Source organism: Lissotriton helveticus, chromosome 5_1, assembly GCF_964261635.1.
Source record: "Lissotriton helveticus chromosome 5_1, aLisHel1.1, whole genome shotgun sequence".
NCBI classification, from domain to species: domain Eukaryota; kingdom Metazoa; phylum Chordata; class Amphibia; order Caudata; family Salamandridae; genus Lissotriton; species Lissotriton helveticus.
This window is the reverse complement of record NC_136065.1, coordinates 520,086,466-520,663,181: the sequence shown is the minus strand read 5'-3', so window position 1 is coordinate 520,663,181 and position 576,716 is coordinate 520,086,466. Positions and strand designations below refer to the sequence as shown.

The 576,716-nt window shown below is 43.8% G+C and overlaps 3 protein-coding genes across 8 annotated transcripts; 2 read left to right on the top strand and 1 right to left on the bottom strand.

Moving 5' to 3' along the window:
- Positions 1-33,292: 33,292 nt before the first annotated feature.
- On the top strand, positions 33,293-123,589 carry LOC144753250 (elastase-1-like). 2 transcript variants are annotated; one of them, XR_013594263.1, is made up of 7 exons: positions 33,293-33,389; positions 70,083-70,192; positions 75,678-75,772; positions 87,613-87,893; positions 93,542-93,705; positions 119,093-119,329; positions 121,930-123,589. XR_013594263.1 is itself a non-coding variant. In XM_078641001.1 (6 exons), exons 1-6 carry the CDS (start codon positions 33,293-33,295, stop codon positions 119,270-119,272), a joined length of 927 nt encoding a protein of 308 aa, XP_078497127.1. In that variant the 3' UTR covers positions 119,273-119,913. The 2 variants fall into 2 exon arrangements, 1 of the variants encoding a protein (XP_078497127.1); XM_078641001.1 differs by lacking the exon at positions 121,930-123,589 and having other exon boundaries at positions 119,093-119,913.
- Positions 123,590-172,652: 49,063 nt separating this feature from the next.
- On the bottom strand, positions 172,653-180,672 carry LOC144754712 (uncharacterized). Of its 2 annotated transcripts, none has more exons than XM_078642858.1 (3): positions 180,547-180,672; positions 174,525-174,726; positions 172,653-174,044 (listed from the first exon to the last, which is right to left on the bottom strand). In XM_078642858.1, the coding sequence occupies exons 2-3, from the start codon at positions 174,712-174,714 to the stop codon at positions 173,512-173,514; spliced, it is 723 nt and encodes a 240-aa protein (XP_078498984.1). In that variant the 5' UTR covers positions 174,715-174,726; positions 180,547-180,672; the 3' UTR covers positions 172,653-173,511. The 2 variants fall into 2 exon arrangements, with proteins under 2 accessions (XP_078498984.1, XP_078498985.1); XM_078642859.1 differs by having other exon boundaries at positions 174,525-174,723; positions 180,547-180,670.
- Positions 180,668-447,929, top strand: ZBTB40 (zinc finger and BTB domain containing 40). 4 transcript variants are annotated; one of them, XM_078642855.1, is made up of 18 exons: positions 180,668-180,745; positions 205,892-207,748; positions 212,782-212,915; positions 223,604-223,799; positions 234,553-234,695; positions 251,035-251,218; positions 259,167-259,303; positions 272,600-272,798; positions 277,945-278,078; positions 294,086-294,257; positions 300,754-301,218; positions 306,708-306,914; positions 327,639-327,803; positions 359,833-360,047; positions 363,224-363,386; positions 392,148-392,234; positions 409,479-409,705; positions 443,866-447,929. In XM_078642855.1, the coding sequence occupies exons 2-18, from the start codon at positions 205,963-205,965 to the stop codon at positions 444,058-444,060; spliced, it is 4,809 nt and encodes a 1,602-aa protein (XP_078498981.1). In that variant the 5' UTR covers positions 180,668-180,745; positions 205,892-205,962; the 3' UTR covers positions 444,061-447,929. The 4 variants fall into 4 exon arrangements, with proteins under 4 accessions (XP_078498981.1, XP_078498980.1, XP_078498983.1 ...); XM_078642854.1 differs by having other exon boundaries at positions 180,723-181,051; XM_078642857.1 differs by lacking the exon at positions 180,668-180,745 and adding an exon at positions 180,920-180,956.
- Positions 447,930-576,716: the final 128,787 nt, after the last annotated feature.

The window sequence follows — 576,716 nt, the reverse complement described above, 5'->3', positions numbered from 1 at the left end:
ACATAATGTCGTATCTACGACCTTTCCACTTCTCTTTTCCAAACCCTAAATATTTTGGATCAGGTCTAGTCTCCGGGTTAGTTATATGCCACATATACTTTCCCACAAGCGACTTTGTGTACAAGTCACTCCCAATTCAATTGCGTCTTTTATTTTTCTACAGCCAATCAACACGGTGGTTGCAAAATTTTCTGACCAATGGGTGCGCTGCCTTTTCGCGAGACAGGTTCTAACGCTTCGGCGCTCACCCCTCCTTTACAATACCAGCTCCGCTACACACCCGCTGTCTCTACCAATACCAGCGCGGCACAGAGTGACGTCAGAGCAGCTCCGCAACTTACTCCCTCCTTCACAAGGTAACGGAAACTTGATTTCTTTCTTAAAGTGCAAGTGCTTTATTTAATTTTACAACGTAAAAACATTCGTCACTGTACTCGAGTGTCTAGACAGGAAAGATTTGTTTTACTGCAAGTAAACCTCTTTCGTTTACTTTTCATACACTACGGATAGATCTCTTCTGCCAACCCTTCACTCAAGCATTAGAGAACCTGCTACTTCTTCGACTCATCCACTTCTTTCCGGGATATATACTAAGTCTAAAGTTTCACTAGCGAACTCTTTTGCTATCACTCAAGCTCCGATGAACCTACTACTCCTTTCTCGTGTGACCCTTACTAGGTTATATCACAACTGAAGTTTCATTAGCGAACTCGTTGCTATCATTTATTCAACTATTCATACAGAAACCCTAATTAGCGCTTCCAGTTCTGCCTAACCATGCACTAATTTTCCTCGAGCCACTGACCTCAGAGCGAAGTGGATTCTCCTCACCACTCGCTATTCAATTCCCCGGGGATTCCAGACAAACATATAACAATCACTAACGAGTAATATTAGTACATTTATCAATATAACAGCAAGAAAAACAATTTAAAACATTTCATAATTTTCAAAACAATAAAATATTTGTAAATTCGTTCGAACGTTTTAACAGTAATATTTTCACAGTTAGCAGCAAATAACCTACCTACCTATCTTAACTAGTCCCTAACCATCCTCTGCTTACCAGAAAAATACTGATAGAGCGTGCAGGTCACCCGACTAATTATTTTACCATAAACGTATCGGGCCCATAAAATTCAAATTTACCATTTCATTAATCAGGCGACCTTACACTCTACTATCAGTATCCCACTTCCTTCCTATTTTATTTCCAGTGTACCCGATTTACCAATCCACCGTTACGGGTACCTATTGATCACAATGGATCAGGGAGCTAGCTGTGAAGAAAGGCAGACACCAAAATACTTTTCTATATTTGCACTTGGATAATAACCAGAGACACGGGAAGTTTTAAAAACCTTTATCTAAACTTCATCAGATTCCGTAAGCATAAGATTTACAATAAGTAAGCAATCAATGACCAAGATTACAAAGAGCACGTATCCATAAAGGAAGTAAATGAGACCAACCATTTATAAGTCTAAAGAAAGGTAAGAACAGGGAACATACTAATATAGGTTTCAGAAATTAGACTCAGTATTTGTCTAAAGGACGGGGAAAAATAAGGAATATACTAGAATTTCACAGTGAAATATTTCCCCATAAAGAGGAACTATAAGTAAAGTACGAATGAACCATATTAATAAAACGGTGCAATTACTTGAATTGACTAAAGGATGGGTAAAGAAAAGGAACATCTATATATCATGAACTAAAAAGAATGTACTTAAAGGATGGGTAAGAAATGGAACATGCTAGAATAACAACAAATAATGTATGACTTGTTCATTTAGTGGTGCGAAAAGCATGGAAAATCAAATATGCAAGTCTATAACTTTATTGAAGCAAAGAAAGGAAAAATATAGAAGATGCAGAGTAGATTTTCAGCACTATATTTACCTAGTATGGTGTGAAGACCAACCCTGGCCACGGGTCAGTTTAAGGACGGGAAGAACCCCAAGGAAGGACAGTCGCCAGTAGGCCAACAGGTGCAGAATGGACACCCAGGACAGGACAGGACAAACCAGAATAGGATCAGGACAGGACCACGAAGGTAAGACCAGCACCCACAGTTTGGAAGCAACGCCTGCGCTCCACCCTCTCTGCAGCTATCAGTCAGAACCCCGATTGGGTTATCGAATCTCCCCAGCAAAGTGCTCCGCCAGCACTTAAGGTTTCCAAAACCCCGCTTGAGTCTATGGAAATTACGGACAGAGTGCTTCGCAGCAGTCTGTATCAGTCACCTATTGAGTGCGTTGGGTCAGTGACAGGTCAGCTATTCGGACAAGTCGGACAATTTCTCTAGCTAAACCTAGGCTAGTTATACTGTTTTCGGGTCAGTGTCCCACCCCCCAAATGTTGCAAGTGTAAGAATTCCAAATTTCGATTGGTCCGCAAGTAGGCCAGTTTAACACACCAACCACATTTCATTTCTACAAGACCTAATTTACATACTCTGGGACCGCCTATTTGAATTTGGGGTTCCCATGACATGTTCTACAAAATACAATGGATTATATACAATTGTTGCATTTGCAGGACAGTTCAGCTTCGTTCTGCTGGGTCGCAGGTCACTTTCTCAGGAGCATCTTGACCGTGGCTGCCAGCTGGCTGAGTTCCACTGGTACAAGGATTTCTTCCCTCTGCCAGGATGACATGCGCAGTAGGGACTTCTTAAGATGGGGTTTGCTTCCCTCCCAGGCCCAAGAGTTACGATACATGAAAAGTAAGCGAAAACAAATTAAAACACAGAAATAAATGAATACACTGTATACCAGGAATCCCTATATGACTCCCCTTACTTTATACTAACTTATAGCACAGTTTCTAGCGCCGAGACGCCTACGGGCAATTGTACGCGCTCTACAAATTAAATAAATAAATAAATAAATAGTGCAAACGAACAGTAGCGCAAAAAGCAGCAGCGCAAGCTTCGGCATTTGAGAACACAAAGCGGCCATCTTAATGCTAGTGCGCAAGTGCAAAGATTCCCACCAGAACTGCGAGTACGTCACGTCACGTGAGTGTGACCAACGCGTGCGCAGACGAAAACCCCGCCAAGCAGCGGCCATTTTAATGACAACCGTTGTTAAGGTTAATACACACATATGCAAGCGTCTCTGGGACACCCAAAATGTCAGAATAACGGGAAAATTAGTAAGACAAACATGTTGAGTTAATTCATTATAATTATTCGAGGTTCAAGAGTACAAGCAAGTCACGTAACGTGCGAATCCTTGCTCCATCAAGGGTACTATGCGTTGTGATGGTATGCGTTGTAATGGTATGCATTGTAATGACTGCGTTGTAATGACATGCGTTGTGATGGTATGCTTTGTAATGGTATGCGTTGTAATGGTATGTCTTGTAATGACTGCATTGTAATGGCATGCAATGTAATGGATCTTGCGTTGTAAAAGTTTCGTTGTAATGGTAGTGCGTTGTAAAAGGTGCGTTGTAAAGTTTGTTTCCCGTCAGATCAGTGGCTCAAGGGAGCCTTTTTAAACAGAAGGGGATGGGAGCAAATACCTCATGCTAGTAACATGGTTTTTAGAGATGCTTATGAGAAATTTGCTGGGCTAGAGGAGAACAGGGTCTCCCTCCTTCTAACATTAGCAGGGCACAGGCCTCCTTTGAAAATGGTGATTCTTATCAAATGCCGATATTTGTTCAATAACACCCCTGTTCCACTCATTGGGAATTTCTTCACACTCTCCAGTCGCTCATTATTTGATTTGCCTGGTTTAGCAAATACCCGTGCATTGGATGGGACATATTGATCATCATTTATGTTAAAGGTGTTTTTTGGCCCCAGATGGCAAATTATGTTTTTATTGGTTCCAAATGTCTTGTGTTCACCACAATTGTATTGGGGTTATGACTGGTAGATCCAGTTAACCTCAAAAGGAATGTTACCTTTTTCAGAGAAGAGGAGAACTGGAAGAAGTCTCTAATTTTTCCTCTAGTGAGTTATGCCCTGTTAGGCAGGTAGACTTAGGAGTCGGAAACCCTCCCTGATAATCTTGTCTCTGCAGGTTAAGAGAAATAGAGCTCTGCCCTCTGCCACCAAAGCAGTCCACACATATAATGATTGCTATTTTATGAGTAAACAATTATTTATTAAGCAGAGTTTGTCTACATAACAGCAGTTGGCCTGAAGGCTAGGGCGGTCGACCTTGAATCTGGGGATCCAGGTTCGAGTCTCGGCAATGACGCTGAACATCCTGTTGATGGAGCAAGGACTCATAGAAAAGAGACTTGCTTGGAAGCAGTCCTCTCATTTAACTCCCTAACATGTTACTAATTATGTATTGTGTGCACCACACAAAAATTAGGGTTAGTGAAGTTTGCATATGTGTTTGCTAACATGAATAACTTGAGTGACTTTCTAAAAATGGCGGCACACGGGAAATCTTTATTGTGCATGCGTGAACTGCATCTACGCAGTATGACGAACTATCGCTTGGAGGGAAATTCCTGCACATGAGCAGAAGGTACTAATATGGAGTGTTGAAGACTCACGTGCTTTGCATCTGCTTGCTTGAAACTAAATTGAGTGAATTTACTAATGCCAATGCAGGGAAAGTATTAATAAGTAAAGGGGATTAGCGTAGAGATGGGTGGTGTACAGTGAAACCATTTATTCTTGAAAGTAACATCTGTCTTTCTGATTTTATTATTAGTGCGCATTTGGGCCTCTTGGGTATGTCTGGAGTGAGCCGTGTCACATGGGTTTTGCGCATGGCCAGTGGAAGTCAGCCCGGAAGGATGACGTGTGGTTCAAGAAGAGTGCAAAGCCACAGCTTGCCTGAAGCCTGAAAACTGGCAGTACAAGACCTGAATGAATAAGACCACATATTAAAGTTAAACATTTGTATCGGATGTAATGTGAATGTGGGTGGGAAAATAAAATATGAATACAAATTAAGGGGATGGGTTTATTAACAAAGGGCTAACTGAAAAGAGTGATATGTAAGCATGGTGTGATGATCTGCCCCCCCCTTGCCTGTCCAATCAGGGTGAGCATTTTTACGATATTGAAACATTATTGGGTGGTACATGATGAACGAAAAGGTATAATTGAGGTAGTTTTTAGTTAGTTAGAGAGACGTCCACACTGAATGCTGCAGAGCTCGGGATGCTGTTGGAGTAGTGAAAAGAAGTAGGTAGGCAGATAACTTCAATTCTTTATATTCCTCCAACAAGACAGGAGCAATGACTGCAGGTCTAATCAGCTCCTCAGCTCAACTGTCAATCCTTCACTGCCATACCTTCGGTTCTGGAATCCCATAGTGGTGGAAATTCCTTACACTAACGAAAGGCACGGTAAATATGAAACATACATAAGTAACATGAAAATGCATATACAACCCAACAAGTAGCGAGTGATGCTGATGAAGAACTAAATGCAGAGCTACATATCCTAAATATTTAGGATTAGAAAGAAGATTGCTAAAGAATCTCATGGAGGAAAAGAGTGTCAGAGAGGGGTGCGACGTGACCGTCGGTGTCTCCTGAACTATCCCGGAGAACCCCTACCAGCCCTCTGGCCAGGGGGTTGGTCTTCACACCATCCTAGGTAACTATCAATTTCGTGAGTTTCCAGATGTTCCTTTCTCTCTGTCCTCTCCTTTCTGAGCAGAAGTCATTGCAAGTTTGAATATGTGTGATAATTTGATTAATTGCATCTTCCTTCCTATGAGTAATGGTGAATGTGCTGTACTTTGAAGTGGTTCACATGCAAATAATTTAGGTAAAGAATTAAAACTTTCCAGAGTCTGTCGTTATTCACTTTAAGATATAAAGGTTAGAATTAAGTTCATTTTCACCATCAACCAGTTCAACTAATGGTCCATCGACCAGAGAAAAGAACTTTTTGACCAGTGAAAGAAGTATGAAAAATGTATAAACTTTGACTCCAGCAGTTTACTCAAATTGTGTGTGTGTTTATGGGCCCAGGTGAGTATATGGTATTGGAGTATCTGTTGCTGTTATGCCGCTGGATCACTGGGACTCTTGGTAAATCACTTAATCTCCCCTTGCCTAACAAAAATGAATGTGTCCTCATGTAACGCAACTGGTGCTATGTAAAGCGCTCTGATACCCAATACAGGGTCAAGTTTGCGCCATATAAAACGCCGTAAAAAAAAAAACTGGATATAATAATCATCTTGATTTTTACAAAGAACTCAGCAGATAATATGCAACTTATGGTGAAGGTTAAGAAAGCCCCAAAATATTTTATCACACTTTGTTCACTTGTTAGTCTATTCTTTACCCAAAATATATGTAGTGGGTTAAGTCATAAAATTACTGTGGTAATTTCTAAAGCTTTTCTTATGCAAAATCATTTATAGTTTCTTTTCGTACCTTATTCTGTCCTTGGATCACCTGTCAGAAATCAGTTTATCAACTTCTCCTCTTAGAAAACAGGGTGAATTCTCCTAATAGTAAACTTAGGCCAATTTACTACAAATTCCTGCACAGAGTCTATTTCATCTATTAGGGGATTAAAAAGAATGGATTGGAATTGAATGGTAAGGAACCTTCCAGCTTTGACATTACTATTTATCTTTAGAAATGGGGTCTATGCGATTGGGTGGGGGATCTAATTTACTACAATGACGTGCTTTCTGCCACCTCTGGCACTACAGACATCTGGAATCTCCTCCGGACATATGTATCACATAGGTGAAATGAACCAGTGCCAGGAACTTCCACTGTATGAATACTCATGCAATGGGCAGGCAGGTTAACTGATAATTATTCACCTAGTAAGGCTTTTCTGGTGCTAGGTAGCTTTTGCCACCTGGGGGATATGCCTTGTGCAATTCTTTTTTCCCTATGTGATAGCTATATACATTGATATCCTTGTTATAATTTACTATCACCCAGTGGATGCCATGGGTAAAGCTGAATGCTGATGACATATACTGGATATGGTGGACTGTTAGTTATTGTTGTTGCGATGGCTGCAGCACGTTTTGTTCTGTATTGCTTTTGGTATGAAAGCTAAATGAAGTTTGTAAAAATATGTTGTTTCTAGAGGAAAGAGAGCAGTCAATTGGCAAAATATCTTTTTTTTCCGGGTGCTCGACAATCCTTGCACTGGAGCTGTACTTAACTCAGCCAGGGCAGCAAAAGCAAGAAAACAAGGCTCACTCTCAGAGGCGAGAGACATCTTGGAACTCAACGGTATTTACATGAGAAACTCAACGTTCAGTCAGAGCTATATCTATTGAAAAGAATGGGTCATTAAATAGTGTAGTTAAACTAAAGTAAATCATATTAAAGTAACATGTCTAAGCATCATCTCTGCCCAGGATATAACCTCAAGTAAATAGGCGTATCTAGGCAAGTGTAAGAATTTAGTAAACAATTCCGTCACTACTTTACAATGGAAGCTTGATAGCCAAGCCATTGGAGGTTTAAGTGAGTATTTTCCATGTGTGTGCTGAGACATTACCACACTATGTGGGTCTGTGGCAATCTGGTCTTTTCTTCATCTATAAAGTACATCCCTAATCAAAATCATAATGCTCCCTAGATGTTTTTATGTACAACACGGTGTTATGTGATTTGTCCTAAGGTCAAGCTCGAAAAGTCAGGTGGGCTTAGTCTACCTAATTCGGAGTTCCACTTCTTGGTCCCACAGCTGCAATATTTGGCAAGCTAGCTGGATGATGGTCCGAATGCCAAAAGAAAAATAAACTTACACTTGGTAATAATATTTCTGGTGAGTACATAGTGATCAGGCTGACACCTCATCTTTTGAATACTCCTTTCCAGGCTTCAGACTAGTTCAGAATACGTTTTTCCCCAGCAATGACTCCTCAGTTGCTTTAAGTGACAGCTTGAAGCTCCAGCCATGACTCCAACTCCATATTAGTCACCAACGAGTGCACTGACATCACTTCCTGATGTATTTTCGGTGTACCATCGAGGTGTGTGGAGATGAACCGAGAAAGTCACAACAGCAACAAATACAGCAGATAATGTGTGCACATCTTGGGATCTTATTATTTATAGCACTAGTTCATTGCGGAGAGTTGATCGCAGTGAGGAATTTAAGGAAAGATTATGTACCCAACAGAAATATAGTTGCCAAGGGTATTTAATAACCCTGGGCATTGTTCGCGAAGTAGCGCTACGCTTAGCTAAGCAAAGTGCACTACGCGAGCTACGCGTAGCACTACGCGAACTGCGTAGTACCCTGTTCGCACTGTGCAAGATGCAGTTTTCAATGATTGCACAGAGCGGATAAGCATCCGGCACTGTGCAATCATTGAAAACAGCATCTTGCACAGTGCGAGCTGTAGTTTTCTGCCGCATGAGGAGATTTTTACTCGAGCAGCAGCTTTCTCAACGCGGGCTGGTAGTTTCTCATCGCGAGCGGTCGCGAGCATACGCAACCACTTGCAATGAGAAACCTTACCTCCCCGCGTTGAGAATCTCACCGAGAGGTTTATTTTCCACGCTCGCAATCAGCAACTTGATGTTGCTGATCGCGAACGAGGAAAACGTCTCGCCAGGATGTCATTTTGCTTGCTCGTGGTCGCCAAATTGACGTTGAGGACCGCGAGCAAGCAAAAAATGACCGCTGCACTACGCTACGCGTGTTTGCACTGTGCTACGTGCAGTTCACGTAGTGCGAAGTTGCGCAAACTTCGCAAACTACGCGAGCGTAGAGCGTAGTGCTTTGCCCAGGGTTAGTATTTAACTTCTTGTTTTTTTCATGTATACATCTTCTCGCAGATTCCTCACCTTATGAATACGTTTCAAGACAGTAACACCCTGGGTTCACTTCTAGCCTTGAGGGGAAACAAGAACACACAGAGCCCTCTTCTCTCTGTGCTGATGCAGCACAGCTTTTCCTTGACATAGGCGAGATGGTATAGTCAATTAATGCCTGTTTCTAGCATTTTTTTGTCTGTCAAATCCACCTTTCCATCCATTGAAGGTTGGTAAAAATGCTGTGTGTGTAACAATATCTAGTCCAGAGTAGCTCTTCATACATCACTAGATCTAGATTGCTTTACTCAGGCTTAGACTAGACAATTAAACATTTTGTAGGGCGCCTAGATGGAGTCTATTGACGAGGTTGATCCCACGCCTTTTTCTCACTTTCCCATCTACCAAGAAGACGCGTTTAGTGTGCCTCCCCAATAACTAAGTAACTTTCTGTAGAATCTCATATGTTCAGTGCACCCTGTGTCTCGTGTCGTGTTAGTTCATAGTCCTGTGTAGAAACTCTTGTACCGATGGCGCAACAGTAGGATCGTGAGTGAGGGAAGCCAATTCAGTATTGTCCGACCCCTGGGATTTCAACCTTGAATTTTGCTTTGATTTATTCTCCTTCCTTCTTCAAGGTATTGTGTGCTCAGCTGAGGACTTTCTACCTTCGTGGACTTTGAGGCCATTTTTTGACATACCTTTGTTTTCATCACCCTCCTATCACTTATATAGGCACCAATATGATTAATCCTAATTTGGTGTCAGTGCTTGTTCTTTCTTGTTGTTTTCCTTTGCAGCTTGGGAAAGGGGGCTGGCTTCTGGCACCTGCTTTACCTTCTGCTGATCTCCGTGACAACTGGTTAATTCTCTGTTTATAAGATCAGCAATGTTCACAGTTTACAGCTCACAAGTATTTTTCCCACCCGCTTAGCTCTTTCTTGATGTAGAAGTCTACTGAGTAGCTGTAGCGGTAAAGGAGATATGAGTTTGAATGGTTTGTTATCATGCCTGTGTGTAGGAAAGTCCGAGATAGAGTCAGAAGTAGATCAGACTATAACTAAAAGGTATAGGCAATGTCAAATTCTGGATTCAGGCGCACTTATTTCGTTATTTTGGAAAAATGTGTTTCTGAAATTATAAGAACAGATTATCTGTCGCCATTCTCGAGGCCCAAAAAATCCACAGAAGTACAGGATCTATGACCGGAGAGGAGCAGAGACCCTCAACTTTAAAGTGGGTTATACTTGTGCTATTGTTAACCCAGGCATATAATTTAACTTAATTTTACCGCTCTGTGCTTCAGGAAACACACAGACTCCCTATGATGGGGCAACACATGAGCAAAAATTGTCTCTTAGCTGCTACAGTTCAGATACATCTATCACGTTTAACATTATGTCAAGAACTCCAGTATCAGGAACCAGTTTGGTTGGTCAACATCCGACTTTTCATGGATTTGGTGTATGTTCCGAAAAGTTTATATGATACTATGTCAAGGTTGATAATATGAAGAATCAATAATATTGCATCGAGTACATCAACTATCATTAGATTGTTCCAGTAAATATATTATTACTATTTTTACTTCCATATTGTCTACCTAACCCTATTAATAATGAAAGCATATTAGGCGGACCTATTCTTACCTTATAGCGTAGTGCTTAGGCCGATGTTACCGGTGCAATAATATTGTAATGTGGTATAATACAGGCAATAGTGTTGTAGTACATCCTCTGAAAATGACTGTACGAATGGTATATGAGAAACAGCTGACCCTATGTATCTAAGCTGACATAGAGCCCATTGTTTCCCATACTAATGAACTAAGTATGATTTAGTACAATGGTCAATCTGAACCTATATCCTTAGGCTAATCAATGGATCTAAATGTATTTACCTATTCAGGATTATGTAGGGCTTTACCCACAAAGAAAATGAGTGATAGAAATATATTCATGACGAGGGACAGTAAGCAAGTCTTGGAAGAATGAAACCAGGGCACTGCGCTGTCCTCAAAACGCATTTTCATGAAAGGCCATACTGTGACGAGGATTGAAGAATGCACAGAAGAACATTAGATGGGAGGGAATTTCATAGATATGGAGAAACTAAGAAGAGAAGAACAGAAGATGGGAGGGAATTTCATAGATTAGGAGTAACTATGAAGACAAGAACAGAAGATTGGAGGAAATTTCATAGATTAGGAGTAACTAAGAAGAGAAGAACAGAATATGGGAGGGAATTTCAACAATTAAGAGTAACTAAGAAGAAAAGAACAGAAGGTGGGTGGCAATTTCATATATTAGGAGTTACTAAGAAGAGAAGACCAGAATTTGGGTGGGAATTTCAACATTTAAGAGTAACGAGGAAGAAAAGAACAGAAGGTGGGTGGCAATTTCATATATTAGGAGTAGCTAAGAAGAGAAGAACAGGATTTGGGAGGGAATTTCATAGAATGGGAGTAACTAAAATACAAGAGGGGAGGAAATTTCAATGATTAGGAGTAACTAAGAGAAGAACAGAAAACCAAATGTTAGGAGTAACTAAGAAGAGAAGAGCAGTAAATAGGAGGGAATTTCAGAGATTAAGAGTAACTGAGAAAAGGGATTTCACAAACGAAGGGGCACAGCAAAGAGGAGAGCTGAAGAGTTTCAATATGCTTAGTTTTACAAGTCATAAGGGGGTGTGGGCTGTTAATAGATTTAAATACAGTACACAAGATGACAAATTGAAAACATAAAGGAGCAAGCCTGCATCATTAACTGTGGGAGGCAGCAAAGCAAGGGAGTTTGGAGAGGAGTAGGATAGCAATATGATAGAGACATTAATGTGAAAAATGTATAAACTGGGAGATTGGAAAGTCGAGAGGAGCAGTAGCCAAAAGAGGAGAAAATGTGCAGCTATCCATGCCAGGTATTTTCTGAATTAGGAGACCCTAAGGAAATATAAATATCAAACACCATTTATCCCCGTGAACTTCTACGGCAAGTTTCAAGCCTAACAGACATGTCAGTTTCATGAAATTTCCAGATAGCAAAATAGACATTGCATTTTCAGAAAAGTTTCCAGGCCAGTGAGCAGCATCACAATCAATCCATGAACCCCTAGAGGGGAGTCAAAAGATGCCCTCAATTCTGAGGCTGTGGTCGTTGCTGCTTTACACTAACTCACACATTCCACTGACATGGATCATCCAGTGATACTTATTTTGGTTGAATCTGTTGGCAACTCTGTTAACAATCACTTTCTCTTAGATCACTTTGAGGGGCTTGGAGAATGGACACCTGTATTGGCTTGGCTTCGTGATTTCTTAAACACTCGAATACCGTTCACCCTTTTTTATTCACAAAATGTATGGAGGCTGTTCCTGAAGTGTGAAAGTTAAGGGAGAAGAAGTTTGAAAAATCAGTTGGCTCCGGGACTCTTCCTTTTTGGAAGATAAAACCCTCACACACCCAAGTGGGTGTCATGCTTCATCATTTGGCTTTTGTTCCTCCTGGGGCCAGTGCTGCAATGCCCCACGGGCCCCACAAGAGGGCTTTTTATTGGAGATCTTCACATTTTGCCATTTTGGTGAGTACAGGACTTTGCAAGAAGGGTAGTGTGTGAGATAGTGGATTGAAACTACATAAAGTATGCTGAGTATTCTATAATCATGTAGCATTCTTGGTAGGGATAAAAACAGATGTGAGTACTGTCATTAGGAACATTATATACAGTGAGAGTCCCAAATTGTTTAATACTAGATTTATTTAGACTTAGGTCGACATGTTTCACGCCTTTATGGTCCATTTTTATTGTCATATCAAGAGCTCCCACATGGTGTTAATTCAGGCTCCATACTATCACTATTATTATTGAACTCATATGTTTTTTCCACTTTGATGGTGTTTTCTTTCGGTATGTGGATGACGCTGAAGTAGTTTTAGGGTCACAAAAGATCTGAGAACTAGCGCTGGAAACTTTACTAATGTTTGATTGAGATTGAATCTTGGATGAGCTGCAACCAATAGAGGAAAATTATTGGAACTAAGGTGGAGCTTTTACTTCCTTATATTTAATTTACCTTTTGGTAACTCCTCTTCTGGTGTCAAGGACTAGGTGATAGCCCCACACCAATATCTTGCTTTAAAAATCTGGGGATTCAATTTCACTCACAGCTGTACTTTATAACCCAAATTAGAGCAGTGATCACCTCATATTTTTATCATCTAAGGGTTGTGAAAGGGGCATTAAGTTGTCAGCTTCAGTGTCTTCTTCAGGTTTCCAATGTGAAGCAAACTAGGATTGGTCGTTGGGGTTCCTCAGTGGCAGCTGCCTCCCAATTAAGTTTTGCAAAATCAAAACATAAATGAGTAGCATAACATATGCCAAATCCATGATTGCAAGAAAGACTGAAGCTGCCTAAAGAGAAACAAGCAGGCTGTCTCTCTATCCAAGTCATGAATGCTTGATGCCCCACGATTGGAATTAGGTTTGGCATTAATGAGATCTGTTGAGGAAATTCCTAGGGCAAACTTTTTCACCGATTTGATGGTCACCCCTGCATTAACAAGTGTAGGATTGTGCTACCAGGAATTGGGCACGGGATAATTTCCACGTCCCTCTTATTAGTAAGTGGGAAGTAAAACATGTTTTGGTGTTACGATCGTTGACAAATGACTTAAGGTGTGTTGAGGGACAAACTCGTTTTCCTTTTTAGAGTATCAGAATTGTTTGCTGGAAATATATTCATTTTTAAGTTGAGCCTGAGCAGCGAAGCGGGCTCTATTCAGGTATGGACTTGAAGCTCCGCCCACTCTCCACCCATATTTTTAATTGGCTTATGTCATTGTCCTTGGTGACTGCTGGCTTCTAATTCGTTAAAAGGCTTGTTAGTTCCTCCTTAGTACCGCCTTGTCTTCATTTGTAACCTCTCATGAGGACATGTGTTGCATGTGTTGGTGCTCGGTAGGCTTTAATTACAGCATCCAAGCACTATTTTGCTAAATAGTTTTCACCACGCTTTTCTCATAGCATGGCCTATCACAATCATGGCCGCACCTTTGGTTTATTTGCACCGCCTTTGCGGCGCCGAACATGGCTGCATGTTTTTTTCTTCTATTTTTAATTTAACTCTTGTTAGAAATGGGGGTCTCTAGTTGACAGAGGTAGGTACCTTAGTCAGAGTATGTCGGATACACACTTTAGATACCCCTGCTCCCCCCTTGGTAGCTTGGCACGAGCAGACAGGCTTATCCCAAAGGCAATGTGTAAAGTATGTGTACCAACACTCACAGTAACACAATGATAACACCACAAATGGACACCACACCGGTTTAGAAAAATAAAGTATCTCTATTTAAACTTAACAAGACCAAATGATAAAAATGCAACATACAAGTATTAGGGAAAATGACTTTAAAAAGTTTTAGCAACTGAATCTATAGAAAACTATGGATGCGTGATTTCTTGCAAAGTACCTGTTGTTGCGAAAAATGACTTTCAAAAGGTTTTAGCAACTGAATCCATAGAAAACTATGGATGCACAATTTCTCGCAAAGTACATGTTGTTGCGACAAAGTTCACCAAGCCAAACAGCTGCAGCGATGAGAAGTGTCGAAAAAAAAGAGATGCGTCGTTCCTGAGACCTTTGTGGATGCGATGCAACAGTTCCGCTGTACACAGGGGAGAGATGCATCAGCTCCGGTCTGTAGGGGGAAGCGATGAGTCAGTTCTGAGAAGACTCCGATCTGTTCTAGATGAGTCGTGGAAAACTTGCGGCACAGGGATGATGCCTTGGAAATCTGGGATGCAGCCGCCAACGATACGGTGGCGGCGAGCAGCGCTGCGTCAACCCGTTTCAGCCGTAATCCCTCGATGCGTCAACTTCCTTGCTTGATGCGTTGCTTTCCAGCTCCCAGCAGCAGAAACAACCTCCAGTGGCCCCACACAGTCACAGGCACTCCTGACAGGTCAGAGCTCCCAGCAAGTAAGTTCAGGGGTCATTTATAATAACAATTTTCAAAATATGGTTTAAATAGGATCTGAAATCAGTTATTTTGAATGGGAAGTAGTTGAATAATTTATTTTATGATTGAATCGCTATCTCATGGTGATTGTATTTTTGTTTCGAGAGCCCTGCAAGTGGTTAGCACATTTTAAATAGCATTGAACATTTCATGCGCAATTACAATTTTGAGATAACACCAGCAGGTGAAAGTTGCTGGTATTCAGTCACGTACCATGGGGAAATGCCTGGGCCCAGATTTACTGTGATTATGCATCAGGGTTGCATCACTTATGTGGACCAGTCAAGATCAAAATGACTTTTGGTATTCACTAAACCATGCAAAGATACTTTGCAGGCTTTGCCTGGTTCAGTAAATACAAAGTAACACAAGGCAATGCATAATGCTGCCTTGTGTTACTTTGTGTCGGGTAGGTGTTACATGGGTGGAGCATCAGCGTTCCCATGCATCCACCCATGTATTTTGAAGCAAACCCAGATTAACAAAGGTTTGTAAACCTGGGATTCAGCCAAAATGGTGCACCTACCCGACAGAAGTATAACAAGGAGAAATATATTTATTTCTTCTCATTACTTTCTTTTTCCAAGTGTGCTGCATCCTGCAGCACACACAGAAAGAGATATATTCATCTAGGGATTGTTTTTGTGCAGGAAGGTATTATTTTTTGTACAAAAACAATCCTGCCTGTAATATCCCTTGCTGCTCCATATTCTGTGAAATAATAGTGAATGTGCTTCCTGACATTTTGAAGAAAGAAAACACAAAAACTGGTGCATAGCACCCTGCCATGTCTTCAGGAATTTCCCCCGTGGAGGGCTAAGTCCCCCGGGTTCTGGGCAACTTTATCTATATCGCCGGGCAGAGGGGTGTTCAGGTGGCCCCCCATTTCCGAGCCACCCTGCGACCCCCATGCCACAAGGAGAACATAATTATCAGTGTCCTGGGCACCCGATCAACTTGACACACAATGAAAGCCAGAATACCAGGAGCAATGTGATCCATGTCCTCCTCCTTGTGCATGTGTGGGGGGTACAGTGGGCCACAGTTACTGCACCTCCCTGTGCTTCACATAGAAGGAGAAGAGAGAATGGTGCTGTCCTAGCCTATGAAAGCAAGAGCACGGGTGGGATAGGGAACCCAGGATTAGCTTAGCAATGTGGGAGAAAATACACAAGTGGCACAAAGCCTCTTTACCTGTTTGTCGTAGGAGAACAGACTCTCATCTTGTCTTCACAAGCATGGGCCAAGAACCGCCATGTAATGGCCCATGTGGGAAAATGTGCGTATTTTATGTTGCTCCGTGGTTCCCCAATCTGGGTAGGGCATCACCAAACAGTTACCCAAAGCATTGAGGGGGCTTCAGAGGGTGCAGCAGCCCCCCTCCCACCCCCCAAGGAACGATTTAAGAAAGTAACCCTATCTTTCCCAGAGGATTGCATGCCTGCCCTGGGAGAGATTCCCATTCATTTTAAACACATTTGAAGCTGAAAATGTTGCTTCTTAGTTCTTGCGTGTAGGGACCCTTTGTGTTAGGTTCTATGGTTGCATTATGAGACTTATAGAACTAAAAGAAAGACTAACTTACACAAGCTAGTGATTGAAATAAAGTGGTCCATTCATAAAACTACATTGACAGTGATTATTGATGAACATTGCAATACTTACAGTATTAATGAATGAGGTTGAATGTGATTATTGACTCCATTGGCTTTAAGGTTAAACTATAATATGTGACTATTGATGTTAATGTGGTGACTCATTAACAAGGCTAGTAGATCGTCCTTATTTAAAACGACACCCCTATATTGTGATGTCACATCAGGTACAGGTGGGGTGTTATTGTGATATTTGGGTTCAGGACCCATTAGATGTGAAATGTGATATAAGGGTATCACTAAAGTTATTTCCATCTACCTGATGTACATATTTGTAATTTAATGCTATGTATTTAGCAGTGTGTTTGTGTGTAATAAATGTACTTTTCTTCATTTAAAGAAAAAACACCAACTGGACAATAATTTATTGAGTGTTATTGTTGCATGCTAATGAATGGAGATTACTACTCCATACCACCTGCTTTAAGTAGGCCTTGTACTGTTTTGCTTCACTACCCTGAGAGAGTTAAGTTCTACAATGGGATACATGGTTCCCAATAAAAGAAATTATGGACTTATTCCTTGAGCAGGACTTACATCCTTCACAACTAATAACCCAATATCTTACAAGTGCTTAAGAGAAACTATCATTTAAAGGACAGGTTTTGACTTTTTCACCTCACTGTATTTAAGAGATGTGCATGCACTATAGGAATGTCCGAAATATTTCTCTCTATGAGTGATTATAAGAATAACAATTTAAATAGCACTTACTAATTATTTTGTTACTAGTTTTTTTATAGCACTTTTCATCCCAATACAGCGATTCAGAGTCCCTTACATCATGCACACATATTACAAAGATGAAATGAGCCATACAAGTGTGTAAAAATAAATGTACAGGAAAATATCCAAAAGACAATGAAGGTTTAAGAGTTACATAGCATCCATACTAGTGGCATTATATGTTAAGAGTGCTTGTTCTGGAGAAAAATATGTCAGGATTTAACATGCAACTCAGTGGTTGGGGTTGTCTGTACAAATAAGGCTTTATTATTACCCAAAGAAACCCCTTTGTAATAAATGTAGAAGAAAGACTTTGAAAACAAGCATTTACAATGCAATGGTCTCGGCATTGTTAAAGTTAGAACTATTGGCATTGCTCATGACATTATTTTTATTTATGTTTTTGTTTTTAAAACATATAAATAAATGGCATTGTCATTTACAATGCCAATAGCTTAATCACTCGCAAATGCGAGACCTATTGCATTTGCACCCACACACAGAGCCACACACACAGAGCTACCCATACACACATACAGAGCCACCCACACAGAGCCACCCACACAGTCATTCACATAGAGCCACCCACATACACACAGAGCCACCCACACAGAGCCACCTGCACACACACAGAGCCACACTTACACAGACAGAGTCACCCACACATAGAGCCACCTACAAAAAAAGCTACCCACACAGAGCCACACACACAGAGCCACACACATAGAGCCACACACACGCAGAGCCACACACACGCAGAGCCACACACACACAGAGCCACACACACACAGAGCCACACACACACAGAGCCACACACACACAGAGCCACACACACAGACAGAGCCACAGACAGAGCCACAAACACAGACAAACAGAGCCACACAGACAGACAGAGCCACACACACAGACAGAGTCACACACACACAGAGCCCAACACACACAGAGCCCAACACATACAGAGCCCAACACATACAGAGCTCAACACACACAGAGCCCAACACAAACAGAGCCCAACACACACAGAGCCAACACACACACACACACACACAGAGCCCAACACACACACATAAAGCCACACACACACAAAGAGCCACACACACACACAGAGCCACACACACACACAGAGAGCCACACACACACACACAAAGCCACACACAGGGAACAGAGGGCAGAAAAACAATCACAACGAGGGAACAGAGGGCAGAAAAACAATCACAACGAGGGAACAGAGGGCAGAATCATAATCACAACGAGGGAACAGAGGGCATAAAAACAATCACAACGAGGGAACAGAGGGCAGAATCACAACGAGGGAACAGAGGGCAGAATCACAACAAGGGAACAGAGGGCAGAAAAACAATCACAACGAGGGAACAGAGGGCAGAATCACAACGAGGGAACAGAGGGCAGAAAAACAATCACTACGAGGGAACAGAGGGCAGAATCACAATCACAACAAGGGAACAGAGAGCAGAAAAACAACCACTACGAGGGAACAGAGGGCAGAATCACAACGAGGGAACAGAGGGCAGAATCACAATGAGGGAACAGAGGGCAGAAAAACAATCACAATGAGGGAACAGAGGGCAGAATCACAACGAGGTAACAGAGGGCAGAATCACAACTAGGGAACAGAGGGCAGAAAAACAATCACGAGGGAACAGAGGCAAGAAAAGCGAGCACTCAACAAGGGGGCACGGGGTGGAGAGAGAGCTTACCTGCGTTATTCAAGCTGCGGGCCGGGGGTCACATAAGTTCCTCCTCCCCGGGATCCTGTGTGCGGGGCAATCACAGCACTCGCAATCCAGGAAATGAAAAGGGAAAGCTCAGCCGAGCCAGCACCCGGGGCGCGGGAAGGCGCTGTGCAGGCGGACGGAGCAGTCAGCTTATCGGATCCAGTTCAGCGGCAGCCCGGGTAAATCTCAGCGCAACCTTCCCTGGCAGCACCGCCCGGCCAGCACCATGAAGCCAAACAACAATCCACACAAACAGTGACAAACTGTGCCTGCCCCCGGCGCCAGCGACCAGGAGAGACTCAGCGCCGGCTCGGGCCCTGCAGGGCAGAGGGATGCGTGCTGCACTTGCTGCTCCCAAGGCGGCTGCACCTTCCTGCCCGCCTCCTGCCCCTCCTCCTTTCACTCCCCTCTCCGGTGCATGGTGTGCTCCCAGCTCTGCAGGAAGGACAGCGACAGCAGGTCCCCCTCGGAGCTGCAGTTACAATATCCCCAGTAACATGGCGGCCAGTCTGAGGAGCGGGAGAGTGAGGGAGAGAGATGGGCTGCCACGGAGCGGGAGGGAGGGAGCGGGTCAAAGGGAAGTGCTGCTCCTGCGGGGGTGATCGCCGCACGAGTCACTGGAGCTCTCGTCACTCCACCCACTCCTCTCCCACTGTGGCAGCAATGATCGCATCTCCCGCACACTTCCAGGGAGATGTCATGACTTCAAACAGCAAAAGTTAACTCTGCAGTGACAGCCAAACGAAAACAAACACACAAAGACGCGGGCAGACGGGCAGCAGGAGTCTGTAAGCCCCGTCTTTTTCGGATTGAGGGGCGTGTTTTTCTTTAGAGAAAGAAACGAAAAAAAATACGCCCCTCATTCCGAAAAGGACGGGGCTTACAGCGAAAAGAGATCATCATTGAGACCTCTTCTCCCATGGCTGGCCGCCGTTTAGGAGGCCAGCCAATGGAGAAGAGGGGCGGGTTTAAGCCTCGCTACTCTGGGACATAAGATCTCGCCAGCGAGACTGCGCATGCGCAGCCCACGCTAGCCGAGACCTAAAAAGTAAGGTTTCAAATCTATGCCCTGCAGTTTGCATGCTGCTCCTTGATGGTGGTTCTTAGCTCACTGTAGTACTGTATTAAAAGGATTACAATTTATGAACTGAAAGTAACCAAATTATCTCTATGACAAAAGCAGTAAACCACTGCGCTATCTACATAAAATTCAAATCTGGTATCTGTTACACATTGCAGTGACATCACCCTTCTATGCTACTTTATGATGTGTCAAAACTTTGACTAAACAAAACAGTCAGAATCTGCTTGTCATGCCCCTGCCCCTCATAACTCCACCCCCTTTCTGCTGCCACACCCAGACCCCCGATTTTGAGACCCTGTAGTAAACTATTTCCATTTCTAGCACTGCTGATCTTCCTACATCACAAATTCTGCACCTGTCACCAAGAAAGGATCTCAGACCTTGACCAGTGTGCTTTCAATTATCCACTGGTTCATTGGTGAAATAGCAGTAGAGATAGCAAAGTTCTGGAAGTCTTTCAAATCAAGGATCAGACATCTTTACAACCACATGCAGCTCTAAGAAGCTATAAGGGCCTTGTTTCTTCCAATTCTCGACAATACCTCTCAAACAAGATTGCTTCCAACATTGAGTGTCCTACAAGCTCACACCAAGCACCTTAACAATGGAAACCAGAAGAAGATATTATGTAACAACAACTCTAGCTAATTTACACCCTTCTTTGTCACTGACAAGATCACAGCATCAAGTCCACAGCAGCATGACAGGCGCACCTCCTGTCCCCACAGACAACTTCCAAAGGAAACCAGCAGGAAAGGCTATGTAATGACAAGTACAACTTTAGCTACCTTACATGGAGTGCAGAGCAAGATGGAGTACACACTGTTTCTTCATGTTCCCACTATCCTCCAAGGAGAATTCCTGGGTTCATAGGCAGCCCAAACCAAGATGGTGGTCATTCTGCTATTTCCTATGGAGGGTTCCCAATCCATCATGACAGCACTACTGTTGTGAGGTAATTTCCTGTTCCCCAAAATGACGTGCAATTGGCTGGGTTCAAACTGAGTTGGCATGGTGGGAAGAAAACGTATGGATTGGATGTGACTTGATTGATTAGCAGTGGTTGAGATGAATTCAAGAAATATATCCATCAGCTTGTTTTTTGATGCCCTAACTGTGATGAGTATGCCCAGACGTGGATCCCATGCTCACTGTGCCACTGGAGCCTAGCTATACCTGTCTGATGAACTCTAATAAGGGTTAAACCAGCCGTGGGTTGCTTGTGTTCTGATTCAGGGAGGACCAGGCCTGGCAGTTCAGGCTGGACTGTTCCAACTGGTGCAGGGTCAAGAGTGATTTGCATATGTCTGGGTCCTAACTGAGGTGGCATGGTGGGTGAGGAATAATTGATTAGGATGCGGCCTGCGCGATTGCCAGTGGCTTTGATTTATTCAAACAAAACATCCATCACCTTGTTTTTAATGCCCTAAGTGTGACCGGTATGCCCAGGCGTGGGGCTCATGCTCATTGCCACAGGAGCAAAGCTATATCTGTCTGGTGAGCCCTAGAAAGGGAGAAAACAGTTCTTTGTTGCTTGTGTTCTGGTTTAGGGAGACCCTGGCCTGGCAGATCAGGCTGGACTGTTCCCACTGGAGCAGCGTAAAGATTGTTTTGCATACGGCTGGACCCAAACTGAGGTGGAAAAGTGGGTGAAAAACAAAGTATTGGGTGCAGCCCGAGTGAATTGCCAGTGGCTGAGGTTATTTCAAACATTCCATCCATCACTTTGATTTTGATGCCCTCAGTGTGATGGGTATGCCCAGCTATGGGTCCTGTGCCCACTGTGCCACTAGAGCCAAGCTATACCAGGCTGGTGAGCCCTAATAAGGGCAACATTGGTCCTGTGTTTCTTGTCTTCTGATTCGGGGAGTACCTGGTCTGGCACTTCAGACAGGACTGTTTCCATTGGAGCAGGGTCAAGACAAATTTGCATATTGCTGGGTTCAAACTGAGGTGGCATGTGGGGTGAAAAATGATGGATTGGGACACGGCCCGAGCAATTTTCAGTGGCTGAGATTAATCCAACCATCCCATCGATCAACTTGGTTTTTGATGCCCTTATCAAGATGCATGGTAACGTTGGAAGTTCCACCCTGAAAAATTAAGGATGTAAGCAAATACCCTTTTTTGTGCAGTCACCTCATATTCTGATGAATTTTGTTTCCTGGTTTTAGACTCTGCATACTTGGGCACTGCTGTCCAGTGCCCATTGTATGAGCTCTGATCCCTAAAATGTTTTTCATTGGCCAATTCCTAATTGGCTTATTTTAATTCTCCTATAAGTCGATGGTATGTGAGGCCAAGCATGACAAGATAAATGTCACCTGTGGGCTGCAGCACTTATTGATCCATACACTAGTGTGACATTGCAAACATGACTTCTGGCCTACCAATGTAGACTGATTGTTTCAGTTTAAACTAGTAGCATCCATGTGACAGGGTAAAACCATTTAAATTTTAATAAGACACCCTTAACTAGGCCTTGCAGCCCACAGGGTCCCTACAGTGGCTCACACCCAAAAGCTATTCTGCTATCTTGGGTTTTGGATGAGCTAGAAAAAGAGTTCAACCAATACTTTTCTTATCCATTAAAAGCCCAATTAAATGGTGAAGTTGGGTTTTATTAAATGTTTAGAAAAGTAACTTTTTCATGCCTGAAGTTCCTATTGGCTAATTAGCATTAGGTCACCAGCAGCTGCCAAGCCAATGCTTGCCCTTAATGATGTGTGAAAACTGCTCCCAAAGCAGAGACAGTATCCTAGGTGTGAGGAGGTAGTTTTCTTCCCCTTGCAGGAAGACCATCTAGGGTGGACCCAGGAACTTCATTAACTTGTCAATATCCTGCCCTTTACAAATATATGTAAAATGAGACCTGGAGAAGGCATACCTTTGTTCCCCCAGCTAGTCTGGCTACAAACCAAGTGGGAGGGGACCTACACCAAAGCAGGTTTTGAGTAACCTCAGAAGATGGAACTGCTCATTTCGCTTGCCATAATTATGGTTGAGGACACAGACTCTGCACAAGGGAGAAAGGATTGCCCCATTTGGTACGGTGCACTGTGGGGCTGTGTACAGTAGGGCGCACAGGTGCTGCTGCAAAAATGGGTAGGGTTGCCCTAGAGACCTTTTACCCTATTTTGTGAGGGAGGAGCTAAGAGGCACCCGTGCCCACTAGTTAGTGACATCCATAAATGTAGCTCCCCAAGTCTCCCTCTTCAGAACACATTTAGAGCATGTGGAAAAAAAGAAGGAGGACTGTACATACTGTTTGAGACCTGTGAGAAACCCTGATGGGCGGAACCTGCTTCCACTTGTACACAGGGCAAAGAAGTGGACTATAAGGGTCAGTTGACTGATTTCCTACGTGGCTACAGGGCCACAGTATGCTGCAAGAGCATCACCTGACCAGTTGCACCTGGACTGGACCATGCTGATGGCCTCTGCTGGAGTAAGCTCTGATCTCTAAGTGCTGTCCCTGAGTTCCTGGGACCCTTGCCGGTGTCTAACTGTACTTCTCCTACAATTTCTGAAAAGCTGTGGAACCTAAAAGAATTCTGACTTCCAGCCACCAGAGGACCTGGATCAACTACTCAACCCTATCTGGCCAATGCACCACTTCACAGGGCTGAAGAAACAGGTATCTCCCCCTTTGAGCTACTCTACAGCAGCACATCGGTTTCAGCGGGCCCTTGGTGAGTAGGTATACAGTCTTTTGACACCAAAATGACAATAATCTAATCAATAGAACCAAAGGTATACATTTTTTTAAAGATTTAAGTGAAAATAGTGCCAAAAAGCCCAACTCAACACAAGCAGCTATCTGGTCATGCAAGATCGAGAGAGTCCAGGCGATCAGATAGAGAAACCAGGTTAGACCCACTGAAAGAGTTAGCTTCTCAGTCCAGTGTCAAGAGTTCTGTTCGCATTGGAAAGGGCAGCAGGAAGAATGTTGCATGTGTCCACTGAATAAACACAAAGAGCTGGCCAGGTGTCACAGACAAACGTTGTTGTAGCTCAAAGATACTGAAGGTGTCATGGATGGTTGGGGCTGGAGCTTTGCGTTGGGGGTCACCGCGGTGGTCGATACTGTAGCGCAAAGAATTCGTTTGCTGGAACTTCGTGTTGGTGATGCATGTGGGTGGCAAGGTTTTGGTGTCAACAAGTCTGTTTGTGGTTGGGAAGAGCCCAAAAAGTTCAGAGGCGTTTCCCCAACGGACATGTCGTAGGTAGACGATTAAGAAGTGTCGAAAGCAGGAAACTTCCGGTTATATGCTCAGGATGACCAGGTAACCGCGTTGGACGATTATCGGCTGACGCCTTGCTGTAGTTGCCAAAAAATATATGGTTGTAAAAGATCAGGACCACTGCCTGTCTTTGAGGATTGAAACGGTTTTATATTTGCATAGCTGGCAAAATAAACAGAGTCACTCTTGTTGGCTGACTCACTGTGTATCCAACATTTGGGAGAGAAATAAACTGACCCAGATAAACCCCATCCAACACATTTCTGAAAAGCTAATGAATTATAATTGATCCTGATGAAGGTGGCTTTATTTATGTTCCACCGAAATGTGCGTTGACCTGCTTTTCATATACGGGAATCCAGTTTGAGACAAAATCAAAGAAGAAACTGCTGTGATGCAATAGCACAGCATAGTCACAATGTTAATGATTTTCTCCTAACTTACTGGATCTGGTGATTTCATGTTGTAATAGCTTTTTTCTATGTGTTTTGTATAACTGTCTTTATTGAAATTCTGTTGTCCGTCCTATTCAGTCATTCAACAATTGAGATACCAAGCCTAAGTACATGCAATGCTTTGATTCATTTACACTATTGGACTACTCTGCATGTTTGTTTTCATGTTCTGTGCTAATTTATAATAATGCATTTGTTGAAAATGAGAAAAATACAAAAACATAATAAACATTGTGGTATGAAAACATTCCAGTTAAGTTAATTCTTTGGTGACAAGTTTTATGCATCAGCCTTAGTGGCCAGTCTCTAAAAGAAATTACAATAGATGGTAGCTTTTCCAAATCAAGTAACAACTGATCTGGTTGGGAAAATCCCTTCCTGTGGGATGTGCGCACTTATTTACAGGGAACCACTTGTTCCTTATCCATGTGTAGAAACCTTCATAATAACCATGAAATCCTTTTAATAGTGAGTTTCAAACTTCTTTATTTCATTCTTTCCATAGATTCTTCATTTATTCACATAATTATATGTACTTCATATGAATTCAACCCAATGCATTTCGGGTCACTTCATGGACCCTTCCTCAGGGGGTCTATAAAAATAATAATAAAAACAGGAAATTAATTAATCCTTAAACTCAGGTCAAAAGTGTACAAAAAACAAAAAACATGTCAAGTTTTTAGAAAAATAAAATATCGGTTCAAATCATTGCACATACATATGTCTTATACCATTTATGCAATATCATAAATCCTAATTAACGAATTAATGCTGATACGAATCTTCCTGATATAAAATAATGTCAATCATCGTATTCACCTTAAAAATAAAGTACTTTTTCCATGGTAAATTATTGTGTTCTTTTGGTTAACCAGTCACATTCTTCTATGCACACTACAAAGACGAATTACGTAGATAATAGCATGTTGAAGGAAAAAACGCGATGTCATAATAGCGTTAACAAGTCTCTATGCGTGACGTAACACACAATCCTGTTTGAAATATAGCTCAACTATTTAAGAAGTGACGGCAAAGCCAATCTGCAAACAGCTTAACAGGTTCTAAGTATTCTAATCTATTTCCACAGCAGCAGCAAGCTCGCTGTGCCAGACTTACTTGGAATTCACGAGAATAGTCACTCTCGAACAAGCTTCGGGCCATTCAGTATGGGGGGAAACAAACACCCTGTTGCCTTACGCTGCGTATGTTATGCGTCGTGACATAGTCACGTGCTCCTTCATCTTACGAATTTAAAGCAACAGCAACCCGTTCGCGGAGCGAGCGCGTGCAATAAAGTTTTCTGTAACAAAACGTGTTTGCCAATATTTGTCGAGTGAAATGGCAATTATAAAGCCCAACCATGTGATCGAAAGAACAGTTCAGTATTTCATAGTGATGTTAACCAATAAACTCATTACAATGACAATATCTATTAAAAAGTTGCAGTTAATCATGAGAAAAACATGTTATACATGACATGAAATAAAGGTATTGTTGTTGAAAAAATTATAAAAAACAAGAAAATTCGATGCGGTCATTCAACACAAACGGCTGTAGGGTATTCCGTTTTTTAATCCAAAGGAATTCTGCTTTCAATAATTGTTTATGTGGGTCGATGCCCGGGTCAATTCTTTCTGCTTCTAGTACAGTGTATCTTAATTGTGACACGTTGTGTCCAGCCTCTTGCCAGTGCATCGCCACCGTTGACTTCACATTCTTCAACCTGATGTTACTTTTATGTTCCGTGATGCGGACTTTTATTTTCCTTTCAGTGATGCCCACATACATTTTGCCACACGGGCAGTTAATGGCATATACCATGTTTTTGGAATCACAGGTGCTTGTGTGTTTCAGATCAATTGTGAGTTGATCTTTCAGCCCAGACCGAGGTCGATTTGCAGATGACTTCAGAGTTACCTTTTTGGTTATCCAAACCCTCCTGCCCTGCTCACAGCATGCAGCCACAACTTTGTGTGTGGTGACCTTATATAATGAACACATCCTCCTGTGGAAATATTTGAAGCACTGAAGTGGTAAATGTATAAGAGTTTGCACAACTTCGGAATGCATATTGTGCAGGTAACAATAAAACTGAGCCTGCAGGGAGCTGGCCAGGGTACAGTAGCGTAACAAGGATTCATGGGTGATGCAAGCAATAAAATTGGCACCTTTGAATGCGGTTGGTATAGTAAAAAGCAGCGATTACCAGGTTTCAATGGGTCTCTATTTTCTTTTTTTAAGCCAGTGTTTTTAGGTCTCGCTAGCTATCACGTAAGCGATGCTTTGCAAGATATTTAGTGGGGCTTCTGAAAGTGCTCCCAAACAGGCAGATCAGGTACAGTGCATGTGCGCTGGGTGCGCACACCATTTGTTAGCCTGGTACAGCCGTGCTCCTTGCATTCCCCCCTCCCTTTAAGCCCATCTCTTTCAACAACAGCAGCAGCTGGCAGGCACCATAAGGGGCAGAGCGGCGCATGCAATTAAATTCCGTTTACCCGATTATGTGTTTCTTATTTTTTCTTTATTTGATTCAGAGGCTTTAAAAACGCAGGAAACAAAGTGCAATTATTTCCGAGGTCCAAGACTCAGCGTTTTAATTTCTGCATTTCGCAATGTCCTTTGATAAGTAAGGTACATGACAAGATAGATGACACACATTCCCTTTACTGCAGCTTTTTCACGAGTAGATGCAAACAGAACACTTGTTGTTGCTTCATTATATGTCTGGGTTTTTTTTTCAGCCGAGCTTCCTCTGCACGTTTCTTTTATATTATTTCCTTACTGCGTTCCTATACAAGATAAGATTAAAGACCCCTGCATGGCTAAAACCTCCACTTAACACAATATTCACTTGTGTAACTCAATTGAGATAGTTGTCATCATTGTTTTAGTGTACCAGTTCTTAACGTAAAATAGTTATAATAAAGTATTATTCTTGTTGTGGAGTCGTTTTGTGTCCTAATACTCCAGGAAGAGTTCAAATAAGTGCTTCCTAGAGCCTTACACGTTTGTGAATGGTTGTAAAATGTGCCGAAATTCAGCCTTTAAGCACAAAGTTAATGATTGGAAGCTGCTAAATATGTTGTCACTGCTGCAGGATGGTTCCAACCAGTGTCTCTTCACAAGGCAGGCATATCCACATTCCTTTTCCGTGCTTCAGGAATCTGGCCTTGCCTGCTGTGAAACCTTGTCACTTAGAGAAAGGGCTATAATATAATAAGATAGCATTTCAGGGTTCACATGAAGAGCCGTTTGGAGAGGTGAGGCAAATAAAGTTGCCTTTGAAGCCTTACAAGCAGCTATATCCAGAAGCTCTGTCACCACGCTAAGTGTGGTGTGTTCCACCTCCCAATAAGAGGAAAGGTTGGGGGGTCTGCGGAGAACTTTTGGCAGCACGGGCAACCCAGGCACGCGGAGGACAAGAAGTGGTTAAGCGGGTGGGGTGTGAGGTATGCTCTATGGATTATGGAGAATTTTATGCTCTGAAACAGGGCATTAAGGGAGACCATGTTAGGGTATTCAAGAGCTCTGTCCCATTCAGTGTCGTGGAGTGCGCAACCTATATCTGTGTCCCATTTGTCTCTGAGGGATGCTGGTGGGGTCCCCATGTGATCTCTCAGGGCTCTGTAGACCAACGTGACAAGGCAAAGTCTTGTTCCCATGGTGAGCAAAGTCTGTATAACAAGTGTGTGGTGGGTGCAGTATCTAATATGGACCATTTAGTGTGGAGGGCATGCCACAACTCATGATTTCGTAAGAATTGATCCCTGGGGAAGGTGAATTTGTCGACCAAGAGGTCGATGGTTAGAAGTTGGTCATCCAGGAATAGGTCGCCCACTGTAGTAAGGGAGCAGTCATGCCTGGGCATAAGGTCCTCAGCTGAGTGAGGGCCAGAAGCATACAGGAGACCCCGTAGGGGGAAGGCCGGGGCATACAGGACCATGTGGCGCATAACGGCCAACGTCCGCTGAATGCATTTGTATGTTATGGTCACCAAATGTGATGGGTGTCCGCGAAGCGAGGGCAACCATAGGCAGCAGAAAACTCAGGAGGTCTGTGAGGGTGAAGGAACCTGAGTCCACATAGGTTTCCATCAAGTTACGCTGCGCCAGCCACCAGGAGAGAAACTGAACTTGGGCTGCTAGATAATAAGCTTTTAATGAGGGTGCCCCAAGACCACCCTACTCCACTGGTAGCTGCAGCTTCTGTAAAGCTATGCGGTGACCTTTGTTACTCCAGATGTGCTCTCGATGTAGGGCATCCAAATCATGAAAAAAGATATGGAGAGGGACAACAAGAAGATTGGCGAAGTGATAAAGAAGGCGGGGGAGCAGGATAATTTTGGATAAAGCTATTTTCCCATTGGGGCCATCTGGAGCGTTTTCCAAAATTGGACGTGAGATTTCAGGGCTGTGTAGGTCCTCCAGAGACTGCCTTTGAAGAGATCTATGGGAGGATGGTATAAACAAACCCTCAAGTACCAGGAAGTGTGTCCCCCGGGGTATCCTCAGTAGGCACCACCTGACATGGGAGCTAGCCCCATCCGTGCCTGGTATACTGTTAGGGTGGGAAGTGACACTGTCATGGTCCAGCCACTGTGGGTAGAGGAATGCGACAACACAACAATTGGGATGTGCGCAAGCTCTCACTCTGAGGAGCATCATGGCGCTGAAATGGACACTAGAGATGGGAACTTCGAAGCCTGGTTGACTGCTGATGGTTTTGATGGGCACCTCAGATCAGAGCTTTGCAGAGAGAATCTGATGCGCTGAAAATCCAGGTTTTCAGAACTTTCCTGAACTGGGGCTGGGAAGTAATCTGGCAAAGCTGTGGAGGGAGTTTGTTCCATGCCTTTGAGCCCAACACTATGAGTGACTTTCCTCCCTTCGTTGCCAGTCTGAAAGCTGGTATTTTTAGCAAATTGGCCTTTGATGATCTTAAACTTCAGGAAGGAACATATTGTTTAAAGTGTGTGTGAAGGTATTGGGGCCCGAGGAGTGGGAGGTCCTAAAGATGAGGAGGAGGACCTTGAGAAGGACGCGTTTATGAATTGGCAGCCAATGAAGTGTGTTTAGAGCCACTGATGCAGATGACTTCCTGGGCCGCCTCAGTACTAGCCGTGCTGCAGCATGCTGGACCATTTGTAGCCTATGCAGGACTGACTTATTAGTACCTGCATAGAGCCTATTGCAGTAATCCAGCCTCGATGTAACAAGGGCTACGGCCACTGTTTGCCTTGCTGAAAAGGGGATCAGATCAAAGAATCTCTTTAAAGTTTTAATAATATAGAAGCAAGTTCCAGCAACTGCTGTTTAAATGACAGAGTAGTGTCAAATTTAATTTCCAAATTCCTAACCACATTTACTGTATTTGGAGAAGGGGTGGTGTTTGTTGGCCACCAACATTTGGGTGAGAAAGGTGGTCTTGGCCTAGAGGAAGAATTTTGGTTTTCTCAGAATTGCACTTAAAATGGTTTGCATTCATCCAACTGAAAGTTGCAGTGAGACATTTGAGGAGATTATCTTCCTCCTGTGTGGTGTTATTCTCTAATACCAGGATAAGCTGTGTATCATCCGCATATGAGATAGTATCAAAGGATGATATCAGCTTAATCAATGGAGCCATGTAGGCATTAAAGAGAGTCGGACTGAGGCTCGATCCTCGTGGTACACCTGAGAGAAGAGCCTTCTCTTGTGATTTACATTGGCCAAGTGTGATCACTTGCTTGCGATCGTGCAGCAAGTTTTTTTATCCTTGCCAGGACGGTACCCGTGAGGCCAAAAGAAGCAAGGCGGTCTAGAAGGATGGCATGTGAGACCGTGTCAAAGGCTGTCGACAGGTCTAACAATACCAATACTGCTCTTTTGCCTTGATCCAGAGTGGCTTTGAGATTTTCAGCCATAAACAATAGCGCAGATTCTGTAGAGTGTTGCGGTCTAATACCAGATTGATTGGGGTGGTGCAAATTTGATTTCTCCAGGTAAGTTGTGAATTGCTTGTTTACAAATTTTTCTGTCAGCTTACATAGACTTGGTAAGAGAGAGATGGGGCGCAAGTTTGATAGGATAGTAGGGTCTGGAATTTGTTTCTTTTGGAGAGGCTTTACCACTGTAAGTTTCCAATCAGCTGGGATCTTAGCAGTGGAAAGAGAGGAATGTATTAGGTTGTTTATATTAGGGTTCATAGTATCAATCAGAGTGTGTAATAATACTGAAGGGCAAAGGTGAAAAGTGGAACCGGATTTTATGGACAGAAATGCCTGGCGTGATTCTTCAAGGGAAATTGGTTTAAAAATACGCATACAAGTTTTTTCCAGATCTACCGACAGATCTTTATTAGTGAAGGTAAGGATAGGCGAAGGGAAATCTTTTTGTAGTATGCAAACCTTCCCTTCAAAAAAACCTGCAATGTCATTACAGATACTCTGAGAGGGGGGATCTCTTGTATGCTTTTAGGATTCGTAAATGTATTGACTATTTAAAAAATAATTTTCTGGCTTGCATTGGTGAACTCTGCACAGACACACCTGTCAAGGAATTTGAAACACCCTTCTTCATTGTGTTTACCCAATTCAGGCCTGTTTAGGCGTAACCTGGAAGGGTATTGCGTACATTTGATGGTCTCTCAGCAGAGAGCCTAGGGGAACCCAAGTTCATGCTGTGTTTCTCTCCTGTCTCCCACCCTATCACCTCAGCTGGTTGTAAACGGAATCTTCGAAGCTTTCAATATGACTTCGCAGGGTGGCATGTAAACACCCTGTCCTGATTTCACCGTGTGTTTGATGACGCAAGGGTGAGGCATTTGGGGCCTACTCAGACCTTATCAATAGGACAATCTCACCTGTTTCCTTAAATGTGGTAAATTGTTAGATAGACCCAGTCTGGGAAAAACTTGTAGTTCTGACTTTAGCTAAGGCATTGGATTGCTCATCCCAGCACGCAAAGTGCTATTAACTATGGGATAGTTTTGCTCTAGAAATGTATGATGGGGGGCTGCACTCAAAGTATCCTAGCTTTATCCAAGTTAAACCAATATGTGTGCTGTGTGTGGATTAGTGCCTGCACACTTTGAATATGAACTGAATATGGCCTGGTGCCGAAAGGCCACCAGGACTCCAAACACGCACAACAGAATTCAGAAATATTCCTTTAGTCAAGCTGTCAAGTACTTTATCTGGTCTGATTCATCACAAATTCATATTGTTTCAATCATCATATGTTTTTGTACAATAAATCACAAACAATCTCATAAGTGCATATATACATAAGAACAACAGTATTAAATCAATAAATCATAAGATGTATTCAAAACATTGCAATAACACCCAATGCATTTCGGGGCACTGCCCCTTCGTCAGGGGTCTGTATTAAAAGGAAAGAGAGAGAAAAAGAAAGAGAAAAAGGTTTTCTTTTTTCTTTTTCTCTCTCTTTCCTTTTAATACAGACCCCTGACGAAGGGGCAGTGCCCCGAAATGCATTGGGTGTTATTGCAATGTTTTGAATACATCTTATGATTTATTGATTTAATACTGTTGTTCTTATGTATATATGCACTTATGAGATTGTTTGTGATTTATTGTACAAAAACATATGATGATTGAAACAATATGAATTTGTGATGAATCAGACCAGATAAAGTACTTGACAGCTTGACTAAAGGAATATTTCTGAATTCTGTTGTGCGTGTTTGGAGTCCTGGTGGCCTTTCGGCACCAGGCCATATTCAGTTCATAGTTTTGCTCTAGACAACAAATAAAATGCTCTAAAATATATATTTTTTCATGTTAAGGAGCATGGTATCTTTTTACAAGACGCAGCGTATATTGTGTAGCTGTTCCGAGTTACATAATATATTACTGCAAAATTCACATGACAATTTTTGGATGGCTCGGCTCTTTCTTTTGCTCTTATTTTATTTATTTGCAAAGTTTTATATTGCGCTGGCTAGAACCGGAGGTATCAGAGCGCTTAACATGAGGATCAGCAAGTTACAGGATACTTAGTTATATCAGTTGAATCAGAGAGTGACAGGTTACATAGTTACAACCGTTTGAATCAAAGAATCACAGAGGTATGGGGAGTGAAGGAGACACGAGTGGGGAAAAGCTACAACCCGGGGGCCCGCCTCTCCCAAGAATTCTTTGGCGTGATCACTCTAGCAGGCACAAATTGAGTACAAGGGTCTCTGAGGTTCATAAATATGAAAGCGTTTACATTTCTGGTATATAAAGGTATACGCCGCCATCTAGCGTCACATTTGTGTAATTACGAGCCATTCAATACAAATATTGTATCCTACCACTGAACTGCAAATCAAAACATAGGAAAGAGGAGTTCGGGGGTCTTGAGTTTTCGCTCCTGATATCCGTAAGCGCGACGTGTTGCCGCTGATGCTCTCAGCGTAAAAACTGCTGATAAAACTGTTGACGCATAACACGCGTGCTTAGCACAGACAGAAGCATCCAGACATCGGGCGCTGTCACCAATAGCATTGTTCCACTGTATTTATCTGGGCGACAACAACAATAAATAGATGGTGGTGGCGTTATGTCCCTGCCTCGTGTGATGTCAAAAAACATGGCCTACGCTGCCGTATAAATATTGGCGCGTGCATCGTCCCGTCAGGTCAGTAGGCTGCACGCGATGTATGTAAAAAGGCTCCTCGCTCTCCCGTTCGTGCTAGCTTTAGCACAAACATCCCAACTACAGCACAAGATTCACCCGAAATTTCTGCACCTAGGTAAGTTGTACATAGCTGCCAAGGTTTGAGATTGCTATGTGTGACATTTTCATAATTTCAGTGTAATTATGAGTGACATTCCAACGACTATGAGTGACACTTTTTCGCAAGCAAAATCAAGGAATGGAGACTAGGAAAACATATAAATATCAACAATTACACCCATTTGAGCAACAAGAAGATGTTAAAACTGCTGGAAAGCACCAGAAACTGAAGCATCTGTTGCCCTTATAAACTGATCGTACTAATAACCAAAACGAGGACTCAGTGCGCGCCGTGCCACTACAAACAAAAGGACGTTTCTGTGAATTTCAGCAAAGTCAGTTATTGTAGCAGGGTCAGATGATCTGTTGCGGAAACCGGCTCAGTGTGCTGCCACTTGCTCACCTGGAATACAGAGAATAACATAATGCCTGCTATAGTGGGAGTGCGGGGGTGATAAGGAGGCTGATGAGGACTATTTTCAAGATTGGGTCTCCTCACTTGAAAACACACATCGACATTGTTCGTTGGGGTATTTACGGATAGAATGATTCCGAGGTCCAGTCTTTCCAGTACCAACATTTTGAGCAGGTGTTCTGCTTTAATTACTTCCGCGCTGACAAACCGAAAATACAAAGCTTTACCTAATCCCTTTCTTGACTGCTGAACCGATAAAAATCTCAATCAAATGAGCATGGGATATTAATTGTATATAAGAGCATCAATAGTTTTCCTTGTTCAGAGGTTATAGGTGATCATGTTTAAACGTGCACTCACTTTGAATAAAGGCAGGCGAGGAGCGGAGACGGCGCCGTTGCGACAGGCACCTTCCCCCCCTGGGCTGGTACACTCTCACATCTGCAGGCAGCAGTCCGGTCCCGCCGGTGGCGGGTATGGTTGGTTGACCCTTAGTACGCGGTATCAGGATTATACCACTTCGCACAGAGCCCATTATAGATCCTGTCTCTGCCAGCCACGACTGTGCAGCCCATCTTACCGGCGTGTAGTGAAAGCCGGTGGTTGCGCGCATGAGCCAGGAGGCAAAAAAAAAAGCATAATTCAAACTGCCACTCGCTTTGCCCCCTACGCAAACAGAGTTAGGGGATACACTGTTGTGGTCACGTGAATGCCGTGCTCCGCAGTAGGTTTGCTAATAATGAATGCTCATTGCTGCAGACAGCGCAGCAATAAGCCATTCACAAACTGACATTTCACACTTAGACTATTACATACACACTGCCAGAACAGCACGTGGTCTACGCTGCGTGCTCAGATCATTCGGAGTTGGCCGGGGTGGCGATTTCGGTCCCACTTATCTCTACCTCTGCAAGGGTGGTGATGTCAAGGATGCACTACAAATGCGTGACCTTGCATTTTTGTGCGGTAATGCGGACCGACGCACAAAAATGCGTTAGTGTCACACCTAAGGCGTGATACTTGGCAGGGCTGGTTGTAAACAGTGCTGGAACTGGTATAACGTTACTCTGGGAAACCGTACATTGGAGGATAAGGTTTTTTTTAAAAAATATTGTTATTGTTTTTTACACTCTTTTTTGCAAGCAATACAGGATTATCAATACATCGAGTAAACAAAAGAAAAAAAAAAGATTTAACAGAAACTCTAAACAGCTGAGACATAAATAAAGCAGGGGAGGAAAAAAAAAAGAAAACAATTCAGAGAACAACATAGAGTGTATACAAACAGAGCCTTCCTCAATCTATGCATAAAGAGAAAAAAGACAGATACCTAAAAATAATCAAGCGAAATAAGATATAAAGTATTATAGTCAGTCGAACTCCCCCTGAATCCATTGCCGAACAGGGTCCCAAATTTTCATTCCAAGAGATCTTTTTCTTCTGCCTTTCGTTCTACATATGGCTTCTTCTATATTATAAGAGGCTCGAAGATGTGCTCTCCATACATCAAACGAAGGAGGAGAGGGGTTAATCCACTCTTGTGTAATACAAGCCCTAGTTATTGCCATCGATAAAAATAATAGATTCTTTTTCCCCTCTGGTAGAATGTCTGAAGTTACACCAATTAGAACATGTTCCCCCGTTAGCGTAACTGTAGACCCTAGCACTGTAGTCAGAAATGTCTGAATTTCCGCTACGAAGGAAGCTAGCAGAGGGCAGGCGAAAAACATATGTATAGAGTCTGCGGCCTGTAAGCCACATCTATTACATGCTGTTCCTACCGTCACCCCCCCATTTTGAGATTTTTTAGGGCGTATAATATAAATCATATAAGGCCATAAAGTGCTGTGTGCGCGATCTACCTGTAATCAAAATAGTATTAGCCAAAGCGATAGATTCTTCTAGACAGACAGTTTCAGTACCTAGCTTTTCGGCCCATTTTGCTGAATGAAGTGCTAAATCATCTGAACATGCGGCCAAGAGGACTCTATAATAATGGCCGATCGATCTTTTAGTAAACAAATTGTCAATGAGTGAGATCGTAATGAGACCGGAAACTTCCAATGTTGACAAGGTATTAAAAAAGCTATGGATCTGAAGGTATTTAAAATAGTCCTGAGTTGTAAGGTTATATCTGTCTGTTAATTTCAAAAAGGAATGTAACCGACTATTCTGCCATAGATCGCCCACACAATGGATTCCTTTATTTCGCCATCGAGACATAACTGAATCCTGAAACACAGGGGGAAGTATTTTAGATGCAGAAAGAGGTGTATAAATCAGCACTTTCATGATCCCCAACTGGCGCCTGACTATCTTCCAATCTCCAAAGGCCGCTTTCAGCGTCTTAAATTTAGTTTTTTTATAGTAGCTTAACTCTATATTTTTGAGAAAGCAGCCTCGACACTCCTCTCCCAGTATTAGTTCATGTATTGATGGTGAATGGCATGGCAGGATCCTTGCCTTTTCACCAATAATCAGAGGGGAGATAAACTGTAAAACAGAGGCAGTATAATAGTACAAAAAATGTGGAATACCCCACCCCCCCTAGATTTTGGTAAAATCATCTTTTTGTATGATCTACGATGTCTTTTACAGCCCCAAATAAACCTACATATCGTTCTTTCCAGTTGTTTGAAGAAACTCAGGGGAAACTCAAGAGGGATTGATCGAAACATATAAAGAAATTTGGGAAGTCTAACCATTTTTAAAACATTGTTCCGGCCAAATAAGGATAAATGAAAATGATCAATGCGTTCGAGTGTAGAGTTTGCTTTTTGAAGAACTGGGTTAAAATTTAAATCTGGGATAGCAGAAACGGGGGATGTAATTTTAATGCCCAAGTATGTTACTACAGGGACTGTCTTAATCAGTGGAGGAGGAGTCTGGCCAACAAATACATTTTGAGTTTTCGCGATATTCAGCTTGTAGCCAGAGAAAGCCCCAAACTGAGTGGCCAGGTCCTCTATCACTGGCAAAGCTTTCTGAATATTAGTTGTAAGCACTATTATGTCGTCCGCGTAAGCGAGGGCTCTATAATTTGTGTTGGCAACATGTACTGGTGCTATGTCCGCCGCTGGATTCAGCTTATTCAAAAATATGTCTATATAAAGGGCAAACAAAAGAGGGGAGGACGGACAACCCTGCCGGGTACCTCTTGAAATAGAAAAAAAAGCCAGATTTTTGAGTACCAACTTTTATGATAAGGTGTGGTGGAGATAAAGACCGGAGTCACAAGGGGTGGAGTCATGATACGCGAGTCTGACAGTCAATTCATTTATTTATAGAAATAAAAAATACAAAAACTAGTTGCCTCAGAAATTGGCAGCAAAGGCAAATGTGACAGTCTATCTGTTCAGCTTAGTTAATTGGTCAAAAATAGGCTGCATTATATTTTTTATGGCATATGCTGCAGAGAACTTTGTGTGCCCAGCAAATTCCTATGGATAATAATAAAGGGAATATACCTCAGATAGTTTTTGCACTTGCTCGAGAAATCTGTATTTTGGCTAATCGCAGTTTGACACAAAAGATCTAAGCGGGTTAATGTGAAACTGCAAAGCACATCTGGAACATACAGATCACTGATTTGAATATTATGTAACTAGGTAAGAAGATTTCTGCTTTTGACATAGAAATGCCTTTTCTTACTTCCAGTTCTTAAGTTGCAGTCCTTCTAATATAGCAGAGAGTGCTATGAACTGGCGTCAAGGAGCTGCATGCAACCTGTAAGCCATGTAGCTAGATCCTTTTTTAAGCTATTATTAATTTAAGTTTGCAAAGAAAGGTTCCTTTGGGTAGCAATAAAGTCTTGTCAGTAAGGGCAACCCAAATGTCTGTGTTTAAACCCTGACTTTGTGTTTCTCTCAACCATACCCTTTTAACAAAGACATGTCTACAAGTATGGATGATATGTGACTCCTACACCTTAGAACCTTCATTACACTTTAGTACATTAACTTACACATGTGAATGATTTTTTATCTCTGTTGTAATGTAAAGTGCTCTGACACCCTACTCTGAGATGCGTGGCGCTATAAAAGCATTAAAAATAAATTAGTAATTTCCATTAAAATAATTATTGGTGTAATTACTCATGTACATAGCCACATCCGGCAATATTACAGTTCAAGCACATCAAAAACCAGCCTCCAAATCATAGTATCTCTAAAGAAACTTTAAAGTGATTATCTGTATGCCTTTGTTTCCTTCCGTTTCACTGGCATCTAGCTGTTAGGCTCAAGATTGCAACCAGCCACCATGATACTTGAAAAATAGAAGGGTTGATGGTTCCTTAAATCAGGCCTTTGCTTTTGGGCCCAGCTGAAAGCAAAAATAAGAAAGCCCCTTTGCCACCTGCAGATTGCTGCTCTGAATAGAAAGTAGACAACATATGGGTGCTGCTGAATTGTGTCCCGGTGTCGGAAAATGATACCGGAATAAGTTCTTCATATTTCACTGGGTCGAACGGATTCCAGATACAGCTAGGAAATAGCTGCTGGAACCAGGATCCTGTGGGATTCCCCTAATTTCTTGCACTGTTTGCAAATGTGCCTGTCATCTACTGTTTCAGCTGATGGATTAGGGTATTTGTTTCTGATCTTATGATCTAACATTTAGTAAAGTTCGTTTCATACAGCTACTATTACAGCCAACCCATTGGTTTAGTAATAATCCTAATTTTCTATCTTATAAGAAGCTACTTAGGCCCTCATTATGAGTGAACCAATAACTGGTATAATATGTTTCTCACCTGATAAATTTCGACTCAACTGGGTCAAAATGTATAGGGTGCAATCCATATCACCCAACTATGAATTTTTGAGGAATAAGGAATTTGGTGCTAACCTCACCAAAATCCACATGTTTCAGTAAATACTGGGCATTTTTGAAATGCTGATATTTATGACAAAACGCAGATTTTCTATATGTGCAGTAGCGCATTTGCTGCACACATACCAATCAACTGGCCCCTCGTAATGATGGACTTAGAGTCATTCAGTTAATTATCAGGGTTAAATAACTGCATCATTGCAATCAGAAAGTGAATTTCATTAAAAGTAATGGCTTGATGCTTCATATAAGTCCCTATTATGAGGTTTGTGGAGTGGAGTGGTAGCTCACAGGCAATAATTGCATGGTACTGGGGCAGGAGTACTTTCCTGAATGTTTAATTTCAGACTTGGTATTCGCGTGGTCCCTGTATTGCCCAACTTGCAACCGGGCCCTTAAATATTCTAATCTTTGTGGTGTGTGGCCCACGTGTGATGCTGTTATGTAGCATAGTTGGAGGAGTGTGGCTCAATGGTTAGAGCAAAAGGCTGTGGGGAGCGCTGTAATGTCAGGACAGAACAGACTATTGGACTAATAATGGTGTGCTGACCACCCTCTTTCAATGGTTAGAGCGGCAGACCCTGATGCAGAGTTCTGGTCAGGGACCAGGGTTCGATTCCCGCCTCGGCGGGGTCTCGGGCTCAATTTCCTCGGACCTGTTAATTCTCGCCTCGGGGCCTATTCTAATCACGGGCCCCACGCTGCAACTCTGGGCAATAGCTTGCTTAGCCTGCACACCGGCCCCAACAACGCTAAGGATGCCTGGCTTCACCCTGGGAGTGCCCAGGAGTGGACACTTCACAGGGAAAGCCAGGAGGGGTTCCACAGCGGTATGAGTATCAGCGCCAGGAAGCCGAATAGGAGACACCGCAAGGTGACCATCTGGTGACAGTGTGCTCTATAAGTACCATGACATTTACATTTACATTATTGTAAGTGTAGTTTGTTTACCTCAGTCTGCGACATCTAAGGAAAAGTTGTTACTAATATGAATATTATTAGCGCTTAATTTAGCAACTGTGTAGCAGGCACGCTTTCTAAACAAGAGTCTCTGCCCACACCTTCGTACTAGGACTGGATTGGTTAGCCTTGAGGATGGTGTGGCATGATGACGGGATCCTGGCCCCATGCCACGGGTGTGGTGCTAGGTAGGTGGCCATCTCCAAGTTCTCCCTTTCAGCATAGAAGGTCTTAATCTTGGTTTCTTTCAGAAGGTCCCCAAAGAATTTGCAGGGGTCAGAGTGTGTAAGGGTACACCAGCAGTCCGGATAATCAGGCATTTCTTGAATGTAATATTTTTGACATGTAATATTTTTGACATGTGGACTTGTGTCAATATGAGAGGTATCTCCTCCCAGGGTCCATGCTTGGAAACATAGCTGTGATGTGAGAGAGATGGTGGCAGCAATAGAGACCTCCTAGAACTAATTACCCTGATAAGGCACGAGGTATCATATCTTCCTCACTTAACGACTGGTAAAACAACGCAAGATCCTTTGCAAAGGGCCTTAGATCCCCATTATCTTGCATGTGATTGGCAGCACATAGCCAATTTTTGTTTTTAACGGAGTTTTATATAGCGCAAACTTCACCCGGTATTGGGTAGCAGATCGCATTACATAGCACCAGTTGCGTTACATAAGGACACACATTCAATTTTGTTAGACACAGAGAGATTAAGTGATTTGCCCAGAATCACAGGATGTTCAGAGTCATTGCCGAGACTCGAACCCGGTTCCCCAGATTCGAGATCCACCGCCCTAGCCATTAGGCCAGGGTTTGCACTGATGATGTCAAAGCAGGGAGGAGTTCTGCACCTGGACTACTTTCTAAGGTAGAGGTGCTCCCACATTTCAGAATCTTCTCTGTTCATTGGAACAGTCCTGGTGGTTGGCTTCACTGACCCACCTAAGTTCACAACTCAATGTGCCGTGCGGCGTGGGACACCCCCGCGCCGCACGGCCACCAGCTGCTGCGTGTGCCCCCAGTGCCTGCCTCTGTCTCAGCGCCGGCCTCGCTGCCGCCCTGAGCGATCTCCTTGGTGTTTCCCCCGTTTTTGCCTGAAATTGTGCTTGTTTTTGCCTGTAATTGTGCTTGTTTTTTTTTTTTTTTTTTTTCTTCCCCAGATCGTGTGTCGCTGTCTCTTTCCCCTGTTTTTACTTGGATTTGTGCTTGTTTTTTGCCGTTTCTCGTCGTGCTTTGCCCACCTCGCCGCCCCCCGCTCCCGCTTCCCGCCACCGCCTTGAGCCCCGCCCCTTTTTCTCTTCTGTTTCCCTCCCCGCTCCCGCCTCCCAGCTGCTCCGCCCACCCGCGCACTTGGCCTTAAATGGCGACCGTGCGACGCAGGTGAGTGTGACCCACTTGTGGGACACCCCCGCGCCGCACGGCCACCAGCTGCTGCGTGTGCCCCCAGTGCCTGCCTCTGTCTCAGCGCCGGCCTCGCTGCCGCCCTGAGCGATCTCCTTGGTGTTTCCCCCGTTTTTGCCTGAAATTGTGCTTGTTTTTGCCTGTAATTGTGCTTGTTTTTTTTTTTCTTCCCCAGATCGTGTGTCGCTGTCTCTTTCCCCTGTTTTTACTTGGATTTGTGCTTGTTTTTTGCCGTTTCTCGTCGTGCTTTGCCCACCTCGCCGCCCCCCGCTCCCGCTTCCCGCCACCGCCTTGAGCCCCGCCCCTTTTTCTCTTCTGTTTCCCTCCCCGCTCCCGCCTCCCAGCTGCTCCGCCCACCCGCGCACTTCGCCTTAAATGGCGACCGTGCGAACGCGCAGCGGTCACGCGCAGCGGGCGCGCCGATTGTGCGCCGAAGGCGCGCCAAAGGTAAGCCCGTCTGCGCCTGGACCGCGCCCAGCGCCAGGACCCCTGGCCCCCACCGACGGAAGCCGACCCGACGAACCTACAGCGCCGCCGACCTCATCGCACTCAACACCGGCCACATCCCAGGATGTCACCGAGCCGCCCCGAAGCACACCCACGGACCCTTCAGCTGCCACGACTGCAAGTTCACCTGCATCCGGACCTTCCCTGCACCCGCCAAGCCGAACTCCAGCAGCACCCACCTCAAGTGCATCCTGCTCAACACCCGCTCCGTCCACAGACACGCCGTAGAACTCTGGAACCTGCTCGACACCACCGCCCCCGACGTTGCCTTCATCACCGAGACCTGGATGAACGCCTCCTCAGCCCCAGACATCGCCATCGCCATCCCAGAGGGCTACAAGATCACCCGGAGGGACCGCGACAACCAGACCGGAGGAGGCATCGCCATCATCCACAGAGACACCATCCGCATCACTACCAACACCGATGACACCCTCACCACCGCTGAACACCTGCACTTCCAGATCCACACCAACCCGAAGACCACCCTCAGAGGCACCCTGATCTACCGACCCCCGGGACCACGCACACGATTCAGCGAGGACATCGCCGACTTCGTCAGCCCGCACGCTCTCCCCTCCGCCGACTACATCCTCCTGGGGGACCTCAACTTCCACCTGGAGAACAACAACGACCGCAACACCATCACCCTGCTCGACAACCTCGACAACCTCGGACTCAAGCAACTGGTGACCACCCCCACCCACCTCGCCGGACACACACTCGACGCCGTCTTCTCATCCAGCAAAGACGTCACCTTCAGCCACGCAACAGGACTCCACTGGACGGACCACAGCTGCGTCCACTTCACCTTCAGAAGAACGACGATCCACCACCTCCAGCAACAGGTTGCTCGAAGAAGCTGGAACAAGATCACAGCCGACCAGCTCACCGCCTCCCTGAGCCAGCACCCTCCCGCCAACTCAGCGAACCCCAGCCAGGCCGCCGACAACCTCACGAAATGGATCAACGACTGCGCGGACGAACTCGCCCCTCTGAGAACCCCACCCAGCAGATCCTGCAGCAGAAAAACACCATGGTTCACCGACGAACTCAAGAGCTCCAAGAAGAACTGTCGAGCCCTCGAGAAAGCCTGGAGAAGGGAACCAACGACGGACAACATGACCACCCTCAAGCTCGCCACCCGGAAACACCACCAACTGATCCGCGCCACCAAGAAAAATGCATACAAGGACCGGCTGGACAACAACGCACACAACTGCAAGGAACTCTTCAACATCGTGAAAGAGCTCTCCAACCCCAACGCCGGAAACAACGACATCACCCCATCGCAAGACCTCTGCAACTCCCTCGCGTCCTACTTCCACAACAAGATCACGGACATACACAACAGCTTCAACAACCAACCAACGCAAGCCACAACCGCAACGACGCCACCCACCACCACCCTCCGCACCTGGACCCCGATCAGCACCGAAGACACCATCCGCACCATGAACTCCATCCATTCCGGATCTCCGACTGACCCCTGCCCTCACCACGTCTTCAACAAAGCCGACGCTGTCCTCGCACCCCACCTGCGGGACATCATCAACACCTCCTTCGACTCCGCCACCTTCCCTGAGAGCTGGAAGCACGCCGAACTCAGCGCTCTCCTCAAGAAACCCACAGCAGACCCCACCGACCTCAAGAACTACCGTCCCATCTCGCTCCTCCCGTTCCCGGCCAAAGTCATCGAGAAGACCGTCAACAAACAGCTGGCCGCCTTCCTCGAGACGAATGGATCCCTCGACCCCTCACAGTCCGGCTTCCGAGTGAACCACAGCACCGAGACCGCCCTCATCGCCGCCACCGACGACCTTCGAACTCTGATGGACAACGGAGAAACAGCGGCCCTCATCCTCCTGGACCTCTCCGCGGCTTTCGACACTGTCTGCCACCGCACCCTAGTACAGCGCCTCAGCAACATCGGAATCCAGGAGAAGGCACTGGAATGGATCACCTCCTTCCTCGACGGAAGAACACAAAGAGTCCGCCTACCACCGTACAAGTCAGAGGCCACCAAAGTCATCTGCGGCGTCCCTCAAGGATCCTCACTGAGCCCCACCCTCTTCAACGTCTACATGAGCCCCCTCGCGACCATCGCACGCCAACGCAACCTCAACATCATCTCCTACGCTGACGACACCCAGCTGATCCTCTCCCTGACCAACGACCCCGCCACCGCCAGAGCCAACCTGCACGAAGGGATGAGAGACGTAGCCGAATGGATGACGACCAGCCGCCTGAAACTGAACTCAGACAAGACGGAGGTCCTCATCCTGGGCTCCACGCCCTCCGCCTGGGACGACTCCTGGTGGCCCCCCGCCCTGGGCACCGCACCCAAACCGACGGACCACGCACGCAACCTGGGCTTCATCCTGGACTCCTCCCTCTCCATGACCAGACAAGTCAACGCCGTCTCCTCGTCATGCTTCAACATCCTGCGCATGCTACGTAAGATCTTCCGGTGGATCCCCACCGAGACGAGGAAGACGGTCACCCAAGCCCTCGTCACCAGCCGACTGGACTACGGCAACGCCCTCTACGCCGGAACCACTGCCAAACTCCAGAAGAGACTCCAGCGGATCCAGAACGCCTCGGCGAGACTCATCCTCGACATCCCCCGACGCAGCCACATCTCCGGACACCTGAGAGATCTGCACTGGCTCCCGGTCAACAAGAGAATCACCTTCCGGCTCCTCACCCACGCGCACAAAGCCCTACACGACCAAGGCCCGAGCTACCTCAACAACCGGATCAACTTCTACACTCCCAAGCGCCTCCTCAGATCAACCAACCACGCCCTCGCCGCCGTCCCCCGCATCCGAAGAGCGACAACAGGAGGAAGATCCTTCTCCTACCTGGCCGCCAAGACCTGGAACTCACTTCCGACCAATCTGCGCCTGACCCAAGACCACCTCTCCTTCAGGAAGAAGCTCAAGACCTGGCTGTTCGAGCAGTAGCGGCACCCCCCCCCTCCCAGCGCCTTGAGACCCTACGGGTGAGTAGTGCGCTCTACAAATGACCTGATTGATTGATTGAATGATAGTCAGACATCCAGCATGCATGCAGATGTTTGGGAACAGATAAGATAAATTAAGTCATTCCTGAGTCTCCTATCGTGTGGTGGCTTGTATCAACCAGTCTTCGTTTCACTGTCCATACGTGTTCACTTTCTGATGTCTGTTTGTCTGTGAGGCCTCCATGAATACAGCGGCTCAGTTAGTGCTAGGACCTCCGCAAGATGCAAACCACCAGGCAGAGGTGTTACGAATTCCAGTCTATGACGCAGAACGAGGCTTTACTAATATTTGCGTCACACTCAAACAAAGGGACTTGTTTAATTTGTAGGAAAAAATATCAATGTCTAGTTGTTTAGCTCTTTTCTTGATTTACGGATTCTTCAATGTAATTTACTTAATATTGCATAATGGACCTGCCAATCTTGCAGGGCAATTTGTGCGTTACTCATCAGCGTGAAGTGTCTGAGTCCTGACACATAAACCCCACCCCCTTTCTTGGCCTCATAGATACTGCCTTGTCTGAGGATACTGAAAGCCTTTAATTGTCCACCATGAATGAAACCCTTGACCTCCTTCCCTGAGTTTGTCAGTATGCTCAGGGGCGTCAGTTGGGTTACTGTTGACTAGGCACTTGCCTTATTGATTCCCCATCCAGCCTGGCCCAAATAAAAAATGTCACTGGGGTCAGCCCACTGCCATTACACCCAGTGGCATACACCACCAGTGCGATGCCACAGACAATCAAAAAGTGTCACATTGTGTGAGCACAGAGCTAAAGTGACTCAAAATAGCTGAATGTGTGAGGGCGGGCTGAGGTTTCCCATTCACACTGTCCCTGAAAATGCGTCCCACTGTGTAAGCACTGGGCTGTGTTACCAATGGGTGAAGTAGCTTTCTGAAGGGATACCTTTGGACTGGCTTATATGGCAATTGTATAAGCTATAATTGTATACGGTCCTGACCCACGCATACAAAGACCTCCACAACCAAGAACCAGACTACATGAAACACCACCTGATCTTCCACCAAATCTCTAGAAACCTCGGGTCCACACACCTAGTCCTCACTCAGACACAACATATCCCCTGCAGCCGCTCTGGAGGACGCTCATTCTCCCACTTCACCACCAAAGCCTGGAACACCCTCCATCTCTGCACTTCTCCCTCACTGAACCACTTTAGGAAGGAACTCAAGACCTGGCTCTTCCACTGATACCTGCAGCACAGTGCCTGGATACCCCACGGGGTGATTAGCCGCTCTATACAAATAACTGTTTGATTGATTGGTCCGTGCCATAAGATGTACCTTTAAAGTCCAGCGATGGCTGTTTTCATGGCAACACATCTGATCATTTAGTGAGGTGCTTTTGCACCCATATTTACTGATATGGTTTAAATTATTAAATGGAATAAGACACGCACCGTTAAGTAGACAAGAGGTTGATGAGATGAGAAGTTGTCGCGTGCAAACCAGGGCTTCACTGTCTGGACAAATCAGTGTTTAGAGTCAATACTATATTGCAATCTCCCAATGGGAGTTGTCCCCCAGTGCACCGCGTTGAAAAATACCACAAGGTATAATAAAGTTCAGAAAAAAACAAGTTCATCCAAAATCAATTTGTAATTGTATTACTCATTTCATCATTACAAATTTCTTAATTTTCATCCATATGCTAAATGGAGAGCTGTGACACAGAGCGTCTCTGTAACATATCTCCAACTATTCCCCTGATGAAGGGCTACACCAGCACGAAATGCATAGGGATATGGAAACCATGAATTCTGGATGTATTGTTTCAAACCCAAGAAATTTACTTTATCATATGGATGAAAATTAAGAAATTTGTAATGATGAAATGAGTAATACAATTACAAATTGATTTTGGATGAACTTGTTTTTTTCTGAACTTTATTATACCTTGTGGTATTTTTCAACGCGGTGCACTGGGGGACAACTCCCATTGGGAGATTGCAATATAGTATGGTTTAAATTATCCCACAATATGGGCATCTCCCTGAGCAACTGCTTGCTGCTACTATCTAATGTGATTTGCAGGTCACAAGATCAAATCTATGCTTGGCCAGTTTGTCATTCTGAAATTCTTCAATTGAGTATCATTAGAATGAGTATTAGAGTTAGTATTTATTGATTAGTAGCTCAAAATTATGCCATAACGCATTACTGAAAAAGTACGAGATGTATGTAAAACCTTTTTTTTCAAGGAGATAGTTTGTTGGAATGCAAACATTGCAGTGTAGAGCGAGGAAAATAAGCAAACCGACCGGTGCTGCTAACTGACTGCTATTAGCTCTTATGAAGCTTAGAGTGCTGCATAAATGGTGCAGCCCAGAGAAAAGTACCCTTGAATGCCTTCATTTTAAGCAAAGAATGTTCACAATAAAACCCATCAAAAATAACAATTCACACAGTCGCTGGTGCGTAAGTATAGCATTTCAATATATAACAACACTGGGAACATTCCAGATACGTATATGCATTGTGCACAGTCTATGTAGCACCCTAAACTTTAGAGGTGTTTGTTTATCTATGCATGTATGGTATAACTGTACTCTTCAGCTGAATTCTTTTGTGTTAAAAAAGGTGTTTTTAAGAAATCTAATGCACAAAAATTAAAACCTGGTTACTAACGATAAAACTGCTATATAGATAGGAAAGTATAGAATAATATAACATTGGAATATTGGGAGCTCCACTGAAGACAATGAAGTAGCTCCAGGCTTATAATGGCTGGTATATGCCTGGATCTCCAACATTCCAATGTTTGTCTTCAAGTTTTTCACCTTTTAATTCAGAACATTCTATACTTGGTGGGTGAAATGCTCTAATAGCCCTATAGCCCTTCTGCCTCGGGGTATACTGGTTGTTAAAGGCCTTGCCCTGTGGTTGGGCCTATAACTCGGGTTCAGGGACTTCACCAACCATGCAGCAAGTGATTTTAAAACTGTAAAATATGTATATTATAATTCAAAGACATAAGCAACTTAGGGCCTGATTTAGAGTTCGGCGGATGGGTTGCTCCGTCACAAAAGTTACGGATATCCCTTCTGCATTATATCCAAACACACTTGTAATATAGCAGACTGGATTGCTGTCACATTTGTGATGGAGAAGAATGTCCGCCAAACTCTAAATCAGGCCCCAAGTTACATAAATGTACAAAAGAATTGTATATTTTATGACTACAGAAAAAGAAAGATGCAGCTTTAAGAAAAAACTAAATGAAATAGAGGGCCAAGAATTGGTCATACACATGTCTATACATGATAAGATAATATTTCAATAATTGGAAATGTGTACTTGTTAAGGGAATAGGCAAATACCTGATCATAAACAATTCTGTACATATTCAAGGAGGCAACAAATACCCCATCATTAACCTTAGAAATATTATCATGTTCCGGTGAATCTCTGCATAGACCTGAAACAAAAGGAGACCACATAATACATCCTTTACAAGATATATTGGAACATGTGGTACCACTTAAATCTACTTTATGGTTATAACATATTGCATTCCACCATGCCTTATATTAAACTTTTGAAATACCCTTCTACTTAAACATAATTTGTTGGACTGCTGTTGCTAGACATCTTTCCACTGTGCTCTTCTTCAGCCCAAAACTAAACGTCCTATGGAGAAATTTTGCATTGTGAAAGGAACCTTTGAATTCATAATATCATTACTTACCTCCAAAACCTCAAGACAAAAATGATGACCTAAAGGACACTCATACAGCATGTGCAGTAAGTCTACATCTATTGAATTACAAGACCAACAGCTACTCCTTATCAAATCTTTAGCTTTATACAATGTAACAGGTAGCAAAAACAATCTGTTATACAACAGAAATAGAGTCTGCATTAAGCTTGCATTCTGAAATATAGTAAGTACTTTTGACCAGATAGAGTTCCAAGTGTAAATAGACTATATAAAATGTCTAAGAGCCATATTTCAATTTTGGCGAACAGGGTAATGCTACAAATGGATGTATGATAGTACATCGCACACCGTTTCAACGCATGCTTTTACCACGCGCTTCCCACATCGCAAAGACTGTTACATCGCAAGTTTTCCCAATGCACGGCGTTTCAACGCCAATGCCGTTTACCCTATTGCGAAACCCACTAGATCGTACATTATAAAATCGCACGCCATTGCAACGCCTATTTTTTTTCTCTATGGTGCTCTAAAACTCCCTGTAATGCGGCTACAGCGAAACCAGGTGTTTGTGTGTGGCGGGGTCGTATTCTACGTCTGTTAAAGTGCCAATTAGAAAAACAAATTGTGTTTGCTTTGCTTTAATTTGAAGCATAATACCGTTTCTTATGAAAATGTATTGCCAATGAGAAAAACAAATTGTGTTTGCTTTGCTTTAATTTGAAGCATAATACCGTTTCTTATGAAAATGTATTGCCGAATATAAGAGCGCTGTAGTCCTAAAATTGGTGTTCATTTTGTTGGTAAAACACAAAGAAGCCCACATTTTTCAGCACGTTACTTCAGAAATGGCTAAAATGAAAATTCCTTGTGCGTTGCCTTTCCCTCCCTATGTTCAGGGCCGGACTGGGAACCAAAACCGGCCCTGGCAAAGTGCTCGGCCGGCCCCCCCGCCCCCTGGGCGGGAGGGGGGCGATTGCTTTGCCAGGGCCGCTTTTCAGCCGATTTTGTTACAGGGCCGATTTTGCAGCTATGCTGCAAAAACGGCTCTGCAACAATAACGGCCCCCAGGGCCCAAAACCGGCCCCCACCCTTGCAGCCGACCGGGGGATTGCCCGGTGCCCACAACGGCCAGTCCGGGCCTGCCTATGTTCCCCTGGAAGTGCTTATTTGCATAAACGTTCACTCATGGTTAATTACTACACATTTGAAGACGCATATAAAATATATTAATTATGTTTACAAGCAAAACGAAAAGCAGATACCAATTTTTTACTTAAGGTTGCTTTAAATTAAATTATATGCACAATATCAATGTGAGACGGTTGTTAAAATGAAGGAAATTATGCCAAATTTGTGTAGTAGAAATGTGCTCTTTAAGTTTGAATGTAAGAGTATTTTTTTATTAGAAAAACAAATTGCGCTGTAGTCCTATAACTGGTGTTCATTTTGTTAGTAAAACACAAAGAAGCACACATTTTTCAGCACGTTTCTTCTTCCCCTGGAAGTGCTTATCTGCATAAACGTTCACTCATGGTTAATTTCTACACATTTGAAGACGCATATAAAATAAAATAATTATGCTTATTTTAGAGGAGAAAAAGGCCATAGGAAAAGTACTGGAAATCTCAAAAGTAGATCTGCAAATGTGTTAATCCTTACTCTGTAAGGGTTCCGGTGCGAAAACCGTCGTAATAGCATGCGATGTGAACAACAGTGCGATGCAAGGGCTTGTGTTGTTGTGCCTTACGATGTAAAAGTTCCTGCGAAGTAAAAATTGCGTTGTGATGTCCCCGTGAAGGAGGTACATTGTTGTAATGGGTGTTCGCCGCCACAAATGCAACAGATTACAGTGTCTACCAAACTGTTGCCCTGCCTGCCCAATTTAGGGTCAGGATGACCACCTCCTTTCAATCGGGGTGCACTCATTGACTCCATCATCAACTTTCTCAAAATAGCCCGACGGATCAGGGGCAGTTGGAAGAAGGGCATTACACCACCCGCCATATATAGGGTAGATAATATAATGTCATTTTTCCTCTCTGTCACAACCAGGTAGAACCTCGCAATGAGGGACAGAAACAAAAAAATGATGACCCCCCTACACCCAGGAAAAAAAGATCTTGGTTGTGAGGGCCATTTGTTTTTTACTTTTCAGTAACAAACTCCCATTTTGGGTGTTTGTTTTTGAGAAAAAAACTTTATAAATGTTTAGTTTTGACGGCTGTCCACAGAATATTTTATACCTCAATAGGAACTTCTGTCACAACAGTTCCTGTCAAGGTACAGCTGTCTTGGCTAGGCCAGATGTGATCTCGATGTGATCTCGCAATTTGGGGGGTGCCAGTCTACCAGGTTGGCAGACATTGTGTTCTTCACCATCCTGATGGACAGAAAGACATCTGCCAAACTTTAAAGTTGGCCCTAAACTTCTTCTCCACTGCTCTTCTGTAAATGTTTCCTTTCACCTTCATGGCTTAAGAGTTGTGTATAGTGTATAGAAGCTTTTGGAGATAGGGAATACTTATGAAAAAGATAACAAATAACACAATGAACAGTGGCAAATGCCTGTAATAAGTCAATTTTCTCTTTTAAAAGAGATACTTGTTTCGAAATTTGCTTAAATAAATTAGGACGATCACATAACTCTTTTGAATGTGGAATTGATAGAATATGCTAATCTTTACATGATTGCTAAACCCATCCAGCAATTTTTGATTCCCATTTCGGCTAAAAACCAAGTTATATTATTTATCTTTTTGTTTTTTACAATACTATATTGAAGAAGTTAAAAACTCTGCTTCATCTGACAAGTTAAATTTCACTATTGCTCAGAGTAATTTGCAAATGTTGATTATAATGGTTATATAAACATATAGGCTCATGAGTCATAAATACAATTTCATTGAAAACAAAAAGTGGAAGAAATTATTCTTATAAAACAAGACATACAGGAGAGATTGAATTATGTGTTTCTGTTTACCAAAACCATAACTGTTGAGGGTAAAAGCAGAAAGAAATTACAAAAATCAGGCACACACACGCTAATTCTGTTTTGTTTGGGAAGTGCCTCTCTTGCTTTTTTGAATTTACAAAAATGTAAATTAAGAGCAGTTAGGTATGAAAAATGACTTTAGAAAACTGAGGGCCATATGTACAAGCCCCTAACGCCACCGGAGTGTCCCTTCTTTTGACGCTCTGGTGGCAGTACAACGCAACACCCATTGCTTTTCGACGCTGCCCCAGATTTACAAGGAGGTGTAAATTTGTACCAGCGACACAAACTAACTCCATGCAAGAGTAGACCTGAGAATGACTCACAAGGAGAAATGCTTTTATTTCTCCTCGTTTTTGCTTTTTCTATGAGCAAAAAGCCATTAATGATTGTTTATGTGCAGTAAGGTGTCCCTAGGCAGCTAATTTTAGCACCAGCGCTAGGGAAAACTCACGGGTCCACCGTATTATAGTAAATACGGAGCATCACTACATTTGAAAAAAGCCTGCGCGTGGCGCTGCCAAATTTGGCGCAGTTCCACGACATTTGTACATATGCCCCTTAGTTTTGACATGGAAGTGAGATCAGTAGCATTGGGGCTAACATCATCTTACTGGTGTCTGTCCTTCCCCACTAAGAACGTTTCAATGGAGACCATTTTGTAGCCCTGTTATGTATTTTCAATTTAATCTAATCTATATTTAATGTAAGAGTTTCCTTAATGGAGCCAGAAAAACAAATCCCTAAGTCTTTTGTTGTTACTGCATACCATATTTTAAATATTAAGCATTGATTTAAGACTAATATATATTTATTTAATAGTACATTTTCTGATTTCTTGATATTTAATTGATATTCAGAAACGTTATCAAAGAATGCAGGCAATGAGGAAGAAGGATCAGAAACAGACAGAAACAGACAGAAACAGACAGAAGTATTTTAGGCATATACTAAATATGTTGAACTGTAGTCTCCATAAATAAAACCTTAAAATGTATATTCTGTCTAATTCTTGCTAAAATGTTCTAGTGCTAAAACAGAGAATATTGGAGATTCCATGTCTAATCCCTCTTTCGAATAAAAGATGAATACAATTCAATCAATATAAATTGAAGCTCTTGGAGCAGTCTTTTAACCCTACAACGCAAACATAAGCTTTGCCACCAAAGCTGCTGGCATCACACTAGTTTCAAAGTGCAAAATTATATTCCAACCTCTCCTACCCCTTGAGACCCTGAGGGGGGTAATGCAAGGGCGTGAAACACGTGCTAGCTGGGGAATATGAATTAGTGGAGATGCTATCTTGACATTTTATATGGTTGTAATAGCATTTGAAAAAACCTTTTATGGAAGTATTTTGATACTAAAGTATCTATTTTCACTTTGAACCTAGTGTAACGCAAGCAACTTTGGAGTCACATGATATGTTGGCTTTGGGGAGTTAAAATAGTGTTGGGTGTTTTCAACACCCACCGCTCTGCACTGGCACCATGGAGCGACCCATGTTTTGAATTGGGAGATGTGGAGTGTTGAAGGGAAAGACAACTCTAGGTGCAGCATATAATAAAGTAAGATAATCAAACATGTAGTTCCAAAACCATGTAATTTAAGGCTTCAAGTAAGTTTCCCGATCCCACTTGATCAAAAGCTTTTTCCGCACCATGAGCAATTTCAGTCACGGGTTAATTGAGTTTAAGAGCACTACAGATTATAATGAAGAAAACTAATCTAAAAACAGTCTTCCTTTATTAAAACTAGAAGGGCCAATACACACATGTTTAGGGAGGAAACTTGGTAATCATAAAGCCCGTAATTTAGTAAAAATTTTACAAAGTTAATTAATTCAGCACCAAAACATTTAGGGAAGACACTTTCTAATTTTGGAGAAATATTCCGAAGTAAATTACCGAGGTGTGGGCGCAGAGCTTTGCAGTGTGATGGATGAAGAACTGTGAGACAGAGAGGCACAAAGCTTATGGTGTTCTGTAAGCGGGCAGCTTTGAGCAGCTCTGCAGGTCTCATTATGGTATTGTTTCTGATCATCGTTCTCTTTAGCTGGTTGGTTCACTGTATTGCCCATTCTGAGATATTTTGTTTATGGTCCTGAGCAGGCATATGTTAGAGGGAGAAATAGTGGAGAAATCTGCTAGCACAGACTTTATTAATATCATACCATATCTGATTGTCGTAGTGAGATGTCAAGAAGCAGTTATAGTACATATCTTGTTGGGAACTGCATTGGTGGACTAAATTAAATTCCTCTATTGGCCAGGAGCATGTGGCAGATCTCTTCAGTTATTCAATGCCCGTTTAGTTATTGATGGGTGGTTTATTGCTGTGGACTGGTACAATACATGCTAATGGACATAACAGGTAGCAGTGTTGTCTTATGTGAATGTATGAGTGTCAGGTGGTATAAGAAAACTATTATGTCCTTGCCACTGCTTTAAGGTGTTTTGTGTTGGGCAGCATGCTGATGCGGAACCCAAGGTTAGTGTTTTTTTTCAGTTGTTGCTTATTTGGATTAATCAAGGAAACCATTACATGTGTTTATTCCAGTATCAATTAAGTTGCTTACATTAAAGGGAGTTAGGTGTGATCTTTAGATATATCCCAGCAGAGATAATGTTAGGTGCTTTCTGAGGGCCGCCCTGGAAGTCCTCTGCTTGTCAAGTTCTATGGACCCCATAGATACTCTAGGCTAGATGCTTCAGTCCAGGATGGGCCAATTAATGCAACTGTCACTAGGCTGATCACTTCTCTTCTACTAAAATTCTCATGTGGCCCAGGCCCCGGATCATTGCCACCACAGTGGCTCTCATGTGTGTGCCACTGTAACAAGGGGTTAACCAGATATGTGCTTCTTTTCTGAAAGGTGGACCCAGGGACCACTATGCTTGGTACATAATCCAGGAGCAGCCTTCTTTTGGCTGTGGCTCAGGTACACTGTGGTACATTTCTTTTATTCAGTCTAGGCCAATGAGGCAGCATCTATGTAACAATATTTATATAGCCCCTTCTGAGACCATGTTTCGATCCCAATGGAGGACGTGTGACATTGTTGTATGCTGTTATCAAAGGGCAATATAAAAGTCTCTCTATAGCATATCGGAGTGCAATATTGTGCCATCCACAATGGTCATGTTACAATCAGGAAAAAAGACTCCATCTCTGCCATTGACAGTCATCTGTATCAGTTCTCTGGCTATTCTTTATTGCAGTGCCTTGATGGTTACTACAAAGCTGTAGTCTCAGAGGAGTCTTTCTTCACCACATTTACGAAGACAACTTCCTCTTGTGTATGTTGCATGCTAGCCTAGTTCTGCCTCTTGCACCTCACATTCATGGCTCCATCCAGGCAACAGAAGGAGTAGTTTCTGTCCTGTAACTCCAGTTCTGTAGTAGGGGTATCTCTGTTATAGTCATAATCTAGTGAATAGTCCCGCCCATGTGCGTGGACCCCGGAGCAATCAAAAAGAATCTCCTATAGTGTCAAAAAATGCAGAAAAGCATAGACACTTAAGAGAGAATTTAAAGACAGATAATGCAGCCTAAAAAGGCTACACTGTCCAGTACTTCAACTAGAAATTCCACCACAAAATCCACAAAACAGCAAAAGCCTGTACAGATTTCCCTTGCTTTAAAAGCAAACTCCCTCAAGAATGATAGAGAGAAGAACCTGGACAGACAAGCCCCATAGGCTGCCATTATGTGGCTCAAAACAGGATACTGTGCCTTTAAGAGAATCTTCCAGAACCTTCTCCCAGTATCCCAGAATGCATAGCAGGTCCAACTTACTTTCAGTTCTTTTTGAAGGCGTAACATGCCAGACCTGTAGCATTCCATAAGGGAATATGTCTCTCTCCACCGCGGAGGAGGGAGGGCGCTTATGACTATAACAGAGATACCCCTACTACAGAACTGGAGTTACAGGACAGAAACTACTCCTTCTGTAGTAGGGGATCTCTGTGTATAGTCATAATCTAGTGAATAGAATGGCAAGCCCATCCCCACACCAAAGCGGCGGTGGAGAAAAGAGAATTAACGCCACTACTGTGCGAACAGATTTCACAGCGAAGCCTGCCCAACCTGAGCGTCTGCCCTGGCATCAGTGTCCAGGCAGTAATGCTTAGCAAAGGTATGAACCGACTTCCAAGTGGCCGCCTTGCAGATTTCTGCAATCGGAACATTACGGAGCAATGCTGTCGTGGCAGCCTTGCCCCTGGTGGAATGAGCCTTAGGCTTACCTCCTACGGTCTTATTAGCTTTTTGGTAACACAGCTGTATGCAGGACACAATCCACCTAGAGATAGACTGCTTAGAGGTCGCAAGACCCGTCCTGACTGATCCATAATTGATGAACAATTGGTCTGACCTACAAATATCACTGGTTTTATCCAGATAAAATTTCAGCACCCTCCTAACATCCAGGGAATGCAAAGACCTTTCCGCTGGAGACGAAGGATTCTGAAAGAACGTAGGTAAAGTTATAGCCTGGTTGATATGAAAATCAGAAACAACCTTGGGAAGAAACTTAGGGTGAGTACGCATAACAACCTTAGCAGCATGAAATACAGTATAAGGTTCTTGGCAACACAACGCCTGAATTTCACTCACCCTGCGGGCCGATGTAATGGCCACAAGGAACGCCGCCTTCCAGGACAGGTGCTGCAACGAAGCCTTATGAATAGGTTCAAAAGGCTCCTTCATCAACCTGGACAGCACCACATTCAAGTCCCATGAAGGCGAAGGAAGCCTGACAGGAGGGAATACTTTCTTCAAGCCTTCTAGAAAATCCTTGATCACAGGGATCTGGAAGAAGGAAGTCTGTGAAGGGCATTTCCTGTAGGCAGTCAAAGCAGCCAGATGAACCTTAATGGAATGGACATTAAGGCCAGACTGCGCCAGATGTAGCAGATATGGAAGGATGACATCTTCCTTGCATGTCGTAGGGTCATAGTTCTTAGACTTGCACCAGATGCAAAACCTCTTCCACTTGTAAGCATAAGAAGTCCTAGTGGAAGGTCGCTTAGCCTCCTTCAGTATGTCCATACAATCCTCTGGGAGATTCAAATGGCCATATTGCACTATTTCAGGAGCCATGCCGCCAAACTCAAAGACGAGAGGTTGGGGTGCACCATCCGCCCCCCGAACTTCGTGAGAAGGTCCGGCCTGCACGGCAGCTTCATGTGAGGAAGGAGAGACCGGTGAAGCAGGTCCGTGAACCACCACTGTCTGGGCCATTCCGGGGCAATCAGAATCATCTGCGCCCTGGATTGGGAGAGCTTGATGAGAACCGCTGGAATCAGGGGAATGGGTGGAAAAGCGCACAGAAAGCTGTTCGACCAGTTGATCCATATCGCGTTCCCCAGCGTCCCCGGCTGGTAGTACCTTGAGGCGAAGTCTCGGCATTTGCTGTTTTCGGCGGTGGCGAACAAATCTACGTCTGGAGTTCCCCACCTTGCGAAGACTTCTCCTAGTACTTCGTCGTTTATGACCCATTCGTGGTTTTCCTGAATCAGTCTGCTCAGCTCGTCTGCCTGAACATTCTGCACACCTGGCAGATGAGTGGCCGTTATCGAGAGTCCTCGAGCCAGAAGCCAATGCCAGATCGCCTGCGCCTCCTGAGACAGAGTGCGTGATCTCGAGCCCCCCTGCTTGTTGAGGTAATACATCGTGGTCGTATTGTCCGTCTGTACAAGCAGAGAGTTGGTCCGGAAGGACGGTTGAAAGGCCTTCAGCGCCAAGTGAACAGCCCTGAGTTCCAGGAAATTGATGTGGTACGTGGACTCCGACGGGGACCACGTCCCTTGAATCTGCAGATCTCCGGAGTGCGCTCCCCATCCCAGGAGAGAAGCATCCGTCACGATAGTCTGAGTGGGAATGTCCTTGTGGAAGGGAACCCCTCTGAGGAGATTCTCCGCTGAACACCACCACTTCAGAGACTGAAGAGCATGCAGAGACAGTCGTATCTTGTCGTCCCAAGAGCCTCTCCTCTGGTCCCACTGATCTTCCAAGCACTCCTGCAGCGGTCTCATATGCAGCCGTGCATGTGGCGTCAGGAAGATGCAAGAGGCCATCGATCCCAGCAGAGAAGACACCGTCCTCACTGTCGTGGATGGAGTGGACAGGAGAGCCTGAGCCTTCCGAAGGAGTGATAAACGTCGCTCTTCCGAAGGAGACACGCTTGCCGACAGCGTATCGATGGAGGCTCCCAAGTATTGGATGCACTGGACCGGAGTCGGGACAGACTTGGACATGTTGATGTGCAACCCCAGCTTGTTCAAGAAAATGCACGTCTTCTGGAAGTGTGCTTGAGCTTCCGAGAAGGAGGAGGCCTTGATCAACCAATCGTCCAGGTATGGGTAGACAAACACCTTGTTCTTCCGCAGGTGTGCCGCTACCACTGCCATGCACTTCGAGAACGTCCGGGGCGCAGACTTCAGCCCGAACGGAAGTACCGTGTACTGATAGTGATTGGTGCCGACTTGAAATCGCAGGAACTTCCTGTGTTTGTGTGCAATGGGCACATGGAAGTACGCATCCTGTAGGTCTATGGCGCAAAGCCAGTCTCCCCGTTGCAGCTGAGGATAAATCTGATGCAACGACAGCATGCGAAACTTTTCTCTGCGAATCCATTTGAAGCTCGCGCAGCTGATACTGCGAGCTGACCGGGGGAATCGATGGAGGAGGGCTGGTGAACCGAAGACTGTATCCATTGCAAACAATATTCAGCACCCACTTGTCCTGAGTTATTTTTCTCCACTCTGCCAGAAAAAATTGAACGCTTAGCCCCACCGGAGTGGGTAATGGACGAAGGGGAAGTAACCGCTCAGGGTCGAGACCCAGCCGGGCCCTTGTTCGCGGTAGAGGACTGCTGTCCACCTCTACCCCTCTGACGTTTCTGGAAGGGCCTTCTGTATTGCTGCTGTTGTTGCTGCTGTTGCTGTTGCCCAGAAGACTGTCCCCTTCCTCTACCCTGCGACCCGAACCGTCGTTGGAACTGGCGGTAGGGTTTCTTTTCTTTGGGCTTCTCCAAGCCCACAGCCGTCAGGGTTTCAGCCTCGGCCTTCATCCTGGCCATTTCGTCATCTGCGTGTTCCCCGAAGAGGGTGTCGCCGGAAAACGGCAGATTTGCCACTCGTTGTTGCGCTTCAGGCTTGAGCGACGTCAGCCGGAGCCAAGCATGGCGTCTCTGATTGATACCGTGGCAGTATCCATGCGCGGCCAACAGGGAGATATCCGCCGCGGCGCTGATGGCCTGGTTCGAAACCAGCATCCCTTCCTGGACGATCTCCATGAAGTCCTCTTTCCTGTCACGCGGGACAAGGTCCGCAAACTGTTCCATGGAATCCCACAGTGCACGGTCGTACCGCCCCAACAACGCCGAGTCGCTGGAGGCCTTCATCATCGTGGAAGACGTCCTACGCGCCTTCCGTCCAGCCGAGTCAATCCAGCGGCTCTCCTTATCCGGAGGCACAGTGGAGGACGGGGAGGTGGCATGTAGTTTCCGAGCCGCCGTCACAATCACCGAATCAGGCACTGGGTCCTTCCGTAAGAAGGCCGGGTCCGACTCTGGAGCCCTGTACTTCTTGACAAGCCTGGAGGGAGCGGCTTTCACCACCGCCGGCGTAAGCAAGAGCTGTTCAGCAGGCTCGACCAGTCCTGGCACCAAAGGCAGCAGGGGGCGAGACAGGTGCTTCGTGTGCAAAGTCTCGAAGATCACAGAAGTCGTGGGCGTAGGGGCCGTCACCTTGATCCCCAACTTCGCAGCCCCTCTCAGGAGAACCTCCTGGAACGTGCCAATGTCATCTATCGGAGACACCCTCGTCTCCGGTGAATCCGACAATGTAGGTGAATACGAACGGGTCCCAGAGGCCGAACGGGACCTGGACCTATGCCTCCTATGGCGATGTCTGGATCTCGAGGAGGATCCGTGTCCACTCCTAGATCTGTCTCTCATCCCTGAGCGTGACCTCGATCTCCTCGGTCTGGGACGCTCCGCCGTCTTCCCCGGGTCGGACGTCTTGGGCTTAGGAGGAACCTTCGACTTAGGAGTCTTCTTCGGAGGTGTCGGAAGTCTGGGCATCGACACCGATCTCGGTGGAACCGGAGGAGGAGCACCCGGCACCGGGGCCTGCGGTCCTGACGGAAGAGCAGGTAGAGGAGGCAATGGAGGAGGGGTCGGAGCCCTCGGAGGAGGACCTCTAGGCAAAGGAGGAGGAGGAGGAGGTGTAATAGTCTTCTTAGGGGTATACGCCTCTGAGTACGCCGTTCCCGGCGAGCCACCATCCTGTCCTGACTGAGGGGAGCCCCCCACAGTCTTCGGCCTGTCCTTACGACCCCCTGACGTCGAAGACCGGTGTTCAGACGTCGAACGTGGTCCCCTCGACGTCGAGCGGCCCTTCGGCGTCGACCGTTTTACACGCCTTGGCGTCGACCGGCTTCTATGCCTCGACGTCGACCCCGACCAGATGGACGATCCTCTAAACCTCGACGACGGGCGCTGATGCCTCGACGACGACCTCTTCGATCGCCTCGACGTCGACCTCGATCGCCTCGACGTCGACTTCTTCTGCGCCGGAGACCTCCTCCGCCTCGACGGCGACCTTGTCCGCTTCGGCGGCGGCCTCGACGACGAGGATCCCCTCGACGACGACGATGTCCTCGCCCTCGACGGCGAAAGGCGGTGTCGCCTCGACGGCGAGCGCCGACGCCGGGTCCTCCGATGCCGTCCACTCGACGCCGACGGCGACGACGAAGAAATCGACACCGGGTTCGACGGCGGCCTGTGTAAGTCCCTCGACGTCGACGGGCGACGTTTTCTCAACCCAGAGCCCTGGGGAGACCGGGAACTGGCCGTGGACCTTCCTCTCGACGTCGTGGTCAGAGCAACCGACCCAGACGAAGACCGTGGATGGTGCTGGACGTCCTGCCCCTGGGGAGCCCCCCAGAGGCCTCAGGATGGGCAGTAGAAGCCCCTCCAGACCCACCTTGAGCCTTCAGTCTTCTTTTTTCCAGGCCCTGAAGTCTAATCTTCCTCGTGTCCTTCAGGGTCCTGCCAGAGAAGCCTCTACAGATCACACACTCCTCTGGGATGTGGGAAGAGGGAAGGCAGAGGATACACACCTCATGGGGATCTGACTTGGCCTTCTTCCTGGAGCACTCCGGGCATTTGTCAAATAATGCAGGCATTATGGACAACAAAAGGGTGCAGAAAACCAAGAAGAAAGTCACCAAAGTACTTTAAAAGTACACAAAATCGAATTTAGTGAAAAAACACCAACAAAACCCTTGAAAAGGGAGAGCTCAATGCTCCAGGGTCCTGCTTGCAGGAGCCGGAAAAAAGAACTGAAAGTAAGTTGGACCTGCTATGCATTCTGGGATACTGGGAAAAGGTTCTGGAAGATTCTCTTAAAGGCACAGTATCCTGTTTTGAGCCACATAATGGCAGCCTATGGGGCTTGTCTGTCCAGGTTCTTCTCTCTATCATTCTTGAGGGAGTTTGCTTTTAAAGCAAGGGAAATCTGTACAGGCTTTTGCTGTTTTGTGGATTTTGTGGTGGAATTTCTAGTTGAAGTACTGGACAGTGTAGCCTTTTTAGGCTGCATTATCTGTCTTTAAATTCTCTCTTAAGTGTCTATGCTTTTCTGCATTTTTTGACACTATAAGAGATTATTTTTGATTGCTCCGGGGTCCACGCACATGGGCGGGACTATTCACTAGATTATGACTATACACAGAGATCCCCTACTACAGAACAGTCTAAGTTGGGGAATATTCTTTTTCGTTCGGGTAGGGGAAGTCAATCATCTCCCCTCTTGGGAAACCTTACCAGTATAAGTAGGCCTTTGTCCCTGATGGTTTGTGTGCTCCCAGGTTTTATTTTGGCAGTGTCTTGCTTTAAAGAGAGATATACAGGAAGTAATATTTAAATGTTTCCCTCTGCTATTGTCACCTTGGCTTGCACTTCCTTCAATGCAACACTATTCTCCTACCAAAGGTCATGCCTCTGGTCTTCTGGATGTCAAAAACCACTTGAGTTAAATAACAACATTTGATAACCACACACATATCATCAGGTAAGAATGTCTGAAGTCCAAGTCAGAAACCTTGGAAATAGTTTAGCTGGTATTTACTTAGACACATATGAAGCCAACTCTTTAAATGTGAAGACTTGTCACTAGTAGCTGCACTCTGTAGGGTGCTCTTAAAGGTTTCAAGGTGCAGTGATAATCCTTCGGCAATACAGCTCACATCTGCTCATAAATGGCAGTTCTTGAGTGAGTGGCAGCCTCCTGTGTCTTCCCTGTGAGCAAAATAAACTTGAGGCAGGGCTTCCTCCTCCTGTGAACCCTGACTGCTTTGAATAACAATGTCAATCACACCTAAGGATAGGAAGCCATCTTGGTGCCTCTCCTAAAACTAGCTGTGAATCCATTTCCAAGCATTTAAGGAATAATATATGGATGGTTGTCAGAGAGAGAGAGAGAGCTAGAGTGAGAGAGAGAGTGTGTGTATGTGTGTGTGTACATGTGAATTCGAGCACTGGATACTACTGTATACCTCTGATACGTTTTCTGTATTTCTCACCACACATGGCCCGGAAATTGGTTTTCTAGACTCACTGGTACTAAGGACTTACTCAATATGTTAACCTGAGCCAGAGACCCCGGTGGACTGCACTCACCATGGATATTTTGAGAGCATTATGTGAGTGAGACGCATTCTAGGTAAACGTACATCTTGTGAGATTTCACAGGTATAACTAGTGTACCCCAAATCCTCATTTGTTATGAAAAGCACACTAAAAATGAGCAACAAATTTATAAGATTTATTTAAAATCAAAATCCTATCCCAATACATTTATAAGATTTATTTAAAATCAAAATCCCATCCCAGTACAAACAATATAGGTAGTAACTATTGTAAATACAAAGAAGATGATGCCAAAGATATTTACCTGGAGGGTGAACTATAAAAATATTATATAATTATGATGGTATAATAAAACTTCTTTACATGATTATCCCCAACTTTTCCTCTCCCCTAACTAATTGAAACATAGCACCAAAAGGGGCCTTCTTTGAAGTTCATAGATGGTTCACACCTGCAACCCATTTCAGACCAATCTGGAGCTGCATCTGTGACTCAAATTTGGCATATAAGCTAAGTGAAGGCTGGACGTGCCTTCCCCATAGCCTTCAGCAAGTGAATGTGATTATAACTCTGTATGACCCTCAGTCTTGGATCCCTGGCACGAAGTCCCTCTCTGCCTCAAAACATATATTCCGTCTGAACATTGGTAAAGGTTTTCTGAATGAACAATTAGTAGTAAGCCTTTGTAACTGGAAACATTTCGTCTGTCTGGCACCTTGACCAATACTGACTGAAATGTGTTTACCGGTGATAGAATAATATACCCTTGAATCAGAATTTGAGTTTCGACTTGATGGCCATCTTGTGGAGCAAGTCACTTTGACAGTTTGACAGTTGTTAGCAGCGTTAGACATTTACTCTATGGTATTTGTTTGTAGTATGTACTACTGATACCTTTTTTATAGGTTCCATTTTAAATACGGCACAGAAACACTTTCACATCAGCTACCAAGCACAGGCATGAACCAACTTGTCCACAAAAACAGGAAAACAAAGTCTGTGACCTATGAACCTCCCATGATTTATCTGGAGATAATGCATACTGGATAGTAATCCTTGCTGTCAGAGACAGAAGGATTATATTTATTAGTGGGTTCTGGAGCTCCCTCACTCAAAAAATGGACACACACAAAAAATTCTCACTATTTCATTTAAAAAGGCTTTGTTAATTATTAAAGCCCTGTTCTAGTGTGGATTATATGAAAGACCGTTACTGCAGAAATTAATAAACTTGTGAAAAGTAAAAATATGAGAAATGTAAATACAAGGAAAAGAGGCAGCATATTCAATGGTGATCATTAATTCTAATCATTGATGGAATCAATCAGTATCTGAATCCCTTCCGTCCTAGCCTATGTTTGTATCAGAATTAAAAGTGCCATACAAACATGTTTCTAGGTGGCCTTATTACACACATACCTTTAACTAATAGTCTTTTTGATGTGTATTGGTCTGCAGCAAAGGAGGTCAGTTTCTGTCTATGTTTAGTCATGCTTTTGCTGAGAAAACAGCATAAGTCATCAGCTCATGTCAATTCGTGACCTTCAATCACACTGTTTACAGCTTTGATGCAGCCTTGAAAACCTGGAGAACCTATATTTAGAGATGCCTCGGCACTCAAAGTATATGTGATTTCTCAGCATTATCATAATAGAGACAAGTTTGTAATTTGTGATTTAAGATATGAAAAAGAAACTTGTGAATTTCTCCTGCATAGTAGGATGTGTGCTATACTTTATAAATTATGCTAATGAATACATCACATATGAGCTACTGATGCACTGTCAACCTATATCAAAATATCGCATTTCATAATGAATATAAGCAATGCAATAATGAGCACACCATGCATTTTTGATGAATACATTAATCAAATAATGCTATCATGGACTATAAAGCATGAAAAATGCAAAGCACATGGCACTATTTTAACACTCCAACTATATTTGGGAGTGTATCTCAATCTCAGGAGATGCTAGCACCCTTTGGCTTTAGTGTGTATTATATTGCAAATGGCCCATTTAACTCGCCTGTAATTTCAGCACTGTCTTCATTGCAGATTCAAGCGCACTGACTAGGTATTCAGTTTACTGTTATTTATTCTGTCATGCTGCATCAGAGCCTCTACGTTTTACTAAGGATAGGCCTATGTTTGTGCATAATTACAAGAATGTTGCCTGATATGATTCCATCACTGTATGTAGGTGCTCCAGTTGGCACGTCTTGCGTAGGTAGGCATGTGAACTTTATCAAGACTCAGTCTGTCACTGTTGTTCTTATTATAGTTTTCTGGGCTGTGTATGTATTTTATTTTTTATTGGTATCCATTTAAGATTAGTCAATCTGGTCTTGGAATGCAGTGTTGTCTCAGTGTCTTTTTGTGTACCAACTCGCGCCTTTCTCGTTCTCATACGCATTGATTGCTCGACTTCGCTAAATCTTAAGAGTTAACTCTCCAAGGGGTTAACTTGGTCTTACATTTGTACTGTAATAATATTAGTGGCATGGAAAACCAGTGGCATAGGCTGGTGACACAAGATGACAAAGCGTCTCAAAATGTTCACACTGTGCACAGTAAGCCATGGATATTTACACGTTACACAGTCTGTGCGATTGTCTGTGAGCACATGATCATATATCTATTTATGTATTTTATAATGTACTCTCTGTGATTTCCCTGTGCCCACTTACACAATACAGGCAGACCAATGATCTTAAATTAGTCAAAATTTCCAAATTTATATCCCGCTGTTTGAACAATGAGACTCATTGATTGCTAGCGCATCCGCTTATGTATGTCATGTTTTTAGATTTGGTTCTATGCACCTCTGATGGACAAATTGGTGCTTAGACAGCCTGAAGCAGAGATTTACTGATTTTATATGCATTATATTGGGTGACTTAGTTGTGGATTTTGCGCATACTATTGGTTTTATTAACTAATAAACTAAATTTTGAATTTGAAGATACTGGCATTTTACCACTACTTGTCCATAGACCACAAGTGATCTCAACTCTAGCAAAAAGCCACCTCCTCACTAAAAGACATAAAGTCCATTTAAGTCAGCCATTGCTTTTTTATGACATGAAATGGAATGGAAACAATTTGTAGAATGCGCATATATCCAAAGGCGTCAAGGACCTAACCAACCACATCCAAGAAACCAGGAAACAGGGGTCACAACCTTAAAGGACCTGACCTACTAAAGACATAAACAGCCATATTAAAAAAAAAATCTGAACAGCAAATAATTTTTAATTTCTGAAATGTGATGGGGTAGTAAGTTCCACAGTTAAGCTATGCAACATAAAAAGATATTCCAGCCCATCTAGCACAGTGAATTCTCAGTACCATCACCAGTTTGTGTTTACTTGAGGGAAGCATCCTGGTTGGAACATACCATTGAAACCTGGATCTGATAAACTTGGGGGCCATATTGTAAAGGGCCTAAAGTGCAATGCATAAATACCTGAAAATAATTATTTTCTTCACCGGAAGTCAGTGCATTTTCATCAGTTGGCCAGATATTGATTGATATTTGAGGACGTCCAGAATGATCCGAGCAGCTGCATTTTGGACGGTTTGGAGTTTAATCAAGGAAACTTTATTGATGTTAAGAAAGAGAGCATTGCATTAATCAAGCTGTGATAAAATCAAGACAAACACCACCCTTTTACACGCAGAAACCAGGATAAAGGGAAATATTTTCCTCAGGGATCTAATGATGTTAAAACAGGAGCACACCTATGAGTCGAACAAAAGTTGCTGATCAAAGATCACCCCAAGATGTTTAGCTGAATTGATGGGGAAAATGGAGAACCCAACACATAAGACCACCAGTTATTTTTTCACACAGAAGAACAACTAAAAATCAGGACCTTTGTCTTATCTGCAGTCAATTTAAGACACGTATCCTTCATCTAATTACTGACTGCTCTCATATAACTCTTAGATTCAAGGCCACCGAGTGAACATCCTCCGTAATGGTGACAATGATCTGCATATCATCAGCATATAGCAGAACGCAAAAACCAAAAGACTAAACCAACTTACAAAAGAGGAAACATATATGCTGGACAAGGTGGGACTTAAAGAAGACCGTTGCCGAACCCTGTACGGTAGAGAAAAAGGTTTTGTGGCAAACTGCCTACACATTACTATGTGCAACTTATCTGACAGAAAGGATTTAGTAGACTCAGGTCTTTACAAAGAAGAAGTGAGGAGAAAAGAGAAAATCGTATCAAAGTCTGTGGACCAATTAACATGATAAGTGCCACAGCCTCTCCAGATCTAATAGCATGTTCTACAGCTACCAACGCAGATTCTGTGATATGCTCACTTATGAAACCCGACAGCAATGGACTTAGAAGATCAAGTGTTTCAATAAATTTCATAAGCTGCTGATTGAAGTATTTTTCCAGAATGTTGCCAATATCTTCCCACTAAGTTACAGAGGTTTCAGTGCTCCGAAATTCAAATCCAAACTCACAAGCAAAATATAGATAGAAACGAAAGATGGAGAACGACTCTCCATGGATAAGGAAGTAACTGCACTGGCTGACTGCTCACCACAGTATTGCTTTCTCATAGAAACGGGTAACTGGTTCAGTGTACTCACAGTGCTTTTGACAAATGGACCATGCAGTTCTAAATCACTCACTAAAGCATAGGGGTCTATTTACAAAGGTAAATTCACACATGAGTAAATCTACACTTGTAAATTTACTCTTACAGTTTGTAGTATCTTTACTACTTTTGGCTATTCACCATTTCCGAAAGTAAAGTTACTACAATGGGCAGACTTACCCGTATACACCCCTGAGTTTAGGGGTGGAGTTTCAAAAAGTGATAACGTCTACCATAAAGTTACACTAGTAGTAACTTTATGGCCATATTTTATATTCTGCACTCTTGGTGGAGACCTCCACAACTAGACAAGAGAACTCCATGTGTTTGAGTTTAGGGACATTTTTAAAATGTTATTAAAGTTTAAAAAAGTAGTAAAATTATTTTTATGTTAAAGATTAATGTAAGTTAATTTTATATATTTATTTAAAATGTTGAGCAAAATACAAAACATATCTACAACACTATTAACTTAATTTTGAATTACACATTTAATTAGTTTAAGTATATTAAATTCAAGTAAAATTATTTTTTAAAGATGTATTTAAAAAACTTAACACATAAATATGCATTAAAAATACTAAAAGGTTAGGTATGGAATAATTAGACCTTAATTGTAGTGAAGTGGGTTCTGCCCATTTAATCTGCCTGCAATTGTTGCTTTTGGATCACCTGATTTTGGACTTTTTGCTAAGGTTGAGCCTCACAACTGGTGTCTCAACCACAGTAATCTCATGGTAAACAGACTGTGCATGTTTACACGCAATGTCCACCTTTTAGGATAAGGTCACTGCGACGCAGCAAGGGGAAGGGGCACTTGGCTGGTTACAGGTGAACATGTGTGCACATGCGCATGCACATGTGTGAGTGGTGCATGTGTGTCACTATCATCATGCACAGCACAGTAGCTACACACAGGTAGCCTGGGGCAGAGGAGTCTCAGCAAGGTTAGATATTGATATAGGGTAGGTCTTATATTATCAGTGAACACTCATAGGTAAAGTCAATATGATATTCTGTTTTGTCTGCAGTAACACGTTATTATACACATAGCGAGAATCTGCCTCAGAGTTCAGGGTCATTTCCCTTTGACCTACAAAGTCCTGCTAGATATTAATCTGTGTGAAACATGTGTGCCAACATTGATTATGCAAGTCCCAAGTGCATATATGTACACCTTGTGGGTCAACCAGAATTTTCATATGTCTATGCCTCAACTCAGGAACAGAGCCCAGGCCTTTTGTCCCCCTGCTGGGCCAAGTTAATTATACTGTTTCCCAACAGAGGAACAAATACACAAAAGGACACAAAAGGAGCAATTAACAGTGCTTCACTCAGCTTCTGAAGAGGAAGGTGTGAGGAAGACAATCCCTATCCTTTAATTCACATTTCAGCAGGATTGGGACAGTCCAGGCCCACTGAACTAAGGAGGAAGCCCAGACCTCTGAAGCAAAAACAGGAGGGGGCTCCTCTTTGATGTCTTAGTGGGAAAGGCCCTGGCAGTGATGTCAGCTAGAGCAGGAGCTGAGCCCCCCCCCCAGAGGAGATGTGAGCAGATAATACTCGACAGAGCATCTTGAACTGTCACAGCATGATATGCAGGAGGGTTGGGGCAGGGGTAGATGGGGTGATGTGGCACCCTAGGATTCGCCATAGGTGCCTGACTTCTAGAAACTTCCACTCCATTTAAAACTCCTGCACCATGGAGAAAAGTTGTGGTTGGAGTTCGACACTGGAAGTGGACAACAGCAACTCCATCAAAAACTGGAAGGACAAGCCCCATGGTGCCCTACTGGATTAAGGACTCTGCCACTACTTGACCCAAGGACCATTTAGTCTCTCAAGGGTCAGGGAAGCTGGCCCTTTACACATTTTCCACCAGTCCAGAACTGTACTGAAGAGTTGGTGTCTGAGGTCCTACTTTTGAATCATGGTGCCCGTGTTCTGTAAGGTGGGAGAAGCTTTAAGACAGTGGCTTTGAAGTGCATGGAATTCCCTGCCTCCCCTGCCCTGGCTCCAAGCCAGCTGAAGTGGCATTAGGTCCGTTGTGTGAAGGCAGTGCACAGGCTATTCAGCTGTAAGTGGGGTTGTACTCAGCTCCGCTCCCCAATCCTGCCAGAAGATGACCCATCCAGGCACAACTAATACCTCTATTGGGTGACTGTCTGGGAGGAATTCACAACATTTAACTGTCAGCTTCCCCACTCATGTGATCCAAGACAGGCTACAGGCACAAAAGAGCTAAGAACAGGAAAATAACTCTGACACGGGTGAAAAGAAGGAATCTGGGAAGTGATGAGACTCCTGATTATTTGGAGCGAGAAAGACAGTTTTGTATAGAGAGATATTAATAAAGAATCTCAATACTGAGCGGAAGTTTACATAGGGTAGAGCGAGCTAGAGTGGAAACTGCTCTGCAAAAGATCCAGTAAAATGAAAAACTGTGGATTAAATGAAGAATAACTTATATGACAGGCATATAAATCATTAGAAGAGAACAAAATAGCTTGTGAAACTGAAGTTTCTTTTTCTTTTTATTGCGATCCAAGCTGGATTGGAAAATAAAAAAAGTGAATGTGTGAAAGTGTTTTTTTCTGTGAGCGTAGGTGGGGGCATGTTGGGGAGAGGTTCAAAGCAACATGAGGAAGTGTAGAAGCACCCGGGTGAGAGAATGACACAGAGAGTGTGGGAGGTGAAGAGAAGCCTACACTGGAGACACCGATAAATGACATGCAGTCTCATGGAGTGCTTCACCAAAAGAAAAATAGTTCCTGGAGAGCGAGCACATGTAGAAGAGTAGAAGTTGCCAATCAGAGAGATGATAAAGAGGATATTCACCATGGGCGGGGAAAACACAAGCTGGATGTGCAAAAACAAATAAAGGCAGAGAATAGAAAGCAAGCAAATGTGACAAAAGGCAAAGCCAATGGTAAGCAATGGGTATAATATATTTCTAGGTAAGCTTGTGGCATGTAGCCAATATGTTTTTCGCAACCAGACAGCTGTACTGTCAGGTAGGGTTCAATCTGAAAAGAGGCAAGAGGCCTAGTTCCTACTTTTACATGTCAAGAGAATATCAAACCTAGGACCAGTGCTCAATTTGTGCCTGGGCTTGCTGGCGGTGGGCATCGACACTCATTTTCGGATACTAGGACTTACTTTTCATCATCATTTTTTGGCCCAGAGCAAGAGAAAAAGGTGTAAGAAAAGGAGAAATAGAAAAACAGTGGCAGGATGAGGAAGCAGACACGAAAAATTGATTTTAATGAGTGACATCAAGACAGAACGTGTGGGGGTGGTATAAGAAAGAAGCATGAAGTTCAATCAGAACTAGGCAGTCTTTTGTGTTTGGCAACCTTGGCTTCAGCAACGTTGGCAAGGACCTCTTGAGAAAATCATTAGCCACCTGCGCTTTTTTTGTAGCAAACTAAGCACTGCCCAGGACAGTGCTTTTTAAAGTAAGAAAATCTAATACACATTAGCAAACGAAATGACAGACATGGTGTTGTAAAAGGGTGCTAAGTAGACATTCTTTTCTATTTTAATCAATGCCTATAGAGCACTGGGATGTCTAACTGGAAGTTCTCTCTCTCTTTGCAGACTGGCCAGCGGATTGTGGAATAACATACTTCCAGCCCAACACTGCTGGGCGGATCGTGTCTGGCAATGAAGCTCGGCCGTACTCATGGCCATGGCAGGTGTCCTTGCAGGTAAAGTGTATATAACTCACCTGGTACTCAAGTAAACATTTTCTGTCGTCGAACACAGCATGTTCCTTCATTTAAGAACACTCGTAAACTTTAAATATGATTGGTTGTCGGGTCTAGTTGCTTTATGCATTGCGTTTTCTGCATTCTGGAATGGCCGGATGTGGCTTGGGATCAAGTTCTGGAAGTGGCAGAAGCTGCCTGGCTGGTGATCCCTGTGAGCCTCTAGACTTATGTTCCCATAAAGGAAACTTACCTTTACCCTCTGTTTTATTGTGCACTTGCTGACAAGGATAGGATGATATTGTGTGAAGGCATGATTTGCAGCGAGGATGTGAACACAGGTGTTGCAGTTGGCTGACCAGGGGCATATTGAAATGGGAGCTATGAAGAGAAGCATAGGTGAGGTTTTATGGTGACCAGGTTTGGAAAGAGAGAGAATGCACGGCGTGGGCTGTTAGTCGAAGCCGCAGATCGCCTATCGTTTTGTCAAACATGTGGTGGTTTCCAGTCAGGCTTGGAACAAGCAGGCTTTGGATGTGGCCAAATCTTGTAGTGTGTTAGGTGAAGAGCATAAGCATGTTGTTGTCATGGTTGAATACTATTCCGAGTGGCTGGAAGTGGGCTTTGTCCACTATTTGAGTTCTCAGATGATAATTGAATTTATGAGAGATGTGTTGGCTCATGCAGGTATTCTTGAAGAACTGGTGACTGACAATGGCTCCAAGCTTAGTTCTGAAGATATGCAATTGATCCCTAATCAACTGGCATTAAATATGCAATAATTTCCTTTTATCATCCATGGGGTAATGGAGCATCTGAAGCTGCATCAACAAAGTAATCCAGGATCATCAGAAATTAGTCCTAGTCAATTAAACATAATGGAAAGAATTCATGGAAAGCATGTTTTGGGGAGTGTGTTCTCTCCATTTGAGCACTGATGAGAAGCACTTTGAGTTTTTAAGAGGAAGAGTGGTAGGCACCTTGTTCAATAAAGAGTGAATGTAGAAGAAGATGATTGATGAGAGTGTTTGGGAGGAGTGAGTAACGTGAGTCACAGGGCGCAAGGCAAGTATACAAGTACACGGAAAACAGATGTGTTGGTGTAAAAGTGTGTGTAGGTGATGTATTGAAGATTAAAAACCTGAGGACTAAGGAGAATGTAGGTTATGTTCCCCTTGTAGAGAGCTCAAGATGGAGGGATGATGTGGTAGTTTTGGATCATTTCAGGGAGTCGAGCAAGAGCAGAGTTTCAATGATGCCTCGTAAAACCCTTAGAGGTGTGTGTACATGGTAGAATAAGTATATGAAATTGGCAAGCAGGTAATACATCGCTGCCAAGCCTGGAATAGGCTACCAAGGAATGAATATTTGAAAGATTATGTGACCAGTTGAACTGTGGTCCATCTGCATGGGAAATGTTTACTTTTTCTATTGCCATGTAAATAGTTCATTCTTCGTTGCTCAGGTGGGAAAGGCTTTAGGTGGGTAAAGCAGTGTTAGAAAATGGGATGTGTTAGGTCTAGTTCAGGCTTCTCCAACAAGTAGCTCGTAAGCTACGGGTAGCTCTCCAGATACCTAAACGAAGCTCTCCTGTATGCAGCCTAGAATCTACAGTAGAAGCTTTTACTTGGTTGAATTATTAAAAGTTTACCAAAATAGAAAGAATGTATTAGAGGTGAAAATGTGTTCATTTTTAGAACTCATAAACTGATGCTTGGAGAAAAATGTCTGAAATTCCAATATATATTTAAAGCTGAAATTTGAGTAGTGTTGGGGAGACACATTACTGATATTATTACCTTGATGTCAGGGGAATTGCTTCTATGGCAGTTATGTATTATTCATATAGAGGCATTCCATATTGACAAAGCCTTCTTTACATTACTGCTGGAAACCATGGCTGATGAACCGGGGTGATCACTGCTCATAATCTTGCATATGATGGTCACTAATGTAATGATATGATCATCATTACAACACTAATAATAAAAGTAGCTCGTGGTGATTTTGATTGCACAGAAGTTGCCCTTATCACAGGAAAGGATGGAGACCTCTGGTCTAGTTGAATACTGCATAGAGGTTTCAGCATTCTGGAACCTTATAAGGTAACTTGATTTCTGGAATATATCAGTGAGGAGGCTCTCGAAGTGATCTAGAATGCCTGTGGAAATCAGGAATTATGCTTGCATAAATGGAATTCACTTTTATCCTGAGTGGTGTTATGCAATTTATTTCAGTTGTGAATCTACAATTAATTGTGTAAAGGTGTAGGAAAAAGCCCCGCTTGACAGAATGCAGATTAATACATTCGTCAACATGGTTGCCTTCAAATGAGGGTAAGAAGAGATATGCAGGGGAGAAGAGGGTGGGACTAAGGCATCTAAAGCTTCCTTTGCCAATTTAGACTTCTTCTCAAAACAAATAGCATTTTGCCAATGTATTCGTCAAACTGTCCTTTTTAAAGGCATAACTAAACATTACTGCATTCTTTGAAAAGTTAAAGGTTTACAAATAACACACACAAATGTACTATTTGGACTCCACCCTCCTCCAAAGTCCCTTAGATGCTCTAGCTTCCCCATAAGATAATTTAAATTGTATATGGTGGATTTATTGTACAAAGAAAGCAACAAAGAGCAAATATTTTGGATGCCTCCTTGAAGATGTTTACTTCCAATCTCACTTGAAATGTTTGGCTCGCTTGCAGTGTTTTTCACAGCACGTATGTACTGTGATAAAATGAAAACATTACAGAAGATTGCCTTTGCCACATGTCTTGGTGGTGGCCCCATTCAGTGCTTTAGCATGCTCACATGATTTAACATTTGATTTATAATGGTGAAAATGATGTCATTTTATGGGGCCGGACCAAACTATTCAATGTGAGGGTACAATGTGAGGGTGCGGAAGATGCATGTTAAAGTTCGATCATCAAAGATAGGCTTAGCTTGGAATGGTGGATGTAAAAAGGGGGATTGGGTATCCTTAGTCAAAGGAGATCAGAGGACTGAATCCGTGAATAATGCAGGCCAGCCATGTGTCATAAATTAATGGCAACTGCATCACCCCACAAATTAGTCGCAGCTGGCTGGCTCATTCAGCTCAATGATTTTATTTATTTATTTATTTAGTTAATGTGATTTTATATAGCGCGAACATTATCCAAAGGTGTCAGAGCGCTTTACGAAAGAACCAGTGGGGTTACATAAGGACTTTGGATTACATGAGTTACATAAGAGATACAAACAGAAAAAAATGTGCAAATATACAAGGTGTAAAGTCACTCAAGGAAGAGATAAAAACAGGAAAAAATTGCACATGTACAAGTTGGAAGTCACTCAAGGAAGAGATACAAACAGATAAACTCTAAAATCACATAGGAATGGTAGTAAGTACGAAAGTCTACTACATATACTAGTGGTTAGAGTTCTATATATACAAATAGTAAATTCACACAGGATTACATTTTAACAGCAATTAGGCTTGGACAATTATATAATACATATTTACATATACATATATATTTAAGGCCATCCAGCAAAAAGAGAAAAACGATCAAGGGTCATCAGGAGGAGTCGTGAGGGAAGAAGTTCGTGTTGTGATGATCAACCGTTCCATCTCCTTGAGTTTGCGTGTTATTAAATTATCTGCTTAGAGCTTGCCATATTATCCCTGAAGCAGTATAATGAGTTTGATGAAATTACGATAAAGAAATCCATAGCGGAAAAAAAGGGATGAAGGGAAAAATTATTTTCTGGATGAATGGCTTCTTTGTCAACAGGGAGGTGGAAGGCTGTGGCAGGTAAAGTGAGGAAAGCTGCAAAGTGGATTACTGCTATTATAAATCGGATGCCCAGTGTCACTTTAGCAAGTGACACTGGGCATTAGATTTATCAGTAATCAGGAAAAACCTTTATTTATTTTGGGCATGGAAATAGAGGGGGGCTCTGCAGTGCAGTGCTCCTGATGAAGGTGCACTGACACCCAACACCAGAAGAACATCATTAGTGATAGTGGAGAAACTTGGACAGTAGGCAGAGAGATGCCAGTAACTGTAGTCATAAAAATATGCGCTGCAAATTTTACATGATTGGATATTTAAAACTAAAGTTTCCGTCAAGATGCATTTGACATATATTAATTTTTCATTAAGTCACTTGCCACAATCCGATGATCACTGCCACACAGACTGCTAATGCCTGGATTTGTGTATTGTTCACAAAAAGCCTAGCACTGTAACATGCATGAAATCACCGTCATGTATGAGCAGTAAGGGCAAACTCCATAGCAGATTTCAGAAAGACCTTTGCAAGACACAGGTGAGTGAGCACAGTGATGGATGCCTCTAGGATAGAGGTGGAGTCTGGAGTCTGCCTACAATGTTAAACCAGTTGGACAGAAGGGTAAAATAATGCAGTACATATTTTACCTATGCGCAAATGCAGAAAAACATTCGGGTCAGAATTTAAATGAACTTGCTGTGCCTTAATGTGTGAAACGGAGATAGCAGAACTATGCCATATTTTCAAAGAAAAGGCGCAATTTTGCTCTTTCCCTGTGCTGGCGTGCTTTTGGCTGCCTTGCACCAATGCAGACATCCTTGGCAATAGTGTTACCATGCCAGCTTTATTGGCAGGTTAGCTTTTGTGAAGGAAGGTGCGTCTTCCTGCGCAAAAACTATCCTAGGAGACTTTTTTCTCTTCCTATGTCTGCTGCAGAATGCAGCACGCATGCGAAGAGTAAATAAGAAGTAGAAATAAAGTTGTTTTTCCTCATTATGCAGCCTCATCTGCATCATTTTGGCACAGACCCATGTCTACAACTCTTTGTAAATATGGGTTTGCCTCAAAATCCATATGTGAATGCATGTGACTGCCCACGCACCACCCATGGCACACCTCCGGGATACAAAATAACGCAAGGTAGCACAATACGCTGTTACCTTTTATTTTTACAAAGCAATGCAAAAGTACATTTGCGTTGCTTTGTGAATACCAAAATGGAGTCAAAAAGTGATGTAAGCCCGTTCAAAATCTTTGTAAATCTGGGCCTCAACTTCTATTTCAAAACACATAAATAATTTAATGACTATTGGCATAGACAATAGGTCTGTCTTCCATTTTCAGTTGTAATGCAGACCTAATGATTGTAATAGCTGCACACACAGCAAAGAACTACTTTTAGCCGACTCATCAAAGCTTTAATGAAAATTCAAAGAACAATGTATACTTCCACAAACTGCTATGGGGTTGACTGATGGCCATCCAAGCAATGTCTCACACAAAAATACAACAATATATTGGCTGAACCCAACCTCAATCTTTCTATATACTTTCTTTTGTAGCTTTCTGAAGAATTGACAGCATGAGCTTTTACGCCAAAAAGCTAAATATATCTGCAGATGTAACTAAAATAATTCCCAGTGTGTTTCTGCAATTTTACATACATGTTATCCTACACTCTCAAACTTTTCTATTTTTTTAAGGTTCGGGCTAGAGGAAGTAAGAAGTATGTTCACGTATGCGGTGGGACTCTTATTCACAAAAACTGGGTACTCACTGCTGCTCACTGCTTCCAGAAGTAAGTTACCATATTAGAAGTACTAACCAATTGCTGGTCTGGTATCTGGGTGGTATTGTATTGTATTGTATTGTATTGATGATTTGTAAAGCGCGTTGGCTACCCAGGGGCGTCCCAGCGCTATAGAAAAGAGTGAGTTGGGCTGGAGAGGCTGGAGTAAGAGAAGCTAAGTGAAAAGTTAGATTGGAATTTTGCTGAAGAGCCAAGTTTTTAATGGTTTACGGAAGGTGAGAAGGTTAGGTTCTGATCTGATAGGGAGGGGAAGGGAGTTCCAGATCCTAGCCAGGTTGTAAGAGAGCGAGCGGCCTCCACACCTGGCCTTCCTAATGCGTGGTACTGAGGCGAGGTGGGACAAATTGGTTTTGGGCCGTGCAGATGCCTCCTCATGCCATACCTTTAGTCCACCTTTAAATACTCAAGGAAGGATGCAATAATGAGTCAGGGTTATTTATTTTTGGAGATGGGAGAGTCCTCTGGACGAGCAGAACTTGTGTCTGGTCATAGGCTGCGGCTAAAATGTATTACATTGTTCCTAAATATGTCCTCTCTCTTACTGTCTTTAAATCTCTGTGTTTCTTTCAGTTCTCTTTCACTCCCTCTCTCGCTTTAATGTAGTGAGTTTCACTATGCCTTGGCTATCACAATATGAAACAACTATACTAGGTATTTTATTTACAATTCAAGCAGATGTTTCAAAGTAAATAAATGGAATATGAAAAATGGTACAATTTCGCTAGAAGTGGCCCTTTCAATGTCTATGCTGTTTCAATGTCCATATTTTTTTCAATGTGTTTTATTCTGGTTCCTGCATATATCCTAGGTTGATGCAATATTTCTTTGGGAGATGTCATAGCAGAAAGCGTAGTCATAAATATATGGTGAGACCTGGAAAAGGAAGCCATTGGTGCCCCCAGTCAGGTCAGCAAGAAACCCAGTGGGTACGAAACTACCCTCAGATTTGGTTTTGAGTGACTACACAGAAGGGAACTGCTCATTTTCCTGCCCACACCTCTGGGTTTGCACAAAGGCTCTGCACAACGGAGGAAGGGTTACTCTATCTTGAATTTTAGGAGTTAGGTGCACTGTGGGATAGCTTACAATAGGGCAAACAGCAACTGCCGAAAAAGTAAGTAGGGTTGCCCCTGGGAACATTTACCTCATTGGTTAGGGAGGAGCCAGTAGTCACCTCACCTAATCCATATACTAGTGCCAGGCATAGATGTGGCTATGCTATGCATTCTCCTCAGAACACTTTCTGGGCCTGAGAAAGATCAGAAGATCTGCTGTCTGTGGCCTGAGAGGGGCCCTAAAAGACAGGACCTGCTCTCTCTCTCTCTCTCTCTTGGACCAGGACAAAAAAAGTTACTGAATCCAAAGGGACAATTGAATGACCTCCTGTGTGGCTACAAGAACACAATAAGCTGCAAGAGGCCTTTTTACTGAGTGACCTGTACCAACCCAGAACTACACCTTGCTGGTAACCTCTGCTGGAGTGAGTCATGTCCCCTAAGTACTGTCTCTTCGGTCTAGGTAACCCAATAAGTGACAAAGTGGAGCTGCTCCAGAAACCCTCAAAAGGTATCTCTGCTTTTTGTTACTTTAGGAAAGTTTGCAACGCAAATTATGATTTGTGTTGGAAAGTAAATCACACCACAACACTTTCTGTTGGGGTTTATGTCACTTTGCAGGGAAAATCCAACACAAAGTGCAGTAAATCTGAGTCATCATGTCTAGTTAAGTCATATCTAGCCATGTCTATGAGGTGCAGAGGAAGTATAGAATAATGTACAGTAGATAAGAGATGGTGAAGCAACTGTGTAAAGCCAAGGACTGAGAGTTGACTTTCTGAAAGAAAGTGTGGAAAGCATAAGAGGGTCAGTGGGGTACTGAGGTTAGCTTCATACATAGTTACTTTAGGAATGTTCTGTAGATTCTAGGTATGGAGAAATGTGTGTAGAGAGACCAGACCCATTTAACAAATTGTTACAGAATACTTATTACTCCTGACTGAAAAGACACATGCTCAATTCCAGTTTGATTTTAACAGTAACACATTTAATGTAGGTGCTTACTTAATGTTTAGTTACAAGGTGCAGGGATGGTTTGTAGGTCAAGACAGGTAACTCTGCCACTTTGGCATTTTCTCTAATAGGATGCAGGGTAGAACCCATTCTATTTGCAGCGCACTGCAAAGTGGGATTGGTTTGAACATTTTTGACAGGGCCTGTTTTGGTTTCCTGTTTGGTCCTGCTGGTTTGCATTCATCTCTCTTAAGTCTGTCATTTACAAATTAGCCAGGTTTTTATTATCAAAGGTGAAAACACGTGGTTTGTTAGTCAAGAAATAGCATGTTATCTCTCCTTTGCCTGCATGTTTGACCTACCATTCACATAGTATTTCTCTTGACCGTTACACTAAATAATTTTGCTTGCAAGATTATTATATATGTAATAAGTGGTGTTGAAATGAGCTTACTCCTCACTAATACCGGCATCGAAGAGCAGATTGAAAATTGAATGCTTTGTTAATCCAATAAAAGCCACCATTTTACATTACTGCTCAAGCTCAATGTATTTCTTACTAACCTTAGAACTGTTTCTTTGCTTTATATACAAACCATTCAGCAACATTACAATGATAGCAATCCATTACAAACGGTGAAATGACCACATGTAAAACTTGTAAAGTATTAATAATCAGTTCTCTGTTCCTATGTTTCCTAAAGGATTCTAACATTTCAGCATTATTATAGTTTCCAAAATCTCTAATGTAACCTGTTAGACAGTGAGTCCTTTCATATTCGGTTGCAGCACATTCCAGTAAAAAATGCCCAGGAATTTCTTGGCTGAGAGAGCAAAGCCAGCACTTGTATACAGCAGAGAGTGTGATATTCCAGGAACCTACAACACCCAATAAGGAGTGTTGGACAAGGTGAAAAAGCATCAATAGTCTTCTCAAATCTGAATCCATTGCAACTCTGCTGTACATTGGTGGACGACACCCAGAGTTCATGAAAGCAAACTTCAAATATGATTTCTTGGAGTTAAAACCTCCAGTATTATCCACCGCGGGTGGAGGACTGTGAATCAGATTTAGACTGGTGTCAGGAGCGGAACAGGCGGTCTATCAAAGTAGAGGTTGCCCCCAGAAATGGGAAAAGGTGTGTGGCAATTGGCACTTTTTGGGGGGAGGATGTCAGGTGTGGGATAAACACCGTTTTTTGATGTGTTACAGACTGTGGACTCAAACTGTTAACAGTCATCAAAAATCCATTCAAAATTTACAAATATGCCTTAAGGATGACACTGTTTGCACTAATCAATATGTCTACCAACAGATTGCTGCAATGCCGATACTGTGTTTACTGTATACTGAGCGCAGTTTAATAAAGAGTTAAACAAAAAAAGATCTCTAGTACTATCAGTATTAACATAACTTCCTTACTCAATTTTTTAAGAACAAAGAAGATAACTTGCAATTTTTAACAAAATCTATTAAGCCTAATTCCTCAGCCCAGCTATTAACCCCTTCGATGCTAATGACAAAGCCAGCTCGTCATGGGAGTTACCTGCGCTACGCGGATGACGAGCTGGCTTTGTCATAAACCGCGCGATTTTCAAAAATCAAAAACAGCTACTTGATATTTCTCAGCAAGGTGTGCTCTTGCTCATCAACAGCTGTGGCCGGTGCAGGTAAGAGCGGTAGGGCGGGGGGGCCAAGTGGGGGGGATTTCGAGAGAAGACAATGAGGGAAAAGCCCCACGGCTCCTACCTGCACGGGCCTCGGCTGCTTATTAATCTCTTTAAAAGAAGTTTCCATCCAAATAGAAGAATGGGATCACTTTAGTGCTGTATGTTTTCAGTAGATTTTCCAGTGATTTTTTCATGTCTTCTGATCACATTTAAGTAATCCAGCAATGATTATTTTTGCCATTGCCTCTTTGGCCTGTCTAATTGGCCCCCAACTCAAGAAGTGGTTGATTTTCAAATCAAGATAATTCTATTCAATCCGAGCTTGGAGCACATAATCTCCATCTTTCCAGCAGAATTTTTTACAGTTATATTCGAAGTGCATGATTTTACTCTTATAGTTAGAGGTCTTGTGGTATGCGGCTAAACAAGACCACACTGTCTCCATAAAACAGCTAGAAAATGGAGGTCTCCAAGTTTAGGTGAAAAGCCAATCACATTCAAGACAATGTCATGCAGAACAGCACAATAAAATTAAATATTGTTGCTACAAATAGTCTTTTTTCACTGTTGTCCATTTGGCGCCTTACTGATTATGCATTTGTTACTGCCTGTGGATATCAGTGCCTCAGTATCTTGACAAAGCAGTGACATTGGAATCAATAACTCATGGGATATTTTCAGTTTGTGAATTTTCTGCAACAATCTTGAGCCATCCACATTATCAAAAATAAGTTTGGCACCAAATAATGCGCAGCACAGCCAAGCACTCTTCATAGCTCAAAGAGACCATCCTACTAGTGAGGCTAGCATTTCTATGGAACTTTCTTGTGGTGATCAGGAGTGCAGATTCATTGTCCACTCAGTCATGCAACTTGTTTAATATAATTCTGGTGTACACCTTACTAGTAGGGCAGAACATCTGAAAAAGAAAGTAATTATCAGGAGAATCCCCCAAACCCTTCTTAAAAATAGGAACCATGAAAATTCCTTCCCAAGCTTTAGGTATGACATTATGCCTGTTTACCAACAGGAGCAGCTCACTCAGAATCGTTGTACACAATTCAGCAAATAGCTGAGCTGCAATGAGCCCATCCATCCGACCAAGAGCATTGGATGGGTTAATTGCTCTAATGGCCTCTTCATCTCTAGGAACTGTGAACCCGTCGGGGTACCTTACGTCAAGTCTTTACTTCTTCAGTGGGTAGCTTTCCCCATTGTAAAGGTCATAAACATGCCTCATCCATTCTGATTGACTGCATTAATAGTTAATCTCTTTGCCACTTTTAAAGAGATCACTTGAGACAAGTGATCCCTTTCTAATTGACACCCTACTTCAAAGAACTTGCCCAAAGAATATTTGTCAGCATCAACATAGGTGTATTCCATGACTACTTCTCCATTACTAGCCAATCTAATAGTCCTACTCCGAATGTCCAAATTAATTTGACTGTTCAATATTCTCAGGCTATTGTGGCATGATCAGCATACGATCATTTTACCCCATGAATCAAGTAATAAGACCAGAGTACAATCGGTCAAAATTCAATAAATTGTAATCAATTAAGAGACAATCCATCACCTTGGCATTGTAATCGCCACTCATGATATAATTCTCCTATTTCGCCATGGTCAAATGCATTATGTTTTCTAAACTACCTAGAATTATTTTAGCTTCCAAAGTAGGAGAATAAAATGTGTTAACTATGAATAGGCTGGAATTGTTCTCCTCTCGGATGGCTATGGTATCAATTTTTTAATCTAAGCATTCATCAAATTGTTCTGTAGGCTCTTCCCCAGAAGTACATATATGTGAAGAGATTGCTGTTAGTAATGCGCACTGCGGTCAAACACATCCACCCTTATTGGGAAACCATTGGCTTGCAATCTAGCCGGTAATGTCGATTCTCCAATTATCATGCTGAGAGAATCTTGATTTCATTAAAGACAACGGAGGCTGACATTATGCAATAACTTTTATTGCTCCCAGGACATGCAGCCCTTTAAAGTGTAACAAACATCATAAAGAAACATTCCATAGCAACAACAAAGCACCATGACGACCAGCAATCTTCCTCTTAGAGCTGCAAACGAATAAAACAACTTCTTCCAAAAAAAACAACAACAAAAAACCATGCTTTTATAATTATGAAGATTCTGAAATGGAAGAAAGAAATTTATGGTAAAAACGCACAAAAAAATAGAGACATAAAAGCAGGCAAGGATTAAAGATGTGACATCCTGCAAATGTTAAAAAACACAGAATAAACAAATCAACCACCAGGGAGTGGTGGGGGGGATAATGTCAGCCTCCGTTGTCTTTAATGAAATCAAGATTCTCTCAGCATGATAATTGGAGAATCGACATTTCATTACAAGACCGGAGGCTACATTATGCACGTTTAAAGCTCTGTAAAGCAACATTACTTACATGTTCGACAGGTTTAAGATAAAAATTAACAAAAGTGGAGGCATTAGACCAATCTGCTGCTTTGAGGATATCTGAAATAGAACCACCACTCCAAAAAACCTTGCTGGCCATAGCACCTCGAGAAGAGTGAGCACCAAATTTGGATAAGTCTATGCCAGCTTCAAGCATAACAGTTCTCACCCATCTCGAAATTGTAGCAGAAGAGACTTCCCGAAAGGGTTTAACATATGAAATCAGTAACTGATTTTCATTTAAAGGTCTTAGAACACTCATCTTTTGCTCATAAGCTTTGATACAATTAACAACACAGAGTTTGGGACAATCCAAAAAGTAAGGATAAAAAATATTTTCAGACATAGTTTTAGTTCTTTTCCAAATTTCAAACAATACACCATCAGGAGAATACATTTTATTACAGATTTCTAAAGCCTTAACATCAGAAACACGTCTAAAAGAAATCAGACAAAGGAGAGTAGCTAACTTAATAGACAGTTGTTTCCTAGAAAGAAAAAGGTTATCAGGTCATGAGGTAAAAAGGTCAAAAACAAGATTAACATTCCATAAAGAATTATACTTAGCCTTAGGAGGACGTTTGAGTCTTATACCTTTCATAACTCTACGAACTAGAGGATCAGTACCAATAGAAAAATCATTTGATAGAGAGTGACCTGCAGAAATTGCAGATCTGTAGCAGTTAACTGTTCTGTAAGAAAGTCCAGACCTAAAAAGATCTGCAAGAAAATTTGCCACTTCTACAGGAGGGGCAGCCACGGGATCCAAATCTCGTTCCAAGCACCAACTACACCACATTTTCCAGGAACCAATATATCTTCTCCTTGTTCCCGGAGCCCATGACTCATCCAAAAGATCTTTAGCCTCTCCTGAAAGGCCAGAGTATCTTCCCGAACCCCTGAAATCTTCCATACAAGAAGGTCCATTTTGTCTTCTAAGAGAAGAGGATGAAATTCTCCGTCGGGACCCTGAAGAAGATCTAAACTCCCGGGGATAAGGCGAGGGAAGTCTATTGTTAACTCCATCACCCCTGGGAACCAAATCTGAGAACTCCAAAAGGGAGTAATTAGAACAGTTTGGCAAAGCTCTCTTCAAACTTTCAAAAGAACTCTCTGAATTAGGGCAAAGGGAGGGAAGGCATAGGAGATCAGGGACTTCCAGGGTTGGAGAAGACCGTCCACTGCTAAGGCCAAGGGGTCCGGCCTCCAACTGAAGAAGCGATCTACCTGAAAAGTAAGTCTGCTTGCAAAAAGGTCTACCTCAAAAGGACCCCACAGCATTGAAATTTTCTGGAACACTGAAGGATCCAGTTTGCAGTCGCTGGAGTCCCTTAGGAATCTCGAATTCCAGTCCGCCCTTGTGTTTAGGAGACCCGGAATAAACTCGGCACTCAGAGAAATCTTGTGATCCCAGCAGAAATACCAAATCTTTTCCGCAAGATCCGCTAGGTGTTTCGACTTTGCTCCCCCTAGCCGATTGATATAAGTAACGGCTGAGAAATTGTCTAGCTTGATCAGGACCACATTGTTTTTGAGGATAGACTTGAAGCTCATCAGGGCATTCAAGCACGCTAACATCTCTAGAGAATTTATGTGAAGGGTTAGCTCTTCTCTCGACCATTTCTCCCCAGTTTCCACCTCTCCAAGTCTGGCACCCCAACCAAGATTGCTCGCGTCGGATTCCAAGACAAAACTCGGTGAATTCCCGAAAATTGCCTTTCCATTCCAACTGTCTAAGTTGTTTCGCCACCATAGAAGATCCTCTCGAGCATCCTGGGAGAGGGGAACTACGTCTGAGTACCAAAGACCCCATCTCAGACCTGAAGCTTTGAGTCTCTGTAAGGCCCTGTAGTGAAGGGGACCTGGAGAAATAGCTTGGATGGAAGAAGATAAGAGACCCACTATTCTCGCTAATTCTCTCAAACTCACCTGGTCCTTGGATAAGACATAAGAAACTTCCTTCTTTATTTTTGTTAGCTTCTTCTTGGGAAGTTGTAACTGGGTTAAGGTCGTGTCCACCTGGAAACCTAAAAATTCCAGATTTTGAGAAGGCGTCGTAATAGACTTTTCTATATTGATAATAAAGCCAAGACTCTCCAAGAGAAATACTATCCAATCCATATGGGATAGGAGTTCTTCTTTGTTCTGGGACATCAATAAGATGTCGTCTAGATAGATAATAAGGCGAACCCCTCTTCTTCTTAAAGAGGCGACTACAGGCCTGAGCACCTTGGTGAAGCACCAAGGGGCGGAAGATAGGCCGAAAGGGAGACATTGGAACTGGTAAGTTACATTCCTCCAAACGAACCTCAGGAACTTCTGAGAGAAAGGATCCATAGGGATTGTAAAGTAAGCGTCCTTGAGATCCAATTTTATGAGCCAATCTCCTTTCTGAAGGAGATCTCTCAGGAGGTGTATACCCTCCATTTTGAAATGGCGATAGACAAGAAAAGAATTCAGTTCCTTCAGGTTTATTACAGGACGCCAACAACCCTTTTCCTTTTTCTTCACCAAGAAGATTGTACTCACAAAACCCTGACCAGAATTTTGGACGATGCGTATCGCACCTTTCTCTAGCATTTGATTCACCTCTGCATCTACCAAAACTGACTGTTCTTGGTCTAGAGAAAGCTCCCTGGGTTGTTTGGCCTGAAAGGGAATCGATATGAAATCTATCTTGAATCCCCTTACAGTCTCCAAAATCCAAGCATCGTTTGTTATAGAAGGCCAAACGTGACTGAAGAGGGAGAGTCTTCCCCCTACCTTTGGAAGGGAAGAACCAAGAAGAGGGAGTCTTACCTTGTCCTTGTCCTTGGGACTGGAATCTTCCACGACCGGTACCACCTCTGTTACGATAGTTCCGGCCTCTTTGGGGAAAGAAGTTACCGTATCCCCGGTAGTTCCTTGAGTAGCCACGCTGATTCTGTTGGTAGTAGGATCTGTTATAACCACGGCCGACAGCCGATCCTCCCCTGCCGACCCTTCCAAAAAATCTTCCGCCAAACATGCGTCTCATATTTGTCTGTGCTTTGTTAAAAGCTGCAAAGGTGGATACATATTTGCCAAGGGACTTAATAAAGGACTCTCCGAATAGAAGACCATTGGGATCCCCTTGCACATCTTTGTTGGCCAAATCCCCTAACTTGGGATTCATACGCATTAGGATCGCTCTCCTTCTCTCCGAGGTAAGGTTAGCGTTAGCGTTACCCAAAAGACAGATGGCACGCTGGCTCCAGCCTCTAAGGAGTTCAGTGTCAACTGGAGTGCCATTCATGGAGGCCTCTTCAGCCATGTCAAGGATCCTAGCCAAAGGGCCGAGGGTATCCAAAAGTTTATCCTGACACTGCTTAAGGCAGCGTTCCAGGCCTTTGCGAGGATCTCTCCCAGTTTTAAACAAAAAGGTCAAAAGTTCAGGATCAAGATTAGGAGTTGACCCTTCTTTGTTATCCAAAAAGGGTTTTGGACATTCAGATTTCATAAGGTTACGCGAATCCTTTTCAAGAGGTTTGCCAATCCAGGCTTTAATAAATTGGGAGACGTGGTCCAAAGGCCACCAATCTGAACCTCTAGGATGGGTGATCTTGGAAGGATTAAACATTTCATTCCCCGATGGGTCTTTAATGGTGTTGAGATTAGTAGAGGTTAGAGCCAGGTCCTCGTCAAGGAGGTCGTCCTCAAGCTTTTCTAGAGGATCAAAAATGTACTCATCAGCCTCCTCTTCCAAATCCAATGGGGATAAATAGTCGTCATCATCATTGACGAGGTCAATTGTGCCGCGATGGACACCCAATCTCTGCGTGCCGCAAGGGACACCTGTGCTCTTTGCGCCATTAAGGCCGCTCGATCTTTTTGTGCCGCTCGGGACACCCGCCTCACTCGTAGCGCAAAGGCTACCAACAGATAAAACCTTATCAGATGTTCCCCTTGGAAGATTTTGAGGTTCAATATGTTTAGATTTTTTAACAGCCTTACCGCCCTTAGAGGGGAGTGGGTCCACCTCATCATCATCCGATGAAAAAAGCGTTGGCTCACTAGGAATCTCCCTTTTCCTCTTAAGAGCAGCTTCGATAGCTTCATTAAGGGAAGATTTCAAATGGCTCTCAAAGAGACCTATAAGGGAGGCTTGAGTAATGGGGGGGTCATTAACAGAGGAGTCTCCCTGTGACATAATGCAACAAGGGAAGTCAGAAGAATAAACAATAAATAAATAAGTGCTACCTGACCGAATAAACTGTTCCCCTTTTTTTTTTTTTTTTTATATACTAATATCAAGTATTCAAATTGAAAAGGAGAGATCCGCTGAAAAGCGCCACCCAAAATAAAGAGATCTAGGTGTTCAAAGCCCAAAAGGTAAGGAATGCGAGGGTAGGCAGTCGGGTCGGCAAACGGAGACAGAGAAACAGGCAGTTAAGAGAGCGCTGAAGGAGAGCGCGAGGACGGGTCTCGCGCTGTGTTTACAGTCAAATTTTTGCCTTGCGGGTCACAGCAAGAGCAAAAATGAATCATTTTGGCCGAGCGGGTCACCTCCGAGTAACGGGAGGGACCCGGAAGAAGGCCGCATAGCGCAGCGGGTCCGAATCAGGAGACGCCCGCAGCCCGCCGAAGGCACATTGGCTCGGTGAGAGGCGTTAATGAGCCTGTTTGGTGGCGGAAACGCCGTTATCGAGCCTGTTTGGGGGCAGAGAGCGAGTGGAGGCTCTGATGAGCCTCACGAACGGTTATTAGACAAGTTTGGAAAGACAGGAAAGAGAAAGGGACCCAACCGAAATTGGAAGGGTATCCGAGAAAGGTAGGAGAAAAACTCACCTTCTAACACATATATTAATGACAAAAGGCACAAAGAGCAAAGTAAAGGCATGAATAGATTAATAATTCACAAGAAAATGGGGGCTAAGAAAAATTCGTTTCTTTCATTAATTACACACATGCTGAAGGAGATTAAAACAATGCCAAAGAGGCAATAAATCAGCCTAAATATCTTAAAAAACAGAAAGTCATGAGAGACAAGAAGAAGTTGTACTTAACTGTCCGTGGGCAGCGAATAAAAGAGGAAGATTGCTGGTCGTCATGGTGCTTTGTTGTTGCTATGGAATGTTTCTTTATGATGTTTGTTACACTTTAAAGGGCTGCATGTCCTGGGAGCAATAAAAGTTATTGCATAATGTAGCCTCCGGTCTTGTAATGAAATCAGAGCTCTTGACCAAGTTTCTTGTAGTAATATGCCTTTGAAGTTCTTCAGATATGAACGAGTATCAAATGCATTACAATTAAATACTGCCACTGCTGGGTTCGAAGATGAGAGCTTGTGCTGATTGAGAACAAAGATGGGAGTAAGGGCTTTGGAAGCTTCATTTCACATGCAGTGCAGCTCTCAGGCATGAGTAATCCTGGACATTATTATTATTTACCAGTGATGGAACTATAGCATGTATTGCCTCTTCCCTGTTTTGAGTCAGTCATTTAGTTATCTTGATTAAGTTACTACAGCAATTATCCTCCCATGTGTAACTCTAAATTGTAACCGCATTAAACTCCCTTGCTTCCCATGTGACGCACAACTGACCCAAAAATATACTTTGAAATGACTTACTTAGAACAGGGTATTTTTGTATGATTTTGTGGTTTCATGAATGATCAGTTTACCAGGTCTTCTGTCTTTGTGTGGTGCTAGTCTGATTATTTTTTTTACAATATTCACTCTTTCATCAGGGGTAAAGCAGAAGATGCTGCAAACTGGCGAATTGTCTTGGGCAAGCATAACCTCAACATGACCGAACCCACAGAGAAAACCTACTATGTCAAGCGCATCTACCGTCATGAGCGCTTTCTCTACCCCCACCAGAATGAGCTGGATTACGATGTCGCCTTGGTCAAGCCAATAGGAGACATCATGGCCAACCACTTCATCCACTATGCCTGCTTACCAAGAAGAGAGAACGTCCTCCGTCCAGGCCACTTCTGCTGGGTGACTGGTTGGGGGGACACAAGAGGTATCAGTCATGTATGGCCAGAGATAGTAGCTCATTATATATTATGCCACATGCAATAAGAATCAATACTACTAGCAAGTCCTGATAATTCACTGCTATCACAGTGTTGGAAAGACAGTCCTCTGGCTGCTTTCCTTCTCCTCTTCTGGGTCTTCATAGACCCCCCAACTCCTTATCACTGTATGTGTGTGTGTCTTTCCATGTGTGTGCTTGTGTATGTATAATTATGTTTATCTGTGTGTGAGGTAGAAGGGCTGGTTATACATTGAATGTTTTAAGTGGATAGAATGAGAGGGCACGACATTTTGCAGGCTTCTCTGTCACCAACTCTCGGCAGTGTATTTCTCTTGAAGGTTGTAGGAAATTGCCTCTTTATATGATATACCAAAATGAGGTGTATCGTGCAAAGAGTCCAGGGAGTCCCTTATGAGTGGACAGGGGCTTGCTCAAGCAATCCCAAGGTGCTCATCTAGGGGGTAGTGTGGTCAAGCAACTTTAGACTAATCAGAGAGGAGTGTTAGACATCTGCAAATACACACAATAGTCAATAGATGATGCGCACATGACTCAATAAGGAGATCCACACCAATTTATAACAATAACAAATACGTTTTGTATATATTTTAAGTCACAGGAATCAATATGTTCAGGTAAGTTCATTTTTCAAGAGAAATATGTTTCCATTGAGAAAGTTGACACTTAGTGCATTTTTCTGAAGCTTCAATGTTATCCTACGGGGGAAAAACAAGTACGGCATGCAGGTACAGTACTGTGACTTACAATACCAATCCCTTGGACTTAAGGTGAGTTTGAGGCGAGGTTCAAGGCAGCACAACCAGGTCTCCTTCAGCGGCACTAGAATGGCCGGCTGCAATACATTGTCGGGTGCCCAATGTTAGTCTATGGGTATCGGGCTTCTTGAAAAGGGACTGCAGGTTTTAATTGGTCGGACAGACTGATTGAACCAAGCAAAGGGATCAAGTATTGCGATGCTAGGGGACACTGAAGGTCCTCTTCTCCTCAGGCAGGGGTGGCCAGCTGCAGGGCGTCTTTGAGGTGTCAGGTTTCTTCATCCAGGAGCACCCGCGGTTGAGGGGGCCTCCAGACAGAGGCAGCAGGCGATGTCGAAAGAGTTCATGAGGGGTGGACTTTGTCTCTTGATGGCTTGGGGACGACGCTGACACCATTGGCCCACTTTGACTCAGGCTGGGGGGCTCAGGTTCAATGGTGCTTGGCTGTGTCCGGTTTTGGTGGTTCCGGAGTCCTGATTGTTCTTCTTGGAGGGTCCTGCAGGATGCAGGAGCGCAGTTCTTGAGTCTTTATTGAAGGCAGGCAGTCCTCCCAGGCTTTGGAGGCATGACAACTTGCAGGACGAGACGTCTTGGGCAGAATTATATGGGGAACAGCAGACAGGCCTGCAGGGCTGGTGCCAAGTAGGTTGCTCTTCTCCAGTCTTTGCTTTCACAGCTCTTCAGTGCCTTTCTTCTTTGTAGGTCATCAGGATCAGCTTTTCTGGTGCCAGGGGCTCCCCTAAATTTTGAATTTAGGGGAGTTAGGGGAGTCAATGGGCTACCTACCCCTGGGGTCCCTATGCCCCCTATCTGAGCACTTCCTGTGGAAAGAGGGGGTAACTCTGCCCCAGAGTTCCAAAGTTTGCCATCACCAAGATTGCTAACTTTGAAAAATCACCCGCATTTCAGGTAGCCCACCTTAGGGGTTGTACTTGCCTGAGGGTGGACACGCCTATCTGACAAGCTAATTTTCCCACCTGTCCAGGTGCCAGTGGACTCTGGACAAAGGGGTTTGGCTTCCTCTAGTGCGATTAAAAAAAACAGATTTGCATACTCTTTGAAGCCCCCATGCCTTGGAATGCTAATCTGCTGGTCATCCTGTGAGTGGGTTTCTATACATCCTCTGCTCGAGCAGGCTTTGTTTCAGGCCTCCTGAGAGCAAAGGCCCTCACTTGGGGGTCAGAAACTTGCCTCTGGTGGCAGGCTGGCAAAAACCAGTCAGTCAGCACACCAGTAGCTGGTAAGTTTTCAGGAGACAACTTTAAGGTGCCCTCTGGGTGCATGTATAATAAATCCATCACTGGGATCAGTGTGGATTTACTAACACAAGATGTTTGATACCACGAGAAGCAAGGCTGGCAGTAGCTTCTCGTAAGCAGTCCAGGGCCTGTTTCAAGCTATATTGTAATGTTAGGCATAGGAGGACAAAAGTAATTTCCATAGTATACTCCACTACACATCCTAGGTCTCAGTGCCCAAGTTTATAGTGGCTGAAGACTATGTCCATCTTGGTATTACTTGACACATTGCCTTTTAGTCCTGTTTATAGTAAGGCAAACCAAAAATACAGGAAAGGTAAATGGGGCAGAGCCTGGGAACTTTCAACTCATTGGTTAGAAAGTGACCAAGAGTCACCGCTTACCCACTACCTAGTGTCAAGCATAAATGTGGCACCTCAAGGCACCATCCGCAGGACACTTTTTGAACCTACAGAATAATATGCGGACTAGCTCTTTTGTCTGTGACCTAAGAGGAACCCTAAAGGACTGAACCTGTTCCCTCTTGTCTTCAGAATAAAGAAATGAACTCCAAGTGTCAGCTGGCCACCCTCCTATGTGGCTATCTCGACACAACAAGCTACAACTTTCCCTGAAGTTCCCAGCGGACCAGCGGAAGCTGGACTGGACTGAACTTTACTGCTGGCTTCTGCATGACATCCTGTGAGACTCTAAATGCCATCCCCTTGGGTCCTTGGGGCCTTAGAAGTGTATTCCTGGGATTGTTTAGGCACTAGAAGAAAGTTTTGAAACTTTTGAAAATGTTTCCTTCAGAGCTTCAGTGGGACACACAGGAAGAAATACCAGACCAGCAGTTCCCCAGCATGGACTGGATGCGAGCTTCGTCCCACACAAAGGTCCATACACCTCTGGAAAAATTACATAGGGCTGATTTAAATCTCAGTGGATGGGTAACTCCAATGGTGACTGATATCTCATCTGCCGAAATATAAATCTCATAGGATGCAATGGGATTCATATTTCGGTGGATGGGATATCCGCCATCGTTGTGACGGAGTGAAACGTACGCCGATATCTAATTCAACCCCTAATTCCGACTCAAATTTGGGACTTAGAATATTTTCAGCAGAGCATCTCCAAAGATCCAGAGAGCTACTGGAACCAGCCTGATTCAGGTATCTTCTCTTCAGTTCCACGGCTGCAGCACAATTTCAGCAACGTACGCACGCGGAGGATTTTTCTTCTATAATAGTGACAAAGAGTCATTCTGCATTGAAACTTACAGAAAATTTCAAAGATTTTCTTTAAAAAAGTGACAACATCCCTTTCTGAAGTGGGACTTAGAAACTGTTTTGACTTCCAGACTTTTACTGAGTTAAATCCACATGGTGTATTCGACCCGGCCTCCATTGATCTCAAATCGTGCGTAGGTCCCAGCTTACCACTTCCATAGACTATCACTGGCGCTTTGTGCCTTTGGCTTTGTTTTTACTTAAATCTTTAAAAATTCATGTCTCTGGCTCACCTTATTGTTTTTTTTATTGTTTTTATGTAATTTTGGTTACTGTATTTGACTCTATTTTTCTAACTTAGTTTGATATTTTTATCATTTGTATTTTGACTTTATTACTGTCTTGGTACTGCATAAATACTTTGCACATTGCCCTAAGGTAAGCCTGTCTGCTTGGTGCCAACCTACTACAGGGGTGAGTTCAGGTTAATTTAGTGATTTTGAGTGTTCACTTTAACAAGAATTATTAGTCCTGGAGGTGGGCAGTCGCCACCCACCCCCAAATATTAATCCACTTTCTTAGAACCTCAACTATGGCCTGACTATACATTTTATGGAAGAACTGACACACAGTTTACTTGAAAGCATGAAGAATATGTTACATTAATTGAGGGCAATTTGCACAAGTTCAAGTGTGCATTGTAAGGATTGCAGGCTGGTTCCACAGGAGCGTCAGGAATCCGAAGAGTAGTCCACAGCCTTCCCCTACGGTCTTCCGACTCTATCAAGCACTAGAGTACGAGAGACACGCCAGGGGAAAACAGGGAAACAAAACAAGGAAAGAAGGGGGGAGACAATGATGGCTGATGGAATTCTCCAGTAGTGAATATGGGGTACTTCAATGAAGGTAACAGGAAAACAGGAAGGCTGAAATGACAAAAGGAAACAAAACACTCTAGCTCTACTCCAATTAAACGGGATATTGATTATACATGTACATAAACATATCACGTACCCCAGGTTCTTAATATGACTCTGATTAAGCAGATGAGGGTGGAAGTAAGGTACAGCGTCTGGAGCTATAATAAGGATGACACAGTTATTGAAAGGAGCACTAAAATCTAGATGTGGTATGTTCGTTAGCACTCTAATCAACCCCTCTCTTACTTCGACTATCTTGGAACTGCCTTTGAAGACCCCTTCGTTACAGTCTGGTACACAAAGAACCTTCCATTCAATTCTTCTGCAGATGTCTTTATGATTTATCACCATCTATGAGAACCAAACAGAATCTATACAGTCTATTTACATGTAGCAATAATAAGGCAAAAGATTGGTAGCGCATGAACGCTCTTACCGTGATTCCCTGTAGTGAGGAATAGAGGCACCCACCCAGATCCACGCAAGAGTGCCACGAAATACAAGGACAAGGTTTCCAGTAAATAATGGAAAAAGATGGTGGTAGCTCCTGGAAACAGGGACCTTGCAGGTAAGGGGGGGACAGACCGGGGATAGGAAAAATAACAAGGAGAAACCTAACTGTCTAACTATGTAAAGGAAAAAAGGGAAAAACACCACACCGGACAGCGGAGCACAAACCCGGCTGTCTGGCGTAAACAGAAATATTGGGAAGCAAAAAAGGGAGACTAGTCCCACCGGATGGCGGAGCAAAGCCCGGCCGCCGGGTGGAACTGAGTGTCAGAGCTATACTCAGAAGTTCACAAATGAGCCGTGAACGTGTTCTCCGCAAAACAGAGAACGGAGCAGTGCCCGGCCGGATGGCGGAGCGAAGCCCGGCCGCCGGGCGGGGCACAAGGAGTAGGGGAGAGGAGAGTCAAGAGCAAGTCGCACAGAGCAATGCCCGGCCGGATGGCGGAGCAAAGCCCGGCCGCCGGGCGGGGCACACAACAGAGTACGCCAAAGGCAGAAAGGCGCCGTATAACCCAGAGCGTATGCGAGCCCACTGATAGTTGGTGCAGGGGAACGCTACACGCTGAAACAGCGGACAACAGCAAACAGAACCAAGAACTACGAATACTGGGAAACAGGAACGGAACCGGAAACAAGGGAAGCTTGACGCAGGAACGTGAAGCGTCGATCCCTGTTTCCTGGTTCCTTACATACCAGGTTTCTTAAAGGGACAGCGTAGGGGATTCTCAAAGCATGACATGCATTAGGACTTTGACTATATGAAAACTGTGCCTCTTTTTAACCATGCATACTTTACATAATATAAGTTCATATTATTGTTTCATTTAGGCAGTGGTAGCATTATATGCATCAGACCCCCTACTAGTGAGCTTTGTCACAATCTGCATTTTACAGTTTTCGCAATGTGGACAAATGTTAGCTGAGCAAACTTTGAAGTCAGTTTCTTGTGTTTTTCAGGTGGAAAGGAGAACCTCACCCTCTCTGAAGTTCTGAATCAGGTGAAATTACCCATCATAGATTTCAAAACATGCAAGCAGAAGAAATTCTGGGGAGACCGTGTACGAGAGTCAATGATTTGTGCTGGTTTGCGTGACACTGGAGGCCCACCTGCTGCTTGCCAGGTATAAAAATTAGTTACTTATTATAACGCGCTTTCCGCCAATCTTGAAGATTTGTAGCACTGTGACTAGCAAGTATTACCATTACCCAACTCAATGATACTCATGTTGTAGTGTAGTTCCTATTATCCCAATAGGCTCTGCGCATTGGAATAATACCTTCAATAGTATAGGCCTAGACCAGACGTTAACTAGGTCTTCTATTGTCGATATTAGACTTAAAGTTTTGGGTTTGCCAGCTAGCTCAGAGTTCACTAGAAACTTTCTCGAATAGGCAAGGAGGAGTTGAACCTCCCTGGATAGACAAGAAGGGATTTAGTTTCTGACAACCATAGAACATGACAACTTTGCTCTCCCCTAATCAAGAGTGTATCTCTAGAGTCGTGTGAAAACAAAAGACAACTTATTTTACTCAGTCAGTACGTGCATTCTTAGTCTCACCAGATTGTAGAGAAAAGGAAGAGACGGGCGTGTTCAATAAAAGATGGTATTTATTGATCAGTCTCTTTTCTCATACAAGAGAAATGGATCGATATTATCGCAATACTTATGGTTAAGTAAAGTGCATACAATAAAAGCAGAAGTATAAAATAATACTGTAAAAACATTTATATGGTTTCTAAGCCATAAGGTGGTTTAAGATTGATAAAATAGATATATACATATAAACATTTGACTAATCGTACTCAACTGGTGTTTCTAACTACGCCTACCCCAGTGTACCTGACCTAAGCCTAATACGTGGGCGGGAATAGAAAGTAGCAGTTTAAGTTAAGTTTGTTTTGCCAAGTGACTGACTCAAGAATTCTCTGCGAGGGGTTATTCAGTTCTGTACCTGGAATTTAGGATGAATGAGGGATGGTATCACTCGTCTCTGGTCTCGATATTCCAGGCTGCCTGCGAGGGCTACCCGGAAGCGCCGGAGCTGGATTTCTCGGCAGGAGAAAGCAGCGTCTCGTTCTCAGCGCGTCAGGAAGGCGGGGCTGCACCAGCGGGGTCTGCTCTGCTCTGGGCTTCGGCAAGTCTGGCTGCTCCGATCTCGTCACCACCGCGTGTGTTTGCTTAAGGCAATACCGGTAATATTTATACCTGTAAGGTGCCGAGATTGACGTAAGGATGGACATAGATACGTCAATAAGGATGTCATACGACTTGGTCGTTAGCACATTCTTTTGCTGAAGTTCTCGATGAAATCAAAACAATGGCCGCAGGGTTTTTCCCAGGTTGTCATAGGTTTGATTTGTTTTGAGAACTCCGTATGCCTTATCAGGGGCTGGAGGAATATCGCTTGTCTAATTAGATTGCAAGCGTTATGACTTAATCAGATAACACGTTCCTGTGCCGTGGTGTGGCATCATCAGATAACGGTTTCTGCATCATGGGATGGCTGCTAGTTAACTTGTTAACCAGAACAGGGTCAGGAATAGGGGGATCGATACAGAACCTATAGGAATACATCACACCCACTCCACGCTAACTATGGCCATGTTTACGAATCTAGGCATAGTAAAACATACTGTAGAGTATTGTGTATACCTTACCACCCCAAAATACATATAATGCTTTTCAAAATTATCTAATATACGGAAAAAACAGTCACATGTATTATATGCACTCAAGCTGTAGAATAATGCTAAAGTAATCACGCATATGTATACATTATTGCTAATTGGTATATGAGAATTTACACATGAAATGGCTCTTAATACAGAAGAAAAAGGTTCGAGACCATTTCATCACAGAAAAAATAATTATGAACATACCAGCGGGCAGCTAATGTCTATAAAGTTTCTAAAAATAGAAATTTTAGTTCTCTAAGAATAGTTCTTACTTTAAGCAGAAGATATGTGTCCCAAAAAATCGAAAAATATTTTGGGGCTGCTGAAAAAATTGCTGTCCGTGAACTGGAGGGGAAATCGTTCATGGTATTCTGTTATTAAAGTTGAAGGCCAAATTCAGGGAACGCCGTGTGCTAGCTTGCTCAAAAGTCTCTATTTCTGCTCTGGAGAGAACATCATATCATTTAGACTGTCGAAAAAGCTGTCAACAGCTTCCTGGGAGAGTTCCACTAACTCGGAAAAGGATGTAACCATGCATTCATGTGCATGATTGTCTCCATTGACGTTTTGATTAGTATTGCTGACAGAAGGTACCTGATCGATGCTGCTTTCATCTTGAACTTCACTACCCCTTAATCATAGCGGTGAAGTCTCCACGAATGCCGTCATCAGGGTTGGCAGCCGTTGAGGGCAGCACAAAGCATGAGCCTTTATTGGGCTCAACAATGTTTCTGCATCCATTGGCGCATCCGATTGTAGCGTCAGACAGGTGTCCAACACGCATTCTTCTCCGCACAGCAAGCACCTTAATACAGGTAAAACACATCGATGCCACATTGGTCGAAATGAAAGAAACCAAGTCATGTTCAGGTCTCTAAGCCGGGTTAGTCCCAGGATTTTTGATATCCGGTCCCGGTATCCAATGGCTCGGATTGTTTCTTCCCTTGTCGCAGGTGTTTTGTCTGTGACACGGTTTGCCATAACGAAATATAAGGACCAAGAATAGGATTCCTGCAATTAGTCCTAAAATGAGGGGAAGTCCGCCAAAAATCGAATGGACGAAATCTGGAAAAATACCCAGTATGGCTTTGAATGGTGTTAATGCCATCGAAAATACTGACTTAAATACTTTTGAGACTCCACTGGTATCAGAAATATTTAAGATTTCATTCAGGATTTCTGCGAAATGTATGGGGGAATTAGTTGATAACAATGAGTGAATCTCTGCAGTCGTCCTTGCGACTAGGAAATCATACGTTTCTTTTGATGACGTGAGTCTGGTCGGCGTCTGAAGAAGCACTGTTTTCATTCTGCTTAAAGTGTCTATTCGAATAGAAGTAATTTTCAAGTTGGGCCATGCCCTTGCCTCCCTGTCTGGAAAGGAGCTGGGGAACAATAAGCGTCCACAGCACTTGACCTTCGCAGTCGTAGTTACGAGATAAGGAGTCCCGGGCATAAGACTACAGCATCTGCGGTCCACAATTAGAATGTAACTCCCATTATAGAGTCTTTGAAAAAATGGTTCTATCTCTGTTGCAGGTGTGCCTAGCTGGTGACATGAAAGGTTATTTGAGTTCCCTTCACAGGCTCCATGCAAACTAATTCCATTACACAGAAGTGTACCGCTTAGTGACATCGCACAATTATTGCCACTAAGAAACACTTTCTGTCCTTTATTACTGACACATGCATGTGAATAGGGCAAGTTCCATGTTGTCTTAATGTACCCTTTTCCCAATTTTTCGTACATGCCAGCCTGTATATATTTTTGGCAGTATTGAAACCTGAAGGTTGATATCGGAATATTAATTATCCCATGTATTATCCATTCACTGACAGGTCGTTCTGACATTGTCACTGGTAATCTCTCGAGTTTCTCAATGCTCAGGATTGTATAATCAGCACCCTTTTGTGCCATACTGATTTGTTTATCAGTAAGGTTAAAGATATTGAATAGTGACGTCGTGTTGATTAAACGCCAAGGCACATAGCCTGAACGCAGATTTTGTAACGTCCAGCCAAGCTGTACAATAGAACGCAATTGAGACTGACCGTGTTGTAACAACAGTAAGTCTTGCGATAATATGTAGATTGCTGAAGACACAATGCTGTCCAAAGAAAAAATTCTGGAGGACAGAGTCATTAACCCATTGTCCACTACAGAAAGTGATTTTTCCAAATTAATACGGTCAATTTCCCGTATACTTTCTGCTGTCTCAATTTGAGTTACCTTCCAGGCCTCGTTGTAAGCTGCATATACAGAGGCTGCTATGAAACGTTTCTGACGCTGTTTGCGCGGTCCCATAATGAAATCACGCAAGTCAGCACCATCAGTAAGTAAAGTTAGGTGTTGCTTAATTTCTGTCAGTGTGGAAGTTTGCAGCCATTGAAGGCATAATTTGCCCACACTGTAGGTGGTTATTATCCCTGGGTGTTGTCTTTGGGAATATCTAGGGTCTGGCCTGGTCAATGTGAACCCTTGTGTTTTGTTCAGGAATCTATCTTGACAGTTATTAGTATCTGTGGGCCAGATCAACCATTGCTTCCAATCAGGATGTGTTCTGTTTTGGTTTAATACATAGTTTACGTCTATCTCTTCATCTGTAGAGCTATTGCTGTTCATTGTTGGCTTTGGAATAGACGGTTTATTTAAGTCTTTGATTTTGGCTAGGCCAAGACAGGTAGTTTGTTGAACAGTGTCATTCAAAAATATCATTTGTTCTGGGATCATGCAAGCTCTAAACAATGATTCTATACCTTGTACTTGCCATTCTTTTGTACCCCAAACACTTTTTACTTCAACATTTTTGTTCCAATAATCAAAACCAAAAGTATTCATGTGTTCAAAAAATGAGTCTGAATATATCAATTTCGTGTTTGTTAGCATGATCTTTGTCCCTGTCTTATTTGACAATTTGAAATAAAATGTTTCAGCATTACTTGTGTTGAACCCTGAAAAGTATGAATATTTGTCGTAAAAGGTTCTTGAGCTTCCTTTTGGAGGGGTCGCAAAATGTTCCCATTGATTATAATTTAAAACATTTCTAGGTTGTGCCGATTTATGTAGAAAATGGTTACCATAGTGGTTGTAACAGTACATACTATCATAATTTGTCGAACCCTGCAAATAATCATGTTTGGTAAATTTAGCAGACATCACTAAGTCAGACATCATATCATTTATGTTTTCAAAGTCCCAATCATCAGCAAATGAGCTTGGTTTTACAAAGTCACTCAACGAGATCTTGATTTGGTGTGGATATTTCAGGATTTCAACCGGACCATAAATTTCGTAGTCAGTATTGTCCCATGCTACCCCACCTGGTATAGGATTGGCTGTGAAGTTGACTGAAGAAAGTTCTCTTTTCTCGACGTGTGAAGATGTGTGTGGCTTGAGGATCAAGTTGATTTTCTGACTTGCTGTGTCCATTTTAGCATATTTTCCCTCAATGAAGCGTCCCAAAGTTAGTACCATGATGAGCCAAAGTATGAGGATAAATGCACCAAAGCCCACCCAAAATTCAATCCATGGAGAAATCAGATATGTTTCTTTCAGTTGTTTCAAAAGTTCTTTAGCTTTTTCTTTAAAGGTTTTTGATGATGGCTGTGTTTTTGATTCACTTAGGTCTTCAGAGGAATCATCGAAGTTTATGAAGTAGCCGGATGCAGTTCTGTCAATTGTTCCAATTGCTTCAGGATTACTGTTTCTTGCATATTCGTTTGTTACTTCATTGTAGGTCGGTGTGTCTCTACTAAATGTTTTTATTTGGGTTGTTAGAGGTCTGAGTTCCAATGCATTGTTGCATAGTCCTTGTTGTTTTTCTGTAGGCGTTTCGAATGTGATTAGCCTCTTAGTTTGGACCTCTGTATTTGTAGCAAACCTTGGTGTTCTGCTACTTATCGGGAGTCCACTTGGCCTACTGTTTGTTATCGGCCACATGATTGTGGTTTTACCAAGTCGATGGATACAACTCGGTTCTCCTTTTTACCAGCAAGTGGCGGTAGTACAACTGATCTTGTCCCGTTGATAGACAAGACAGGAACTGCTTTTCTGTAAGAAGGCCCAAATTCCTTCTTTACCGCGATCTTTTCTCTGACTAGATCCCCGACTTTTGGAATCCAGACAGGTCTTGCTGGGACAGGTGGTGGTTCTTCAGTGGTTGTTGGCTGCTGTTTCAACTTTATGTTGCTCAGGTCTTTTCTTGTTTTGTTTAAGTCCTGCAAAATAGCCAAACGATCTTTGATATCAAAGCTTTTTTCCTTTACCACTGAAGTCTGACTGTCAAGATCTAAGACTAACATCCTAGTTCCAAACAATAATTCGTACGGACTGAATCCCTTCAGAGAATTTCTTGGCAAGTTATTTAGACTACGTTGGACACTTATTAGATGTTTGACCCACCCAGCTCCCGCACCTAATACCTTTGCTGTTATAGATTGCTTTATGTCACGGTTTTTTCTTTCTACAATTCCGTTCCCCTCAGGGTGAAATGGACAAGAGTACCGCAATGTAACGCCCATGCTGACCATGGCCTCCTTATAACCTCTAGAGCTAAAAGCAGGACCATGGTCCGAATGCAGCATGCCAATTGCGTATGTGCCGATAAAGACTCGCAAATCTTTTATAACAGTTCTGGCGTCAGCCGTTCGCTGGGGCCACATCCATATGAATCTCGTGCATGAATCCACTGCCACCAAGATATATTTATAGTTACCATCCCGTTGTAAGGGACCACAGTGGTCCAGGTAAACACAGGCTAATGGTTTATCTGAGATTAGAAGGGGCGTCTGTGCTGGTCGTCTCACCGTTGATACTTTCATTCTTTGACATATTTCACATTCTAGAACATAGTTCTGTGTTTGTCTTCTCATTTGTGGCCACCAGTATCTCTGTTTTAATAATGATACTGTGGCTGAGACGCCGGCATGTACAGAAGCAAGTCCTTCGTGTGCCGCTATTATTAGTCCTAACCTATGTTCCATGTTTGGAATTGCCCTATCCCCCACTCCAGGGATTCGAGCAAAAGGAACATTGTTTGCATCAGTTATGTATGAGTATTTTACTGGAAAGCCTTTCGGGAGTGTTTCTATCGAATCCTTTTCTGTAGCGCTGACAGCCTGTAATATTTCGCTGTCTATTTTTGTTTTTGACCGTGTGATGGCAGCTACGGAAGCCGTTTGCACAGCTGCCTTCGCGGCCTCGTCAGCCAATGAATTCCCTGCAACATGAACGCCATCACGTTGATGACTCAGTGTATGTATCACGTGAGTCTTTGGTAGTTCTTTTTGTAAAAGAACTACTTGTTCCCAGAGCATTTTATGCTTGATTGTGCCTCCTTTTGCATCCTTAAAACCATTCTGAAGCCAGATCTGCAAGTATTCATTATAAGACTGAACGCAATAATACGAATCGCACACTATGAGTGTGGGGAATTCTCGATCGGTATTTTCAAGCGCCATCTTGAATGCCAGTAGTTCAGCTCGCTGAGCTGTACAATCTCCCAGAGATTGTGTTTTGGTGATAGCTGGTTTAAATTTCCCTTCGTGCCAGCGACCTTTAACAATCGCGCACGCAGCACTGTAAGCTTGTTTACCCTCCACTGCGGGTTGTGCTGATCCGTCTGTATATATTATACAGCCGTAATGATCTAGAGGCAGAATTTCGGTCGGCGGAGGACATTCAAATTCGTATTGGAGAAATTCTTGTGTTTTTAAGTTGGGATCAAATTCGTATACCACGTCTGTTGCAGCAAGAGAATTAGCCCACTGTATCCATCTTGGATGTAGTGCTTTAGCATTCGGAATGCTTGCCTTTGTTACCGCCTCTAGGGCTGGTATCGGTGTCACGATTATTATTCGTTTACCTTGTGCCAGGGCTCGTTCTTTTGCTATAGCTGTCTGTGTTGCAGTTAGAATTTTTTCCGTTGGGCTAAATTTCATTTCAGCTTAGTGTACAAGTGTGATTTGAATGCAATTGGTACCTTTTCTCCCTCGTTAGAGGTCAGGTATGTGAATCCGCATCTTCCTGGGATGACTCGAATCACAAGATTGCGTGTGTTATCACGTGTTTCTAATTTTGTTTTAATTAACATGTCTGTTTGTAAGGATCTCAGAATTTCTGTGTGTATTTGAGTCCAATTGGTTTTTTAAAAATCTGGTTTTATTAGATCATAAAGGGGTTTGACCCTTTCTGCGTAATTTGCAATGTATGTTCTTCCGAAATTTAGGAAGCCTAGAATTGACTGTAGGTTTTTTAGTGTTCTAGGTGCTTGGAGTACGGCACATTTCTCTAGGAAATTGTCAGCCAGGCTTTTGCCTTCACTTGATAATTCATATCCTAGGAACAGGACTGTTAGATGGGCAATTCTGGATTTTTTGAAGTTGAATTTGTAACCCTCTGATGCGAACCCAAGTATTATGGTGTTCACTCTCTTCAAGTGAGTATCCAAGTCATCATCTGTTAGGTATATGTCGTCGACATAAGATAATGCCTCTTCGTCATATGTTTGTAATAATTCTGTTACTCTCGCTGAGAATAATCCAGGGCTGTTCTTGAACCCTTGGGGTAACCGACAGAATTGTTTTTGAGCGCCATTTATTAAGAACGCAGACAAGTATCTGCTCTCTGGTGCTATATTTTGACAGAAGAATCCATTAGAGATGTCTAATGTTGTTTTGTATTTTTTGCGCACTATGTTATTCATTAGTGCTGCACTATGCGAATTTTGTACTGCAAAAGTTTTGCAACATGTGTTAAGGTGTCTGTAATCCAAAACTAGACGATATGAATTGTCTGGTTTGGAAACAGGAAACAAAGGGTTGTTCATTTGTGAGGTGCAAGTTTCAATCACCCCCTGGTATTCTAATTGGTCTAGGATTTCTTTTACCTGTTTTTTAGCTTCTTGCTTAATTGGGTACTGTCTTTGTGCAGTAGGTTGTGATTTTAACTGGATTTTGTGAGGAGGAGAGTCCTCATCCCATCCTACGTGATTTTTATATAAAGCAGGAGCTTGAGCTACTGCCCACTTTCTTGCAAGTGTATATTTTTTATGAATTGGGATATGATTTGAGAAGGCAGGCATAATTATTTCTTCGCCATGAGGGCACTCCCTGACAAACTCGGGTGGCCAGTCTTTTTCAGCTAGAAGGATGTCATAGCCCTTGGAGAGATTATCCCAAAATAGTCCCCTTATTTTTCTAGTCTTATCCCCCTCTATACGTAATGTTATTTCATATATTTTGTGAGGTTTCCTAACTCTGGTGTCTGCAGTTTCCACTTGAAGGTATTCATTCGTGTCCACTGTCTCCAGATGATTCATAAGGACTTTGCGAGCTATGCTCACTTCTGCTGCGCTGTCTAGCATTGTCTGAGCCCACTCTCCGTTTTTCAGCTGTGTCCTCAGTATTCTCGGCATTGTTGAATACTTTAATACTGGCTACCTTCTTTTTTGGAAATTGTAATTTCTTATTTGGAGGAACAGGTTCCTTGTCTTTGGACTTGACGTGCCCTTCCCTGGGTTCCGATCGTCCTCTTCTTTCTGATTTCTGCGAGGAAGTCTGAAAAGATTGAGAGGGACGTGTATCAAAATCTTGATATCTATCCGGTTTCTTTATATTATCCCTATTTCTAAGGTTGTATTTTTTCCCAGAGGGCTCACTTTGGGGAGACCTGTGTCCTTGGTTTGGAGATTTTTCTCTCCGCCGAGGAGACCTTCCTCTGGACTGGAATCTCTTTTCTTTTGGATTGGATTGTTTGTTTCCATCCCAGTTCTTCTTTTGTGATGTTAAATTATTTTTAATAAATATTTTTTCAGGACTTTCAATCAGTTGGGGTTTTACTGGTATTTCACCTAAACTATCTCTACCTAGTTCCTCATAGGATTTTTCTATGATTCTGGCAATTTCAGCTGGTTGGTCTGCTATATCTGTTTCTTTTAACCTCTGGCGGATTGCTGCTTCTCCCTTTATATTGGCTAGTAATATAGCCGAGACCTGCTTGAAGTCTTTCAGTAATTTCATACCAAGAGTTAAAGCGGGTTCTGGACCGTATTCGTCTTGAATTTGTTTTAGCACATCTGGTATTACCGAGATGGATGGAACACCATGCGTTTTTGTGTAGATGGAAGCAAAGACTGTACCCCAAGTGTCATAGTCCTCCACGTGTGGTGCGATTCCCATTGGAAGACAGATAGTCAGAATCCTGTGTTTATCCACAGGAGTGGTGTCTGGAAACACCGCCTCTATTTTGGTGATTTTTTGTGCTAACCAGAATGGTATTTGTTCCCTTTTAGCTGGTACCTTACCTAGGCAGGACTGTATGTTCTGTGGTGTAATTTTATTTGTGTTCCCCTGATGAGGGGTCAGCTGTGGAATTTTAATTGCTGGTTGGATTGTTGAAGTCCGCATTACATATTGGACTAATTGTCTATGTATTTTTATTAATTGTTTTAGTTGTACTAAAAGATCTGCTGCAGACATCCTTTCGATGTCTGGATGTGGTGTGTATCCGGCTAGGACCGGCCACGTTGCTCCTGGTCTACCTAATGGACCGAGCCTGGTGATGTGATTGTTGTGTTGTAGGGCGCCATTAAACAAGAGCAGGTGCTCTTGAAATTTAAGTGGTACTTCCACCTCCTCGAAAGGAGTGTAGGTATCCGGAGGTTCCTCTATTTTATAATGGTGGAAGACCTTTGTTACAGCGTTTGCTGCTGGAAAATGTATCCATGAATAGAACACCTCTGTCTGCCGATATTCGTGTGCCTCTATTACGGATATGACTGTGCCACCTCTAGGTGTCAGTCCATTTCCTATAAGTTTCAAAGTTATAGATTTCCTTATGTTGACCGCGATGAGTATTAAATTCGGGTCTGCTTCTTGCATAGTATTATCAGCTGTTACGAGTTCAGCTGCTACTCTAGCTATCTCTCTTTCTTCTTCAGTTTCTGACATTCTACTGTCAGGAAGGTTATTTTGTTTGTTTGCAGATCAGGTTTCTTATGGAAAAAAAGATTAGATGCACAATATTTTGGAACAGTGTATCCTTCAACGTTGACTAAACCAAGAACCATACATAGGAATTTCCTCCTGCGAGGTTTGGCAGATATGACCTTTCACCCACTCCAGACGTCTTTGGAGTATTATGGGAAAAAAGGGGTCTGAGTGAAAAAGCACGACTGAGTTACTCTAATGTCTTGCGTTAGTTTTATCGCCTTTCCAAACGTTTGGGCGCCATGTAGTGTAGTTCCTATTATCCCAATAGGCTCTGCGCATTGGAATAATACCTTCAATAGTATAGGCCTAGACCAGACGTTAACTAGGTCTTCTATTGTCGATATTAGACTTAAAGTTTTGGGTTTGCCAGCTAGCTCAGAGTTCACTAGAAACTTTCTCGAATAGGCAAGGAGGAGTTGAACCTCCCTGGATAGACAAGAAGGGATTTAGTTTCTGACAACCATAGAACATGACAACTTTGCTCTCCCCTAATCAAGAGTGTATCTCTAGAGTCGTGTGAAAACAAAAGACAACTTATTTTACTCAGTCAGTACGTGCATTCTTAGTCTCACCAGATTGTAGAGAAAAGGAAGAGACGGGCGTGTTCAATAAAAGATGGTATTTATTGATCAGTCTCTTTTCTCATACAAGAGAAATGGATCGATATTATCGCAATACTTATGGTTAAGTAAAGTGCATACAATAAAAGCAGAAGTATAAAATAATACTGTAAAAACATTTATATGGTTTCTAAGCCATAAGGTGGTTTAAGATTGATAAAATAGATATATACATATAAACATTTGACTAATCGTACTCAACTGGTGTTTCTAACTACGCCTACCCCAGTGTACCTGACCTAAGCCTAATACGTGGGCGGGAATAGAAAGTAGCAGTTTAAGTTAAGTTTGTTTTGCCAAGTGACTGACTCAAGAATTCTCTGCGAGGGGTTATTCAGTTCTGTACCTGGAATTTAGGATGAATGAGGGATGGTATCTCTCGTCTCTGGTCTCGATATTCCAGGCTGCCTGCGAGGGCTACCCGGAAGCGCCGGAGCTGGATTTCTCGGCAGGAGAAAGCAGCGTCTCGTTCTCAGCGCGTCAGGAAGGCGGGGCTGCACCTGCGGGGTCTGCTCTGCTCTGGGCTTCGGCAAGTCTGGCTGCTCCGATCTCGTCACCACCGCGTGTGTTTGCTTAAGGCAATACCGGTAATATTTATACCTGTAAGGTGCCGAGATTGACGTAAGGATGGACATAGATACGTCAATAAGGATGTCATACGACTTGGTCATTAGCACATTCTTTTGCTGAAGTTCTCGATGAAATCAAAACAATGGCCGCAGGGTTTTTCCCAGGTTGTCATAGGTTTGATTTGTTTTGAGAACTCCGTATGCCTTATCAGGGGCTGGAGGAATATCGCTTGTCTAATTAGATTGCAAGCGTTATGACTTAATCAGATAACACGTTCCTGTGCCGTGGTGTGGCATCATCAGATAACGGTTTCTGCATCATGGGATGGCTGCTAGTTAACTTGTTAACCAGAACAGGTCAGGAATAGGGGGATCGATACAGAACCTATAGGAATACATCACAATGTTATCAACCTCTGAAAGATAAAATGTGTGGGTCCGAAGTAATCCTGTGTGGTGGACTCTGCTCCATTCACAGAGTTTGCAGAGTTTTTCGCACTCCACGGAGCTCAGAAAAACTCCACTCTGCTGAGTTTTTTCCTCGGTCCAGATTTCTCAATGCTGGCGATCATGGATGGTCACTACTGCTCACATTGAGAAGCCTTCCGTTTGCGTTGAGGACGCTCCCGCTCGGGTAGAACTTCTACTCGAGGGGCAGAAAGAAGCAGCGCCCTCTTGCACTGTGTGAGATGTCGCTCGTGGTGATTTTACAGCGCAGGACAAAAAACTCGGCACTAAAAATCAGTGCGAACGGCGCAAGGTAACCGACTCTGCCGCTTGCGGAGCTCTGCGTAGCTTGTTGGAGTTTTTTGTCATTTACAGAGTTCCGAGTAGCAGAACTCCGCAAACTCTGCCCAGGCTTAGTCGGAAGTTTAATCTCATGTACCTGCAGCAGGCAAAGTAACCGACTAAGTTAACAGACTCTATTTCAATGGCTGTTCATTGCAGCAAGGCATGGGCAGGTGAAGTAAGAATGTTAATCTTCACTAACACATACTTAATTCTGTCTTCCCTGTGCTAATGGAAGTCTAACCATCATCAAACTCAAACCACAAAAATATTGGATAAGCAGCTTCTTTATATGCATTGTAAGCACAGATTTGCATGTTTGTACATACTAATGTACAATAATCACTACCCCAACATCATAATTGACCTTAGACTTTGGATGGAAAGCAGATAGTGGTGCATTGTAATATTCATTTACAGGGTGAACAAGCACCCATTTTGCATAGGGGATAACCGTAATGTGCCGGTCCTACAGTAGACTTAGATTGCGAAACAATAGTGTTTATGCCGCCATCACACTTTTAAGGCTCAACCAGGGGCCAGAAAGGAATGTCATGAAGCCGGGCCATAACTTAGCAAACTCAGCCTGCGTTTGTCTTTTATAGCTGGACCACCAGCAGAAGATTCAAGCGTGTCACTTATGGGGGGGGGGGGGTCATCGGTCATGCTACTTCTCTTGTAATCCTTACATGTCCCTTGCCACCACTGGTCGCAGCAAGTCATAAAAGCACCAGCAGGAACAGAAAGTAAACAGGGCTGATAACGCATTTATTGTCTGTGGTTGGTACAACCTTCCTCTTCCCCTGGTCCTTCAAGTCAAAATCAGAAGCTGTGGAGGGGCTGGTGGTGTGACAGAGTGAGCCCTGTAATGTCATCAATATTCAAAGTGTGTATGGTGACGCTTCCACACCCCTTTCCATGTTGGTGAATTGACATTTATGAGGAGGTTAGACCTAGTTCATCAGCCTTTGGTGTCACTGCACCTGCTGCACTAACTACCCCACCAGAATAGGGAATTCTTATGGGAATATGGTTTCTCTACGTCCCTCATTCTACCTGTCTTTCCTTCTGTGCTTCCTTTCTCCATCTTCTCTCCTTCGTTCCCTGCACTCTCTCCTCCTTAACCTCTCTAAGCAGCTGTCTACCCCTCTGCTATCACTTGTACACATCATTTTCCTCTCTTGTCTCCCAGCATCCTCATTTCTGGCCCCTTTCTTTTCCCTTGCCCCAATCTCCATTTTCTTTCTCTGTGATCCTTAAGTAATTCTCTCATACGGTCTTGTTTTCCTTTCCTCCTCTCCTTTTTATCTTTCACCTTCTCATTTTCCTTCATTCCTTACCTATCTCTTCTCCATTATCCTCTACTCCCTTCTTACCCTCCCACCTTCCCACCCTGTCGAAATATAGACTCCAGGTTCCAGGCGTGTTCTGTGCCTGAAAAAATTCTGAAAGGGCAGTTTGCGAGATAACTGCATTTGATGCAGAGAAGACTGGGTCCCCTCCCGCCTCAGGACCCTGGTGTCACTGCTCCAGCTGCGCCACTGGCAGATCATTAAGGTATGGCTAGTAATATAGGGTTTCCATTTGCCTCCTGAAAGAGGACGGAGGTCCCAGCCAATAATATGGCCTCTAGCCTATGTAGAGGTCTTTGAAATAAACATGGCGCTCACAGATGCATTGTCGTGTAGGTTGCAGCTTAGACATGCACTTCCAGGAAAAACATTTTAAATTCCTATACAATATGTAACTGAGTGACGGTTGGAGGGTTTTTGCACAAATGGGATTGCCTGGGCTGTTCTGCTTGCCTGCGAAGCTCAAAATTCGGTTAAATTATTTGCCAACAAATAAAGGTAGATACAATGAATTCTGAAAATAGAATTTGACCTGCTGTGCCGTTGATTTGAAAACACTTAGCAAAAATATTTTTTAACTAAATGATTCTTCACCGATCACCGACAGATTTTGGATACACGCTTTGTGGTTATATCCTCTGAACAAGCTATGTCCGTCTCAAGAACTTTAGTTAATGGTTGAATAAATGAATGAATTAAACACATTTTTACGGCTAGTTATTAAGCCTTTGGGGTGTCCTGATGCTCAGAAAACAGGACTGGTGGGTAAAGAGGTCACGAGGATTAGAATAAGCAAGACGTATGGTTGTGGTAGTGGCTCTAGCTGGGTTAGTTATCTATCGCCCCCCAGATTGTACAGAAGGCAGTACAAAGGCACTAATGGACATTATTGTCCAAAGTTCCCTCTTGCATAATCACTTTATGGTAGTAGGTGACTTTAATATGCATGTTGATAGACCGGATAACTTACAGGCGGAGCATCTAGTTGCCTCATTGAGTGCGGCGAATTTGATCCTATCCACTAGTGGACCGACGCATAGGGCTGGCCATACGCTTGACCTGATCTTTTCGAATAGAAATGGCCTGTCAGTGGAAGATGCACAGCCACTGCTGTGGTCGGATCATGCACTAATCCCTTTTTCGGTAGCGTTAGAAGGGAGTGGGCCGGCCAAGGGGAAACGTTCCTTTTTTCAGAGGCAGTGGAAAAAGCTCACCCCGGAGATTATGGGACCAGTTCTGGCTCGCAACCCCCCACAGTTAACCACAAATGCTAGCAAGGATGTTTTGGCATTGAATCAATGGATAGGCGACATGGTGTCGCAGATTGCTCCTGCCAAGCGGGCAATGTCGCAGAGGGAATCTCCCACGGCCCCGTGGTTCTCTGCCGAACTCAGTTCGGAAATATCAGACTGTAAGAGGCTGGAGCGCATCTGGAGGTCAGACTATTGCCCCTTAGCCAAGGCCCATTACAAAGAAGCCATGAATAAATTTCACAAATCAATAAAAAGGGCCAAGAAAATGTTTTTTGCATCTTCGGTCCAACAAGCAGCACACTCAAGTAAAGAGGTTTTTAAAATTGTACAGTCGTTTTTTAAACCCCGATGTATAGAGAGGGAGGTTCCCCCGTCCATAGCACTCTGTGACGACATATCAACTTTCTTTGACAACAAAATACTAAAAGTTTATGACTCCTTTGTTCCTTCGAGGCCCATTGTAAAGGATGATTTAACAGCCAACGGCTTACGTTTAGCGTCCCTTGGCCAATTTCAGTTAATATCACTGGATATGGCTAAGCAGGAACTAAAGCGCTGCAAATCAGGCTCGCCAGACGACCCCTGCCCACCAAAGCTTTGGGGATTGATGGTGGACTCAATTGCTCCTACCCTGCAGCATATCTGGAACACCTCCATTAGCACGGGAGAGTTTCCGGAGGGCTGGAAGCACGCAACACTTCTTCCCTTGAAAAAAAAGCCGAATGGGGACCCGGAGGACTTGACCAACCTCCGCCTAATTTCTTTACTGGCGGCGCCGGGAAAAATGATGGAGAAGCTGATTCAGCGACAGCTAAATAGTTACATTGAGGCCAACAATATACTACATGAGACCCAATCGGGGTTTAGACCCGGTTTTAGTACCGAGACAGCTCTGATCGAGGTGGCAGAGTCAGTGAGGTGGTCGATGGATTCAGGGGACTCAGTAATACTGATGCTCCTGGATCTGTCGGCCGCTTTTGATACGGTCGACCATGGCAGATTATTACAACGGCTGGCAGCGATAGGGCTTCAGGATCAGGCTCTCGGGTGGCTACATTCCTACTTATCTAACAGATCGCAGAAGGTGGCGCTGGGGGCATGTTCCTCAAAGTCCAGGGGCCTGAGCTGTGGCATTCCTCAGGGGTCGGCACTAAGCCCTTTATTATTTAATATATATCTGGCCCCGTTCTTCACGTTAATCGCTAACTGGGGGGTCACTGCAATATCTTATGCAGATGACACATAGTTGGTTTTCCCCTACTCAGAAGTGTCAGAGGCAGCCTTTGCAAGCTTTAAGGGCTGTCTCGGGGACGTGGCAACATGGATGAACACGAATAAATTAAAGTTAAATCCGATTAAAACTGAGGTGATCTTTTTCGGGAAAGGTACCCCTCCCGTGGCAGAGCTATGGTGGCCCGTGGAGATGGGGCCTGCACCTCTCCCTAGCCATTTAGCAAAAAATGTAGGGGTTAAATGGGACGACAGTCTATCCTTTTCTTCCCATATTCAGCAGGTGATGGGGTGCTGCCTTAGTAAACTGAGGAACCTGTGGAAAATTCTCAAGCTGCTGCCAGAGAATTGTCGGAAAACAGTGATCCATGCCACTATTACATCTAGGTTGGATTACGCGAATGGCCTTTATATGGGTCTCCCGAAATACCTGATCCAGCGCCTGCAAACCGCGCAGAATGCTGCGGCTAGGCTGCTAAAGCATATACCGTTTAAAAACCACGTTGCTCCACACCTCCGTTCACTGCACTGGCTGCCGGTGACCAGTAGAATAAAATTTAAGGCTCTTACGCTGGCTTTTAGAGCTGTGCATGGAAATTGCCCACAGTATTTAAGATCTCGGTTGCCTAGATACTCCCAGGCCCGCTCTCTCCACTCGAGCTGCCGAGTCCTGCTGCTCGAGCCGCGAGTGAGAAGGGCCCGATTGGGGGGCAGGACATTCTCAGCTAATACGTCTCGGCTCTGGAACACCTTGCCTTCGGGCCTCCAGAGCGCACCCTCGGAATCCAGTTTTAGAAAGCAGCTAAAAACATGGCTCTTTACACAGTAAAGTTAGATATTCTTTTCCCAGGACTTATAGCTCTGCTCTGCTCTTACAGCGCCGGATCACCTCCTAGTTGAGGTAGCTGTTCGCGCTATATAAAAGTCTGTATTATTATTATTATTAGGTTCAGAGATGCCCATTGCCCAGCCGTATTCGTATTCCATTATTATGCTTTACAGCAGCTATGTATATGGTCTCAAAAGCGTTTAGAAAGCATAACTCTATGTGGCCCTGTCTTAGATCTTGATACTCAGGTGTTTATCCCACATGCCTGTCTCTGTAATTAATGCACTCTTCTATGAATCTTTGAGCCCCAACAGAAAGAGCTATTTGTATAAAATAGGCCTGTACATCTTCAGACATCATGTCCTGTACAGGGATGTGCAAGGCTGATGATGTAAATCATCCTTGATATTTTGTCAGGGAGGAGAGACAGCGTTCCTTACAAACAAACCTTCTTGCTTTAACAACTGCAGTTCCTAAAAACCTGAAGAACTTTGGGGCACATTTACAAAGAAGTGACAGAGCTGGTCGTTAGCTTTCTTGGCTGAACGCCACGCTCTGCCACTTCTGAAACACAGGGCTGCACCAGCACCATATATACAACAATACGGTGCAGCCCTGCGTTTCGCCCTGCACTGGCGCTAATTTCAGCTGCCTAGCACCAATGCAGGCACCCAGGCATCATTGCACTGCGTTGTGGACAATGATTGTGTATGTGCAGGAAGGTTTCCCTTTGTGCAGCACACTTGGAAGTGGCAACTCGTCATTTTTAAAATGCTTGTTTATGTGCAGGAAGGTCCTGACATGGCGTTTTTCTCTTTTTATGTGCCCTGCACAATGCAGCACACATAAAAATGACAAAAATTAGGATACAGAAAGCATTTCTCCTTGTAGACCAGATTTTCCCTTGTCTTAATTTTGGTGCTGCCCCATATTTACGCCACTCTTGTAACTATGGGGCAGCATCAAAATCAGTGGGTGTTACGGCAGAATACCCACTGCAATACCCATTGTCCACTCCTTTCACGCTAAGTATAGCATTGAAGAGTGCCTTATTTACAAGGCAGCGTTAAGCCAAGTAAAGTGGCTTAATGCTGCCTTGGGAATAAGTAAAATCACCTATAGCCACTACATACTCAAAAAAAGTGACGTTCTAGTGGCGACAGGGGCTTGCCAATTTGCCCCTTTTTAGGTCTCGGCTAGTAACTCGCAAAGTGCGTTCTCGCCAGAGAACTATAGTTGGCGTTTCAGCAGAAAGAACGCGACAAAGGGAGACAAGACCTGGTCGCGCGCAGCGTTTCCCCATAGGATAACGTTGTGCGCGCGGCCAGGTCTTGTCTCCACAGCATGGCATGGCATGGCAGACCGGACTGCGACGCGCGCCTCTCTGGAATGCAGGGGGAGTTTGCAGAGAGGCGCGCTGTGCTGATAAAATCTTCCCTGAGGGTTGTACGACATTACAACGCATGCTTTTACAACGCATGCTTTTACATCGCAAGTTTTACAACGCATACCATTACAACGCATAGTGCAACTCCAGTCCCCGTGGATAGTAGGGAAGGTGTTGGATAGTACATTAAACCTATTCCCTATCCTAGAGCGCCCCCCAGCGCAATGCGTTGTAATGGTTTGCGTTGTAAAAGTTGCGTCGTAAAGGCACTGCGTGGTAAAAGTTGCGTTGTAAAGGATGTTTCCCTCCCTGAGCGGCCCCCTCCTTCCTGTTGCTGGAGCAGCTCTGTTTTGCAATAAAACTACTTTCCTTTCAGTCCCCCTCCCCCTCTTGTGGACAGGAGCACAACCCCCATTGAAACAAACTCCCCCATTGAAACAAAGAGTTTTAGCCCTCTCGTGGTGTTTTTAGCACTTTACGCTAAGATAGCCCAAGATAGCCCCAGTCCATGCACACGTATTCAATTTACAAAGTAATCAGTCTTTACAACAAATGGTGCATTATTAAGAGCGTTTGCTACGAAGTCATGTGAAGTGGAGTCTCCCTTAGCGCTCCCGCCGTGAGCTGCAATGAAGTGGCATCTCGCTGTCGGTAAAGTGGCGTCTCGCTGTCGGTAAAGTGGCATCTCGCTTTTGGGCTTTGTGAATAGCAAACTATGGTCACACACCTTGTAAGGTCATGTAGAACCTCACTAAACAGCTTCAGCAGTACAAAAGCCCTCTTTGTTGACAGGAGCCTAACAGCCGTTGCGTTCTGCGACACGCTTTTCGAAATAGGAAACATGAGGGCAAACATAGAAAACATGGAGTCAGCGTAATGTTAATTATGTAATACTTTCGGAACAGTGCATTTCAGAGTAAACAGACATAAAGCACGGCAAGGGTGGCACTTGTGTAAGTATCTAACGCAAACAAAAAGTGTGAGGTAGCATACAGTGTATTACAAGACAAAAGTTACGTGTGCAAGTTACCAAAGGGTACCATACAGAGGTACAAGAATAATACTGCAAGAAATGGTAAACACTCAGGACCCACTCGGAAGGCGCTTCAAGGCCACAAGACAAGTTGCATTACTGCCACACAATGAAAAAGAGCGGGAACACCGAAAGTATGAACACACAATCAAGTAACTGCACAGACAAGGGAAATCAGGAGATACACAGAAAGCATGCAAACACAAGTGAGTGGTGAGTGCAGGTGAGTACAGAGGTGTGGTGAGTGCAGGTGCGTGCAGAGGTGTGGTGAGTGCAGGTGAGTGCAGAGTGGTGCGTGCTGGTGAGTGCAGAGGTGTGGTGAGTGCATGTGAGTGCAGAGTGGTGCGTGCTGGTGAGTGCAGGTGCGGTGAGTGCAGCGGTGTGGTGAGTGCAGAGGTGCGGTGAGAGCAGAGGTGTGGTGAGTGCAGAGGTGTGGTGAGTGCAGAGGTGCGGTGAGTGGTGGTGAGTGCAGAGTGGTGGTGAGTGCAGAGGTGTGGTGAGTGCAGGTGAGTGCAGAGTGGTGGTGCGTGCTGGTGAGTGCAGAGTGGTGGTGCGTGCTGGTGAGTGCAGAGTGGTGAGTGCAGGTGCGTGCAGAGTGGTGCATGCTGGTGAGTGCAGGTGCGTGCAGAGTGGTGCGTGCTGGTGAGTGCAGGTGCGTGCAGAGTGGTGCGTGCTGGTGTGTGCAGAGTGGTGCGTGCAGGTGCATGCAGAGTGGTGCGTGCAGGTGCGTGCAGGTGCGTGCAGAGTGGTGCGTGTGGTGCGTGCAGGTGCGTGCAGAGTGGTGCGTGCTGGTGAGTGCAGAGTGGTGCGTGCTGGTGCGTGCAGGTGCGTGCAGAGTGGTGCGTGCTGGTGAGTGCAGGTGCGTGCAGAGTGGTGCGTGCTGGTGAGTGCAGAGTGGTGTGTATTGGCAATGTAAATGACAATGCCATTTATTTATGATTTAAAGAAAAAAAAAGAAATGTCATGAGCAATGCCAATAGCTCTACCTTTAATGATGCCGAGAACATTGCATTGTAAATGCTTGTTATTCTTGTTGACCCAGCACATGTGAGGAAAGGTGGATCTGGGTCTAGAACTGAGGCCTTTGGCTACCTGGTCATGCGGAGGTTAGCTTCTACGCCGATCGAGAAGGATTAGAGGGCCCTGCAGTCCTCCGTTTGACTAAGGCCTGAATGCGACGTAGGTGGACTTCCATGGTGAGATTCTCAGTGCCCAGAATTACTGTTACTGCCCAGTATTTCCATATTGAATTCAGCCTATGGCAAATTAAACCCCTCGGAAAAGGGAATAACAGTCTGAACATGGAAATACAGTGCTTTATTCTGCACAGTATTCACTATTCTGGGGGCTTTAATCCTGTCGCTTACCACATTAATAAGTAGTAAGAAATAGTAATAAATCAAAAATTCTCAACCCCTCAACTTTTGTTTGTGGAAGCTTGAAATGAAAATGTTGCAGTTTGCCCGAAAACTCACCTGGGTACCACATGGGGAACACATCTCTTGAAAACATCACCAAAAGATATGTGGTACTTTATAAGACCAACTTTCCTACACAATATTATGAATTTAAATGTAATCTGAAGAAATGACAATTGTGGGCATCTGATTGCTAGACAGATTAAAGGTATTGGTATGAGAGATGAACAGCTTTATTAGTCAAAGGTTCTGCCAGTGAGCACTAACAAAGACGCTTTACCTGACGTAGTAAAGAAGGTAAGCAGAGGACGGAGACACACTCCTTAATGCATAGGCAAAATATTCTACTTTAATTCATGAATTTCCAGATTTCAGTAAGCATTTAAAACAAGAGGATGTGGCCTAACAGCCAGAGCTGCAGACTTTGGAGCTGGGGAACCGGGTTCGAGCCTCGGCGTTGGCTCCACCTCCTGTGATTCTGGACAAATCACTTAGGGCCCGATGTAGGTAGGCATTTACCGGTCGGTAACGGACGAATTCGGCCGTTATCGACCGGTAAATGCCTTTTCCAATGTAGGGGGCATGTATTTACAGATTCGATATTTTTACCGAATCTGTATTTACCGAATCTGTAAAATTACCGAATTGGTAAATACAGACTCGGTAAAAATACCGAATCTGTAAATGCAGATGTAGGTGGCGCTTTCAACAGTGCCACAGGCCCCTAAGAATTTGTTATTTACCATGTAATACTATTGCATGGTAAATAACGAATTCAGGCGTACATGCACATCTGTGCATGTACACCTATGCCATGTGACACACAGACATGCCCTTAGGGCATGTATGTGTGCCACATGGCACACAAGCCTGACATTGGGGTGCTACAGGGTGTCAAAGTGACACCCCGTTCCCCCTGCCAGGATTCAGTATTTACCGAATCGGTAAATACAGATTCTGTATTTCCCATTGATTCCTATGGGCTTCAAGGCCCATAGGAATCAATGGGAAATACCGAAAATACCAAATCGTACAGAATCTGAAATTTTAAAAGTAAAATTACCTACATCTGCCTACTTCCGATTTACCGACTCTTAAATACCGAATCGGTATGATTCGGTATTTAAGAGTCGGTAAATCGGAATTACCTACATCGGGCCCTTAATCTCCCGTGCCTACCATAAAATGAACGTGTCCGTCTGGAACGTAACTTGTGCCCGTGTAAAGTGCTCCAATAGGTTCGGTGGATTTCGCGCTATATAAAACTGCAAACAAAAAATGTAAAAATCTTACGCCCCATTTGCACATAAAAGGTACGCCATTAATAGAAAACTGAAAGATGTTTCAGAACTTCGAATTAACACGCAATGCAATTCGTCAAATATTGCGTTCATGGAAGACCATTGGACGTCGACCAGTTGTGCTTGTACTGGCGAGGACTACCTTACTTACAATTCAAAATAGGTAGACCTAAAAGAAAGATTTGAAGAGGCAAGTGGCCCTCCACTGTCAGAAACCAGGTTATTTTCTGAATGAAGTTGGAACCGCTAGTTTGGGAGAGGAAAGAACGGTTGGTTTGTTTTCGCCCTCTCTTTAAAACCCTAATTGTTCCTAAATTATTTTCAAAACTTCGAAGCGGATTTTACATTTACCAAAAAGAAAACAAGAAAGTAATGTACTCAGATTGGAAACTCTGGCCTGATTTAGGATTTGGTGTATGGGATACAGTGCATCAGGGTGACCGAATGCGTGACACTCATTATTCAACAAAAATCTGTACCTTTGTATTGTTCGGTTGACGTAATAAGGTACTGAGTGCCCTGTAAGGTGGGTTCGTGACTCTTATGCTGCCTTCCATTCCACATACCTCTTCAGTTGTTCTTTGGCCCAGCACCGTGAACTCTTTTCGTTTGTTTGTGTCATCCATATGATATGGCAGCAAACTGATGCTCTTTCTAAAATGTTGGACTGCGCTTGTAAACATCTCGGTTCTTTACTGACTTCTGACTTTTATTATTGTAGTGTGTTATAAAGAATTGTGCAAAAACTAAGGAAATGTATTTGGGCATTGAAAACATTTAGCTGTTATCTGCCCATGTGTCACGAGTCGGGTGCTTTTTTAGCACACAGCGCACTAAGCATTATGGAACTAAGGGCCTCATTTATGAAAAGTGACGCATGGCTACGTGAAAACAGCGATGCGTCACTTTTCACTGTGCCCTCCTTGCGAGACCAATGATGCGTCATATTTACAGTATGACGCATCATGGCGCAAGGAGTTACAGATACGTCAGTATTTCTGACGTATCTGTATGGCGCAAAAGTGGCGCATTGTTGGAGTGTGTCACAAAAGTGACGCAACTCCAGCAATGTGTCCTTTCACATGGGGCAAGCCCCATGTGAAAGGGCCTGCATCAGTCTTACGCCTGCTGTGAGGCAGGCATAAGAAATTGACGCATTTGTGTCCTAGAAGTGGCGCAATGAAATCTTATAGATTTCACTGCGTCACTTCTATGACCCTGTCTTGCGTCAAAACGCCCGCCTTGCATACATTATACCTGGCGCAGGTATAATGTGGCGCAGGGGTTTACAAAGTGACGCATCTACCTAGATGCGTCACTTTGTAAATATGGCGCAACAAGGCGCATTTTTTACGCCACTGGTGCATCACAAAAAGTGACGCTCCGGCGGCGTAAAAGTGACGCACAGCCTCATAAATGAGGCCCCAGGAATCCAACATGTATAATGGACACAGTGAGTAAATGTGTGTAGTACTGTTGGATGAAAAACCAGGACTGGATGAAGGTCACCTTCCTAAGAACTGGCCAATAGGCAGGGCTTTAGGTGAGCCGGGTCTCACCAGTGCTAAGCACCGGCAGTTTTTTAAACGGGTCTCTATGTTTTGAGCCCTGGCACAGGCGTCTGTTTTTTCCTGGCTGCAGTGACAGCAGTCACATCGAGGGTGCGTGTGCTCCCACTGCTCACTTCTCAATAGTGGAGAAGTTACGGCATGACGTCATGCAAGGTGAGAGTTGTAGGGGAAGGGAAATCCTTTGAAGAGAGTCATTTTCTCTCTGGATTTCCCTTCTCTTTTTGAAACTCAGGAGCAGCAACATTGGCGTGGCGTCACCAGGGCTTTAAGTGTAAACTTTTTCAATATTATATACAAGCCATAGTCTGCTTATTCATCTTATGCAACTAACAACCATTGACAAAGCCAATAGTCCTGACTTGTTGTATGTATGATGTTACTGGTTGTATCATATATCTGGATGCAATGACAGAAACCGAAAAATACAAATCGGGCCCCTTTGAGAGACCCCCCCCCCCCACCCCCTCCCCCCAGTTTTCATCCCACTTAAAACCCTGCCAATAGGTTTAAATATTATTGATATTCACTTAATTTAAGTGGACTTCCATTCATTCTCACATCCCAATTACCATAACTCAATCGCTCTCTTACCATGTTGTTGTACGTGTTTCTCTAAATCCCTCCTACTCCTGCACCACCATCAAAGACATGTACCGCGAAATGTAAAAACTAGCCTGATGCCACTCAGCACTCCTAAATCTAACAAGCAGTGACTTCACACACCTACTGAACTCTGTAAATAAAATGTTGCTCTCATTAAACTTCCTGGAATTTCACACCGATGAACCCCACCACGACCACCACCAGGGATCACTCCCACAATTAAAACTTTCAAAACTAAATTGCTTGTACTCATTTGAAAATTGTGTCAAAAACCCTAACACCAAGCAATTTGAATCCTAGAAACATGCATTGAGCACGATCTCCTCTGTTATCACAATTGACAAATCCTTATAGCAAGTTCTGATACCCTCTTATTTTGTAGCACAGATTCTATGTATTTTACCGTGCGGCTTAATATGATTATATTTATACATATATGATAACCATCCTCTATCTGTTACTTTGCTGACATTTGCTTTGCTGAATCTAACATACAACATTATATCCAGAAATATATACGCATCATACAAAACAAATGACGTGCTCCACATACCGCAGAATTGTTTTAGTATTGGTTGGCGCAACCTCCCACCAACCATAGGAGTTCTGAATGCAGTTAGGTCTGGACAGAGTAAGTAGTGTGTCTTGTACCTCTACATAGTTTAATCCACACCATATTTTGAGGCACTAATCCAGAGGCCTCCTTTGGGCCTGTGTAGATCACCATTCACCATTTTAAGCGCATAAAAGAGTAGAATAAAGCCATTTATGGCATTTCAGGCTATTAATCAATATTATAAGTCCTTTATGCATTTTTTACAAGTTTTCTTCTAAAAAGTAGTTGTCACATGCCTATAGATTCACCCAAAATTGTGTTTCTTTCAGGGGGATTCTGGCGGGCCCCTTGTGTGCCAGATTGGAAAAGAAAAGTGGGAGGTGCATGGCGTGGTAAGCTTTGGCCCCATTGGATGCACCGTGGAGAACAAACCCAGCGTATTCACCCGCACCTCAGCTTACATTCCCTGGATTGAGGCAACAAGGATCCGTGATTTCTTCTTGCATTGAGTCTCACGAGACAAGCCTTGGGGATCATGCAAAACACAGAAAGATCTTGTGTGAAATGTAGGCATCTGCATGTTGTTTTCATATCTACACTAACAAGTAATCATATGGAACATCTCCACTTCTTTTTTGATTCTACCCACCCCTACCTAGCACTGTCTAATGGTAAATCTCAAAAAACAGAAGAAAATCAAGCACTCAAATTCCAAGTGGCCCATGATACTCCCATCTAACTCTTTAGACCCTGAGGACCAAGTATTATGTTCACCAATTCACACACTATTGGTGTTAGATTCACTTTATTGTGCAAGACCCAATGGACTGTTTACAAGGAGTTTGCCTAGACCAAGTAATGAAGAGGATTGTTCATTCATGCAACTGTTCAATTGACATAATGGTATAGTTATCACAGCATTAGTGCCTCATATTGCTTGTGACCCACTGAGTTGTCATGTAGGAGGTTCGTGTAGGGATTCTATGTTCCAGAAGAACATACAGAAGGCATTTGTTACTTTTTAAGGATATTCAACTGCATGGCGCACAGTTAGATTAGCCAAGCACTGCAATGTCTATGGCGGAGAAATAAAAAATGTCCATATAAATACGGATGGTTCACCCCATTAAAATGTACCTGGTTGCAATCAGTATCTTTCCTGTGTACCCGTTGATGTTCTATTTGCTAATGGCTAGCAGTCAAGTCGACTTTTTCCCGAGTGGCTACATTCATACTATGGAAGTTTAATAAGAAATGTAGACATAACAACTCAAATAGTGACACGCCTTCCAGAAATGCAACAAAGAAAGTCAAGGTTAAACTAATCTTCATTTGCAATTGATTATGCATTATTGCCTGAATTGTGACCTACACGCGGGGCCTGAAGAGGTGTGAGGCCAATATATGTAAGTAATTGCTGAAAAGTAGTGTACTGTTCAATGAGTATGAAGCACAGTAAATTAAGGCTAAATTGGATTAGGCACTTACATGGCGACCAAGATGCTTCAGTAAAGAGGAGCTTAAAATTAGGATGTATAACATTACAACGCATGCTTTTACATCGCATGCTTTTACAACGCGGTTTTTACAACGCATACCATTACAACGCATAGTGCTTTGGGGCGCTGGGTAGTGAATAGTTTAATTTACTATTCCAACTCCAGTCCATGTGGATAGTAGGGAAGGTGTTGGACAGTAAATTAAACCTATTCCCTATCCTAGAGCGCCCCCCAGCGCAATGCGTTGTAATGGTTTGCGTTGTAAAAGTTGCATCGTAAGGGCACTGCGTGGTAAAAGTTGAGTTGTAAAGGATGTTTCCCTTAAAATTATCAGCAAACCATGCCATTGAAGAACAAATGCTCAAATAAATCTTAATGCAGTGCGTGGAGTAAAGGCTAAAAATAAGAGTTCTCATAGCCTAGAAAAAAAAGAATTAAACAGCGACAAGGACAATCTGTGCAAGCCAAAGTGGACAGCTGTGGTGGCAGAGGGACATACACGTGTCAGTGCTGACATACTGTTCACATGCATTGCCCATTAGCACTTGGATTGGCTCCAGAGGAAAGAAAATGAAAAATCATGACTCCCGGGAGGAAATGTTTAGTATTGGGTAATCTTTCAGGCATCATATATGGAAATCTTCATCAGTATTTTAAAATCCATATAAAGACATGCCCTTAGTTCACGTATCTCATAAATGATTCTTAGTTACTCTTAAAACGCCACAGCCCTTTTAGAGACCCCCAACTTTTTAGCCCATTTCTTATCTCCCCTTAGCTTTCTAAAACGCAGTCTATGACCAATTAAGTAAACAAGATTGGTTTACCTCCATATGTTCCTTGTTGCCAGCTGGTTTTGGGGAAGAGTTCTCAAAGATAATGCAAAGATGAAAGCCTGGTACAGACCGGTGCACCTCTATTTCTCCCTGTTTTTTGTTAGGAGTATCTTTGCTGTTGGGACTATTGGCCTAAACCCAGGACATAACACAGAGTTGTCACTTTCCTGTGTGGAGGCCTGACTCCTGACCCTTGACTGTGCCATGCGAAAACCTAGACTGCAATTTAAGCATGTTCCTGGCAGATAAACGTGTTACTGCTAAACTTTAAAAAAAATAAAAAAAATACTAAACACAAATTTCATGTCCACGTAAAAGAAGAAATCGATCCTAACTTTTTACATGCAATTGTATTTTTCCTGTGAACTGTGTAGCAGAAAAGTTAAACAAATCATTTACTATAGGGATTTTTATCACATATTGAAGTGGTTGCCAGCTGAAAAGCCTGAACATAGAAGGATTACTAGATGAATTCTTCTCTTCTCAGACATGAAACCAGAGAGAAACCTGTACGGACATTTAGGCCACACACCAACGTGTGCAAGGCAGTCATGCTCCATGTAGACCATGTGTACTCGCAAAGATATTCCCATGGGTCCAAAAATGTGGTCAGTGGTGTGACCGAGGGCCGCATTGATTCGAGCCAGGGTGGTGGTTGGTCGTTGGCGGTAAGGTGGAAGTAGGGGAAGCGAAGCATATACATCTAGTGGCTTAATTGTACTGTGTGAAACCAGAAAAACCTGGGATTAATCCTGGCTTCCCCAATTAACCAAATTGTGCGATCCTAACAATCGTTTTCTTTCACTTTCCCTCCTTTTTCTTCATTATTAGTTATAAAAAGACATCAAAATACCTTACTTCAGGATTTGGGAGAGGATGTAGCCTAACAGTTAGGGTGGTCGACTTCAAATCTCGGCAACCGGGTTCGAGTCTCGCAACGACGCTCACCATTCTGTGATTCTGGGCAAATCACTTCATCTCCCCTTGCCTAACAAAAATGAATGTGTCCTCATGTAACACAACTGGTGCTCATGTAAAGCGCTCTGATACCTGATCACGGGTCAAGTTCTAGCTATATAAAACTTCTTTAAAAAAATAGTGCTGTACAAAACCTTCTCCTCTGTTTGATGTAATAAACTATAATGTTGTTCATAGATAATTGGAACCCAGGCCACCCAAAGAGTGCACATAACAAGAGATTTGCCTCTTGGTTCACTATTCACATTGTTGTCAGGGTGGGGGGGGGAATAAAAGTTTCTAAATTCATGTTTGAAAACTATCACTTAAAAAGAAAATTCTTCTCAATGCACTGCCATAAATTGATGTACTAAAGTGAAACAGTTCTTCCTGTTTATGAAAACACTTTTTGAATTTTGAAGAGACTTCATTATTTGTACACTTTTCCTGCAAGATATCTTTAAAAATCAAAGTGTCCCTAAAGTTAAGGGGTGCAGGACACACTAGTTACTTTCTTTCTTTAACTTCAATTACCCTTTAAATAAATGCTTGCCCATGTACATAACATCTCCTTGATGTTAGTGCTGAGTTAAGTAAAAAGCAGTGTAGTGTTGCTGTTGAGGAGGGGGTTGCATGTAAAGGTCAGGAGGGTTGCATGCGGTCCCTGGGCTGTACTTTGAGTATCACTGATGTAGACTATCTACAAGAAGTAGAATGAAATTCCTGGACCCAATACCCAGCAGTTTCAGAGGAGCACCCTAGTATCACACATATACTGTCAAAAGGTGAAGCTGCTAAATGCTGATCTAAAGTCTAAGGTTTTCCACTGCTGGCTTCTTATTGAATTCGTATTCAAGCTCAGCACTGAAAGCAAGCAGGGCACTTTTGCATGTAGCACACGCCATGCACCTTTTCTCATGCCTACCGAGCAGAACAGTGACACTGTCAGATTGGGAAGTACAGCCAATGACAGTAATAGCTGTCTACTGCTAACCTCTGTCCATGTATGTAACAAGGACTGCAGGTTTCTAGTTTCTAAACAAGTCACATCACTGACATTGCTTTACAACTTAAGTATATTCCAGTCCTTTGTGCACGATGACTACATAGGAGCTATGCTTCTTTGTCTAAATTTTAAGAATTAAATGGTTCCCACACCTTAACTGAAATCATTACATAGTTTAACTTAGACAGTACTCGTCCCCACCAAAGAGTTCATACAATTGGTTTACCACATTGGGTAGTATAAGATTTAAGTACTGACTAGTGCAGGTTAATGAGTGTAATATAAGGGACCAGATGGCTATTTAGGGCACCAGAAAGAAACACAAATTGGAAATAGTGTTTTAATTGGGGCTAGCAACATATCTGAAGGAAGCCAGTTCTATTTGAAGGCTGATTATTCAACCCTGTCAAGTTGCAGAAAGACTACCAAGACCTGTTAAAACATTTTCCTAGACATTATTAAACTTTGCTGCAAATTGTAATTGTTTTATACACTCACCCTGTCAATAAAGGAAACGTTCTGCTAATATTTGTTGCATGGGCTTTGTTGTAGATTGTAGATGTGGATTTCAATTTCTGTAAATATAAGGTACCATTTGTGCTCTATAGTGATTGAATTGCAGATTTTCATTACTTTCAAAAGGGGATGGATGTCAACAAGAGATTGGAAATCTGATGCAAAGTTACAAATATGAAAAAATCATTATTGTACTTCGATGACTGTCTTTTCAGTAAATTTGCAAAAACATTAAATGCAAATTATAAGCAGGAAAATGTTGCGCATTGTAACCTGGCTGAGTTTGATTTCACTGACTTAGCAGTTTCTTGCTGTGCACATGTGCTGTATTAAAGTATAGTCAGTGCTTTAAATGGAAATTTACAAGTGTATGTGCTCACTCATCAGAGTACCTGTTTGCTCCTGCATTAATGCATTAGAGCAGTACTGAGATGGGCAGACACTCTCCCTTTGAAACATACCATCTCAATTGAACTGTGTTCTAACTTAAAAATTAATTCCCGCCATTAAAAGTAAATAATTAAAAAATATACGTCGCTAGCAATCTTCTCCAAATGACACTGTCCCACTATTAGAACTCTTCCTTGTAACCATGACAAGATCTATTAAAAAATCACAACTCAATACTTACATCGTCCCAGAAAGTACACCAAGCCTCTACAAAACTAGTAGCTTTTCTCAGCATCTCCTCTCCAAACAACAAACTAGTCTGGAATCAATCTCTTTACCTTATCCCAGTGATAGCAATGACTGTGTTTGTACAATAACAAACTTATATTGATTACATTTTCAACAATGTATTCTTTCTATGGCTGTTGACTAATGATGCTCTGTTAATGCTTAAACTACAAACGTGTGTGGCAAAGATGGTACAACAGGGGAAGACCTGCCACACTCTGCTACACAATAGCTGTTGGATATCTGAGTTGGCTGTAAGTTGAAACACATAGGAGAGGCTCTCTCCCTGTTGCTAGAGGTGCTCAGATTGACAAATAACTGATGCTGTTTATGAGGAGTAACTAGCACAAGAGTGATCTACTTTATCCCACACCAGTTTTATGAAGACTGAACTGCGCTTGGCTCTAGTTAATTTGTGGCTTTTCAAGCTATGTTGAGGTGCCACCGATGGTCCCGGTTTGAACTGTTTTGAGGAGGCAGCTGAGATGTGGAGCAACACTGACATAATGGCTTAGTAGTCCCATTCTGGTGGTGCCAATGTCATTCATAAGATGAAATATCAGCCTACGGGCTAATGGTTTTGACCTCAGAGGTGGTGGAGGCTGAGGATTTCATGTGGATAGTTTGATAATTCTTCTGAAGCTGGGGAAGAGTAGCCGCTGGGCCGCTTTATGTGAAAGTAAGAGAGCAGAATAGTGCAATATATACTAAAATATGGCATTATTTTACTTGTCCCTATGCTGGTCCACTTTATGCTGCGGTGCACAAAATCATACATCCTTGCACGATAGTGTAAGGGTGTGTGAATAATGTCTAGCATAGAATTTGTACTAGAACTATACCCTTCCAGAACAAAATTCTATTTTAGATATAGCTTAATGCTTCATACTTCAAATGTGTGCAGTACAGTGCTCTACTGAGAGCGTGAAAATAATCCTCTGCAGTTTTAGTTCCCGCAGTGATGATTCACTTCTACACGTCATGAATAGTCAGCAACATTAAAATTGAATGGTTTTGCTTGCATAAAAAATTATTCTAGATGTTGTTTATTTTAGTGAATGAAGACTTTTTAGGCCTTAAAGTGACGAAAAAACATAATATAACTTGACTTTTACTCATTCTCAAATCTTGTATTTAGGTATGGTGAGAGAATGAGCATGACTTTAAACTAGGAGGGATAATCCATATACAAAAATCTAACAATAAATGAAATATGCAACATTTGAAAACAAAATATTTGTATCTGTTTTGAGGAATTTAAGGTCCACGGTCAGCATTTTTCATAACAATGTGGACGTTTTCCCATTCACAGAAAATTACTCCAAATGTTTATTTCACACCCCGTAGTGAATAAACAGTTTTAAATGCCTCAAAGTGCTCAAATAGGCCATTTTCATAGAGCTATACTTATACTCAAAATCTTGTGTTTTCACTTATTGAGTGCAAGAAAATGACTCCAAATATGCTTATTTCACTTCAACAGTGGTGATTCACATCCAAATGAGGAGACTCGTGCAATTTAAGAGCTTGTAATTCACTAGTTCATAGGGGGTGTTTTACATAGAATTACAGATACGAAGCACTGTACAGAGGGAATCATGTGACAACCCGAAGGCATTTGGTGAGTAGTGATATATACAATTTGGTGAAAGGTGATGGTGCAAGTGCTGAACGTGAACAGTTAGTCATGAAAGACGTGATGGACCTCAAAACCTCACCCCGGTTCATCCCTTACAACCTTCCCCTAGTGGAGAAACATGCCCTGAACACCCTCCAAAACAACAGCGAAATCATTATCAAGCCTGAGGACAAGGGCGGGGGTATTGTTGTCATGGATATTACCCAATATGACCTAGAGATCAAACGCCAACTTTCCAACGCGGATCACTACCGCCCACTCTCCAAAGATCCCTTGAGCAACATCAGAACGAAAATTCTGGTCGCTACCACAACGGCCAGGGATCTTGGTATCATAACCAAAAAAGAATTTGAATACCTCAACAACCCACATCTTAGGACACCTGTCCTCTATGTCCTTCCGAAGATACACAAGGACTCTGCTAATCCACCCGGATGCCCCATTGTGTCCGGGTGTGGATCTATATTGGAACCACTTGGAAAGTTCATAGATGCAATCATCAAGGAGTTCGTGCCCATCACCGAAACCTTCATACGCGATACAATGGACCTCATTACCACCATTGAGGATAAGACCTTTGACATGTCAACCCAGCTGATGGCCAGTATGGATATAGTATGGATATAGAGTCACTTTATACCAACATTCCCCATCACGAAGGCCTTGATGTGATATAAAACCTCCTACTTTCCAGACCCCAACCCACCAAGATCCCCACTGACTTTATCATGGACCTTTTGTCGAGTGGCTCAACAACGCACAGGAACACCTCAAATTCATGAGTGATTGCAAGACCAATGACCTACCTTTTCTTGACGTAATGATATATGCAGAAGATGGTTCCCTGGGCACATCATTATATCGCAAGCCCACGGAACGTAACACATTGTTACACTACTCCAGCTACCACCCAAGGGGCCTGCGTGACGGACTACCTACAGCCAATTCTTGCGGATCCGCCGCAACTGCAAATGGAGGAAAGACTACTTCAGGGAAGCCGACATATTGGTCAACAAGCTTATAACCAGGGGATATCCACGACGCCTAGTGACAAAAGCTAAAAAACGCGCCTGGTATAACCACCGTGAGAACCTTTTGATTCCAAATGACAGGAAGACGCAGACCAGGATTCAATTCGTATCTACCTTCAGCCCTGACAGCAATAAGTTCAGTAGAATAATCAAGAAAAACTGGCCTCTTCTAAGGACTCACGAACAGTTCGATGAACCCCCCTTATTTTCCTATCAACGTGGAAATAACATCGCTAACCATCTGGTCCATGCAATCACCTGGCCCAACCAAACCCAGGACAAACATACCATAACAGCTGCTTGGGGTTTGGAACCTGTCGTCTGCCATTACAAATGCCAGTCCTGCAGTGTGTGTGACCTTACCACCAATACGAAAGAATTTATCTACAACGGACACACCCACAACCTCAACCACCATTCAAACTGCAAAACCCAAAATGTGATCTATGCCATCCGCTGCCCCTGCGACCTCCTTTACATTGGTCAAACCACCCAGATGGTCAAACAGCGGATTATCCAACATAAGAGCAGGATCAACTGCAAAATCTTGACCGCCCCGCTGGTAACGCATTTTCTCGACAAACAGCACCTGGACACAGATCTTAAATGGACAGTCATTGAAAAACCTTCACTGCCAATTAGAGGTGGGAACATGTCCAACTTGTTAAATAGAGCAGAGTGCAAATGGATATCCCGCGTTGACTCAGTTAACCACGGTCTCAACACACTCGATGAGTGGAACAATACCATCACTGTGTAACACCATGACCTTTCCTGTCCCGAACTACAGCACCACTATTGACTGGGTCAGTGCCTTGCCCATGATGGCTCTCCCCTCGCTCTCCCGCCAACATGCTACCACAGGCCCTCTTTGACATGACCATGTGATAACCACTTATCATTTTTGTATACAATGCTAATGATCATTTAACCTTCCCCTTGATCTAATTTGCGCTTTCATTCTAAAAAGGGAATTGACTTACTTGTAGATCACCTGCCAGGTCTTGTACCCCATATAAAATGCATAAACTATTGAACTTTCCATTGTCATATGTTGGTGTTTCCATTGACACTCAATGTTTCTAATGTGATGTGGTCACAGTATATCGCCTTATTTGCCTATTTACTCTGTGTAATCCCCGCTTTTTTCAGTTCCTGAATGTAAAATATTGATTATTGTGCCTTTACACTAGTTTGTACCGTTTTCAATAAAGTTCTTCCTGGTTTCCCTTTGCCATAGCAACGCGCCGGCACGGCCTTACACTAACCCCGCCCGATCCCTGCCACGCCTCCCTTGTGACGCTACCCCGCCTCCCCTCCCAGCCTATCATGCTTTATGTACACCGCGGAACCCCTTCCGGGTCCACGGAACTGCTCTAACTCATAAAGAGCGAGCCGACCGCCCCGAACTACCCTTGCATCCAGCCGCCTAGATTCACTCAGGTACGTGTCCCCCCTTTTACTGCCCGCGGTATTTACGCATTTTGCCCAGGCCGGCATTAACCGACCGTGACACGCCTCTCCCTTTCGTCCACAGGCGCTGTCAATCCTAAATCTGCCTTCGCCGGTTCGAGCCTTATTTCAGGTAATTACCCGACCTTGCGTCTTTGGCCTTTTAACCTGTTCACCTCAGGTCCTGTTATTTCATTGCTTGATTCTACCTTTAGATCTTCTATTAATTGCCCCCGCCTTTGGACCCTGGAACTCCACGGCCATCGGCTCGTCTTCAAGTATGTTGCTCCTCACTTTATATATCACACCCGTCCATGCCTGATTAACATCCTAGCACTTATTTCACTCTCTTCCTTTAATCTAGACGGGACCCGCTGCCACTCCGGCCACCACCCGTGACCATCCAGCAGCCTGCCATTGTGCAGACAAGGTATTATAAGAGTCCCCCGTTCCCGTGGACACCCCAGCACACAATTTCTCGCCCTTGAAGCACCTTTAATCACTCCTGGCTCCTTCACCTTCCCCGTCACAACTTAACCTTACCCCCAGTTCTAATAGCGCACTTAGGCACTAGATAATATAGTAACCGTCGCTTCCATCGCGCGTCACTACTCCCCTACTTCAGGCACGGCCTCTCACGCTACGGCCTATATAGCCTTGCCCGACTCACCAAGCACCCACCCTATCCGTGAGCACATCCCCGCCGGATACCCAGAAGACATGTCCTTCACATGTTCTTCGATTACCAGCTAGGTAGTCAATGCTGTCACCCACTGAGTGGACCTCTGACCTCCCAACCGGTTACTTGCCCGCTTCACTCACTTGGGAATAGGCCCCTTCTCTTCTAGGCCATGCCACCCTTTACATAGATGCATGCGAGTCTTAGACCACACCCTCCCGCGACCCGGCTAGACCGCTGCACCCATCCCTCCCTAAACCCAGGCTAATCTGACCTTCTCTCCCCGCAGCACCATCTCTACCCGACAACCCGGTCCTGAAGACGATCTCGACTCACTGGGATCGAAACGCCGTCGACATTACAGCGCAACTCTATGGCGCATTTTATACTTGGCGCCTGAAAAATGTTTAATTTATGACTAAAGTGACCAAAACCAATTCCTGCAGAGCCCTCACTGTATATATCTTTGTCACTTTGCGCCATCTCACGCTGTTCACGTTCAGCACTTGCACCATCACCTTTCACCAAATTGTATATATCACTACTCACCAAGTGCCTTCGGGTTGTCACATGATTCCCTCTATACAGTGCTTCGTATCTGTAATTCTATGTAAAACACCCCCTATGAACTAGTGAATTACAAGCTCTTAAATCGCACGAGTCTCCTTGTTTCTTGTTTTTGTAATGCTGATTGCATACATCATTTGAACTGCCTTTAATTGATACCTGTTGGGAACTGTCTCTTATACACATTCTATACCCACCCCGACGTGGTATATGGGTTTTACTCCTGTTACTTCTTCACAATCACATCCAAATGAAACATATACTTAAAAGACGCAACACTTAAAAAAAATTGGAACATTTTGAGACATTTCTTTATGTCTGTAGTCAGTGATTTTCTTAAAAAAAATATTTTTGCATGAACATTGACTTCGCATGTTGTTTCAGTCACACCCCACCCTTTTTAAAACATCAAAGTCTGTTCCAGAAAGTGGATTATTAGTTAGGGTAGCTGGTAGCCCACCAAAATAATAGCATCACTATTCTTGTTATGTCCAGTAAAGGTTTCAGTAATTTAAAGCTAAGCTTAGACCCTGGTAGCTATGGCATGAAGCACACAGGCTTAACCTAAGAAAATGTATAGAGCACTTAGAAGTATGAAAACAATTAAAAAGTTGAAAGCACAATAAAATAAAAAAAATCTACTCCACTGTATATAATAGAGAAGAATTTAATTAACGTGATATCAAAATGACAAAAAGCGAATAATTTGATTCAGAGATTTGAATTCTTAAAGTTTTAAATGAAAATAGCACCAAAATCATTAATGACCAACCATGGTTATCTGGTTGTAATTGACCAGTATTTAGGATTGATTTAAGGCCGATCACAATGGAGTGTAAATAAGAAAAAGAGATTAGGTTTGTCGCAGTTCAGAAGTTTTACCTCTGACTTAGGGCCAAGTTTATATTCTAGTGGACAGCCATTTTCTCTGCCAGGGCGATAGAATAAATTACTCCATTGCCCTGACACAGATGCCACCTGCCAGATTTAGAACTTAACTGCTGTCATGGCGAACTGCCATCACGGTGGCCCCTGTTAATTCTTTTTGCAGTTTGGTGCAGAGCTCCGTCAACATGATGCAGCTTTGCATTAAACTGTTTTATTTTGTATTTTTGAAATGAAAATCCCAAAGCTAGATTTTTTTTTCAAGTAAAAAAAGATAATGCCCTCTTGCCATGGGAGTCGTCTCCCATGGCAAGTTGTAAGTTCAGACCATTAGCCTTTTAACGTAACTTTATTCCAGGTAATTAACGACACACTAGTAAGAGAAACCGGTCCCCGGAAGCTTGTTTCCTTTCCAGTAAAGAATTGGCTTGGTAGTTTGGTCTGCCCTGTTCCCATGATGCACTGGGCCAGGGTCAGACTAATTTGCATGTAGCCAGGTTCTGAACTGGGATGGTGCAGTGAGCTAAAAAACGGTGATGGATCAAGCCCTGATCTTTTGACTGGGTAGGAGTGTTCTGCTTAATTCAGATACTCTGTCCATCACCACCCCCTTTTGAATCATTTTGGCTACCACAAGTGTGGAAGGGTATGCTCAGATGTGAATCCCTTGCTCACTGCACCATCAGGATTCAAGCAAGCCGGGCCGAAGACGGCTGTAATGCCAGAAACCGGTCCCCGGAAGCTTGTTTCCTTTCCAGTAAAGAATTGGCTTGGTAGTTTGGTCTGCCCTGTTCCCATGATGCACTGGGCCAGGGTCAGACTAATTTGCATGTAGCCAGGTTCTGAACTGGGATGGTGCAGTGAGCTAAAAAACGGTGATGGATCAAGCCCTGATATTTTGACTGGGTAGGAGTGTTCTGCTTAATTCAGATACTCTGTCCATCACCACCCCCTTTTGAATCACACTGGTAAGAGAGGCAGCGCTCCGGTCACCAGCTCACAATCATGGACAGCTGCAACTGTCATAATAAACTGTCAACTCAACTGTCAGCTGGCATAGGACAATGCCATCTGATGTAATGCATGCAAATGCGGGGAGTCGCGCGGCAGGGACGGGGGCATGCAGGGGACAAACGCAAAAGGGAAAGATTACCAACGTAACACATCTCCTTGCGGAGGGAAGGAAAAAAAAAGAAAGAAGAGAAAAACATGTAGCTGTTAGTCACACACGAAATCCTTGTACTTCATGGGCCTGACCACAAGGTGTCCATGTCAACCCGGGTAACTGGTTTCTTCCCCGTTGTCATCATCTGTGTTTAGTCCAACATCGGACCTCTAGTTGTTCTCTGTTCCAGAATCACTGGTGGTGTTGCTGTCAACAGGGTCCATTTCTCCGTAATGGCTTTCACTGAGTCCTGTCCATCCTCCAACGTGGACGAATGAATTTCACAGGAGGATTCGGCAGAGTCCTCTGATACGCTGAATTCGTGCTCTCCAATCGACTCAATATGCATCCAGTTAGCTCCTAAGTCTACTTCAGGGTGTGGACGTTGTAAGTGTTTTTGTGTCTCCTCACCCTCATTCTCTGACTCCTCATAGTACAACGAGTCATAGTAATCCTTCTTGTTATTGTGCTCTAGTCTTCCCTTACTCGTACCATCTTCTCCATCCAGGTCAGTGTCACCAGCCTGATAATCCTTTTCCTTAGGATACTTCCTGGACCAGACCACACTGCGTCTAAGCCTACTCATACAACTGGTTTCCTCCCCATCGTCATCATCTGTGTTTGGTCCAACGTCGGTCCTCTTGTTGTACTCTGTACCAGAGCCACTGGTTGTGTTCCTTTCAACAAGGTCCACTCCTTCCGTAAGAGCTTCATCTAAGACCTGTCCTTCCTCCAAGGTGGACGAGTGAATTCCACAGGAGGATTCGGCAGAGTCTTCTGTTCCGCTGAACTCGTATTCTCTCCTGGACCCAATATGCATCCTGTTCTTCCCTAAATCAACTTTGGGGTGTAGTCGTTGTAAGTGTTTTTGTGTCTCCTCACCCTCATTCTCTGACTCCTCATAGTACAACCAGTCATAGTAATCTTTGTTGTTGCACTCTAGTTCATCCAGACTCGTACCATCTTCCTCTTCCAGGTCAGTGTCACCAGCATAATTTTCCCTTGCCTTAAGCTTGCACTCAGCCAGTGCAGTTGCATGCCACACTTTCCCATCTCTGAGGCGGGCAGAATTACAAAATTCCTCCTCTATCCCCATAGGTTGTGTTAACATACATTGTCCCTTTTTGACAAATACACTCTTTTCCACTCTTTCTCCTTCACTTTTTTTTATCTCGAATTCTTTGCTTATATGTTTTCCATCATTTTTTTCCATGTAAGTACTTTGTTTTAGTTTGAAGTTATCCATTGCTGCTTCGCTTGTCCATTCAGTTCTCCTTGCAGCCCTTTTCCATCGTACATTGTCCTTAGATTGAGGTGTTCTCCCACTTAACAACTCAAAATGGGTATATCGTGTACTATCGTTTTGAGCCAACCAACTCACTGGTTCTGAACTGTTGGGATTTAGTGTTTTTCCTAATTTTCCCTGCTCTTTCCATCCCAGTACAGAAGGACCTTTTTCTGAAATGTATACCTTACTCCTGGTACTTCTCTCCTTGAAACCCAATTCCATCTCTCTGCATCCAACCAAGTCAATGATTTCACCCGTGTATGTTTTTAGAGTTATATCGGCTTCCTTTAACTTGTTTCCTAGTTTTCCTGCTAATTTACTCTTCCATATATTCTTGTTAACAATTGTACAATGTGACCCTGAATCAGCGACTATATTTATGTCAACTCCTCCTATGGTGATGACACACTCAGGTTTTTTTTTACATTCATCCTCTTCCTCTTTGGTATCTCCATCTGTTATGATGAGCACACATAGGTTGTATGGTTGTATTCCGACTCATCCGATGATTCAAATTCTTCTTCCTCACTCTCTTCTACATACCTCACTTTCCCCTTAACTCTCCTGTAGCACACTTTTTTAAAATGTCCAATCAGTCCACATTGGGTACACTTACTGTTCCTTGCGGGACATTCCCAATTATCTGCCAAGTGTTTGTTGCTTCCACATCGGAAACATTTTAGATCCTTGTAATTTCTGGTTTCACTTTTTGTTTCATTTTCTTCCTCCATTCTATTTTTCCTTATTGTTTGCATCTTTTTTCCGCAGCTTATTTTAGCTACCAATCCAGCTTCTTCCGGTTTGTTCTTATCCTCTTTTAACACTGCTTTCGCACACCGACCAGTTAATTCTTTTTTCTTTACTATTTCAATTACTTCCTGGAGTGGTTTCTCTCCTCTGGCCCATAATGCGTCCTGTATGTTGGGATTAGCCGCACACATTACAATTTGGTCTCTTATCAAGTCGTCATGCATGTTTTCGAATTTGCATGTCAGTGCTAAAAAAATTTAAGCAGAGAAATAATCCTCTATGCTTTCATCCTTTCCCTGTTTACGCCTATAAAATTTGTACCTGTTAACTGCTACACATACAGTTGGCTTGTAATAATTGTCTAAGTCTTCCATTGCATTTTTAAACACATCTCCTTCATCTACTCCTCGTGTTTTTTTTGTGATGTTGTTGTACACCTTCAGACCACCAGCCCCTAAACAGTGTAGCAGTATCTTTTTCTTTTCCTCAGCCGGTAAAGTTTCTTCTGGCTTGTCAAAAGTCGTTATATAGTTATTGAAGAATTCTCTCCACACCTCCCACTTTATTTCCGGTTCTCCTCTTCCTTTTAGAAATGATTGTGGGGGTGGTAGATTGTATATGTTGCCTGTTGCCATGTTTATTCCCTTTCAATTTTTTTCCAATATTTATTTTTAAGTGCTTATTTTCATGTATCTCCTTTTTATTTTTTTTAAATTTCTGTTCTATTTCCTTTTCTTTAAAGTTTAACATTCAATTTCTTGTTTCCTGATATTCCTTACTTTTATTCTCACTGTTACTTCTGCTCACTTGTTAATTATTAATTATCCTTTTTCTTCTTAATAAACGCTTCTTGTGCTTTAGGTTATTTCCTTTCTTTCAATATTAACACTCGCGTTACATTTGCCTCACTTAGACGACTAACGCGGTGACTTCCTCACTCAAAGTGGCCCCCTGACGCCAGTTACGTCGTCACGTTTGCTCCTGGATGTACGCTGTAGTTCTGAGGAGAATATCGCCTCACACGCTTCCCGCGCCGCCTCAAATCAATTTCAAACACGGTATCGGGGAATTAACTTTGCTCACTCCTCCGCTCACTCCTCCTCCTCCCAGCATCCAAGGCGCACCTCATAAACCTTGCGCAGATTTCATGGATCGTCAACTTCAGGTCTTCTTTATTCTTTTATTATTTCATTTCCTCACGATCTCCCAAAGTTCAATCTGTATTCTCATAGACTCATAGAGAGTGCGCTGTATTCTTGCCTCATAAATTATTCATATATTCCCATACACTTCACGATGCCCTCACGCCGCCTTCTTTTTAAATTTAGATTTTTTCCTTGTTGTGGGTTCTTCAGTGTGTCGTCACTCGTCGCCAAATTTGTTAAGTAAGTTCAGACCATTAGCCTTTTAACGTAACTTTATTCCAGGTAATTAACGACACACCGGTAAGAGAGGCAGCGCTCCGGTCACCAGCTCACAATCATGGACAGCTGCAACTGTCATAATAAACTGTCAACTCAACTGTCAGCTGGCATAGGACAATGCCATCTGACGTAATGCATGCAAATGCGGGGAGTCGCGCGGCAGGGACGGGGGCATGCAGGGGACAAACGCAAAAGGGTAAGATTACCAACGTAACACAAGTGCAGTGTTTTGTGTTTTTTTTACTGTCCCTTACTATCAAGGGTGTGCCTGGCGGTGATGGACAATAGAAAATGGCTATATTTCCACCCATCCTAATTGGGCAGACGGACAAACATATGGCCAATTCTCTGATGGTCCTTACTCCGTCGGGCCATCAGAATAGTCTGGCCGTGGTGGTAACAGTAGTCACAGCTGTAGGCAAACTATGGTTCGCATGCATTTAAATCAGGCAGGTATACTACTACATTGGTAGGGAGGGAACAAAGTTGCAGTTGTAACAGAGTTCCCTCTCTGTCAACATATAAATTAGGCCCTTAGTCTCTCAAATGGAACTCAGCAATCCTCAGCGGGGAAAGGCAGCAGGCTGTGGCACAAAAGGGCTTCATTATGCCGGATTGCCAATGGACAAAGTTCCGGGGAAGCTGTTGACTTTTGGCAGGAAAACTCAGAGTAGGAGAAATGAAATATTTGCGCCAGGCGGATACTTTTGGCACCTTTGCCCAATCAAGAGCTCTACGTTGTGACTTTGTCACTATTCTTGAACTGAGATTCCTCCAGTGGGGCAAGTCTGCAAGCTGTAGCCAAAAAGGGCTCCACAAGGGTGGATACCTTTGTCACAATGAGCCACTGAAACTGATTTGCTGTTGTGGAAAAGCTCTGAGCAAGAGCAACCTAAATCCTTCGCCCAGTAGCAATGCACCTTCATTGGCTAACTTGGCAGGTTTGTCCCTGTCCTCCCGAGGTCTTTGGAGCCGGAATGTTTCTATGTCTTACGTTTTTCAGGATGTTAGGAGGAATACAGTTTGGCACAGCCAAGGGTCGCAGGACCTCAGAAACAGCACTTGGGGGTTTCAGGATTCACTCCAGCAGAAGCCACTAGCAGCATCCAGGGCAGGTCCAATTGGAGCTGATCAGCTGCTCTCTTCAGGAAAAGGGCTTCTTGCAGCTTGTTGTGTCCCTGTAGCTTAACAGGAGGTCATCCTACTGACCCCTGGAGTACACTTCTTTGTCCTGGGTGCAAATGGGAGCATACCCAGCCTTTCAGGTCTCCTCACAGGTCTCAACAGCAGATACAGTCCTACTTCTGCCTTCCACCGATCCTGTAGGGTACTGAAGATGGTGGCCAGGGGTGCCACATTTATGCCTGGTATGTGGGTGAGGGTGACTCATGGCCCTTCCCCAACCTATAGGGAAAAAGTTTCATGGGGTACCTGTAGAAATCAATGAAGTCTCGTAGACAGCTCTTGTAGTTGATAGTTTATTCTTCAAGTTACAGCTTAGTAAGTTCCAATGTAAGCCTTAATATAAGCCCTACCAGGAGCAGCCTCCTGGCTGCTCAGCACATCTTCTCCAACTGCTCCCCCTTCAAGTACAAACATCCATAACATTCCAAATGACATCATATAACTAGAGCATCAGGCAGAGAACCAGGGCCAGGGAGATGCATTACATAAGAAGCAGATTACTACACATCTTCCCCTTTATAATATTGAACAAAATGTATATAAACATAGGAAGAGAAGATAAACATTCCGGAAGTAAACATAAAAGAACACCATAATAACATGAGCCAAACTCTCCTTATGTAATAAAAATATTAATGTAAAAGTAATGCAATAATGAAAAAATAGTAATGTAAGTAATAAAATAGCCTTCCCTATGTAATAATAATAACGATGCAATAGTAATAATGTAAGTAATAAACAGTACGACAGCCTTCTCTATGTAATAATAATGATAATAATAATGACATAGTAAATGTAGTAATAGTAATGTAAGTAATAAAGTAGTAATATAGAAGCCGTAAAGGGGGAATCCACCTCCCTATAAACCACACACTCGCCGTAACCTCCCAAATAAATGTAAAGGGGGGATCCACCTCCCTATAAACCACACACTCGCAGTAACCTCACAAATAATTGTAAAGGGGGAATCCACCTCCCTATAAACCACATATTCGCAGTAACCTCCCAAATAATTGTAAAGGGGGAATCCAACTCCCTATAATAATACTATAAATGAAAATCACATTAAATATCAATTTAGAATATGACATATTGCAAATCAAAAGCAGACGTACATCACATTGGCATATATCACCAAATTCAATGCAGTGTCACTAAACTACTTAGCGGTCATCACATGCACCAGAACAAACAAGTGAGTGACTAAATACTTAACAATCATCTCACACAGTACAGTTCTGGGTTTCTTATTTCCTTTGACCCACACTTTAACTCCTTATAGCAATATTTCATTACTGTTCCAGTTCTGAATCATCCTGAACTAGTTAATTCCTTTTCTTAGTGCAATTGCGCTCCATAGCCAGAAGATTGCACTGTTGCACTAGTTCTAAGTTTTCCAAAGCGACATTCTCAGTAGTATGTAGTTTTCAATTAGTGTAAATGACAGTACCTAGGACGATCTTCAGGCAGCAATGCTCATGGCAACCATCACATTAAAATAATTTTTATCACCAGTACTTGACTCATGAAATTAACTCTGATGGCAATCCAGGTCAGCTACAGAGCACTGAGACACAACAACAAACTGGGGACTTCTTGCAATTCCATTTCAATACCATGGAGACACCAGTCATGGTTGGCAAACACTGCACAGTTACAATAGAGTGTGCAAAGGCCTGTAGACTACAATCTAAAGTTTTCTCCACATTTGTTCTCTGTCACATTTTTAACAACGGGGCTTGATGATTCTTTAAAGGCATGTGATCAAAATCTGCAATCATTGCTCACAGTTTAAACTAAATTCTTGTTGACTGCAGTTTTCTCCACATTTGTTCTCTCACATTTTTAACAGCGGGGCTTGATGAATCTTTAAAAGCAAGTGATCAAAATCTGCCCCCAGTTATTTTCTACCATGTGCAGCAACTTCTCATCAAGACACCCCGGAGCCTTGTCAGCATTCAACACCAGGGCATGAACTTCGGCCCTACCGGGGCTCGATGTGTGCCCCCGACATCACTACATCACAGTCCATTTCAACACATTGAGGTTGATTTAGCACATACCTCTTCATTGGGCTTCGCAGTTTTAAAACAGGACTGCAGATACACTTTACAGTTTCATACACAGGTGGATCTGGCACCTAAAATTATTTAGGGTGACCGTTGTCAGGGACACTGGTGGGGCAGGTGCCAGAAAGCTTAAATAGTTCAATGTCTTTAGTAATATTAGTACCCTAAGTTCCAGTAGCCATCAAATAGCCTTCTTTTCTCCACGCGTAAGTTCTTTTCCTTTTAAATCGTCGCCAATTGCACACGTGGGTTCGGATCCCATCCTCGTCGCCAATGTAGAAATCAATGAAGTCTCGTAGACAGCTCTTGTAGTTGATAGTTTATTCTTCAAGTTACAGCTTAGTAAGTTCCAATGTAAGCCTTAATATAAGCCCTACCAGGAGCAGCCTCCTGGCTGCTCAGCCCATCTTCTCCAACTGCTCCCCCTTCAAGTACAAACATCCATAACCTTCCAAATGACATCATATAGCTAAAGCATCAGGCAGAGAACCCGGGCCAGGGAGATGCATTACATAAGAAGCAGATTACTACACAACCCCTATCCCCTTTTGCAGCAGTTCCTGTGTGCCCTACTATAAACAGTCCAACAGTACACCTCTCTCCCTAAATACAACATCGCAGAAACATCCGTCTATTGTACAGAGCTCCTGTGCCCAACCCAGAGGATTCGTCAGGGAAATGAGCACTCCGTCCTCTGCGATCACTTAAAACTAGTTCTGGAGACAGCTCCTCTACTACTGGAGTTGGTTCCTGGCTGCCTAGAAGGACAAAGAAGGGGAGAGGTGTTAGCTACATCTGTTGTGAGAGGGTAGCCCTCTTGCAAGATAATTAAGTTACTGGTCACTACCAAGATGGTCATCCTGTCAGAGGAACACCTCCTCACACGCAAGGCCTTTGTCTCAGCTCTTGAACCAAGTTCACACCTCATCAAGGTGTTATTCAGCTCCTCTGTGGTAGTTGGAAGCTCATATAAATGGGTTTCTTGAAGCCTGTGGCAGGAAAAAGGTGACCTTTTAAACCTATTTTCAAAATAGTTATCACAAATGTAACATTACTAACGAATTGGGCATGCAATACATATTCTAAATGTCCAAGAATAAACTTTGTAGCTGTTTTCCAAGCAGGTGTCCCCTCATTTTTCTGAGAGTGGACTACCATCCCTGTCATGGGTTTAGCATGGACAGTGGTGGTGGCAGCATCTTCTGTTTTGTGAATTCACAGTTGTAACTAGACCTTCTATCTGTGTTGCCAGCCCCACTTGTGTAATGCTCTGGGTAAATGTGCAGCCTTGACCCTAGTACTAACATCCCAAGTGGATTTTGTGTGTTTGTGGCTGTGTAGTGCATGTAGTATGTGCATGAGTGAGCCAAAATGATGGCGGCCGGCAGGTCCCAATTTGGAAGCCCCCATCCTGCTCCTGTGCATAAGATGGTGGTGAGATTGTTTTTCAGAGACAGTGGAAGAGTATTCATGTCAGTTCTGAAAATAGAGCAAGGAGACAAGGCTCCTTTAGAAATTCACTTTAGCAGCACCTGCTGGGTGGAGCTGGTGATTAGGTTTTCTATGGTACTGCCATTTGGTAGGTGTTTGGGTGGGACTGTTGTTCAGGGTGAGAGAGATATTTTAGGTATGGCTAGCCTTTTGTCTTCATCCTGATCACTATTTAGCATGGATGGTGAAAAGACAGTTTCAGAAACCCCATGCCTTGTTGCGCCTCTGTTGTAGGTACTCCAGGCTGTAGACTACCCTGCTGTGAAGAGCATCACTCTACACAAGGCTGTGTCTGGAAAACAGCCTTGAGAGGACACTTGACAGAACCGCTGCAACCTGTTTTGAGATTGCATACAGAGAATTCAAATTCCTTATCTGCTTTGACTGCATAAAAGTGGGAGCTACTTACAATCTTGTTGCTTTAGGTCAAAGTTCTTACAGCAAGGAAGGGAGTATTATACAGCATACTCTGAGAACTTCTGTACAACCAGAACTGGTGTTTGTGTGACAGCCAGCTTCCCAGAGGAGAGGGCACATCACCTGGAGTCTTTATTTGCTGGAAGAGCATTACCCCTGACATAAAGCACCTGGAAGGTAGCTTGCCAGCTTAGAAAGTGAAAGAGCTTGTCAAGCCTTAGGAGTTGTGACTGTCCAGGGAATGATAGAAACCACCAGACTCTAGTGTTGGGGGTCTACAAGGAGAAGGAAGACAGCAGAGAGCGATCTGCTAATCCGAAGAGGGTGGGTGCGGTCTCTCTAGAAGTGCAGTTCCAAAAGGGAATTGCGGGTGGACAGTCAACCTTGCCTCTATGCAATAGGATCAATCACAGTTGAACTCACCCCTTAAAAAAGTGCTGTTCCTATGGTAAAGATAGCCACTGAAACCCAGAGCTGTTCCTCAATAATTGTGTCAGTTGTGGACATCGCTATCGAAGCCAAGACATGTGCACATTGAGGTCACCCCTGCAGTATTTACAAAGTGCATCCAGAGACTGCTAGTGCAGTGCTGTGAAGCATATGTAAATGGCAGCCTATCTGCTGCCCATTGACCCAGAAATAGTTCTGATGCCTGCCATGAGCCCACACTGTTTCCCTTTACCTTCATTCACTGAAGGATTCATGGCTGCGGCTCTGGCTGCCCCATCCTGCTGTGGTCTACCCAGTTCAAGGGCCTCTCCTGCAACCATGCCATCTCATCTAGAAGCATGCAAGATCAGAGACACACGTGATGCTGAAATACAGAGAGCTCTGAATTGTGGTGGGACTGTACCTAGGCAACTATATTGAACTGAGCACACCCATTATTGAACTGGAGTAACTGAACCCGAGGCTTGATTAATGTCTCACAAACTAACCTAACGGGGACCTGCCTAGGTTCACAAAAGGAGGGACTCATGTCAAGGAGAGAAGAGGAAGATTGTAAAGGCAGTATGCATTAGCCCAAGTGGCAGTACATACTATTGTGCCTACGTCAGTATAGTTTTAAGCATGTCTATGAAAGTATGTTTCTTATCCAAAGAAAGCACTGGGTTGTACAAACAGATATTGCTCTGCTGGGTGATCTGAGTTTCCATACCTCTTCATTACCTCCCTCAGAAGCGTGCGACTGCTGCAAAGTGCTACCACTGTGACTCAAGTGCTGAAGGGGTTGTACATGGCCCAGTTTGCGAAGCCATAGCAGGACAGACTCTGGGTCATCTGAGGGAAAGTACTCCTGCCCCCATGGCTGAGGCCCAGTAGCTCCTGTTTGTTCCATGCCTGCTAAACTAGTTCTGACACATGTCATCTGTCAGAATGGCTGTTTTCAGAGTGTCCAACTATACAAAATATGCCACCTAGTCCTATATAGGCAGTGTCATTCATGTAATACTAAGTGTTCAATTGGAGTCAAGGGCACAATGGTTGCAGGTAGTAATGGTGCAAATTCTTGCCATTTAAGGAAACACATGAAAACAGGGTGATTTGGTATAAAATTAATACCGTTACATTTTTTTTTACTGCTTTTGGATAATCACCAGTACTCTACAACACATTACATAAATCCAAATGTTATTCTTGAAGCATAAGTGTGCTCAGGTTATTGTACAGTGCTATGATGTGTGTTTTTACACATCTTATTGAATGTGTTTAATACTTCTGAGATGTACTTTTTAGGCCTATCTTGACAGCACAGCTGTCCCCATACCTTGTGTTATAAACAGGAAAAAAGCTTTAAGAAACACAGCTGTCTGAGAGACTTTGGCTCTGTGCAAGTTTACCTTGACTGCAGCATTTGATTGGGAAGAACTCGTGTGGTGCTGCGGAGAAAAAGTGCAGTGCTTGTTGCACTCCTATTGACTCCTGAGTGGTATTCCCTCCCCTTATACGGTTTCCCACATTAAAACACAATAATGTGGAAGTGTGCAAGAAAAAGACCGTCCACAACAATGTGATAGTACTGGCTAAGAATATTGCTCTGTGAACAAGGAGCAGTATAATTAGTAGAAGTATTGCTAAAAATAGCTTCCCAATACAGGATTTCCCCCATCCAAAATGGCTTCTACGTCCAGCGTAATGACACAGTGGCATCTGAGCCTGGTTTTTTTGGTTTCCCCATTTGCATTCGTGACATTCAGAACAAAAAAGTGTGTTCTACCCAACCTTCCTGGCACTCCAGAAGAGCTGTTCACTGCAGACTTTGTCTGTGGCCCTGCGTGGCAACAGCCTTGTTCCAGTCCCTCCTCCTACACCCAACTACAGCCTCAGTTCACTCTCCCCACTCTCACCTGCTACCCCATGGCCTGCTCCCATCTCAAACAACAGCTACAATCTCAGCATGCTCTCCCCTCCAGTACCAGCCCCTGCAGAGTGCTACTGCTATGGAGGCCAACAGGGTTCCGATTTTAATCTACATCATGGCTTCAGAAGCATCAAAAATAGCATGGCTGGCCAAAGTTACCCCCTTCTTTCTTCACACCGGCTGTTATGAAGGCCAATAGAGCTCAGTGCGTGGCCAACAAGTGCCTCTTGAGTTGTAATTTCTTCCCTCACATGCACCAAACCCTTAGTCTGCGGTCCCAATCAACTCCCACACCAGCTCACAGCCTCAGTTGCAGTGTTTCATCCTTAGCCTGTTGTGCAGCTCCCCCTCCTTCTGCCTTCGGCTGCTTTCATCACTCCCTCTTAGCTGATCCCCACAACCTAAGACTCACACTGCCGCTCAAACTAGCCCCCACAGCCTCAGCTGAATCTCCTTTCCCGTACCATCCCACAGTCTTAGTACACTCTCCCATTTTGCACTGGACCAGTAGCTATGGATGGAACTGAATTAGCATCTCATACTGCAAGAAGATCGAGTATGCTATGGGTGCATTTGTAGGCATGTGTGTATGTTCACAGTTGTTGAGTAGTTTAATGTGTACTGTGTTAGAGGTGTGGTGTGTAAGTGCTGAGTGAAGGTGAGTGGTGTAAGCGAAGGGTGAGCAGTGTGAGTGCAGGGTGAAAGTAATGCATGTTTAAGTAGAGGGTGAGAGGTGTGAGTCCATGTCCATGTGGGAATTTGGTGACCAGGGTGCTCTTGTGATTGGATCAGGAGAGGTAAAGGTGAGCCCATGTGAGGGCAAGATGACTAGTGTGTGAGTATAGTATGAGATGTGTGAATGCAGGAAGATGTATTGCTGTACACTTTAAGTAATTCACCATGTCCTTGACAGTTGGCAAGTGGGGATTCAAGTGTAATTTGAACTATTATTATCAAAGCTGATCCTGCACCTAAATGTCATACTTTAAGACATGCGGTAAGTTGCTTTTCTAGAGATGGGAAAGCCATTGCAGGCCAGAGCTAGATGCCGAGCTCTTGAAAAAGTCCTCTTGGAACGTCAAGCTCAAATGTCATGTGGCTTCTACCACCCACGCCCTTATGTCAGTCATCAAGCCCCCTCCCTCTCATCTAGTGGCTAATTTGTGTACTGTAAAACCAAGAAACCTAGTTTTAAACTCTGTTTTCCTGCTAGACAATTTATTTCACCCTAGGCAATTGCCTTATTTCACTGTGTCGCCATATGTTTTATAGTCCCTTTTAAGTGTACCTTTAAAAAAACGCAATTTAGGATGTGCCTTCTACAAAAATGTCACTTTTTTGTTTTAATAGACTACATCGCTCATATGTCATAAACATACAAGTGGATTCACATGACAACTGACTTACCTCTTGGTTCACTAATAGCCTGAGTCACGGGAATTATGCAGCTGATGACGACCAAATTATGCAGTAGTTTTGATTAAAATATACTGTACAAAAGGCAAATTATGTGGCTTAATTCCATGCATTTTAGGATGGTATTACTTTACTATTTTGTCATTTTTACACATGGTAAACTGTCCCTGAAACTATGTCACCATAGTATTACCAATTTAACACCTAACTACACCTATAAGCAATTGAAATATGACAATCCCAGGAACATATATTGCCATGTTTTCAGAAACTTTTGATCCGTTTTGAGCTAGAAACAAGTTTCTTTATGTTAAACCCTACAGATTATGCAGCAGATGAAGGATTAAGTAGCACTGAAATGAAGACCCTTCCCCATAAGGAGTCTTTGATGACCAGGAAGACTCAGAGGATCAAGACCAAGATCAGAACTCCACCCAAAAAAAAGATGGATTTAGGTCCTGATTGCTGTACTGGGGAGAATGTATGACATTGTTCTGCATTCTGTCCTTCAACTGTTGTTTTTGCATTTGTCACCCTGAGTGGGACAGGTATGCTCAGACGTGAGTCCCATGCTCTCCACGCCACTGGAGTCAAGCTATCCTGGCTGAAGACGGCTGATAGCCAGAAACCGGTCCTAGGATGCTTGATTCCGGTCCAGGGAAGACATGCCTTGGCAGTTCGGGCTGGACTGTTCCCATGAGGCACAGGGTCAAGGCTGATTTGCATATGGCCATGTCTGAACTGGGATGGTGTGGTGAGCAAAAAAATGATGGATTTAGGCCCAGATCTCTGTACTGGGGTGAATGTATGACATTGTTCTGCATTCTGTCCATCAACTGTTGTTTTTGCATGAGTTTCAACCTGGCCTGAAAGTGTGGGTCATGGCCCCAGTACAGCCTTGTGCTCTCCAGGACAAGTGGACTAGGCCTCTGAGGCATTGGAGAGGAAGAATGATGAGCCATATCTGGTGAGCTTGCAGTCTCCCATGGACCCTTTGAGGGTCCTGCATTTAAACTGCCTCAAACCTCAATTTGAGATGTCTGAATTGACCATGCTCCTGGCAACGGATGATAGAGTGGAGGAGGAGAGTGGGCTTCTTCCTGTCCTCCTGTCTGCTCAGGAGCAGGATGGGTCAGTGGAAGGTATGAACCTCTCTCCAACACTGACCTCAGAGCAGCAGAGGAACTGCCACCAGTTGCTGGGACAGTTTGCCTTTCTGTTCTCCTTGATCCCAGGAGTCACCCACTGGTGTACCCATGATGTGGATAATGGGGATAGTCCAGCTGTAAAACACAAGATTTACAGAATGACTAACAAGGTCAAAGCCACCACCAAGGAAGAGGTCTCCAAGATACTAGTGTAAGGGATGATAGAGCCCTCCAACATTCCTTGGGCAAGCCTCGTGGTCTTGGTCCCAAAGGCTGCTGCACCCGGTGCCCCATCAGAACTTCGGTTACGTTTTGACTATCGTGGACTCAATGCCGTCTCCAGGATTGACGTGCACTCCACTCCCAGAGCTGATGAGCTCATTGATCGGTTGAGAGCTGCCAAGTTCCTGAGGACGTATGACTTAACGCCTGGGTACTGGCAGATTGTCATGACCGATAGGGCCAAAGAGAGGTCTGTGTTTTCAGCATAAGCGGGGCACTGCTGCAGTTGGGTGGAACACCTGCAACACCTCTTGAAGTGTTAAGTTAAAGGCCCTACAGAAATCAGGCTTCACTATAAAGGCCAGTAAGTGACAAATAGGGAAGGGAGTCTGTGGTGTACTTGGTACACCAGGTAGGCAGAGGCCAAGTGACACCACTACAACTCAAGATTGACAACATTCTGGCTTGGGAGCCCCCAAGACCCAGACTGAGGTGAGAGCCTTCTTAGGTCTCACCGGATATTACAGGAGATTTGTAAAAGGGTATGGCACCACTGTTGCTCCCTTGACTGAGCTGACTTCTAGGAAGCAGCCCAGGAAAGTGATCTGGAATGAGGCTTGTCAGACTGCTTTTGATTCCTTGAAGGCTGCCATGTGCACTGTGACGGTGCTGTAGGTGCCCAACTTGCTGCGCAGACACTTCAGAGCATGGTGTGGGGCCAGTTTGAGCACAGCTAAACTATGAGGGCCTAGACCAACCTGTAGCCTTCATCAGTAGGAGGTTTATTCCCTGGGAACAGAAGTGGAGCACAAGCATTTGCTGTGGTCTGGGCATTGAAGAGGTTAAGACCCTACTTGTTTGGGACTCACTTCCGGGTTCAGACAGATCACGGCCACTCAGATGGCTAATGCAAATGAGGGGTGGGAATCCAAAACGGTTGAGGTGGTTCATCTTCCTACAGGGAATGGACTTTACTGTGTAACACAGCCCAGGTACAAAACACGCCAATGCTGATGGTCTGTCCAGAGTCTTCTGCCTTAGTGATGAGCACTTCCATGAGAGCGGGTAGTTCACTCTACTTTCAGCTGGAGGGGGCATATGTTAGACCTGGTATCCCTGGCGTGGTTGCCCCTGTCTTTTTTACCTCTACCTCCTTTATTTTTGGACTGTGTAATGAATTTAGTTTTTACTGGTTTAGGTACTCTGGGCACTCTGCCACGGCTGTTCAGTGCCAAAGTGCAAGTGCTTCCTGTGTAAATTGTGATTCTGGTTGATTATCCATGATTGGCATATCTGATTTACTGGTAAGCCCCTAGTAAAGAGCACATTGTGAGACCAGGGCCTGTAAATCAAATGCTACTGTGCCACCATGCCAGTAGCCTTTCAAATGCATATCAAACCTGCCACAGCAGTGTCTGCACACACAGTTTTTAACTGCCATATGTCAACCTGGCAAGTGCACCCACTTGCCAGGACCTAACCTTCCCGTTTCATACATGTAAGGCACCTCTGAGGTAGGCCCATGGTACCCCTTTGGGCAGGGTGCAGTGTATGTGAAAGGTAGGACATGTGCTGGTGTGTTTTGCACGTCCTGATAGTGAAATACTGTGCATTTCCTTGTTTTACTATTAAAAGGCTGCCTGCCCCATAGGTTAACATGGGAGCTGCCGTGTAACATCTTATAAGTGTAACTTTCCAGTGGGACAAGATATTGGAATGGAGTTTAGGTTTTCTGAACTCAGAATTTAATAACACGCCTTTCAGTAAAGTTGTTTTTTAAATTGTGTTTGAAAATGCCACTTTTAGAAAGGGCAAAGAGAACAATTGATGGACAGAATGCAGAACAATGTCATACATTCACCCCAGTACAGAGATCTGGGCCTAAATCCATCGTTTTTTGCTCACCATGCCATTCCAGTTTGGACCCAGCCATATGCAACCTCATCAGCCAGGATAGCTTGACTCCAGTGGCATGGAGAGCACAGGACCCACGTCTAGGCATACCAGTCCCACTGAAATCAAGCTATCCTGGCTGAAGAGGGGCGAAACTCCGAAACTGGTCCTAGGATGCTTACTTCCGTCCAGGGAAGACCTAGCAAGGTAGTTTGGGCTGGACTGTTCCCATGAGGCACAGGGTCAAGACTGATTTGCATATGGCCAGGTCTAAACTGGGGTGGCACGGTGAGCAAAAGAATGATGGACTTAACCCAGATCTCTTGACTGGGGGTGAATGTTTTGATTTGTTCTGTATTCCGTCCATCAATTGTGTGTCTTTTGCTTTCTCGCCCTAAGTGCGCCAGGTATGCCCAGACGTGGGTCCTGGGCTCACTGTGCAACTGGAATCAAGCTATCCTAGCTGAAGAGGGGTGAAACCCCGAACCCGGTTCTAGGATGCTTGCTTCCGGTCCAGGGAGGACCTGGCTTGGTAGTTTGGGCTGGACTGTTCCCATTAGGCACAGGGTCAGGCCTGATTAGCATATGGCCATGTCTAAACTGGGGTGGCATGGTGAGCAGAAGAATGATGGATTTAACCCAGATCACTTGACTGGGGGTGAATGTTTTTATTTGTTCTGCATTCCGTCCATCAATTGTGTGTCTTACATTATGAAAGTGGGCATTTTTCTGTTCAACCACCCTTTGTGCCTTTGCCTGTAGGTGAATTCACCATCTGGTTTTGGAGTGACAGGAGAGGGGGATGTGCTTTCGCTCTAGACAGTCACAAGGGGGTTTGAGGTGTATCCTGCCTTCCCTGGATGACTCATAGTTAGGCTGAGGAGAACCTTCTGCATTTAGTGTGATGGGAGGAATTTTCAATAGCACTTGAATAAGCTGTGTTTGCTCTGCACAATACTGTTTCCACCTACTATAGTGAAGCTGGACCAGAAGACAGAAATGCTTTTTACTGAGCTTAGAGACTCTTGCAACAAAGAACACAAAGAGAAAATGGGGTATAAATATTAGACCTAAAACCGCAGAAGATTAGATTACTTCTGGAATCAAGAGGAACCTGAGCAAAAGTAAGAAGAGCTGAAGAGCTGTGAGGATGAGACTGCTCCTTTGCTGTGTGTCACTTTGCTGTGTTGTCCTGCATTTGTTGCTTCTGCCAAGGGGAGGTAAAAGACTGGAACTTTGCTGTGAACTTGCATGTGAAGAATCTCCAAGGGCTTGTATGTGCTTACCTCTTGTTCTAAAGTCTCAGGAAAACAAAGACTTCACCACCAGCTTCCTTGAACTCAATTACTGGGAGTTCTGACCTGTCAAAAGGTGCTTGTTCCAGTTCTTAGCCTCTGGAAGTTGTTCCTGTTGCTGGGAGCTGAAAAAGCTTGCAGAGATCAAAGAAATTAACACATCGCTCTTCCAGCGACTGTTTTTTCGATGCAGCACTGCCGAGCGAGAGAAATTCCCACACTTCGCCACTGTGTGGCTGAAGAATCGGCACAGCGCATGCCAGTGGATGAAAACTCCGCCACACGCTGAGTTCAGTGCACCGACCGAGATTATCGCACCGACTGAGACTCTGCAGTGAGGCTGAAAGAATCGACACATCAGGGGACCGCGAAGGAAGAAATCGACACAGGGCCCACTTGCTGCTGCCGCCGCATTGACCTCCAGCGCGTCTCAGATTTCCAAGCATTGCACCTGTGCGGCCAGTTTTCCGACACGTCACCCGCAGACCAGAAATGTCTTGGAATCGATGTAATATTTCCTCCTACAGTCCGGATTCGACACATCACGTCTCCTGTGTGCCTCAGAACTGTTGCAGTGCCTCCACAAGGACTCAGGAACTGAGGCATCGCTGTGTTTTTCTACGCTTGCCTTCTCTGTGGCTGTTTCGCCTAGTGGATTTTGGCACATTTAAGGTTCTTAGTGTAAAAGTCATGAATCCATAGTTTTCTATTATTAGAATTGCTTGAAACATTTTAAAAGTCATATTTTGGATTGTGTATGTTGGATTTTGTCGCTTTGGTCTTGTTTGGTTAGATAAAGATACTTTATTTTTCTAAACTGGTGTTGCGTCCATTTCTTGTGTTTTCACTGTGAAACTGTGTGTCTGGGTGCAAATACTGTAGACATTGCCTTTAGGATAAGCTTGTTTGCTTGTGCCAAACTACCAAGGCGGTGAGCAGGGGTTATCTCAAGTGTGTGACTCCCTGATCCTGACTAGAAGGAAGGATCCCTACTTGGACAAAGGTGCATACCTCCACCAACTAGAGACCGCCATTTCAAACACTGCGTATAGGTGGGATCAGGACACTCCCTTCAAGTCTACTCTCAGCAGTAGTTACCCGTCTTCTAGGATGCCACATTTCGGCTTGGCACTAGCTTGTGGGTAGGAGTGACTTCCGACCATCTCCTAACCAATAGGGTAAAAGTTCCAAGGGGTAACTCAGTACACTTTGCAGCGCCTCTTGTCTGCCCTACTGCAAACATTGACTGTCCCCGCACTCACTAAATTCCAGATGGGCCTGTGTAGCCAGTCAGAGGTGTGGCCAGGGTAATGAGCAATCCCTTCTTCCTTGGTTACTCTAAACCAGGTTTGGGAGCAGCTTTCCCACACTAGGTTTGGTACCTGCCTGTTAGGACAAAAGAAGGGGGTCGTTAGGTGACACATGACATCTGCTTGTTTATTTAACACCTTCGGTGCTCATGACGGCATGGTTCCGTCATGAGCACCAGTGCTCCTGACGGAACCATCTGTAACGAGCACAGATGCACAAAATCCCTCTGCTGCAGACAGTATAGGGATTTCTATTATTTTTTTTTGCCCTCGGAGGTGGGGAAATGCTTCCCCATCCTCTTGAGGCTGTTTTTTAGGTCTTGCCTAATCAGCGCGCAAATGCTGCTTAGGAGTGACCTCTTGGAATCGGTCTGCGCTTTTTGGAAAACTCGTGCATGTACTGCACTGTTTCCAATGAGCGCTCATGCATGTACTGCATACAACTTGCGGGAACGAGCAGCGGCGCCATCTGTTTGCAATTATCGCTTTGGAAACAGATGGTGCCCCTGCTCACTCCCGCAAGGTAGACGCTGTACATGGACTGAGCCTCGAAGCCGCGCCCCCCCCCCTCTGCTTTGTGCCTCTTTTCTCATTTGCTTTAATAAACTGATGGGACCGCATTCCAGCCAGCAGCGTGAGTAATGAAAACCTATGTGCCTACTGCTTGCTGTTACGAGCAGCGGTGCACGCAGTGTACCATCTGTTTTGTGTCAGATTTCACACGAGTGCGCACTGCTGCTCGCGGGATGCTGCAGCTGATTTCACTTCCTCCGCCCTTCCTACAGAAACCAGGCAAACCTGAAATTGTTTGGAAGCAATGGATCAATATTTTTGAGAACTATCTAGTTGCCATCGATGGTGTTGACTTTTCTGCTCAAAGGAAAAATGCTCTACTTTACAATCATTTGGGTGTTGCAGCGCAGAAATTTTTTAACAATTTACCACCTTTTCCAAGACCTTCTGGCGACACCACATGGAACGCATACGTTCAATCTATGGCTAAACTTAAGAAACAATTTTCGGATGAACCAAATGTCATGCTGGAAAGACACAGCTTCTTCAAGAGGAAACAAGGAAGTTATGAATCTGTCGAAGAATATGTTGCCGCCCTTCGAGTTCTTGCTTCAACTTGCGAATTCGACAATTATGCAGACACTGCTATTAGAGATCAATTCGTCTTTAATTGCTTTTCAAAAAAGATGCAAGAACGGTTATTGACTTGTCGTAATCCATCTCTTTCAGAGGTTGTTGATATTGGTAAAAGTATCGAGTGCTCAATAATTTCTTCACAAGCGTTAGCTGGACATGAAGGTCATTCGCCTATTTCATATATTTCAGAAAATGCTGAGTTTTCTATTTCTGCTATTAAGGTTAATAAGGATAAAGATGTTAAACGTACCTTTTGTTTTAGGTGTGGCTCAAAAAATCACATTGCCAATTTTCCTTCATGTCCTGCTTTAGGTAAAAGATGTGGGAAGTGGAAAAGATCAGGTCATTTTCAGGAATTTTGCAAATCCCGTCGTTTTTTTCAATATCCGAATCAAAATGTTAGAGTACATAATGTTGAATTAGAGTATCCTTCGCAATCTTCTATCAACTCAATTTCTGCTTCTGTTCCTGAGTGCTCCAACATGTTTTCAAATATGCTGTTAACTATTGATGAACCATCTGATTGTGAAAAACCTGTATGTCAAGCTCTTATCAATGACAAGCCTTTACAGGTTTTAGCTGATTCGGGTGCTCCCATTACAGTATTGGCCGACACCACCTTTTTCAGTGTTTGGGGTCACTCTATATCTTTGCAAGCTCAAGATATTTCGCCTAAAGCGTTTGGAGACAAAGATATTGACCTTCTTGGTTTCTTCATTGGTTCGCTTAAAATCCTTGGAAGATCTACTGAAACCAAGATTTACATTGCACTCAAAGGCAGAGATTTGGTTGGAGAGACTTAGCCAAATTAGGGATTTATTTAAAACCGGGTCACAAGAACCCGATTGTTCTAGGAGATCTCCCTATTTTGTCTATTGATAGTGATCCTTCTCCAATTGATTTATTCAAAAAAGAGTTTTCTTCTGTTTTTAATGACAAAATTGGTACTATAAAAGGTTTTGAACATGTTATTAAGCTAAAACCTAATGCTACACCAGTCACTTATAAAGTCAGACCTGTTCCGATTAGCGCCAGGAATGATTTAAAAAAACAATTGGAGAGACTCACTGTAGATGGAGTCATCACTCCAACTGATTCCTCTCGGTGGGTATCTCCCATTGTTCTTGCTAAAAAAAAAATGGAGATCTTCGTCTTTGTGTGGACCTCAGGTCTCTCAATCGCAATATCGTTGTTGATTGTCACCCTCTCCCGCATATTCAACAAATGCTTGCCAACATAGGTCATGCTAAATATTTTTCTAGTATTGATCTCCGTTCGGCATATCACCAGATATTACTTACTAGCGAGTCTCAAGAACTTACAACGTTTGTTACTCCTTTCGGAGCTTACAAATTTTTGAGGCTGCCGTTTGGTTTGGCCTCGGCAGCCTCGGTTTTTCAAAAGGTCATGGACGTCCTTTTTAAGGACATGGAAAATGTCCAGGCATATCAAGATGATATTCTTGTGTTCACAGAGACCAAGGAGGAACATTTGTGTATTTTGCATAAAGTTTTTTCCATTTTGAAATCAAGAGGGGTTACAGTGCATCCGGACAAATGTAAATTTTTGGTACAACAAATTGACTATCTAGGTCATACCATCACCCCTGAAGGTATTAAACCAAAATTTTGCAATGTTGAGGCCATTCTTAAAGCTCCTCCTGCTTCTGATAAAGATACTCTTAGATTTTTTTAGGTCTTTGCGAGTACTATGCTCATTTTGTGAATGAGTATTCTATCTATGTTCAACCTTTAAGAAATTTGCTGAAGAAGGGTACTAGTTTTATTTGGTCAAATGATGCTAATACTGCCTTCCAAAATATCAAACAATTGGTGGTCAATGCTCCTGCGCTCTGCCCATTTGTTCATGGTCATCATTGCACAGTTACTGTTGATGCCAGTTTAAATAGACTTTGTGCAGTTTTTGGACAACATAATTTGGGTAAGGATCGCACTATTTCTTTTGCATCGAGATCTTTGACTCATGCTGAGTCAAAATACTCGACAATTGAAAGAGAGGCCTTAGCCTGTGTTTGGGCCGTCTCCAAATTTAAAACTTATCTTTGGGGTAATTCGTTTACTCTGTACACTGATCATAAACCTCTGGTTTATCTTTTGCAAGGAGATGGTTTAGGTAAAGCTTCAGCTCGTCTTGTACGTATTCTATCCAAGTTGCAGGAATACAACTTTACCATTAAATATATACAAGGTGGGAAAAGTTTCAGGGCTGATTGCCTCTCTCGGCTTCATTTACCTACTACAACTGATGATGTCATAGATTAATTTGATTGTGTAGTAGCTTCCATTGATATATCTTCCTCATCTAATGGTGCCATTTCTGAAACAGATTGGCTTGAAGCTACTTCCACTGATCATGATTTGAATGGAGTTACAAATTTTATTGTTAAAGGTTGGCCTCCCATTCGTAATATTCCACATAATCTTAAACCATTTGCTCAAGTCTCCTCAGAATTGTCTTTGGAAAATGGCATCTGTACGAGGAATGGTTGCATTATTCCTCCTGTTTCTCTTAGGAGTAAACTTATTTCAATTGCTCATTCAGGCCATTTAGGAGTCACTGCTACCTGTAAGAAACTCAGAGAGAATTATTGGTGGCCTTCTTTAAATTCTCAGGTTTCGACTTTTGTTGATGTGTGTCCTCAATGTGTCGTATCGGACAAACATTGGAGGACAACACAAAACCCATTACGTCCAGTCTCTTTACCCGAAATCCATGGGTAAAAGTTGCCCTAGATTTTGCTGGACCTTTTAATTTATTACCCACCTCGTCAAGATTTTTGTTAGTTTTGATTGACTATTTCTCAAAACGGATTTATTTTTCTTCAGCCTCGACCAATTTTGTTTTACAATTTCTTAAAAATGTTTTTCCTGCTGAAGGCCCTCCAAAAGAGCTTGTTACAGATAATGGTACTCATTTTGTATCTAATGCAATGCAAGATTTCTTGAAGTCTATGGACATTAAACACATTCAGGTTGCTTTATACAGTCCTGCTGCTAATGGACTTGTTGAGAGAGCGAACCATTTTCTCAAAGAAGGGATTCAGACTGCTTTATCCTCTGGATTAGATGTAAATCTTTTTCTTAAAATTAAAGTTAATGCATATCACAATTCTCCGCATTCAACAACTAATTTCAACCCTTAAGCAGTAGAAAATGTCGCACTTTGCTTCTTCCATCTTGGTTGGAGCGACATTCTTCTAACTCTTCCTCAAGTGGTGTTATCAGTAATAACAAGTCTGTTTTACAACAATCTGTTGCTTTAGCACAAAGCGAGAAAAAATATCATTTTGATATTCGCAAACATGCTAAATCAACTGATTTTATTTTTGGTTTGTATGTCCTCATCAAGGAACCTTTTCTTGTCAAGGGAGAATCTTCTTTTTCCTTTCCTTATAAAATTGCAAAAGTTGGTCTCAGTTCTTGTTTACTTCATGATGAGAGATGGTGGAACAAGAATAGACTTGTTCCAATCTCTGATGAGCAAGCTGCGATTTATAAAAAAAAACTGCTGTTACTCATAACTTGGATGGTTATATTTTGTTTGAATGTTCTACTCCTTCCTCAAATGTAACATCATCCAATTTGCATAGTAATGTTGTTGCTTCCACATCTTCTACTTCAAGAGGAAATGTGGTCTCTATTCCAACTACTGAAAATATTGTTGATGCTTCTGATAGGATTTCTGTTTCAACTTTCTCTTTACCCTCAAAAAGGATTTGTAAATTACCTGTTCGATTTAAAGATTTTGTTTTATATTAATATTTTATTTCTTTAAATGTTGCATTCTTTTACATTGTTATTTTGATGTTTCATGTAATGTATCATTTATTATTTCTCCGAAAAGGGGAAGATGTGTAACATTCTCTTGTATTTCTCTTTTATCTCTTCTTTCTTCTATTTCTATTCTACTCCTTCACTTCTTCTATTCTAGAACTCTGATGGATTCATTCTTCTCCACTCCTTCACTGAAGCGCGCTGCTCTGCTGTGGGTCCCTATATTGAAATACTTAAGACTTTAAATAAAGTCTCAACCTTGTTCATGACTTCCAGTTTCCGTCCTCTCATTCCTCGGTACACTAGTGCCAATGTTGAATAAATATTGCGAAATCATGTGTGTGAAATCATTACATGTATGCCAATAACATTGCGGTGCCAATATCAACGCCCGCGGCTATGTATGGAACAAAGGTTCGCCCCGCACATGTAAATATTAAAGAACTATTTAAGGAACAAGTGCCAATATTTAATAACTATTTAAGGAAACTGGCTATAGATGTATGCCAATAACATCGCGATGCCAAGGTGACAATATCAACGCCCGCGGCTATGTATGGAAACAAGGTTCGACACGCACATGTAAATATTAAAGAACTATTTAAGGAATGCCAATAACATCGCTAGTGCCAATGTTTAATAAATATGTAAGGAAACTGGCTATAGATGTCAACAGCAACCCGCGGCTATGTATGGAACCAAGGTTCGCCCCGCACATGTAAATATTAAATAACTATTTAGGGAACAAGTGCCAATATTTAAGGAACAGGTGCCAATATTTAATAGATGTCAACAGCGAAATCATTTCAACATAAACAGTGGCTATGTATGGAACCAAGGTTCGACCCGCACATGTAGATATACACTAGCGACCCATTCCAAATAATAAATCAAAATAATCATGCTAATGAAATGGCTGAGGCAAGCCATTACAAAAAATAAAACAAAATAATCATGCTAATGAAATGGCTGAGCTCTATAGTTTTTAGACTACTGTACTGTACATAGGACCCACTATTCGCCAGTCTTAGGCGCCTTTTCCGAGATAAAAAGTATCATAGGGAGTACAGTAAAATGACAGTGCTCAACAATTCTACACTTCAATGCAAGATTGCTTATAAAATGATCGCAAGAGTTCTTCGACTCCTATGCTGTACAACGGCTCCACTGTCTCCCAGTCTCATCATCACTGTTCAGGATAAAGAAAATTATTATAGGTGATAATAAATGCATCACAAATGAGTGCTTACATAGAAATAGCTAAAAAAGGACAATGTGACAGTGCATAACGAAGCTAGAGCTCAAACCATGCATGCTTATAAAATGATTATGCTTTGGAAAAATAAACAGTGGCTCTGTTTTTGTAGGTGAATTTCCAGCAAATTCGTTTATATATGTTAGAATTAACGCATCGATGACAGGGAGAGGATGTGGTATGATGGCTAGCTCTGCCGACTTTGGTGCTGTGACTGTCAACCAAGGTTCGAGACTCCTATCAACGCCTCCTATCAAGTCGCCACACTTACAAGTGCAGCGCTACATTTACTTTTAATGTATTTACAGTGACATCTTTTGTGTAATTACAGGCTAGATATGGATGGGTGCATGAATGAATGATGGGTGGATGCATGATGGAAGGATGGATAGAAGGTTGATGGATGCATGAATGAATGATGGATGGGTGCATGAATGAATGATGGATGGGTAGCTGGCTGGGTGGGGGATGGGTGGATGTGTGGATGGATGATGGCTGGGTGGATGGATGGGTGGGTGGGTGGCTGGATGGATGGAGGGATGGCTGGATGGATGGGTGGAATGATGGGTGAATGATGGGATTATGGATGGGTGCATGGATGAATGATGGATGGATGCATGATGGCTGGGTGGTGGATGGGTGGGTGCTGGGTGCATGATGGATGGGTGGATGGGTGCATGAATGATGGATGGGTGGGTGGGTGCATGAATGATGGATGGATGGGTGGGTGGGTTGATGGATGGATGGGTGGCTGGGTCTAACAGTGTACCACAATGCAGCTGTTTGCACTCTCAGCAAAAAATACAGTATTTGGACTAAAAGTGTACCACCACAATGTAGCTGTTTGCACTCTCAGCAGAGATACCACTTTTTGAATGAGCAGAGTTGAGTCTTGTACGCTTTTGAGCAGGATTGCCAATGATGTAGTGATTTACACAAGGATGTATTATAGCAAGCAGGCCCAGTCCCAGCAGCCACGGGAGAGGATGTGTTCTGACTGCTAGTGCTGCCGACTTCGGTGCTGGAAACCAAGGTTCGAGCCTCGGTTCACGTCTCCCCGTGCCTAGAAAAAAACATTAAGTATTTCGAATAAAAACAGAGATGCCACTATTTGACCCTCTGACACCACCGGGAGAAGCATGGGTGTTCTGTAATTTTTTCAGTAATATAGTTTGCATAGAAATATACTTTATGGCCTATATGGTGTGAAATTCGCCCCGTTTCTGATATATATTCACTTGTATGACACCCCCGGGAGAAGCATGGGGTGTGAAGTTCTGTAATTTCACCAGTAATCTACTTTGCATACAAATATACTTCATGGCCTATATGGTGTGAAATTCAAAGCAGCTGTTTGCACTCTGAGCAGAGATACCACTATTTGACCCTCTGACACCACCAGGAGCAATGTGAGTGCGTAGCATGGATGACCGAAATTGTGGATGGATGGATGCATGATGGCTGGCTGGGTGGTGGATGCATGATGGCTGGCTGGCTGGGTGGTGGGTGCATGATGGATGGATGCACGATGGATGGGTGGCTGTGTGGTGGCTGCATGAGGGGTGGATGGATACATGATGGATGGATATATCCAAATTGCGATAATTAATTTGGTGGTAACACGACTCATAGAGCATCTTTTTAAGTAGGATAGGCAGATGTTTAACCACTAGCATGACCCAGACATTTATTCCTATAGCTGAGGTTAGTAAAAAATGTGCCATTGTTCACATGGTGAAGGATACTTGAAAAGAAATTGGAGAATTGCGTGTTTACAATGCTACACTAGAAAAAAAATCGATTTTCCTAAAATTGATGATGAATATAAAATCCCTTTATATCTGACCTTTTTCTCAGCATTCCCTCTTGAAATTAATATATCCCACTTTCCACTTATTTTTCTTTATTGTTTATTTCTCTGCGCAAGAGTGAGAACTGATCTATTGCTACATTTTAATCTACTATTCCAATTTTCAAAGACTCCTGGGTAAATCATCTCAGTTTTGCGTCTCCAATAACAATCAACATGCAATCAAAGGTGCATTTATAATAGTGCTGGTTTGCAGCAGTTCCAATGGTCAGAGCTGATGCTTCAAGGAGTGAGCTGATTGTGTATCGTGCGTTCTCCTGGGATGTGTCATAACTGGAAACACGCCGTGAAAACCATTCTGATCAAGAAATGTTCCACTGTTTAATCGGGGGCGTTTTGTTTCGAGTTTGCTGAGTTTCTTATTTGCTATTCTAACAGGATCAATTGAAGATCGTATGACAATTAAGTTCGATCATCACTCCATTCTGGGCTTGTTTTCTCTGATAAAGAGATGTTTAGACAAAGGCATCTAAAAAATAAATGGCAAGTTGAAAAGAGCACTTTCAAGAAAGGTATATGACCGAGCTGCGACATATGTTGAAACTCTGTCAGCCAATTGAAAGTGTCAACATATCCACCATCGTTAATTTAGCAAACACTGTTGTAGGACACATAAAAACATGTTGTTACGGCATGCGATTTCAGGGTATGCGATGTTATGTTCTGCCCAATAGAAAGCAACGCATTGGCGATGCTACAGCTCTCGATGTAACAGTTGACGAGGTAATGTACTATGCGGGGTAAAAGACGCATGGTAAACGCACGCGATGAAAAGGTGCGCGATGTATCGTCATACATCCACGCACGGTGATGCTGGAGGCTGCTGCAAGGGGTCGACGGTGTAGTTCCCATTTGGGAGAGACCCGATTGTGCTGGTCATGGGAGGTGGGAGGTGGGAGGGGAACGGGATTAGCTCCTGGTGGTCTGCGGGACACCTGGCTCTGGTAGAGATTCATTACAACGATAACAAGCATTGGCATAGCCAATAGGTCTCGCCTTTGGGACATTATAAGTGTTTAGCTATGCAACAGTTGATGTTGCACCAAAGATATTGTGCTGCATAATTAAATACGTATGAGGTCCCAAAGGCAAGACCTATTGGCTATACCAATGCTTGTTATTTTTAATGCAGTCACGATCGCCCCATGGTGCGCTGACGTCCTTGCATTGAAAATTAAACTTGGTTTCAGTTTCATTGTTTCGGTGCTCCTGGGGCCATCTCAGTCCCCCGTGCACCGAAACCCTTAGAGACCCTTATCTGCCCCCCCACCCAGGAGGGGGGATGAATACCCAGTAGGCACCAGGGATTTTTTTTAGGAGTTCTCGAAGGAGGCTGCTCAGAATGGGTATTCAGTGCCCCCATCCCCCCAAAAAATGGCTGTCTTTCTGCAACCCCAGGAGGCACATGGGGGCAGTAGCCACTGATCTGCCACCCCGGGGGGAGCAGAAAGCCCACTAGGCACCAGGAATGATTCTTATTTTTTTTTTAATACAGGGGTGGGCGCTGCCTAGAATGGGCATGCCAATGCCTCCGCCTCCAAAAGATTGCCAGTTTTTCTGCCCCCTGGGAGGCAGATGAGGGCAATAGCCCCTTATCTGCCCCCGGGGGGGGCAAAAAGCCCACTAGGCACCAAAAAATAAAAACATCTTGGGTGGGGGCTGTCCAGAATAGGCATGTCAACACCCACATGACCCCCTAAAAAAAAAGGTGCCACAGTCTATATGCCGCCGCCCCCCCCTCCCCCCGGAGGCAGATGGGGGCAGTAGCCCCTGATTTGACCCCCAGTGGGCAGAAAACCCACTAGGCACCTGGGATTCTTTTTTTAATATGTAGGGGCTGCCTGGAAAGGGCATGCTAAAGCCCCATCCCCCAAACAATTGCCACAGCCTTTCTGATATCCCCCAGGAGGCAGATGGGGGCAATAGATCATTATCTGCGCCCCTGTGGGGGCAGGAAGCCCACTAGGCACCAGGGATTCGTTTTTTTCAAAGTTCAAGTGTGGTGGCAGCCCAGGAAGGGCATTTCAATTCCCTCCCACCACAAAAAAATTGCCACAGACTATCTGCCCCCTCAGGAGGCAGATGGGGGCAATAGCCCCTGATCTGCCCCTCCCAGGAAGGGGGGAAGGGAGCCCACTAGGTGCCAGGCATTACGCTGGCTTTTTTATATGTAGGAGTGAGGGCTGCCCAGAATGGGCATACCAATGCCCCCACCCTACCCCAAAAAATGCAGCAAAAAAATCTAATTTTCCCTACATTCTTGTGTGGGATTACCACACCAGCAAAAATGTCCTACCACCCAGAGTTTGCCTTGGTATCCCGATAAAAATGATACCTCACTTCAGTGTGTGTCCAATGCACTCACCTAAAAACTTATTAAAAAAAAATAGAGCTTAGAGTTTGCTGTGGTATACCCTAAATCCCTAGGTTTTGGGCCCTTCCCAGTCGCAGGTACTTGGCCCACCCACACAAGTGAGGTGTCATTTTACCCAGGAGACTGAGGGGAATGCCGAGTGGTAGGGCATTTGTGCAGGTGCGGCGATTCCAGCAAGAAATGCGGGGAAAATCAGATTTTTTTTTGTAGCTAAATGTGAGGTTTGCAGGGGATTCTGGCTAGGAAAATGTTGGGGGATCCTCGTAAGCCATAGCTACCTAGACTCCCCAGGGTGTCTAGTTTTCAGAAAGCTGTGGCCTTGGTAGGGTTTCCTAGATGCCCACCGAGCCCAAAGCCAAAAACCCATGTGCTCCTCCTCGCAAAACCTGGTCGTTTTGCAGTAGGTAATTTTGATGTTTCAACAAGTTTTGGGTCCTTGCCTGTCACAGGTACTTGAACCATCCACACGAGTGAGGTACCATTCTTATCGGGAAAACTGGGGAAACGCTGGGTGGTAGGAAATAGGAGAAAAAATTGATTTTTTTTTGCTAAATTTAAAGTTTGCAGGGGATTCTGGGTAGGAAGTCTTTGGGGGATCCACACAAGCCATACCTCCCTTGACTCCCCAGGGTGTCTAGTTTTCAGAAATGTAAGGTTTGGTAGGTTTCTCTAGGTGGCTGCTGAGTCCGGGGCCAAACAACTAGGAGCCACCCTTGCAAAACCAGGTCATTTTGATGTTGCCACAATACTTTTGGGCCCTTGCCTGTCATGGGGACTTGGTCCACCCACACGAGTAAGGTACCATATTTATCAGGAGACATGGGGAAACGTTGGGTGGTAGGAAATTTGTGTCAGCCCGGTAATCACACAACTTTGCAGAAAGTTGAGAAAAATTGGATTTCTCCAGCTAAATTTGAGGTTTGGAGGGGGTTCTGGGTAGGAAAACATTGGAGGATCCACGCAACCCATACCTCCCTGGACTCCCCAGGGTGTCTAGTTTTCAGAAACATATGGGTATTGAAGTTTTCCCTACATAGCCACCAAGCCTGGCGACAAAACCCCAGATGCCCCCAGATATTTGGTTGTGGTGTTTTCTGTCACCAGATTGAAAGTGCTGGCTCTGTGGCTTTGGGGGATCAGCAGCCAAGCGCTCTGCACACGTGAAGAGGTTTTACTCAGACAATGCAGGTTCTTCTGTGCCACTGGACACACTGCACTCGTCTCTGCAGGAGAAAAGACAGGGAACACATTGCCTTATAAAATACTTTTGAATGCTTAGGAGGGAGGGTGCAGGTCTCCTGCTAGTCACAGCAGGGCAGGGATTGGGACACATCTTGCCTGAATCAGCCTCTGCCCTGCTGTGAACTGCCAGACACATGCATCTGAATCCACAAGGGTGTAGGAGAGAACAAGTGCCCTCAGAAGACAACGCCTGACATCGGACCTCGATCTTTGAATGCACAGCAAATGTGACAAGATAAGAACAAGAGTTACAGGTCTGTTTATAGAAAGGAAGCTCCTGGTCAAATACTGTGGACATAACATTTGGCCAACAGGGATGAACTGAAACTGCACAGCCTAAAGCAAATGGAAAGCAAGAAAATAAATGCGAGTCACAAAGCCAATGGCAAGCAACAGGCAGAATCCATTTCTAGGTCAACTTACTAAAACTCCCCAAGAAGTCTTCAGAAAACCAGACCGCTGCACTCTTTGGTCTGGTAGGCTAGAACCTAAAAATGAGGAGCAGAGTTGGAGGAAACCCCCAGCCACATTTGTGTATTACTGCATTTATGTAAACTGTGTAGGGCACACTGGAGAAGGAGAGAGAAACAGGCTCTTCAGTCCCCCGTCAAAGGGCGCTCTTTGATCCAGAGAGAAGTCACAACGAAGGGGCATAAGCACATCTCAGGAAAGAGATAGGGTTGATAAGAGAATCATAAAGAGTAGGACTGAGGCTTGGGGCGACCTTTGATAAACATATCACTGTGGCAGGCATCCAGGTGTCAGCTCCCAGTCACTCTGATGCTCTGTGTTGTGGACTAGCAGATCTGGAGTCGCTCTTGATGTGACAGAAGGGAGGGCAGAGTAGTGGGCACTATAAAAGGAAGCAAATTGCAACATAAACTTCAAAAACGCAGCCTCTTATTTATATTTGGTGTCTGGAAATGGACTAGATGAAGGGGAGCTTGAGACCCTAAAGACAGTCAAATGGCAAGAAGCTTTTCAGGCTGTGCGAGGAGAAGCTCTGCAAGACTTCTGTCAGTGAGCAGGGCTGAGGGCCAGGGCCTGCTAGCCTCCCAGCTGGGTGAGGGCACATCACCCAGGGATTCCAAGACTTCCTGTCCTGGAGCGTGAAGAATCAGTGCCTGCCTGCTTGCCAAGACAAGTGTGCCACGTGAGTAAGAGAGGTCCGGTGGGGAATAAACTGTTACACGGTTGTTGCCTGTGTGCAGGGAAAGTCAGCGACCCTTGTATGTCAGGGGAGGGTGAAGTGAGCTGTGAGCCTTGCTGCATGCCAAGTGGGGCTGTTGTTAAGAGTATTGCTATGCTGAGCGGGCTATAGTCATTGTGCAGTAATACGTCTGAGAGATGGTGACCCTGTAAGACTAAGGGGGCCACCAGGACTAAGTGTGAACTGGTGGAGATCATCATCGGAGGCCTCAGTGGTGACCTTAGCAGGCCTGAGCCGTGACTGAAGACCAGCGCCATGATAGTCTCACACCTTCCCTCACTACCTGTGGGAAGAGAGGAAGAATTTACTCAACTTGGAGGTGCAACAAGTGGCTCCTGCTGCAGGGCTAGGTTTGAGGAACTCAAGGACAGCCGATTGCAGCCCACATGGGCCATGTGTGAAAATTCCTGGAGACAGCTGTTGTAGCTCCACCACCGATGGAGGGGTGTGCGCTCAGAGGCTCCCTTAACTCCGGTCCTGCTGGTGTGGGTAAGACTGATTTCTGAGAGGCAGATTAATGATTGAAAAAACACTGCTTCCTCAAGATATCCCTTATGCCCCGAATCCCTCAAAATATTTGAGGTAGGTTGACAAATTCAGTGTGTATAAAATGACCTCCTTATTTAGACAGTGAATATAAGGCATAACAATGAGATTCCAGGGGATCTTATAAGTAATCCTGTCTTGGTAAATGTGATCTGCAATCCAAGAAAACATTGTGTCTTGTGTAAAAACAAACCCAGATTAAACAACGTCTCTGTTAATTTAGGATAAATGTTAATATCTGTGACAAATGTTTATCGAGGTTCTAAGTAGAAAAGACTCGAGGAAATGTCGTTATTTAGACTTGTATTTATAATTGTGAGAATTGTATAATTAAAGGTTTTTTTTCTTTAAGCAAACAAGTCTTAAAGTAGAGAACACGAATGTCTAATTGAATGTGCAAGGTTTTTTTAAAAAATATGACATCTAGAGTTAAGCTAACGTCAGTGTATAATAGGCCTCTGTTGACTATGTTTCTGTAACTTTACCTTTTTAGAGATTTTTTTTTTAAAAACCCGTCCTGAAGAAGGTGTTACCATCGATACAAGACACCGAAACGCCGCGTCGACTTTTGGTTTTTTTTAAAAATGTGTATTTGAATGTATACATTTCTCTGAATGGATTGTAAGATTGTATACATTTTTTTTAAATAATAAACTGTTGATTTTTAACACTGGTGAAGATTATAGTTTTTTAACTAATGTTGTAAATTGTACACAGGGTTCCTACACTGACTGTTGGCCTCTATTGAGTTACTGTATGTTGACTTAAGAAATATAATTTTGTCTCTGAAAGCGTAGATATCCCCCAAGTCCCCCGGGCTGGGTCATCTTACGCCTTAGGGTATATCCCCAACATCTAGGGACGTTTTGCTTGTTTTTCCATACTTGTTAACCCGGTCCCTTATTGGTTCTTAGGGTACCTCCCTCCTTGTGTTGTAAGACTGATTTCAGACCAGTCAGACCTGGGGGAACTTTCTTGCCAGATAGTACATTGGCACTGGAACACTTTGGACTTAAATACAGAGTTGGACTACTAGTAGGGGCTAACCTGAATGACTCCTATAGTGAATGGGGAACAACCACTACTGCTAGTTTGAAGGGAGTGCGACTCAGGGATTCCCCTATCAAACAATAGATCCCAGACTTTAGGGGAATGTTCGCATTGTTTCTAAATGTTGTGTTTTACTTTCTTTCCTACAGATAAATACTTCATCACAAAAGCGAGTATTTGATTAAAGAATCATTTATTGCTTCTTCTGTGAGTATTTTGCTTTGTGAACCTGTGTTCACACCATCTACCTTCCACACCCGAGAAGCCAGGCACAAGGGTATCAGAGTAAAATGCATCAACCCCCACATGTGGTCTCACTAACCCATAATTGCCACGTGGCCCCCTGAACAGGGTTCTGAAAGTAGGGTTACAAAGCCTTCTTACATTCACTTAACACCAAAGGTCAGTTCTTTGTGATTATTCGCATTCAATTATTGTTAGCATGTGACTTCAATAAATACATGGATCACATCTTAAACCAAACTGACGCTATGCATGCATGTGTATACTTATAAGATTTAAAGGCGTGCTTTTCTCTTTTAAATGTTTCCAAAGACACTGAAGATCAGACCCAGCATGCCTGTCTGAAATCATGTGGCACTTTCCAAACGGATCTTTACGCAGCGGTTACCTAAGGAGCAAACTCTGTGGGGGCGAGAATGCTCATATTTTTTGCTATTCAATTGAGGTGTTAAGCCTTAGGACTGTTCTTTTTCTCCAGCAGTAATACTAATATAAAACATCATCTCTTGCCTTCCCTTACTCTGCTGGTTCGCCTAACAAAACGATTTTAGAAGAGATTCAAACACCATAATAACCGCAATCAAATAAATAACAAAATAAAGAGGTATAGCAGCACTAGCAGGGTCTTCAGTTTAACACTGCAAGGAGACAGGCGACGTGCAGGACAGCTTCACATGTTCAGTCTGCCACTATTTAATGTAAAGTTTCCACTTTACAACGGTACACCAATCATTAGCCAGACACAAAAAGGCCGATGTGGTAGGATGACCAGATTTTGGGGAGCAAAAAACAGGACAGACCACATAAATACAACTAAAGATAATGTAGATATATATATATATTAATAAATCAAAGCTCCCAGTTGCATCAGCAGTCCCGAAGCACTCGTAAGCGGGTGCAAATCTCCGCGCCGATGCACGCGGTAAAGATTCAAGCTCCAAACGCTTCTGTTTAAGAAAAACGTAAATTGCACTCCGGGGGTAAGTGGCAAAAATGTATTTTAGCCCACAAGTAAGCGTAACAGACGCGTTTCGGACACACAGTCCTTTGTCAATGTTTACATTCGTCGCCGCCTGGCGGCCTCATATATGCGTCATAACAGTGTAACTAACAACGGACACCCACTGGGAAGTGTTTGATTATAGCGGCCATCTTATAACATGTCTGATGATCTGCATGAGTATAATGCCTCCAATATTATATTGTTAGTGTGTGTGCCGCTATTGCCGGTGCATATTAATGAATATTGCCGTGTATCGGCACTGCACCGGCATTGTGACCAAACATCCCGGAGATGTCCGCAGTATGCTACATATATCAAAAGAAACTTCGCCAAAGTACACCAAAGCAACAGGGAGCTGTTGCAATACTTTGGTTTGGATCACATACCCCAAAACCCTAGGGGGGAGATAGACTACTCAGTCTCCGGAGACTTGAGTCTCGTTATATTATTGACTTGCAGACAAAAACCCGTTAGGTTTGAACAGTGGGGAAGAACTGACTGTTCATTTGGGGAGATAATGTCCATGAAGATTCAAGACAAAAAAACAAACTCATTTGATGTGAATTGTATAAAATGGCAGCAATGGGAAATTAAGTCTTTTTTGAATAAGGTCTTTGATGATTTTTTAATTTGATTTCACTTGATGCACTTTGGTGACTGTGAATTGGATCTCATGATTATGAAAATGATTTTAATTGTTCTATCCTGGATTGAGCGGTGAGAAGGGTTGTTGGACACATTTGATGTTACACAATGAGAACTACGATGACACGTTGATGTGTTTCGAAATAGCCGATACATGCCATTATTGACCATTATCATTGAATGTGTATGTTAAATCATTCTATGTGTTTTTAAATGCTATTTCCTAACTATATAAGGCCTGAAACCTATGGTTTTTTCTGTGAATTTCAAAGGTTTTTTAAATGCTATTTCCTAACTATATATGGCCTAAAACCTATGGTTTTTTGAGTGAATTTCAAAGGTTTTTTAAATGCTAATTCCTAACTATATAAGGCCTGAAACCTATGGTTTTTTTCAGTGAATTTCAATGGATTTTTAAATGCTAATTCTATTAGCGGATAACGTTTAAATATATTAATATCCTAGTGGGACCACCTGAGCAGCCCTAGGGGTCAGGGTGTTTCTACCCTGCCCCCTTTTTGTGTTGTACACGTTTGTTTTTCTGCTTTCTTGTGCCTAATTCCTAACTATATAAGGCCTGAAACCTATGTTTTTTTTCAGTGAATTTCAAAGGTTTTTTAAATGCTAATTCCTAACTATATAAGGCCTGAAACCTATGGTTTTTTTCAGTGAATTTCAAAGGTTTTTTAAATGCTAATTCCTAACTATATAAGGCCTGAAACCTATGGTTTTTTTCAGTGAATTTCAATGGATTTTTAAATGCTAATTCTATTAGCGGATAACGTTTAAATATATTAATATCCTAGTGGGACCACCTGAGCAGCCCTAGGGGGTCAGGGTGTTTCTACCCTGCCCCCTTTTTCTGTTCTACACGTTTGTTTATCTGCTTTCCTGTGCCTCAGTCTACTAAGACCCAAGATGGATGCCAACACTTCCTGGTTAGAAGTGTTGACAGCCAATAACCATGCAGCTTTCTCGGGAAGGCATGCGGATTGGCTGCCACTGTCTGTCAACACTCAAAACCAGGAAGTGTTGGCAGCCATCTTGTGCCTCGGTCGAGTGAGGTACAGGAAAGCAGAAAAACAAATGTGTAGAACTCAAAAAGGGGGCAGGGTAGAAGCACCCTGACCCCCTAGACCTGCTCAGGGGGTCCCACAAGGACTTTTGCCTGAAACCCCATCCCAGAAACCGAGATCCTCAAACTGATCTCCACCTCCAAACCAGCCTCTCACGTCCTTGAACCGATTCCCACCTAACTGACCAAAAAACGGAGTCTTTCCATAGCCCCGTTCTGGTGCAATATCATTAACAGCTCCCTGAGAATAGGCATCATACCTAAATGCCTCAAAGTTGGCCAAGTCAAGCCACTACTAAAAAAACAGGCCTCGACTCCAAGGAACTGAATAACTTCAGACCCGTCTCCAATCTCCCCATCCGATCCAAAATCCTGGAAAAATGTGCGCTCCAACAACTGACTCAACACATGGATAATATCAACCTTCTTGACCCCCACCAACTGGGTTTCAGAAAAGGCTACAGCACCGAGACCATGATCCTTAACATCACAGACGACATCCACAAATCCCTCGATACCAACCAATGCTGCCTCCTCATTCTCCTAGACCTATCGGCAGCCTTTGACATGATTGATCACCAACTTCTCATCAAGGCGCTACAAGAAAGGGTAGGAGCTGATATGGTGTTCCTACGCTGGTCCTCCTTCTTACACAGCCGCTCACAAAGGATAAAAATAAAAAACCTTACCTCCGAGCGACACCCTGTCAACAGGGGCGTCCCCCAAGGTTCAGTGCTCTCACCTCAACTCTTCAACATATACATGGAACCCCTCACCACCCTACTCAAAAAGGCTAACATTCCCTTCCACCTCTATGCAGATGACCCCCAAATCTATCTTGAAACCTCCTCCATTGATGACATTCATAGACTAAATATCACTCTAAAAGAAATCCAACATTGGCTGTCGCTTAACCACTTAAAACTCAACCAAGACAAAACCGGAAAACTCCACATCTCCAACAAAGAGGAGAACCCTCATTTCAGAATGGCTAAAAGCTTTGGATGCTCTTAACGGCAATCACACTCTGACCCACTCCATTAAATCATTAGAAATTACCATAGACTCAAAACTCTACATGGCCAATCACATCAAGAACTCGGCAAAGAGTGCCTCTGTCAACCTGAAGTTACTTAACAAAATAAAACCATTCATCCCAACCAACGTCCTCAAACAAGCCACCCAATCACTGGTGCTATCTAGACTACGGGAACGTCACCCTCACTTGTACAACAAAATCGCACCTAGCCCCCCTTAAAACTACTGTAAACAGAATCAGGCGATACGATCACATCTCACCAGAACTCAGAACTAAAATTGCTCCTAATCGAACTAGGTGCCAGATACAGAACTGCCTGCCTCACACAAAGCCCTGCACACAGGAAAACCTGAGTATTTGGCTGCCAAACTCAAGAGGGCTGGTCAGACAAGGAGCCTCAGGAGCTCCAGCACCCTACTACTCATCTCCATGAAAAAACACAAACAAAAAAACTGCTGCTCGGTCCTTCACCGGAAATGCACCCAAAATCTGGAACGCCACTCCAGTCGGTATCAGTACTATCCCATCCTTCACAAAATTAAAAAAGAAAACTTAAAAGTCCTTTTCCTCAACCGCTCCCTTCCGAATGGATAGCCGCCATCAAAACACTATTGCCTTCTCGTCGTCTCCTCCTGACATTGCAGCTCTAATACTTTTCTCCTACCTGCTATTCGACCCCCAACTGCTCCCCCCCCCACCCCTTAACTGGTTCAACCCCAAGACTATGTGCACTCTATGAGGTTATCTCAGGACTCACAGACTACCTCAATGCTGCTCAGTACACTTGGATTTCCGAACCTGTTATGTAGAATCACGCTCCATTGCATCAACCCCACGTTAACGTGCACTTTGTATGGTTATCTCAGGACTCACGTACTACCTCAATGCAGCTCAGCACACTTGGACTGCCGAACATATATGTAGAATACTGCTTATTGTATGAATCTTGTTCAGAAACTGTTGTGAAGCGCTCAGATACCCTCGGGTCATTCTAGTGCTATATAAAACTCATTAATAAATAAATACATCAGCAATGGCAGAACTTTCAACCCGAGCACCCCTGAACTCCTTGTCACCCCCCCCCACCCCACCCCAGGAAGTTCGCAGCCGACTTCTCCTACGTTGCCTGAAAGAAAAAGGCAAAGTATGTAAGTTATTTGAGGCTTTAGTGGCCCATGTGGAAACGAGAGCCAACGTTTCACTTTTGCTTTTCAGGACAAGCCACCCTGCGATATGGTCTTCATCGGACACCGCCCCTGCATTTCCCTGGCCCTTCAAAATTCACTGCCGGTATCGCTCACAAAACACTCGTACTGAGCAACCGAGGATGCATCAGAGAGTAGATCGTCCAGACTTAAAACAACACCTCTTTTTAAGAACGACAACAGAGCCATAGTACACTACGGCAATATTTTCCAGGGCGGTTTAAAACGTTGCTTCCGCAACGGCAGGCACTTCCGGTAGATTGGGAACTTAGTTTCCGGGGAGGATCTTTTCTGACTTCCACCAGTTCTAGGCTATGGTGGACCTGTTCCGTCTCCTGGCTCCGCCCAGTGTAGTCCTTTAGCTTGTCAGTCCTGGTGACTAGCTTTCGGATTGGTTCCCACAGCCTTCAGTTTTAGGAGCAATGTTTAGGAGTCGGAAGCAAGGCATAGGGAATTGTGATTTTTAAAGAGGACGAGGTAAGTCCCAGGTTCGAGAGTGTCGACCTTCCTAGCGAAGGCTAATATTCATAAATAGCAAACGAATGTGATGCGTTCTTTCTAAAGTGCAACGACAAGATTACTAGGTTTATTTATATCGACATTGTGAAAGCATAGCAAGTTTCAGCACCTCCCTTAAAGAACAGTGTACATCTTTTCATCACTTATGCGAATTGTGGCAATTCGGCCTACCCTTTTTCTGAGGATACTAACATAGTCTCAAAAATATGAGGAGCTCGCACAGCGAAATGTAATCCTTTATTGAAGGGATTATAATGGGTTGAAACATCGCACATCCTTTGCCAGAACAGTTGGCGAGAACATGGCAGACTATACTTACGCTATATTGACGACATATTCCTACTTTGGGAAGGTACAATCGAAAGTCTCGTCACCTTTTTATCCACTTGGAATAATATCAACCAACGGATACAATTTACCTGGGAATACAGTGAACAATGCGTCCATTTTCTGGACGTTAAAGTGTTGAGAGAATCAGGAGAATGGTCCACTACCATTTACCGCAAACCCACGGACAGAAATTCCACCCTACATTATCGCAGTTTCCATCGCATGGGTTTAAAGAACAATCTACCTTATGCTCAAATCCTCAGAGTCAAAAGAATCGTTTCCAAACAAGAGGAATGCAAAATACAGATCAACACCTTGTTGGAAAGACTGAAAGCACGTGGATATCCCACCCCGATCCTTGATCTAGCAGCACAGAGGAGTGAGAAATGCCCGAGAGCCTTGTAGTTACAACCCATGACTAAGACACCCTCTGACCGCATGGTGGTTGTTTCGAAATACTCCAAAGCATCTAATCGCTTCCAACAAATTATCCGCAAACATTGGGCTATCCTGACTATGGAACCTGACTTTAAGGGATTGTTTGACCAGCCTCCCATATTTGCATTCACCAGAGGCAAAAACTTAAAGGAAATCTTGAGCCAACCTAGTGGAACCAAAACCAATGTCACCTATACTGGTTTTAAACCATGTTACAATTGCAGCAATTGTAACAACTGTATTCTTGGTAACACCATCAACCATCCCATGAAGGGTCATCCTATAAAACTCAAAGTGAATGCGACTTGCAATAGTATGAACGTCATATACGTCCTCAAATGCCCCTGTGGCAAATGCTATGTCGGCCACACTGAAAGAAAGATCCGTGTAAGGATCTTGGAACATAAGAATAACATCCGCACACAGAACCTCAAGTCTACTATCGCTTCTCATTTCATGGAGAACAGACATACAGTGGCTCAACTGAAATTTCAAATATTGGAACAGGTTCAGCCTACGCTGAACAACAAGAACACTCTTCTCAAACGTGAAAACTTTTGGATCCGTTACTTATCCACGATGGTCCCTCATGGGCTTAATGATCGCATTGAATTTCTTTGCTACTTATAATTTTACCGTTTCCATATCATCGTTTGTTTAATGGCTTTCCTGGATATTACTTCATTTTACCTCACGTTAATTTATACTTTTTGCACGTTCCATCATGGCGCCCACACACTGCATGAACTTTCTGGCTCTTAAGGTTGTGTCCCTTTTCTATGTTTAGTCACCTTTCACCGTTTATGTTGATTATTCTACACTTGCTGGTTGATCGTATCTCCTTGGAACTCCGCGGAGTCCAAGCGTTGTGGCACATATGTAAGTACCCTTTTCGGGTTTTCTTTAGTTCTGGAGTACTTTTTAAACCTCACGTTGTATTTTCACGGATTATTTTTCTTGGAACGGGCATTAGTGCATGGGTTCTCTTACCGACTGAGCACGCTGTTCTTCTGATTTTTACCGAACACTTCCCCGGTGACTTTTACTCTGGGACCCGTTTTTGGGTCATCACGCTACCACCACTAGCCCCTAGTACTGGAACAGACCGCGGACGCGGCTGCTTTTCCTTCCCTTTCTCGCATTTTTCTTGTTTATAAGATGCATGCTGATGAGACTATTATGCCCTCTTTTGGATTTACACTGTAGTACTGTGAATTAAGTGATTACAGTTTGGCTTTTAGATTTTTCTTGTAGAGTAATCCCCTGACGAAGGGCTCCGCCCGAAATGCATCGGGATGTGTGCTAATATGTGTATCATCATACCATGAAGTTTATTTGAATATCGACTATATCTACATGCCTAAATAAATTTTGAAAGATGGTTATTTTCCATTCAAGTTTGAACTTCATAATTACCTTGTGACTATGGAATAAGACCATTCGGTCTCCCTAACGTTGTGCGCAGGGGTGTTCTCTCCCTAGACGGGGGAGCCATTCCTTTCGATACTAACATAGTACCATTGATCAAGGTAATAGTAATGTGTTTCAGTGCTTTTAGACTTCAACAATGCATTGCAGTGCAACCAATTACAAGTTAGCTGTTGTTATTGCACCCACTTTAGTTTTGGGTTATTTAGCAACACACAGTATGTGGGTGGTCTTGAGACGTTCATGTCTTTCTCTACTGTAGAGGGTGAGACTTAAAAAGGGAACGTGCTAGCCTTTAGGTTGTAAAGTAGTAGGACTACTTTAATATATGAATAAACATATAACTTACACTGTGATAATATAACAGATGATATCTTTGTAACATAATTCGGACAATAGACGCCATAATGGCTATGCATACAGCATCATGAAGCATATTAATATTCCATCCTTACTCTCAAATGCAGAATCTCATACACACCTGAAACCTAACAATGCTCAATCAACTCTAGCATAACCATTTATCCCACAAACCCTGTGAATGAACTCGCAGAACCCCACCTCGGTTGATCATCATTCCTAACTCATCTTAATATAACCTACCAAAAAGAAACTGGAGGAAATGCAAGAAAGAGTTTCCTTTTATGTACATGACTGATCCCAAGAACCAACTATAACCACTGGATTAACTTGTTATCTTGGGTTCCACCTTCAGAGCTGTGCACCCATGTCAAAAAGGAAGATCATCCTGGAGTCATCTGATGATTACAGTCAGGCTATTCCTGCAATTATCTGGGGGAAGTCATCCCAAGCCATCCTGAAGTATGCCTGTAGGACAAAAAATGTAAATGTAATGACGAACCTAGACTCATCACAAAAACTACAGTAGGACGGTGTTCTGATGACTTCTACTGGCAGGGAGTGATTACCTCTTACAACTCCACGAATACTAATTGACAACTTCAGGATGAGGGAGAATTACTCCAGGATGGGTTCTAGCTAATTTAAGGATGACTCAATTATTCCAGGATGATCCTATAACCGCTCCAGGATGGAAGTGGATTACTCTGGAATGATCCCATGACAATTTCTGGATGAGTGTGGATTATTCCTGGATGATCCTATGACAGCTTCAGGATGGCTATTGATTATATCAGAATGGCCCCAATATATTTTCAGAATGAGTGTGGATTACTCTAGGATGACGTGGTGAAAGCTTGGCATGTATTTGTCCTCGATATTTGGATTTAAGCGGGGACTCCAAGACAAGTTCATTTTCACGGTCTGATGCGTCATTTTTAGTTGTGGATTTTTGATGAAGGACACTAGCCATCCCTGCTAAAAGGGCCAGGTTTTCAAGTTTCTGCAAATTCATCCGTGAACTTGCATCACCAGGCTGAGAGTTTGTGCTTTCAGCATGAGCTTTGTTACCAACTCTTATATAATCCAGTCCACTCTGCTTGGCTTTTTTGTCCTTGCATCTTTTCTCTGCAATTTCTTCCTCTTGTAGTTCGCGTAACACCCTCTTAAGTCTACCAGCGCTTCCCCGATTGCCACAGTCCATTAACGTCTGCTTTTTCTCCAGTGCCCTTTGAAATAACACCTGTTTTAGACCCTCTGTTTTGCCAGAATAGCTTGCAATTATCTCTTGAAAAATATCCTGAATCATTAGACACTGTTTCTTCACTAAAAAAAAGCAAGAGAAAAAAATATATATTTACATATAAACTTCAAAACAGAAAAGAACACATTGACCACTTGCAATATATCTTCACGCTCTAGCCATAATATATAAATAAAGAGGTATTGATAATAAAGGACAAATGTACAATCTATCCATAACCAAGTAAGTAAGTTTTCCTTAATAGACAGTACACATTGTAAGCCTGAACTTGAACCTCCTGAAAAAAGTTGCCTAAATAGTTTATCCAAAAATGGCTGCCTTATAGTAGTGCCACAAGCTAAACGTTTCAGTCCTTTTCATAAGTGTTACATTTGTCTCTGGAGAGCAATCCAAGGCATATGTGGGGACATGCATGTTCATTTTTACTGTCCATTATTGGATTAATTCATCACAAATGTAGGTTTTTACTGAAACAGGTTGGTAATTTGTAGCGTTATCCAGCAGTTGCAAACTTATTATAAAGGTTTACTTATTGTGCTTACCAGATGATTGGAACAGAATCATAGCTTTAAAATCTCTCTCTTCGGTGATTGGCCAACCAGCTTCATCTACATTTTCGACCAGCCATTTACAAAGAACTTCCCCGGGATTGTCCAAAAGCAGGAAGTCACCATCTTTTCGAACACACACAGAATGATCGCAAGTGAGAAACAGGACGTTGAATGAAGCCATGATTATGTCCTGCTAGATATAAAAATCAGGAATTAGTTTGTGTGTGGTTTAAGTTTCAGAGGTAAAATACAAAGCATATCAAACTGATTAACAGATTTAATTGGAGAAAAGCACCCCAAAAAGTACACTGACCTGGTGCAATTTCTATCTAATATGCCTAGATTTTGGACTACAAAGTGTTTGGGCATGCACTGAAGGCCATTGAGGAAATGACCTAATCAACTTTATTTTTGGAGAGCCAGAGTGTATGCTTAGGTCTTGCTGCTCAGGACAAATAGTAATAGCAAAGTAGAGGCATTATGAGAGAAATAGAAGAACTATCAATAAGTGAACTTTCACACTGGGGTTTGTGACGGGAAATCAAGTTACCTATCCCCACAGATGCATAGAGTCAGATGCCTGCTACCCTCTGCCCACCGTAAGCATAGACAATTCCCAACAGGTATCAATAGGAAGACAATTCAACGGGTGTATGCAATATGCATTACAAAAAAAGGAAAAAAGGAGTCACTGTAAATTTGAGAACAAACGGGTATTATTCACCATTTAGAAAGCAAGGCAGGTCTTATGCAAGATCATACAGTTAAACAGCACTGTATACAGTAAATGGGGTGACAACCCGGTGGCACTTGGTGCAAGTGATATATACATGAATATATACAGTGAATAGTGATGGTGGTGCAAGTGCAGGGGTGAAAACAGCGTGGTCGGCGCGAAGTGACAGTGAAAATAACAGAGTAATGGCTCCAGAGATTTAAGTAATAATCACTTAAAACAAGATTCAATTTTAGGAGTACAAAACACGTAGGGCACCATAAAATTAGGCTGTGTGGTCGACGGCGTTTCGATCCTCATCAAATCGGGATCATCATCAGGACGGGGTTGTCGGGGAAAACAGTGCTGTGGGGTAAGGAAAGGACGAATCAAGGAAGGACCTTAGATCTGACGGATGCGCGACTAGCTAGCAGTGGGTAAGTTGCTGACTGAGAGAGGGACCGGCTGGGTTTACAGGTAGGTAGCCAGGGTTCTAAGTAGGCCCATGCAGGGTGGCAAGCGGCTGGTTTAAAGGCACAGGTATGGCGCTACAGGCGGCGCTGCACGTAAAAGGATTCTAAGCAAGCGGGCTGGGGTCTCTGATGGGCGGCAGAGGGCTAGCGTTGAAGCCCAGGACTGGCGCTGTGAAGAAAGACTGAATGAAAAAGCGCGGGAGCTGGGCGAAGGCAATAGCCTGGTGCGTCGCTCTGAAGTGGATGAATGATAAACTTACAAGTCCGCTACTGTCAAAGTCGTGCGGTCGGAAGGGCTGGATACGTGGGTCCAGAGCTGCACAAAAGGGGACTTAGTATTAGAGCAAGTGGTACAACAAAGTAAAATAAATTTTAAGTTGAGCCCGGAGGGCTTTGAAATTACCTGAATGAAGGGTAGGGGATGTATGAGTCGGCGGGGGTGATCTGCGTCTAAGGGAAGGAAAGGGGTCATTAACCTCCAAAAGACTCAGAGAGTGGACTAACAAACGATGTAGATGGGAGGGTGCTCAGAGCGGCTTACCTGAATGAATCAGAGGTATTTATCGTGGGTTAATCCGTGGTGTAGCTTCAAGCAGTGAATGCGGGAGCTGAGCGCGGTAGGACAACAGCGCTGTTCAAAGTAGCCGTGGAAGGGGGGGCGGGGCAGGAGGCGAGACACTGCGCGCGCCCAGTAGGGAGGCGGGGTGAGGGGAGTGGCTGCCGGTTGCCGCGGCAACTCTAGTAACCAGGAAGAGAAAAGGAAAAACACGCGCACTCTCGAAGCAGAGGCGTGTCGGTTCATATGGCAACCAGGGGAAGCCGTGTCAGGGCGGGTTGCCAGGATTTAAGATGGAGCGGGGCAGAGGTTAATAAGATACAGTGAGATGCAGCAAAGTTACTTGGCCATAGTAAACGCACGATCCAACATCAGCGAAACATAATTACTGGGAGGCATTTTACAATTACATTTATAGACAGCCGGAGAAAAGCATTAATTATAAGCAATGTAAGATACAGTGGTTACATGCATTGAATATCCTAGAGTATGTCATTTCTACATGTGAACCTCAATGCGTAGAGCAGCTATATAAATTCAACCTTGTGTAAGCGATGGGCGGCTATTTACTAGAAGGGCCATATATTCCACATCAGGTTTTGAACAAGAGGGCAGAGTCAACAGACATGATAAGTCCAGACAAAACACCATTATCATATGTAAAATGCATGCCAGATTTGGTTATTTGAACATGTGAACATTTGAGACAAGAGAACTGATAGTATGTTCAGAGTGATGGGCAGGGGATATTTCGGGGTGTCACGGAACCATGTTACACTTCAGATGAGAATAGTATTGTTCCACTCATCAAAGGTGTTTAGCCCATGGTTCACCGAGTCCACTCTCGAGATCCATTTACATTCTGCTCTGTTGAGGAGGGCGGTCATGTTGCCACCTCTAACAGGTAATGTAGGTTTCTCGATGACAGTCCATCTGAGATCTGTATCTGCATGTGATTTCTCCAAGAAATGTGCAACTAGTGGAGCAGTTAATACCTTGCAATTTATCCGACTTTTGTGTTGGATTATGCGTTGTTTCACCATTTGAGTTGTTTGGCCGATATAGAGTAGGTCACATGGACAACGGATGGCATAGATGACATTCTGGGTTTTGCAGTTAGAATGGTGCGTGAGTTGATGGCTTTGGCCATTAAACAGGAATTCTTTGGTGTTTGCAGTCAAGTCTCACACACTGCAAGATTGGCATTTGAAATGTCCAATAACTGGCTCCAATCCCCACGCAGCGGTGATGGTATGTTTTTCGGTTGAGGTGGTGGCCCATGTAATTGCGTGTACCAGGTGGTTGGCGATATTATTGCCCCTCTGGTAGGAGAAAAGGGGGGGCTCACGAAATTGTTCCTCACAGCGTAAAATCGGCCAGTTCTTCCTAATTATTTTGGACACTTTGTTGCTGTCCGGGCTGTATACAGACACGAAAGGAATACGGGTCATGGTCTTCTTGTTGCTGTTGGGAACCAGTAGATCCACCGGCACCCCAACATGAAAGGACAAGCGTTAAAAATGCAATAGGGTTCACCTTTTATTAAGCTAAAGATATTAGCTTTGCTAGTAGTATTGTACGTTAATTGTGCAGTATGTAATGGCTTAATAAATGAAACAAAAGGCATTACAATGGCAAATACATAAAGCAAAAGCATTGGCATAGCCAATAGGTCTCCCCTGTGGGACCTTATAAGTGTTTTGCCAGAGGTCTTTGGAAGTTTGGTAAGAGATGCAATTTAACATAAAGGGATCCCATACCTAGTTGACACATGCAGTACCCGCAGTTCAAACGAGAAGAGGGAATGGGGAAACCTCTTATAAGATCTCAATCAATGGGGAAGACACGCGTTACTGCAACTTGTGCGTGCTTTCACCTTAAAGCGGGGAGAGAAGGAGAAGGAGGAGAGAGAGAGAGAGAGAGAGAAGGCGGAGAGAGAAGGCGGAGAGAGAGAGAGAGAGAGAGAGAGAAGGAGGAGAGAGAGAAGGAGGAGAGAGAGAAGGAGGAGAGAGAGAGAGGAGGAGAGAGAGAAGGCGGAGAGAGAGAAGGAGGAGAGAGAGAGAGAGAAGGCGGAGAGAGAGAGAAGGCGGAGAGAGAGAGAGAGAGAGAAGGAGGAGAGAGAGAGAGAGAGAGAAGGCGGAGAGAGAAGGCGGAGAGAGAAGGCGGAGAGAGAGAGAGAGAGAAGGAGGAGAGAGAGAGAGAGAGAGAGAGAGAGGAGGAGTGAGAGAAGGAGAGAAGGAGGAGAGAGAGAAGGAGAGAAGGAGGAGAGAGAGAGAGAAGGAGAGAAGGAGGAGAGAGAGAGAGAAGGAGAGAAGGAGGAGAGAGAGAGAGAAGGAGAGAAGGAGGAGAGAGAGAGAGAAGGAGAGAAGGAGGAGAGAGAGAGAGAAGGAGAGAAGGAGGAGAGAAGGAGGAGAGAAGGAGGAGAGAAGGAGGAGAGAGAGAGGAGAGAGAGAGAGGGAGGAGAGAAGGAGGAGAGAGAGAAGGAGGAGAGGGAGAGAAGGAGGAGAGGGAGAGAAGGAGGAGAGGGAGAGCTTCGGTTATATGTCGTTACCACGAATTCCGTTGCAACGCATGCCTTTTCCACGCATGCGTTACCACGGAATTCGTTTTCCCCTCATCTTCTTTGCCACGTCGTTCTTACGTCATAAAGAGGAAGCGGAAGTTTATTCCGCTTCCTCTCTTATGACACTGTTTTTTTCGGCACGGCGGGATCGTTTTTTATGGGGGGGGAGACCCCCCCCCAACCCCCCTATTTAATCCTTCGTTTTTTTTTTTCGTGGTAAATACGATCGTTGAAGGCATACGCGTTGGAAAGACGTTTACGTGGTAAGTGCCTCGTTGTAAACGTTACGCGTAGTACTGCCTTCGTTGTTAATGATGTTTCCCGCTTCAAGGAGGAGAGAGGGAGAGAAGGAGGAGAGAGGGAGAGAAGGAGGAGAGAGGGAGAGAAGGAGGAGAGAGGGAGAAAAATGTGATCATAGGGCTCGATCACTCTGCACTTTAGCAGTAGGTCAGGTTGTAACTGGATAATATATGGCTGGGACCGATAGTGGCAGATGTAACAAGACCTGCTTCATTTGTACGGAGATCTTAGCGGTCAAGGTAAATTAGCGCAAACAGGGAATACGTAATTGGCCCTGTCTCAATAATATATACAAACGAGTTAAAAACATTGCATGCACATGGAACGAAACCAGAATGATAGCCTGTTTTGCGAAAGTAGATATTGCAAGATGTTGGAATACGGCGGACTACGTTTCCTAAATAGGGCATAAACCTCAATCGCCACAGGCAACCAGGCCTTTCAATTACACAAATAGCAAACAAAATAAGGAACCAGCATTACAACGGCTAAGTTATTTGAAGCATTTATCCTTATGCTTTGAAACGCATCCATGAAAACTGCCAGTGTTTTAGAAGATGTGCTGCTCTGCACACTACACAGCTTGGGAAACGTGACCAGGATTCAACAATAGAATACACATTCATTTAGTAATGAAAGCTCACTACAAGTTGCAAGGACACAAGTAATGGTGGGAGAGGTGTGGCGCCGCGGCCAGGGCGACTGACGCTGGAATCTGGGGATCAGGGTTCGATCCCCGGCTCCGGCGGCAGGTTAGTCCAGCACCATGCCACTCTGGGCAATAGCTTGCTTAATTTTCCCGACGGCCCCCAGCGCCTAGAGACCCTAACGGGTGATTGTGCGCTATACAAATGTGGATTATATTATTATTAATGCTCAACAATATTCACATAAATAAATATGTTTAGCCTTCTTTGATTGACAAGTTTTCAGTAGATTTAAAACTGTTCCATTTGGTCGAGAATCTTGAATACACGCAGGTGCACTTGGAACAAACATGGGACCTACAATATACGGGCAGTAATTTATTTTTCTTTACGGCGAAGAATTTGCTGTAAAACACATTTTTTAGGCTTTTTGCAATTTTCCACAACTTACACAGGCACGCACTACGTCACACATACACAAAAATACACATGCTCAAACACAAAAGGTGCATATTAAACAAGCAGACAGGCTGATACAGACAAACATCAAACATACATAATTCACACACATTGCAACGCAGGCATTAATTATAACACGTACGAAACACACACATGCAGGGAGCTGCGTCTGAATTTGCCTCCTTAATGAAAACTCGTGCTTTCCGAAAAATGAGGAAGCTGGTCTGGGACGGAAATTGAGCAGCTGGGACCGAGAGCGGAGGATCGATGCTGCTCTTTTTTAACAGCTGCAGCACTTACCTGGGTATACGCTGGAATCGATGAAGGAAGTGGAGTTGGAAAAATAAAGAGAACGATGCCAATCCACCTGTCCCTTTAATGGCCATTGCACTCACGGCAGTCTTCGTTCTTGCCGCAGAACAATGACGTCACTTCCGGCGCTCCCGGATGTGCGTAGGCTTTTGCTAGAGGAATCCACCCGCTTCCGGTATATGTAAAGGTAAGAGAGCTGCTCTCTATTGAGAATCTGCGGTTCGAGTCCCAGCCAGCCGGCAGTCTGATGGTTTACAGTAGATGATTTCGGCATTGTGTTCGAGGCAGCTGTGCTTTTAAAAAATCTATTTTAGTATTGTGATGGAGTGAATTCGGCAGTAACCATGACGACAAAGCTGGTTTTCCTTTGCAAGACCTATTCCTCGGGCCATGAGCAGGTCTGTCCGCAGAATTTTAAGACTGGGATAGCCCTGTTCATTTTTCTAAGAGGGAGGTACTCTAATGAATTGCCCCTGGTTGGCTATTGGAGAAAGTGAGAACAAGAGAAAAGGAGATTAATTTGGAAGAGGTGTATCAGAATGTGGCAGAATCCCAGACAAAGTCAAAACTTCGATAAGAGGATTTGAAAGGAGGAAAGTAAGTTGATTTTTGTGTGGGATAACTTGTGATGGTCAAGAGGCCACACATAGTTAAAGTTTCTAATCATGCTGCCATGTTGGAAAATGGGTAGTGGTGGAATAAGAGAAGTGTGGCCAAGGCTAAGGATAATGGTGAAGATGAAAGTGGTTATTATGGGGTGTGTGCATGGTGGCTTGATGGTGAGATTATAACAGGTTCGGCTTTAAGTCAATGTGGAAGTTAATGTTCGGGATCTGTGCAAAGTGTCAAATGTTGGAAATTAAACTCCTCGTTGTCTACCAACATTGACAGGCCACGAAGATGTATTTCTGTTCCAAAACATTTGATGGATAATATATTGTCTTAAAGTCCATGTGGCTACGTATAAGTGGATGAATTGATTTTATCCATTCAAGCTGTAGATTGTTGTTTATCATTCTCTTGTCCAGTTCATTTATATTTTTTGTTTTTTTGGGTAAAGGTGTGAGGTGTGTTATGACGGTATGTAGAATGAGGGATTGTAGAATTTGTTGGCATAGGTGGTGACTCAGAGAAGATTCAAGAGGAGTCTATTGGAGAGGTATTCATGCTGCTGGGTGTCGTGTGCTGTACTGGTATTGTATAGAGAATAAAACCTGTTTACAACCCATGCCATGCTTTTGTGATCCTCAATGAACACATCAACTTAACCAAAGTCCAATGGAACACTTAACAAGCTAGAACGAATTGATGTCATTACATGTATTTATATTGTAGGAGAATAATGGCCCTAGTGGATCTCTTATGCCCAATGGCAAATATTTTCATACCAGAGAAGCTGGAGAGGAAATTACTTTTTTAGCCCTTGATTTCTTGCATTTGATAATTTTTTGGGGGGGATCAGAGCATGAATTTTGACTCCTTGTTTCTTTAGTTACATTGTATGGTAGATATAAGAAGGCTACATTATAAAAGTATGAGTTTTGTAGTGAGGTCTAAAGAATGCTACACTTCAATCTTGAAGGGTATTTAAACCAAACACAATGCAAGATAGGAATGGGTAACCAAAGAAGAGAAGTAGCATTCAGTATATAGATCCGTTCTAGTAGAGGGAACCTTAGGGACCACCCTGCTACCAAGCCAGACATGACAGAGATGGACTAAAATAGTATAAGCAGTCATGTTGGTGGCATTGCAGCATATGGAGAACCTGTATGGCGTGATGCAGAGCTTAGGTAGATATAGTTCTCAAGTTAATATTTTGTTTGTTGTTGTGCAGATGTTGAGGAATTGGCTGTGAAATATATTTCATGGAAACTTTGAGAATACTCAAAAGCCTTTTTGGAATAAGTATTTTTCTGTTGAAGCATTTGAATGGTGACATTTTAAAATTAAATGTTTAATATTGAAATATCTTGTTCATTTGAGGCAGCCAGTAAATGTTGTTCTTAATTCTATATAGTCCGAGAACGGGCCATAACTTGTAAGGCAGGTTTAGTTTTGGTTGCATTCAGGCCAGTTATTTAATTTTAGCGCAGAGTAGCTACTTTAATTTACAAAAAAGTAAATGTGCGGACAGTAGTTGAGAAGGAAAGGACAATTCTGTAATTTTGGATTGAATAGTAAGTGGCCTTTTTATACAGATTACTTGCTTTTCTATTCATAAAATTAGACAATTAAAAAACATAAGCCACTGAGATCATACAGATGAATTCTTTCATGTAAAGTGTAGTGGCCAGATTATCAGTTTCCAAGAAAGAAGCAATGTTGCGGAATATAACGGATAAGAGAGCAGGCCCAGCTATAGAGTAACCTCTTGCTAAAACTCACTTGGACCTTTGGTGAAAGCCCTGTACAGGGAACAGTCCTGTTTCATCTTTTAAATTCTCAAGCTAAGGTTCACTTCCAGGCTGATAATGAAGGGCCTGAGTTCTCCATCTTGCTTAAGATAAGGAGGATAGAAGCTGGAGAGTGGAGGTGTTTTTCCTGTTACCATAGAGGGCACTGTAGTCTTAATTAACTGACTGATAATTGGTCTCAGGAATCAGATAATAATAAGAATTCTCTAGGGGCTTTTACCAAATCAACATTACTCCTCAGCATTTCCTGATTGTGTGTGCTGCTATGCAAGACCTACTATTCCAGGTTTGGGTGCTTGCCTTTAGACTATGTCTTTTTCAGAGTCATTATGAAGATCCTGTCTTGGTTGTTGGCAGTCGTGCATATCGAGGGATGCCGTCATCCATTGCTCTTTGATTGACTTATCTCCCTCATCAATGGAGTTGGGTGAGTTGGTTGCAACTTCCAGTCTCTAGAGCTTCATGATGAACTGGTAAAAGTCGCAACTATCACCATCTCAGGATTCTTTGTTCATTGCACTTGATCAGGGCAGCTGCATTTGTCTTTCTCCCGATTTTGTGAGCACCAAGACTCAGGAAATTCTTTACAGAAATCATGGAATGTCAGCAGACTCCAGTATTCTGCTGTTTTGTAGAGCAGGAGGATCAAATAGTTTCTTGTGTTTTCCTTGTTCCAATGAGCAGATCTCTTCACCGCGTACATATCAATACACCTCATTTGTTACCCATACCATCATAATCTGTTGAATATATTTGAAGTTTTCATTGCTGAATATGATTTATGGAATGGTTCATATCCATTCTGCCTATTGCCCATTTGAATCAGATCAGCACAGGGAGTCCCCTTTGTTATTGACTCTGTCCAGTTGAATTTAACCTGTTCAGTCCTTTTACATGGTCTTTTGTTGCAGCAAAATTACTTGGCTGTCAGTCAGTAACCTACTGTAGGAAATCGGGTTTTGTTTGAGGGGGGGTGTAAACCCATCTCCAGCAACAACCACAATCCTTGTCAGGGTGAACCACAAATGTTACTAAATTAACCTGTGCTTAACCCTCTGGTAGCGTGGCACAAAAACAGTCAGGCTCAACTTAGAGGCACTGTGTTAAGTAAACAGGATAACATGTAATAAATAAAATTAAACTAAAATGAAAAAATCCAACTAGTAAAACCGGAGATATTGAATTTTAATTGTTTAACCACTTGGATGCTAATGACAAGGGTAACTCGTCATGGAGTTTCCATTGATTTCAATGGAAATTACATTAAAAGCCATAAAACACCTTAGCATCCAAGTGGTTAAGTAAAAATAGAGCAAATTAGGTTATCTTGTGGCTCTAGACTGGGACATAGTAACAAGTGCAGGCCGTATACAGATGCCAGGTTAGTCTCTCTGAAAAAGTTACCTTCTCAAATTCCGGTGCACAGACAGAGTTTAAAACTTCAGATTTCAGAGGAGGGACTCAAGTGAAGCCATCCAAGGCTCCAGAACCTCGGTAGGCACCTCTTGGGGCAATCAAAGCTTTACTCTAGCAGAGGCCGGCGGGTTCAGTCAGGTCCAGTTGCTGGTCTAAACAGGGCAGTTGCAGCAGGTCAGCAGGGCAGTTGCAGAGAGGCCTCTGGAGCTTGTTATGTCCCTGTAGCTCAGAACAGGAGGTCAGTCAACTGACCCTTGTAGTCACACTGGTAGTCCTGGATTAGAGTAGATGGTCCTCACACCTTCAAGCAGTAAGGCTGGCCTCAATCAGCAGGCAGTACTGTAAAGAACAAGACAGGCCTAAAGGAGGTAGCAGCAGGGCAGTCCTCTGAGAAACCAGGCAGGCCTCAATCAGCAGAGATGTCCTCTGAAGTTTTCCACAGAACCAGGAGTGTACTGAATGGTTGGTCTGAAGCTCCAGTATTCTGACCTGTTGTCAGCCTGTAAAGTGGGAGAAACTTCTAGGTTCTTCTACAACTGATTTCTTAAAACTTCACAAAAGATTGGTGTGAAGTGATTTGTGAATGTGCAGGAGTCAGCTCCTTTGAAATGTATTTGGGGCAAGGAATAGCTCCGCCCCACAAATCCTGGCAGAATGACTCTCTGCCAGGTTATACCCAGGTCCTGATGTCCACTAGCTGGACCCAATAAGCATTCCAGATGGGGGGACACTTAACAGGCACAGACAACTGGAAACTCCTATAAGGCTGTGGAATATTTAGGGTACGAAAAACTTTCTAAAAGTGCCATATTTCAAAATTATAATCTAAAATCCGACTTCACCATTTAAGAGGATTTTAAATTATAAATCATTAAATCATTTGAGTCCAAACATTACATTTCTGCCTCTTCCCAATCAAAAGTTAGCAATTATTAAATATAATAACATAGCCCAATGTTATACTATTCGAGAGGTAGGCTTTTTAGTAGTGCAAAGCGAATGTTGGAATTTCTCACTACCAGAACATGTAAAATGTAAAAACATGTGCCCTACTTTTTAAATGCAATGCTCTCTGCCATAGTGTTGTTTTATAATTTTCCCTAATATAGGTCCTGGTAGTCGCCTAACCTTTCACCTACATTTTCCCTCCCATTGTGCTTCATGACGGTTTTTGGTTTTGACCTTTTACCTAGTTAGATGCTGCATAAAATATCGTGTGGTTTTCCCAGAAAACTAGCTGCATTCATTATGCATGAGGATTCTCAGAATCACAGCAGGATTACCATCTTCTGCATAATAACTTTGTATACGGGTCATCCCTTCTGTAGTCCTCGGCCGATATGACACAGCAAGGTAGAACCCCTGAGGGTACATTTTAGGTATGTGTACACTATTTCTTTGCTGGGACAGGCAGAAGAGAAAGACTTCCATGCTAGACGCTGAGGTTCCTGCACACAGACACTCCAGCACGCAGTGGTCTGACATCCCTCACGGAGTGTTCATCTCGATACTAAGACGGGGTCCTTCATTCTCTCACACCAGGTTATGAGGTTGGCTTCATCCTAGGGGGATTCTTGGCTCTACACCCACATGCATGCTAGGTACACTTACGGAACATCTAGTTAGGGTTACATCCTAGGAGTACCCATTATTATTGTCATGTATTTTTATACCTATTTATAGTAATTGTTTTAGCACTATGGTAGAAATCTACCATTCATTTACTCTGTTGATGCTTATAATCCTTTATATCTGTTTCTGTCTTCTGGTTGTTTCATCATACCTATTTTACACTAGAATGACGCTGGTTCAACAAATACTTATTGAAAAACATCCCCACCGTTTATTCTGTGTATCTCTCTGAGATAACGTGAGTACGAGTGACTGAGCGAAAAGTACTGTACTGTACTGTTTCCACGATCCTTGATGGGACAGGGTTGTCATGTTCGATAGTTGCCAGGAACTATGCTTTTCCTGGTAAGCGGAGTTTACAGTGGCAGTGTGAGCTAGCTGGTATACAGGTGAACATATCCTGTGGCGGTGTCAGGAATAGGTCTGGACACCAATCCCACAGTTTATGCTGTCTAAACGAGCAGATCCTATATAGATTTATAGGAACTACACGACATGGCGCTGCCAACATTGGATTGGTTCTGATTTAATGGTCAAATCTGAGTTGTTTCAGTCGTGCTTTTCTCAGAAGACCCATACTCGCATTTACCCAGAGACATCTGGAGCGGGAAGGGAAAAAAACGCCGCAGCTGAGTAGGCATATCCTATGTATTGGCTGTAGGTTTATTCAAGTTTGAAGGATAAATAGTTCCTTATTGTGCATTAAATCATATCCCAGTTTCCTTGAAACTTTCAACAATGACTGAGGAAGAAGACCATGCTGTGCCAGCACTCCATTTGAATGCAGCGAGGTTGGCGAACAAGAATGTGCTATAAACATTTCTGAAAATGTCAGAAATGCACTCACTTTAAAACTAGCAGAATGTGGAATCGCAGCATTAGGTGGGACTGTCACCTTCGTGATTGAGGCACTTGAGTCATACAGGACAGAGGTATTTTATTCATGGGTCAAATTCTACCAGCAGATGCTTGCACAAATACATTTCATTCTTACACTAAAGATGAAATACCAGAGGAAAATCGTCCTCTTACCTACCAGGAGCACATTAACTGGTTAAAGGCGCCCTCCCACGCACAATAGATAAAGTGAGACTCGGTCCGCTCGGCAGAGACGGAGCCACTTGGCCGGTCTTAGCTGCTTATACACCGCATACAGGCATTGACACAAGGCCAATAGCAGACACACGTCCACTTCACAAAGAAATAATAAAACTCTACAGAAATCTGACACAGTTCGTTATGAGAGCACTCACGTTTCAACAAACGAGTGTTACACCAGCAGGACAAATACAAGGAACTGCAGCTAAATTATCTCCACAAACACTGAACGCAGTTATAAGAAAAATGCCCGTTAAACACAAGCAAATGCTATTTGGATAGCTCAGAAGATAACACAATTAGAGGCAGTGTTTCCACACACAGGCCTCCAAGAAAAACACAGAATGTTAACAATCTACTTGCCAATGAAGATAGCTCCTCTGATAGAGGATTGTACCTCTTGGGGTACAGTTTTCGCTGCCATCAATACCAGAACTCATGGTATCCCTTCAATAGCAGTAATACCAGATGTATTGAGACCGATACAGAAGGAGTATGGAGCAGAACCTGCTCTGAACGTAGGGATGAAATTGTTAGGAAATATTGCCCAGATATCAACGACTATGTTAGCAAACATAAAAGGGGAGGCAGCAGCATTGGCGATACGGAAACGCCTGGGCGATTTCTCTCCTATACATCAGGAGCATGAATTACCAAAAATTTGCGAGGATACATATGCTGAATTAGGTAGGGATAATTTGGGAGCTAGAGCAACAAAACCTCAACTTGTGTGTGGTCCTGAAAAAAAAAAAAAAACAAGCAAGCACCTGATTCTTCCAAGAAGAAATGGGATAATAAACAACAAAAGGATAGAGAGAATACATCACAATCAAGAGGTAGGACTCTTCAGCGGGAGCCCACGGAAAGAAGGTACAACCATAGGAATCGTGTTAACATAAAAAAACTGATAGGTTACCAGGATACTGATACACGTTCCTTTCAGGGTTCATCAGAAAACTCCGAGAGGGAAGGACGGTCATAACACAGACAAGAAGAACAAACAAAGTCCAGAGATACACATTGTACTTTGGACTATAATAGCAAAAAAGAAGATAAACCAAAATCTAAACCTCAATTTAAAAAGAAGGTAGCTGGCCTTAAAGTAAGAAATACTAAGGATACTGAGGACTCAGCTTCTGGACGGGGAATTGGCTAGCCAGCACAGCAGAAGTAACAATAGCTTGCCAGAACCTGATGGAATTTCTGGTGACGGCGGCGTTGAATGCACATATCATGGTGGAGACACCTTATACTAGGGTAAGTGTCCCACACCCGTTAACCGAAATTATACTCCAAGTGGGGGGGGGGGGACTTAAACCCAGAAAAATGTAGGGTCTCTTTTGGGAGAACCTAACTTTTGGCTAAGACATCCTTTTGCTGAAAAAGATTGGCCGCCTGAGATTGTTATGGAGTGCCCAAAGGGAGAAACAGTTATTTTTTCGACCTCTTTCCAGTATCACTAAAACACTCATATGCACATGAGTGGGCGGAAGCACTTGCGCCAGCATTTTATTGCAACCATGTAGGGTGGGATACTGAGTCACCTCACCATGTAATCCCAGTAAAAACAACTCCACAGAGACAGTACCCAATAAAACAAGAAGCACAAAAACAAGACAGGGAGATCTTAGATCAACTTGAATACCAAGAAATAATAGAGAATTTCACCTCTTCAATAAATAATCCATTTATTTCCGTTAATGAAGCCTGACAATTCATACTATCTAGTTTTAGATTACAGACATTTGAATACATGCACAAAGACGTTTGCAGTACAGAATTCACACAGTGCCGCATTAATGAATAACATTGTGAGGATATTTGAGAGCATTCTCAGTCCTAGGCTCCCAGCGTCAACTCTGTCGAATACACCAAGAATAGCCCTATGTTGGTCTCAGCTAGGGTAACAGAGTTACTTCTAACTTGTGATGAGGAGGCATTGTCCTATTTAGATGATATTTATCTGACGAATGATGATTTATTGGATCATTTGACCAGGGTGAGCAATATTATTTTTGGGTTCGCCCCTGAGGGCTACAAATTCAAGTTAAAAAAAATCTAAAATAGCACACCTCAGTGTCCTATTTGTGCAATACGAGTTATCAAGTGAAGGGAAAAGCCTAGCAGCTAACTTTTTAGAAAAGTGTGCGCTGCTCCAACCTCAAAAAACTCTGAAAAACTTACAATCCATATTGGGATTCCTAAATTTTGGCAGAACGTACATTTTAGATTACACAGAAAAAGTAAAACCTTTCTACGATTTAATCAGACCTGATTTTTCAATTAGACAATGTATACAGGAACACACGGATATCCTTCGTTCCTTACAAGCTGACATGATAGCTTTGAAATACCGACACAAACGTGTAAATAACACAAATCTGGTGATCTGTGTAATCGCGGGTCCAATCAAATCCATTTTGAGCTTTATTTCGATTTAGGTTATAAATCATAAAAATCATACAATAATCAATTACATAAATATGCATTTTGGTAAAAGTCAAAATATATACAGGTTAAAATGTCAGACCAACCTCACAAGTATTAGCTCTTTTATAGATAGAAAACATTTCTTTTTAAAATCGGGATAAAAACTTTTCCTATTACATCTTGATATCACTTAGTTAAAACATTTTTGCAAAAATATAAGAAAAACAACAAAATTTATCAATAATTATATTAATATAAGATGACGGTAACTTTTGTGGAATGTTTTATCTAAATTAGTTCGATGTCGGACAATGCATTTGAGAAAGTTAACTATTAGATAAACTATCTTCTCTCCCTCCAATAGCTGCAAAAAGAGTAAAGCTGGACGACATGGTCTATAACCAATTTGCCGTAACAAAGGAACTAGCCACTTTTTCCTAAAGTCATTATAAAATTTACAAAAAAGAATGGTGTGCAGGGTAGATTGCAAAGAGGAATCGTCACAAGGACAGAACGGAAGATCTTTAGCCCAGTTGTTTCGGGTGGGGAATGTGACCAAACGATGGAAAAAATTCATCCTAAACCTTACCAAAAGGTAGCTCTCATAGCTTGTGTTAAGTGTAAGGTAGGGTTGGATAGTAGCTGCTGTCTGTATTAGCAGTCTTTGAACAACAGTTGATTTCATGGCCTCGTTCGTTAGTCTCAGTTCCTCAAGATGAGCTAGGCATTTCACTTTTAATGCCTTCCTTGGTACTTCGCAAATTAGGGAGGGATCATAATAGTATCTCTCCCAACCCAGGTCATGGAAAAACTTTTTAATGTAACACAACCACCTGGAATTGTGAGCATTGTCCAAGGCTAGGCAATCGGAAAGAATGGACTGAGTAAGAGTAGCTTTATCCGATGTTCAAATTCTGCGCCATAATAAAAGGGGTTCAACCTTCGCTAAATGCATTACATATGGGAGTCCCAACTCCATGTGGCAGGCCAAGGTACCCGTACTCCTGGATACCGCAAGGAGGTACCTCAGAAAATAATTTCCCACTCTCTGTATATCGTCTGTGGGCACGAAACCCCAAAGCCCTGCCCCATACAAGGCCACAGATAGACATTTAGCATTATAAATCATAAGTTCAAGGGGGGCTCCCTTACCCAACTTCCTGGAAAAATTAACAAGGGCTGCAGTAGTTCTTATGAAAAGAAGTTTTCTAATTTCTACTGCCGGTTTCCAGGATAGTTTATGATCTATCGTTATGCCCAGATACGAATAATTTTGTGTGGTCGCTAGTTTTTGCTCGTCTAAATAGATGTCCCTAATTTTTCGTTTGTGGCCAGTACCTGCCCTCATAACAAAAGTTTTACTAGTGTTAATTTTTAGGTCAAGACCTGCCATAAATGTGTAGTATCTGTTCAAACTCTTTTGGCGTTCGAGGGGGGTACGAGCTAGTATGACGGTGTCATCTGGGTAGAGCAACGCAGGTATTGGCCGATTATTCACCATTGGGAGGTCCTGGCATCCCTTGATCGTCTCTTTCCAGACCATTAGTATATAAAGTGAAGAGCAAGGGGCCCAGGACACAACCTTGCCTAACCCCTTTTTCCACTGCAAATTCCCCCGTCAACTCCCCCCCCCCCCCCCCCCCACCCCATAGCGAACCCTGGCTGTGGCATTAGAGTAGAGTTCTCTCAGAAACTTAACCAGATTCGATACTGCTCCCATGTCCCCATATAATGTCCAAAGTTGGAGACGCAATCGAATGCAGACGATAGGTCCACATAAACCATGTACAGATCACCTCTTACTTGTCTATTAAAAGTGACAGATTTAGAGCCTGCTCGATGGTCCCCAGCCCTTGACGAAACCCATACTGGAGATCTGAGATAATCCTGCCATCGTCCGCCCAGTCTTGCAGTTGCTAGAGAATAAGTCGACCCGCCACCTTTCCTAGGGAGTCTAAGAGAGAGATTGGGCGATAGCAGGTTACCGACCCCCCGGTCCCCCTTTTTGAAGATTGGTACTAGTATGGATTTGGACCATGAATCCAGTAGGCCTATATTGCATGTTGCGTTCAATACTCTAGTTAAAAGAGGAGTCCAAAGGTCCATCTGTGCTTTAAAAAGATCAATGGGGACACCGTCTGGGCCCGGTGCCTTACCACTTTTACTTGCACGCAGGGCCAGATCTACTTGCTTCAATGAGAACTGAAGGTCAATGGGGAAGGGACCTTCAGACCTATCACTGAAAGTGGAGTTCTGGGAGTTATAGTCGTGAGAGGTAGGATCCTCTGAGGTGACCGTAAAGATCTTAGAAAAGTGATGACATCAATCCTTTTCCTCTATTGCTACGTCTAGTTTTGGCTGGACGGTGTTATCAACTAGAAAAGGAGACTTGACCACTTGCCAGAAAGCGGCAGAGTTTTTATGAGCACAGCTTTCATGGAGTTGGGCCCAGAGATAAGTCTTTAGCTCTTTTTTCCTGTTCTTTAGGGCGGTGTTATATATTTTCCTAAGAGTTCTGATCTCAAGTGGGGTCCTCACCGCTTTCCTTAATGCAGATTTTAAATTTGAGTAAGCAGTCGTACATTCACTGTTAAACCATCCCTTCTTCGGTTTGGGTTTGGGTTTAATTTCTATCCACAGGGCTTCATTTATGGCTTTAATAATCGTGTAAAAGTTAGAAATAAGTTCTTCTTCTGACGTGTCTTGGGCAAGACATTTCATGATAGAATGCAAAGCCCTTACTATCACTATCTTTGTTATTTCGGTTGGATGGACTTTCCCCCATTTCAGCGCGTATCCATTTAATCTATTCAGCATCAAATTATTTTGAACTAAAATAGAACCAAGATTACTTTTTGGATTATAGGACAATGGAAGAGAAATGCTGAGTGGGTAGTGGTCACTTAGCGCAATTGTATGCCTAGTGAATAATGTTTCCTTAATCCTCTCTCCATTTGAAACCAGAATGTAATCTATTGTTGTTTGATGACCTTGCCCATGAAATGTAGGGGCCAATGATGGCTCCTCATTTTCCAGATTATGTGCTTGGACCAAATCTAACTCAAACAGGGTTTCGATTAGGTGACTTCCAAAAATGGAATGTCTAAAATGTGAGCTTGGATTATCCCTCTCATCAAGGATGCCGCAGATGTTATTGTTACCAGCTAGGCAAGGTCCCAAATTATAGTCCCCCCCCCCCCCCCAAATTATTACTTCCTCTTTGGTAGACTTCCTTGTATTTGTTAATAGGATAGAGCGGATCAAAGATACCAGATTCACTGCCTCTTTATCCAGGAGATTGTTATAATAGTTCACTATGAGGAAATTGTCCCTGTTGTTTAAAGTTAGACCAAGAATCTGGAAATTAGGCTCCAGTTTTATGGGGACTACTTCCATTGCTTTCAGAAGGTTAGTGACGTAGATGGTTAGACCTCCTTTCGCTCTACCCGAGATCGACGGTTGAGCTGATGAGAAGTAGGTTTTAAACCCTTCTATATGTATTGCGTCAAGTAACCATGTCTCCTGGAGCACTATAACATCAAAGTTAGAAATAAGGCCCTCCACTCTTCATTTGTTACCTTGGAACGTTGCCCTGCTATATTCCAAAATAGAAGGCTTAATTCCCCTCTCTTTACATCTCCCAGTCCCTGTTTTACTTATAATGGCTGGTGTAAAATTTAAATCCTGTTCAGGAACAGAAACAGAAAGGGATTGATTAGGCTCAGTAGTTCTAGCCACCAAATCAGTAGCTATAACCTGGGTCTGTATGTGATTTAACTGCGGCTCGAGGGGATTGTAGATAAGATTTGGCTCGATATTTTTAAAGGACACGTCTAACGATCTGTCGACAGTGACCTTTGGTATGCTCTTATAGTGAAGTCAATCCACTCCCTCCAGACCCGAAAGAGCCGCGTATCGATTTTTGAGGGGTATGAGATGGTTAGCCTGATAGTGAATTGGAGCCCTGGGATTAGCTGTGGGAACCGATAAAGATCTAGGATAAAAATAGGTCAATTCACAAGCTATGATGGAATTGTTACCATTTTCTGGAAACCAATTTAGGATATACCTATCGGCTCTGTGATCTCTAAAGTTAATAACAATTATGTCCCCCTTTTTATCCTTTGTTCTGTTTCCTAGCCAGGGAAGACGCCGGACATGTAAAATCTCACCATTTATGTTTGGGGGAAGTGGTCGGTTCTGTCTAAGCCAGTGCATAGCTTTATTTTTTAACTGGGAATAGTCTTCCCTCTTACCATCCTCTAGTGTTGGAACTCCCGTAAGGACCACCACCAACGGAACTGCTTCCGGTGGCAATTCTACTTGGCGCCCCTTAGGCTTTGTAGCCCTGACTGGACTTTTACTGCCCTGTTTATTTTGTGCAATTCCTGAGTCGGATAATTTCTCTCCCATCTGGGCCTCTCTAGCAGTGTTTTGTGCAAATTGCTGTGTTGACTTGAAAGGTACTGTCCTTGGGGGTTTTGGATTTATTAACTTGTTAGTTTTTACTTAATTTTGGGCAGTAAGATTTAAAGATGATACAGAGGATGGAATTGCCAGTACAGGCTTCGCTAGATTCTATATTAGCACTGTGTTTATAGCTAATGCTTGCTCTAGAGTTCCAAGCTGATGCTCTATTCCTTTCAATCTCTCTATTAACGGCAATGTCAAGGATCTAATTAGTTGTTCCATGCTTCACATTAATTCCGTACCGGGTGTTTCTTTTACCGGACAGTGTGGTAAAGTAACTGTACCTGGTGTTGTGGCTGTGTTTGGTGAGGGGCCTTTAGAAGATTTACCAAAGTTGATATGGCTAATCTTTTTTCTCTGTAATTCGCTCCCCCTCTTCCTTCTTTTTCTTGGTGGTGAACCTTGTGCTCGAGGTTGCTTAGAATTTTTAGACTTTTTTTGAATAACCTCTACTACTGGTGGGAGCGTGTCAGGTAAGACTTCTATTTCTGGTATCGAGTTACAAGGGGAAGAAGAAACAATTCTATGCAGTTCATTGGCCGTGTCAGAAGTAGAAGTTGTATCTCGCAAGAGGATTGGAATGCTGTCACTGCTTGTTATATCAAGGTCCTCATTGTCAGCAAGACATGTGTGTAGTGAGATGTCTAGTAGCTGTGACCGGCCCAGGGAAGAGCGTTTATTTTTGATGGATTCAACTGAACGACGTCGCTCAGCCCATCGCTCTGCAAGTATGCTTTCCCTTTCAATGTCAGAAGTGGTCCTAATGAGATAGTTGTCCAATGTTCCTCTATTTGCACCACCTACTGATGGATATGATCCTTTCATAATGCTCGAGGTCATGGTACGTGGCAAAATTAGTTGAAAACAGTTTTAAGCACACGTGAGCATAAGAGTAATATCAGGCTGATAGGAGCACGAACAGTATTTCTAGCAAACCTCTGATCACACAGTGATAGGTGTATGCTTACTATAATATAACACAGTCTGTCGTGGCCGGGATGTCAGAGTATGGGCCCTGCCCGGCTCCTGAGGGCTACAGAGTGCCCGCCCTTTGCCCGGGCTTCACCCGCGCGCGGGAGGAGCGCAAGTGTTTTTGTGCGCCTCCGGGCGCTTCGCTGTCGTAGGTGGGCGGTGCCTGGAGGAATTGTGGGGGCTGTAGTCCCCCCGCTCGGCGGCCGCAGATTGTTAGGCGGCGGCGGGGGGACCTGATGCGCTGACAAAAACGCTCCCACTGGTGCTCAAAGGAATCCAATCACTCTCCCACACATAAACCGGCAAATGCAGGGCAATTATGGCAGCAAAGGTTCGGCGTCCGCTAGAAAATGCTCCCTAATCGCGGGTCAATCAGGGTACACTCAACTGACCTTCAATGAAGGCGAAACGGAACCCATAGCATGCAAATCACACTTGTACACAAACGCTGAAATGCGCTCTGTTTCTATAGAAACAAATCTGTCAGCAGGACAGACTGCCATAGTGAGAGAAAGAGCACTGGGAAACAAATAATTGTTATAACTCCAGTACCAGCCTTCGAGGTTGTTAGAAAGGCAAGCGTTCTAAATGCAAAAGCTTTACATCTGCGATGGATACAATGGGCTAATTCTCTCACTGCAATAGATATGGACTGCAAACTTGATTCTACACTAAAAACACCATCATTTCTGCAATACAAACAAGATGAAGGCTATGTAGAGGCTTCCGCGACCAAGGACCACAGTCTTCCACGTGAGAAGAAGAAAACAAAACACCCGGCTAATGGTACTAGTTTTCTGGCTAAACCCACCTTGAAATGGGCACAAGATGTTGTGGTCGTTCATCCAGAACTGGACCTTTAGGAGGAGAGCTTGGGCGAACACCTTTTGGATAGAGTCTATAAGACTGATTGGTCTATAATTACTGGGTCTGGATCTGTCACCTTTCTTAAACACAGGGACCACGTCTGCTCCCTTCCAGGAGGGTGGAATTGGGCCACCCTTAGCAATTGCATTGCCTAGAGTCAAAATGGCCAGTTCTCGCAGTCATGTACAAACATGTCTCCTGGAATGCAATCGGGACCGGCAGCTTTAGCCTTTGTGATAGCGGAGATTCAGTTCTTAATTTCACTTAAAGAGAATAAATCTACTGCTAAGATGGGGGCAAGGCCATAATTGGGGTCTTCAGCCTCTTGTACGCTGGGGCCAGAATATAGTAGAGAGAAATGGTCATACCATGCCTTAATAAAGATTTTATTGGTCAGCGGTGGAGGTCTATTTGAATCCCACTAGTAACAAGGAGCCCAAACTTTTGTGAGTCCTTCATATCGCAGGTCTCCCTAATCAATGCCCATCTATCTTCATCCCACTCCTTTTTGGCCCTTTTTTGTGCCAACTTGTACCATCTCCTTACAAGAGCCACGTCATTTGCTCTGATTGTCTGAGCTAGTTGGCTTCTGAGGGCTCTACACTCCTTGTTAAACCAGGTATCCTGGGAGCTTAACTTCTGGCCTGATTTGCGCAAACTGAGTGGTTCAATAAAGTATCTTGCTAACTGCTCGAAGAGTCCAGTGTGGCAGGCTAGGATCTTTTCCAAACCTCCCGCACGGCTCGTTAGGTTGCCAATTGCTGCTGTATGTAGCAGCAGGTTCTGCTTGATAACTTTGAGCTTGCCTTCATCCAGAGCTAACTAGGGCCACTGAAGCCGATAATTCTGTTTGGAAGGGAATAGCTCCTTTGAGGTTAAGTCAGGGTTAGGTTGGCCCACCCAATGTGAACCCACCAAGAGTGGCAGGGGATTGTGATCACTGTCTACGTTAAAACCCTAGGCCATGTCAACCATTCAATGGCATAGCTTAAGGTTCACCAGAAAATAATCTATGCAGTTTTATTGTTGGTCCTATTGAAGGTATTAGCACCCATAGTATCCAAACTAGTACGAATTTTTGCTGCCCTTAATCTGAACTTTAGGGAGATGGCATTTAGTTGGAGTGCTGTTTAAGTCCTTTTTAGGTCTCGGCTAGCGTAGGCTACGCACATGCGCAGTCTCGCCAGCGAGACTTAATGACTCTGAGTAGCGAGGGTAAACCCCGCCCCTCTTCTCCATTGGCTGACCTCCTAAACGGCGGCCAGCCATTGGAGAAGAGGTCTCAGTTACGTCATTCTCTCGCTCTAAGCCCCGTCTTTTTCGGATTGGGGGCGTGTTTTTTTGGGTTTGTTCTACCCTCTTCACCATTGGCTGGAATGGTAAACAACAAGTCAAAAACAGGCCCGTTGTTTACATTCCAGCCAATGGAGAAGAGGGGAGAAAGAAAAACACGCCCCCCAGTCTGCAAAGGACGGGGCTGAGTGACACAAATGGTGAGCGCTTGTTTCATCCCACTTCAAGCCCTGTCTGACATTAACAAGTGTCAGTAGTTGCCTGCTCTGTGCACATCAAAGGCTCGGCAGCTGCGCGTAAGCCAGATGCCTTCTCTGCGCTGCTCGCTGTCCTAGCGTCTCCGCAGCCATCAGAGCCATACAGCAGTAGAAACAGGAAACGGCAGCGCCAATAACATAGAGAGCGGACTAGAAACAAAAACCCATGCACACCCCTTCCCAAACACACGGCTGCGAATGTTCAAAAGGAGAGGGTCGTGGTTTGGAGGTTTTATATCATAAGAGTTCAATATAAACGCTCACTTCGTGTTGCAATAATTGTCTCAAATGCATTAATAAAGTGACGATAGGCAGAACGTGGGGGAAATAACAGCCACGCAGAGCTTTGTTGTGATTGGTGGAAGTTCATAAGGGCGCCGTTGGTTGGTGAAATAAATTGATAGCGGAAGTTGTCGTTTTTGGATAGTGGTCACTTCCTGTTTATGTTTTGGCCCGTTCTTGTCGTTAGGTACCGATCTAGTGCTTCTATTTTGGGCATCTATCGGGCTGAGGAGCAGAAGTAGTTCTCCAACACCAGTCATTGTCTGCGACAAATGTGAGTGTGAGGATGGGTTAGGACGAAAGTCTTGTTGACGCCGTGGCGAAATATTTCTTCAGCTATGGGGGTGGGAGTATTGTTACGGAGCTGGGAATGTCGCCACATGATAATTATTATTTCTTATGGTGTGATTTGGAAGAAAAAAAACACCCACAGTTTGCTGTACAGCAATACGCCGAAAGCTAGAACAGAAACGCCGCTAATTCCTTTTTCCACCCGGCGTATGTAAAACGAACTCCAAGCATAGCTAGTTTATCAGCACTTCCAGTCTAATTGATTTGATGGCTCTTGAGGACTTGTGCTTAAAATCTCAGTGAACCACATCCAAACTGCGAGTGTTTGCTCATCATTGTTTCCTAACAAATGTGATTCATTAATACATACTGCCCCCTTAGTGTCTATGTCAGGTTACTCTGACAGTTTTGGGTAACATTTGCTCCAACAAATGCAACCATATTTTTAGTTTGTATTTCTACGCAAGTTGATGTTCATGTTTTATCCTCCTTACCCAGCGAATTCAATGCGTACGGTTATCATGCCATTTGGAGGAAGTCCAAGCTACGGTATTAGTTCAGTGGAAGATTGGCTCTTAGAGCAGAGTATGTGCCGAGCCTTATGCAAATCCGGCAGCAAATGTTTTGAAAACAAGTGATAAAGACTTTACAATGGAAACGTTTATTTTTCAACATATTTCAGTGTTTTGCATAAGTACGTTCAAATGTATCCCCGAATTGAGTATCATTTATTGAAAAATATATATTTTAATCCACCAACACATCCATCACATCCAACACATCCACCACCACCACCAGCACCACATCCACCACCACCCCATCCACTGCCACCACCACCACATCCACCACATCCACATCCACTGCCACCACCGCTACCACATCCACCACCACATCCACCACCACATCCACCACCACATCCACCACCACATTCACCAACACATTCACAACCACCATATCCACCACCACCATGTGTGTGTGTCTTTGTGTGTGTGTGTCTTTGTGTGTGTGTGTCTTTGTGTGTGTGTGTCTTTGTGTGTGTGTGTCTTTGTGTGTGTGGCTCTCGGTGTGTGTGGCTCTCGGTGTGTGTGGCTCTCGGTGTGTGTGGCTCTCGGTGTGTGTGGCTCTCGGTGTGTGTGGCTCTCGGTGTGTGTGGCTCTCGGTGTGTGTGGCTCTCGGTGTGTGTGGCTCTCGGTGTGTGTGGCTCTCGGTGTGTGTGGCTCTATGTGTGTGTGTGTGGCTCTGTGTGTGTGTGACTCTGTGTGTGTGTGACTGTGTGTGTGGCTCTGCGTGTGTGTGGCTCTGTGTGTGTGTGTGTGTGTGCAAATGCAATAGGTCTCGCATTTGTGAGAGATTAAGCTATTGGCATTGTAAATGACAATGCCATTTATTTATCTGTTTTCAAAACCAACACATAAATAAAAAAATTGTCATTTACAATAACAATAGCTCTAACTTTTGCAAAGGCGAGACAGTTGCAGCGTAAATGCTTGTTTTTATAGGGAGTAGTTCAAGGTGGGGAACATGCCACATCGCATCCTCCTCACTAGCTCCACAAATATCCTCCCTTTACAGCGGTTCAAAGGTGACATTAAAGTCACCAACTGCAATCAAGGGTGGCGATGAGGCCCTATCATCCAAAAGCGCCTGTAGCTCATCCAACGTGGTTGACCGCCTTCCTGCCCTGGTGCCTCTAGAGTAGACGTTTGTAGATGTCAAGCAAGGCACCATTCTGGCCTTTAAGTTGCACAGCTATAATGTCTGCGCTATCGGACGGAAGTTCTCAAGATGTGCAATAGTGTGCAATCCTAACCCAAATTACCATCTCCATGCTGGTCATCCTGGTTTATTTGAAGATTCTGGTTGAAAAAAAGTTACATAGCCAGGGACGGTGGCGGGAGAGGGACTCCATGCCTCCTGCAATATGCAAATGCCAAACGTTTAGATGAATTGGACCCATTGTGGGAGGGGTAGTTTTAGATCTTACCCCGGCCACATTCCATGATAATATTCGGAGCTTGCCACCCAGTTCCGGGCTACTAGTAGGATATAGTCGTAGGGCATCTGAGGGATTCCCCGACAGCCAGTGCAGTTGGGCTTTGTTGGTTGGGGATACTCCTACAGTCGTCGTTCTAATGGAAGAAGAAAGCATGTTGGGGATCTGAAGGGGGTGTGGCATAGAATGCAGTAAGTGTGTTTTTGTCTACCAGAGGGTGCTGGATGTTTGGGGATTTGATGTTGGAGACTTTGGGCATATATGGTTGTTTGGCGATTCGAGTCAGTCGTTAGCTGCTAGAGAGGAGTCTATGTCCAGATGAGTTGCAGGGGAGCGGACAGTAACAAGTGGAGGGTTTGATGGAAGTCTATACTTACATTGAATGCGTGTAGGTGTGGGAGAGCTAGATCTGGCATCCATGGCTATCAAAGTATGTGCCACCATCTCATCGGCCAAGCGCAGTTTGATACAGTCCATGTGATTGATAAGATGAGTGAGCCTTCTGGCTTCTACAATATAATCTCTTATGACTGAATGGCAGCCTCTCACATGGCGGATTCAATGAATGGATTTATTTATGAGTGTATCTTTCCTCTTCACGCCTTTGGTTGGGCAGGAGTTTCAGGGCATTAATCATATAAATGCATTTGGGGGCAATGCGGGATGTACATGAAACCCTTGAAGATTATTATTATGGGAATGGGAATGTATGGATGGATATTCAGAGGTAGGTGGAAGGCCCCTTTGCACAAATGGCCCCCTCTTAAGTTGAGGCTTAGTTCTTTGGACCCCAGATGGGTCATTTGGGGAAATTACATATTTGGAATTAATATTGGAGTTAGCAGTAGCAGCTATTGCGGACTAGGGTTGAATCTGTTTGTACTAGGGAGGAAGGGGTATCACACTGGCTATAGCACAGGGGGTGCTGAATATTGAATACACTTTTGGCTAGAGGAAGATTAACCTGACCTATAAGAGCAGAAGGGTCAAGCAAAGATTCCCTTTCACATGGAGGGACTTTACAATCTTCCCTTCTTGCCCACCTAGATGTCTCGTTCCCCCCTCTTTCGGACACATACTCTTCCCTTTGCTAAGGCTGATGTTCCCAGACTCTGGGGCTATTTGGGTTTCAGTTAGAACTGAGTGCCTAGTCACACTAACATCTGCTACCATTGGGGCAGATTGGATCTGCTTACTAATGCAGATGGCAGGCTTTCTAATCATTGAGGGGATACGTTTAAGGGGCTTTGATATGGAACTGGATGAGGCCCCCTTCGATGAGTGGGATGAAGCCGACCCGGTAGGAGATAGACTAGATGACTTCAACTAATGACAAATATTTACAATGATTGGTCCATGCAGTCTTAGTGGTCTGCATGCCAAGTCAGCTTAGAAGTCTGTGAGACAGATTAACAGCTTTAGGCGTTCTGCTCTAGTATAATGTATCAAGAGTGGTATGGGCACACCAGACTCACAGAGCTTGGAGGATAAATAGGAAAATACAGTACCTTGCGAAGAAACAGCTGACCCCTAGGAGCTCCAAGATGCAAAACGCAAGGGGTCCGGGGGGGTGACCGTGCCCTGGCAATGGCAGGCAAAGACGAGCCTGCCCTTGGCCCGGGCTTTTCCCTGGCGTGGCTCGCACGCTTCCAGTGCAGCACGAGTTGACAAGTACGTAAGAGCGCGGGTGATGTCAGCGGCCCCTCCCTGAGGGCAGAACAGGATCCTGGGACACAGAGTCCCTCCAGGAAACTCCGTTTTCGTGTCCTTTTTTCTTCATAACATGGTTCTGGTTCAGGGGTAATGCACCCTGCCTCTATAGTATAGCTACTACCTGCAATCTCATTGTTACTAAAATAACCCACACAGTTATGATCGCTGATGCCAGTTGTTTAGCTTCTTTTATTTTTGGTTGTAAATTGCCATTTTTGTTTGTCTCCCGTCTTAAGGTAACTTTCCCCCTTACCATCATTCGTGGTCAGTACACCAAAAGATGTTGTCTGGTATTGCCTCCTACTGCTCGCGCTTCAACCCTTTAACTTTCCAATGTGCTTTAATTATGATGATTTTGATTGGAGCCACCTACTTCTTTTCAGTGCAGGGAACATGTAATCTTATAACTACTTTCTCTTTGAAGCCAGTAGTTTCAATGGAAACAAGAACTCAACCAATGAGCCACCTACTTTACGTAAGGGTGTGAGTAGGTTAAAGTCACTCTTTAGATTCTTCCATAACGCTTATTCCTTACTCAATAACCGTAACAGTAAAATAACACAGCTATTGGCCATTAGAATAGTGTCAGCTATTTACTTATCAACTTGGAAAGAAGCTAGAGCACACTTAAAAATGATGTCATCGCATTAGACCAATTGCATTTTTAACATTCACCTCTGCAGTGTATGCTTCCAGATTCTTGAAGAGTTTTATTGCATGACCTTTCTTGTGAGCATTCTCTTGGGTAGCTCCCCTCCCGTCCTTTTGGCACCGTTTCCAGCAATCTTCCATTGTGCACTCAGTTCTGAGTCATTCCATTGGGTGTTGGGCACATGAGCTGTTGAGTTTTGGTGAGCTGCACAAAGTATATCTGAAATTACCATGGTCAGTTTGATGGCTTAGGGTAAAATTAAATTGCAGACATGTAAGAACAACATTACCTCCACATCTCCCCGTCCTTGCTCCCTTAATCCATAGTTAGGCAAACTGCCACTTTGACTGACTGGCTCTCCTTGCCTTCCCCTGCAGAAGTACTTCTTGTCTTTCCTTTACCTCTCCATTGTAGAGGATGAACCTTTGTCTTTGCCTCGTATCATGAGTGGAGAGAAAGCTGTTGACCTGTATTTCTGTCTGTCAGTTGACTGACCTAAAAAGTTTGTCGTCTGCTCTTATTTATGGAAACGCCTCGTCTTGAGGTTGCTTTGGCAAATGTCCCTCTGTGTAAGTAATGGAGCAAGGACCGGTACCCATGGAGGTAGTCTTTGGATTATGTTTGGTAATCCACATTATCAGGTGTAACCCAAAGTTTAAGCTCCATTTTTAACCTATGCCTATTTTGGGCAATAAAAAACTCACCATCTTTTGGAGGTGGCAAGCATATGCCAGGTTCCTAAAATCAGTACAGTTTTTTCTTTTCTTTGCAGTTTGGTTCTGCTGGCACTCTATTAGACTAAGGGCCTCATTATGAGGGGAACATCCTTTACAATGCAACTTTCACTCCGCACTACCATTACAACGCAGCTATTACAACGCAAGTCGTTACAATGACTGCGCTGGAGGGCGCTGTAGGATATGGAGTAATCTAATTTTCTATCCAACACCTTACCTACTATCCACGGGGACTGGAGTTGGAATAGAAAATTAAACTATTCCACTATCCAGCGACCCCCCAACGCAAGTCTTTGTGACGACTTGTGTTGTAAAAACTGCGTTGTAATGGCATGTGGAGTAAAAGCATGCATTGTGATGTCATACATCCCATTATGATGTCGGTCGGAAAGCATTCCGACTGACTCCTTGTCAGAATCGTTCCAACTGACTTGGTTTCGGAGAGTCCGACCGACCTATTACAATGGTTCCGAACACCGTTCTGATGGACTCCCATTGACTTCTATGGGAGCCTGTGTTCCGACCAACAACACAGGCTCCCATTGAAGAATGGGGTGGCTGGGTAAAACCTTGCACCCTGTGGCGGGCACCCCATGGTGCCTGCCACACAGTGCATGGTTGGAAAGCACGGCCCCATGGGGACTACCGGAGGCCTTAGGGTGTAGGGGGCCTGCTACAGACCCTTAACATCATTTTCCCACAGCCTTATCGTGTCGGTCAGAAACGCGGTCCATAGACCAGTACGATTCGAATCCCATCAAGTAGGGCAGACCGAACGGTTACCTTGTATCGTAATCGGTCGGTTTGAAAGGTTTCGGAGTCGGGCGAAAACATGGGTTCCGACTCAGGTTAGGAAAATCGGAATGCCATTCGGAGCCTTTCTGACCGACATCGTAATGAGGCCCTAAATGTACAAAAACAAAGGAATAGCTAAATCTGTTACTCAGTTTAAAGAATTTGTGCATCCAGCTCATCATATATTTACGATATTGTTACTTCTTACTCTTGCTCCAGCATTAATCCTCCAAAACTTTTGGCCACCAAAATAGAAAGTCTTGGAACCTCTGGCTTGGCAACATCCTCCAGCTGATCCACCAAGTGTCCTCAATATGCGCCTTTCTTGTCTCTACTATATACCCTTTAACCTCTTCATGAGAGAGCTGTTTGAGGGTAAAACCGATAAAGTGAGGAAATATGAAAATGTGAGGAAATATTTGAGCAAATAGCCATAGTCATTAAACTAAAATCAAGTAGTTATTCCGTTTCATTTTTTTGATGTGTGGCCCTGATCAACTGAGTAAGTTGATGAAACTAATGAGCACAAGGCATTTCATAGTAACCAATTGACAATCTTAGCTTGTAAAGGATCCACTGCTCACTATGTGCCTATGTTTTCTTTAAGGGCCATTTTTGAACAATAAGTTACCCATAAGATTATTACATAATTAAATGTAAGCCAGCGATCTTGTTTGATACCAAAAAATTCCTTTTGTTTTTTTTAAACTGCTTAACATATGCTTACCTAAATTATTTAATCAATGAAAGGTTTGCACTTAAGCAAAAAATCATAATCTATTCCCATAAATAAATGTAATTTATTAATTGATTATTGTTTCTCTCTGTAGATCTCTGTGTTTTTTTCTCTCTGTATATCTGAGGTTGCTGAGGAAATGTAAGAATGTTTTTAGAAGACTCAAAAATTCCATCTTGTGCGGTATCAGAGAAAGAATGAGCACACCCCTACAAGGATTTATAGCCTTTAAAAGATTTTTGTGAAAGTGGAATATCTCAATTAAAACCAAGTGGAATTTTCATAGATTTACATCAGAGCAGCCAATCCAACATCCCTTAAGTGTAGCCAAATCAGTAAATATACCCTCTTCTCTTGAGCCTTCAATTTGGCCACTGAGTAATCCACTTTTCATCTCACCACTGAAGGAAGCAACACTTTGAACTAGACTCCACCTTTCTTCTAATCTGACTCCCTTGTCAGTTTTTTCTTCTCAGTTTACCATGGACTTTATCTCTGGTACCTATAAGTGTCTGCCTTCATATCAAAGCGCTATAGAAAAGCACTTCAACTCTCCATCCATAAATGTTTTATTACCTGATTAGATATTTGGAGTGCAAGCCTCTAATACAACAAGCTGGGAAGAAAAGGCAGTGTGAATCACTTTTGTTTCGGGGTAGAGGAGACAAGGGAGAGGAAGACTGGCCCAGAGATATCTTGCCAAATTTCTTCAGTCATTCCACCAGTGAGTTCTCCCTATTATGATGGCATTCTGGATTCAGTGCAGGAGTTCTGTTGGATCCAGAAACACATGCACTTAAAAGAATGTCGAATTATTCAACCCTTAATAGTGGTAATGTTCCCAGACACCCCCAAAGCTTTCTTTAATGAAAGCTTAGTTCCACTGAGGAATCAGGCCTGATTCACGTTTTCAGATGCAGAATGCAGGGTGGCTTCAACATTACTTTTCTTAAAAAGGATATTGACATTTGTCAACGTTACCATTGGAACCTTTCACAATTGCCTTCTTTATTTTGAGGATGATAGTATTTGAACAAAACAAGCTTTTCTCATTAGAAATAACCATTTTATCCTATAATAAATGAGGAAAGAATGTTTCACTCTTACATTTGTTCTACATACATGTGCCGTTCCTCTACTATAATCTAGTGTGTTAATTGCTGGTTCATATTACTCAAGAGCCTCTGACTAGTTCATAGTACTTTGTACGTACTAAACGAAGCACATTTGAATTGTGAAAATTGGTTGCTAATCCAATGTTTTTTTTCTGGCTCCATTTTAGCTGAGGACATATCTGCGATCTGGTACTTCGAAGATCTGCTGAGAACAAAGAGCCATTGGCCTGTATAAACAATGGAATTGCCATATTACAGCAAACAACTTTTGCTACAGCTGCACACTCTTTGCAAAGAACAGCACTTTTGTGACTGCACAATTTTCATTGGTACTATTCACTTCCGGGCACATAAACTCATGTTAGCTGCAGCCAGTCTGCTGTTTAAATCCTTGCTGGATGACACAGACACAATTTCAATTGATTCTTCTGTAGTGACAGCGGAAGAGTTCACTCTCCTCTTGGAAATAGTGTACACTGGAAGGTTGCCACCTGGCAAGCACAACTTAACTAAGGTAATCTCGGTCGCTGATGCCCTGCAAATGTTTGACGTGGCTGTCAGCTGTAAGAAATTACTGACTGATCTCGTGAACCGCTCAACACAAAGTCGAACACTTGTTGACAGTTCGGGTCGGCCATCGGATGCAACCAGGAAAGCTATATCTGAGGCACGCCAAGTTAAAGTCATTGATAATGATGTTAAAATATCTCAAGTGTCTGATCATAATGCCATGGTTTCAAGCAAAATAAAGTTGCAGCCTTTCACCGCTTCACCAAATGCAGAAAAATCACCTGACATGACAGTTGGCATGACCAACTTAGAGACTGACACAATGGCAGCAATGCATGGAAACCCAGGGAAGAAAACTGTTTTTCAGGTTTCTAGTGGCACAATGACTTCTCCAGGAACATTTGGGACAACACCAGCTTTAGAAGATCCGAGTGTGATTGGTGACTTGAACTTTGGCACCGTGGCTGCGCCCATGATTTTGAAGCAAATTGCTGCATCGGAAAATGTGGAAAATAGGAATGGCCTGGCACTTTCTCGGGTGGTCATTGGATCAGCACACTCTGAGGTAGTAATTGGCTCCACACACTCAGAGGTCATAACTTGCTCCACACCCGCCCAGTTAATGAATGTTACAAAACCCTCTGAGGCAGAGTTCGTCCTGGCAACCAATGAACCAACAACTGCCTCATCCTCTGCTAAGGCAACCACTAGCTTGGCCCCATCTGAGGTAAGAACTGGTCCAGAATCACCTGATCTGGCCTTTACAAAGGTATCCTCAAAGGTGGTCTCTGATCTGGAACCCTTTAAACGGAATAATGACTCAGAACCTGTTGAGGAAGTGAAAAGTCCTACCCTTTCTGAGGTGGGGACTTGCCCAGCACCCTCCAAGGTGAGGACTGGCCAGGTGCCCTTTGATGAAGCAGCTCCCCCAGCACCATCAGAGGCAGTGACGGATCTAGCATCCTCCACATCTGTGATTGGCTCAGCAGAGTCTGGGAAGGAGCCTTTCTCTAGACCCTCTGAGGAGGAAGCTGACATGGTATCATCTGTGGCAGTGCCTGTAAAAGAGATCTCTGTATCAGTGACTAATCTAGGGCCATCTCAGTTGTTGACTTCCACTATAGTTTCAAATTCAATTTTAGCAACTCCGGGACCTGAGTTTTCCACAACAGCGTTGGTCACAACAGTAAGTTCAGCTGAAGTGGATCTATTAAACCCCTCAGTTGCACTGAAAGCTGCAGGTAAAGCGACAGAGCTTGAGGACACCAACACAATACTATTATCTGCCAAATGTAACCCATCTTCGAATCAAGAGGGGCAGCATGGTAGCCACTGTGAAACAACTGAAACTAAAGTTATGGAGCAGCAAACATCTACAAGATGCAGCTTGGCAAATGATGAAACAAACGTTCCTGCATTCCAAACGTTTACTGCAAGCGGCGATTATGCCACAAGAAAAGATGAAGAGGAGGATACTGAACCTTTAATAAAAAAAAGAAGATTTATTAAAGCAGGTAAAATATTTTCACGCATGGTACACTGACATATCAAACTATTTTAAGGACAGTTATGTTGACATTTGCATCATATTATCTGGTCACATGCACAATCGTGGGCCAGTGTTCAAAATGTTTTATGTTTAAAGAAAATAAAATTCACTGGTTATAGTTTTAAAAGTGAATTTGCTCCATTATTCGTTATAACAAATATATTTGGCAAATGTTTGATGAATCAAGCATTCTTCATGAATAGAACATAATTTAGTGTTACATTAGATATTGGTTTTGATAAGAAGGAATCAATCCTGATTGTAAAATGGAGGTTCTTCACTCTACATAAGCAAATTGCAAGTGATATCAGCAACTTCTTGTAGCTGCTTTGAAAACTTGCTTTCATCTACCTGCAGAGTTTAACAGTTCCAGCTCCTTTAACAAACACACATACCATAAGTACCATTGTTCTTCTCCATTAGTGTTTGAGGGAAAAAACAGGAAAGCTTGAATATTCGGTTCTTGGATCCTGGTGTCATGAAAACCCCATTAACTTGTGGGTCTCACCTGGTGAAAGTTCCCAAGCCCTGAAGGAAATATGTGACGTTTTCGGGAAAAGAGGAGACTGGCAGGCTTTATTGCCACCTTCACTTTTGGGCAACAGGGCTGTCCGTTAGTCTTCCTTAGCACTGCCATTTGGTGGATGGTGGGGGTGAAGAGTGGGACTCAGCCTCTGTTTTTCAATTTGAGAAGAGTCCTTTATAGGAGACTAGCTTTTTGTATTCTTTCCTAATCTCTGTGAGTGTGGCTGTTGATAGCTAGGTGCAAAATGTTCATACCTTTTTGTGTCTCTTGTTGGGGGGTGGTCCAGCCTCGAGGCAGCTCTGCAGTGAGAAGTATCAGACTACTCACAGGCTGAGTTTGGAGGTCCTTCTAAGAAGGGCATATTAATAGAGAACCCACCGACAATGGTTCTGAAATTTGCTGGGCGAAAATACACATCTCCTGATATACCTGTATATAAGGGGAGATGTTGACCTGCTTATTGTTCTCCATAGAGTACCCAGAAGACTGCTGTTCAATGATATCGATTGTTCACCTGACAGCCAGATTCCCAGAGGTGAGGGGATGCCATCTGTAGTCTGATTTATTGGAAGAGCTGTCACACTTCTCCTGGGACACGTACTTCTCCTGGGACACGTGGAATGTACCCAGGTGTCTGAGAGTAGAAGGAAGTCACAGGAAAACCCTGTAGAATTAAACTTTCAGCATGGACAAGAGTTGTTAACAAAGAAGTTCTGCCCACCTGAGACTCTAGAGAGGGTAAACTGTGTGCTCCTGCCTTGGAGCCCATCATGCTCTATGAAGTGAAGGATCTACTGCTCCTGCTGAAGTGTGCATAGACGGACCCCCTGCTGTCGCAGCCCAAGGCACTAACCCTCTAATGTCCCTGAGCAGTCTGCAGCACTGAAGAATTGACTTTTGCCAAGCCAGTGGAATTTCCTTCAGTATGCATGACCGGTGTTTGTAGTGGTTAGTCTGCATTACTTATCCTATGTGTGCCAGAGCAGCAGGGTCGGATTGGGAAGGTGGGCAGCCGGGCACTGGCCGATGGGCCGGCACCCAAGTGTCACCTGTGGGCCGTTTTTTAAGCCCTCTGTCACCCGGCCCAAAAGACTTTACTATCTTCGGCAGCCCCCCAGCCAGGGCTCTGTATTGTAAGGCAGGATGACGTCAGGGCAGGGACTTGTTTCATGAGGCTTGCCGTTTCAGACTTAAGCTTAGCTGCTGTGGGGCTGCACAGACGAAACACTGTTCCTTTCCCCTTCCAGGCTGTCAAATAGAGACGGCCCTGGAAGAATAAAGCAGCCTGACTGGGGGGGGTTCAGTGTCAAGTGATAATGGCTGATGGCCCATCTTCACCTCAGCCCACGTTGCCCCCACTTCCGAGACCGGCCCAGAAGCTTTGCTCTTTGCTTGCTTTCACCTCTGCCAGGCCATAGCCCTGATTCATTAGCGGGCTGGGGAGGAGGTGAGTGGTAAGCGGCCTGCCTGGGAGTCAAGTGTTGCTTTGACTGTAGGGTCATTCTCACCTCATCCCCTTGGGATAAACCCAGCCCAAACACACTGTCTTTCCCCTGGCCTCTCCCCCATGGGCCATCACATCAAACTCAGGCATTGGTGGACAGGGAGGGAGAGAGTATTCCAGGGCTTGCTGGGGGTTAGGCGTTTTCATCTTAGCCCGTGTCTTTCTGCAAAGAGTGTAAGATGTGGCGGGGCGGGGGGGGGGGGGGGTCACCAGTGTGTTTGCATAGCCCTAGCTGTGAGACTAACTTGACCAGAGATGCCAACTTTGGAACTCGGAAACTATGTTGAAGTCCTGGCATTAGCTCAACATTCTGTAATTCTGGGCAAATCTCCGGACGCTGAAAAATAAAAACAATTTTGATCTCCTCTACTGCAACTGGTGCTCATGTAAGTAGATCTGGTCTGTGGGGGCAGGTCACACTAAATAAAACTACAAAACACATTAAAAAGAACTGGCCATTGTTCATGTTTTAAAAGGCTGCAAACGCCAGAGAATGATAATTAAAAGAATCTTTATATATAAGAAAAACCGTATTCGTTTTTAGAATAGCTTTCCTGACTTTAATTTAATGATCAGTCACAGGTCATTACTTCAGCTTTAGAAATCAATATAAAATGCATTTGCCTTACATTTACTGTTTAAAATACATACCTATTCATTTTTGGTACAGGCCAGGATATTAAAATACCCATCAGATGAGGTGTTGTGGCCCTTGGACCATTACATTTCATCTTCCCCGCCAGGCCAAAAATCAGTGCTTCTAGTTTTTACCCACGTTACTGGCTCTGTAAGCTATAAAATGTTAAAATTATCAAACATTTATATAAACATATGCCCAATGAGATTAATTAATTAGTGTTTAATGAAAGGACACGATCCGGGAATGTGGGCCACTTTTTTAAGGAGTGCCCAGGCCTAATTGTGATCCCAATCCGACGCTGCAGAGCAGGCCACTGTTACTGACACTGCTACCTCGTAACATTTGCTCAGTGTGTGCAGAGTGAACTGTGTCATCACAACCTTGACTGAGCCTGATCGAATTGTGTTGGCGTAATTGAGATTGTAAATCTCCCAGAAGCTGCCTAATTTACCACCCGAACCTGAAACCCAAATTGCACTGCATCGCCATCTCGACACTCAGGAGATCTGTCCAGCTGAGCCTTCGACTCAAAAAGCAGCACCGAGCAGGCGCAACTTCTCAGAGTGGAGTGTAGACACACTTTGAGGTCTACCAGATTACTCTTAATCGGTGAGAAATCGAATACTGAGAGTGCACGACTCTACCTATGTAAGGTGAGAGTATTGCAGCTGTGCTTTAAACACACACTAGATTTGCCCTATTGTAGCCAGAGACTGGCGAGGACTGTTCAAAACATTTAGGATTTACTGGACATAGAGACTCTTCCTCGCTGAGGTCCTAGTAGTTTTTGGACAATCCTTGGCAGAGTATGAAGGAGAAGGGTGATGGACTGCTACTCTTTTCGGATTTGGACTCACATAAACCAAGTATCCTGAGCGGGATAACCCAGAAAGATCTTTTACAGTAAGGCTGCCAAAGAGCAGATCTTTTTTGTGTTAAGTCTATTGCTTCAGTAACAAGACTGTTTAAACAGCCATTGGATATAAAGTGCAATACTTTGGACTGTTTCAGGGACAAAGAAGCTACAATGGCTCCATCCTGTGAAGGATAATTAAATATGCAGTATGTCTGCCCAGAAAATACTAATTTTACCACACACAGTCTGCATGCACATCACAGGAGAGCAAATACTCTGTATTCAAGCATATTCCACTACACACAAAGAATGTGAAAGACCAGTTATTGGAGACTAAGTAGGTTTTTACCAGAGTTGTCAGTACGTTTTCCCTGCCACCCATAATAAATGTGAAATAATCTGTTTCCTGAATGATTCTGCTGCAACCCCGTGCCAGTCCCCCCAATTCTGTTATGAGGGGGCAGTATTTACTCTCTACACAGTTTGGGTATAGGATCTGTGCAGAAGAGCTTGGTGCTCATCCGTGGATGTCAAAAGTATACCTTTATCAGCCTCTGATCTTCCAGGTTTTTAGGTTAAGTGAGAAAAAAACGATCGGGCAGGCCGCGTGAAGGAAAACAGGCCCTGAAGGACTTCTGTACACAAAGGGCAGTGAGTGGCCCTCCAAAATATGATATCCTGTTTTCAAACATTATATACCCAGTGTTTCCCAGCATTTATTCCTCATGTCTTCGTCCTGCCTGAGTTCAAGAGACCGTTAATTCCCACCCCTACTCTCAAGTGGAAGTCTCCTGTCTAGTCACAAATCCAGCGACCAGGACTGTGGAGCTGTATATACCTAATGTAATTTCAATTGCCTTTGAAATAGTTGTAAAACACTTTTTAAGCCACTGACCGTAACTCTGCTTTCTTGTGTATCCCATGTAGGTGGAGAAAAAGAAAATGAGTAATTGTAGACCCAGTCAACTATTTAGTTTAAAGATTTGTAGCTCGCACAGCTACCCTCCGGGGTTTTCCGGTGCAGAAGCAGTAAGGTGGAGAATTTAAGAAGTCTCAGATTTTAAAAAGCCAGGTCTTCAAACCCTTACAAAAATCCTGCAGTGACTTACAAGTTCTCAGGTGTTCTGGAAGGGAGTTCAATAATTTTGGGCCTAAGTAAGAGAAGGTCTATAAGGAGATACACAATTGAGTGCATATACTTTTCAGACATAAAATAGTCTTGCACGCATTCCAAAGGAAGGTATATTGATACACCAAGCAGCCATTGGCCAGAGGTGAAAGAGTAGTACTGCTCTGGGTGGAGCCAAAGGCAACTCTGTGTAACAATATTTTTAAGAGATACCTGCACTGTCATCCCAGATATAAAAATAAATGAAAAGACCGTTTACCTTATAGCCGTATTGGTAGGAACTCTGGCAACAACAAGTCAATAGTAACAACTATAACACAAACGTTTGTCTTTCTTCTTGCAGAAGATATGGGGAGCAAAAGTGACTTGGATGTTTTGCTTCAGTACGAACATGTCTTTACAGAAGCACTTTCCAACAGCCCTACTTTACTTAAAAAACTGGTTGACGGTAAAGAAATGGAGGAGAGTGAAAAGCAGGTGATTTCCATGTGTCTTTAAATCTTGAGACTCAAACATGTTCCTTGTATTCAAATACGAACAGGTGCTTGATGGGAGCTGTATATTTTTTGTGAGCAGCATAACTCGAGAATTACTTGATGCTTGGTACCGTAAGTGAGACTGCTTTAGTTACATGATTTCAAATCCTGATGTACATTATATTCCATTTTCATTAAACCCTAATTCTCGCTATAATTGTTAGTGGCTACAATGACCAGAGTTTATGATAGAGAATGAGATGTAAATGCAATGTTTGTGTTGTTGGTTAAAAGAAAGGCCATTATTGTTTTTTCAATTATAAAGCATTTTTTAATGATACTTGTGAACTCTGATTATTGGCATCATGTTCATTGTTTGTTTTTTGCAAAGATCTTTCTCTCTGTGCTGATGAAACTCAGCAGTTTCTAAGTATGACATTCAAAGGTGTTGGAGAGCACATGCTGAGTTTGGTACATGCATGTGAGATATTGAAATAAGAACCGTCATGGTATGGGACGCTAAAATGCAAACACGGAAGCTGCAGACAATAAGGTGTTGAAAAACAGAAGACTATGCAATTCACATTTGTGTTAATATTGCACACTGATACATTATGAGAAACCTTGTTCTGTCATTCTTTTAGCACTGATGGTATTTGAGGAAGGTGACCGACTGCATAAACTTCCACAAGTGCAAAAGTATAGAAACAAACTGCACTTGTAAATTAAGAAACAATCTATACAACAAGCATTTGCAATGCAATAGGTCTCGCAGTTACACAAGTTTAAGCTATTGGAATTGTAAATGACAATGCCTTTTATTAATGTTTTTAAAACGAAAAAATAAATAAAAGGCATTGTTATTGGCAATGTCAATAGCTCAGACTCGCGTAAATGCGAGACATTGCATTGCAAATGCTTGTTTAATTTAAGGCACTGTCTTTGACATCATCTTGCCAGCAGAAACATTATCTGGGCTATACCCCAAAAACTCACAATAAGTTCCAGATACGGGGGAACATTAACCCTGGACCAGCATTTCTGGGACAGTCACAAGAAAGTTTAATATCAGAGCCTCGTATCCGGGGTCTTGCTACAGTAACCCTGGTTTAAAAAATAAAATCGATACTCAATTTCACAGGCAGACACAGAATTTGTAAAAAGGAAAGGCCCTACAATTAACCAAGCACACGCGTTAAACGCCAACAGACGGCACTTTATGCCCTGAAAAGCCCATTAAATACTTTCTTAATGATGAAAACGTCAGTTTGCTTTTGAAAAAGGAACTGCAATACGCTTTAGTTTGATTCTTCAATAACACGCAGCGTCAAACGTACCCTGTTATCAGAAATGCCGTCTTCATCCTCGTCGCTAGAGAAATCAGTTGCCCTCTGCTCCAGAGGTACATATTTCATGTACATTTGCAAATAGATGTTTTTCTTTTGAACACCTCCTGGAAGGGGCACATGGTGCACAATTAACTGATCCCTTAATTTCTCTTTGGTGAAGTGTGCAGGGTCTCCCATGTACACGGCCATAACTGCAATATCGCGAAGAGGCACTGAGACCGGTATCGGACTTTAGCACCGTCCCGTGAAAGCTCTACTTCTGCAAAGGGCGAACAGCTACCTGTGCTGGAATGTATACCGCATCAAAACAACCAAAAAACTCACCGCCGCAGCCCGGCTTCAACAGGAAGCCAGGCAACCTTTGTTGGGACGGGGGCGGGGCCGGACACGCGACCGGAGCTTCCCAGGAGGCAGGCTGCAGTGGCTGGCGCATGGCTCCGGTGCAGAGAGAGGAGAGCCCTGCGTGCAGCCGGCGTCCGCCCGGGAAGCCAAGGAGCGGAGTGCCGGTGTCCCTGTGCCCGTTGACGTCGGAAGAGTCCTGCGGAGTAGAAGTCCCGGTGAGTGGGGCTGCAGCGTGTGTATGTGTGTGTGTACGCGCGCGCGCCTGTGTGTCCCAGTGTGCGCGCCGTGTTTGCATGCAAGCCCTGCGGTCTGCGCAAGCGCGCTCGCTCCCGCGGTGAAATCCGACACTGGGAAAGCTCGTGACACTTTGGTGTCCACTCTCCCAAATACGGATAGCATTAGTTGGCGAGCTGACAGCATTCATGCTTCGCATGAATGCTAACGTCAGCTCGCCCTAAAAAGTAACTCCAGCTTCCCACTAAAAAAATACAAATGATTATGCCTGTTTTTCTGCTTTCTGTTCCTTTCATTGAGCTTGTCAGCAAGAGGAACAGAGGTAAATGGTGCATTTGTATACATTTCAAATTCTTTAATGACTCCTTTTTTCAACTATTGTGTTATCCGTCTTTTACCTGGACATATTTGGTGCTTGCCAAAAGTTTCAAATTGTGAGCACTAGGCTTTGAAGTCCTCCACACTACTGAGAACCCCTTACATTGTTTGTCACGCTGGAGACATGTGGCAAATTCTGTCACTGCTCTCAAGTATCACCTCCTTATAATGGGAACAGTTGTCGGGTATCAATGACGGCCAACAGTGCAAGCTCTTCATGTTTCCGACCAGTGCCATTTTACTCTGCCCACTAGCCTTGTTTCTTTATCTTGCCGATTAATGCCCTCTCATTATATTTCCCACCTTTCCTATCTCCACATTGAGTGTCAGTGACTGCTTCCCACATTGCAAATCAGTGCCTGCTCCCCACAATGCCAGCTCTTCCCAGTACCAACAAGTGCCATCATCTCACCCTAGACATCATTGCTTATTTTTCATACCATAAACCCACCCACCACTGCTATATACTCAACTCACCCTTCCCACCAGCAATAGGACTTGATGGTGCCCACTTGGTGTCCGTGTCTAGTTTGTATCCTGCAACTTAGTCCCACTGAGGCAAAATGTATGTATTTCATCACTGTGGAACAGCATGAATGGTAAACATAGAAGAATTACTGACTCATGAATTAAGGAGATTACTTCTATGTGATAAACTTGACTTTTGCTTAAATACCAACTGTTCATACTGTCCACCTGCACCAACATCTCATACTGCTCACCAGCATATGTGTCACACATTGCTCAAGAGTGCAGACAACTCACTCTGCTGACCAGTAGAGGAGGCTTCAATTGCCATCCAATGCGAGCTGTTTACAGAACTTTCCACGGCCATGAGTGCAGGCTCCTCACAATTTCCACCTGCACCACATCTTCACACATCTCATCAATGCCAGCTCTTTTCACTGATTGCCAGAGATCACCTCTCACTGCCATCTTAGTATACTAAGGTGTGGAGCCGCGGTCAGGGCGACTGACCCTGGAATCTGGGGATCACGGTTCGATCCCCGGAGGCAGATTAGCCCAGCACCATGTGACTCTGGGCAATAGCTTGCTTAATCTTTCGGCGGCCCTCAGCGCCTGGAGACCATTGCGGGTGATTGTTCGCGCTTTACAAATGTGGATTATTAATAACTTCAAGCCATGTGTGGTATCCTGCTGCTCAGCCAGAATGACTGCCTGATGGAATGTTAGATTTTGGAATGTGTGCATGCGTGCGTGAATCAGTTGGATGAAGGGCTGAGCAGCAGGAAAACTGCTCCTGGTGGGGCTCCTACTTAGACCCTGACTTTATCTCTCTGTATCTAACTTACCACCTCAATAAATCTACTTGGTGAACTACCTTGCTTGGAGCGTCCTTTCTTCCATACCATATTTTGGTACCAGGAGTGCTGATTTTCTCAGCCTGAAGAAGCCTTCATCCCAAGCTCAAGGTAAAGGACTCTCTCCAAATTTAAAAGCTACGCATTTTAAAGTTTACGGGCACCTGAGCCCCACCAGTGACTTTCCACCGGTCTCCCACAACGTTTCTGTGACAGTTCCTGTCTGCCTGCTACCTACCTGCTGTCTACTGCCTGCTTGCTGTTACTGCTGCTCTGGAGCACTGTTCTGCTACTTGCCAGTTCTTGTCTTCGGAGTGTTTTCTCCAGTGCGTGTAACGAGCCTTGAACTGTACTGGACCTGCTATGTCTCTGCTGTTCCTATCCTGGTTTGCTGCACCTGCTTTAGGAGTCATATTGCTCTACTCCTATTTCAAAGTGGACTGCTTTACCACTTCTAACTTCTAGCACCCAATAGTAAACAACGACATCGGCGCATGCGGTCATCCTGTACTTTCTAATACTTGGAAAGGTCTGATGCAAATTTTTAGGACGTTTGCTGTGAGTATATGTATTTTTTTATTATTTCCACTTTACCTCTGTGTGTGCTTTCTCTCTGGCAGTTTAACCACCACTTCACACTTAAAAGTGTCTTGAGCGCACACAGACCTTGCGCAGCTTTACCTTTCTCCTGCTGTCTTCTGTGACGTCTGCTGAGCTGAATTCGTTGTGCCGAGAGTATTTGAACCGGTGCGTGCCGCCATTTTGTGATTGGCGCCTTCCATCAGTTCACATGCAGCTCTCAGCACACTACCCTTTTTGCCAACCACGCACTATGCTTGCCAACAAAATGTATTCAACTTATCTTCGTCATCGTCGCCTGTCGTTCCACTCAAGGTTTCCCTGTCGTGCCTTCTTCAATTTTAGCGCTTTTCTCCTGCCGCATGGAATTTCATCAAGGACATCTGCTCGCCTTAATGGATCATCGCATTTCCCCACAGGTTACTTCAGCCACAACTATTGGGTTTACACCATGCTCTGCTTAGTAATAATACAACAGTGCCATCTAGTGGCTATCCAGCACCACTGCACTTGAACATTCTATTTAGTTCAAATACATCTGTGCTTCACTACAAGTACTTTTGACCTTTCTCTAACCTGCTGCCTCTCCGTCATCGCTCTTCGGACAAGCCTTCTCTACCAGTGAACCAGGTACTGTTGTGTTTCCTTTTCTTCTTTTCTGCCATTCAGACTGTGGACACATTTGTACCAAATCACACAATTTAATCAGTTTCATTGGAACTGCCTCCTAACTTGTGTGAGAGTTTACCAGGGGGAAAGAGTAATGTCACCACTTCTCTACATGTACTTACATTACCCTACTGCGCTACAAGGATTCAACCTGCTGCACTAAAAGGCTTCAACCTGCTACGCTACAATACTTCAACCTGCTGCGCTACAAGGATTATGAATTTTTATTTAATTTTCCGATGTCATGAGCAGTTCATATTTATATGCTATATGTTTTTGTTTCCTTTTAGGGAACCTTCCTTTGAGTGATTTGTATTTCTACATACTCCACCACGTTCTCTTGTGCTTCTTTGCTTTGCATTTACTTTCATGCCGTGTGGTCTTTCTCCACATATTTTATGCTGTGTGGTCTTTCTCCACACATTTTATGCTGTGTGTTTTATCCCACACATTCCACCCCTACTAGCGCTGGGGCAAGTACTGCATTTTCTAATTGTATATGCTGTCTGGTCTTTCTCCTGTGTGGTCTTTCTTCACACATTTTGTGCAGTGTTTTTTTTTTTTTATCCCACACGTTCCACCCCTGCAAGGGCTGGGGGAAGTACTGCATTTTCTACATGTATATGCTGTGTCGTCTTTCTCCACACATTCCACCCCAACCACTCTTCGGGGTAGTTCTATTTTTTCTGCATGTTACACTTACATTGTGCTCTGTGGGTCCCTCCCACACCTTCTACCCATCTCCTTTGGGGTAATTCTGCATTTCTTGTATTCTATACCTTCCACCCATCTTATCTTGGGGAAAGTTCTCTGATGTTTTTCCATTTCTACTACTTTCCTATTTCTGCGTATTCTACACCACTTTACTTCGTCACTTTTATCTTCTTTCTAACATCCTGTACTTTCCTGTTTGCCTGGCCAGCATAGATGATCTTAGTACTTGGTTTCCTCTTTAGTCTGTTGTACGGGTTTGTATTTATTTTTGTGTTTCTGTGGAAAGGAAGATGGTGTAATAGTCACTTGTACTTGTCTTTTCTCTCACTTCCTATCCACTTTACTTCCTCTGCTTGCTCTTTCCATATTTAATTTTCACGCCTTCTTTCAGTGTACCATTCAATATATTTCATTTTTTTATTTTCTTGCCTCTTTTTGATGCATTTTAAAACTTCCTTCCTTTGCGTTGTAATGGGGAGAGATATGTGGTATCCTGCTGCTCACCCAGAATGACTGCCTGATGGAATGTTAGTGTTTGGAATGTGTGCGTGAATCAGTTGGATGAAGGGCTGAGCAGCAGGGAAGCTGCACCTGGTGAGGCTCCTACATAGACTCTGACTTTACCTCTCTGTATCTAACTTACCACACCTCAATAAATCTACTTGGTAAAGTACCTTGCTTGGAGCGTCCTTTCTCCCATACCACACCATGGTTTCTAATCATACTGTCCCCTTGTGCCAGTCCCTCCATTGCCAACCAGTGGATGCTCCTAACACTAACAAGCAATTTTATCTTCACACCATTTTCCAGTGCTAGTTTCTCACGCTGCCCACTAGTGCCAGTTCATTCCACTGTCCATCACAATCAAGGTCCTTCCACTGTGCACCAGTGGATGAGCCTCACAGGACCTTCAAATTTACATCAATTTCTCTCTTATGTCTAACTGGCATTTTGACTAGTCAGTGTTTAGCTCTTCCCTGCAGTGTCAGCGTTAGAGCCGATATTTATTCTGTGTTTTTTATTAACCTAAGTGAGGTGTCTGGAACATGGAATAGAGAATGTGAGGAGGTCATGACTCTGTCATAATGCGATGGGGAGATGAATGTTAATAAAGGTTCCAAGTATTGCGAGTTGCCATGAAGCTGTAGCTGAATAATGTGCTGCTTGGATTAAATCCACCTTTGATTCTCAGTTTGTTCTCTTTGATTTCCCTGTGACATTGGTGGACCATTGTAACTGGCAACAAGGATGGATTGATGGAAGATTGAAGCATACTATATTTTATCTATGGTACAATTATTTTTTAATTGTTCAGAAAGAGAAAGTCTTTGCTGTGCCCTCCGTGGATGAACAAAATGGGCTTTTGAGACCTTAATAAAGGGTTGGAGACTGAAAGAAGAAAATAAGTCCGTAAGGGGGAAAAGGTATGATGGATTTCTCAGCCTATGTGGGTATTTGTGTATGCTGTTTAAGCAGAACAGGGATTTGTATGGAATTTGGGAGGGCTCAGTTTCTGTAAAAATATGAGCCAATCCAAAACTAAGGAGGAGAAAGGAAAGCGGGAAAAAATAGGATTCTGCATGTGGCCAGTCTACTAGAGTCTCTTCCCACATTTTCAGTGGCAGGTGTTGGTGAAATATATAGTTGAGTGATTTTTACTGTATTGACATGTTTTGTATTTCTTTAGGGGTTTTGTCATTGTTTTCTTTCTAATCTCTTGTTCTTTTGCTTTCTGTATTATACGTTCTGGTTAGTTAGTCTTATTTTTGTTTTAGTAAAAACAAAAAAGGGATGCATGTGATGACTAAAACCTCATTGGAACCTCTAATGGAGAAGGTGAGGAGTTCATGATCTTGTCATGATGTGAGATGAAGATGAATGTGAATGTCTTATTACTTACCGGTAATCCTCATTACCCCGATTAGGGTCCTACCCGTCCCAGTCCTAACAACGTGAGGTAGTCCTGCCTCCACCCAGCCAATCACAACGCCAGTATTTCCTTGGTACATAAGCCCCGCCCACCTACCGCCATACCTGTTTTTTTTCTGCTCCGACGGCTGTCGGAGCGCTGGTGCTCCCGGTTCCGGTCCCTGGATCCTGTTTCCTCTGCCGTGGCTGGGTGTCTTCAACTCTCCTTCCTTTGCGACAGTAAGTTTCCTTTGATCCTCCTCACATGCGTGGTGTCCAGGGGTAGAGATTAGATTCTCTGTCAGGGCTCGGTCCCCCACAGGTCTCCACTGCGACCTGTCTGTCTGCATTTACCAGGCTACAATTCATAGTCCTTCTGGTGACATCCTCTATTACTGACTCTCCAACTGCACACAGGCAACAGCCTGAACAGAACATCTCCCTGCACGGCATCCCCTCTTTGGCTTATAATGTCGCCGACTTGCAGGCAACGGCCTCATTGTCACAGTTAACTTCACAGCGGCCCATTCTTCGTTATAAGCTCGCTGGCAGATACAGCACCTATGGGCGACGGCCCGATCGGCTTGGTAGTCCTCTACTCACACCTCGTTTCAGGAATCCACTTGGCAGAATCCCCTGCTGGACCTATCTCCCACCGGTGATCTCCTCTTTCTCACCGGGCACATTGGTCTTGGCAGGCACTGATGCTCCAGGGCAAGTGGTCTTGGATATTCCCTGGGCGATGTCCCCTTACCCAGCTGGGAGACTGGCAGGCCTAACTCACGTAGTCCTGGTCACAGGCAGAAGACTTTCAGAGCTTCTCCTTCTTGCAGAGCCCAACAGGCTTCTTGACCGCTGACAGTTTTGGAGGCCTCGAGCTCCTCTTCTTAAAGTCCATTTCTGGATACTAAAAGTGATTTAGGGTCTAAGTCTATGAAGTTTGTGTTGGGGGTGTGCTTCCTTTTGAAGTGCCCTTTCCTCTGCACCACCCTTCCTCCAGAAGACAGCTTGTCACAGCAGGACGGACTCCACATCTAATAGCTCCACAACACAGGCCATAGGAGTGGCTAAACGTTCTCATCTAAATGTCCACCATAGCGATATGTGCATTAATAGGTTACTCCATGGCCTCTGCCCTACTCTTTATGTTTCTCTTATCAGTCCCATCTCTTTCCTGAGATGTGCTCAGGCCCTTTTCCAGTGACCTCTCTCTGAATCAAAGACACCCTTTTAAATGTATACAAACGCCTTGTTCTTCTTCCTCTAGTGTGTGTGTGTGTTCCACCCAGCTCATAGGAATGCAACAATTCTCAAATCTGTCTGGGGTGATTTCTGTACCTCCACAAGGTCTTCTAGTCCGCGCCCCGGTCTCCCAAAATGGAAATCAGAGTTGAAACATCCATGTATTGCATCATTCTCCGGCACACATACACCTAGCACATGTATATTGCCACACACCCGCTCTCTGCACACCACTTGATGGATGCGAAGGGTGAGTTAAGCCCTACAATGCAGGCCATGGGAGTGGCTAGAGGTACACACTTGAATGTCTGCAAAGTGATATGTGTATCAAAAGGTTACTCCAGGGCCTCTGCCCTACTCTTTATGATTCTCATATCAGCTCCAGCTCATTCCTGAGATGTGCTCAGGGCCCCTTTCCAGGGACTTATCTCTGAATCAAAGAGCACCCTTTGAAATGTACTCAAAAGTCTTGTTCTTCTTCCTCCAGTGCGTGTGTCCCACCCAGCTCTTAGGAATGCAACAATCCTCAAATCTTTCTGGGGGAATTTCTCTAACTCCTCATGCTCCTCCAGGCAGCGCTAGGTCTCCCAAAATGGAACCCAGAGTTGAGTACTCCATGTATTGCACCGTTCTGAGATGCGCATACATCCAGCACATGTATATTCCCACACACCCGCAGCACAGTACTTCATACTAACTTGATGTAGGTGAAGGGAGAGTTAAGCACCTAGCAGTAGAATCTTATATGAGTGAGCCTATAGGCCTCAATTCAACGACACCAGGTAAAAAGGACCTGTTCTCTTCTACTGATCTCTACATGACATGCTGCCAACACCACGTTCTTGCTACTTAACTCCTGGCAAAGGCAGTAGCCTTTCACCACTATGATGGTAGTACTTTGGACACCCCTTCTGGTACAGTTAGACAGCAATCGGTGAGCCTATGTTAGGTGCACACTCCTTATCTGTAGTCACCCATGACAACAAAAATCAGATCAGGGATCCAGACAGTATTGCAAATGGGGCACCAAGGCCAGTGATATACATCCGTCACCATGCAAAGGACATTTCCATTCCAACACACTGTTTTTATTTCTTTCTCTTTCATTTCCTTATTTTTTCTTTCTCCTCCATCTCCTTAAAGCCGTCCTCATTATCTTCTGGTAATGGTTTGCTGCTCTTTGACTTTGGTAAGCTGTGTGTGGGACAAGCATACAATCAGAGTGGCAGTCAGGGTGATTGGGCTCACACTAGGGCTGTGTATCACATGCACCTCTAGGATTTACTAGCAAATCTCAGTGAGGAACTGATTTGTGCTGGCATACTCTTCATTTGTAACTCTCTAGTGACCCTCAAATATAATACAAATTATTTTTACCCATATTAGCATATACATAAAAGGAAAACTTCTGTACTGAATATTCAATTTACCAGGCTAATACATTTTAATAGAACGTTTGTACTAGACCAACTTTTTTTATCATAGAACATATATGAACAGATCTAGGTTTACCATTTGGGGGTTAAAGCCTCCACTTGTCATGATTGTGTGATACAATCAAATAGAAATGCATCTCTTGCAGAGCATCAAATCCTTTTCAAAACCAAAACTGTTGTCATTGTCATTGATTGTACTGATTTTGGTTTCTTACTTTTTTGATGTTGTGTCTTGGACAAGACCTCACAATAATTCTATTTTTTTGTACTTTGCTTCCCACCTTTTTTGTAGGCTGCTCAGATTGGATAATCTGAAGATTCAGTTTTTTTCATTGATTGGATTGACATTAGGCTTCCCAAGAACAGTTATTTTTGTATTGCTTACCATTGGCTTGATAATACAGGAATGGATGACTGGATTCATAATGCATGAATTTCCCATTTCTATGAGAGAACTTTTTTATTTGCTGTGCCTAATCCTGCATATCCTCTTTGGATTTTTGTTTTGCAATTTAGATGTTGCTGCAAAGTTATCAAGGCAAAGAAAGCGAATCGGCCTTCAAGAAAATCCTAGAGAAAGTGAAGGATGGACAGGCTGCGCATGCTCAGACTGTTCTGTACATGCTGGAGCTCTGCAGGGACACCCACCCTGCAGTGGAAGAAACACTCCTTCACCGAAAGCAGAAGATAACGGAGTGTGGTCAGCTAACTGGTAGGATTCAGTGTAATTCCTTTTTGTTTTTACTGGCCTTTCCTGAGCGGATGTTTCTTTCTAGAAAACAGTTTTCAGATAAGTGTCATGTCTATCAGAAAAGAACGTGAATTGCACTTTTTAGGTTTCGCCTGCACAGGGTTTGCGCTGTGCTTGAGAAATCTATTGTTTAAAAAAAAATGTACATTGTTTTATTTGTCCTCATATAACCATAGTGTCTGCAAATCTCGGACCGGACCGCTCTATCTGTCCGCCTCACAGTCTGTAGCTTTCTCGCTTGGATCCGCCGCTCTACGCCACCACAGCCAGGCCATCTCCTGGAGCGGTGCCTCAGTGTAATCATAGGAGCTCATTGTTCTATTTGAGACTCTTTCTTAAATTCCATACTGTCTAGAAATCCACCCATATCCCGGGAGGCCTTCCGATCTTACACTCCATATGCGACCGCCAAGTCCAGTCGACCACCTTAATCTAGTTTGCAATATTTGGGGGGGGGGGGTGCATATGTCCACTGTTTACAGATGTCCCTCCTTGCTAAAAGTATCAAATAGAACATGAGATCCCTTTGCTCCCAGCACAATAGGCTATGTGAGATTTTCTCTATGCCCAACAGAACGAATAAAGAATTTAAGGCTATCGTTGCCCCTAAAATATCTTTTAAGATGGTCTCACTGTCAATCCAGAACACTTTAATCTTAGGGCACAAAAAGAAAATGTGTTCATCGTTAGTTTTTAAAAGTCCACACCTTCTACACCGGGGTTTGGGCGGAGAAGCGAACTCAGCAATTTTTTGTGGAGTCCAGCATAGTCTTTTAATAGTTAAGTAGTGATTTCGCTTTAGGTTCGCTGGCTTGACAATCGAATACAATAATTTGAGAGAGTCGCGCCATATTGGTTGTAAGTTCATCCCCTGAAAGGTATCTCCCCACATCATATACGGAGACATAATTTTCTTATCTTCCGCTGTCAGGAGGTTCCAGTACTATATGGCGACCTCCTTTCTTTTACATCTTACTTCCTGGGGAGAGGACTCAAACTCCCCCTCCCCTCCCACCGTCTCCTTTACCGAAGACATAATGATAATCAGGGGGAAAATGGCAGCTGCAAGCTAAATGTGTGCCAGCTCGCCGCCCGGGAGTACAGCATTGTTTTTTTTTCCCTCCGTGTTAGCGGGCCCCAACAGCATACCCTTACTCCAGGCACTCATTTACCTTTTTCCCTGGCCCGCCGTGATTGCCGCGTTTGGAGCATCTGCGGCGTGTCCCCGTGCTGATGCAGTTCCTGGTGATTCGCGCTGGGAAAGCGCAGCACGGGAGCTGGGGCGAAGCAGGGCAGCCAGCGTGTGGATTTAGTGCAGCGGCAGTGGAGTCAGCACAAGTAGGAGGGACGAGCAGAAGGACTGCATGCAGTCTGCTGCAGTTTTTTAGGTCTTTTAGGTCTATTCTAGGCAGCGCTTGCACTGTTTCTTCGAGACATGCTTGATTGAGGTATGGAATAGAAGCTACGCACATCTCCCACCCATCTTTTCTATTGACTCCTGTCACTGTCCTTTCTAAATGGTTGCTTTTGGTTAGTGAATAGGCTTCGTAGTCCCTCCTTACTACCGCCTTGTCTGCATTTGTAACCTCCTATGAGGACTGGACCTTTTACTGTTACTCGGTGTGGTTTATTTACATTCTGTAAGCACTATTTTCTTAATTGACTTTCTCCTATCCGCAGTTGCAGGCAGGGTTTTTGCTTTCCAGCTAACGCACACAGCATTTGTTTCCTGCCCAGTCACTTCCCCCTCCAATTGCATTCACAGCCTTTTTTTTTTTTTGGGTGATCCGGCAATATTTTCATTGATCCTGTAACTGTCTGTCTAGGTTCAGCCATTTTTAAATTATATTTATTTAATACCATCAGCATATTTTTTATATAGCCTACGCCGAGGCTCGTAACCGGGTCTCCAGGGCCAAAGTCAACAGTGCAGTTTATCGAGCCACATCCCTAACTTATGTTATTCTTGTTGCAAGGGAGGGCCCATGTTCGATGCACTGCCCCCTCCCAATTTTGTTTCCCCACTCATCAGAGTCTTCGGAGGGTGTTTGTTCTATGCACCCCCTCCTCCCCTGCTTCTTTTGATCCTGCAACTGGCCAAAGCAAACCTGCCTTTTACTACAATGCACTTAAATAAAAAATGTGCGCAAGAGTCCCACGAGGCTGTAAATAAATTATATTTGTTAAATTATTTAATAATACCAGCATTTTTTTAAAGAGCCAACACTGAGGCTCGTACCCGGGTCCCTAGAACCAGAGGCGGCAGCTCTGTTAATTGAGCCACATCCCTTACTTTTGTTGCATGAAGGGCACATGTTCGATGCACTACCCTCCTCCCGTCTTTGTTTTTCTGCTTTATCAGAGCCACCATGATTTATGAGGTCCGTCAGACAGTGGCGCTTCACTCTGACAGGTGATGCTAGGCACCAAATAAGCTTTTGATGCAGCCGACGAGAGATCTTTAATCCATTACTGGACGGAAAGCATACATGCCCGGCTGCCGAGGAAAATATGAATCTAGAAACAGAAGCTTATAATTTGACAAGAAAGAACAGGCGTGTGTAATGGGCACCTCTCTCCTCTGGCTTTACACGAAAACTTCAGGATCCAGAATGCAATGGGAGGCATCAAGATCCAATTCCCTGGGTGTTGCATGGGGTCACAGACAGAGCCCGGGGCAGCAGGGTCTGCTTTCACCTTAGTGCGGGGGCGGCACTGGAAGTGACCCTTCAGAGGTGAAAACTCTTCTTTTTCATTACAACCGAGGGGACTCCTGCCTCTTTCACACCCTGCTCTGCTCATTGTTTTTTGTGTCCATATATATATATATATATATATATATATATATATATATATATATATATATCGCTAACTAGCCTCAAAGCCATTCAAACGCTTTACCCGAGCACCAGTCACATTACACAAGGGCACAGAATGAAGTAATGTGCCCATAATCACAGGCTGCTGAGCTGATGCGGAGACTCGGATCTGACGCTCCAAAGTCTTCCACTCTGGCCGTGATGTCACACCCTCCCTCACAACACGTCATAGTACCCTCTCACCTCCGCATTCTGCGCCAATCTCCATCCACCCTCACCCCCCGATGTATCCTTCTGTACCCCGGACCCTGCAGCAGCACAGCTCCATCTCCTCCACTGTCCCTGTTAGGATATGCTTCACTCCCCACCACACTCTCCGTTGCTCTCCATAGGTGAGATCTTCTCTCCATGCATGCATCCTCCACTCTCCGCCCTTAACATGGTTCCTCCACCCTACACATGCACTCCCCGCCCTCCACCCTAGACATGCACTCCCTGCTCTCCACCCTATACTTGCACTCTCCGCTCTCCACCATACACATGCACTCTCTACTCTCGACATGCACTCCCTGCCCTCCACTCATAACATGCCCTCTCCACCCTCCACATGCACTCCCCCCTCCACATGCACGCCCCCCTCCACATGCACTCCCTGCCCTCTACATGCACTCCCTGCCCTCCACATACACTCCCCGCCCTCTGCACGTAACATGCCTTTTCTACCCTTCACATGCCCTCCCCTCCCTTAACCTGCCCTCTCCGCTCTCTATCCTTAAGATGTAAATGACAATGCCTTTTATTTATGTTTTGGTTTTTAAAACATAAATAAAAGGCATTGTCATTTACAATCCTAATAGCTTATACTCTCGCAAATGCGAGTCCTATTGCATTCCAAATACTGGTCAGGTTACCATCAGTCTACAGGTGCAGGGCAGGAGATGGGAGGAATCCCTCTATCAGGTGGCAGGAAAAAGTATTGAGGCACTTAACAGCATGAAGGTCCTGGAAAGGAGCTGGTGGCCTTTTGGGGAGGCAGGAGCAGAAGTCCGGCAGGCATATTGCCCCTTGCCTATGGAGAGGATAGTCAGCACCTAGACAAGGTAATTGACAAGGTTTCAAGGTATACACTACATACCAGAGGCTTGGCAGTAGTGCCAAGGGTAGACCCTGAGCTGGAACTTCCATCTGCCGTAGTGGCCCTTGGTGTTAAGGAAACCGTAAAGGGGCAAAACTCAATATCTGGGAGGGCAGCAGATGCGTAGGTCCCGTTAGGGAAAGCTGGGAAACCTGCTAAGTTGTCGGGGAAGAGTCTGTGGCATAGAGGAAAACATGCCTCTCCCACTCTGATCAAGGTCAACCCCTCCCTTGAATATTTCTATAAAGTTTTGACATTGCCAGGCCCTTTACGTGAAGGCAGAGGGGCTGATGCGATTGCAAGACAGAAGATCTTAAATATGGATAACGTCGATACAGAGTCTAACTGGTGTTGAAACGGGAAACTTCCTCTAGGATGAAGCCCCAATTACGCTGTGCTGTCACAGCTACGGCAATAGAACAGACGAGTCTTTGCTAGTCATTACAACAACTTGCTTTTGGAGAGCGCATTGATGGAATGGTGTTGGAATTCAAGTCCAATGACTTCCCTGCTGTTGCGCAGACTGGAGTTGGAATAGGAAATTAAGCTAGTCCAAAATCCAGCACCCCCTGAGGAAAGTTATTATAATGACTTGCATGCAGAATGAATGAGTGCTAAAGACACGTTCATTCTAATGACGACGTTCCTAAGGCATGTTTGATAAACACATGTGGAATACCGTCATACATTCGTCGATACACCGGCCCCAAAGAGACTGAACCCGGATGTTAGTAATGGGCAACTGATGATTTAAATAGCCTAACTGTGGTCCCAACTTCTAACCGATTTGATGTTGTAGCTGTTGTAAATGAGCAAAGTTCCGCCGATGGGTATTCCCAGCAGGTGATGGAAACTGGGAGCGTTGACCGGGAGCAGCCTGCAGAGTTCTTGGCCTCCAACCTATTAGGCCTAAAAGAGGAGATGAATAATAGATTTAAGATATAGGAGGCTAACCAGGTAGACATTCAGGCCTTCTCCACAGCTCTGACTCAAAAATTAAAAGAAGTGGCGCTTTGACCGGGAGCATTGTATGAGCAGTAGTTACAATGCGTCAGGATGTAGCTAAAAACACAGCCGGTATAAGCCAGCTGTCTAAACAAAACCAAGGATTAAGAGATGACCTTGAGAGGATTGAAAACCACTCTCTGAGGAATAATATGAGGCTCCTGGATGTCCCATAGGCAGAGGAGGGCTCCGATATCAAGGCTTTTGTAATTACGCTGTTGCGGGACACTGCTCTGAGAGATGGGTCAGACAGGAATCTTGATTTAGAAATCCAGCATGTCCATAGAGATCCCTTTAAAAGGAACCCTCAAAAGTAAAGGCCAAGGAAGATACTAGCGAACTTCCTCTCATATGCAGTGAAGGAGTCGGTTCTGAGTGTAGCCTTAAGAAATGGCCCCAGCTCGGTTGGCACTTATTCCCTTTTCATTAGATCGGATGTTAGTTGGGGAACGGATCAGAAGCAGTGGGAACTAGGGAAAAGGATGGGGGAGCTGCATAAGCTAGGGGCAAAAGCTCAATTGGAATTCCCAGCAATGCTCCGTGTCATGTGGAACATTATATGTATAATTACCGATCAGTGGAAGAAGTGGATGACCTGAGAAATCTATTGTTTTTAATATAAACTTAAAAGGCACTTACAACCCGGCTCCTCTCTTTTCTGGCTTCTCATTGGTTCCTGTGTGTGCCACTTACCTTTCCTCCATTTCTAGTGGCAATAGCATATTTCCCTGCATTTACCAATGCTTGTTCCGTGTTTACTTCGCTTATCTGTTTCCCGCGGCTTGAATACTGTTAACATCCGCTTTGATGGAACTATATTTTCATAAAGGTTTGCCTCCTACTATTGCAGAATATTTATATAACAATTTATCACAAGGAACAATTACGTGATTTGCTTAGAATAACAGGATGTTGTGCAGCACCGCCGCACCTCGAACGAGCGTCCCCAGCACTCGAATCATCAACTCTGGCTGCTGTGTCACATTCTCTGCACTCCCGTGTTATCTGTCAGGGAACTCTTTCCTTCTCCCGTATAATGATTGATGAAAATAGCTCTTTATTCATTACATAGGCAAAACCGATGCATTAACAATACTTGTTTACCTTTGGACTCTGAATGGCTTTCTGTTGAGAAAACATTTCGCTCCATTCTCACCCCTTCTTTCCACTTTCACCCCCACCCTACAAGGTCGGAACTGGATACTAACAAACAGATGTCCCTTCTTTCCACCCATTCCAGGCCCCTTTGAATGTCAGGACTTAAGAAAGATTGAACATTTCCAATATTAGACATGATTTGGGGTTTATGTACTCTCAACAGTTTTGGTAAACCAAAAGCTGTTCATGGCTTAGATAAGCCATTCTCATGTAACAATTGCTCCCCAACTTCAATATCCTATTCAGTAGTTTTTTGGGTTACCGGTTTCTTGCAAACGCAAGGGTACAACATTCCCTGCAACTATTCTTGTCCATTCCACCAAAGGACAGGCAACTTGAGTTGCTACATGGAAACTTCTTTTTCTCAGATATGGCAGAGAAAACAAGCTATCTAAATGCATTCATAAACACTACACTGTGGATATTAAATTTGGGAATGCTTTCTGAATGTTTTCTCTTTTTGCTGTGGGTGCCATATCTGAATTGTCACGACTTCATCAATCTTCTCTATTTTGTTATCTGTCTCGAGAGGTGGGAGTTCAAAAAGGTTGCATGTAACACAAGGACGTTTATGACAATCTCAGGTATTGCTGCATTTTCACTCTGCTTAGTTTCTTGCCTCACAATTTAATGACTAATTCATACTTCCAGATTGGTTTGCTAAGTGTTGCAACAGATTAGAGTTTAATGGATTAAGGGTATGGCATTTCATGTGATTGAACAATTTTCTATGTGTTTTTTATGTAGTTAGGGGTATTTTTATATTGACAGCCAAGGAGATTTTGTATTTTTGTACGATTGCTTTCCAACAGTAAATGTGATCTTTCATATTTAGAAACCTATTCAGTTGCTCACTGACCAAATACCTCAAGAAGATCAGTAACATTATTTCAGTTATTGAATTAGTATTGAAAGCTTTTGATGTAATTGGAAAAATGAGAATAAATCATAGTTGCAAAAAACATAGCTACATGTACAGAATTTAGAACTGTTAAGATAATAATCTTGCTGACAACCTACTCTTAATACCTCTCCAGTACGTGCCATTAGACCAAATTGCCTATGTCACCAGTTAAAAGATGAACTTTTAACAAGTTGGAAATATGCCAGTGGTCTGAAGATTTAAGTGAGGTTTAAAGAAATGGAGAAGTTGTCAGTAATGGCAGAGCTATAGTCCAGTCCAGAATTAAGAAGTAAAGATGTGCAAATTACCTGAAATCTCAAAATTAAGAACTCTTTGTAACCGTCCTATATACGCTTCTAATCCAGGAGTTTCATTGGTATTGCTGCAAGCAGATCTAGCATATTCCTCCATCTAGGAAAGTGTTCACCTGAGTTCAATATTTTTACAGTAAAAAACAGGTATCTGTAAGTAAGAACTTTGCTGGATTGAACCTAGGGAAAGCACGAGGGTTCCCATTGGTAATATGTTGACTACCATGTCGCTTTGAATTTGACACCTCAGGACACGCTTTGGTGAAAAGCTGGCATGTTGAAACATTTCCCCAGGTTGCTATCCATCCTTTGGTCTTTTCATAGATCAGGTTGGGCTCAGGGTGAGGTTGACGTAAGTGATCTCTTAACCTTTGTATTCCAGTAAGTTGTGGCCTGAAAGAGGTCTGCCTGACCGACTTTGTGTTATTAGAATTGTGTTTAGAAGGGCCTTCACTAATATCTTTCAGTCTGTGCTCCTTCTGTTTTCTGTATACAGGGAAAATGACACTGATAGACCACACCCCTCTTCACTTTCAGAGAAAATTAAATGAACTCAATGAATACTGTATTAATAAACTTACTGTGCATGTTGAAAAAACTGAAATGATCACTGTAGACAAAAACAGTGTAAAGAATCATGCTTTGCAGGTGACTGACTCGAGAGAGTTACATTGTATCTCAGTCTAACCCTTTCTAGTACTTTAAGTTAGGTTGATCACTTTAATTATTTAACCACCCAAATTATGTTTTTTGACTAGTGGTCTCTTAAGATTTGAGCTATATCCCAGTTGACTGAAACTCAATAAACAGCAAACATTTTAAACATCTGTCGATGTTTACCACCACCACTGATGTCCAAGCTGCTCAGATGTAGTGAGGTCCTGTGTCTGGATCACTCATGGCTGGAATGTTGCTTCTTGGGTTTTTGCATTCTTTGAAAAGTAATAATGATTGGAAGAGTTTTTCTTTGTATTAGAATGAGGTGATAATGTGCACGAGCAAGACCACTGTAAAACCAGGTTTTAAGGATTGAATGTCTACATAGGAACAGCCAGTTAGAACAGCTAAAGTACGATACAGGAAATCAGGATATTCTGTGAGTCAGTCTTAAGATCGGGGTTACATTGACTCAACATTTTTGGTTTAACTAACACTAGGAGGACAATGACAGTGAAGTTTGCCTTCATATAAAATAGTTATTTATTTATTTTTATTTATTTGAACTTTTACCGCGCACAGCTACCCACAGTGGGTTTCCCGGCGCTAGGGATAGACTGGAGAAGAAGATCTGATCATCAATTAAGAAATAAAATACTGGGATTTTGGTCGGCGATTAATCCTTATTTTTGCATTTTTAAACTAGCAAGTGGGGTGAGGCTGAATGATTTGAAGTGCATTTGTTACATTGACATCATATATGATTGTATCATGGAATAATCGACTAAGTTCTGTTTTTAGCTCTACGAGGTCAGTACTTGCATCCTTTTCTTTGCAAATATGGCTCTTGAATGCCCAACGATGGATTCTCCTTAAAAGTTTTTATTTTTTAATGTAGTAAATGGTATAGATAGTTTTTATGCTAGGTAAAGACTTTAATTTTATTGATTGAAAAGCTTTCTGTAATTTAACAATTGACCCTTAATTGGCATACAGCCAATAGTGTAGATACATTTGAATATCCGATCATTTCAATTAAAAGTTGTTATAAATAGATATGCATCAGAAGATGACAACTTGGTAGGTAAAAACTGGGTAGAGAATGTGTTTGAGTTATCTCAGATTGGAGGAAAAAACGTGACAAGTTGTCAGGGCTTTTGGAGATTCAGGAAATGTGTAATACATCCCCAGTAGGAGCATTTTAGAAGGTTAACAAATGCAAAATAAACTGTCAAAGCTGGAAAAGAGAGAGAGGGCATTCTGAAGTCATCAGGGAGCATTTCAAATTAATTCCATGGGACGCATTTTTGATCTTGAACATCGGTGGCTCCTCCTTTATGGTGGAGCAGCGTCGCCCTCCCCCCACCCCTTGCTGAGTGCCAGGCAGCAGAAAGAAGCAGGAAAAATAAAATTATAATAACATGATTTTATTATCATTGTATTTTTCTTTCCGCTGCACTTAGCCAAGTCTGGGCGGCCCGGGGCATGACGAGTATATGATGAGCAGTAGTGCACACTGTAAAGTGTGCATGATGGTTTACTAGCTGCCTAAGGCCTTCCAAACCTCTGTGCACCCTTTGATCTCGCTCCACCCGACCTGTGTTGTACAGCTGGGTGGAGTAGAGGCACAGTTTCCTAGGACCTGAGCGAATGTTAAACAAGCCCGCTCAGGCCAATCAAGGCACTGCTCTCATGAGAGCAGCATCTTGATTGGCATCTAGGAACCTGTGCTTTGTGCAGGGACCCCATCAGAAGAATCCAGAGACATCAGCTGGCAGCGAAGCAGCAGGTAAGTGTTTTTTAATTTATTATATTCCCACCACTCACCCACCTCCTCCCCTTCCCCCTGCCCCACCACTTGTTATGAAAGGAAGCCACTGCTGATCTTGAAAGGTGACCATAATTGTATAGGAGATATCAGCATTCCTCAAAAGAAAGGCATCTCTTTGTGGTGGCAAAAAGCCATAACCTGCCAGTGACGGCCCTATTAAACAGTGGCAAGCACCTCCGAATGACAATTGCACTCACCTAAGAAAAACAGTTGAGTGTTTTATTTGATCTGCCTATCTAACATATTTAAATTATACATTAGGGTTGTCTTAGTTTCTACCTGAAACATACTTTCCTCCATTTTTTTTAAGGTATGCTTTTGAGCAGCACCCCCAAGTATTAGCCAAAAATTTGATCCAACTCCTAATTGTTCTTACGGATTCTATGTTTTTATTGTGATGGCCTTAAAATTTGCAAATGTTTAAAAGCAACAATGTTTTGAAAATGATAAAAGGTGCTATTTCCTGTCCTTGATGCCATTTGGTAATATGTTTAGTAAAATAATGCAATTTAAATGGAATGCAGATAGAATAGTCCAAGTATATAAATCTATGGATTCCTTCTGGCAAAGCATAGTATAAGATACTATTTTAGCTATAAGGTTTAAAGCGACAGACCTGTATGCCTCCTCGCCCTCCTCCCAAACGACCCTGTTATTTTTCAGAATGTTTACATTATTTAAAATAAGTTTTCCTTTTACAGAGTTTTAAAAGCACTAATGATTTCATGCACGATTTCCATGAGCAAAGCTGTGGTCTTGCACAATAAAATTGTTCCCTATATTTTTAATTCTTGCTAAAATAAGTTACATGATATCTTTTCCCTAGAGTTAGAAATATGTGCTGTTTAACGACAATTGTGTTTTAACTGTTTTTTCCTAATCTATAATTCCCAGGAAGCCAGGAGGATAGCACAGCTTTGTTTGGTCTCCTCCTTGAGCATAAAGATGATCTTGTACAGAGCATAACAGAGCTGAGCCCAATCATAGAATGCTTAGATACAGCAGAAGATGGATTTCTGAGCAGCATTGAGAAGAAGGTAACTTAAATACGGGTCACAAGTGGGACTTTCTTTTTTTTTTTTTTTTTTTTTTTTTTGAAAACAGATTTTATTGGTTATTTCCATCATACAAAGAAAACATTTCTTACATTCTTCATTTACCAGAAACCTGTCTCATTAAGTATCCTGAACAAACCCCAATCATACCCTCCCCCCCAATTGCAGTGGTGTGGTTAAATGCACTTTACCATAAAAACCTGAAACTCTCAGCGCGCCAGGTCATCATTGACACTTCCCCTTATAGATGATCACATGCCCGCAAGTACTCATTCCTCTCCATCATCCGCTCGTTGCAATAGCAAGGCTTGGAGCAGAGCCTCCCATGCTCTCGCCAATTCCAGTGCCTTATCTCCTCCTCCACGCTTGGCTTGCTGGAACCTAATCATACTTTCGATGCTGGCCCATTTACATAACTCCGTTCGCCAGCGGCTACTAGATGGCCCCTCCCTTGATTTCCAATGCCAAGTGATCTCCCTTTTGGCTAACAGCAACCCCAGGTCAATGAATTTACTAGTAATCTTATTCTTGGCTGTGTGTGGAAACCAGTGCAGCAAACATGTCACCATGTCATATGTCCGCTGCCTATCTGTCAATTCAGTTAGAAGAGCACCCACCTCCTCCCAATAGCTCCCCATCATCGGACAATGCCACAACATGTGGTCCAGTCCCACCTCCTCTTCCCGACACCTGGGGCATGCCGCCGCTTGTACTTTGAAATATTTCTTCATCTTCCCTGGAGTCAGATACGCCCGATGTAAAATAAAGAACTGTACCTGCTGAAATCGGGCGTTCCTACTACCCTTCCATGCCCTCCCCAGGATCTTGCCCCATGTCGCATCAGGAATAGGACGGCCTACACTCGTCTCCCATTTCAATTTCAGTTCCAGCAACGGACTCAGCCCTTCATTCAGCATCCTCTGATGTAAGCAAGTAATGGCTTTGAAGGTCTCCGCTGCCATCACCACGTACTGAAAAGGGGGGGGGGGGTGGTGATGAACAGAGTGTCTGAATTAAGCAGACCACTCTTACCCAGACCAAAGATCAGGGCTTGATCCATCACCGTTATTTATCTCACTGCCCCATCCCAGCTCAGAACCTGGCTATATGCAAATTAGTCTGTCCCTGGCCCAGTGCATCATGGGAACAGGGCAGACCAAACTACCAAGCCAATTCTTCACCAGAAAGGAGACCAGCTACCGGGGACCGGTTTCTGGCATTTCAGCCTCTTCGGCTATCCTGGCTACTGGCAAGCCAACGTGGTCTCCGGTTCATCCTGTCCCTTGCCCCAATGGTTCCTCACCGCTGCCATTACCGCTGCGTGAAGCAAGAAGCTACCCTCCGGGAGCGCGAATGTGGCGTGGAACGCTTGGAACGATAGCAGCTCTCGTTCATATACAAATCTCCTACCATTTGGACTCCTAACACCTCCCAGTCTAAGAGGGGAGACCAGTCCCCACCATGTGGAAGCGCCGTCAGCATCCCCAGGGGAATCTCGGGCGCGTAGGGACGGACCACATCCGCCCTGCGCAGACTCCTAGCCCAGCATTGTTGCAGCGTTCGCTCTTCCATTGTAAGGTAACGTAGATCGAGCCTCTGCTGCATAACTATGTAGGACAGAACGTGTCGTTGTATCCCTAATCCCCTCCTATCCTCCGGGCCTCTGAATTCCGCGGCAATCTCCTGCGTCAAAACCTGCAACTGAGCGGCCAGATAGTAAAGCTCAAAATCGGGCACCGCCATTCCGGCCTCCTGCTTAGGTCTCATCAATGTGGTCAGCGCTACTCTCCGTCTCCCGGAGCCCCACAGAAACCCCACCATCAATGATCTCAATTCCTTAAAAACCCGCGGGGGGACCCAGACCGGTAAAGTACAAAAATAATAAAGCAATCTGGGCAGAGCCACCACTTTGAGCAGCGCTACTCTCCCCACCACCGCCAGGGGGAGGGTTGACCAAAACGCCACGCATCCTCTCAAAGCGCTTATACATCTCCCGATATTCCCGTCCAGCAGGTCTGCACTCTCATGGTAGATCCTCACCCCTAGATAAGTAAAGCATGTTGGTTCCCATCTCAACTCGCCTAGCTCCAAAGATTCTCGCGGACCGGGAAAAGACACGTCTTACTCCAATTGACCCGAAGGCCAGACACTCGTCCAAAATTCAAAAGCAATGATTCCGCTGCTCGCAAAGCTATCTCGGTGTTTTCCAGAAAAAGGAGCAAATCATCCGCATATAGAGACACATACTGCGGAGCCCCCTTCAACAGGAGCCCACGGTAAACCCTCCCCGAGCGTGCCTGAATCGCAAACGGCTCCATGGCCAGCGCAAACAAAAGCGGGGACAGCGAACATCCCTGTCTCGTTCCCCTCAACACAGGATAATGGGTGGATATAACCTCTCCCAGCCGCACCCTAGCCGTTGCCGCAGCATACAGCACTCTTGTCCAATTCACAAAGCTCTCACCCAAGCCAAATCTTTCAAGCACCCAATGTAAAAACGGCCATTCCAAACTGTCGAAGGCCTTTTCTATGTTGACAGACAGTACTGCTGGCCTCTCGGAGTCAGGCTGACCACCCTCAATAACCCGCAATAGCCTCCTGATGTTCGATGCAGTGTGCCGAGTGGGAATAAACCCCGCTTGGTCCTTATGTACCAACGTGGTCATAAACGGCAAGAGACGGGTCGCCAAAATCTTACTCAAAATCTTGTAGTCCACCGTCAACATGGACAACGGTCTGTAAGAGGCCACATCCTCCTGACCACGTCCTAACTTCAACAGCGGTATAATCAACACTTCTCTCATGGATGCTGGAAGGCGTCCCCGCTTCCCAGCCTCCATATAAACCTCCAACAACCGAGGTGCTAAAACATCAATATATTGCGCATAAAATTCAACAGGTAGTCCATCAACCCCCGGAGTCTTGTTCCGAGCCATCTGCTTTATCGCGACCCGCACCTCAGCTAGCGATATATCCTGATCTAGTAGTTTCACCTGTTCACCCTCCAGCTGAGGCAGTGGGACCTCATCCAGGTACCCCTCAATATCGGCCTCCTCCACCTCCAGTGCGCTCCTATATAAGGACTCATAATAACTCCGAAACCGGGCCAGCACCTCCGCTTGAGAGTAAACCAACTGTCCTGCCTCATCCGCTACGCACAAGACCGGGTTGCCCTTCGGCACAGGACTCGCCAATCTTGCAAGCAGGGTTCCCACCTTATCTCCCTCCGCATGCGTTTTCGCCAAATAATGTTTGTGGTCGAAGCAGCGCAGCCTCTCCACCTCTACTGCTACCTTCTCTTTCGCCTCTAGCAGCTGCTCCTGCAAGTCCGGCTCATCCGGCCTACGCTTCTCCAGATCTCGCAACCCTTCTTCTGCTCTCATCACATCATTAAGCACCACCTTCCTGACCCCCGAGTATTTACTAATACACAATCCTCTCACCACCACTTTAAAGGCATCCCATTCTAACGCCCTTGTTCCCACTGACCCATGATTGTCCTCAAAATAATGTTCTATTCCCACTCGTATCTCCTCCCGAAACACCGGGTCATCCAGCGTTTCCGGCCGGAGCTGCCAGGTAGGAATCGCTGAGCGCGCGCGCTGCCAGGTAAGCGAGAGGAGCATCAGGTTATGATCCGAAACAGTGCGTGTGAGGTACTCAGAACGCGCAGCTATCTGTGCTATCTCTCTGGAGCAAAGAATTGTGTCAATCCTAACATGCAGGCCGCGCATAGCAGAGAAAAAGGAGTAATCCCTATCTCGGGGATGTTGCTTACGCCATACATCCACCAGCCCCCAGCTGTCCTGCCATTCGGATCTACTTTTCGCCAATTTCCTAACCGGAGACGCTGTCAGTGGAGGATGCGATCTATCCAAGGCAACATCTGTAATCGCATTAAAGTCTCCCACCACTATCGCAGCACCTGCCAAATACTGCGCCAATGTCCCCGATAGCTTCTCATAAAAGCGCGCCTGCTCTATATTCGGAGCATAAATGCTACAAAGCACCACATCCCTCCCATATAGCCTACCCTCCACCGCCACGAACCTGCCCTCTGGATCTAAAACATGTCTCGTGGCCTGGAAAGGGACTCCCGCTCTCACCCAGATCAGCGCTCCTCTGGCAAAGGCCGAATATGCCGTGCTAAAGACCTGCCCTCTCCATCGACGCTGAAGCGCTAGGCCCTCCACCTTGGTGAGATGTGTCTCTTGCAGCAAGGCGACCTGGACCCCCCTCCTCACCAAATATGCGTGTACCTTGTGCCTCCTAGACATAGTGTTCAAACCTCTTACGTTCCATGTGATACATCGTAGCTCAGGTAACGCTCCCATCGCCTTCATCCGCCCGCCTCAGGAGTTCCATTCCACCCACACCACCAGCAATTCCCCAACAGTCAACATCCCACTCAACTCCCACAACCCCCCCCCCCCCCCCCCCGCTTCAGAGAGCTCAGTGTCCGATCGGCCTTTGCCGTCGTCCGATTCCGTGCCCCTCTCCGATTCCGTCTTCTGCGAACCCGTGATCGTCGCAGCCAAGGCCCCCTGCTTGTCAGCCGCCATTTGCGTTTTTGTTGTTTCCGCAGAGATCTGATCCTCTTCCGTATCCTCTTGGATTTACGCACTTGCGATGACTGAAACAGTTCAGAATGTTCAAGACCTCTCCGGTCTGTGCCTGCTCTGTACGACTCAAGCCATGTCCATGCTTCATCCGGGGCAAAAAAGAACTGCGTAGCACCATCCACGATGATCAGCAGCTTGGCCGGAAACAGCAGCGAGTACTGGATTCCTTCTGTTCTGAGCTCTTTTTTAATCGACAGATAGGAGGCCCTGCGCCTCTGGATTTCCTGCGTATAGTCCGGGAACAGCGTGACTTTGCTGTTCTAGACTGTGAAGGGTCCCATCATGCGAGCTCGCTGTTCTCGACTGTGAAGGGTCCCATCATGCGAGCTCGCTGTATCAGTGCGTCCCTGTCCTTATAATGAAGCAGCTTCGCCACCACAGGTCTCGGTGGGCGACCTTGTAGAGGGGGCTTAGCTGGAACCCTATGCGCTCTTTCAAGCGTGAAAAAGGGGGACAGGCCCTCCGGTGCAACCACTGTCTTAAGCCACTCTTCCAAGTAGGCCTCCATGTCCTCCCCTTCCTCCGGCAGGCCTACCACCCGTATGTTATTACGGCGATTCCTGCTTTCCGCATCTTCTGCTCTCTTCTCCAGCAGCTCGATTCGTTCCAACGCGTGCCCCAACTTAACATATGCAATTCTCCGTAGCAGCTTGGGCCGGTACCAGATCTTTCAGAGCCTCTTCATTCGCCTTCACCTTGTCCGCCTGCTTCGCATGATCAGCTCTTAATAACCCTAGCCCCGTTGCCACTTGTGCAATGTCCGTCTGTAGAGCTTCCTTCGTGGCCGTGATGGCTGCCAAGATTTGATCCAGATGCTGATGGAGCGCCGATTCCGATTGCGCCACATCTGCACCCCCTTCCGCCCCACGAGAGGAGTCTTGGCCTGTCTCGTCGTCTTTTCTGAGTTTCGGCTTCATAGTCGCAATTTACCAGTGCGCCATACACTATCGCCAGTCTCCCTGCTCATGGGCCTCGCAGGGCTTTCTCCTCCCTCGTCCTGATGTCTGACTGTGTGTCGCAGCACTTCCCGGTCGCCTAGCAGGCCAGTCCCCGAGTCCACCGTCTCAGACCACTCTAGCTGATTCCTGGATACGGCCCCTCTCTCCAGGAAGCGATGTCCCCACCAGCCCGTTCAGGTGCTGTTCCAGTCCAAGATACCTTCTTGCTGCCGAGCACTGGCATCAGGGTCCCCTCGTCAACGCCCTCCAGCCGCCATCTTAGACCTCCAGCGTAATCATCACGACAACCCGGGTTCCAATGTGTTCCCCTCAGGGCCTCTGAACCACCTTCCTTGTAGGCGCAGGGCCAGGCCACAGGTCCCCACAGCCACTCAATTCACTTTTGGAAGGGATCTCAGATCGTTCCGGGACGTCGACCGGCATCGGTCCCGTCCGCCATTTTGTCGTCGCCTTCGTCTTCAAGGCCCGTCTCTTGTGCTGCTCGCCTCAGGCTGCGCAAGAGGTTCCAAATCTCCCGAGGGTGTCCGGGACTGTCTCCGCCACCAGTCCACCCCTCGGCGTTCGAAAGCAGCGGCGCGATGTGTAGTTTATCAGGATATTTGAGGGATCGGGCACGGAGCCACCAGCTCACGCCGCCTCACCCATCGGCGTCCAAGCCACGCCCCCCACGGGTCACAAGTGTGTTGAAATCTGTATATCTACCTTAGGTCTCGTGGAATTTGTGACACTTTCTCTTGCATGTGTAATGTCAAGACAGCTTCTCAATGTAATGGCTATCGTCTGTGCTAAATCATATTCTTCTAAATGCTGTGTATTGCCAGAAATCACTGGCAGCTGATTATGGAGGCAAATTTAATTCATGCATGTGACTTTTGTTTACCTTGAGCAACCAACAAATATTATTTTTTCTTTGTGCAGGAACAAACTTCAGTTCTTTTGTGATGCCACTCTATTCTTTCAGCCAGATTATTGAGAATTTATTTATGCAGCTTGTGTAGTTGTTTCTTTAGCCCCAATTAGTTTTTCTCATTGGACTACAGTTTCAGTTCATCTTTATTTAATACAAATAATCATAAAAGAGCAATTTAAAAAATAAGAAGCATGAACTAATATGAAATTACAACCATATAAATAAGCCAAATGCAATTAAAAAAGTATGGATTTGCAATGTCGAATTGCATATTTTAAAAACCTACCAACAGGTTTATATATTAATGGGGTGCTCAACATTATTAAGAAGTGAAAAGCAGGCTTACACTTATTAAACCTATTGCTCTAAAAAAAAGGGGGTTTAAAAAATTATATGTGAAAGGATTGTAAAATTTACTGAAAATACAAAATGCAGCAATATTTGTGTAGAAGCTTACACACATGAGCAAGTTAATTTAGTGACCGACTCAAATTATCTTGGGGTGGAAAACTAAGGTGGCTGCGGATGGTGCCCAATGGAAAGCTTGTTAACATCGATCTCTCCCATGGGTTTGTGATCAAGGTTCACACTGAGCTAGCTTCCCACATTCCACCACATAATTTAGTTCTAGTACTTTATGTAACAAGTAGTGGGGGACTACTAGGTGGTAACAGCAGGAGGCACCTGTAGAGGCGATTTTCTTCTACCCAGAGGCTGTGATATCCCCAGATAGCTGCTCTGAATGTTAAAATCAGAAGGCACTTTTGGTTACTGATTTCAAGAAGGTCCTTAATCAGTTTGCACCTGAACCTTTGCGCAAGGCTATGTGACCGTGTGCTAGAGGAGGCATAGGTATTTCCCAAATATGGGAAGTGGCTGACCAGCCTTAAATTCTTTCCCTTGATACAAATAAGTTGTGCCTTACTGTTTTTAAGGCCGCAAACCATATGGTATGTTTTGGGAAAACTGGTCTCCAGGTCTAGGTTATCCAAAAAGAGTACACAACTGTCAATTTAGCTTGTAAGGCTATTGGGCATCCTTGACATTAGAACCGCGTTGTCTGTGTACATTTGAACTGGGAGCAGTTTTGAATGCACCGTGGACATGAACTTGAAGTGTAAAATGGGGAAAAAAAATTACGAGTATTTATATACAATAAAAATATGGGTGAGAGGACGCAGCCCTGCCTAGCCCTCATTGTAATACAAATGAATTGGAACTCCCCCCCCCCCCCCACCCCAAAAAACCATCTCTCTCAGATAAAGATAACATAATTCTCAATGATCAAATACCCATAGTTACTCTCATATGACAAACACATATTTAAGACTGACTGAGCTCTGATGATGATATTGAAGAGTGACGGAATATCAGCAGTCTTCCAACTGACCCAAAGCCCCTTGTCGTTAACTGCTAACCCAGTGATGCACCTCTTGGAAGGCCCCTGTAAATTATCTGGTTAACTCTGGACTAAAACTCTACAGTAATGATTAATGAATGCACTCTCGTTTTCCCCAAATAGACTGAAGTGTGAAATGATCTTGAAATAATGTAATCAAATCAATTAAGCTTTATTCGATTTAAAAAATGTAAATCATAAAAGCATACAAATTATTCAGAACAGTCATAATAATTACATTTCACTAAAATAGTTATTTACACGATTAAAAGAAATCAACATTTTACAGAGCTTAATATTTAGAGCGTGTTAAGTTCACAAGAGTCAGCTAAGGGCTTCCCCTGTGTTAATCAATATAAGCTAATCCACGCCCGATTCGGGGCAAAATTTAGAATTGATTTGATAACCATTTTGTACATATACATTTCTGACCAAGTGATGGTTGCTCTCTGCTATTGATCTTGACGGGGTGAGGAAAACGCCCTGGGATAAAAGTCATGTAATTGCCATGTAGATATTGGCCCATCTCCCAATTGGGGCTGCCAGGATTGTAAATAAGGGACGACACGTTCATTTCTAAATCTTACCAATACAAGATCCCCTTTGGTATCCTTAGGGAGCGATCCCAACCAACCCACCCTTCTGACACTTACTATCGAGCCGTCAATATGAGATGGCAGGGGTCTGTTTTTCGTTAGCCAAAAAATGACTTTATTTCTTAAGTCGTGCTGTGTTTCCGATATTCCTTTCTTAAGTGGTGGAACTCCCGAGAGGACACATACAAAAGGGGCGGCTATTGGGGGTAGATTTATGTGTTCGTTTCTGCCTGGGGTGATGCCTTGGTTATCAGCTATCCCATTATGAGGTGTTGGGCCTGGGTCGACCTTACTTTGGGGTTGGACCTCTGGGGTGTAGTGGAGTGGCTAACTACGTTTAAATTTTTTCGTTCCGTCCTGTGTGCAACTATTGATTTATTCCCACAGTTATTGCTTTGAGTAGGTGATTCGTGCACCACAGTGGCAGCTCGAACAGGTTGCTGGCTGAGTTCTGCCATGTTCTTTATTAGTGACGTGCTGGCATTAATTGACGTCTCAATTTCACAGAGCTTATCTCCTAAACTGTTTATTCTTACTATCAGTGGGGATATGATAGAAGTAACCAACCGTTCTATGACGTCCAGTAAACTGGCCTGGGAGGTAGGAGCACAAGATTCCAGAGTTTTGTGTATCTTAGCTGGTATCGGGGTAAGTATAGTAGTTGCTAGGGAATTTGGACAAAATTTTCCTTGTTTGGTTTCACTCCCCATGCATGTTGTTCCGTGACGCTTCCTTTTGGCGGGTGGGATGTTAAGGGGCCCTATATGATTGGTATTAAGTTTTACAAGTGGAGATGGAGAAAGGGCATCAGGTGTGTTGACATCTATCAGTAAGGGCGTAGTGGGCGGGGCATTAGGAGTTACTAAGGGACTGACCAAAACATGGAGTTGCTCAGTTACATAATCTGCTGCTACATACTGGGTCTTACAGAGATCATTTAGTTCTTTCAGCAAGGCTGATCCATATGCTACCTCGGCTGTCTGTGTGACTGGGTGGTTACAGAGCACGCTATCTCTGGGCAAGCGTTGTTCTAAACTATCTAGTTCATGAGTGATAGGTAAAATTACCCTTTCTAGATAGCAATCCATGGGCCCCGTGACCTCGCTCCTCTGTGCGCCACAGCTCTTAGAAGCCATCTTACATGACATGAAGGTACAGTCTCGAAGTAGGGTCCGTAGCGAGGGTTTTTAGAGTGAGCAAATGTTAATACGCATAAAATCAATGTCAGCATTTACCTTACAAGCAAACAAAACCAAGAGGACAGGCCTGGTCCGGTCTCCTCTGGCCTCTGAGGGCCACAGAGGGCCCGCCCTTTGCCCGGGCTTCGCTCGCGTCCCGCTGAGCGCCAAGCAATCCTGTTAAGTAGTGGCCGTTGCAGACGGGGGGGGGGGCTCGCTGGGGGCGCGGCCGAGCACGCCTGAGCGGCGCAGGGACTCTTGGTCTTCCGAGTCCCTTCTGCACACGCCCACTGCAGATGGTCCAATCCTCCCTGCTGGTGTTTAAGCTGCCCAACAGCCTTCCTGCCTTGGCCCCTCGCTGCAAGCCGCGAAGCAGCACCCGCGAAGCGGGTGCGGCCAGCTGTAGCGGTAGTAGCGGTATCCCGAGGGATAGAGAGCAGGCAGGGCAGCTCCGTCAGTCCATGGCTCCTTCCTCCCTCCCAGAATGAAAACAGCGTTTTGGTTGTCCCGCCGGCAAGTGGAAGCACACGCCTTAGTTATTGGACAGGCGGGGGGCGTGTCTCTCTGGGGGCGCGGCCGAGCACACCTGAGCGGCGCAGGGACTCTTGGTCTTCCGAGTCCCTGCTGCACACGCCCACTGCAGATGGTGCAATCCTCCCTGCTGGTGTTTAAGCTGCCCAACAGCCTTTCTGCCTTGGCCCCTCGCTGCAAGCCGCGAAGCGGCACCCGCGAAGCGGGTGCGGCCAGCTGTAGCGGTAGTAGCGGTATCCCGAGGGATAGAGAGCTGGCAGGGCAGCTCCGTCAGTCCGTGGCTCCTTCCTCCCTCCCAGAATGAAAACAGCGTTGTAATCAACAATTGTCCCACAGCGACATCCTGGTAAAGTTGCTATTTGATTCTCATACTCCCCTGATATTTCAGTAATGTTGCATAGGTTAATAGTGAACAGTTGCCTATATTGCAAAGCACTCCCCACCCCCGGTTTCCATAACTGGGTAGGAAGGTTCTAAGGGCCCACTGAAAAGAGGTTCAGAAAAATAACACTGCTTCCTTATTTGACATTAAAGCTACCCACCCTACATTTGGTTAAAACATTGTTGGATACGTTGTCCCTATGTCTGAGTATCCCAAGCACTTAAAACAAAGTGGCTATGCAACTTATTTATAGAGCAACATCATTTTAAATATTTATAGAAAAAGTTAACGTGCCTAGAGAAGATAATCCCTAAAAATTGGATGCGAGATAGGGGTACTGCTATAACCTTACTATCGGGTAATAACCTTAAAAGTGTCACAAGACCAACCATAGCTCATCCTGAAAAGAAGGGTGCTGCTGGCAAATAGTAGTTAACATATCCATCCCAAGTTAATACATCCATAGACCATGTTTCCTGCAATATGATGATATCAACATTGTTAATATTAGATCACTGGTCCTTATTGCTTCATTTTTAGGCCATGCCTGAAATGCTCAAGCAACCTGCAATTCACATCTATTGGAGAGGCAGTTATTAAACTCATCGGGGAAAAACTGCAAAAATGTGACCATTTATTGAGGGCCAAAGAGCAACACTCTCTGATGCCCTCACACTCTTTATTTTTGCACTGAGCAGCTTATGGGTGCGCATGACAGGCTGGTGTTGAGGACCATTCTCCCCAATTATGAGACCAGAAGTAGAACCCACCGTAGCCCACCCTCTAGTCTGTCAGTCCAATGGATTTAAATCAATTAGTGGCTGATATAGATTTTGGGTCTCTATGGAACTGAAAGGTATTGGGGGAGCAGAGTTTTAACACTCTGGAACCGTGCAGGTGACAAACAAATCCCAAAGGTAATAGACTGATATTCTTGGTTGAGAAGGGGTTAAAAGTTTCTCGATGGGAGGAGATTCCTGGCCAGATTATGATGTTTAAAATGAATGACCACACAATCGCCCTTGAATTCTTCTGCTGAATAGCCTACTTAGGCCACTTTCCTAACACATTCAATATTCTCATAGTGAGCGATATTGAAGTCCTTGTTCTTGGTTAGCCAATGGCATCCTTTTTTATTTTTATTAAAATGAATAGTCTTTTCGCACGATTCTAATGGGGGCATAAAGATGTTAGCTAAAATTGCCACCAATGGGCTGGCTTCTGGGTTGTAGGCTAAGAAAGGTGGATGGGATAGTTTGACATTCAGCCCCAGTAGATTCATTCACATGAGACCTCTGTGGCCTTTGTGTGCTGTCTAAATTATATATACGACGAGGACTCTACATACCTGTACCTCAGGTACAATATCATTTGAAGTGGGAGTGCTGGTGAGGGAAACGGTAAACTCCATTAGGCTGTACCAAGGAGGAGATTGGTGGGGGTGACAGTAAGAAGCTGAGTGTGATAAGAGGCTGGAGGGGTAGGCATTCTTTTACCTAGTTACGATAGAGACCTGAGAGGGAATATCTAGTTTGGTGATTGCCCCTTCAATAATACATAAGTGTTCAACTAATGGGCTCACAAAACTCTCAGACACACTCCTAAGATTCAAAAGTGTCCCATGTAGAAGTCAATCCCTCCAACCTCGGCAGCACATTACTAGTGTTCACAGAGGGATTGACGTTGCTAACCATTGGTATTCAGGCCCATGTGCCCTTTGTTTAAATATTAGTTAAGGGTCCATCTTCACTCAAACAAGAGCAATCCAGCTCATCAGTCTTGCGGTTTGGGTCCAGGGAGTTGCCACCAATGTGTGTGCTGGATCCAGAGACCTCAGATGCAGCTAGAATTATCTAGGGATAAATGTCTTTCTGCTAGGCAGTCTCTTTAGAGATGATGCCTACCGCTTTTTCTAGAAGAGAGTCCAAGCTAGAGCCCTTGTGTTCCGAGGCAGTATTGGTGCTACCGCTTTTTCACTTACTCATTGCAACGTAATAGTTGGAAGTACCTGACTTGTAAATAGTGTGGGTGGTAAAATGTATGGGGTGGTTGTTGTATATTTATACTTACTTCAACATGGCTACTTGGTGTCGGTAGTCCTTCCTTTGTGTTCCTGTCCTATGCTTTAACTCTTACTTTGTGTTTGAGTCTTTCATTTTTGTTTTATCTGTAAAGGGAGAAGATATGTTGTATATTTATACTTACTTCAACATGGCTACTTGGTGTCGGTAGTCCTTTCTTTGTGTTCCTATCCTACCACTAAGAGTGTTCTATCTTGTATGTGAGGATTCCAGCCTTGGCAGTTGATGGTCTGGTCAGCTGTGAGGTTTACTGCTCTGCTGTCTAACTTAATAAATCTATCTTAATAACCTGAAGACATGTCCTGCTGCTTACAACAGTGGTCTGGCTTTATAACAGTTAGGGGCACAACTCTCAGCAAACATGCAATACATTTACCAATAAGCAAAGAGCTTGTAGTGTTAACCTCTAAAAATCCAGAGTCGGAGCTGTTCAAAATATGGTGTGATTTAATTTTGAATTTTAGAACACAAACTCACATAAAGTAACTTTCCTTATCCCAAGGTCGAATAGGGGCAGCCCGAACAGGTGACATCTGTCGATGACGATTGAAGATGGACCCTGCCATTGGTCGGGTAACCTTCGCACATTTGTAGGACAGATGAGTGGGTGGACCCCCCAAGGTCCCCAAACGGACTTCTCGTACTTGGAAACCTCAATCTCTAATAATACATAATTCCTTTTATTGCAGCCCACTTTGATGATCCTACCCTTGTGTGCCGTCCAAGCAGGACTGCTCGATATGTCTTGTGTCACCTGCCATCTTACTCACATCAGACCTCTTGAAATCTACTCGCTATGTTGAGTCAGATTGTATAAGGACAAAATATTTTTATGGCTTACTGGCCCTTTCGGGCGAACTGACAAGGAACATGTGTTCTGTTCACTCACAACGTGAATGAACATTAAAGATGCCTTTAAAAATCTTGTTTTTATTTTGTCACATTTGCTCTGAGTCCAGAAACAGAGGTCAAAAGTCAGTTTATGTCTTTTTACAATTGACTTTGGAGTCAGAGATGGAAACGTAGATATTTTTGTACAGTGATGTGTCTAAAAATCTTGCTGAACAAAGAGTGTGAAGTAAAAGGCTGTAGGATGTCACGTTTTATTTTTTAACACACATTGAAATATTTAATAAGTGAACTATAAAAATATTTCAAATTATATTTCATTGGGTATGAAAGCACATATATTGTTACTCTCTGATTCAAAAATAAGATTTTAATAGGATGAAAACAAATTAGAACACTTTACATGGTGATGTGCAAATGATGATAATTTTTGCTTAAACCCAATTTCCAAAGATTATTGTTTATATGCTATATAGTATTATGAGTAAAACTGCTTGTCAGTGCAAACGTTTCTTGCCATTTCAATAGAAGATTTGCTGTCTGTAATGACCGTGTACTACCACATAATGCTTTAGTAATATATTTATTATTAAAACTGTATTTTTACACATGAACTGAGAAACCTTCTTGCCCCCGTCCTGTTGATAATGCAAATAGTAAACTAAGAGGCAAGTCAGGGATCATGTCTACCCTACATGTGATTTAGATTTGTTATTATATATGGAGCAAACGTTTAGTCTACTAAATCAAACAAAAGAGTTTTTTTGTACAGCAGAATTGTTGAACTTGTGATAATTAAGAAAAAGGTGGCTCTGTAAAATAATTGCCTAGGATCACACAGTTTGAGACCAGTTTACGGGTCAAGTACATTACAGTTGGGTAGAGTAGATTATCACTAGACCTGCAGGTCTTGTAACATTTTTACGATTTTTTAGGGTCCGCACAGGCAACCACAGGTCCAGTAAGTTCGTCAGCCATACTCTCACCACACAGTGGTCTCTCCCATATACCACTTTGTACTGCACACCTCTCTTAAAGCAATGTTGTCCACAAGCCCGCATCCAGGTGCTTGTGACCTTTTCTGCATGAATCATTTCCAGCCACAGGTAACTTTAAAAAAAAATAGCTTTACTGAATGAGGTTTGTTCATACTAATATTAGAATGTATGCCGCTTTGGCAAACAAGTATTGGCAAAGCCACGAGGTTTTCGGTGGGGATACCACAGGTGGCATGTCAGAATTCCCAGGATCCCTGGTTGGCTGAGGTAGGTACCATAGGCCAAACTGGGACCTGCGATCCCCAACGTTAGGGAAAAGACAGGTGGCCTCTAGAGATAGCCCCCGCTCCACCCCCTTGGTAGCTTGACACGAGCAGCCAGGCTTATCTTCAAGGCCAATGTGTAAAGTGTTTTGCAATTTCACTCACAACAATCCAATGATGACACCACAAATAGACTCCACACGAGTTTCATAGAAAAACATGTATATGTTTAAAAAACCTATACGATGCGTCCACACAATACTAAACCAAAATATGCATCGGGGTAATACTCCCCCTGGCCTGTTATTAGTGAGCTAAACTAAATAATCATACGTAATCCTAATGTCGTAATATGCAGTTCGTTATGCAAGGATCAGGTACTTCACAACATAAGAATAGTGTAGATCGTGCGATTTGTACTGTCACTGTAATGCAATGCGTAAAGCAACAACGTGGTAAACTGCTAGGCCCCCGTAATGCAATGCGCACGGTCCCCTTTCAGGTACTCTGTTAGGAAAAAGCAATGCAACGTGTAATACAGTTATCGGCAGTGCGTTATGCGAAACTTATGCAATGCGGAACACACATATCCAGCATGTCGGTATGCAGATCTAATGCAATGTGTAATACGACAGTCCGGCAGATCGTGATGCAGGACTAAGACAAGGAGTAACACATCTATCAGGTAGTTAGTTATGCAAACCTAGTGCAATGCGTAACACACCTGTCCGGCAGTTCGTTAGGCAAACTAATGCAATGGGCAATACAACAAAACAGGAAGTCTGTTGTGCAGGAATAAAGCAATGCGTTATACAATCATCAGATTATCCGGTATGCAGAAGTAATGCAATACGTAAGTTACTCCGGCACCGTTCACGGTGCCTCCGGCACTCTCTCCGCCACTCGTGCTGGCTTGCGGTTAGTCTCCGGCCACAGTCCCCCCCCCCCCCCGCACACGGGTAAGATAGAACACAGTAAATACAGCTTCGCTCCCAGGCCCCGGTGCTGCCACTCCCTTGGCACACGGGCCTCAATTCGAGCCGAAGCAGAGGCTCGCGCTGCAGGACAGAGAGAGCCCGAGAGCGTCTCCCTCTGAGCCCGCGCCTCACCCCAGGAGTTGACACACGTTACCTGGGGGGCTCAAACACACTCTACCAGCGACTTGGGCCTCCGATGCGATTTCTCTGAATTTACGGGCAATGGGAAGATCACGAGCAGCAATTTAATGAGTCCTACTCTTAGAAGACCTCTTTCTGTAAATTTAAATTGTTAAAAAATTCTGGGCCACTTCCATGCCAATATTAATTATTGTGTGCATGTATTTGTCTGATTTGAAGGACTAGTTCAATTTTCTAAATGGTTTTTTTAACTATTACATTGTTCCTGTGTCTAATTTTCTAATGTGGCACATCTGTTTTAAATAGTAACACCTTATTGTTTTGCAGTTAAATTATTAATGTGAAGCTACAGTCCATGTTATTACTTAAACACTTGTTTCTAGTAGTATCCCTATACCGCTGATTGTAACGCATAATTTTTTGTGTGTGTAACAGGTGATTTTAGACTGCTGTGAAGGCAGATCCCACAGGGAGGCAGTGGAAAACCTACTGAAGAAAGTGACGGATGAAAAGGTCCTGAGAGCTGAGAGTGTTGTAAAACTTCTCCAGGCTGTGAAAGAAGCCTTTCCTGAACTATGTCTTCTTCTGGATGCTCTGCAGCCCCAAGGAAAATTCACAGGTACACACTGGTGTATGTGTGAGCATTATTGAAATTCTCACAGTCTTCAAGAAAATATCACTTATTAGTTCAAGAGACTGTCCGTGTAAAGCAGAGTGCTTGCATTGTCATAGATTGTAAGGCCTTTGTAGTCTGGGAAGGGTGGACTTATTTGATAAACCAGAAGGCACTCTTATGCAGGATTTTACCTGGGTAAAAGAGTGCTTTTCCAGAATGCGCTGTTGTTGCAGAGAGAAAACAGAGCGGAGTAAGCTTAGCGTGCAAAGGTATATCATATTAAAAACCATACCTCTTAGGAATTAAAAGTAATCATGATTGGTTTCTGCTGACAAGATTTCGGCTTGACCTTTTCCATTACCTGTTGGCCCACCATGTGGTGCTAATAGAGGGCAGTGTCTCATGCCCTGTGGCTGCGATGACCAGTCTCCTCAGGACATGTTGCACTTTGTAATGTTTTGCAGTTGTTTTGAGGCCCCATAGAAAGTATTTTATTATTCCTAATCTTAAAAAGGCTTCTTTTAGGAAGCTGAGATCTGATTTGATTTTTTTACAACTTCTTTCAAATGACACTGTACTGTACACTCTTAGCTTTTTAACGGCTGCCTTCAGGTGCTGGTCAAGCTTGATTAACCTTGATAGTGGGATTTAATTTACTCTATCCTGTAGTTAGATCATAATGGGTGTACTGTATTGCTGTTTTGCACACATGTGCTTGTTATTAATGTTTGGGTGACTTTTATGGTTTTAATTGAAAAACCGAATAAAGATTGTTGATTTGATTTTTTGGGTTTTGTTTATGGGGTGAATCTCAGGAGGTGTCACCTTGGCATCTTACAATGCAAAGTCTCTAACTTTTCTAAAACAACTGTAGATTTTTGTATAACTCTTAAGTGGAATGAAGTATCAAAATATGGATATCCATGCTCACTTTGCCTATTTACTGAATCTACAACACACACACACGAAGCCAAAGAAGGCAGACGTTGCCTTTGCCCAGTGTATTGAGGACATGGTCTAGCAGCAAATTCATGACTGCTGTTTGTTTGGTAGGACCAGTCTGATTTCCATGAGGTGTCTGGTTTTATGTTGAAGGGCATGTTGAAGCACCAAAAAAAGGGATGGTTGAGGCTAGTAGTATTCAATGCAAATCTGCAAAAATGCATTATATATCTTTTAGGCTGGGCTGTATAATTGAGCAGGAAAACATATTGCCATTAACTGCAGTTTGAATGCCACTAGAAGGTTGCACCATCTAAAGTGGCAGCAGATTCGGCCTCAAATAGCGTAGTCTGGAGGTTCTTTGAAAGAGTTCAGCTCACTGTGTGTTAGAAATGGAAGTCTCTAGTTGGCAGAAGTAGGTACCTTTGTCCAAATAGGGACCCTTACTTCTAGTCCGGTTAAGGGAGATACACTCTTTAAATAACCCCTTGGTATCTTGGCACTATCAGACAGGCTTATCCCAAATGCAATGTGTAAAGTATTTGTACTCAAAACACAGTGTAATACAGTGATAACATCACAAATGGACACCCCACCAGTTAATACAATAAGGTATCTTTATCTAAACTAAACAAGACCAACACGAAAACAATGTGACATACATGTAATAAAATTGCACTTCAAACAGGTATTTCAGAAATAAAGCTCATAGAAAACAAATAGCTCCACCTTGGGCTATTATGACGTAGTGACAGCAATAAAGTACGGCGCAGAGCGCAAGTTACTAGGCGTCAGGCGCAGAGTCACTCGGACCCCCAAACAAGTATTACCTTGGATAACAAAGTCTATGAAGATGCACGGCATCGCGGAGGTGAGGCGTCTGTGCCAAGGCCGGCTCCCTGGCTGCCATGGGGGAGGCAAGGCATCGTGTTTTCGAGGAGGCGGCATGTCAAATCCAGAACAGTGGAAGTTGTGTCGGCACCTCCTGGCAGGTAGGAGCTTTCAACAATATAGTTCAGGAGAGCTGGGGGTGAAGTCTTTGTGTCCCTGAGACTTCAGAACAGGAGGCCAGCATACACAGGCCCTTGGACATTCTTCTTCAAGCAGGTTCACAGCAAAGTTCAAGTGTTTGTTCTTTCTTTGCAGAACCAGCAAATGCATGCCAACCCCACACAGCAAAAGGGCAGTACTCCCCTTCACAGGCCCTATTCAGGTGCAAGGAAAACACCTCCCACTACTCTAAATGCAGCCAAGGTCTATTCAGCTCAGCTCTGAATCATCCAGGAGGGGCCAGGCACACCTCAACCTCCCCCCCCCCCCCCGGCTGTCTGCAGTGAATGCACATCCCCTGCCCCTGTCACTCCAAAACCAGACCGTCAATCCACAAACAGGCAAACGCACACAGAATGGTTAAACGAGAAAAAGCCTACTTTCTAAAAGTTGCATTTTCAAACACAAATTTAAAAACCTTCTTTACTAAAAGATGTGTTGTTAAATTCAGAGAGCCTAAACTTTATTCTTCTATCCTGTCCCAATGGGAAGTTATATTTGTTAGAGGGTACAAATTAACTCCCATGGGACAGAGAGGCTTTCAGTAGTGAAAAACAAAATTGGCAGTATTTCACTATCCGGACATGTCACACACACCAGCCCATGTCCTACCTTTCACATACCCAATCTAGCCTCCTTCCGTAAACTCCTAAAGACTTGGCTGTTCCCTTAACTCTCCTCATTGTCCTCGCCTGTTCTCATCATCAGCGCTGGGACGCTCACAGGCAGCCATGCGCTCTAGAAATCCTTAAACATAAACATACACTGCACCCTGCCCATGGGGTACCTTGGCCCTACCATAGGGGTCCATTACATGTAAAAGGACGGTGAGGGCCTGACAAGTGGGTGCAATCCAGCACAGCATCAAAAATACAAAAATACAGGAGGTAGATGAAGAAAGTCTGAGGAAACCATGCCAAAGATGCCAAGTCTAACACTGTGCCATACACAGATGGACCCAGCACTTTTCTGAAGCTTCTGACAAAATGTGTTTCTGGGAGACAAATCCTTCTCATTTCCCAATGAGGGGACAAAGAATGTCCTCCTACCAACATTTCAGGAGTAATTTTTATTGAACCTGCTTTCCGGTGGCAGTGACATTGAACACAATCTCGGGTATGGCAGCGATAAAAATCAAGCATTGGTAAATGCATTAGGTTTTGTCTAAGTGATTAATAATAATTTCTTTTTTTGGGTACGTTTTAAGTCAGTGAGCCGTTGTGCAAAATCAGTTAAAAAAAAAAACTCTGTGAAAGTGTAATGAATTCTTTTTTTTTTTGGGAGAAAGGCAATATATTGTGCAGTATCTGGTGGTTATATAAAGCAGTCCTGTACCTTCAGTTGATTCTGTGAAAGCCAGATTTATCCACTGTCTGGAATATAAAGGGGATTGGATGGCAAAGTTGTGCTTTACTTTACACCACATTGTCACTGGCCAAGGAATCAAAAGAAAAGCAGTCTGTCAATCTCAGGGGCACACAAGCACTTTAACAAAGATACACTGAACAAGGGTAGAAAACCCAGGTGCAAACAGAAAACAACAAGTATGCACACCGGAATTTCTCAATTGAGTGTGTACCAATGAAGTTAGGATTTTTTGGGGGTGAGAAACTATGCCGTGATAAGATTGGTTTATTTAAAAGTTGAACACTCTCACCTCAGCCTGACACCATGTCAGAGCACGTTAGTGCCCCACTTCAAACACACGCTACACTTGGGATACAGATCCAGCAAGAGCTGACGCTCAACAGAACACGTAATAGCGAGCCTGCCTCCCCTCACAGCAACATGCTAGGCTTTTATTAATAAAACTGATCAATGCTTACGTCCTGAAAGACGTTTCTGTGCTCAGAAATTATCAGTATAATTTAACACTAGCACGGACAGACTAGGAGCATACACACTGTCTTGGAGAGAGAACTCCCAACATCGTGGCTCAGCGCTGTACGTACTAAATACATGTGCTTTGTCCAATGGGTTTAAAGATTATTATTGACAGGACTGACTATCACAACCTAGAGGTTTCACTTTCTGTTTTCCCCTACTGAGGCAGCCATGTAAAGACAGGAACGCGCACAACACTTGACTGCTGTACCATTTAACCATGTTTCAAGGGCGAGCACACTTGAGTAACGGCAACAACTAAAGACCATGCGAGAATAGTTTTGAAAATGCTCTGCCAAAATTATTAAGCCTCATAATCTTGAGTGCATGCAGTGTTGCAGAAGACTTGGTATACATCATGTTACCGAGAGTTAACAGCTACTATACAATGCTGCATTGGTAGAGGCCACTAGGTTGCTGAGCGCTGTTCCATGCAGATATCTTGATAACGATTATTGAATCCAAGTGCACACCATTGGTAATAATGTACTTGTGAAAACTGCATGATGACATTTTAATGTCTGTCACGTTCACACGTCATATATAGTATATCTATATTAGGCCAGTCAGTGTGTACCAACACCCCAGTTAGAGACAATATTCTAATGCGTTGTTGGGAAAGTTTTATGTTTTCGTGGGTGTGCATCGTGATATCTGTTCGTACCCCAACAGGAGAAGCTCCCATTCACGGATAGTTTTTGCCCGTGTTCTTTTATAAATGGATTCAGTGCTCAGCTGTATGTGTGCGCTACCTATTGTGAGTGTCTAGCCCTCTCTAGTGACTGGTGTTTCAATGTCACTTTCATGAATGCCTTAAGTGTATACTGGATGCAATACTTGTGCTGTCTGTCTACACGTCATGCCTGTAAAGCTATTTTGAATGTAATTCATGTTGTCAATCGAGCGCGGGTGCAGTGTGCCCCCTGTGAGATGAAGGTCTTGAATTTGTATTGTACTAACATGGTTAATTTTATCTGTCCGTGGTGAGCACAAGTCTGTAGTGAATATGGTTTGGGATGAAAATGCTTTAAAAGCAGTGAATTACTCTAATGAAAGGAGAGAGCTGCCCTTTTGTTAAGACTACTCCAGCATCTCCTTTGCATGGTATTCCTTTTGACCCTCATGGTTGCAGGCTCCTGCCTATCCTGCAGAAATGAATTCAAAGTCTCTCCCTTGGAGTTTAGTCTCTCCATGAACTAACACCCCCCTACATGAGAGTGGAGATATCAACATTGATATTGCAGCGGTGGCCAGTGTAGTTGGCTCCTGTTTCAGACTACTAAAAAGCATAAAAACGTTTCTCTCACAACAGAAGACATTGATTCCGACCCTGATCACCTCACTGTTGGATTATGCCATCTCCCTTAATTGGGACCTCCCATCCTTTGTTCAGAAAAGACTGCAACTGGTTCAAAAGATTGCAGCACAACTCTCCAGAAAAGACTGAAGCACGACTGCTGCTGAAACAGTCTAGGAGAACTCCAATCCTCCCCTTCCTGAAAGAGCTTCATTGGCTGCCGATAAAGAAGCGAGTGAGGTTCAAAGGTCTAGTTCTTACACATAGAGCTTTTTACCAATCCGGCAGTCGTGACCTGTCATAAAGAATTATCCACAACCACCCATCCTGATTACTTTGTTCCTCGAGTTCTCTGTTGGTGGTGTTTCTGAAAATCAAAAGAGAAACGGGGTGGTAGCTCCTACTCATACCTAGCAGCTATGGACTGGAACACTCTACCTCAGTAGCTTCGGGCCACAGTGGATATTCAGACCTTTAAGCATTGCCTTAAAACCTGGCTTTTTGGATTTGCTTCTGATCTGTTAGGTTCTGCCTTGCTGTTGATGCATGATCACTCATTGAGTAGCTTTTATGCTTTACAAATCCCAGATAGATAGATTGCCACTGCACTCTACCCCACTATACTCTGCAACACTCTACGCCAATGCACTCTACACCAGTCCACTCCATTCTACTCTGTCACTCTATTGTATGCCACTGCTTGACTCCACACTAGGCCACTCCAATATACAACACACTCTGCCACTTCACTCCATGCTTCTCTCCCCTACGCCACTAACTTGTAGCCATGCTGAACAGCTACCATGCTGGTGTACGGCATGGCTAAAGCTCATTGGCAAATGAATAGCTCTTGCATAGACAAGACCTGTTGGCTTTGCCATTGCTTGTTGTATATAAATGGCCTTCTGGCTAATCTGGCTAATCTAGCTCAGTCGCCTGCGAAAGTACACATCCTAGATTGGACTCTGGGACAACTATCTTGTTTGGTGTTTTAAAATCAGGGTTATGCTACACACAATCAGGCTTTGTTAATTGATGGAGAAATGCTTTCCTTGTGTGTATGGAGTGGGAATGTATACATTTTTACAAGACTTTGTGACCATGAGGCTCCACAGTGCTTTTAAATCTAATACTGGTATTGTCCTAGTAGTCAGGATTTTAGAATTCAGATTGCTAAAAATAAGACCATATTTGTCACACAGAATAGGTGCAATGTAGACAGTCTTAGTTAGACTTCTTGAAAGAGAGAGAGAGAGAGAAATCTTTGGCAACCTTAAATGTGTACTGTGCCTATGGTGGCTTTTGACACGGAGAGATCGGCCATGGGAACTATCGGCTGAAAACAGTTTTAGGCATTTCTGTCAAAAAATGGTTGGTTGGTCTCCATGCGGCTGCCTTTCTGCCTTGTGTCCTCTCTAACTAACCACTCTCATTAGCATAGGTTGTACACAGTATGCCACTTGCAGAGATCCACATTGCCGATGGCTCGTACCACTTGTGCTCTTCTGTATTTCCTCTACATCTTTTTTAAAGATCATTAAGTAGCTAAAACCTCTTGCACCACTTTTATGCAACAACACACTCCTCCTTTCATGACCACAATCAAACCATGATTAACATTAAGCTTGTTCAAATTCAGTGACCTGTGATGGCAAATATTCTCCCAGAACATCAACCACAACAAAACCCCTCAATTAGTTTTACTTCTAAAATGGAAACCGTTTCCAAGTCTAAAGACCAGTTTATGAGGTGTGCCATGTACTGCCCACTACCACCAACTCGCCATGAGTCAAAATTTGATCAGGGTTAGCTCCTTTCATGACTTCCTCAGTCTAGTCCAGCACCTCTTTGTTTTGATCTTAGTGAAATAGCAGAAGTAGCTGACTACCATTAACTCTAATCTTATTAGGAAATCTAACACTACCTGAGCCATGAGCCTAACCACATCTCATGTCTCTAAACACTCCAGAATTGTGGAGTTTGAAGGGTGGTGGGATCATCCCATACATTGCATCATCCAAGTGCTGAGGAGACTTTACATTCTCCATTTGAGCACCTGAGTGACCTTCAGGGCCCTCTACCTCACCAACTGGTGCTTCCATGGTACATAAAGCCAGTGACAAAATGAAGCACTAAACTCCTATATGTTCCTTCCTTTTGGCGGGCAAACTTTATTTCCACGCTCCTTAAATACTCTGCAAGTCCAGTGTGCTTTCTTCATCCTAACTTACTGATCCAACTTGATTATGCATTGTATCAAGGCAAGCCACCTCACCTTATGTAAATAGGAATCAAAAATGTTTCTTTTCTGTCCACCAGTCCAGAAATTGAACATTAGTGAAGTTTTTACTTCAGTTGTAAGTAACTTGGGATCTAGAAAGGAGAAGAAACAAATTAAAAAAAAAGCAAAGAGTACAGTAGTGTGCCAGGAAGGTGTCTATCGGAAAGTGATGCAGGATGGAATGTAAGCAGATATGCTAGGAGGATGAAAATACAATTCATTTCTGAAGGGCTTACTTGATAGTATTGCCTGCGTGCCTGCACTACCAGGCGGTATTTTAAGATTTGACCTGGTTTTAGTGAGGTGATTAATTTGTTATTAGCATACTTAAGTCTGTAGATTTAGTCACTCGAAAGGCGAAGTAATATTATTGTGCCGGGAATTGTACTGTTATTTAAGGAGTGCTGAAACTTTATTTGGATTAAAAGATAATATATATTTAGTATTTCTCTGCTCTTTTTGTGCATTTTAATTTATTTTAATGTATTTGCTTGCAGCACAGTTAAACCCGGAGGAATATGGATTGGAGTTGCTTAGGCGGCACCATGGAAGTTTGGCAGAAATCATTACAGATCCCCTTGTACTACTGAGGGGGCTCACTGAAGCAGTTAATCTTACTCCCAGAGAGCGTGAGGTGAGAGATATTTAAAAATTCAGCCTCTACTTTTGATATTATTGAAATACCTTTATTTGTTTTGTATATAACATACATGTACGTTCTCATGTTTGTCCTAAAATGCCCATATCAGATTTGTTTTATTTAGTGTTGCTAGACCATAATTACAAATAATCCATTCACTCCCTGTAAGGCACTCTTTTAAACTGCAATAGCAATAAAACACAAATTTCAGGTGTGCTGTCTGATTGCCTTACATGTTGGGAAAGCATACTTCAAGCTACAATGCCATATATAATTTCAGTTTAATGATAGCCCGGTCAGGTTAAGTGATGGTGGTGGACAGATAGCTCCGGGCCCCTAGAGCATACCGTCGATTCCCAGTCAGGGGCCATAAGGACTATGGATTTTTCGACTAGTCCCATACTAGATGCCCTAACTGCATTCTTTGAAACCCCAGAATGTCTGCTGGGGGGTGGTCTGGAGGCACCATTGACCAATCCATCCCTCTCACCACCACATATGTTTCTGTTAAATTGAAAGATTGCAGGGATTAGGAGCAAATTAGGGGATACTGACTGGGGTAGTTTTGTTGACACCCATGACATATGCCTGTTTCAGGAAATATGGGCATTCTATCAAGTAAATAACTGCAGTTATAAAAGTTATAATGTCTAGTCAGGTCTAGTGTGGGGTGCCCCACTGGTGGCTTATTATTTTGGACAGAGCCATCCTGTCTTATTTGAAGAGGCATGATTGACCCTTCACTTGAATTCCCCTGACATTTTAGGATTGATTTTGTTGAGGAGGAATGTGCGACCAATTTTGATTATCAATATCTACAACAGGAGCAGCAGTTATAGAAAGGAATCTAGAATACTACAATCCTGGCTGGAGTTGTAGGGGAGCATGTCTGTAGTTATCACATGCTTACAGCAGGGAATTTCAACCTTACGTTTGAGCTCAACTGCCTGGCTAGCAACCTATATAGAGATGAGAACCTTACAAATGGGGGTGGGGCCGCACACTACTCACACACCAGCGGGATCGCCCCTAAGGACTGTGGTAAGTGTAGTTCGTGTTCCGCGATGCATCTTCTTTCGATTCTCTGCTATCTTCGCTATCTTCGCCATCCCTGGACACGTGTTTCGGGGTATTTACCCCTCATCAGCAGGGATTAGGCCGTGTTCTGGGGTTGCCGGTGGCTGCCAAATATTGCCAGGTTTAGTACCACTCAGGCGCGCAGGTGCGGGGTCCCAGGCTCGTCAGCCAACTGCTCGAGGGAGCTTTAACATTACAAATGGGGGTGGGGTCGCACACTACTCACACACCAGCTGGATCGCCCCTAAGGACTGTGGTAAGTGTAGTTTGTGTTCCGCGATGCATCTTCTTTCGATTCTCTGCTTTCTTTGCTATTTTGGCCATCCCTGGACACGTGTTTCGGGGTATTTACCCCTCATCAGCAGGGATTAGGCCGTGTTCTGGGGTTGCCGGTGGCTGCCAAATATTGCCAGGTTTAGTACCACTCAGGCGCGCAGGTGCGGGGTCCCAGGCTCGTCAGCCAACTGCTCGAGGGAGCTTTAACATTATAAATGGGGGTGGGGTCGCACACTACTCACACACCAGCGGGATCGCCCCTAAGGACTGTGGTAAGTGTAGTTCGTGTTCCGCGATGCATCTTCTTTCGATTCTCTGCTATCTTCACCATCCCTGGACACGTGTTTCGGGGTATTTACCCCTCATCAGCAGGGATTAGGCCGTGTTCTGGGGTTGCCGGTGGCTGCCAAATATTGCCAGGTTTAGTACCACTCAGGCGCGCAGGTGCGGGGTCCCAGGCTCGTCAGCCAACTGCTCGAGGGAGCTTTAACATTACAAATGGGGGTGGGGTCGCACACTACTCACACACCAGCGGGATCGCCCCTAAGGACTGTGGTAAGTGTAGTTCGTGTTCCGCGATGCATCTTCTTTCGAATCTCTGCTATCTTCGCTATCTTCGCGATCCCTGGACACGTGTTTCGGGGTATTTACCCCTCATCAGCAGGGATTAGGCCGTGTTCTGGGGTTGCCGGTGGCTGCCAAATATTAGTACCACTCAGGCGCGCAGGTGCGGGGTCCCAGGCTCGTCAGCCAACTGCTCGAGGGAGCTTTAACATTACAAATGGGGGTGGGGTCGCACACTACTCACACACCAGCGGGAGCGCCCCTAAGGACTGTGGTAAGTGTAGTTCGTGTTCCGCGATGCATCTTCTTTCGATTCTCTGCTATCTTCGCTATCTTCGTAATCCCTGGACACGTGTTTCGGGGTATTTACCCCTCATCAGCAGGGATTAGGCCGTGTTCTGGGGTTGCCGGTGGCTGCCAGATATTGCCAGGTTTAGTACCACTTAGGCGCGCAGGTGCGGGGTCCCAGGCTCGTCAGCCAACTGCTCGAGGGAGCTTTAACATTACAAATGGGGTGGGGTCGCACACTACTCACACACCAGCGGGATCGCCCCTAAGGACTGTGGTAAGTGTAGTTTGTGTTCCGCGATGCATCTTCTTTCGATTCTCTGCTATCTTCGCTATCTTCGCCATCCCTGGACACGTGTTTCGGGGTATTTACCCCTCATCAGCAGGGATTAGGCCGTGTTCTGGGGTTGCCGGTGGCTGCCAAATATTGCCAGGTTTAGTACCACTCAGGCGCGGGGTCCCAGGCTCGTCAGCCAACTGCTCGAGGGAGCTTTAACATTACAAATGGGGGTGGAGTCCCACACTACTCACACACCAGCGGGATCGCCCCTAAGGACTGTGGTAAGTGTAGTTCGTGTTCCGCGATGCATCTTCTTTGGATTCTCTGCTATCTTCGCCATCCCTGGACACGTGTTTCGGGGTATTTACCCCTCATCAGCAGGGATTAGGCCGTGTTCTGGGGTTGCCGGTGGCTGCCAAATATTGCCAGGTTTAGTACCACTCAGGCGCGCAGGTGCGGGGTCCCAGGCTCGTCAGCCAACTGCTCGAGGGAGCTTTAACATTACAAATGGGGGTGGGGTCGCACACTACTCACACACCAGCGGGATCGCCCCTAAGGACTGTGGTAAGTGTAGTTGGTGTTCCGCGATGCATCTCCTTTCGATTCTCTGCTATCTTCGCTATCTTCGCCATCCCTGGACACTTGTTTCGGGATATTTACCCCTCATCAGCAGGGATTAGGCCTTGTTCTGGGGTTGCCGGTGGCTGCCAAATATTGCCAGGTTTAGTACCACTCAGGCGCGCAGGTGCGGGGTCCCAGGCTAGTCAGCCAACTGCTCGAGGGAGCTTTAACATTACAAATGGGGGTGGGGTCGCACACTACTCACACACCAGCGGGATTGCCCCTAAGGACTGTGGTAAGTGTAGTTCGTGTTCCGCGATGCATCTTCTTTCGATTCTCTGCTATCTTCGCCATCCCTGGACACGTGTTTCGGGGTATGAGAACCTGATGTTGGGTATCCTAGACCTAGTCTCCCCTAAAAAGGAGTTCCAGTCAAGAGCAGCTTTGCAGGGTTTGGACCTCACTATTACCTGTGGCATTCAGGCTTGCATTGGTCACGCCCCATAGGATAAATTGCTTGCCCCAACCTTCAGCCAAGGTTCCTATTGCAGCAGAATGGATTATATCCTTCTGGATGTAAAATTATGGAATGAGATGGCCGATGTGGCTGTAATAGAGCGAGAGGAAAGCGACCATAACCCTTTGTCATTAAGGTTGAGAGTATCTGTGAATCTACCAGTAGCCTCCTCTCAGGAGGGCCTCAGGCACTCTGTTCAACACTTAACACTCATATGGCGGGGAATTGATTTGATCATCGCCGAACATCAAATGGTATTCCAAAGCTGAGGAGCGTACTAACTTGAGCGGTTGGGGGCTCTTAGAGCCACCAAAGGGATGGTTTAACGATCAGTGTAAAATGGTAAAGGCAAACCTTCTGCAAGCTATAAGAAGGAAGTACACTCAAACTAAATGTGTGTACAGGGCAAATTATCAGGCAAGATTAAGAGCAGCAAAAGCAGTATGAGAGGATGATAAGTGGGCTGATCTGTTATACTCCGCTATGAGCAATGACCAGAAGAACTTCTAGTCTATAGTGAGTAGAAGTGAAGGGAGTTCAGAAAGTTTTGTAAAATCATCTATTCTGCTCCGCATTTTAGTATCACATTTGAAGAGCTTTTAGGCCGCTAACCCTGTACCGGAGGGTCCACATGGAATTAAGCGTGATCCCAGTAGGAAGAACCAGATCCCCCTTCAGCCCTGGGGCTTGATAAAATTCCTGCTGAGGTCTTAAAAGCTGATACCAGGGTCTGGGTGCCTTTCATCAATGTGGTTTCTATTGCCATTGCGGCAAAAGGAGCAATTCTCTAGTCCGGACATAATTACAATTTGCAACAAGCATTTGCAATGCAATCTGTCTTGCATTTGTGAAAGTTAGAGCTCTTGGCGCTGAAAATGATATTGTTTTTTACTAGAGGAGTCTAGTGGCCTAGGAATGAGGAATTATCACTAAGAACAGACACAGCTACAGCACTTCCTAGAGGACATAGAATGAGGAATTCAGAGAAGCAGCTAGTAGCACTGCATATAGGTCTTAAACTGTGGAAATTACCGACGGGACCAGAGAAGCCGCTCCAGCACTGTCTAGAGGACTTAAAATGTGGGAATTACCAATGGGACCAGAGAAGCAGCTGCAGCACTGTCTAGAGGACTTAGAATGAGGAAATACCGACAGGACCAGAGTAGCAGCTAGCATCCTACCCAGAGGATTTAGAATGAGGAATTACCACTGGGACCAGAGACACAGCTGCAGCAAGGCATAGAGTACGTAGAATGAGGAATTGCCGACGAGACCAGAGTAGCAGCTGGCAGCTCTGTCTAGAGGACTTAGAATGAGGAATTACCACTGGGACCACAGAAGCAGCTGCAGCAATATGTAGAGGAATAAGAATGAGTAATTACCACTGGGACTAACGAAGCAGCTGCTGCACTGTCTAGAGGCCTGATTATGAGGAATTACCAATGAGACCAAAAAAACAGGTATCAACACTGTGCAGAGGACTTAGAATGAGGAATTACCAACAGGACCAGAGTAGCACTGTCTAGAAGACTAAGAATGAAAAATTATATCTGTGACCAGATACACCACTGCCTAGAGTACTTAGAATGAGGAATTACTGACCGGCCCAAAGAAGCACTGCAGCACCGCCTAGTGGACTTAGAATGTGTGAATTACCAACGGGACAAGAGAAGCAGCTAGTAGCACTGTCTAGAGGGCTAAGATTGACAAGCATTTGCAAAGCAATCGGTCTTACGTATGGGACCGTGTAAGTGTTTAGCCAGAGCTATTGGTTCTGCTAATGCACAAGTTGGGTTACATAAAGGTTAAAAAGGCACGCACTAGTAGACTGACACTGCATTCCAATTTTTGTTAGATCAATTTAATCTAACTCATTAGTGAATGCAGCATTTTCCTATCAACCCCTTTGCCCCTAAAATTCTCTTAGGGCTCATTCTGCGTTTCACTACCAATGATCCGCAGTTTCAGGCATTTTCAAGAAATCATCTAGGTGCTCCCAACACATATTAGAAATCTTGATAGCATTCAGGAAAAGTACTGCAAGCCACATGTTCCCATAGAATTTAGAAATTATGAAAATGTCACACATAAGCAATCTGAAACCATAGCAACTATGGGTATACTGATGCTCAGATATACTGGAGAAAAGAAATTCGCCCTGCAACTGTTATAATAAGCATAGTAGGCATTGGGTATAGAGCAATGTGCAGCATAATACATTTTGCAGTGAAGAGAATCAGGGCTGAACATACTGCAGTGGAGACAGAGAGAATGGAGCACTGCTATAAAGAACAACACCGTGTAGTGACATTAGGCACGGCACAGTGACTGCACAAAACTCACTGCACTGAAGAGCATCAGGATTGAGCACACTGCAGCCAAGCAAATCTGCACGGAAGCATAATAGTCTCACACAAAGCAAGCATACTGCAGTGCAACACATCAGGTGCAAAGCTCGCTCCAGTGAGAGCACAGAGCACTGCAGGGAAAAGCACAGAGACTTAATACACTACAGTCAAGTACATCAGACACAATGAGCACTGCAGTAAAGTAGATTAGACCCAGCGCACACAGCAGCGAAGTACAGACGCCACACAGCAGTGGAGAAAATCGGTAACCAGGCACAGTGAAGTGTAATTCACCATCCTCATTGCTGAGTTTTAGTGTGCTCCGCCTTATCTTGCTCCTTTTCCTTCTCTATGTTAGACTTGACATTATTTTGTCCCCTTCACCAAATTCCGCTATAGGGGATTGGTATATGCACTACTGCAATAAATACAAACATCTGGTGAGTACTATCATCATAGTTCATGACAGCCTGTCCTTCATAGTGTAGAACTGTTGAGAATTAACACTAATATTTACGAATTCATCACTGCTCTTCCCATATTTAATTAATTAATCTAATTAATGATGATTATTTATGAATATTTAAACACATTTCCTACCAAAGTGTAAGTAGCAGGAGAGTAGTTTTTGGTCACTTTCATAACGGTGCAAAACCAAACAGTAATAATATGCCACACATAATTTTCAGAACTGAGACTGCAACACATTTCTACATATCTCTCAAAAGCAGTTCCACTGTTCCTGTTAGGGTCATCTAGTATATATTTGAATTACACAACATGTTAGGTGACACTAACAGATATCCCATATCCACCCCTATCAACTGTGTTGGGGGCTTTTAACACTTCACTTCAGAGCTCCTGCTCAAAGAAGGCTCAGTCAGGGTGTGTGAGTACCTCTCTCAAAGCCTCTGCAGCAGGAGATGTGCAATCCAAAAATCAAATCCAACTTCCCTCCCTCTGTGAAATACTTACCAACAACATCAGTTACTTTTCAAGGTGACCCAACCCCATACTTGCAGATCAGTTCAGAGAATTCATTCAGCTCCCTTGTGTCTGTTTTCAGTTTTTAGTATCTAAGCCCAGTCACTGTGATCAGGGGGTTTTGAGTCTCTGGACTATGCCAGTGTTCACTTGTTCTGAAAGATCCTTTTCTTGCTCCCTTTCTTCATTAGGTTTCAATTTGTTCAGAGGCGGTGAAGGAAATGGATATACCACTAGGATTAGCAGGAAAAAGAAGCAGCATTTATTTAATGGCCTTAGCTTGTAGTTTGTTCTTTGGCCCATCATAGCTGTGTCTCTCATGCTGTACCGCTCTTATGTAATCAGTCCAGAAACAGTATTATTTCTGCATCCTCATATCACATCAAACCCATTTCCTGGCTTCCTCGATTATTGCATTACACATGTATATGATTACTGCTTTGGGTGCTGCCCCAGGTGGGGTTGGAGGAATTGTCACTGTAAGCTCTCTTGATAGAAAATAAAGTAGAGATGCCTTTGTTTTCATATACTTCATTATTTAGTTCAAAAGCTCCATAACTTGTCCTTCAGCATTTTCTGAGAGACCCAGGACGCGGATGTTTTTTCAGCTGGATATCCCTTCTACATCTTCAGCTTACACTTCAATATTTTTGTCCTTTCCTGCAGCTGTGTCATCTCTTTTTTGAGTTGTTCTACTTCGCTGTGCATATGTGCTAATGCTTTCTCAATCTCTTTCACTCTATTTAATGGTTTAAATAGGTCTGTTCTGACCAATTATACTACATTTCCCACAGATCTATTGCCATCACATCAATCTGAAATCCCAGTGATGTTTGTGTGCCCATGATTGCTTTCAACACATGTTGGATTATTGAGGCATCTATTTCTGCTTTGGTGGCCACCGTTGTTGACGCCCGCAAAATCAGTTCTGGGGCTCAGTCTATTTTTATCACCTTTAATGTATGTATCCATTTTGTCATCTGTGCATACTTTTCCTGTTTGGCCCTCAACATGTCATACAATACTTTGATCCCCCGACTCATGGCTAGGTCACCACTTCACTGCTCTGGTCAGGGGTCTTTCTTCATGCACGATGGACAAAGAATATGGTCAATCATATGCCAGATGTGTGCTCCCCGAGACTGGCATCAGGACCAGTTTACCACAGTTGTGTATGCTGTCTTGTCTGTCGCTGCATTTGTTTCCTATGCCAAGTGACAGTAGTTATCCAAGGTTCCAAGAGCTTGACTCACACAAGCCAGTGTTAGCAACAATTGTTCACCATAGTACACACCAAATGCAGCATGGAACGTGGTGCTCCTCTGTCCTCCTTCGTTACCTATTAGTTCTGTGAGCATCTGATGCTTCTGTAAGTTGTTCAGGGTTTCTACATTCTTGTATGTTTCATTTCTCACCTTCTTTCTACTGCCCTTCAGTGCTTCTTTTCCTTGCCACATTTGTAGTTCTGACTCTGCCTCTGTTTAGTGTCTCTTTAACCTGATAAGACATCACTTGTATCAGAGATCCTGAGACAAGGCCCACCCCGGGCAGACAGTTGAAAAGGCCTCTGTGGCTGAGGTGTTGCATCAGTCTTTGTGGTGCAAAGTGCAGCAGTTTCCCCCATTGGCACTGAACCATTATGTTATCCTTTCCTCAATGTCCTCGAATCCTATGCACCTCTTCTTGTCTATTCATGGGCCAGGAGACCATTTGACCAATTGTTTCACACAATTCCAGCCATCTGAGGTCCCAGTCTTCCCTAGGTGTCACTTATGACACTCATACACCTACTCCATTCTGTAGGTGTACTGGAACATCAGCTTGCACTTCTCAATCTCACAAAAGTTCCATAGTCTGGTCTTTTGTTGCCAGCAGTTACTTCATACCCTGCAGCATTATTATTAAAATAGTATATTGTATTAAAATCAATCAATTGCAATAGTCAACAAGATAGAATGAATTGTCAACAACGTATCTTTAAACTCTCTTAATAGTAAGTATGCCATTTTACGAAATGAGACCGAGACCGAAGCATAATGCATAGCCTTAAATCAGTTACTTAAAACATACTGGGTTAGAGCTCAAAGTGAGTTTGTGGAGGCAAGCCTCTGGAAAGATAAGTCAAAGTATTTCATCAGTTTGCTGATGGAGCAGTTAGTTAGTTGTGAAAAACAGCCATTCGTTGCTTCTTTAACTGATCTTGTTTTATTTTTGATGAAGATTTGACACAGATATTTCCTTCTCAAGTCCACTGACTTCTGGCAGATACATAGTATGTGCACTTGGGTTTCAGCTGTATATAGCCACAGAGTTGGCAACTGATGTGTGGTTACAGGATGGTATTCCATGAAACCTTTATCTCAACAATTGGATTGTGCAGGAGACAATATCTTAGTTATATCATTTTTAAGGCAGCCCCCAAGTCAGAGTCGAGTTAAGCTTGTTTTGTTGCATGAAAAGTGTCAACGATCCAGTGGCTATGCTTAAATCTGGAAGCCGTTTCCAAGTCACTGAGACACCCTGCCGAGAAAGAGTTGTTTGCGAGGCCCTCGTTAGAGGTCGGCAAGTGCATCCAGAGTAGATAAGTTATTCTCTGCCAGGAGGTTCCCAAATTAAAAAAAAATCAAGATGGCATGTTTTGGGTCAGTGTTGGATAGTTCCCAGAAGATATGTTTTTTAGCATATACTCCTGTGCAGACCAGCAATCACATGCATAGTTGAAGAGGAAGTTAAATGTAGGCTGCCTACCGTTTTAAAATTCAATTCTAAGTGAAGAAATGCCAGAGGACCTTATTTAGAGTAGGAGGCTAACCTTCTGCATTTCGATTGTACACAACACAATCCAGCTGCTGCACAACTTGGGATTCACAATGAACCTCACCAAGTCACATTTTGAACCGTCCCACACCCAACAGTATCTAGGTGCAACAATAGATACTTCCAAAGCCCTTGCATACCCCAATCCAACCAGGATAGCTAGTATGCAAGCCCTCATAACAAAATTTCGACCACAGTACTCACTACCAGCTCGAGTGTTCATGCAGCTAATGGGGATGATGGCCTCTTGCATCTTAATATTTCCTTATGCAAGATTCCAGATGCGTCCATTACAGGAATGTCTAGCATATCAGTGAAACCAAGCTCAAGGTCAACTTACAGATCTGGGGTTGGTGGACAGCCGCACACATCGCTCTCTGCAATGGTGGAACACACAAAATCTTTCCAAAGGGCGCCGTTCTTAGACCCAGTTCCACAAATAGTGCTAACACCGGACGCATCGCTCACCGGCTGGGGAGTTCATCTCTTAAACCATACCATTCAGGGTATGTGGACCCCTAAACAGAAACTCCTCCACATCAATCACCTGGAGTTGCTGGCCATATTTCTCGCTCTAAAATCATTTCAGATACACCTCGTAGGCAAAGCTGTCCTCGTCCAGACGGACAACATGACAGCAATGTACTATGTACAAAAACAGGGGGGGGGCACTCTCTCTGCAGCTTTCACACCTAGCACAAAGCACATGGAGATGGGCCATTCCTCAAAAAATATACCTCTTAGCAGAACTTCTACCTGGGATACACCATTACATTGCGGATCTGCTCAGTCGTCAACAACAGCAGATACACGAATGGGAACTTCATCCGCAAGTTCTTCATCCGTTTTTTCAAATGTGGGGCCACCCAGACATAGATCTGTTTGCCACATTTTTAAACACAAAATGCCGAAGCTTCGCCTCCAGGTATCCACACCCATGCTTTTCCGCCTCTCCCACTCACTCCGTTACTGGTGAGCAAGCTCAAACAACAGTCTCTCAGAATGATCCTGGTTGCTCCAAAAGGGGCCCGACAACCATGGTTCACAAAACTGCTGGAACTGTCAGTAGTTCCACACCAAACGTTGCACCTTTCCCCAAAACTCCTCACACAGAACCATGTAGAGATAAGACATCCAGATCCAGCTCAACTGAACCTAGCGATCTGGCTCCTGAAGTCTGAGTTTGGTTACCTCAATCTCCCACCAGACTGCATGAACGTCATTAAAGAGGCTAGATGTCCTACACTAGAGCATGCTATGCAGCTAAATGGAAAAGATTTGTGATTTGCTGCAATAACAACACAATCAATCCACTAGATGCTTAAATTAAAAACATTATTTGTTATCTCCAGCATCTACAAAGATGTAATCTGGCATACACATTCATATGATTACATCTTGCTGCTATAGCAGCTTACCTACAGAACAGACAACACTTGTCCTTGTTTAGGGTACCTGCCATCAAAGCATTCAGGGAAGGCCTTAAAAGGATACCAACCAGACTCAGTAGCAGAATGGGCTCTTCATACGCTTGACGTTAAAAGGGCTATTCTTTACTACGTTGAAAGGACAAAAACTTTCAGGAAAACTAAACAACTTTTTGTAGCTTTCTCACCACCACATAAGGGCAATCCTATATCAAAAGCTGGAATTGCTACTTGGATCGTTAAATGCATCCAAATATGCTACCAAAAAGCAAAGCGTACATTATCCGTTCCCTCTAGAGTGCATTCCACGTGCAAACTAGGGGCATCCATGACATTCTTAGGAAACATCCCCATGGATGACATTTGCAAAGCCGCAACATGGTCAACACCACACACTTTCACAAAACACTACTGTGTAGATGTGCAGGCAAAACAACAAGCTAGTGTGGGCCAGGCTGTACTAAGAACACTTTTTCAAACTACTGCAACACATACGGGTAGCCACCGCTAAACTGGACAGCTATATAGTCTATGCAAAAGTATACTATCTACAGCTCATATGCCTCGAACGGAAAATGCTACTTGCCAGTATGCATCTGTTCTTGGCATGTAGATTTGTATACGCCCACCCACCTCCCCGGATCCCTATATGTGTTGCAGTACTATCTTACTTAGATACATTACACATGGACCTCTTTTTTCGTTTTCTTACTAACTCCATCATCACCCTCTATGGTGAAAACAATCTGGAGATGGAGTCGATGCCCATGCGCACTACTAACCAAAGGCGGAGTCCCATATCTCGTGACTACAAAGACTTCTACAATAACAAAGTGCAAACATCCGAGCCCAACACCAGATGGAGATCTATGCAAAAGTATACCAATCTACAGATGTACATGCCAAGAACAGATGCATACTGGTAAGTAGCATTTTCCTTTAATTTATTTACTATTATTTGGCAATTGTTTTAGCTCCACCTGCCTCATGCCCAATGTTTCACTGCCCACTGAAAAGAGGAAACCTACAGATTTTCAGAAAAAGATGGAAAGCAAGGATTTTGGGGGGACTTGCACATGTGATTGATAATATGAACAAATGGTGTCTAGCCAGTAACAATCAATGGTATACTTTGCCTTTTGGTGACTTCACTGTCTTCTTGATGCTAAGCTTTCACCTACCTGGTCGAGGAGAGGGACTGCTGATGTTGTTGAATTGTCCACTGGAAAAGAGAGCGGATCTCTGACATCTTCACCTTTGTCTCATTCTGACACAATCTGTCTTGCTGACACAATCTGTCCTCTATGCTGAATTCCATTATGTAGCCTCCTACCCAGTGCCTCAGCTTGCACAGCTCTTCTGATGCTTCTGTCATGCTGTCTTTGGAGAGGCGCTGCTTAGGTCGGCCACACCAATAGTGTAAGGGTTATGAGTTAGTAGCAGTCTTTGTGTGTTGAGACTGAGTGAATGTAAGCCTGCATTGCAGTCAATAAGTTCAGGAGGGAGGATCCATAGTGAGTTGGTGTGAGTGGGTGCTTGATAAGATGCTTGGCTATGCTGCTGTGAGTGCGGGTGAGTTACTGCGAATAAAGGTCATGACTGAACTGGTGTGAATGGGTGCAATGTGACATGTAATGAATGCATCTATGTGTAATAGTTAATGGTGAATTAGTATGAGAAAATGTCTTGAGATGGTATGAGTAGGTACCTGATGGGTACAGTAAGAGTGCAAGTGTGTACTGCTTTGAAAGAGTGCATATGACCGGTAGTACAGAGCCTGAAAAATAGTACGTTTACCTATACTTGTGGCAAAGTGGTTGTTTGTACTAGCCTTAAATTGCCATTTGAAACTCAATACATTTACAGCACATGCATGATGTGTTTGAATGAAAAATCAAGTAGATTTCTATTGGGCATTGTCAGAGCCAACAGTCCAGGTTTGTTGCTGAAAAAGTAAGGTGTACCTCTTGCCAGAGCTTGTTCCTCTTTCCTTTTCACTTACAGTGTTGCAAAATTTGTATCATTGATGTTCACTGTTTATTCTTCTTTAATGAATGATATGCATAGTGCATGTAACGTTTACAGTGATATTGGTTATATGTTACTTGACGTGGAGTTTACAAATTGTTAATCTAGTGTGTAATTTTTAAGATCATTGAGCAGATTGTGAAGAAAGAATCCTGTGTGAGTGCTTTTAGCTCCTTGGCTTCAGCAGTATTGAAGGAAAAGGTCCTTTCCTCCACGGCATGTTGGCAGTTGGTCTTAGCACTTCAAGAAGGAGGGGTTCCCTTCAATACAGTGTTAGAAGACATTCGAAAGGAGCCTGGTGCCGAAATCTTCTTTCAGTCAGGTAACAAAATCCCTTATGTTTAACCTTTATCCCCAATAAACTGTGAAAGACTTATTCCCATTTTTCCTTTTTTTTTTAAAATGCCCTAATGTTTTTTGTGTGTGGTATTGTGTGTTTTTTAGGGTGTATATTTTTCAATCCAGTCTGTTTGCTCTGTAGAGCCACCTAATCCCATGAGGGTCGAGCGGAAAGCCTGTCAGAGCAACCCGGCATTGAAATCCACACTAAATAATTGCAAATCAATAGCTGCTCTCTCAAGATGTCAAAAACACAAAAGGTGATGGGAGGATGCTGGTAGTTGCTCTGGGTAGCCTTTTAACCCATTGTTCTTTTGCTCACCATGCCTCCTCAGATTAGAGCAGTTAAATGCAAATCAGCCATGACTTTGCTCGAAAGCCTGGGCCACAGTTAACCATAATACAAGCAATCCAAGACCTGTTTCGCCTTGATTGGAGCTCTTCAGTCGGGTGTAGCTTGGTTCTAGTGACTTATTGTGCAAGGGCCTCACATCTTGATCTACCCTTGGACACTTAGGGTCTACATCAAACACACAAAAGGTGATGGGAGTAGGCTTACAATAAATCTCACCATAGGCAGTCACTTTGGAAAGCATCCAACTCCTTGTTCTTTTGCCCACCATGCAACCCCCCATTAGGCCCATCTGTATGCAAATCAGCTATGACCCTGCTTCAGTAGGGACATTCCAGGACGAAATGCATATCTAGGGCCTCACTGAATCTTGAACACAAGCAAGTCAAGACCAGTTTTACTCTAATTGGAGCTCTTCAGTTGGGTGTAGCTTGGTTCCAGTTACATAGCGTGCAAGGAAACCACATCTGGTCGTACCCACGGCCTCTTGGGGCATTACATCAAACACACAAAAGGTGATGTGAGGATGCTTGCAATATGTCTAACCAATGGAAATTTCTCTGAGGGTGTCAACAAGAATGGTTTATTTACCAAATTGCAATGGCAACAAACAATGTACTTTGGCTGTCAGGCAGCCATAATAATGTAGCAGCATATTGCCCATTCCAGCCTTTTTAGTGTGATTGTGTGAACATAATAACTGGACTTTAAGTTTGGTTAGCTTCGTCGTAGAGTGAAGTTATGCAACCCAGTAGTTATGGCATCCATCCTCAAGTTTTAAACAAAAAGAAACATGAGCGGTAAACAAAAAGCATCATTGCAAATATTATATCCTGAATCAACAGTATGGCATCAAGGTGATATTCATATTTTCATATGTTCAGTCTAACCCAACTGGGTATGTCATAAATCAGCCAATATTGCTTCACAAACCATCAGCATTCTGACGTACATGGAATACAAATTATTAAGATGTCTGCTGACAGATCATAACACTACAACATCAAAGAGAAAACAAATCTCTTAGTCGGCTAAATAACAGACTCTAATAGGTTTTATTCTCTAGTGTTTGTCTGCTGCTACATGTTCATCTGTTCCCACTCCTCTTGCTAAAGACCTGTCTGTACCGTAAAACTTAATAAAGGTTAAACCAAACTTGAAACAACATTCCTTAGCTGCTGGTGGATCATCAAACAGTGAAGAAAAAGTAAAGGGGGTGAACCGAAAATTCCACCACCTCTCGTACATGATCCCTTCTGCTTGTCCAAGAGTCACTTCCTCAGTTTCCTATATGTGAAAAAAGAAGGCAACGCACATTAAAACCAAATCAGTCTACAATTACCCACAACGCATGGCTGTTAATAAGACATCTAATCTTCTAAGCTTATGACCAATTCCTCCTTTTGTTACAGGGACAGGTTAAGAAGTAAATCACATGAGGTACAGGTAATAAACTTTGACATCTCCCTGTGGCCTGTATTGTAAGACACAGAATATTCATTGATAGTTTTACTATTATTATAGGCCTTACATTTGCAGCAGGGGATGGAATCTTTCAAGTCTCTAATTGTGATGAATGTTTTAGTATCAATTTCATCATGTATCCTTTATGTCCCCAAGGGATCCGCTCTTCCTATAAGTGAATTTGGGTTTGCTACTGATCAATGAGCCTAAGATAGTATCACTCAACAAAGTATGCCATTGAGAGTCCATTATACCCGCTACAATGTTGGGTTGACCTTTGTAAGTGGTGCTGAATCTAGTCTTATTCTCCTCCTGACTCTATCTTCATGACCCCCAGTCAAGAGATCTGGCTTAAATCCATAATTCTTTTGCTCACCATGCCACCCCAGTTTAAACCTGGCCATATGTAAATCAGTCTTGACCCTGTGCCTCATGGGAACAGTCCAGCCCGAACTGCCCAGCTAGGTCCTCCCTGGACCGGAAATAAGCATCCTAGGACTGGTTTTGGGGTTTTACCCCTGATCAGCCAGGGTAGCTTGAATCCGGTGGCACAGTGAGCCCGGGACCCTCGTCTGGGCATACCTGGCGCACTTATGGCGAGAAAGCAAAAGACACACAATGTATGGGGGGAATGCAGACCAAATGAAAACATTCACCCCAGTCAAGAGATCTGGGTTAAATCCATCCTTCTTTGGCTCACCATGCCACCCAGTTTAGACCTGGCCATATGCAAATCAGTCTTGACCCTGTGCCTCATGGGAACAGTCCAGCCCGACTTAGGATGCTTGTTTTTAGTCCAGGGAGCACCTATCCTGGCAGTTCGGGCTAGACTGTTTACATTGGGCGCAGGGTCAAGACTGATTTGCATATAGCTGGGTCCAAACTGGAATGGCATGGAGAGCAAAACAATGATGGATTTATCCCCAGATCTCTGTACTGGGGTGAATGTATGACATTGTTCTGCATTCTGCCCACCAATTGTTCTTTTTGCCTATATAGAGTATGGCATCTTTCCACTTGGTTTCCACCATTTCCAGCTTCCTTTCCAGAACCCTGTTGTGGTAGCCCCTTTCCCTCATTCTTGTTAACATTTCACCCTTCTCTCTGGCAAAGGCAGTATAGACTGCTCTGGTCTTTGCTCAATATGTAATGTCATTGAACATGTCATCAGTGATGTGATATGTGAGGCCATATGCAGGAAATGGTGGGGATGCAAGTTCTAGTTAGCTCAGTAAACTTTAACTGGTGCCTTTCAGTGTTTTGTATCCATTTAAGATTTGTAATGCTATGACTGACATTTACACTTAACTAGACACCACTTTAAATTATTATTTTTTTCTGTGAATTTCTATAGCGTCAATTTAACCTTTGATTTTTTTCATTGACTTTCTTTGGTATTTTTTAAGGTGAAGTAAAATCTCATTACCACACCCAACCTCTGAGACCTCCGAAACCCGCTTCCCCGTTGGTCACCTACCCTGCCCCCTTCTGTACGGTTTTCATTTTTTTTTCTTCAAGGATTTAGAAAGTACATGTTTCTGTCTGCATGTCAGAATGTTTTACTGAAATGGATAAGTAGTGTATGTGTCCTCACTTTAACTTTTCATAGCACTAACTATGAGTAAAAGACCCCCCCCCCTTTAATTTGGTTTCAGTTTTAAAGGAAATATGTTAGGTTTTACAGTTATGATACACTCAAGATGAATTTGGGTGTGACACATTTTTGTTTTGTATACAGAATGTTAGCACTCTAGTCGTTCAGTGGAATACTGTGGTAGGGAAAAGTAGGCCTGGCCCGTGGGAGGGACAGTGGCAGAACAACACACCATGGTGGGCTGGGAGGCAGGTACAGCAGGCCAACAATGCAGGACAAGCAACAGAGGTTTTGGCAGCACAGCTGACCATTGATCTCAGGAGGGAGGAGCAATGGCAGCACAGCAGACCATAGAGGGCAGTAGGGAAAAAGGAAGAGGCATGGACTCTGACAATGGAGGGAAGGAGGGAGGTGGCAGGGCAGGTAGTTCAAACAGGGCAGGAGGCCGGGGTAGTGGCAGCACAATGAACTACTCTGGGTACGCAGAAGAGCAGTGGCAGCTCACGGACCAAGGAAGTAAGGGGAGGGAGATAGGGCCATTGAGGGCATGCGGGAGGGGAAGTGGCAGCTCAGCGGACTGTGCAGGGTAGGAGGGATGCGGCAGGGTTATGGACAACAAATGGCAGTGGGTAAGTGAATAGGAGCAGCAAGCTGAGCGCAGAGAGCAAGCAGCAGGACAGTGGAGGGAGTGGCAGGGCCCAAACGTAGACAACGGAGGGCATGAAGGAGGGGGGCAGCCAACTTACCCCAAAGAAAAGGTCTGTTGAGTCAGGGGCTGCATAAAGAATCATGGAGGTCAGGTGGTAGGTAGCAGGGCCACACTCCCCGAGAACGAGGACCACTCTCCATCCACCATCTCCTCCTTGGAAGTGTGTACAACCAATACATCAATGTGCCCATCTTGCTTCCACCTTTTCACTTAAAGAAATATAATGGGAGGGAAAGACAATTGTCCAGGAGCGGGGTGTGTACGTGCTCTGTAGACCTGATGGTACTCATATGCCATCTTGGCCCTGCACTCGTGCATTTATTTTCTAAATGTCCTGGTTAAGATTTATCCATTTTCCGTCCTGTGTGACTAAAAGGGTCAAAAAATTTAAATATGCGTTTTGAGACTGAACCGGATGCTAGTTATCTTGCAATTTTATTGGTGTACCCCTTCTACTGTGTTGCTTCAAAGGTTCCTTCAAGTTGTGAACAATGTTTCTAATAGCAAGAGGAAACTTAGAGCCTGACTTCCTATGATCTAAATTATAAAAAGCAAACTTCTTGGTTTGATGAATGGCTGCATTGCAAAATTACCTCTCAATGCTATTTCTCCTTAAAAAGTCACCAAGAGCAAAATGTACCATCCTAAAGTTGTTCTGTTACAACACCAAAACACTGCAAGCAATTTCTTGTAGATATAATTTTATGTCCATGCCAAACTCCACTAGGGTTACTTCTCATTTTGTAAAATGAAAATGCTCTTTTTTAAAGAAATATTTTGAGAATGTAAATCAATCCTTTTCCTTCTCTGCTTTTGCTATATAAAATCGTGTTAATTACTTTGTGTCTTTTTATTTAACTCTTTCACCACCAATGTTCAAATAATATTTGCTTGCGGGTATTATGGAGATTGACTTTGGGATTACTTTGTGTATTTGTTAACAAAAGCTACTCAATGTGACCTCTAAAGAAAATAACTTTGAATGTTATGATCTGCCTCTTTCTTTTTAGTGGTCAAAAGGGAAGCTGTGGCCACAGAAGTATTACTGCGGCATAGTGAGCTTATTGTAGAGGCCATTAGAGAAAGCAAGAGGCTAGAGTTGATAACTTCTGGAGAGGAGGACATCAATGATGCAGCAAAAGAGGTACAGCCTAAATTTATTTTGAGAAGTTGACTTGTAATACTGAGAACCGCCTATCAATCCCTAGAGAAAGGTAACTTAAAATTTACCTTTTTCATGTAATGACATTTCTGATTGTATCGAGCAATGAAGGCATGAAAAGAGACAATTAGGAAATGCTGAGGAACTGAGGAAACCGGAGTACAATTAAATTAAATTTTTATTTATTATGATTTGGAATTCCGCAGAATTCCACATAAAAATACATCTTAAAAGCACGTTTCATTCCACAAAACTTACCAACATAAATTCATATTGTCATTACATCTAAGTACTGGGTTAAACCTAACAGTAGCCGTCGAACAAATGGTGTACCAGTGCAAGAGGGCATGAACCTTGAGTAATCATGTTGACATAAATAAATTCATACGGATTTATAATCGAACGCTATCCTAAAACATTCGGTATTAATACTTATTAATAAACACATTTAAAATTCTCTATACAGTACTAGATCGTGAACACAAGAACCATGTAAAAAGATAATTTATATATTCACTAAACTGTACTGTATAACCAGCAGCATAATAACGTTACAAAGTAGTTCAATACCATAAACTCGCTTCTTTTAGTATGAAATCTACCATGGATTAGCAGCAAACAGGGTTTTAGTGAGGTACTTGGGATCCTAGAGGATAAGAAACTAGAATTTTATAATAGTGCCCATATTTAATTCCAAACCTAATCAATCGGACAATATTCGTCTAATACATAATAGTATAGCAGCAAAACGATTTTGGTAAAGTGCTTGAGATCCAATGATTAGTACCTAGCAGCAAAAACGGTTTATAAAGTGCACATGCTTAATTGTAAACATAATAAAAAAGTTCAAGTGCTATGTACATATGTATTGAGAAGATCTTCACGCCCTTAATATATGTTTAAAAATTGTTTTAAAAAGCTAAAAAATTTAAAACGCATCAGTTCGGATGGGGGGGGGAAACAGACAATTTCGGGCCTCTTCTGCAGTAACAATATTATACTTTAGAAAACGATTTCTTAAATATCTACGACGTATTGACTGTAATGTGGGACAAACAAATAAAACATGATTCAAGTCTTGTATACAGGAATTACATAAATAACAATACCTTTCAGGTCTAGGGATACCCTCCCAAATTCCTGTTACAATTCGTAGGGGGAGTGAATTCAATCTTAATAGCAAAATCACCCTACGCACTCCATGTTTAAGATTCCATAAAACATAAGGTTGGGGATTTTTGAAAATACTACTCCCCACTATACAATCCATGTTACTATTCTTTGAACACATTTTATTATCTCTTTCACAAGAGACCCCGTAGATTGTTTTCTTAATTATAATTTCAAAGCCCTCTTAGGGAGAACCACTACCCCATTCATATCTAAACCAAACATTGATAGTGCTTTTAGATTATTCCTTAAAATAGCACTCTTTTCCTTCATATTTACAAATATTTCTCTGTACAGTGCTACCCGTAGCAAATTTCCAGAGCTATTTAACAGTGCATTACTCCATCGTAAGCAACCGGCCATTGAAAGCATGTATGTAGAGAGAAGACCAAATTCAAGCCTAAGCGCTGCAATCGGTGCCGCATGATTCAGATTACATATTTGGCGCCAGATTTGTCCTTCCACTTTCTGGAATTTTGGTAAACCCGTCCCCCACCCCAGCTGTCCCCTGGCCCACTGTTGTGCATCTATTGTTTCACTGGTATAGCTTAGGGTTGGTGGAATCTTTATTTTATAAACCGAAATAATATGTGAGAAATGCCTTTTCCTACAGTGTGTGTACAGACGATTGATTGCAAAGGCTTGTTAAATTGCTTTGCCTTTGCAATGGTCCATATGTCTGTTCGCTGAGCTCCTATTTGTAAATATTTTTCCTAAATATGGATACAATTTTACTACTTCCAATTTCTCTTTTCCCAGGAACCAATTCACATTTTTTCTGACCTTACATCATTTATCACTAAAAATGATGATTTTGCTTTTCATAATATTTATTTTTAGATAATCATCCTCTGTATACCTAATTAGCTCGCCAAGTCGTCTTTGCAGTCCAATTGGGGTTAAATCCATTATTATGGCATCATCTGCGTATAGCAGACAGCTCAACTCCAAGTTTCCTAATTTAGGGGGGGTCCCCTTTACTAAGCCCCACTCTTCTTGGCAAATCATTACTATAGATGGAAAAGAGTAAAGGGGCCAGCAGGCACACCTGCTTCAATCCATTGTTGCTTACTATTTTCTTCAAAAGGCCTTGTGTTCCCCCTAATAATACTTGAGTCCACTTGAGCAATTATTAATCCTAAAAGATTTCCTGGTATCCTCATAGTGCCCAATTTCCTCCACAGCTTCCCCCGATCTACCCTATCGACTGCTGTGGAGAAACCTATAAAAGCCGAATATAACAGCATGCCCCGACTTACTGGATATTTTTCAGTTACTGTTTGCAGAATGGAAATATTATCCAGTGTGCCACTATTCTTACGGAATCCTGTTTGTTCCAAAGGGATATCATTATTTCCAAAGGCCCACTCTTAGAGATGAGTGAGAATACTATTTGCAAACAGTTTACCCATTGCATCCAGGAGTGAAATCTGTCTAAAACTAGCCAGGGAGTTTTGGGACCCTTTTTATATAGCGGAACTAGTATACTTCCCTTCCAGGAATGTGGAATATCACTGTAGGTATCACAATGGACAAACAACGGGTGCAAAAATGTTGCCCATTCTTCACATTCCTGTTTTATTATAGCTACTGCTACATCATCTGGGCCCATTGCACTGGAATATCTTGCCCCTTTAATGTAACCCTCCATCTACATGCAAGATGGTGGCCCATAGTTGCCCCCCCGTAGATAGGGTGGTACTAACCTCTTAGTTCTGTCCAACTATGGGATTTAAAGCATAGAGTTAGGAAATATACATAGACCATTCTGCTTCTGGGATTAAAATAGGTTTTGACTTCTCTCTCCCATCACAAAATTTTGCTATCAGTGCCCAATTCTTCCTAGAGTCTCCAGAAAGAGCCACCTCTCGGAGTCTAACCCATTTTTCAAGTAACAAGCCTCGTTTATCTGACTTTAAATGGACTGGCAATACAGAATCTGGAATAGCCCAAACCTCCTTCAGTTCCGGTTTAGAAAAGGACATAACTGCACTATTGGATAATTTGGCGTTAAAATCACCCACCATCATTATATGTGAACATTCTTCTTTGTTACTTAACCCATGTACAAAAGTACAGACCGAATCGACCAATACATTTGACGCTCTCCCTGGGGGAATATACACATTCACCAGTTGCTACAATACAACATTTTGATGGATGCTTACAAATCACAGGATCCCATACTATGTCACAACTAAGCAAAATAGCTAAACCTCCGCTTGCTTGCCCGTTTACAGATTTTTTTGCTGTACTACAGTACACATAAAAATTCTCAAACTGAAACTCCTCCTCCATCCACGTTTCCTGGAGGCAAATTATTTTGGGGTATAATTCTAATAATGATTTAAGTTTATAACTTAATTTTCCTACCCCCGCTACATTCCAGGATAGGATATTTCCCAATTGGCTACCCCAGCACTATGGGCTTTATGGTAGATGTTTTTGACCCGTTCAGGGTGCCTGCAACCCAACTCCACTTAGCTACCTCATCCTCCCTGTTGGTTAGTGGGTCATCAGACTTCAGGTTCTAAAATGTTAATTTCTCTATCTCTTAAGTTTCTCCCTACTGTTATTTCCATAACTTTTAGATTTATGGGTATATTTACACCCCTATTATTAGAGCACCCGTACCCTTGTGTCTGATGAATCGTTCCTAAGCTTTCTACTGGAACTCGGCGAGGGGATACAGTAGGGATCACATCTATACCACTTTTCCTAAAGCAGTCCGCATTAGCCATAACCAGTGCTGACACTATGTGACTGATGTGAATGTAGTTCTAGTGCTTGGGGGAGTGCTCCTCCAGTCTAAGTAGACCATCTCAATATCTTTACTGAATATTAATCCCAAATCCTTTATTTCTGTTAACATATGTAGGAGGGCACTTCGATTCAGTAACATTGGTTCTGTTCCAAACAGGGAGACAAAAATCAATGTCCTGCTCACTTGCCCGACTCCAGGTCCAGTATTCTTTATTGTTCTAATACTGGGCTGCCCACCGACTGTGTCTCTATCTGACTTCCCCCCTTTGCTATTAAGAACTGTAAACCCATCCCCCACCCCAGCTGTCCCCTGGCCAGGATCAAACCTTGCTTGGAAAGTATCCTGCCCACTGCGGTGGAGTACGTCACCTCCTAAAGCCACATAATGGTCTGTTACCGGCTCACAAAAAAATTCCATTACATTTCCTAATATGGAGTCACTACTTTTCTCATGGTTTATCCCACTTTCTTCTTGACCCTCTTGACACTGTGGGGCTATCAACTCCCGGTTCGCACAGAACGACTGATTATTATTTTCTTGCCCAGTCTTTTGACCCGTATTCAATATGGATATGGATTACCCCAAAGTCCCTGTGTCCATTCTACGTGAAGGCTGATTTGTACTATTTACTTCCTCACTTACTGGAAAGAACCGCAATTTATCTGTTAGGGATATGTCGATTCCTGGTCTTCCTCTTACCCCTTCGACTAATTCTGACGTAGCCTTCATCAATACTGGGACCTCCCCTAAGGGTACACTGTCTAGGGTATTTACTAATTCATCAGTTATCTTTGGGCTTCAGTTGATTGGATTACTTTTTAAAAAAAATAGAGTAAACTGTTAATGGGGGAGTTACTGGGGATCCTTTTAAACTTGATTTTTCCTCTTGACTGGTAAACTGTGCGCTCTCCTGAAGTTTAACTGAGGGTAAACTAACAATTGGGCTACCTCTAAGAGAGACGCTTTTAGATCCCACATTAATTTCTTTCTTTTCCCCATCCATCAATTTAATACCACTTTTTGGCATCCTGTTACATATTTGGCATGCATGACTGGGTACTTCAGGACCCGTTTCCAAATTCTTTCTGGCTTGCTTGATCTGATTAATTACTTGAACCCCTGTTAGTATGGGCGAGAGGACATCCAATATATGATCTGTATTTACTGTGCTTTTTTCTAGCAAAGATAAAATTGCAGATAAAATTCTCTCTAAAGCGTAAAAAATCTCCAAGGTACCCCCCATCCGCACTTTCTCAAATGAATTCATAATATTATCTGCCCCCTTGTCCAATGATAAATCTGATATCCTTTCAACGGAAAGGTCTAGTAAATCAACAGCATGGGACGTAGTAGGTGTACTACTATACTGAGCAGGCATATGTGGTTGGCCAGGTGTAAAAACCGGAGACAGTTCTGGATCCATCTCTAAGGCGCCTGCCTTTTGCAGCTGTGCCTTTAGCTCTTCGTTCTTTCCCATTTGCTTGGAAATATCCGGTAGAGTGTAATCCTCCATTTTCACCTGCCCAGAGCCAATGCTATGCTATATACACTGTGGCATTTTTAATGACAGATCACTCAGATTGGGCCGCAAAACACCAGGCTCAAATTTGTTCTTACCTCTTGAACAAACTTGAGGATTGTCAAAAAGGGATACCAATCCTGCCAATGGTGATAATGGGGTGTGTCCCTTTCTTACCACATTCTTATTGGGGGGGCCTTTTACTTTGTCCACCGATAAAGCCACTTCCTTTCCGTTTTACTACCCACCTCTCCTAATTGTGAAGCAGCAATTTCACCTGGTGGCTGTACAGGTTTTCCACCATTATTGTTCTGTTGGATAGTTACAGCAGGGTAAAGAGCTGCCTTTACTTCTGAATTAGTGGGCTGGATACCCGTCTCATTCTCTGGTGTTACATGCGTGTCCATCACCTTGTCTTCCTGGACCTCCTGGACCTCTTTTTTTTTTTTCCACTTTCAGGCCCTTCCCTCGCTTGGAACACCTCACACCTTTTGTAAACATTGACATCACCGATGGATACGTTTTCAGATAAGAAAGGTGATCCCTATTTCTCCTGCGACAAATGGTTTTCTGAAGCTTAAGAGGACTCCTCTGGCTCGGGAGACAACACTCTGAGACTGCTCCTGTTTTCACTTTTACGCTTGAGCGCAGACACCTAGATGGCATTACAAAGTAATTCAATCCTCTTACTGCTTATTCCCCGCTATCTGCTATGGCTTCAGCCTCCCAAAGTCCGCCGCTCAATCCGCACAGCAGCACTGCGGCAATAGGTGGTTAGAGGGTGGGGGCAGGTGAACGAGCAGACGACTCCAATGCAGCTCCAACACAACGTAGACTTCCAACGCTACTTGGCCTCTCGGTTCTAAACAGCACAAGCCGTTTAATAGCACACAGACAAACCGCGCATCGGAACCTGAGTCGGAACCGTAGGATTGTTGATCACACAGCTTTGATCCGAATGTAATGTTTCTATGTTACTAGTTATGCCTGCTCCACTCCAGCTCCAGTTGTCACTCCAATTACTGCTCCTCTCAGGTCGCTACCTGCCGCTTGCTGGTGGTCTGTCACTGAGAAGAAGAGGAGGAAAGAGGGCATAGAGCAGCCAGCACTAGAGACACAATCCTTGGGATCTTTTGGGATCAGCACTGCTTGTTATCCTTTGCCTCAGGGAAGCAGAGAAGAAGAAAGAAGAAGACTGCCAGTTCAACTCGGCAGCTCAGTTCCCCGCTTCCTCACCTCACTCACTGTACTCCCACAGGGCCACCCAGCTGCCGCCGCAGCCGCCACAGAGCGACGAAAACACCACAACGCAGGGAGGCAGCGGCACTATCACTGGGGCAAGAACAGGTGAGAGTGTGCACGCAGTCAGTCAATCGGGAGGAGGCAGAATTGGAGGAGGTGAAGGAGGAGGTAAGTGCTGTGCCTTCTGCTGCTCTGCTGCTCCTTCCTTCCTTAGGACGTCAAAAGAGAAGGAGAGGATGATCGGACTGCCACCGTGCCACAAGCCACGAGCCACAGGGGGTCACATTAGTCACCAGGGGGGCCACTGCACACCGCAATCTGCGATCCACAAACCGCACACCGTCCTCAGCCCATGACCCCGCTAACCGCTAATGAGGGCGGGAATCGGGACTGAAGTGGGCTGGGCGCAGAACAATACTGGCAGGTCGGGAGTGGGCATGCGAGCCGTGGGCCGGGACAGCAGAACCTTCCTTGTCGTCCTCGGCTGGGCGCAGGGCAATTCCAGAATGATGCTATCACGGTTGAAGCCTGTGGCTTCAACCGTGGACTAGAATTTAGGGTGCAGTATGGGGAGCTATGCCACGTTTGAAAGCCTCCATAGTGAATTAACACATTTTTATAGCTGTTTAATATTCATATAAATAATCAATCAATCATAACATTTGTATAGCGCGCTACTCACCCGGAAGGGTCTCAAGGCGCTTGGGGGAGGTGGTCCGCTACTGCTCGAACAGCCAGGTCTTGAGTTGTCTCCTGAAGGCGAGGTGGTCCTGGGTCAGCCGAAGGTGGATAGGGGGGGAGTTCCATGTCTTGGCCGCCAGGAAGGAGAAGGATCTGCCTCCGGCGGTGGTTCTTCGGATGCGTGGTACGGCGGCGAGGGAGAGGCTAGTGGACCGTAGCTGGCGGGTGGGCGTGTAGAAGGTCAGGCGGTCGTTGAGGTACTTCGGGCCCAGGTTGTGGAGAGACTTGTGTGCGTGGGTGAGGAGCCTGAACGTGATCCTCTTGTTGACGGGGAGCCAGTGCAGGTCCCTCAGGTGGCCGGAGATGTGGCTGCGTTGGGGGATGTTCAGGATGAGTCGGGCGGAGGCGTTCTGGATGCGTTGGAGTCTTTTCTGCAGCTTGGCTGTGGTTCCGGCGTAGAGGGTGTTTCCGTAGTCCAATCGGCTGGTGACGAAAGCCTGGGTGACCGTCTTCCTGGTTTCAGTTGGGATCCATCGGAAGATCTTGCGTAGCATGCGTAGGGTGTGAAAGCATGATGAGGAGACGGCGTTGACTTGTCTGGTCATCGAGAGGGAGGAGTCCAGGATGAAGCCCAGGTTGCGTGCGTGGTCTGTTGGCTCGGGAGCGGTGCCCAGGGCTGGGGGCCACCAGGAGTCATCCCAGGCGGAGGGTGATGATCCCAGGATGAGTACTTCCGTCTTGTCTGAGTTCAGTTTCAGGCGGCTGTTCTTCATCCACTCAGCGACGTCTTTCATCCCTTCGTGTAGGCTGGTTCTGGCGGTGTCGGGGTCTTTGGTGAGGGAGAGGATCAGCTGGGTGTCGTCGGCGTAGGAGATGATGTTGAGGTTGTGTTGGCGTGCGATGGCGGCAAGAGGTCTCATGTAGACGTTGAAGAGGGTGGGGCTGAGTGATGATCCTTGCGGAACGCCGCAGATGACTTCGGTGGCCTCTGATTGAAACGGGGGGAGGCGGACTCTCTGTGTTCTTCCGGCGAGGAACGAGACGATCCACTCCAGTGCCTTCTCTTGGATGCCGATGTTGCTGAGGCGCTGTATTAGGGTGCGGTGGCAGACAGTGTTGAACGCTGCGGAGAGGTCCAGGAGGATGAGTGCCGCTGTTTCCCCGTTGTCGAGCAGGGCTCGAATGTCGTCGGTCGCTGCGATGAGGGCGGTCTCGGTGCTGTGGTTGGCTCTGAAACCGGACTGCGAGGGGTCGAGGAATCCGTTCGTCTCGAGGAAGGCGGCAAGCTGTCTGTTGACGATCTTCTCGATGACTTTGGCAGTAAAAGGAAGGAGCGAGATGGGGCGGAAGTTTTTGAGGTCGGTGGGGTCCGCTGTTGGTTTCTTCAGTAGGGCGCTGAGCTCGGCATGCTTCCAGCTCTCCGGGAAGGTGGCGGTGTCGAAGGAGGTGTTGATGACGTCTCGGAGTTGGGGTGCGATGGTGGAGTCGGCCTTGTTGAAGATGTGGTGGGGGCAGGGGTGGGTCGGAGATCCGGAGTGGATGGTGTTCATCGTGCGGGCTGTGTCTTCGGTGGTCACCGTGGTCCAGGTGCGTAGGGTGGCGGTGGGGGGCGTTGGTTCGACGGTTGGGTGCGTGGGTGGTGAGCCGAAACTGTTATGGATGTCGGCAATCTTGCGGTGGAAGAACGAGGCGAGGGAGTCGCAGAGATCTTGTGAGGGAGTGATGTCGTTGTTGCCGGTGCTGGGGTTGGAGAACTCCTTGACGATGGTGAAGAGTTCCTTGCTGTCGTGGGCGTTGTTGTCCAGTCGTTCTTTCAGTGATTTCTACTTGGTGGTGCGGATGAGCTGGTGGTGCTTGCGGGTGGGATGTTTGAGGGCGGTCATGTTGTCGGTGGTCTGGTCGAGGAGCCAGGCTTTCTCGAGGGAGCGGCAGGTCTTCTTGGAGTCCTTGAGTTCGACGGTGAACCAGGAGGCCTTCTTGCTTCTGGGTCTGCTAGGAGGGTTCTTCAGTGGTGCGAGTTCGTCGGCGCAGGCGGTCAGCCACTGGGTGAGGTTGAGGGCTGCTTCGTTGGGGTCGGTTGTGCTGGTGGGTGGGTTCTGGCTAAGGGAGGTGGTGAGCTGGTCGGCGTTGATCTTGCTCCAGCTTCTGTGAGGAACATGTTGCGGGTGGTGGTGGGTTGTGGTGCTTCTGAAGCTGAAGTGGACTCAGCTGTGGTCGGTCCAGTGGAGTCCGGTGGAGTGGCTGAAGGTGATGTGCTTGCTGGATGAGAAGACGGGATCAAGCGTGTGGCCGGCGTAGTGGGTGGGGGTGTTACCAGTTGCTTGAGTCCGAGGTTGGCGAGGTTGTCCAGCAGGGCGGCGGTGCTGCGGTCCTTGTTGTTCTCCAGGTGGAAGTTGAGGTCCCCTAGGAGGATGTAGTCTGCGGAGGGGAGGGCGTGTGGGCTGATGAAGTCCGTGATGTCTTCGCTGAATTGTGTGCGTGGTCCCGGGGGTCTGTAGATGAGGGTGCCTCTGAGGGTCGTCTTTGGGTCGGTGTGAATCTGGAAGTGGAGGTGCTCGGCGGCGGCGAAGGTGTCGTTGGAGTCGGTCGTGATGCGGATGGTGTTCTTGTGGACGATGGCGATGCCTCCTCCGGTCTGGTTGACGCGGTCCCTCCTGATGAACTTGTACCCGTCCGGGATGGCGATGGCGATGTCGGGGGCCGAGGAGGCGTTCATCCATGTTTCCGTGAGGAAGGCGATGTCTGGTGATGTTGTGTTGAGCAGGTTCCAGAGTTCCACGGCGTGTCTGTGAATGGAGCGGGTGTTGAGCAGGATGCACTTGAGGTTGCTGTTGTTGTTTGGCTTGGCCGAGGCGGTGCAGGTTCGGTGGCAGGTGAACTTGCAGGTTCTGCTGGTGAAGGGTCCGTGGATGCGTTTCGGGGCGGCCTGGCAGCAGGCGGGGTTCCGGCCGGCATTGAGTGCGTGGAGGGCGGTGGCGTTGTAGGTATGTCTGGTCGTCTTGCATCGGTGGGGGCCAGGGGTCCTGGCACTGGGCGCGGTCCAGGCGCGGACGGGCGCAGACGGGCTTGCCTTTGGCGCACCTACGGCGCACAATCGGCGCACCCGCTGCGCGTGACATCTGCGCGTTCTCCATGTATAGCTAAGTGGGAGGGAGGATCAGCTGGGAGGCGGGAGCGGGGATGATGCGGCAAAAGGGGGCGTGGCCTCGATGGCGGCGTCGCGGAGCGGGGCTGGCGGCGAGGCGGGTGCCAGTGAAGATTCACAAAGAAACACAATGGGGCAAGAATACTACGCAAGGAGGCAAAATAAGCTACAGATTAACATACAGCAAAACGGGATAGCTGGGGGACAGAGCGGCAGGCAGAATGGCAGGCAGGCGGCAGAACGAGGCTGCGAGCAGCAGCAAGGTGACACGAGGGGGGCACACACACAGCTGGTGGCCGTGCGGCGCGGGGTTGTCCTGGGAGCAGGTCACACTCACCTGCGCCGTGCGGTCACCTTATATGGACAAGTGGGAGGGAGGATCAGCTGGGAGGCGGGAGCGGGGATGACGCGGCAAAAGGGGGTGTGGCCTCGATAACGGCGGCAGCGGGTGCCAGTGAAGATTCACAAAGAAACACAATGGGGCAAGAATACTACGCAAGGAGGCAAAATAAGCTACAGATTAACGTACAGCAAAACGGGATAGCTGAGGGACAGAGCGGCAGGCAGAACGGCAGGCAGGCGGCAGAACGAGGCTGAGAGCAGCAGCAGGGTGACACGAGGGGGCACACACACAGCTGGTGGCCGTGCGGCGCGGGGGTGTCCTGGGAGCAGGATTCAAGGATTCAACTGTTAACTTAGTTCCCTCCACTTGCACACATGTGGTACATGAGTTGCTGAAAAGCACATAAAGCTACTAGCTTCATTCACATGTTTTCTTTCCGCCATCGGGTTTAGACGTGTATTGCAGTGCTCTGATTCGAAACCCTCAATTGGAATCCCTTCTGTGTGCAGTTCACTCTACCCCCGTCAGTATTGTTTTCGATCGTTTCTTCCACCTTTTCGTGTCAAAATTTATGAAAACTCTAACTGTCTAATCGAAAAAACTCTAACCGCGGCCTTCTGGTGGTCCAGCTCTTTCATCAATCAGCTTCTACTTGAAAACCCAATGTCCAGTCTTCTGCCGATGGAACGGACACCGTTTCTATTCTGGGCCACCACTACCATCAGGCCATGGTAAGCACCGAGACTCTGATTCAAATGCCCGGCCTCCACGCTCTGCTCTGAAACAGCAAGTCAAGCCTCCCGGCTTGGGCCCGAGCCGTTAAGATACCCCTTTGGTTCTGAAATATCCTGGATCGAAAGAGAAAAAAGCCAAATCCAGCTCGCTACCGAAACCAAAAGACGTTGCCTTGAAGCCGCCGGAGCCTGGTCAGCATGGCATGTTTTGATTTGTTCTGCATTCCGTCCATCGATTGTGTGTCTTCAGCATGGCAGCATGGCAGTAATGCATGCTTCACTGCAGCCCTCTCTGTTTGGTGGTTCCAGTCTTTAATCAGCTTGTGATCTATGCAGCAGTTGCTTCCTCAGTTTTCGTGACCGCGATCCACTTGTCAAGATTCCCCACTGGCCTCTCTCTCTCTCTCCAAGGTGCTCTCCTCGTCCTCACAGGGCACACTGGTCTTGGCAAGGGGGCAGGCACTGATGCTCCATGCTCCAGAGAAGGTGGTTTTGGATTTCCCTGGGTGATTTCCCCTCAGCCAGCTGGGAGACTAACTGTCAGACCTTACCCCCCGACTCCTCCCCCCCAGCCCCCCCCCCCCCCCCCCCCGCCCCCCCAGTACTGGTCACAGGTAGTAGTCTTCCAGAGCTTCTCCTCCTGACTGGCTGCTTGGAAGTGGACAATTTTGGGGGCCTTCAGCTCCCCTTTTTATAGTCAATTTCGAGACATCACGTGTGAATGGGTCTGAATCATTAAGGTTTGTATTGGGGTCTGTTTTCTTTTGAAGGGTCCACTCCTGTGTTTTGCCTTTCCTCCAGAAGGTGTGACTCCACGCCTGATAGACCCACAACACAGACCATGGTTGTAACTAGAGGTTCCCACCTAAATGTCAACCGCAGTGATATGTGCATCAAAGGGGTATCCTTGTGCCCCAGCCCTACTCTTTGATTTTCTTATCAGCCCTATCTCATCTCTACGATGTACCCATGGGAAGTGACCTCTCTCAGAACCAAATAGCTGCATTTGAAATGTACTGAAGAGCTTGGCTCTTCCTCCAGTGTGTCCCCCATGCAGCTCTCAGGAATGCAGCAATCCACAAATCTGTGTGGTAAGAATTGTCTGTCGCTTCATGCTCCTCCAGTCAGCTCTGGGTCTTGCAAAATGGAACCCAGAGACTTCTATTTATTGTATCATTCACAAGCATACACACACCCGGCACATGCATACAAGAATACACTTACTGCACAGCCCTACATACTAACTTGATGTAGACCAAGGGTGAGTTTAGCACACAGCAACAAACCTTTACATGAGTGGACTTGCAGGACAGGGCACAGTTAAATATGTCTGTTCACCTCTACTGATCACTGTGTGATACTTGTGTATGCTGTCACCACTGTGGTCGTGCTACATAACTCCTGGTAACAGCAGTTGCCTTTCACAATCACATGGGTAGCTCGAGACCACAATCTGTGAGATAGGCCTATGTAATGGCAGTCACACTGGACCAATGTTCGCCCATGAAAGAAATATCGGCACCAGGAATTCAGATATCTTTGCAGCTAGGGCATTCAGGGCAGGGGGAAACGTCCATCACCATGAGAGGAACTTTCAGTCCCAACAAGGATATATTAGCAACACCATATTTAGATCTCAGTAGCCCTAAGGAACTCCTTATGAGTTATCTGGTACTGTAATACAGCAGGTTACTATAACTTGAAGATGCTGTGTGGCACATGTATTTCCCCCCGCACAAATTCTGCTAGATTTTGCCTGACAAACATTTGTGTTGGAAAAAGTGTGATATTCCTGCTTAATAAGTAACCCCATTTGGGCCGTAAAGTCCTGTTGGGGCCCAAATCTGGAAAACAGACCATACTGGAATCAAGGCATCAAGAGAACATTCATTTTGTTCCACTTTAAATCTGTTACTCGGTTTTTGGATAGGCTTGGATCAGTTAGACCTTAATTCTCCTCTCTAAAATAGGAGTTAAAATACCTTTGACACATAGTAGACCATGGATGCCTCTGATACTAGCACAGCATCAGATGCAAATAGCAAAGAATGTTTTAAGAGGATCTACGCCGTGATGTTGTCTTTAATTCCTAAATCCAGTGAAGTCTTGTACAATCTTATGTGCTATAAGTAAGAAAGACAGATACAGGCCATAAATGTAGTTAGAAAACTGAGATGTTAAAATGGTTATATTATCAATTATGATTGAAAAAGGCATGGTACAACGCAGATTTTGAATATAAATAATATAGCGTTAACTAAATTAATTCTTACTCCTACAAATATATAATTAATTAATCAAAATCAGGAAAATAACAAATTGAGAGCTACTACCTGCATGTTTAACCACTGGTGAAAGAGATCAGGGCCCAGATGTAGGTAAATCTGATTTACCGACTCAAGAATATCTAATTTTACCGATTCGGTATTCTAGATTCGGTAAATCAGATGTAGGTAAAAATTCTGTACATTTTTACCGAATCTGTATGATTCGGTAATTACCGAATCGGTATTTACCGATTTGGTAATTGCCATTGATTCCTATGGGCCTACAGGCCCATAGGAATCCATGTCAATTACCGAATCGGTAAATACCGATTCGGTAAAATTACCGATTTTGCAAGGGTGACAGGGTGTCACTTTGACACCCTGTTGCACCCCTGATTTTGTCTTGTGTGCCATGTGACACACATACATGCCCTTAAGGCATGTATGTGTGCCACATTGCACAGGTGTACATGCACAGATGTGCATGTACACAGGTATTCGTTATTTACCATGCAATAGAATTACATGGTAAATAACGAATCGGTAATGGCATGTGGCGCTGTTTTCAGTGCCACCTACATCTGGATTTACCGATTCGGTAAATTTACCGATTCGGTATTGTACAGAATCGGTAAATTTACCGATTCTGTATGTTTTTAAGGCCCCTACATCTCCATTAGCAAATACCGGTCTGTAACTGCTGAAATCGGCCGTTACCGACCGGTATTTGCCGACCTACATCTGGCCCAAAGTGTGCTAACTATACCATTTGGCCTGTTTCTAAGTTGCATCAGTTTATGCAGCCAGAGTAAGGAGTTTTCTCAAAGCTTTCTTCTTGAACTGCCCCACATTATTTGAATACCGGATTATTCCCAAATAACTGGATGATTGATCGTCACTGGAGGCGCTGGGCACATTTTATGTTATGGAAGCATTGGAAAAATCCAGATAACCTATCCGTATTTGCATATCCCCTACTCCTCCATAGAAAGGACAGATGTAATAGACATACTTTTATTTCTGTAGTGGCATTTACCTCCCTCAGCCTTAGATTCTGTTTATTAGATTTGTATAGTGTATGTCCAATACAGCTGGGAAAAGGTAAGTGGGCTGAGCAAATTCCAAATCATGTGAAAATTTGCCTGGGCCTTCCTGCTGAATGAACCACATTGTGCTTTCCACCGTACCTGGGCAACTGTTGGCCAGTGATCATAGAGTGTAAATTTGGTCTCAACTGCAGGAAAGCTTTAAATGAGTCTGTTTCAGATGCACTCCCTTGTCCTTGCCCTGAATCTTATAATCCTACTGTAGGAATCTTCTTGAATACTAGGAATAATTAGTCATTCACCCCATCTAAATGGTTGGTTCATAAAAACACACAGCAAGCTATTTCCTGAATTACCATTCAAGAACAGTTTGGTGGTCCCAGGGGCTTCTCTGCCTCATGACCTCAGATGAGAGCTGTAAATGCATTAAAGGCTCCTGGTGAGGCCTGTGGATCTACCACTCCAAGCACTGGGATTGGCTGATAGGTTAAGTTCAAAGTATATTTTTTTGGTGTGAACAGTATGTATGGGACAGTAGAGTCTGAAATGACAAGCATAGATGGTTCAGCAATACAACTCTCTTTTAGACCAGCAGAGCTTGTGCCTTGGCTTGTGAGGTGCCTTACCTGGCGCATAAATGTGTGCACTGTTCTGGTGTAGCTACTGGCAAATTGTAGCATGTGACCATAAAAGCTAGTTTTGTTCACTGCAAAGTGTCTCCATCATTAGAAGATAAATTGAAGTACATGTAACATATAAAATGGGTCTGCCTCTGGTTTGTGTTGTGCTGAGCTAGTCGCAGAGAAAATGCACCCAGCAATACACTAACCGGTCATACCTTTACTCTGCTTTCCAAATGGGGATTATATTTTGCCATTTGTTTTTTTTCTCTAGAAAGTGGCAAGTTGGCAAGTTGATTAACGTGATTGAGAGTGTTGCCTTGATTTTATTTCCATTTGCAGGTTTTATTAAATGAAAATTGTAAAAAGAAAACATCAGTATGAGTAGGCTGTATACTGTTGACTTGGAACTCGCATTAAAGCAATACACTGAAGTCATATGCATGTTTTTTCACCAGTTGCTTAGCATTGTATGTGAAAAAGAAGACTGTGAAGTGTCCTGCGCCAAGCAGTTTCTGTCAGCTGTACTGGAGAAGTCTGTTCCAAGTCTGAAGTTCTGTCAGTTGTTGTGCCGTCTCCAAGAGTCATTTCCAAGCTTGCAGCCACTGATGCAAGAACTGGAGCAACTGGGTAAGATGACTTAGTACCCGAAGGGATTATTTAAATTGTAGAAACATCTGAGATGATTGAAAAGTAGTAACTATTGGCAGGCAGAGGAATAGAAGAACCAAGGGTATCTATTTATATTCTAAGGACAGTGTTTACAGAAGTTAAGCTTACATCTTAGTGTTGATGTTTTATTTGTGTAAGTCACTTATGCATAGAAAACCGCAGCACATGTCATGCTTTCACACCCATTAGCTAAAATGTTCAAGACAAGAAATCTGAACAATGATGTTGGAGTAGGGGATTTTGAGGTGGAACCACAGGAAAGAGCAGTTGGGCTGGTTGTATCCCTGTAAATTATGCAATATGCAACACAAGTGATATCATATACATGGTACTGCTTAAGGCCAGAGAGAGTGAGGTCTTAGTTCATTTGTGCATTACATTTTAATTATTGCTCATTACAAGTACAACCAAAGGGTGGGGTAGGACAGACTGTTCCCATGACACAATTATTAAGGGCTATACAGAGCAACAAATGATGTTTTTGTTGAGTTAGTTTATTCCCAAGTGGTTGCCTGGTTCTGCTAAACTATATATTTCTGCCCAAAATACACATACTCTGGTTCGGACTCAACAAAAGCATCTTAACATGGTTCTAGAGTCACAGTAAGGTGCATTTGGTCATTATACTGACTTCTAAGGGGCTTTTGACATTAGGCAAATGTTAATTTGTGGGTTCTGATAGATTTGATAGAGTAGAGCGATTTCTCCAAGTGTTGTGCTTTTAGCAACTAAACCGATTATTTTTTCAAGTGAGATGTACTGTGAAGACTTGTTGCTGGGTGCAGCAAATCATTTCTGACAGCATTTGGGGATTCAGTTGTTTGCAATAGGTCCTGAGCTAATGTTCATTTCCTATTGGAGTGGCTAAGTGCTCTCATTGTACTTCTGACTCTCCAGTGGTAGCTTGGAGAACCATTGTTTATTTCAGGGGACATTTGTAACTCTGTTCATGTAATGAGCAGAGCAATCACATAATGTCATTTTCTATGATGTTCTTAGGATAAAGAAGACCTAACCCACTCCATATCGCTAAGCCCAGCATATAGAGTTTAAGGGTGAATTAATCTAATTAGCATTATGAAGAAAGCAGGCTTACAAGACACAAATAATGATTTGACCAATGTCTTGCTGATAATCTGTATGTACACTACCGAGGGATCTTTAAGAAGTTAGTTTTCTACCGTAGAACCCTATCCACTACTAGTTTTTCTGAGTTCTTAGCTGCACAGTGTGGATCGCTAGAACCGTACACTATTCCACATGGCCATATTCTTAGTCCTGCTAAATCACTCACCCCTTCCATCCAGTCCATATTTCCTGGGCTCCATCTCAACTATTGCTATGGAACATTATAACATCTGCCACTCCAACACCTCAACATTTGTTTCAACATGCTGATTCGTCCCAGCCTGTCTCACTCCTCTTGGATACAGTGAATCCTGAACACTCCCACCTCCTTGGATACATTGAATCCTGAAAACTCCCACCTGACTTTCACTGCATCGGTGTACTATATATAATTTAACTCTAGCCCTTCAAGCACATAACTGCCTTTATGTTGCCAGGCATATCATTTTTAGGGATCTTTTATATTATATATCAACCAGTTCAAGATGCATGTCCAGCATTTCAGCAGTACAAGCTTCATACTTCTCATCCTAAAAGAAACTTCAGCTGAAAGGCACCCCTTTTTCTATGACCCGAAATACAGAGTCCAACAGGTAGGTTCACCTTTTCTGCACAAACCACCTAAATGCTGGAACTCGGTCTAAGCCTGAATACGAAAGCTTTGAAATCACATTGAACGCCAAAGAACATTTAAGACGTATATGAGCCTGATCTTACCACTAAAGGTAAAATAGTAATTTTATGTAATAGAAGGCTCCTATAAAGTAGCAATACTAAGTAGATCACCTCATTGATAAAGTAAGTGCCTATACCAGAAAATAATACGCTCTAGTGATACCTAGAGTAGGTATTAAATAATGAAATGCCATCAAATCAATTTCAGGCATGCCTACAGGTCTGTAGCAACACAACCGATGCACTGGCCGGGTTGTCAAGCACTACACCGAATACATATCACATAGGTAAATGTTTAAACATACTTTCTGCCAATTATGCATACAAGTCGGGCTTACAGGGAACACGTCATAAACTGCACAGAGTTTCACAGTCACGCAAATGACAGCAATGCACTACATAACAATACAATTCAATACATTACATTACAGTCCCATCCCCTTTTCAATCAAGATAGCCGCAAGCTCTCCCGTTGGTTATTCAATTGTTTCCACATAGACATCAGTCGTCAAGATAACCAGCGTTGTTCAAGTCACATCTGCTCACTTTCTGGTTTGTCCAGTCCATTCAGCATTCCTCACTTATATTTCCTTTCAAACATTATGAAGTTTATTGAAGTATCTCAAGTCAGTTGCCAGAATACGAGGAAACAACTCAATATCTGTCAGTGGGTTGGTCATATTAACTTTTATTAACCCAGGAGATATGTTAGAACCCACTATTTTCAGTATAGCCCACTGACGTTTTACAGCTCCTACATCTCCTTTACTCTGCGCTTCAATGAGCAAATATTTGGCGATTTTCCAATGCTCTAAAGCCCTTTCAAAATGGATCAAGTGAATGCAGTCTCATTCTCCTGCTTCCACATGCTCAAGATGCTCAAATAGATCTTTAAATGACACCCTACCAATGCTTACAGAATCGTCACCCAAGTCCTCTTCACCAGCAGGCTTGAAGACAGCAATGCACTCCATGCCGGAATTAATGCTCAACTGACCTGAAGACTCCAGACCATACAAAACTCAACCTCCCACTTCGCACCCGCATCATCCCTCACCACAAGACGTACCATTGACTCACAATCCACAAATGGGCAATCTTCAGACTCCTCAGAGACACAGAGGCAAAGCCTTCCACAATATTGCCACTTGTACATCAACAACTGTATAAAGTTCCAGAAACTTACCAGATACCTCCTCTCAGCTGGAGTCCTACTCGCACACACCCTCGCATCCGCAGAACCAGACCAGGCTGACATACGTTATTTTACCTCCCTTCTAAAGCCTGGAACAAACTGCCTTCACATCAGATCTGTCTCATCGGGTCTTGAATTCCACAAGAAACTGAAGACGTGGCTCTTCACCAGCCCCTGCCTTGGCATGGCCCATACAGCTTCTGCTTCAACTCCAGGATACCTTCCCCAGAGAATTGTGTGCTACACCGATTCACATAACAGACCATTCCAAACATGACATAACATAACATCAAGCCTTCTAGAAAGATATCCTAATCCAGTTCCTCTCAACATCACAGCAATGGTGTCACAAGCAGCAGAAAATTAAAAACTCAGCCGAAAGCAGTGGAGTCTATTCATTTATCTACCAAAGGATTAGGAATCTATTTCTCCTATTTTTAGTACTACAGAAAGAACCAAATCAGAAATTCAGATGTATCTATTATCATTGAATAGTAAACAACTCAATATAGAAAAACAAGGTTAAACATGGTTTTACTTCAACCCTAGCAGAGATATTGGATGATCATCCTTGAATCAGGATGCATACGTTGAGATTCTGATTGCAACAAGACAGTGGACATGTCTTTGAGTCACTGTGGACAATACATGTTGTCAGTCCATGGTCAGATCAGCAGGTTTTAAAGTCGGCAGCATGTGCATTTTTGAAACGCATTTAAGGCAGCAGTCAGGCTCATTAGGAAAAAGATAATCAGATACCCTTGTCTGTGTGATTGGATGATAGATACCTCACCATATCAGCAAGTGCCACAGGGTTTAAAAATAACTAAATCCCTTCTTAGCTTTCTGGAGCTCCACAAAAAGTTACCAACTCCACACAGTCCATGTGAAAGGATAGTCATTAGCGGTGGGTTTGCTGAATGCTGTTGAAAGATAAACATTTCTTCAGGCCGCAAATGTTCTCCTACCCAAGAAAATGTTTTATTATTCTCAATTTCTTGACCCTCTGCGTGTCATATCTCAGGCTCCATAGCACTGTGCAAGTTCCAAGTTCAATCCTCCATATGAGACTGTTTATGAAGAGGCCAGATCAGTGCAGTTAACTGACCATAGATTGGGAGGACAGACAGCAGCTGTCAGAACCAATGATAGAAGCACTTCTCTGGAAGTTTTGTTTTTAAGAAACACTTCTCTGAAAGTTTTTTTTAGTGGAATGTTTGAAGGTGGATTTCATCTAAAGGCTGATATGGGGATTGATGCATCACTGATTGGTTGTTGTGCGTCTTGAGCTACCACAAAACTCAAGCTACAAAATCACTATTGCTGCATCACAAGCCGACTGAACTACAGCAACGCCCTATACACTGGATTTGCTGCCCACCACCCCCATAGATGTCGGGTCATTCAGAACATTGCCACCAGACTAATCCTCGACCTCCCCAATGAACCCACATCACCCCTCACTTCTAGGAACTCCACTGACTCCCAATATAGAAGAGATGCCAGTTCAAGCTACTAATTCTTGCACACAAAGCCATCCACAACTGCAACACCGCCTACATCAACTACAGCCTGAACTTCCACCAGCTAACTAGACACCTCCATTCCCCTCTGCTACCTTTGCTCTTGCTTCCACCCTTTCCCCATATTCGAGATGCAGAAGCGGTGTATGGTCCTTCTATCTCAGCAAAGGCGTGGAAAGGCCTTCCCCGACTCCTCCGGACCTTCCCTTTCTTACCAGATTTCCGAAAATCATTTAAGACCTGGCTCTTTGACTGAACCTGTGGGCCTGTCCGTTCCTGGATACCCTCTAGAAATCGACTGATTGATTTGATTGACTGAATGACCCTTTTCGGAAACAAGACATCTGGTTTCCTATAGAAAATAAATATCTCATCCACCTACTGGATTTCTGTGCATTTTATTTGTCCAAGAAATAATTCTATTCAGCATAAAGACACCCCTGTACAGGCACACAACTCCACAATTCATGTACCACCAGAAAACGCAAGGAGTCAAGAAATAGAGGGCTCTATTCCTCAGGCCTCTTCACATTTGCTAATAACCAGGAATCTAACAATCAAAACCAAACATGTTCCAAAAGTTGGATGTGCCAAATGAGCCAAGAAAGAAAACCATAGCTGGTTACGTAACAATAAAATACTGTTGTATATCTTGCACCATTCTGGATTTCCTCACAAATATTTGTTCACAAATACAAACAACAGAAAGAGCCCAGACTACGTGCCTGGTTATCTCTGACTAGGGCCCAAAAGTCATACCATTCGGGTCAATGTTTGTGGTTTTATCTTTTACAGTTGAGCCCAAAATGTATCTTTAATTGAGACAGTTGAATGAAGAATGATCCTATTTGATCCGGAATGGCCTCAACAATCCTGAGTCAGATGTGTCCTGCAGATGCTGGAGAGACTATTAAGGAGACTTGCATAGACAGAACCTCCTCTCCAGACTCTCCTCATCTTGAATGTGTCTGCTTGGCTCCTAAAGTGTCACAGTAGGGCCATGTAAATTTGCCTTAGGTCGGTCTGTATGGAGATAATGAAGAAAGATTATACACTATAGTGTCCTTCTTATTAACATGGAAAAGATTCTGCATTTTGTGCATGCAGTAATCCATCTATCTTATTGCTGGCCATGAGAAAATAGTGAATGCCACATCTTTCCTTATGCCACATGTTAGATGTTCCCTGCAGTTCTCTCAGATCAGGTATACAGTAAAAGTCTTCCATGGTAGATAATGTGGGAGGCAAAGACTCCAAACTCTGCCAGTAACCAACAGACACCATTATCCACTATATATCCCAGTGTTAACTTACTTAATCATGCACACATAATAGCTTGCTGGCTGGGTCAAAAAAGTCAGGATGCCAGTTTTACATGTAGTCCGATGACTAAGGGCAGGGATACATACACGTACACCATGTAGGGCACAATCCAGTGCCAACAAATATCCTTGTGTATTATCATGGTGCATAAATGTATTTATTTATGTAGATGACAGACCACAAACTGAGTAGTGACTTTCCTAGGGGCTGGGATTTCAATTACTTTTTATGCCGAAGATGATCTGAGATTTTTGTTTTTAAATTCACATTCGTGAGTCAAAGGACTTTTTTCCTGTGGGCTCTGTGCATCTGGTTAAAACGATGGGAGGGAAAAGTCCATGGTAGTTCACTGAAAACACTCTTGCATCACTGAGCCATGCCTAGATCACTCATTGATATTGTTGTTTTAAACAGACACTGTATGAATCAAGGTAGGGTGTCCCTTTCATAGCATAGGCGATTATGTGGAGACAATGTTTTTTAGGACGCAACATGGTAGCCAGACTTGGGCTGTCGGTCACTTTCACTGATGTGGTCTGAGACATGACAGAGCATGTTTGAACGTACAGAAAATTACCATTAGACCGTTAATGTGATTTTTTTTCTTTAGGATTGTTAACTGGAAGAGATGGAGATAAAAAAAACATCAGAAAGTGGAAGGTTAACAGTGACTACCAGCTTGAGGCATTGGACAAAGGAGAAGCACCTACCCCAAAGTCCTCAGAATTGGAAAATGTTGGGACGGTGTGCATCAAGGACAGGTGTGTTTCTGTCAAGAAAGAAGCAAGGAGGGTAGCAATCTCTACCTCCAAGAAGACCTACATCTGCAAGTACTGCAACAAGATCTTCCATTTCCGTTGTCGCCTGGAAGTGCATGTGAAGCGTTGCAGAATGGCCCTTGAAAAGCCAGTACAGTGCCAAGAGTGCAACGAAGTGAAAGCTTCTAAGAAGGAACTTGAGAAGCATAGACAGGAAGCTCACTGTTTTCCCAATGCAGATAGGACAGCCAGAGGAAGAAAGAAGCGTTTAATGGTTACCTGTGACATATGTGGAAAGGAATTTGCACATCCGTCAGGTACTTCTAAAGCTAGTAGAATTCACCGAACAGTGAGTAAACTTTGTATATGGAGTAGGTGCATTCTGTTCTGGTCTGAAGTATTAGCATGCTCTGACAAATGCTTTGCAGTGGTGTTTTTCTCATTTTTTGTGCAATAGTACAAAGTAGTTTGCCTTCTGTTTTAGGCAAGGGAGTAGTGAAACATCATGTAAAAGACATTCGTTTTCATTGGTAGCCCAGATAGTTTGCAATCAAGAAAATGTATGCCATTTTTGCGAGAAGCGTTCTAGATGTAACCTTCTCATGATAGCTAGTTTAGGTATGCATTGGGATAGCACAAACTACCTACTAAAATGGAAATTGTGTTGTCTGGGATACTCCGCCTGGCACCCTCCTGCACAGCATTTGAATATATTTATTTATTCTATATAATTAAATACTTTTAGAACTCTAGATGCATGAGAAGCAGCTTCAAAGATTGAAATATGTAAGATGTGAGCCAGCAAGGCTGGTTTGGAGAGGAAGTACGAGGAAAGAATAAAGGGAAGGGGATGGGCTCTGTGAAAAGTAAAGCAAATGAATTTGTAAGGGTACTGAAGAGCAAATGGCTACTAAAATAGTATGATGAAATAGCATTTTCTAAATATCTTCATCTTAAGATTCTTTCTGAACATTTTGAAATTTGTCTCTGTTGAGTTTTAAGGGTGTTAGATATTTGTTCTACCCAGGTAGCCTACCTTACAGATTCCACATTTATTTTTCTTTATCCTAAATAGGCCAACTTAAGCACTCTTGCTTGATCTCTTTGTTGAATAGTGTTGAACGTTTGCTTAGATGTTGTGCAGCCCGGCATTCAATAAACCTGGGTGGGAGAGGCAATGTGCCTTGAATTTCCTTCCTCTATCCACAGGTAGCAATTGTAATTTCTTTAGGTATTGGGTGAGGAGCTAATGGATTTTCCATGGGAAATCGGTCCAGTAGTCTGACCACCTCTCATCATCTCTTTTGATGATCCTTTAATATCAGAGAAATCAACCCTCTGATCACTTTTCCCAACAATCATTGCTACCTTTTATCTCTTATATCCAATGCGTAAGTATCAATTGAGCATTAGCTGTTAATAGAAATTCAAAATTCTGCAATTACAAGACTGTAATAATAAAGTGAGTGTCTCAGGTAGGTCACATTAGACAAAGCATATATGGATTAGATGTGGGAAATGTGACTCAAAAGAGAGGGCGACAATTGTGTTATGTATTTTGGAAGCTATTTTGTACACTGAATGTCTTATTGGAGCTGTTTCAGAGTTCAGAAACTATTGCAAGTAGACCATTGTGTTGGTCCCTGTTGCAACAGAATGGTGTGGTTGGGGAGTAAGAAGATAAATGCATTACAGATGAAGACCAAATTGACTTTTTATAGGGCTCAAACTTCGAAGGCCAGGTGGTGCGGAGGTGATGTGTAAAGGTTCTTTAGAGACACTCAGTTTCCCACCATGGAAAATCCAAGAATTGAGGGCACGGTCCGGGAATGGGTACTGTAAGGGGAACTTCTTCATCTGAGAACTTGACTCTGGATAAGGCCATATGAGGCTCCACATCCATAATCCGCTTCCATAAATTCCTTCTCAGACTGAAGCACCAGAGCAGTTACCAACTCCAAAAGGTTTTCAACAAGGTGGAAATAAAAATGAGCAACTTCACCAGTGTATATATCAAATTATTCGGCAAAGCTTTCTTGACTTTAGGAAATGGAAAGCCAGGAACACTTATCTGGTTAGCAGTAATGAATGAAGTCAGGCTTGGGTTGGTGAATTAGACTGGTACCAAATTGTGATAGTGGATTAGTTGGATCGTTGTACCATGTTTATAGTTCTGTCTTCCTTAGCTCTCTGGATTTGAATTTTGCTGTTTGTTGTGTATGTAGCTGCCAGTAATAAAGAATGTGAGAAACCATAAAATAAACCCAACTAAAACGGAAACATTCAAATTTGGAAAAATAGCCTAATGCCAGAAAATGCTTGTAGTATTATTGAAGAGCATAAAAGTTAAGTTTAAGTTGCACATTGAGACAGAACAAGCCCTCTTTCAGCAAGAGACACCAATCCTAAATTACCCGAAAAGCATACAATGTTTTAGTCACTCTCTCTCTGGGCAACTATCTTCTTTCACACAGACATTGTCTTGCTCCATAAAATATATGATTTGCATAACGAACATTTGTTTTATCGACATATTAAATAGTACCAGTGCTGCCCAAAAATGTTTGCTCTCAATGAACACCATTTTTGATTCAATAATCTACTCCCAAAACTCATGCATTCTAGTGAACCACATGAAATGTGCTAAAATGAGCCTACATCCGTTTTATGGCATCAACAGTACCCACTTAAAGACAAGCCAGTGCTTTTTCTGTGAACACCAATATATTGTCCTACATCGTCTGAAGAAAAATGACCCTCCCCATGTCAATTTTAGCTTCGAAAATTGGCCTTCATTTGACACCAGTAATTGTAGACTCTAAGGGCCAGATGTAGGTCGCCCAAAACCGGTCGGTAACAGACGAAATTACCGAATTTCGGCCGTTACTGACCGGTATTGGGCTTTTTAGATGTAGGTGGCATTTTTTTAGGATTCTGTATTTTACCGAATCGGTAATTTAAGGATTCGGTAAAAAAACGAATTCTTAACATACCGATTCGGTAACATACCGACTCCAGGATGTAGGGAGCACTCAAGTTGGTGCATTCCTCAGTTAAGGATTTGTTACTTACCACCAACTATAAGTTGGTGGTAAATAATGAAAACCTTTGAAAAAGCATTTTTTTTGCTTTTCCAACAGTGTGATGTGGCAGACATACATGCCCTTAGGGCATGTATGTGTGCCACATGTGCACCCATACACAATTGAGGGGTGCAACAGGGTGTCAAAGTGACACCCTGCCACCCTTCAATGTTTTCCCCCTTTTACCGAATCGGTATTTACCGATTCGGTAATTGCCATTCATTCCTATGGGCCTCCAGGCCCATAGGAATGAATGGCAATTACGGAATCGGTAATTACCGAAACTTACTGATTCTTTAATTTTTAACAAAAGATTACCTACATCCCATTTACCTATTCTTAAATACCTAATCGGTATGATTCGGTATTTAAGAATAGGTAAATTGAGATTACCTACATCTGGCCCTTAATCTCTATTTCAGTTCTTTAAATTGTTAGGTATAATCTTAAATCTAGAATGATGATGTAACTAGAAACTATTCACATGATATTATTTAATTGCATTTTTGTTTGCGCATCATCAGTAGGTAGGTAATACTTTTATTGTATTGATCACATTGGTTACAATAAATACAATTAGCATTTTAGAGGCCTAAACAGCAGTAATAAATACAGCAAATGTGCTTTTTTTCTGAAACTCAATATGGATAAGAACTAAAAATGTAATTAATTTGTCTAATAAAAGCAGGGAATTGTATCGTAAACAATGAACAGTCGCCTTAATAATTGTAGGTATATTATTCTTAAAGTTAACAAATTTCAGGCAAAGACAAACAATCTGAACCAGAGGTTCAGCTTTTTAGCCACACAAGCAACATCCACTCTTGCCTTTGAGTCTCGGATTCCATGTTCCCTCAAATTAAAGCAATGGTATATAGAGACATCTCTATCTCGGTTGTTTCCTTTCATGTGCGGATTTTATGTTTGACTCCATATACTCCTTGTTTGAGGATAAATAGAAATTATGCACCAAATCGGAGTGTTTGTATTATGTGGGGGAAAAGATCTTTCTCTCAATCTTGTGTAATTTAAGCAAACATACTTGTGATGAAATAACAGTCGTAACATTATTTTCAATCTCCAATATAGTCAGAGTTCAAAATATTCATGCTGTATTAATTTCTCATCCTCACAAAATAACATTTCTGAATATGGTTTATTGTGACTGTCCCTCTAAAAATCCATCCCGCTCATGACAAATCTTACTTTTCTCACACATAAATGTGATATGCTATAAAACTGAGAGAGCTTGATAGGATAAAGACAGGCCCAGGCTTCTACTAGTAACTTTCCAATTTCAAAACACTGCTATTTAAGCATTGATATTTTAACCTTAATTCAGGAGATGGTGTCATCATCCTATGGGTAAGATAATTACTTAGGACTTGATTACGAATTCCTCCTAATTTTACAACCCATGCGTATACTCCTCTTTACCCATGGGTCACAATTACGAGTGTGAAGGTATTTAATGTATCTGATAATTAACAGGGACAACTTACAGTATTTACCATATCATGTGCATTTTGGTGTGTTAAACACAAAAAACTGCATGTCATTCCCCATAAACTCATAATTGGTGTTATTTATCACACCCAATAAATAATATACTGGGTGGTATTGTTATTTATCACGCGTGATAAATACGACCTTCACTCACAATCAGGGCCTAAGTCTTTTCTTGCCAGTTTCACCAAGGCCCTTTTTTAGTGCGACCACCATAGCATAAGTTACACAGAAAAGGTGAATTTGATTTGTCAAATGAAGATGCAAGGCTCCATTGATGACCAACTATGATGATTATTAGTGCTATTGGTATTATTAATATTAGACTTCGAGGCTACATCAGGATATGTCAGGCTTTTGTTCATCAGACCTTCTTCTGGGGCATGCTCCCTACATTCTGTATTAAATGTAGGGAACATGCTCCTGGACCATGCAAGACCAGGGTTCCTTCTACTGAGAAGAGCTAAGGGTGGTAAAGACCAGATTTATTTCTGTATATTAAAGGGTGCCTTGGAGAGACTTAGATATTTTGTTCTTATTTGGTATGTACTCCAAGCCTCTCCATTTAATATATCCTTGTCTCAGGAAAAAAAGGCAGGTCACAGATGTGAAGAGACAACCAAAAAATATTATTCTGTAAAAGTTTGACAGTCTTTCTTTGGATTTTCTTCCACCTTATGTTTACAAGTCACCGGCATATGCAACTTGCTGCTCATGTTTTCTTTGATGTGTTACCCCACTGTAGGCAGTATGTTCATGGATTCTTTATCTTCATTATAATATACCTGAAAGGCTAAGCATAATTGTTCTTGCAAATACGTCTGATTACATTTTCCTCTTTACACCATTATTGAAAGTATGGATTTAGGGGGAAGGTCAGTGCATTATAGAACATTTGTCATTGGGGTACATGTTCTGCAGTGTTCCAGCTGGTAAATGCTGGCTGTTAGAACATTAATTAACTTGAGAATTAGTGTACAGAATCACCCAAAATTATGTTTTGGTTCAAAGTAATCCTTCTGTGAACAGGTTAATAGCAAAACTTTGTGCTAAGCAGCTTGTAAGGTGTAGTGTTTGCTTGTGGCTGACATTCTTTTGTATAAATTGTTTTGGAAGAAAGTATCATTTGGATCCAGGTTGAGGTATTTAGTCTTTTTTTTTTAATTTGATGATTCACTACTCCTCTTTCCTCAAGCTTGCATAACCTGTTCCCCCAGGGATGCAGTACCATAAAAGGACAGAACACTTTGACGAGAAGCCCTTCTCTTGTAGTGACTGTGGAGCCAAGTTTGCTGCCAACTCCACGCTTAAAAATCATCAACGTCTGCACACAGGAGAGCGCCCATACATGTGTAAGCACTGCCAGATGACCTTTACTCAGGCTGCAGCCCTCGCCTACCACACTAAAAAGAAACATTCTGAAGGTAAGCCCTCGTAGAAATCTGTTGTTCCAGTATAGGAGAGACAGCTACTATTTTGTTAAAAGAGAAGTAATAAAAAAAGGAAAAGCCTAACTATTGCATTGCTGCCTAAAAATTTTAACATATTGGGGCAAGTCATAAGATGCTTTGTGGTGTGAAAATACACTCATGACTTCAGGGAGTTATCTAAAAAACTAAAAACTTAAGGTGCTTTCCAAGTAGCTGAAAACTGTGTCGATAACATTTTTCATTATTTCCGTGAGAATAGAGCGGGGATATTTTTGTGAATCCATAAAAATGAACAACTTTAGAAAAGTCTTAAAATGTAAGCATATAAGTATCAAAATAACTTTATATTTTAAGACCCAAACCTTAAAATGTCTACTAGTCAAGTCAAGTCAAATTTTTTTTATTTGTTTTGGTACTCAACTGAGGACCACAAATTTAAAAAACTGTTTTACATGAAGATAAATCGACAAAGATTAATATAATGTTAGAAAAGACTTTAGAAATTTGTAAAAATTATAACAAACCCATTCATTAGTTGGTTGTTTACACACTAGTAGCACATTTTTGACTGTAGTAATTCTACATTTGCGGTATATCGGGTCAAGATATCTTGACCGTGCTGTAACTATGTTTGGATGAGGACATACAAATAAAATATGCTCGATGTTCTGATCGCCTCCTTGACAGAGATTACATGTCGAAGATCCGTCTAGTGACCATCTAGAGGAAAAGGTTAACACAGGTAAAATACCTAAGCGCAACATTGTTATTGCCCTTCTTGCACCATGCGTAAGGGAAAACCCTATATATGGCTGTACTTGCTTGTATTCCAATGTTTCAGCATAGAGTTTATATGACAATAACTTACTACAATGGGCAAAATCAAGATCGAAGCTCAACCTAGGTGTAAAGCATTTTAGATAGAGTTTCAATTGGGAAGCGGACCAGGTGAGTAAAATATCTTTAGTAAGTTTAGCAATTTCAAATGCCTTTGTCACATTCCTATAAAAGTTAAGCTTTGATGCGTCTGATTCAAATGTTTCAGTTTTTAGTAAGAAGCGCAGTGTTCCTTCCTTTGCATGTAAGATATTAAAAGCCCATCTGATGATGTTGGCGACAGCTGTAGCATAAGAACTTGTTATTGAGAATTCTAGTCTTAGGGCTTGAACAGGTATTGATTTTGAAACCTTCAAGATTTTTTTCAAAATATTCCCTTCATTTAGGTCCATGTAGGACCATTGCTTTATTGGAATATGCTCCTTAGCATAAGATAAAACCGGAGGAATTTTTACTTTGTACACTTTTAACAATGAAGAGAAGTGCCTATTTCCTGTGGCAGAGTACAGTCTAGAAAGAGCCCCGGCATGCAATTCTGATTTTCTCTTTAAGTTATTTATCTGTTTTATATTTTGTAAATTCTTTGAGAAAATCCTGCCGAGGTATATATTCGTCAACTTCTTCTACTTGTACCCCGCCAAGCTTCCAGCAGTAATTAACACTTTGTTTCCTACCAGTAAAAGCTACCACTTTGGTTTTTGTTAAGTTTGGAATTAGAGAGTGGACCTTTGAGCATTCGTTTAAAATGTCCAGGAGCTTTTGTAAACCAAAGGGCGTAAGGTCCAACATTACAATGTCGTCTGCGTAAAGCAGGGCGTGTACACTTTGTGAGGCAATCTTAGGAGGCAAACTAGAGCCTTGTTGCAGATGGTATGGTAAATCGCTAAGGTATAGTGAAAATAATATCGGTGCTAAAAGGCACCCTTGTTTAAGCCCGTTAGCCGTTCTGATTATTTCAGTTAGTCCCTTGTCACCCCCCATTTGCACCTGTGACCAAGTGTTGGTATGGAGATTAATTATGGTCTGCAGCAGATATTCCGGAATTCCCAATCTCCTTAACTTTTTCCACAGTGTAGGTCTATCTACGCGATCAAAAGCAGTAGAATAGTCAATAAACGCCGCGTACACTGGTTGCGAGTTTCGTATGATGTATTTGTCTAAAATAATCTGGAGAATTGATATATTGTCAATAACAGAATGGTTTGACCGAAATCCTGCTTGGTACATAGGTATTATACCCTGCGAGGATGCCCAGTCTTTTAGTCTATCCAGTACCTCTGCGGCGAAGATTTTCCCTGTAGCGTCCATCAACGCTATTTGGCGGTAGTTGCCAGCTGTAGTTTTGCTCCCCTTTTTATAGATGGGAATTATAATACTCCCCTGCCACGACTTTGGTATTCGCCCTGTTTTGAAAATATGATTAAAGAGAGATAGTAACATCTGACTCCACTCTTTAGGAGCAGTTTGCAAAACCTTGATCGGTATTTGGTCTGGACCTGACACGGCGGTACTTCTAGCTTTTCTAATATGCATTTCTATGGAAAATGCTGTAGTATTTGCTATTGGAGTATTTTTCTTTTCCATAATGTTGTCAGTGACTTTTCTATCAGATTTAATTAAATTTACCTTATATACGTCACTCAGATAGATTTCCCATTCCTGCGGAGGGACTGGTATGGCGTGTGGTTTCTTTTTTGTGCCTGTCATTTTGGCAATTAAGGACCAATATTTTCGTTGATTGTATTTTTTAGCAGCAATTTGGATATCTACCCAATTGTTGTCCTGCAACATTCTTTTGTGGCTGTACTTCTCTCTTCTCAGTTGATTTTTTAGTTTGTTAATTTCTTGTTGGATTATAGGTGAAAATTTCAAGTATTGCCCACGAATGAGTTTGTTGCGCATTTTCGCAATCGTAGTTATCCTGGTTATATTTTTATTGTTCTTCTTGTTGTTTCTATTTGAGTCTTGTCTTATCCTATCTGAAAGAGCACTTTTAAGTTTATTAATGATACATTCAAAGTTTGTTATTAGATCGTCAGAATGATTGCTAGTTAAGAGTTGACTATTTGTGATCATTACGTTAATATTGTCCAATGTTGCTGAATTCCAAAAGATCCGCCTCTGAATGTTGTGAATTTCAATAGTGTCCTTGTGGGACAAAATTTGGCTTGTCGAGGCAGGATTAACCAACCAGCCGGTTTCTAAGTGTAAGAGGGCGTGGTCACTTTCGTCTGAGAAGTTGATACTCAAATGTGAAACGGTCTCCACTAACTCCCTGCCACAGATTATATAGTCAATAATTGATAGTGTTCCATTTCCTCGTCTTGTATAAGATGCCGGTATGTCTCCTTCCACGTTGCCATTCAGGATTGTCCCATTTAAGTTTGGCAAACATGCTAATAACAGTTTTCCTCTCTTGTCCGAAGCTTTTCCTTTAGGAAATGTAGGGATGGACAATTCCAGTGTTTCTTCTTCATAGAGATTTGCCCATTTTAAGATCTCGACGTTTGAAATTTTTCCATTCAGGTCACCCATGATTAAATATGACATATTTGGTCGGTCTTCGATTATCTGTGCAATTACTTCCATGGTGTCCACAAATATGGCATCTTAATTAGTGCCGGGGGGGGGCGTACATGTTAAAGAGTAGAAAAGCCTTTTTTGGATCTAGATTATGTGTTTTCAGCGAAACCTTAATACACTGAAAATTTTCAGAATTAGACTCGACAACTTCTTGGTCCCATAAGTATTCCTCGCTTAACAAAAGTGCCAGTCCACCCTTTGCATGGCCCCGGTTTGTAGCTTTAGCAGGAATATCGTAGACGTAGTAGCCCTTTTGATAGAAAGATTTTGTCGCCCAGGTTTCCTGCAAAGCCAGAATTTCAGGTTGGTTTTTGGTAGATTCGATCATTTTATTTATTGTTTTTCCAGCCATGTTCCATGAAGTGATCTCCAAACCTTTGTTAAACAGTAGGATGTTGATGGTAAGTTAATTTATGACTGTTTAATATTTCCGAGACCCAGGCCCAAGTCTGTATTGATTTTTTGTCCTCTATTACTTCTAGGTCTTGGCTCCAGACTTTTCTTTCACCTTTGTTCACGTGTATTTTCAAAGTATCCTTTCTTAAGAGAGTTGATCCTAGATCATCTAAAATAGGATTATTTTTGTAACAATTATTATTAGTTGTATCCGAATTTTTGCCAAACGAGCCAGTGATCCTTGTGTTAAATTTAGATTTAGATTCCTTTGGTACTGATATTTCGGTAACATCGTAACCACATTTATGCAATATTTCTTTTTCATTTAGAATAATCCCGGGGAGTACTGATGACCAGAATGATACCTTCGCTATTTTACAATTTTCTTTTGTGGGAAAGGTCACCAAATCAATTTCTTTGCTGGTTAGAGATTGTAATGTGTGTATTTGCTGTAGAAGATTAATTATCCTTCCTCGATTTAATGGCATATTATCAATGGGAAAGAGTTCTTCAAATAATAAATGGTTGGACGTGATTTGTTCTCCGCCTATAGTCATATTGTTATCTTTTTTGCTTAATCCCTTATTTATCTGTCCTACTCTTTCAGTTAATATGGCTGGTATATATTCGTTCGCTCTATGATTCAATAACTTTGCTGATTGTGTATTTTTTCTGACGCTAGTTGCCTCTACTATGGGAATATTTGGTATTATATTATCATCTTGTCCCTCTAGATTTTTTTGAGGATTGATTATATTTATAAATTTTTGTTTACGAGTTTTCTTTTTATTGATTCTTCTTAGCGGCTTCCATCTCGTACTTTTTCCCTTTTTTTCTTGGGTGATTTTTGTTTGGGGGAACTTATCTCCTCCATCATCGTGAGGTGTAAGATTGGAGGAGTTTCCTTGTTCTTCTTTATCGGAACCAGTCTTTTGCAGGTTTGTTTTATTGGGAACCGAGAAAATAGAGTACTGTTTGACGATGTGTAAGGGCTCTTATCTAAATAATTTCTTCAGGGAGTATATTTTGACGTCCTTAGGATTTTTCCGCATTTTCTTATTTGGTTTTTCTAGCATTATTACATCAGATGTTTGGGTACTAATGTCACATTTTATTTGGGGCTCTGTACTTTTGATGAAAATTGAAGAATCCTTGTTATTAACCTGCATCGCATCAGATAATTGTTGTTTTTTTGTTGCTTCTGCGAGTTCTTTTTTCCTTTTTTCTTCTACTAGAATTTTTAAAACGCCGATTTGGACATCTAGAGTTGGATCCGAGTTCTCCAGGATGTGACCCAAGAAAGAAAGTACCGATTCCAATATTTTCTGTAGGGTATAGAGAGCCTTAGACATTGGTGTTACAGTATTTATAGAATTGATATTTTGAAGAAGAAATGGGTCCAAAGAAGAATCGAGAGCTGGATCGTGTTCTAATGACTTTTCCTGGAACCTAGAGAATGACTTGTCTGGATTTGATTGTAGATCTATGTTATTTTCCAACGACTTCATGTCATTTCCATAAGGATCCTCAATACAAGAGAGGCTACCTATTCGTTTTATAGGAGTTAAGGATGTTAGGTGTAAGATCTCATGATTCAGGTTTAGTGGTTCCTGTGTTGAGAGTAGTTCCTTTTGATTAGATTCAAGATCCGATACCCTAGGATTTTGAATAGTTTGATGATCTGAGGGGGGCAACTCTTTTGCCTCCTTAGTTGTTGAAGTATCAAGATTTATTGATAATTCCCATACCTGAGGGGTAACTTGCTTTTTTGGTGATAGAGCTGAAAAATAATTACTGATTGCCGGGGTTCTAGTTAACCGGCCGTGGTTGACTGCCTTGTCAGAAGATTTTCTGACTGCTTCCTCTGTGCCCATTCGCTTCATGAATATTGTGCGAGATCTTAGTTTTTTGAGAGCCATTTTACTTTCCTGGAAAAGGCTCGCTTAGTATCGATACCACTTCCTTCTCAGTGGATATTTGTTGAGGCAACTACTCAAAGAGTCGTCTCCCCGACCGCAGACACACGTAGTCAGTAGTTGCACTTACCACACTTATACAAATTACTACTTGACCCCAGGATGCCAAGTTCTAATGGATCACAGTTGAAGATGAAAATAAGGTGGCCCGTCCCGTCCTAGAACGTCCTCGGACGGCCACAGACGGCCCGCCCTTTGCCCGGGCTTTCACCCCGAGCTTCGCCCCGCGCGCTTCCCGCGGTGCGCGTTACGGGGTTTGTTTAAATAGTGTTAAATTGTGGGGGCGTGGCACTGGGAGGGGGCCCGGCTCACGCGGGAAGAGGACCCAGTTGTAGATGGTGAATGCTGGTCCTCGCAGTCCCGGGGCCGGCGCCTCTCCCTCCTCTGCGGCCACGGAGCTGATGCTAGCCTCCAATTGATTCAAACAGCAGGTAGGGAGCTTCGTCAGCTTCTCCAGAAGCAAAAGGTGATCACGGTAGCAGCAACTTTCTCAGTGCGAGCGGCTCCCGCGAAGCGGGGGCCGCGAGAAGTTATCGGCAATTGGCTGGGGGCGTGGCACTTGGAGGGGGCGCGGCTCACGCGGGAAGAGGACCCAGCTGTAGATGGTGAATGCTGGTCCTCGCAGTCCCGGGGCTGGCGCCTCTCCCTCCTCGGCGGCCACGGAGCTGATGCTAGCCTCCAATTGATTCAAACAGCAGGTAGGGAGCTTCGTCAGCTTCTCCAGAAGCAAAAGGTGATCATGGTAGCAGCAACTTTCTCAGTGAGAGCGGCTCCCGCGAAGCGGGGGCCGCGAGAAGTTATCTACTGTCTACTAGTTTCTGCCTTGTTTGATATTTATTTTGATCCCTGCCGGTGTTCCCATTTCGTTAGACCACAAACTAAATGTCACATGTATTTGTGGGTGAAATAAGAAGTGCTAATGCATTCCTCACAAGACAATCTTCAGATATTAGCACAATTTTACCTAACAAGATGGGCAAACTTACTGTGCAGAATTGTTATCTGGATTGTTGAAGTGCCAAACTTAATGAATTTAGGTGTGATGCTGTGAGCATTTTCATTTACTCAAAATCACGTCCTTTGCAAATGCAAAAAACTGGTCACGATGTATAGCGTGTACTGAGGTAGCAGGAGACTTCTTTCTGACTCTCAAAATACACTGTTGGAGGCATGTGTGCTACAGATACACATGCCATGGATACTCCTGCCATCTAGTGTTGGGTCTGGATGTTTACAAGTTGTTTTTCTTCCAAGAAGTCTTTTCCAGTTACGAAGCAAAGTGACTCCTCCTTTCGGTGATAGTACGCATGGGCATCAACTCCATTGTTAGTGTTTTCTTTTTGTGAAAACAAATTGGACTGGCCCACTGTGTGGAGGTAGTGGAATATTGGTTGGTATTCCAAGTCACTTGTAAATTGAGCTTACTCAGCTGGGCACAAATAGCTTTTGTTTATAAACCCCTCACACACCAACCTGGTTGGTGTCATGCTTCATCATCAGGGTCCAACCAGGCAGCCGAATGCCGCCTGGTTGTGCTTCAACGCCTGACTACAGCGGAGCAGGTGTGGTGCAGTTGTGTGATGTGGATGAAGGTGAGTGGTAAAATACACCTCTGGAAATCCTTGCCCAATATTTTATTAGTGGCGGCCCAGGGTGTGAGATAAAGGTATGTGGTGGAACTACAAGTAGAAAAATTATGACTACTTAGTTGTCTAGGTGTTGGCGGTCTACATGTTTCAGTCCCAAAAGAAAAATGTGCGGGACTTTCGTCAGGACCAGGTAGTGAGTGGCAAAAGGTGGTGCCACGTGTGAATAATATCCTACACACGCGCTAAGGTGTGTGGAAAAAGGTTAAAAAATGCAGTTTGTTAAACTTACATATACTGCAGTGAAGCGAGTAAAATCTTCGCTAGGGGTTATTGTCCAGAAGATCGGGACCGGGGGAGAGATACTCCTGTGTATTATTTGATAGTGAGGAGTCCTCTGCATTAAACCTAGTCTGGTGCCCACAGCGTCCCGTCCCGGCTTTTGCCACTCACTACCTGGTCCTGACGAAAGATATAAAATACCTCTTAAAAAGCACATGACTACTAGCCCTTTTCACCCTACTTTTCATGCCCCTTCACTCTCTTCACCAATACCTATGTACAACCCTCAGACCCTCTAGACATCACACCACAGGGCACTCCACGTACAGATACTGATGCAAGGGTTGGGGATGACACTTATGGACAGCCACCACCAAATCTATGGGATGATTACAATACAGACCCCCCCCTACAGATACAGACCCAGATCCCCCCTCCTGATGACACAACACCTCATACCAGGAGTTAATTGCTAGGTCAGCTACATACCATGGAGTGACTTTACACAAGGAATTTTTGGAAGAGGATTTCTTATTTGAAACATTAGGGACCACACATAGGACAACACAATCATTACCTATTTTAAAAGGTATGATGAGGCATGCTGAGGACATTTTTAAAGATCCAGTGAGGGCACGTATAATAACACCTAGGGTGGCTAGAAATTATAAATCCCTACCATCTGACCCAATTTTTATTAAGTGCCAGCTTCATTTAGATTCCTTCGTTGTCGCCATACTCGTAAAAGAGCAAATTTATAAACTACAGGCGATGCACTACATTTGGACGGATAGTCCTGGCTAATAGATGCCTCTGGGCAAAGAGTGGCTGCAGAATCAGCCAACCACTGGCGTATAGCCAATTGCAGAGTCTGTTGGCTAGATGTGATAGGGCTCACTGGGACAAAATGAATGACTTACTCCAATATCTCCCACAGCAGTCCAGCAAAAGAGGGCTGGAACTAATACAGGAGGGAAAACTAATTTCCAATTCCTCTATTAGGTGTCCGATAGATGCTGCAGATATTACAGCCAAAGGAGTCAACACTAGTACTCTCCTCAGAAGACACTCATGGTTACGAATTTCTGGTTTTAAACCAGAAGTACAACAAACAATACTAAATGCCCTGTTGGACAAGGAACATCTCTTTGGTCTGCAGGTAGATGAATCACTTGAAAAAATGAAAATAAATAGTAAAGTAGCAACATCTATGCAGGCTCTACAGTCACCCTCTGAAAGAAGCTCCTTTTGCTGTTCATTTTATAAGGGAGACTCGAAAGTACCTCTAAAGTTGCCAACACATCTTCATATAAAACACAAAATCAATCCTCCCCTCTAGAGGATTTTACAAAGGCGTTTACAGAGGGAACAATTTTAAAGGCAGAGATAGAGATAACCCAACACGTACCTCTCCATCTGCCAACAAACAGTGACTTCATAACAATTCCCCCTATTATCATACACCTGTTGGGGGAAGACTTCATCCATTTCTACACGTTTGGCAGTCAATAGCTAGCTATTTGACCTAGCTATTTGACCGATGACAGGTGGAGCTACCTGATAGCTATAGAGTAGATGGGCTGTGGACTTCCCCCTCGACCATCACCTACCCAGCCGGACTTTGGGCAGACTCTCCTTCGTCTCTTCATTCTATTTCCCTCCTACCCCTTTACCCTACACCCTTTCCCTCCCAAGCTCCACTTGTCTCATCTTCTACGTTTGTGAAATGTTTTTCTAGTAACTGATGCAACTTGTTACTTATGTAAATTTCTAACTTTATGTAAAGCGCTCTGATACCTCCGGGTCTAGCCAGCGCTATAAATGACTCAAATAAATAAAAATGACATCAGACAAATGGGTTTTGGACATTATCCAACATGGTTATTGCCTGGAGCTCAATATAGAAAAAGCGGCCCCCTGAATAATAGATATAGGGCAGACCAGCAGGGGAAACAACAAATTTTCAAAGCACAAAAAGAGACTGCCCTATTCATTTGATGAGTAGGCTCAATAAGAGTCCTTATTCTAAGCCATGCATATGAGAGCTCACTGACACCAGAGACTATACCACAGTATTATCAACAATAATTTTATTTTTCTTAAATTCAATATTTTTTCTTTTTTTTAATGAATTTAAGAAAAATAAAATGATTGTTGATAATACTGTGGTATAGTCTCTGGTGTCAGTGAGCTCTCATATGTATTGCCTGGAGCTCACCAGCAATCCTCCCAGTATTCCACCTCACATTCACAAACTTTCTCTAGAGCACTAACAACTGCTCAAACAAGAGGCACAAGCCCTTTTAACAAAAGGAGCTTTAGAGCCAGTCCCAATACAACACCAAGGGTCAGGGGTTTACTTACTTTAGTTCCTAATCCCAAAAAATGAAGGTTCTCTATGACCAATATTAGATCTCAGACCTCTAAACTCATACATACTGCCAGAACACATCCATATGGTCGCACTTCAACAAGTGCTTCCCCTCATACAACAAAACAACTTAATATCAGTACTAGACCTAAAGGACATATACTGTCACATCTCTATTCACCTAGCACATCACATATATCTCAGATTTGTGGTTGCAGGAAAACGCTGTCAATTCTGAGTAACTACTGCACCCAGAGTATTCACCAAATGTCTAGCAGTAGTAGCAGCTCATCCAAGAAGACAACAAATGCATGTCTTCCCATATCTAGACGATTGGCTCATCAAAGCCAACACACATCTGCAGTGTTTACAACACACTCAAACTACAATAAATCTTAATCATCAATTGGGATTCACAATCAATGTGCAAAAATCCCACCTTCAACTTCCATAACTAAAGCCCTATCTGGGAGCTATCCTAAACACTCAAACAGGTTTTGCCTATCTCAAGGCAGCCAGAATTAACAATTTTCAAACACTGATACTACAATTCCAAAGCAATCAATATATAACAGTAAGAACTTTCATGCAACTTTTAGGGATGATGGCATCATGCATTGCCATAGTACTTCATGCAAGATTAAACATGCATCCTCCATAGGAATGTTTAGCACGCCAATTGAATCAATCACAGGGTCATCTAAAAGATCTAGTGTTGGTAGACAGCCTCTCCCATCACTATCTGCAGTGGTGGAAGACCCAAAACTTGTCAAAAGGACAGCCCTACATCGTCCCTGTTCATCAAGTCATACTCAAAGTGGACGCATCCCTTACAGGATGGGGTGCCCGTCTACAACATCTAACAGTTCAGGGTCTCCGGGACACCAAATACAAAAGTCTCCACATCAGCTACCTAGAGCTTCTAGCTGTTCACCTAGGGCTCAAAGCATTTCTATCACACCTGATACGGAAAGGTATCTTAGTCCGGATGGACAGTATGACAGCTTATCTTATCTTATCTTAATGGGCTCTTGTATAGCACACTGACACCGTAGGTTTCCTGGTGCTGGTTGAAAGCTGTAAGGTGTAAAGGCGGGGGTCTAGCCAGTCTGCATAAAAAGGGACGTTTTCAGACGTTTTCTGAATGCCAGAAGGGAATTGGCAGATTTAAGCGGAAGGGACAACTGGTTCCAGAGAGTAGGGGCCTGGTAGGCGAATCTGCGGCCGCCGAACTTTTTGAGTTTGATAGAAGGAGACGACCGGAGGTTGCGTACCGGGCAGTAGGGATGACCAATGATTTGAGAAAGGCGGGGGAGGTCTCAGACACAGCCTTAAAAGTCAGGCAGCCGATCTTGAATGAAGTCCTCTGCTCCACCGGCAGCCAGTGGAGTCTGCGAAGCAGTGGTCTCGCAGACTGTCACTTCGGGGTATTGTAAGCCAGTCTCGCCGTTTGGTTCTGTACGATCTGGAGCCTATACAGAAGGGATTTAGGTAGGCCATGGTACAGAGAGTTGGAGTAATCCAAGCGGGAGAGCACCAAGGCAATCAGGACTTGTATCAGAACCTCCGATGTGAGGAGGTGAGAGACTTTCCTGATTTTTCTGAGCTGGAAAATGCATGATGACACAACCGTGCCCACCTGAGGCTTAAGAGAGAGCTCCGCATCAATTATGACCCCAAGACTCTTTGCTGACTTGGCCGGGGCGGGCGGGGAGCCAAGCTCAGTCGGCCAAAACTGTGGGCCCCAGTAAATAAGACTGTTGCCTGGAAGAATTAACTCGGTCTTCCCCGGGTTCAACTTCAGCTGGTGGGAGTTCATCCAGTGCTGGATGTGTAACATCGCTGCTTGGCAGTCGAGAGCTGCATTAGGGGTGTTGAGCGGGAATATGATTTGCAGGTCGTCTGCATAGTTGAATACGGTGACATTCCACCTCTTCAGGGAGAGGATGAGCGGCTGAAGGTAAAGATTAAAAAGCAGAGGGGACAGGGAAGATCCCTGGGGCACTCCGCAGATGGATGGGACCTTCGAGGCTATGAAGGGGCCTAACCGGACCGCCTGGGTTCTGCCCGACAGGAAGGATTTGAGCCAAGCAGAGGCCAGGCCTCGGATGCCGGCTTGCTCGGCACGGTGGACAAGGATGTTATGGTCCACCGTGTCGAATGTTGCCGACAGGTCCAATAGGACAAGCGCCTGTGGTGTCCCTTTATCAGCGTTGGCCCTAAGAGTATCCATAACTGCCAGGATCACAGCCTCAGTAGAGTGGGCTGGTCTGAAGCCGGCTTGATTGGGTTCGAGAAAGTTGGAGCACTCGATGAATTTAGAGCGGCAGCTGGTGACATGAGCCTCCAAGAGTTTGGATAAGTAGGGCAAGAGAGAAATAGGCCGATAGTTGGCGAGATCGTCTGGATCCGCTCCAGGTTTCTTCAGCAGGGGCACCAACACAGCCTCCTTAAAGGAGTTGGGCACCACACCTGCCTCGAGAGAGGTGTTTAACAGAGGTAGGATGCATTCCGGTAGAGCCAGGCAGATGTCCCGGAAGACAGAGGGAGGGCAACAGTCATTAGGCGAGCCGGATTTAACCCGAGCAACAAGTTTGGCCAAAGTGCTGGGGTCAAGGGCGGGGAAAGATGATAATGAGAGTGGGTTTTCAGGGGAGGAGGCTGGCATGCCATCAGACGAGACGGGGGAATGGTATTTTTGATCTTGATGATTTTTTCGATGAAGAAACTATTTAAGGCATTGCAGGACTCCTGCGTCGGAGTCTGAGAGGGAAGAGTCCTAGTGTCAGACGTAAGCTCCCTCATGACTGAGAAGATCTCCTTAGATTTATTGGGAGCAGTGAGGATCCTTTCCGAGATATGAAGAGTTTTTGCTGCCGTAATAGCATCTTTATATTTTTTTCGCGCAGTGACGTAAAGTTCTCTGTCGATGGGTAGGTAATTACGTCTCCACCTACGTTCCGCCTGGCGCAGTTCGAGTTGCTGGGTTTTCAAGGTGGCATTGAACCACTTGTGGGATTTGCTGTGCCGGGAACGGGGAAATCTGGAGGGAGGGGCGAAGCGGTCGCTGGCTTTGGTAATCCAGCCAGTGAGGTCCTCCTCCAGAGTATGTACAGTCGCGGCACTAGGCGGTGGAGGGCTGGTCTCAGCCAAGAATGAAAGGAAGGCCTGAGAATCAAGGGTGCTCCATTTACGAGCAATCCCACCTGCTAAAGGAGGGACCTTCATGCACGCCCTATGTACTATGTACAAAAACAGGGGAGGGACACACCCTCTACAGTTTTTACGCCTCTCTCGGACCATTTGGCATTGGGCAATATATCAGAAAATCCAATTGCTAGCAGGGCACCTTCCACGGATGGACAGCCAATTTGCCAACATTCTCAGCAGGATACAGCAACAACTCCACGAGGTGGAATTCCACCCCCAAGTTCTCCACCCATACTTCCGCAAATGGGGCTTTTCACAGATAGATTTCTTCACAAGTGCAGAGAACTCAAAATACCAAAACTTCGCCTCCAGGTTCCCACACCCTCTATCCTAAAGCAATGCCCTGTGGATGAATTGGTCAGGAATATTTACTTACGCTTTTGCGCCTCTTCCTCTTCTTCCATTTCTGGTTCGGAGGCTTAGGCAAACATCCCTCACCCTTACTCAATTGTCTCCCCCATGGGCTTATCAACCATGGTTTACCATACTTCTAGAACTCTCAGTAGTTCCACATCAGGAGCTTCACCTCACCTCAGACCTTCTTACTCAGAACCATGGAGAAGTCAGACATCCAAACCGTAGGGAGCTCAACCTAGCAATTTTGCTCTTGAAGTTATAGAGTTTGGATACCTACATTTACCACCAGAATGTATGACCATTCTTAAATAAGCAAGGAACCCTATTACTAGATGGATACGGTTTGTTATATATTGTAATAACCAAACCATTGATCCATTAGATGCTTCTATACCACAAATCATATCTTATTTATTGCATCTACAATGTGCAGGGCTTGCCTCCACATCCATACGTCTACACCTTGCAGCAGTCACTGCATATCTTCAAAACAGACTTATCTCTATTTAAAGTACCAGTGATTAAAGCCTTTATGGAAGACATTAAAAGAGTAAATACCACCAAAAATGCCACCTGCATGGAACCTCAATATTGTTGTAACAAGACTTATGGGTCCAACTTTTGAGCCATTGCTCAATTTTCCAATGCAATTCCTTTCTTGGAAAGTTGCTTTCTTGATTCCTATCACTTCACTAAGACGTGTCAGTGAACTTCAGGCCCTAACTTTAGAAGAACCTCTCTTCCAACTACATAAAGACAGGTTGGTTCTTCGAACTAATCCAAAGTTTTTAAAAGTAGTCTCAGCTTTTCATATTAACCAATCAGTTGAGTTACCTGTTTTCTTCCCTCAACCTGATTCAGTAGCAGAAAGAGTGCTACATACATTAGATGTCAAAAGATCATTATTGTATTATATTGATAGAATAAAAGATTTTCGCAAAACAACTGTTTGTTACCTTTGCCCTCCCTCATAAAGGTAAACCTATCTGGTATTTCTAGATGGATGGTTAAACATATCCAAACATTCTATGTTAAAGCCAAAATAACCTTTTCTATTCCTCCTAGAACACATTCTACTCTTTAAATGAACGCATCTGTGGCCTTTTTAGGTAATATTCGTATAGCTAATATTTGTAAAGCAGCTACATGGTCTACACCATAAACATTTAAAAAACATTATTGTGTGGATGTGTTGGCACATCAACAATCCAATGTAGGGCAAGCAGTGCTAATAACACTTTTTCAAACAACTGCAATGCCCACTGGTTAGCGTCCGCTTTTGGAGGGTACTGCTATACAGTCTACGCAAAGCATGTGTATCTACAGAACACATGCCTCGAACGAATTATGTTACTTACCCTTTAAGCATCTATTCTTGGCATGTAGAGCTGTAAATTCACATGTGCCCTCCCTCCTCCCTGTACACCTATGGTTGTTGCAGTTCTTGTTATTTACATTATAAATGCATGAACATCTCTGTGCTACACTTCCTTACTTCATTCTCACCCTCTCGCGGGAAAACAATCTAACAATGGAGTCAATGCCCATGCTCACTATCATCGGAAGGAGGAGTAACCTTGCCTCATGACTGGAAAAGACTTATTCGATGAAAAGCAACTTACAAACATCCAGACCCAAGACTAAATAGCAGGAGTATGTAGAGCATATGTATATACCGCTTCTACGTGCCAAAAACAGAGCTTGCAGGGCAAGTAACATAATCCTTCTGACCCGCACCCTCGTGCAAAGGAAAGGGAAGGGTGTACTGGGCATTTAAGTTTCAGTTTGAGAGTTGGTGTTGAATGTATCAATAAATTGGGGGTACAGTTGTAGTTCCAAATGATTCTTCAGTTACCAAGATCTGAAGCAGAGTGGGGGCAGACTCTCAAAATGGAACCTGTCCAAGAGTGTCATTCTCTCTTGGGAGTGGAGGTTGGCGACATTGAGGGGAGGAGACATCAGTCCAGAAGACTGCTACGAGCTCCTTCCACTGCTATTCACTGACTGACATTTTCTTTGACAGTTGCATGAAAAAAGTTGTCTTTCATGGAAAAGCAAATGAAAGGAAAGAAGTTTGCTCTCCGCTGAGAACCTCCCTCTTGCATTCATTGCCATTCGTATATAGTCACAGACAGGCTTGTGCCTTTACACATTAATGAGACAGAAGTTCCCTGTAAATGGCCATATCGTGCTGTGACTGGTTAGTACATCAGTTGCGGCACGGGATGAAAGTCGGACTGGAAAGCATTTTGTACCTCAAAAAAACGGAGTTAATTGTGACTTGGCCTTAGTAATTCAGTCCCTTGAGAAACAAAGTATACAATGTGTTCGCTTTTCAATAAGTTACAGAAATGGCAATCTGTGGTGTCTCTCTAAAGACTATGCCTATTACAGTTATGTGTTGACTAACCATTTCATTGCCCTGTACCTTACCAATGTGTTTTATAGTCTTTTAACAAAGATCCTATTCACCCTCTATTTATTTGATCCCATTAAATATATATATATATACCATTGTAATTACTTTTAAGTTCCTCCGACAAATAGAAAAACATTGTTTAATTGCTGCAAACTGTGACTAACTTCTTCTGATTATACATTTCTCTTATGTCTTAAAATATTGCTATACTCCACCCATTAATATAGCATTCATAAAACAAATCATTCTTGTGTTTGCAAATAAATGGGATCACAAGAGTCAAATTGGAAACTATTGGATGTTTTGTTTTGGCACGATCATGTTATTTATTAATAATGTCAATATTGACGGAACTATCATTTTTGTCTTATTACCTTGATTACTGATGAAGTCAAATAGAATGTATTTCTGGTGTTTATCAAACATATTTATTAAGCAAATATTAACACCTAAAGAATATAAAAAATAAAGATATGAGATATGATAGATTTACTTTCAAATACATGAAGAATTTTGTGTCACCTGTTGCTTGGTTATATTTTTTTATGAGCATAGAGGCATTCGTTGTTTGTAAAATAAATTTGGGACAGTGTTGAAACAAGATGCCCCAAGTCCCCTGTGTCTTAGAAGTAATGGGAACATACACACAGGCAATTATGGAACTTGTGAGCATCCTTGCAAGAGTAATAATTCACCACGTAGAAGTTAAATAGTTATGTTTACCAAATATCATCAAAAATGTTTGATCCCAAATTTTATATGTACTCTCTGGAGTAATTCTGTGAACATATAACTCCATATTCTGTATTATATTGTATTTTTGGTTTCTTAGGGTTGCCATTTATACGCCACAGAGGATTCAGAAGGTGACTCCTCGAATTCCAGAACATATTTCCTTGACCTGTTTTCCCCTATTGGCTGAAGGTGTACATTTGTGTTATGGTTAAGGATATGTGAATGTTTAAAGTTCACTAAGCATTTGACTTTTTTGTGATTCATATACACAAAGCTTTGTGCTCAGCATCACAAAACCACAATTGCTTGCCTTGAATATTTGTGGCATATGTCATTTTGACCAGTTAGAGAAAACTGCACTCATTCCAAAACCTGGCCTGTAATATTCTACTAGGATCCCAGAGGTTCCGCATTATTAATTTCTTTCTATCCCAAGGCCTATCCACTCTTTCTCAGGCCTCTGCTATCGAACACTGGCTCCTCTCAGGCTGTGATTCCATTGCCCCGCTGAAGCGGGTGACATCAAATCGGGAGAAGGATGCCAACTTGTGGTTCAGCGATGATCTTAAGATCACCAAACTAGCGGTGCGCCGAGCCGAGCGTGCCTGGAGGAGGAAATATTGCCCCTTACTCAGATCTGAAATTACCACTCTCCTGGCCCAATATAAGAAGGCCATTGTGGTGGCAAAAACGTCCTATTTCTCCTCTATTTCTCCTCTAAGATTCTTACAGCTGAGAATCGGCCGAGGGAAATTTTCTCGATAGTCCACAATTTGGCATTCTCTGACAGGACATCTCTTAAGCCCTCCCCCTCCCAGGACCTCTGTCACTCCCTAAATAATTTTTTTATTGAGAAGATCGCGATTATTAAAGCCAACATTCCCTTACCCTCCCCGACCTTTGTTGACCCTCAGTGTCCTCCACCTAAGGGACAACTCGATGCCCTTCCCCCCCCTCACTAAGGAATCCTTGACCTCGATTATCCCCTTGGTCAAATCTGGCTCCCCACTGGATACTTGCCCCGCGCACATTCTTCGCCATATTTACACAACTTGTTCAGATCCCCCTCTTCACTTCCTTAACAGTTCTCTTTCCCAGGGAGTTGTACCCAACTCACTGAAGACAGCTGTTATTGTCCCCATCTTAAAGAAGCCTGGCGCAGACCCTTCGGTCCCCGCCAATTATCGCCCCATCTCTCTCCTACCATTTTTGGCTAAGGTGCTCGAACGCCATGTTACCAAGTCTTTGAGCACGTTTGTGGAGGAGTATGGGGTTCTGGCTCCCCGCCAGGCCGGCTTCCGCCCCGCACACTCTACGGAGTCCGTAGTACTTTCGGTCCTTGACAACCTCGGAGGGAATGGATACCAACCAGGCCCAGGCTTTGGTTCTCCTCGATCTCTCAGCCGCCTTTGACACGGTTGACCATACCATCTTACTCTCCCGTGTCGGGGCGGCGGGGATCGGGGGTACCGCCCTGGTATGGTTGTCCTCCTTCCTGAGGGACCGCACCCAGGCTGTTCGCCTGGGTGATTTCTCCGCGGACTTCCGGAAAGTTCAGTGCGGGGTCCCCCAAGGTTCTTCCCTTTCACCTCTTTTGTTCAACCTCTATATCGCCCCCCTTATTTTTTCGTTACAGCAAATGGAGGTCAACGTGTATAATTATGCGTATGACCTCCAACTTGTTTTCAATCTGTCTTCTTCCTCTGCTTCCATCTCAAACTTTCAGTCTATTATGATTTTCATCCGGGACTGGATGAACTACAACCACCTGAAACTCAACCCGGATAAGACCGAGTTGGTGTTGACGGGTGGTTGCTCCAGTCCCTGGTCTCCTCTTTTTTGGCCCCCTTCCCTAGGTTCTCCCCCGGTCCCTTCTACCTCTGTTAAAACTTTAGGTATCAAACTTAATTCCCAGCTCACCCTTCACTCCCAGGTTAGTTCTGTGGTATCCTCTTCCTTTTTGTCACTACGCACCATCCGCAAGGTATCTCGTTTTTTTTCCTTTGATGCCTTGAAACTGATCATCCTGGCGATGGTTATTTCCCGCCTGGATTATGGCAACGCCTTGTATGCAGGTATTCCTGCATATTGTCTAAAGCGCTTGCAGTTGATCCAGAACCAGGCGGCACAGTTGGTGTTCAATCTCCCAAAATCCCACCACGTAACACCCCTTCTCAAATCTTTGCACTGGCTCCCTGTCCGTGAGCGCGTCCAGTTTAAGCTAGCTTCCATCACCTTTCAAGCACGACTGGGCGCGGCTCCGGCCTTCATCACATCTGAGATTATTCCCTATGTTCCAACTAGGGAGCTACGATCATCCACCCAATCCCTGTTATCAGTCTCCCGTTTCCGGAGGAAGAAATGGGGAGGATCAAAGTTCGCGACCCTTGCCCCAGTCCTGTGGAATTCCTTGCCTCTAGAGCTTAGATCTCTAACTCTTTACCCTCAATTCCGGAAGAAACTCAAAGCCCATCTATTCGCTAAGTCTTTTAATTAGGTCGGTTGTTGCCTTTGCTCTCTTTCTTGTCATTTTGTTTCCCCCTCTGGGGATTTGTTTGTTGCAGCGCCATGAAACCGCTGGTGAAAGTGCGCTTTTATAAATATTTTAAACTCAAACTCAAACTCATTCCTGCCTTCCACCAGAAATATGTTCCAAAAGAAGCAGGCTTGTGTTACCTTCCACTTGTGTGCTCCTTGACCTAACATTCCACGGACCTTCCTTCAGTCAAATTTCTTGTGTACTCTGAATCTGGGAGTAAAAGAAAACATGGCCAACTCTACAATTTAACACCTTACTATGTCCTATCCTGCCGCAGAAATGCCCGGTCACCCCCAGGAATGGGTGAGTAAACGAGGGCAAAACCAACTGGCACTGGCAGTATCTAGTGCTTTTTTGGGAGGGAGGTGAGATCACTCCTAGTGTAATGGGACAAAAAGGTCATGAGGTCTGAAATGCTCTCATTTATTGAAATAATTTTGTCAGCGGCATGCAGTATCCCACCGTTCTAATCGTTGAGCAGGTTTATCTGACCACTGTCTTGTGTAAAGGAGACAAAGGTGGGTTTGAGGGTGCCCATGTGAAGAATATTGCATGTGGGGCATACATTCAGTATGAACTTTGCTCAACTAGGGTTTAATAACTATCTAGAGAAGCACAGTTGCATCCAAGTACTTGAAGGTGAGCTGTGGTTATATTGTTGAGAGGGGATAGTTTGAAGTGCAATTGTTCCCATTAAAGTATCTGTCTTTCTAGTGGAAGATTAAATTGACAAATATGCCTTAATTTTCTCAAATCCAATGTCTATGGGCTTTGAAATTCTAGGAACAAAATTAGATTTCAATATCCTTAGAAAGAATTTTAGCAAATGCATAGCATTTATAGAAAGACTGTTGGTAAAAGTTGCATATTTGTGCTAAACGAAACACTATAAAGACACAGCTGGGATATTAACACAGTAACTCATAAATCCGATAACCGTTGCAGTGTAGTAAATGGCCGGAAAAAAACATTCTTTTGCATCTGTTAGAATTTGCCAACTTAGACTGCTTTTCACAAACTGATGGAATAAGAGGTCTGCACAAGAATGTGTCAGCAATCAGTGTGTGTAAAAGCAAGGTTATGGTCACCCAGGAAAATGATCACATTGCCTGCATCTTTTTCAGTCACTCTTTTGATGCATGCTGTCTTTGTACATAAACAAGTCAATGGGGTAGGTAAAGTACACTAAAATCCATTGTATCATATCATTAAACCACAGATTAGTGAATGAAAAAACATTTTTTCATTCCACATGTTTCCATCAGTTTAGGTGTGCATATGCCATCTATCAATTTAAATGGTGCTGATTTTAGGGTTTCTGCCCAATGAAATCCTGATGTGAATTAGACATTTATAATTTTACTTGTTATGTTTAATACATGGCCATTTTATGCTGCTTTTTTAACTGTGTGGATATAATTTTACAGGGAAGATGTATGCTTGCCAATACTGCGATTCTGTCTTTGCTCAGTCGATTGAGCTGACACGACATGTAAGAACTCACACTGGTGACAAACCATATGTCTGTAGAGAATGCGGTAAAGGGTTTAGCCAAGCCAATGGCCTTTCTGTTCATCTGCGCACATTCCACAGTAAGTAATGTCAACTATAGCAAAATAACAGGGTCCATCATAAGTTTGTGATGCATGTCTTCACTATTCAAGCATAAAGAAGTTGTATACAACAATATCACAACTTTTGTGTTAATGTTTCTACTGCATTTTTGGGGAATTGTTAAAAGCTATTGTTTAATGCTATCATTTTCTAGGAGCCTTTGGATGTTGTTGTGTTTGGTGGTAACTTTACCCAACTTTCCATTTTAAAAATAAGTTTGATGTCTAGTAGGCCTGCAAAGGAAAAGGAAGTTCGCAACTATTCAGGCACTCTTAGTCCTTGTTCAACTGTATTCAAAATCTGCCTGGCCTTTCTCACAAGTGTTTACAGTGTCCCTATTCATTCATGTTGTAAATAGGAATGGAACAGAGTGATCTAGCATCAAGAAGGCCTGAATTGACACAGTGAATTTGTTATTCTGTATTTTTCCACCGGAGAGATTTTGTATATAGGTTTATTTTTCAAGGCACAGTTTCGTCTATGGGAATGTTTTAATGAGGTTCTGTATTCCGTAGGGGAATTATTTGTTGCAAGTTGTGTTTCTTTGACACATACTCTGCTTGTAAACGTGCATTGGCACTAACTCCATTGTTAGATTGTTAATATTCATCTTTGGGTTTGGACATGTATCCTTTCTGCTCCTGGTCTCAATGCCTTTAACCCTGACCATTGTGGTCCTGGACCTTGTTGTCTTTCCTTCCTGTCACAGAGAAGACTTCTTCACGTTTCTACCATACCTCCCACCTTCTCAGTTTGAAATGCCAAGGACATCATTGTAGAACAACCGGGCCTCCTGTCCCTTGGGGTGCCCCTCAACATTTCAGGCAGTGCAACCTCTTACGACACCAGAGAACGAGGATGCACAGAAGGTAATGCATTGGACATATTTCAAAAGATGCAATCACTGCCACTCACAGTACCCTTCTGCCTACCTCTGTGTTGTCTGTACCCCATGCCTCTCTCCAGAGCATGGCAAAATCGGCTGCATCTCTTGCTCAGCTTTCTGGAGCAACAAGACTCCTTGAGATGAGACAGGTAGTTGGCCTGCAACAAAATGTCTGGTTCATCCTCAGACTATGGATATTTTCAGCAAGGCAACCTGCTCGGCGCAGAAAAAGTATTTGGTGAGTCATCTGATCTTTGGCCCACCAACCCAGTCCTGAGGTCATTAGGTCCAGCTACGAAGAAGATGTTCAAGAGGAGAAAGAGACATCCATGGACATCTATCTTCCCTCTGTTGATACCAGACCTCATTTGAAGACCACACCGAGTACGGTCAACAGCCAAACTTCTTCAAAGACACATAAGCTACTGCACATCAAAGCAGAGTACTTCTCCTCTCGGATCAGACAGTAAGCCCTTGTGCATAAACCACTGTTGCTCTCGGGTGCACCTGCACCTTCGAGCTCTGGATGGCACTGAAACATGCGGTCGGAACCGAGAAGGGATCAAGCCTAACGCCTCAGCCGGCAAGTCTCAGACCAGGTGTCTGTGCTGAAGTTTTAAAGTCGAAGCCTCCATTGTGGCCAAAACCAATATCAGTGCCAAAAACACTGTTAACTCAGAGGCTGTCAACAGCAAGATGGGCCCTCCTGACAAGGATAGTAAGTGTATCAATGCTACTGTCAAAAGGGTAGTGGTCAGTGCCGCCTAACACTAGTGGATCGCCAATTCAGTGGGCCTCCTATCGTGCTATGACAGGACAGAGTGGGTAGAGATGGAGGCCCTACTCCAACTTTTCCCTGATCAGTGCCACAAAAAGGGGAAGTGGATATTAGAGAATAGGATAAATATTTCCAGTGCCACCATCAGATATAACTTAGTTTCAGCTGATAACTCCTGCCAGGGAAGTGAATACTCTGTCATCCTCCATTGACACTCCTGGCGGAATGTCTGGCTTCAAGCATGAGGTCCAATAACATCCACCTGTCTTTCGACGAAGAACAGCTGTTGGCCCTCAGTTTAAAAAAATGATGGAAAAATTAAAGAAGGACACCAATACAGCTCAGGCCATTGGTGTCCTTCAAGTTCTTCCCTATGGTGGCTCCCTTCGAAGGCAACAAACAAGGGGTGAGTCCAAGGCAACTTTTCCAAAACCAACTAAGTCCTATCAACTACAGCAACAAGGTTACCATCAACAGGGCAGTGAAGGTTACACGCAGGGCTCCTTCAGAGTTCACAGCTCCAAAGGTCGGGCAGAGGCCATCCTGGCAATATAAGCTCTACCTCTGAGAACTTACTTTCTTCTATCCCCCATCTTACTACACCTGTCAGGTGGCAAATTCATAGATAATTTTCACAGCTGGGAAGAGATCATAAGAGATCATAACAGACCCATGAGTTCTATCCTTCTTTGAGCATGGGTACTGCCTAGAGCTCATCTCAACCCCACCAATCATCCCACTTTACACACATACACACAAATCCTAGTCCAGAATACTTGGCCCTTTTGTAAGTGGAGGTCCAAATGCTTCTTTTCAAAGGGGTCATAGAGCCACTCCCCCTTAACACCCGGACAAAGGTGTGTACACTGTACTTCTCATCCCCAAAGACGATGTCTCTCTCAGGCCAATCACCGATCTCTGACCTCTTGACAGGTGCATCTTGTTGGAACATTTCCACGTGGTCACCCTACAGGATGTCATCCTCCTGCTGCAGCAAGGCGACTTCATAGCCACACTAGACCTGAAGAACTCTTATTTTCACATCCGAATCCATCTGCTTCATCAGCTTTACCAGTTCTTTGTGTTACTTGAACAGCATTACCAATTCAAAGCGTTAGCCTTTGAAGCCACCATGGCCCAAGGGTTTTCACCAAAGGGTAGATCCTCCCTCTCAGAAGGGGTGGAACTCATGACTTCTGCTACCTATACAGCTGGCAGAACAAGAGTACAAGCAGACAAAACTGCCTAGCCCTCACCCAAGCCACAATATCTCTTCTACTCAGCTAAAGGTTTACAGTCACGCCAACAAGACCCACTTTGAACTACTTCAGTTCCAAATCTTTCTGGGGTCATTCCGAATCAGCAAAGCTTATCTGACCCCACAAAGGATAGCAGCATTTGAGCACCTTCTGCTTGTTTTTCAGCCACTCTATCCTTTAACAGTTAACTGTAATGCCCCTCCTGGGTATGATGGCCTCATGCATAACTATAATCCCACACACACAGCTCTGCCCGCTCCAAGAGTGTCTTTCAAATCTACGGTCACAAGCGGAGGGTCACTGGCAAAATCTAGTGTTGACATGGGCCAGCACCCATTGCTTTTTGCAGTGGTGAAACAGCAACAATCTGTTGAGGGGCAGGCCCTTTGCGGACCCAGTTACCCAGATGACCATCACTAAGGACGCATTCCTCACTGTGTTGTAGTGGCACATCTTTGCAACATGACAGTACAAGTTTTGTGGCCATATTATCAACGTGGTCTCCTCATCAGTCATCTGGAGCTTTTAGCCATTCACCTAGCCCTCAAAGCCTTTCCACAGGACATTCGGGGCAAAGTGCTTCCTGTGCATACCAACAATATGACCGCCATGTTTTACCTACAAAACTAAGGAGGTATACACTCACCACCTCAGTTGTCAGCGCTAGCAAAATTATTTTTGCATTGGGCAGTCCATCGCCGAGTACACCTTCTGACGGAGTATCTTCCGGGGGTGGGCAACAACTTTGCAGACCTGCTCAGCAGGTCACAGCAACTAGTCCAAGAGTGCGAACTCCACCTGCAAATCCTACTCCCTTACTTTCATCAGTCGGGCAAGTCATACTCCCTTACTTTTGTCAGTGGGGCACCTTAGACATAGACCTTTTCGCCGTGAGTGAAAACACAAAATGCCCAATCCTTTTCCTCCAGGTTTCAACACACCCAGTCCATAGACAGTGCTCGGTGAATGAACTGTTCAGGGCTCATTGCATATGCTCCTCATCCTCTCCCACTTCTTCTGTGCCTGGTGAGGAAATTGCGCCAAACATCTCTCACCGTTTTCCTGGTGGCTCTCAAGTGGACCAGACACAAATGGTTATCGACCTTTCTAGAGATGTCCATCACCCCACATGGGAAGCTCCCCAATGGGCTGTACTTCTAACACAAAATTAAGGCTGGTCAGACACCCAGACCCCAAGCAGCTCCGCCTAGTGATCTGGTTTCTGAGGTTCTTGAATGTGTTTACCGTATCTTACTTCAAAGGTGCATTGACATACTCAAGGAAGCACATAGACATAACACACACCTGCTATGCTGCTAAGAGGAACAGTTTGTCCACTACTGTACCCCGAGACACATAAACCCTCTCTTGCCTACTGTACATGACATTATGTAAACCCCTTTCAAACCAATGCATTCTTCCCCTCACAGTTTTTCTCTTGAAAGGCTACCACTCTGGTAGACATACCATCTCTTAGACATATTAGTACGCTACAGGCTCTTGCATTACAAGAATCTTTCTTTCAGTGTCATAATGAATGGTTGGTTTTTAGGACCCACCCCTGCTTAAGGTCGTCTCCCCAGTCCACCTTAACCAAACAATTGAGAGGACCCGCAGTCTGACTTGCTAGTTGGGAGAGCATTTTACACACTTGACGTCAAGAATGCGATCATATATAGAAAGGGCCAAACCTTTCTGTAAAACACAGCAGATGTTGTTGCCTTTGCTCAGCCTTCTAAATGGCCCCTCATGTCTAAGTCCGGGTTTGGCAGATGGATTGTTCAATGCATCCAGATCTGTTACCTCAAAACAAAAAGAACACTACCTATCCACCCCAAGCCGCACTCCACCGCAAGGAGGGTGCCACTAAGGCCTTTCTTGAGAACATACCCATAGCTGAGATCTGTAAAGCTAGCACATGGTTCACTCCACACACCTTCACAAAGCCATAGCATTATTGTATGGATATCCTTGCATGGCAAAAAGCTAGAGTTTGTCCAACTGTACTGAGAACTCTGTTTCAGACCTCTGCACCACCCACAACTGTTTCAAATGGCTTATGTTACTCAATGTGGGAAACTGGCTCTTTATGTGATATATCAATAAGTTGATATACCCTATAAAGAGTCCAGGGGTTCCCTTACGAGTGGACAGGGGCTGGCTTTGGAATCCCAAAGTGCCCTATTAGTGAAACCATGATGTTCTCGAGGGCTGGGGGACCTTGTTGACACCAGTGGCCCACTTCAACTCGACAGGTGCAGTGGTGACTTTGGCTGTCGGATTTTAGCAGTTCAGGAGGCCTCAGTCTTCTCTTTTGGAGTTTCTTCAGAACAGGCCCACTGTTCAAGGGAGGTCTTGAGTCATTTTTGAAGGCAGGCAGTTCTCCCAGGTTTCTGGAGTCAACAGTTGCAGGATGAGTCGACTATGGCACAGTTTTTGTCGGCGGATTCAGAAAGGTCAGCGGCGTAGCACTAGGTCAGCTGCTACTTCTCTATCTGTTTGTGCAGCTCTTTAGTGTACTCACTCTTTTTAGGTCATCAGGATCTGCTTCTCTGGTGCCAGGGGCTCCCCTAAATAATGCATTTAGTGGTGTTAGGGGAGTGTAGGGTAGTAGCCAATGGCCTATTTACAGTTGGGGTCACTATGCACCCTATATGACCACTTCCTGTGGAAAGTGGGCATACCTCTGGGTAATATATCCTGACTTTAGTAAATGCAATGCTCTTTACCACCAACGGAATGTTACTTTGATGATGCTGTTTAGAATGTTATGATTCAGTCAGAGAAGTCACAGTTGAGAGGGCTGAGCAGCTTGATAGCTGCTCCTGGTGGGATCTCGTTGTGATCTTGTAACTATCCTGAATAAAACTTCTCTGAACTACATCTACCTGCGTGGACTTGATCACTACAATTTTTCCCAGAATTCCTAAGTATGCCATCACAAATATGGCTACTTCTGAAAAACTGTGTCGACCTCACAGTAGCCCACCTTAGGGGTAGAACTAGCTTGCATGTGGCACGCCTTCCTGACTAGCTCATTTTCTCTCCTGTCCAGGTGCCATGGGGGCTCTAGACAGGGGGGAGCCAGATTTACATTCCAAAGGTAGCGGAAGAGAATATATGTCAACCATGCACCTGCACAAGGTGCGTCTTTGATGCCTGAATTTGGGCATGTCTCCAGAACAGCGAAGCTGTACATCCTGAGTGGAAGAAAGTCATTGGCCTCACGCAAGTCTTGCTCCAAATCGAGGGCCCACTCCCACAAAAAGCTGCCTTCACAGTTGAAGTTCTCTGAAAAGTCAAAGTCTAAGTGGAAGCATAAAAACTCGACGCAGGTCAACTGGCGGCCCTGGTGGGCTTTCGGCAATGGGACATGATAGGAATATCTACTCTGGGAGACGTCATGTCGGGGGGCGCTCAAATCCTTTGCTATGCTGCGGGAGGAGTTTGATATGCCACATGCCCAATTCTACAAGTACCTCCAGTTCCGGCATGCCCTTACCCCATATATCCGAGACGTGGAAGATATGCCGGACTTTAACCCCATTGAGGCCAAGGTCTTTATGGGGGAGTTGCCGGACAAAAAGATCTCCCGAATATACCAAACTCTGGTGCGCCATACTACCTCAGACCTTGCCCGCCTTAGGACCCAATGGGAGCAGGATGTTGGGGAGCTTGACGAGGACGATTGGGTGGAAGCTCTAGAAGGGCCTAGGGGAGCGGCCGTCTCCACGCGCTTGCGACTGATACAATTCTGGTACCTACACCGTACATATTACACTAGGCAGTGCTTGTGGAGGGCGGGTTTGATTGCATCCCCGACATGTCTTAGGTGCGACTCAGAGGTGGGTACGCTGCTGCATACGGTGTGGAGCTGTGGGGCTCTTCAGAAGTTTTGGGACAGAGTGTTCCGGTGTTTGAGTGAGGTACTGGCCTGGGAGCTGCAGAGGGACCCCAAACTGGCGCTCCTTCATGTGCTGGCTGGTGTAGGGGGCAACAGATACAAGCGTCACTTACTACTTTTGGGTCTGACCTTGGCAAAGAGGGACATAGCGAGATCCTGGAAGGCACCTCATGCTCCCACCTTTACAGCTTGGCAGAATGGGATGGATTTTTGTATGGGTCTGGAGCAGCCTGTCTATGTCGCACGGGGGTGCCCCCTCAAGCACTATAAAATTTGGAAGAGGTGGGCGGACTATCGAGGCCTAGACCTGGACCCACCCTTGGAGGAGGAGGCCACACAGTATGTCTGACGGCCTTACGGCCTTTGTACTGGCGAACAATTTGCAGCGCATGGCACGAAACGGACGAAGCAGGCAGCGGCACACGTGGGGGGTGGGGGGGAGGAGTTGAGGGTGGGTGGACGAGGGCGGAGGGGTTTCTGGTACTATTGGATATTTCTTTGATTACACTCTTCTCCCGATTCACCGCCTATGAAAATGTTTGCATGCTGTATTATTGATCATTTGCTCTAGTGATTGTCTCTGGTGCTCAGAGAATTCCACGATGTATTTCTGTCATGCAACTAATAAAATCTGTTTTCAAAAAAAAAACTCGACGCAGGACTACATTCTGCCACTGTCCATCTAAAATGAAGTTGGGAGGGAATAAAGGTGCAGATCAATCCCACTCCTGATCTCCGCTTGATAAGCCAATCCTACAGTTGATCCCGGTATGCCCCGAGTCCTTGGGCCATCGGCAACGCTGCAGTAGATCAAATCCTTTAAGATGTCCTTGATTTATATCTTCTGTCACCAAGGAGGCACAGGAGCTCCCAGATGGATTTCTGGTGACAGATCTATCCTTGGTGCCTTCTGAACATCTTGGACATATTGGACACATCACAGGATCAGCAGTGACTCCAGTGCAGACATCCAGCCCAGTTCGAATTTTGATTGATCCCGCCTTCATTGACTCTAGAGGAGAATCTGCTACTGACTCAAAACGAAGCCTACTCTGAACCTATGCTGTGTAAAGTTTATGCATCTAATCTGGCACATGGAGAATATTCTATAGGGGAGGAAACTGAAATTAAATAGATTGCTCACTTGAAAGAGCATTACTCAAGGTTCAAAACTTGCTGATTTGCCCTATCTCTGTGTTCCTATGTGGACGGCCAGATAAGGGCTCAGGCACACGCTGCACTATTTCCCAGGCATACAACACCAGCCGCACAACAAAGAATGTCAGCTATTGACATTGATCTGTTAGCTACCATTTGCTGCATGATTGCGCCTGTGGCCCCCTCTTTTGTACTCTAACATTGCTTTGTACATTTGATATCATGCTAGTTCTGCACTGGACCAAGACATAAGAAAACCTATTTGTAAACATGCTTGATTATCATTCCATACAGAAATCCACCTTCCCCATTTTACAGCCACTACTCAATTTGAACCTGTACCGAGCTGCATCTTCAACAGTTGTATCAGAGCTTAGAACCACTCAAGATCTATACATGAATGCACTCACCAGATGCTTGTTCAATTTCAGGTTGGCAGTTAAGCATCACTGGGAAGCATCTGACATGCTTACTGCAGCTAATGAGGCTGACTGAAACATTGCTAACCATGAGCTATGGGACACTAATAATTGATTTAGTTACAGTAAGTTATTGCCTATTAAGACAAAACTGGTAGTATTTGTTCAGGGGAGATCCGTTAGTAAAATTTTCAAAGAAATGTTGACTATTCCAAATATTTCTATAAGCTGATTCTCTTCCAGTTCTTAAGTAATTGGCTCTTACGATGTCTACCTCTCCAAAGCATCTTCTTGTAGGGGTAATTTGTTACATATCACAAGAACTAGCAAGGAGGCCATACAATCCTTATTTGATTATTTCTGTTGGATACATTTATCTGCAAATTCCACACTCTTACTATTTCCCCGGTACCAGACTGGTGCCAGAGGCTTATTCAGCAATACACCCACACACCTGTAGGCATGACTCAGAGACTCGCACCACTCTGAAAGTGATGTGGCAGAGCTGGATTTAAGCACCACATTTGCACTCTGACATCAGTTCCTTTCTTTCCTTAGACACGGATAAAGAACCTTCTTCAGTCTTGTGATGACTCCTAAAACTTTTGGCAGTGTGCTAGGGATTGATGTCCCCTCTGAAAATGGCAGAATTCAAGCCGTGCCTAGACTTCACAAATTAGATGCCCATCACATACCTGCAATATGTATATCTGTGGTGTTTCAGCTCCGTGCCAGCGCTGTCGTGCGATAAGTATTTCCCCATGCACCCCCAAGGCGATTCTGAACCCAGGAGACTAAACTTTACATTGCTATCCACCAGAAGAAGAGGTATTCGAAGCATAGGTCCACTCCCACACCAGGTTGCGGGCACTGTCTATGATCTGCTCCCAAGAGAAAGGCACTTCCTGGTCAAAATTTATGGGAAAGCCATGTTGAGGTCCAGACACTAGCAAACGAACGCCAAACAAGCTTCAATACAAAGAGCACATTCCTCCATGCCAAAGACACCATTCTACAAATGGTGTGATTGTGGCATGCCTTTGGGCCCCACGGAGACAAAGGGACCTCTAGTTGGACTTCTGTATGGTGATCGTCTGACCCAGACATTGCATTTCCCCATACAGCCCGTTACCAGGCCTTAACTATTTCTGACATTGAATTCTACCCAGCGCCAAGGTCCACCCGGGTGTCTCCCATACCAGTGCCTACACCAACTCCACCGATGCTAATCAATAATCTAATACCAACCCTGATCTCTGACCCTGTACTGATATCGGCCCGATTCATACTTATGGCGTGGCATGAAATTAGAAGAGTGCAGCCAGTGTTTTTTTGTTTTGATGCAGGCTCAGTGAAAGAAGCACTCAGTACTCATTAAGACACTGATGACAACGAGGAAGGGGACAGGTGTTCCCTCCTATTACTTAGGATTCATTGTATGTGGGCTTACAAGATGCCATTGGGCTAGACACATCTCCTTAACAGAGATCGACACGCGCCACCAAGGCCACCAGCGGAACAAAGTGCTTCGTTTGCAGTGGTATTTAGTTTGCATGACAGCAGAAGAATTAGAATTCCATTTTCCAGAGATTACAACAACATGTATTGTAACTTCATATGAGCAATTTTTGCCGTGTAATGAAGATCTTTTTTTGTATCTTGGTTAAGCTGTGCTAATGCCTGCCATTCAAATTGTGGCTAGGCTGTCTTACCCATGCCTCATAGATCCTGACTTCCTAACTAGCCACCCGCAGATGAAAGCCTGATGGTTCAGGCTTCAACAAACTAGGGTAATCCAAATTCCTTTCTGCTAACTCTTCGGATAGGCAGATGAAAAGAATTGATACTTCAGAAAGAGAAAGTTTTCTGGTGCCATTCCAGTACTCTGATGTTTATACAGATTGCGTTCTGGGGAGGTACAACTATGCACCATGGGGCATGGCCAGGGACATTTGGCGGGCATTCACAAATGTCTCTACTGCCTCACTAGCCCAAACAATACGTGTTGGTCTGGCATTAGTCAATTATGTGCTCTGAGCTGATCTGAACACTACAGATTGCAACAACAGAGCTATTAGCACCTGTGTATAATGTGCTTAAAAGGCTTTTCTGAATGCGACGACTAGGTTTTCTGGAGATGTGCAAAAATATTTAATGGACATGCCATTCAATGGCTCCAGACTTTTTGAAGAAAAGGCTGATTTGCTGCTATAATGATTCAAGGATAGTCAGGCCACTGCATGATCTTTTTGGCGGTTGAAAGCAATTTCCCCATTAATACAGAATAGTCAAAGGCTATTTCATGTACTTAGCTTCCAGATAACACTAGCCCTCACAACCTCTACCACAACAACCAATCCAGTCCTTTTGAGTCCGCAGACGTGGCCCCACAGAAACCATTCAGACCAGCACGGACAGCAATCCTCCCAGTCTTCCTCCTCAACTTTCGAAGGATCATTCCGAAATTCTGATCCATTGAGTCAACCTTCTGTTGTCCAAGGGTTACTTCAAAAGCACTTGGAAAAGGGAGAAGGATGCTACTCATGTTACGTTCTTGTTCCAAAAGAGGTAGGGAGGTCTCAGGCCTATTTTTTACCTCTACCAGTTTAAAACCATTTTGAAGAAGGACAGGTTTAAAATGCTCACTTTGGTTCGAATGCTACCAGCTGTAAACTGAGGAAACTGGTTGGCATCTTAGAGTTGCAGATGCATATTTCAATATACCTATCCTTCTGGAACCGACATTATCAGCAGTTCGAAGTTGATCAGGAACACTTTCAGTTTACAGTGCCTCCTTTCGGCCATACCCTTGCACCCCGGGTGTTCATGAAAGGGATGGTGATTGCCTCCTATCTTTGGAGGTCCCTTATTTCCGTACCTTGAGTGGCTGCTTAAGTCGGGCTCCCTCTAATCATTCCTCGACCACCTCTGGACAATGGCTAAACTCCTGACATTGTCGTGTTGCACCATATATGAGCTGAAGTCCCACCTGACTCCCACTCAAAGGCATTGCAGCAATTCTGAATACATTGGCGTTCAGGTCCTCCCTGCACTGTATTGAATGCAAGACTTTCAGGACATGATTCCGATATTTTGGTATCCATCCTGCGTTTCAGTGAGGATGGCTATGAGGCTTTTTGGTCTACTGGCTTTGTATCTCCTTCTCATCACAAATGTCAGGTGGCACATACAGGCCACGCAGTGGAACCTCAGATCCCAATGCACCTAGAATCAGGCATATCTCTCCAACTCAATTCAGTTCTCTAGGGATGTGGTGCTAATTTGCTGTGGTAGCTGGCGTTCACAAGGCTGAACTGACGCAAGGCACTCTCCCTCCCAAACCAGGGGTCTCAGTGGTGATAGACATGCTAACGCTGGGCACTCTCCCTCCCAAACCAGGGGTCTCAGTGGTGATAGACATGCTAATGCTGGGTTGGGTACTTTTTTTAAGAGGTATCGGTCTTCTTGAGCTTTGGGTAATCCGTCTGGCACTAAAAACCTTTTTGCCATCCATCAGAGAGAGGCTAATACAAGCCCTCACAGACAACATGACACCCATGTGGTACTACACCAAGCAGGGTAGATTGTGACAAGGTACTCTGTGTCAGAAGGTGCTATGCCCCTGGCTGTGGCTGGTCCAGCAGAACATCTCCCTGTTTGCCAACCACCTGGCTGGGTCTCTGAATGTCCGCGCAGGCAAACTGAGCAGGTGTCATCTGGTAGACCCCCAGTGGAGTCATCTTATGAGATGCGGCAAGGTGTCTTTAAATAATGGGGTATGCCATGGCTAGATCTATTCACAACCGTCAAAAACACCGCTGTGAGCTGGAGTTTCCACTGATACACTCCAAAGGAAACACATTCCAGGTAGAATGATAAGAAGGACTCCTGTACCTATATTAACTGTTGTCTCGAGGTTTGAGTAAGATCTACACCTCAATGCATGGAGATTAAGAAATGGTAGCTAAATGCGTTCAACTTGTCTGTGGTGGTTTATGTCATCCTTGCTCCAAAACACCCATCCATGAAGCCGATCTACACTGGGCACATGGACAAATTTGTTGCCTTGTGTGTGCCGAAGAAAAACCAACCTCTTGCAAGCCAAACTTTCTAATCTTTTGTTTCTTACTTCCAATGGCCCAGCGAAGCCTTGCAATGGACACTATGAAAGGTTATTTATTGGCCTTTTCGGCCTTCCTGTTTTTATCTGACCAACCGTCTTTAAGTCATCAGTAGTGATGAGTTTTATTAAAGCTTGAGTTGCATGTTTCCCTCTAAACCATTTGTTATGCCTCAATGGGATCTGGACTTGGTCTTGACAAGGCTGTTGACAATTTAAAAAGGTCTCTCTGATTGAGATCATGTCAGCAATCCGCAAAAGGGAACTGCAGGCAATTACTGTGCAATAGCCCTACACCACCCTCTTTCAGGACATGTTAGTACTGAGAACCCATCACTCCCTCCCAATTTTTCCAATTGATCACTCTGCCAGTGTTTTTTTTCCCCACCTAATCCCTTGAAAGAGGAAAAGAGTCTCCATTGCTTTAACTCTAGGAGGGTGCTGAACATTTACATTGTTTGCACAAAAGGCCATCAAGTGAATGATCAGCAATTCATGGGATTGTTTGGTGCGAACAATGGCAAGACAGCACAGAAGAATACACTTTCAAGGTGGATAGTCCTCTGCATCAAAATCTTACAATCGGTGGCCGCGAGCCAATCCTCTGAAGGCCTGTTATCCGATTCCTCCTCCGCAGAGGCGGATACACCGTATTTAACAAGAGGAATACTTGTTCTAGACATCTGCCAGGCTGTGATGTGGAAATCCGTGCATATGTTTATGAAACACTACTGCCTTGATAATCCGGTCTGAAGGGAAATTCACTTCACCCATTGGGATCTGCATGCCTTTCAGTTTAAGTACACTCCACAGTCTCTCCACCATTGGCATGTACTCAAATGAAATCTATTCTAAAGGTGATGAATCTGTGGTTAAATGTATCCACAAGAATTCCAAAATACTTACCTTTGCTAATTCTATTTTTGTGGATAGTGTGTCTAATCACCAATTTCTCATGTCCTGCCCTCCTCATTCTATGGAGTGCCCAATTGATCCTCTAAATAAGTCCCAAGTTAGGAATACAGCATGTCGTCTCTTGCAATGTGTTCTACCCTCTGCGTCTCAGAAAGCAGAAGAAGAAAGACATAAACTGATGTCAGTGTGCAGGAACTGGGTTATGTAAGGCTCTCCTCAGTCACCTCTGGGCAGCATAATGTCATAGGGAAGCCACAAAGCGAAGTCACACCTTACCCCCTCTCAGAAGCTCCTTTTCATCTGTACTGTTCAGGACACAGTGCAGTTTCGCGCCTAACCTGTTGAGCGGCAAGTCCAGAATTTTCAGGCGATGTTTTCAATGTTTCGTCCTCTGACCTGGATTTCAGTGAGGCTGACTCTGAGGCTGTTGGGCCTCATGGACTACTGAATCCTTCTTGTGACGCATGCCCATTTGCATATGAGGGGCTCTGCAGTAGGACTGGAAGTTCCCCAGGGCAAAGCATAAGGGGAACTTCTCCGACATGGTCCGGATCTCAGAGGGAACTGCAAAAGGCTTGCAGAGGTGAACCACAATAGGGTCAGTAGCAGACCCCTCTCTCTCTCTTACCCAACCAGAACTGAATTTAGGGACCGATGCATCTCATCCGGGTTGGTATGGCCATCTGAGAGAGGTGGAGATTAGAGGACTGTGGTCCCCAGCCGAATCTGGACCCCACATCAAGCTGTTGGAATTCCGAGTGATCCACCTGGTAGTGATGGCCTTTCTTCCTTGAAAGAGGGAAAGGCTGATACAGGTATTCCACCACCATGCTCTATTGGAACCAACAAGGCGGGGCAGGGTCTGGACTCTTTGTCAAGAGTTGGTGAGCCTCTGGATATGCCTGGAATATCAGGACATATTCCTGGTGGCTCAATACCTGGCAGGTCACCTGGATCCAAGACGGACAAACTCATCCGTCAGTACCTAGTGGACCATGAATGTCATCTCCATCCAAAGAGGGAGCAAGGTCTCTTCAAAGAATGGGTAGAGCCTTGGTTGAGCCTGTTTGTTTCCGTCAGTAGTTTTGCACTTTAGAGTTTCCATGGTGGGTCTCACTCTGAGACACGTTTCATCTCGAGTGGAGCTCAGGCCTCGTGTATGCCTTCCCACCAATACCACTCCTGCCCAGAGTTCTTAAGAAAATCTGGATCAACCAGGACTAAGGGATTCTTGAGGCTCCAGATTTGACACAGAATCTGGTAACCCGAGCTTATGAGCATGAGCATGGTTTCTCCGATCAGGCTGCCTCTTCGGGAGGATCTTCTATCTCAAAAACAGGAAGGGGTTTTGCACTCAAACCCAAAAACACTAAACCTTTTTGCGTGGAGATTGAGCTGCGACAGTTTGCAGCTTTCGAACCTTCCGCCTTAAGTCTGCAATGTTATATTGGCAGTCATGATCAAAGGAAAAGTGAGCGACCCAGATAAACCCTTGAGGGCTTGGGTGATTAGGTAAAGGGGTAGAGTTGCCTTCAAGGGATGTGATTTGATTAAAAATCAATTATTTAATATAACTTAGTTTGGGAGGAGAAATCAATTCTCCTCATGTGTAATTCATACATTAATATACAAAAGATCTATTTATTTGAATCATATTTAACAGAACCAGACACATATAAAACATATAAACAACAAAACACAAAGGTGTATATAAAAAGGAATTTTATCAAGTTCTTAAATCAGCAATAAATCAAAGGAGCAGGTAAGGAAATGCAGGTAAAAAATAGTATTGATAAATTAATAAACAACACAGCAAAACCTTATCCCTGCAGTGTTTGATTCACTTTGTGTTTGGGATAGATGCTCTTTTTAGGTTTTGCTGTGTTGTTTATTAATTTATCAATACTATTTTTTACCTGCATTTCCTTACCTGCTCCTTTGATTTATTGCTGATTTAAGAACTTTTGATAAAATTCCTTTTTATATACACCTTTGTGTTTTGTTGTTTATATGTTTTATATGTGTCTGGTTCTGTTAAATATGATTCAAATAAATAGATCTTTTGTATATTAATGTATGAATTACACATGAGGATAATTGATTTCTCCTCCCAAACTAAGTTATATTAAATAATTGATTTTTAATCAAATCACATCCCTTGAAGGCAACTCTACCCCTTTACCTATATTGGCAGTCAGGCATCCTGCCACCAATACGGTATATGCCTGACGTTGAAGCAAGTTCATGGCAAGGGGTGCAGATAAATGAGTTGACCATTTCTCTGCACCTCTTTTGTTTATTTTTACCCTGGCTCAGCATGGCTCTGCATTGGGCACTTTGAAATGTTATCTGCATGTCTGTGGTTGCCAGATCAGCTATCCCATTTAAAATCCCCTATTGTAAAATGTTGCTCAAAGATCTTCAGCATATGTTTTCACCATCTACTTTCATTATGCCACAGTAAGTAAGTAAATCTTTATTGTTCGGTTAATTAAAACCATTACAATTTATGACATTCTGCAGTGTTTAAAACAAACTTTTAGGCTATGACTAGGAAATAAATAAGAAAAGGGGAAGGGAGAGGAAATAAAAGAAAAGTGTGAGGACTATTGCGAAGAGTCTAACCAATTTTAGTGAACTTTTCTAAAGCACAGGGTTATCTTTCAACAATGTTCTAAGTCTCGGTGAGCATCCGGCAAGTAGCAGCATGCCTTGTTTTTTCCACGAAACTGGCCAGGAATTTTACTAATCTACAGATCAGTTGGGCGTCCGCTGAACATAAGGTCTGGACTATCGCGGATCGGCAAGTGCGGACTCCTAGCTCATTGAGTTTGTCCTTGAGCCAGCGCCGCCGTCCGTAGTACATATCTGGACAAGTACAGACTATATGTATAAAGTCTTGTTTGTCTGCACCACAAAGGTCACATTCTGTTGTTGCTTGTGGTCTCCATCTAGGTTGGTCTAGTCTTGTAGGTAAAATACCCAGCCTTAAGTGGAGAAATTTGCGTTTAAGGTTCAACGAGAATGCCGTGTCTAAATAAAGGGCTGGTGCAGGCCTTGTGTATGATTTAATAGTCATCCAGGCATGAGTCAGATTGCTAAAAATTATTTTGTCATTGAGGAACGAATGTTTCTTGGCAATCCTTTTAACTGCCTGGTTGAACGAAGGAACTGGCAGTTTTGATTCCCACAATGCCCCGAGCTCAGTTGCCTCTAGTGAGGACTTTAGGTATTTTAAATACTCAGAGTTCGGGCATGTCTGAATCGCACCCCAGTAGAACCTTGACTTAATCCTCACATTTTTGATGTGTGCTACCTTTTAGTAATTACACAACTGCCCCAGCAGGCTCCTTACCATAAACATGGCCTTCCTAGTGGCAATAGCACCTTTCCCGGCGGGTCGGTGAGCTAAAGTCTTTGTCATCTCAACCTCTGTGTCTTACCATGTACCCAAACAAACTGGTTCTTTAGAGCATCCTTCATGTAGGCCAGTCCATCACCCTGCCTGCCCTTTACACTCCGCCTCACGCTTCTAAGGAAGAAGAGAGACTCTATCGGCTGAGCCCAAAAATAGTGTTGTTGTTCTACCTTGACCAGACAAGTGAGTTCTTGGTGGATGATCAGCTCTTTGTGGCATACGTCAGACTCGGAAAAGTAAAGCAGTGGAGAAACAGACCATCTCACGATATCTGTATCAAAATCTGCTATACATTGGCCAAAAAGCAACCTCCTGAAGGTTCACAAGCTCATTACAACAGAGCTAAAGCGTGACCACTGTGTTAGCTGGCAGAGTACCTGTCCTAAATATCTGCCTGGCAGCAACATGGGCTTCCCTACAAACATTTAGAAATCACTGCTGCTTCAACAGTCGGGTCTTGCACTATAGACATTTTGCCCGTTCCGCCATACAGGACTTTCTAGTTTAATCCATTATCACAGCCCTATCTCCGGGGAGGTATTGATTAGGTATATATTCTAAGGTAAAGAATCTGAAGCTAGAAGCCGCTATCAGAAGTTACTTAACTTCAGTTACGCCTTATTTGGTAGAGAATCTAACTAGCTGTAGATTCCTTACCAACCCAACCCATGTTCCCCACTCTGAACCTTTTTTTTAGAGCTAAGAGTTGTTTCCCACTTAAGGACCCTAGCTTTATGCACCAGTGGTCTGTGTTCATCATTGCTCCCTGATTCTGGTGTGGAAAGTCATGAAAAGAAACAAGCACCAGTGCGCTGGAGTGACGACTATATAGCCACTGCACAATCACTTCAGGCATGGATGCCACCTCCACCAGGAGCTGGTACTGCTTCTTAGAAAGTGCTTCTGTTTGACATGGTCACTCCCACTTTATGCCTGGTATTTGATGCAATTTTGTCATAAGTGCACTGGGTTCCTGCTGGCCAAGTCCCCAGTGCCAGATCTCTTTCCCTAAAACTGTACAATTCTTCCCCCAATTGGCAATCCCTTTAGCACCCTTTGTAAGTCCCTAGTAAATAGTACCCCTGATACCTAGAGCAAGAAGGCTGCAGAGGGTTCCTAAGGGCTGCAGCATGTATTTTGCCATCGAAAGGGACCCCTCAGCATCAACATGCAAACTGCCATTGCAGGCTGCATGCCATGATACAGATAAAAGTAAAGACCCGACATGTCACACCTCCTGTGTGCCATGCTTTCAGACACTGCATGCACTATTGATATGTCACCCCTACAGCAAGCATTACAACTCTAAGGCAGGGTGCACTGTACCCCTGTGATGTCAAAGTCAATTCTTAGATGTTACAAGTAAACAGGGAAGCAATTTTGCGGCCATGTGTTGGACAGTGTATTTACAGGTTCCCCAGTTACATGATGGCTTCACTGAACCTAGAGATGTTTGGTATCAAATATCTTGTATTAATAGACCCATACTCTTTATTTTTTCATGTTGTACTTGTATTTTTCTTCGTGTCTTAAAATGTCTGGGAGCTACTCCAACAATGGACGAACAGTTTTGGGCCATAATAATGGACATCCTGGTCAATAAGTTCTTCTTATGCCAGGAACATGATAATTCGGTTTCATTTCTCTCTCCGGAAAGGTTGGAAGACCAACTCTAAATAAGAAGGCACCACCTTTTACACATTCGTGGGGTAGGAAGATTCACTCACTATTCCTGTCCTAACGAAGCTCCACGGATCCTCCTGACCACAAGCAGCGCGTAACAAGTTGACCATCTAGGGTTGAACCCTAAAGAGGCAACTCACAGCAAGACTACCAAAGGACTTTATGACCCTACTGGTAGCATCTACTTCTAAAGGTTTTTAATCTGACAGGGTGTTCCGATTATTAAAAGGAGTTAGTGGCCTCCCTAATCATTTTTAATCCACTCTATCACACATGAAATACCACCCGACGTAGACTCTACCTTGCACTCATCATACGGCACACCAACCAAAGATCTCCACCAAAGTAACCCATCGGGGGACCCAATGGGCATTGCAGCACCGGCTCAACGAGGAGAACAGCCCTATAATGAGGAAAAACAGCAATTAAAACATCTTAGTTTTGGCAGAATTAGGCTTTCTGGGTCAGGTATATGCCCGCTTCCCACAGGAAGTGGTCATATAGAGGGTATAGGCACCCTAAAGGTAAGTAGCTCATTGGCTACTACCTGCCTCTCCCTGTAAAACCCCATAATTGGATATTTAGGTTGCACCCCTGACACTAGGAACTTAGATTTGATGGATCAAGAATAGTGGACAAAGAAGAGCCGCAGGAAAAGCGAGAACTGAAGAGTTACCATGGACTTTTGGTGCCAAACCCTGCCTGCTTGCACCAGTCTTGACAGTCGTGCCCAGTGACTTTTCCTGCAGCAGACCAGCTTCCAAGAACCCCAGGAGACTGCTAGTGGTTTGCAAATTGCCACTAAATCTCCCTTGGAGCAGAGGAGCTTCTCTCTTGTAGTCTTTAGGCACTGAAATGCAAAGTTCTGTCTACTGAGTTACCAATTCTCGGCCAGCGAGATGCAGCAGCCGCCAAGAAAGAAGACCCCTATGCTCATGAAGGTCAGATCTGCCCCCCCCCCCACCAATTGGGATCAGATCGGGAACAACCAATATCTGGGGTACCGGATTCCTTGCAACAAGCTCAGCATGATATGGTCCAAACCGGACTCCCACTCAGTGGTCGAAGTGGATTGGCAGGGCATGGCGTGTCCCATCTACTTTATTTTCTTAGAGTCCGTTCCCCTACTTTCTTATTTTAAACATTCCTCCTGGATGGCAGAAATCGCCAAGGCCGATAGTTAAGGCTCGGCTTTTGGGAATGGGTTGAACGGGCAGAGAAGGTGAAGGACTCTGTCTTTTCCTTCGTGCCCAGAGAAGACAAGGACAGTGTCCAGTTCTCCTGCTGCTGGCAGCTGCCCCCCCTCTCTTTGGTCCCCCTCTTCCCTCTCTTTCTGTCTCGCTCCTCATTTTGTGAAAACCGAGACTTCAAGAATCAGGTATTCTCTTCCAGGGGATACTCATCAATAGTCATAAGCACTGAATAGTCCCGCCCACGTGCGGGACCCTGGAGCAATAGCCAATAATATGCATATATCTACATATATATATATAAATACATATAAATACGCATAAAATAACCATATATATATATATAGATAGATAATATGCATATACATATACATATGCAGCCCAATATAACCATACTAGGCTTAAAAACAACCATTATTGCCTGTAAAATCTTTAGATAGGCTGCATTGTAACAACAGAAAAATCTTGCGCCGTGCCTTTAAGACCTCTGTGAGCCTCCAGGCTCCCATCATGCACCACAGGTGACAGTTGAGTCAGTTCTTTTTTCCGGCTCCTTCTGTGAGGATCCTGGAGCATTGAGCTCGCCAGTTGGTGATATTTTTTCACTTTCTTCTGGTATTTCTCTATTTTTTTCCTCTTTACTCGACGTCTTTAGTCATTATCTGACTAATCCACCAATTTTTTGCAGTTTTTTGGCTATTTTTCCAGTCATAATGCCGGCCTAATTTGTCAAGTGTCCGGCCTGTGGTAAAAAAATGGCCTAGACAGACCCTCATTCGGTCTGTGTAGCTTGTCTACCATCTTCTCACAAGCCAGAACTCTGCTACCACTGCAGCAAGCTGTCAAATAGGACTTTGAGAGAGAGCGAGAAGAGCAGGCTTCAGTCCCTGCATGACAGAGGAGAAACTGTAAGTGGAAGAGAAGAATTTCATTCCAGGCAGCCTTCTTCTCAGCACAAAGAGCGCAAGGACAGAGGGACAGATCTTCTTCTAAGGTACCTGTGTGCTCAAAATCATCGAAATCGCCGTCGCAGCATACATCGACGTCGAAGCATCCCTCGCCGTCGAAGAAGAATTTGCCGTCGAAGCAAGGTGAGAAGCGACATGAGCGTAGGCGGTCCAGGTCTGGCTCCTATGACTGCAAGAGGGCGGGACTCGACGTCGACGGTCGCCGTTGAGAGGCTCGAAACATCAGTCAAGGTCGCCGTCGAGAGGTGCCATGATGTCACGAACCGAGCAGTAGAGGTTTCGACGTCGAAGAGCCCCAGCCATGCGACGTCAAGGCACACGACGCCGAGAAAATCATCGCCGTCGAGGCGTGTGACATCGACGCCGAAGAGGCAATCGTCGTCGAAGAGGTCGCCGCCGAGGAGGTCGCCGCCGAGGAGGTCGCCGCTGAGGAGGTCGCCGCTGAGGACAACGCCGCCGAGGAAATCGTCGCCGAGGAAGTCGCCGTTGGAAAAATCGACGTCGAGGAGGATGTCGTCTACGTCTCCTGCAGCAAAAAGGCCTAGAACGGTGTTAAAAGACCGGTCTAAGGTTTCTATTGTGTCTTCTGGGAGTTCCTCTTCCTCCCCTGGGCTGAGGATTGTACAAATCTCTCCAGAGCCCTCAAGAGCACCTTCACCTACAGGGGCTAATATCTCGCCACGATGGCTGGGGAGATCAGAGACTGGGAAATAAGAAAAATTAACCTTCCAAGGTCTCATTCCAGGTCTCCTGTGTCGGTAAGACCTGCTTCAAGATCAAGGTCACCTGTTGTACAGTTGGTGCAATCTCCGAGAAGACGTGAGCGTACTCCTCCGAGAAAGTCTCCATCGGAGAGGAGGCGAACTTCACCCTCTTCTAGGTCTTCACGTCATCACTCTTCTAGAAGACGCGATGCTAGATCTCCGACACGATCTACAAATTCGAAGAGGAACTACGCGCCAACGCTGTCATCAACTCCTCCGAGTAGGATTTCACCGATTGATGACGTGATTACTTTTAATGAAGTTCTCTGTCGTGGTGCAGCGAAACTTAATATCGAGATGCCTGTCTCTACTGCCAAGACAACGGTCATTTTCGAAACATTGCATCAGAAATTATCATCAAGGCCTTTACTTCCTCTGGTTCCAGGTCTGTTGGAGCCTGCGGAGCACAAGTTCTTAACTCCTGCATCTTTGGGAGCGGTTCCTTCGCCGATCGCAAAAAAATATATGGCTCCGGACAATGATCCGTTATTTCTGAGGTCTGAGCCACAACCTGACTCGGTCATCGTTTCAGTGGCACGTAAGAATCAGACAGGAGCGACATCATCCTCTGTGCCTCCTGATAAAGACAGCAAAGCTATGGACTCTGTAGGAAAGAAAATGTGTGCCACCTCTGCTTCCTACATGAAGGTTGCCAGCGCCTCCGCTTTACTGGGCCGCTATGACCGCGCAGTATGGGATTCCTTGTCTCGGTTTGCAGAAAAACTTCCCAAAGAAGACAAACATGATTATCTTGAAATCCTTCATGTAGGTGGGCTAGTGGCTAACCAGGTGATTAGTGCAGCTGCGGATGCTTCCGACCTGTCTACACATGGCTATGCTCATGGACTCTGTGCAAGACGCTCAGCTTGGCTAAGGCTTGCGGGTCTTAAACCTGAAGCGCAACACCGCATTCTGAATCTGCCGTTCAATGGAAAATCTCTTTGGTTCTCATGCTGACGATGAGATGTCAAGAATGAAGACGGAGCTTGATACGGTGAGAGCTGTTGGTCTCGAAAAGAGAAAGGACTTTAAGAAAAAATACTGTCCTTACGATCGGAGACAGAACCAGCAGAGGGTTCAAACCCCTCAATGGTCGTCACAGCAGAATCAGGGAAGATCTCAGTTCTCCCAGCGTCGTCCTGGTAGAGGAAGGGGTGGCATTTCCAGACAGTCTGCACCTGGAAACAAGCAGCAGCAACAAAAACAGTGAGTGTTTGCTTCCCCTGAGCCCGTTACTCACTCCGGTGGGGGGAAGTGTTCGTTTTTGCCTGGAAGAGTGGAAAAACATCACAAACGACAAATGGGTGCTGAATATTGTGCAAAATGGATATGCAATCAGATTCAAGTCTCCTCCACCTTCCATTCCTCCTCAAAAGGCTGTGTTACATCGTCTTCATCTTTTGAAGCAGGAGGTGTCTACGTTAATCTTAAAGAAAGCCATCGAGCTTACACAATAAAAAAAAAATAAAAAAAAAGAAAGCCATCGAGGAGGTCCCGAGGGCACAGCGTCGGCAAGGCATTTTCTCCCGATACTTTCTAGTTTCAAAGAAAGGTCCAATCAAGGAGTTCAGGCCCATACTAGATCTCAGGCGCCTCAATCAGTTCATTCAGCGAGAAAAGTTCAGAATGCTGGCGTTACATCAAATAATTCCACTTCTGTATCAAAGGGACTGGATGTGCTCCATAGATCTTCAAGATGCTTATTTTCACATCCCCATCGCCCCAAAGCATTGGAAATTTCCAAGGTTTTGCATACAAACCAGCCATTACCAGTTCGCAGTCTTGCCCTTCGGGCTAAAGTCAGCTCCTCGCACCTTCTCAAAGTGCATGGCAGTCGTAGCGGCTTTCCTAAGGAAGAGACATGTTTTCGTCTATTCCTATCTAGACGATTGGCTGCTAAAGAGTGCGTCTCCGACTCTGCTTCAGCAACATCTCACGTTCTGCATACATCAGCTGCGGAGGCTGGGCCTGCACGTGAACTTCAAAAAGTCTATCCTGAACCCCACACAGAGGATACACTATCTGGGCACACTGCTAGATTCAAAGGACGCAAAAGCGTATCCTTCGGAGGAGAGACTATCCTCTATTCACCTCAAGTGTCAAACCTTACAAAAGACTCCTCGACCAACGGCCAGACAGATCTCGTCTCTGCTAGGGTCCATGGCGTCTTGCATTTTCCTCGTTCCGAACGCCAGACTGCACATGAGACCTCTGCAGCAGTCGCTGGAGGATCAGTGGTCCCAGTTTTCAAACCGTTGGGAAGACAAACTGTCACTATCTTTGTCAGTGCGGATATCCATTCGATGGTGGATGCAGCGGAGTCATCTGGTAGTGGGAGTGCCTTTTCAAGAGGACATGCCCAGAAGATCGCTGGTGACAGATGCGTCCCTGCAGGGATGGGGCGCCCATCTGGGGTCCCTTCAAGTTCAAGGAGTGTGGTCAGAGAAAGAAAGGCTGTATCACATAAACATGTTGGAACTCAGAGCTGTCCATCTAGCTCTCAAGGCTTTCTTTCCCGCGCTAAATACATCCTCTCTGCTTGTTCAGACGGACAATACAACAACGATGTACTATCTGAACAAGCAGGGCGGAACGAGATCCAGACCTCTGTCGCTGGAAGCGCAAGCAATCTGGAAGTGGCTTCTGGCTCGGGGCATGAAAATTTCAGCTGTCCATCTGCCCGGTGTCCTCAACGTCCAAGCAGACGACCTAAGCAGACACTTCACAGAAGCACACGACTGGGTCTTAAAAGACGAAGTGATAAGAGATGTCTTCCAGGCCTGGGGGTCACCAGAAATCGATCTCTTTGCGGATGCCGAAAACGCAAAATGCCGCGTCTTCGCGTCCAGGTACCCACAACGAGGGTCCAAGGGGAATGCTCTATGGATGGACTGGTCAGAGACATTACCCTACGCTTTTCTTCCGATTCCACTCATTCCCTTGGTGATCAAGAAGCTGTACAAGTCCAAGACAGACATGATTCTGGTAGCTCCGGATTGGCCTCGCCAATGGTGGTACCCGGATCTCCTGTATCTATCCAAAGTACCGCACAGGAGGCTTCCTTGCTGTCCGGATCTGCTGTCCAGAGAGAACGGCAGGGTGTTCCACCCAAACCTGCCGTCCCTGAAGCTAGCAGTATGGTTCCTGAGTTCGTCCAGTATGGACATCTAGGCCTCTCGCAGGACTGCATGCACATTTTAAGAGAGGCAAGGAGAGCTTCTACAAGAAAGTCGTATGCTTTCAAGTGGAAGCGGTTTTTCATGTGGTGTGCTGCTGAAGGTCATGACCCGATTCGAGGTCAGGAACAGGTACTGTTACCATACTTACTTTCTTTGGCCAAAGCTGGTTTACAGTATTCCTCTATTAAGGTCCATCTGGAAGCAATAACAGCATATCGAAAGTCCCCTACCCAGGTTTCTTTCTTTCAAATGCCAGTTGTGAAGGATTTTCTGGAGGGTCTCAGGAAAGTATATCCTCCCGTGAGGGCTCCCTCACCTCCTTGGGAGCTTAATGTGGTTTTGTCCAAATTGATGGGTCCTCCATTCGAACCTGTACATAAGGCCTCCCTTCAAAATCTGTCATGGAAGGTGTCCTTTCTTGTAGCTATCACTTCTGCGCGCAGGGTGAGCGAGATTCAGGCTTTTTGTGCTACAGAACCCTATCTCATTTTCCATGTGAATAGAGTGGTGCTTCGGACTCATCCAAGATTCCTTCCTAAGGTAGTCTCGGATTTTCACATCAACCAGTCAGTGACACTGCCTACGTTTTTTGCTAATCTGAGTACTCCTGCTGAAAAAACTTAACACTCTTTGGGTTTGAAAAGATTTTTGAAGTTTTACCTTGATAAGACTAAGAGTGTTAGAAAGACTGATCATCTGTTTGTGAACTACGCTCCTCTGAATACGGGCTTGCCTGCTTCTAAGAGGTCCATATCTAGATGGATTGTGTCATGCATTACGTTATCTTATCAGTTGGCACGGAAACAGCTCCCGGGCAAACGAAGAGCACATTCCACTAGAGGAAAGGCTGCTACTATAGCAATGCTTAAAATTGTTCCTGTTTATGAAATTTGCAAGGCAGCTACGTGGCGTTCGGGTCATACCTTTGCACGTCATTATTGCCTTGATTCGGATACTCAGGCGGATGCTCAAGTTGGTCAGGCATCCCTGAGGAATTTGTTTGGGTAATATATATATATTAGTATACTGTTTAGAGAGTCTGGTATTCGTCCGCAGGGTATGGGATGGGCTTGCTACTCTATTCAGTGCTTATGACTATTGATGAGTATCCCCTGGAAGAGAAGGATTAGTTACTTACCTGTAATCCTAGTTCTCTTCCAGGGGTATACTCATCAAAGTCATAAGCACACCCACCCGCCTCCCCGGGCAAATACCAGAACTGTCTATTTTACATGTTACCCATGCAGTTATCACACTGTTATACGCCGTCCAAAAGAACTGACCTAACTGTCACCTGTGGTGCATGATGGGAGCCTGGAGGCTCACAGAGGTCTTAAAGGCACGGCGCCAGATTTTTCTGTTGTTACAATGCAGCCTATCTAGGCTAAAGCTGCCTCTATGATCCTGCCTGTTTTTACCTTTGAAAATAAAGGTTGTGTGTTTCAAAGACAACCAAGGCAGTGTTTTCTTCTTTGCATTGTCATACAATGTAATTTATATGTCTTTATTTAGCAAATTTAAAGATTTTACAGGCAATAATGGCAGTTTTCAAGCCTAGTATGGTTATATTGGGCTGCATATGTATATGCATATTATCTATATATATATATGGTTATTTTATGCGTATTTATATGTATTTATATATATATGTAGATATATGCATATTATTGGCTATTGCTCCGGGGTCCCGCACGTGGGCGGGACTATTCAGTGCTTATGACTTTGATGAGTATACCCCTGGAAGAGAACTAGGATTACAGGTAAGTAACTAATCCTTACCTTCTCTTTCCTCCTTTCGTTTATTTGCTCCCCTGTGAAATGGATCCAGAAAAGAAAAACACTTTTGCTGGAAATGTCGTCTTTTTCTGCCATTTTTCAATTTCTAAGTGCAGCCTCGGGGTGGAGAGAAATAAAACATTCAAAATATGAAAAATAACTAACTAAAGTAAGACAGAGTGGTTGCAAGGTGGCCAGGTTGCTTTATTCACACCTACACACATTAGCGCCATTTTACAGTGTTTGCCAGTGAAGTGCTATTTTTTTTCCTCGTCTCTCTTTGAACAACATTGTTTTCCCTGGGTGGGAAAGTGCATGATGGGTTAATTAGAAAACAAATGTGAACAGCGGCTGTCTCTTTTGGCCCTGTAGTCATGGCCTTAACTTTTCAGGCAAAAGCACTCACTAATTTCTGAATTATGAGTGTAAAAACAAAAAGGTAACCATGTTGTTCCTGCTTACATTTCATGCACTTTACTTAATCTTGCATTCCCTATGAGTGTTTGCTTTTTCTAGGATGTTGTTAATTGTTTTTTAGGCTGCCTATTGCTCTTGTCTAGTGCGTACTTTGAATTGAGTCACATCCAGGTGTTTATAGCGGGTCAGCTCAGTGCACGTTTCTCTCAGTGGAGCAGTATGGTGTTCAGTGGGGGAGAGGATGTGGCACTATGGTCACAGATGCTGAATTTGGACCTGGGGAACCAGATTCAGCCTTTATGACCAGTCCACCAGAACACTCCCCCTGAGGGAGCACATTCCCATGCTAGCCCTTAGAAGGCCTGCAAGATTTTAAAAGCCCTGGTGTCTTAGCACTAGCAGGTGGACCCTAGCAGTGGCAAGTGTGGGTTAACCTTGAAGGCCTGTCCGCCACAATTCATTCTAAAGTTCACCTCCAGTTTTGCAGGCAGGCCTATGAAGCAGCACACCATTGAGTGACGGTGACTCTGTCACTGAGGTCACAGGACCCTTGAGCAGGGTGGCTCTAGTACAGTGCGACCGTAACAGCCGCGGTCCATGCAGGAAACATTGGTTGGGCAGAGGGGCCGGGTAAGGGGGAATTTCGAGGGACAATGCAGAGGGAAAATTAAATAAATAATTAATTTTCCCTCTGGATCGTCCCTCGAAATCCCACCTTACCCGGCCCCACCCCCCCACCACTGTTACCTGCACGGACCGCTGCTGGCGCTGACATCAGGTTGGGGGTCGTGTTTGCAAGTCTAATATGGTTTTAATAGCACTTGCTGCCTCCTTTCTAGCCTCCAACAGTTTTTGGCAACAATAAAAATGTCATGATAACTCCAGTGATTAATGTTCTTAATAGAGAGAGATGATGTTTTGACTAGTGGACGTTTTGACTCATCGAAAGGAAGCGCAGAGGGTTAAAGGGCCTACTGCTAAGAAAATGTACCATGCAGATCACAAAATGCACGTAATGCAAACAGGTCAGCGGGTTACTGTTTTTGTCAGTGAGATCTTTTTGTTACTTGCAGTTTATAAGTCAAAATTCTAACATAGAACAGTGAGCTATTAACTGTCATCTAAGAGCTGCATGCAACCTGCAAGGTATAAATTAGAGCATTATGTTTTCTTACCCCATTCTTTGATTATCCTAATGTAGTAAAAAAGGGTTCATATGGGTAGAAATAAATTCTGATTATTAAAGAGAACTCCCAACCATGGTACTACGTTTTAAATTCTGAACTGGTGTTTCTCCAGACCAATCACTATTGGACTATGCTGCCTACTAGTATGATTGTAATGTGACTTCTACACCTTATAGTCCTTTGTCTTATGTAACATTTTCTATACAGTGATTTACACATGTATGATTGATTGTCTCTCTGTAATATGTGTGATGTAAAGTGCTCTGTAATATGTGTGATGTAAAGTGCTCTGACACCCTACACTGGTATTAGTGGTGCTGTACTTTTTCTGATATTTTATTATTTTGACATTTTTATACATGCTAACAGTCTCTGCAAAGATTGTTCTTATTAGTACCAGTGGAACATACAACTGAAGCAGTGAGAAAGGTGACCAGTCTACCTTTGCAAAGGGCCCAGCACAAGTCACATTTTTAGTAACTTTTGATCCGTTTTAGCTATAAACAATTTATTAGTTAAAATCGTCAGAATATGCAGCAGATGATGTATTATGTGGCAAATATGTCAGAGCCATAATTATGTGGAAAACATTTGCAAACTAGGATATTTTGCCATTCATGTTTGAACTGCTCTAGTGGAAAAAAGGGAGAAGTGCTGATGACTTAAACTCCATGGCTGGGAGACAAATGGCTTGCGATTCCACTTTTAAGGATATTTGGGACATTCTGTGATTGGAAACGTATCCCACTTTGTGAATGTATTTTAATGTCAATACCTCCATATTAAATCTTAAATAGACGTGTGTCCATTGGTTAAATTAAATAACGTAATAAGCTGTAACCGGTTAGTGAAATGGGAAACAAATATTAAAAATTGGGATATTTTACTCTTTCTGTCACACCTCTGACTCCGCCCACTGACCCAATCCACGGGTTATTTCCGCCCTCTGATTCTCCACCCACAGTTCCCCTACTTTCTTTCCCCCACTTCGACCACTGCTCCCACTGCACCAAGACCGAGCCGCCATCAAGGGATTTCAGCACCGCAGAGACCCACTTCCAGAGTGGCCCACCAGTCCAGAGATTTGTACCCTCGACCAATGTTACCAACTACCGCAAACTTCCAGGATGCACAGAGCACACTTGACCTCACCACTCTGTACCCAAGCGCCCTGGCCCGGGTACAAATGAACAGGCTGTACCATCTTGTCCCCTCGACCCTTGTGACATGAGCCCCTCCATTGGGAGCTCTCAGACTTGTCCTCAAGTCCTCCTCTGCAGCCTGTTTCTATGTTATGTTAATTTGATTTTGCGCAAAGACTCGCCCTCGAAGGAACATATCGGCGCTTGTATAGCAAGTCAGGATGGAATTTGCCATTAAAAGAGCCAGTTCTTCGGATGTCTTTTAAAGTCTGAAAACTCAGTGCATGCCCGTATAAGAAGAGGGAGCTTATTCCAATGATGAGGAACAAGATACGAAATGGATCGGCCACCGTATTTTAGAATTCGAATATGTCTTGGGTGAAGGAGAAGCTGGTTAATTGATCTGATGAGGTTTCTTTGAGGAAGATAGGGCACTAGTTTATCCTACAGCTATCTCAGTCTATTGCCTGCTTTAAAGGACAGACAGAGCAGTTTAAAAAGTGCTCTTTTCTTTACGGGTAACCAACAAAGGGTCCTAAGCAGGGGAACAGACGTTGTGCCCGTTGGCTGTTTATTAACTAGTTGGGGGCCTGTATTTTGCACCACCTGTAATTTTGATAGAAGGAATTCATTGGGTGCTGCGAGTAGCGCATCTCTATAGTCCAGGTGGTTGATTATAAGTGCCTGGACAAGGGTCTTCCTGGAGGCTACCGGAAACCACTGGAATATCTTCTTAAGGAGGCGCATTACCCCAAAGCATGTGCCCCAGGTAGCTATCACCTGCTCTTCCATCAATAGTTTGTCTATCAAAATGATTAGATTTCTTGCTGTATTCTTAGGAAAGGGAGCAGGGCCGAGCTCCGTGGGCCACCAATCAGTTGTCCGAAGGGCATGTGTCTTTCCAAACAGTAGAATCTCAGTCTTATCCCCAAACAACTGAAGGTGGTTCAGGGAATTCATGTAGCAATGTGCCCCCCCCCCCACCTGTTCTTAAAGGCATAGCATGCGCAGCTCCCAACCTGACCAGCACCTCTTCACCCGGCCACCCAGGGCAGATAATGAACAACTGCTGGTGGTACTTTGGACCTTGGCCCCCTACGACCCAAAGTTCCAAAGGAGACCCCCAGAAACTGATCTTAAATACCTGTATGCTAGCTATGCCTTTTCTCCCGTAGGAAAGCATAGTACTTAAAGGTGCATTTAAGTAACTGTTTCACTTAGCTGGAAAATTACATTTTAAAAAGTACTTACTTGTTAACAAAGTTCTTGATGTAAAAATGTATATAAAAATACAGCGTATTTTCTAAATTGATCTTAGATTTATTCTTGAGTGTGTGTCTTATTTATTGCCTCTGCAAGTACAGCAAATGCTTAGCACTCCCATCTGAATAGACAAAAGATGGCAGTTGAATCGAAGATATATATGCTTTTTTAAAGGCCCAGCCACATGATGGCGGTTTGAATTATCCATTTTTTTAGATGAAGGATATTGTTTTCCATCGTTAACATCACAAGTTTTCTGTTGCCCTTTATTTATAACTGGAGGAGTCTAGTATGAATAGCTTTAGTGTCTCAGGTCCTAGCACTCTCATGTTTTTTACTGACTATTTTAGGTTTATCTGTTTTATGTGCATTAGCTTTCCTTCCCTATCTTGATGTAACCCATTGCTTGTGTAGTTGGGATCAGTTTGCTATAATAATGATTAATGTATAATATAGCAATAATATTCAAGAAAGATTGGTTCCAATTGAAAATGCTTAGAAGGTATTGTGTAGCCATCAACCAGAAGAAAATGAAATAGGAATTTTCAAATAGTATGCAAGTCTGTGTCCTGTTCCCCTCTAACTGAGTTGGATGTCCAGGGCAGCTCCATAGAACTTTTCCTCAGTCTCAGTTAAACAACATACATTGCGGAAATATTATTCACTCATTCTTCTACTGCAGTATAATGTTTTTCCTTGTTACTTTTTTTGGGGCAATGTAGAGTTTAAATTGGATGAAAGTTGGATGAAATTGAATGTCACTTAGAATCAGCCTTTTTCACAATTTGGACTTGCCAAGTAGCTTTGCTCATGATTGTGCACTTATAATTGATGACCTGGTTGTGAAATGTTATCCAATAGTAAATTGATACTTGTATTGACCCTTCTGCCAATTGTAATTCTATCCTAACACACTTTACAGTTTATTCCCCTTTTTAGGATGAAAATGTTATTACATGTTCATCTTAAGTAAATAAATATTAAAACATTCAGGATGAAAAGTGAGACTGGTCTTTTTGGACTCACAATTACAGATTCTGCTGAAAAGCCTGAGGGCTCTTTGCATATTTTTGTTATGGAACTGCAGGTAACTATTAGCAACAAAATAGATAGTAATTTAACAGGTTCTGCAGTCGCCCAACAGCTTTCTAAAATATGGAGGCCCATAATTTTCAAATAGAAAAAAAAATCCACCCTCTCTCCTTTGAAAGACTTCCTACCAGGAATATGAAAAGCTGTTTCTTTCATAAATATAATGTGGCATCCCAGGACATGAATATGGATGTTCTGAATTTCTTTGAATTGGCTTCTAATACTTTTCTGGAGTAAGCAAAGCAATTCCTATTTATTTTAGTATCCCATTGTATCACACTCTGATCCCCACTTCTTGCCTACATTCATTTATTCTAGTAGCTCATTAAGACATGTCAAAAATGTATCCCAGCATTACCATCTTTTCTTCCATATCAGGCTCTGTCCATCTTACCTCTTCATGCTAGGTTGTACAACTATGCCAGAATTGTCATTTCTTACATTACTCTCTTTTTCTTCCCTCTTTCTTTCTCTATTCTACACCATCAGATATTGAAGATCCCTATGATTGTCAAAAGTGCAGAATGAGTTTTCCCACCTTGGATGACCATCGGAAGCACATTCAGGAGGTGCACTCAAGAGAATACCATCCTTGTCCCACCTGTGGAAAGATCTTTAGTGCACCATCTTTGCTTGAGCGTCACATGGTTACCCATGTCGGAGGCAAGCCGTATAACTGTGAAATCTGTGATAAGGCTTACCAGGTAAGGTAAACATACCAGGGTTTACTCATGTCCCATTTGGCCGTGGCCAGTCATTTAGCATTTGCTGAAAGTCGTTTACCTCAGCAAAAATTCAATCAGTGTATCAACATAAACCATGATGGATTTTATTGTAGAGACCGGTGTGAGTACTCCTGACATTGGTATACCTCATTATATCTAAACATTATATCTAAATAGTGATTTGTTAAATCTAATTTTTCAGAGGAAGCCCTTCAGATAAATGCAGCTTTACAGATACTGATACCTATGAACAGAAAGCGGACTTCTTTACACATCATCTTGACTCAGATGGTAGCCAGGCTTCCCATTGTTAAAACAGATTTTAGTGTCCCAGTTTTGGTGGCATTAAAAATGCTTAAACACGCTTTACTGGTCAGATAGGTTAAGCAAGCAGTGAATGTGACCTGATTTGTAAAACGGTTGTGAATTAAATTATGAAGCCTTCATACCAATATGGTTGTAAAGTAAACTGCTTTTTTTATTTATATTATGGAGTTAATCTGGGGTTTTAGTCATCTCATGTGAGTTTAATATTTTAATTGAACCTTATTGTGCAAATATATGTGGCCTGCTTTAGTTTAACACCCTTTATTTGGTAATGAAAGTGTAACACAGGAAAAATAGTAATGTAACTTTTTTACCACAGTCCGTGTCTAATTCATGAATTAATTGAATTGTGAATCAAATCAAAATATAATACTCTCCTATTTAGAATGTCATATATAATGAGAATTGAATAATTTAGTTTTCTAAAATGTGGCTAATCATGAGTACATTTGGTACCAGAATATATATTGCTTGTCACTACTGCTTCATCATGTGTACAGAGGGGTTTGTACAGATGGTGTATCGTTAACTCACATCATTCACCAACCTCTGCCTCCTTTCATTGTAATAGATTCAACCTGTTTTTGTAAACATCGTTTTATTGACTTTTCTACATCATGATAGTTTCAAGCTTTGATGATTACTGACTATTTCCCTATGATAAAATATAGAGAACTAAGGCAAACTAACCAGTAGCCAACTCAAACCATAAAAATGCGATCAGTACTGTCTCAAGGTCAGTACTATTTCAATAGACAGTACTAAAGAACTCATGCTTACTTTTGACAAAGAGAGAATGGTTCAAGCTTGGACTGACTTCTTCTGCATTACTCATCTCAAGCCAAATCTAGAGGTAACAGCATTGACAAAGATTATTTTGTTCAGATGTTTGCAGTCAACCTCTGTTAAAAAGACATGTGTTGGAGTCTCTGAAAGCATCTGGAAGAACATTATGGTTTTAGACATTCCGGTGTTAAAGGTGGCATTCAGTCAAATGCAGTAGATTAATTTACTCTTTGAAATATATCGAGAAGAAAAAGACACTATAATCCACGTTTGATACTATGAACCATGATTCCCTTCTATGCAACATGCAAGATATTATAGGTGTATTGTATGCTGACCAATAGTGCAATAATATTGAAGAAACAATTATCAGAATTAAAGCAGCACCTTGAAAACCCTGAGTGATTTGGTTTCATGAGTATTTTTGTCATGTTAAATAAGCCTCCTGGATTCCTTGTTGAGTAAGAGGATTCTCAGTGTCTCCTCCCAACTTGATTACAAAAGCAACAGTTGTATTACATCAGTATTCTGTGAATTAACCTAGATTAATTAGGCCACAACAGCAATAGTTGTATTACATTACTATACTTGGAATTAACCTAGATGAACTTAAGGAAAAGTCATGCATAACATGCTATATCAGTATGCTCCAAATTGAGTGCTGACCATTTTGTCCTCAAATTATCTTCCCATCCATCCATCCATCCAGAAAGCTATATTACAAACTGACACTAATATAATCATGTACTATCTTGACAAACAAGGAGGCCCACTGCACATGACCCAAAACCTCCATATACCAGCAATCCATCTTTTAAGTGTGAAAACATTAATCAAATTAGTCAACAAAATATCAACAGATGTTTTCACCAAATGTAGAGGTTCACAAATAGTCATATGGCCATGGCTGATCATGCAACATGTAGAGTGTCATGTCATTAAAGAAATGGAATTGGGTAAATGATGGAGATTAATGAATTATGGGGCTATACACTATTCATTGAATGTCTGTGTCATGTTTCTCCTGAGATGACTACTCATGAATGAATGAATGATTCATTATTATCTGAAACCTTTGGAGGGTAGGACAGTAAAGCAAAAAACGTTACCATACATTAACTAAAGTAATAAGAAATACCATGAATGTGTTACAAATGCTTTGGCTTCAAGGCACATGCAAACTTTTCAATTTCTACATAGGCGTATAATTGCGATTAGTACTTAATATAATTTGACAGATATCTTGCATGTGAAAAACAAACCATGTTATCTTGACATAATCAATCATTGAAGATTTTCTTTAAAGCTCCACAATGCAGCAAATAATATCCCCACGAACACACACAACCCAAGATTGGTTTTATCTATTTTAAGAAAACTATGGGGAGCGAAGGAGAGCTCTGCACCCTTTGTGGCAGTACTGTTACTTCCAATTAGGGCTTTAGCCTTGGCCATTCTCAAAACAACAGACTAAGAAAACCACATTCTGGGTAATTTGTGGATGTGAGCAAACAAGGATTGCAGATTCAGAACCTCTTCACAGCCTGTCCCAGAAAAAGCAAAACAAGGGAAGAAATGGTATTTAGCTAACTACATATCAGCTTGCAGTACATAGCTTGGCTCATGGAAGCAGAAAAACAGGACTTTGCTCTGAAGGGTTAGGTGTAATTATGTCTCATCAGTGAGGAGTTGATGCTAAAAGTAGTTACTTTTAAAGGGCTAGTAGTCTTTTTACCACTCTTGAGAAGTCCTACTGGTCTTAGATGTGGAAGAGTAAGATTTAGTGCAACAAATGCTACTGGTAAGTAAATCTGGCATTTTTTCATCTCAGTAGCTCAAGTAAATGAGAAAGAAATAAGAAAGGTAGGAGAAAGTTTAAGGAATCAGATTTGTTTGTTGACATTGCATGTATATGTTCTGTATTAAGTCAGTGCACAAGTTTACATGGGATATCTTAGCAAATTGCCTTATAGGTTCAATTATGTCATTACATATTCTAGTGTTTCGCTCAGTTTAACCATGGTTTTACTTTACTCTTTCAGCAACTATCCGGCTTATGGTATCACAATCGCACCCACCACCCAGACATATTTGCTGCTCAAAATCGTCGCTCTTCAAAGTTTACCTCCCTTCTTTGCATCTCTTGTGAGAAAGGCTTTCCCACAGCTTCAGCACTCCAGAAACATGTCAAGGAAGAGCATGCAGGTAAGAGACTAAATGTATTGAGCAAATAAAACACATTTTTGTGTAGATTGGTTTTGTAATGTGACTGGCGAAGCAGATGAAGCCGAAAAGTGCATTAGGGGTTATGGTAAAAGTTGTCAGATTACAAATTCTCATTAAAAAACATTATTTTTTCAAAATTGTCTTTCTAGATTCAAAAATCATCAAATAGTGTTGTAAGTTATGTTTGTCACTAATTTAGCCTTATGTATTTCAATCCAAGGCGTGATAGAAATGATTTGTTTTCCATACTTAAGGAAAAAATCTCATTGGATTAACATTCACATTCAAAAACTGTTTTCTATAAGAAAATCTTATATGCTTGATAACATGGAATATTAACAAAACACATTTCAAGTTAACTTAGCTATATTTGTCTTATTTTGTGATCCAAATGTGTGATTTGTTTACATGCAGGTATGTGTTTTCCTAAGTACTCCTGACGCAAGCAATATGTGTGTTTGTCTTTAAACCAAAGGTTACAGTGACATGAGTTATACAGTGACAGTGAAATATATAAAAAAAAGTCCTTAAATTAAAAAAACCCTAGAAATGTCGGTGAAAAAAGCAAGATTTGAAGGAATCTTCTAGTTGAGTAATGTCAGTCATGTTATAACTTTTTAATCGAAAACTATAGTTCAGCGGATTAACTATAACTTGCAAGATGTTCAATGACATAATTGATTACATCACAAATAACATCTCAACCTACATCATTGACAACACCACTGATGACTTCATCGGACAGATATAACGATTTGTTATTTACTTATCATACTGGAAAGTACTGTCAGGGGTATGTTCAGACTACATTTTTTGTATTGTCTGTACTGCTTATTGGTGCAAGCTTTACAGCAAACTTACTCCGTAATGGGTGTTGGCATTTAAAAGAGAGTCAGTTCTCCATGAAGTTGTATGAAAAAGACAAAGACTGTCCGCAGCAGGGACTTACTGGCCCGTGTTTTATTGATTGACTATGAGAGGTTGCCTATCCACCAATAGTTTCTTTCAGGGCAAAGTCTGTGCTTAAAAGCTTGGCTTCCGAAGCGAACTTGATTGCCTGGGGGGGAGGGGGTGTCTTCCCTCTCCAATAGTTGTTGTGCATAGAGGTGAAGACTGTCCGCACCAGGTACTAACCTACCCATACTTGATTTCCCATAAGAGGTTGGCTATTCCTGAAGGGCTAGGTTCATGGCGAAGGCTGTGCATATTATGATCTTGTTCTCTAAATCGGTTTGGTGTCTACATGCAATGTTGCTGACTTGATGAACATAGCTTAAAACATTAAAACAATGCTTAGAATAATAATAACATAACTTCTGCACAGGAATATTTGCATATTATAAAAGTGCACTGTATATTCCATTTGTTTAAATCCCTACATGAGTTTTCATTCATGTCACCTTGTTTACAGTAATGTACTGGTAACACATTTACTGAGAAGGGTAGCTTCACTTTTTTCTCATAGTGGATTGTTCCTAAAACATTGATTTATTATACAGCCTTTCTCAAAGGTATCTCTGTAAGTCTTACTATATTTGCTCATTAGATACCTTGTTTTTCTGAAGTATTGTTTGGTTTAAAACCTCTACTATTATTTATAATGAGCTCTTTTTCTAAACTTTTATCAGAGTAAATCACACAGTTTTATCTAGTGCGAACTAGACCCGAGACATCGAGTATAAGAGCGCTTTACATAGCACCAGTTTTGTTACCGAAGGATATATTAATTTTTGTTAGGCATGGGAAGATTAAGTGATTTGTCTAGAATCACAGGATATTTAGCGTTGTTGCTGAGACTCGAACCTGGGTGGCCAGGTTCGAGGTCGACGCTCTAGTCGCTAGGCTACATCCTCTCCACTTCTCTTCAAGGCAACACTATTAGTAATTTGGACAGGCACAAATCTACATTCAAGTTAAATTATGGGTTACGGGATTCAGCGCCATTCACTTATGACTTTGTTATATGAAATTATGTGACTGTATACACTAATTTGAGCAGCAGTAGTTTGGATGATTTCATCAATGTTGACATTTGAGATGTCATTAGTAATGTCATCAATTGTATCACTTAACATGTCATGAGTAATGCATTATGTGATGTCATAAGCAGTGCATGGCAAGGCAGCAAGTTATAGTTAGCTCGCTAAACCATTAATTGCTCCCACGTTTCAGTGTTTTTTTTATTTAAAACGGTCCATCATGACTGACATCACTGAACTGCCACATCATTTTAACCTTTGGTTTTTCCAGTGAATTTCTTGGGTTTTTAATTTAAAATAAAATCTAAGTAAGAATGTTGGGCATAATGCCAATTATGCCTTCAGATTTTGTAGTGAATTTTCTGTAGTATGCTTTAATGTTAAAACTTAACATGTCTTAATCATTTTATAAATTCTTTTCACTTTGCATGCTCTTGTGGTACTCTCGTAGGAGCCATGCAATACAAGGAACCGGCTGGAGTTCAATGTGGGTTTTACTTCCTTGTCTGGGTGCTGCTGGAGTACCATATCAATCACAAAAAACATAAAAAATAGTGTTTGGTATCAAAGTGTAATTTAAAATTAACTTTGAGCTAGACCTTTCCTAAATAGATCAATTCATGAAGACCCCTTGACTCCTTTTGTTGAATTTGCCTCGCTTTTTGGGCTCCGTGGTACCCAAAAATAGTTCCACAGGACCTATGACACACATAAAAGCCATTGGATTGGTTCAAATTGTTGTCTTGCTCCGTTTACAGGAATGTCCCATCCTTTCAACCTCAATTGGTAGTAACACTTTGCTGTGCCCTCCTGTGTTTTTTTGCACTTCAGTAAACTTTTGAGGGTTTTAACATTTAGAATGGCATCTGAAGAGGAAAAAGAAAACATGAAACAACAGCAGGATGAAATTCCATCAAGGAGTCGTTTGTCTGGCAGCCCTTCACAATCCCTACAGGGAAGAAGGTGTCTGGCTAAATTGTAACCTGCTGAATGTTTGAGCATTACTTCTCATGGGATATTTCTAAAAATTGCTCCCACAGGGACTGTGGAAGCACATGAGATCATGCGACCACAAAAGCCTTGCCAGAGAAAAGCGGGAATGTGATGAGAGGAGGCGTCTAAATCCACATCCGGACCCTCCATCAGACCTGGAAGCACTGACCCACCAGAAGTGTTCCAAGGAAGCAGCCACACAAACAATGCGTAGCAGCACATGTATGTGGGAAGTGCAGCAAAGTAGTGTGGTTAGAGAGCAGAGTGCATCAGTCAGAGATAAGTTGGTCCTGGCAAACCAGTGCGGAAAGGGAAAGTGGGGTTATTTGTGTTTATCTCCAATTTCAAATGCCCTCTTTTTAAAAGTTTAATCACTCAAAAAATTCAAAAAATAATTTCTAAAAAAAGAACTACAGTTTTTTTAGAACCCCCTATCTTCATTTAAAAGTAGAAAAATGTATATATTTGTTTCTCGTGTTTCTTTATGCCACTGTATCATACTAGATTGCTGTAGCAGTCTTTACATACATATAAAAGGTAAGCCTATTGTAATACGTGTAACTAAAAAATAAACACTTAAAATAATATTAATTTCTGCAAGATGTACTAAGATTTTGCAATACTTTTTAAGGGACACCTGACGCAAAATTCAGGCTGGTATTTATAAACCAACACAAATCATTATTTGTGTTGATTTGTAAGCAAAAGTAATGCAGCACAGTGCAATATGCTGTCTTACTGTACTTTGTGTCAAGTGGGTGTACCATAGGTGGTGTATGGGCATCCCTGTGCTTCCACCTATGGATTTTGATGCAAATTTATGTCTACAAAAACATGTAGATATGGATTTGCCCCTAAATTCTATGCCTTGGTGAGGCTGGTGTAAGGAAGAATATGTGCTTCATTCTGCAATATACATTAAATGAGGAAATGGCCTTACGGCACCTTTTTTGTGCAGGAAAACTATCATCTGCATAACTGTGACATTTTTGGAGTGTGCCACAAGGGTGCATGTGTTGCTGCATGCCTACAGAAAGTATGCCAGTCCAGAGAGAGAGCAGAACTGTGCCACTTCTTAGTAGATATAGTACAGCGATACCATACTGGTTAAATAACCAATTTTCATGGGAATTTATCCAGTACTGTGCAAGTAGTTCAGGACCAATCAAATTTTGTATTTAAAAACAAAATCTACTCCCCCTTCCCCTCAAAGGACATGTAAGATAGGATAAGAAAATGCATAGTGAGGGTTTCACACCTAAGGTAGCTTCGATGAGCTATAGTGAGACTAGCCTGACTAGCCGCAAAGGATTCAGTAGAGGACAAAGCCTGTGCCAAATGCGAACTTGGGCACCTAATGGGGTGTGGATGTCATGATGACCTCTGTACTAAGCAAAGGCAATGCATTGCAGGGTCTTGGCCACATTGCACACAAGAAGTCATCTACCCTCAAATCGTCAGGCACAGAATGAAGGATATGCATAGAATGGGCTTGTCCACTCTGTGGGACTTCTGTATCTAGAGTGAGTGGGCTCTCCATTAACAGTTTTACACAGGGCATATGCTCTGCATTGTATGGATTTTGCTACCCACATGTCATTGATTATGCACAAGAGGTTACATACCCACAGAGGGTCCGATACAGTGCAAAGAATGTGTGTATTAGGGTCTTGACCTCCTATTGGGACTTGGGTGTCTGCAGGGAATGGGATTTCTGTGAATAAAATCTGGTTGTTGTGATGTCTCTAACATTCAAGACTGCAGCTTAGTCTGCGAATATTGTGGTAGCCTCTTATAAATGTCTGCTATAATTTCTGCACTTTTTTTAAGCATCTCCATCGGTACTTGCACCAGTCTCTTCGATGGTTGAATCAGTTTATCTTTTCTTGTTCTATCTACTAATGGTCTAGGTTTTTGACTCTGAACTTCATACTGATCATATTGATCGCAATATTCACATATTGATCGCAATATTCACCCTCCTCATAATTAAAATATTGGACATTTCACTGCTCAGGGTGTGTTGCTTAACCTTCTTCCTCTGCCCCCTCTTCATCTCTGAAGAAGGCCTCACATCAGGATAATTACTGGCATCCCGTAGATAATCCTATTACAACTGTTTTGCTTCTTTATCCAATCCTGAAGAACCGTCCCACATTAAAAGTCTTGGTGGTTGCATTGGAACAGGCACCCCTACCATTGCTTGCAGTTCTATGTTTGGATGTTCCACTCTCAACATTGGAGTTGGAAATTCCTTCATTTGACCCAGCAAATATCTTGTTGACAACAGTGTCTTTATTGTAGCTTTCTTCAAGTGAAGATCTAATCGTCCTCAACGACCAGTCCATTGTCGATGGCATCTTTGTTATTCTGCAACATTCTCCCTCATGGCGATCTCCTGGTCTACAGTACTTTCCCAGTCCATGGCTATGGTTTCCTCGAAGGCAATGATCTCCTCGACTGTACTCCTCTTTTCGACCATGGCGTCTTTATCAGCGGTTCCCCGCTTACTTGCAGTACAGCTTTCGTTTACAAGCCAGTCAACTGCGTACCTTGAGTGGTATGTTTACTAACCAATGACGCTGATTCTCTCTTCGTCGATGGCTTGTTGTCACTGCTCTTTGAAGACCACACGTGACCAGTCCCTGGAAAGACCGTAAGCATCTTCACTTGTGTTCCTTTCTCAGGGCCACACTCTTGTCTTTGTGTGTCTTGGCCACATCACATTTCTCGCGTAGCTTCCCACGAGAACATGGCTGACCAGATATCTCACTCTTAATGGCATGGCCAGGGGGTCCTTTTGCCTGCTTGAAATGAAATGAAATGAATGAAATGAAATGAAAAGGGGATTTGTATAGCGCGGCTGCTGCCCGAGGGCGTCCAAGTGCTTGGAAGTCACCGTCCTTGACTCTCTGTGCTGGATATTAATGGCTCTTTTTGATGTTTTGAGTCTTTCTCGATCATCTCCTCCACAATTGCAAGAGCCAAACCTCTTTGTACGATCCTTCAAGGTCTTTGTGGAAAAGTTCTTACATATTTCATACTCGGTTGGGTGTAAACAATAGAAGGCACTCAGAGTGTGGATCATCCACATATATTTCCTCTTTCCACAGGCTTTACAAACCCTAAATAAAAATCTTGTACTTGTAATCTCAGCCATGGTCCTATTGTGCTGAATTTTTTTGACAGTATCTGTCAAAACATCTCCTAATACAGAAACGCTGCCATGGGCTCCTCACACTGAACATGCTTTAGAAAATAAATCTGACAGTTGGACGCCTTTGGCAGGGCAACATCTGGGACAGGTGGATTCTGATTGGCTGGAGTTTGAATCATGTATAACGATGTGGATAGGAAAGAAAATAATGAATGTATGGATTCTGTTGTTTTAACATTATTACCTGTTAAACAGACATAGTTAGGTGAAAGAGCCAGTTAAGACTTACCATTTTAAACAAGCAAAAGCACTGAAATTGAGCAGTTCTAGTTCTCTCACGTAGGTATAACTTGTGCCATAAAGTAACTATAACCAACTCCTCTGTCTTGTACAGAGTTGTCATCAATAATGTCATTTCAGATTTTACATTGATCTTATAAGTGGTTGTCATAGAATATGTCATTAAGGATGTAATATGTAATTACCAGTGTATGGCAAGTGCACAAGTTGTAGTTGCCTTAGAGCAGGAGTTACTGGTGCTCTATAATATCTGGATAGTGGCTTTTCCTTCCGAGACTATTTTTTCCTCTTTGTTGTGAAATTCATCAGTGAAGTGTTTGAGGGGGCTTTTATCTCCCTCACATCAGAAAAAAGGGTGATAGGCATTATACAGCACTGTTATTGCCTTAAACTACATGCCACTCCTCCCAACATCCCCATTCACTTACTAGCTCAGTACTAAACACATCCACCTCCCCAGGAAGAGGTACATTCATTCCTATGAAAGGGGGACATAGAGCATGTAAATCAACAGCACCACGGCAGATGGTATACTCACTGTACTCACCCACCAAAAGACCGATTCCTCTCACCAGTCTTCAATCTCAGGCCCCTAGACTACTACATCCTGTCAGAACACTTAAGAATGACAATGGTGCAAGAGGTCACCCCTCTCCTGGAACAAGTAGACTTTGTGATGGCACTAAATCACAAAGACTTTTTTCCGCATTCCCCTCTACCCCACTCATTGCAAGCACCTTTGCTTCATGGCAAGTTCCCTTAATTACCCAGTACAAGGTATTACCTTTCAAAGTCAGCATTGCCCCAAGGATGTTCACGAAGTGTCTGGGAGTGGTCATGTTACACTTTCGCTGCCATTCGTATATTCCCATACTTCAACGATTGGTTGCATTAAGATCAGCAGCAAAATACACTGCAGGGCGCACACACGGGCAACAAACTCCCTCCTTCACACACTGGGTATTACCATAAACTTCACACAGTCCCCTTTTCTGCCACCACAGTTGCAGCCATTGCCAGGCTCTATTCTCGGCACACTCACTGCCAAGGCATATCCCAACCAGCAAAGGGTTGCCAGCCCACATCAATTGCTGCCTCTTTTTTAACCACACCATTATATTCCTGTGTGCAAAAACATGCCCCTTCTAGGAATGATGGCATCTTGATAGCCATATGCTCGGGTTCAGTAGGAATATCTAGTGTTGCTTCAGGCCAATGTGCAACACTCTCTGCAGTGGTGAGCATCCATCAACAAGGTGCGAGGCAGGGTCACCATATCAGCTTCTTAGAGCTCCTGTAGCTCACTCTCAAGGCTTTTGTTCTGCTCATTCGAGCAAAAGCAGTTGTAATCGAAACAGACAGCATGACAGTGATGTATTAAATACTGAAACACTGGGCACTCTTTCATCTCACTTCTCTCACCTAGCACAGAGGATCTGGAACCGGCTTCACCTCAGGATTTACCTAATGGTGAAACATCTTCCAAGAGTGGCCAACAACTTTGCCGACCTACTCAACAGGATGCATCAACAAGTCCATGAGTGAGAACTCCACCCCAAGTCCTTCTAACATGCTTCCACTCGTGAGACACTCCATAAACTGACCTATTTGCTAGAGTCGAAGGCTCAAGGTTCCACCTCTCCCACTGCGTCTGCTTCTATTTGCATGAGACACCTTAGGCAAATGTCTTTCACTCTCATTCAAATAGCTCCAACCTGGGCTAACAACAAGTCAGGTACTCCATCTTGCTAGACTTCTCTTTCTGATGGATACTTATAATCACAAATTCCCCACCTTTTCACTATATCAAGGGCATCAAACTTGATCTGGAAATTTTCGAGCAGTACTCCCTGCATGCCCGGTAGGTGGCATCATAGGGCTCTCAGCTGACATTGTTTTACTCTGGAAGTGACACACGGATCCCCGTATGACCGCCACCCATGCATGCTGACTTCAGTTTTGTTCTTTCTGCGCCACCACACGTGGATCCGGAGCCCCCCTCGATTGTTTGAGACTTATTTTACCTCAGAAATCTACAGTGTGCAAGGGAAGTGTCACCTCCCAGAATGAGAGGTTTTAAACCTTGTAAGGCCTGGTGCAAGCAAATGTGCGTGACGGGTCCTCATCCGTTTGCCTGTGGTGCCTGGTATAGAGTCACGTCTCTAAGGCCTACAGTGACTTAGTATCAACGAAACTGAAGGTCGTATGGGACAACAATGCGAGACTGTATGTTGCCAAGCTCTGGAACACTCTACTTCGTGAATGGTCCGCGTCCAAGGGGCGGTCCCATTTCCGGTCCAGAAGTCGCAGGTGTCTAGCCCTTGGTTGATTGTCATTGCACTCCAACTGGTTGTGTTAGTTGAGGATTAAAATGCAGAAGATCTAAGCGGGACTCTGCCTCTTCTCACCACTCATGCTCTTGAGAAGGCACAGGCGCGTCACCGTGCCTCTTGATCTCACTCTTGAAGTTGGTCGAAGTCCAAGTCCATCCTGCAGCTTTTTCCTGTACATTTCAAGTTTCTAGGACCGGCTGTTACACTGAGGCAGATCCAAGAGACACAGTGCCATGCTCTGAATCTTTGAATCCCTTCTGCCTCCCTCTGGTTCTACTACAGGCCCTAAGGAGCTGAGAGATACTGGATCTAGGATACCACCAATATGTTCACCCTCTGCATCAGGTGTACCCTCTGACTGCTACACTGGGCCTTTCTTTACCATCTCTTGTACCACCTCCTGCTCCATGATCCTTGACAGTTTCCAGAGCATGGATGCCAATGCTGACTCCTCAAACTCCAGAGCAGGGGATTCCATTGGGCTCTTCTACTCCGAAGCGGCGCTTGGTTTACATCGAACCGCAGCCAGGCCAACTTAACGTCCCACCTCCACAAGGGGGATCTCATACATTGCATTCCTTTTTTCCGAACAGATTTCCATAATGACTAAGATTCAGGAGATGAAATTGCCAACCCTGCCACAAAAAAAAACTGGTATGATGACCTCCAGGATGCTGGTGGTCTTGACACTAATCCTGACTCTGGCCATATCTCTTATCCAACTATAATACTAATTAAGGTTCAAGTACATAGTTATACAAAGCATAAATAGCATATATAAAAAATAATACTGTAAAAGAATGAAATACAGTAAAGAAAAAACAAATCATAAGAAATTGGAAAAAGAATATTTATAGCCATACGAAATAAACACAATTTTTTACTAAGAACATAATGTATAAAGACAACACAATCTTAAACTAACGGTGCTCACACAATTACATAAAAACAAGATCAGAAAATACAATTAACAGTGTAAACAGAGAAACAACGGCAGAGGCAGATACATTCACAGAAACACTGATTGGACTAAACACAAAGCCAAGAGAGGCAATTAATGCATCCTTTTGAATAGGGGCCAAAGATGAGCATCAACTGCGTTTCGACCAAATAAAATTAGCATGGTCATCATCAAGACGAACAAACAATTGACAGGGAATTCAGCAGGGAATGTTGAAAGAAATATATACTGGGGTATCAACAAACAGAAAATCAAATTCAATTACTAGCAACATTGCAAAAGGCTAAAAAGCCAATCTCATGCATTGAATTATGGTTATTTACCATTGGGAAAAAAGTGAGAAAAAAAAAATTAAAACCTAATATCAAGCATACCAGATAAGGGAAGCAAGTCAGGGTACTCATTCTTGTATTCACACCAGAGGGCAAGTAAGTATGTTCACCAGGTCATGCATTTGAAAATGAAATAAAAACAGAGAAAGGAAAGAAAAAACACCACGTTTTTTCCCCCACCAATAGTGCCTGCATAGATCTTATATAGCATAAAACCCTTTAGTGATCACATTGAATAAGGACCTACTTGTTTAAGATCCCATTCAAGAGTATAGGCTAATGAATTTGTGGCCATTAGAAAAATATGTTTAATCAAGAAGGCTCTGAATGAGTCAGGAGTCCTAGTTATCAAAAAGAGAAAATAATAAAAACTAGAGCAAACCGGCAAACTCAACCAAAAATAAAAAATTAATCCAAACTAACCAGTCGTGAAGGTACTAAAACAAAGAAGGAGAGTGGCATCGGAACAAATTTTGGGCCTCGTACGAATGCCAGTACAGACTCAATGGCCGGCACAAAGAGAGATAATTTATTATCTAATGAAAATGAAAAAGTCACAAATTTGTGCTTAGTAAAATTATATAATTCTTCAAAGTATTTAAAATACGAGTCAAAAATGGTGATACTCACCTATCCCAAACTATGGGCCTGCATCAATTTTGGACACCACATGAGCAATGCTGACTTGTTGGGAGCAGCGTCTAAAAAGACCCTGCTCACTGATGGTATAGAGATCTCAGAAAGACTGTGTGTCTTGGGAATCGACAAACTTACTGATCGCTGATCGTCCATAATTAAAATTAATGGGTACTCCAGGAATGTAAATCAAAATAATGAAGAATAATTAAGGTATAATTTGGGTGTACTCCAGTGCCTTAAATTACAGGTCTACATCGATTAGGAAAACCGTACTAACAATGTCGACGTGTTAGGAGCAGCGTCTGTAGAGGCATTGCTCACAGATGGTATAGAAATTGAGGAGAGACTATATGTGCCTCAGAAAGTGTCAGATTTACTGACCAATGACCAGTGAATGATTACAATAAATAGGTACATCAGAAAAGTAAATTAAAAAAAATTGAATATGATCTGTAACCGGAAACTGTGGGCCTGCAACAGTTGTCTGCACCTTACAAGCAAAGGCGGTGTATTGGGAGTAGCATCAGAAGGAACTGCTCATCGAGATGATGCATGTTTTAAGAGATCAACAGATTTGCTGGCCGAAGATCATAAATAATTAGAATTAGATAAATAAATCGGGAATAAAAAAAATAAATAAAGAAGGGGGTTTTTGAATCAAAAATAAAGAAGAGAGCTGGAAAAAAAATTAGAAGGGAAGATACCTATTAAAAAAGCCGTGCACATATATAGAAACGAGATGTTAAATATTCAGACATTTTTGTCAATAACCAGCATTGTCATGAACATCTATTATCAATAGGGACTCAAAGTCAATATATCATCCCATAATAGACAATTGACCAAGAGAATTATCATGTAGTATACATAAATCAAAAAGTAACATTGAGTACTTTATAAGTAAACATCAATTACATTCATGAAACGTGCATATAGTGAGGTTACCCTTAATCGTTAAACAAATAAATAAGACATCAATGTACAATGATAGAATTACACTCCTCCAGTGTATTTAGCCCCTTATTCATGGTATCGCAACGTAGGATCCTGCAGCATTCAGCTTTATTCAGCAACCATTGAATGTCGCCACTGCGTGGAGGTTCCTGTATAAGTTCAATGACATGCCATTTTATTTCAACCGGTGAATAGTTGAATTCATGAAAGTGAGGCACCAGGGGAGCTTGTTAATTTCGACACTCGATGCGACTTTTATGTTGTGAAAGGTGAGTCTTGATTTTCTGAGTTGTCTGACTGATAAAAATGAATTTACAAGGGTACCACAGCGCATAAACGACATTTCAAGAATTGCAGTTAGTTTGGTCCCTGAGATTATACACAATAGCATCACATAGAAATTTTTAGTATTAAATGTAGAATCAAACAATAAGCAATTACCACGGCAATAGTGCCCCACAATCCAATCAAGACCCCACATGCAGACTTAATCGGGGCAATTGGCCATGGGCAGAGAGGCTTGTACCAGATGGTCTCGGATATTTCAGCCTCTTTTGAAGGGAAACAAAGGTTGTTCTTTATCAATACCTATGGCTTGGATTAATGGCCTGTGTTTTTTTGGATGATTTTAGTAATTTGATTGCTCTGTGTGCTAAAAGTAGTCACACAGGGAATTTGCTCCATCTTTTTAACTGGTTGGGCAACAAGCAAATACTTCTTGATGGCTTACCAAGCCCTTTTATTCGATCTTTTGATTAACTTTCGGGGTACCCATGATGCTCAAGTTTTTTAGCTAAAATGTCAGCCTCCGAAAGTACTCAAAATCTGCAATTTCTACATATACGCAGGAATTGTCCAAAAGGCAATCCATCTTTCAGGGCCTTTAGGATGGTAACTTGCATATTGTAATAGGGTATTGCAGGAACTCGGTTTGGTGTGGAGTTTTGTTTCTAGCTTGCCCTAATGATGGACAATGGTGAGATCTAAAAAAAATCCTCTTGCTCCTTACTTGAATGAGGTGTAAATTTGAAATGTGGAGAGCAGGAATTGAGCCATTCAAGAAAAAGGGTCAGATTTGCTTCATTTTCCGTTCAAATGACGTACATTGTAAAAGAATGGATGAACTGAGCAATCATATATGTTATGTCTCTCAAAATGATTGACATACAGGATTGCAAAGTTGGGGACACAGGAAGCCCCCATTGAAGTGCCCTTTATTTGTAAAAAAAATACTTGCTTTTGAATTCAAAATAATTGTGAGACAAAGAGATAGTCAGGAGGTCAATGATAAACTCAGTTGGAACGTTAACTCTTACTCTGACGAAACTGCTTTCTTGCAGTGGTCATGAGGAGATGGCCAGTGTTCTTGACCTCTAACTTCCCTCCTTAGAAGTCAAAACTAATGTTCTGACTGAAGTTCTTTAGTCAGCAGATACCTCTTTTGAGTCACTGCTACCTTTCCACGTAGTACTCACTAATACCATCCTGGGGCCTGGTCCAAATCTTGCTCTGGTCCCCCAATCAGTCGCCAAATTGAGACACGCCACCGACTCTCCTCTGACAGCCCCGTCTTTTTGTCTCCGCACCCTCCTCCTGAGAGCTTGGTGGTGCAGGCGTCCACTAATCGGGCACACCCAAATACTTTCCCGACTACTCCCCCGATAGGGTTTCCAAGAGAGTTGATACCTCAAGGGAAAAGTTGTTTACTTCCACTTTCGTGGTCTGGAGGTAATTCAATGCTAGTTGCCTTCTAGGCAGCATTCTTGCACTCTCTGGGATTCGATTGCTCAAGGCCTCCCAGATGTCCCAGAAGATCTCAAACTTTTCCTAAACCAAGCCATACAGAACGGCTGTGACACGTCAAAATTTGCAATTTGTTGTGGCCTCAATAACATGGATTCTGTTGTGTGAGCCTTTGGCTCTAGTGTTGCCATTTGTCGCCATGCCTGGTTGTGTCAATGGGTTTTTCAAGTGATATCCTGTCCTTTATAAACATGCCCTTTCACGGAACTCGCCTCTTAGGGAACAAGAATGGTTCCACCATGGAGTGGTTCAAAGAGAGCAGAGCCACAGGACACTCCCTGGGCGTATTTGCCCCGCCACACAAGTCACATTCACCCACCGTGCCTTTTGCAGTTTCTGCAGAGGTACCCTATACCAACAGCTGCTTCAGCAAGGTGACCAGCCCTATTGTTGCTGAGGCTGTGGCACTCACTGGTCACGCGGTCAGGGACACCTTGCCAGTCAGCAAACTGAAAATTACCCCATACCCGCCAGTGGCCCCACTTAACAAACCTCTCTAGCATGCCCTTAGTGGAACACAGCCTCCCACTCGGCGACAGGATTCAATGTTTTCTACTTGACTGGGAGGCCATGACATCACACAGGTGGTTCCTACTAATTTTCTAGAGTGGGTATGCCCTACTCTTCATGGAGATCCGCCACACCGTTCACCATCCCTTGAACAACTGACATAGGGCCACCAGTCTGTCTTACAGCAGGAACTGAAATCGCTTTTGGTCAAAGGGCTACGAAAGGGTGCCCACTCCAGAAGTGGGACGGGACTGTTACTTCCACTACTTTCTGGTGCCAAAGATAAACTGAAACATTTGTCCTATCTTAGATCTGTGCACCCTTAATGCCTCTCTCTGAAAGGACAAATTCAATATGCTCACCCTAGCCTAGGTCTTCCCTGACCTATACCCTGGAGACTGGATGTTGAAGTTGGATCTGCATGATGCCTATTTCCATATACCCGGGCTGCAGGCCTATCAGCGCTACCTGTGGTTCGTGGTGGGTCTGGGGCATTTTCAGTTGTCAGTGCTCCCCTTTGATCTCACCAGTGTCCCCAGAGTGTTCACATAAGTGATGGCTGTGGTAGCATCACATCTTCAGAGGTCAGGTCAGGGTTCTCAGTCTTCCCCTACCTCGACAATTGACTGTTACTGGCAACCTCGCCCCAGGGAGTCGTCAACCACTTTCAGACTACAGTAAGACTCCTGTCATCTTTGGAGTTTTCTATCAACGTGCTGGAGTAGTACCTGACTACTTCTCAGATGCTCCCCGTCATCTGAGCCATTCTGTAAACGGTTTGGCTTTGTGTCTTTCCTCAGGAAAGGAGAGTCCTGTACATCCAGGCTTTGATCCAGATCTTTTAGGCTCTGTCCTGGATTTCAGTGAGGTCGCCTCTGAGGCTGCGGGACTGATGACCTCCTGCATCCTGCCGGTCAAGCACACAAGTCTCAGTGGGCCACTCGTCAGAAAGACTGAAGGTCTGCAGTGGTGGTTTAGGGACTGCAATTGTGTTAGAGGTAGACCCCTCTCCCTACCCTCCCATACAGTGATGACCGATGTATCACTTCTGTGTTGAAGTGGCCACCCGGGAGAGGTGGAGATCAAAGCCCTCTGGATTTTCTGCGGAGTCCTGGCACCATATCAATCTTCTGCACCTGAGGGTTATCCGCTTGGCATTAAAAACCTACATTCCATCCATCAAGGGGACTCTGGTGCAGGTGCTTATGGACAACATCACCACTGTGTTGTATTGCAATAAATTAGGTGGTGGGGTTGTGGATCCTGTGCCATGAGGCACTGCGCCTCTCGAAATGGTTGGAGTATCCAGGAATTTTCCTAATGCTGAACCAGAATCATAGCTGTCAAAACCTATCATGTGAATAGTTCCAATTGGACCTGGAGGTGGTGCAAGGTCTCTTCTGCGAATAGTGAGAACCTTGGCTCAATTTATTCACCACCACCAAGAGCACGCAATGTCAGCAGTTCTGCGACTTGGAGTTTCTGAGATGTCTCTCTAGGAGATGAGTTTCACCAGGGGTAACTCAGGACTCCTGTGTGATTTCTCACCAATACCCCTAACACCTTGAGCTCTGAAGAACATCAGGACTGATGGGCCCAAGTGATTTTAGTGACCCCAAATTGGGCACTCCTGGGCATGAGCATCTCTCCAATGATCAGGCTGCCCCTCTGGTAGTATCTTCTGTCACAACAATGTGGTAAAGTTCAGCACCTTTACATTCACAATTTCCACCTTCATACTTTGGGATTGAGCGCTGGAAGCTGCACACATTTGACTGTCCTCCGGAGATAGTTAATGTTATCTTGGCACCCAGGTGTCCCTTGACAAAAACTGTATGCGCCTGTCATTGGGACATATTTGTGGTTTGGTGCCATACACAGTAGATAGACCCTATATATGCAAAGTAATCTGACATTTGGTTGTTTGCCCCACATCGCTAAAGCACGGTTAGAGTACCTTTCGGTCTGTTTACGGTTGCTGAACCGGCCCTAATTATTCAGATCATCTGTTGAAATATACATTTTGAAAGGTCTCCAAATATCTTTTTCCTCCCTCTCCCTTTGTCATGCCACAGTGGGACCTTAGTTTGACCCTTACACATTTGATGTGTTCTCTCGTTGAGCTGCTTCATAGCTGTTATTTGAGGCTTCTCACTCAGAAGACAGAGTTCTTCGCCACCGTAACATCGGTGCAGAGTTTAAATGAGCTTCCAGTTCTCCTTGTCAACCCGCCGTACACCACTGTCTTCCCAGACAAGCTGATTCTGCGGATGCAACCGTCCTCATTGCTGAAAGTTGTGACGCCATTCCACTTTGGTCAAAATATCACATTGCCAGCATCCTTTGCTACTTCTCACCCCTCTAAGGAAGAGTAGAGACTCAATCACTTGTACCCACAAAGGGCACTGAACCTAAACGGGCATTTTGCCCTCTTGAACCTGCAGGACTTTTTGGTTTAAGTCCAATTTCAAACCCACCTCCAAATAGGTATGTTGTAAATAGTTGACAGGATACTTCTAGTTGATTAAATGTAGATGTATTCCAAGACACAGCTGAGTACACACCTCGCCAGCTGACCAGACCATCAACTGACACAAGGTGAACCCTCTAGCACAGGTTATAACACACACAGGTATTCTGGGAGACTGAGGAGGTAAGAACACTAAGGAAAGGCTAATGACTATTGTCAGCCATATTACATGAAGAATCAATATACAACACATCTCCCTCCTTTACAGAAAAGAAATGAAACAAAACATAAAAAATAAAGCTTAAAGTATGGGAGACAGCAACAATAATATTAAAAACAGATAGGAGGTCTAAGACGACTTGAACTATTTTAGTTCATGAAGGCAAAAGAGCATTTTGGGGCAACGAGTGTAAAAGTGAAGTGTGAGGCACAGGTTAGAACACACACACCGGTATTCTGGGAGACTGAGGAGGTAAGAACACTAAGGAAAGGCTAATGACTATTGTCAGCCATATTACATGAAGAATCAATATGCAACAAGGTACTACTTTGGTACAGTGAGGAATTGGTGGTTATAAGTCTTTATAGCAAGAACAAGTTACTTACCCACTGTAATGCTCTTTCTTGTCTACTCTCTATATCTAAATCCAGATTCTTCACTGACCCCCTCATTCTCAACATTCTGTGCATTGAACTCTATTAATTATTAAGATGCCAACTCTAGGAATCTGCACTCTGGTCACAACCAATTTACTAATGGGGCTCTGTGTCTGGGGGCTCAGATAACCTCAAAAGCAACTGCCCTCAAGGCGCAGAACTGTGGCATATATATGCGCCACAAGTCCTTTCTGGGGCGAATGGCGCTATCTACTGGTGTCCAGTGGTACTGCTAAAAAAGGTCTGTATCCAGCCTGATGCTTGGAGAATATTCACAATGTGAAGAATCTGCAGTTAGTTAGTCCCTACCAGAAAGAGCGTTACCAAAGGTAACTTGTACTTCCGGGTTGAAGATATTTAATTTGTTCACTTTTGTGTACAATTAAACTACGTTTCAGGAGCTTACTAGAATCACAAAATGCTCGGTTTGATCAGCGAAGAGTCTACAGTGTGCCACTTTGATATATTCATTATTATTATGTGTCTCTAGGGACTGAGCATAGAAAAGGGACAAGAATTAACACTTACCTTTATTATTCCCCTTCTCCGTTCCTCTTCCTGGTATTTATTACCCAATCTCCAACCTGGAGGTTTGACTCCCTCAATTCAGTAAGTCAGAAAGAAGATGCAAGTGGTATGGATGTGTGCCTCATTTGTGGGTCCACCCTTTGCAGTCTGTAGGCTGGTATCAGGATGTGGGCGAATCACAGCGATGAATAGAACTAACTTTAGCTCTGCCAGAGTTTCTTTGTTTCTCATGTTGACTTTGACCATGATGATCACATGGGAGATCAACATGAAAGCATTCAGTGTTATTTGTGGACTGTCATTACTTTCTTAGAATCCAAGAACGCCATCCTGAATTTTCCCTGGGTTTTAAAAGCCATGTCACATAAGAGTTTATAACCTAGAGTACCAGAGCTGCTGTGTGGGATGTACCATTTAATAATGGCTGGGAACCCTGTCTTCATATTGTCAAATTGAATTTGAAATTTTAGGCAGGACTATTCTGATCACAAGTAACATCTTGCCAATGATGAAACAAGGTTAGCCAAATCTCCTTGGAAATTACAATACGTTGTCCATTAACAATTAACCCTTTCCCTAATATGTCTTCGAAATACCTCCTAATATATCTGTGCATGTTTATTTCTTAGTATTGGGGCAGGCGCATGTGTCAGGAGCACAATTGATACACCATGCAAAGGCTACAAAACGAGGTTGCATGGAGTATGCAATACACCTGACCCATGCAAACTACTGGCAATTTAAGGGACTCCTAATGAAAAAACTCTTCAAACAAACCTTTATTTTAAATACGGAGTATCCCCGGGTAGTTTCCAGATAATATCAGATTATTGCCTCTCATCCAGTTGGGCTCTAACTCTTTAATTTGTTCTGTATTTAGTTTTCTAGTATGTTTGCACACGCTCATGTTAACATTACGTCTGCATGTGCTGCTGCAATAAATACCTTAATAAGTATTATTGGCATCCAGGTGAAAGACTAGGCTGTTTCTTTTAACGGCAGTTCACTTTGCAGGGTGAATGGTTAGGATGATTTTATGTAGCTGGTTGATCTCAATCTGAGGGTTTAATGAATCTGCCTTTGGACAACGAAAACCTGGTATTGGTAACCTCTGATTATCAATGTTAATAACAATCTACTAATTGATAAGAATGGCCCTTTCACTGTCTGTTTCTCCCATGCTTGGAGAGCCTTTTGTCTGCTGTGTCACTTCTGTGAGGTCTTAACAAGTTTGATAGGTCGTCATCTTTCTCGGCAGAAGACTACAGAAGCTTATTTTGTGCTTCTGTTAGTGTAAACCATTAGCATGGGTGCAAGATGTAAATAAGAAAATGCACTTTAATATCATTCTCCCCGCTCCCAAGGCTCAGATTGGATATGAAGGTCTGATTACTCCGTGTCTTTTAATCAGAGTGCAAGCTGCACTAGTCTGGTACTTGACATTGCAGTCCCCTTTTTACTGCCATGACTGAAAGCGCTGGCCAGTGAGTATGACCTTTGTTCTGTTTGTCCTGAAGTATTGTGCATGGAATCCCTTATACTTCCCATCAGCTAATGCTCCCAAAGCACACTGACGGCTGCCTGCAAGCTTTTACTCACCCTACAGCCACTACTCTACCATTACATTGGCAGAATATGGCTCTTTTTCTGGTGCACATGTGGTATGCTCTCCTGTCATTGTACCAAGAGCCATGCTTGGATTTCTAGCTATAGCCACTGTATGTAAGTTGGGTAGAGGGTTGCAGGGTTCTGCTGAAGGTATTTGTTAGATGCATTTTCTCTGGGTCTAACAGGTTGCCTTTTTGTCTTCTTTGAATACCACAGCATTTGGTTCTTGTTTCTTTAGGCTACTTATTTGTCAGCTTTATCAACATTGACAAGTCCAACTTACTTATTTACTTACACCTACTACTCCTCCTGGGATAATAGGGTGCCTTTTTGTCTTCTTTGAATGCCACAGCATTTGGCTCACCTTTCTTTTAGATGCTTACTTGTCAGCGTTATCAATATTGTCACCATGTAGTCCGTCTCAAGGCCTCAGCGCAAGGTGTTTCTTGACCTTCCTCTTTTCCTTTCCCCTTGCGGACTCCAAGTCAGGGCTTGCTGGTCGGTGTTTGTGATGGGCTTGCAAGGGGTTTTACCTATCTAGCCCAAGCATCTTTTCATGATTACTTCATGAGCAGGGAGTTGGAAAGTCTGCTGCCGTATGTCGTTGTTGCTGATGGTGTTTGGTCAGCAGATTTGGAGGGTTTGTTAAACATCTGGACTTTGTCCTCCAAGTTTCTGTTACATACAGAAGAACCAACTTTGCATTGGTGTTAAAAAGTCTGATCTTGGTTTGCAGTGTTAGATCCTTGGAGCTCCAGATCTTCTTTAGCTGAATGAATGCAGTCCTTGCTCTGCCGTTCCTTGCCTTGACGTCGGCGTCTGTGCTGCCTTGCTTGTTTAAGAAACTGCCCATGTAGGTGCAGGCCTCATCGCTTCTAGTGCATCATCTGCAAGATTGACTGCAGTTGTGGTGGACATGTTATGTTATCTTTCAGAATCGTGTTTTCTTCCCTTTGGATGCTGAGGCCAGGTTGTGGGGATGCAGCTGCCACATTGTCGATCTTTTGCATCTGCCGATGAGTATGGGAGTGTAAGGCCAGGTCATCTGCAAATTCGAGGTCGTCGAGCTGTGTCCAAGGTGTCCACTGGATCCCATTTCTTTTCCTTGCTGTGGATGTCTTCATAATCCAATCTATGGCCAGCAGGAAGAGAAAATGCAGAGCAAACAACCCTGGTGGACTCCAGTCCTCACCTGGATGGCTTCAGTGAGTTGTCCTCCATTGACTATCTTCCAGGTCATTCCCCCGTAAGAGTTCCTGATGATTCTTACGAGTTTATCTGGCACACTGTAGTGATGGAGGAGTTTCCTAAGGATCTCTCTGTCCATGCTTTTGAATACCTTCTCATAAGTGATGAATTGATATAGAGGGGGTGGTTATCAACTGCTCTATGATGATGCACAGTTTTCCAATCTTGTCTGTGCAGGATTTATCTATATGTAAGCCAGCGTGCTGGTTTTACAACGTGTTCCTTCATTCTGTTCAGGATGACTCTATTCAACACTTTACCTGGGGTTGATATAGTATTATCCCTCTGTATTGTGGTGCATTTACTCAGGTCACCTTTCTTGGGGATCTTGCTGAGATATTCCTCCCTCCAGTTTAATGGCACCTTTTTCTCTTACCATATCCTTCCAGAATAGTGTAGAGCATGTCTACTGGACCAAGGTTCGATCCCCGGCTCCGGCGGCAGGTCAGCCCAGCACCATGTGACTCTGGGCAATAGCTCGCTTAATCTTCCCGACGGCCCCCCAGCGCCTAGAGACCCTTACGGGTGATTGTGCGCTTTACAAATGTGGACTTTTACTTTACTGATGTTTCAATGTCTGCCTTTTGTGCCTTAAGCGGTACAAAAGGGGGTGGTGATGGACGGAGCATCTGAATCAATCAAACACTCACACCCAGTCAAAAGATCTGGGTTTAATCCATCACCGTTCTTTAGCTCACTCTGCCACCCCAGTTCAGACATGGCCATATGCAAATCAGTCTGACCCTGTGCCTCATGGGAACAGTCCAGCCCGAACTGCCAAGCCATGCCTTCCCTGGACCGGAAACAAGATTCCGAGGACCGGTTTCTGGCATTACAGCCTTCTTCAGCCCGGCTTGCTTGATTCCAGTGGCAAAGTGAGCAAGGGACTCACGTCTGAGCATACCCTGCCACACTTATGGCGGCCAAAAGCGGTACAAAAGGGGGTGGTGATGGACGGAGCATCTGAATCAATCAAACAGTCACACCCAGTCAACAGATCTGGGTTTAATCCATCACCGTTCTTTAGCTCACTCTGCCACCCCAGTTCAGACATGGCTATATGCAAATCAGTCTGACCTTGTGCCTCATGGGAACTAAAGAATGGTGATGGATTAAACCCAGATCAGTTGACTGGGGGTGAGTGTTTGATTTGTTTAAGCGCTCCGTCCATCATCCCCTTTTGTATCGCTTTGTTCGCCCTAAGTGTGGCAGGGTATGCTCAGACGTGAGTCCCTTGCTCACTTGGCCACTGGATTCAAGATAGCCTGGCTGATGAGGATTATGAATCCGAAACCAGTCCCAGGATGCCTGTTTCCGGTCCATGGAAGACATGGCTTGGCAGTTCGGGCTGGACTGTTCCCATGAGGCACAGGGTCAGACTGATTTGCATATGGCCATGTCTGAAATGGGGTGGCTGAGTGGGCTAAAGAATGGTGATGGATTAAACCCAGATCAGTTGACTGGGTGTGAGTGTTTGATTTGCTCAAGCGCTCCGTCCATCATCCCCTTTTGTATCGCTTTGTTCGCCCTAAGTGTGGCAGGGTATGCTCAGACGTGAGTCCCTTGCTCACTTGGCCACTGGATTCAAGATAGCCTGGCTGATGAGGATTATGAATCCGAAACCGGTCCCAGGATGCTTGTTTCCGGTCCATGGAAGACATGGCTTGGCAGTTCGGGCTGGACTGTTCCCATGAGGCACAGGGTCAGACTGATTTGCATATGGCCATGTCTGAAATGGGGTGGCTGAGTGGGCTAAAGAATGGTGATGGATTAAACCCAGATCAGTTGACTGGGTGTGAGTGTTTGATTTGCTCAAGCGCTCCGTCCATCATCCCCTTTTGTATTGCTTTTTGTGCCTTGGCAGGAATGTTGCAGGTCCTGCTACTTCCTCATTTCTCAGATGTTTGACGGCTGGCTGTATTCTTTGCTTAGTTGGACTTCTGCATTCGATTGGCAAGTCCTTGTCAGCTGGCTGAATGTCTGGTGGAGACTGTGGCATGGGCTGCTTCAGCAGTTCTTCAAAGTGCTCCACCCATCTTCACTGTTGGAATTCATTACCAATGATGGTCTTCCCACCTTAGTCTTAAACAGGCCTATCTGGCGTACTGTATCTGCTAGAGAGTTTTCTTGTTATGTCATATAGTTCTTTCAAGTTTCCAAGGCTTGCTGCTTCCTGGGCTTCTAACACCATAAATAATCTTCACTTGTCTGCTCTTCAGCTTCTCTTTACTTCCTTGTTGGTGTTGCTGTATTTGCCTTGAGCTTTCTTTTTTTCTGCTCTTGTTTGGCTGGTGTTGACTGCAGTTTTCTTTTCGTTCTCTCTTCGATTTTGTGGAGAGTCTTTGTGGAGATCCATTCTTTATGCTGGGGTTTCTCGGGACACAGTCCCTCCTGGCACGTTGATGTCACTGTTTCTTTGATCTTCTCCCTCTGACTTTCTACTGGGTCTCTCTCATCCTCTAGTTCTTGAAACCTGTTATTGAGGGTGACTGAGTATTTAAACAGTTTCTGTTTTCTCAACAACTTTATTTTGCAATAAAGAAACATAATACGTTACAAAATCAGCCTGAGTATCGAGGAATACAAAAATAGAGGGAACTCTGCACACATCCAGTCCCCAGAGCATGTACAAAAAGGTTTAACAGACAAAATATGACACTGCTGCACTACCCAAAGTATTTATCTCATTTCTCCGCCCACATATTCCACATTTGGCAGTGGCAGTTCGTATGTTATAGATTGGTATTGTGATGTCTATCTCAAGGCATTTCTCCAGGATGGATTGGAGTCTGTTTGTTAAACTTTTATTTTCCTCATCTTTGCTGTCATTTGTAGGTGCATAGCACTGGATAACTTTCATGTTGATCCGCTTACTCTTTGTGTGGAAAGTCGCTGTGAGGATTCTGGGACCATGGCTTCTCATCTAGTCAGAGCTCTGTTGGCTGGTGGAGTTTGCATCAGTGCCACACCCTTGTGATGTATTCCTATAGGTTCTGAATCGATCCCCCTATTCCTGACCCTATTCTGGTTAAACAAACCAACAAGTTAACTAACAGTCAGCCCATGAGGCAGAAACCCCCCATGATGCAGATACCGTTATCTGACGCAGTCACACTACGGCACAGGAACGTGTTATCTGATTAGGTCATAACGCTTGCGATCTAATTAGACAAGCGATATTCCTCCAGCCCCTGATAAGGCATACGGAGTTCTCTAAACAAATCAAACCTATGACAACCTGGGCAAAACCCTGCGGCCATTGTTTTGATTTCACCGAGAACTTCAGCAAAAGAATGTGCTAACGAGCAAGTCGTATGACATCCTTATTGACGTATCTATGTCCATCCTTACGTCAATCTCGGCACCTTAAAGGTATAAATATTACCGATATTGCCCTATGCAAACACATGCGGTGGTGACGAGACGGAGCAGCCATACTTGCCGAAGCCCAGAGCAGAGCAGACCCCGCTGGTGCAGCCCCGCCTTCCTGACGCGCTGAGAGCGAGACGCGCTGCTTTCTCCTGCCGAGAAATCCAGCACCGGCGCTTCTGGGTAGCCCTCGCAGGCAGCCTGGAATATCGAGACCAGAGAGAGAGATACCATCCCTCATTCATCCTAACTTCCAGGTACAGAACTGAATAACCCCTCGCAGAGAATTCTTTAGTCAGTCACTTGGCAAAAACAAACTTAACTTAAACTGTAACTTTCTATTCCCGCCCACGTATTAGACTTAGGTCAGGTACACGGGGTAGGCGTATTTAGAAACACCAGTTGAGTACGTTTAGTCAAATGTATATGTGTATGTAATATATTTTAATCATTTTAAAACATCTTATGGCTTAGAAACCATATCAATGTTTTTACAGTATTATTTTATACTATTGCTTTTAATGTATGCACTTTACTTAACTATAAGTATTGCAATAATATCGATCCATTTCTCTTGTATGAGAAAAGAGACTGATCAATAAATAACACCTTTTTATTGAACACGCCCGTCTCTTCCTTTTCTCTACATTCTGATGAGACTAAGAATGCACGTACTGACTGAGTAAAATAAATTGCCTTTTGTTCACACGACTCTCGAGATACACTCTTGATTAGGGGAGAGCAAAGTTGTCATGTTCTATGGTTGTCAGAAACTAAATCCCTTCTTGTCTAATCAGGGGAGTTAATTCTTTCCTGAACATTCGAGAAAGTTTCTAGTGAACTCTGAGCTAAGCTGGCAAACCCAAAACTTTAAGTCTAATATCGACAGTAGTAGACCTAGTTAACGTCTGGTCTAGGCCTTTACTATTGAAGGTATTATTCCAATGCGCAGAGCCTATTGGGATGATAGGAACTACACTACACCCTGAGTATGTGGGGTGTTCTCGTCCCTGTGTCCAGAATGTAGCAGCATTACTTTGGGAGCCAGTCTTTTCTGTCCGGACTGTGTCTATCTGGCCTTGCTGATGCCAAGCCTGGCAAGGTTGTCTCGTACATGGTCCTCACTTTCCATGTCCTGATCATGATGGTCTTGGTCGAAAGCAGGTGGATCAGCTTTGTGGCTTCCAGGGATCTCTGGCTTTCACCACAAGGCGTCCTAGCTCTCTGTGAAGGAGATTCCTCTCTCCCCATGACCCGAATATCTTTTAATTCACTTTTCTGCAGCTGGAATGTCTTTTTTACATGGTGGGGTAACTAGCCTCATGCATAAATGTAGGAAAGTGAGTTTCTGTTTCAATAACCCACCCTCACTTAGTGACAGATATCTGATGCACTTTGACTGAGCTTGCACTGGGTACCTGCCAATCAGGTTCCCAGCGTCTGTTTTCTTTCCCTAAACTGTACCATTGTTTCCACAATTGGCACAACCCTGTCCTACATTTAAGTCCCTTGTAAAAGGTACCACTGGTTCCAAGGATCTTGTGACCAGAGAGGATCCCTTATGGCTGCAGCATGTATTGTGCCACCCTTAAGAACCCCACACCAAACACATACACACTGCCTTTGCAGGCTATGTGTTGTAGATAAACAAAAAAATTCGATTTGCCACACGTTCCATGCCATGGTTTCACGCTACTGCCTGTGGCATAGGTAAGTCACCCTTCTGGAAGGCCTAACCGCCCTAAGGCAGGGTGCACTATACCACAGGTGAGGGCATAGCTGCAGGCACAATATGCCCCTACAATGTCTGAGTCCATTCCTGGACACTGTTAGTGCAGTGAAGCCATTTTGAGTACAGTGGCTGGGAGTTTGTCAACACAAACTCCACAGCTCCATGATGGCTTTACTGAAGACTTAAACGTTTGGTCTAAAACTTCTCAGCAAAATAAACCCACCCTGATGCCAGTGTTGGATTTATTATAAAATGCACTCAGAGGGCATCTTAGAGATGCCCCATGAAAAATTACCAGCTTCTATTGTATTGGCTGACTAGTCTCTGCCAGCCAGCCAGCACCAGACAGGTTTCTAACCTCATGGGGTGAGAGCCTTTGTGCTCTCAGAGGTCAGAAACAAAGCCTGCTATTGGTGAGGGGCTTCATGCCTCCAACCTGCAAGAACAGCAGCACTTGGTGGTAAGCCTCAAAGGCTCTCACCTTTTGTTATGCTCATTTGGGCTGCTCGAACTAGTGGAGCTGCCCGCTCCCCTGTCCTAGCCCCACATTTTGATGGCAGGACAGGTTGGAAAATTTCTTAGCAGAGTAGGAGTGTCCACCTTGGCTTGGCACAGCCCTACGGTGGCCAGGAGCTGAGGTAGAATTCTCCATCTTGATTTGGAGAATTAGGACCAATAGGAATAAAAGGTGTAGTCACCCGAGAAGACAGTAGCCATTGGCTACTGCACCCCAACCTCAGTAACGCCATTAAATGTAGTATTTAAGTGTTTTCCTGCACCATGTTCCTCAGATTCAACGACCCAAGAAGAAGAAGGAACAAAGAGCCATGCAGCAGCAAAGGAGGAAGACAAAAACTGACTTTGCCCTAGTTTTACCGGCCTGTATCCTGTTTCAAGGACCCTGCTCGCAGAAACCGGCTTGTCCCACAGTCAACAACCTCCAAGAACCCCAGAGACCTGAGCTGCCTTCGACAAAGACTCCTGTCTCCAGTGGACACTGGATTTGTCCAGCAAAAGCAACCTCCAACAAGGAGTCCAGTGCCTCTCCGGTACTGCAAGTCCTCGCCACTCTGCACCCGCCGCCCATGGCTCAAGTCTGGGTGGCCCAATGATCCAGTGACATCTCCCCAGCGACCCTGACCTGATATACAGTGTTGGATGACCTCTCCCGAACTTTCCCATGACTCCTGCAGCCTCATCCTGAAGGATCCCCAGACCGCGATCAGATCTGGTGAGATAAACTAAACATCTTAAGAAAACCCTACACGTGCAGCCCTCAGGCTTTATAGTGCCCAACCAATGGTGCCCCCCACGATACAACTTACCTCTCCCATCCCTTTCTGTTTGAAAAGGCTCCCTTGAGCCATTGAGCTAACAAGCTTGCGGAGATGCACCTGTGTGCATGGGAGAGGTACTGAGACCTGAAAGGATTGTGTCAGCCTGCTCCGCAACCCCAGATCAAATTCGTTTTTATCTCTACTATTGACGGGTGATATCCAGAAACATGTATCTAGAGATTTACAGCACTAACCTGCCCCAACTTTGCTGGAATACTCCAGTAAATATTCAAGTAAGCATGTACCATGAACTGCATTTACCATAATGCTAAGGGGCGAACTGTGCTGGGAGGTGACGCAGTGTGCTCCCAATCCTTTCTGTTACCTCTCCAGTCATTGGATTAATTCAGCCAGTCTTCTGGTCCAAGCCTGCAACCGTTTTCTCAACCCGAGGATCTCCATTAATCCCTAGAGGGCACCCAACGCCTTCTTGTTACCCTGCACCTGGCTATCCCTGTGCCGCTGGTGGTACAGCCTTGGTGCTACTTGGTGGCCCTTACAGTGCTGACCTCACCCCCCAGGGTCTATGTTCCTGAACCGCCGGTACGTACCTGCAACTGGTGCCTCCTCGAGGTGCCCCTAGACCCCATAGGCTAACATTGGGCCCAGTGACCTCTGTGCCTAGCCTCACCAGTGCCGCTGGTGGTGCAGTACCTACCTTGGTCGGACTCTTGCCCCGGTGTTGGTCAAACCCCACCAAAGACTGAACTTGTAAGTCGAGTGCTTGCCTGAAATTACTTACCTGTCTTTCCTCCCATAGGATTGCATTGTGTTCTCTCTGTATTTCACTAAGTGTTGATTCTGAGAAAAGTACAAAGTATCTCTTTGACATCGAATAGTATTTAATGCACCTGGAAAGTATTTTTAATGCTTATACAAAACTTTGCCTGTTGTAATTGAAAGTATTCCATTTCTGGAATGTTTACTTACCTGTAACTGAGTTCCACTTGGTTCCTAAAATAAAAGTAACTAAAGTAATATTTGTACCAACATTGGCCTGAAGTTAGTCATGGAGGGTGTGTTCCTTCCTTGTATGAATATGTACAACAAATGCATTCACACTGACCTAACTGCTCAGCCTAGATACCACTACATTGAGAGTAATATATTATATACTTTATCCTCTGCTATACATTTGGGAACTTACTGGACTCTGTACACACTATATTTCCTTTTGAAATAGAATAGACGGAGCCAACTTGCAACAATAACCTCCTACTTTCGCAGGTGGGCTTGGGAGGTGGAGTTTGACAAGCCCTACTTTTAGGTTAAAATGGGCATCCGAAACTCCTAAGAATTATTTTTCATATTTTGTGATGTGTAATTTGATACAAAAGAGTATTTTAGCAGAAGACCTAGTATATGCCGGAAGCCATCTTGTCATGTGCTTAGGAATTGGTAGAGCACACAAAGACTATCATCTGGGGTAAGATACACATCAATTGTATATCTTTACTTCATTTCTTTTATTCTCCAAATATACATCTGTGTGCGTTGCTTTTCCTCATAACATCCCAACTGACAGAAATATTTGATCTTGTTATACTGTTAATGTGAATACCTTTACTAAGAAAAGAGATGCTGGCATGTCAGTTAGCTTATTCTGACAAAACGCTCAGAAAGTTGTATGCCAAATTTTTCTTATGCACAAATCACCCTAGGTCGCTCTCTGGTTAAATGTCACATGTCCCTTTTAAAGTTCTAGATTCTATTAAAGGTGTTATAGTTTTGCTCTTTCTAAAGTACATTTCATTCTTGTCTCTTTTAGTGTGTCCGTTTCTGGCGCGTTGTGTTGCTATATCACTTTCTCTCTGTTGTCTTGGATTGCAGATATGAAGCTTCCAGAATGTGATAAATGTCAACAGATCTTCCCCTCTCCCGCTGCCCTGCAAGTCCATATGAAGTGCAAACACTCAGGTGCGTTTGAAGGTACAATATGAATGTCATAAAATACTAAATGAGGCTTTACATGCTCCCGATTATAGTCCTAATATTGGGGTATCACATTGATATGTATATAGGCTTGCACCTGTGAAAAAAACAGTGGACCCAAGAAACTTAACCATGAAACCTCCGGGGCACAGTTATGTTTTTACCTTTATGGCCAGAATAGTTAAACGAACTTAGATAATCCTATGTTTAAAATTCAAAACCATGCATGATGCCACACCAGACTTCCATGTTCTGTCTTTTACTTGGGTGTTAGGAACAGCTCACTCACAGCAAATGCTTAATTAAATGAGTAAGCAGTGGTGTAGGGGGGGGGTGAGAGAGGGGGTGTACTAGTCTCCCCGGGTGAGGTTATGTACTAATTGGCCTCCTGGCCACCAGCGTAACAGGTGTTCGATTTCTTTCAGATTCATTGTAGCTAAAATCTATGTTAAGCATATGTCTCCGGATGCACCTTTTTTCCCCTGTAGGATATCAGTGAGCTATTTCAGATCTAGCTACTATTATGCTTCCAGATAAAGGTGAGGCTGGTTTATTTGGAGAGTGTTCACATAAAAAGTCAGCCCTTTCAAATGAAGTTAAGCCTTGGAACTTATTTTTCCGTCTTTTTATACTTTTACTTTTATGTTTTATCAGATATGTAAGTGATGCATGTTCATAAAGCAAATTACGTAATTATGTCATAGCTTGCAGACACATATTTATCTGTGTGTGCATCGAAGAAATGTGGAATAAACTTAAACATCGTCTCTGTTCCTAAGTGCAGATGATTCAGTCTCATAATTGTTAATTTCAGTTCATTATTAAACAACATGCTGCGGTTGTCATTTTCATTTGTACATATGGTGGCTTTTGCTTGTGAGCCCATGTGCTTCTATGTCAGGTCCTGCGATGTATATCCATAGGCGGTACATGCACTGTTGTAAGTGGTTATCCATTATTTGAACAGTAGGTGTCATCCTTCCATTGCAGTTAGTGCACCCTCCATTTTTCAGCAGACAACCTTTATATGGACGTACATTCATCTCCTTTTCTTCTTTTTGCACACTCTCCCAATGATAGTTATTTAGGTTATGCATATTAACTCCACCAAAATGTACCCCACTGTTTGGAAACTGCACACGTGACCTGTGTAAGACCTCTGGGGTTTATTAAAAGATAAGTGCAGTTTCTGAGTTAGTCATGTTCATTTGAGTTCTACAAGGACTATAACAGTGGGGTTGATTGAAAAAAACTAAAGAAACTGCTTTCAAATAGAATCAACATTGTGTTTAAAGTTTACATGGGCTTCATGCTACCTGATGTGGTATACAAAGATGCGGAAACAGTTTGTTTTCTGTTTTTGGTTGCTTACCTTTGGTAATGTCAGTCTGCTGATTAGACGCAAATCATTGGTCTCTAGTATCAAAATCCCTCGGCAAGGCAGTAGAGCTATATCCACCCTTGGTTCAGAGCAGCCTGGTTTTGTCAAACGCCTCTTTAAACCTCAACTCTCCTCTTTCACTTATTTCTCTTATCAGTCCCTTCTCATCCTGTCTTTCTCCATCTTTCCCTTCTGCTTGTGTTGCCGGTTTCCCTTGGGGGACTATTGTCCCTTGAAGATAACCCAAAGTCTCCTGCTGTTTACAGTATATATAAACATGTAAGTTTAGCAGTACTATACAACACCGCATCTACAGTTCAGTAAGACCTAATACTAACCCAAAATTAGGATGAAACTATTCACTCTACCTAATTGGTCCATGAACATCCCCGTCCAAAAGAGATTTTAGTACCAAATCTTCGTTCTCTTTATGTAGCTCTTCTCTCTCATGAAGCCTTATTTTTCAAGAAACTCTCGACCCTCAAATGCTTTAGCATTGTACAACTCACATGAGGTGAGAAGTATGAGAAACAGTGCCCTGCTTTCTGTGATTACTCTTTAGATGCTAAGTACCAGCAATCTCAAGTTGTCTCTTGTTAATCTTGCAATACCCCCACCCCTTACAAAATTCATATACACATGCACGCTATATTAGAGGCAGGCTACTACTATTTGCTTCATATCCGTTTTTATTTTGGTTCTGACGTTTGGCTTTTCTCAAAAAGTTGCAGCTCTCCAATAATAAAATACATCCGGATTCCTCTGCACCGTCCCACATAGATTTGAAGATTATTTTTCTAATCACAAATGTAGATTGTCATCATCGTTAAAGGTAAAACAGAATCACATAAAAGATAATTGAGGACTATACAGGTGAGTCATTTTAGGTGACAAACTAGAAGAGGTAGGAGAAGTCGTGCTCTCTAGCAGGCTGAGACTGAGGGAGCTATTTTACAATTCTTTACGCCACTGGATAGCATTTGAAAGCCATCTCGTCCGTTCTTGGTGGCGATTTTTTTTTGGTGGCCAGTTGCTCTGCAAATATTTGTCCTAGAGCTGTGTTTAGAGTGGTATTCCGAGTAGGCTTTGGCCATTACTTTCGGTAGACTTCTCACAAACCTCAGTATAGTCAAGGCAAGATATTGAGGGTGCAAAGCAAGGGGATGCTGGACTGTCAGAGCACCATGCAGTAGAATAAGCTGGGTCCTGAGTTTTTAGTGCTACAGAACAGTTTGAGATATGTGGCAGTCGGGCACAGTCAGTGCTCCAGGCCATAGTAGTATATAAAATTGCCAGTTGTAAGCCAAGGAACCTACTCAGGACACTGACATCTTCCAGCTCCCCTGACATTACTCCCCCACCAGGACATCAGCCATGTTCGCCCTCAGACAGACTGGGCCATTACTGAAGTCCCAAAAAAAAGAAAGATCAAGACACTAAATATGCGCTAATGTGCATAACGGTCATAGACTTTACTGATGAACTTATGTAGTAAAACTTTTATCTTAGAACACTACATTCTTCTTAATGGTTACTGTAGTAAAACACACTTAGGATCTCCACGTTACTGCTGCCACCTATGGTCACAGATTTGAATCTCAGCAGATCCGCTCACCTTTTGATTCTTTGGAGTTGGGGAAAATGGGTACCACAGAGTTGCATGAATATAAACTTTAGTTTTCTGCTAGTCACGCATAGAGAACCGTTAGTCGGTAAAAATGTGCTCCACAGATGTTCCTGGTATATTAGACTGTTTCTCTTGATTACCAGCTTAATTCTTCCAAAGAGAGATGCTCCCATATTTGGGTTTATGCAGAATTGTAGTGTGATCTTAGTCTACAGTTGCACTTTGGGTGACTGATAATTATTAATTCTTCTTAACTACATTGCTGTAAGAAACTGTTCAATTTATACAATGGAAGGGATTCTGATGAGCACAAGGTCATACTGGGAAGTCTTCATAAAGAATTTAACCAAGTTAAACTTTCGTCCGCATTTTCTAACAATGCACATTTCAAGTTCTTCATGTGCGTGCCTCTGCTTTCAGTATGCTTGATTTTGTCCTTCTGTTTCTGCTGTTTCAACACTCTAAAGTGACATTGGAGAGGTGTTGCGCTTCATAAAACACCTGAATGAATAAATAAATACATATTTGATCACAGAGTGATATTGGTTATTTCTGGATAGCTACTACAAAGTTATACTTGACAATAACTCCTTTATACTTATTTCTCATTACATTTCCTAAATGACCTATTACACAAATATCCCATAGACATCCTTTATACTACACAGAATACAGAAGGTTATAAACTCTAGGACCTACTCTGCTCTTGGTCCCTCTCTACATTATGTGTTTCAACCTTCAGACCCATTAGTGCATCCAAGCCATTCTAATCATGTTGCACCTTCAGTTCAGTATCTTTCTTGAAACACAACCTTTTCCCTGATTGCCTTTACATCTGCTCACTGGGAGAACTGAACACAAACACTATCTGCTGTGGAACCAGTCAAGGTTTTTAATGCGAATTGGGTGGTCATGAGGCTACATCCATCGTTCCTTCCCAATTTTTTAAATAATTTTCACATGAGCAAAATAATCAAAATGCCCACCTTTTCCCCCAATCCGTCTACTGCAGATAAACATTTACTCCATTTGTTAAACATTAGATGGGTGTTCACTTCTACCTACACAAAACAAAATATATTTTATTTATAAATCATATTTATCAGTTGGTAAATAAACATTTTCCAGTAAAGTCTAAAGCTTTCTCTACTAAAACTAAAGCAGCCACCACAGCCTCATAGCAGCTATATGGAGATCAGCTCAGAAGTTCATAAGACATCATTGTTTAGGTTCAGACACAAAGTCTGATGCAAGAGTCGGCAAAGAGGTGTTTCAATGACCAACTTAATGTACGAGTGTTGTTGGCTTCCTACTATGTTCTAATGTTGATGACTATCAATGAAGACTGTACGATACAGAAAAAAAGATGACTTGCTTGTCATCCTTGTTCTACCTCTTCGAAATCTCCATTGACGTCATAAGCAACCCACCCTACTCCCCGGGTGGATAAAGTTGGGCATTAGAAACAACATACATCATATAGTCCCTGCAAAAAGAACTGGCTCTGAAAGACAGCTGCCAGTATAATGCATACTTGGTGGTGCAATATAGATGCTGTATCATAGTCTTGAAATTGTTTCTTTGAAGTCTGACGCTTTACATTTCTGGAAACATTGTGCCTTCAATAGGCTTCCTAAGGTTGCTCTACTCTTCCTCTCTATTTTGCCCTCTCCTTCTTCTCTCACTATTCTTCTCTCCCTGTCCTTAACCTCATGAAACTGATACTTTTTAGTGTGTTGTACTCTGCTCTCACTAAGCCCACATGCACTCCTCATATCTTATAACTCCTCCTCTCTCCCCTTACTTAGCTGCTTACTATTACCGTTTTCTCTCTGATCTCATTCCGGTCTCCTTTCTCCCTCCTCCTTCCCCCAGAACCCCTTCATATCTTTGCTTTCACTCTCCACTTGCACTACACTCTACCAGGTGATGAATTAATTTTTTATCATTGATGTAAATACGCCGCATTCTGTATGAAATTGCATTTGTTTCTTTACTTTGCTGTGCACGGTTGCATACCATTTGATTGTTCAGCCCTGAGGAAGCCCCTTGGCCTGTCGGCTGTATGAGGGGGCGAAACACGTGTTGGCTGTTCTATTTAAATCTCACCTGTCCTATGATCTATGCTTGCTGTAATTGACTCTGCTTACATACAAGTATCAACTACAAAATAGATACTCTAACGAAGCAATAAAGTGGAATTATTCTAGAAAAAAGAGTGACAACTTCTACTTGTTCTGGCACTTTATCAAACTAACTAACTAGCAGCCCGTCCCGACGTTGTCCGGGTATGAATTGCTGCCGGCCAGTAGTATATTGATTTGTAGGATTTCGTTTTGATAGCATTTCTTATCTGTGACAGGCCTGTGAAACGCTCCGATTCACAGTGCACTGCTGATGCACTTAAGAGTGCGCGTTAAGTAGTGTGTGAACTCGAGTTTCCCTACTTTATTTTTCCTTGCAATATTATATAGCGCGAACTCGGCAACATGGCATGAGCACAATTTACATTACAGAAGAACACATTCATTTGTGGTAGGCACCGGGAGACAGAGCGATTTGCCTGGAATCACAGGATGTTGAGCTGATGCCGAGATTCGAACGTAGCTCCCCAGCTCTAAAGTTCGCAATTCTAGAACTTGTGGCAGGAGGTGTGTCTAAAAGTGTATGTCGGTGCTGGCCATCAATGAGAGAGACCTGTGCATTTTTCAAATGGGTGGTGAAAAAATATGAGTATGTTGCTGGAGATGTGGGCTGCCGTGCCACCAATGTACTTACCGGGGGAGGGTAAACGCCCATTATTCCGCAACTTTCTTTCCGCATACCATCACCCCGCATACTTTCATTACGCAAGTACCATGACTCCGCAATGCCATTATAACGCATGGCATTACATTTTATATGCTTTTACCACGCATACATTTACAACGAAATTTGTTGTAAATGCATGAATGGTAAAAGCATGTTTTTTTAATGTTTGGATAAGGTAAGTATGGGTATAGGGGTATATGTTTCGGGGTACTGAGGTATATGTTTTGGGGTGTTTGGGTATTTTAAGGGTTCAGATATAGTTTGGGGTTATGGGGTACAGGGGTAGTTTTAGGGTTTAGGGATAGGTATGGGTTTTGGGGTACAGGGGTATTTTTAGGGTTCAGGGATAGGTTTGGGTTTTGGGGTACAGGGGTATTTTAAGGGTTCAGGGCTAGGTTTGGGTTTTGGGGTACAGGGGTATTTTTAGGGTACATGGCTAGGTTTGGGTTTTGGAGTACAGGGGCATTTTAGGGTTCAAGGGTAGGTTTGGGTTTTGGGGTACAGGGTTATTTTTAGGGTTCAGGGCTTGGTTTGGGTTTTGGGGTACAGGGGTATTTTAGGGTTCAGGGGTGGTTTTGGGGTACAGGGGTATTAGGGTTCAGGACTAGGTTTGGGGTACAGGGGTATTTTTAGGGTAGGTTTCGGTTTTGAGGTACAGGGGTATTTATAGGGTTCATGGCTAGGTTTGGGTTTTGGGGTACAGGGGTATTTTTAGGGTTTAGGGATAGGTTTGGGTTTTGGGGTGCAGGGTATATTTATAGGGTTAAGATGGGTTAGTGTTTAAGGGTGTTGGGGTATTTTAAGGAGTAAGGGTGGGTTATGATTATGGGGTGCATGGGTATTTAAAGGCAGCAGGGTGGGATTAGCACACGATATGAGACATGGCATGAAGGGCGGAACGTACCACACGCCCCCAGCATTTGTCACGCCCCCAGCACACGCCCACAGCACAACGCAGACACTCCCACAAGGGACTACTTTGCTGGCACGGTTGTTTTACCTTTTAAATGTATATGGTGGGCATCTGCATAGCCTATGTCCTTCTGCTGCAACTGCCCTTTCCAACGCTGTATTGGGTGTTGTGATTGGTGTGATTGGTTCTGTGGTTCCTGAGATTACCCGCGTCAAAGGTTTGGGCTCTCTTTATTATATTAGTATAGATTACCCATAATGGGGAAGGGGTCTCCCATTACCGAGAACACGTGAACCCTAAAATTATCAGCTTTATTACTACAGGCCAGCTGGGTCCCGGGACCCATTACCCCTCACCCCTCTTCCCTTGGCCACAGAGGAAGAACTTGTCCATTGTTATCATCTCTTAAATCTGCCTAGTGATCCCGTAAAGTGGATTCCTAGTTGGGGGATGTCCCTCCTTCTGCAATCCCTGAACATAAGTCTAATAACAATGTGCATGGCTGGAAATGGGAGAGTCTGATAAAGATATCTAACCACAGATTCCTCTCCTCGTGAATTTTCCCGTTTGCCAAACTGGATCCAGCAACCTTTCCCAGGGATTCCCCCAGCGCATCTGCAGCTGGCATTGTGCAGCTCTGTATCTGATCTGTTGCACCCTGGATTTGACGTTGGGCCTCCTTATAAGCACCACCTTCGTCCACTGACATCAGTCCCTTCCTTTCTGTGCCTTCGGACTCAGATCCTAGGCTTATTGTAGTCTGTCAGTCTGGCTGACTTTTCCCCAAATTTCTCCTCAGTGTAAAGACATGTCTTGCCCTAAAACAACAAGGTTTAGGCTGTGTGAAGACTGTCTTCAACAAATGTCGGTATCAGACACCCATAGCATCTGCCTTTGGTGTCTGTGCTTCAAACACGTCTCTGTATCATGTGACTGTTGCACGAAGATAAATCACAAGGCCATCTATGAAAATGAAGCCAAACTCACCTTTGCCTAACTATGCAATAAGTCAAGAATAAGGTTGCAAACGAAAATGAGGGCGGGATACATTCCCGGGCCAGTCCTTTGACCGGGTGTAATCAAAGTCGAAGGGGTCAGGTAAGTTGGACCAAAAATGCAATAAATCCACACATTAGTCTCCTTCCTTTCACCACTCCCAACATTCAGTTAGCGCGACACACACGGTACCTTCAGGCTGCAGAGTAATTTCCCCACATCCGATAGATTTCTGTTTTTTTGCTCGCAAATGGTCCCAACCGTGTGAGATCTGTAGCACCACAACAGCTCAGTGAGCTTGAGAGAAGCCATGCATACATCTTCAGTACCCTCTAATTCCCCCTGGAGCTCCTTCAGATCCTAAGGCTCTGAGGTAAGCTTCAGCCTGGTTACCTCTGGCGAATCCGTCCTTGACACCAATTAAGCCACTCAGCCAAAGCCTGTGCTTTCTTCTGGCAGAGGCTTAAAACGAATGGAGGCATCTGCCAAGCGAATGGTTTCTTCTTCTTCTTCTTCTCTAGCATTGCCCTAAGATCTGATAAAATGTTTTGTCTCCTGGACAGGTATGGTGCATTGTTGGACAGGTTGCCTGCCATCTTACTGGCTGCATGAAATGTGATTCCAGTGAAACACTGGGACCATCCCCTTGGGAACACCTTGATCTCCTCTTAAGAACAGAGGATTCCACAATGTTTAAATGCGTCAAGTTTTTCTTTTTATTGATCAAAAGTTCATTAGACGTTTAGTCAAAGCATATTGATTTCATTCACATTATCACTCATTGGAAAGCATGAGTGACATCTTGATTCCTGAGACATCATTATAATTCAAAATATCCAATGCATTTCGGGCTATACCATGAGCCCTTCATCAGGGAATAATGCTGTAACAAAAAAATATTCCAAGTCACCACCTTCCATATAACATTACACAGTTCATTCAATTGAACATCTGATAATTCTAAGGCGTGTATGCGTTTGGTTATACAAAGCGAAACATTCTTTAAACCAGAATCAAAAAGGCCAGTTAGCAAAAGGTAAATAACTCACATGTCTGTTGAATACTTTAGTAACTGCTCAACCGGTATGTTAGTGCTGTTACAAAGAAAAAGGAGAAACGCGGGTTGTAATGGATTGTGTGAGCGTGAGATGTAAAATGAGGCATGGCTGCCGCGTTTAGGTTAATCAACTAACCTGATGTTCGGTAAATCCTAGCGTGGGTGTGCCGGGGGTCCGTGCTCACGACAATTCGAAGTTTTCACCATGCAACAATGTTGCTGTTCGGTGGATTATTTAAAACGCGATGCCGGTCACGTGGGTGATGGAGTTAGAAAAGAGACTGTCGAGCTGAAGTGACAGCGAGTGGGTGCCCGTATCATAGTGTGTGCGTGCTATAGCTAAGCACCGCAGATAAGTGTCTGCTTAGTTTGTGCAGCTCAAACGAGTATAGAACAATGTGGACCAAAAATAAAAATAAAAAATAAAAAACGGCTGGAAAAATAAATCGGGAGTTAAAACGAAAAGTGAACGAGGTGGTATCGAACCGGTGAGCTTAGGGAGAGATCTCCAGAGACATGCTCCAGTAGACAGTGCTATTGACAAACTGGGTTGGAATGACTGCAAATGTGGGTGTGGTGAATGCTAAACAGGAGAACCAAGCTTCTCAGGCATAAGGGCAAATTTACAGTTTACAGTGGAATTCATAGGTAACACGAAAATTCATTTCTATCATTCAAACCAAATGGCTTCTGCGTGCACAATCTGAAAATCCAATAATTCTCTCTTTGGAGAATGTATTTGGTATTGTCTCTTCCTTCAGTTTTATTGATAGTCTCTAAAATCATGAATTTAAGCTGGGCACTGCTGTGTTTGGCTTCCATGAAATGCATAGCAACGGTTGATTTTACGTTCTTTAAACGTATGTTAGATTTATGCTCTGTGAGTCTCGTTTTCATCTTGCGTTCTGTCTTCCCGATGTATAACTTGCCACATGGGCATTTGAGGGCATATATAATGTTAGACGAGTCACAAGTAGCATTGACTCTTACTTTAATTTCTTGACCTTTCATTGGATGGTTGATCTTGTTTCCTTTTATTACGTTATTGCAGTGTCCGCAGTTGTAACACGGTTTGGTCCCATAATAAATTTCAGAGATAGAGGTTCTGGGTTGAATCATTTCTCCTAGATTTCTTGATCTTGTAAATGCGAACAGCGGAGGTTCTTTAAAGCTTAGATTGAAATCAGGTTCTAACATGAGCATTTGCCAATGTTTGAGGATGATTTTTTTGTATTTATAACTTGTAGTTGAAAATTTTGATATGGCAACTATTCTTGTTTGCTCTTTCTTTTGGCTGGGTTGTAGAAGTGCGCTTCTTTCTTTCTGGCTAATTTTGCATTTTGATTGATCCAAAATATGTTGTGGGTAACCTCTTTGCTTGAATTTGTCTTCCATCTCTTTTAATCTTATTCGTGCCGTGTTAGGTTCTGATGTTATCCTTTTAACTCTAGCCATCTGAGAGAAAGGTAAGAATTTCTTTAAATTGTGTTCATGAAAACTGCTGTAGTGGAGCATGTTATTGCGATCTGTGCTCTTGATGTGTAGATCAGTTTCAAGGCCCTTGTTTGTACGTGTAATTTTGACGTCCAGGAATGTGATGGTAGTCTCTGATATTTCCCAAGTTAATTGTATTCTCTCATCAACTTGATTGAATTGTGTGAGAGCATCCTGTAATTCATCTTTTGTGCTAGACCATAGAATAAAGATATCATCTATGTACCGGATAAAAGATTTTAGGTTTTTGACCCAGCGTTCTTTACATAGTATATGTTTTTCTTCAAAAAACTTCATGAAGAGGTTGGCATAGACCGGCGCGGCCGAATTGCCCATTGCTGTCCCAACTAATTGTAGGTACCATTGGTCATTGTGTTTGAAGTAGGATTGGTAAAGAGAAAAAAGCATCAGTTCCATCAAAAATGTTTGGAAATTGACATCAAGATCCGTGTTTATCAGTGCATTCTCTATGGCTTCTATGCCCATTGAGTGTGGTATGCTGGTATACAGTGATTTTACATCCGCTGTGCATAAGATTATATTGTCACCAGGATCCAGCCTGATGGTCTCCAATTTTGTTAAAAACTCTGTGGTATCCTTTACATACGTTGCCATGGATTTTACTGCAGGTTGTAGATATCTATCCAGTAGTTGACCCACTGGTTCATGTATACTGTTACGAGTGGACACTATTGGTCGCAGTGGCGGGTCTAGTAGATTTTTATGTATTTTTGGGACCATGTTTAAAGAAGGACTTTTAGGATTTGCTTTGAGCAGAAACTTTTTTGTTCTGTCATTGATTGTTCCCATTTCATACGCTCTTTCCACGATTTCTTTGAGGTTTTGTGAAAATTCAATGGTCGGATTCTGTTCAAGTCTCATGTAGATGTTTGTGTCTCTTACATGTTCCATGACTTTTAGTTCATATTGTGCTCGATCCATTATCACGATCGCACCACCTTTGTCTGCTTTGGTGCAGATTATTTTCTCATTGTGTGATAGTTTCCTGAGGGTATCAAGATCCTTCTGAGTTGTGTTCTGGTTTGTGTGGCGTTGATATTTTAATTTGCTGAGATCCTGTTTCACCATTTTCTCAAACATATCAATCGTTTTGTGGCTGACAGGAGATTGAAATGAGCTACTTGGTCTAAGTCCTAATAGTTGGTCCTTCTCTTGATTGGTCGGTTTAGGCAGAACATTATCAAAAAAATGGCGTAGCCGAAGTTTGCGCATGAGCTTATAGAAGCTCACCTCTACTTCCAATTGATCCGTTGTATATGTGGGTACAAAGGATGTGCCTTTCTGTAACAATTGTATTTCATGTTGATTTAGCTGGTGTTGACTGATATTAATCACTAATTGCTCTTTGACGTTTTCTTCAGATCTTTCTTGGTACCTGTGGTGCTCCTTGTTGCTGGTGCTTCCTTCTCTTTCTCTTTTTCTAACTCTCTTGTTTTGGCCTCTCCTGGGTCTCCTTTTTGTGATTGACCCTGGTCTAAAAAATGACTCTGTTGTGTTGGGATTTGAACGGTCGGTTGGATGTTAGATCCAGAATCGGCGGCTTGTTGTTCACCAGCACTAGTTGGTGGTTCAGATGTTCTGGTTGTTGCTCGTTGTTGTCTCGCTCTCTGTGTTGAGTCACTGTCAGAAGAGGATGTTTCGGTTTGTGATGTGTAGGATTTGTTGGCTCGCTTCCTAGAATAAATTTCAGCCCAGGTGTACACTTCCCCTTTTCAGATTGTGCACGCAGAAGCCATTTGGTTTGAATGATAGAAATGAATTTTCGTGTTACCTATGAATTCCACTGTAAACTGTAAATTTGCCCTTATGCCTGAGAAGCTTGGTTCTCCTGTTTAGCATTCACCACACCCACATTTGCAGTCATTCCAACCCAGTTTGTCAATAGCACTGTCTACTGGAGCATGTCTCTGGAGATCTCTCCCTAAGCTCACCGGTTCGATACCACCTCGTTCACTTTTCGTTTTAACTCCCGATTTATTTTTCCAGCCGTTTTTTATTTTTTATTTTTATTTTTGGTCCACATTGTTCTATACTCGTTTGAGCTGCACAAACTAAGCAGACACTTATCTGCGGTGCTTAGCTATAGCACGCACACACTATGATACGGGCACCCACTCGCTGTCACTTCAGCTCGACAGTCTCTTTTCTAACTCCATCACCCACGTGACCGGCATCGCGTTTTAAATAATCCACCGAACAGCAACATTGTTGCATGGTGAAAACTTCGAATTGTCGTGAGCACGGACCCCCGGCACACCCACGCTAGGATTTACCGAACATCAGGTTAGTTGATTAACCTAAACGCGGCAGCCATGCCTCATTTTACATCTCCCGCTCACACAATCCATTACAACCCGCGTTTCTCCTTTTTCTTTGTAACAGCACTAACATACCGGTTGAGCAGTTACTAAAGTATTCAACAGACATGTGAGTTATTTACCTTTTGCTAACTGGCCTTTTTGATTCTGGTTTAAAGAATGTTTCGCTTTGTATAACCAAACGCATACACGCCTTAGAATTATCAGATGTTCAATTGAATGAACTGTGTAATGTTATATGGAAGGTGGTGACTTGGAATATTTTTTTGTTACAGCATTATTCCCTGATGAAGGGCTCATGGTATAGCCCGAAATGCATTGGATATTTTGAATTATAATGATGTCTCAGGAATCAAGATGTCACTCATGCTTTCCAATGAGTGATAATGTGAATGAAATCAATATGCTTTGACTAAACGTCTAATGAACTTTTGATCAATAAAAAGAAAAACTTGACGCATTTAAACATTGTGGAATCCTCTGTTCTTAAGAGGAGATCAAGGTGTTCCCAAGGGGATGGTCCCAGTGTTTCACTGGAATCACATTTCATGTTCTGATTACTGGCGTGTTTAGAGGTATTCACGCTACCCGAGGTGAACCCGATTGTATGAAGCGACACACACGAGCTGTGCATCCCATCCTAACATTAAGTATTGTTCATCTTACTGGCTGCCCCAGATGACATTTGACCAATCCTACAGCGCCTTCCCATAAATGGACTCACCTCAAACAGTTGTAGGCCCCTCCATACGATGGCAGACCTCTTGCCATCGTTTGACTTTTCCATCAATGTGCCAATGTTACACCTGACACCTTCACAACGACGACCCTTTATTGGAGCCATTGTGGACACAGTGCGTTTCAGAGCTTTTCCTCCACCTCAACAAGTCTGGGACATTTGGGATATTATCCCGTTCTTTCAACCGTTGACCTGAGTCACATTGAGAGTGGCACTGATGTTTCTGGGCCTCGTGGCCTCCTGCGTCCTACTCGGGGACCATGCCCTGTGTCACATATGGGATCTGAAGTCTAAATTGACTCATTACCAGAGCCCATCCAGGTGCCGGGAGGAGACATGCAGTGGTGGATGCTTGATCGCAGTTGGACCAACGCCAGACCTATCTCCCTACACCACCCAGGGTTAACTGTTGACAGATGCGTTGTTGCTGGGTTGAGGAGGCCACCTGGGTGATTTGAATATCAGAGTCCTCTGGTCTCAGGAAAACATTCACATCCTCATCAACCTGCTGGAATTGTGTAGGATTTGCTTGGTGCTGAAGGTGTTCCGTCTGACCATCAAGTGGGAACAAGTGCAGGTTCTCACAGACAACACTACCCCCACGTCCTACAATCAGGGCAGAGTCAGGACTGTATCCTATACCAGCAGGCGCGCTGCCTTTGGAAGTGGCTGAATGCCCAGCACCTGACAGGATCTTTAAACGCCTGGGCAGATGAACTCAGACACCAGTGCCTTTCAGATCATGAATGTCAGATACTGTCCGAGGTGTCACAGGGCATCTTCCAGCATTGGGAAAAACCCTGGCTTAGTCTTTTCTCTACCGCAGAGAACGCACAGTGTCAAAATGTTTGGACTTTGCAGTCTTCAATGCAGTTCTCTCTTGGAGACACCTTCCGTCTTAATTGGTGTTTGGACTACTGTATACTTTTCCGTTCCTGCCGTGCATGTTGAAAAAGAACAAGGAGCCCAGTCATTCAAGTTCTCTCGGACTGGGCAACAAGAGTAGGTACCAGGAACTTCTGGCCATGAGCACATATCCTCCAAATCAGCTGCCTCTTCAGGAAGACTGCCTGTTGCAGTAGCAGGGACAGGTCCTGTACCTAAGCCTTCACAATCTGAACATCCATGCGTGGAGATTGGACGGCAACAGTTACTGACTTTTGATATGCTTCTCAAACTGACTGCTGCCATTTTGGCAGCCATATTTACAACAAGGGGTGGTGAGGGACAGAGTCTCTGAATTAAGCAGAATACTCTCACCCAGTCAAGAGATCAGGGCTAGATCCAACACCGTTTTTTAGCTCATTGCACCATCCCAGTTTCAGAACCTGGCTGTATGCAAATTAGTCTGTCCCTGGCCCAGTGCATCATGGGAACAGGGCAGACCAGACTACAAAAGCCAATTCTTACACTGGGAAGGAAACAAGCTTCCGGGGACCGGTTTCTGGCATTTCAGCCGTCTTCGGCCCGGCTTGCTTGAATCCTGATGGTGCAATGAGCAAGGGACGCATGTCTGAGTATACCCTTCCACGCTTAGGGTGGACAAAAATATTTACAACAAGGGGTGGTGAGGGACAGAGTCTCTGAATTAAGCAGAATACTCTCACCCAGTCAAGAGATCAGGGCTAGATCCAACACCGTTTTTTAGCTCATTGCACCATCCCAGTTTCAGAACCTGGCTGTATGCAAATTAGTCTGTCCCTGGCCCAGTGCATCATGGGAACAGGGCAGACCAGACTACAAAAGCCAATTCTTACACTGGGAAGGAAACAAGCTTCCGGGGACCGGTTTCTGGCATTACAGCCGTCTTCGGCCCGGCTTGCTTGAATCCTGATGGTGCAGGGAGCTGATGGGTGATGGAGCCAGGCATCCTTCTACAAAACATTGAATGCAGGATGCTGGGAGACGTTTGCTGTATGGCATTCCTCTAGTAACCTTGAATGCAAAGTTGTCGGATGTTCTCATATTCTTTCTTTAGCCCTGCAAGGCCTTGCTGTGATGACAGCAAAGGGTTACCTTGTGGCCTTCTTAATGTTTACTGGATCAGCCATAACTCTTCAAGTCACTGGGTGTTAGGCATTTTTTGAAGGGGCTGATCGATATGTTTCTGCCAACACCGTTTGTTATGCCGCAGTAGGACTTTCACGTTCCTGATGTACACTCTTTTTGAGCCAATGCGCAGTTGTCCTCTAAGTCCGCTGACCATCAAGACTGTGTTTCTTGACACCATAAAATCAGCAAGGCAAGTCAGTGAATGTCCGACATTGTCTGTGGCTCAGCCATAGACCTCATTCTTTCCTTACAATCTAGTCCTAGGCACGAAAGTTGAATTCCTGTCAAAGATAGTAATTTTTCCACATAGCGAAATCCATCATCTTGCATAGCCCTATCCTTCCAAGGAAGAACGGCTCCACCATCTGGATGCTTAGAGAGCCCTTAGCGTCTGCTTCTGCTAGACCAGAGATTACGGACAAGATAAGCAACTCTTTGGTTTCTTTTTAGGGGAAAAAGGGCAAAGTGGTGCAAAAGAGATTCATCTCCTGGTGCATTGTGTTATGCATCGAGATGAAAAAGCAACCCCCAGGACTGCACGCTCATTCCGACTTAGCGATAGCTGCTACAACTGCGCTAGTGCACCATTTTACAGTCCTGTACATCTGCATGTCTGGGATGTGGGTGTCCCTCCACATGTTCATGAAGCACTACCGCCTGGACAGCCAGGCCTGGTGGGACGGGCACTTAACCCCAACAATCATGTGGGATTTTCTGGTCTGGGTCATTCCATGTCCCAACTCCTTGGGATGTACGACTTTGGTATCTATTCAGAAGGTGAAGAATCTGTGGTTAGAAGTCTCACTCTCAATAACAAATGACTTACCTTTGGTAACACTATTACAAGTATAGACTCTATCAAACCGCTTATTCCTCACCAACCCCCCTCCTCCCTGTTCTGTATAATGATCTCATACAGGCCAATAATTAACCCCAGATCTGAAGAGTTGCACACAACCACACTTTGATTTTAAGGGCTCTGCATCTGACAATGTGGACAGAGATCAGAATGAAACTGTTGTCAGCATGCGTTGGTGGCATATATGGAGCCCAGATATCACATATGGCGAGGAATGGATCTGACGCAGAGCTGCTCATCGCCATTTGCCAACATGTGAGACATTTGCTGTCAAAAGTTTCTGGATCCAGTCTGAAGCCGGGGAAATTGACAGGGGGAGGAATCTGCAGTTAGATAGTCTCTACCAGAAAAGGCATTACAGAAGGGAAGTAACTTGTTCATCTAGCCACCAATTTTGACTTAAAATCTTCCCTTTCAAATGGTACCCCTGCCATCCAAAAGGATGACGGGGGAGCAGGTGCAAATCTAACTGCAAGCAGCTGTGGACCTGAACACTTGTGCTTGTTTTATTTTCACCGTGGTTGCTATCAGCACAATGTGGCACTCTTCTCATTGATAACAAATAGTAAAAGTATTGGTATTCAAAGGAAGCACATAGCATTCTAACCTTAGTGACATGACCAGGTCATGTAGCTATGGCAACAGTCCAATGAAATAATGAAAATACAACATTTTAAGGCCTTTGTCATAATTAAACTGTTCAAATAAAGAAAGATTTAGGGCAATTTCTACCACCTGAAACCTCAGACAAGGTAGGTTTCGGAATTACCATTCCTGGTTGTTATGTTTCTTCAATTCATTTTCATCCTAAGTCTTCAGCTTTCTTAGATTGCTTTCATAGTAGCAGGCATTGTAGTTCACCCAGGCTTTAAACATTAGAAGATCAACATTTCTTGTTATAGATGTTGCCTTTTTTTCCCCCCAACATTCCATCACAGTCTTCCTTTTTCATCCCCAACAGGGTCCCAGCCATTTCGCTGTCTGTACTGTACGGATGCCTTCCGCTTCCCTGGTGCTCTGCAGCACCACGTTGCAACTGAGCACTTCAGTCAGACAGAAAACGCATTTGGCTGCGAGTTGTGCGGGGAACTGTTCACATCGCAGCCACAGCTACAGAGGCATTACGAGACAGAACATCCAGAGGTAGTCATTGAAGAAGGGGAGGCAACTCCTACACAGGTGATGCAGGTGAGTGTGCGTATGGAACCCCTTGAAAAAAAAATACATATTGTTTATTTTTTCTTAACCACTCAAAATACAGGCACAATGCCTTTTAAAATGAAAATGTATAAATTCTCGGTGCCGGATTCACAAAGGGATTTGTAAAACTGGACCTAGTCCTGAATATGTATGAGTGCAGTTCTACAACTTTTGCCAGTTCAATGAACAACCCAGTAGAGGGTTACATGCTTCAAACTATGCTATGACTGTTGAATGCAGATGTCAGTGATGGACCCGCATGAGGTATGCCTCTGGTTTTTAGACTTGGCACACAACTCTAACTCACGCGAAGTCACAAGAAGAATATTCCCTCAAGCGCCCAAATACGATGCAGGACTTTGAAGCTGTACATCGTTGAACTTAAAAAACAGTCAGTGAACTTGAATAAGTCCAACTCCAAGTTGAGATCAGACTTATTCCCATTCTCAAGGTCATTCCATTGACAGGTCTTCCTTATGGGCATCCAGTAACTCGAAATCAAAGTTGAAGAATCGTAAAAAGATGATGTGGGACTCGCAAACCCAACCCCTCCATCCGCTACCCTAGATCCAAAGAAAAGTTGGGAGGGCATCAAGGTGCCAGTCGATTCCTCTGTTGCTGGAAGGGCTGATTCCACAACTGGGAAATACACAACTGCGCTGTGGATTTCCCATGCCATTGGTGATGCCTCAGCGGGTTAAGACTTTTAAGGAGGACATTCTGCATATTTTTGGCACTCTTCCGGCTCACTCTGGTGCGCCTTCTGGCCCCTGGGGCATCCAGTTAGATTCCCAGCAGTGGATCCATTCTCTGCGCCCTCTGATTGTGAATCTGCCTCTGGTTTCCCACCATCTTCAGTACTAACTTCCATTTCGGCTCCAAGACCAGCACCAGTCCCTTCTTCGACACCTGTCCATATTTTGCCAACACCAGAATTCAAGCCTCCGCCGATTCCGGTGTCGGACCCTGAACAAATCTATCTCAACTACATCCGAGGTCATGCTTTGACTTTGCTCCAGTGTAACCCATTGCAGTCTATTCTGTTTAAGACAAAACACTGCCTCTATCACGAAGCTTTCCCAGGAGGCCCCATCATCTTCTTACCTCTGATTCCGGCCTGAGTTTGCCACTACCTGTTAATGATGATGATGAGGATTGTGATGATTTCCCCCCACTTTATGACAACAGTATGTGTGTATGTGTATATATATATATATATATATATATATATATATATGTGTGTGTGTGTATATATATATTTAGAGTGAAGCGGGTTTCATTTTTTGTAGGTATAAGATGTACTGCTTAGTTCTTGTATCTACAGCTGCTTTCTCTGGAAGTCATGACACATGTCCATACTGAGGTTTTGCACATTTGGGCAGCATTGTCTGAGCCCTTACTTCGGTTTTAATGTCCTGATGGGTACTTGGGCTGAGCCTTGCACTTACCCACTGATGAACAGGCAGGTTTCCAGACGCCACAGACCGGTGCCTGGTGACCCAGATTTTCTTACGTAGCATCCTACCACTGATTTTGGTGGTCAAGCCTTCAAACAGCAAATAGATACTAAGGTATTCCCCACGACTGCTCCTGAGAGCTAGTCAAAAAGTATTTAGGTGTTAGGGAAGCAAAGGAAGCAAATGTTCTATTCCACCAGCTTGTCATTGAAGTCGGTCAATGCACTCTGCCAACTAGGCCATTATACACTTCTTGTCAGGGACACCGCCAAAGAGATGTTGCTGGTGATTCCAGAGAAGTTTTCCCCCTCTTTAGTACAAACCACTCAGGGTAGCCAGGATGCCGCAAAATATGGTTCGAGGCATGTGGGCTGCTAAATTCATATCTATTGCATAGATCACCGCCTAGTGTTGGGTCCGGATGATTGCACATTGTTGTCCTGGAAGAGTCTTCGAAGTATCACGAGATAGGTGGCTCCTCCCCTGGACTACAGTGCGCATGGGCATCGACTCCATCCCCAGATTGTTTTTTTCCGCCATTGGGTTCGGATGTGATTTCGACGTCTCCTAGTCGGATTCGAATAAAACTACTTCTAAGGCCAAAAGGCCTTTGTTACCTCGTCGGTATTGTTCGCGTTCGGTCTCGTGATTCATCCGACTCTAGGAGTCGGTATTCTGCGGAGTCGAGGAACTCTTCGGACATCGAGGCCCTGTCGTCGCAGCAAGACCCCGACGAAACTACGATGGAACGGAGTCCGTTCAAGTTCTGCCCCGTGTGTGGTTCGAAGTACCCACACATCGACGTGCATCCAGTCTGTAACAAATGCCTCTCGCCGGAACACGACGAGGCCAGCTGCATGGCCTGTTTGAAGTTCAGGTCAAAGAAGACGCTCAAGCTTCGGCGCGCGGTGCGCCTTGAGGCCCGGCGAGCGGCTCCGGCACCCGAAGACATCTTCGACGACCCCGAAGCAGAAGGCCCAAGCCATAGTCTGCAGATTTCACCACCATCGACGGAGGTCGAGTCCGGAGAACCCGTTGAGGGCCAGGACCTGGAATACGTCGAGGAGGTAGGGGACGACAAAGAGGTTTATGGGGCCGCGGAAGATAGCTCGGAGGAAGAGCTATGCCCCGAAGGTTACATGACTCCGGCTCAGGTCACGGGATCGCCACTCGGCCTTACCCACGACCTTGCACCGCAATCCCCGGCCCCGCCTTCTGGCCCGGCCACGGACACATCAGCGGAGCCGCCATTGCGCATATCGAAACCGAAACCTTCGGATTCGAGCACAACAAAGATGGCCGACGTACCATCGAAACAGAAGAAGCCTGCTACGTCATCGGCTCCGTCGCCTTCAGTGGCTCCGAAACCGAAGAAGGCCGTAGAGCCGGCACCGCTACATACGGTGGCCAAGGAGCCGACCTCAAAGAAGGCCGTCGGACACGTGTCGAGCACGGTTGCTCCACCCAAGTCCACAAAGACTGTCGTACAACCATCGGACGCGACTGCGGCGCCGACAGGCAAACTCCCGGTCGAAGCGCAGTCGACGAAGGGCCCCGAGCCGAAGTCCGGAGGCCCTACGCAATGGCACAAACAAGCCGGTCCTAAACAAACGGCATCGGCGCATAAGCCTAGGAAGGAGGCCCGAACCATTGGGGTCGAAGATGCGTCGGAGGCTCCGCTACGCACGGACACCTCGTCGACGCTGGGGTCCTCCGATGGAGACGGGCATGGGTCATCGGTAACTACACCCTCCGCTTCCGTGACGAAGCAAGTCACCGACTCCCTCAAACGGATTCGGGAGAAAACTTTGAAGTCGACGACTCACACGCAGAAGAAAACTCCCACGCAGATCCTCTACACTCTGCCGCCGCGGGTGGCACCGAAGGCCTTTGCACCCCGGTCGGTGTCAAAGGACACAGAGGCCTCACAACACTCGATGCTGAGTGGCCATTTGAGTCGACATCAAGATTCAGAAGAACACTCTGAACATTATATCGACGCCGATACGGGAAAATTGACACTCTATAAGAGAAAGATTACTTCCCAACCATTGGAATCATATGTCATACCTCTGAAGAAGAAAAGGCCAGCACAGGACGTTCCTGCCCTTGTTGAACCTATTCATCCCCAACCAAGGAGGAGCCCATCACCCTCTCCCACTGCTTCAGGGGGAGATGACGATGACCAGGATGACCAGTACAATTTCCCAGATAACAATGACCCTGATGAGCAACAGGACTCATGGGTGGACACTGGTGACCAGGGAGGCCAACAAGTGGTACATGACCCACAGGTTTATGGTGTGCGGACATCCCCAACTGTGGACTCAGCGGCATTCAATGCATTGATTGAACGGGCGGCTGCAAATCATAATGTGGACATGCATGCCGACCCGGTGGAAGAAGATTTTTTGTTTGACCCTTTCTCTGCCGCAGAAAAAACTGTTAAAACGCTTCCAATGCTAAAAGGTGTCCTCAAACATGCACCGGAAATCTTTAAGGAACCAACCAGGGCAAGAGTGGTGAACCCACGTATTGAAAAGAAATACAGACCGGCACCTGGAGACCCAGCATATATTCGGGGACAGTTGCCTCTTGACTCTTTAGTGGTCGCAAATGCCCGCAAACGGGCAAACTCCCAGACGACGGGTGAAGCTCCTCCCCCAGACAAAGAGTCGAAAGTGCTGGAGGCGTCTGGTAAAAGGGTGGCTGCACAGGCAGCCAACATCTGGCGCATATCGAACACACAAGCACTGTTGGCACGATATGATAGGGCGCATTACGACACCCTAGAGCAGCTCCTTCAACACCTTCCAGATGAGTTTAAAGAGGCAGCTCGGATGCTGATACAGGAGGGCAAACTCATTTCAAACGCTGCAATTAAGTGTGCGCTTGATGTTGCAGATACAGCGGCTAGAGCGATTAACACTAGCGTGATGTTGAGGCGTCAAGCATGGCTTCGCATCTCAGGGTTTAAACCTGACATTCAAAGAACAATACTCAACCAGCCCGTTAATCCCGACAGACTGTTTGGTCCGGACGTTGACACCACCCTCGAAAAGATTAAAAAAGACAATGAGACGGCTAAATCCATGGGGGCGCTTCAGTCTCAGCAATTCAGGGGGAGCACTTTTTCGTCGCTCAAGTACCTGTGGTGTTACCAGAGGACACTTGGCACAGCACACGCATTTCACAAAAGGTGGCGCGCAGTCCACGTACCCCAAGCAGGGTAGAGGGGGTTACAGAGGGAACAGTGCAAAGGGCAGGGGCAGAGGCAACAACAACTCCCGTTCCTCTGCCGCCAACAAACAGTGACTCTCTGTCACTGCCCCCCGACCATCCAACACCTGTCGGGGGGAGACTCCAGCAGTTCCTGCCAGTCTGGACGTCCATCACCACAGACAGGTGGGTGAGAAAACTTATCCAATACGGTTACTGTTTGGAGTTGACATCCACTCCACCCAACATTCCCCCAAGACAACGTCCTATGTCGGAAGAGCACTTGCACTTATTGCAGCAGGAAGTTCTTGTGATGCTACAAAAAGGCGCAATAGAGCTCGTACCAGTGGAGGAGGAAGGAACAGGGGTCTATTCCCTGTACTTCCTCATCCCGAAAAAGGACGGATCCCTCAGACCCATTCTGGATCTACGCCCCCTCAACCTGTATATCCTATCAGAACATTTCCATATGCTAACACTGCAGCAAATTCTTCCCCTGCTAAACCAAGGGGACTTCCTAGCAACCTTGGACCTCAAGGATGCTTATTTCCACATACCACTCCACCCCTCCCACAGAAAATACCTCAGGTTCACCATCCAAAACAGGCATTATCAGTTCAAAGTCCTACCCTTCGGAGTGACCACTGCCCCCAGAGTGTTCACCAAGTGTCTGGCGACAGTAGCGGCGCACCTCAGGAGACAAAATATACATGTCTACCCTTACCTAGACGACTGGCTGGTTCAAGCAAAGTCGGAACAACAGTGCGCCGCACACATGTCCCACACCATTCACCTCCTTCACAGTCTGGGGTTCTCACTGAACTACCCAAAGTCGCACCTCCTGCATTCCCACGTGCGGCAGTATCTGGGTGCGACAATAAATACTCTGACTGCTACAGCTCAGCCAAACCAAGCGAGGATCGACAGCATTCAGTCGCTCATCCAAAGGTTCAGACCGCAACACTCCCTACCAGCGAGAGTGTTCATGCAGTTGATAGGCATGATGGCCTCCTGCATCTTCATAGTCCCGCACGCGAGGCTGCATATGCGTCCGCTCCAAGAATGCTTGGCACATCAGTGGACTCAGGCTCAAGGACAGTTGAAAGACCTAGTGTTGGTGACCGGTCGGGCATACAACTCTCTGCATTGGTGGACTCCACACAACCTTTGCAAGGGCCGACCGTTCCAAGAGCCTGTGCCACAGATTATCCTAACAACGGACGCATCTCTCCAGGGGTGGGGAGATCATGTGCTCCACTACACGGTGCAGGGACTGTGGTCAACGCAGCAACAAAAGATGCACATCAACTACCTGGAGTTGATGGCGATCTTTATGGCGCTCAAGTCCTTCAAAGTACATCTGTGCAACAAGGTCGTGTTGATCCGGACGGACAACATGACAGCCATGTACTACATCCAGAAGCAGGGAGGGACACACTCTCCACAGCTGTCTCATCTGGCTCAGAGCATGTGGAAGTGGGCCATTCAACGGAACATCTTCCTCATGGCGGAACACCTCCCGGGCAAGGACAATCAGATGGCGTATCTGCTCAGCAGGTACAGCCATCAAATGCACGAGTGGGAGATACATCCATCAGTACTCCACCCGTACTTCCAGCAGTGGGGTCATCCGGAGATAGACCTGTTTGCCACAAGGGAAAACGCAAAATGCCAAAGCTTTGTCGCCAGGTTCCCTCACCCACAATCGCAGGGCAATGCGATATGGATGAACTGGTCAGGCAGATTTGCGTACGCTTTTCCCCCAGCGCCTCTCATTCCGCTGGTGGCAAGAAAAGTAAAGCAACACTCGATGACGCTCATCCTGGTTGCTCCAACGTGGGCACGCCAACCATGGTACACCACGTTTCTGGAACTTTCCGTGGTACCGCATCAAAGACTGCATCTCACTCCCAGTCTCTTGACGCAGAACCATGGCGACATTCAGCATCCAGATCCGCAACAGCTGAATCTGGCGATCTGGCTCCTGAGGTCTTAGAACTTGGCTATCTCAACCTGCCTCCTGAATGCATGGACATCATCAGAGAGGCAAGGAAGCCCACTACCCGAGCTTGCTATGCCGCAAAGTGGAAGCGGTTTGTCATTTACTGTACAGAACATCACATTGACCCGCTAGATGCATCCATCCCTAACATCATCTGCTATTTGTTACATCTTTACAAATGCAATCTAGCTTACGCTTCCATTCGGATACCCTTATCCGCCATAGCGGCTTATCTCCAGAACAGGCAGCATCTCTCCGTTTTCAGGGTGCCTGCCATTAAAGCCTTCCTGGAGGGACTGAAAAGAGTCATTCCTCCCAGAACACCACCAGCTCCTGTGTGGAACCTCAATGTGGTCCTCACTAGACTGATGGGCCCACCTTTTGAGCCGCTACATTCATGCGAGATTCAGTTCCTGACATGGAAAGTGGCCTTTCTCATTGCTATTACATCGCTCAGGCGTGTTAGTGAGCTGCAAGCGCTCACTATACAAGAGCCATTCATACAAATTCATTCAAACAGGGTAGTGCTTCGCACTAACCCCAAGTTCCTTCCGAAGGTGGTGTCACAGTTTCATGTCAACCAAACTATTGAACTGCCCGCATTCTTTCAAAACCCACAAACAGTAGCGGAAAGAATGCTCCATACGTTGGACGTAAAAAGGGCACTCATGTACTACATTGACAGAACACAACAATTTAGAAAGACACTGCAACTTTTTGTTGCCTTCTCAGCCCAGCGCAAAGGCAACCCAATTTCCAAGGCAGGAATAGCCAGATGGATCGTTAAGTGCATTCAGATTTGTTATCAAAAAGCTAAACGTACTTTAACGGTCCCCCCAAGAGCGCACTCCACACGCAAGTTGGGGGCCTCTATGGCTTTCCTGGGGAATATTCCTTTGGAAGACATTTGTAGAGCAGCCACGTGGTCTACACCACACACATTTACCAAACATTACTGTGTAGATGTGCATTCCAAGCAGCAGGCAGCTGTAGGTCAGGCTGTTCTCAAAACGCTTTTTCAGACTTCTGCAGCTGGCACGGGCATCCGCCGTTGATGGAGGGACTGCTATGTATTCTATGCAATAGATATGAATTTAGGAGCCCACATGCCTCGAACTGAATATGCTACTTACCAGTATGCATCTGTTCTTGGCATGTAGGGCTGCTAACATTCGCGTTGATCTTGGGTGCAATCCACTGGCATCTGTGGAGATTTGCAGGCATCCTATATGTGTTTGGCTTGTAATGGGTCCCATCTGTTTTTCCGAAAAAGGCTCATTCTGGCCCCAAACACTTTAAGGAAAGCAGAGCCACAGCACTTTCCTTGAGCCTTTCTACCCCTGCTTCACAATTTCCTAATAAGATTTGTCCCTTCGAGACTACTCCAGAGGGTTGGCATATAGGTAGCATCAAGAATGCTGATGACCTCAACTAAATTAATAAAATCAGATTTCAGGCTACTAGTTTAGTTGTTGGCACCTAGATGGACACTAGAGGTTTTGATGGAAAACTGGCTTAGTTTCTGACTGCCTTCCGTGCACACAGTGTGCTGGTATGTCCAGGAGAGATGGCCCAGGTTCATATACAGAGAATGCTGGATATTGTCACCATCATGTCTGGGAAAGTCGTCTTTACAGTCTCCTGAGATTTCATTTAGAACCAAAGCCATTCGACACTCTCTGTAAGATGATCCACAGCCCCACAAAGATTGGAGTAGTAGATTGAGGAAGAGTAGCAGCAGGTTTGCCAGCCTCACAACAGGAAACCAGACTCTGGTGGGTGCACATGCAGACATCTGGGAGCTCCTTTGAACGTGATTCCGAAAATGTGAAACACTGAAGCTGCTCTGTTTGTACTCTCAGCCTACTCAGTTCCTCTAACAACTCCACTGTATGAAATTGGTGAAACAAGTGCAAACTCAAAAAGAGGTGATCGCAAGACTTTGTGAGGAACTGATACAGGCAATGCAGACTGCCATGTGAGTCTTACAGTCAGATATTCTTAACCCAATCAAGTGAAGCAGATGGAAAGGTCATGGTCAAAGCCAAAGATGATACACACCCTAAGGTGCCATCTCCAGAAATCTAGCTAGAAATCAAGATAAAAAATATTTTCACCGAGTATCTTGCTCCTGAGCAGAGATTGCATGTTTTACTTTACAAAACAGTTGTGAATGTGTCCTAAGCCATCTCTCGATTAAATAAATTGTAGACGCAGCAGTCCTAGCTTTTATTCCCCTTGTCAGTATTAGATTAAGTTATTTTCAGAAATGTGACCCTAATACATGTGTTTGTTCATCCTCATATCTTAGCGGGCATTAGAAGAGCACGTACTTGATAAAGGTGACTTGGTTTGGCTGGTTGTTCTGGTCTCACTGGATTTATTTGCCACCTTTGACACAGGGTAACAAATGGTGCTACTGAATCACCACCGAAGTAGTCTGGGGGATCAGAGATGGGACATGAATTGGTTAACATCCATCCTTAGCGGTAGATGGCTGCAAGTGAAAATATATTCTTAAATGTCTAAGTTGCTTTATAGATCTGAGAACTTACCCAGGGTTGGGATCGCCCCTCTTCTACTGCAACATTCAGGCATGAATACAACACAGTTGGCAGGTATGAAAAAAAGTGGTGTTCATTTTTTTGTGGGATTAGGGGGTAGAGAGGAACATTTGAAACCTCCCCATTTTCCATGGTCCTACAATGCCTATTATTGAAAAGCTACTTTCTATGTTTGACGGAGCTCTTCAAAATGTAAGTGGTCTGTGGCTATGTGATGGCTTATTACAAGTGGTCAGCATCTCTCCCTTCTTTTTACCCATACCTCTTGTACATGATCAGGGAGAATATACTCTCCAGCAATTGCTTCTTACATTAAGATTAAGGGAGAGGACGTGACCTAATGGCTAGGGTGGTTAACCTCAAATCTTGGGAACCGGGTTGAAGTCTCGGCAACAAAGCTCAACATCCTGTGACTCTGGGCAAATCACGTAATCTCCCGGTGCCTAACAAAAATGAATGTGTTGTTGTGAAACGCAACTGGTGCTCCTGTAAAGCACTCTGATACCTTGGGGTCAAGTTTGCACTATATAAAACCCTAGGGGGAAGAAAAAAAAATGCTCCTGCCAAATTGCGTAAACCTAACTCCCCTTATCATAAGTTGAAGATTCTCCATGTGTTGCTCATGCCAAATGAATACAGACGTTGCAACCTGTGTGTCTAGTCGGTCTAGTTGGATGAAGGACTGCTGTATTCCTGAAAAATCTTAGTGACATTGTTAAATCTGGCATCCTTGGCGTGGTTTCCCCAGTCTCTCTGCGTCTACCTCCTGCATGTTTTGACTGTGCTGAATTTCGGTTTTGCTGGTTTAGGTACTCTGGGCACTTTTTCCACTGCTTATCAGTGCCAAAATGCAAGTGTTCCCTGTGGAAATGGTAATTCTTATTGATTATCCATGATTGGCATATTTCATTTACTGGTAAGTCCCTAGTAGTGTGCCCTGTGTGTGCCCAGGGCCTGTAAAACAAATGCTACTGGAAGGACTGCAGCACTGATTGTGCCAACCACACCAGTAGCCTTTCAAATGTGTCTCAGACTTGCCACTGCTGTCTGCAAGCACAGTTTTCAACTGCCATTTTGACCTGCCAAGTGCATTTCCATTGTCTTACATGAAAGTCACCCTTATGGCAGGCCCAAGGTACCCCCACGGGCAGGGTGCAGTGAATGTTAAACGGAGGATGTGTACTGGTGTGTTTTACGTGTCCTGATAGTTAAGTACTGTGTACTTCGTTTTTCACTATTTCAAGGATTAGGTCTCCTCATGCTATCATTGGAGCTGCCTTATAACCTTTTACTAGTGTAACTTTCAGTTGGGAACAGCTAGAGATTTGGAGTTTAGGCCCTCTGAACTCAGAATTTAATAGCACTCCTATTAGTAAAGGTGGTTTTTAAATTGTGTGTTTGAAAATGCCACTTTAGAAAGTGGCATTTTCTTTTTAACCAACCAAACAAGCTTTATTCGACAAATTAATCATAAAAGCACAATAGGAAAATATGTCTGAAAACACCGTATACAACATAATACAAAGCCTGAATGGGGAATTTAAATTAAACCACAATAAAAACTGTTATTAGTTAAAACATTTAAAAATGTCATTAAAAACTCGGATAGTAAAAATCATCAGCATTCCTTTAGGTTTCACTATAAAAGGGGTACAAATATCAGGCCACATTTAGTTAATACATACACTTTGTTTTACATAATATCTACTTCGTTTACTAGATAGATTATATCTTTCCTCGGTCATATGCAGATGCGCAAAATCTAATTCAACCTTATTTGGAACTAAAGGAATGTGATCTTATGGCCTATGACCACCCCCAGAATTTTGCCAGTGCTATAACAATAGGAGTAGACGTGTCAGTACGTAATATTCTTTCTGCTTCGTTACACCTTCTGGTGCCTAGTAGTGTGCAAATTGGCACCAGCCAGACACGACGTGGGGCAACATATCCTGCACAGACGAACAATTGGTGTGCCAACGACTCTTTGCTACAGGGCACAAATTATCACCAGATTTAGCCCATCTAGCAGAAAAAGCTCTTAATGGCAATGAGCCCACCCTTAACTGGAAGTATAACTTCCGGTCATATGGTTTTGTAATTAAATCCCAATATGGCTCTAAACTGGGGACTAGTTTAGTTCCCAGGAAAATTCCTGTTAGTGAAGATGAGTCACTGTTTCTCAATGACTTGTGCATTACCATTTCCCCGTATTTTTCTTTTAAAATCTTTTTCGGGGGAAAGAGGGGAACTTGCTGGGTCATTTCATAATGCTATCATACGAATACTTGTTAAGATGTCTCTAACCTCCCGTAGCCATTATTTGATGAACATTTTTACCTTTATTATAATCTTTGAAACCAGAAGCATACAATGCCAATTCTGGGTAGTCCAATTTATATGCCAGTATAATAGAGGGCGTAATTTTGCAATGTCTACAACTGATTTACTACACAGGTCATAGAGTAGGGGACACACGGGGGTACTTTGTGGGAGATTTGTAATTTTTCTTAGGAACCGTTTTTCTACTATAGTGAGCTTCAACAGGTTCTCACAGCCCCATAGCTCTGCCCCGTAAAGGGCTGAGCTGATGACTTTCATGTTATATATCAGGAGTACCGGACTGATTGGTTTTGTGAATGAGGTGTTATATTCAGAATATAGCACTCCAGACAGTTGCCGGTGCTTTAACGTTGCCTGATCAATTTGATGATTCCATTTCAAGTCATCCTGAATATTGACCCCCAGGTAAGTAAACTCTTGAACTTGCTCTAACGGACAATCATTCATTTGAATACCCTCTTTAAATGCTCTATATGGGTTAAAAGACATAAGTTTTGTTTTGAACACATTAACTTCCAGACCCCGGTTGGAGCAAAACTCCTCAAAAATTGACAGGGCTCATTGAAGACCATTTTGGGTCTTTGAAATAATCAATGTGTCGTCTGCGAACATTAATATAGGGATTTTCACACCTGCTAATGTTGGGGCATCAGTAGCGGTAGATCCCATAGAGTTCACTATTCCGTTGATGAACAAGGAGAATACCGTGGGTGCCATGACGCAGCCTCGGCGAACGCCTCTTTTATTTGCAAAGGGACTAGTAACATTACCCTGCGAACCCCATCGGATTGTGGCATAATTATCCTCATGTAATATAATTATGAGGGTAAGCAATTCGGATAGCATTCCCATTTCTTGCAGAGTTACCCATAGTTTGATACAGTGAACGAGATCAAACGCTGACTTGAGATCAACGAAGGCAACATGCTAGCTTCCCTGGCTCAGATCCACCGTTTTCCAGTATAATAAGACAAACCGCAACACCTGGTCAATGGTTCTAGTGTTAGCCCGGAAGCTGGCTTGCAGAGGGGATAGGATACTATGATCATCTATCCACTCTTGGACCCTGTTGAGAACTAGCCACCCCATTACCTTCAGCAAGGAATCTATTAAGCTAATGGGCCTATAGTTTCCTGGGTGAGATTTATCCCCTTTTTAAAAACACAGGATAATTTTGGCCCCTTTCCACGAGTCGGGGTCTGGTGCGCCCTGGGCAATAGCGTAGCCAACAAGAAAATATACCGGCACCATCTAGCCTTACCATATAGGAATAAGTCCTCTGGGATACCATCTGGGCCAGGTGCTTTTCCGACGGTTAATGATCTGAGCTCTACATCAACATCAGCTCTGCAAAAGGCCTCTCTAGATAAAACAAATGAGTGATCTCACTCGAATCTTCCTTTTTGCCTTGTGGATTTCGACTTATTTGAGGGACTTTATATAAAAATCACGCATCCATAGATTTCTATGACCCGAATTGCTTAAAACCTTTTAAAAGTCATATTTTTGTTGTGCAGGTTGGATTTTTGTTGTTTTGGTCTCATTTTGTTCAGAAAAAGATACTTTATTTTTCTAAACTGGTGTGATGTCCATTTGTAGTGTTTTCACTGTCACCATGTTGGTGTGGAACTTTGCTTCTCAGGCCATATGTCTTAAGAGCCATTAACCGCATATATTAAAATCTAGCGTTTTTTTATAAATGTCCTATTAATTGAAGGTTGAAAAGCATTATTTGAGAGTCCACAGATTTTCAATTCCATTTATTGTTGTTAATGCTAGCACACATTTACAATCAAAATAGAGGTGCATTATACTCAGTTTGGTATTGCTTCAGTTATATATGCCTCCAGTTCATTCCTGCACTATATTAGCGTCACATTCTGTTACAGCAGACAGACACTATATTTCCATGAAATACAGGTTTAATTTTTTCAAATGTAATAATGCAATTAGATGGTATCAAATATATGTCGTGAATCAATTTCAGATGAATCCTTAACGTTTATCTTCAGTAATATTCTTTTTAATTTCTCCTTTAGTGCTGAAGGTATTGCTGTAAACGTTCACTGGTTGATAAGCGGCTTGGGTCTCTAGATACACTGCTGTGCAATTTGCTGGGTTTTTCTGATCTAAGACTTCTTACTGTGTTAAATTATATCTGTTTTTCTGAAAAGAAATGTTGAAATTCCCTGCCTTCCGTTTCACTTTCATCAAAGCTATGTGAGGTTTGGCATTTTCAATTAAGCTGTTGCATTCAATAATTGTGAACCCGACAGGTGTGAAGCTGAAAACCTTTTGTGGTAGATTTTACAGCTATTTTATGTATACCTGCAAACACCACAACGAGTTGCGTTGTTTTTAGTAAGTAATATTTACATTGGATGGATAAAATAAACATGTTCCATTATATGTAGCTGATGATTGATTGTAACATTAGAATCTGGTTGTGGTTCATTTACTAAATCAAACTATTAAGATATCTTAACTATTCTTCCCAACTGTTTGTCTGTATCTTATACCTAAATTGTAGGAAAAAAGCAATAGTGTGATTCTTTTTTTCTGGGATGCCTGCTGTTTTAATACATGGTCTCTTCATGTCATATTTTGACAGGCAGGTCTTGGTTACTGATGTGCTTTTTGATATTATTTGATTCTATGTTTTCATTCTCCACATTGTGCAACATTATTAGAAGAGTATTATTCTGGGAGTGTGTACCGCTTTGGAGGCATGAAGGTCCGCAACCACCTTACACATGTTTCCCCCTTCCATTGCTTGGAAGACACTGGTTAAACTGACAGTTGTTCTTTAGGCTTCCCTGTCAATGCTGATAAGATGGCTCTACAATTCAAGAGCACGATATTGACATTGGATATGATCTGCGGGTCACAAGACCAGATCCTGACAACTCCACCATAACCTTTTATTCGCCCGAGGCCGCTAAATGAAGTCCAATTAAAATTGTGTGATAATACCTGCTACTCACAGGGTTTAAAACAGCAGGTAAAATGATGTAGTATGCATTACCGTATAAAAATATTATTAGATATAGCTTGCCAATACTAGATATGAGGTATGGGAAAATAACTTGTGATGGGTGAGCGTGCTCTGCTTGATGGATGGATAGAGATGAAACCCAAAGAAGACAGCAATCTACATGGCGTGAGAAACGGGTTGCAAAGAGCGTAATTTATAAAAAAGCATGGGCTTCTGTACCCAATATTTTCTCAGACGTTCCCAAGACGTAATCATCCATTCCTAGAGCCCGAAGAGTGGATTTGTGTGATTTATCATCCTATTCCAGCCAAGGCACCTTTACTGGGAGAAAGTTGAACAAATGTTGCATAAAGGAGACAGTTGCTACTCCCATTAGGTGGAAGATTGGTATCCATGGGAAATAACCACTAGAAACCCTTTTGTTAAACTCCAGCAAATTATGTTGTGTTCTTATTGGGCGCTAGTTCTTGTACCTTGAGAAGCATCGGGGAGAGGTACTTCTGTTGTGTTGTGTAGGAGGTCACGGTTTCCCTTTTTATTTATGACATCATATGGTAAGCGGTGTGCTGTAAGTGTATTTTTCCAAACTGAAGCAGCGTCTAAAATCATAATGTGGTAATTCATATTTGCTTTCAAACCTCTCTAGCATACATCCAAGGGACTTGCAGGGAAGGACAGTGTTAGTAGACATGCGTTTTCATGGACTGTTTCCCTCTGTCCACTGCTCTTTCTACCACCATATAGCCACTGCCTTCTCCTTCGAAACACAGACAGTGAGAAAATAGCCTGACAGGTTATTCATAGGTATCCAGTCCACAGAATTAGGTCAGTTTCACCTAATGGTATTATGGCTAATTCTTTTTTACCTAAGCCTGAGAAGCCAGCCTGTCCTCTGAGAAACTGTGCGCGGTAAGCAAGCACATGAATGAATGAAAAGAAATGTGTATAGCTGCAAAGGATATTGTGGCACTGATGACACTGCCCATTGGAGGCGAGGGTAAGTTTAAGAAGATTGAAATAGACAAGTTTTCAAATGTTTCCTTAATGTGAGGAGTCTGGAATGCTTCGAATCTGTAGCGGTAGGGCATGACAAGATTTTATGGCCAGGTAGGAGCAAGATTGTCCACCATACCTGGAACAATTAGCTATTGGTTCTGACAGTAAAAGGTGTGATGCTGATCTGAGGGTTCTAATAGACTGGTTCATAAGCCTGGTTTAAAGATACTGGAGCTAATACTGTAAAAGGATTTGTGTGTATGACAGAGGATTTGAAAGTTGATCCATTTCTGTACCGGAACCCAGTTCAGGAAATGCAAGTGGAATTTCACTGATTGGTTTATGGACATACCCAGGATAAGGCAAACTGCAGAGTTTTGCACCAACTGAAGACGATGTACAGTGTATTGCGGTATGTCCAGATATAAAGAGCTACAATAGACCAGTCTCAAGATCCTAGACAGTTGTCTTATGAATGTCGATAGGGAGCAGAGGAAATATTTCATACAGAGTAAGCAGCAATAGAAAGCATGGTTGCTACATGAGTAGCTTATGTATCAAATGGCAAAGTAGTGTCAAACATAAATCCCAGATTTCTGACGACCGCGATTTGGGCATTAGGGTTCGCCAAGACTTCCAGCCACCAATTAGAGGGCCAGAAAAAGCATGCTTGGCAAGCAAAAGTATTTCAGCCTTCTCGCCTTGGAATCTAAGGCAGCTACGTTCATCCAATTTTGCTATGATGGAGCTGCAGTTTTCAGAAATATTCACAAGGGTCTGTGTATCATCAGCATACGATACAAATGGAAAAACAATGTTTTTGATTATGGTAGCTAACTGAGACCTCTCGATATTAAGTGTTGGGCTAAAAAAGACTTGAAGGAATGCATCATCTAAGAGTAAAGGTCTGTGATTGAAAGGCATGGTGACTACTTTGGTTCTGTCTAAGAGAAAATCATGGAACCATTTCAGGGCATCCCTGTGTATACCAAATTCGCCATTCTGGATATTTGGATGGTATGAAACACCTTGTCAAACACCACATGAAGGTCCTGCAGTATAAGAACAGTTGAATTAAGAGCAGCTGAATTATGTTTGTCTAGGGTCAGCCTGATATTGCCGCCATAGCCAGCAAGGCTGATTCTGTGCTATTGGTATCTCTAAAACCTGGTCGTGAAGGGTCAAGCGGATTATGGGTCTCAAGTACATAAAATTATAGATGGGTAACAGTGAATCATGGGGATAATTTTCACCAGGGCTACTGACTGACCTCAAATAGGCAACAAGAGCAAATCTCGAGTTGTCTGTGATGTCACTCAGACCCCTGAGCGTATGTTATGTCTAGCCCCCAAAAAATTCTGCCTTTGCTTTCAACTGCTACGCAGTGGCAAAGAAGTATTGGTGGGGCAAACATATCATGGTGTCTGGTATGTATCCCTGTCCCAGATGTAAATAAAAAAGCAATCCCTTACCTGCCACCCTTGACTAACCCCCAGCTTCGACTCTGTCTTCCTTCCCCCTCCTGTAGATTTGCTTTCTGCTTTCATTCAAAGCAGACAGGCAGAACTGCTCTGACGGGCTCTCGGAGAGCCACGTCAATCGGACCTGGAAAGCCGTTATGACATGCCAATAGTGGGTAACAAATTTTGTTATCAACTTTTACTACATCATACCAGTCAGTACTCAGAATTTAGAAACTGAAATAAACAATAGAGGCTCTCTATCAGAGCCATATGCAAGAAGCCAATAGCAGCAAATTGATGGCTTATTCAATATTTTGATTTGCACATGCAACAATGAAGTGAGCTAGTAGGGAGAGAGTATGGCAGGATTGGTGAAAGGCTTCTTCAAGAGATAATCAGTGAGGGTTTTTTCCATGTTAGTGGCACAATAGTAGAGGTTGTAGAAACATTGTCGCTAGAGGTTAGTTAGGGACAATATGGGTATCTACATGGTGAAGAACTAAGGTAGGGCAGGGGATCTCTATAAAGGAGATCTTGATTTAATTGAATGTAGACACGTAGCCACCAGAGTTGCATTAACTAAAGAACAGTTTCCCAGAGAAGAGTCTTTAGTGGACACAGGATTAATTTCAAATAAATCTGAGCAACTAGAAACAGAACAGGTCAAGAACGGTGCCCAGCGACCAGGTTTCTCCTATTTCAAAGATAACATATCATTAACTTACATCAGAACAGAGCAGAGGTCAAAAATCTAATTTCAAATCGTATGAAGGAGAGTTACACAAGAATATGGATAGAGTTCCTGTTCAAGTCCTGACTGATCCCATGAGAGCCAAGCCTATATTTACCAATCAGACTGAAAGCAAAGACAATTTAGCTCCCTAGCGTTTTCACACTGTAATCCATCTTATAGAGTTAGGCCCTCTACTACATTACCTTTTGAGTCCTATGCAACACAAATCCAAAACAAAACCCTCTTGTTTTCATTCCCTTCACCAAAGAGCTAGGACATCTTGTTCCTCAGGAGCAAAAGGCATCTGTACTCCCCGCACCCTTGAGAAACAATCCATCATCACTTCTGAGGAAAGCCAAGCCCGTCCCTGCCACTCCTATGAGAGCTTAAATATGTGCATGTTTCTGTTTGGTCACCCTCTTTAACACATTCTCCCGAGAAGTCTCAGGGCCGCCGGATAACAACAACTCCTTTCTCTACATAACGACCAAAACTTTCTTAGAAATTACTCTGACCAAACACTGAAAAGTATGATGTAGGCTCGCAACCATATCTGTATTCATTGGCTTAATTGTCCTACATGGTGCTCCCACGTAGCAAAAAGGTGTAAGCCACTTCAATATGTTTGTACCCCAAAGAGGTTCACTCTCTGATGCTAATAGTATGACTTCCACTGTTTCTCTGGCCACCTTTAGAGACCAGCCTCGTTGTAAGCAGCTTACTGGAGGGCACGTCACTTTAATTTCTGGAAGCCGAGCTAACACATTGAAAGCCACTTCACCTAAAAAGTAAAACTCCTGATTCAGTGAGAATCTAGCATTAATTCCCCCACCCATTTGAGTGTCACATCCCACACCCTCTCAAAAACCTAGCCTTTCCAGCTACTTCTAAAAAATAATGCCCTTCTGCATCTCAGTCTCTAAACAGCATAGAATCTCGACCCAAAACTTCTTTCTATGTGCATACTTTAGCCATTTCTCTGCCACTTTCTGCTCCCACTGTTAAACATCAATTTGCATGTTAAAACTCAGCTTACAAGAATGTTATTTTTTTTTATTTCCAAAAGAGGCCTTTGGTGTATTGATATCCAACTTAATGTCAAGTGGCGATGCCTGTATTATACTGATCCTTATAAGATTCAGCAGATGGGATTTTCTGTTGCTGCTTATGTGAGGATTTCCATACTCATGCACACCTCGTTTCACTTTATAGCTCCATGTCATCTAGTGGAAAACCATAACATAGAAATCAGTTTTTCAATTTATTGCAATTGACAGCAGTTCAGAATGTCTACCAACGTAACCAGTGCCAGCTCCTCCGCAATAGCGGAGGAGCGTCACCTCAGTGAATGGCACAGAGCCAGCAAAGAAAAATAAAACGATGCTCTAGCGTCGTTTTATTTCTTGTTTGCCATCTTGTGCATTGAGGGGTGGGTATGGGCGGCTGGAGGAGGAGTGCTTGTGCACTCCTTAAATGCTCATGTGTTCGGCCAGCCGAATCGGCCCGTTTGCTACTAGAAAAATACCTTTTCTGAATCATGTACCTTTTAGCATTCACAGTATAGGTAATCACAATTTTTTGCGATTACCTAAATTGTGAATGCATTTAGGGAATCACGATTTGCGATTCCCAAATTTGAGATGGATGTAGCATTTCCTAAATGCAACTGTGGATTTACGAAACGCTAATTCCATCAACTTCAAGTTGATGGTAATTTGTGCATGCATGGAAAAATGCACAAAATATGCATTTTTGAGGCATATGAGCTGTAGATCGTATACTTGTGCATAGATCGCCATCTGGTATTGGGCTCAGATGTTTGCACTTTGTTTTTGTCTTGGTAGAAGTCTTTGTAGTCACGAGGTAGGTGACTTCTCCTTGGGACAATAGTGCGGATGGGCATCGACTCCATCTCCAGATTGTTTTTTTCCGCCATCGGGTTCGGATGTGTATTGCGGCATTCCGGTTCGGGATCGTCTTCAAACCTTTTTGACGGGCAATCCTTACTGTCTGAAGCTGACGACTCTTACATGGAAGAGGACTCCAACATCACCCCGGCTCAACGAACCGTGAGTAACAAGCCCCAACTGCCCACAAAAACACCAAAGTCTCCGGTCACACCTTCGCCTTCGGGCTCAGGTGGACACCGTGATACTGTTTCAGACGCCTTCAAGCCCAGCTATGAAACATAAAGACAAACCTTCTGGCTAGGGATCGAGCCAACCCCGTCCAGGTGTCGAACCCACATCTTCGGCACCGAAACACAAGGCCAAGTCTGACTATCCGCTGTCAGCACCGAAAACATCTTCGGCACCGAAAGACTCACAAAAACCAAAGACTTCAGAACCTATACCACAGAGACGGAAAGCTTTGGAACCAGTTCAACCGAAAGCATTGCAGCAAAACCAATTAAAGAAAAAATTTCAGAACCGAAACTAAAAGAAAAACCTTTGAATCTGAAACAGGGAAAAACAAAGCCTTCAGAACCGAAAGAGCCCGCATCGAAGGACACCAACCCTAAACAACACGGAAGCCCTAACAGACAGACTCCATCTAAAGAACTTCCTACACAAGAGTCTTTGGATCCGAAGCAAAAACACTTGCATATTGACCAAGACACTGGGAAAGTTTGAGCAACACTTAAAGAAAAACGGAAGTTGAACCTCCCTGAAAATTACCACATACCTTTAAAGAAAACAAACATGGGTACTAACCCCTCTCCCCCTTACATACCTCCCTCTCCTTCACCTTTTAACCCACATCTAATAATTTCACCAGCATATTCATCACCACCACTTTTTTCACCTGGGCATCAGGATGATAATGATGAGGATGGAGATGGAGACGGGAATGGGGAAGGGGATGGAGATGATGATCAGGACAACATTCCACAGGACCCAGACCCCTTGGATAATTATAATAAAGACCTGGATCATACTAATGACCCTGATCTATATCCCTCCAGACCATCACCACCCGATGATATCGGTTTCACACAGCTCATTAATAGAGCTACTCAATACCATAGGGTGGAATTACCCACTGACCCCTTGAAAGAGGATTTTTGTGTGGAAACTTTTGCTCCATCACAAAAATCAACAAACACACTACCCATGCTTAAGGGGATGATAAAATATGCCAATGAGGTATTCAAAGACCCTTTTAGGGCTAGAATACTTACACCATGGGTAGACAAAATATATAAAGCCGCTCCTACAGACCCAATTTACATCAGTGGTCAGGTACCTTTAGATACCCTTGTTGTTTCAAATGCATGGAAAGGGTAAAACTCTCAGACAACAGGTGATGCCCCTCCGCCTGACATAGAATCAAAACTTATAGATGCATCAGGCAAAAGAATTGCATCTCAAGCAACCAATCATAAGCACATTACCAATGAAATGAAATGAAAAGGGGTCCACCCAGCACTACCCCCAATATGGCGGCGGCGTCTTCCCGATCCCAGCGTCGATTCGGCTGAGGGGGATGTGAGTGACAGGGAGAAGGATTGTGCAAATGAGCAGTAGTAATCACGGCAACAAAAACACAAACAATCACAGTTTTTAAAATTGTTAAAAGTTAATTTCATGCGCAGCTATTCTCCCGGCTTCCGCCTCAGGAGGATTCTATCAGGTTCTTAGTAAGTGCGCGGGGTGGGAGACGCTTTAAATAGTCCCAACAGCTACAGCGTTAACCCAGCTCTACCCCCAATATGGCGGCGGCGTTTTTCCGATCCCAGCGCCGATTCGGCTGTGGGGGATGTGAGTAACAGGGAGGAGGATTGTGCAAATGAGCAGTAGTAATCTCGGCAACAAAAACACAAACAAAATCACAGTTTTTAAAATTGTTAAAAGTTAATTTCATAAGCAGCTATTCTCCCGGCTTCCGCCTCAGGAGGATTCTATCAGGTTCTTAGTAAGTGCGCGGGGTGGGAGACGCTTTAAATAGTCCCAACAGCTACAGCGTCAACCCAGCTCCACCCCCAATATGGCGGCGGCGTTTTCCCGATCCCAGCGTCGATTCGGCTGAGGGGGATGTGAGTGACAGGGAGGAGGATTGTGCAAATGAGCAGTAGTAATCATGGCAATAAAACCACAAACAAAATCACAGTTTTTAAAATTGTTAAAAGTTAATTTCATGCGCAGCTATTCAAGGGATTTCCGGATCCAGTTGTCGAATTCCCTATTATCTAGTGAGGGGTTTTGGGAAAACGAGGGTTTAGAGGCTGCCAAAGAACTGGACCACTGTTCTAATGGGAGTCTAGACCAGTTTCTCATCTTTCGCGGATTGGGAGTGCCAAGAGCGGGTCTGTGTGTCGACCAGTTAAGAGGAATTTAAAAATGGTCTGTCCATGGAAGGTGGATGGGGGGCCTGTTTTGAGTTCTGCACAATTGCTGAATACAGGGTCCAGCAAGTGCCCTTTAATGTGTGTTGGAGCTGATACTAACTGCTCCAGCTGAGCTGCAGCCAAACTTGCTGTCAACTCTTTGACCATATTGTCTGAGCTCTTGTCAAAGTGGATGTTAAGATCCCCCAACAGCGTGAAATTAGAGGGAGACTTAGCTAATTCTGCTACAAGGGAAGGTAGTGCAGTGTGAAATTGGTTCAGTGAACCTGGGGGGCGGTAAATGAGGATCCCTGAGAAGCAGTCATTAGGGGAGAGTTTGATGGAAAAGGACAAACTTTCACAGTCTGGAATAAAGTCCATCGTACAGTGGCAAGTATATTGGGTTTTATAAATAATCGCGAGGCCCCCGCCTTTCCCCTGGGCGCGGTCCTTACTTGCAATTTGATAGCCAGGTAGGAGTGTTTGCACTAGGTCGGGTTCTGAGTCAGAAGTTAGCCATGTTTCTGTTAAAAAAATTGCATTGGGGCAAATTCGTCCAATAATAGTGAGATGTCCATGCTGTGCTTCGGAAGAGACCTACAATTTAATAGAAACCCAGCTCTACCTCTACTATCAGGTTCTTCTGGCGCGGTATGATAGAGCTCACTATGACGAGCTAGAAAACCTGATGCAACACTTACCAGACCAATACAAAGCTAAAGTTTATGATCTCATTCAGGAGGGTAAACTTATAACAAACACTTCCATCAAATGTGCCCTGGATGCAGCTGATACAGCCTCGCGTGCCATTAACACCAGCATTTTGCTAAGACGACATGCTTGGCTCACCATCTCAGGCTTCAAACAAGAGGTACAGTCAGCACTTCTTAGTCAGCCATTTGATCAAGAACACCTTTTTGGCCCCAAAATTGATTCTTCATTTGAAAAAATTAAGAAAGACACCAAGACTTCTAAAGCCATGGGGGCATTACAACTGCCCTCTAACAGAGGTTCTTTTCGTCGCTCCTTTTATAGGGGTGACTCAAAGACGGCTGCATCAGAATACCCTGCCTTGTCTTATAAAAGTCCCAATCAATCCTCCTCATCCAGAGTATATTTTCGGGGAGGATACAGAGGCAATAACAATAGAGGAAGAGGCAGAGGAAACTCCACCCGCACTTCCCCAACTACCAAACGGGGAAATCCCTCCACTACCCCCGATCATTTCACTCCTGTCGGGGTACGGCTAACACAGGTCCTACCTGTCTGGAATTAATTCACAACAGACAAGTGTGTAAGACAAATGATCCACTATGGTTACTGCCTGGAACTCACCTCTACCCCCCAAACATTCCTCCCAGACAAAGTCCAATGTCCACAGAACATCAAACACTCTCCAACAAGAATTTCTCTCTCTATTACAAAAACATGCAATCAGTCCCCCCTACCTCAATACGCACAGGGTTTTACACCCTCTATTTTCTAATCCCAAAAAAGCATGGCTCTCTCAGGCCTATTTTGGACCTCAGGACACTAATCCTCTACATTCAGTCAGATCACTTCCACATGGTCACTCTTCAACAGGTGCTTCCACTAATTCAACAGGGCGACTTTCTCTCCACCCTAGATTGAAAGGACACCTACTTTCATATTCCCATTCACCCCGCTCACAGGAAATATCCCAGGTTTGTGGTAGATGGTCCACAGTACCAGTTCAAGGTCCTCCCATTCGGGGTGACTACAGCACCCAGAGTCTTCACCAAGTGTCTCGCAGTAGTTGCAGCCCACTTAATAAGACAGCAAATTCCTGTTATCCCTTATCTAGACAACTGGCTTATAAAAGCCAAGTGTCACAGCAGGTGTGTGCACCGCACATACAAAACAATCCAACTGCTTCACCACTTGGGATTCGCAGTGAAACTCACCAAATCCCACCTCCAACCCTCCAACATACAATAATATCTAGGGGCTACAATAGACCCTTCAAAAGCTCTAGCATGCCCCAATCCAGTCAGGATAAGTACCTTACAAGCTCTAATACAAAAATATCAACCTCAACACTCACAGCGCGAGTGTTGATGCAATTATTCGGGATGATGGCCTCATGAATTTTCATCGTCCCTCTTGCAAGACTCCAAATACATCCATTACAGGAGTGTTTGGCGCTTCAGTGGAACCAGGCTCAATGTCAACTAACAGATCTGGTGTTGGTAGACGACCACACCCATCGCTCTCCGCAGTGGTGGAACACACAAAACCTTTCCATTCAAGGCAAATAGACCCCTCAAAAAAATAATTCCACATAAACTATCTGGAATTGCTGGCAATCTTCTTAGCGTTAAAATCTTTTCAACTGCATCTCCCAATCAAAGCTGTCCTGGTACTTACAGACAACATGACAGCAATGTACTACATACAGATACAGGGAGGGACACTCTCTCTCTCCAGCCTTCACATTTGGCTCAAAGCATATGGAGATGGGCCATTCCTCAAACAATATATCTCCTGGCAGAACACCTCCCAGGAGTACACAATCACGCTGCGGATCTACTCAGTCGCCAACAACAGCAGATCTACGAATGCAGACGAAAAAATTCAGGAAAGCAAAAGAAGGTTCAAGTTGAGGGGTTACAACGAACACTCAGTAAGTGCAAAAAAAGAATTGACCAAAAAACAAGAGCAGAAACATGGATTGAAAAACCAAAAGTTTCCTCAAATAAAGATCCACCACGATTTGTAATGACCTATAGGAAAGTGGAAGCGTTGTGAATAAAATGAACAAATATTGGCACCTTATCGCGGGAGATCCCGATATAGGTGAATTTGTGGGCAACAAACCAACAGTAACATTCAAGAAAAACATCTCCCTCAAAGATCTTTTGGTGAAAAGTCATTTTCAAACAAAACAAAAAACAGATTGGCTAACTAGCCAACGAAAAGGCTTCAAACCATGCAACTCTTGCAAAGCGTTTAAAATAGGCCGCAGTATGACAAGCATCATTGAACCAAATGGGAAAAGTGATGCCAATTAATCAAAATATATCTTGCACCTCAAAATTTGTGATCTACATGATAGAGTGCAAATGCGGCTTGAAATATATAGGAAGCACGACTTGCATGCTGAAAAAACGAATCTTGGAGCATATGCGTGCAGTCAAGAACGTGACGTATGCCACGGCGAAACACATGAGCGTATGTCAAAAGGGAGATTGGAGAGCAATGTGCTTATATGGGATAAAAATGATACCCCAAGGAGATCATGGTGGAGATCGTACAAAAAAGTTACGTCAAATGGAGTCACGTTTGATCATAAGACTCAGAACAAAGTTCCCGGAAGGCATAAATAATGACGAGGAACTTTATGTACACTTGGAACAGTAAAAAGAAACAGCCTTATTAAATGGAGTACCTGTGGGATCTGAATCGAAAGTGGGTACTAAACCCAGTGAATGAATTGATACATGTACAATACATCCCTATCTTAAAGCAATATGAAAAGCGGTAAATTTCACGCTAAACATACACATTGTTATTGGCACTAAACCGATGTACAATACACAACATTGTAGCCAGGTTTAAAATTCCGATGCAAAGTGAAATGTACAGCTACAATTGAACAATGTATTAGGCTGACTTTCTGTTATATGTATAAAGTTTGTTGAAATATATTGTTAAACACTACATATTCCATAATATCACTTTAAGGCAAAGATGGGAGTATAAATGTTGAAACTAAGGAAGGACACTGACCGTGAGAAAAGCCTAGAGTGGCTGAAACACGTTGGTAGGGTGAACACTTAATAAAATAAGCTGAAAACTATTTGAGAGTGCTGCATCTTTTGTGGAAAATTGATTAATTGGGCCAGGATCCGGACCCTGTGCAGACCACCCGCTTCTGAGCGCTCTCGGAGTAGAGGATCACTTTGGATATATATGTTCGAGGCATGTGGGCTGCTAAATTCATATCTGTTGCATCAGATCGCCGCCGCCTAGTGTTGGGTCCGGATGATCGCACATTGTTGTCCTGGAAGAGTCTTCGAAGTATCCTGAGATAGGTGGCTCCTCCCCTGGACTACAGTGCGCATGGGCATCGGCTCCATCCCCAGATTGTTTTTTTCCGCCATTGGGTTCGGATGCGGTCTCGACGTCTCTCTGTCGGAACCGAGAAAACTAGCTTTTTTACGGCCAAAAGGCCTTAGTTTCATTACGTCGGTATTGTTTGCGTACGGTCTCGAGTTCTTCCGTCTCTTTGAGTCGGAATCTGCGGAGTCGTATCACTCTTCGGACATCGAGGCCTTCTCATCGCAACACGACCAGAACTTTTCAGCATGGAGCGGAGCCCGTTTAAATACTGTCCCGTCTGTGGGTCCAAATACCCACATATCGACGTGCACCCGGTCTGTACCAAATGCCTTTCGCCAGACCATAACGAGGACAACTGCAAGGCCTGCTCCAGATTCAGGTCAAAGAAGACGCTCAAGCTTCGGCGCGCGGTGCGCCTCGAGGCCAGACAAGCGGCCCCGGCTCCAGAGAACATCTTCGGCGAACAGGAAGAAGAGGGCCTAAGCCATCATCTTGAAATCTCGCCGCCCGCGACGGAGGTCGAGGCGGATCCGGAAGACGACGACGGAGTCGTGGATCAAGGCCTTGAATACGTCGACGAGGTAGGGGACGTCGAAGTAGTTTATGGGGCCGCGGAAGATAGCTCAGGGGATGAGCTATGCCCCGAAGGTTACGCGGATCAGGCTCGGGTCACGGGATCGCCACTCGGCCTTACCCAAGACCCCGTACCGCAAGCCACGGCCCCGCCTTCAGGCCCGGCCACGGACATACTTGCTACGCAGCCCGTATCGAAACCGAAACCGAAACAAACGGTATCGACTACACCTAAAATGGCCGACACGAAAACGAAACCGAAACTAACGGATTCGAGTGCATCTAAGATGGCGGCCGTTCCACCGAAAACACCAAAGCCTGCTACCTCATCGACTCCGTCGGCCTCCGGTCCACAGAAGTCGAAGAAAACTGTCGATTCGACAGTGCCGAAGTCGTCAACGGAGGAGGCATCCTCTAAGAAGGTCGTCTGGCACGGGTCGACCGGGACGACGCCGTCAAAGTCCGCCAAAGCCAGCGACAAGACTCCGGTGCCGACTGAGACGTCGCTAGTCGGACGCGTGGTTGACACGGAGCCTGTGCGATCCCACGGATCAAAGAGCGGAAGCTCAACACATCGGTCCAAGGACTCGGTGTCTACGGCTGCAGCATTGACGTCTAAGACTCCGAAGGGACCACAAGACGTCGGTTCCGAAGGCAAGGTGAAGGCCTCCTCGTCGGCGCCAAGTGACGCCGTGAGTGATGCATCCCTCATCGCCGCTTCACTCCAGAGAATTCGGGATAAGGCCTCTACGACGTCGGCTCCGGCGCCGTCGCAACAGAAGCCGATGGACATGCCGGCGAAGCCTGCTAGCAAACTTCTCTTCCTTCTGCCGCCAAAGGAGGCACCAAAGGCCTTTGCGCCAAAGACGGCGCCAAAGACATCGGACTCGTCCACGTCTGCTGGAGTATCGGGTCGACAACTCGACTCCGGAGACGATTCGGAGCGTTTTATCGACGCACACACGGGCAAGTTGACCCTTTACAAGAGGAAGATCACTTCCCACCCAGTGGACTCTTATGTTATCCCACTGAAGAAGAAGAGGCTTGCACAGGACGCTCCAGTCCTGATTGAACCTATCCAGCCTCCTCCTAGAAGGAGTCCGACACCTTCCCCCGAACACTCTGAGGGAGAGGACTATGGACAAGATGACCAGTACACTTTCCCCATCAATGAACCCGATGCACAGCAGGATTCCTATGACGACATAGGCGACCAAGGGATACAGATTGTGGGGCAGGACCCACAGCCTTTCAGTGCACGTGCATCCCCAACAGAAGACTCTGCAGGTTTTCATGCACTCATTGAACGGGCAGCTGCTAATCATGATGTGGACATGCATGCTGACCCAGTGGAGGAAGATTTTCTGTTTGACACTTTTTCAGTCTCCGAAAAGACAGTAAAGACACTGCCTATGCTCAAAGGTGTCCTTAAGCATGCTGCGGACATCTTTAAAGAGCCTACCAGGGCGAGGGTGGTCAATCCACGCATCGAAAAGAAATACAGACCAGCACCTGCAGACCCTGCATACATTCGGGGACAGTTGCCACTAGACTCTCTTGTGGTCGCGAATGCCCGCAAACGGGCAAACTCCCAGACGACGGGTGAAGCTCCTCCCCCAGACAAGGAGTCTAAAGTGCTTGAGGCAGGGGGCAAAAGGGTAGCTGCGCAAGCCGCAAATTTCTGGCGGATTGCGAATACACAAGCACTGTTGGCACGTTATGATAGGGCGCATTACGACACCCTAGAGCAAGTTTTAGAACACCTGCCTTCGCAGTTTCAAGAGGCTACCAAACTGCTTATAGAGGAGGGCAAACTCATCTCCAACGCAGCCATAAAGTGTGCACTTGATGCCGCTGACACAGCAGCTAGGGCTATTAACACTAGCGTCATGCTGAGACGACAAGCGTGGCTACGCATATCAGGGTTTAAACCGGACATTCAAACGACCATACTCAATCAACCCGTCAATCCTGATAGACTGTTTGGTCCTGATGTTGACACCACCCTCGAAAAGATTAAGAAAGACAACGAAACAGCTAAGTCTATGGGGGCCCTTCAATCACAACAATTCCGGGGCAACACTTTTCGTCGCTCAGGTGCACGTGGAGTCACCAGAGGACAGATGGGTCAACAATCACAGTTCACTAGAGGTGGAGCACAGTCCTCCTACCCAAAGCAGAATGAAGGGGGTTATCGAGGAAACAGCACCAAAGGACGTGGCAGAGGAAACAACAACTCCCGTTCCTCTGCCCCAAACAAACAGTGACTCTCTGTCACTGCCCCCCGACCATTTAACACCTGTCGGGGGGAGACTACAGCAGTTCCTGCCGCTCTGGACAAACATCACCACAGACAGGTGGGTACGACAACTTGTCCAGTACGGTTATTGTCTAGAGTTAAAGTCCACTCCACCCAACATTCCACCAAGGCAGCGGCCTATGTCCGCAGAGCACTTGCACTTATTGCAGCAGGAGGTAGTGGTGATGCTGCAAAAAGGCGCAATCGAGCTCGTGCCAGTGGAGGAGGAAGGCACAGGGGTATATTCCCTGTACTTCCTTATTCCAAAGAAGGACGGATCTCTCAGACCCATTCTGGATCTGCGTCCCCTCAACCTGTATATACTGTCAGAACATTTCCATATGCTTACACTGCAACAGATTCTTCCCTTGTTAAACCAAGGGGACTTCTTAGCAACCTTAGACCTCAAGGATGCTTATTTCCACATACCACTACACCCATCCCACAGAAAATACCTCAGGTTCACTATCCAAGGCAGGCATTATCAGTTCAAAGTCCTACCCTTCGGATTGACCACCGCCCCAAGAGTGTTTACCAAGTGTCTGGCGACGGTGGCGGCGCACCTCAGGAGGCAGAATATCCATGTCTACCCCTACCTAGACGACTGGCTCGTTCAAGCCAAGTCGGAACAACAGTGCGCCGCGGACATGTCGACTACCATTCACCTCCTTCACAATCTGGGCTTCTCGCTGAACTACCCGAAGTCGCACCTTCAGCCAGCACATGTCCGGCAGTTTCTGGGCGCGACGATCAATACCCTGACGGCTATGGCTCAGCCAAACCAGGTCAGGATAGACAGCATGCAATCTCTGATCCAAAGGTTCAGACCACAACACTCGCTTCCAGCGAGAGTGTTCATGCAGTTGATTGGCATGATGGCCTCCTGCATCTTCATAGTCCCTCACGCACGGTTACATATGCGTCCGCTCCAGGAGTGCTTAGCAAACCAGTGGGCACAGGCTCAGGGACAATTGACAGACCTAGTGTTGGTTACCAGTCGGGCGTTCAACTCTCTGCATTGGTGGACTCCACACAACCTTTGCAAGGGCCGACTGTTCCAAGAGCCAGTGCCACAGATTACCCTGACGACGGACGCACCTCTCCAGGGATGGGGAGCTCATCTGCTCACTTACACAGTGCAGGGACTATGGACGACGCAGCAACAGAAGATGCACATCAACTATCTGGAACTGATGGCAATCTTCATGGCGCTCAAGTCCTTCAATGTACATCTGTGCAACAAGGTTGTGTTAGTCCGGACGGACAACATGACAGCGATGTACTACATTCAAAAGCAGGGAGGCACCCACTCGCCACAGCTGTCTCATCTGGCTCAGAGCATGTGGAAGTGGGCCATTCAGAGGAACATTTTCCTCATGGCAGAACACCTCCCGGGCAAGGACAATCAGATGGCGGATCTGCTCAGCAGATACAGCCATCAAATTCACGAGTGGGAGTTACACCCATCAGTACTCCGCCCGTACTTCCAGCAGTGGGGTCATCCGGAGATAGACCTGTTTGCCACAAACGAAAACGCAAAATGCCAACACTTTGCCGCCAGGTTCCCTCACCCACAATCGCAGGGGAATGCGATATGGATGAACTGGTCAGGCAAATTTGCGTACGCTTTTCCACCAGCCCCTCTGATACCGCTGGTGGCGAGAAAACTAAAGCAGCACTCGATGACACTCATCCTAGTTGCTCCAACGTGGGCACACCAAGCATGGTACACCACGTTTCTGGAGCTCTCGGTGGTGCCGCATCAAAGGCTGCGCCTAACGCCCAGGCTTTTGACGCAGAACCATGGAGACATTCAGCATCCAGATCCGCAACAGCTCAACCTGGCGATCTGGCTCCTGCAGTCCTAGAGTTTGGCTACCTTCACCTACCTCCAGAATGCATGGACATCATCAAGGAGGCAAGGAAGCCGACTACCAGAGCATGCTATGCTGCTAAATGGAAGCGTTTTGTTCTTCACTGTACAGCCAATAACATAAACCCGCTAGATGCATCTATCCCTAACATCATTTGCTATCTGTTACATCTTTACAAGTGCAATCTAGCCTACACTTCCATTCGGATACATCTATCCGCCATAGCAGCTTACCTTCAGAACCGGCAACATCTCTCTGTCTTCAGAGTGCCTGCCATTAAGGCTTTCCTAGAAGGTCTGAAACGAGTCATTCCCCCAAGGACACCGCCAGCTCCTGTGTGGAACCTCAATGTGGTCCTCACCAGGCTGATGGGACCACCTTTTGAGCCACTACACTCGTGTGAACTCCAGTTCCTAACATGGAAAGTGGCTTTCCTTATTGCTATTACGTCACTGAGACGTGTTAGTGAGCTGCAAGCGCTCACAATACAAGAGCCATTCATACAAATTCATCCAAATAGGGTGGTACTACGTACTAACCCTAAATTCCTTCCGAAGGTGGTGTCACAGTTTCATCTCAACCAAACTATTGACTTGCCTGCATTCTTCCAAAACCCACAAACGGTGGCGGAAAGAATGCTCCATACTTTGGATGTTAGAAGGGCGTTGATGTACTATATTGACAGGACACAACCCTTTAGAAAAACAAAACAACTTTTTGTTGCCTTCTCGCCACAGCACAAGGGCAACCCTATTTCCAAAGCAGGACTAGCCAGATGGATTGTTAAGTGCATTCAGATCTGCTATCAAAAGGCTAAACGCACCTTAACAATACCCCCAAGGGCGCACTCCACACGCAAATTGGGGGCATCCATGGCTTTCCTGGGGAACATTCCTTTAGAGGACATTTGTAGAGCAGCCACATGGGTTACACCACATACCTTTACAAAACACTACTGTGTTGATGTGCATTCCAAACAGCAGGCAGCTGTTGGGCAGGCTGTTCTCAAGACACTTTTTCAGGTTTCTGCAGCTGGCACGGGCAACCGCCGCTAATGGAGGGACTGCTATGTATTCAATGCAACAGATATGAATTTAGCAGCCCACATGCCTCGAACTGAATATGCTACTTACCAGTATGCATCTGTTCTTGGCATGTAGGGCTGCTAACATTCATATCGCCCACCCTCCTCCCCGGTGCCTGTCGCAGCTGCAGACATACTCTTGCATTCAATCATTAGCATGGACATCCTTTACACTTTACACTCCATCTCTGCCACAATGGCTAAAAACAATCTGGGGATGGAGCCGATGCCCATGCGCACTGTAGTCCAGGGGAGGAGCCACCTATCTCAGGATACTTCGAAGACTCTTCCAGGACAACAATGTGCGATCATCCGGACCCAACACTAGGCGGCGGCGATCTAATGCAACAGATATGAATGTTAGCAGCCCTACATGCCAAGAACAGATGCATACTGGTAAGTAGCATATTCAATATCGCAAACTGTGATTGGATTATTTGACCGTGAAGAAGGAGAATTCCGAAACGCTTCGTTTTCTGCCATTAAATTTGATATTTTGCAGCACTTTGGGAGTCTGGTTATCGAGGAGGGAGTACTTTAGCAATATATGTAACCGGCGTGAGGAGAGAGATGGAGAGAAAAAAACATGCAATTACAGTACACAATTTTACAGCTAATACAAACCAAAATTCAGTTTTAGATAACTGAAATGTAAGGATGAACTAATGCAGAGTGTGCAGTAGTCTGAATAGTCAACCCTTCAACCGAAAGGTTTAGCCTGCTTAACTTCACCAACCAAGGTAGTGCAGGGGAAAATCAGGTGAGTTCAGTACAGGAAAGTCAGAGTCTGGACCGACAGCATGTCACTCCCAAGAATTGCAAGGAAATAGCTGCTTATATACTTTTCCCCATGAAGTTTTCATACCTCGAAATGTTCACATCTCCAGCCCACAAATGTAACTTCTTGTACAGTTTTCATAATTCTGTTGGTTGAGTTCCATGGTGTGATCGTGGAATGATCATTCTCCAGCCCAAATCATCCGGAACCTACACGTAATACACTTGTTCTCTGTTTCTCATTTTCAAAGAAAGTACAATATTCATTTCACCTCGGAAGTAGCAAATACATTTGCAACTCAACATGTCCATACTCTTGCTTCCGAGTTGGCTTGCAACAAAGTTGACACAAATATTCATAGAGAGAGAGGATATTCAAACTGTAAGAAGGAAACTTCAGTGATTATATTTGTAACCAAAGCAAACTATGTCAGCATTTTATTCTTATTTTGAAGGAAACAATGAAAGACAAAATACATTTCTCTAAAGCCTGTTGTAGGGAAAAAACACAATACATTTGTTATGCCTACCTGGAAAACCAAAAAACGTGTTCACTTTAAAACTCTTGAAGAAAACATAAACGCATAATAATCCAATACAACTATTTCTTTTCGCAGTTTCTGATCCACATTTATGAAAAAATAGTTAACACATTTCAAATAGTGAAATCTTCTTGAATCATATTTACTAAAACCGTATCACTGTATTATTATTCATCACCATATTATTTTGACACATTAATTAGAATCTCTCTCTGTCATAAATCTCTCGGCTTCACCAGTTTGTGACCCTTTTGCATGCTTTTACGACGCAGTTTTAGAACTCTGTGTTTAACGAGACACAATGTTATTCATGGTTTTCTTTTAACTGCGGTTAGTAATTCAGACAATAATGAGCAGGATTTGACCATGCCAAATCATTCTTAAATAATCATGCTCCATCAGTGGTAACTGGAATAGCTAGTTATTGTGGCTAAACTGGGGATCTCCATATTGATTTTTACTCAAGAAACCAGATGTATCTGTTGTTCCCTATTCCAGACATAATAATTTGATGTAGCTGGATTTAGGTGCAAGGACACTGGCCTAAAGCGTTCTGTTTTGCCACACCCATATTTTTGACTCCCTCATAATCATGACCCAGGTCTGTCCATTTCAATATAGTGCCAGTTTCTTTGGTGAGAAATAGCTGTACTTCAACAGGAATACAAATGCACAGTGATCTATCTACCAATGTCTGCTTTCTGATGCAAAGTCTTACAGAAATGTCTTTAGTACTGTTTGTTTTAAAGAATACAGTGCACGTTGTTTGAAATGTGTAATTTTAATTACAGCCTGTCTTGTTCTCATTATTTTTCAGGTGATTCATACGACGGACGATTTAGAATCTTCTGAGCAAGTGGTCTCCGTGGAGGAGTCTCAGATGACTGCACCACATCTTATTGTTTCGGTACCAGGTTCTCAAGAAAACGAGAATGGCTCAAAGATTGTGGCTGTCAGCATGAACGATTTGCTAGATGGCTCAGTCACCCTAATCTGTGGGGAAACCAAGTGATGGTTGGAGCATACTACAATTCCTAAGACCTCAGTATGTGGAAGTTGTCTCAGTACTTGAGTCCACAGTTTTCTTTGCTTACAGTGGCCTAAAACATTTCTTGAACAGAAACCCTGCTCCCAGCATTTAAAGACAACGTTCCATGGATGCTTGTGTTGAACAGTGGATTTTTTCAGTTTTACGTTATGCTTGCACCAATATTTAAAACCACTAACCTAATTGATGAAAGAGTACGACTTACATTGTGTATGGTTGCATGTGCTTGTTGTCACTGAAACTTCACCAACCAGTTACCAAAGGGACGCTAAATGAAGGTGGATTGCAAATGAAGAAACAGGCCAATATAAGTGCAAGTGATAATAGGCAAAGGAGCAGCCGGTACGCATTGAACGCCTTCTGGAGCTGTGAATTTGATACAATCTGAGCTAATTCCATTGAAAATGGAAATACAAATGATCAGAAGCGTTCTTAAACGCTTAGGATGATATGCAATTTGCTCAAATCGCATATTACGCTGGAAAGTTTGAACCATGAGTGTACAAGGAAACGGTGAATTGGAATGTAACAGTGGACATGAAGTGGGAAACCAAGATAAACTGGGAAGAAAAGTCGCGGCAAAGTGGTAAACATAAAAAAAAATATGGGAGTGCATTTTTTTACACAAGGTTGTAGGGAACGCCTTTTAAGTGATTACAATGAATTTTTGTTACCTGAACGAACCATCCTTAACATATTTTTTCATCGCCGGAACATTTTGCTTTGACCTGAGGTGCCAATTGAGCACTCCATTAATTGTTTTCGCACTCCCCAGTCTTCTATTTATTTCTCTTTTTTTGGGTTTACACTAGTGATATTTTCCCCAGTTTGCTTGTTGACTTTCCCTTAAGAAGGTAGTGAATCCGAAAATCCATGCAGAGAAAAATATATTATTGGGTCGTGGAATACTCTAAAACCATCCAAAACCAGGTGAATGTTCATTGCTGTCTTTTACAAAGCACCAATAGTCCTCTTCCCTTTGGCTTTTACTGCATAGAAATTGAATGTTTCTCTTCAAGGCTACAGTGACACGCAGTAGTACTTTAAAGTTGCATTTAACTTTTCAATGCTATGTTCATGCAGAACATGCCCATCTACAGTGCAAGTGCTGTAAGCAGTGGCACACTGCACAAAGCCTTCAGTGACATGCTATACAACAGGAAACTAAAAAGTGGTTTTGACAACACTTCTTTTCCCTGGTGGTGGTGCGAATCAGGATCAAGTCCCAATCTTTATTTGTGGCTATCATTGTACCACCTTTAAACTTTCTTAAAAGCCCAGTGTGAGCTTTAGCATGTGTGAAGAAATAACCCTAGACTTTGCAGATTTATAGTGAAATATCATTTGTGTGTGTGGGGGGGGAGGTGTGTGTCTACATATACTGGTTGGTTTCAAAGTACTTATCCTACTGCAAGGGGTAAGAAAGGAGGGGTAAGAGGAGAGGTGATGATGGGGGAGACTTGTGATTACAATAATCTGTCCCAAAGCCATCATATCATGCTATCTGACGAAGCAGTAATGCATTCTGAAGAGTCAATCTTCATGCTTAGTTGGCAGCACCGAAGGTTATAGCAGAAGAGACGAGGTGAAAGCAAGAAAGTTATAGAAGGGGACCCAGAGACCTAAAGTAAAGAGTGAGAGACGGTGTAAGTCAGAAATGTGTCGGTACCACAGATAGTATGGCAAAGGCATCTTGTAAGTGCAATTTCACTGCTACATATGAAAAGTAATTAAAGACAAACTAGATACTAGACAACAGAAATAAGTGTTTTTAATACGAGAATCACTCACGCTGTGGGGATGTGGTACTTATGTTCTAGAAAGGCTAGTACATTGATAATTTGTTATTTGAGTGTGATGGCGATAACCAATTTCAACATTTCTGTGGCGCACCATCTGAGGTGTACCGCCATTCTTTCTAGCCCTTCCTTTTAACATTAAGGGAAAATGGCAGATTATCAAGCTGCAATTGCTCATACTGTCTTACAAAGAAGGCATCAGTATAAGGTGATACACTTTCATTTGATGATCAGCATAAAAAAGGCAAACTGAATTGAAGAATTAAAAAGCTGTGGTTGACCCCCGATTGGTACTTATTTTGAGGGCTCAAAGAGATGCCTTGTAGTCCGTTCACAATATCGATGGCCCTAAAGTGGGGAACAACATTTTCTTACTTGGAGTTTGACTTCGCTTTTCAACAAAAAATAACACCTTGGTTACGGAAAGCTTTAAGGAAAACAATTTTAAAAAAATTAAAAATCAGCTTTGTTCAAAAGATTTTGATACAGCATGATTTCGGGTGAGAATGCATTCTATATAGATATACTGGCCATTATTGTTTTTTAACGAGTGAAGGATTAGAAAGAAAATGTACCAAATGCCTGTTTCTAAATGCCAGACTTTTACCAAAAAGCTTACTTGCGTAGTCTGTGAACTGTTGCTTGAACTTTCTGGGAAGCCACTGATTGTACAAGCAGCCGAAAGAGAGAGAACTTCGAATAGGCTCGGCCTTTACCCGGCTTCTGCTATATCACTATATGTGCAACTGAATTGTATAATGGACACAAAAATCAACGTTACATATATGAAAATAAATCTGCCACGATTGGTGCTCTTGTCCCGATATCAGCTCTCTCAAGCCTGTCTAATAGGTTTATGAATAACAGAATACATAGCCATTGCATGTTATTTTATTAACAAGTTGCAATCTAAAATGACCCTAAAGATTTGTTAGGAAGAAACCCATCAACTCCTTTAAGCAATCCCGACCACTCCAGGACTTAAGCTAATACTACACTATTAATTTATTTTGTGCAATATATTGAAGCCATGAGTGCTTATACATTGACGTGCTAGTGTTAAGAGACATACATGGTAATGCTGAATTCTTGGCCATAGGCCCCACTGCATTTCTGTAGTTTTTTTTTAAAGAAAGGCGCAGATCCTCGAGAAAAATTTGACAAAGATTATTTTGACCCTTAATTGATTACATGCTGTGTAATTTGGTTTTAATGAATTACTGGTTACACCGTGAAAGCTAAGAAAACAATGAAGCACTTTTGATTTCTGCAATTTATTTCCACCTTTAAGGCTAGCACTTTTGATCTTTATACACAAGTGCTTCTGAATGTCCTTGTAGAAGCGACAAAGTATGAGGTTGTAGCTGAGAACTGACATGTTTTCTGAAATTATCACAGTTGGCAGTCACATCTCTGGATATTTCCAACATTATCCACTATTAGTTTCTCAGCTTTCGGAGCATTAGGAGTAATCAATAACAGCCGCTTGCCACCCTCGGGTTGACAAAAGCTCTCAGTAACAACTGACTGTGAGGTACGATAACTATTGTGGGATACCTATTGTACTTCAAGGCGTAGTTTTTTTCTAGAAATGTTGAGTTAAATGGAAACAACATTTTCAATTCAATTTGATAACACACATTTCTGGCTTTGGCAAACCCTGTCTACATTCTTTGCTTACCAAAAAAGTTACCTTATGGAATGACCCAGGAGAGGCACTGTTAAAACTTATTTCACAAACGCACCCTTTTATTAATTGTACTCAGTATTGTTATCCAACAACTGGTATTCAAAAGAAGAAAATGAAAATGGATACAAGAATTGTAGAAAAGCATAGAGGAAAGCAGACGATTGTCGGAAGAAATGTTGTATGGAGAGTATGACAGAAGGATCATTACCAATGTCTAATCATGCATTATAATGTTGAATTAGTTTCTTAGAGTTTGAAATAATGGAAAAGCTATATACATCAAGCTGAAAATAAAAATCAAAGTGACATTTTTATGTGAAAAATATATTTTTGATTTACTGAAATCTCAAATTGTTTCTTGTCTATTTTCGCAAACAGTGCATGTTTCTAAAGGTGCTGTATTTTGTCCAGACATTAGACCACATGTGTTTCACAGAAAAAAATATGCTATGGATATGTTCACTTTCATAGAAGAAAAACCATGCCTTTGAGTTCAATATTTAGAGAAATTAATTCTCGATTTCTATTTAGAACGTCGGCAATTGCATTTTAGGAAAAATGGTAGCTGACTTTCTTCTTTTGATATGACTCTTCATTATTTTTTTATTAGTATGTCAGGAACATCACAGATGCACTTCCAGAAAAAAGGAACAAGGAACGAATTATACCAGAACCTATGTCCAATACAATGAACAATGAAGATCATGTGATCATTGGTGTAGGACTACCTCGATTTCTGGCCAACCCTCCTGTTCACTTGACCCCCCTCACTCCCTACAAACCCTCCCATCCCTGGCCCATAAAGATCTCGAACTCTTGGCTACAAAGGTGAATTCGGGGTCACCCGATGACCCTGTTAAACCTGACACCTTTAGGCAATTCCAGGACTCCATTCTGTATGAGGGACAGGAATTGATCAACAGATCACTCCAGTCATCTATAATCCCCAGGTCATGGAAACATGCCAAAGTTATCCCTCTGTTGAAGAAGCCCACTCTGGATCCTTCCCTCCCTGAAAACTTCAGACCCATTTCCCTTCTGCCGTACCTGGCCAAGGTGATGGAAGCACATGTGAACTCCACCCAGACCAGATACCTGGAAGCTAATGGGATCCTAGATGAGTCACAAAACGGCTTCCGGGCTAAGTATAGCTGGAGTCCGCCCTCCTGGTAGTCACTGAACAACTGAGGGCCTCCCAAGACCAAGGGAACACCTCAGCACTGATTCTGCGTGACCTGAGCGCGGCGTTCGACACGGTCTCCCACGAGATTTTGCTCAAACGTCTTGGGGAGATTGGGGTCAGCGGCGGGGCTCTGGCTTGGTTAGCGTAATCCCTATCCGACCGCTCCTTCCAGATTCATGCTCCACCCTATTCATCTAGCAAGTTCCCTCCAAATTGCGGCGTTCCTCAGGGTTCTGCTCTCAGCCCCACGCTGTTTAACCTGTACGTCCGCCCCATGGTCCTCCTGGCCAAGGAACGAAAGATCAAAATGATCTCGTATGCGGACGACACGCAGCTTATTTTTACCTTCTCTAATAACACTGTGTTGGACCAGGTAAAATTCCAGGAAGACGTCCTGGCCATCTCAAACTGGATGACGGAGAATTATCTCCAACTTGATTCCTCCAAAACGGAGGTGCTCCTGATTGGCCGTGACTCACAGAAGTGGGACTGTCAGTGGTGGCCCCCGACAATGGGCTCCCCCCGATACCTAAGGAGGTAGTCAGGAATTTGGGGGTCCTAATGGACAACTCAATATCTTTTGAGTCGCACGCAAAAAAGGTTGCTGGCACCTGCTTCGGCCGCCTACGCACCCTCAAACCCATCTTGGGCTTCTTCGAGCCACCCACCCGTCAAGTAATAGTCCATTCCCTGGTCCTATCCCACCTGGACTATTGTAATGGACTAATGCTTGGAACCAACAAGACGGTCACTAAAAGACTTCAAAGGGCTCAAAACGCAGCTGCCCGCACTCTCTTTGCCCTACCTAAACAATGTCACACCTCACATCTCTTACGCCGGTTGCATTGGCTGCCCGTGAAACAAAAAAATCAATTTAAAACCCTCTGTCTAACCCACAAAATCCTACATGGCCAGGGCCCCCAAATACTGCAGGGACTCTGCACTTTCTACGTTCCCACACGTGCCTTACGCTCTGCAAACCTCCACCTTGCCCGCACCATTAGGATACGCAAGAGCAGAGCAGAGCAGGTGGCCGGTCCTTTAAGTCCATGGCCCCAGCTCTTTGGAATTCCATCCCCCTTGAGGCACGCGCCACACAAGACCACTGGCTCATTCAGAAACAAATTAAAACCTGGCTGTTCGCCTCCGTTTAGGGAGGTCAGCACACCGGCTGCCTTTAATTTTCTTACTCCGCCGTTCACCCTGCTGCGCTCCACCAGCTGGTATGCCTGCAAGCGCTGGGACGCCCTGTTGCTGGGGCAGCCATTCGCTATTTAAACAAAATTAACATAACATAAACAAATTAACATAACATAGTATAAAACCTTGTACAAAATAGTACCACACATAATTTCAAAGTGAGAGAGTTATTGAAATGAAGCCTGCATTCTCTAATAAGAGGTGTAACGAAGACCTCTGGTTAGGAGGCAGTGGGATTTATTCACTAAACCCAGTAAACTATTATGAAAATAGTGAGTATAGTTCCAGTCTTATTGGAGAGTACACCTGAGGCATAGTAGGAAGTTAGGAACCAGATATCACAACAGGAGTGACAGAAAAGGGGTCCAGATAGTCATACAACTATTTTTGTTCAGCTAGTCGATAAAGGAAACCCTCATGAAAGGCAGCAGATGCCATAACTTGCAACCAGTCAGCATGGGTGGTAACCTTGCTTCCATTTTCACACGATCCTCACTTTTGCTACGGCCAATGTTGTGTCTGTGCGTCTTTTTATAAGTCAAGTTAAGTCTGGAGGTCAGGCATATCGTGTAGGAAGACCAGTGCAGGGGAGAAGTCTAAAATATCACCTGAGATTCTCTTGACAGAAGTGTTATAAAGATGCACAGGACCGCAAATGCGGCAGCATATCTCCCTCTGTGTTCTCACATCGCCACCAGATCAATGAGTTGAAGAGATTAGAAAAGTGGCAATCATGTAGCATCTAAAAACAGCAACATTTTGATTGTGCTTCTCAAAGCCCTTTGCTATGAGTCTCTAGTAGGACATCCCCGTCTTCCTCTGAGAATTGCTTATTGAGTTTTGTCTCCGTGGCTCTTGCCCAGGAGGAGTAGGCATAGATGCTTCAAATGTACTTCTTCAATTAGAACATTATACAGACCAGAAATGACCTTCTAGAATCACTCCATCTCTGGGGGTAAATGAGAACATAATACTGTGGTAGTGAGTGAGTGAAAATGCCAGAAGTTTGGAGCGTAATCAGTGCTTTAGTTGTAAACATCTCAATTTCGGTCTTCCATCCGCTTGGAATTCAAGTTGGAGTTCTTGAAAGGGTTTCCATCTTACAGTGACCAAGACATGGTCTAAATGATCTAGGCTGCATGCTGACCACCCTGCCCAACAAAATCATATGACAATCTATTTTCTGTGCAAACACAGATGATGGACGGAGCGCTGAAACTTTTCAGACACTCAGCCCCAGTCACAGATCTGGGTTGAATCGATCATCATTCTTTAGCTCACTTCGCCACCCCTGTTCAGACAGAGCTATATGTGAATCAGTCTTGACCCTGTGCCTCATGGGAACAGTCCAGTCCGAACTGCCAAGCCATGTCTTCCCTGGACCGGAAACAAGCATCCTGGGACCGGTTTCGGGGTAACACCCCTCATCAGCCAGGCTAGCTTGAGTCCAGTGGCAAAGTGAGCAAGGGACCCACGTCTGGGCATACCCTGCCAACTTAGGGTGACCAAAGCAAACACAAGGAGATGATGGACAGAGCGCTGAAACTTTTCAGACACTCGCCCCCAGGCACAGATCTGGGTTGAATCCATCATCATTCTTTAGCTCACTTTGCCACTGGATTCAAGCTAGCCTGGCTGATGAGAGGTGTTACCCCGAAAAGGGTCCCAGGATGCTTGTTTCCGGTTCAGGGGTGGCCAGTAAAAATAAGAGCTGTGGCAGTGGACACCTCCGTCTTGTACCCCTCTCAATAGACTGGTAGTCTGAGTCTGGTAATGTATCATTATTTTTGCCCACAAAATGTACATAGTATTCGGGCCACTTTCACATTTCGCCATAAAATGTGGTGGGAAAGCAGTTATCTCCCATGTCTTTGCCTGCTGGCATGAACATAATTGCTTCAGAATATTTAATCCTCTGTATCATCCCCTCCAATTGATCGGACATTGAGTGTTCACCAGTGTCCTTCGATGAGCAGAGATCTTTATAGAATCTCTTGAAATCAACCTGGATCCGAGACGGACGCATAACCAGCTTATCTTCGTTGGCTCTGCGAGCTAGTATAATGCATGACGAGCCCATCTGTTTTAGCTGTTGGGCCAGGAGTCTGCCGGCCTGCCTTTTCACCTCTATCATTTGTTTAAACATAGCCATATAACTCTTTATCCACCACAGAGTGTGAAGAGAGCATTGACATAAAAATCTACAAAGCCTCTGCAGACAGACTGGTCCTATATTGCTTAGTCAATACTTGTACATAGTTTTCAAGTTGACGCTGCTTTTCTATGGATCTATGTTGCATCTACAGAGGAGCCATTAAGTTTTTTTTTTTTTTTAAGACCTTTATTGTAATTACAGAGGTAAAACACCGCTTTTGTGCCTACAACCCAACGTGTCAGGCCGGCAGCAATAGTACTTAGTTCGAGCATGAGTCCGGACCTTGGGCACAATGCCAGTTACTTACACAGCTTGTCGCCTACAACCCACTTGGGCCGGCCGCGATAATTGTTATATAAAGCTGTAGATTAAAGCGTAGTACTGCAAGCAACCTAACTGTCAATGTCAATTCGCACTTTCGTGAGGTCTAATTTTAACTTTTCGTTGCACTTTAAACTTTAACAACAACTCGTAACAGTACCCAGGAGGTCAGTCCCATTTCCTAGTGAGTTCCCCATCGGGGGTGTGTGGTAATGAGGTTCACCGGACTCCATGTCCGATGTGATGTGACTCTGAGCAGTAGAGTGAGTGTGCGTGTGGTTGCATACCTTGGTGAACGGTCAGTCATGTGCGTCCCGCCGGGGGAGGGGGCGCGGAGGGGGGGGGGGCCACGTGTATAGCCTGTGCCTGTCCCCTGCTATGGGGGCGATGTTCCCCCTAAATGCCAAGACATGTGAATGCGCGGGGGAGGACAGGAGGGGGGGGGAAAGGGGAGGGGGGGAGGGAAGTGGAGGGAGGATGAGGGAGGGGGGGAGGAGGGGGGAGATTTGCCGGGCCAAATCACTCCGCTAGTGGTTCACAGCACCAACAGTCATGTACCCCAGGAATGGACTGAGGGCTACCCCATACATCCCCCCCGGTGGCTCTAGGAATCGCGCGTAGAGGAGCATTGTAGGCAACAAATCCCAGCTAGGCACCCTCTAGCAGGCGAGTGGCAGGAGCGCAGTGTCTTGTCCTCACACCTGAGGGGAACCTTCGTGCAGTCCGCCAGACTGCCCAACGTGCCCAGTTTCCTCCTGGTCTTCAATACTCGCTTCAGCAGTAGACTGGGCGCGGAGTAGATAGGCGGCGAGCGGGCCCCATAGGTCCTTGGGTCGCGATTTGTGTGGCAGCATATCGGCATAACTGTGTAGCTGGTCTTGCCAGGTTGACATTGTTGCCAGCCATAATTTGAATTTGGGGGCACGACCTCGGCCCCATCTGCACGCCACATGGCGCTTCGCAAGTAGAAAGCCCATTGCGGTAAATTTCCGGAATCTGTTATTTGCTGCAGCGGGTAGCCCCAGCAGTGCAACCTTGGGACAGGTGTCTAATTCCATCCCTATCATTGTGGACATGGCCTCGGTCACCTGCGTCCAGTACAGCGCGACCTCTGGGCATGACCACGCTAAGTGCATAAAGTCAGCTCCCGCTTGTCTACATCTGGCGCATCTATCGTCCTCTTGAAGACCAAATCGGTAGAGCTTGGCGGGGGTGTAATAGAGGCGGTGGAGACATTTATAGTGGATCAATCTAAGGCGGGCATTTCCCGTCACCGATACTGTATGTGAGCAGCTGTCTTCCCATTGTTCGTCAGTAAGGGGAGGATCTAGGTCCGCGGCCCAGTCTTTTCTGGCACGCAGTTCTGGGGGAGCGGAGGAAGCATACGTGTGCTTGTAGAGCATAGAAACAACGTGTTTCGGGGTGTCCTGTTGTAGCAGTGCATGCAGGGGTGCGAAGGTTTCTGGCTCGTCCGGGAACTCCAGTGTGACAGATTTGATATTCTGTCGAAGTCGCGTGTATAGGAATGTGTCCATAATAGAGGGCGTTTGTTCCCCGAAAAATTGAGCCTGTGTACGGAACTGGCCGTTTACGTATAAACCACCCCACTTGCAAAGGGCCAGTTTGGAGAGCAGTTTACGGCCTATTTCTTCTCGGGCAATACTCACTCTAGGGTCATGTGCCAGAATCATTCTGGGGGAATACATAAGGGTCACCTCCATACGCTCCGCAATCCTGCGCCATGCCCGCACTGTACAGTCTACCGTGGACGGGTCCCGATCTGTTACACTAACCTCCGTATAAAGGTACCCCGACGGTTTTTCTGGCCTCATATATCCGTCCTCCACAGCGAGGTGCGCCATGAATGGCGGGGGGTGAAGCCAGTAGGATGCGAAATGGCCCTGTGCGCAATCGTAGTACAATCGGAAGTTCGGCACTTCAAAGCCGCCTTGGTGGTAAGGTAACATTAGCGTCGCCAGTTTTAGCCGGGCTTGCTTCCCCCCCCATATAAGTCTGGAGAGCTGGGACTCCAGCGCCTTAAAGAAATGCGGGCCTGGACTATAGGGAATATTGGTGAATAGGTAAAGCAGCTTAGGAAGAATGACCATTTTGATCATGGAAACTCGCCCTGCCATGGACAACGGCAGATGAATCCATTTCGTTATGCTGTCCGCTAATTTATCTAGGACCGTACCGTAGTTCGCCCTGATCAGTGCATCCCGGTTCCTAGTCACGATGACCCCCAGGTATTTTATCTCATCTTGTGCCCATTCGAGCGGGAAGTCAAGGGGGAACTGGGGAGTGTTATCAGTGAGGGGAAACAAGGCTGATTTGGACCAATTGATTTGTACCCCCGCTATCGCTCCAAACTTGGTAATTTCGCGCAGTAGGGGATTGAGGTTATCTCGCGGTTTATGTACGTATAAGGTCATATCATCCGCGTATAAGGAGATGAGCAGCTGTCGTTCCGGGTAAATCAGGGACCTATGGTTATGATGCTGGCGAAGCTTGGCCGCTAGGGGTTCGATTGCTATCGCAAACAATACTGGAGATAATGGGCAACCCTGACGGGTTCCTCTGTGTATCTCGAATGGTGCGGAGCGGGACCCGTTTAGGAGTACCGAAGCTCGTGGTTTGGTGTACAGTAGTTTGATCCAATCCAAAAAGCTGAATGGAGTACCCATCCTTTCCAGTAACTCCAAGAGGTAGTCCCATTCCAGGGAATCGAATGCTTTGGTAGCATCTAAAAATATTGCTGCTGCCTCACAGTTGGGATTTATATCTTGCATGACCGCCTGTAGGGTACGAAGATTGTGCGAAGTCGCACGATTCGGGACAAACCCAGCCTGATCTGGGAGGACCAGCCTTTCCATTAGAAGATTCAGGCGAGTCGCGAGTACTTTAGCCAGTATTTTAACGTCAGTATTTAAAAGCGACAGGGGTCTGTAGGAGTCACATAGCTCCGGGGGTTTACCTGGCTTAAGCAGCGACACTATCAATGCTTCTCTCATACTGTCGGGCAGTGTTCCTTCCTCGAGAGCTGAGTAATATACCTGCTTCAATATGGGGGCAAGTATGTGGATGTAAGTTTTATAGAAATCTATCGGCAGCCCGTCTGATCCTGGGGATTTGCCCGATTTCATGGACATAATGGCGTCCTTTATCTCATCGAGCTCAAGCTCAAGGTGTAAGAATTTCTGTTGCGTCGGGCCCAACCATGCGATAGCCGTATCTGCAAGGTATGTATGGAGCACCAGGGGCTCTCGCCTTTGTGAGGAGTACAGCGCCCTGTAGTGGTTCGTAAGCACCCGGAGCTGTCCAGGTAAGTCCCTCTGAGGCACCTGGTGTTCGTCGCACAGGGAAGTTACATAACCACTATGTCTAGGGGGTTTTACAGCCGAGGCTAGGGCCTTTCCCGGCCTGTCTCCCTCCCCATATATTCGCACCATGTAGGGTTTTCCTCTGAATTTACATTCTCTTTCCGCCGCTTCCGAATACTCACTGATCTTTTCCCTGAGCTGAGCCCGTTTCCCGTATTCCTCCGTGCCGCAAGCTACATCCCTCTCAATTGTGCGTATCTCGGACTCCAACTTGCGGAGCTCTCCCCGCAGGGATTTGAGTACACCCCCTCCCTTGGAAATACACCATCCCCTAACGGTGACTTTGAAAGCCTCCCAAACAGTAGTTAGGCTGCTAACAGAGTCAATATTGCGGTCAAAGAAGTCTTGAATGTCCAGCTCCAGTTCTGACTTAAAGGCGGAGTCTGCAAGGTGTGCGGGGTTGAGGCGCCAGCTTAAATAAGGGGAGACTTCATGGGGGACGCGCAGAGTAAGGAGGACAGGCGAGTGGTCTGAAAAAGTACGGGCCAGGTGCATGGTGTTAATTACCCAGGGTGTGAGGCCTGCCGTAAGGAAAATGTAGTCTATGCGTGCCCAGGTAGAGTGAACTGCAGAGTAGTGAGTACCTTGGCGCGTGGCGGGGTGCGTATGTCTCCAGGCGTCAACTAAACGGTGATTTCCAATATGCCCAGTAAGGAGCGTTGGGTGTTTGTGTAATGTGCCGATTGCGGGTGTGATCTGTCGAGAACAGGCTTTACGGCTGTGTTGAAGTCCCCCCCAAGTATTACATGAGCTATGCCCAGAGTTTGAATTTTGCCCCACATCGTGAGCAGTGTAGACGGGTCATCTGTGTTCGGGCCGTAATAGCATGCAATAATCACTGTGTGAGAGTACAGTTTCCCCCAGACAATGCAGTATCTCCCCCCACTGTCCATGTCCGTGCCTGCTGGGGTAAAGCCCACCCCTCTACGCACAAGGATCGTGACCCCTCTCGCATAACTGGAGAAAGACGAAAAGACTCTGCACGAGGCCCATTTGGATGCGAATAGGGGGGTCCCATTCGGCATGAGATGAGACTCCTGCAGAAGAGCTATAGCCACTCCATGTCTGTCCAGGTACCCCAAAATCTGCCTTTTCTTTCTAGGGTTATTGAGCCCTCGCACATTCCATGACAATACCTGGAGCTGTAGCCCAGGTGGCGAATCTGTTACGTCCCCCATCCCCGCAATGACATATAAACTGAGCCAGTAGGTGTGGCAACAAGCATCGAACAAGTAATTGCAGAATGACAACTTAGGACATTACCCAGCCCCCCGCCCAGGGGCCTCCCCCTCCCGGGGCTCACCTTCAATAGGCCAAAAACATTGTAAGGAACTAGTCGACCTCCCAATCTATTCCTCCCTCCGGTAACCCCAACTGATCGGATTAACATCCACCCCGCAACACTGAAAGGACCGCCTCCCACTAGAGTTTCAAGTGGACTGATAATCTCTGAGGCAGTGCTGACGTTCCACCCTCCCACTCCGGCTTCCCCAACTTGCCGAGCATTCAGAAACCCTCCCCCCTCCCACATTTCAAATAGGACCAAAATCAACATCAGAACTACAGTAACCCTGACCCCAGAAGGGGGAAGGTGTTATGGGGATTGCCCATTGGAGGCGTAGTCTAAGAGGCGCCAGACCTGCCCACCACCTCCTTACTTGCACCCACTGGCATCCGGGACAAGGCCCAGACTTCGGCCGTGGGACGGAGGTGGGTGATCCGGCACTTGACAATGTTGTAGATCGGTAACAGATAAAATCTGCAGTGGTACCACACCAGAGAGTGTTGCATCTAGTCCAGCAGAGGGTTGCTACCGGCGGTGGTACTTCGATGAGTACAGGGCTGTCTTGATCAGTCTTGTTGGGATAATGGAGATTGTGACCTGGACCGACGCTCCTCTCTCTCTTCTCGGAGTCTTTCCTTCCTTTGCTGCTTGAGAAAGTCTTCCACCTGTTGCGGGTTGGTGAAGAAGTGGGGAGTGCCACGATGAGTGATCTTTAGCTTCGCCGGATAAAGCATGGCATATGGGATTTCATGGGTTTGTAGTTTCTTTTTAACTGCGGCGAATTTGCGTCTTGCATCTTGTACTGAGGGGGTAAAATCAGGAAAGAAGGACAGCGTTGCGTTGCCATAGGTTACTGTGCCCAGCTCCCTTGCGCGTCGAAGAACTGCATCTCTGTCCCTGTTATTCAGGAAGCGGGCGATGATAGGGCGCGGGGGCAGCCAAGAGGAGGAGGCGCAGCAAGCGAACGATGTGCCCGTTCCACTATTAGGTGTGGGGAGAAGGAGTCTTTCCCGAACAGTTCCACCACCAGTTTTTCCATGAAGATCTCCAGTTTGCCAGTGTTCGTTGTTTCTGCAAGGCCCAGGACGCGGATGTTGTTGCGCCTGGACCTCGCTTCTAAATCTTCATTTTTATCCGCAATTACCTTGAGCAGTTTATCCATTTGCGAAACTTGCTTGGTGGTCGACGTCGCCCCGTCTTCCAGCGTAGAGATCCTGTCCTCTGCCTCTTTGATACGGGTGTCATGCTGTTCCAGTCTCGTCACGACACTATCCATACGGGTGTTAATGGTGTCAATCTTGGCGTCAATGGTCGATAGACTCTGCTTCATGCCAAGTAGGAGCGTCTTCCAATCATCGTCTTGGGGGGTTGGCGCAGCGGGACTCCCCTCCGCATCCGGCATCCCTTTTGCAGGTTTTTTAGATTCAAACGGAATCTTGGATTGCCTGGCATCGTTGCGCCCCATGTCGCATCTCGGAGTCCGGGCCGCCGCCAGTGAAGAGGCCGCCAGTATTCCAGGTAGAGGAGATGGGTATATGGTAGGTGCCGGCAGGCACTCGCTAGCAGCAGTCTGCTGGGGCTTGTTATAGGGGTGACCAGCGTGCTATGGAGCCTCTCTCCCGTCTATTTTGTCTTCCAGAGGATATCCCCCAGCACAGGGACAGAAGGCGTTAGGGCTGACCGGTCAATGTTCACTGGACCTCTCTGGAGGGGGGGGGGGTCCGGCGCTTCCCAGGCTGGGAACCGATTCAGCGTGGTAGATTGGTCTCTGTCACCTCAGGGGCACAAGGCCTGTACACAGTTGGCGGCGACACGAGGGCCTGCGGGTGCTCCGGCTAGGCCAGAGAGTTTCGCGCCTTCAATGGTTTTGCAGCGCGGGACCAGGCCAAACGTAGGAGCGTGTGACTGGGGGACGAGGGGCTAAGTTCGTTGAGCAAGTCTCCTCCACAGCTCCGGCCAAGCTGATGCAGGTTCCGCAGTCTTAATGGGGGCGATGCGGTGTTTTAGCAGGGTGTGGACGCGAGATTCCCTAGGCCGGGCCGCCCACCGGGAGTTAATGCAGCATGAAACGTGACTGCTCTCACCCCTTCTGCGTCCATAGGTGCCACTGCAGCGCCACTCGCCCCAACGGTCCGGTCCCTCCTCCGTGAAAGAAGCAGCGCGCAGCCCGCACCTCCTCACCGTCTGTCTGCTCCGCTGCTCCCAGGTGCCAGAAACGGACAGCGCTGCCCTCGGCCAAAAGGAAAACCGTCAGTCGTGTCCTACGCCGGCACCACACACCGGGGTCTCCTCCGCAGTGTTTTTCAAGGTCGGTCACTGGAGGGGAGGGGGGGACCAGGGCCCAGACCGCAGGTCACTGTCCACCGGCGTTGTTGGAGAGGCCTCAGATCCCCGGTCTGTCCCAGTCAGCAGATCCAGCCGGCAGCCTCCTACGCAGCGTCACCTCCTCCCGCTCACAGATCGCCGGCGTCTCTCCAGGCAAGCCGCTGCGTAACACAAGCAAATTTTACACCGTTGAATGCAGGACGCTGCAACGGAGCTAGTTTAGAGGGTGTCGGTCCAATATTACCGATCAGGATACTATAGGATAATGAATAGTGCCAGGTCGGGCGGGAGCCTCACTCCAGTGCGGCCATCTTGGTTTGGCGCCACCTAGCGCCTCCAGAGGAGCCATTAAGTTCAAAGTAATCTTTGAGATTGGTATTTAGTTTCTTTCGTGAGGGTCCACAATTTCCACCCTGGCATCCGCCAAGACTGTGGGCCAGGTAGATAATCCTGAGGAATATTTTAAGTTGTGTAGGTTATTAGTACGAGATGTCAGAATCCAGCCTCCCACCAGCCCTGGAAGCATCTGGGGTGATAATAAAAAAAAATGAATCCTCGTATCTGTCCCATGCACACAAGACTGAAATGTATAGTCTTTTTTGCTAGAGGTTGAGAAAGCGCCATGGATACTGGAGGGGGTGGTCTGAAATCATGTCCTGCAGTCGACCTTTGTCATTTTCTGACTTCTATCAGAGCACGTTCTGATCTGTCGATTATCTTCAATATTAGTCCAGTCTCCACCCATAATGATGTTACTACAGCCCGAGGTCACCAAGATCCTATTCACCTCAGCAAAGAAAGTGGACATATTGGTTTTGGGAGCATAGATCAACCCCAGTATTATCTTAGAGGTCTGAAAGGCCTATTTGGCAAATGTATATCTGCCCTCTGGTTCAGGCTTTATAGATACAGGTAATCAGATTTGTATGAATAAGTATCACCAATCCTCCTTTCTTGTAGCATAGATTACATTTTCGACCTTTTTTCATTTGAGCTTTTGGGATTTTGCAATGGACAAATGTGTTTCCTGGATAAAGACTATGGTAGTTTTCGTAGCTGTTAAGCGGTAAGGATTTCTTTTCCACTGAACTTAGCTATTTAAGCTTTTAACCTTCACAGAAATTATTTTGAAATTAACAAGGAAGTCTATCTGTGGGCTTTATGTCTTGACTCAATTCAGATCAGAAATCTGTGTCCCCCCCTGGGAAAAAAGGATGGAAGTTGGCAAGCACAAAGGACTCGGTAAACCTTAGTCCCGATGTCTGGTATATGAAATTGAACAATTGCACAGAATTCGATCAAGCATTTGAGAGAGCCCTGCTGTATATAATTTTTCAAATAAGGAGTGCTAAACCCAACAAGGTCTATAGCAAAAAGGAAGTATCTCAAGCTACAGCATTTTAAATTAATGAATCGATGGAAGTGATGATGGACTGGCAACTCATTTTAGAGTCACCTCTGACTATGAAACCGATATCCATAACCAGTGAATAGCATTTCAGAAATAAGTAGTTCGGTAAACAAGAACAAAGAAATGTGAGTTTCTCATTTCAGGCATCAGTCTCCCTATATGTGTAGTAATGTGCATCACCAATAGATTAATATGCTGCTCCAGTTGCCTTATTTTGTACGAGAGATCGGGATTGGTCTCTTTCCGCACCAGTCAAGCCAGATTGCTTTCTGAATGTGCTGGCTTTGACTCTGTTCGAAACAAAGCCCATCTCCTGTGTTTTCCTTTGTCTGCCAGGTTCCTTACTGCAAAGTTGTGATTGAGAATTATTGTTGTGTACTTGAATAGGCATCACATCCATGTTCTGGGCCTCCAGCAGTTCCAAGAAAGTTTCTAGGTTCTCCATATAATAGTATTCCATTGTTTTACCTCCAAAAGTGGTAAGCATAACTGCAAAGTGTAACGGACCATATCTAATGTCTTTTTGTTTAAGTAGGAGTTGGGGAGCAAAGAATTTCTTGGACAGAACATTTGTTTCTAGCATGACATGGCGAAACAGATATTTTGTTGCCCTGATACTGCCAACCAAGAAGTTAAGCCATCTGGAAGATCTGACATGCTTGCCCAAAGCACAACAACAATGCTATTGTGGGTCCCAGTGAGTCTGTGATAGCTGCACATCAGAAAACAATCTATGCAGCTGTTGGAATTTCAATGGTTAGCCAAATGTAGTGGTGGGTATATTCTATCCCCTTCTTCTATTTTAGTTTCCCCAGAGATGTGAATGATATTTCTCCTGCTGTGGTATTCCAATTAAATCACTCTCTTTTGGAGGTTCTAAATTTCAGTACTGCTGTCCGGTACAGTTGACAGTTTGCCCAATATCCATTGTTCCATCAAGTCCCTTTTTGTTCTAAAGACAGCCAGCTCTGTACGTAGTGCTTTGAGCTTCTTGTTAGTTCCCATTGTTGCTTGCTTATTCGGTTTGCACCAAAATGTAATAGTTTTGAGTTCTGTCATTGTTTCTAAAGTAGAGGGCGGTAATTAAAACCATCTTGGTGCTGCATGGCCCTGAGTCACTTCTCTACGAGGGCTTAGGAAAAAAACAAACTAAGGTTTTCCTATGGACATGTATAGATTCAGAAGGTACATAAAGCAGGCTCAACGTTTAGAAATTATGCTAGGACATAGTCTACTTCTTGTTGTATAGTTTAAAATAATATTTAGCCCTCCAGGCAGGGGAGTCTATGTTGTGTCACAGCAAAACCAGACAAATATTGACGATGGTGGCATCAGTCAGACAGAAGCCTGCAGTGTGGTTCTCCAACTAGCAGACTGTGCACTAAAGCATGTCTTGTGGAAGGGCTCCTCTGATTTTGCTTCTGTTTTCAATGGCCTTATAATTGAAGATAGTACCACTCCAAGACGGTGGGCGCTCCTTGTTGTCCATGCTGTAGCTGCTGTATTGGGTACTCCAATAGAACTCTCTGCTCTCCTCCCAGGCATTGGCCAACTTCACTTATGAGGAGGCCCACAACCAGCGCGAATGAAGAGGTGGATTACTGGTCCCCAACCACAGCACTGGAAATGGCAAGACCAACTCTTGTCCAGCAGTGCACAGTGCCTCACGGGAGCAGGGGTAAGAAAAATTAAAGCCCAATACGACTGGACTGTGCTCTCTTCTAGAAGGCTTCAGCTCCCTCAGCCATTCACAGATCATTGATGCCTGTAAGTGAGCCACCACCATTCTCATCTGCATGTAAGGAACTAGCATTACGCATTCCCCAGCAAAAAGTATTTTTATTTTATTTATTTTTAAGGTTTTATATAGCGCTAGCTCCACCCGAGGGTATCAGAGCACTTTACATCAGCAATGGAAGTACACAATAAAAAATGATCATAATCATAGTAGTTGACCACAGACGGGTTATATAGATGTTAAAACCATTACAAAATACAGGTAATAATATATGGAAAACAATAATTATTGAAGGCACATATAGGTAGAGATAGAATAGCAAGTTGCAGGAACCAGAATGTTATTGTAAATCGGAAAATGTATAGAATGTCAAGGAGGATTCAAGGACAAAGTAAGTAGTGGGTGGTAAAGAGGGGGAGGGGGATGGGAGGCGACGAAAGGAAAGTGGGGGGGTGAATGGGGGAAGGGGGAGAAGTCAAAGGAGGGAAGAGGAGAGGTTGACAGAAAGGAGATCTGGGATTTAGTGTCCCCAGAATCTAGTGAGCAGATGAATTTTAAGGTCTTTTCTTAATCTGGGGTAGGAGGGGTTGCATCGAAGGTCTTTGAGTAGGGCATTCTAAATGGCTGGGGCCTTGCCTGAGAAGGAGCGGGATTTTAAAGCAGCTTTTTTGAGTATGGGGGGAATGAGACGGAGAGTGTTGGAGCTTCTCAGTGTTCGGGCACAGCCAGCTTTTTTAGGTTTAGTGGAGAGGTAGGATGGGGTATTCTGGTAAAGGGCTTTGGAGGGGGCCAGGTGGATTTTGGGGGTGCCAGAGAGAAGGGCATTACCATAGTCTATTTTGGATAGAACAAGAGACTGGATAATTAATTTGAAGTCTTCAGCTGGGATAAAAGGTTTGATTTTTTTGAGATTCCGGAGAGAGAAGAGAGCACTTTTTGCATAGTTCTTGACGTGGGAATTAAGTGTGAGTTTATTGTTGATGGTGATACCTAGTGATTTAACCGAATCGGCGCATTAAGGTCGGCGATCCATGTTTGGATGGGGGAGGGGTTGTTTTTGGGAGAGAAGAGGATGAACTCAGTTTTGTTAGGGTTGAGTTTCAGATGATTGTTGTGGAACCAGGTTTGGATCTTAGTTAAGGCCGAGTTAAGATGCAGGATATCCGCATGGGATTTAATTTTACAGTACAATTGGGTGTCGTCAGCATAAAGGTGGTAGTTGATTTTTTCTTGCTTGAGTATATGGGTAAGGGATTCCATAAAGAGGTTAAAGAGAGCGGGAGAGAGGATGGATCCTTGAGGAACGCCAAGGGAGACAGAGGTTGGGCTAGAGAGGCAGTTTTGAATTTTAATTTGTTGGGTTCTATGTTGAAAGTAGGAAGTGAACCAATTAAGGACAGTTCCACTGAGGCCAAAGTGATTTTTTAGTGTGTTTAGTAGGGTTGGGTGGTAAACAGTGTCAAATGCCGCGGAAAGGTCAAGAAGGATGAGTAGGTAGGTATCACCCTTGTCCAGGGCTAGGTGAATATCATAGACTATGTTGAGAAGCGCGGTTTCCATGCTGCACCCTTTACGGAAGCCAGATTGGAGGGGGTCAAGCCTGTTGAACATGTCAATGTGCTTGTCCAGTTGGAGGAGGGCACATTTTTCCAGGGCTTTGGAGAGGAGGGGAAGGTTGGAGATGGGGCGGAGATTATTAGGGTCGTTGGGGTCAGCTTTGGGATTATTGGGGATGGGAGTGATTTGCCCGAGTTGAAGGGAGATGCGTACATTCCTTGTTGAGAGGGAGGCGTTGATGATGTTGGTCCAGTAGTGGACAATGAAATGTATGAGATCTTGGATGAGTGCGGAAGGGAGAGGATCTTTCGTGTGGGAAGAAGGTTTCATTTTGGCTAAAATGTTGAAGACCTGTTCTGATACAGGGTGGAAATTATGCCATGAGGCGTTATTTTTAGGCGGAAGGGAATTGGGTTCTGGAGGGGTAGGAGAAGGGAGGGGGGAGAGGGGTACAGGGAAGTGTTCAAAGGGGAAGATAAAAGAGGTGCAGTAATCGGGTGGTTGGGGGTGGGCGAGGGTAGAGTATTGAGGAGGTAGCGGTCTATTTTTTCAATTTTTTCACCGAAAAAGTTGGCAATTTCTTCGCATTTGTTAGTGGAGACAAACGGTTTAAGGGGTGTCGGGCGGTTTGGTTTCTAATAATGTTGAACAGTTCTCTAGGTCTGTTTTTGGCACGTGAGAGTTGAAGACGAAAGAATGACGCTTTCTCTGAGAAGATGTGTTTTTTGTAAGACGCTCTCGCTGTTCTGAGCAGGGTAAGATGGAATGGGGAGGGGTTTTGTCTCCATGTTCTTTCTGCCAGTCTCAGCGAGCGTCTTTCTTTATTAAGTTCTAGTGTGAACCAAGATTTAGAGGGGGCATTTTTTAATGTTTTAGTTTTCAAAGGGGCAAGTTGGTCTAACACCTCTGTTACAGTTTTGTTGAAATGCTCCGTGAGATCATTAGCATTAGAAGTGGAGGGGGGGGGGGTGGAGTGAGGGGGGGATGAGACTAAGTTGGGATTGTAGTTGATGTTCCAGTGCGCCAGGAGGGATTTGTTTAAAGCTTCTGTCTATGACTGTAGCTTTATTTATTTGTATAGGGGCAGGAGGGACTGGGGGAGATATTGTGAACAGAATGAGATGATGGTCAGACCAGTCGATGGGGATGATGTTGGATAGGGATATCAGATCTGGGTTGGAGATGATTGCGTCTAGGATAGCTCCTTTGGCGTGGGTAGGGGAGAGACAAAGTTGCTTGAGGTCGCTAATCTCATGGAGATTATTGACGAGGCTGATTGCCGGGTCATTAGGCTTGTTCCAGTGGAGGTTGGCATCTCCTAGTAAAAGGTTTTTGGAGCTGGAAAGTAACGATTTAGTAAGGAGGTCGAGAATTCTTCTGCAAAGGGAAGTGGTTCACCCTGGGTATGATAGATGTTATGCATTCGTATAGGGGGGAGCATTTCATTTTGAGTTTGGTGCCTAAGTATTCGAAGGTTGTGTAGTCAGTGTTATTAACAGGGGAGAGTTGAAGTTCTTCATTAAAACTGATAGCTAGGCCACCCCCGATTTTTTCAGGTCTATCTCTTCTGAGAATAGAGTAGCCGGGGGGAAAGAAGGTCGATGATAGGTGTCGAATGGTCTTTGATCCAGGTTTCAGTAAGGAAGGCGATATCAATGTCTTCGTTAAGAATGGTTTCTGCGATATCAGTTGCATATCGGACAGCTGAACGCCAGTTGACGAGCATGCAGGTCAGGGGTTTGGGTTTGGTGGTAGGGGGGAGTAATTGATTACTAGTGAGTTGGGGGGGGTCTTGGGGAGCTAGGTGGCTCCGGGATTCTGCTGGTTCCCAAAATAACAGGGATATTGGAGTGAAAGGGGGGAGATTCTTTTGGTGGGAGGTCATTAAGGTAGGAGAGGCAGAGGGTAGAGCGGTCGGGTGGAGTAGGAGTTAGAGGTTCGTAGGGGTGTGGGATCATAGGGATCAATCATTTGGAAAGCACACTACTTACCCGCGAGGGTCTCAAGGCGCTGGGAGTAGGGGATGCTGCTACTGCTCAAAAAGCCAGGTCTTGAGGAGTCTTCTGAAAGACAGAAGGTCTTGGGTCTGCCGTAGGTGGATGGGGAGGGTGTTTCAGGTCCTGTCGGCGAGGTGGGAGAATGATCTGCCGCCGGAGGTCGCCCTTTGGATGCGGGGGACTGTGGCATGGGCTAGGTCGGCAGAGCGGAGCTGGCAGGTGGGGATGTAGAAGTTGAGTCGTCTGTTGAGGTACACTGGTCTGGTGTTGTGGAGTGCCTTGTGTGCGCGGGTGAGGAGCTTGAAGGTGATCTTGTTGATGAGGAGATAGTGCAGGTTTCTCAGGTGGGGTGTAATGTGGCTGCGGTGAGGGATGTCGAGGATCAGGTGTGCAGAAGCGTTCTGGATGCGTTGAAGCCGTTTCAGGAGTTATAATAAGGTCATCGCTTCATATGAAATAGATCGGTTTCAGCGGAGCTAAGCTAAAATGCCCCATTCTCATACAAGGCCCGGCCTCGCCCCTTGGTATGACTTTTAAAACGATCTTCTTACTGACACAAAGCATATATTGTACTGCTATTGCCCGAGATGTATGATTAAACATGCAGCAAATATGTACAAGGATGTTGTTGAAACTAATCAGAAACACTGTGAGATGATAAAGTCTTGACAACTTACCCCCTTAAAATTTGTCATATTAGTTACATTAAACTAATATAAAGTACTCTGTCACATATATACACATTTCATCAAAGTAAAGCGTAAAAAAAACACAGAAAAAATAAGTTGTTATAGCTTTCCTCCAGAGAGTTTGTCATCTGCCCTATAAGTATCTTAGTAATATGAAAGTATTCCTTATAGAACCTAAAATATGTTTGCTGCAAAAGAAGTAGAAGTGAGGGTGGCGAGAAACCAGAAAAAAAGTGTAGAAATAAAGAACATTGGTATGGTGTGTTAGTGGTAGGACTAAAAAAATTATTGAAATGGGGAGACGGAAGGGAAATAAAGAAGTGTAAGAAAGAAAGCAACTTATAGACAGTAAAAATAGAGGACGGAAGAGTTAAAGGGTGAGATGAAGATATAAAGACATTTGATAAGATGCAGTTCCAGACATATTTGTAAAATATGCATATTAGTTCAAATCTAAAATAAGTAATGGCAAAGCCAATTGGGCGGGTGCAAACCTTTTGACATTATTAGTAATTATTTTGTCATAGTTTGCAAAGGCAGCTGCTAGGCCATCCCTATTTTTCAAAAAGGGAACATTGACTAAATGTTAAAAATAATTTTATCTAAAAAACACATTGGCACTGTAGTCCCAGTCACTGAAGAGAATTTACCTTGTTAGTCTATGTGCTCCTTATGAAAATGCAGAAATGCCACACTGTGAAGTTATCCAGTGCTGAGTGGGCTGACCCATTACCCCATGCTGTAGGCTGTAGTGGGTGGAAGAAAATGGGAATGACACAACAACAAAACAATGGATGAAGAGGGCTTTCTGAAATCCCCTATATTTAAGTATATTATATGGGTATTATTTTAGTAAAATAAATAGGTCTTGAATATTGCCAGACCTAAAAAAATACAATGATCACTTTAAATCAAATGGCTTACTATTGGCTATATATTAAATATTATTGACAACCAAGCATTTATTGTTATTTATTTGACCGGGTACTCCACAAAGATGAGCTGTCTGAATTAATTATTTATCAATTTATGTAATTTTTGTGTGCAAATGTTACATTTATCCAAATGATGTGTTAATAAGTCATTTTGAGAGATTCAGGTATGGTTTTAATGAAATATTAAGATTCCAGTCTAAGGTGAAATTAAACCAGGCAAAATGTTACGCTAGTGTTTTTGAGTTATATAAATAGGATGTAGCAATTCCCTGATTTAAATTTGCTATTAACTTGGCGTGATTCTGTGCATTATCTACTAAGTTGATCTGATCTATTTAATGCAAAACTGGGCTAAAGCCAAGAAGGGACAAAACACTTTGCCTGCACCTGCCTGAAAAGGCATGACCATTATGAGAAAATAAAATAACAAGCTAACATATACCTCTCGAATCTTTCCATACTTTCAATCAAATATAGAGATTCAAAACGATTGAAGATATTAACAAAAGACAGGTGGTCTGAAAGGGCTACCTGGGCATTAGAAGATGTCAACCTTTACTGGAACTGGAAAAAAGGAAACCTGGAGCCAGAGTAAAAACACCTCTAGCTGAAGAGTAGGCTACAAACTATCTGGGCTGGATCTCACTAAATTGTCTGCAGAAGCACCAAGTGATGTTCATCTCAACTGATTTCAGCCTTGACTTCTGTTAGAGTACTCATTTTGGGACATGAGTCATTAGGCCTTTATCTAGATGTCATCTAGATAAAACGATACGTCTCACCCACTTTGCACAGAGGAACTCTATTGCCAGTCTTAGCACTTTTGTGAAGCACCATAGTGCCAATAAATGTCCTTAGAGCAGAGCCATGAATTGGAAAACCTGATGTCTCCAACAAAACGGAAGGAACCTGCGTTGGATAGTGAATATTGGAGTTGTCAAATAGCTGTCCTTAAGGCCCAGAAGAATTATTCAGTCCCCAGTAGAAGATATCCCGGAGTACATCCATCCATCTTGAAATAGTGGGACACCAATCACTTGTTGAACTCCCTGAGGTTTATGACAGGGTGATGGCCATTGTTGTTTTTCTCTATGAAGATGCTGCTGCTCAATGCAACCCTTGGGTGTGCTACCGAGTGAACAATTGTCCCTTTTACCTTCAGGGCCATCCCTTCCTGGCCTATCAACTCTGAGTTGTTGTCCAGGAAAGTGTTCCGCATTTGCCATTGCCTGAGCAATCTGTAGAATTGTAACTGGAATCCCTTGACTTTCTTCAGAATCCAGACTTCGCTGGTTAGTTCATGCCATAGGTGCCCAAATTCAGCTCACCTCCCCCATATGCTGACATGAGAAGAAGGGATCAGACTTACCAAGATAGGAACCAGATGCATTGCTGATTTCTCTGAACTAGCCCCTGGTTTTGTGGCCCCTTCTCCCCATCTATGGGTTTTAGAATCCTCTGAACAGTTCTGATCTTATCATTGGGCTCTCCTTGAAAGATGGTCTCTCTAGGGGGTTTGACTGGGGAAACAGCCTCCAACCCTCCCTCTGCTTCTTCCCCCTTTCCAGAAGTCTTCTGACCAAAAATCTTGATTCCAACCTTGGCTTAATCCAGGGACACAAACATGTAGCTCTTTGAGGAAAGATTTCTTGAAACCCTCTGCCCCCCTCGGGTTGCAAGACACCCTTAAGAAGTGGCCAAGGCAACCACCTTTAGTTCTACTTTGATCAGTAGGGCTTTATGTCTGTGTAAAGATTACACACATTGTATTGCCCTGGAAAATAATAGTCCTCTAGTCCCAGCTTGTGAGTATGTCTGGCGAAATAAGCACGCTTGACTCCTTTGCCTTCTCTGCCATGACGAGAATCTTAGTCGAGGCTCCCCGGATGTCCACAACTTTAATGAATTTTGCCAAAAAAGTAGCCACCTGGTCATCGATATATGCTGTTGGCCTTACCTTACCCTCCAATCCAACTAGGCTCTAGGATAGTGTTTAGCGCTTTTCTAATTAAGACATCCACCACCTTTGAAAAAAGTTCATCCTGAGGGGTGAATTCCTCCACCTGTTTCATCAGGAAATCCTGAATCACGCTCTGCATGCTCTACTTTGAGGTAAGCACTGTGTTTTCTAAGCCCTATCAAGTTACCAGGGGCCCACTTAACTGCACCAGAAAAGCTGTAAATCATTCTAGCATGGACCCAATTTTACAGTATATATCCAATCTTCATTCCTTAGAAAGATGGTAAATGTGATTTGTCTCAACTGCTGTTATTATTATATTTAAGCTTATAAAGCGCGCAGCTACCCGGAGGTTTCCCGGCGCTAAGGACCAGAAATTAAGGGGGAGAGCTGATTTGAAAAGCTGAAACGAAGCTATTGGTTAAATAACCAAGCTGTTATTGCAGTACATAATGATATATCTAATTATGGTTAATGTGCATGCAAATGTATAAAGCAACACCCGGGCCCTACTCTCAACGATACATTTATACATGTAGATTTACACATGTGTAAATTTACTCTGGCAGGTAAATCTACAATTTTGTGCTTGTCATCTTTTCAGAGTGTATAGTTATTGCTAAGTGTAGGCTTACATGTCCCCACCCTCAAACCCCTGTGGTGGAGACATCGAAGAGTAGACTTACAAGTGGAAAGTTACTAATAGTAACTTTTCAAATATAGGTGGGGCGTCTCTACTGAGGTCGAGATCTTCCTGTGGAAAAATATTGCAAAAAATGTTTAAAGATTTTTTTTTTAATGTTTAAAATATTCTAACATAGAATATAAATGTACATTAATTTAAACAAAATATTAATATAGAACTGATTAAATAAAATGTTGCAGCACATGAACTCATTACATTAAATGTGTATTAAATAATTAATTTAAGTATAGTTTTTCTAATTTGTGAATATTTCTTAAAGAATAATTAAAAACTATCTTAACCAAGCTAACATTTGTAATTAATATTTATTTCATTTTGTAAAATGTTGTGTTGAATTAATTTAAATTAGTTTTAATTGTTTAACAAAAGATTTAAAGTTCAGTTTTATTTTTAAATAAAGTTTATTATCAAAAGAAAGTGTGTGTGTGTATATATATTCTCACTGAAAAAGACAAAAGTTGAAGTGGAGTAATATTGTAAGTAATGTACTAATGTAACTTATGTTATAAGACCTTAGAAATTCTCTGAAAAAGCTACTACCATTTTGAAACCAAAAATACAATAATTTGCAAGTAAATTGTAACTTACATAAGAATAACTTTCACCACTGTAGATTTCAGACGGCATCAGTGGTGTAATATGGGAGGTCATAAGCAGTGTATCACAGTGGTGCAAGTTATACTTACATTTGTTACACACAACTGGTGAATTTCATTTTTTCTGCATAAGTTAAAATCATAGTACCGTACTTATGTATAAATCCACTTTAACCTTGTTTTTTTCAGTGAATTTCTGTTTTTTTAAATTTAAGTTAACATCTTATTATGGAATGCCTGTGGTTAGACTCTGCGCCGAACCCCTGCGAGCAACCAACCCCTTGCCAAGCGCAGCCTTCAACTGTGCATGGTATAGGATGAACCAGCAGCATTTTGTTTTTGTGTGTTGCCCGCACAGGCTCCCCCAGGAGTACTGTGGGATTGGTTATCCCACCACAAATATTTTGGGGGATTTTGTGCCCAAGGAGGGTCCCCCCAGGACCTTCCCACAAGTGGGTCAAATATCTTTACCTTTCCCCCTAATATCTTTGTTCCATTTTCCTCTGAGGACTCGGGGACACAATTCCTGTGATGGCGGTCGAAAAATTTTTCTATATGCTGGGGCCGCCAATTACAACTCTCGGTCCTGCAGAACCATCCAATCATAAGGCTCATTTTTTTTGTCCCCCGTGGGCATCTTAGGCAGTCCTGCAGCAACAGATATCTATAAAATGGCTGAACAGAATCATACCAAATCAAAAAAAGAATGCTTTCTATTTAAATATCTACTATTCTGCTAAATTTGGTGTAATTCTATCAGATGTTATTTTTGAATTCTTGTCTAACTTTCCGTAAGGTAATTTCTCGGGCGAAAAAGTGTTTTGGGACCCCCACTTCTTTTTTGTCTCCTGCTTGATGGATCACTCTGAAACTTTCCAGAAAAGAGCAGAGGTGAATTCACTTTTTTGGGGACAATTTCTTGAAAATTCGGCAAATGGTGCCAAAGTATTTAGCAAAACAAAAAATGGTCTTCCCATGGAAACTCTGACTTGAGTATAACAACACAGTTGTGACCTCCACTGTGTAATATATATTTATAGTTTGCCAGTCACGGCATGAAGAACTACGTCACTGATCAGAAAAAACACGGATTCAGTTGTTGTGGTTTGGGGATATTTAAACCCCAACTTAAAATGGATGACTCCTATGACACAAATTAATGAGGTGACAATCACCCGGATAGGACTTCTTGTGAAACCATTGATTGAGGGAGATATTCATCTTACAAATAGAAATAAGCCCTGATGAATTTCAGGTTTGTTGAATGAAATGTGTTGGGTGTAACCTTGGCTGTTTTTATAAAAAGAGACCACAATTTCAAAAGAGGAGGTAACTAATTTAAAAGAGAACTTTTGACTTTTTCGTTGTTGTGTGCTCCATTCTGTGTTCTGTCACTACGTGTTTCTGCCTAACAGTGGTTTCAAGCAACGGCTGGTATCTTAGATGAAGTGCACCATTTTTTTATTGTAAGGAACTGTGTGGGAGGTGCAGTTTCAGAAGTCCGCCATTGCATCGTGTGATCACAACACACATTTTCAGCCTGTAACCTGTAATGGGTCCTTCGCTGCTAGCTAACCTCTTGTGGGCAATCAACCAGACATGGGTATAAAAACTTTGCTGTGGTTTGTCTTTGTTCTATATATGATGGTTTACGGACAGGCCGGCCTTTTTTGACACTGAAGCTCACTGGGGCTCCCTTAGGCATCAAACTTGGACTATAGATTTTCCTATGCTTTTTCACATGTTCGTTTAAGCGGAAGATTGGGGTAAAATACTTTTTTAAATAAAAAAGTTAGATTGGTCCATGTGTACTCCCGCTCTACCAGTTAAATATCCACAAAAATTGGGTATTTTCCAGGTACCGTGGTACTAAAAATAAAAACCTGAGTTTCTTTCATATAATTTGTATAATTAGCAGGACGGTTGGCTCTGAGAAGATCTGTTGTGTTAATAGTTTGGTGGACACACATATATATATGTAGAACTGGATACATTCCTTGATGTTAAGTTAGATCCTGTTCCCTTCTGCCGCCTTGTATTTTAAGTGCAAAGGGCAAATTCACAAAGTGCTGACGCAACACTGAGCGGCAAGGAAAGTTGCTGCTTTGTGTTGCATGAACTTGAGAGACCACAAGTTCTCCAAATGTACTAAGAACTGGCACAGTTCTGCTCTCTGTCTGTGCTGACACACTTTCCGTTGCGATGTACCAATGCAGGCACCCTTGCACCAATGTGTAAGAGTATCTGCATTGTGGTCAGAGTCATTTTGGGGCAGGAAGGCTTAAGACAATTTTTTCTTTCTATGTTTGCTGCAGAATATAGCACACTTTCAAAGACAAAGGAAACAGAGAGGGATAGGATTTTGGAGAAAATTCATTTCTACAAGTTTTTTGTAGATATGGATTCTAGTCAAAATACATAGGTGGATGCATTGGTACACCGAATGCCATCTTACCAGAAAGTAACGTAAAGAAGGCATTGCACTGTGTTGCATTTCTTTTGGATACTAACCCCAAAACATCCTGATAATAAATGCCACCCTGAATTGTGTGTTAGTATATTATACCAGCATGAGGGAAGTGAAGGATTTTGGTGGAAATCTATTTCTACAATTCTTTGTAGATCTATATTTGCATCAAAGTCTGTGGGTAGATGCACAGTAATGCCCATACACCACCCATGGCACACCCCTTGATGTAAATCAACGCAAATCATGATTTGTATTGTTGACATTCATTTTTTGTCAGGTCTGCATTAAAAAAGTAATGCAAACAAAACGAAATCTTTTAAAACTGACAGAAATCTATTCTTATATTTGCTTTTTAGTTACAATGGTAACAATACACGTACCTTTAATTATTGTGTAAAGACTGCTGTAGCAGATTATTATGATACACTAACATGAAGGGACACACATGAGAAGCACCCTTATTTTTTTCTATTTTTAAACTTAGAAAAGCGGTTTATTTTTTTACATTATTTAAGGGATTACATTCAACGACCACTACTTTGCTGTATTTCCCACAGTAATAATTATGTGCTGGTAAGCACTGTTAGTCTATATCTGTCCCTGGAGCACTTGAAGTGGGACAGTGTACATAGGTGTGATGGAGGGTACTGAGATAGATGTGACTCCTCCTACTCAGCATCATGGTCCCTCTGACCTCGCAGTTGGTATCTAACTCAGGCATGTAACCTTATGTCCTGATGATGATCCTGATATTTCATGTATGGGATCGAAACATCGTTGACTATTTGACACCTTAACACAATCATATGTATAATTTTAAATGTGCTATGGTGTTCTTCTTGATTTATGCTAGCCAATTGTTGAATTCTTTTCCAAGCATTAAGATATGCCTGAGCCTTTCTGTTTGTCTGTACTCTGATTAACACAGAGTTGGTGTTCCCACTTTTATTGTTGTCACAAACTCTCCTAATATAAAAATGTTCTTGTCCGGCTGGACAGCGCAATAGAAATTTCATTGTAGTTCTATATTTATTGGATCTCACCTATTCCTTTTGTGAGGGACTGCTTTCTTTGTAGCATACTTATACCGAGTTCCCTGACCAATCCTATTGGGTTCCCTTGTTTGATAATAATATAATTTGAAATAGACACGTTAGTGATAGATTCCTTACCTTAGAATATCCCCGGGCGCCAGACTGGATCCGGAAAGTTTTGCTTAGCAGTACCCCTGCGTGTCAGTAGGTGGCGTTGTGTGGCTCCGCGTTCATTGCTGGCGTCTTATACGCCGAGATGACGTCACGGAGACTACTTAGGTGCCACCCATGCGTGTTGATGTCAGTTCTTTCTTTTTCCGTGCCACAAGCGCAGATTCGGATTGAGCACAGACCTCAGTCATTTTTTGACTACTCTTTTGAGACTTTTGTCTCCCCTTCTGTCTCCTGGTGGTCGTAGGGATGCCCGGCTTAAAGTCTTGTGGGTCGTATCACTGTAACATATCGGTGGCGGACCCCCACGACGTGTGCCTCTACTGCCTAGAGACCGATCATGACTCCCGCGACTGCAGAGACTGTCGAGCCATGGCCCCGAAGGCCCTGCGGGAGCGGCGCCGGAAGTTGCTGGAAATCTGGCATTACTCTCAACGCCACTCCGCATCTAGGGGCCGTTCCCGGGACCACTCGCGGGACCGGACCCATCGGTCCTCGGGCTCCAAGTCTTCACCTTCAGATTCCTGTAAGCGACGCCATAAAAAGAAGTCGAAGAAGCGGGTTCGCTCTCCGACGTCCCCCCATCGCTCCCTGGAGGCGGACAAGGAAGCTCCTTTGGAGCCGGGGAATCCCACGGCCTCCTCACTATACCCGGGTCCGTCGGCGACTCCCGAACAGGTGCAATTGTTTCTTGCTGCCTTGGACTGCCTTTACAGGCCCAAGGCTCCCGCTGGAGCGCCTTCGGGCTCGGTGTTCCGTGTCCAGATCCTGCTGGCCCAGTGGCTCCGGCCCCGGCGCCACAGGATCCTGCACCGCTGGCTCCGGCCTCGGCGCTATGAGGTATAGCGCCGCTGGCTCCGGCGCCGCCCTCGGCTCCGCCCCTTGCGCCGCACTGGGTGCCGTTCCTTCCACCACTCCCCGGTTCCTGGACAATTTTGTTCCGGCCTGCAATCAGCATTGGGATGCGGCTCCGGCTCCGGCCGGGCCCTGGCCCGCGCCGTTCCCAGCGCAGTCTATCCCTTCTCCGGCTCGGGCTCTGCCGCCACCACTGACCCCAGCTAGTCCGGAGCCGGACAAAGACTGAGACAGATCGGTGGACCGCCTTGCTCGGTAATGTGACTCCGAGCAGGATTGGGTGGACTACCTTGAGGATGTGGGCGAACTGGATGTGTCTTTGGACCCGGGCTTTGCCTCTCCTCCGCCTACCTTGGAGGAGGGTGCCTCCTACACCATGGTGCTCCGTCGGTGGCGGAGGCTCTCCATCTCGACCTCCCTACAGTGGCCCTCAAGACCAACCTCCTTACTGAGGTGCTCCAGACGGCGTCTGCGGCGTCGGAGCTGCTGCTCCCTTTCAATGAGGCGCTCACCAAAGTCCTTTTGGGCACTTAGTTGAGACCGGCCACGGGGGCGCCGGTGGATAAAAACATCGCTAGGCGTCATCGCCCGCCACCCAGTGATCCCGCCTTCCTGACCACTCACCCCACGCCTGAGAGCCTGGTCATTCAAGCTTGGACGTCACAGGGTGGCTTTCCTTCGGCTCTGCTGGACAAGGACTCTAAGCAGCTGGACCAATTTGGCAAGAGGTTGTTCTCCTCAGCCAGCATGGGGCTGCGGCCGGTTAACACCGCCTGCTTGTTGGGCTGTTGTTCCCATGCAGTGTGGGAATCTGTGGCCCCAGGTCTTGCCTCAGTGTTCTGAGGAGGTCCAGGCTGTCCTTTCCCAAGCGATTGCAGAGTGTAAGGATGTGGCAAAATTTGCCATCCGATGCGGTTTGGATACCGCTGATTCATTGGTTAGGACGATTTTCACGCTGGTGGCGTTGCAGCACCACGCCTGGTTGCGTTCCACTGGGTTCTCACCCGATGTCCAAGGCTCGCTCATGGACATGCCCTTTGATGGTTCCCGCCTCTTAGGTGATAAGGCCGATAACGCCCAGGAGAGCTTTAAAGACTCCCGGGCTATGGCCAAGTCTTTGGGTATTTCTACAAAGAACCCTACCGCACCTGGTTTTCGTTCCTTTCGTGGCGAGGGAAGGGGCACTCAGGCGCGTCCCCCCCGCTGCTGCCTCCTCTAAGCCTTCCTAATCCGAACTTCAGGGAGCACCCCACGCCAGTGGGTGGCAAGGTTCGCCACCACCTCCACCACTGGCGCGAGATTACATCGGACAAGTGGGTGCTGCAGATAATTCCCCCACGGTTACTTGCTCCCCTTTCTGTCCTCCCCTCCAGCCATGCCACCTCGGAACCACCGCATGTCGGGGGATCATTTGGCTCTTCTCCGTCAGGAAGTCAGGGCCCTACTGGCCAAGGGGGCCATCGAGTGCATTCCTGGGCAGGAAGTAGGGAGTGGTTGTTATCCCCAGGACATTTTTTCCCTGACGCTTATATACACCTTCACTCAGAGAGAGAGAGAGACCATTCAGCCATACTAACCCCTTGGGGAACTTTGTACATCTTTTGGTTACTGATTAAGATAGGACACGTACACTGGACCCCTATAAATATTGTCCTTTTCAAAATCCCTCCCTGTTGCTTATCAGGTCCTGAATGCCCTGGAGACTGGATGGAGGCGTTTGAAGCCCAGAATAATTTTTACAAAGTTGCTGGATTTTAACTTTATCTAATTTTAATTGTACTCACTTCACTGTTGGCCGCTTAACATTCGTGGTGCCACAAGGGGAATTGGAGGGGCTCATTCTCACTCACGGAAGCCTGTGCTCGATCTTACAGCCTGCCCGCCCCGGTCCGACTCGGTAACCAGTACCGTTGAGTGGAGGGCGGGACAGGGAGAGCCAGGCACTTCCGCCTACACGAGCAGTTAGCGCTCTAGCTCTCCGACAGGAAGGGCTACTTAGGCGGCGAGGAGCCGCGGGCTGATTGCGGTAGGGAGGACGGTGGCAGAGTCTCCCCGACCCGCTTGGTGCCCAATAAGCTATTTTGTGAGCGCAATACATTGCATTGATGTGATTTGTATGCTTTGAAGCCCAGAATAATTTTTACAAAGTTGCTGGATTTTAACTTTATCGCCAATCTAATTTTAATTGTACTCACTTCACTGTTGGCGCTTAACATTCCTGGTGCCACAAGGGGAATTGGAGGGGCTCATTCTCACTCAGGGAAGCCTGTGCTCGATCTTACAGCCTGCCCGCCCGACTCAGTAACCAGTACCGTTGAGCGGAGGGCGGGACAGGAAGAGCCAGGCACTTCCGCCTATACGAGCGGTTAGCGCTCTAGCTCTACGACAGGAAGGGCTACTTAGCTCTCTCGTCGCTCAGAGCGCGCAGCGGTCGCGTGCAGGGAAGCGCCTAAGGACGCGCCTAAGACGAGCCAAAGAGAAGCCCGTCTGCGCCCGTCCGCGACCGGACGAGGCCAGGGGCCATGGCTCTAACCACTCCAAATATAGGCTGTCATCCTAATAAATGGGTAAGCTATTCTCCGCAAGCCCTTTTAGATTGACAGAGAACTCCTCATCCGGGTTGTATGAGGGAGGAGGGGTCTCTCCCGGAGGGGCCATTTTCATGTCGTCATTGTCAGTTCCAGGCACAATACGATGATTATGCTTCTTACCATCAAGCATCCTCACCGGGGGCTGGCCCTAACACGCAACTAGGATGGAGAACCTGCTCTGTAATATTAGATCACTGCCTAAGCATTATACGGAGGTTTGGGACCTTATCTCCTCTCTACAACCTGACCTATGTTTCTTAACAGACACATGGCTTAAACCCCACTCGGTTCCCGTTATCATTCTAGGGATCCCTGATGGATATACAATAGTCAGATTAGATCGTCCCATTAAGACAGGAGGTGGCATAGCTATAGTACATAGGAGTGGTATAGCTATCTCCATATTAGACCAATGCTGTACCTCGGATCTGGAACTGTTGATCTTTAAGATCAATATTTCAGCAAGGGTCAGCTGGAAAGGGGCTCTGGTGTACCGCCCCCCTGGCCCTTGTGCAAATTGTTCCATTTCTTTAGTGGAGGCACTGGCCCCACATGTTAATGCAGGCGGTGATTTTATACTCCTCGGTGATTTTAATATCCACAGTGAACTGCTGGATTGTGTGGAGGCCCAGTCTTTACTGACAGATCTCTCATTATTAGGTCTAACAAAGCACAACATCGGCCCCACCCATCAGGCAGGGCATACTTTGGACTTAATCTTTTCCAATTTTCCCACAATCGAATGTCTTCCTCCCAGGCAGGTTAACTGGACAGACCATTTTTTGGGGGAATTTACTATGCCTAATTTTCTCAAGCCACCCCACCAACCATTGTTGCTACCTATCAGGCGGAGACAATGGTATAAAATGACCCACGAGGTTTTAAGGAGAGATTTGTAGAGCCCAACATCGCTCCCATCGAGAATATCGAGGTGGCTTTAACCAAATATAAACTGGCAATCCATACAGCGGTAGACACCATTGCTCCTCTGAGACTTTATAAACCACGCCCCACACAAAAGCAGAAAGTATGGTTCTCTGAGCATTTAAGGTCTCTTAAACAAGCTTGCAGGAAGCTTGAAAAGGTGTGGAGATCGTCTCATTTGGAGGCTGACAGGAACTGCTACTGGATGGCCCTAACCATCTATCATAAAGCTATCAGAGCAGCCCACAAGAATTACATTGCTTCCCAACTTACAGCAGCCGGTAATGCTCCTAAGGTTTTGTATCAGATTCTGCAGACCTTCGTAAAACCAGCAGCCTGCGAGAGTTCTGATCTATCATCACAGCAGCTATGTGACAATATTTCCCTTTTCTTTACAAACAAGATAGATAGGATCTACGAGAAAATTACCAACTCTAAGTCGGCCTGTAGTACTGCCCCAGGTCGTGAAGACCTGGTGAGCCAAATCAAGAGTGCTTGTCCATCTGACCTTATTCCAGCCAGAATCATGCCGGTGGTCGGCAAGGCGCTCGGTCCTGGGATCCAGTGCCTTGTCAATCTCTCGCTTGCTGAAGGCCGTGTCCCACTGGAGTGGAAAAAGGCACTGGTAAGACCTATTCGGAAAAACTCCTTTATTCCTTGGACGGATTTGTCCAACCTCAGACCTATATCTCTGCTTCCATACTTGGTAAAAGCTCACAGAGAAGCACGTGAATAAACATCTTTCGAATTTTATCGAACAATCTGGGAGCCTGGGCTATTCTCAGTCCGGCTTCAGGCCGAATTACAGTACTGAGTCAGCATTGCTGTCAGTTACGGACGACCTCCACATGTACCAGGACAAGGGTTACTCGGTGGTTCTGGTACTGTTGGATTTATCAGCTGCGTTTGATACCATATCTCATAACATCTTGCTCGGACGTCTTGCAGAGATCGGCCTTGAGAGTATGGCACTGGCCTGGTTGAGGAGCTTCCTGTCCGATCGCACTCAATGCGTTAACATGGGTGTGTTCTGTTCAGCGGAGGTAGAGATCACAAAGGGGGTGCCACAGGGCTCTTGTTTGAGCCCCACTCTCTTTAATATCTATGTGGCCCCCGTGGCTAGGATCATGAGAGCTTTTGGTTTCATCCCAGTGTCGTACGCGGATGACACACAGCTCCTTTTTCCGTCTAAATCTCTTACCTCCGAGATTAAAACATCCTTCTCCGAAGGCATGAAGGCAGTCGCCCAGTGGATGTCTTTGAACTTCCTACAATGTAATGTGGGTAAGACTGAGGTCATGCTCTTCGGGGAGGCCAAAATTTTATGGACCCCTGATTGGTGGCCATCAGACCTAGGCCCGGTTCCCGACCCCAAACAGGTGGTGAAGAATCTTGGTGTTCGATTGGACCAGGAGCTATCCCTAAAGCAGCATGGAAACAACATAGTGGGATCCTGTTTCCATGTTATAGGTCTCCTCCGTAAAGTGTTCCCCCTACTCCCTGATTCCACCAGAAAAACCTTGGTGCAGGCCCTGGTGCTTAGTCGCCTCGACTATTGCAACGGGGTGTTGGCATCGGCCAACGACGGAGTATTAACTAAACTTCAAGTGGTAAATGTAAATGTAAATGTACAGGAATTTATATAGCGCAAATCACCAAGCGGTTTCTAAGCGCTTGCTTAGGGAACCCGTCCTGGTATTCCCCTGTGAGATAACCCCGGCAGGGTATCCACAAGGTGAAAGCCAGGCATCCCGCCGCGAGGGGCCGTTGTGGAGATTAAGCAAGCTATTGCCCAGAGTCGCAGAGTGTGAACCCGTGAATCGAGTAGGCACCGGAGCGAGAATTGTCGAGTCCATGGACATTTCAGGACTCAAGACCCCGCCGAGCTGGGAATTGAACCCTGGTCCCGGGCTGACCTCTGCTTCCAGGTCTGCCTCCTCTAACCAGTAAGCCACACTTCTCCACAAAACACCACTGCTAGGCTGGTCCTTAATGCCCCTCCCAGATCTCCCTCAAAACCTCTTCTGGATAAGCTACATTGGCTGTCAGTTCGCCAAAGGGTTAAATTTAAGACATGTTGCGTAATCCATAAGAGTTTACAGGACTAGGCCCTTCATATCTGGCAGAAAAATTTGTGCCATATAATCCCGCCCATACCCTCAAATCTCTGAGTGCCTATTGTAAAAAAGACAAGACAGGGCGGCAAAGCTCTGTCAGTGGTTGGTCCTGTACTATGGAATAAGCTTCCTCTTATGCTCAGGCAGTGTTCGGACCACCTGACTTTCAGGAAAAAGCTGAAAACTTTCCTGTTCCAGAATTAGCCCATCTTCAAATGATTGCTCTCTTCCATCGGCTACTGGTGTTTGTGGGCAGAGATATTCCTTCGGGAGTCGATTCAAGCGCGGTATAAACCCACAAATAAAATAAATAAATAAACTAGCAGGACACTTATTTTCATATTCCTGTCCTGCCGGCCCACCGGCGCTACCTTCGGTTCACAGTAGGCCAGGAGCATTTTCAGTTTGCCGTGCTCCCCTTCGGCCTTACCAGTGCCCCTTGGGTGTTCGCGAAAGTGATGGCGTTGGTCGCAGCTCATCTGCGCAAGTTAGGGGTGTCAGTCTTCCCCTACCTCGACGACTGGCTGTTGAAGACGGGCTCACCCCAGACGGTTGTCCCCCACCTCCAGACTACGGCTGATCTCCTGCATTTGCTGTGGTTCTCCATCAACGTGCCGAAGTCACACCTGAGTCCCTCTCAGATGCTCCCTTTCATCATAGCGGTTCTGGACTCGACACTGTTTCAGGTTTATCCTCCCGAATAGCATGTCCAGGATATTCAGGTTATGATTCCACTCTTTCAGCCTCTATCCCGGGTTTCCGTCAGCATGGCATATGCGGGCTATGCAGTGGGACCTGAAGGTCCAGTGGGCACAGCATCAGGGCAACCTGTCCGATCGCGTCCAGATCTCAGACGGCGTTGCACAGCAGTTGCAGTGGTGGCTCACGAATCGCGATTGGGTCAGTGGCAGATCTCTCTCCCTCCCCCAACCGGAGCATAGAGTGGTGACGGCTGCCTCCCTCCTAGGATGGGGAGGCCACTTGGGAGAGGCGGAGATCAGAGGCTTCTGGTTTCCGGCTGAGTCCCGGCTCCACATGAACCTTCTGTAGCTTTGAGCGATCAGACTTGCTCTAAAGGCATTCCTTCCCTCTGTTCGGGGGAGTGTAGTGCAGGTATTCACGGACAACACCACCGCCATGTGGTACTGCAACAAACAGGGCAGGGTGGGGTCGTGGACCCTATGTCAGGAGGCTCTCCGCCTCTGGACATGGCTGGAACGTCAAGGCATTACCTTGGTGGCTCAACACCTGGCAGGTTCTCTAAACGCCAGGGCGGATCAACTCAGCCGTTGTGCATGATGGAACAGGAATGGCATCTGAACTCTGACATGGCGCAAGGTCTCTTTCAGCAGTAGGGAGAGCCTTGGTTAGATCTATTCGCCACCAAAGAGAACCCGCAATGTCATCAGTTCTGCGCGTTTCCAAGATGGTAGTCGCTCTGAGACACTTTTCATTGCGGGTGGAGCTGCGGTCTGTTGTACGCCTTTCCGCCTATACCACTTCTGCCCAGCGTGCTGAAGAAGATCAGGCGCGACCGGGCCTAAGTCATTCTTGTGGCTTCGGACTGGGCTCGAAGAGTATGGTATCCCGAGCTACTCAGTATGAGCGTCAATCCCCCGACCCGTGTGCCTCTTCGGGAGGATCTTCTGTCGCAGCAGCAGGGGAATGTCCTCCACCCGAACCTGTCCAGTCTCCACCTCCATGCGTGGAGATTGAGCGGCGGCAGTTGACACCTTTTGATCTTCCTTCCAAAGTCTGTGATGTCATTCTGGCTGCCAGGCGTCCTTCCACCAAGACGGTGTACGCCTGCAGGTGGAACAGATTTGTGGCATGGTGCACAGCGAAGGCTGTGGATCCCCTTTTTGCCCCTCTTTCTGAGGTTCTTCTGTTCCTTCTCTCTTTGACCCTGCAGGGCTCTGCGTTGGGCACTATTAAAGGTTATCTCTCTGCCGACTCCGCCTTTCTGTGGCTTCCAGATCAGCCTTCCCTTTTTAAGTCCCCGGTTGTTAACCGCTTTCTCAAAGGTATTACATACATGTTTCCTCCCGTGCCTTTCATAATGCCTCAATGGGACTGAATTCTGGTCTTGACTTTTCTGATGTGCGCTCCCTTTGAGCCTCTTCATAACTGTCCTTTACGTCTTCTTACTCTAAAGACGGCTTTCCTGGTAGCTAAAACCTCTGCCAGAAGAGTGAGTGAGCTCCAGGCTCTTTCTTCCAAACCTCCTCTCCTTTCTGTTCATCTGGACAAGGTGATTTTAAGGACCCGTCCTTCTTTCTTACCAAAGGTTGTCACGCTCTTTTACATCGGGCAGACCATCACTTTGCCCACCTTCTTTCCGCCTCCGCATCCTTCCAGGGAAGAGGAGAGGCTTCACCGTCTGGACCCAAAACATGCGCTCGCTTTCTATCTGCAGCGTACACAACAGTTCCAGGTGGATGATCCACTCTTTGTTAGCTACTTGGGCGCCAAAAATGGCCGGGCTGTTCACAAACGAACCATTTCCCGGTGGGTTGTTTTGTGCATCAAAGCCTGTTACTCCTTGGCCAAGAAAGAGCCTCCTGTGGGGCTGCGTGCCCATTCGACCAGGGCAACTGCAGCCACTACTGCCTTGGGACGCGGCGTTCCCTTGCATGACATTTGTCAGGCAGCTACGTGGGCCTCGCTACACATGTTTACAAAGCATTACTGCCTTGATAGTCAGGTCCGGAGAGACGGCTTCTTTGGCCGCTCTGTGCTCCATGACTTTGGTGTAATCTCGTTCGCAGACCCACCACTGGGGTTGGTATTGCTGGGGTATCTATTCTAAGGTACGGAATCTATCACTAACAAGTTACTACTTGTGTAACGATATATCTGTAAGAGACATTAGTTGGCAATAGATTCCTTACCGCCCCACCCATCCTCCCCATTCTACGAACTTATTACTAGGGTTAAGGTCATCCCCTTTTAGGGCCCTAGTTTTATGCACCAATGGTCCGTTTCTTAAATGGCTCTGCATTTTGGCGCGGAAAGTTGTGTACAGAACTGATGTCAGCGCGCATGGGTGGCGCCTAAGTAGTCTCCGTGCTGTCATCTCGGGGCATACGACACCAGCGACGGACGTGGAGCCGCACGACGCCACCTACTGACGCGCAGGGGTACTGCTAAGAAAAACTTTCCGGATCCAGTCTGACACCTGGGGATATTCTAAGGTAAGGAATCTTTCACTAACTAATGTCTCTTACAGATATATAATTACCCAAGTAGTAACTTGGGCTTCCAAAAGTTAAAGCCATCATACATTTTTGAAAAATGCAAAAGCCCCAGGGGTGGCGACCACAAAAAGTGATCACAACTAAGTGCTACTCTAAAATGAGAATGAAAGGTTACTAACTTCCTGTAAATGGAGCAAAACAATGATTTCAACCAAACTGATGCCTTTTATGTGTTTGTCATAGGTCCCACAGTGCCATGTGGAGGTACCAGAGGACAGCTAACCTTAAAAATTAGGCAATGTCACGAAAAGAGTCTAGGGATCCTCCTTAATTAATCTAGTTAGAAATACTCCAGGTTCAAGGTTAAATGAAAATCACATGTTAATGCAAAAAAGGTTTTTTAATTGTTTCGTATCACAGGACCCGGAACACGGAACTCCCACAGGACACACCCATTGGTTCTAAAAGTTCTGCAATTGTAACCCAGACCTCAGAAAAGTCAAATATTTTTTTTTAATTATTAACAACCATTAAGTTGAATAATTAAATCCCACTACTGACAATTCAGTAGAAAAAAATTAAGCTCACATTGACATTATACCTAACTATGCTAAAAAGATTTCACTTTATATTAAAAAAATATATATTTCACAGAAAAAAAACAAAAGCTAAAATGACATTATACTTAGCTATGGTAATAACATCTTATTTGATGTTACAAAATCCACAGAAATTCACTAGAAAACTCAAAGGTTAAAAGGACATTTTAGTTAGTTGACAATGTCTGTCAAAATGTAATGTATTAAGTCTAAATAACCATCATATTTCACCAGTTGTAAGTCAGCGAGCTAACTATAAATTGCACCCCCGCAATGCAGCGCTTATTACCTCACATATTACATCACCCATGACATGCTCAATGACATCATTGACAAATCATGGATAACATCTCTAATGATATCATTGATGACATAATAAATGTGAAACTTTGGTATACACTTATCATGCTGGAAGATATTCAGCACAGTACATTTAGACCTAATTCTCCATAGCCTCTTTACTGTTAGTGGTTGTACGCTTTTGCTACTTGCTTGGCCTCCTACTGGGTCGTGGGTGTGTGACGGGAGTGAGGCTTTGGCTTTCAGCAACAATCTGCTTTGAAACATAAACCTGTAATCCACATCAGGTGTGCTACTTACACTCCAAGATTAACTGGTTTCTAAATGGTGCACCATGTAACTTACATGTGCATCCACCACTTGCGCCATCTCCATTCTATGCACCAACACATGGACACACAGTAACTTTGTGCTGTCTATGGCTACTGATAGTTTATTAGATAGTTTACTAGCAACTTTCTTTTTTTAAATGATGTAAGGCTCATAGAGCAATGTGAATAACAGTACCAAGGAGATGATATTTGACATGTCATCAGTGTTGTCGTCAACCGTGTTATTTGAGGTGTCCACAGTGATCATCAACGATGTCGTTTGAGAAGATGTCTGCAGGAACGTAATATGTGAGGCTATAAGCAGTATATGACAGGGGTGCAAGATACAGTTAGCTCATTAAACTGTAACTTGTGAATTTCAGTGTTCTTTTGGTGTTTAAAACATTAGTTTTTATCTCAATTCAGCACCTAACTATAACGTTACTTTACTCTTTGTTTTTTATATAAGGAGTTATACGTAGGTAAGGTACTAGGATTTTACTTAGGTCCCTTACATACAACTGGTGAATTACAGTGTTTTTTAGTTGTTAAAAGTGAACTTTTATAATCTTTCAAGACATTCATATACCTACACTTTAACCTTTGTTTTTTTCAGTCATTTTTCAAGTTTTTTTTAACATAAGTTAAAATTTAAGTACCTTTTCTATGTATAACTCCACTTTACCCTTTGTTTTTTCCAGCAAATTTCTAGGTTTTTTAATGTAAACTAAGATCTTATTGCCAAACCTAAATATATTTCAGCTGTGCGTGGCAGATTGATCACAGGCTCTGCCCCCCATCCCAACTTTTTTTGTTCAGTCCAGTGTTACATCCCCAGGAGGGAGGGGGCAGTTGGGAGGGAGAGCGGCGAACTGGGTCTCGCAGGAGTGGCAGCACAATTTATTCTTATATTTAGATCCCCACCACAAGGGCCAGAGGTTCAGGGTGCCACTACTATGGTCTTGTACTTATTTTGTTTATAAACTCGGGGCAAAGGGACAGAGCAGAGTCTGTGAGTCCTTAAAATGGCAGCCAGAACATTTCCCTTTGTTACAGCCTATCAAATCACTGACCCGCTTTCAGACATCACTGACTCTTGAACCTTCATTTCTCACTAATGGCTCAATTGATTTACACCAAATCAAACGAAACATGCTTTCTGTGTAAAGGTCTAGATTTCTGCTAAATTTGGTGTAATTCTGTTCAGCAATTTTGACTGTAGTGTTGTTCAAAATTCCTTATGGTAATTGCATGAAGAATTTGAGTTTGGGACCCGCCTTTTTCTCAGTCCCTGTTTGACAGATCACCCTGAAACTTTGAAGTAAAGAGCGCAGGTGGATGAACTTTTTTAAAAAAAAGTTTCATGAAAATTTGGCAAACAGTATCAAATGCATTCCCCTTTGGCAGTGCTAGATAAGGTGCTAGCTACTTGTGGCTGTGCATGCAGGGTTTCGCCACAGGCCAGGCCATGTGGCGAACCCCACGCCATACACTGCTGAAGGCCATGAGGGCAAGGGTTTGGCCGCTTGTTGGAGGTTGGGTATGGAGGTAATATCTTACTTTACCTTAAAAATAAAACAGAGATTTACTGAAAAACAAGGAGGTTAAAGTGATGTTATAGTTGGGTATGGTAATATCTTATTTTACATTAAACAACATCTCAGAAATTCATGGAAAAAAAGGTTAAAGTGAAGTTATAGTTAGGTGAAAATGTCAGTTAAACTTAATATTTTAAGCTCAAAACACCACTGAAATTCACCAGTTAAGTTTCAAGTTTATTTATTTGTGCATATTTACTTAAAACCATTGCAACGCTATAAAACTACCAATATAAATCATTGTTGTTTACCAATAAAACCATTGGTATACATGATAAAAAATGCAGTGCAGTGCTTACATAGCTAGTATAAAAATGGCTGATAAAAACATTCAATGTGCACTGTTGGTGTATGACAGTAAGATCGAGAGTCCTGGAAGTGTGCAGTACAGTACAACATGACTAATGTAAAATTAGTTGATAAAACCATCAGTGTACACCATATGTATATGCCAATGAAACCAGTTGACCACATAGCAAAGTGCAGTGAAGTACATATATGTCAGGGGGAGGCTCCTAGTAGATATACGGCAAAATTGGAAATTTTTCCCCATCATAAGGAGCTCTTTTTTTAGATATAGCAGTTTGATTTTGAATAGACAGCATCTGGTTTGCGAGTCGCATTCTTCTTTATCCACCTATTGCTAAAATTGCTATTACACTCTTGTAGTTTTATTCATTTTTTGTTTCGCCGGTGTGAGGACTTTTACCACTCTTCCGTTCAGTTGTGTGGCCCCCGGATCAAAGCATGCAAGCACTGCTTGCCCCCTAGTGCGAGTTCCTATCTGCTTGAAGGGAGTCTTTAGTAGCTGTATCCTCCCTTACTGCAGCATCGCGCATGTTCCTTCTGCCATGGTGGAAGAGTCGGGGCATACAGTAGAATGCCCATACAGTGCTTTGGAAATTTTATTTTTAATGATTTAGGGTAACCCTGATTTATATGTTTTTGGGTTTATAAGAATTCAAGGTCATTCAGGCATGGGATCTGGCTGAGAACAGAGCCTTGTCCTCCAACAGTAAAATTTGTCTCACAGACTTCCAGACCAATTTTTGAAGGTTGGGTGTTGGAGCTGTGTGTTACAAAGATCGGTGAGCTTGGCGATTTCTAGAGATTCTTGTAGGTAGCGTTTAGCTGGAGAGGTTTCCCTGTGCTGGAGTTCTTGCCATATGAGCTGGTTTAGAGTGTTTGAGGCAGAGGATCTCTGATCTTATTCCAGCATATGATATAATTTGCATGCCTAGCCAAAGATTGTTTCAAGAAGCCAAACTCCAGCCTTATTTGAGCTGGTGAAGTGTAATTCAGGATGTGGAACATGGTTCTATATGCCTTAACCGGGGTGCTATCCAGTAGTTCAGAATCTCTCCCCCGCAATGCTTTGATGCCATAGGTTATCGTGGGGAGCAGATTAGCCTGTGCTACCTTCAGGAGAGGACATAACGAAGGCCCCTTCAATTTTGATGTCAGGTTTTTCAGCGTCATTGCTATGACCAAACCTCTCCTTCTGATTTCTTCTTTCTGGTTAGTGAAGGACCCTTCTTTGTCAATGATTATACCTTGAAATGTGTAATCAATTGTGGGTTCAATTTGAATACCTCCCAAGTGCCACCTCTTCTGTCGTCTTCTTTTGTTATTCACCGTCATTGGTCCTTATTTTCTTAAAATTGATTTGTAGGTTATTCTCCATGGCGTATTTCTGCATTTCATCGAGTTGATGTTGAAGAACAACACGTGTGGCTGAGCAGCACCACATCATCAGCTTACAGAAGATTGGTCAGTATTTTGCCTCCTAGTCTGGGTGCATGTGCGTTGCTGATATTGAGAGCTTGAGGGAGGTCGGCCATATAGAGTTTGAACAGGGTAGGTGCCAGCACAAACCCTGCTTCAGGCCTTTCGTTGTGGGGACTTTTCTAGAGAGGTGGGTCCCCCTCCCAGTTTCACCTGGGCCCAGGTATTGGTGTGCAGGAGTGACAAGATGTTCAAGATGTACTTAGGGATTCCCCAGCATACCAGCTTCCCCCAGAGTTTCCCCCTCTCGATGTTATCGAATGCAGCACTAAACTCAATGAAGCATAGATGTCATTCAAGGTTGGCGGTAATGGGCTCATCGATAAGTAGAGAGAGTGCAAGGATGTTTGTTGTCGTGCCAGACACTTTGCAGAAACCAGACTGGTTTAACGGTATTATCTTGTTGGCGTCTGCCTAGGCTGAGAGATCCTCTAAGATGGTGCCCGCAAAATATGTTGCCTCATTGTCAAACAAGGACAGCAGGCGATAGGTACTTGGTCGAGCCTTGTCGCCACTCTTAGAAATCGGCATGATCGTTGAATTTTTCCATGATTCAGGTATTCTGCTTTACTAACCTGACTTCCAGGAATAGGGGTTGCAGAATATTTTCCCAATCGCCCGCTTTGTGTTTAAATAGGGCCGGTGGAATTCCATTCGGACCCAGAGCCCCCTTTCTTCTCCCTTTTGCAATCTTTTCTTGATTGAGGGTGGTGATGGGTCGCCCACCTCACGCACAGGTGTGTTAACTGGGTCAGGCATGTTTGGCACAAGTGTCACCTTGGAGCCTGCTCCTGAGTGATCGCTTGGCGGCCGTCTATTGTACAAGCTCCCCTGGCTTCGTTGTTGTAGTGCTGAAATAGAAATTTGAGCCATATTTTTCCAGAATCAGGCGCTATCATTGTGGTTTTAGTCATAAAGAAGGTTTGCCCAGGTTTTGTCTTCTTGCTCTTTATTAATTTCCCATTTCAATTTTTTCAGAAAGTTCAGTTGATTTCGCAAGAGTGTACGGGCATTTAGGTCCCCTGGATATCTTCTCAGAGAGCTTAGGGTGCTATTTATTGATTTCTTGAGCAGTTTTAGTTGGTCACTTTGTGCTTTTGGGATCCTGTTTCTCCGGCCGAGTGCCTGGCCAGAATCTACTTTTGATGATGGTGTGCTCAGAGGCCTTATACCTTGGTGGTAAAGTGTTCCCTGTGTGTTATTTGGTCAGTTGTATCTATTACTTGTGACCAAAAAAGTTTTATTGCTGTTTTTGACAGAGACTCTGTAATTGAAGCTGCGCATTTGATCCTCCTTAAGTTTGAGGTGTAAGTGGGCACCAAGGCTGATTCTGATGGTTGTGTCGCAGGGTTTCTGTTCTCACACAGAACTGTGCACAGAGGATTGGAACCTCGGCGAATTAGGGTGACCCAAAACTCACCTTAGTACCCAACTTACCCCTTACCAAGCTAGCTACAGTGTCTCATTGGTCTTATCAAACTCCCAATGTTTAGACAAACCAGAACATGAACTTACAGTACCTCAGGATACGTGGAACTCATGAACACTCTTTCGTTATATTATCATTACAAACCAAAACATGGAGTAAAGAAGAACACATGTGCATTTGAAATGTTTATTTACTAATGCCGTCTTCTCAGGCGCAGTATCTTAGATAATACAAGTATACTTATTATCAGTAGCAAAATTACCAGCATAGTTACTAATACATAAAAAGCGAATGGTGACAGCATGTTAACATGCTGTAATGAATAAGAGTTAACAACACTTATATCTCACCCTCCCTAACACATATATTATATTATTAGCTAAGAAGGTCTCTTTGGGTTGGTTTAGGGCGGGCCCATACCTTAGTGTCCTAGCATGACGGAATCACATCAGCATACACCAGCTCTCTCTGCATGTGCACCGCATCAAGTGTGTTCTATGTGCCTCATGCAAGGCAATATCAATCCCGCCTAAAGCCCGAGTTGGCAAAGGCTGCACTTGTGTTATGACTATGAAGGCGTGGAGATCAGACCTCATAACAATTCCATATCGTGTTGTTCCTGAAACTTCAGCACTCTTCGTGCAGACATAGTTTATTAAGCAAAGCTGATATCAGAGCAACAACACATCATTCTCACATAAACCACGGCAAACTACTAGGTTGAAAGCTAAGTCAACAATTAAGTGTTGTGTGCAGAAGTTGCAAGAATGGAAAATGGCGTTTAAACCTCAAATGTACCTATGCTAACTTAACATGATATAAGGATATTCAGGAGCTACATGACACCCCCCCTTGATCCGAGAACGGACTAAATATGATAACAGAAATGCCATCTCATGAGAGCAGAACTCAACAGAAAACGAGCATGATCCGAAATTAAACATCAAAAATTAATGCTAAAAAATAGCCCAAAAATATAATGTGGCTCAAGCCAATAGGCAAGGAAATAATAACAAATATGACAAATAAGTCAATAAAATCAATGAAATGCTATTGATCAGCATGTCAATCCGAGGCAGTGTCTATGACAAAACTGTATATGCAAAGTAAGTAGCAACAGCCTCCAATAGGAAATCACTGTCCTTATCCGAAAACAGTTCAGCCATCCAATTTAAAAGATGAAAAGAACATACGTGTTCTCCCAGCACCGGATCCTCTATAACCATCAGAGGACAGCTCGGTGGGTTTTCAAGAAAACTTAGTTCCAAGAAATTCTGTGCTGCCGACAATATATCCCAGGGACCAATTAGTCCATGCGCCACTGCTAAGGCCATAATCCTCTCGTCAGAACAAACCAACTCGTGAGCAATGATAGGACTCATCAGCTGATTAAAATCGACGTCAGGAGAAACCGGTCCGCAGAGACACAAATCAATGGCCCAATGGAAATCACAGGTCAGGCAGTGAAATACAGGCTGGACACAGGTGAAATAGGAGAATCGAAAAGATAATCCATATGCCGCGCTCAATGTCGCCAACGGCAGTGTGCCATAATATTAAAGCACCACCCCCTTTTCTGAATCATTTTGTCCACCATAAGCGTGGAAGGGTATACTCAGATGTGAGTCCCTTGCTCATTGCACCATCAGGATTCAAGCAAGCCGGGCCGAAGACGCCTGAAATGGCAGAAACCGGTCCCCGGAAGCTTGTTTCCTTCCCAGTATAAGAATTGGCTTGGTAGTTTGGTTTGCCCTGTTCCCATCATGCACTGGGACAGGAACAGACTAATTTGCATATAGCCAAGTTCTGAGCTGGGATGGTGCAGTGAGCTAAAAAACGGTGATGGATCAAGCCCTGATCTTTGGACTGGGTAAGAGTGGTCTGCTTAATTCAGGCACTCTGTTCATCACCACCCCCTTTTCTGAATCATAATATTAAAGCATGCGGTTGCGAAACTGCGACAGTAGCTGTTGCGCGGGGTCTTGCACAGGAAGGACATCCATATTTAAAAAGACAGAAAATCACTAGAGCGCCAGCCGCTAATGCAAGTAAAAATGGGAATCCTCCAAACAAGGATGAAAAAATAGAATGGAAGAAAGCAGGGATGACTCCAAAAATCTTTTCAAAGGAAGTCACGAGACCACTGCTAACAACTTTAAAAAAATGCGCTAGGCCTTTTGTGGAGGATGCGTTAAAGATAGTACGAACCATCGCTCCGAAATGCAAAGGCAAATCAGTATTCAAAAGAGCCTGAACCTCTGTACGGGTGTTTGCAATGTGAAGCACGAAAGTTTCACGGGCCGAGCTCAAGGCCACCTCTTTCTGGGACAAAAGAGCCCTTATTCTCGCCATGCCGCTGAATTCTGCTCCCAAGGTTGGTATCTGTGGCCAGATGGAAGACTCCCTATGTTCATGTGTGGGAGGATAAAGCACATTTCTGCAGCAAATAACCCGCTCACTTACTGTTACGATGAAAGCTATACCTTTAATTAACCCACAACAGTCTTCATTATTGAGCATTAAATAACTACCATTTTCTAATAATTTAAACGTGGGGATGATAGCAGGAACAGGCGTGCCTTGCAAAACGCAAGCCATATTCGGTCGGTCTTTGTTGCATGAACCGTGTAACTGTATGTGTCTACACATTAAAGAATGATCTGGTGTCTCAGTACACTCCTCCCCATTCAGATAAACTTCTTGGTCATCCTTGAAACATCTGTATGTGTATGGAAGCGACCAGACTTCATGAAGGAAACCGCTACCTAAAGGTTCATAACGACCAATGGGTGCATATTTCATACAATTTGAAAACTTATATAAAGCAAAAGGCAGCGTTATTAAACCGTGGATAAGCCACGTTGCAGCAGTGGCCTCTGCCACGGAAAAAGGTAAAGATTCTAACCTTTCAATATGTAACATAGAAAAGGAAGCATCACGCATTGAAAGCAAGCGTTGTTTGTCAGTTAAATTAAACGGTGCAAACAAAGAAGAAACGTTCATGTACCCCCAGGGAACTTTACCATTTTTCAGAGTCTGAAGGGTCCATGCAAATTGCATGATTAAACGTAATTGATTCTGACCATGGTATAATACTGACACTTCATCATGCACAATATCGACAACTGACGACACAATATTATCCAATGTGTAAATTCTAGAGGAAAGCACGTTAATACTATTGTCAACAACTGCAAGCACTTTCTCAAGATTCGCCTGATCAATAGCCCTAAGGCGTGTAGCAGCCTCAATCTGTGATAGTTTCCAAATTTCATTGTAAACTCCATATATCCACCTTTTCGACCTGCCACTAGCCGGGCCTTTAATGAAATCATTTAAATCCACGTCTGCATTCAGTTTAGATAGGTGACTCTTCACTGCAGGTAAAGTTGAATGTTTCAGCCAATTTTGACACAATTTGCCTACAGAATAAGAGGTGACAGTATGAACCAAGTCAAACCTGGGATCAGATCTAACAGTTTTAAAACCGTCAGTTAAATTCAAAAATCTATTTTGGCAAGAATCAGCACTACGGTGCCAAAACAGCCAACCTTTAGGATTCATACTGGAAATGTTAAAGGAGGAATTAAGGAGTAGAGCCTGTAATTCTCTAATGGACAACTGAGTAAAGTTACTCCAACCATCATATTCCTCCAACTCCGGGAAAGAAGGAGTGTTTAACTTTTTAGAAGTAGCCAATCCATAGCATGTAGTCTGGGAAATTGTTTCATTTAAAAACAACATATGATTCGGGATGAGACATGCACGGTGCAAAGCCTCAGTGCCTTGTACCTGCCAGGCCCTTGAACCCCAAACTGATTTAAGGTCTATTGTTTCCTTCCATAGCTCATAGCCTCCAGTAACTAATTGATCAAGGAAGGCCTTCGAATACAACAATTTAGTATCGGTAAGTCTAACCTTGGACAGTGGCTTGTTATGAAATTTAAAATAAAAGGACTCGGGATTGGACTGGTTAAAGTCAGTGAAATAAGTATACTTTTTCAGAAACGTTTCTGAACTCCCTTGTGTAGGTGCTGGGCAATGTTCCCACTGAGTAAAATTAACAGTATCCCTTCGGGATGATGTTTTGTGTAAGAAGTGATTGCCATAATGTTGGTAGCAGAATAATTCACCATAATTAGCAGATTCTAAATATAAATCCTCAGCATCAAAGGCAGCATAGTATTGTAAATCAGACAACAAACTTTCTACAGCATTAACATCCCAGTCATCAGAACGAATGTTCTGTTTCACCACATCCCCCATATTCACTCTAAGTACATTAGGAACATTAACGACTTCCGTCGGGCCATGAATCTGAAACCGAACTGCATCCCACACGATTCCATCAAGGACAGGCCATGCTGTGATGTTAACCAAAGTCAAGTCTCTTTTAAATCTGTGTGTAGAATGTGACGAGGAAAGCGGGGCCAAAGTTCCATTTAAATGAGTAATGCATGTTCTTTCCTCGACATAGTGTCCATTGATGATTCGAAAAAAATAAAACACAAAACCAATTGGCATAAAAAGGTAAACTGAAAAAAGGACCAGCCAAATGTATGTCCAAGGGGGAATCAAAAAATGTTTTTTAAACAGGCTAGCATAAACTGCAATTCGAGAGGGTTTCTTCGAGGCAAGGGAAGCAGAGTCAAATGAAAATCTGGATTCCGTGGCTAAACGTGCTTGCAGGTCAGGCATGGACAAATCAGTGGGGTAGGTATAGTCTATCTCATCAATGTTAGTCCCGGGTAAATTATTTAATAACGGACTGGAAACAGCAGGTAATTCGATGGCCACTTCAGGTTCAATATTAGAAGCAGTGGGCATAACTGAATTTCTCACAATGGAAGGACAGGAAACAGCCGGTGTCATGCTAAGAAGAATCGGCCACTCTGTGTATCTTGACATTGTCAATTGAAATAAACCTGTTTTCCTTACGACCAGGAAGTGGTGGTAAAATGACTGTTCTTGTGCCCTTCATTCCAAGGACTGGAACCGGAGCTCGATAGGAAGGACCAAATTCTTTCTTGTTATCGATCTTCTCTCGAACCAGTTCGCCAACTCGGGGTAGCCAGCCAACTACCGGGATCTGCAACACATCATCCGACGTGGAGGGCAAATGTTCCTTTGCAAGACTGTCTCTGGTCTTTTGTAGATTCTGTAAAACATTGCAATGTTCATCTGCGTCAAAGGAAGTGGCGCGAACCACACAGTCTAGACCGTCAAGGTCAGGGACGTACATCTTGATGCCAAAGAGCATTTCATATGGGGTCCGCCCACCCAGAGACCTTCTAGGGAGATTATTAAGAGCACGCTGCACGCCATAGAGGTGAGCCGGCCAGTTTCTGCCAGTGCCTATAACTCGGGCTGTCAAAGATTGCTTTAAATCACGGTTCATTCGCTCAACTACACTGTTACCCTCAGGTCTGTAGGGAGACGAAAACTTGACTTGGACCCCCAACGAAGTCATGGCATCCTTATACGCCTTAGAGGCGAAAGCCGGACCCTGATCCGAATGGAAGGTACCACAGGCAAAAATCCCTATAAAGACACGCAAATCTCTAATGACAGTCCGTGAATCAGCGCTGCGATGTGGCCATACCCACACAAAGCGTGTGCATGAGTCAACTGCTACTAAGATGTACTTATACGCAGTATCAGATGAAAAAGGACCGCAGTGATCTAAATAAACACAACCTAGCGGGTTATTAGAAATGTACAACTGAGTCTGTGGCGGACGCGTAGCAGTCGAAGGTTTAATCTGCTGGCATATGTCACAAAGAAGGACATAATCACGCGTCTGTTTGTACAGTCCCCGCCACCAGAAACGTTGTTGTAATTGAGTTACAGTGGCCGAGACGCCCGCATGCGCAGACGCCACACCTTCATGTGCCGCTGTAATCAAGTCTGCTCTGCGATCCGAGTTGGGAATCAGCCGTTCCCCAACGTCAGGAATTGTCACAAAAGGAACCTTTTCGGGACTTAAGTGGTATTTGTACTTCGAAGGGAATCCCGCAGGATGTTTACTTCCCTTCTCAGAGGCAGCAACAGCCGCCAAGATGTCGCTATCAATCTTGGTTTTGGATCTAGTAACCGCTGCAACTAAGTATGTAGATACTGCTGATTTCGCCGCTTCATCAGCAAGCGAATTGCCAACAGCGTGAACTCCCACGCGCTGATGACCGAGAGTATGAATCACAAAAACGAGTGGCAACTTAGCCTTAAGCTCTGCCACTCGAACCCAGATCATTTTATGTTTTATTGTGCTACCCTTGGAATCATGAAAATCATTTTGAATCCAAAAGAACAAGTTCTCATTGTACGACTGAACACAGTAGTAAGAATCACTTACAATCAGAGTAGTAACACTTGGATCTGCGTACTCCAACGCTAGTAAAAGAGCACGAAGCTCTGCCAATTGTGCAGTGCAATCGCCCAGGGGCAACGTGTGTACTTCCCTGGAAATGAACTCATCGTTCAACATAGCACCAACCACAATAGCGCATGCGGAAACGTAGGCATGTTTAGAGCCATGCGCAACCTGCGCCGACCCATCAGTGTAAATGATGCAATGGAAGTCCTCCAAAGGTCGCATAGCCAGAGGAGCAGGATGAACGAACTCATACTGCAAGTACTCTTGCGACCGTAATGAGGCGTCAAAAATAAACGTGACATCCGTGGACGTCAATGACGCTGCCCATTGAATCCACCGTGGGTGCAAAGCTTTAGAATTCGGTACACTGGCTTTCGTGACTGCCTCCAAATGAGGACAGGGTGTTACCACTAACATGCGCTTCCCCTGTGACAGAGCTCGTTCTTTAAGAATCGCCATCTGTACAGCAGTTAAAACTTTCTCCACAGTGGGAAACCGCAACTCAGCCGAAGTGGACAAGTGTGACTTGTAAGCAATAGGTACTGTGTCACCTTCATTAAAAGTCAGGTACGTGAAACCCACCGCCCCTGGAATTATTCTTATCACCAGGTTGGTGTGGTTATCACGAGTCAGTAAGTATTTAGAGGCGAGCAGATCAGCCTGCAATGATTCCAAAATGGCCGAATGCTCAGGCAGCCAGCATGATTTTGAGAAAGTTGGTTGTATCAAAGCATACAAAGGCTTGATACGCTGGGCATATTCCGGAACATAAGTTCTGCCGAAATTCAAGAAGCCCAGCAAAGACTGTAATTTTTTCAGTGTTGTAGGAGCGCGCAATTGTGCGCATTTCTCCAAGAAGTGAGGAGCCAAACCCCGACCTTCATTGTTCAGCTCATAGCCGAGGAACAACACTGTGTGTTCTGCAATGTGCGATTTTGCAAAATTAAATTTGTAACCCATATCTGCAAAGTTACAAATGATTGAATTTACACGACACAGATGCAACCAAATCTCGTCGTCTGTGAGATAAATATCATCCACATAAGAACATGCATCCGGATCGATACTCTCTAAAAGAGTGACTATTCGGGAGGTGAAAACTCCAGGACTATTCTTGTAGCCCATCGGGAGTCGCCAGAAGCGTTTTTGCACACCAGCGGACGTAAAACTTGTCCATTGGGAGCTAAAGCTATCCAGTCTGTGGGCATAAAAACCATTGGAAATGTCAAGCGTTGTCTTGAAACGCTTACGCACTAGACTATCCACCAGGGTAGAGCCGTGAGTATTCTGTACTGCACAGTTACGGCAATGCGAGTTCAAATGCCGGTAATCCAATACCAAACGATATGATCCGTCAGGCTTGGTCACAGTAAAAAGGGGATTATTCATCGGTGACACACACGTTTCAATAACTCCCTGATATTCCAATTGTTCAAGGATTTCTGCGACGGCAGCTTTTGCTTCCTGCCGTATAGGATATTGAGGCTGAGGCTGCGGCTGAGACCGCAACGGAATCTCGTGGCAAGGAGACAATTTATCCCAACCACATTGGTTGCGGTACAGAGCCGGCGCAAGAGCCCGAGCCCACTCTTCTGCAAAATGCTGCGCATGCTCAGTTGAGACAGTTTTCGCGAAACTGGGAAGGATTACCTCCTCCCCTCGCGGCGCCGCGAGCACAAAAGGTGGGGGCCAGTCAGTCTCCGAAAGCAAAATGTCATAAGTAGAAGAAAGATTCTCCCAAAATACCCCTCTGACAGTACGCTGTATGTCACCTTCAATTAACAGGACAATTTCAAAAAGTCTTTCAGGGGGAGCTAGTCTCGTATCGGCTGTTTCTATTACAACGAACACTTCAGTCGCTGTCACCCTCAGTAGTGGACGGAGCGCCTCTCTGACTATGGTAATCTCCGCCGCGCTGTCCAGCAAGGTCAGAGCCCACGTCAGATTCCGAAGCCGCGTTCTCACTATCTGTGGCATATCTATGCGCTGTTAAGGCTGCGACTTTCTTTTTCGCAAACTGCGGACGCTTAGGCGTAGAATCCTCCTGCTTCACTGCGCCGTCCGTCTGGCGGGACTGACCACGTCCTTGTTGGCCACCACGTCCACGTCCACCGCCTCCTCCACCGGTCTTCGGGGCCGATGTTTCCTGAAAGGAACGAGGAGAGCGTTGATCAGAACCCTGAAATCGATCAGGTGATTTAATCATCGCGCGATCGCGCAAATCATAAACTTTGTCTGTCGACGCAGGAGCTTGTATTGCAGGAAAAGAATCCTGAGTCTGTTTATTTTGCTTCCCCTGTGTCTGTTTTTTAGGCCAATTCTGTTTTTTGGACTTGGGCTGGACATCTGTCACTGCAGATTGTCCCTGAGGTTGTTTTTTCTCCTTTACTGAAAAATATTTCAGACCTCTACTTGTGCAGCCAATTGTCTTATAAGCGGCCACAACGATCTTTGCTAACTGCCGGGGTTTATCGGCATCGGGCAGAGCAGCCAAAGCATTCGACACCTGAAAGTTCACCGCATCTCCTTTAACATTGGAGAGTATGGGATCACTTACAATCTCAAAAGAACCACACAGGCGCATACCCAATTCAACTGCTGCCTCAGGTCCGTGATCATTCTGAACACGTTTAATGATCTCAGGCAGTGCATTCATAGACGGGGTGCCAAAGCACCTCGTATAAACGGCTGCAAATGTTTTCCCCCAGCTTTCACAGTCAACAAGCTCAGGAGTTAAATCCTTCGGTAAAGTGATCGTCAACATTCTATGCTTATCAGCAGGAGTAGAATTCGGAAACACCGCCTCCAGTTGATCAAACTTCTCAGCTAACCAGAATGGGAAGTCATCGTTGTCAACTGGACGCGCACCAAAAACCGAATTCACCATCACCGGATTAAGACGCATACCGCCTCGCCTGGACTTTCTGACCCCCCTGGGGGTAGATGGGGGCATTACCCCCAAATCTGCCCTGCCGGGGGGGGGCAAAAAGCCCACTAGATGCCAGGGATTTTTGGGGGGGGGCAAATTTGAAATAGGGTGGGGCTGCCCAAAACTGGCATGCCCACCCCCTCCCCCGCTAAAATTACAGCCTTCCTGCCCCTCCCGGGGGACAGATGGGGCAGTAGCCCCAATCTGCCCCCCCTGGGGGGGCAAAAAACCCATCAGACACACAGGATTTTTGGGCACATTTGTCTTAGGTTGGAGGCTGCCCAAAATGGGCATGCCAATGCCCCCACCCCCCACCCGCAACAATGACAGCCTTTCTACCCCCCTGGAGGGAGGATGGGGGCAGTAGCCCCGAATCTGCCCCCCCCGGGGGGTAAAAGGTCACTTGACACCAACGATTACGCTGGCTTTTTTATGTGTGGGGGTGGGGGCTGCCCAGAATGGGCATACCAATGCCCCCTCCCCCCCAAAAATATAGCCACAATGTTTCTGCCCCCCTTGGGGGCATATCGGGGCAACCCCAGCCCCGAAATCTTCCCCCCAGGGCAGCAGAAAGCCGACTAGGCACGGATTTGTTTTTAGCAATATGCCTACCAGTGGATTTTGGGCCCTAGCGCAGCTGCCACATAGGGAAACCTAGACATCCAGGGGAATTCAGGATGGGGTGACACGACTGCCTCCCACCAGGTTCTGTTACCCAGAATCCCTTGCAAACCTTAAAAATTGACAAAAAAACGAATTTTCCTCACATTTCTGTGGTGGAAAGTTCTGGAATCTGCGTGGATCAACAAATTTCCACCCACCCCGCGTTCCCCCAGGTCTCCCGGAAAAAATGGTACCTCACTTGCGTGGGTAGGCATAGTGGCTGCAACAGGAAAAGGCCCAAATTGTACGGTGGAGAATTTAAAATAACCTATAGCAAAACTACCTTCTTTTTGGGGGGGGCACCTGAGTTTTTGGCCCGGGGCTCGGCGGCAAACTTGTGAAACTACAAAACCCAAACAGTTCCGAAAACTAGACACCCGGGGGAGTCCAGGGAGATATGACATGCGTGGGTCGCCCAATGTTTTCCTACCCAGAATTCCTTGCAAACCCTAAATTTAGGTAAAAAAAATCACTTTTCCAAACTTTTTTGCGTGGGATCTCCATGCCGGCACAAATGCCCTACCACCCCGCGTTCCCCTTGTTCTCCCGAGTAAAATGATACCTCACTTGTGTGGGTGGGCCAACGGCCTGTGACTAAGGTGAGGTGCTTAATTTGTGAATCCTAAACACTACAATTTTTAAAAATTCATTTTTAGCCTGTTCTGCTTTGGGGCACCCACACAAGTGAGGTATCATTTTACTCAGGAGAACAAGGGGAACGCTGGGTGGTAGGACATTTTTGCCGGCACGGAGATCCCACGCAAAAAAATTTGGAAAAGTGATTGTTTTACCTAATTTTAAGGTTTGCAAGGAATTCTGGGTAGGAAGACATTGGGGGACTCACGCATGCCATATCTCCCTGGACTCCCCCGGGTGTCTAGTTTTCAGAACTGTTTGGGATTGGTAGTTTCCAAAGATGGCCGCCGAGCCCCGGGCCAAAAACTCAGGTGCCCCCCAAAAATCAAGGTAGTTTTGCTATGGGTTATTTTAAATTCTCCACCGTACGATTTGGACCTTTTCCTGTTGCAGCCACTATGCCTACCCACGCAAGTGAGGTACCATTTTTATCGGGAGACGTTGGGGAACGCTGGGTGGGAGGAAATTTGTGTGAGCCCAGTGATGCCACGCTTTCCCACACAAAAATGTATGAAAAATCTGATTTTTTTCAGCTACAATCGAGATTTGCAAGGGATTTTGGGTAAAGGAACGTTGGAGGATCCACGCAAGCCATACCTCCTTGGAAGCCCCCGGGTGTCTACTTTTCAGAACTGTTTGGGTTCGGTAGTTTCCAAAGATGGCCGCCGAGCCCCGGGCCAAAAACTCAGGTGCCCCCCCCAAAACAAAAGATGGTTTTGCTATAGGTTATTTTAAATTCTCCACCGTACGATTTGGACCTTTTCCTGTTGCAGCCACTTTGCCTACCCACGCAAGTGAGGTACCATTTTTTTTGGGAGCCCTGGGGGAAAGCTGGGTGGGTGGAAATTTGTTGATCCACGGAGATTCCAGAACTTTCCACCACAGAAATGTGAGGAAAATGCGTTTTTTTGTCAATTTCTTAGCTTTGCAAGGGATTCTGGGTAACAGAACCTGGTGGAGGCAGTCGAGTCACCCCATCCTGAATTCCCCCTGGTGTCTAGTTTTCAAAAATGTATAGGTTTGCTAGGTTTCCCTAGGTGCCGGCAGAGCTAGGGTTCAAAAACAAAAGGAAGTCTCTTTGCCCAAAAAGGGCACGATTTCACTGCGAAATTGAGGTGCGACCACATTGCGTTTTGCGCTGTTTCCTGTCGCAGGCACTAGGCAGACCCAGGCAAGTGAGGAACCATTTTTTTCGGGAGACCCAGGGGAACGCTGGGTGGGTGGAAATTTGTTGATCCACAAAGATTCCAGAACTTTCCACCACAGAAATGTAAGGAAAATGTGTTTTTTTGTTGTCAATGTCTTAGCTTTGTAAGGGATTCTGGGTAACAGAACCTGGTGGTAGGCAGTCGAGTCACCCCATCCTGAATTCCCCTGGGTGTCTAGTTTTCAAAAATGTATAGGTTTGCTAGGTTTCCCTAGGTGCAGGCAGAGCTAGGGTTCAAAAACAAAAGGTAGTCTCTTTGCCCAAAAAAGGCACGATTTCACTGCGAAATTGAGGTGCGACCACGTTGCGTTTTGCGCTCTTTCCTGTCGCAGGCACTAGGCAGACCCAGGCAAGTGAGGTACCATTTTTTTTCGGGGGAACGCTGGGTGGGTGGAAATTTGTTGATCCATGCAGATTCCAGAACTTTCCACCACAGAAATGTGAGGAAAATGTGTTTTTTTGTCAATTTCTTAGCTTTGCTAGGGATTCTGGGTAACAGAACCTGGTGGTAGGCAGTCGAGTCACCCCATCCTGAATTCCCCTGGGTGTCTAGTTTTAAAAAGTGTATAGGTTTGCTAGGTTTCCCTAGGAGCCGGCAGAGCTAGGGTTAAAACACAAAAGGTAGTCTCTTTGCCCAAAAAGGGCACGATTTCACTGCGAAATTGAGGTGCGACAACGTTGCGTTTTGCGCTGTTTCCTGTCGCAGGCACTAGGCAGACCCAGACAAGTGAGGTACCATTTTTTTCAGGAGACCCAGGGGAACGGTGGGTGGAAATTTGTTGATCCATGCAGATTCCAGAACTTTCCACCACAGAAATGTGAGGAAAATGCGTTTTTTTTGGGTCAATTTTTTAGCTTTGCAAGGGATTCTGGGTAACAGAACCTGGTGGTAGGCAGTCGAGTCACCACATACTGAATTCCCCTGGGTGTTTAGTTTTCAAAAATGTATAGGTTTGCTAGGTTTCCCTAGGTGCCGGCAGAGCTAGGGTTCAAAAACAAAAGGTAGTCTCTTTGCCCAAAAAGGGCACGATTTCACTGCGAAATTGAGGTGCGACCGCGTTGCGTTTTGCGCTGTTTCCTGTCGCAGGCACTAGGCAGACCCAGGCAACTGGGGTACCATTTTTTTTGGGAGACCCGGGGAAACGCTGGGTGGGTGTAACTTTGTTGATCCACGCAGATTCCAGAACTTTCCACCACAGAAATGTGAGGAAAATGCGTTTGTTTTGTCAATTTCTTAGATTTGAAAGGGATTCTGGGTAACAGAACCTGGTGGTAGGCAGTCGATTCCCCCCATCCTGAATTCCCCTGGGTGTCTAGTTTTCAAAAATGTATAGGTTTGCTAGGTTTCCCTAGGTGCCGGCAGAGCTAGGGTTCAAAAACAAAAGGTAGTCTCTTTGCCCAAAAAGGGCACGATTTCACTGCGAAATTGAGGTGCGACCACGTTGCGTTTTGCGCTGTTTCCTGTCGGAGGCACTAGGCAGACCCAGGCAAGTGAGGTACCATTTTGTTTCGGGAGACCCGGGGGAATACTGGGTGGGTGGAAATTTGTTGATCCACGCAGATTCCAGAACTTTCCACCACAGAAATGTGAGGAAAATGCATTTTTTTGTCAATTTCTTAGCTTTGCAAGGGATTCTGGGTAACAGAACCTGGTGGTAGGCAGTCGAGGAACCCCATCCTGATTTCCCCTGGGTGTCTAGTTTTCAAAAATGTATAGGTTTGCTAGGTTTCCCTAGGTGCCGGCAGAGCTAGGGTTCAAAAACAAAAGGTAGTCTCTTTGACCAAACAGGGCACTATTTCACTGCGAAATTGAGGTGCGACCACGTTGCGTTTTCCGCTGCTTCCTGTCGCAGGCACTAGGCAGACCCAGGCAAGTGAGGTACCATTGTTTTTGGGAGACCCGGAGGAACGCTGGGTGGGTGGAAATTTGTTGATCCACGCAGATTCCAGAACTTTCCACCACAGAAATGTGAGGAAAATGCGTGTTTTTGTCAATTTTTTAGCTTTGCAAGGGATTCTGGGTAACAGAACCTGTTGGGAGGCAGTCGAGTCACCCCATCCTGAATTTCCCTGGGTGTGTAGTTTTCAAAAATGTATAGGTTTGCTAGGTTTCCCTAGGTGCCGGCAGAGCTAGGGTGCAAAAACTACAGCTAGGCACTTTGCCATAAAAGGGTCAATTTTTAACTGCAAAATTAAGGTGTGACCATGTTGCATTTTGCGCCGTTTCCTGTCGCAGGCACAAGGCCGACCCACACAAGTGAGGTACCGTTTTTATCGGGAGACTTATGGTCATTGAGATTTATAAATCAACTGTTATTACCTATTGAGTTTTCATGCTTTGCTCCCTTCCCAATGAAAGACATTGTGTAAAAAAAAATCTTTTTGAAAAATGAACAATAATTCTCATGCTAGTATGAGTATTCCCAATTTTGAAAATGTGCAAATATATACTGTTTCTAAACTCTATAATTTGTACCCAATTCATAAATACATAGGTGTCTTTCATACAGATGTTTCCATGTACACAATTTCCAATAATAAGGGCTCTATACCCAGTAAATAAAATAATACCATTGCAAGTTGCTGCTCAGTTTTTGGATCTGGGTTCGTCGGGTTCTTGGTGAAACTACAAGTCCTATATATCCCCACAACCAGGAAGGTCTATCGGATGTAACGGTATATTGCTTTCCAAGAGCTGTCAAAATTACAAGAAGTTATAGGTGAAAACGTTGAGACAAAAGGCTGTTTTTTTCAACAAATTTTCAATTATTCCAATATTTAACTGTTAGTTTCTATAAAGAAACCTTCATGGACTTAGACAAATGACCCCTTTCTGAATTCAGAATTGTATCTACTTTTTGAAAATGTATAGCTGTGCAGGATCCATTATTGCTTTCAAACTCATTTCTACCATTAACTGGAAGGAGGTTGAAAGCTCTAAAAATAGCAAAAATAGGCTTTGTCCCAGAAAAATGCCAAAACTGTGTGAAAAATGTTGGTTCTCTGACAAAAGACTGTCATTCCCTAAAAGCTGAGAAAATGGAGATTTCAGCCCCACAAACCCTTTTTTGATAACATTTGCAGGGAAAAACCCAGAGGCTTTCATTTGCAGCCCGTTTTTCACATTTTTCTGAAAAAAACTAACATTTCACTGTATTTTGGTTAATTTCTGGGACCCCTCCAGGGGAATCCACAAACCCTGGGCACCTTTAGAATCCACATGATGTTGGAAGAAAAGGACGCAAATTTGGCGTGGATACCTTATGTGGTCAAAAAGTTACAGGGGCCTAAGCGCGTACTACCCCAAATCGCCAAAAAAAGGCTTAGCACAGCAGGGGAAAAGGCCTAGCAGTGAAGGGGTTAACCTAAAATACTTTTTTGAGCGAAATGTTTTTCTTTTCACCTAAATTAATATTTATTTTGCATTTTAGTGCTCTCATTTCAGGGATATAATTAGAAATCATATGAGATTTCATGCTGCTTTGAACACTCCTTCTGTCTCACCACCTAAAGAATGTTTACTTTTATGTGTGGGCGTAGTTCGCGAAGTAGCGCTACGCGAAGCTACGCGAAGTGCACTTCGCACTACGCGAACTTCACGTAGCACTACGCGAGCTGCGTAGTAGCATGTTCGCACTGTGCAAGATGCATTTTCAATGATTGCACAGTGCGGACAAGCATCCGGCACTGTGCAAGCATTAAAAAGGGCATATTGCACAGTGCGAGCTGTAGTTTTCTGCTGCTCGAGTAGATTATTACTCGAGCGGCAGCTTTCTCAACGCGAACAGGTAGTTTCTCATTGAGAGCGGTCGCGAGCATGCGCAACCACTCACAATGAGAAACCTGACCTCCTCGCGTTGAGAATCTCGCTGGAATGTCATTTTGCTTGCTCGCGGTCGCGAACATGATGTTCAGGACCGCAAACAAGCAAAAAATGACCGCTGCACTACGCTACGCTGCACTACGCATGTTCACACTGTGCTACGTGCAGCTCGCGTAGTGCGAAGTTGCGAAAACTTCGCAAACTCCGCGAGCGTAGCGTAGTGCTTCGCCCAGGGTTACAAAATATGTGCTCTCACTGAATTACTCACTATGATTGAATGTAGGGCTACATTCGGTGACTCAGATGAAGCAGAGCAGATTTTAATTTAGTGCTCTAAGCGCCTAGAAATGTAATCAAAGTATTCTACACCTACATGCAATTTTCCAGAGAGTGATGAGACGGCTTCAACTGTCCCCACGACACCTTAAAAAATACGTGTGCCAATTAATTTAATTGCCTCCTGTGGTTGAACATATTACTGCACTGCGTGTGAAAGGGCATCACACCTAGGCAATGGTCCTTCTTTGTCCATTTTTTCTCATTTGCATGTCTGTCAAAAGCAGGGCATCACTGCAAAAAGAATCAGAATCTAATCCTGGTGACTATTTCCTTGCAGCTTCAGGACCATTACAGTTGATTTGGCACTAATGCAAATATTTATTTATGAGTACATAATGGCTAGCGTCGTTGCTCTGCATGCAGCCATTGCTCTGCAGGAAGGCAAGTCATTTCAGTTTTAAAATGGCTTTTTGGTACCTTGTGCAAAGGGCTCGTATTGTGGAGCTCATACAATTCAGAAGCTTTAATAATTTATCAAATTCAGGTTGCGGCCTCTATATATTTTATATCACGTAGCTTCGCGACTGTGTTTTCCTAAAAATAATCTGATAATTAATGGTTTGCTGGAACCGGTGTGAGGTGCAATTAGATTGATGCTGGGCCCTGTGGCTTTCAGAAAATGGATGGCACACATCTTCCACTGATGTACAAAGGTTAAACCCAGCCTTCCCCATGCTTACATCTATATTAGTGATCCATGCTGTGCCTGAGGGACAGAGCCCTGCCGAGAGAGGGGCCCACTTAATCATTCTTCGATGTGCCCACTCCAGGTGAAACATGAGTCTGCTCTGTACAGCCGCGCGCCTGCCTCGTGCATCATGCTTTTCCAATGAATCCATGCATGGACATATTACTGCCTCTGGTACTGATTTGCTTTTTTGATGCTAATATTTATTTTCACTGTCACTGTGGTTCAATGTGAAAATGTCATCAAAATTATATTATGGTATTTTTTCAATTTTTTTTGTATCTCTGTATCTTAATTGATAAATGCTTGCTATTTATCAACCGTTCGCACGTATGTATTTCTCCATTGACATTTTTCTATGGTTTCTTTCTTTTTTGGGGGGAATGTGCAGTTTCTGTTTGTATCACAGAGCCTGTTCAATATTGGTCTATTTGTATGTATTTTCGTACTAAATGGTGATAACATTTGAAAGAACAAAATAGATAGATAGATAGATAGATAGATAGATAGATAGATAGATAATTCAAGGGGAAATGTTGACTGTGTAACACTATCTACCCTACACAGTTTGTAGAATAATTCAAATGCATGCTCACAAGACTTTACCTTTAATGGGGGACTAAGCTAAATTATTAATTTAACTCAAGCCCTAGAATATTTGAAGTAAGTGCTTGATGGTGGTTTTGCCTTCATGGCGATATTTCTGTAGCTAGATGTTAGTGTACTAGTGATATTTTTACAGTATATCTGTTCATTCTATTTTATTAGCCCGTATGGATGAGGATTATGTTTTCTATGAAAATTGGCAGGTGCATGTCTTTACATCTGGAAAAGGTGACGACATTGGGTCCAAAATTAGAAAGGATTTGCTCTGGAGCAAAGTCACACAAAGTGACCTAAAGTGGTGCAAACTGTTGCAACTGTACTTACTTTCCCGTTTAAGAGGTATTTTTCACTGGAATGGTGAACGTGTCTGACTCCTAATAGTGGTTGGTGCCACTTGTGTAACTTGGGTGGAGCACAGCAAGCACCTATAGTTCTTGACACAAATCCCAATCTACTACAATAACCAGGCTGGGCTCTGCATCAAAAAACACAGGGGCATTTTATCAAGAAACAGCGTAAACATTATCGCCACTTTAGCCGCAGAAAACTGCTGCTAAAGCGGCGATGATGGGCTTGATAATACACCCTTGTGAATTCCCATTGAAGCCCATGTTCTGGTGTGATCCTGGGCTTCTATGGGAATTCTCTACGGCATATTATCAAGCCCATTATCGCCTCTTTAGCGGCAGTTTTCTGCTGTTAAAGCATCGATAATGTTAACGCTGTGCTTGATAATATGCCCCACACCTCCTTGAAACAGGTGCTAAAAAGGCAAAATGATATAATCTTTAAAAAAAACACCACATGTTACATGTGCGCTGCACTGTTCAGCAGACATATGTGTGGAATGATTAAAAAAATGTCAAGGCATGTGGTTTTGTACTTGAGGGGTATGTTTTCAATACAAACCCTATGCTGGACAGCACACATACACCTCTGCATCACAGTGTAAAGTGAGGGTAGTACTCGGCAGCCTGTTTGTGCCCCAGCGCAGGAGTAGTGAGCAGCCAGTGCCAGCCGGCTCTAGGGCGGTGCGACCCAGCGCTGACTTCGGGAGGTGCCTTGTTTTCAAATATGTTATGGATTTAAAAGCGCCGGCAGCAGCTGTTCCTCGCCTCCAGCAATTTTAAGGCAATAAAAATGTCAAGATTACTATGGTGACTAATGGAGCTGCTGGAGAGAGAGGAGAGTTTTGTCTAGTGGAACTTTTGATTCAAAGTAGCACAGAGAGTTATATGCCTGTGGCCAAAAACGTGTACCATGAAGATCATGGAACTGCATATGTAAATAGTTCAGTGGGTTACCACATTTGTCACAGATATATTTTTATTACCTACAGTTTATAGGTTAGAATCCTAGTACAGCACAGTGAACTATTAAGGCCCTGATTACGATGTTGGGCGGACTTGAGTCCGCCCGACACTGTATTGGCGTGGAAACCGCCCAACCATAGGTCTGCTGTTCTGACCTTACAGATATGACCACCTATAGGGCAGTCGAAAACATTCATTTTGTTATGGCAGCTTGTGTGGCGGGTAGAAATGGCCTGCAGTACAAGCTGCCATAGCAAAATGGATGTTTGTAAACATCCCTGCACTGTGTGCCTGCCACATGGTCCAGGGATCTTTAGGGGGGACACCATAGGTGCCCCCAGGCCCAATAGCGTGGGGCCAGGGGAGATTCAGGGCCCTGCTAGTGGCCCCCAATGCTTTTTTCCAACAGCCTTTTCATGTCGGAAAGACGGACATGGAATGGCTGTCAGAAACCAACATCATAATCCCGACAGCAGAGCTAGCCTCATTAAGGGATTATGTTATTTTACCGATGGGCTCCTTGAGCCCGTCGAAAGCACCCTGGATGGTCCCTACCCTGATACCTCCTCCCGCCGCATCATAATGCAGCGAGCAGGCTGCAATGTCAGATGTCTGTGGATCCAACGCCGACGTGCCTTCGGTGTCGGCCCCATGTACATCATAATCAGCCCTTAAGTGGCATCTGAGAGCTGCATGCAAGCTGCAAGGTATAGATTAGAGCACTATGATTTTTTCCCATTATCCTAATGTCACAAAAGTGGATTGATTTAGATTGAAATCAATTCTTATTAGTAAAGCCAACCACTGTGGCACCTTTACATTTTTGAGTTTGTGCTTCTCCAGACCAAGCACTCTTGAACAATACTGCCTACCAGTATGCGGTGACTCTTATACCTTGGAGTCCTCTGTCTTATGTAACATTCCCCTTAGACTTGCACATGCATGATTCATTATTTCTGTGTATTGTGTGTGTTGTAAGATACTCTGACATCCCCCAATGGTATGAGTGGCGCTACAAAACAACTGAAAGGCATTTCAAAAAGAGGGGTTATGGAAACTTGAGGAGCACTTTTAAAGAGTGGTACTGGGGGGTTCCATGGAGAAAGGAGTCATTTGGGGTGCCAACAAACATTGTCGCACTGGACGCCGCCAGCGCTAAAGCCGACCCTGTGAGCAGCAGAAGGATATAGCTCATAAACCTGGCTTTTTGCTGCTTTTTTCCCTTATGCATGTAGTGCTGCAACTTTGGTTACTGCATTCAATTTCCCAACACAATTACAATTCTGCCCCCAAGTCCGGATACATTTTTACTCAAAATGTTTCTACTTCTTTGGATTGTGGAATCAGCATAACCTTGATATTTATTTAATAAAACGAAAAGCATTTCTATAGTGAGCTTTAGGCATCCCTATGTGCTGCTCTCCATCTGTACATGTAATATACAATGGCTATTAATGAGTTTATGTAACAAACACAATATACCTCTATGTCCCTCATTTCGAATAGGTGGTAGTATTCCAGCAGCAGGTAATTACCAATACCACAGGGTGCAGTATTTACTGGTTGTGGTATTACTTCACCATTCTGAGATGCTCAAATTGGAATGAGGATAAGATGTTAATACCACACGTTTTTCCTAGCACAAGCTTCGAAACTAGGAATAATGCACATTTGCCTGTGTAGATATTACCTGGGAAAAAGTATTTGCAGGAAAACATCTGGAATTAGAATACCATTTCTAATTCTGATTTGTTTGCAAATTCGGCTTGTGGCCAAATCAGCCTGGACAAAACTTAAATTACGCTGGCATATTTTGGGAAATTTGTATTGCACTTCCTACGTGAAATGTCTTAATGTTACGCCATTACACCAATTTCCATAATTTTGTGCCTTTTGTGGTAAAAAATTACTGCAAGTGACAAAATTCACAGTAAACCTTTACCATAAATGCACAGGGACAACTGAATGTATGTGGCTGTTTTCTTTCAATTAATGCAACCTCACGCCAAAACTAGATGCGTGGTCACATTTTGCACAAAAATATAGCACAAAATGATGGATTTGCATTCTGCGTTATTACACGTAATTTTGTGTAACTGCATGAAAGAAAAGTACATGAATTTCGCACACCTCTAATTTGGGAATGCCAACTTGTTTGGAATTAAGGACTAAGGGCCAGATGTAGGTAAATCTCATTTACCGATTCTAAAATACCGAGTCATACCGAATCGGTATTTCAGAATCGGAAAATGAGATGTAGATAAAAAATCTGAAAAAATTACCGAATCGGAACCAGTCGGTATCCGATATCGGTATTTACCGAGTCGGAATTTACCTACTCAGTAAAATCCGAATCGGTAAAACCCAATCACACCAACGGGTCCATGGCCCATAGGAATGAATGGGTAATACCGAATCGGAAAATACCGAGTCGGTAGATACCGACTCGGTAAATACCGAATCGGTAAAATCCGAATCGGTAATTTGAAAGTGACAAACATGTGAGCCTGTGAACCAATCAGGAACTCCAACCACACCCAAATCCAAAACCACTGGGGAACTAACCAATCAGATCCAAGCACCCCTCCCCAGTACCTGGGACTGGCCACGCCCATGCAGGTGCAGAAACCAACAGTCAGGAGAGCAGGAGGACAGAGTGTGGAGCAGGCTTCCCTGAGCTAACCAACACAGCGCCATGGAGAGTCAGGAGGCACAGAGGGATGCTGCAGAGCGCAAGAGGAAGCAGAAGTTCAGCCAGGAAGAACTTCATGTGCTTGTATCAGAGGTGACAAGCAATTACAGCAAAATTTTTGGAAAGCTATCTCTGCATGAAGCAGAATCCATCAAACGCAGCATCTGGATGGAAATACAAGGCAAGGTAAATGCCATTGGTGTCACCCACCGTGACCTTGAAGACCTGAAAAAACGGTGGTATGACATCCGCATAATTACAAAGAAAAAACTTGCTGCCCACCGCAAGGAAAGTGATGCAACAGGGGGAGGAAGAAACCGAGCCCCAAGACTCAGCGACATCGAGGAGATGGTGGCATCCACCCTTGAGCAGGAATGCATTCACGGCATCGGGGACGCATACAGCTCAGCAAGAGGCGCAAAAAAACAAGGTAAGATGCAAGTACATTGTCATTTACCCATTTACCTATTCCCCTCACACACTCTGTGTGCCCTAATCAGACTCCAGAACAGGTTTAACTAATGTCCTGCAATGCATCCTGGGAAATGTAGTCATGTGTAGATACCTCAGAGCAGTCAGCATGCATTGCAGCAAGGGGACCAACAGACAACTAGCATAGGCAAATGAGAGACAGGCAAAGGTGCAATAGAAGTGTGTTTTATCATGAGACACAGGTGAAAAACTCCACTGACACAATGTCCATGTCTGTCCACAGGAGAGTCAATGCGCAGCACAGCAGAAGATAGAGAGAAGAGGAGGGAAGGAGCAGGACCAAGCACATCACACGGAGGGAAGGACCAAGAGCAGGCAGCCGTGTCACCAGAGGAGCCTACATCACCACATCCACAGTCCCCTCTCTTATTCGAGAGTCAGGAGACAGGAGCGGCTGGGCATTCACCCACCCCCACAACACCATCCCCAGTGCTGGGAAGGGCAAGGTGCCGTGATGTGCCCCCTCGCAGAATACTAGAAACATCGGAGGAGGAGGAGGTGGAGGGTGACACACAGGAAACAGGCAACACCGAAGAGCTGCCCACTCCAGTGTCCGAGGGCGAAGGCCACGGGAGGCAGAGGATGTGCATCAGGTTCAGGGTGTCTTCTGCGGACTGGAGGCCACCATGGTCAAAGTTCAGCGCCTGCAGGCAAAAGCGATGATGGGGGTTCAGAGGCAGGCACGCACAACAAACAAAAAGCTAGATGCAGTAGGCAAGGGCATAGGGGAAATGGCAGAGAGCATGCAGTCTATGGCGTCAGGCATATCTGACATTACACAGTGCATGACTGTCCTGTGTGACAAGTTGGACAGGGACCATTTAGAGGGACGCAAGGCCCGTGTGGATGTGCGGCAACAGACAAAGGCCCTGAACAGGTTTTCCACTGCTACCACCGTGCTGTGCAGATGCTCAGTGACGATGCAGGATGCCATAGTGCAGTGCTGCAACAATTTATCAGAAGGAATGGCCAGGATGACCTCAGCAATGGAGCTCGTGCTCGCTCAACAGACTGGCACTGGAGGCGACACTTGTGTGTTGGAAAGTGAGGGGTCCACCAGCAGAAGTGGTGCAAGCACTCCTGTGCAAGACTTACGTCGGAGCGGCAGGTGTCGGGAAGTGAGCCAGGCCACACTGAGAACATTGACTCACAGCTACAGCAGTCCCGCCCTGTGGTCCGTGGCCACAAACAATGACTTTGCCCTCCACCCAAGGAAGAAGTCACGGTGGTGTTAACCGTGACAACACAGTCATGGACTGTTTGACATTGTGTGCCCAATGTGTGCTATCAATGCAGTAGCGTAGTGCAAATTAAACTACTTACACAAATTACTTTGCCTGCCTGTGTATCATTACTCACTCAGAAATATTTCTGTGTAATCTCTTCCCGTCTCAGTCTCCCATCTGTAGCTGCTGCTGCCACCGTAGCATGGGGCTCTGCCTCCTCTGTGTCGTCATCTATGTCCTCATGAAATGTGATCTCCACCTCTGTGCCTTCCTTTGTTGCGAGATTATGTAACATGGCACATGTCGCTATGATCTTGCAGCAGATTAAAGGGGTGTACTGCCGTGCCCCTCCACTCTTGTGGAGGCAGCGAAACCTGCTCTTAAGGAGTCCAAATGTGCGCTCCACTACGTTTCGTGTAGATCTGTGAGCCACATTGTAGCGCCTTTCACTCCTGGTGGATGGGTTGAGGTAGGGAGTGAGCACAAAGGACCGCAGGGCATATGCACTGTCGCCTAGGGGGGAGAAAGAATGACATTAATTGCATGTACATGAGACGTAGATCTGCTGTGAGTGTCATGGTGTGTCAATGTGAATTACCTAGCAGGTATCCATTTCCAAATTCTCCGGCAAGTAGGCGTGTGTATATTCCACTATTCTGGAATATATATGAATCATGGGTACTTCCGGGGAACTTGGCAACGATGTCTGTGATGAGATTCCCTGCGTTACATATGACCTGGACGTTGATGGAGTGCGTCGACTTGCGGTTTCTGTATATGTGCTCTGTGGCTGCAGGTGGACAGAGTGGGACGTGGGTACCATCGATGCAGCCTATCACGTGAGGGAAGTGTGCCAGGTGATAGAAGTCTGTCTTGGTTTTGGCTAAATCTGCTGGTGTTGCAGGGAATGAAATGTAATGCCCCATCCTCTGCATCATTGCGTCGAGAAACCTCCTGAAGAAGCGGGACAGGCAGCCCTGGGACACACCACCGACTGCAGCTATGACACTCTGGTAGCTCCCAGAGGCCAGCAGGTGTAGGCTACATAGCACCTGGACATGGGGTGGGATGGCGTGGGCCCTGGGTGTTGGGTGCTCCAGGAGTGGTTGTAGGTCCCTGATCAAGTCCTTGATGGTTTGGGGATGTAGCCTGTACCTCTGGACTATTCAGGCTCTGTCAGTTGGAACAGTGTTATCCTCTGCCTGTACACTTGTTCCTCCCTTTGCCATTCTCTCTCTCCTGCTGCCTGTAGTCTTTGCCGTCTTGCTATGACGTAAAAAGCCGCCATAATGGTTCCAGAGGTGCATTTTGGGTCTCTTTTTATGGCCCTCCCCTGGTTACCACCTGCATTCAATCCATGGTAAATACCGACTCTTAAATACCGAATTTCTGCATATTCGGTATTTTTGGGCTTTCCTACATCTCCATGGCCTGTTTTTACCGTTTCTTATTTACCGAATCGGAAAATAAGAATTCGGTATATTAGAATTCGGTAGATTCCGCCTCGGTAATTTACAGATTTATATTTACCGAGTCGGTATTATTCCGACTCATATTTACCGAGTCGGTATTATTCCGACTCATATTTACCGAGTCGGTATTATTCCGACTCTTATTTTCCGATTCGGTAAATATTGGGCTCCTACATCTCATTTCATGGTTACCGGTCGGTAACGGACGATTTTACCGATTTTCGGCCGTTACCGACCGGTAAATGCCTACCTACATCTGGCCCTTAGTCCCCTATCTATCAGCACATGTTCCCACTTTTTTATGTCCCCTCATTTTTCTTTATTTCACTTTATAGGGGATATTTAGCAAATGTTCCTGTATTTGCATCCCTAATCTTTATTTGTCTTTTTTATCTTTAGTAACTTTTTTTATTTAGTTTATTCATTCTTTCCAATCCCCATTTTCCCTTTGTACCCAAACAGCCCTACTTTGCTTCCTTTCTGTGTGTGCTTTGTTTTGCTCCATTCCCCTGTCCCCCTGGTTTCTCTGTTTTTCTCCATTTTGCGTTTGTCTTTTGCATTCATGCTTTCTACCTTTATACATCAGGTTCCACATGTAACTGCTTCTTTACCATGTACACTCGGTATTTATCACAGCACTATGTCACACTTAAGCACTTTCTCTCTCTTACCTATCAGCTCATAGATTCTTAGGTAAAGTTGCATACATCTTTTGGCAATAGGTGATTCTGGATGTCTCTCCAAATTCTCGAGTAGGTTCCGGCTTTCATGTGAAATTTATGTTTGTGGAATTTTTAGAGCACAAACTTTGGGACCTATTTATGAGGTCATTTGTGTCACTCTTGCACCATGCAATGTGGTGCAAGAGCGATGAAACCTACAGATTTTTAAAGCCACGTAAAGCCACTGTGCGTGGCTCCGAGTGGCTCCAAAAATACAGAGTTACACAACAGAGCACAGATCACTGCATTGCGTTACACTGCCCTGGAAGCCGTTCCTCGGGTGTCCCCATGCAACTCCCATGGTTTTTGACACATTCCCAGATTTACGGGAACTTGCAAACCTTGGAAAGTGCCAAAATCTTACACCTTCCCAGGGAAGGACTAACGAGGAGAAACATCTCTATTTCTCCTTGTTTCTTCCTCTTTCTATGTGTGCTGCATTCACGTAGAAAGAGGAATATGCCTCCCAGGATTGTTTTTCTGCAGGAAGGTGCCCCTTCCTGCACAAATCAATCTTGCAAACAACGCAGGCCTGCCTGCACCATGGTGTAGGGGTGCATGAGTTGGCGCTAGGCAGGCAAAATGGCTTTAGCTCAAGGAAAAGGACCGGAATGCATCGTATTGCATTAAATATGGCACATTCTTGCCCTTTCCTTGTGACACAGTGCAGCACAGCAAGGTGACTTGCTGTCCTTCACTATGTGACTTCATAATCAATTAGTGCCAAAGTTGCCTGTCACTGCATTGTTATGTACTGTTTTTTTAAGAGGTATCTATTCAGCTGTATGCTGAATTGGAGCGGACAGGAACAAACTGGGAACCAAAACTAGCTCTGGTAAAATTGTTCAGACCAACCCCCACCCCCTTCCTCCTCGTGCTCTCATTTATCTCTTCACTCACTTTCCTCTCACTCCTTCGTTACAACCCAGCGCCTGCTGTAAGTTCCTTGGGAAGCTGGAGAAAGTGCCACAGTTGCCAGTAGCAGTCTTTCCCCCTAAAACTAGCTCCAAAGGCGCCAGCCCGCCAGGGAAATGCCCGGTGGAAAAGCACTGGCCTGGGAGCACACCTGGGCTGGTTATAATGGATATGGGGATAATCTTCAAGATTTTATGGATATGGGGATAATCTTCAAGATCCTGGGTCCATAGAGGGAAATAATGTGGTCCGTTATGTTGTCTAACACACGGGAGAGGCCATCATGAAACACAACACCTGTGCTGTAGTCACAAAACTCACACACGCCCTTCACACTCAAAATGCCTAAATAATCAGATTGAATTTTTCTGTTCAATGAGGACCCGCTCCCTTGTTATTTTTAACTATGCCAAGGGGTAAGCCAGGCTCAATGACTCTCCGCGAGCAGCTGTGTATACCACCTGGAGAACGGATGATGGTGTATTTGGTAACTTGGTGAGGTTTTCCTCTAGCCGCCCTTACGTGTTCTAGTTGGTTGTACAATCTTCTATACTTTTAATATATGTTATACCCTCAATTCGTACTCTGTTCCATTTCTTCAGTTGACTTCTCCACCTACTTTTTAGCTGGCCACTAGGTTCTCTCTCTTCTGCACATCCATAGCCCAAATCATGCAACCTTCCTAACTTTCAATTTCCCTGATATACTTGATAATGGCTGTTTGTTCTTGCTTTTTTTGTGTTTTTCTCAAGTAATGACTTTGAGCCCCTCGAGCTGACTTACTTCATAACTCCCCGATTGTATAAATGTTCTGTCCAAGTAATGCACAGCAGGATATTGATTACTGGGTTTTGCTAAGACTTGTCCTTCAGGAATATTTTACTGCGGCAGTTTGTTGAGATCCACTAATCCATATTCGAAATCAAGGGTAACTTGATCTTCAAAGACGTGTTATCCACACGGGAGCAATGGAATGGGATGGGAGATCAACACTATTACATTTTGTATTTCTGAAAATTTGGCCAAGGTGTGACTGGCCCCGCCTCAACCCTATCGGCTTTCGTAAGCCAGTGGCTGTTAGGAAATTTGTATTTTGCCTATCCATACAGTCAGCCTTAAGAGCTACCAGCGTTTGATGTTGGGCTGATTCAGTTACATGTCAGGCGGGTTCTGACCAAATACATATAAAGATGTTCTGTAAGAGTGTGTGAAAAGGAGCAGAAACTGTCCCTATGCAGGTTACACAGTGAACCCTGTGCATATAAAAGCAGATGGGGGCTGCAAGGATCCCTGGAAACAATAAAGGACAATTTTCAAGCTCAATTAGGGCAGCACAGGGAGTTTGAAGACACCCTCTGTCAGAAAAGGACAGAAGAACATGCCTAACACCTCAGTCTTAAAATAGAATTGATGAACAAAGACTGCATTATTGACGTTGTCTAAGGTGAGGGAAAAATCGAAGTAGGTCAGCTTAACTAGTGATCTCTGGACACGGAGGAGACGGATGATGTCAATGACAAACTGCAGGCGGGTGTCATCCTGGGAGATGCAGTGTTCTGTTTTTCACGTATATGTCTAGTTTTCCTCTCACTGCCAGTGAAGGACCTGAGGGACATAAACAACCCAGGATTTTCTAAAATCTATCTGTTGTAAACCGATCTCTCATTTTTCACTTAGTGAATAGCTAACACAAGCTCTGAAGTGTGTAGAGAAAACATTGAATTCCCTTATCGAGGTAACAGAGCATGCATTTTTGTAAGGGCAGTAGTTTTTGTTCTATTTTTAATCTGATTTTGGATTCATTTGTCTGGTAGTGCTTGGTGTACAGTAGATGGGGTGGAATCTGAGGAATGCTAGGGGGCGTGGTGTTTCTACCTAAATCCAGTAAAGCCTGGCCATACATGTTTATTAAGGACTATCACAGATGTAAAAAGTTCCTAAGGCTAAGGCCCAGCACTACCTAATTTAGAGGTCGAAATAGAAAGTTCTGCTTAGAAATGACTTTTTGAATGCTTGGTTATGCATAATTGATTTTCCATTACTTGTATCTGGACTGGGAGCACCTAACAAGCTAGGTGATGATAGGTATATGGCAGATCCTTGGTAAAGGAATAGGTGTAACATTTGCTTAGAAAATAAAACATAACTTTCACGTGTAAACAAAGTCCCTGCTACAATAAGACCATTGTAGGCAGAAGCCTTATGGTACTAGTCAAACTGCGTCAAACGTCCTCATACATTGCCTTGTTACCAGGGCAATGAAAGTGCCCAGAAGGCAAATCATCATTTTGCTTGGGAGTTCATGGATCCTAGCACTGAATCTGGTGCAAAACGTGGTTGTTTGGCTTTGTGAATCACAAATTGAATTGGCTGAAAAAGTGCCAATGACTTGTGTCTAAGTTCTGCAAAGTAGGACAAATTCCAGCTGCAATGCAGAGGAATGAGAGGGAAGTGGGAGGGAAATGGGAATGTAAATAGGTTGAGCGCTCAGACAGTTGTAACTGTGTAGTTATACCCATATTTATAAGCACATGTATGGTTACACCTCATCCTACAGCAGTCGTACCTCCAAAGCCTGGGAATACTGCCTGCCTTCAATGAAGTCTCAAGAGCTCCCCTGGAGCAGCAGAATTGCTCCTCTGTATCCTGCAGGCACCCCAACTAGCATGGAGGACTCCGGAACCGCCAAAACCTGATGCCGCCAGGCACCACTGCCCGTGCCGCCCAGCCCAAGTTAAAGTGGGCCAATGGTGTCAGCATGGTCCCCATGCTCTCAGGAGACAGAGTCCACTTTGGGTTTACGCCTCGTGAACTCACTGAGGTCTGCCGCCTCTGTTTGCAGGCCCCTTAAACCGCGAGTGCTCCCGGACAAAGTAACCTGACACTGCAAAGAGCTGCCCCTGCCCGGGGAGAAGAGGACCACTGGTGTCCCTACGTCCACTAGCATGGCAAGACTTCAACCCAACTGGCCTCCCAGTCAAAACCTGCAACCTCTTTTCATGAAGACTGACCCCCATGGACTAAGACTGGGCATCTGATGCTGTATTGAACAACTGCACCTGGCTGCCCTAGTGCCACTGCACCTGCTGGTGCTGCCTTGGACCTTACCCCATACTCACCTTAAGTCCCGAAGATTGGTTGTGTAAGTCGCTGTACTCTACCTGAATGCCGGACTTGTTTTTCATCCCTCAGGATAACATCGCAGCTTCTGAAAAATGGACTAAGTGCTGACTTTTTAAAGGTAAAAGTATTTCTCTTGAAAAACGTACTCACCTGATTGTATTGATTCTGGTACCTAAACATATATAAAGATATGTGTTATTTGTATAAATTGGTGTTGATCTCCTTACTGAGTCATGTGCATCATTTATTGACTATTGTAACACTCATGATAAGCCTAAGGCTGCTCCACCACACTACCCCCTAGAAGAGCAACTTGGGATTGTTACAGCAAGCCCCTGTCCACTAATAAGGGAACCCCTAGACTCTTTGTGAAATACACCTCATTTTGGTATAATATATAAAGAGCCAGCTTCCTACAACAACATAGAACAAGACAGTGAATAGGTCCCACGGTTGTATAGAATTTTATATCAAGCAGACGGAGATGCTGCCTGCTCATTTATAGTATCTTCTGTTGAAGCATATCATGTTTTGAAAGTAACTTGAGGAGGGAATGTCGACATTTTGATCTGTAATTAGAATTTGGGTATCATCAGAACAAAAGTTGTCTGATTAAAGTTCCCTAGAAATCGTGGAATTTTGGAATCTTCAATAAAGCATCCAGTAAGCAATACATGCAAGAATACTTCAAGACAGTACTGGTGGGGCAAACAAATTATTCAGAAGTACAACTTCGTATTGTGTGCAGAAAGTGGTAACAGTGAAAAATGCAAGAATATTCCTAGACAAAGCCAACAATGTGAAACAGGCCACTCAATTCTTTTGACGGTCCCATAAAGGTAACTGGCTTATTTTGGAAAAGCACACTTTTGCATTGTGTCATGCTGGCACATGTTCTGCAATCATGTTGGTGTCATGACACAATGCAAAAGGGTGCTTTTCCTGAGTAATCCATTTACCTCTATGGGACCATCTAAGGAACTGATGGGAAACAACTTTTACTGCGTAGTCATTACCACACATTACCATTACCACAAAGTCACTATCACACAATGCCTTTACCATGCAAGTCTTTACCATGCATATGCCTTCACCACGCATATCTTTACAACGAAATTGTAAGTATATCGCAGGTATGTGAAATCACTTTATTTCTCTGTGTGTGTGTGTGTGTATATATATATATCTATCTATATATATTTATATATAATATATAATATATATATTCTCACTGGAAAAAACAAAGGTTACAGGGATGTTATAGTTAGGCTGACATTTCACTCGTACAAAACCAATACAACCGTAATAGTTAGCTTTGCTAATTATAACTTGTGCCCCCTCAATGCACTGTTTATGACGTAACACATTACATCACTCACGACATGGTCAGTGACATCACCGATGACATCTCAAATGACATCACTGTTGACATCATCCACAGAATCTCCGACTCACCCACTCACACCCCATGTAACATTTCATACACCCACTCCAACATCCACACTACCATTCTTGAAATCATCACATACCCATACCAGTACTTTTATACCGACTCACTGATTCATAGGTCTACACACAGATCCACTCAGTCACCCATACAGGCATAAATACACCAAGTCACTCACTAATACAGCCACTGATATATCCACTCATACAGCCACACATCCACTCACACACTGTCAGTCACTCATATAGCTACTCACACACCTACTCACTCATCTATAGAGTCAATCAGAAAGCCACGTACTCACTTATACAGTTATGCACACACCCACTCACTTATTTACACAGATACTAACACATACTCACACACCCATACAGCCCCTCACATACACACTCACTAACCCATACAGCTACTATCACAATAACTCACTCACACTTACAGTCACTGATATACTCCAACTCTCACCTATACTGCCTTTCACATATCCACTTACTCACCCATAAACCTCTGGCAAATCCGTTCACTCACTGACACAGCAATATACACACTCAGTCACTTATACAGCCTTTTTCTTACATACCAACTAACCCATACACCTACTGACTCATCCCTTCAGTCATCCATACTGGCAGTCAAACACCCACTCACCCATCCGCCCACACAGACCCTCAGACCCCCATACAGGTACTCATAAAACCAATCAATCACCCATACACCCACACATGTACCCACTCACCAACCCATACAGCCGCTTTGACACCAATTGACAGACAGATACAGACATTCAGACAACTTAGTCAGTGACCCATACATTCACTGAGATACCTAATCACTCACTTATACAGACAGTCACTCACCTACTGATTCATTGATACAGGCACTCCTGCACCCACTGATTCATCAATACACCTTGGTGTATATATATTTAACACCCATAAACATTTTAAAAACAGTCACAGTCACTGGGTGGTGTCATCAGGTGATGTTATTTGAGATGTCATCAGTGATGTCACTGACCATGTCATGAATGAGGTAATATGTGAGGTCGCAAGCTGTGCATTGTGAGGCAAAGAATAATTCTGTGTATTGGATTAAGATGCAATGTAATAGTCCGTAGAATTATATTCCATGTGATCATGTAAAAACACCTATTTTTTGGACCCCTCGGAGTAGCCTTGGCTTAAACATGTTGACCCGCAAACTCGCAATACCCTGTGAACTGTGATGTACATAGTAAATGAAAAAGTTACAACTGTTAGGCTTATTAAGTGGTTAAAATAGATATTACAAAATGGCGCTGAAAAAATACAATGATAGCCATAGAGATGGCAGGGGTATTTAACCCCTTCAGCGCGGCGCAAATTTTCGCGCTGTGCTGAAGGTTCTAATGATCCTGTGGGCTCATGACGGTACGGTTCCGTCATGAGCACAGCTCACCCGACGCTCATGACGGAACCGTTCCGTCATGAGCATGGAAGGGGTTAAGAGGTTTACCCCATTTCAAAACAAAACGGAGTGAGTCAACAATTATTTATTCTTGATGAAGTGGTAAATATAAAGGGAACAGGAATAAATCTCATGAATAAATGTAAAAATAAGAGATATGACGAAATGAATTATCAGTTTTCTTTCTTCAAATAAATACTTCCATTTCGAAATAATTAAAATATATAAATATTATAAAATACGAGTTGTACGAATTCGGCAGTGGTTCATCATGAAGTATGAATTACTTGCTTATTTCTCTATACTCATATAACCATTCAAGTATGGCGCCCGTTCGTAACCTTAAGAATCGGGCCTCGTCACAACCTAATCACCAGGTGCAATGAATGATACACTAATATACGTCCTATAAAATGGCGGCTGTGGCCGTCACTGAAGTATGCCACTACAGAGGACGCCATGCCATGGAGCCGGTTAATATCCCGAGTCGAAGTAAGTGTTACGGGGGGATTCGTGTTGAGAACCGCTTGTCAGGGTGACCGGTAAAGACCAACTCGGACTTTGGGGGGCTCTGAATATGTTTATTAAATAGGGGTCGAATCGTAAGGGACATTTAAAAATTGGCGCGATCATTACCAATTTGCGTTTCGCGCTCTAATCTAAACCACTGCTAGTGTAATCCACGGATAGAATGTCGGCGCAAAAGCTGTTCGGAACAGTCCCTGAGTATATTTTAGATGTGCCAATATGGCGCTGAGTTAATACAGTAGTGGGTTACAAAATTTGTTCATTGAAATTTGCATATCGGGGCATTACTGTAATGCAGAATTGTATAAATTACTACCTGTGGAAATACAACCTGCACAGATTTTGATCTAATTGCTTGGTCTGTAACAATGAGAATTTAATCTTAGAGACCAATGGTTGATGATATACGAAGCCCCAGCATATCCATATTTTCACAATAGAGACTTCAATATGGCGTCGCCCAAAAAAACTGCTATACTGGGTTACCTGATTTTTGATTTGTGGCTATCCACAATATAAATATACAATATGGTGTTCAGTGGCATGCCCTTTTCACCTTTAAATACTCTTAATGAAATATAATAAGAGGATTTGTTAATAAAATACCTCAACGAAAACAAGATGCTTTAGATAACCCTTCAATACTTTTATCCCCTCATGTATAGCTGTCTACTAAAATGAACTAAATCCTGAGATTCTCTGTCATCGTGAAAGCAAATCGTTTCCTGTTTACAAGTAGAACATGAATACCTATCCAACTGAGGTATGGACTTAATAAGGGATAACACCATTCTTTAGGATGGATGCTCTCATGCATCCTGATGTATTTATACCCTAGACCGTTTTCATGAGGACAAAGGGGTTACTTCTCCTTAATTGTTTTGACAGATTTAAAAAAAAAACTTTACCTGTCCTGGATAGAGGACACATTGGTGTACGACACTCTACGATACAGAGTTAATTCGGTAAGCTAATTGCACTCTTTGAATATAACACTAACTATTAGCTAAGATCATGTGGAATGAAGTTAAAATCTTAAAGAGAAAAAGAAAATAAATGAAAGGAGTTTGAGAGAAAAAAGGATTAAAGATATAATAGGCCCTCAGGTGTGTTTGGATGCTTATCTTTGAAGCTTTTTTGAAGCTTTTTTGAAGTTTCTTTTCTCTACTGAACAAAGGACATAATTTCTTGCAGAATCAATGAATGCATTTACAAAAGTGTTTTTTTAGTATTATGTGAGATTTGTAAATATTTGTATAAATTGTATATAGTGATAATGTAATTGAAAAACAATGTGTCTAAAAAAACTTTAAAATTAAATGTAAAAAATATATTCTAATGTTGTATATATGTGTCATTTGTAGCCCTGAAGAAGTCCGTGAAGGACGAAACACGTTGGCTTTGGCTACAGACTTTTAAATGAAGATCTAATAAAGAAAGAATTATCCAAAGAACACTGATTCTGCATTGAAATGATTGACAGGTGTATATAAAATTGTATAGTTTACTGTATAAGTGTGCTTGACCAACGCTGTATGTAATGTATATGTAAGGACAGGTCTCTGCCCTAGGAGATTTAGGGGACATTGAATCTCCGGTCCGTGGCACCTTAAAACTACATAATATAGGACGAGAGATAGGTGCAATCATCTATAACCCCATTCCCCCTTTAATTTATAATTAGCTCAGCTAACTTTAACTGATGAATTTCTCTGGTTTTGTACAAGTGAAATGTCAGCCTAACTATAATATCCCTGTAACCTTTGTTTTTTCAGTGAATTTCTAAGGTTTATATAATGATATTTCCTAACTATAATGTCCCTGTAACCTTTGTTTTTTTCAGTGAATTTTAAAGTTTTTTTTAAATGCTAGCTCTTAACTATAACGTCCCTCCAACCTTTGTTTTTTCAGTGAATTTTGAAGGCATTTTAAAGTTTATTTACTAACTGTAAACCATAAACTTTAAGAGTGTGTGAGTCACTGTATAGGTTGGTGACTGGGTGTGTGAGTGGCTGAATGGGTCTGTGAGTGAGTGTGCACCTGAGTCACCCTCATTCGCAAATAATACATATAACCCGGGTCACATGAAGATCCTTAGGAACCCACCCACATGGGTTCTCACTTTGAGGTTTTTGTCTCCCTGTGTCTGACTGTAGTTATAGGGCTGCATTTTTATAAATTGATGTACTATGTTGGAAATCGATTAATATATGTACACTGGCATGAAATGTGATTGAATTGATTACGTTTTCTGTATTAAAAAAATGTCTTGGCACTGTGCACTTTTACGGTTCATCAAACTGAAATAAAGTTAATATAGATCGAGTGTATAATGTTTGGGTTGTTATGTAAGTGCATGAGTAGTGCCTTGGTGATTGTATTATTGCATAGGTAGTTCCTGTATGATTCTATGAGTACAATTGCCAAGAACACACTGCGAATACCGGGTGTTTTTGACAAACTCTAAAACATATATATATAGACATATTTTAAAGAATGTTTCAGTGTAGCTATTTAGTGAGAAACTAATTTAACTTTACCATTTGTTTTTATTTGTCGAAATACAAAATCAAAGTGCATTTTTCTTCTTCACAGCAACACCGGGGATTACAATGACGTCAGTAGTCACATATACAAATGACATAGTGTACAACAGATTTATATACCTATTTTACACAACGTTTGTGTATAGCTGTTTAGTAACATATTGGTTTAACTTTATTTCAACACCACATTTGTAAAAAAACCAAACAACCGTTCTAAAAACCAGCTTCCAACACATGATCTCCTGAATAGAACATAACTACCAAACACCTATCAAACTACCCAATGGTACCCAAACTCATGGGAATTAAAAGCTGCTGTGAAACTAGTGCAATGCACAATCTGCGAACATCACATGACGAGGAAAGTAAGGAATATCATTAGATAAAATACTTTTCAGTTAAATGAATAGGAAGTATACACCCACTCCTCCTTCTTAAATCTTTTTTTCCAGAACTTTATTGTGAGCAGTTGGTAGATTTTGGCTGGGGACTTTTTTTTTTACTTTTTTGTACCCAAAATGGCAGCACAGCAAGGAGAGGGGGGATCAGCTACAAGAAAAGCAGGAGCAGGATGTGGAAGACGTCGGCACAGAAGATATTGAAGACTAGGGGCCTCCACAGAAGAGGGCACGTGTGGCTTTGGATTTTTTTTAAACCCCATCTGGAGAATCAAAAACTGCTGCAAAACTAGTGCAATGCACAATTTGTGACTAGGCCCTCTCTAGAGGGATGAACAAAAAAAATACTCATGTGGGACGACATCCATGTTATATCATCTTAAAACCTATCATAGGAAATTTCTCCAACTGGCGATCAAGCAGAGGGAAGCTAAAGGGTCATCTACATCAGTGGCAACAGCAAAAATTCCTAGCCAGAACTTCCCTTCAGAGGTATAGACTACTACAAGAGACATGGCTCCAGAGTTTCAAGAATGGCCACATATTGTGTGAACTACAGTGTTGTTATAAGTGCTGTTAAGCAGTGTGTTACAGCTTTTTGCAATGCTGCAAAAAATCATACATGCTAATTTTTTTCCCCTTTTAGGTTTTTTCCACATTTCTCAGTGCACATTTTTCTAATTCGTCCTGTCCAAGTTGCCATTTTTGTTACATTATAAAACAACACATTTTTTTAAACTTTACAAACTACAAAAAAAAATATCAAAAACAAAACAGAAACTCATGTCACTGGGAAATAAAGGAACATTATTGGATAATATACTTTTCAACTAAAACAATAAGATGAACACACCCATTTATCTATTTAGAACATTCTATAAGAGGAGTTCATAGTGAATAGATTTGTGCAATGCACAATACCTCACAAGACCTTGTCAAAGGGTACAAATAAAAAATATTCTTTTGGGACTACGTCCATGCTTTACCATCTAAAAATATACCATAGCAACAGTGTAAAAGCAGCAAGAAGTCAACGCAAGGCTGAAGGACTCTCAACTGCGATAGCAGCCACACAACACTGAGGCAGAGAGTCCATTCAGAGGTCCAATCTCAACTTCAAGATTTGGCTCCACAGTTTTACCGGATGGGATCATACTGCATAGATTCTGGAGATGTAGTGAGTGCTGGAGAGCAATCCATAACGGCCCTTTGCAGTGCTGCAAAGAATAATAAATGTTGATTTTTATTTTATTTTTGGCGCTTCATAGTTTTGCTACATTAGCAGACATTTTATTTTCTTACAAAATTGGTATCTAAAATCTATGTGTTGTTCATTTTATTATCTCCTAATGTATTTTTTAACGCGGGGACACACTGGTAAGTGTAACCCGGCGCTTTACAAGTTCAGAATTATTATTTGTTTTTATTATTTTAACACTACTTACATATATCTTTCCGTGTAGACAAGTCAAACTGTCCCTCTCCAAATAAATACACAGCTAACATTCTCCAGTTATCATGATCTATGTTTTCACTTTTTAAATATAAGTCAACAGTCTGTGTTTAAATCTTTTAGTAAGTGCACCAACAACATATACAAACATGCTCTGTTTTTTTACGTTCACACTCTGCTTAATTTGGTAAACTCTACTTTAAAACTATTAACTGTATTATATGTGTCCTGTTCTGCAACTTCTCCTCTTAATAACTCATCATTTTCCCTAGAATCCTGCTCAGGACCAAAGAAACAAAACTGTACATTACCACAAACCTTTACTACATCGGCCACAGTACGGTGCAAAAGTGCTCTATTCATTTCTCCTAAACATAAAGCAGGAGTTTTCACATAGTTACTGTCTCCTAACTAAAGTTTGTGTTGTTGAGTGGTGTACAGTTAACATCCTGAAATGATGAAGGGTGCTTTGGCACACTTTGTTTGATAAACTAGTGAGTGTCCCTGAAACTTTGTATGCTCTCTAATCTTGCAAGGATCCATTCCTTGTAAAGTACTTATTTTCTGTTTTAAACTTTGCCTTGGAAAGTTATGTAGAAATCTCCTCAATATATCAATGAATTGTTCTTGAATACTACAAACACTACTACAATTCCATTTCTATGTAGGCTCCTGACTCCCCATTCCTTGTACCTGTTCTCCAATAACTTGTTCTACATTTGTAGGCACCATCACCTCTTTCACTATAGGAGTACCATTCTTCATTTTATAACATCATCCTCTTTTATCAATAGCATGAACTAATCTATCATCCTGCAGATAGTTTTTTTATTTAAAGAAAGGCTCTGTAGTAGAAATATGTATCCATTCTCCACTAAAAACTGTACAAAAGTTACTAATATTTTTCTCGACTATAAAATCTTTATGAGCATTTTGGCAGGGAGATTGGTTAAGTTGGTTCCTCAGTTGGTTCACACCGACCAGAAGGGCTTTATTCCAGGGATGTTCATTCAGGAACTGACTTTACAGTTAATTGGGAGTATAGACTTGGCAGTCGCTAATTCCATGGCTCTGGCTGTTGCTGCATTTGATGCAGCTAAAGCTTTTGATCATGTTAGCTGGACCTTTTTGTGGGAAACATTAAGGATAATGGGATTTGGCCCTACATTTGTACAGACACTGATCAACTGCTATCAGGGAGCATCAGCAACGATTCTCCTTAATGGAGTGTTAACATCTAGCTTCAATATAATGAGAGGAACAAGGCAGGGTTGTCCCATCTCACCCTTGCTGTTCGATATATATATGGAGCCTGTAGCTCAATCTATGAGACTTAATGAATTAATTACACCTTTTATTTCTCATCATTACAATTGCAAATTAGCTCTACACGCCGATGACCTCCTTCTCTATACAGACAATCCAGTAGAAGTTCTCCCTAGAGTGGAGGCACTATTGGAGGAATTCGGTCTATATTCTGGATATTTGGCTAATTCCTCCAAGACAGAGATAATGTGTAGGCATGTTTACAATTGGAGTGGGAAAGTAAGTAAAGAATTTAGGTATCTTGGGATAACAATAGTTAAGAACATAGAGGATATACCTAAAATCAACCTTAAAAAGGTTTCTAAAGAGATCGATCGCCTCTTTTTAAGATGGAAACATCTGCCCTTAATATATATGGCAGGGTAAACCTGGTCAAAATGGTCGTTTTGCCTAAACTGACCTATCTTTTTAGTACAACCCCCCTTGACTTTCCAGATAAAGAGTTGAGTTTAATCCAAGGAAAAATTGGAAGTTTTATCTGGGCGAATAAAAATGCAAGGCTCTCATGGAAAAAACTAAGGCGTAGGCTCCTGAAAGGAGGTTTAGCACTCCCCGATATCCATTGCTATTTACTTGCCTTCCAGTTTAAAAACATTCGGTCACTACTGGGCAATACAGGAGATTCTAATTGGGGGAAGCTGCTAACTGAGATGACTTTCTTAGAGGGCGGGGGAGTAGGTTTTCTTTATAAATTCGGTGCTCCGAAGTTTTTTAAAAGGGTTCGGTTAAAAGTTTTAAAGTCTGCTTTTAATCTATGGTATAGAGACAGGAAACAATGGGGGATTGGATATTATTCAGGTTTTGCCCTGATATGGGACTCCCCCGGCCTACCTGCATGTTTAAAGGACAGCCTCGACTCACCCATCAAGAATGCGGGCATTACAATCTGGTTGGACCTTCTATCCATTGATGTTATCCACCCCTGGGAAGTGTTAAAATCAAAAATCGGGGACTCTTTCTCAAGATTTAAGTATTTACAATTAAGCTCTTGGTTTATAGCAGAGAAAGATTCTATAGGAGGAAATTGGGAAATTGAGTCACGGTGCCAGAATACAAATACCATCAAGAAGGAGGTGGGGTTTTGGTATATGAAACTCGTCGAGGCTGAGGATATAAAATGTCCCCCACAGCATTTAATTTGGAATATGTCAGACCTGCAAGTCGACGCCATCGAACTCTACGAGCCCTCTCTCCAGATTCTGTATAAATCAATTAAACCCGCCTCTTTGAAAAAAAATTATTTCTTTGTTTTAAATAGACTATATTATGCACCAAAGAAGATAGCCAAATTTGCCCCCCTTTCCTCCTCAAAATGCCCAAGATGCGATTTTTCTCCGGCAGATGATGTCCATATATTCTTTCAATGTGAAGAGTTAAAACAATTTTGGCAGAATTTGGAATCTACTCTTGGAGCTATTTTTAAATTTAAGTTTAATTTGAATCTTCCAATTGTGATATTTGGCACCGATAACATCTTGATTAATTCCTTGTCGGCTCTACAAAAAGGTCTGACTATGTATCTGATCCTAATCGCTAGGAGGGAGATTTGTAAGCTCTGGAAAGATCCACGCCCCCCGTCGTATGAGAATTGGCTGAGGGCTGTATTGGGTATGGCACGTTTGGACTTGGGTAACAGGGTCGACGATGGCTGTAACATATGGTCGGAGTTCCTGGTATGGGCCAGAGAAATGAGACTAATCCGAAACCCCTAAGTCCAATGATTACACCTAAGCTTTATCCAAAGAAGCTGGCCGGGTCAGGCCTAGAGCCAATGCAGTTGCAGAAGCCTGGGGCGCCCCGGTCGGATTGATGGCTTCTCGCATCTATTTGCAGTCGCTCTATGGAGAGATGAGGACAAAAAAAAAATACAAAAAAAAACCTAATATTTTTCTCTTGTATTGTCTCCTCCTACACAACACCATTTTGTCAAGAGTCTTTATTCTATTTATAATCAAAATGAATAACTCCCTCTTCAACGCAAAGGCCTTATCAACTACTCTCTCAACTCATTCTTTATATAACTATCATCAATCATAAAAACCACATCTCACTATCTACACATATGCAAACCAATTATATAAGTTAAAAAACACATTGACAAACACTTCCTAATACATACCGGACAAGTATTACTACTTTATAATTTATATATAGGCACAACACATTTTCATATGCTCTATTAATGACTACAGTACTCCTCTTTTATAATATGACTAAAACTACCACAAATCCCAGAATGCAAATAATATAGATGCATCTATTCTAAACATAATGCTTAGACATTTAAAACATTGTCATTATTGAAGGCATTGCTCATGGTAATTTTCAACAGTACTAACATCTTAAAAATATACCGGTCATCTGATATATATTTTTTCACATCACTGTAATACCATTTTAATCAAACTCCCATATACATATTCATTCCTAATGTACATCAGTTTTCTAATTAAAAAGTTATATACATACCAGTGAATTAAATTTGTAGATTATATTATTTTTTTTAGCTCTTTCTGGATAGTTTTGAGACTGTTAAGCTTTGTAAAAACTAAGCTCAGGAATGATACATCACTCTCATAGAAAGCAACTCTAAAATGGCAACCTCTTCAACTTTCCACTCTATCATTATGAGAAAGGCAGTACATGAATTCATGTCTTTCATTTTAGACTACTGCATCTCCATTTGTGAATGGTTAGCATCTGTTAACCCTTTGCCTCACCTTCAAAATGAGGTTCCTGTCAGCGCGTTTTCATGATGTTTTCGCTGTGAATGCGGAGACATCGCAGATAAAAACGGGAGTTCAAGCCAATAGCTAGCTTCACTTTTTAAATTTAAATACTGAACAACAGTTTATCACACAGTCCTGAGTTGTAAATTAAAGATTTCCAATACTTAAATTGTGTCATCACTCCTCAAATTAAAAAAAAAGTGTTCTGTCTCTATAACACCCTTTCTGCAAATACACTCTTAGCTCAGTGTTACCTAGCAACCCAGTGGAACTAATAGGGCATAAGTTCACAACAAATTCTAGAAGGAACATGCTACCTCAAAATTAGATACAGCAGGTGTGATTTTCTTCCCAAATTCAAAAGCATATCCATGTCTTTATTACATTTCCTTTTGTAAAAAACAGCCAATACTCTGGGTCCACCCTACAAGTCTACATATATACTTTCTGCCCTGAGAAAGTTCCTTTTACAGGAACAAAACACGTTGGCTGTTGTCCAGTGTTTTTATGAAGATTAATAAAGAACTTTTGAAACAAAGTGACCAGTTTGTGACTTCGTCCCTGGTGCTGCCTCCACTTATGTATTGAATTTCGTCTCTGGATCTCCAGTGGGACCGAGCTGCAGCAGGTCCCGTGGTTTGCTGGCATAGGACTCAATTCTCTATGGGACAATATGATTGATGTGCTCAGCTTGGAGTCAGCTGTAGGTTCATTTGTTGTAACAGCCAATAATAAGATTCCTTGCTAAGACATCCAACATACTACCTAATTTTATTCTCTTTTATGCTGACAGCATCCAATGAAATATATCTTTTTTTTTTTTAAACACCTCCATTTTTAGGTCGAGCCTTTAGCGGCAGCGCGTGTGTGATGCTTGCTTTGCGAGGCATGCAGTATTAAGCATGGAGGTGAAGCTCCACCCACTCTCCGCCCATCTTTTTCTTTGGCTTGTGTCTTAAATGCTGCCTTCCAATTGGTTTTAGGCTTGTAACTCCCTCCTTATGACGGCCATGTCCTTATTTGTATCCTTCCATGGCTACTGGCCCCTTTACTTCGGTTTGTACGGTTTGTACAGCAACGGCCTTTCTTTTGGCCAGTTTGTCCGGAATAAATAGATTTCCCGCTCCGCAGCATTCAGGGCGTGAGTGATGTCAATAAATTAGAGTATAGTCTCCTCGGTGGGCTGTGCCCGTCCAGAAGAGGAGATGGCGACAGATGACGGTAGAGGATACTTCACCCGGTGGACGTTTTTGCTTTGGGGATTCAATGTTTCCCAGGATAGACGGGCTCCGTTCGGACTGCGTGGCGGCAGATAATCGTGAGGAGATCTTTCTTATTAAGTGAATCATGGCAATTCAATTATGAATCATGTCTATTTAAAGTATCTGGATAAAATAATAAATAAACAGAAAAAGTAAAATGGAAACTGTCTGATGTGTATTTGGCTCTGATACATATTCTTGTCACCGTATATTGAAATTAAAGGATCCCGTATGGGACTGTGACTTATACTTTGGCAGGGTGCTCTCTAATTCTATTCCAGGCAGGGCCAGTCTAGCCCTACTTTTGTTTTGATAACCAGGAAGTACGACCGGTTTCGTGGGGACCTCCCCGCTGCCACTCAGTGGGGAGGATTCCACAGTGCGTGCTACGCCTTTTTAATCTAAGTTTTTTCAGGGACAGTTTCCTTGTATGTCCTCTGATGTATGGGATAAGGGGCGCAGCAAAGTCTGTCACTCCCCTTATACTGACCAGGACCATGCCATTGCCACAATCTACCCTGAGGCCCAGGTGGTAGGCTGAAGCAGGACTCGCATGACTGCAGTGATCCAGGAAGCCCCCCACGGTGCCCTGAAGGAGTCTGACCGGAGGCTCCCAGACCTCCCTGGGAGCTGCACCCAGAACTTTCTAGCAGCTAGCAGACCTGGAGCCAGACAAAGGTGCCCTCATAGTGCTGCAGTCCAAAGCTCCTTGCAGCATCGCCGGAGAAGGACCCTAGAGCTTCCTGATGGTTGAGCAGGATTCCCCGCACCTGCTGGTGGGCAGGATCCGCTTCCTCCTGGACTGCATCCCCTGCTTCCAAAGGGAGAAGCCCCTGCCCGAGGCTCTGTGTTATGTGCCCTCCGAGGTCCAGTACAAGATCTGCAAGGATTCCTCCTCACCCTCCTCTACCTCGGCGAGCAGGGGCACCTTTCTGCCCGTCTTTGCTTCTCCATCTGTCAGCAAGCAGAGACAAAAGAAGCTGTCCCAGGGGAGCATCGAGGTGAAGAAAGGTGGGTGCATTCGGTCTACTGGGGATGAATACTGCAACTGCTATGGGCTCTGGGTCAAGCTGAACAAGGTACACCTTAAATTACTACATGTTCTCAACAGCAAGTGCCCGAGCATACCTGTCAACTTTTAAAGTTGGAAAGGAGATGCTTTACGGACACTGTGTTGTGGCCTGTGTGTCAGAATAAGCTTGCGTGGAGCACATTTAAAAAAAGTGGTGCACTTTAAAGCAGTTGTAAGGATAGTGTATAATTTCAAGAACACGCTTTACTAAAACTACCGAATGTCACCATGAATGCAACTCCCAGGTCCTTATTTTTTTTACCATGTATAGTTTTTAGAACTGGATCAATTGAAAGGAGCCAGAAGTACAGCTCGCCAAATAGAGTATGTTATACATTCAAAATGCAGGATAAGAGGGTGGGTTTTGGGCCTGCCAGTTTAATTTTAGAATTGTGGGAAGTGATGCATTTGATAGTATTTAAATTTATTTATTATGAATAATTAAAATCATATACAACTATTCAAATTCAAATTCGTCTTTATTCGATCATAAATAATCATAAAAGACACATATAACAATACAAAGTGTTTAAAATTCATGGTAGGTTTTTTTTGTTTAAAAAGATATTAAACATATCATGGTAGGATTCTGTTAAAATTCTAAACACATATCACCAATAAAATGATTGTGAATCCTTTCCTCCTAAAACCAAATAAAAATTCATAGTAAAAAACATTATGTCTAATTACACAAGTTATGGCTAGACGCTTCATTCTTATGAGCAGAATATATTAGAAAAGACTAAAACACAGTTCACTCAACACAAACATGTTACGTAGAACCTTGCAAACTAATCCTTCTAAGGGCCCATGTCTAGCTCTAAAATTTAGCCATAGCAATAACAATGACTTCACTAGTATCAGTTTTTAAGATACGCAAACGGTTTGACAAGATCTTGTTCCTATTATAGCACAAACCGGCTTAAACCATTTATGACGAGGACTCTTGTATGTAGGACATACAAACAGAACATGCGGTAAGGTCTCTTCCTCACATGGGCACAGGTGACATTTTGTTTCTTAATTGATCCCCCACTTTTTAGTAAAATATTTTAGGGGGAGAGAGCCCACTCTAAATTGGTGATAGAATTTCCTTTCACCAGGGCTCGTGATGGTAACCCAATAAGCCTCCAGCCTGTATTCAATTTTGTGATCCAGAAAGAGACCTGTTAGGGAAGCACCATTCACCAGAGATAGAGACTTTTGGCTGACCATGTCCCTGTATATGTATGAAGCTTATATAGCGCATGACTTACCCTGGGGCATCTCCGCGCTTGCTTAGGGAACCCGTCCTGGTATTCCCCTGTGAGATAACCCTGGCAGGGTATCCACAAGGTGAAAGCCAGGCATCCCACCGCGAGGGGCCGATGTGGAGATTAAGCAAGCTATTGCCCAGAGTCGCAGAGTGTGAACCCGTGAGTCGAGAAGGCACCGGAGCGAGAATTATCGAGTGCGTGGAATTATTGAGCCCAAGACCCGCCGAGGCGGGGAATTGAACCCTGGTCCAGGGCCGAACTCAGGCTCCAGGTCTGCCGCCTCTAACCCCTGAGCCACACTTCTCCACTATATGGCTTTAAAATGTATTTTGGAAGGGAAAGAATTCCCTTCAGGGTCCTCCCACAAATGGATGAGGCCCATAGCCAATAAAGTGGCCTTAATCTTTTGTAACCATGTGATTTTGTTGGATTTATCAACTTCTCCAATATACTTAACTGCTCGTGCATAAGGAGCTAACTCCGGGGTAATCCAGAGTCTTCGCCAATAGGCAAGAGGTCTAAAACCTCCAGCCTCCTCAAAAGAAACACAACCCACTTCTGCAAGTAATGGTCTAAGAGGTGTCGATTGAGGAAGGCCGGTCAATGCCCTCAGAAACTTGTTCAGAGCTTGGACTAATGGAACTAGATAATCGAAGCCCAAACTATTCGCCTGCTCCCTCTGACCTCATGTATAAAAAAGATGTGGTGCCCAACCTCAGGCAAACCCATAAGGCTGTATGAGTTGCACTTGCAGTTGTAAAAGGCAAGGACTGGGGATGCAACCCTTCCTTGTTATGGGCATATTCTCATATACAATTAACGATATGACCTAAAAATAAACATATCACATCCTAAAACCAATAAATGAGCAAAGACTAAGAAACCCATAATATGTTTTTTCTAACAGAATTTCAATTAAGGCCTTTGCTATGCACGCCTTCTTGACATAGATGGAGCGTATGGTGCAATAACATTAAAAAGGGTTGGGTGCAGAGTGTGCTCCAATTAAATATCTACTGTTAAATTAGTCATTCACGGATGCAAGAGTAAAATCCCTCCAGTTTACTAATAACATTCAAGACAAAAAGGAGACCGTATTTAAGTATGATGTGCTCGCCGGTTGAGAACTCTGTGAGCACAAACCTAATAGAGTTTGTGAACTTCCCCAGTCTAGCTAGGTTGCATGTTGTATTTTGAGTGTAACATATGTCCTAAGCCTCCCTGCAAGTCCTAACTCCCTTTGCCCTGAAAATAGGGCGAAGCCGGTGGCATCGCTCATCAGTCAATTAGGGGCAAGAGATGCAGCCAGGATTCTTTACGAACAGAACCTGTACAGATTCCTTCTTACCTGTCCAGGCTGGATTAAAGTTTGAGATAAGTAAAGCGATAAACTGCATTAGGAGTATTTTCCTGCAGGTCTGAACTGACAGGGCATAATAAAAGTAAGGTTGTGCTTTTCCCCAAGATGTATGATGCGTCCAGTGGCGCTGGGGTGGTGCTGGCTCCAAAGTTTGCAAAAACACTTTTCGAATGAGGGTACCAACACCTGCCTGTTCTTTCTTTTCAGGGGATAAAGATATCTGGAGGGAGTTTAAGCTATTAGTATTGTAAATGACGATGCCTTTTATTTATGTTTTAAAACCCAAAGCATAAATAAAAGGCATTGTCGTTTACAATGCCAAGAGCTAAAAATCGTGTGAATGCGAGACCTATTGCATTGCAAATGCTTGTTTTAACTGCTTTTCCTTTGTAAAACTAACTCATTCAGCTCCTGCCTTCTCCTGACTACTATTGTTCCTTCACTTCAAAATGCTTAGAGTATAGATTGTGGGCCACAGCTGTTACGAGAGGCAAACTGATTCCATATCATGTCAATCTAGTTTTGTCATACTGTTCCTCAATCTTGCCCCAGCTGTTATCACAATAAGCTATTGTAATGTTCCTATATTGTTGTCAATGCTTGTTGTCAATATGTACATCAGATACAATACTGTTGTAGTTGTCAGTGCTTGTTGTTAAAATAACCATTTCGGAAATGAGCTTTCAACCATTGTATTGAATGCATGTGTAAACTGCTCCAACATGCACATGTGGAATCGGTAACTGAAACCGAGCACTCGGGTATTTAAACCCCACCTGCATTTGCTTGCATGCTTCGCTTTGTGGATTCCCAGTGCTTACCTGAATCCAGACCTGATCGGCATGGTTCCTGGCTTCCCAGCGTGATCCTGATCTCTCCCTGTCTTTCCTCAGCATCCAGCGATGGTGTTCCGGTTCCGGGCATACTTCAACGCTTCTTTCGGTTTCCTGTAAAAACATAAAAAGAAAAAGATTATGCAACGCCGCAACACGAATTGTAAATTCTTTCTGAGACCAAGACTTTGCAGTAAGCTTTAATAACGTTTTAGAGTTTTGTCAAGACCGCTAAACTATGTTTATTCAATCGTACGTCTTTTAGAACGCCACATAACCTTGCTACTAAAGCGGTAAGCCCTTTATTTAATAAACAATTGTCAAGAGAGAAAAGAGGACATCCAGACTGCGAATATATGGAGCTCTTTATGTAATTGAACATTTAACTTTTGTAAAAGACTATAAAAGAATTTAAGAAATGCTATGACATGTGTTAAAGGATTTTTACCTTTTAAGAACTTGTGTTCTTTATTGCAAAATATTACAGGACAGTTCATACTGCTCATTATACTAATCTCTGCAATAAGTGCTAGTACAACATAGAAAGCAAGTGCTCTGTTATTTTGTTCTTTTTATATTTCTTTATTTTAGTTTTACTGATCGTTTTAGATTTAACTCAAGAAAGTTGAGGTATGTGAAACAAACATAAAACTGAGTAATGTTAATGGTTAATGAAGAGAAATGCTGGATGCAGACATTTGACATAATGTTCTGATATTTTTAGAAAAAGGTACATAATTAAGAAGTGAAATTGCAGCTGCTTATTTGAAGAAGTGATTCATGGAATTGTGTTGAATCGGGTAGGTTGTCAAGACTACACGTAGTTTAATTGAAATCCAATAGTATTATACAACAGGAATAGTGACGATTGTTGTATCTCCTATAGATAACTTTTCCAGAACAGTCACGAGTAGATACCTTAAGTCCCCTCGCATTTCGTTGTCCCTGAGAGACTCTCAAAAGAGACTTCCCCAATGAGGTAGTCTGCCAGAATCCAGTCTCTTGTTTTCTCTTGTCTCTCACTCCCATTCCCCTTCCCCAAGGAACTATCAGTGCATTAAGTATACTGTCTCCTTGCCGTTCTGGGAGTTTCCAGAGGGATCTGGGAAAAAGGCAGCATCAAGGAAGGAACAAACCTGAGTGCAGGTGGGTGACTACCTTGACTGAAAGCGAAGCCTCTAACCTTTGTTCCTTCTTCAATCCTGGAACTATGGAGTTAGGGCAAGACAACCTGGATTTGTCACAGTTGACTGCTTGAATTCATAAATTAACCGCAGAAATGCAAGAATTAAGGCAAGAAAATTAGGCAAGAAGTAGCAAGAACAAATACCGGGTTCACAAGTTGGAGGGATCCTCAAGTGGTTGAAAACTGGCCAATCCTGACTCCTTCAAAATTTGGTCCCAGTCCCCTTTTTCTATCTATGTCATCAGCCCAGAATACTGATCAGAACCTTCAAGTTACTGTGGTTTCTCCCAGCCCCTGTCCCCTTGGCAAACCCTGAGCATTTCATGGGAGATAGCAATCATTGTGCGGCATTTATGAGCCAATGTCGGTTACATTTTTTGTGTAAACTGCAAATTTTTACCACAGACACTTCCAAGGTTGCCTTCATCATCTCTTACTTAGGAGGGGTAGTGGCTAACTGGGCTATGCCTTTAGTTGACACAAATGATCCCTTATCTCACAATCTAGTCGCTTTTAAAACAACAATGTTGCATTTATTTGCAAAACATGTTTTCATTCAACCCTCTGATAATGAGTTACTGAACTTACGTCAAGGGTCCAAAGATTTATTAAGATATGTAACTAGCTTCAATAGATTATTGTCAGAGAAGCACTAGCCCGAAGAAAAAAGAATGTCGCTATTCTATCAGGCCTTAGAGATGAATTAAAGGATTCTTTGGCACATATCGTGGACCTGCCAGATGATTATACAGAATTCCTAGATTTAGTGGTTAAGCTCGATCACAGGTTACGTGAACGGAAAAGCAAAAGACCTAGATGTGATCTAAGAGCATTACATTTTAAGAATGAGAAAAAAGATATGGAAGACAAGAATAATAATGTAGAACCAATGCAAATTGGTTGTCTGAAGGTGCCACTTTCTTCAGACGAAAAGGAAAGGAGGCGCAAGGGTAATCTATGTCTTTACTGTGGCAAGGCTGGTCATTTTGCCAAAGATTGTCCAGTCAAACCTAAGAAAAAGAAGGCTATAGCAGTCACTGATAAACCACCTAGTGAGCCAGAAAACTAGGTTTCTCGAAGAAAAAAAGAGATTGTCTCATCGAGAACTAATCCATTACAGATCTCACAATATGCCACTAATGTTATGAATCGCACTTCAAAGCATTTGACTATTAGGCTAACTTTCATATTACAGCCCAACAAAGACACAGTCTAGCTGTTTTAATTGACTCAGGTGCCACCAACAATTTTTTTTGATTTAGAATTAGCCAGAAAACTAGGAATAACTCGAATCCCAAAAACTGATCTGTCGTTGGCTCGGCATTATCTTCTGGTTTAATTAAGTTTCATACAAAACCTCTGACCATTGAGGGTGAGAACGGTCATACTGAGGAAACTGTTTTTGAACTAATAGATACACCCACTTTTGATGTAATACTTGGAGTTCCTTGGTTAGAACTACATAATCCAAAAATTGACAGGATTAAAGGAACTGTAACATTGGATTCCCCCTACTGCAGAACTCATTGCTAAATGGAAACTCAAGATCCCATAGTTCCCTTATTCTGTTCTGCAACAAGACTCTCCTAAGTTACCAAGTGAATATCAAGATTATTCTGATGTATTTGATCCTGTCCAGGCCACAAAGTGACCCCCACACAGGGTGTATGACTGCAGGATAGTTTTGATACCTGGTGCAACCTTGCCTTGTAGCAGGATATATCATCATCAAAACTTTATTTTTGGCTATTACAGCCATAAAAGCGCATTCAAATTTATGAGATAAAATCTAATCCACATAAAACAATAGAGTGACATTGAAAATGCTGGTATAAACACATGTAGGGGTATGGAAGCCACAACAACTGTAAATCACAGGTATCATTATTCATGGGAATTCATAAAATTCTTACATTAAAAATATAATTTATAATAACAAGCATTAAAAGAATTTATTGCACACATCCAATAAAAATATATGTTTTTTTTCCATAGTCAGTGCATCAGCCGAGAAGAGGATATCTCTGTCTCATGTAGGCTTGACTCCAATTACCAGGCTGAAAGACTGATTATTACAAAGTGAAGGGTTAGAATTAATAAACACAGGACTAAATACGCATGTTCAACAGATGACTTCGTTTTATCCACATCGCAAGGAGAAATTTTGAAACTACAAAAACATAAATTGGGTCAGTATCTGATTTTAGGATCCTGAATAGTTCTTGGTAGTTCCTAATACCCAAATTTCTGCACAGTTGTATCACCCATTTGGACCTAGCCTGTTTATATGCCACTCAGAAAAACAGTACATGGATTTCTGTTTCCTCCTCCACTAGGCATCCAGGGCAGAGACAATGGTTTGCACCCGACCACGAATTAGTTATTGTGTGGAGTGGGAGTGTCCCATATCTAAATTGCAGATACAACTTCCTTGCTAGTGGAGGTTGTATACAGTCTAAAACCTCTTCAAATTGATAGTGGCACTTAAAATCCAAGAACCCATATGTCAAACTCATAGTTTTGGCTGCCTGTATTAGACTAGCCAATTTATACTCTTTCACAGCTTTGGCTAGAAATTGTTTGGGAGTAGCTGGGCAGGATTCTTCCGAAGAGGTCCACAAGTCTTCCCTGCCCATTTGACGAAATGAATCCCTAACAAAAGACAACCAGGGTATTTCACCCCCAGCCCCCAGTAGTGCCATTACCGTTTGTAGTTCCTGCCTATAGTGTCTCAACTCAGGTGTACTCCACAGCCGTCGCCAATAAAGCAGCGGTCGGGACGAGATTAGGTCCACCATAGGTAGGATACCCAGATCCATCCTTAGCGGTACTAGGGGTGTGTTAACTGGGAGTGCCAGGGTTTGCCTAATGAACTTATTTTCAGTGAGGATCAAGGCATTAGATGGACTATGCCCCCACAGTTCTGCCCCTTATAAAGAAGCCGACCGAGCTTGTACTTTATATATTTCTAGCGGTGGGCTAATAAGCTTTGTGGCGCAACCCTTCTGGACTTTTAGGATGCCCCCAATTGCTTGGGTTAACCTCAAATTAGCCTTATTAATTTGGGGACCCCATCCCATTTTGTTATTTAAAGTTAGGCCCAAATAGTCGAAGATGTCTACCCGCTCAAGAGGCCTATCATTCATCATTGGGTGGGGACAATTAGTGGATTTGGCATTAAAGACCATGTATTTTGTTTTGTTAATATTTACCACTAAATTCCTCTTGCTACAAAACTGGCTAAATTCCTTAAGAACTCGGTGCATCCTCATCGATGACTTCGAGAGGAGCAGGGTATCATCTGCAAACATTAGTGCGGGAAATTTACGGAATGCTATTTTAGGGGAGTCCAAATCCTTTGCAGCAAGTAGATCTTCAATTAGACCATTTAGGAAGAGGGAAAAAAGGGTCGGCGCGAGCACACAACCCTGTCGTACCCCCTTACCAACAGGGAATAGGGCTGTTAGTTGACCATTTCTGCCGTATCTAACTCTTGCATATGTACCCTTGTGGAGGCATTTAAGTTGGAAACAAAGATATGGTGGGACCCCCATGTCCAGTAGGATTCTCCACAACTGGTCACGGTCCACCATATCAAACGCTGATTTCAAATCCACGAAGGTAAAATGCAGGCTCCCTCCTTCCAGAAATACATGCTTCCAGTGAATCAGCTGAAGCCTAAACAGCTGGTCCACGGTTGAGGTTGGGGCTCTAAAACCAGCTTGCAGCGGGGTTAAAACATCACAGTTTTCTATCCATTCCTGTAATCTTCCTAATAAGATCCTTGCAAAGATTTTTTGTGTAACACCAATAAGGCTGATAGGCCTATAATTTGCAGGTTCAAGGGGGACCCTTTTTTATATATCAGAATGATCTCAGCACCAGCCCACGTTGGGAGGCCATGAAGGATTGCATTTAAAAGAGATAATAAATATGGGGTCCACACTACTTGCTCATTTTTATACAGGTCCCCTGAAATTCTGTCCAGTCCAGGTGCTTTGTTGGGTTGTAACTTTGCCAAAGCAGATAATACCTCCACCATAGTACATGGGGGTGTATTCAATGGGGGTTCGAGGATGGAGCGAGATACTGACTTCTCACTCCCACCCAAATCATTGGACGGGCTTAAGTATAGTTCCTTAAAATAGAGACGCCAGGCATCCTCATCGATGTTTGGGTCGATAGCGGACCTACCCTCTGTTTTTCCCGTATGGACCAGGTTCCAAAAACCTCTACTATCTTTTAAATCCAAAGCCATCTTGATAGCCTGTCATCTCTCTGTTTCCCAATCAGTTTTTGCTTTTACAGTTATTTTCTTAAAAACAGCCCTGGCTTCCCTAATACGCCACCCTTGAGTGTAGACAATAAAGCTCGCTTAGCTTCCCTACCATTCTTATTATACCAAGTATTTTTATCCCTGCCAGGTTTATTATTGGCCGGTCCACTTTTGTAGGAAAAATCCCCCAGAGTCTGTATCAATTCTTGGTGGATTTTTCCTAGGTCACTGTCATGCCCTAAATTCATTGGGTTATCTGATAAAAAAACTTGCCTTCTCTATCAGGGGTATAATACTGGTATACAATTTAGACATGGTTTCGGGTGATTGGTTTTTTGTGGTCCATCGGATGCGTCTCCCTCCTTCAACAACAACCAAATTACTTTGGCGTAAATTAGTATGGTCTGGATTATCCGTCCCTCGACAAATTTCCCCCATATAATAATCCAAGATTGTAACCAGAGGATTATGGTCACTTTCGGTGCAAGTTTCAATGCAGAAATCCTTCACTTTGTCCCAGATCTCTACGCTGAGCAAAAAATAGTCGATAACTGAGGTCTGGCCAAATCTCTCAAAGGTAGAGCGCCCCGGATTATCGCCCGGAAACCGTCCATTACAGGCCCTTGAAGAGAAGGACAAGGTTAACGAAATTAATTGTAAGACTAGCGGTGTCCAGCTCCTAATCGGATATGTATTAGGTGTCGGCATAGACCAGATAGCATCCTCGCCACTAGTAATGGATTGTATGAGACCGTTAAAAGGTTCAAAGTGGGAGTTAAAATCCCCACCGATCAAAAAATACTTCTTTCCCTCAAGTGAGTTATGGAGGTTTACCAGGGATTCGAGTGCCGTTGAAATCCCACCGTGCTGAATTGGCCGGGAGTAAACATTAATGAGGGCCAGTTTCTGGAGGTTCTTACATGTCAGAAGGATACATATAATGTCAGGGGAGTATGTTTCTACTCTCCCCCCGAAGGTCTGCCCCTTAATCCCTTGACTGCAACCTAACAATATGCCACATACCATACTCTATATTGGTGGTCTGTGGCCCAGGTTTCCTGGAATAGGCAGATCTCGTGGGAGTCAATATAATCCCCCCAATCAGGCTCGTCTAATTTAGCCACGAGACCCGCAATATTCCAGGACAGAATTCTTGTGCCATCGGCACACAGTTTCCCACTGCTCCTAGATTTTACCTCCGGTTCTAATCTGGCTAGCATGCCAGGGTTGTCGGCATGGACGATGGATGGAGCCGGTACTTTAGGATAGCATTCAACATTGGTGGGTGTAGCAGGTACTTTAGAGTAGCATTCAACATCGGGAGGTGCATAATTTATTACATTTTGAACAGTGTGGTTCCCCACCTCTTCTAGTGCATTAACTATACATAGATTACTACCAAAGGCATCCCCCATTACATCACTGTGCCCTAAGTGGTGGTTTGTGGCCTCACACCCTAGCAAATGTGTAATACCACACGTTTGCGTGGGCATTATTGTAGCAGTAGATGTTATAGCCCCAGTACCCAGCACTTGTATTTCAGCATACGGTTGTTTGTAAGTTGCGGGGAGGCTAATACCTGCGGGTGTCAGTCAATCTACCATATCATACACACTAAATCTATTGCTGAGGGGTATAGCTGATAGCAGCTCTCTACTCCTCCCCCTTTCTCTGTCGCTATGCAATGCAATGCAATCCTGCTATTCCTGCCCATGGTCATTCCTTGGTAACTGAAATTAGACATACGATCTGGGGGAGTATAAAAATAACTTAGGTCCCAAACCAGGATGGTAGATCTCAAATTATTCATGGAACCCACACAGACATATTCCACTGCCCTACAGTCGTCAAAATTAATAACAATGCAATCGCCTAAGATGTTTTTGGGTCTACATCCTACCCAGCTGACTCTACGAATGAATAGGATCTGGCATTGGACATCCATGGGGAGTGGTCTGTTATTGTTTAACCAATAAATTGTTTTGTTTTTTAATTCCTCAAAATGTTCAACTTTGCCATTTTCCAGTTCTGGGATGCCAGTCAAGACCACAACATAAGGTGAGCAAGTCTAAGTGGGGAGATAACTTCTTTGCATCATTACCACGACAGTTACCCTTAGGGGCAGTTTTTACATTTTGCTGCTGATCCTCTCCCAGCAGTTGTTGTGCTTCTATTCTCTCACAATTATGGACCCTTTTAGGCCGTGCCTCTGCACCAGCTGTATTATTTGTGCACCTTGCTTCGGCCCTGGGTGGTATAGAGTCAGATGGATGTGCTTCAATGTCTAAGCTCAATGTGGCATTGGGAACTGTAGAAACCATGGAACCCCGTAATCCATCCCTTACCAATTCAAGGGTCTGTCCAGAGTTCACCATTTCATTATTGATGGATCCCAAGGTTGACACCATCTGTTCTTCGATTTTTTACAGCCTATTCTCTATTAGTAGAAGTCTTTGCAGTATAGGCTGGAAAGATGATGTAATAAGACCTTCTATTTTTTGCCAATAAGCTTCTTCAAGCTGAGGCAGTATGTGAACAGAATCACCCATGCTTGTGCTATTTACAGCTGGCATACTCTCCTGTGGAGCTTCAATAGTGTGGTGTTCATTATTTCCCTGGTCAGCAACCTTGTTAAGTTTTTGTATCTTGGGATTTTTCCCCCTCATGGCGGCAACCCCTCGTTTCCTCTTCGAGGTCGCCTCCCTGCATAAGCTCCGAAACTTGCAGGGACTCTGTATGAGCCGAATACATGTCCCCTGTATCATGTGATGATTGGCGCGTGCTCTGGCTCGGAGACCCAACAACAGGGGCAGTCTGTAAGCACTTTTCCGGAGTACGTGAGTTAGCCAGGCCCCCCATGGACGATCGTTTAGCAAAGGCAGGGTCCAAGGAAAGACGGCGCTCCGTGATGGCAATCTTGTGCGCCAGGACCGATATAGCTCTCGTAATAAATTGGTCCAGGGTCCCCGCTACGTAGCCATCCCCAGCACTTTCTTCCCCTTTCCGTCTCGCCCACACATATCACATGCAAAAGTGGATCCAATAAGTAGTTGCTGCAACACTTACAGAGAAAGTAGCCAGATTGATTGTACTACAGTCGTCCCTCAGGCGTAAACGGGCCCGCCCTTGGCCCGGGCTTTGCCCCGGCGCGCACCAGGGCACGTCCTGTGAAGCGGGGGGCGCGAGGAGTAATGTAGAGGTAGAGGTTGTGGCCGGGCGGGCACAGGTGTTCTCAATCCCCGGGCTCCTGGACCTTGTAGTCCTCAGCAACACAAGAAGCAAAGAAACGCCCAGCAAAGTCTTCTCCTACGAGCGGCTCCCGCGAAGCGGGGGCTGCGAGGAGTAATGTAGCGGTAGGGGTTGTGGGCGGGCGGGCACAGGTGTTCTCAATCCCCGGGCTCCTGGACCTTGTAGTCCTCAGCAACACAAAAAGCAAATAAACGGCCAGCAAAGTCCTCTCCTACGAGCGGCAGGATATATGCTTTAACCGAGCCTGAGAACCAATACTTGAAACCTATTTAGATGCATTATTAGAGATTGGTTTTATCAGACATTCAACATCACCCGTCTCTTCGACACTTTGTTTTGTGACAAAAAAGTCTGGCGATCTGAGAGCATGCATAGATTATCACGCAGTTAGTAAGGCAACAAAAGAAAATTGTTACACATTTCCTCTAATTCCAGTTCTGTTAAACCAGATTAAAGGAACAAGCATGTACACCAAATTGGATTTGCGGGGTGCATACCACCTCATCCGCATTAAAGTCTCTGTAACGCCCCGGCTGCGTTTCAATATTTCATAAAGAAAGTCTTGCAAGATTTACTTGACATTTATGTCATCATTTACATTTATCATATACTGATTTTTTCCAAAACTAAGAACATACTCAGCATGTTCGTTCTGTTCTACCACGTTTGAGAGATAATTCCTTGTATGCCAAACTTGAGAAATGTGTTTTTAACAACAAAAAGGTAGAATTTCTAGGTTACTGGCTCTCTCCTGAAGGCATAATCCTGTACCCTAAAAAGGTGGAAGCGATCCTGAATTTGCCCACCCCATCCTCTGTAAAAAACACTCCTTGTACTAGGTTTTGCCAATTTTTATAGGCGCTTCATATTTAAATTTTCCAACATAGTGACGCCAATCACTCAGTTACTTCGAAAAGGTCAGCAATTTCAATGGAACTCAGACGCAGAAGATGCTTTTATCAAATTAAAACTAGCTTTCACATCTGCATCCATTTTGATTCACTGTGATCCTGACACCATTCTTTGTTGAAGTAGATGCTTCTCAAAATGCGTTGGGAGGTGTGCTTATCCAAAAAGATCTACAACAGGACACCTACACCCAATTGCCTTATACTCATGCAAACTCTTACCAGCCGAGCAAAATTATACCAAAGCAGAATGTGCGTTGTTGGCAATTAAAGCAGTATTCCTTGAATGGAGACATCATTTCTTGGGTGCAAAACATACCATCACTTTATTTTCGGATCACAAGACTCTCCAGTTGTTTACTATTGTAAAAGCATTTATTTCCCAGACAAATGCTCGGGTTACATTTCTTTAGTGAATTTGATGTCATAATAACATAACGCCCAGGACAAAAACAACTCCTGTCTGCAACCTTGTCAAGGATATGTTGTGAAAAAGATTCTGATGTGAAGAGACATTCGCAATACATAATTCCACCAGAAAAAGTAGTGTCAGTAACACATGCAGACACCTTTCTAAACAAAGTAAAACAGAGTGTTCAGACACAAAATCAACAGCTATGGTTAGCATGTAAACAAAACACCAAACGTGGCGGCTATTTCTTTCACAACAACAAGCTTTACATTCCTAAGGAGAGTTTGCAACAACAGATTTAAAGTGGAATCATGATTCAAGCATTGTAGGACACCCTGGGGTTAATAAAACCTTAGAATTATGTCAATGATATTTCTGGTGGAATAACATTAGACAAGACGACCAGCAATATGTCAAAGCTTATCCAGTGTGCGCGAGACAAAAGTCCTCCCATTTATCTCCCACTGGTCTTTTGTAACCATTACCCATACCTCCACTCCCCTGGCACACAATCAGTTTAGACTTTATCACTGATTTACCTAAGTCTAACAACTTTACGACAATCTTGGTAGTTGTATACTTACTATCTAAAATGGGACATTTCATTCCTTTAACAAAACTACCAACTGCAACTAAATTTAGTGAAATATTTATTAACAGTATCATGAAACTTCATGGCCTTCCCAATAAAATGATTTCCGATCGTGGACCCAATTGGTTTCTAAATGTTGGAGACAGTTGTGCACTCATCTAGGAATTGAAATAGCATTTTCATCTGCTTGTCATCCACAGACCAATGGCCAGACAGAAAAAGTGAATCAATACCTTGAACAAAGCCTAAGATGTTTAACCTCCACAGTAGCAGCGCAATGGAATGCGGTCCTACCATTAGCAGAATTTTCATACAACAATAGCTACCATGCATCCTTAGGTTGTTCTCCCTTCTTTTTTACTACTGGGCTACATCCACGATCTCTCCCTACTGTTCTCCCGGATTAAGCAAACACAATGCCTGCGGTCAATGACAGGTTGGCACTCTTGCAGGAACTACAAGAAAAGGCAAAACTTAGTTTAGCCAGAAATAAGCCAAACGTTAAACTTCTGTTGATAAACACAGAACCCCTGAACCGTCCTATAAGATAGAAGACATTGTCTGGCTATCCACCAGAAATATTCAAATTGAAGGCCCCAAAAAATTAAAACTAAGATATATTGACCCTTTTCCCATGAACAAAATCTTGAATTTGGTCTCAATGAAATTAACCTTACCCAAAGAATATGCCATCAACCCAGTTTTTCATGTGTCTCTGCTCAAACCTTATGATCCTTCCACACGGAAAGACAATCCACCCCCTCCTGTTGTGGTGGGAGATCACGTAGAATATGAGGTGCATTGTATTTTGACTGCCAAATGTATACATGGTCATTTACATTATTTAATAGACTGGAAGGGTTACATTGTTTCTGAAAGATCTTGGGAACCTGAGACACATGTACATGCCCCGAGATTGGTCAGATCTTTCTATGTCTTGCACCTTGATAAACCCATCCCTTGAGAAGGCCTTTGGGGGGGAACTGTTAAGAGAGAGCTAAATGTATGAACAATTGTACCAGTTAGGCATGCTTACAAATGATTCCATATCATGTTATTCTGGTTTTGTCACACTGTTTCCCAATCTTGCCCCAGCTGTTATCACAATAAGCTGTTGTAATGTTCCTATTTTGTTGTCAATGCTTGTTGTCATTATGTACATCAGATGCAATGCTGTTATAGTTGTCATTACTTGTTGTTAAGATAATCATTTCTGATACACATGGGCTTCCGAGCATTAGGAAAATGAGCTTTCAACCGTTGTATTGAATGCAAGTGTAAACTGCTCCAACGTGCACATGTGGGATGAGTAACTGAAACCGAGCACCCAGTATTTAAACCCCACCGGCCTTTTGCTTGCATGCTTCCCTTTGCGGCTTCCCAGTGCTTTCCTGACTCCTGACCTGATCGGCGTGGCTCCTGGCTCCCCAGTGTGATTCTGATCTCTCCCTGTCTTTCCTCAGCATCCAGCGATGGTGTTCCGGTTCCGGGCATACTTCGACGCTCCTTCTGGTTTCCTGTAAAAACATAAAAATAAAAAGATTATTCAACAAAAGGTTGCTAAGCAATGCCGCAAAACGAACAGTAAAGAATTTCCGAGACCAAGACTTCGCTGTAAGCTTTAATAACGTTTTAGAGTTTTGTCAAGACCGCTAAACCATGTTTATTCAATCGGACGTCTTTTGGAATGCCGCATAACCTTGCTACTAACGCAGTAAGCCTTTTATTTAATAAACAATTGTCAAGATAGAAAAGAGGACATCCTGACTGCGAGAATATGGAACTCTTTATGTAATTAAACATTTGACTTTTGCAAATGACTCCAAATGAACTTAAGAAACGCTATGACATGCGTTAAAGGATTTTAACCCTTTAAGAACTTGTGTACTTTATTGTAAAATATTACAGGGCAGTTCGTACTGCTGATTATAGCAATCTCTGCAATAAGTGCTAGTACAACACAGAACACAATTCCTCTGTTCTTTTTTTAATATATTTATTTATTTTAGTTTTACGGATCATTTTTGGCTTAACTCAAGCAAGTTCAGGTATGTGAAACAAACATAAAACTGAGTAATGTTAATGGTTAATGAAGAGAAATGCTGGATACAGATATTTGAAAAGAGATACCCCAGACGAATCTCTGGGAAACCTGATGCACAGCTCAAGTCACTCACGTGGAGTGTACATAACAAATCAATAGTCAATGTTGACGCACAGAAACAAGATCTGCAATACATATATACATTCAAAACAACATTCTTTGAAAACAAAACAATAAGTCTTCAAGCCTCGGGTTGATGAATTTTTATATATAGTAAATCATAGCATCCAAGAAAAAGTGTTCAAAGTCACAACATCTTCTTAATGAAGAGAGTTACATTCATGTTTCAATTCAGTCTTTCCTTAAAAATCCCAATGCATTTCGGGCTACAGGATTAGCCCTTCATCAGGGGAATCTAAGAAAACAAACATGAGTATAGTCAACTACTTCAACAAAGGTAACATGAACAGTAGACAGTCATGCGCCCAAATGGAGGTGGGGAGTACGTGGATAGCAGTGGAGATGTGATATCAGTTACTAAAGTAGAATGAAAGCCTGAAGAGTGACGGTGAAATGAAAAAGAAGAAAAACGACAAACGTCTAGTCCATGCTGGGAACACAACAGTAAACCAAATGGTGATCAATAGTCAAGAAAAAAAAGAAAAACAGATAGCCGCAACCCATTAAAGTGCAACAATAGTGCAAATCGAATGTCAGCAAATTGAATGAGGAGAGTGCATGTTCTTACCAATATGAACAGCGTGCAGCGTGTTCATCAAAATATAACTTGCACGAATGTCTGTGCTAACAGACGGCTCAACACAAGCTATGTAGGAACAGAGGGAAAGGAATGTGAATATTAGGGAAACGAAACACACGCAAAGTGAAGTGCACAGGGAAAGGTGGGTGTCACTATCTTACCAGAAGCTTAATTCAGACAAAGCTGGACTCGATAATCAGAAATTGTAAAGGTTCCTGTAAAGTAACAAAAACCTTCATGAAGCACAATGACGTGAGTGAATGCAAACTGCCAGCGTCTCCTACTTCCTGTTCCTGTCCAGCATACTCCTCCCAGTGCTTTGTCCACATCCTGTTCACTTTTCGTTTGGATTTGGAGCTGGAAGAATCACTCTTTGTGTCTGCTGCATCATATATCGTTGGACTTGAGGACTTTTGGATTTGAGATTTTACAAGTAAGTTGGAGAATTGGTGTTGTTTGATTGGGGCATTGCAAGTTGCAACTATATATTTTTTTACTTTTCATCAGATTTTTAAAAATTTATAGTGGGTAGCCAGTAGGCCCAGAGCTATTCATGGGTGCATGAAACAACTGTCACTGTGGTGTCTGTTGAATTTAAACATCCTTTAGGGCTTGGATAGCATTGGAATGAGTTGCAAAATTTGTTTTCCTGGGGGTATTTCACTTTTTTGGTGTGTGTTAAATAAATGTGTGTGTGTGTGTGTGTGTGGTTGTTGTTGTGTACCTTGCAAACCTTGTTTAGCCCTGTGGATTTTCGTTTTTCCATTTTTCCATTAAAGCTGTGTTGTTTAGCATGCCTCCTTTGCCTGGCCATTATAGGCCTGCTTCAAGGCATTGTTTTCCAGGCTCCTGTTTGTTTTGACTGTGAGTGATCATGTGGCTGGTGACCAGTTTGTGGTGGTAGTTTAGTACTGTGCTACTTTTGCTATATAAATATATAGGCCTGCATGTCTTTCCTTTGTTCCTCTAGGCTTACTGCTTCCATCCCCTTTGCCAGCTGCCGCTCCCTGAATGATGTGATGCGCAAATTAATGCCAAACAGGTTCTACTTCCATTACATTTGTATTTTTGTTTGTGTTCTTCTTTCCTATCCTCCCTGAGTGTACACAGCAACAGTAAACCATGAAAGCCCTTGTTGTAAAAGTCTCATAAATGGCTATACTGTAGTTGTTTTTTTTCAATAATTGAGTTAATAAAATATAATAATATAACACTAACAAGTGTGACCTCTACACACTAAGTTATATATTATATTTTTCTGTTTGTACTAGTAGTAATTGAACAACAAATGCAACATTTCACTAATGTTCTTCTGGCTTCTTACCTTTAAGGTACACAAAAGACTAAGGAGGAGGTGTCATCATCACCCGTTGTACTACCAGACAGAAGTCCGGCTGCACACAACGTCACGTGACGTGTGATCACAGACGTCTCTGCAACTTGTGCAACTGCGTTCCTGATGACATCTGAAGAAGATGGCCCCAAAGAAAGGTACCAGGTCCTCCAGTACCAAGAAAGTTACCAGTGAGAAGAAGGAACAGAAGAAGGAAGTGGCACTTACCAAGACTTGTGTACCGGCCAAGATTTTTTCTGGGAAACAAAAAATTACACCTTAAGCAGCGGTGTCCAGGGACCAAGCTGGGAGCAGCACCTCCGTATCAGTGAGCCCACCACATCAACCTAGGCCCGAGTCCACGAGTGTCACAGAGGCAGCCAGTCTAATTGCGCAAACGCCAAAGAACAGTGATGTTGAAATTGACTTATCATTATGGCAAAGTAGTTCCCGATAAATGCAGGAGAAAACCGCCGCAACAACAGCTGCAACCACTGCCCACAATAGTAGTTGTTCCTCCCGACGTAGGGGCAGTTCAGGAAATTGAGCTTCCGGCAGAGGAAGAAGAAGAGCGAGACACTTTCAGAAGATCCATTGTCTTCCAGATCCCAATCAAGGAAAAGGAGGGTAAGTCCATCAACTTCTTCTTCTAACCCCCTTCTGATGATCTAGACCCACTTGGAAGCCACCAGCTCAGTCTGAGAGTGAGGCACGCCACGCGACAAGCCTAGGGAAAAGGAAGGTTCCAGAAAGTCTTAGAGTTATGGAGGTAGATATAGAAGCGGAAGAATATGAGGAGACAGTCATCATGAACATGTCTCCTCCCAGACATGGGTCCCTTGCTCACTTTGCCATGGGATTCAAGTTAGCCTGGCAGAAGAGGGCTGAAAGCCCGAGACCGGTCCTAGGATGCTTGTTTCCAGTCCAGGGAGGACCTGGCCTGGCAGATCGGGATGGACTGTTCCTATTGGACGCAGGGTCAAGACTGATTTGCATAGGGCTGGGTCCAAACTGGAATGGCATTGTGAGCAAACAAACAATGGATTTAGGCCCAGATCTCTGTACTGGGGTGAATGTATGACATTGTTCTGCATTCTGTCCATCAATTGTTCTTTTTGTATTTGTCACCCCGAGTGGGATGAGTATGCCCAGACGTGGGACAAGTGCTCTCTAAGCAACTGGAGTCAAGCTATCCTGGCTGCTGAGGGCTGAAAGCCCAAAACATGTCCTAGGATGCTTGTTTCCAGTCCATGGAGGACCTGGCCTGACAGATCAGGTTGGACTGTTATCATTGGGCGCAGGGTCAAGACTGATTTGCATATGACTGGGTCCAAACTGGAATGGCATGGTGAGCACAAAAAGATGGATTTAGGACCAGATCTCTGTACTGGGGTAAATGTATGACATTGTTGTGCATTCAGTCCATCAATTGTTCTTTTTGCATTTATCACCTCGAGTGGGATGGGTATGCCCAGACGTGGGTCCCATGCGCTCCATGCCACTGGAGTTAAGCTACACTGGCTGATGAGAGCTGAAAGCCCAAAACCGGTCCTAAGATGCTTGTTTCCAGACCAAGGAGGACCTGGCCTGACAGATCGGACTGGACTGTTCCCATTGGGCGCAGGGTCAAGACTGATTTGCATATGGCTGGGTCCAAACTGGAATGGCATGGTGAGCAAAAAAATAATGGATTTAGGCCTAGATCTCTGTACTGGGGTAAATGTATGACATTGTTCTGCATTCTGTCCATCAATTGTTCTTTTTGCACTTGCAATTTTAGCCATGTTTGCCATGGAGAAATCTCATACTGTTTCAAACATTTTGAAAGAGTTTAACAGCAAGGTCTTTGAATGCCTGCATCCAAGAGGGCTTAATATTGGTTTTGTTGCCACGGACAATGGCAGTATTATAGTTAAGGCCATGCGCACTGGTGGCTATTTCAGGGTCCTGTGTTTGGCGCACTGTATTAACATTGTTCAAGACTTTCTAAAAAAAAAAAGACTAAGTCAGCAACTTACTGACCACCTGCAGAAGAATATGCACATATTTCAGCCATTCTTTTACAGCCCGGTAGCAGCTGAGGATCTTTCAATGTGAGCATAGCATACCAGTCAAAGCACTCATCCAGGAAGTGCCAACACATTAGAACTCAACTTATTACAAGCTTGATCGTCCGTTTGATCAGTACAGACCAATCACTGACTATGTCATGCAAAGACTAGGGGATACTACTGTGAAAGTTATGCCCGTTGAGATGGACCAATGGGGCCTAGTTAAATCCCTGATAGAGATGCTACTTCCTTTCGAGCTCTTCACATGTGAAGTCAGCAAGGAGGACTTTACTATGGGCCAAGCTATCCCATTGTTGCACATGCTAGAGCAACAGATGAAGACCGTGTCTTAATCCTACAAGGGTGTGTAGGAAAAAAAAGAAGCATATGACTTGGTGGAGAGTTTAGCCCTTCTCTTAGCTGAAAATGCAAGGGTGCAAACTAGCATTGTGTCAGACAAATCAGCACTGAAAACTAAGACATTAATTCCTTTTTCAGAAGAGGATGTTGCCCAGTACAAAACTTGGATAGCTAAGGCAGCCAGTGACTTGGAAAATGAACGGCTGTTAATTAAAGGCCTGCTACTCCAACCTACAACAAATACTGCAGCAGGGCATCCGGTGTCGAGTTCAACTTCAGAGCCGCAGTGCGTTTGGCTCATAGCAGTCACCAATAGCAAGAACAGGATCATCAGCCCTAGTAAAATTGGCACAGGATTGGTATCTACAGCAAGGGCTTGTTAGGTCCAGTGCGGATGCAAAGGCAAAAGAGGCCCAGCACAGCAGAGCACCCCTGAGCATGAAGCGGATAGTCCAGGCCTAATCGGATGACCCAATAGAGGTCTTCATTGATCAAAACCCATTGGTATATTGGTATGGGAAAATGCACCACTGGCCAGTGCTCAGCAGGCTTGCGATAAACTATCTTGCTTGCCCTGTTGCAAGTGTCTCTTCTGAGCGTGTTTTCAGTGCTGCTGACACCATTTTAACAGTGAAAAGGACCATGCTCTTGCCCAAAAACGTGGAGAGGTTAACCATGATCAAAATGAATCAGCACTTTATACCACCGAATTGCAAAATACGTGAATCACAGAAGGAAGATGAGGACAGCAACTTAGGTGGCAGAAGTAGTGTGTCAGATGATTACCTACTTCTGGTTGAACCTCCAGAGTTTGAGGACGAGCTATACTTCCCTGACAACTAGGCTTTCAACTTGTTACTTTCTTACTTCCTTATTTACTTTTATTATTTGTTTGTGTGTCTGTCTTTCTGGTTTGAATCACAACAATTCCAACACCACCGTATTCATATTTTTATTGCCATAGTGGAGTTGCAGCTGTGTGCATTTAAGTCCACTCCTCAGAGTCCTGCTCCACCCTCCTCCAGACTCGCCCTGAAATCCATTTCCCTCAAGCCAGATGATTGGGTGGAGAATAGTACAAGAAATGTTGCCCGTCGAGTCCCTCCAAAATAAGGGGAACATGATGACTTCAGCTATCCTCCTTTCCGAGCTGAGAGAGACTGCCCCTTAACTTAAGATGAGAAGGAACAGTTGATGAATGGCATGCATTGGACGCTGACTCAGAGTGATTGGTGTTTGTGTTGTTTGTTGTGCATGAAGGGAAGTCAAAGTGTACTAGTATTTAATCTACATACTAAAAGTGACTCAAGTCAATGTTTCTCTTTCCTGTTGTTTAATACCAAAATTGTACTTCTTTACAGTCAGTCAGTAGGATCAGAGATGATTGATGGAATAACTCAGGGTGTTTTTCATGAGTGTCATAAAGGTAAACAAGTCAATAACAACCACAGCAGACCTACATATATGTGTTGTGGTGGAGTCGAGTCACGAGTCTCACAACTGTAGTAGTGGTATGAGTGACAGCTGTGCATTGATTTAGTTACTTACTTTGGAAAATGCTACGTTGCTGTAAATGTGTGGTTCGTCTGGCTCACTCAAAATCTAAGCTAAGTGGAGGTTGGGTGGGCATCATGGGCCTGCTGTGTCCTGTTGCTGTTGTAGGTTAATGCTGGAAACAGACAACAGAGTAGACATGATTTAGCCATGCTGCCTCTGAAAGTGATTGCACTCCTCCATAATTTATGCTTTTTTTTTCCTCCTCGATTTTTCAATATCCCTTTTGTTTTTCCATCTACACTTACATGCCGGCCTTTACCCTGTGCTAAACAGAGAAAAACAACTCACACTGACCTACCAATCTGCATCCGCCAGGCAGTGGCACCCAAGATTGACAGACGCAGCGTCCATGGAAGGGAGGACCAAGAGGAATGCTGAGATGCAACTCCCCACTTTGACCAGGATCATACAGTGACTTTAATATTATCATCGTTTAAATAATTTAACTGATTATTTCTCTTTTCTTCTAGAGCAGAATATAAAATGTATGTAATTTGGGTCTCTTTGAGGGCAGACAGTCAAAGCATATAGCATAATAAAAATTAATACTATACTGCTGCCCTGTACTGTCAACTAGTCTAGTTAGTAAATACTACTTATCATTAACCATCAAGTAATCATTATGCATGCATTTCCTTTTTCTCCCTTAACAGATTTTTTTTTTTTTTTTTTTTTTTTTTTTTTTTTGAAAACCTTTATTGGACAGAGAAAGCTCACAAATACGGGCCTACAACCCACCAGGGCTGGCCACCACATAGCAAAAGTATCAGGAGTCATATACCAATTGCCACAGTATACAAAGGCAACGAATCAGGGGAAGGAACAAGCATCTTAGAGCAGTCTCAGGAGCAAACAAAGAGAAAGGTAGTTTTCTTTTAAAAAGAACGAGATCGGGAGGTCAGGAGCATAGTGGGCCGGGAAACAAACCAGAGGGGCGGGGTCGCGGCGGGCAGCAACACAGCGATCTTAAAGACACAGGAGAAGCAAATACGACAGAGGCATACCAATAAGTACCGGGCAAAACAACGGGCATGAGGAAAGGCAACTGCGCACACCGTCCACTGCCCGCCCACCGCAGCCACCACCCATCCCACCAATCAGCACAATAAAGGACCCAAATAACAAAACAATACGAAACGCACCCCCATGTAGAAGAAAACCCCACGAAAGGGGGGGGGGGGAGGGGGAAGGGAAAAGGGGGAAAAAGAAAAGGAAGGGACCCCAACCCAAACACCCGCCCCCAGGTGACAAAACAGGAAAAACAAAATTCCGGTACAAAATCGATCACAAAATAGGAAAACAAACATAGCAAATCACCATCTTTGTAATACCGGAGAAATACATCAGAAAGACACCAGGGGGATAGACGGCGAGACAGAGCCCCGAAAAAGGGGATACACAAGGGCCATAGAACCAATAAGGGAGAAAAAGAGGAGGAGAAAGAAGCCCCCTCCAAAAACAACAACAGACCCTCCCACCCACCCCACAAGCCCTCCCTACACCCCTGCAGAGGGCTACGGCCTACCCCCCGGCAGCGTGCCTGTCGCCCTAAATAGAACCCGAAATGTAGAAGAAAGAAACAGGGTAGAAACAAAGACAAAAGGGAAGGGACAGGGGAAAGGAAAGAACAGCGCACACGGGGGGAGGGCGAAAAAACAGTATCATCTGCTTCCATCCCGCCACCTGCTACAAAGGAGAAGTAGAGCCCACGGAAAGTCAATGATATTAGGATAAGTTTCAGGAGTCCCATGAGAGTACACAACATCACAACAGCACTTGTCAGTCACATATCAAAAGAAGCAAGACTACCGCATATAAAAATAGTGTCAGCCCTGTCCGCTTTTGTCCAAAGTTGTAACCATCCGAACAAACAAGGAGCAAACAGTGAGGGACACAGGGCACAGGAGTAAGTTCCGCGGCAGTCCTAAGAAGAAACGTGAAAGAAAATACTGAAGGTCCAGGAAAGGCACAACACAACAGTCGCATCGCAGGCTGAGTTCCAAGGACAGTGCGAACGAGGCAAGCCCAGCCGGGCCGGCACATGCTTCTAGGCCGGGGAGTCGACGCGAAGAAAAACTGGAAAGATCATCGAGGCCAGGCCAGGATATAAGCGGACCGCAGACCAGCGGCCGAGGCATCCGGACAGGATGAAGAGGGGCGCCGGAGACTCTCCGACCCACGGATGCGGTCCCCGCCGGGGGGACAGAGTCCAGGAGCACACCAGCCGCAACCAGCAACGAGGAGGCCAGACCCGATGACGGGGGCCCGCGCAGTTCAAAATGAGGGTCCGCCCCCACAGCGGAAACAGGCGCAGCCATGGTAGTCCGCCAGGAGTTCAGTGCATCCAGGACAACTTGAAGCGTAGGAAACTCTGTACAAGATCCGACATCTGGGCCATGCGGCGGGCCCCCAGTGCTCGCCCAGGCCCGGCAGAGACTCCCAGGGCCGGCCGCCATCTTAGGAGCCCAGCAAGTCCTCGGTCGTCGGGGACCCCGGCCGGGGTAACACCAGAGCAAAAGAAGGTCAGCCGAACTGCGGCAAGGCGCCCCAAGGCAGGAAGGAGAGCCAACAGAAGAAGGATATCCGTCGGTCCCCCCGTGCCGCCGGCCCCGTTCTCCGAGCCCGGGCGGAAAAATTCAAAATGGCCGGGCCGGGGAACAGAAGGGGGACCCAGCCGGACGATGGAGTAGGTTCTCCCGCGAGGGGCAGCGTTCGTACCTCTGGGCCCAGGCCAGTCGGGTCGCCAACAGGCACAGCCGGCCAATTCGCACATCAGCCTCCGCGTCCAGCTCCACAGCGCCAGCAAGGGCCGAGCATCATGCTCCGTCACGTCCCGGCGTCGCGATGAGGTCCGGCCAGTCCGCCCCGGAGGCTCCGAGCGAGATCGCTGCACAGGATCGACAGCACTCAGGATCACCGGAGCAACGGGTAAGTGTCCGCGAAGCGACTTGAATACCGACACACAGCAAGGAGGGCTTCCCGGGGCAGGAGTAATACAGGATAAACGAAGAGAAACAGGCGGTTGAACGGAGCCGAGCTAAAACGCGGCCATCTCGGTCGCGAGCTAGGCTCCTCCCCCCTCCCTTAACAGATTTAATGAATATGATGGTCATCTGCCAAGATTGTGTGTGTGTCTGTTGTTGTTGTTTATGTGTACTGTTTATCTTTGTCAAACCTTTCCCTCAAATACCCCTTCCCCACCATTCATCAAAGCCTAACCCTCTTCCCCCGGGCTGTGTGAGTTATATTGAGGTGTGACTAAATACATTTATACCAATATTTGATCACACACTTGCTGGGGTGGATGTGGTGAAAGCAACACTAATTCAATTTGAAGGCAGGACGAGGATCTTCTTCTTCTTCTACTTGCCCACCCATACTCAGTATATTTGTAAGTAATTTTTTTTCCAAAGGAACATAATCCATCATAATTAATTGCCGGCATCAATTGGATTTATCATCCTCCTTTTACAGCACTAAAGGTTACGCTTGTGTCTAGTGACTCGACACAACTACAGTTTGTAACTTGTTGTTGTACTAGGCTATTCCCGCCACATTATGTTTTATTTTACTGTAGCATTGCTAATTAGCATTTTAATGGTTTATTGTTTGGCAGTATTCTTGTGTCCTGTACTGTACTTCGTTCTACTACTCCTTCCAGAGTCTCTTTCAGGTAACTGGCTGTCTCATTTTCTTTTTTTGCCAATACTACTGCCAGTATTTACTACTACCACCGCAACCATGGCATCTTGGGAAACCAAACTGTTAGACCTGGCACCTTAGCGTGAGTCTCCCTTCCACTTTTTGCTGATGTGCCTCAGATATTTTGCTGGTGTTTGATGCTCAGGGCACTGCGCCATGGCCGATCCGTGCCGCAGTGCAATTGCTCCCAATGTAAAGTGTATGTGTAATTGGTTTCCACGATTGGCTATTTGGTTTACTGTCAGTCCCCAGTAAAGTGCACGCGGAGTGCCGGGGCTGGTAGATACAAATGCCGCTAGTGGGCCTGCAGCGCTGGTTGCGCCACTCACAGAAAGCGGCCTCGTAAGATGTGCCTCGGGTCCGCCATTGCAGACCCCGCATACGGTCTTGTACTGTCACGCTGACTGCGCAAGTGTTCATACTTGCCAGTCCCTAAACCTTCCCTAACCTTCATATCAGTCACCCCTATGGTAGGCCTACGGGCAGGGTGCATTGTAAGTGTAAGGTAGGACAAGCCTAGAGTGTGGCATGTCCTAGTAGTGAATTACCGCCCTTCTCATTCTTCACAATTGAAGGGCTACCTGTTCTCTTAGGCCAAGATGAGCTGTCGGAACTATTACACGCTATAGTCCCGGCAGGCTCAGGGAACACGGTAGCACGTCGAGTTTAGTATGCCTGAACTCAGAATAATAAAATACTTCCTTTATCAAGGTTTATTTTAATATCCTGTGTTTGCAAATGCTACTTTTAGAAAGTTAGCCTTTGCTGACCTAACTGTTTCAGCCCGCCTCTGCCAGGATGTGTATCGGCTGTCTGGGTTTGTGTGAGTGACAGGGCTGGGAGATTCCCGGGAACAGTCGGGGCCCCCAGGTGGTGAATGGGGGGCTTACTCCAGGATGGGTGGGCGGAGTAGTCCTTGACTATAAATAGGGTTGTGCTCCACCACCACAATGCTGGCTCCACCTCCTGTGGAGCGTCTGATGTCCCTGCACTCTGAAAGAAGACGGCAGCGTCCTGTCAACAGAGTACTCCAAAACCGGGTTGAACTAGGCTCAGGCCCCCTGGCCTGCAAAGACAAAAGAAACGCAGTATAAATATAGGAGCTCCGCTCCTTACAAATCAGATCCAGTTTTGACCACAACGAACCTCTGCCTGACTAGAAGGACCAATAGAAGCTGTAGGATGGAAACCAGTCTGTATCCTGTGAGACTGGCCTGCAGTGGTGCCTTGCTGAGAACGGAGAGGAAAGGACCAGAGAGGACTTTGTAGACTTGTGCCTGAAACGATCTCCAAGGGCTTGATCGAGAGCTTGCCCCCTGAACGGAACCCCAGGACCATTGGGTTCTATCTGCTTGTGCCCGTCTGCTGTTGGGCCTTAGTTCTTATTCCCTCGCCGGAGTTGTGACTCGGGTGCCTTTGCCCCTCCCAAGGTCGTGACAGCTCGGAGCCTGGTCGCCCCACCGTAGAGAGCCCCGCTCATCCCTGAGTCGCTCTCCGCTTCAGTGCCGGGCCGCCCGCTCTCCTGTCACCTCGCCGCTAATGGAGCGCGTTGTGTACTTCTCATCTTCTCCCGCCGGAATCTGCACGGAGCGCATTCCATAGCCTCAGACGGTCCGTACGTCGTAACGTACCCGACTATCTCGCTTTGCCCTCCTGCATACCAAGGCCCGTGCCGCACCTCAAGAAAGGCCTCCCCGTACAGTGGTACCGGAAGCCTGGTGCTGCACCCGTCTGCCGTAGAACGCGACACCCCTCACAGATCCACGAGTACGACCCGGCGTACTAAGAAGTAGTACGTCCCGCAGGCCTGAACGGCGCCTCGCCCCGTGAGCTGCACCGACCCCGGATCGCTGCAACCCTCCACAGTCCTGCTCCGCAGCCTCGCTCCTCGAGGGGGATCGAGTCGGAGAGATCCTCTGGAGAACCGTCGGCCTCGTCCAGGGTCCGCCCTCCCCAGTAGCCACGCCTGAAACGCCTCGGACTTCCATAAGCAAGGTACACTTGAACTCCGTCCCGAGTTCATATCGGATCCAGGGTCTGCAACGTTCTTATTTCCCTGTCATCGTACCTTGCTGAACAACGAACATTTAAAGACTAAGCTTGCCTATTGTAATCTGGTGGCCTCAAATCGCTAAACGTTATATGGTCTTGTGATAGTCCTGCTTGAATCTATCTTTTATATAAAGTATAAGTATTTTTGATACAATCATACGACTGGTGTCCATTTGTGGTGGGTCAGTGGGTTTACTGTGTGTGATCATGAAAGCTTAACTTACTATCGCCCTGAGGATTAGCCTTGTCTGCTCGCGCCACACTACCTAGAGGGTGAGCAGGGGTTATTCAAAGGAGTAGTTCCCTTGCCCTGACCGTGGAGCTGAGGGTCACTGTTTGTCACAAGTGCCTACCTGTGCCAACCAGAGACCTCCGGTTCCAACACAAACCATCATCACCATGCGGCCATCGCTGTGCCTAAGTTTAAACATCAATCACAGGTACAAGAAGAATTTTTGGGGAGGCAAAATTAATAATGGAAATTCATTAATTAATTCACACGCCCACACTCTTGAGTCCAGTTGCATAATGCATATACTAGGAGGAGAGACTGACAGTACTAGTAGGACAAGTCACTCAGTGAGGGTACTGCATCTATCTGTTTATGTGTTACAAAAAAAATGGCAGATTATTTAAATCAAACTATGGCATTGGCCCTGCAGCAGTAAAGGAAACGTGTGATGTAAAAGAGTAACCCCCCTCCCAAAAAATGTACTTCATATGTAAAGTTTAAGTATAAATATAATTTAGTCCCCTAACAAAAATAAACTATGTAAAAAATCCCAAAACACCTGACCCACCCCTCTCCCTAACCCCAACAAATGTCCAAAAAGAATAGTCCAACCAATGTCCGTTCAAAAATAAAATTGTCCATATCACCCCAACTTCTCCCCAACGTGCGCCCAATGCCCACCCACAAAAAAAAGGAATAAAAAAGGGGAAATCCAACAGGATCTCTCTATTGGCGGGCTCGATGTCACAGGTTAACTGGCAGGACCTCCTGCTTTAGTTCCTTTACCTGCTCCTCTAGGAGCGCCATTTGGAGGAGCATGCGGCGCTTAAAGATCGACAATTGCATCCACAGGGGGCAGCAGTTTTCAATGAAGTGCGGCGGGCGGCTGCTCGACTGCAGTGCCGTACCACTGGCGGGGCCTGGCTGGTGCCGGGGGCATTGGAGGAGGCTGCAGCTGCTGCCGCCGCCACCTCCTCCTCCTTCTCCGCCACAAACACCAGCCGCTGGTATTCTGTACAGATGGCCTCCAGCTTCCGGTGCCGGGCCATGGCTGCCAACTCCTTCCTGTCCGGTTTAGATGATTTTGGTTTTGAAGGAGTACCTATATCAAGAAGAAAAAAGAAAATTGTAACCAATATACTCTTAGCCAAACAATAAGACAAATTAATTCTAAACATAGTGGCACAGTAGCACTATCATGCACAGTACATAACATTTGTGGTATCTATCCTCCCACTTCCTCGGCTTCTAACATTTGTGGGAGTTTCAGCAATTATACTAGCACTATGGACTCACTCGAGTACACCACTCTTCTTCTTCTCTCTTGTTTAGCTAAATTAAGTAACCTTGTAGCCGGCATGCCAGCTCAGTCAGCATGCACCCAAGACACCTTCTTGTGAAGCAGACTCATGTTAGTTTTATTTACTACTGTCTGCATGTGGGGAAGCTGACTACTACACAATCATCTTATTTTTCTATTATGGGTGACACTGGCCATACTCTGTTATATCAAGGGCAACTGCTCAATTTCACTTTCACCCCGCCCTGACTACTATACTACAAAAAGGCAGATGAAATCTGATCCAAATAATCATTGCTTATACATGGGAAGACATGATGTACTTTGTTTTGATTGATTGTGTAACCATGCAACCGATAGGCCACCAATGGCAGGCTGACATAGTCAAAAATAAATTAACATAGGTAGGGAGTGGGCCTCGGATTCGGAGGGAGGCACTTGATAACAACCAGGCACGGCCCGTGCAGGGCGTTATACCGGGGTGGTGACGTCAGGTGGGGGAGGGTCAGGGTGGAGGGTTGTAAAATGCAGGATATTGACCATTACAGGTAAGTACCGATAATTTTTTTATTTTTTTTACCTGCGCTGCATCGCCAAATGTGATGCAGCGCGGGCAACAAAATTCTTTTTTTTTTTTCGGTACTTACCTGTAATGGTCCATATCCCGCATTTTACAACCCCCCACCCTAACCCTCCCCCGCCTGACGTCACCGCCCCGGTATAATGCCCTGCACGGGCCGAGCCTGATAACAACATACATACACAATATATATGCTGTGCTTGCTAACTACTGTGAGTCAAGGGAGTATTCTGAAAATACAACTTCTATTCTCCTTGGCTCTGCTACTCTGATGCAGTTTCTTTTTCTTTTACATTCTCTTCGAAGAGTGTTCATCCAGTGACAGTCTCCACCTATGCGGTCTATGGTAAATACCACCCAGGCATTCATCCATTCAAAGTAATCATGTCTATCATTCTTCTTCTTCTTAATCTCTCAACAAATCTTAGTTTGTTTCACCAACAACAAACATCCTTCTCTGCCAGTCATATATATTACATCTCGCCCGTCCTTCCTCCTTCCATCCTTCGTTCCCTTTTCGTTCAACCCATCCATCAAGGTCTTCTGATCTGACTCTTAGTCTTCTCCGTAAAACTTTCACAGCTGAGTTGAAGTCAGATAGAAGAGGCCATTAGTTACTCAACTACTGCTGCCGCTAATGTATTGCTCTAATGCTTAGTAAAGGGTGTCTTCTTCAACCGTTGTCAAAAAGTAAGGAATATAAGTATCACTTACCACCCCCTGCCACTGCTGCTGGCTCACCCACCCCTGTGGCTGCTTCCGCATCCACTGCTCCCTCCTGCCTGGTGTCGCCTGCCCCACCGCTGGCCCCGGCACTGGTGGTCATGGTCAGTACGCCTAGAAAAAAACATGCCATGTACACACCCCTCTATTTTAGCTAGCAAGATTGAAAAAAAAAGTTAAATACATACATATACGACATACATCACTACAAATCGGACATTAGAGTAGAGTAGACACTACTAGCAATAGTATGTCCTATCCTATCAAAAATATTAAATATCTGGTTGGGCATTTTGTTGGTGGGAATTGTCGAAAAGCCTCTCAAGATTAAAAAGACTAGAAGAGTGGCAAACTGGGCAAGCTTAGCTACAGACAGACTAATAATAGTAGTTTTACAGTTTTACAGAGAGTCACGGCAGAGGCAGTTAGAGGCAGGGATAACAAGAATTTAGAAACCAATCGTCTAGATTGAAGAAGATTTGGTAAAAAATAGAATTAGGAAACGGAAATAATAGTTCAGAAAAATAAGGTGCAGTAAAAGTTAGGGACTTATAATTATTAATATTAACAACAGGAAGACTTTCTTAGGCCAGCAGCAGAGCCTTGGTAGAGGAGCGGTCCTAGTCTTGGCCCTGGCATTCTCCAGCTGCTCCGGCCGACTCCAACCCCATCTTATTTCCCCTGGGTACTGACCATGTAAGATATAATAAAGAAAGTGACAAACATTGATGATTGGTGTGAACCATAAAATATTTTTAAAAACGCCAAAAAACATATTTGGAAACAATTGCAATAAATTTGACCTATCTAATCTGATCGACTGCTAGTATCGCTGGATTTGTGGACCTTCTAGTTATTATTTATGAACCATAATCCACTGTTCCATTCTGATTCCAGAATACTATGACTAAGTACCACCTGACCTAGCCCACCTATTCAGACGGGCCAATTGTTCACTAAGTCTGCATTTCCATTTATTTTAGTCCTCAAAAATGCATAGAAGGAGGACACATGCATACACCCTCCCCATCTGCCTACGACAGACCTAGGACCTGCTGGCCTTCAGGAGACTCCTCAAGACCTGGCTGTTCGAGTAGTAGCAGCACCCCCGCCCCCCCAGCGCCTTGAGACCCTCACGGGTGAGTTGTACGCTCCACAAATGTACTGATTGATTGAAGGTTGTTTTATAGGATCCCTTCATGAAGTCAAATTAAATCAAATCAAATGGGACACTTTCCCTCTAACTTTTTATTTTTTTTCAATATTTTTTGGTCATATGGGATTCTTTGTCCAGTCCTAAAAGGAGGCAAAAAGACTGGTAGAGGAAAAGAACCAATGATGTAACGATCAACGGCTAAGTGTGCCAATGGGAGACATGCCTTTGGAGGAACAGCAATGTTGAGTGTCTCAGAACAATTTTGGTGTTGGCATCCCCCCTGTCTCAACACAACTCTTCCATTCCTTTTTATTTTACATGTTCATTTAAGGGAAGTTGAGTGGAACTTTGATTCTTGCGAAACAGATTGACAAAGCCAGGAAACATGCTAATAAAACTTTTTTGCATTCCTCAGAGACCATCGCATGGTTTTATGTATAGCATCCATATACACACAACCAAAACAATGGCTCTTATAAGAGCCACCCTAGTACCAGAAATATTGAGAAGTTTGTTTTATAAAAGGTTTTTTAATCTTTAGTATTGGACAATCTTAGTGCTGGAGTCATAAAAACAGAAAACAAAAGCAGACATTCAATGGCCACCAGCACATCCACAAATAATATGTACACAAATCCATTCTGAACATTGCACTTCACATATTATTATATACATACTTCATTCAAAGTATGTTTAAGCTCATATGTTTCTACAAATTTTCTCTAAAAAACATTTTATATGGGATGTCGCAACGAGGTCGTTAACCACGTCATTCACGCCTTTTTCATGAAGTCTAAAATACATATATACACACATAATATAATAATTTACACTAGGGGTTACTTACAGTATTCTCTAAAGTCATATTTTTCTAGAGTGTTTCTACAAAAATTATCTCTACAACCTATTTTATATATTCGCAGTGAGGCCGGAGATCGCAATGACATTGGTAATCGCGATTACCGCGGACACGTCGCAAAAACGGAAAACAAAATCAGGAACTCAATAGCCAACACCTCATTCAAAAATGAAAACTATATAATTTATTCTAACCATCACAGCAGATAACTCACTATATAAATAACTCTATAAAAACATTTATCAGAATCTCAATATCTCTATAACAATGAGTATTAATGATTGTGGTGATGATGTCGATAGGCATGATGGCCCTGCGATGATACACAAGGGGGCCGAGCTGGCGGTCGCATCGTCGTTGCGAATATCGCATGCAAGTAAAAAAAAAATCAATTTTGGACACATAACTTGTGTAACTAACACCTCCATTTCTCAACCATGGTGCCAGAGTATGTCCAACCTGATGCATTATGTGGGCTTTCACACACATTTTCAGCCCCGGGAACCATTCTCGAAAGATAAAATGTCAGCCACAATTTTCTGTTCAGGTTGTGTCCAGCCAATCAGAGCATTCTTGTTGGCATGTACATTAACGATCAATAGCGAAACCAACGCAAAATATCAGCGGCCAGAAATATCAGTATATTTTTTGGCTTAAATTTCTGAAAAACTACTGAACAGACTTACACCAAATAGGCAAAAGGCACTAACCTGAATCAACATCTACCTCCCCGCCAAATTTGGTGTAAGTCCGTTCAGCGGTACTGCCTGTAGGAGTGGCTAAATATTCCTATAGGAATTAACATTATAAACACACCCTTATTTAATGTCCCAAATTCTCGGTCCTCACTACGTGGATCACCCCCAAACTTTTCATGACAACCAGAATCTACCTTGACACTTTTTGGGGAAAATGTAATGAAGGTTGGTCAAATGATGCCAAAGTTATAGGCAAGTCAAAAAAATGATTTTCCTATGGAAACATGGTCCTGACTATATATATATAAATAAATATATATATATATATATATATATATATATATTCACAGAAAAAACCATAGGTTATAGACCATATATAGTTAGGAATTAGCATTTACAAAACCTTGAAAATTCACTGAAAAAACCATAGGTTATAGACCATATATAGTTAGGAATTAGCATTTAGAAAACCTTATTTTACTCACACAAAACCATTGAAATTCCATATATAGTTAGTTGCACTAACTATATATCGCGCACCCGCAATCCACTGCTGATGATGTCACATATTACATCATTCATGACATGGTCAGTGACATCACTGATGACATCACTGATGACATCACTGATGACATCTCAAATGACATCACTGATGACAACATCCAGTGATTATGTGTTTCTGTAAAGTTTAAATATGTTTTACATATTGAAGAATGAGTGGATGTATAAGTGTCTGAATGAAGGTTTTAGTAGGTGCGTGATTGACTGTATGAGTGAGTGATTAAATGCGTCTTACTAAATGCACGGGTTAGTGACTAAACTGTCTGAAAGTGTGCATCAGCATGTCTGTTGTTGTGCAAGCTGCTGCATGTGTTGATCAGTAGCTATATAAGTAGCTATATGGGTTATTGATTGGTTGCACAAGTATTTGTATGGGAGACTGAGTGTGTGTATGGCTGGCTGGGAGGTGTGTGACTCTGTGCAGATCAATGTGTACTTGTATCAGTGATTCTATAAGAGAGTAAGTATGTGTTAGTATATGTTTGAAAATGTAAGGTACTCTATGTTTAACTGTGTAGATTAGAAAATGGAACTGTGATTGATTCTTTACAGGACTGACTAGGTGTGTGATTAACTCCATGGATGAGTGGCAGAGTGTGAGTGTCTGTATAGGTGTATGAGTGCATATGATAGTGTTGTAAAGATGAGTGATTGTATGTATGAATGATTGTATGGGTGAATGAGTGAATGTGTGTGTAGACGTAGGAATCAGTGAGTGCGTATGTAGTAACTAGTATTGGTGTGTCAATGGTTTCAAAAATTATACTCTGTATTTAACACTGGGTGTAACAGAGGTTATATTAAAGTGTGAGGAGATGCATTGTATTGTCACATTAATGATATCATCATTGATGTGACCATTGATGTCAAATGAGATATCATCAGTGATGTCATTTGAGATGTCATCAGTGATGTCATCAGTGATGTCACTGACCATGTCATGAATGATGTAATATGTGACATCATCAGCAGTGGATTGCGGGTGCGCGATATATAGTTAGTGCAACTAACTATATATGGAATTTCAATGGTTTTGTGTGAGTAAAATAAGGTTTTCTAAATGCTAATTCCTAACTATATATGGTCTATAACCTATGGTTTTTTCAGTGAATTTTCAAGGTTTTGTAAATGCTAATTCCTAACTATATATGGTCTATAACCTATGGTTTTTTCTGTGAATTTCATTGGTTTTTTAACAGCTAATATCTGTAGCTGTAAAATGTATTCTTCTTTAAATCCAAAAATATATTTTATATGTTTATGAATAATTTTTTTTTAAAATATTTTTTTTTCTACGTTCCCGCTTCGCGAATCGGGAAGCTTCCCGTTAGCTAACCTTGATGCCGCGAAATAGACCGCGAGCCGGTAAACGTTTCTTTACCGCAAGTGCCGCGTTAGAAAACAACATCGTGACGCCTCCTGTCCGCATGACGTTCCACGTTGTCGCGTGATACGTCATATGACGTGCTACGTTAGCGAACTGGTACGCGAAGCGAGTCGCAAAGCGCAGGTTTCTGGAAGCAAACCGTGAGGCCCTGCAAAGCGCTTAACGTAAACACAGCAAGTCATGTGACTTGGTAATAACACTTTTCATTGGTTCATTTCACTTTTGGTTTCCTAATGATGTAAGACTAGGTCATATAATCTAAAATGAACACTTTTGATTGGTTGAGAACTCTTGTTTTTCCCAAATGATGAAAATCCCTCCTTCTTTCCTCACTCTGACTTTCATCATTGTGAGAGAAAGACCCTTTGTGATCACTGAGCAATGGCTTCTTTAGTAGCTTCAGCTGGTGCTTCCCCACCACCTCCACCACATCCAAGGAAGAGTGGACCACCTGCTCAAGTTATAATTCAACAAGAAGAGGAAGAAGAGGAACAGGACGACGAGCACGAAGAGAGGCAGTTTTTGCCTGAGCAGCCCAAGACGTCTCACTGGAAAGAAAACTTCATTTGGCAATTTTTTAAAATTCCCAAAGGTCAGAAAAAAGTAAATTCAAGATACGTAACTTGCCTTATATGTCAAGATACACTGTCCAGAGGAACCGAGAAAAAATACAGTTTCGGAAACTACACAATGCATCGCCATATGACTAGGTGGCATCCTAACAACTACAGTGCTGCACAGTTTCGGAACGACCTAGATAATCTCCCTATTATGGCCAGAAGATCTGTTGTACCGGAAGTAACGGGACCAGAGGGCAGGGAGATGGTGCCAAATATACAAATGAAATTTGGTGAAGTAAAACACACCTGCGTATTTTGCGATGGATTCATTTCCTACGGAGAAAAAAGCATCACTCTGATCAACAGAGCTATTGACTATCATGCAAGTTTGTACGAAACGCCCAAAATAATAAATACTTCTTTTTTTGTTTTGTTGCTCCTGTTGAGCCCTTTACAATGAATCGTTTTCATTGCCCCCTCCAAGAAAAACCCCAAAAAATATAAAACCTCAGAAAAATTCAAAAAAAGTAAAAAAATGTTCCGAAAAATAATAAAAAAAATATAAAACAACAAAAACAATAAAAAAAAAAGTTCTTTTCAGAACTACCTCCCCGTTATTAAAAAATTGGTACAATATTTGGAACTGTGCCAACCTCTATTTCTCTTAGTTCGCTTCCCAGTTCGCTCGCCGGTACGCGAACTAGAAGCGAACCAAAAACAGTAAGTATAAGGGAAGGAAACAGACACTTATGTTAAAAGAAAGACAGCTATAGGGGAGTAAACTAGAGATACTATTACCCGTAATCCACTGCTGATGATGTCACATATTACATCATTCATGACATGCTCAGTGACATCATCAGCAGAGGATTGCGGGTTTTTTGGCAACGTGCCTTATCCACGGTTTAATAACGCTGCCTTTTGCTTTATATAAGTTTTCAAATTGTATGAAATATATACCAATAGGTCGTTATGAACCTTTAGGTAGTGCTTTTCTTCATGAGGTCTGGTCGCTTCCATACACATACAGATGTTTCAAAGATGATCAAGAAGTTTATCTGAATGGAGAGGAATGCACTGAGACGCCAGATCATTCACTAATGTGTAGGCACATACAGTTACACGGTTCATGCAACAAACACCGACCAAATATGGCTTGCGTGTTGCAAGGCACGCCAGTTCCTGCTATCATCCCCACGTTCAAGTTGTTGGAAAATGGTAGTTATTTGATGCTCAATAATGAAGATTGTTCTGAGTTAATTGAAAAGGGTCTGCACCTCTGTACGGGTGTTCGCTATGTGAAGCACGAAAGTTTCACGGGCCGAACTCAAGGCCACCTCTCTCTGAGACAAAAGAGCTCTTATTCTTGCCATGCCGTTGAAATCTGTCCCAAGGTTGGTATTTGTGGCCAGATTGAAAACTCCCTATGTTCATGTGTGGGAGGAAATAGAACATTTCTGCAGCAAATAACCCGTTCACTTACTGTTACGATAAAAGGAATACTTTTAATTCAGATTTGCCTTTCAATTTCAGCAAGATGGTTCCGACTATCTTTAACGCATCCTCCACAAAGACCCTGGCGCACTTTTTTAAAGTTGTTACCAGTGGTCTCGTGACTTCATTTGAGAAAATCTTTGGAGTCATCCCTGCTTCCTTTCATTCTATTTTCTCCACTCTGGTTCGTGGATTGGCATTTTTACTTGCATTACCAGCGGACGCTCTTGTGCTTTTTTAAATTTTTAAATATGGATGTCCCTCCTATGCAACCTCCCACCCTGCAGCTGCTGACACTGTTCCGCAATCGCATGCTAGAATATTATGGCACAATGCCGTTGGCGATATTAAGCACGGCATATGGATTATCTTTTCGATTCTCCTACTTCACCTGTGTCCAGCCTGTATTTCACTGCCTGACCTGTGATTTCGATTGGGCCATTGATTTGTGTCTCTGCGGACCGGTTTCTCCTGACGTCGACTTTAATCAGCTGATGATCATTACTCACGAGTTGGTTTGTCCTGGCGAAAGGATTATGGCTGTGGCATTGATGCATGGACTACTTGGTCCCTGGAATTTACTGGCGGCAGCACAGTCTTTCTTGGAACAGAGCTTTCTTGAAAACCCACCTTGCTGTCCTCTGATGGTGATAGAGGATCCGGTGCTGGGAGAGCACGTATGTTCTTTTCCGCTTTTAAATTGGATGGCTGAACTGTTTTCGGATGAAGACGGTGACTTCCTATTGGAGGCTGTTGCAGCTTATTTTGCATACACAGTTATGTCATAGACCTTTTTCATGTTTGATATGCTGAGTACTAGCATTTCATTGACAATTCATTGACTTATTTGTCAAGTTTTTATTATTTACCTTGCCTATTGGCTTAAGACTCGATAAAGTACTTGGCTGTTTTATTTTTCTTTAGCATTAAATTTTCCTAGTTTTTAATGCTTTACCTTGCGGACCGTCCACATATAAACTTGCAATCTACTCTCATGAGATGGCACTTCTATTATCTTATTCAGTTCGTTTCCGGATCATGGGGAGGTGTCATCTAGGTCCTGGATATCTTTACACCGTGTTAAGTTAGCATGGGCTCATTACCGGTTTAAACGCCATTTTTCCTTTTTTGCAACTTCTGCACACGACACTTAGTTGTTGCTTTAGCTTTCCACCTAGTAGTTCATCGTGGTTTACATGAGAATAATATGTTATTGCTCTACTATCTGCTTTGCTTGTTAACCTATATCTGTACAGCGAGTGCTAAAGTTTCAAGAACAACACGATACAGAATTGTTATGAGGTCTGATCTCCACGACTTCATACTCATAACATAAGTGCAACTTCTGCCAATTCTGGGCATGAGGCGGGTTTTATATTGCTTTGCCGAACACACATACACAACAGTTGATGCGGTTCACATGAAGAGAGAGCTGGTGTATGCTGATGTGATTCCTTCAAATCTAAGACACTAAAGTATGGGCACGCCCTAAACCAACACAAAGAGACCTTCTTAGCAAATAATATAATATGTGTATTAGGGAGGGTGAGATATAAGCAGCCGCGGGCCGTGGAGGGAGTTACGGTGAGGCAGGGAGGCGGGGAGGGGGAGAAGCAGGGTGGAGCCCTCTCTACCTTGCCCCTCCCCCTCCCCGCCTCCCTGCCCCACCGTAACTCCCTCCACGGCCCGCGGCTGCTTATAAGTGTTGCTAACTCTTATTCATTTACAGCATGTTAACATACTGTCACCATTCGCTTTTTATGTACTAGTAACTATGCTGGTAATTTTGCTACTGATAATATGTGTACTTGTATTCTCCACCCTGCTTCTCCCCCTCCCCGCCTCCCTGCCTCACCGTAACTCCCTCCACGGCCCGCGGCTGCTTATAAGTGTTGCTAACTCTTATTCATTTACAGCATGTTAACATACTGTCACCATTCGCTTTTTATGTACTACTGACTATGCTGGTAATTTTGCTACTGATAATATGTGTACTTGTATAATCTAAGATACTACGCCTCAGAAGACGGCATTAGTAAATAAACATTTCAAATACACATGTGTTCTTCTTAACTCCATGTTCTGGTTTCTAAGAAATATATAACGACCGACTGTTCATGAGTTCCACGTATCCTGAGGTACTATAAGTTCATATTCTGGATTGTCTAAACATTGAGAGTTTGTTATATCCAATGTGACACTGTACCTAGCTTGCTAAGGAGTTTTTGATTACTAACGTGAGTTTTGGGACACCCTAATTCGCCGAGGTTCCAATCCTCTGTCCACAGTTCTGTGTGAGAACAGAAACCCTGCGACAGGGGCACCCCCGACCCTTGCTGGAGCTTCATCACACTTGCGATACAACTCCAGCAATGCGCCACCTTTACGGCACAGATACATCACGCATCTGTGCTGTTTTTGCCCCATGATGCGCCGCATTGTAAATGCAGCACACCATAGGTGACGGAACAGCGGCACAGAATGACTAACACATCCCTGGTGATGCGCCAGTCATCATAAATGTATCCCTATGCTTCTTATCTTGTTAGAGATGAACCGCCATATGTATCATCAAAGTTTTTTGCATTTCCTAAATAGCGAACCCTAAGGAATAAATAGCGATTCTTTACCATTCCTAGTTTGCGATTAGCTATTTGCTAATTACAAATTACCCATTCATTTCCTTCATTTCCATAGGGCGGTTGGACTCACTTTTAGCTCGAACGGCTGAATGGATTTGCACGAAACTTGGCAAAATTGTAGGGACTGGTAGCCCGATGTGCCTTTGCTATGTCTCAAGATATATGCTCCAGTGGTTTTTACGAAAATTAACTTTGAAAAATATATATTGGGCTACATTGGCCTATATATATGTTGGAGCCCAAATGTAGCCCAATGTAGCCCAATGAAGCCCAATGTAGCCCAATGTAGCCCAAAGATGGCCGCCAGACACACAAAAAAACAAATGTAGCCCAAATATCAGCCAGATGTAGCCCAACTATAGCCCAGTGACAGAATGACCAATCCGCTTCGCAAACCTCCGTTACGCGAGGCGGAGCGCTGTTACAGATATATATCTTTTTTTGAACGTTAATTTCTCAAAATCCACTGGAGCACATATATTGAGACCTAGCAAAGGCACATCGGGCTACCAGTCCCTACAATTTTGCCAAGTTTCGTGCAAATCCATTCAGCCGTTCGATTATTATTATTATTTTTTTTTTTTGCCCCGCGGGGCCCTTTTAAAACCTCCACATCAAACCTAGGGGGTCAGCGAGGATCTACTATTCCCCCTTATGGTCATTTGCCCCTTCGCTTTGGCCTCCTCTTGTCTCTCGATCCTACCGAGAGACAAGATGGCGGCCGCTACGGACTGTTTGGAATGTTGACAGACGCCAGAGAACCAATCAGCTTCGCTTCACAAAGCTCCGTTGCGCGAAAAGTACGCGTCCTGGGCCGCTGCCCGGTCCGCTGTTACAGATATATATCTTTTTTTAGACGTTAATTTCTCAAAATCCACTGGAGCACATATATTGAGACCTACAAAAGGCACATCGGGCTACCAGTCCCTACAATTTTGCCAAGTTTCGTGCAAATCCATTCAGCCGTTCGGGCTAAAAGTGAGGCCAACCGCCCTATGGAAAACTCAATGTTAAAAACACGTTTTGGGACCCCCTTTTTTCTCGGCCCCCACTGGACGAACCCCCCCCAAATTTTCAAGGGCTGCTCAGAAACAAAATGTGCCATTTTCCTGAAAATTTCAGCCAATTCCGTCCACAAACGCCAAAGTTATTAGACATAGAATTTTCAAAAAACCCATAGAGAAAAAATCCTAACTATATATACCTACTGGCGACCGCCAGTAGGTAATTTATATGGAAAAAATAAGGAGAGAACTCTGGGTAGTTCCCAAGTTTAGGTAAAATGTAAATGTCGGAATTTGTAAAGCTCACAGAATATCCAGTCAGGGGAATTAATGAGCCGGAGACCCGCCGTGGCGGGAATCGAACCCTGGTCCCTGGCCAGAGCTCTGCATCAAGGTCTGCCTGCTCTAACCATTGAGCCACACTTCTCCACCAGGTGGAAGGCAGCTCCTGTATAGAGCACCCTCTAAACACCAGCGACACTCTAAATTTGCTCACCTCAAATGTGTGCTTTTCTATCAAAGTTTTTAAGCATAGGATTAGCACAGTGAAATCCACCCCGAGATAGAAATGGACAAAGTCTTTTGCCATTTCTACAGCAAAGTCTTTAAGCATAGGTTTAGCACAGTGCTATCCACGCCGAGCTATAAAATGACAAAAGCCATTTACCACTCCAGGCACAATATCACAGCTTAAGATTGGTAAAATACCATCCAAGCCAACCTGAAATGAATAAAAGCAACCCCTGACACGTGTTTCGCTGTCATTACAGCTCTTCAGAGAGGTTTAGCTTTGTCCAGACACAAGGGAGCATCCAGTATAAATCAAAACAAAACCCTTGCAGGCATAGAGTGACGCATAAATTATGCTAAAAAAAATATATATCTATGGACAGTCTCTCGTCCAACTTCAACGAACAACATTCTTTCTCCTGCAGATGACTAAAGAACACTTTACCAAAAGGAAATCAAGAGGACGAGGTCGCGGAACAAAATACAAAATCGGAAACGGAGGATCAGAAAAAGAAAATGTAAGGATAATTGGCATGAGAACACGAGCCAAACCAACAAGAAACCATAATGGAGGACAATACCACACAGTTAACGGTAATGAACCTCACTGGTAGTAAACTATCAGAAGAAGAAGAACATTTACTTAAACTAGGGTTGCCCTTTTGTCCGGACATCAGTTTTGACTTTGCGCAGACAAGAGATGACCTGTACAAATTTGAGAGAAAATTAACACTGTACAATTTACATCTTGACAAAAAATAGTACGGAGACAGGGAGAGCCAGACACCTTAATATACCTAGTCCAGGAAATAGCCCAGCAATTGAAGACATACCCATGCTACAGATGATGACTGACTTGGAGGATGACATTGGAGCCAACACCACTGACACAGTGACTGATCCTTTTGACCTCATACACACAAATTTGGGATAGAGACACAAGAAACCCTGACAACGGAGTTTAGAGCCGGGTCTAAATTTGTTCCCATGACGCCCAAATACAATAATGATATATTTAGCGACCTAGTCGCCCAAGTCCTTGGGAAACTGATACATCAGACACCACGCAACAAAAACATGACCAAATCCCAGTGGGAAGCGGTCAGGGACCTACAAAGTGACCAGGATCTGATAATAAACCCTTCAGACAAGGGGGGCAATGTGATCCTTATGACCATGATCATGTACATCAAGGAGCCCTACCGACTACTCAATAATACACAATGCTACTGCAACATGGATAGAAAATATC

Excerpts from the sequence above, each read along its gene's own strand:
- ZBTB40 (XM_078642855.1), top strand. The coding sequence starts at position 205,963 with ATGGAATTGCCATATTACAGCAAACAACTTTTGCTACAGCTGCACACT. Across the intron at positions 294,258-300,753 it reads GCAAGAACTGGAGCAACTGG|GATTGTTAACTGGAAGAGAT; the intron begins GTAAGATGACTT and ends TTTTTTCTTTAG. Across the intron at positions 327,804-359,832 it reads TCATCTGCGCACATTCCACA|ATATTGAAGATCCCTATGAT; the intron begins GTAAGTAATGTC and ends CTACACCATCAG.
- LOC144754712 (XM_078642858.1), bottom strand. The coding sequence starts at position 174,714 with ATGGCTTCATTCAACGTCCTGTTTCTCACTTGCGATCATTCTGTGTGT. Across the intron at positions 174,045-174,524 it reads GATTCTGTTCCAATCATCTG|TGAAGAAACAGTGTCTAATG; the intron begins GTAAGCACAATA and ends GCTTTTTTTTAG.
- LOC144753250 (XM_078641001.1), top strand. The coding sequence starts at position 33,293 with ATGTATGTAAAAAGGCTCCTCGCTCTCCCGTTCGTGCTAGCTTTAGCA. Across the intron at positions 33,390-70,082 it reads CCCGAAATTTCTGCACCTAG|ACTGGCCAGCGGATTGTGGA; the intron begins GTAAGTTGTACA and ends CTCTCTTTGCAG. Across the intron at positions 70,193-75,677 it reads CATGGCAGGTGTCCTTGCAG|GTTCGGGCTAGAGGAAGTAA; the intron begins GTAAAGTGTATA and ends TATTTTTTTAAG.